The 551,332-nt window shown below is 38.5% G+C and overlaps 8 protein-coding genes and 2 long non-coding RNA genes across 32 annotated transcripts; 6 read left to right on the top strand and 4 right to left on the bottom strand.

Moving 5' to 3' along the window:
- The first annotated feature begins 252 nt into the window (after positions 1-252).
- On the top strand, positions 253-125,010 carry LOC127427794 (plasma membrane calcium-transporting ATPase 3-like). 8 transcript variants are annotated; one of them, XM_051675576.1, is made up of 22 exons: positions 254-946; positions 52,594-52,895; positions 77,462-77,659; positions 79,931-80,188; positions 82,491-82,616; positions 83,003-83,128; positions 84,358-84,393; positions 87,983-88,153; positions 89,128-89,342; positions 90,016-90,258; positions 90,389-90,633; positions 94,869-95,097; positions 99,363-99,542; positions 100,596-100,683; positions 101,270-101,376; positions 102,908-103,099; positions 103,587-103,800; positions 106,491-106,702; positions 107,188-107,295; positions 113,523-113,705; positions 116,943-117,059; positions 124,040-125,010. In XM_051675576.1, the coding sequence occupies exons 2-22, from the start codon at positions 52,700-52,702 to the stop codon at positions 124,193-124,195; spliced, it is 3,600 nt and encodes a 1,199-aa protein (XP_051531536.1). In that variant the 5' UTR covers positions 254-946; positions 52,594-52,699; the 3' UTR covers positions 124,196-125,010. The 8 variants fall into 8 exon arrangements, 7 of the variants coding, with proteins under 7 accessions (XP_051531536.1, XP_051531530.1, XP_051531531.1 ...); XM_051675570.1 differs by having other exon boundaries at positions 116,943-117,141; positions 124,040-124,186; XM_051675571.1 differs by having other exon boundaries at positions 254-563; positions 116,943-117,141; positions 124,040-124,186.
- Positions 66,464-69,143, bottom strand: LOC127427797 (uncharacterized). Its single transcript, XR_007894977.1, has 3 exons — positions 69,044-69,143; positions 67,490-67,585; positions 66,464-66,583 (listed from the first exon to the last, which is right to left on the bottom strand). It is a non-coding gene; the product is annotated as an uncharacterized LOC127427797 (long non-coding RNA).
- A 3,024-nt stretch (positions 125,011-128,034) lies between the features above and the next one.
- Positions 128,035-150,075, top strand: LOC127427796 (protein Mdm4-like). Of its 4 annotated transcripts, none has more exons than XM_051675581.1 (11): positions 128,035-128,175; positions 135,557-135,654; positions 135,743-135,817; positions 137,179-137,312; positions 141,555-141,604; positions 142,631-142,695; positions 143,950-144,055; positions 144,160-144,320; positions 147,004-147,192; positions 147,299-147,367; positions 147,791-150,075. In XM_051675581.1, the coding sequence occupies exons 2-11, from the start codon at positions 135,571-135,573 to the stop codon at positions 148,343-148,345; spliced, it is 1,488 nt and encodes a 495-aa protein (XP_051531541.1). In that variant the 5' UTR covers positions 128,035-128,175; positions 135,557-135,570; the 3' UTR covers positions 148,346-150,075. The 4 variants fall into 4 exon arrangements, with proteins under 4 accessions (XP_051531541.1, XP_051531540.1, XP_051531539.1 ...); XM_051675580.1 differs by lacking the exon at positions 128,035-128,175 and adding an exon at positions 134,898-135,037; XM_051675579.1 differs by lacking the exon at positions 128,035-128,175 and adding an exon at positions 135,078-135,229 and having other exon boundaries at positions 147,019-147,192.
- Positions 150,076-157,782: 7,707 nt separating this feature from the next.
- On the bottom strand, positions 157,783-229,515 carry LOC127428275 (leucine-rich repeat neuronal protein 2-like). 3 transcript variants are annotated; one of them, XM_051676514.1, is made up of 3 exons: positions 229,214-229,515; positions 187,720-187,871; positions 157,783-161,838 (listed from the first exon to the last, which is right to left on the bottom strand). In XM_051676514.1, exon 3 carries the CDS (start codon positions 161,533-161,535, stop codon positions 159,400-159,402), a length of 2,136 nt encoding a protein of 711 aa, XP_051532474.1. In that variant the 5' UTR covers positions 161,536-161,838; positions 187,720-187,871; positions 229,214-229,515; the 3' UTR covers positions 157,783-159,399. The 3 variants fall into 3 exon arrangements, with proteins under 3 accessions (XP_051532474.1, XP_051532475.1, XP_051532473.1); XM_051676515.1 differs by having other exon boundaries at positions 187,697-187,871; XM_051676513.1 differs by lacking the exon at positions 187,720-187,871.
- On the top strand, positions 163,738-167,546 carry LOC127428276 (uncharacterized). Of its 2 annotated transcripts, XR_007895071.1 has the most exons (4): positions 163,738-164,064; positions 164,140-164,263; positions 166,210-166,492; positions 166,599-167,546. It is a non-coding gene; the product is annotated as an uncharacterized LOC127428276 (long non-coding RNA). The 2 variants fall into 2 exon arrangements; XR_007895070.1 differs by having other exon boundaries at positions 166,210-167,546.
- An 85,503-nt stretch (positions 229,516-315,018) lies between the features above and the next one.
- LOC127427968 (uncharacterized) lies at positions 315,019-390,261 on the top strand. The gene is made up of 2 exons (XM_051675973.1): positions 315,019-315,316; positions 389,404-390,261. The coding sequence occupies exons 1-2, from the start codon at positions 315,201-315,203 to the stop codon at positions 389,909-389,911; spliced, it is 624 nt and encodes a 207-aa protein (XP_051531933.1). The 5' UTR covers positions 315,019-315,200; the 3' UTR covers positions 389,912-390,261.
- Positions 343,164-353,027, bottom strand: LOC127427966 (zinc finger and BTB domain-containing protein 49-like). Of its 4 annotated transcripts, none has more exons than XM_051675968.1 (5): positions 352,752-353,027; positions 351,767-352,221; positions 351,546-351,610; positions 345,317-345,441; positions 343,164-345,175 (listed from the first exon to the last, which is right to left on the bottom strand). In XM_051675968.1, exons 1-5 carry the CDS (start codon positions 352,930-352,932, stop codon positions 344,796-344,798), a joined length of 1,206 nt encoding a protein of 401 aa, XP_051531928.1. In that variant the 5' UTR covers positions 352,933-353,027; the 3' UTR covers positions 343,164-344,795. The 4 variants fall into 4 exon arrangements, with proteins under 4 accessions (XP_051531928.1, XP_051531929.1, XP_051531930.1 ...); XM_051675969.1 differs by lacking the exons at positions 343,164-345,175; positions 345,317-345,441 and adding exons at positions 345,869-347,254; positions 347,428-347,544; XM_051675970.1 differs by lacking the exons at positions 343,164-345,175; positions 345,317-345,441 and adding an exon at positions 345,869-347,254.
- LOC127427967 (myogenin-like) lies at positions 367,709-370,069 on the top strand. The gene is made up of 3 exons (XM_051675972.1): positions 367,709-368,404; positions 368,950-369,055; positions 369,473-370,069. Exons 1-3 carry the CDS (start codon positions 367,868-367,870, stop codon positions 369,589-369,591), a joined length of 762 nt encoding a protein of 253 aa, XP_051531932.1. The 5' UTR covers positions 367,709-367,867; the 3' UTR covers positions 369,592-370,069.
- Positions 372,583-528,526, bottom strand: LOC127427965 (liprin-alpha-2-like). Of its 7 annotated transcripts, none has more exons than XM_051675967.1 (30): positions 527,543-528,526; positions 437,112-437,213; positions 433,969-434,133; positions 432,910-432,984; positions 428,629-428,712; positions 415,189-415,410; positions 413,969-414,103; positions 411,693-411,827; positions 408,696-408,779; positions 400,167-400,298; positions 398,269-398,331; positions 397,998-398,089; positions 397,701-397,833; positions 396,863-397,089; positions 392,895-393,123; positions 388,174-388,209; positions 387,829-387,959; positions 387,108-387,226; positions 386,890-386,971; positions 382,893-382,974; positions 382,492-382,692; positions 380,759-380,821; positions 380,446-380,472; positions 379,896-380,071; positions 379,377-379,474; positions 378,627-378,802; positions 378,389-378,457; positions 377,850-378,030; positions 376,847-376,940; positions 372,583-373,695 (listed from the first exon to the last, which is right to left on the bottom strand). In XM_051675967.1, exons 1-29 carry the CDS (start codon positions 527,789-527,791, stop codon positions 376,882-376,884), a joined length of 3,627 nt encoding a protein of 1,208 aa, XP_051531927.1. In that variant the 5' UTR covers positions 527,792-528,526; the 3' UTR covers positions 372,583-373,695; positions 376,847-376,881. The 7 variants fall into 7 exon arrangements, with proteins under 7 accessions (XP_051531927.1, XP_051531922.1, XP_051531925.1 ...); XM_051675962.1 differs by having other exon boundaries at positions 376,847-376,943; XM_051675965.1 differs by having other exon boundaries at positions 376,847-376,943; positions 396,863-397,068; positions 413,969-414,115.
- Positions 528,527-529,153: 627 nt separating this feature from the next.
- LOC127428252 (transmembrane protein 183A-like) lies at positions 529,154-540,759 on the top strand. The gene is made up of 8 exons (XM_051676470.1): positions 529,154-529,361; positions 530,203-530,292; positions 533,185-533,352; positions 533,479-533,638; positions 535,995-536,175; positions 536,283-536,363; positions 536,468-536,623; positions 539,756-540,759. The coding sequence occupies exons 1-8, from the start codon at positions 529,298-529,300 to the stop codon at positions 539,939-539,941; spliced, it is 1,086 nt and encodes a 361-aa protein (XP_051532430.1). The 5' UTR covers positions 529,154-529,297; the 3' UTR covers positions 539,942-540,759.
- The last annotated feature ends 10,573 nt before the right edge of the window (positions 540,760-551,332 follow it).

Here is a 551,332-nt window from a genome sequence, read left to right on the forward strand (position 1 = left end):
GTTCCAGTTCTCAATTGTCCAAGAGGTGTTGAATGTTTACTAACTTTAATTACAAATTTATTTGAGCCCCGGCCCCCCACCAAAAAGACGCCTCAAAAGAACAAGCTCGTATTCAAATAAGCGCCAACATCCAGGAACTGACCATTCATTTGTTTGGATTTTTTCTTATGATCCACCTTAAATGACTGATCCCACACAAGTCCCTCCCTCTCCGCCGCAGTTCTCCCAACCCTCGTACTGAATCTCTATCTGCCCTCTTTCGATTTCCAACCACGGCAACCAGTGATTGAGACGGTGTCTTTTTCGTTGCGCGCTGAAAGGTTGCGTTTATCCGCACTATTCCCGGCGGTTAAACAGGGGTAAGAGTAAGCAGTTCGCCCGCAACAAATAGAGCAGTTAACACATAGACAACAAGAGAGAAAGCAAAACAAAACTGGGATCTGTTGAGTTGCGCTCCGCCAAAGCGGAACATACCCCAGAACATCTTGTGATCATTTCCTCTTCTTTCTTGCCGGGAAAAGGTTGTTGGATTGGTTTCGAGCAGACGTGCTTCTTCTCAACGGGTTAGTTTATACTGGTGTGATCTAAGAAGTTTCCTACTGTTTATTTACATTTAGCCTATGCGCGGAGGTCAGATTTTATATGTAGGAAAAACGACGAATTCCATCCTACTGGTTGACGGGCACCAATTCTAAAGTTAGTTTACAGATGCAGAGTAAACAAACACGGTTTGAGAGCAGCTATCCGAAGAAAGACTTGTCTGTTTGTCCGTTCAAGCTTTCACTTACAGACATTCTTTAATCATTGGGAGTTTTGAGGAGAAAGGGCTTGTTTTGAAGCAAAAAGGAACGGGGGTTGTTTCTTCTGGATGCACTGAATGAACAGGAACGTCCCATGTGCGGCTTTCACTCTTCCTGACAGAAACAGCCCTCCAGCTCTAAGGAAGGTTTGTTATTTTTCCTGTTTTCTGGGTCTACCCATTTTCTTCCCTTTGTTTTTCTACCCACATGTGTGTGTGTGTGCGTGTCCCATTTGGTTTGTTGTAAATGTTCCTCTAAGCTAGTGCATTTGCTCACAAGAGAGAACTATCTTTTGCCAGTGCCCGTTGCAAATATTAATTTCTGCACTGCTTTTCAGTGAGCAATTTGAATGCGGAAGTAGTATTAGTTGTCGAGAATTTACCTTTAGAAATATTACACTTCCCCAACTGTGAAAATGAAAAATGATCTTGTTTTCGTTCGGTATTCCAATAACGCATATAACTGTGTGTTGCATGTCAGTGTTATGCTTATAAATTTTGATCGATCATAAATACGTGCTGCCGCATTTTAGTGCCATTTCACAATCGCTGCTGTCAAGTCAGAGGTGTCAGAGCAGTCACGCAACACCGAGGTGAGAACTGTCGAAAATTGATGTTGCTCACTTGGCTGCGGTGTCTTCCATTTTTACACTATAGACAATTTCACAAGTGTCTCTTTAATGGGTAAAAATAAACGGGTGCATTTCGAGTGAAGGGTGAACTGGCTTTTTTGCTGATTGATAAAAAGGTAATCAGTCGATCCCTCTGACGTCACCCCTTTGGGTAACGTCCACCTCGCCTCTCTCGCGCCTCTCTGGGTGTGTCCTCGCGCTACAAGCTTATACGATTATAAAACAAGTGACAAGAATTTTCATCATCAATGCGCAAGTTGTCTCTTAACCTCATATTCTTAAGCAATAAGGGATAAGAGGCAATGCTATATTGTGCAAATCCGTGTATATCCACTTTGCCTTAGACGTGACTATATTCGCAATATGACACAGCCTCGAGTGCCCTGGTGCTGTCATAAAACGGTTACTACATAAATAAACTATTAATTAAGGACACACATAATTTATTATTATTATTTTAAGTCAGAACATTAGGCTAAATGTCATCCATCTGTTAAATAATACAGGCCTAAGCTGCGTTTCAATTCGCTGGGTCGCTATGCAGTATTCACTGCTCCCTACTCACTGAACACGGGATATCTGTTGAAAGTCACTTCACTTGACAAAATTGAAGTCAAACACAGACAAAGCTTGAGTCCTGCAGATTAGGGGTTTCAAGATGACACGATATGCTCGTGTAAATGCATGCAAGATAACCTTACATCCACTTATATACATTTATAATACATCCACGTGTCTTCTTTTACATATGTGTTGTTACATATTTAAATCAAAATATTTTTCCAGAATAACCCCTATGTTAAATGACTGTTGCTGTTTAATATATATATATATATATATATATATATATATATATATATATATATATAAATAAATTGTGTTTTTTTTATTTATTTATTTATTTATTTTTTTTACATCATATTACGTAATAAAACATAATGGGCAAAAGGAATGACAAATCAAAGGCTAACGGAAGTGCTAAATCTTGGTAAACTGCACCGAAGTAGCCAGCTTGTGGAGGCAGCTTCACGCAAGGGCCCGCTCTGGGTGGGACATTTTAGACAAAGGACATTTATGCAGCCATAGGAGGCTGTACCAAATGGTATGCTGCACTGAGGCGGCTGTTTGCGGAGGCAGTTTCACGCAAGGGCCCGCTCCGGGTGGGAGGTTTTAGACAAAGGACATTTATGCAGCCATAGGAGGCTATAACAAATGGTATGCTGCACTGAGGCAGCTATTTGCGGAGGCAGCCTCACGCAAGGGTCCGCTCCAGGTGGAAAGTTTAGATGAAGGGACCTGTATACAGCCATAGTGAGCTGTACTGTAGGTATAATGGACCGAAGCAACAATCTTGCAGAGGCAGCCTCACGCAAGGTGCTGTCCAGGGACAGGGAAATATGGGTGATTGAAAATGGAAAAGCGGAGATGAGGGCTGTGTCTGTAATACCCATTATAGCTGCTGTAAAGCCAAGACAAAGGGGTGCATCTGTGGAGGGAATTGAAATGATTGTGTGCATACCTTTAAAAGGAAGCAAAAGTTTAGTTAGGAATACCTAACTTTATTACATTTGTACATACCTGTGAGGGAAAGAAAAAGGTTGGTTAGGAATACGTAACTTTAATGCATTAATACACGCACCTGAAAAGGAAACAAGGATTTGTTAAAATAGTAAAATACTGGAAATACTGCTGTGTCAGTTGAGTAGAAGAGGCTCCTGCGGGAGCAGAGTTTAGGCACTACTGTGGCAGTGGAGTAAAGTAAGTTGTTGAGAACGTGCAATACTAGATGTTCCTGTGGAAGCGGAGACAGGGTGCTGCTGTGGCAGTGTAGTAAGGTGGGCCTCCTGCGGGAGGCAGAGTTGTAGTACTACTGCGGCAGTAGAGTAGTTGAGACAGCGTAGTAAAGGTGCTCCACTTTGAGCTACAGAAATTTTTTAATTATGATATTGGGTAGAATCTCTGGAGAGAGTCGGAGTCTGAGTAATAATTACATGCATGTATATAGATATACACCCCTGTGTGCTAATTTTAGGAACAAAAATGTGAAATGCAGAATACAATTATCTGGGATTAAAAGAGCTGCAGCTCTGTACCAATCCCAATAAAGTTATACAAATACCTTACTTACCTGCTACTAAGTGTTACCGCCCCGACCACAAGCCCATACTGTATATGGTGAACTGGGCAAAATTACCAAATTGCATTAATAATTTAGAATAAATGTAATGTTATTAAACTAATGTAGAGAGCTTTATTGGGGTGCTTTTGTTTTGACCAGCATATGCAGAAAATGAACTGTATGCGGAAACTTGTGTGATGAAGCTTGAATTTCAAACGTTTGTGATAAAGCCCCGTTGTTTAGAAAGCTTCGTAATCCAATATTAATAAAATAATTAATAGTTTTAGTAACCCATAAAATACAAATCTCAACACTTTAATGATGCCAGAACGACTCTAATAAAGTGAAACAGCATTGCTGGATATAGGAAATTGTACTTTGATTTTATCTTGAATTAGAGCAGCAATCTACATTGTGCTGTTAAGTAAATATGGAAATTTTATGAGCAATGTCTACCACTAGGTGTCAGAGGGCACACGGCAATGGGTGGTACTTCCCTTTAAGGAGAACAGTGAAGACATATGAAGTCACTAAACACGTGATTTGACATGTGATAGGAGTGACCGGCAGAATGCAAAATGGATGTAATCAGATCCTTTACACTGAGTTACTTATGCATAATAACATGCATTAATATTTTAACCCGATTCTGTGATGGGGAGTACACTCAGGCATGCAAACACTGTGATTAACAAATCAACGTTTGTGAACCTAAACTCAGTCACCCCCTGGCGGAACGCACAATCACCTAACGTGATCACCTAATGGACTTTATGCACGGAACGTAGCCTACGTATTTCCAGTAAAATCTCAGAGAACAAACAGTCTTCCGGTATCGTATCCTGCTAACGCGAAAGTGTCGAATTGTAGCAAACTACTATTCTTTGTAAAATTAAGCGATTTATCACAACAAATATGATTTTTATTTAGTAAAAGTATAAACAAATTTCTCCGTAATGAGCTCCAAAAATGTAAATACATTCGGTCTGAAGCTTGCAGAACTGCCGTGCACTGCTATACAGTTGTGTAAGGCTTCCTCTGTGTGCAAAGTATTTACATCCAGCAATTGTACAGTGATTTACAAGTGAGAAATACAGCAACACAAGCGATTCGAGAGCACAAACTATCACTTGAAGAAGATGTGGGACAGTTGCTCCATTGCTCAGCTGAGGTTTTAAGACACCATCCACAGGGCAACGAAACACAGTACTGATTTTTTTTTAAATTATTATATTTTCCCCTAGTCAAAGCATGAGATTACACATTCACTACTGAGAAGAAGAAAAAAAAAACTTAGTTGAGGATTAATTCATTTTTATTCATATAATCTGTAATATTACACCACAATATTCATAAATAAAAGTAATGATACAGTTACACAATTGGTAACACTTTACAATAAAGTTATTTGTTAACATTAGTTAAAAACATTAGTTAATATGAATTAACAATGATACTTCTACAGCATTTATTAATCTTAGTAAATGTTAATTTCAACATACTAATAGATTTTAAAAATCAAAAGTTGTATATAACATTAGTTAATGCACTATGAACTGACATGAACTAATAATGAACAATTCTATTTTTATTAACTAATATTGACAAAGATTATTAAATACTGTAAAAATATATTCTTACATGTTTGATCATGATACCCAATACATTAATGCATGTTAACGAATGGAACCTTATTGTAAAGTGTTAACACACAATTTAATCTATATTTAGGCTATTGTGTCAAATTACTGCGTCAATTAACGTAAATTATACTGAAAGTGAAAATTATATTAAACTGCAAATAGAACACAATAAACTAATATTGACCACTATTATAAAAATTGTATGGTTAAAGTTCTTAAACTATGTTAAGAAATATATGATTGTTCACTCCAGCATTTTACGTGAACCTGGAGTATCGTCAATTGTCATATTATATTAACTTATATCACAGAGGGCTATACTTTATCTTGCAAAATTAATTAAAATAATTACATGTGTAATACAGTCGGAAACAGGGTCCTTGCTAAGCCAGTGCTTGTCTGTGGCTTGTGAATATTCACCCTCATTGTGGCTAATATAACTTAAAATGCATTTGGATGGAGCAACAGATTCGTGTCTCAATGTGTGATGGATATTGTCCAATGTCATCCGCAGAAACTTCTGTAAATAACGTATGTGAAAAGTCATGTTCCCCCCGAGTCATCTCGACAGCAATAATAAGCGTAGAAAGAAATAGTTTCTGGTGCTGTGCTGGAAGTAAGTGTGCGCCCTGAGGCAAAACATGGAAGTGACCATGCATAGAGTCCATTGATGCAGTATGAGGGATTAGATGAACAGATAATTAAGAACATTGATTGCAGAAGCCTGAAACCCCATCCATTACCAGCTGTATAGTATTGACGTCTTCTTGGGAATACAGCTTTAGGAACAATTTTAATGTGAGCAACAAAATAAAATTATGAGAATAAAAGCTCTGTGCTGCATACAGAAATGCAGGTAAAATGGTCTTGCTGGGAATTATAACTTTTGAAACAATAATGTGAGCAACAGCATAAAATAAAAAGAGCTGCAGGTCTGCACTGCTAACAGAAATGGAGGAGAAATGGACTTGTGATCTTTATTTGATGTACTTACGTGAGGAGTATCTCTGGAGCTGTGAGAGAGTGAGAGGGAGAGACAGCTGAAGCACAGAAATTAAGCTGAAAGGAGCCAACCAAGACGGGTTAGAATACAACAGTTAAAATGGACGCGGCCATTGCAGCAAAATATAAAAATAGAGGGCTGCTGCGGCAGCGACTGTTGAATAACGTGATTATTTGCGATGGAGGAACTTATCTGAAGAGGGCAATGCTTCACAGTAGAGTAGCATCCAAGTCTCTCACTGCATGGATCTGTCGCGGGTAAGTGGGTGGAGCCAGATGCCGGAAAGAATGTCGCTAGAGTGAGTTAAGCGGGGGCTTATATTCTCTGCAGCCAGCAGGTTGATTGGCAGATTAGATAAGCAAGCTCCTCCCTAACCTCAGTTTATGAACTTTATTTAGCCACACTACGTCAGTACTCTGATGGTTCACAATGACTGCTGGGTAAATTTTCCTCTCCACTTCCTGTGAAGTGATATATCATTGTACACTTATTCCTTTTGCTGTTTGGAGTGCCCTTGCAACTGAACATGTACTGTACACTCCCTTTGGATTTGAATCTCACAAAAGATGGCAGAGCATCTTGTGAAGTCCACTTCACAGGCCACTATAGGTTGACTGAAATGAACGTTTAGTCCTTGTCAGTAAACACTAAACAACGCTGCTAATTTGCTATGCAACAAAAAACATCAATCAGTGGTGGGTGCTGCACAGTGATACAAAAAGTAGCTCAGTGAAGATGTTATAGCTGTCTTTTATCGTGAATAAAGGGCGGTTATTGACCAATCAGCATCCAGGATCGGAACTATCTATTTTATCCAAACTTTTCCTGACCAACCACCGAACAACATCATGATGATTCTGATTGCCGCCTGGGTCTTCATTAGAAGCAGTTTAAAAACTACTAAAATAAGTGTTCCAGACATAGAACAACAACCATTTTAAGTGTTAGTTGGAGTAAAAATTTGTTTATGTTCAACTTATGCAGTCATTGGCTAGCATAATAACAACTCAAAGCAGTTTAAAATATCAACGTAACTTACCTTGGGAAATGGCTTTGTCATTTACCCACTCCTTAAACGCTGATGGGTGAGTTACTGTCAAAAGATGAGCTGTGTCCCGAATGACGCACTATGCAATTACATATACACCATGCCACGTTGTGTATGAATTTTCAAAAATGAATATCGTCCCAAATGGAAAAAAAATTTACTACACGGAAGCATTGGCCATTAAACAGCTGATAGAAGTGACGTTTCAAACGCATGCGACGTGTTGCAGTTAGCTTAAGTGCATTAGCCAACCTCTGTTCAACACAAATTTTTCAACTAATGTACATATTCACACTACGTGTGAATCTGCCAAGAACATTTGCTGATGTGATTGAAAACACCTAAGACCAGATAAGAAAAAACAGGTTTCCATTATAAATCGTGGAACACTTCCTCGTTCAGGAAAAAGGTGGATAATATGCATTATGTATGAAAAGTGCTCTGTTCTTGAGAATTTTTGACTCTTGGCCCTCACAAAGGACAAGTTATGCTGATTTTGTAGACTGAAACGCATACCATGTTTTTATTTTTTCTATTTAAAAAATCCAAAATGTAATATTGAAGATTTAGAGGGTTTAAGTGAGTGGCTGTTCTGTGAGAAGTTGCAGGAACTGCTTGCTGCAAAAGCCTGGCAATTGGTTTGTTTACTGTTTCACATTCACAAAGTCTCCTTGTGTGAAAAGCCACCGTATTGTTTTATGGCCCGCAGGGGATGTTCACGAGCTAATCTTCTGCTGGTGAGGATAATTTATTTTGTGGAAAATGTATGAGCAATGTTTAGTATGGCCACAAAATAATCAGTGGAGAAAGGTCAGTCATTATGAAATATGCTGTGATAATTTTTGCTTATCCCAGCAGATCCTCAATAATCCAAGAGAATCCAACCCATGACTGAAGGACTGTTGTTAACCAAATGAGAATGACTGTAACTCAGAGATCACTGTATCATTCGATAGATTTGCAAACAATAAACTCTTAGGCATGGAGTGATGTATATTCAAAGAAAGTCAATGTTTTAGGATAATATTTTAGTAATTGTGAAGAACTAGCTAGACTGGACATCAGTGTGTTTAGGGTAACCAACTATCACAGCTGATACATGTGTGTGTATGCATGCATATACACCGATCAGCCACAACATTAAAACCACCGTGTAGGTCCCCCTCGTGCCGCCAAAACAGCTCTGACCCGTCGAGGCATGGACTCCACAAGACCTCTGAAGGTGTCCTGTGGTATCTGGCACCAAGACGTTGACAGCAGATCCTTTAAGTCCTGTAAGTTGTGAGGTGGGGCCTCCATGGATCGGACTTGTTGGTCCAGCACATCCCATAGATGCTCAATTGGATTGAGATCTGGGGAATTTGGAGGCCAAGTCAACACCATGAACTCTTTATCATGTTCCTCAAACCATTCTTGAACAATTTTTGCAGTGTGGCAGGGCACATTATCCTGATGAAAGAGGCCACTGCTATCAGGGAATTTCATTGCCATGAAGGGGTGTACGTTGTCTACAACAATCTTTAGGTAGGTGGAACGTGTCAAAGTAACATCCACATGAATGACAGGACCCAAGGTTTCCCAGAACATTGCCCAGAGTATCAAACTGCCTCCGCCAGCCTGCCTTCTTCCCATAGTGCATCTTGCTGCCATCTCTTCCCCAGGTAAATGACACACACGCATCCGGCCGTCCACATGATCTAAAAGAAAACATCTTTCATCAGACCAGGCCACCTTCTTCCATTGCTCCATGGTCCAGTTCTGAAACTCACGTGTACTGTAGGCGCTTTCGGCAGTGGACAGGGGTCAGCATGGGCACTCTGACCGGTCTCCGGCTACACAGCCTCATGCGCAGCAAGCTGTTATGCACTGTACTGTGTGTTCTTACACCTTTCTATCTTGGCCAGCATTACGTTTTTCAGCAATTTGTGCTACAGAAGCTCCTCTGTGGGATCAGACCAGACATGCTAGCCTTCGCTTCCCACGCGCATCAGTGAGCCTTGAGCACCCATGACCCTGTTGCCGGTTCACCGGTTGTACTTCCTTGGACCACTTTTGGTAGGTACTAACCACTGCATACTGGGAACACCCCACAAGACCTGCTATTTTGGAGATGCTCTGACCCAGTCATCTAGCCATCACAATTTGGCCCTTGTCAAAGTCGTTCAGATCCTTACGCTTGCCCATCTTTCCAGCTTCCAACACAAGAAATTCAAGGACTGACTGTTCACATGCTGCCTAATATATTCCACCCATTGACAGATGTCATTGTAACGAGATAATAAATGTTATTCACTTCACCTGTCAGTGGTTTTAATGTTGTGGCTGATCAGATCAGTGTATGTATGTGTGTGGGTGTGCTTGTGCGTGTTTTAAACTTTACACAACCTTTTGGGTGGGGAGGAGATGTTTGGAGCTGTTGAGAACTTTTATTCTCCAGTGATTATTTTAGCCAACTGATGCAATTTATTGTTGTACATATCAAGCTGTTTACCCTGCAGAGCATCTGTTCTCTCTAATTAAGGGAGAGTTGTACTGTTGTTCAGTTCCCTCCTTAGACATCATCATGGGTAAGATGAGCCTGTAGCTTCCAGTACCATGATTCAGATCTCCATGGTATGACGACTGGCTATAAATGAGATCTCTTGTAGCTATGTACTAGCTCAGACTGTTTTTTTGAAAACACACCTAGAGGTGCTTAATGAGCTGTACGGGATTGTTTAGCATGAAACAGTGTGGGGGATGTACCTGTTGAATTGGGCTGACATAGAAAATATTGCCTTCGTTAGTGGAAGAGGCTCCAATGTGTTGTATCATTAAGGTAAAATTTGGGCATACTAGGTTCAGTCTCATGAAAACATATACATTTAACATTTCACCCCATATCCCCCTTCCCCTATTTCTTATTATTGTAATGCACACAATCCAGATGTTTTACTTTTTCAGTTTTATTTTGTAGCCTTATTCCCATTATTCTCAATGGTGATTCTTATTAGATTCTCATTACTGTAACATAGCAATTTTTCTACTGAACATTTTTTTTTTGTTTTTAAATGAGCAGAATAGGTAAATTACACACCCAAAAATGAGACACAAACCTAATTTTTTTATTCCTATTTTTGATATCGATATCCTTAAAGTGAGGCACTATCCACAGCTGTGATCTTGAAAAGACAGACTGTGATATTCATTAAAACATCTCTTTTTGTGTTCCGCATTAGAAAGTCATGCGGGTTTGAATTTGATTTATTTTTGGGTGAACTATTCCTTTAAATCATTCTTAAGTGTGATACAACAAGTATGACCATGATATATAAATACTTGAAAGTGTAGATTAGTAAGATTGTTTTGTAATATGGTAATGATAATTGGAGGGGGGATGTGCTTAATTGTCAAGGATAATGTGACAATGCAAAAAATCGTAAATCGACCTAAAGCCAAAAAAAAAAAAAAAAGAAAGAAAAAGAGCAAAGTCTGTGTAATAATATTATTGTATTATTTGTTTGATGTGATTTTGTCATGTGATGTGTTCTTTACAGGTTTTGTGAGATTCACCCTCTAATTTCTACCAAAGTCTTTCTAGCAAGTCAGTCCACTGTCAGCCATCTTTGGAATGCTCCCTGAAAGAGATTTCCAGTCATGACAGTGCAGCTCCTATTTACTTGAATGGGGGAACACTGAAATCTCCAAAATGGATGATCAAGATTACGATCAAAGAACATATTTCAAATCAGCAGTAAAATCTGACAATGCTGTTATCATAAATTGTGCGTAATTACCTCATATTACGGCAAAAATACAATTTTCCCATCTTGTATAACTAATTTGCATGCACGTTCTCAAGTTGATTGACAGGTGATGACTGTATCTAAAAGGTGATTGGCTCTTTTACCTGTAAGGCAGGACCTCCTTTCTACATCCGTTAACCGTTGGGCGCTTAGAGCTCCTTGGTTGGGCGTTCAAATTTCTCCCATTAATTTTAATAGAAGTGACCCATCTCTGCTAAATAGTCTCTGCTTCTACTGAATTAAAAAGCAGGTTGACAAATATCTCTTGACAGAATGGCATGGAAAGAACCATATTGTCACCATTGCTTTATTCTTTGTCATTTCTGAACTGGCCAGGCTGACACAGAATTGTATGTTAGCAATGGTAGTTAAGAATTGTGTCCTTCTATTACACATTAACGGTAACAAAAATTGTTTCCTGCATGCTACTTTTGCGTCCTCTGCCAGCAATGCGTTACACAGATTTGTTTCATTGTTTGCCCTGTAGTTTGCTGTTATTTAGGACATTAGCACCACTAAAGAGAAGAACATTTGTACCAGGGTTAAGTGTGGCAGTGTAATGATTACAGAGGTCAGGTGATTCTTAGCATTGCATGTTGTTTTCCTCTCCCCTGTCAGATGCTGTGGCGTGCGTGCTCGGGTTTGTTGGAAGAGGAGTGCAACATGCCAGACAAGTCATATTGGCTCAGCTTGGGTGAAATGGTGATTGTGCAACAAAATGCATAAGTCATTTTGTATTAGTGGTGGAGTTCTGTGAGTGTAGATTTGTGTGTGTATGTGAAGTTGCCCGGCATGCAGTGCCAGAAGGGAGATCACTTGTGACAGAGATAAAGAGAGGGGCCTCCCAGTAACAGATGCTCATACACGTTTGGCTGGAATATATATATATATATATATATATATATATATATATATATATATATATATATATATATATATATTGTGCGTTACAATCGCAACTTGTGTTGTTATCAGTTTGTGGAGTATGGTGCCCCCCAAATCACCCACTTGAAAATAAGTTGTGTTCTAAAGATGTGCTCTCTTGCATTTCTTGTTTTTTTCTGTCTTCTTTATTTCTCTTGCCTTCATTCACTCGCTCCATTACATTCATTCCTTCCCTTTTCTTCTCTGTCTCTTTTTTATCTTTCACCCTCCCACTTCTGTGTGATGTTTGACGAAATACTGAGGGTGTGTTTGTGTATGGCCATGTTTGAGTTTGTGTGATTGTTGGTTATCAGTTTAGGTTGGTTATCAGTGTAATGCAGCAACATTAGCTAGAAAGCTGCCCAAAGTTGATACCCAAATAAACATACATGAACGAAACCATTACTAAGTACCTGTGGGTTTTCATAGTGGATCAATTTGTTCCTTTTTGGAATGTAATCTCGCTACATCGTATTGGCTGAAGTAGCGATGTAGGGTGTCTGAGTGATGCTATATTACATAGTACTGTGGTTGTTTTACTACTAAAACAAAGTATGTCTCATCAAATCAGCAGTGAGTCCTCACCTTTTCGGAAGCCAATCAATCAACAACATCATGTAAAATCTCTTAAGCTTGAACCTTCTCAAAAAAGTCAAAACATTGCATTTAAATGATAATACAGATTGATTAGGTCCTACTTTTTTATATTGATGCTGCGGGTTGATTAAATATAATTTAAAATTAATATATATATATATATATATATATATTTGACGTATTAACACATTGAGTCATTTTTAAGGAAAGAAAAATATTACTGCATTTGTAAGTGTGAACATGGAAATTGCGAGTTTTAGTAGTTTAGTCAGTAGTTTTACCTGGCGCCAAATTGAAACACTGGGCTTCTCGCTTGCTTTCCGTTCGGATCATTATCTGGCGGTTCACTGACAAAGCTATAACTTTATGTGACAAAAGAGAGACTCCAGTCTGCTCAAAAATTCAAAAAGATAAATGGAAGGTGCTGTTTGGTAGGGAACATTTTTCAAATGATCAAGAATTGGTTCCAAGGCACTCTTCAGTCCTTAATTAAAACCGCCTTTATTAAGTTGGCTATTTCATATTAGAAACCATTTAAAAACTGTCAACAGTAAAAAAAGGAGAACTGTGGATTGGAAACCCACATGTATTGGTGCAACTGCCTTCTTCAGGGTACTATAACTTTATTATAACTTAATTTAAAATTCGTATTATAATTTTTATAATTTTATTTATATTTTTCTTTGAATACTCAGATGAGTCTTCTAATAGTGTCTTCTGGTTTGGGTTTAAAAGATCGTTTTCAGTGTTGAAACCTGTTGTAAGCCATTGTGCTTTATCAGATGTTTAGGGGCTGTTCAGACAGAATGTGTTCTTGAGCTAAAAAAGTTCAATGCAGCACAACAAATAGAGAACAGGACACAGGGGTCTCAAGGCATGTTTCTAAAGTTAAAGTTCTTTTTAACTTGACATGGTGTAAGGATGTTTTCACACTTGAGGCTCCTTTAAGTGGACCAAAAAGTGGATAGAGTAAAAGGATCCAGTTCTCTTTGCATTCACACTGTTTGTGACCTTGAAAGTGGGCTCAGATCTCTTTTTGGTCCACTTTACCTGTTACGGCAGTCCATTTTGCATTCACACTTTGTCGTTTGTGGAACCCAGCCCTCTTGAAAAATATAATAGTGATTGTAATAATAATTATTATAGGCTATATTTAATGTTAAGAGTACAATTAGCTCTGCATATTAAATTATGAGATTAATTAAAGATGTTTAATGCTCTTGAAAAGAGTAAGTTGCATGATTTCAGGTGTCTGTTCAACAAAACTTATTTTATTGATTTTTGCTATCAATGTAATATATTATTACATATAACATTTTGCTTTATACAGTAAGAGAGAAAACTAATGCAGTAGCACTGAATGCAGTGTATTTCTTTTTTTTTTTAAATAAAAAAATCAATATATAATCATGGTACTGTATATTAGTCATAATAACAATAAACAATAATATTGATCACAATTAATATTTGATCAACTGACTTCATCAGGTTATTTCCATTCATAGAATACAATAGTAATATATTCTTGTCTTAATTTCTTAAATTTCATGCAGCTTTTCAAGGCATCCGGTTAAACCCTCAAATATTCATTTGCACAGTACACTGACAAAAAATCTTTTAATTTGGTTTGTGTAGTTTACAATAGTTTTAATATGCTTCCCACTCTGTCATCTCCATAGAAACAGATAATATGCTCATTGCATGAGTGTTGTCTTTTCCTGAGTATGAGAACCTGTCATGTTTAGCATTATGTGAATGGGAAAAATCAAGTGAGCCCGGAGCACTTTTTGTTTATAATGCACTTTATTAGTTAACCGAACTGCAGGCTGCAAGCGAACAGCCTCCTGAGATTAATTTTGTGCTCAGTCCCCTGAAATGAACCAAGTTTGACAACACCTGAAAAGCAGGAGGCTCTTGTGCGAGATGCTGAAAAAACAGCAAGATGGTCTAAATGGTTAAAGACGTTAGTCTAGTGCATTTTTACATAAAACAACATTTGAAAAACAGCACAGATGGATGCGAAAATGTATTCCGTGTGAACGGAATAATTTATTATTTAACCACATACCATTGGAAAACTGCGGTAAGAGCAAAAACAGCCAAACAAGTTTGAAGGACCCAGTTTAAACTCCAAACTAGTAGTGCCCGCCAGGGTAGTATACAGGGCTATAATGTTCTAGGACCTGTGCTGTTTCTCAAAATTCAGTGAGTTAGCTGGTCTGAGCTCAGTGAGACAGAGCGGCTTTCCTGGCTTTATCAGAATGATAGCACGGCTCCTCCAGCCCACACAGCAATGGCAGTTACATAACGATCACTAATGTGTCCCACTGCAACTGTTCGAGTCAATCGACAGGTCCCACATTCAACCTCCACTGCTGGCCTTGTACTATGGGCAATGGTGGGCGGCATAGTCAATAACGCAAGCCTGGGCGGAAGATTGTATGGTGAAAAAAAAGCGAACATGAAAACAATGACAAAGCTTTGTAGAGAAAATTCCCAGTGAGGGTGGCTCATAGAGATTGTTCAACGTGTCATATTGAATTGGATTTTGCCTCATGTTCCAATTAATGGTACATTTTAAAATGAGAGTGTCCTACTTGAACGTGGTAGTTACAGGCAGAGGTTTGCCATCAGACAGCCATCTGTACAAACAGCCACAGATGAGCAAGAACTCGAGAGCCTCGGAGGTGACACTCTTCAAGAGTAAACGAAAAACAAAACTTAGCAGCCCAAAACTGATATGAGAATTATCATAGCTTGTTCTTAGATATTCTTGGCCTATATTTCCTCACTGCAAAAAATTATTTTCAAGGTAAGTATTTTTCTCTTGTTTTCTAAGAAAAATATCTTTTAAAACAAGATGAATTTATTTGAGAAGCGAAACTGCGTAAGATATTAAGACTTGTTCCCAGTTCCACAGCTTCCTATACGCATATTACGCAGACTGCGTAGGGCACCGTCTTACCCTAGGGGTGCACCAGAAACTCCACCGCCTGCCCTTACTCACGTTATACGATCACCTCACTCTCGCACTTTCACCTTGTACTAGCACCACACCTTGCAAATTTCACACAGCGCCTTGGCATTCTAGCTGTCAGTTTGTCCAGATACTCAGGTGACATTTCATCCCACGCTTCCTGTAGCACTTGCCATAGATGTGGCTGTCTTGTCGGGCACTTCTCACGCACCTTACAGTCTAGCTGATCCCACAAAAGCTCAGTGGGGTTAAGATCCATAACAGTCTTTTCCAATTATCTGTTTTCAATAGTTTTCTTTTAGATTTTCTGTTTCAAAAGTGGCTTTTTCTTTGCAATTCTTCCCATAAGGCCTGCACCCCTGAGTCTTCTCTTTACTGTTGTACATGAAACTGGTGTTGAGTGGGTAGAATTCAATGAAGCTGTCAGCTGAGGACATGTGAGATGTCTATTTCTCAAACTAGAGACTCTGATGTACTTATCCTCTTGTTTAGTTGTACATCTGGTCTTCCACATCTCTTTCTGTCCTTGTTAGAGCCAGTTGTCCTTTGTCTTTGAAGACTGTAGTGTACACATTTGTATGAAATCTTCAGTTTTTTGGCAATTTCAAGCATTGTATAGAGTTCATTCCTAAAACAATGATTGACTGACGAGTTTCTAGAGAAAGCTGTTTCTTTTTTGCCATTTTTGATCTAATATTACCTTAAGAAATGCCAGTCTATTGCATACTGTGGCAACTCAAAAACAAACACAAATACAATGTTAAGCTTCATTTAACAAACCAAATAAATTTCAGCAGTGTTTGATATAATGGCAAGTGTTTTTCTATTACCAAATTAGCAATTTAGCATGATTACTCAAGGATAAGATGTTGGAGTGATGGCTGCTGGAAATGGGGCCTGTCAAGATTTGATCAGAAATGACTTCAAATAGTTATGGTGCTGTTTTTTACACCAGTAATGTCATGACTATACTTTGTGATCAGTTGAATGCCACTTTGGTGAATTAAAGTACCAATTTCCTTCCCAAACATCAAAATCTGTACATTATTCCAAACTTTTTGTCGCCAGAGAATATATCTTGAAGTTAGCTTATACATGTTTGAAACAAGAAAAACTGTTTTTCAATGGGGTAAGAAAAATAAGCTTAGTTCAAGATTGATATAACCATTTGTTTTTACCCCTTTTGCAAACAGTTTTATGTGTTTTTGTTTCAAGCACGTATAAGCATGTATAAGCTTAATTCAAGTCTTAATATCTTACACAGTAAATTAATCTTGTTTAAAGGACATTTAGACATTTAAAGTATATTTTTATAGGAAAACAAGACAAAAATACTTGCCTTGAACAAACAGACAACAGTAAAATCATAAACCTGGATTAATTAACTGTGACAAACTCAATTTCTTAAGAATTAACTACCTCATCAGCCCTTTAATCTCACCGAGGAATCTGTCTTTCTGGCCTTTTCTGACCAACACTTTTTTTCCCCTTCAGCTGAAAGATGAAAGCTATCAGATACACTTGCAAGGGATTGAAAGTGAGTTGTGAATAAGGAGAAGAAACGTGAGGTGAAAGGGATCAATGTCTCAGATGGTATGACAGACCCATTTAACTGATACTGTCAGATTCTTAATTAAATGTTTTGGGAGACAAGGCTGAGGGAGCTCTCAATTAATGAATAGACTGAGTGTCTTTGGAATAAACAATCACATAGGTTGGCTACAGCACATAACATCCCATATTAGCCCTTTGACTTGTAAATTTACATCAGGGAAATATGAAAGGTTCTTGGCAATTTACCCTGTGCTGGGATATCCATGCTCATCATTTGGTGATGCATTAAGCATATCATCAATACAGAGTGCAACAGTAGGGTTTCAGATGTAAAAATCCCATTCATTTTTTATTTTATTTTATTTATTGTTTTATAGAGGAAAGGATTTTTTAGTAATGATGTTTAAACATGTTTTAATACAGACCTATGAGCTCTGACATAAGAGATAGTATATGCTTCTTTAGAATCCAAATATCAGTGTGTTTTTAACATTTTAACATAAAACAAAATGTGTTTAATTTCTGAATTACCTGTAAAGAACTGTACTATCCATAATCCTAAAGAAGTATACTCAAAAATATTTTAGCCATTTTTGGATTTACGCATTTCAATTTCATAACAAAATTTCATCAAATTGAAATTGTGTAATGTTTAAAAAAGAATTAATAAAACGTAAAACATTTTTTTATTTCTTTATTTTATTAAAGAATACTCAGTTCAATTTGATAGAATTTTGTTATAAATTGAAATGCATAAATCTTAAAATTATTTTTTTGAGTACACCTGAGCATCAGAGAAGTCACTGTTACCACAGAAACGGGAATCACAGCAAAAAAACAGATGACGTCATCAAGTCAGCCTCCCTACACTCTCAAACCACTTATATATTTGTATATGTTTGAATTTTTATATAATATGTTTTACATTGTAATGTCGTTTCTGATTTTATTACATTACATCAATGCTTCATAGAATGAGTAGTGCATTGCCTCAAAAGATGTTAAGGACAAGGCTTATATATGTCCACATACTCATTGCAGCTAAATATGGTTGTCAGTTCACCTTTATTTTGCTTAATCCTGTTGCTATGGTTATCACTTGTCAGTCATTGTAATTGCGGGAGTGACTAAATTTTAATTTCATGTGTGTATGGAATACAGTAGAGGATTCACTCCTGCACATAAATGCGGTTGTCACTCCCGAAACTTTGTAGTGTATGTGGCCTATATTGGAATTTTTCTTTTTCTTTTGGGGCGGGGGGGGGTTTCAATGGCTTAGGAGAAAATGAATGGGAAAAATACTTCTGGAACCAAGGCTGTATTACAAGTAGGTGTTTACTGTTGTGCTCTATAGATTTAGTTTGTTAGAGCAAGCTAGATCTTAGAGCATAACATATAAAAAGGGGATCTTATGGCAATTGATATATTTCACTTCACATACTTAAATCCTTAGTTAGTGATTATGAGATTGCATTTAAATGTTTGTGTTCAACTGTATATTAACATTAACCCTCAGCGGTCCCACTTTCCTCACAAATGAAGATCAAGTGTAATAGCATTTAAGGCCACATTTAATAGTTTTTTTGCATTGTATGATGCAAGGTTCACTTCATTGATTTGAAGCCAAACAGTGACCATATTACAGTTAATGAAAGGCATGAAGAGAGAGAATTCTGTTGCATACATTGACAAACCTGACGGATAGCAGGTTAGAGCCATGGAGCAGAGGGGAGGCTTATACCAGTTGGTGATCATGAATAAAAGAAAAGCTTCCTCATCTTTAATGCTTTATATACAATTTTCATAAATCTTTGCAGTTCTGTGTCTTCTCTTAAACAAGACAACAAAAACTTTGTTGTTGAAAATTTTTCGTTCCGTTTATTTATGTTTGTGCTGCTATTTTTCTTTGCCCTGCTTTAGTTGGTTGTTGTTGTTTGTGTCTCAGAGGTGCATGGCAGAGGCAAGGTTCTAATTTAGTTGCTGGGCAACATGCCAAATGGGAAACTCTTGGGCATGATGCCTCGTGTTGAGGCCCTCCCTGATATCTTTTGCGGGGCTGCAGTGTTAGAATCTATGCAAGCGAATGCCGCCAGCTGACCACTGCAGTTTTTTGTTGGCTGAAGAAGCCAGTCTGTATTCGTCCTCTCAATAACAAAGCAGTTATGCTACAAAACATGATTTAAAAGGTACAATTGCAATATTTAGTGGCCGACCGAGATTAGATTTTTACTGGCTGATGCCCAGGGTAGGAAGGGTTACTTTTAAAATGTATTCCACTACAGATTACAGAATACATGCTGTAAAATGTAATTTGAAACATATTCTGTTAGATTACACAAGGTCAGTAACATATTCTAAATACTTTGGATTACTTCTTCAGCACTGGTAGATTTTGTTCACTTGTTTTGACAAGAAAAACTCTGCCAGTACAGAAGACAAAATACACGTTAAAAATAAATTCTCTGAAAAACCTAAATATCTTATGCAGTGTTGTTTCTAAAACAAGATCAATCTAATTGATCTTGTTTTAAGGATTTTTAGATATTTTTACAGAAAAACAATACAAAAATTATTATCAAGAATACGATTTTTGCCCTAATATCAAAGGTCTTTTGAAAAGAAATTATCAAAAGAAATTATGATCCAACATGAATTTTCTTGATAAAAAAAAATACGATCATGCATGTAAAATGGCTAGAAATAGCATTTTAGTTTAGCGTAAAGCTGACAGTTTACACAAGGTTTATTTCGATTTCTTCTGCTCCAGACTTACTTCAAACTTACTTCTCTGTCTGCTCGTATGAATGTAACACATAAGAAAGTGTTTCACTGCTGTTCAAATGCACTTTGGATCACACCATTTATATGTATAAATGTTTTCCATCTGAAAGGACTAACTATTAAATGAAACAAATGACAATAAAATGCAAAGTAATCAAAATACTTTTTGAATGTAACTGTATTCTAATTACCAATGATTTAAATTGTAACTGTAGTGGAATACAGTTATTTATATTTTGTATTTTAAATACGTAATCCCAGTACATGTATTCCATTACTCCCCAACACTGCCGATGCAGATACTGAAATCTAGCGACCTGGATATCTGCCTCTAATCTAAAGCAGAATTGTGATGTGTGAGCAAAAATGTTTATCGGAGATCAGATTGCTGACCTCAAGCTATTGTGGATGCTATGATGGATGCAAAAAATACTATGTCATGCCTTCTCAACATCTGGTGATGACGTACACTGTCACTTTACAGTATGGTCGAATAGCTTGTTTGGGTAGTCGAGAAGGGTGTGGCGTTCACACATTGTTCTCTTCAGTGAACACTGTAATCTCCACAGTGACAATATTTCCAAAGTTAGCAGAGTGATGAATGGAATGTTTTTATTTTTCCACATTTCTTCATGTGATCAGTCACCACTTACCTCTTGTGGTCTTTGGGGGAAGTTTTGTATCTATCTTAGCTCTGTCATGGAAACTGTCATGATCTTTTTCCATACATTGTGACACACCCAACATATTCATAGTATTGAGGCTGTGGACAGCACAGGGAGGGTAAAACAGGTCAGAAATGCAATTGTCTCCAAAACCCACACACTTACTCTGCATACAAGAACTCTTAGTTTTCAAGACATGTGAGCCCAAGTCAGAGAGGAGTGGAAGAAGGAGTCTTTGTAGATAGAGCTCTCTTTCCCAACTTTTTCCACTGCTGTGTAAGGCAAACTGTTAATGGGGTTAAGCATGTGACATCCAGCATAGCAGAATGTGGTAAGATACGCCTAGTGCTAGACAAGAAATTTGTGTTTTCAGTCTCCATCACAACTGAAAAAAGAGGTTTTACAAGAAATTCCATTATCCTATTTAAAAAAAGCAACTTTATGGTTCCCGAATATTGTGTGTTTGTGCAGAAAGTTGCTAAGTGGTTATACTTGTTCTACCTGCATATGTTAGCATCTTGTGACATACATTTTTATTAGGGGACACATTTCACAAAAAGGCATCTTGTTCTCTGCCAGATGGCTTATTTCAGACATCTAAGGATTCCTAACCTCTCCTCTGAATTTGTGGAACCATTTTCAATTTGTTGTAGTGCAAATTTTGACATTCGTAGTTTGATCTTATGCAGTGTGCCAGAAGATGGACTGCTTTTAATTGAAATTACGGGGTCATTGGCTGACATTGGTTGGAGCTCTCTGGTCGAGCTCCTATCAGCCAATTTCCTTGCAGATGTCAAAGATAACCCCAAGATGGGTGGCAGCTGGCCTTCAACTGAACAAGCAGAGGGCCTTTACTACATCAAAACAGCCTAGACCTCTTCTGACAGTTAATGTGAAGCTTTCTAGTTGCTAAGCCATCATGTCAAGCCAACCTTTCAATTAAATGCATATTAGACTATTTTAAATGTGTACGTTTCCGAAAAACAAAAGATTAGAAATTAATATTATACAACACAAAGATTCATATAAATAATAACTTTAGATTAAACGTGGTGCATCTAATACCATTTTTGCATGTTTTTCACCTGGTTAACGATATAACAGGTAAGAAAAACCCCAAAACAAATAAACTTGCATTGAAGGAAGGACCCAAGCCACATATAGCCATCAGATGTGGGGGATTTAGGGGGGAGTGTTGACTTGGGCCACGCTAGCAACCACATAGCAATGCGCCATAAACCACAGATAACACCTTAGCAACACCCTAACATTGTGGCGTCGAGTTTTTCATGGGCAGGTATGACTCACATTTTCTTCAGAAAATCGAATACATTTTTTCAAAAAATCGAATAAATTACTAGATGTGTATATATTTATGCTTTTGTGTTGAGTTTACTCATTGGGGTTTTATTATTAGGGCTTGCAGCATAATTTTCATCTTGACAGTTTGTAATAAAATCCACAGTAAAGATGATCCTCAGAAAGAAAAGGATCATGTTTTGATCCAGAGCTTTCATTGTGCGAAAGTCTTACAAACTTTCAGCAGAGTGGCAGGCAAAATATCTTTTGTGGTGTTGTGTGTGATAGTGGGGTGTGCATTTTGTGCGTTGTCCATTGAGAGCAAGTCTGAAGCGTTTTTATGTAGCTAGGCCAGTTGAATGGAACAAAAGAAAACTCACAAGGGTGTGTGTCTGTCTGAGAGACACACAGCCATTCGCTGACTGTTGACATTTGATTTAGAAAGCCTCTGTCGATGTCAAATAATTGGTAGCATAAAGCCTGATAAGGAGCTGCCTAGTGCTGAAGATAACCGTACAAAGATTATTGTATTTTAGTTTAGTCTTCTTTTTTTCCTTCAGAGCAGAAGGCTTAACAAGGAAAGAAAGTGACATCTGTAGATATTGTCAAGACTCCATCCACTTGGGCCCAAACAAAACCAATGGATTCAGAGAAGCTCACCAAAGAAAAACTGAAAGGTGGAGTTCAGGGAGCGGTAGGGTGGCACATGACATTCATTCCTGTTATTGGCAGAACTGTTGATGTTAACTGAGCGACATTGATTGCACAGACAAATCCTAGGCAGTGTTGCAATATTTTAAGACATGTTTATGCTGGTATAATTTTTACAAGCTGCAGTGGTCTTGAACTTGCATTTAATATTAGCCATCCGCTGCCGTACCGCTGCCGTGATGCCACTCTGCCTGTAGAGAATCACTAAAAACTTGACTCTCTTATGAAGCGGTTTTGCCCATTAGTGGTGCTCATTTATGAACACTGCATCAGTGTCCTCATTAAAAAACATGATTGCACTACATTAAGTGATTAAAATGACTCTGGGACTTGTTCAGCAGTGTTTCTTGGATAACCAGCAAGTTACTCTGGGCTGGCTGGGATTATATACTCAACTATTTACATTTATGCATTTGTCAGACGCTTTTATCCAAAGCAACTTACAGTGCCCTGATTATAGAGACAATCCCCCTGGAGCAACTTGGAGTGGCTGTGGGTATTGAACCAACAACCTTCTGCTTATCAGTTCAGTGCTTTAGTCCACTACACCACCACCACTCCTCATTTATTGTCAATGATAAATGGTAGTAATTAGTGTTTGCTTTTTAAAGCGAATCGGTTATTATGCTAATAGTTACTATGATGTTGGATAGATACATTTACAATGACAGCACTTTTCAGTGAAAAAGCGACCAGAGGTCATTGATTTTCAATGAGAGTTGGTGATTGGGGGCAATGTGAACGATAGAGACCATTGGTGATGTGATAATGTTGTACAGAGTTCAACTTTTAGCATCTACACAGTGGCTACTACCAATGCAGACATTGGAGTTCAAGTGATCCAATTCATGATAAAGTTGGAAACTGCAGTCGAGTAGGAGTGCCAACAAGCAACCAACTAGCACTGTTACCATACCAAAATATCAGTAGTCTGTACCAATACCAGAGAAATTTCACAATTCGCAATATCATTTGATAACACGGCTAAATCTAAAATAACAAATTTCTTAGTCAAGTAAATATTATTTCAAGTTCTCAAGCAATTTTTTATGACAAGTAAACAGCCAGTAATAATATAAGAAAAAAGTAACAAATTACAAGCAATAGAACATCCCTATTGACATAAAGCACTTGACATCCCTATTCAACCAGCAGTATATCAACTTGGCAACCTTTAGCAATTTAATCGGTCAGTGTGAACGCCCCTTTAATCTTGAAATAAACGTCACACAACTTTTAAAAAGTTTTGTTTGACAAGGTCATGTTTGTATTCCTTTCTCAGTATTCCAACCACGGAGTTTCATTTTGCGTGAATCAGAATGTTGTAATTTGTAGTTGTAATTTGTCTGTCCATCTGTTCATTAGTACTTTACAATTCACCAAATAATTATTATCATTTCTTTCATGCCTTCTTCACGTGAAACCACATAAATCATGCTGACACAACCATTCACACGCAAAATCACTCTTAGGCATCTGGATGTCATTCCAAAGCTTTGACTGAACTCTGGTTGCCTGGCTTCACTTCTTGAAGACCTCATCCATGATCTTAATCCTACTTTCTGATAAAAGAGCACAGGCCACATAGTGAACACTGCTGCTCATTAACACAGCACACTAATTAAACAACCTGGAATCGTGCATCTGCTGTTGCATTTCAGAGCACTTCACTTCAAAGTGCTCAAGGTGAGATGGCACAATGTCAAGCTGTTAGAAAAGTGCCTGTGACGAGGAGGATGATGGGGCTGGGCCGTGAGGACATGTGCCTGGCCCTGAATCGGGCTGATTAGCCGGGAGGGAGATAAAGACGAGCCGGAGGTGCCAGTTTGGGAGAGAGAGAGCCACATGTGGCCACTGTGTGTGTGTGTCTATGTGTTTGTGTTTAAGTTTATTCGGTTCCCACCTCCTCCTTGCCCACCTTACCCCGTTACAGTGCCACACAGCAAAGTGGGTCATGTTGGTTTATCCTTCTTGGCAAAATGTGTTAGTCAGCTCACATATGTCAGTACAAGCTTATTACCCAATAGTTTTGATGAGATTGGCCCTTTAACTTGGAGTTTGTTCTTGATCTGAATACTTCCTCAAGTGCCGTAATGCACAAAAAAATTGCAGCTGTCAGCTTGTGTTTGAGATCCTGTAGCTGCTGATGGTTTCACTATGCACAACAGACAGTTTCAATTCCCATTGTATCATTTGTTAAACAATGGGGTAGATGCCTTTTATCTGTTCTTTCTTGCTGAGTCTTGTTGCTTGTGTGTGGTTGTTTAAAAGTGGAGTGGGGGTATTTTAAAGCTTGACTTCCTCTCAGCCCTTGTACAATGTGAATGTCAGCATGTGTTTTGATTGTTTTTGTTTAATGAATCTGAATTTCATCTAGTTTACCTGGCAATTTTCAGCAACAAGTACATATCAAGAAGGCTCACTCTCAACGTAAAGGTCACAAGAGTGACAAGATTTTAATTCAGTAAGAGCATCCAGGACCTAATGCTGGGCCTCGGACTCAGATAAACTTGTGGAGCGTGTCAATAGAATGAATATGGTTGATAAATATGGCTGTGGAACAAGAAATATCACCCAAAATTCCACCTACACTAATGCAATGTGGCATTTCTTTCCTAATGCAGCTAATTTTTCTAATATTTTTAGGAATGTTTCCTTTTACTGTTTCGCTGACTATATTTTGAAGGTCTGTAGATAGTATTTACACCCCCCTCACACACACACATACACACACACACACACAGTCTTTTGGGAGTGGCTCAGAATGACAGGCACCAGAACTAACAGTCATTTCTCTCAGACCAGTTCAAAACAAAGGGGGGAGGGTAGAGAGAGAGAGATAGTGGAAAAGGGAACTAGAAACACAAGAGGAAGAGAATCACTGTCACAATGAAACCAATGGAATGTGCTTTGTGTCTCAGGCTGTTGATATTTGATGACTAGTTTGGATCGGCAGATTTCTGCTTGTCTTTGCATTTAGCTGGAGTCTGGTCTGCAAGACAGGATTGGAATGCCAGGAATTAGAGCAATTTTTTGGGTCTGCAGAGCTTAACTCTTAGGACAACAAAACAAACACTCACACACAAGTCAGTGCAGTCCCAACTGTATTATTTCAATTGTAACATCTGCTGTGACCCAGGTCGGGAACATTTCAGATCTTGAGGAATGTGCGATATTTGTACCATGTACTAATCCTCTTTACTAGGGATGTCCTGATACCATTTGTTTTTGAGAACGAGTACCAGTACCGATACTTCATTTTTGGTACTCGCCGATACCAAGTCCAATACCTGTTTTGTTTTTTTTTGTTTTTCTATAATCCTTATCATCAGTTTATTTCGATTTTATCATCAAAATGATGTTTAAATAAAATAATTACAACTTTAATCAAATGAAAATATTGGTAACAATTAATTTTCATCATAATAGTGTAGTATTTATCAAATTAAGTGCTTATATACAGAACCTCACAGCACAATCCAAACTATAACATTGGAGTTATCTTTTGTCAAAGTGCTGCATAACAGAGCATCACAGATGTTAGATACAGCTTAAGTATTATACAATTTCTACTGATTTATTATTTTTAGTAGTAGTAGTAGTAGTAGTAGTAGTAGAAGTATTACAGTGAATATTACATAACTTTACAGTAGTGATATATTTCTGTCATACTTTTTTCTTATAAATTTAGCTTTTATTTTGACAGAGCTTTTATTTTGAAGTGTTTCTGTGTTGTTTGACCAAGGAGCTCTGATGATATGACTGCAGTTTCCCACTCTGGAAAAACCGGTTGCTAAGTGACTCAAACTGATTATTAAACTGCAAAACGCTGCTATTTAATTAAATAAGTATGTGCTCTGTATGTACCTCGCACTACAATGTGAATTTGCAATCTGTTTACTGTCATCGGCTACAAACAGATTGCACAACGCTCATGATGGTGTTTTCCCTGTATGAGCCTTGGAGGAGCCTTAAAAGGTATGAGCAGCCGGCGTTAGCACAACACTGTCTTCACACATTCACAAGCGCTCACATTTGAATTACATACAAACTATATTTTTATCTCATTAAATCGCAGCTTTTGCAGTTAAATAATTTCACTAGGGCATAACGTGGTTCTAATTTGTGGGATGAATGTTTACGTAATGACATTCGTATGTCAGATGGTATCGGTTTTTGGTATCTGACCATTTTTACGAATACGAGTATGTAAGGACTTTTAATCAGCCAATTCAATGCTTTACAACTTCACAAACTCATCAGCTTCACAGGCACGTAGTCACTTAAACTCATTAGCTTCACAGGCATGTAGTAACTTAAACACATCAGCTTCACAAACATAACAAATTAAACGTAACAGCTTCAGGAGCACCGTGGCCTTCCTTGTGCCAGAATCTCTCTCTCTGCTGGTGGCGAGGCTGCTTATATGCCGCTCTCCCCATGCTCACTGGAATTAGAAACAGGTGTTAAACATAATCTAGCTCAGGTGCAAGCACCCTTACCGCTTTCTCTCTCTCCAGACGGACGCTTGACCACGCCCCCGCTGCCACATATCCCCACCTCCCGACTCAGGCCGGGGAGACATCCGGCCTGTCTTCCACTCCCCCCCCATTCCTGGAAAGGATGTCGGCGACAGCCATCTGCGCTCCCGGTCTGTGGACCACCTTAAACTTAAACGGCTGAAGAGCCAGATACCAACGGGTGATCCGCACGTTGACACTGCTTCGTCCACTGGACCGGGTCTGGAGCTCCCTTTTTAATGAGATCAGTTAGCGGGCTGGTGACATCTGAATAATTAGGCACGAATCTCCTATAATAGCCAGCCAGCCCCAGGAACTGTTTCACCCCCTTTTTGGTCTTGGTCCTCGGGCAGGTCGCAATCACTGCAGTCTTGTCAATTTGGGGATGCACCTGCCTGTGGCCCAAGTAGAACCCCAAATACCGTACCTCCACCCTTCCAATCATGCACTTCTTGGGGTTTGCTGTGAGTCCCGCAGCGATCTCAGAACCGCCCTCAAATGCTGCATGTGCCGCAGCCTATCATTACTGTAAATGATGATGTCATCTAAATAGGCAGCGGTGGACGCTGAAACGTAGCCGGAACCCCAAACAAACCGAATGGAAGCGTCACAAATTGGTGTAATCCAAACGGTGTGGAGAAGGCCGTTTTTTCACAGGAAATTGGTGTCAAGGGGATCTGCCAATGACCCTTTGTCAAATCCAGTGTCGAATAAAATCAAGCAGTGCCCAACCGATCGAGCAACTTATCAACGTGAGGCATTGGGTATGCATCATATTTAGACACCACATTGACTTTTCTATAATCCACACAGAACCATACAGACCCGTCGCTCTTAGGAACTAGAACAACAGGGCTGGACCAATCACTGTGGGATTCCTCTATTAACCCCATATCGAGCATTGCATCCAATTCTTCCCAGACAATTTTCTTTTTGTCCTCGGGCAATCAGTAGGGATGGCTACGTATCACCACCCCTGGCTCGGTCTCGATGTGGTGCTGGATGAAGTTTGTATGACCCGGTAGATGGGAAAACACGTCTGCAAACTCCTGTTGCAATTTGGCAACCTCTGCAAGTTGATACGGTGAGAGGTGGTCTCTGCAAGTGACCGGGGAGAAACGGTTGTGTTTTGTATTCACCTACGGCCCGAGCTCCGCCCTCTCCGGAACTACCGTAGCCAACGTCACAGGGACCTCCTCCCTCTACAATTTCAGGAGGTTGAGGTGATATATTTGACGTGTGCCCCCTCTATCCGCCACGCATTCACTGCATCGGCGGACACTTCCACCTGAGGGGGAGAGTGGCGGGGCACTGTTGCTGCTATGGGTGATGCAACACCCTGCACGCGGGGAACTGGCTTCGGTGGCGGGACTCTTTGCCTCCACGTGGCAGGAACGGGCTCTGGGAGAGAGCAGAGTGAAAGAAGAGGGGAGGGGGAAGAGAACGGGGAAAACACGGGGGGAGGGGAGAGAGAGTGGGAGGGCTCTTCCACCCCTGGGTACACTGCCATATGGTCCTCAACCAATCGAACAGCCTCATCCAGCGATGCCGGGTGGTGGCACTGGACCCATTCCGCCATTCCTCGCGGTAGCCTATGGATGAGCTGCTCCAGTACCACCTGATCGATTACTTCCTTGACGTCGCAATCCCCTGCCAGCAGCCATCTCCGACAGGCGTCTCGGAGCTGTTGGTTGAAGGCAAATTTCATCAACTGGAAGAGCTGGCAGGGATTGTTGATAGGACTGGTGTAAGCCAGCGAGGGATTTGAGGATCTCTGCCAACTGGGAGGACTCCATGGGGCGTACTTCAAGATCCCGGGTTTCGGCACCTGTGTAACACAGCTTCACAAACAGAAGGGAAGGAGAACACAGGGAAGTGGGTTTTTCCAGGCTCAGGTAGGACTTTTAATCGGCCACTTCAATGCTTTACAACTTCACAAACTCATCAGCTTCACAGGCATGTAGTAACTTAAACACATCAGCTTCACAAACATAACAGATTAAATGTAACGGCTTCAGGAGCACAATGGCCTTCCTTGTGCCAGACTCCTCCTCTCTCTGCTGGTGGTGAGGCTGCTTATATGCCGCTCTCCCCGTGCTCACTGGAATTAGAAACAGGTGTTAAACATAATCTAGCTTGGGTGCATGCACCCTTACCACTTTCTCTCTCTCCGGACGGACGCTTGACCACGCCCCCGCTGCCACAGAGAGTACATGAGCGTGGAATCGGTATCAGGACTTCTCTACTCTTTTCTAAGTAGTGCAGCATCCTTACTGGCTATCAGTATGTTAGAGTGCAGTACTTGACAGCCATGGTGATTAAAAGCACCACCACACTGTAAAAAAGGAATTGTTGAGCCAAGTTTATAAAATGAATGCAACATGATGCAGTTTTCTTAATAACAGGTCTTAATAACTGTCCTCAGTACCATTACTTTGTTTAATCATTTTGAATTTGTTCACTTAATGCAAAATTTCTTGTTGAGAGAACTACTAATTTCTTGTTCAGCCAACTATCAATTCGTAATACAAGAACTTTCATTTTGTGACCATTTCAATCTCATGAATGGTTTTAAATTACTTTAACATTAAGTTAAACACAGTCTTTGCCTCTGAAAAAAGTAATGTCTTGCAAGTACAATATTTTGACATACTGTAGACATACAATAAACCTCAAACCGTAATGCACAATCCTCAATAAAGTGGCAATCAACAAACCTCATAAAGTTAAAAGATGAGCTCTTAACATCACCACACAACATTTAACTAACAGTGGCAACAAAAAACAACAATAACAGCATTAACAAAGTCATAAAACAGCGAAAGATAAGCCTATAAGACTAATCATATAATTTATTCGTGTTGCAATGCATGCTGGGAACTCTCAATTCAGCAACATTGTTAAATATGAAATTGTTAATGGAGAAAACTGTTAAACTAGTTGGGACAACGTTTAGGGGGAATATTGTTAATCTGTGTTTTTATGTTCAAAGTAATTCACATTTCATGTTATCTGTGACTCCACCATATGCTGGATAAAGTTTAATTTTTTACAGTGAGCGTTCTTCTTACTTGTCCATTGTGTGCAAAATGTGTGTTTACATTTTGACGTCAAAAGCAAAAGTGGCCCCATGATTTCAGGTCTCATGTAAACACTGTTTTCTTGCATTGTCTGATTTTTTTTAATACGCAGATTTTTATAGTTATCACCATACTGGTGTGCATGTAAACACGCTCAGTGATAAAACTTATTATAATGACATTGACTCAGAATTCACTAAAACATGAAAATGTTTGTCCATTATCCATTGACGATGCTTTTGGTAGATTTTGGAACTCCCACACATGCAAAAAAACACTTCAAAAACAAATGGGCCATGTGGACAGATACAGGTAGATGTTGATGATCTCATAATAGGCAAATACAGACTGATTAATCAGCCTGAAGATACACATTGGTCTATCACTATAAAGAAATATGCAGAGACCACAAAGCCATGTTTATGTTGAGTAGCACAAATGTATCTAGAAGACCAAAAACAACTGCATGTTTGCACACAGAAACACATGCACACAACCGATTTAATCCCACATATTTTCTGAGTCACATGCATTCGCATGTTGAACAAACAGAAATGTTGGCCCGCTCATTCAGAGTTAGTCTTTTAGAGGCTGAGGGGACACCAGTAGAGCCATGAGTCATACTATAATTAACCCAGCGCACAGTCAGTAATTCAGGGATACCCCTCCCTGTACACCCATCTTCCTTTTATTAATAGCTCAGTTCCAGCCCCTGGATATACCCTAATTTCCCTGACTCCAGTACAGGTGATAAGCCTGCCTTTGACCTTCTTTCTAGGCCCTTGCTTAGACCAGAGGCAATGCTCGCTTTTTATGGACTGGTTGTTTGTTGTCGTGGTGGAGTGTCCTGTGTTTGTGTTTTGGTTTTCATATGTTTTGGTAAGTCCAGGTTTAATAAAACGAAAGCTTGGTGTTACTGACGGTCTGTGCTCTGGGTAAGCTTTACCAGAATTTACATTTCTAATAAACCATTTGCATGATTGACTGTGGAGTAACTGCACTGTTGTTGATATGTTTCACAATGACTTGTTAAAGAGTCATGAGGTGTTAGAAACTGTCCTCTCTTCTCTTTGCAGAAAGAGCTTTGCTTTCTTATACATCCTCTCTTTGCTCATTTGGTTTTCTCGGCTTTGGTGACTGAAGTATTGAACAAATAGGTACTTGACCAGGGGCAGATGCAACGATTTGGGATGGCTGCCTGATCCTTCCCCCACAGCATTCACACTAAGCAACTATTGTCTGTAAAGATTTAGTATTTCTTACCATTAAAACTTACCTCGGCAGCGGAGTGGAAAACTCAAGTGATCACAGATTTAATTTCAGTGAATAGGATTATAGTCAGAGCGTACTTGCCCTGAGGAGTATCCTGTCCTGTCTTCTTCTGAAACAAACCACACTCCCACGTCCAGGCCTGATGCAGGTCTCAAGCCTCATGAATTTGGCAGGATGCGGCACCACTGGATTCCAGGAGTTGTCGATCAACACTGCTGTTCCCCTCCTCCTCCCCCAAAGCACCAAGTATAGATCTCTGCAGAACAGTAATGGGTGTTTTCAAATCTGTGGGTGTTTTCAAACCGGGATAAGCATTTCTAAACTATCCAATGAAAGTAGGGAATCTCAGTGTAGAAATCAGTGGGCGTTTCCAAACCAGGATGGGCGTTTCTAAATGAACCAATGAAAGTAGGGAATCTCAATGGTTTGAAAACACCCACTGATCGGGAAAAGCCCATTTTTGTTCTGCAGAGATATAAGTTTCCAAAGCACAGCTCCTTTTCTTCTACCACTTGTGTGGTGTATGCACAAAAGAGTATGTCACTTACAGACCCACCACAGTGGTGACCAAAACATGGGTGCTCACAAACTTTATAATTTCTGCTTCCCTTTGCAGAATGGTGCTTATTTTCCTGAGGCCTGTTTTCTGCCATTCAGCCTTGTTTGTTCTACCACCAGATGGGGAATCCAGAGGGACCTTTGGCTCAGGTTCTGTTATGTCTGCGCGTCTGGGAGAAAAACAAGACCATTGTGTTTGCCATCTTCTGAGAGCCTCTTAGTCTAGCGCTTGTGCTGTTGTTGTATTTCAGTAAAAATTAATTCATTTGCTTTTAAAAGACCACTGAATTCTGTGTAGAATTCTCCACAGGGGCTGGCAAATGGACTTTATATCTCCAGCAAAAGACCAACATATTTCAGACTCTAATGACAATTGTAATAGGGTTCATTACCGCTTAATGCTTATAATAATTATGCATGATTTTGTTTTTCTTTTCACAGCGTTTGCCTCTCTTCTCCCTCAAATAAGAGCATAACCCATCATTAGGAAGTTCCATCACTGGTGTGTGTGGGTTAAACATTTACACGACATGAATGATATACTGTGAAACCAGCAAAGTTGTTTGTTGCAACGATTCTCTCCTAAGTGATGCGGGCAGAGCAGAGTTTCATGTTGGAGAAACAGTTGGCACATTTCACTTGTTTGCACCTGTATGCAATCTGTCTCGCCCCTCCACCCCCAGGCCTTTTGGCTGGTTTTATTTTTCTTTTCTCTTCCATGTTTAATTTGTGTCTTCATTCTTTTCTTTTGCTCCTGTGGCATGATAACTCCTGCTACCACACTCTGCTAATGGTGGGTTTAATTGCATTTTACCAACCTTGTTGTTTACACATAGATTTGGTACATTGCTTGCTATCTGTGCGAGCGCACAATGTTTAGCAGCTGAATGAGTTCAGCATGTTGCTCATGATATGAAAAGAGCAAAAGAATAACAGCGTACTCTTTCTGCATTTTGAATATTTTAATAATGCAATTGCACATGCTTTTCCTTCTATCCGCTGCCTCCTTTTTCTGACAGACTGTAGGAGTTTCTGAGATTGTGTTCGGGATTTCCTACTTCCTTTGGATCACATAACTGCAGACAGGGTGTGGCCTTCTTCAGGCAGCCAGGCTGTGTGCCTCAATGTCCTTGTGTCAAAGGCATGAGCCTGCCAGTGAATGAGTCAGTGTTCATGCCAACCCCCCCACCCAACTGCACAATGACACAAACACACACAGTATGCACACATGGGTGAGACATGGGTGTGACTTTTCTTCCCACCTGGTCTAATGCACATAAACAGCAGGTTGTCCATTTCTAGTAAAGGAAAAATATATTCTTAACATTTTCTGAACAAAAAAGTGATGCTTGTCCATGCAAAACACGCTGCACAACGCCAGGGTTTTATAGGTTGTTGCTAGTGTGTTCTGGGTCATTGTTGGGTGCTTGCTTAACGGCCCAAGTCAAAAGTGTCTATAGCTGGGTTTTTTATCCAAATGTTTAGCATTATTTAAGCACATTTCTAAAAATTCAACTAAAGATGATGCGACTCATTACGTTTTTCTATCCACTAAATCATGCGCATTATATTAAGGGAGCAGGCTTTGTCATGATGGATTAATTGAATGACCTCCATGCTTCGGAGAGAGTTGTACTTGCTGCAGCTCTCCCTGAGAGCAATTGTATGTCGGAGCAATTGTACAATGTCTTATTTAAAGCTGCTTCTCCAGGAGATGCAGCAGAATGAGTGTAATATTGCATATGAGGGCTAAAATGGCTGCTATGCCCACATGCCACAAAACTCTGCATACATGGCAGCAAGACCCACTTTAATGATCAGCTGTGGGTTAAACACTTCGGAATGTCAAAGGCTGTGTTAAAGAATTGTGTGCCAAGGTCTGACCTTTCATTGAGTCATGTCACAACAAGCTATCACACACTCGTAACACATGCACAAATAGTTAAAAGCACATCATTGTTTTGCGAATAAACTGTTTCCATTGCCTTAATGTGCATTTTTAGTAATGCAAAACTCTTTTATTTAAAAAAGAATTTATCTTTGCCTAGCACATAAACTTTAAAGCGAATTTTGGGAGTTTGCGCATATCAAGCGTTCCCATCCAGTTTTTCTGAAGTGCAAATGTAAAATTTGCTTAAATATAGTTGGAAGGAAGCACAGTGTGTAATATTCTGGTCCCTAGAATCGGGTCCTTTCTTCAATATACTGTAAGTCAATGGCATTGTTTTCACCCATATTATCGTAAGTTTCCAATATGAATATTTAGCCTACGTGACGTAATTTTCAGTCTTCAATTTTAAAAAGTCGTCAATTTTATTTGTATAGCGCCTTTCACAACACACATCGATTCAAAGCAGCTTTACAGAAAATCATGCATTAACAGAAAATGAAACTGTAATATCTATAATGTCTTGGAGTCATCATTGTGTAGTTTGATAAAATACAATTGTGAATTATGTTTAAACATAAGTAATTAAATAATAATTGTATTTAGAAACCCAGTGAGCAAGCCGAAGGCGACTGTGGCAAGGAACACAAAATTCCATAAGATGTTGGTTAATGGAGAAAAATAGCCTTGGGAGAAACCAGGCTCACTGTGGGGGCCAGTTCCCCTCTGGCTAACATCATGAATATAATGCCAATATTACTTATGTATAATGCAAGTCATGGTTTAAAATTATTAAACTAAGTAAGTGTTAAGGGTTGAGGAGAGGGATAAAGACGAGCCAGATGCGGCAGTTCGGGAGAGAGAGAGAGCCACACGCAGCTGCCGTGTGTGTGTTTATATTTGTGCCTTTTTGTTTAAGTTTTCATTAAATATTACTTTGATGGTTTCCCCGTTACACCTGCATAGTACACTCTTGCACAGTTGTGGTATAGAAAGGTTTGTTTGGTGTACTACCCACTTGCATTTTGGGATTCATAACACATTAAATACAGTACAATGCCCCACTGAGTCTATGGTATAGCGCAACTAGGATTTGGGGGGTGTTTTGGGCTGAAGGGTGTATGGGTGCAGCAAGTGTGCATGCATATGAGTGTGAGTCGACTGGATTGGTGCAGAGCGAGTGCAGCTGGGTCCATTTTCCGCATTCTGCCGCTTTAGTATGCAAGGCAGGTGTGGCTGCAGTCAGAGGGAGGGTGGGCACAGGCCGCCACCTCTATACACACAGACAGAGTGTTCCGCTCTTGGCCTTATCCAATTACACGCCCCCTGTTACACAAACACACATACACATGGCCATCTGCAATCATACTGTGTCCGTCCCTGTTTCTCTATCCCAACACTCTGTTGCTTCCTTTTTTTCTTCTTAATCCTCTGCATCTGTCTCTTTCATTTTTTTCCGCTCAGTCTCGTTATGTCTTTCCATCTTGCTCATCCCTCCTCTATCACTTCAGTCAAAATGTCTCCCCATATCCACCCTTCTCTGTATCAGCTTTCCTCTCTCACAGTCACTTTGTTCATCTCCCCAGCCATCCCCTCCAAAAAAAGACAATCCTTGTCAACTTTGATATACATCCACTATCTGCCTGTTTCCATTCACCATTCTTTTTCTCTGCTGGCTTGTCATCCGTTTCAGCCACAGTATATTTGGTTCTTGTTCTCCCTGTCAGGGACCCAGGGCAGTTGATGAATGAAAAGCTGAAATGTAGGGGCTGGGGAATGGAGGAATGGAAAAGATGAATGACTGTCTGTCCAACGGTCTGTGGCCATACCTGGGGTCAGGGGAAGGGGGAGACAGCAACCATTTAAGTGTTATTGACTGGTCGGCACTCCATATGGCTCACTTTAGAGGTTTCAAAATCACTAACTGCATACTCTGTTCTAGGCTTCTGTTGCTTTCCCAACAATAAAGGGATAGTTCACCCACAAATGAAAATTCTGTCTTTTACTCACCCTCATGTTGTTCCAAACCTGTATGACTTTCTTTCATGGAGCACAAGGCAGAATACCTCAGCCACGATTCAATTTCTTTAAAAAAATGTAATGAAAGTTAATAGTGACTGCTACTATCATTCTGTAGCATAAAGTCATACAGATTTGGAACAACATGAGAGGGAGTAAATTACAAAATTTTCATTTTTGGGTGAACTATCCCTTTAAAAATGAGTTCATAAGTTCTTGTTGTGGCAGTATTCTTTGTTCCCTATCTGTCACTCACTCAACGTTGTGTTGATGTAGTGACACTAAGGGTCACTCTTGGGAGCCCGAGACACCTCTGGTCTTTGATAAAAGGCCAATGAGAATTGGCAAGTGGTATTTGCATGCCACTCCCCCGGACATACGGGTATAAAAGGAGCTGGTATGCGACCACTCATTCAGATTTTCTCTTCGGAGCCGAACGGTCATTCTCACTGAGCTGAATACTACTGTTCATTCACCTCTGCTGGATCTGACAGTGCATTTCAGCGGCTTCTCCCCCCTCTGCACTGGTGCACTGCAGAGAATGCCCCTGGGCGCTTCGGCAGAAATAAAAGAGTATATTTCTCTAAAAGAGCGGCACACACGGAACGTCTTTTTAAAGACACGTCTTTCTAAAGATGCCTTTCCGATTGTGTGTTATTCCTGGTTGCACTCGTTATTTCTCGCCTTCTGATGGTCACGATCACTGTCTTTCGTGTCTGGGCACTGCTCACGTGGAGACAGCGTTCGTGGATGGTCATGTTCTCATTGCAAGGATATGTCCATGGCAACGTTGCGGTCATGGCTCGCCTTCATAAGAAAGCAAGCCACCCCAGAGGCTCCCCGCCTCGGTCCTTTTACCCACAGGTATGAGGCCAACGCGGCTAGCACTGGGGGCGATTTGGAGACTGCAATGGGACCGCCTCCGCCGGGTATCCCCCCGCGGACCTCCCATTCCCCAGCATGCTCGTCTGCCCTGATCGGGCTTCCGGATGAGTCCGCCGGCTCGTCTCACGGCGAGTTCGACCTCTTATTCAGAGCCCACTAAAGTGAGTGCATACTTCCACATCTCGATCCTTCCTCGACACAGACCCTTCCTGCGGTTTGCGTCCGAGAGTCAGGCGTATCAGTACAAAGTCCTCCCTTTCGGCCTGTCCCTGTCTCCTCGCATCTTCACGAAGGTCGCAGAGGCTGCCCTTGCCCCGTAAAGGGAGGTTGGCATTCGCATTCTCAACTATCTTGACGACTGGCTAATCCTAGCTCATTCTCGAGACATGTTGTGCGCACACAGGGACCTGGTGCTGTCACACCTCAGCCGACTAGGGCTTCAGGTCAACTGGGAAAAGTGCAAGCTCCTTCCGGTTTAGAGCATCTCTTTTCTCGGTTTGGAGTTGGACTCAGTCTCCTTGACGGCGCGCCTTACGAACGAGCGTGCCCAGTCAGTGCTGGCCTGTTTGAAGGCGTTCAAACAGAAAATAGCGGCTCCACTGAAACTTTTTCAGAGGCTCCTGGGGCATATGGCATCCTCGGCGGTGGCCACCCCACTCGGGTTGATGCATATGAGGCCGCTTCAGCACTGGCTCCAGACTCGAGTCCCGAGATAGGCATGGCACCATGGGACACGTCGCATGGTCATCACGGCGGTCTGTCAGCGTCTTTTCAGCCCTTGGACCGACCTCTCGTTTCTACGGGCAGGTGTTCCTCTAGAACTGGTCTCCAGGTGCGTCATGGTCACGACAGACACCTCCAAAATGGGCTGGGGTGCTGTTTGCAATGGGCATACAGCCGCTGGCCTCTGGATGGGTCCATGACTGCATTGGCACATCAACTGCCTCGAGTTGTTGGCAATTCTGCTCGCCCTGCGGAGGTTTCGGCCATTGATCCAGGCACGTGTTAGTTCAGTTGGACAACACGACAACGGTAGCAAATGTCAACCGCGAAGGTGGTCTGTGCTCTCGTTGTATGTCACAACTCGCCCGCCGTCTCCTCCTCTAGAGTCAGCAGCACTTCAAGTCGCTGCAAGCCACTCACATCCCGGGCAACCTCAACACTACAACGGATGCGCTGTCATGACAGGTTACCCTCAGGGGAGAATGGAGTCTCCACCCTCAGGTGGTCCAGCTGATTTGGAGTCGATTTGACAGGCACAGGTGCACTTGTTCGCCTCCCAAGAATCCTCCCCACTACCCACTCAGGTACGAACTGACCGAGGTCCCCCTCGGCATAGATGCGCTGGCACACAGCTGGCCCCCTGGCATGCGCAAATATGCGTTTCCCCCAGTGAGACTGCTTGCACAGACCTTGTGCAAGGTCAGGGAGGACGAGGAGCAAGTCATCCTGGTAGCACCCTACTGGCCCACCCAGATGTGGTGCTTGGACCTCATGCTCCTTGCAACAGCTCCCCCCTGGCGAATTCCCCTGAGGAAGGACCTTCTTTCTCAGGGATGGGGCACCATCTGGCACCTGCGCCCAGACCTCTGGAATCTCCATGTCTGGCCCCTGGACGGGATGCGGAAGACCTAAGTGGCGATAGACACAATCACTCAGGCTAGGGCCCCCTCTACGAGGCGCCTGTATGCCTTTAAGTGGCGTCTGTTCATCAGGAAGACCCCCAGAGATGCGCAGTCAGATCAGTGCTTTCCTTCCTGCAGGAGAGGTTGCAAGGTAGGCTGTCCCCTTCCACCTTGAAGGTGTACGTTGCCGCCATAGCAGCACACCATGACGCAGTCGACGGTAAGTCCTTAGGGAAGCACGACCTGATCATCAGGTTCCTAAGAGGTGCCAGGAGGCTGAATCCCTCCAGACCGCGCCTCGTTCCCTCATCAGACCTCTCTGTAGTTCTTCAGGGTCTACATAGAGCCCCCTTTGAGCCTTTGCAGTCAGCCAAACTTAAGGCACTCTCCTTGAAGACTGCCCTCCTGACTGCGCTCACTTCCATCAAGAGGGTAGGTGACCTGCAAGCATTCTCTGTCAGCGAAACGTGCCTGGAGTTCGGTCCAAGTTACTCTCACGTGATCCTGAGACCCCGACCGGGCTATGTGCCCAAGGTTCCCACCACACCTTTAGGGACCAGGTGGTGAACCTGCAAGCGCTGCCCCAGGAGGAGGCAGACCCAGCCCTGTTGTCGCTGTGTCCGGTGCGTGCTTTACGCATCTATTTGGATCGCACGCAGAGCTTTAGAATCTCTGAGCAGCTCTTTGTCTGCTTTGGTGCACAGCAGAAAGGAAGCGCTGTCAGAGGATCGCCCACTGGCTCATTGACGCCATAACTATGGCATATGTCGCCTAGGACATGCCGCCCCCGGTAGGGCTACAAGCCCATTCTACCAGGGGTGTAGCGGCTCCCTGGGCCCTGGCCAGGGGTGCCTCTCTAACAGATATTTGCGGAGCAGCGGGCTGGGCAACACCCAACACCTGTGCAAGGTTCTACAACCTCCGGGTGGAACCGGTTTTGTCCCAGGTAGTGGCACGCAACAAGCGTATAAGCCCGGGATAGCTGGCCGGGTGTATCGCTTGCACATAGCGCCTTCCACCTCCCTTAGAGCTGAAGACGTGTGCCATTAATTCCCAGTAGTGTTCACAAACTTTGTTCCCTGGTTGACTTCCTCCGAGCCCTGTGGCAGTCGAGTATTCGGAGAGACTCGCTGCCGGCCCAGTACACGTGCTAATTAAGAGTCCTGTTCTGGGGTAGGTGCTCCACATGTGATGGTTCCCTGTAAGGCTAACCTCATGTGATATATATCTTCCACTAGTTGTTTCCCTGTTGGCAAACTGCGTCTTCCTTGGGCAGAGCCCCTCTGCCCCAGTCTCCATGTTTGTAGTAACTCCTCCCCCATTGGGCAGGATCTACCTTGAAGACTCTCCACATGGTTGGAAAGACCATGTGATGTATTCTTCCACTTAAATATCCCCCCCCCCCCCCCTTTGGGCGAGGTGTGGTCTCCGTGGTGTCTTCCCCTTGGGAGGGACACCCCCCGATTAGACCTGGCGGCCCAGTCGGATAATCCCCCTTCTTTTTTAGGGAGTGGAAAAAAAGAAGGGGAAAAGAGGCCACGACTGGGTTAAGCCTGTCTCTATCTTTTGGGTAGTCGACTTGTCCCCAAAAAGGGCCGTTCGACACTCATAACTATGTTGGGGGAGGTTACGTGTCGACCTGGTGTGCTGGCTATGAGGCACACAGTAGTCTGCCCACCACACACCGCCAGTTCACGTAACACAGTTCAGCCAGTTGTGGCGTTTCGTATAGGGACCCCTAGTGTCACTACATTGACACAACGTCGAGTGAGTGACAGATAGGGAACATCATGGTTACTTGTGTAACCTCCGTTCCCTGATGGAGGGAACGAGACGTTGTGTCCCTCCTGCCACAACGCTGAACTACCCGCTGAAATGGCCGGACCTTATATCGGCTCCTCAGCATAAAACCTGAATGAGTGGTTGCATACCAGCTCCTTTTATACCCGTATGTCCGGGGGAGTGGCATGCAAATACCACTCGCCAATTTTCATTGGCCTTTTATCAAAGACCAGAGGTGTCTCGGGCTCCCAAGAGTGACCCTTAGTGTCACTACATCGACACAACGTCTCGTTCCCTCCATCAGGGAACGGAGGTTATACAAGTAACCATGACATTTGTTTGCACACCATTTGTCTTGCTCTCCCTAGGGAACTGGTTGGTTTCTGTGAGCCCTTCAAGCCATTTGCCTGGAATGGATGTTTTGCATATTACAAATAAAGCTGATGCTCTAAAATAAATAATTCTCCTTTAACATACTTCCTGTAAACTGCTTCCGTCTCCATGTATTCATCTCAGCCTCACCTGAATTGAACTTTATTGGACAAAGACCTTTCAGGTGTAATTTAATAGCTGCCTCCATTTGGTGCTCCGCCTTTAATTATTGGGAGTACATCAGACTGTTTGATTTTCCCCCACTGGCTTTGGTGGGTTAAACTGGCCTACTTTGGTTCGTTGCATCTACCTGCAGAGGGGAAAGTCATATTTTGTATAAAAAAAAAGAAGAAAAAAAAAACAAACTTCTTGCCACACACTTTGATAAGTAAATTACGTAGCTTACAAATTGTATCAGCTTCCTGTTGAAAGGCAGAAAAACTCTGTCACTCTGTCTAAAATGATAAAACAAGCATTATTTGGTTTTTGGAAATGGCTGCCAGACAGTCACTAACTTATTCGCAGACATTTCAACACAGGAAGGATACATAAAGGCAGTTGGCAGCATGAAAGTGCCTTATCTGCGGGGAATTGAGATGTTTACTCATTTTAGATGCATACTAACTTGCATGTTTTAGACTGGAACTTTTTAGTTACAAATGTAGACTGAGTCACCCTAGTAAAAATGAGTGAGCGGGTGGAGAGAGAGAGGAAAAAAGGAAGAATGAAGGAGGTAGAGGTAGCAGAGGGTTTGTGGTGCTACAGAGCCCCAGTTGAGTGGAGGATATGGGGCTTTCACTGTTTTAGGACAGCGGAGGAAACAGATGTGGCCATGATTTACATCTGCTGCCTACCAGTGACTGCTCATACGCTTCAATCTCAGAGCAATGCCACTCTCTTATTTTCTCCCTCCCTTTCTTTACCCGGATGTTCCCACCCACTTTTTCTCTCCCCTGGTGTGTTGTTGTATTAATTCTTTACAGTTTCATACTTTTATCATATTAAATATTGGAATAATAATTTTAAAGAATAGTGTAGTTCTGAACTTGTCCAGTATGATCAGTTTAAACCCTTTAACAGAAAACTGAGAAAGACGATGTGTTCTTATATTCCATCAACACAATTTTTTTTATGTCTGTCGATGTACAGTCATTTGGAGGTCTTTGGCCATTCTGTCAAGTGACAAGAACCATAAAACATAGAGTACCATCATGACTGTGTCAAGGTTTTTTTTATTTATTTTTTTATCAGATATTTTGGCATATTTATGAAAAGCCAAATTTTGTTCAGGCCAAACAGAGTAACCCTAAGAAAACTTTCTACTGACTCCAAAAGAAAGATGCCCAGGGTCCCTGCTCATCTGCATGAATGTGCCTTAGGCATGCTGCATGGAGGCATGAGGACTGCAGATGTGGCCAGCGAAGAGCCCAGATCTCAATCCCATTGAGCACGTCTGGGACCTGTTGGATCGGAGGGTGAGGGCTAGGGCCATTCCCCCGAGAAATGTCCGGGAACTTGCAAGTGCCTTGGTAGAAGAGTGGGGTAACATCTCACAGCAAGAACTGGCAAATCTGGTTAAGTTTGCTGAAAATAAAAGCAGTTGAATGAGAGAAGACATTTCTTTTCTTTTTTTGCTGAGTTTATATATACACTACCGGTCAAAAGTTTTGAAACACTTACTGATTTTTATTATATTTTTTTTCTTCACATTTTAGAATAATAGTAAAGTCATCAAAACTATGGAATAACATAAATGGAACTATGGGAATTATGTTGTGACTAAACAAAATCCAAAATAAATCAAAACTGTGTTACATTTTAGCATCTTCAAAGTAGTCACCCTTTGCCAAGAATTTGCAGACATGTACTCTTGACATTTTCTCAACAAACTTTTGAGGTATCACCCTGGGATGCTTTTTAAACAGTATTGGAGTTCCCTTCTATGTTGGGCACTTATTGGCTGCTTTTCTTTATTATTTTGTCCAAGTCATCAATTTCAAAACTTTTTTCTTTTTTAATTAAATTTTAGTTTTATAATGAAATAAATGAATATGGTGGCACAATTATATCTTTGTCTACAAAACTAATTTCAAACATTTAAGCATACACCTTCAGATCAAAAGATTTTTAAGATCATGAGAAACATTTCAGTCAAGTGTTTCAAAACTTTTGACCGGTATTGTATATGTATATGTGTGTGTGTGTATATATATATATATATATATAACATTTCCTGTCTTAGGTCAGTTAGGATGACTATTTTAAGAATGTGAAATGTCAAAATAATAGTAGAGAGAATTATTTATTTCAGCTTTTATTTCTTTCAGCACATTCCCAGTGGGTCAGAAGTTTACACACTCTTTGTTAGTATTTGGTAGCATTGCCTTTAAATTGCTTAACTTGGGTCAAACTTTTTGGGTAGCCTTCCACAAGCTTCTCACAATAAGTTGCAGGAATTGTGGCCCATTCCTCCAGACAGAACTGGTGTAACTGAGTCAGGTTTGAAGCTCTCCTTGCTCGCACATGCTGTTTTAGTTCTGCCTACAAATTTTCTATCGAATTGAGGTCAGGGCTTTGTGATGGCCACTCCAATACCTTGACTTTGTTGTCCTTAAGCCATTTTGTCACAACTTTGGAGGTATGCTTGGGGTCATTGTCTATTTGGAAGACCCATTTGCGACGAACTTTAACTTCCTGGCTGATGTCTTGAGATGTTGCTTCAGTATATCTACATAATTTTCCTTTCTCATGATGCCATCTATTTTGTGAAGTGCACCAGTCCCTCCTGCAGCAAAGCACCCTGACAACATGATGCTGCCACCCCCATGCTTCATGGTTGGGATGGTGTTCTTCAGCTTGCAAGCCTCACCCTTTTTCCTCCAAACATAACAATGGTCATTATGGCCAAACAGTAAAAGTTTTGTTTCATTAGACCAGACGAAATTTCCCTAAAAAGTCCCCATGTGCACTTGCAAACTGTAGTCTGGCTTTTTTATGGTGGTTTTGGAGCAGTGGCTTCTTCCTTGCTGAGCATTCTTTCAGGTTATGTCGATATAGGACTCATTTTACTGTGGATATAGATACTTGTCTACTTGTTTCCTCCAGCATCTTCAAAAGTTCCTTTGCTGTTGTTCTGTGATTGATTTGCACTTTTCGCCCCAAACTACGTTCATCTCTAGGAGACAGAATGCATCTCCTTCCTGAGTGGTATGATGGCTGTGTGGTCCCATGGTGTTTATACTTGCGTACTATTGTTTGTACAGATGAACGTGGTACCTTCAGGCATTTGAAACTTGCTCCCAAGGATGCACCAGACTTGCAGATGTCCAAATTTATTTTAATTTTCCTGTGATGTCAAGCAAAGAGGCACTGAGTTTGAAGGTAGTCCTTAAAATACATACAATGGTACACCTCCAATTCAGTACACCTCCTATCAGAAGCTAATTGTCTAAAGGCTTGACATAATTTTCTGGAATTTTCCAAGCTGCTTAAAGGCACAGTTAACTTAATGTATGTAAACTTCTGACATTTGTGCTTTTTTCAGTTGCTTAAAAACATATTAATGGCTAAAGTCTGATAACACTGTATTCAGCACAAACTGGGCTACAATAATATGTGAACAACATGTGTGTACATGTTTGTATTTTTGAGAAAATAATGTTTATGCGTGTTTTTTTTAAAAAAACAAAAATTTTAAGTCACTGAAATAAGACCATATAACACATACTAAACATTTGTTCACAATACCTTTGAGAACTGGATCTTGTAGCCTAGAGTTTTTGCTACAAAAATTATGTGAAAACCATCCTGATCACTCATTCATACAAAACAATATAGTCATTTAACTTTTGTAAGACACTGTTAGTGTTAGAAAGGCCATATGTGAGGAGGCGTGGATGATCATGAATATTGATGTGATCCACACCTGAGGAGACAAAGACCCCTCCCCTGAGAGAGAATGAATGTGAGGAGACTTAATGATTGAATGTATTGTTTGTAGTTTAAGTTAAAAGAAGTAACCTGACTATACATTTTCTTTACATAAAGACTTTAACCTACTTTAGACCTACACTACCATTTAAAAGTTTTAGATCTGTAAGATTTTTTAATGTTTTTAAAAGAAGTCTCTTCTGCTCACCAAGGCTGTATTTATTTGATCCAAAATACAGCAAAAACAGTGATATTGTGAAATATTTTTACAATTTAAAACAACTTTTCTATTTGAATACATTGTAAAATGCAATTTATTCCTGTGATCAAAGCTGAATTTTCAGCATCATTACTGCAGTCTTCAGTGTCACATGATCCTTCAGAAATCATTCTAATATGCAGATTTTCTAATGTGGGCATATTTACAGCACATTTTACACATTTACACCCAAACAGATATTTGCAAGCACAAGCTTCGTTGATGATAATGAGGCAGAGTAAACACTGGTTAAAATATAATCTAAACATTCATATTATTTTTATATCATATTACATATCATATCATACAGCATACAATTTAAATACCTGCTTTAGCCGAACCAACATTTAAATGTAACTAAAACTTGCCTATTAGGATATAATTCAAATTTCAATACATTGAATACTGGCTGGCAAGTCTGGAAATAGTCCAACTAGTAAAATATGTACATGTTTATATGAAATAGCATGTCAACTAATGTTAGTAAAGACTTACTCATCCGAAATTGTATCCTCAGCTGGATCAAGTCGCTCTCAAAATGCAAACATTCCTCATCGGATTTCCGCTCTTCTTCTGAGGAAACTGTGAACTCTTCGTCACTATCCAGGAGCTTCCTCACCTGTGTAGCATGCCATCTTCCAAACGCGCAGGAAAGTGAATGAACTTGATGTTTTTTAAGGCACTGTTGGGGGCGTTTACCATTTGCATAGATCGTCTCAGCACATTACCGTATGAATAGCGCGCTCTGCTGGTGGGTGTGATCACATTAGCGATAATTAGCTGAGCCAGCAGAAACTGTACATTGCTTTGTTTCATACAGATTACATTGCAGGAGAATATTTGTTTTAAATTTGAATTGTTTTATTTAAAAGTAAACATTTTAAGCTTTCTTTAGACATATGTTTCATGTTTGCGTGATAAATATTTGTGGAGATTCAGTTCATTTTTGTGACATGTTTCAGAAAGATGCTCGCAGAGACGGCTGAAAGCGCACCCTGTTTATTTTCTTTATCTTACAAAAGCACACGGTTTTGTTGTTATTGTGAGTGTACACAAATAAAAGTGGACCCTTTATAGTTTCTAATGATGTCTTACACTTATCTGTATGCCCAAAAATGACGGAGTATTTTAAGTTGTTTCCACTGTTATGAGGAAAAAATACAGCAGGACGCGCCGGCACGTCTGTCGACCCCTTGAGGGTTAAACTAGCTTTTTAAAATATTTATATATATACTGTATATATATATTTTTGTTTATCTCTGTTCTACTGAAACTGCAGAAAGATTGAGAGTGTTATATGTTTTTATTTTTTTTTATTTTTTTTTTTGTGTGTGTGTGTGTGTGTTGTACTTTAGTATGGTACTTTTGACATCTCACTTGTTGGATACAGGCCCAAATTGGCCATCGGAAGAACCGGTTAATTTCCCCAACTTTCCAAACATTCTTTATTATTCTTAATGTAAATTATACTTTACTTTATACTTTATAAAAAAATACTTTATTGTTGTTTGTCGTTTAAAATTTGTTGTGGGCTATGGGGTGGCCTGGATGAATGTGAGACTGAACATTTTGCTCCAGTCCGGCCCTTGTTGGGTATCTCTGCTACATTTTGAACCTCTTACATTTTCTCTGAGCTGTATAATTCATTTGGACTTTCTGACTGTGCCTCATTTTACAGATGAACTTCTTATTGGCTTTAACTTTTTCACTACAGCAAGGGTTATTCTATGCCATATAGCATTATCCTACCAGAATACCGTCTTTGCAGCCAGACGTTTACAACTTCGTGTGAGGTCATAGGCTGCTCTAATGGTAAATGCATACAAAAATAAAAAAAATTGTTGGGCATGTGGTCACCAAAACTCCTCCCTTGACCTGCTGTCACTGCATCTGACACTTTTGTCTGCTTTTGAAGTCGTGCATTCTCCATAGGCTTTCCAGCATCTCCTTGTGTGCAATTTGTGCCAAAGGCGCATTGGTAAAAATTAGAAGAGCGTGTTGTGATAATTGAATTGTGAGTGCTTGGGTAATCAACGATGATGAAATATCTTAGGGGTGATTTTGCAGCATACAAACAGTTATAAGTTAGAAAAAAAATATATACGTATAAATAGATGGTGTTATACCATGAAGAGGCCCTTAAAAGGCCTTTTTTCCACATTTTTAAACTATCCACATTTTTAAACATTTAAACTTGTGACAGCTAGCAAACTTTGGACCTTATAAGATTGTATTGTAGTTTGAGTAGCCTTTTGGTTGCACGTTCACTGCATCTGCACCCAAAGTGAAAATGCTGGTTTATATGTTGTGCCTGTTGTACTTGTTACACCAGGCTACAGATGTTTGCGTTTCATTTTGTTAAATGCAAATGGATCTTTTGGCTGAGCTCATCCTCTAAACACATTGTAGGAAAGCTCATTGCATTTAACATGATTTATTAAAGAGCACCTATTATGGTTTTCCAAATATTACCTTTCATGTAGTGTGTTATATAGCTGTTTGTGAATGTAAAAAAAGTCTGCAAAGTTTCAAAAATCAAAGTGCACGAAATATGGAGTTATTGACACCCAAATGAAAGAACCGATTCTGAACACCTGAAACGAGTTGTTAGTAATTCCAGACTTACTTCTTGTACTAACTTGCGTAATTTGGTAACAAAAAACCCGCCTCTGGTCTGTTTACATGTACAGCCAGTGCACGCTGTTAGCCTGTTAGCCTCTGTTAACCGGCTAACTCACGTTTTTGTCAAACTACATATAAACTTACCACAGAGAAATGTCCTGTTCTCGTCGTGCTTGCGATGGTGGTTTGGGTTGATCTTCCGATGTATCACTATCGGACTCGGGCTCAAATTGGTAAGGTAAAATAGAAATTTTTTCAGACGGAGCTGAAACTCGGATATGGTAGTGGCCGTTTCCTTTCCGACACGCGCTGTAAGTGGTAGACCAATCACAACAGACTGGGACATCTGACCAATCAGAGCAGTGTAGGCTCTCTGAAAGGAGGAGTTTAGAATTAATCCTTTAGAACGGATCATTGAAGGAGTCATTTTTGACACTGGGAAAAAATGTAATGCTGCAATTTAAATTATGAGCAAAATAAAAAGTGTTTTTTGATCTTGGATGCATGTAAATCTATTGTATGAGACCTTTAAAACAAAATTAGGCAAGTTTAAAAATCATAATAGGTGCACTTTAAATGAACTGCAGAGACTTGGTGATAAATTGCACCATTCTTAGGTGTCATTCAGTGCAACCATGAGGCCTTCATATTAAAGGTCTTTTTAAATTTGTTTGGAAGTATGCCCTTGGTGAAAGGGTAGTAGTCTTTTCGTTTTGTTTGTTACGAGATGCGAAGAGATTCTTGAAACTCACTAGCATCACTGAAGCAATAAAGGGTGGAATGATTTGCATTAGAGTGCGGGTTTGGCACTGCCTTACAAGGTTACACTTGATTGCTTAAATTACAGCTACTCAAAGAAGTATGATGAGAAGTATGAGTATGAAGTAACAACATATCTCGATTTCAGTTTCGATTTAATCAATCATGCAGCTTTCATGGATGTCACATTGATGTCTCAAAGGTCAAAGTGTGCCGGTTTTTTAAGTGTTTTAGATTGTATTCTCATCATGTAAGTAGGGATGCACCGATGCGATACCTGGATCGGTATCGGCTCCGATACTGACGTTTTTAAATGGATCGGGTATCGGTCCGACGAGCCCGATCCAAATCCGATACTGTGTGTTAGTCATGTTCTTTACTGTCAAGCTCAAAAAAATGACATAAAAGAACCATAAAAACACAATTAAAGTAGTTAATATGACGTGCATTTTATTCAAAGCCACTTGAAGACGTGCAATAGCTCTTTGAATCACAAAAGGCTGTGTTTTTTAAGTAAATATATAAAATGCAAGCGCAGCTCCAGCGCGTTATTTAATGGCGCTGCTCTGTTTAGACACACACTCGCGGTTATTTTTAGCCTTCACGCACTGCGCAACATTTGAGTGCTACTCACGAACAACATCTCAGATGTAGATGCTCAATAGTTCGGTTCACTTATAATATGCATTTAGAACAGCACTGGGGGTGCTTTTTTTTTTTTAATTTTTTTTTTACCTTGCCTACAAACAGACACATACAGGACTTCCTGGAGAGTTCAGAATGTCAAAATAAAAGCCCAAGAGTTTTAAAGATAAAGGTGCACGATTGAGATATATTACCATATATTACTTTTATAATATATTATTGTTATTATTATCATTTGTTTACAAATTATAATAATATTTAAGTTGAATGGGTTCCAAAAAATAACTGTGTGAATGAAAAGTGAGCTGATATCTTACAACTAAATTGAACAAAAAAGAGATCTGAATCCTTTAAAGTCCAGATACACGTTGAGAACATTTTGCAAAAAAAAAACAAAGGCTTCTTTTCTACTGATGACTTGTACTGGAATAACTGTTAATTTTGCTGCTGCATTATCCAGTATACTTGTTAACAATAAAGTTTTTCTTAATAAGCTATACATTTATATTGAAATAATGTGCAATTAGAGGTTTGTGTTTCTTTACATATTAAAGAGCACACCCAATTAGTTCCACACAATAATGTAAAGATATTCTAAACTGATTATGCAAAAAAACAATAACACTGATATCGGATCTGGATCGGTTTTGGCAAATACTGAGATTTCCAATATCTGAATCGGATCGGAAGAGAAAAAGTGGTATTGGTGCATCCCTACATGTAAGCACATGTAATGCAATGACCGGGATCAGACTTTTCATTGTGAGAGTGAATCTCCACTGCATTTACAGATGATTGTACTATATTAAACTGTATATCATGCTGAATATGATGTATAATAATACTAAGGGTCCTGATATTTGATAGTCATCATGATAATGACAAATGTATTGTATGATTTCACCAGTAAATGTATATTGTGGCAAACATTATTTTACTGGATAAGCATACACTATTAAAAATGTATTTTTGAAAAGAATACTTTAGAAACATGCAATCAGTGACGATACTATTTGAAAACATACAATATTAATTTAAAATACTTCAACTGTATGTAATTAGTGACAGTACAAGCATATGTATCTAACGTAATTATGTATATTTTAGCTTGGCAGAATTATTAATACTGCATTTATTTCCTGGTGTCACCATTGCCCCCTGCTGGGCTGATTTTTTTGTCCCACTCCATCCCTGATGAATCATTTTACACTTTAATGAACAGTACTTTTTAAGTTTTACAATTAAAGGAAAGGAACTATTTTGCATATGTCCTGAAAGTAATGATGATTATAATAATAATAATAATAACTAAAAATTCAAATGGAACTTTTCATGATTCAGGCTTTGTTTAAAGTTATGTAAGAGTATAGAATCATGAATACAATAAATAAAACCAAATCCTTATGCCCTTTATCATTTCTGTTTTTTTTTTTTTTGAATTTTTTTTTTTTTTTTTATCACATTTGAATAAAATACAGGAAATAAAATGTTGTTATCCGATAGATCAGTTAATCGAAAATTAATCGATTATCAAAATAATTTTTAGTTGCAGCCATAGTTCCAACGTATGTTCCTACTTTTGTCGCTTTCTGCCAAAAAAAAAAAAAAATGCTTTGATTCATCCTCTTGAATACACAAGTGTCGTTTAACAGCATTTTTCACCCTGGGTCAAACAGCGTTGCAGCTAATTGTAGTGCTGATATGTTAATCACAGTGTTACCAATGTCTTCCTCATTAGTGGTGTTTACCAAGACAAGCATCACTGTTACTATTGCACATACTTAGGGTTTTGTACAAACCCCTAACCCCAAGTATTAAACTTTGGTGTGCAACCCGTCCTGTACTGTTTGTGCTAGGGACATGACATTTGATACCTAAAGTTTTACGGCTTGTTGAGGACAGGTGTGCTGCTACTTTTCTAAGTTATTTGACTTCTGACTTCCAAGGATTTTTGCTTGCCAGGTGATGAATTGGGTGAAAAGATCCCGCATTAAACTGGAAAGGCTCTTTTGACCAACCTCCCAGAACACCTTAGCAACTGCTTAGCAACATGCTAACAAACACTCAGAATAAGTTAGCAACTGCCCTGGCAACCACCAACTACATCCTAGCATTGTTGTGGTGAGTTTTGCCAAGTGTAGACACAAAATCTAGTTCCCTTCCACCATTTGGGCAGGTTCTCTTCAACATGGCATGAGACAAAAGATTTGTTTTTTTTCCCTACACATTAGCACTCAAACATTTTTGTGCTCTGCTAATCTGAAGGCTTCATAATGGCCTCTCTGAATGCCTTGGGCAACGGATGACATTTGTTTGGAAACACTGTAGAACATGTTCTTGTGGCATTTACACATTTCATAATTTACAGACATCTGTTACTTTAATACTAATGTTAGAACTAAACTCAATAAGCTGTACTCTGGCTAATGTGGTAGACTCAAAGACACACACATACACTACTGGTCAAAAAACACTTACTCATTCTTTATTATAATTTTTTTCACATTTTAGAATAATAGTAAAGTCATCAAAACTATGGAATAACATAAATGGAACTATGGGAATTATGTTGTGACTAAACAAAATCCAAAATAAATCAAAACTGTGTTATATTTTAGCATCTTCAGAGTAGCTGTCCACCAGTTTTATAATGAAATAAATTAATATGGTGGCACAATTATATTTTTGTCTACAAAACTAATTTCAAACATTTAAGCATCCACTTTCAGATCATGAGAAAAACAGAACAATGAAAATATGTTTTTTTTTAAAGTCAGGCCTCACTTAAGACTCCTGAAACTAAGATCATTCCCTTTTCTGCAGGGCCAATATAATTAAAGAGAGATGAAAAGTCATTGACCTCTGCAGTTTTGACATTCATGTAGTTTAAATACAAGGCGTGATTCAAGAATCGGGTCACTTTGCTCGGAATGAAACTACCCTGGCCTGATCTCTCCTCCCTGAGACAATGCAATGTACTGTACACTGGCTGAAGCTGAAGCTTGAGCCACACTAGAGCTAAAACATTAGAGGAGTGGACAGTAATCCAATCTGGGTTAAAGTCCACCTCAGGGCTTTCCACCATCCTGTGGTTGGCTTTCATGGCTACTATCACTGACTGTACATGTGTGATAGAGATAAATTGTCCGTAGTGCTCATAGATGATTCCCAGTCCAAAATTTCATCTTGGATTAGTGCAAGCACACATCAAAGTGTGACCTCCATTTTACGTATTCGATGCGCATAAGAAAACCCGATGGAGCTGGAACCTCGCCTATCTCACATTAACACAGGCCCCTTATCTATGATATGGGCTGGATTTTTTTGCCGCCAGATTATTCTGACACCAGTACCCTTGCTCTCTCTTTTTCTCTCTCTCGATTTCCCATCCCACCCTCCTCTGTGTGCTTGGAGACTGGTAACAAAACAACAAACACTTTAATTTGCTCCCAAACTGCAGATTCCTCAGAGGTTATTTGTATGACTTTGATGGATAGAATCTGGGTCTGAGATAGAGATTCCCATTAGATGTGCAAATCCTGCATCTGTATATTCGAGTGCACAAGGAAGTTGTTAGTTCTTTGCAAAACTGCAATGTGAACGTTTGTGAAAGATTCATTAAAGAGATGGCACTGTTTCGTAACGTTTGTTTAATCCCCAACCCACTGTTTTCTCAACATGATGCGTCATTCAGAACTACAAGTTTTCCCAGCAATTTAGATGGTGTCAACATTTCCTGACAGAATATATTCTGTGCTGTCACAAAATGTTAGAAATGAGGTCAGTTTCCGTTGATTTGCAAAATAATTTAAAGCCTGTCTGTTTCTCCCTTTTTTCCAGTTTCTCCGTGGTGCATCTTTTGCAGTGCAAGCATTCCTTCAACTCCCAGTCTTAAGTTTACAAGCCGACGGAGTCCTGAGGCGTGACTAGCATTTAGCAAGTCAAAATGGCTAACAACACTGCAGACCACCCGCCAGGGAACTCGGTCACTGAGATCGACCAAGATGGGGACTTTGGCATCACGATGATGCAGCTCCGTGATCTGATGGAGCTCCGAAGTGGCGAAGCAGTCAGCAAGATTGCAGAATGCTACGGAGACGTGCAAGGGATCTGCCGCAGGCTCAAGACTTCACCAATTGAGGGTAAGAGGCAATGAATATCTGCACTTGACACAGTGCTGTGCTATGCAGGAAGCACTGGTGCACTGTGCAAAGCACTCAGACACTTATACTAAAGAAATGGTTTACACAAAAACGTTTTTTTTAGTTGCTTACATATTTCAGTTTTCCACATTTTTATATTTATGAATCTTTTACAGCTATGAAAGCTTTAGCTTAATATTTAGCTAAAAAAAAGGATTTCCACATTTGATGCTGCACAAGCTCTATCCTATCTCACATAACAATTAGGTCACATATGCTTTTTGAAGAAAACTTTAGACAGGCTTTCACATGGTTGTTTTTGAGCAGTGACTTCTGTAGTACCATCCTCTAGGCTAATACATGCCAATGTTATGTAGAGCTCCTGAGATGGTTGACTGGCACCTTCACTCGCTCTGTGATTGCTGGCGTCTCTGTGGTTTTTCATTCCAGTCTACTCATTTGTGCAGAGAGCCTTGAGGGACGTCTTTTTCTAGGCAATATTTTGGTGGTTGGATGTAGTTTACACCTCTTGATAATTGAACCGACAGTGTCCCCTTTTCCTAATTTAAGCATTTTGTAAACTTTTTTGGAATGCTCTTAATGGCCTTAAGAGCATTCCAAAAAATGTAACTGCCCCAACAAAAGGCAATAGACACCAACATTTCCAACATTCTAAAGTTGTCATGACAACGGTTCGTGATGAAGTCAGATTATGTCAGAGTTTGTTGGAAAATCATACCACACTGCTCAAACATTCCAAGACCCGGCAAACACATGTTGAATCGGTGAAAACAGACGCCAACAAACACCAACGGGGTGATCACACTGATCTGACAGAGTGGTGCATGTTGGTGTTTGTTGCCGTTTGTTGCCATTTGTTGGTGTTTGTTGGGATAGTGTGAACTGGCATTTAGTTTACATACACTTAGGTTGAAGTCATTAAAACAAATTTTTTTAACCACTCCACACATTTAATATTAGCAAACTATAGTTTTGGCAAGTCGTTTAGGACATCTACTTTGTGCATGACGTGAGTAATTTTTCCAACAATTGTTTACAGACAGATTGTTTCACTTTTAAATCACTATATCACAATTCCAGTGGGTCAGAAGTATACATACACTAAGTTAACTGTGCCTTTAAGCAGCTTGGAAAATTTCAAGCTGTCTAGCTTTTAGACAGTTGGCCAATTAGCTTCTGATAGGAGGTGTACTGAATTGGAGGTGTACCTGTGGAAGTATTTTAAGGCCTACCTTCAAACTCAGTGCCTCTTTGCTTGACATCATTGTAAAATCAAAATAAATCAGCCAAGACCTCAGGGAAAAAAAAAAATCTGGACATCTGCAAGTCTGGTTCATCCTTGGGAGCAATTTCCAAATGCCACGTTCATCTGTACAAACAATAGTACGCAAGTATAAACACCATAGGACCATGCAGCCATCATACCGCTCAGAAAGGAGATGCATTCTGTCTCCTAGAGATGAACGTAGTTTGGTGCGAAAAGTGCGAATCACTTCCAGAACAACAGCAAAGGACCATGTGAAAATGCTGGAGGAAACAGGTAGACAAGTATCTATATCCACAGTAAAACGAGTCCTATATCGACATAACCTGAAAGAATGCTCAGCAAGGAAGAAGCCACTGCTCCAAAACCGACATAAAAAAGCCAGACTACAGTTTGCAAGTGCACATGGAGACAAAGATGTCATCTGGTCTGATGAAACAAAAATTGAACTGTTTGGCTATAATGACCATTGTTATGTTTGGAGGAAAAAGGGTGAGGCTTGCAAGCCAAAGAACATCATCCCAACCGTGAAGCATGGGGGTGGCAGCATCATATTGTGGGGGTGCTTTGCTGCAGGAGGGACTGGTGCACTTCACAAAATAGATGGCATCATGAGGAAGGAAAATTATGTGGATATATTGAAGCAACATCTCAAGACATCAGCCAGGAAGTTAAAGCTTGGTCGCAAATGGGTCTTCCAAATGGACAATGACCCCAAGCATACCTCCAAAGTTGTGGCAAAATGGCTTTAGGAAAACAAAGTCAAGGTATTGGAGTGGCCATCACAAAGACCTGACCTCAATTCGATAGAAAATTTGTGGGCAGAATGGAAAAATCGTGTGCGTGCAAGGAGGCCTACAAACCTGACTCAGTTACACCAGTTCTGTCTGGAGGAATGGGCCAAAATTTCAGCAACTTATTGTGAGAAACTTGTGGAAGGCTACCTAAAATGTTTGACCCAAGTTAAGCAATTTAAAGGCAATGCTACCAGATACTAACAAAGTGTATGTAAACTTCTGACCCACTGGGAATGTGATGAAAGAAATTTCACATTCTTAAAATAAAGTTGTGATCTAACTGACCTAAGACTGGTAATGTTTTCTACGATTAAATGTCAGGATTTGTGAAAAACTGAGTTTAAATGTATTTGACTAAGGTGCATGTAAACTTCTGACTACAACTGTATAAGCTTAATGTCTATAAATAACATGTTTGGCCACTTTTAGGAAAAGTCACTAGCCAGATTCAAGCTCGACCACCACGGCTCAAAGTTTTGGAGCACATACGCCAATATTTCCAAAAGAATTCTGATATTTCAGCAGGTGAACCCTGACTTCAACCAGTGTGGATTATAGTGTGATGGTTTGTTACACATTCATGTCAATAAAATAGAATGTTTGAAAGAAATTCTATCCCCTGAAAGGGTTAAGGATTCACTTGTAGAGATAAATTGTAGATCAGCTGTGTCCTCATTAGGGCAATTGTAGTTTATCTTCTGCAACCCATTGACTGTATACTATTATTAAAGCAATAGTTCACCCAAAAATGAAAATTCTTTCAGTATTTTCTCACCCTCATATCATTACAAACCCATATGACTTTCTTCTGTGGAACACAAAAGGATGTATTTTATAAAATGTTGTCACCGCTGATTTTATTACAGTGGAACTTATTCACAACAGTGCCGTCTTTGATTTTCAACGGGAATGACAATGAGGCTGTGATGAATAGATATAGTCTCTTCAGACTATGAATAGATAGTCTCTTCAATAGGTTGTACTGTTGTTTATGGATTGTTCTGCTGACTTAACATTGAAAAGTATCTTTCCAAGAAATTTCAGTAGACCAAAAACTCCAGGCAACATGAGTTGTAGAAAATTAGATGTGATCGAAAAGCATTTTGATATCTTTATAAAGTGCACCTTATGTAATTCAAGATTTTACATTGATTCTTTTGGACCCCCTCTAGATTGTATAAGCTTGGTCTTAAAGACATACCCACCTGATGGTAATGTCAACCTTTGGTTGAAGGTTCAGAGTTTTGTGTGTGATGTATTGGGCATTCAAATTTTGTTTTGCCCCGGACTCTGTGTTTTGGGCGATGGGGTGGTCATCGATATGGAGAATAGGCACATAAAGAGTTGGGTCCTAACCAGCATCATGATCACCAGACAAATAGTTTTAAGGGGATGGAAGTTGGCTGGTGCGCTCCCATTTCAGGAGTGGTGCTCGGAGATGGGGAGGGTGGTGGCTTTTGAGGAAGGGTCATCTAGAAGACTGGGGAATTTTGACTTGTTTGTGGGGAAATGGAGCAAATATCTGGTGTTTTTGGGAGCCAGGGTGGGGTTTGGGTAGGTTGGGGTTGTTTAACATATGTATCAATAAAAAACTGTTAATCACAGCAAAAAAAAAAAAAAAAAAAAAAAAAAAAGATACATTCTCTGAAAGCAAGTCTAAATATCTTATATGTTGCTTCCTAAGTAAATGTATCTTGTTTTAAGCAGTTCTAGATCATTTTATATGGAAAACAATACAAAATACTTGATAATAATATAATTTTTTGCAGTGATTTTTTTACTGAATTAAAGTATTTTCCCCCTTTAATTCAGTGAATGTTATTTAGAGGTATTTTAAAAGATGTTAGTAAGTTAGTAAGCATGTTTAATACAACCTTTTAAGTCAAGGCACAAGCTGAATAGTCAATTAAGAGCTAATGATTAATCATTGCAATTAGGGATGTCCCGATACCATTTTTTTGAGAACAATTACGAGTACCGATACTTTTTTTTTTAGTGCTCTCTAATACCGAGTCCGATACCTGTTCTTTTTTTTTTCTGAACTCAATATCAGCAGTTTATTTCAATTTTATCATGAAAATTGTGTTTAAATAAATAAATTAAAACTTTAATCAAATGAAAGTATAACAATTAATTTTCAACATGAAATTGTATTATTTTTTATCAGATTAAATGATTTTATACAGAACCTCACAGCACAAGTGCTACATAACATAGCATCACAGATGTGGGATATTGCTTAAATATAATAGTTACTATTGATTTATTATTATTATTATTAGTAGTAGTATAACAGTGAATATTACATAACTATACAGTAGTGATCTATTTCTGTTGTATTTTTTTTATTTATTTAAATTGAGCTTTTATTTTGGCAGAGCTTTTATTTTGAAGTGTTTCTGTGTTGTTAGACCAAGGAGCTTTGACGTTATGATGGCAGATTCCCAATCCGGAAAAGCCAGTCACTACATAACTCAAAGTGATTATTAAACCACAAAAGGCTACTATTTAAATAAATAAATATGTAGTCTGTATATTACTCGTGCTAAAAAGTGAATTAGCACTCTGCCTGCTGTCATCTACTACAGAGTATGCGATGCTCATAATAGTGTTTTCCATGTATGAGCTAAGGATCTCTTAAAGGTATGAGCAGTTTGTGTCACACATTCACAAGCACTCACATTTAAAATGCTGCACGTGCAAACTATCTATTTATCTCATTAAATTGCAGCTTTTGCTGTTAAATAATCTCACTACGACATGATGTGATTTTAATCTGTGTTCTGAATGTTTACGTAATGGCATTTGCACGTCAGATGGTATCGGTTTTTGGTATCGGAGCTTTTTTACGAGTACGAGTACCAGTCCATGAGCGCGGTATTGGACCCGATTCCGATACCAGTATCGGTATAGGTGCATCCCTAGTTGCAATAATCGCCCGAATAGTCTAATAATCATTAGATTAGTCGATTAACAAAATAATCGTTTGTTGCAGCACTAGTTCACTCTAAATTTCTATCAAATAAAATCATTTGGTCACGAGATGCGCAAGAACCAGTGATTTGTTGATACGTCATCAATTATTTCATTTGAGAGTAAATAATGACTTAAATTTTGGTCTTTTTTATCATATGAAGTGATCATATTCCTTCAGAAGATTTGGAATATGACACAAGTCACATGGATTACTTTTATAACACTTTTGTGTGCTTTTTAAACTTTAAAGTGAGTCGTTATCAACTGCATTTGAATGGAAATCAGTGATTGTGAAATTACTTAAAATACATCCTTTTGCGTTCCACAAAAGAAAGTCATGAGGTTATGAGGGTGAATAAATAATGAGAGAAGAATTTAAATTTTTGGGTGAACTATTCCTTTTTAGGATATTTTTTCACATTAACCAATGTGTTAAAATATATATATATACATATATATATATATATATATATATATATATATATATATATATATATATATATATATATATATATATTTGCATTTCAGTACTTATAAACACAGATTTCACATAACTATATTTCAATGTAGGGTTGGAATGCACTTAAATGAAAGAATTAGTAGGGCTCTTTATACTTTTGCACTTAAGCCAGTGTCACACTTGCAGACTCAAAACAACTTAAATTTTGGCCGACTGTTTTGCTGAGATCTCACTCTCTTCAGTCGGAGATATGACGCACTTGCCGATTAAGAAGGGTGGAAGGGTGGACTTCCGATTATGTGAGATTGCTGAGCAGTCACGTTTTTCCAGCGGTCTCTGAACTTATCATCCTTTAAAGCTTTAAAACGTCCTGAAAACCATAAATAACTCCTTTCCCTGTATTTGTTATATCCTCCATAAAACATAATGAAGTCCTGTCCACAAAGAAAATGAGATAAGAGAATTTCGACATGTCCGAGGAGGCTAACGATTTAGCATCCAAGCCGAACATGGACGGTATTTAGGCTGCTACCACTGCCGACATCGCAGAAGGTACTCCACCCGACAACAGTGTAATTCTTTCAGCCATAAATGCCCTGAAGATGGAGTTCCTTTCGCAATATAAGGAGGCTCTGACAGCAGTGAGAGAGGTACGAGAAGATTTTTCTACCTTTACTGAGAGACTCGCCGAGGCCGAGGACAGAATTAATCAAGCCGAGGATGACATCAGCAATCCTCAAGGAAGGGTGGCCACACTAGAAAAAACAGCATCGGAGCCTCTGCTTTAGATATGGCCGAATGTAGAAGCCGCCGCTCGAATATAAGAATTCTGGGCCTTCCAAATGGAATTGAAGAAAAAAACCTGTCTCCTTTCTGGAAAGCTGGCTCCCTCAGGTGCTGGGCACGGAAACTTTCTCGGCACCAGTGATCATTGAACGAGCACACAGGTTATCTTGCAGCGGCAAACAGACTGAGAATACTCTGACCAGGCCTAAAGCAATGATAATTACATTTCTCGCAGACAAGATCTTAGAAAAAGGGACTGTGATGTTCCAAGACCACCACATCATGTTTTTCCCTGACCTGTCATCGGAGGTACTGAAACAACACAGACGTTTTGAAGAAGTGAAGTGAGAGCTCCGCAAAAGGAAGATTAAACATGGAATGATTTTTCCTGCCAGGCTTCTGATTCTTCACGACGGCCGTCGACATTTCTGCACTACCCCTGATGAGGTGAGTAAGTTCATTGCAGACTTATGAGATAATGACCGAGCCACGGAGCATACTAACTTAGAGTAACGATCTCTGACTGTATTATACCGGAGACGAAAGACTTTGTGGAGGCCGGTAAGTTATTTCACCTGAGTTTGACATATGTTTGACTTCATTTTCTTATGGATTCCACACCAGTCAATGGAGTACTGTGGTTACTTAGCTTACTCAAGCACCTGCTTGATGGACATCACACTTAAAGGGTATGAGAGTGATTGTGGATTAGCTTGATTTGGACACTAATGTTCTGGACACATGTATGGTTATTCTTCCTGCTGTTCCAGCAGCCTAATAGCATTCCTATTAGAGGACCGTTAGATACCATAACTAGTGTTTTAGTCATAGAAGTGGGGAGGGGGGGTGTTCTGCGTGCAGATAGTTCTCCTGCACGCAGCAGGTTTATGCATAGTTGTAGAGGTTTTGTGTGCGTGTGTTTCCCTTTTTTTTCCTCTCCATATATACACATCATAACATTGGTGCAGAACAGCGTGACAACGGGTTGCCATAATAGTTGGATCACCAAAGGGGTTGCAATTTTTTTTCTTTTGTTCTACTTTCTATGGCATCTGACCTCAGTATCACATTAACTTCATGGAATGTTCAGGGACTTATTAATCCCATTAAATTGAAAAAAGTGTTGAATAGGGTCAATTATCTGCTCTCAAAAATTGATTCCTACAAGAAACACATCTATTGTCTGCTGAAATTATAAGGAGGAGATGGCCAGGCCAGGTTATAGCAGCATCATATGGCTCACACTCCAGAGGGGTAGCTATTCTTATACAAAAATCAGTTCCATTTCTCCTGTTGAAAACTATATGTGACCCTCAGTGTAGATATGTTATTGTTTGTGGTAAGATGCTTGATGAGAACTGTAATTTGGTAAGTGTATATGGACCTAATTCGGATGAGCCAGCATTTTTTTCATAATTTTTTCCGGGCTTTGACCTCTCTTCAGGGAAGCTTAATAATTGCTGTGGATTTCAATTGTACCCTGGTGCTGAATTTAGATCGATCTACAGGTATTGATACTTCTCACTCGCAAAGTAGGCACATAATTAATCAATATATCAAAGATCTGAATTTAAGTTATATCTGGAGATCCCAAAACCCAACAAAGAAAGAATTTTCTTGTTACTCTTCAACATATCAAACTTATTCTAGAATAGATTATGTCCTTGTCTCGGAGGCTCTGTCTGACCATATATCTAACTGTCACTACAGTAGCATTGTTCTATCGGATCATGCATCATTATCTCTCAATTACACCTTTACAACATTACATAAAAGTCTGAATAGATGGTGCCTGGATTCATAATGGCTGCACAACTCCGAGTTTGTTAAATTTGTAGGAAATCAAATTGATATATTTTTTGAGCTGAATACAAGTGAAACTTCCACATCTGTAAGGTGGGAGGCATTTAAAGCCTATATCAGGGGACTAATGATTAGCTTTACTAGGTCCAAGACAAATAAATTCACACAAAAAATAATTTTACTGGAGCAAGAAATTAAAAATGTAGAAGAAGACATTTCTGAGCAAGACACTTCAGAGCTTAGACAAAAACTTTTGCTACTTAAAGCTGAATTTAATGAGCTATCTACTAAGGTAGCAGCTAACTTAACCAGACTCAAACAAACATATTACGACCAAGGAGAGAAGGCTGGTAGTCTACTGGCCTGGCAAATAAAAATACATAAAAATGAAGGAGCGATAAACGAAATAGAAAACTTAGATGGACAAAAGATTACATCCCCTACTGAAATTAATAATGTCTTCAGGAACTATTACAAAAACCTATACAAATCAACTCCTCCAATAAATCCATACAACAGAAATGCATTTATGAATGGGATTAAGCTTCCATCACTAACCGAGGAAGATATTAAAACCTTGGATTGACCAATAGAATAGACAGAGGTGTGTGCAGTCATTAGTAGTATGAATGGTGGGAAAGCATCAGGTGCCTATGGTATACCTATAGATGTGTATAAAATCTTCTGTAACAAATTAATAACCCCCCTACTCAATATGATAAATGAATCATTTGATAAAAATGAGATTCCCCCTATTTACATTCAGCGCTTATAATTTTAAAACCGGGGAAGGATCCATCGAAATGTGGTTCCTACAGACCAATCAGCCTTTTGAACTCAGACACAAAGATAATTGCCAAAGTTTTAGCCAGTAGATTGGACAAATACCTACCACATCTAATCAATCCCAATCAGAATGGCTTTGTAAAAGGCAGACAAGCTTTTCATAATATACGCCGTGTGCTCAATGTTATGCATATTAAAAAATAAGTCCCTGACACAGCTTTACTCTCCTTATATGCGGAAAAAGCGTTTGACAGGGTGGAGTGGAACTACTTTTTTGAAACTCTCTCCCGCTTTGGAATTGGTCCCTACTTCAAAAAATGGATAAAAATTTTGTACTCTAACCCAACAGCAGAGATATTGACAACAATGTAATCTCTAAAACTTTTCAGCTTTCTCGAGGCACACGCCAGGGCTGCCCCCTGTCACCCCTTCTTTTTACATTGGCCATAGAGCCTATGGCCATTGCAATATGAGAACACAAAAATATTTCAGGAAGTTGTATTGGCAGCCTTGAGCATAAACTAGCCCTATATGCGGACGACATTATATTATTTTTGTCCAACTTGAAAATGTCAGTTCCTGCACTGTTGAGCCTTATTAATATGTTTGGAACCTTTTCGGGCTATAAAGTGAATGAGACCAAATCTATGATTTTATTTCTTAAAGAATCAGAGCATCTTACACCCCCTATCCAGACTCCATTCAACAATGCACAACAAGGTTTTAAGTATTTAGGTATTAATATCACGCCAGCCCTGAGCGACTTGATCCTGAGTAATTACAGCTATGTGACTAAATCTATCACTGAGTCAATTAACAAATGGATATCTTTACCGATATCTCAGATTAGATGCATTAACATACTAAAAATTAATGTCCTTCCTAAATTCGTTCACTTATTTCAATCTTTACAACTTCCCCCACTGTACAATTTTTTTTGTAATATGAGGAAACTCTTCACCAACTTTATCTGGGCAAATAGAAGGCCTAGGTTAAGGCTTTCCCTTCTTTACCTTCCATATGAAAGAGGAGGGCTACAATGCCCAAATCTTAAATGGTATTACTGAGCAGCTCAACTTAGAGCAGCTATGTGCTGGTTTGCAGATGAAAACTTGGTTACGGATTGAAGCAAGCACGGTTGGACAGCTACCATTTGAATTTATATTTGTACTCAGCACCACTGCACAAACTGAAAAAGTCCTCTCTGACACCCAAGGGCACTCTCACCTGCACCACACGTTGTGTATAGTCACACGTGTTTTGTAGCATTGCTCATACCATTATCATTTTTGGGAGTAACGAACAGACCTCCCTTTAAATAGTAAATGTTCCTAAAATTTTGCGCTCCACTGCAACACAGTGAACCTTATATTATTGTGTGAAAATGAAATATTATGAATGCACATCTGATGAATTAAGCAGTAAGTGTGTGAAAGAAATAGATCATTCTGCTCAAAATGATTGCAAAACAACATGTAACTGTGTGGTTAATTAGGTTGAACATTTCAGAAAATATCTTGAAACATTTCCAGTGAGGTAAATTACAAATGTTTATAAAGTTATGCACAAATATAATTAAGTTACAATGATAAGCAGCATTATATGGTCAAATTGCAGCACTGTCACACAGACAGCGACTCTCTTAAGTAACACTTAAAGCACGTCCAGTTTTGGGAAATGTATGTTAAAAAAATGACAAACATTCGTGAAATCGCTTGTAGAAAATGCTCTTTACCACTAAGATCAATTGCTATTGGGAAACAAGGTCTTTCTTGTCAGCTTCTTGTCAGTTCTTCAGTAACAAAAGTAGCTCATTGGTCACTTGAAGAGAACACAAGAGCCCACCCCGATGACAGAAGGTTTTTTTTGCTATCATGTTGGATCCTTTTTTCCATTGCTGGAACCATTAACTCAGCACAGAGTCCTTACGGTCAAGGGATTAACGACCTCCCGTTGGCAGACGCTACTGCATGCTTACATTTCCCTCCGCCTGGCCAGCGATAATGTTAATGAAGCTCACACCTGGAAATCACTGGAAAAATCGCCTATTGTGGTGCCGGCTTAAGCCACGATAGTATTTGATGTTTGATTTTCTAAGGACGTGAGATGCCTGTACTCCATTAAGAGCTAATGTAAGGACTAATGGTTAAACCAGAAGAGACTGAGTATTGAGTGCAATGAGCAATTATAGTGTTTGAAGTGACATTTTATGACAAGATAATTACACTCTTGTTTTCCTACATGGGTCGGGCTTTAGCTCAGGAGCTTGTTTACCCTCAAACCTTGAAGAATTGTCTTGAATTAAGATATTAACGTGGCACTGAAGGTGACTTAGCTTATATAAAGGAAAGCTGAATCCTCACTGTGACCTTTAAAAGATATTTGCAAGCCCTTATTGAATAAGCAGCCCAGTTTAGAGAATGGCTCTTGAAATGTCTGCTCCACAGTTCTCCTCTCTAACAACCTTAGTGATATTTCAACATAAACCAGTTTGTCACAGCATCAAGGTCACCTTATTTTTCCTCCATCAGCGCAAGGTGAGATTGGGCTTTTCTGTCGCCCTGTTGAACAGTTTGAGCACACAAAGCAAACACCGGTAGGCCTCTCATCTCCAGTTCAGCATATGGGCTCTGTTGGATCATTTTAGCATTGAGATTTGCTCCACATCGTGCCCTTAATTACATTTTTGATCATCGCTCTGTTCCATTTAGTAATGAAGGGACAGCTGTACAGTCTTCCATCAAGAAGTGACTCATTTTATTGAAGGGCACATAATTGTGTTTTCTCTTTCACTCTTAAATGGAGGAGTGGGTGGAAAAAAATAAAACCATTTTTTTAAAGCTCTGTGTAGGTGCTTAGCAGAGTAGTGTGGAGATTTTAAACCCTCTGACACTATTTTACAGTCTTCAATCAATGCAATCAATCATATGTTATAAACAAGTTTTGTCTGAGACATGCTAAGTAAGCAATCTACTCGATGGCATGTGTTCATTTGTCAAAAGAAAAATGGTAAAAACATTTAAAATTGACAATTGAGTCTGACCTGGCACTGAAACCACTGTTAACTCTTGTGGCATATTTGGTTTGTGTGGGACAATGAGTCATCACTGGTCTGCTGTAGCCTAATATTTTTTAAATCTAAGCCTCTCCTTTTTGCATTACAACATGAGACAGACCACTGAAAGCAATACTATTATAGTACACTCGAGAATTCAGCAGACATGTTTGTATTTTTATTAATGGTCTATGTATGCTGTTGCAAACCCTAAATCATGGCAGTTCATGCAAAGAATTAAGACCTCTTAAGATTAAATGCCATGGGCTTTGTTTGTTCAAAGTTTTTGAGAAATGATATGCACCTGTCTTGTTTTGGAGGGAGGTTGGGTAGTTTATTACCCAGTATGGATAACATTCTCTCTGTCCAACCACAAACTACACAAAACTTACTGTTAATGAAGAAATCACCATTTGGAAGCTGTCCCAATCACACCAAAGCCAAAAAATGAAAGATCAACTGATTTTAGATATTGACAAAAAAAAAAGGGGGGGGGGGGTGGGATAAATCAAGAATCATTAAAAATGTTTTAAATATTAAAATGTCAATTAAATATAGTTTGTTAGCCCCAGTGACTAACAAATATTATTATTGGGACATTTTTGCGACATTTTGTCCAATCAATTTTTTCCCCAATTTTAAAGATGTAAATTGATGTTAATTTTTGTGTTTCAGCTATGATGTAACTCTAAGGTGTTATTTAATGGGAATCATTAAAGATATTTTAAATATTAAAAGCTCATTTAAATGTAGTTTTCTTGCTCTAGTCACAAGCAATTTGTATTATTAGAACATTAAGACATTATAGTCAGTTTACAGTTTGCAGTTTACTTTGACTCGTTCTTCCTTTTGTGAGGCACTTACAATGGAAGTAAATGGGGCCAATTTTTGGAGGGTTTAAAAACACTGTAAACCCTTAAAAGTTCTACTAACTTAAAAAATTTGAGGCAACTGATTGCCTTTACTTTTACAAGTTTCAAAACTTAAGTCTCAAGTATGCATAACTTGTTTGTCTCAGAAACTGTAAATTAAAAGAAATGATTTTGGTCCAATCAAAATATGCAATTACTAATATTTATTTTAATTAAACACAACTCAAAATTTAATGTTCTGCAGACTTAATATATTTATACAACTTAAAAAAAAATATGTTTTTGAAATCATGAATATGCTTTGTATTAACTTATTTTAAGCCATGTTAACTTAATAATTAAACAATATAATTTTAGGTGACTTGAAATGTGCTAGTAGTATTACTTAATGTTTTGCAAATGCCTTGTTTATTTTTATTGTTTTTATTTTTTTTATTTCCTTAAATATGAACATTTTGCAACTTAAACATAAAAAATAAGCAAACTGCATGTAGAAAACATTTAATATAAAAAGACAAGGTACAATTATTGACAAAACATGAGGCACAAAAAAAAAAAAAAAAAACCTTCGACAGCGACAGGATAAATTGTCTACAGCTGCATTAGTGTTGCACATCCTTCAACGTTAAAACCTTATAAAACCACCAGTCTTTAAAACTCTTTTGGGTAACTCAGATCCAATGCATAAATAAGTCTAAACGTACAAAGAAATTTGAAAAGCCTGGGCAGGTGGGTGATGACTTCACTTTCAAGAACAATGAAATTTCTGACCAGACTGTAGTGAATTGCAGCATCTGTGAGTTCTCTGACCGCTGTTATCATGGCAACTGGTGAATATCCAACATTTGGCTATTCTGAATCTTCAGCCCTGAAATGCAGAAATAGAAAAAAGTGGCAAAATTAAAGAACAATTTATCACAATCTGTTTCAAAATACACACCTACATAAAAGAATAGTTCACACAAAAATTATGTCATTATTTACTCACTTATTCCAGACCTGTATGATGTTTTGTCTTCCATGGAAGACAGAAGCTTTGTTTTTGTTGTTGTTGTTTTTTTTTTGTTTTTTTTTTATAAATCATCTTCTTTAAAAGGATAGTTTCCCCAAAAATGAAAATTCTCTCATCATTTACTCACCCTCATGCCATCCCAGATGTTTATTACTTACTTTCTTCTGCAGAACACAAATGAAGATTTTAGAAAAATATCTCGGCTCTGTAGGTCCATACAATGCAAGTGAATGGTGACCAGAACTTTGAAGCTCCAAAAAGCACAAAAAGGCAGAATAATAGTAATCTATAAGACTCTAGTGGTTAAATCCATATCTTCAGATACAATAAACAGATCAATAGGTCAACATTTAAGTCCTTTTTTATTACAAATCTCCACTTTCAAATCTAAAAGTGAAAGTGGAGATTTGTAATAAAAAAGGACTTAAATGTTGATCGGTTTGTCACCCACACCAATTAAATCACTTCAGAAGACATGGATTTAACAACTGGAGTTTTATTTTACTTTTATGCTGTTTTTAACAGTTTTTTTTTGGAGCTTCAAAGTTCTGACACCCATTCACGTGCATTGTATGGCCTTACAGAGCTGAAATACTCTTATAAATATTTGTTTGTGATCTGCAGATGAAAGTCATACACATCTGGAAAGTCGTACACATTATTCTTTCAAATAATGAAAGAATTTTCATTTTTGGGTGAGGTATTCCTTTAAGTTTCAAAAATGCTTAAATTATTTAGAAATGTGTGAATAAAGTAATTTACCCTGCATGTTTTGAAGAATCTTGAGGCGTCTTCTCTCAGCAGCACAGGAAGTGCACGAAGCACAGTGGTTCGACTTGTTTGGACACTATGTTGATTCTGAAAGTACATTTTTAATCTAATGTTAAATGTTGAACATGTTTCAGCCTAAACATTGTGAATTATCTAAAACCCTTCAGCTCCCAACCCAAATTCATAGCTTTTGTAACCTTCACACTAGCCTGAAGATAGGAAAGCTTAGGCCCAGATGGAATCTGTAGACATTTTTGGCTCTTTCCAAGCAGATTTTTGGATGGGATTTAAACATGGTAAAATGTGTTAAATGAACCTGAGAGTACTGTACACTTAATGGTTGCTAAAAGCATCACACAATTAGCCAAACTATTTAATAAACAACATGCAAGTGATGGAGAATTTGTAGAACATTTATAAAATGAGAAATGTTGCAATTCTGCTGAATTCCCTGCTGAGGGATAATGAAAATCCCTTTAAACGAAAATTCTCTCATCATTTACTCACTCTCATGCCATCCCAGATGTGTATGACTTTCTTCTGCTGAACACAAACAAAGATTTTTAGAAAAATATCTCAGCTCTGTAGGTTAATTCAATGCACGTGAATGGGGACCAAAACCTAAGCTCCAGAAAGCACATGAAGGCAACATAAAAGGTAATCCATACGACTCCAGTAATCTTTTGAAGTGATCCAGTTGGTTTTATTGTAGGTGAGAATAGACCAAAATATAATTAATTTTTCACTATAAATCTCCTTGGCGATCACGATTTCAAGCTTGATTACACTTCCTATAGCACCATCTAGCGCTGTACAAATGCATTAAGCACCAGGAAGTGTAATTGAGCTTGAAATTATGATTGTGCTTAGAGATTGAATGGCAAGATGTACAGTGAAAAAGGGGTTTTATTTTGGTCTGTTCTCACCCCAAACCAACTGGATCACCTCAGAAGACATTGATTAAACCACTCGAGTCGAATGGATTACTTTTATCAACTATCATTTACTTGAATTGAATGGACCAACAGAGCTGCAATATTCTTTTAAAAATCTTAATTTGTGTTCAGCAGAAGAAAGAAAGTCATATACATCTGGGATGGCATGAGTGTGAGTAAATGTACATTTTCATTTTTGGGTGAACTAATCTATACAACTCCAGTTGTTAATTATATATCTTCTGAAGTGACAGTTTAAAAAAAGGACTTAAATATTGATCTGTTTCTCACCCACACCCATCATATCGCTTCTGAAGACATGGATTAAACTACTGGAGTCTTATGGATTACTTTTATGCTGCCTTATGTGCTTTTTGGTATCCTTCACTTGCATTGTATGGACCGACAGAGCTGAGATATTCTTCTAAAAATCTTGTGTACAGGAGAAAAAAGTCACACATATCTGGGATGACATGAGGGTCAGTAAATGAGAGTGGTTTTATTTTTGAGTGAACTATCCCTTTAAGTTTGGGACAGGCTCAAATTCTTTTGTGTAAAGTCAAGGTCTGTTGAACCACAGAACAATATTACACAACTAAGACCATAATACCTTTAAGTAACGAATCAAGAGAATCTCAGCAAGTTCACCAGAAGTCTTTTCTGACTCCAATGTCTTCTGACGAGATATAAAGTCATCAGCGAAGACTGTGCCGATCAAGTTCTGCATACTTGTGTTTGGTAGATTCTGGTTTGTAAAGCGCTACTCAGCAAACACCTGAAACAGAGATAAGAAAGGCTAGTAACATTCACAATAGATTGAAAGACATCCCTACAAATGATCAACAACAGTTTTACCTGGATATTTTTATTTTTCTTCAACTTACAATATCTGTCATAAAAAATGGGGGAAACCAATTAATTCCAATGTTGCCCATTTAGATCAAATAAAGAAATACGGCTATTTTACAGTAAACACACATGTGCACGCACACACACACACTTGTTACTTACCTTGGAGACTTGTACCATGTGAACAACAAAATACATCCACCTTGTTCTAACTAGGGTGGGAAACTAGTTCAAACAAGTCCTTTAAGCTCTCAATATTCGTTAGAACGGGGAGAAATACGAATAGCATATAAGTCTATCAGTTAAATTACACAACAGTAACCTTAAAAAAAAAATATATATATATATATATATACTGTATATATATATATATAATAATAATCTAAAGAATCACAGGCTAAAAATTCCTCAGTGTTAAAATGCTTGTAAAATGTAGAAATTGTACCTCTGTCGATACACAGAGGAGCTGCTTAAGTTAAGCACACGCTGCATCATTTAAAATACTATCCTGTAGATGGACAAAACACTCTTTAGATAACTGTTACTGTTCGTTTTGTATTCTACATATCCTAAAATATCATTATTAAACTGAAGTTAAACTAAGAGGTTACTTCAGTTACCTAAACCAGCAACTTGTAATTTTTCTTTCAATAAAGTTTTATCTTTCAACTAATACGGCTTAATTTCGAAAGTCAAGCAGCAATGAAGGGGGAGAGCAAATAATAAAACACTAGTGGGTCTTTGCTCATTTATTCAGACATGTTAGTTATCTGTACAATTATATGTCAATTATATTTATAACATCATCGATTCAGATACAATTAAGCTGGTAATGCACACAGTACATAGTTATTCATAACACCCAGACTGTATAAAGGTATGTCATAATACACATTGTAATAAATAAATAAGCACTATAATGTGAATATAGTCTATATTTAATTTGTATATACTAATGTCAGTCAATAAATAACACATCATAAGATTATGAAGCACAGACTTTATTCACACCACCAGACTGCAATGTAAACATATTAGTCAATTACACTAATATGCCTCCATCGCCTTCTGAGTTAAAAGCAGCTTTTACATTCATACAGACGGGATCATCACAGATGTTTTGTATTATTGTGACCAAATAAGTCAGATTTAATTAACACAAACATTTGTAACTTCTGAATGAGAGATGTTTACGGTGATGTACCGCTGGAAGTGTGTACTTGCCAGTCACATAAGACTCACTGGCGTATGGAGATGAATCGTGGATAAAAATATATCTTAAATGTTCGCAAAAGTCAAATTTGGCAGTAGTTTTGCTGTCTCCAGACCTGTATACACCTGTCCTGGGACTTGGCATAGATTAAAGCCATTTTTGAGGTTTTTCTTGATATCGTTTTATGGGTGTTTTTCCATTCACCGCCATTGTTTTCTCAGCTGATGGTCACAAATATGGCGGCTGCGGGGAAAAAGTGACGTCACTGAAACAGGTCACTATACAATATTACAACTTTGTTTTCATGACAATGAAATCCTGTAATATCCAGTATTGGATATAATTTTACATACTGTAGATAATCTAGTAATCTAGTAAGCGATTGTAGCACACTAAAATCATGTTAACACATTGATAACCATTTCCATTGTAAGTGCCTTACAGTAACTACAATTTTTGCTTTTGTTAAGTAAAGGGAGTTGAAATTATTTTTTGTGGTTATCAACGTTATACCACAAATGCTGTTAACTGAGCTTAACTTGTATTGAACCCTGTATATTCCTTTGAATGTATCATGACTATTACGTTACTCAAAGGTGTCATTTCACAGGTAAGAACTTGCTCATTTAGCATTTAATACTGTGAATAAGAGCATTGCTGGTTTAAATGCAATTTGAATATCCTCTATAGCAAGTTGCCATGGCAGCAAAAGCATATTGTAGCCCACTGTTAAGTCCAATTGCAGGTTTATATCTGCATAGATTTACTTGGATGGTCAATAATGTGGTTTTCCTACTAATCTGAATATCCTGACAGAGAAGCTAAATGGCTCGGGACAGGCCATGTTTCCATGCTCCACACCATCCATCTTTTCAGCAGGCCTAAACAATTACAGATTGAGTGAGGGAGAGCACAAATGCTTTAGACACATAATGTCCTCTGGATTTTTTCTCTCTTAGCTCTAATATGGCATTTTTGATCGAATTTGAGAGAATGTGATTAGTCAGCTCAGACAACACCTCTACCAGTCACTGTTTTGTCATTCAGTTGTATTTTCATGGTGGACTGTACTATGATATGTAATTATTAAATTTTCTGCAGATTTAATGTGGTCTATTGAGTGTGAGTGAAATTCAAGCAGCCCTTATTTTAGTTAGAGCTGTATGCAATGTGTTGTTTGTGAAATTAACCTGTTGATGGGAAGAAGACATACCAAAAGTCCCTCATGCACACCACTGGCCCCAGACCTCCTCCAGTTGTCCAGTTTCATCCAATCAAGACAGTTTTTTGGGGGGGGGGATCCACTCCCTAATGACTTTTAGATCACACTACTAGAAAAGAGAGAATCTTAGATGGTAAATACAATATAATGGCTATGGGGTTTGGGTCTGTGGGAGTGTGTTGAACCTTCCCCACTTGCTGACGTGGAGACAGTTCAATGAGGCATTAATCATTAGATGTATTAATAGGAAAGCTTGGTTTAACAGGCATTTTGTGAAATCTAATCCCGCAGACCTCTACAGAGCCCCTGCCTCCTCCATGCTTGTTTGTATTATTAAATATTCTGACTAAGACTTGATGATGCTTCCAGCTACCAATATGTAGTGTATTTAGATCTGCAATAAACAATGTGTATGGTTGTTTTGAAAGGATGGAAAACATCTTTGTTTAATCTCAAGCTATACACACAGAAAGGGAAAGACACACAGATATCCATACACACAGCGTGGTTAAATATGTGTCTAAAAAATGCAGCAAGAGTGCATCAAGATTTACATAAATACATTGCAATGGTAATTCTTAATGGGGGCATTCTTTATCAGTTGTCAACTAGCTGGAAAACCCCATTAAAGTGACATTTTGTTCTCTTGCACTTTTCTCCCCCTAGAGTTTCATTAAAAGTTAAAGGCTAATTGAACACCAGACTTGCATGACAAACTTAGACTTTATTAAGAGGACACCTCCTTAAATTCTTGTAGTAGTGTTCTCCACAGCAAGAACACTGCATTATGCAAGCATGGGTTATTACTTTCATTCCACTGTACAGGCAAGTTGAGCGTCCTCACATTCCTGACACATCATTAAGAGCTGATAAACTCTTTCTTAACCAGACAGGTAAATTGGAAATTGGGTCATTCCTTGCTATTTTTGTATACTTAAGCTACATGGGAGCAGGCTCTATCATCACAGTAGTATTTGTAGACTGCAGAAATGTAACATATATATAATATTTTTTAATCACAATTAATCTCATAATTGATATTAATCACGATTGATCTCAGATTTTAAAAGTAGTACAATCTGACACTATATATACTTTCTGTCCTAATGCATTTATTTGTTCTTTGGAAAGAACAACACAATAGAACAAAACAATACAGTATGTAACAAAAATGCTTTATTAACATTTTCCAAACTCCTTACTAAAAAATCACTAAAAGATCTCCAATTTGAGTAACATTAAACATTTCCCAAAGTCTAAGTGGGATGTTTATTCATTGCAATGGGCATTAAAACCTCATTTAATATTAATCAGTCAGCCGGCTGTCTTTTCACTTTAGATATGGAATGCACATGACGTGTCAGGGCATCCAGCGCTGCTTTGAACTGCATATGAAAAGCGCACTTCCAATATAAAGATAATTCTAACACTTCAAAAACTCTGCGTTAACGGGTACAAAGTTGAAATTATATGAAATTTGAGCGGAGCGTCAACAGGGAGAAAAACTAGCTGCACAGCGGGCTTGTAAGTATAGACATGCTTATGTGGTAAAATGCTGACTTACAAAAAACGCATGAAGGACTTCAGTGAAAGGTTGTGAACAGAGGTTCTTTCTCCAGCACTTGATCATTGGCACGGACTCCCTGTTGTGTGTTTGAGCGTAATGTCCCCACTAAACACATTGCAAAGGCCCCGCCCTCTAACAGTGTTTACAACTCACACGAAGCTGAATAAAATATCAGAATCTAATGTCAGCCTAAATCATGCTAAGACATGCCTAAATCGCGAATAAGAAAAATTAACGCGTTAAACATTTTTTAATTAATCACATGCATTACACTAATATATACTGTATATACTGTGTGTGTGTGTATATATATATATATATATATATATATATATATATATATATACACACACAGTATAAGCAAAATAGGATATGGTGTGTGCTGTTCTGGTGCATTTAATGCTAGGCTTTGTGCTTCAGGTTGAGTGATGTTGTGAGAAAATGATGGACATGCTGTTCATAGAGAAAGGGAGAGTTTGTGTAGCTGTTGGGGGTGTAGCTGGCTCTTCTCCAGACTGCCACAGCCCTTATGCTGGCCATGTATTCAGGATCTTTCTCTCTCATTCTGGCCAAGAGAGGAAAACAAAATTCATGATTTTAAAGGTGGAATTAATCACTTCCAAGCATCCAAGATTTCTGGTTGAATCCTAGAATACAGGATCTTCTCATACTTATGGCATTCCTCTGACCTTCCTCCCTCTGTTTTTGTGTCCTTGAGCAAGATTTCTACTCCCAGATTGTCCAATGTGTTTAACATCACTGTATTGCTCTTTCTTTGTGAAGATGTCTTGTGACTACAAATATTTTCTGATGACACAATGCTGCTGCAGATATCTCATCAAATCTCTCTTTCAGGCTTATGATTGTTTGTATTTGTCTTGTCTGTTGTGTGTAGACCTTTGAACTTATTACAACACCATACAGCACAGATCAAGGTGATTAGATGGTGTCAATATATAGCAAATGAAAGGCTGCTCTCTCTGTATGTATTTCCTTTTCTTTTTCTCTTTCGTGTAGTGACTTGTGTGTCGAGATGGAATGAAGCCTGTTGTGCTTGGTTGTCAGCTCGTCCCTGCTGAGCACTGTGGCCCTATTAATGATCTCCTCCAATACCATCACAACCGTCTCCCCACAGCATCCTTTTTCAAAGCCTCTGCTTCAGTCACCTTGACACCAACCCCCAGGCAACAGCCTCTCAGCTATAGATGTGACTACCATTGTCTGGAGGCAGTCAGCTCTTGTTAGCCTCTAGCGTATAAACAGATGAATAATGTTTGGGTGCCTCTACTTGATTATCATGAAAAGAGAGCTCCTTCTCTCAGGGCTTACATCTGTGTAGAATGTAGGCTCTTGCTCCAAATACATTTAGTTTAAGCACATTAAGAAGGACATCTGCATTGTTTTCCCAACCCAAGGCTTTTCCAAGGCCTGAGCTCTCCAACATCTCCCAGCTCTTTGTCCCTTGGCCAGACAGGACTGATTTGCATGGCCAGCTGCTGTCTTCCAAATTGAAACGATTCTTTTTGATAGGACTGGATGCCGTCTTTGTTGAATGATCAAGTGGTCCGAATGAATCAGGAGTTTTATGGGAATATACCTGGAAGATCAACCTGTAACACAGTGGTTCTCAAAGTATGGGGCGGAGGTATTGTAAGTGGGGAAGGAAGACAGCCTTGTGGTGACAATACGCGGAAGAACCAATGTGCGTAATTTCTATTTCTCCCTATGTGGTGTCAGGTGCGCTCGCTGTGCTGCACACAATGTTCTCGTGTACATGCCAGACTTTAATGGGTGAAGTGGGAGGTTTCAGTGATTTAACACTTACATTTTAGTCTGTCCTTCACACAACACTATCATATGGCTTCAGTAGACTGGGAATATAGCACACGAGTGATATGGACAAATTTTATGGTGCTTTTATGTGGTTTTGGTGCTTGACAGTCTCAGTCACGATTCTCTCATCCCTCAATTTTGTGTTTACGAATGAAAAAGTCATACTGGCTTGGAAAGAGAAGGATGATTAGATAACAAATGTTATGTTTTGGTGAGCTTTTATATATTTAACATTGCTCCTGCAAGCACTATGACTTTTGTATTTGTTCTATTTTTGGATGTTTTATAAGTATATACACATAGCTAAAAGTTTTAGGGATGGGTCACAATTGTCGATTGGTCAAATAGTTGTCAAACTGTGTCATATTGTGCATTGCATTTTTAAGATGATTTTAAGATCAAGTTAAAAATAGTCCAACATTTAAAATCCCTGCATTCTGTTCCATTCTGCTGCTCTCCATCTAGAAGTTTTTGAATGCATAAACACATCCATTTTGAACTACCCATAAGAAACGTGTTTGATCTGATAAAGCCGAAACCTGCATAATTATACAGGGCTTGAAACAGATTAGTCGTTCAGGCAACACGCCTACTAATCGAAAATATGTGGTTTTGCATATTCCCAAGAACCACTCCTGTGAAAGTGGATATGGAAAACAAAATCTAGCCAACTCAAGAAGATGTGGAGCATGCTTGAAATGCTATAGAAATGTCACTTTGACTCAATATTCCACAGGGAGGGCCAGGATGGTTTTGCCCTAACTCCCAATCCCGTAAATGTCGACACATATACAAATCACTCGCAGGCCAGCCTGGAGTGGACTGTTAGTGCACCGAGAGATAAATATATGGGGAGACATAAAGAGAGGAGCAATCTCTGGAAAATCAATTCTGACCTTCAGCTTGTATAAATTAGAGGGCAAAAAGAGGGATTGCTCGATTACTGAACACTGGCCCGATGATATAGAAATGCTGGGTCAAAACAATATTGACATCAAAACCTGTGTTGTCTTTGAAACTGCAGAGTATGAGCAGGCCCAGGCAGAATTTGCAGACATGTTTTTTTGCTCTGTCTGCTTGTGCGGCAAAAAACTTCTGGCTCAACCCAATAGTGTGAGTTTGGGGTGGGACTACCTGTTTCCTGAACAATGGGATGGGGGAAATGTTTGGAAGATGTGTTTGAACGTGTTTATTTTTTCAATTCCCCTTGTGAATGAGGATTTATTGTGAGGAAGGGACAACTTGGCAAGGCAATTTTTTTTTTTTTTTTAGCAAAGTATGGGCAGATAAAGGAGGAAAATGTACTAACCTTGTTTCAAAATGGTTTCGGTGTAAATTCCATTTAAAGCAATGTATTTTTTGCCTAAACCCTCCCAAGCCCCATGTACTAGTTTCTGGTTGATTAAAGTAAAGGCTAAAACTCATTCAATATTCTGGGCTTATCGGCTACAAATACTCCCAGCTTTCAACACTGATTAATTGTTCCACTGTTCGTATCAACCTTGACACACATATCCATGATAATCCACCTGAAATGCAAAAATATACTGCAAATATACTGCATTTATTGTGTGTGCGCTTAATATGTTAACCTTTTGAAGGTGTATGATTACTGTTCCTACACCTTCTACTGCAAAAGCAAACTCTTGCACCGATGAAAGCTGACATGGCATGGAGAGCATTTTAAAATTCATTGGTTGCATCCAGGCATGCTTAATTGTTTTCATTTTAAATGAAGCAGGGTGTGCTATTAGTCAGGCTCACTGCCCCCTGCCACATCGAAGATTTTTTTTTAATTTTAATTTTTTTTTTTTTATGGTTGTTTTCAATTATGCACACAGAAAAGCAAATGACTATGACTTTTCAACGATACGATCTCATTTGTCTGCGACCACTATGGTCTTAAAAGCAAATGAGCCACAAATAAGGTGCTGCATTGAAAGAACTTATTGTTTCATTCCATTTAGTAATTCAAAATGCTAGCTCACGAATTTCTCCTGTTGTATACAAATATATCAAAAAGCTACTTTTTACAACTTTTCTACTTTTACAACATGTTGATGTCCCTGTGTTTTTATAAAGCAATAAGGCATTACATGATGTGTTAGTCATTTTTAAACACCCTTTACCCATGGTAAATTATTTCACCAAGTAATATAGTTCTTTAGCGTAGTTGTATCTGTAGTTGTTATTATAGATGTATAGATCTGGCCTATACAAAATGTAGAATTCCATTGCTTTGCAGTCACAAGTGTGTGTATAATGGTAATATCAGCTGTCATCTAATCAGATTTCAAAGTTGTTACTATTCCTTTCATAATAATATTTTTTGTATCTTTTGCAGGACTTTCTGCAAACCCTACTGATTTGGAAAAACGCTACACAGCGTTCGGTAAAAACTTCATCCCCCCCAAGAAACCCAAGACCTTTCTGCAACTGGTATGGGAGGCACTACAGGATGTCACCCTCATTATTCTGGAGGTGGCAGCCATTATTTCCTTGGGTCTGTCCTTCTACCACCCACAAGGGGAAGGCAAAGATAGTGAGTTTTCAATCTCTCTGTTTGAACATAGTTGGGTAGTATTGGATTAGAGCTCAGAGAATGCTCAGCAAAACAGAGCTTTAGCTGAGCTTTGTTCAGAGACTAGTCCAATGTTATCTGTTTTAGTGCTGCACAATTAATCATATTTTAATCGCAATCAAGATTTCTGCCTCTCACAGTTAATTAAGCATAATCATCTGCGATATTAGTGAGCTAGCAAACAGAAGTTATCAGCCCGGTAAAGTTGCAAATTATTGTTCGTTTTCATTACAGGCTTTTCATTTTAGGCTGTGTCTATGGATGATAGACCAAATCACAAGCTCTTTCCTAGTCCGTTTTCACCTCACCTGACCAGTCACGCTCTTTTCAGAAGTTCGCTACTGATCAATCACTGTTTCTCTTTTGAGCACATGCTGAAATACAGAAACGCACCGCAGAGGTTACAAGTCTCGTATGTGTGGCACACAAGGATAATGGTACAGCGTCCTGCTCGATCAGAGTCTTTCTAGCAAGTCAGTCCACTGTCGGCCATCTTTGAAATGCTCCCGGGAGACTATTTCCAGTCATGACAGTGCAGCTCATATGTACTTGAATAGGGAACACCAAAATCTAAAAAAATTGTTGGTCAAGATTACGATCAAATAGCATATTTTAAATCAGCAGTAAAATCGGACAAAACTGGTATAATAAACTGTGCTTCTTTACCTCTGATTACGATAAAAAACTACATTTTCCTGGCTTGTATAGCTAGTTCGCATGCGTGTTCTCGGGTTGATTGACAGGCAATGTCTGTATCTAAAAGGTGATCGACTTATTTCCCTGTAAAGCAGGACTTCCTTTCTACATCTGTTGACCGTTGGGCACGAGCTCATTGGTTGGGCGTTCCAATTTCTCCCATTCATTTTAATAGAAGTGGCCCGTCTCAGCTAAATAGTCTCTGGCTCAATGGGCATGAAATTAATTCCATCTCGTGCTTTGATAATGTATGTTATATGCAGAACAGCTGTGCTCTGAGTTTGGTTCATGCGCGTCGCTAACATGCGCTGACCAGGTTATTTTAAAGCGCTACACATTTACCTCAGTTGCACATTTGCCTAATTCCAAATATGTTTGGGCATAAGTACGTATGTAAACAAATCTAAAGTAACCCCATGGCACCAGGGTTGTGTGGAGCGAGGAGGAGACGAGAGCCTTTATGGAAGGAGCACAAAATGTCACACTGTCACCTCTGTTGGTAACACACTGAAACAAAACACTGTCTTCATTCAAAATAAAAGGCTTGATAAAATAATTAGGCTTCCTTCAAAATAGACGCTTGAGGCTGTATAGCAATTCTGCATGCTCAATTATTACAGAAATATGTTACTGTTAGCCTATATAGTACTGTAGGGTAATGATAATTTGATTTAATAATTTGATAATTTAATGTGAATAATAATAATTTAATTTAAAGAATGGATCTTAAAAGAGGATGCAAGTGTAAACACTCTACAGAGTAACTGTTTCTATTAGCAGTAAATAATGGGCAAAACATGCCTTAATTTTGGTCAAAAGGAGTCATTTACTAGTTTGCAATTCTACCAACTTGTTCAACAGGAGAGCTACTGTTTAATATAATTTTATGTTTTTTGTTCTTTTAGAATCAAGATCTAAGCAGTGGCAACTGTATTTTTATTTTATTTTTATTTTTCAAATTGTGCAGCCCAGTAATATTTTTTTCTTCCAAATAACAGAATAATCGTGATTAATAATCAGCATTAAAATTTTGAGCAAAATAATCATGATTATCATTTTCACCATTATCGTGCAGCCCTAATCTGTTTTGATCTAAACCTTTTTTGTGACTCAACTTTTTCCGTCTTATGTTTTAATCGTGGGTTCATTTGGGACTTTTGACCATATGCACCACTCTGAATGCTGGAGATCTTGAATTTGGCTGCTACTTCAGGCTAACACTAATAACCATATGGCTCAAACCGCAAGTCTGACCTTAAAAAATCATCAACTTCTCCAGAAGGAAATTAGGTCAATGAAGTGTAAATCTGTGATGAAATATGTTTCTGACTAGAGGATTCTTTCCGAAGAAGAGACTCCTGATAAAATGTGAGCATGCAGCTGCTGTTTTTAATTTTTTTGTTTCCTAAAGGTCTCAAAAGGTTATATGAACCTCTTTAAAGGTTATACTTGACTTAGGCTGGTGAAGTTCAGATTTTGTATACTCGACATTTCAAGAATATAAAGGGCTTTCTCTCTGTGTTTTTATTATTCCAGACTGTGGCCAAGCATCTGGAGGTGTGGAGGATGAGGGTGAGGCTCAGGCAGGCTGGATTGAAGGTGCTGCCATCTTGTTCTCTGTCATTATCGTGGTGCTGGTGACTGCCTTTAACGACTGGAGTAAAGAAAAGCAGTTCCGTGGGCTGCAGAGCCGCATCGAGAAGGAACAGAAGTTCACAGTCATCCGTAAGGGTCAGGTCATCCAGATCTCTGTGGCTGAAATCGTCGTGGGAGATATCGCACAAATCAAATATGGTGAGAGTTTACGTCTGCAGATTTAAATCTCAAATGACGTTAGGGAAGAGAAAACGTGGGATGAGCACTATTCTAACAGGATTAGTTTTGTAAATTACATTTGAGTTACAATTATTAACATAGAACATCTTTAATTGCATCTACTGATACAGATGGGATTGCGGTCTCTGTAGTTTTTACTAAGACTGGAGCTTCTGTTATCTGAGTGTGGCAGTTACAGAAGGTCTTGTGCTCTGGATATGTAAATCACTAAACCCACTTAAATAATCAAGACTTGTATGGGATGGTGTAACAGGTATAGGACAGGCAAGGAGGAGGCAGGAACTGGCTGAACAGTCAACACAAAATTTAATGTAAAACTCACAACATAAAACAAACACAGACAAACATGCAACGCGGCTATGTACGTCTCTCTCTCTCTTGAACTGGTGCCTCTTGCTACCCTTTATCTCGCTCTCCTGCTGATCAGCTGATTCAGCGCCGGCCATGCAGCCTCACGGCCCGGCCTCACCCTCCTCCTCGTCACAGATGGAGTCCTCTTAAAGCTGATATGTGTCATTTTTTTCAATGTTAAGTTACTATACCCCATCCCTGGTTAATATGCAGAAAAACTATGAATAAACCTTTTATGGGTTAATTTCTCCTGAAAAGTGTAAACGCTGACTCTGTGGCAGTTGCAAACATGTATCTGTTTGAGCAGTCTGTCTAGTCCGACACAGCAACATTGGCTCAACCTGTTGCGTAAGTTTGAGTTGGGACTATCTGTTTGTTTGACCAATGGCAGATGGAGGGTGTATTTGAAAATCTGTTTGAATTTGAAGAAAAATCTATTTTTGCAATTCTGTTTTTACAATTTGGTGATGATAAGTTAGCAGATATTACACACTTTAGCTTGAATGATTCCGGTTCAGTTGCATTAACAATTCTTTCAGTACTTTGAGGAAGAACTGTTTTGGGGGGAAAAAATGCATTTCTAATTGTATTTACTGCCCTCAGCAGTCTGTTGCCAATGATGAGACACCCAATGACTTTTCATTGACATTTTAGTGGCAGAATAAATGCAATCCAATAATTGGTCCCAGTTATATATTAAATAAAAATAAAATGTGGTAACACACAGAATTAATTAATTCACATTGTCATATGGATTTCCAGTCAGTAACTACATTGCTTTAAGTCTCAGAAGCCTTATTTACAACATAACAGACCACAGTTAATTTTGCGTCGGACATGACAAAAGTAATACCTTGTGCTTCAGGAAATTAGTCAGATAAATTCAGTAACCATTGACTGATTCATAAGTGTTTTTGATTCACTAAAAAGAGACGGCTGTTTAGAGTCATTGGTTAGGGCATTGGAACACACTGGTCGCGCTGGAAGTTTTGCGCTGTAGACTCAGTAGCGTTGTTGCAGCGCCGTTGAATTATGGTGCAGGAGACACTGTCAGCATATTTTAGTACGGTGTCCCATCCACATTAGGGTAAGAGTGCACATTTGGGAACTGTGAATGGAACCAAATGTCATGAAAATCATTCGGTTTCTCATCCTTAAAAAAAGAAAAAAGAAAAGGGAACTGGTTCTGAATAAGAAACCTCTTAATATGTAATCTGTTTAAAGCATATATTTAAGGAAAGATCAAAATAAATGAGGAGCAGTTTTGTAAAAAAAGTTATATACCGCAATCACAGACATTCTTTTCCAGATAGGGTTAGATTTTTCAGAGGACCCCGTGTTAGGTAAATCTTCAGGAATAACTAGTCTTATCCATATAGGGCTTAAGACTGTAAACCAATGCTAACATTATTGTAACTGTTAATTTGTCTCCACAGTGTCATTGATCTAGATGTGAGTTGTCACCTTACAGTACTGACTGTACTGCTGTCACTGTATTCTGATCATCTCTGCGATCTTTCTTTTCTATGAGTGTTTTGGCATTTATAAAGCATAGTTTTTCCCCAGAACCTTTGCCTTTTTATTAAACCTGGATTCTCCAGCGGTTGCGACAGATCATATGTGACTCCTGGTCAGAAGATCTTCTCTGGGAGACAAAGCATGGCTCATGACTCATGCTTAGCGGCTTGTGTGAGTCACTGCACTGCTGCTCATGATGCCTGCAACGTGGGCGACGCGTGGGGGGTCCAAGAGCAGCAGGAGAGATCTGTCGTCATGGTCGCCAAACCATACTCTGCTCCATTTCTCTTGTTGAAATGCTGAGTGTGTGTCTCTTTTTCTCTCTCTATCTGTTCCTCTATCTCAAAGCTATCCATGTGCATCACACAAACTCCTTGTTCTGTTCCATCAGGTGACCTTCTCCCTGCTGATGGTATCTTGATCCAGGGTAATGACCTGAAGATTGATGAAAGCTCTCTGACTGGGGAGTCTGATCATGTTCGCAAATCTCTGGAGAAGGACCCCATGCTCCTTTCTGGTGAGACAGAGTGTCTCCTTTCTTTGTTTGAATCATTATGTTGTACTTATATTACTGAAAGTGTCTTGAACAATTGGGCAAGTAAGGCCCTACTCTTTCTAGAAACACAACAGAAGCTTTTGATCTTGTTTGAAGTATTGTCATTTAACAGGTAAGTACTGTAGTCATTTAGCAGATGCTTTTATCCAAAGTGTCTGACAGTACACTACTAAAGGGACAATCTCCCTTGAACAGCTTAGGCTTAAGTACTATGCTTAAGGGCACATTACCTATGACTCGCTCCTTGTGGGACTCAAACCTCTATGCTTCTGGTTACCAATGCTGAGGCTATTGTCAAAGATTTGTATTGCCAAATTGTATGGTGCTTTTCTTTTTGCTTTGTTCAGGAACTCATGTGATGGAAGGATCTGGCAGAATGGTGGTCACTGCCGTGGGCCTGAACTCTCAGACTGGAATCATTGTCACCCTACTGGGCGCCACTGGTGAGGATGAGGAGAAGAAAGTGAAGAAAGGTGAATATCTGATATACTTTCTCATTTGGATAATACCCTCTGTGTTTGAGTGAGTAAACCAGTCTACCTCTTTATTTGGGAGGTCTACTTGCCATCAGTCCTGCCAGAGGTAAGAGCTGTTTCAGTGATTTACCGGACAGTTCCCCTTCCTCCAAAACATCTGCTACTCTTAAACCTAATTTGCGTTATTATCATACATCAATGGAGACGAATCCATAACTGTGACTGAAATTGCTCCCTGAGTTTCCTGCATTATACCCATTGAACTCTTTATCTTGAAGTTTTCTTTGATTTTCTTGTTTTGTACCTTTTTTATTTGTCCTTCAGCTTTAGCTCTTTTAAATTTGAGCTGCTCATTCCCGATTGGTTAAACATATTAGATAATACCAGGCTTATTTTGTATTTACAAATTCAAAGGTTTTGTAAACACTACACACACGACACATGATGGATGATTGGGATAATTAAACAAAGAAACACGGTCACATTCCCGTCACATTGTTTTATTTGCCAGTAAATATACCCCCTCTGGGACACAATATGTCAAATACTGCATTTACCTAACACCTGCTGCCACCTCTTAATGTCTCTCTGATGTTCCTGTTTGTTGGGTCACCACCTATTTCAAAAGTCACATCAGTCTAAATGGTTTGACACTCTGTTCTGTCATAAACTTAAGTCATATCCAGTATCAAAAGAACACCTCGAAAACTTGTACTTTTATGTACTGTGATAGATTGTTTTTTTAATAATTGTAATGTTTTGATTGTAATGAAAGTTCAGCAGTCCACTTTTAGATTGACAATACTGCAAGAATAATCTACTGTTTTCTGTTGAATGTGTTGACTGACAGATTTGCTAATGAAAATTGAGAAACTGCCTTCTTGCTTCAGCCAAACCCTGTTGGCATTATCATAGTTAATGATACAAGCGATCAAAATAGGACGTTCATCAAACAACTGAATTCTAATGAGGTTTCGTCAGTTGTATGCCAGTCAAAAACAATGACCGAGCCATCAGTGTTTTATGCATAAAGACCCTCCAGTCCTTGTCTTTCTCTATAGATGACACATCCAATCTCACGTATACTCGTGTAATGTAGTGTTACTTATCTAGTTTTTATTCTTTTGTTGTTGTTTTTTATTTGTATTTATTTCTTCTGTCTTTGGTTTATTTAATTTGAGCCATGTTATATCAGCCCTCCGCCCTCTCTCTCTCGTTTTAAACAGGTAAAAAACAAGGACCCCCCGAAAATCGCAACAAAGGTAACCTTACCCACTCCCTCTCCCTTCTCCCCTCCCTCCCCATTCAGAAGCAAGTCTCGGAGTCTCGTGTCAGTCCCACTCACTCACTTGCTCACTTTCTCTCTGTCTTTCACGCTGTTGCTTACCCCTTCCTGCTGAGCCCAGGGGAGCTTCTCACCTCGCTTTACTTATGAAAGGGTGCAACTCTCACCTGCTGGAAATGGCACTAAGCAGCCAGATGACTTTGCATGTCCGCAGCTCCTCTCTATACAAAGTCTGTAAATACATTTAAAATGTTGTAATGCATTTAGTTGTTCTTTTAAGGCAAGAAATCAAAATATGTAGCAAAGATGTTTTATTTATGCTTCAGCAATCCTCCAGTGACCTTATTAATATTGTTATTGTCAGTAGTTTGTGCTCTTAGGTGATATTTTGAACATGTTGAGCTCTGATAATATTTCAATTCCACCATGCAAAGACTGCAAATGTCTTTAGTTTTGTTAAAAGTGCAATCTGTATTATAAATACATTTTGATTTACTGATAAACGAGAGCCCTGTTCTCAACTAGTCTTTAGAAATTAGACAGTGTAGAATGAAGTTGTGAAGGAAAATTAGGTCAATGTCTTGATTCCGTTAAATGCTTTTAATGCCATTAAACACATTTAATTAATGTCATAAGTTAACACATTAATATTGACAGCCCTAATAATTAAATGAATTGCAAAGTTTGTGGTTTAAAGATTTATGTCCTGTGGATATACATTTCCACTAATGTGACATATTAGAGGGCTCTTATTTTCAGATGGCAAACTCTTTTTGCTTGACCGGACTGTTTCAGAGTGTGCCCGTCCTGACCTGGTTGACCCCTCCAAACTCAACCCACTATAGTGCTTGGGGACCAAGCATCTGCTCCAGACAGAACTGCTCATTTCCTCTGCACAGATCTCCTTGATCTCAAGCACACATACATATACATGAGCTGTGCATTGTAGCATTAAATACATAATTATAAAATAATGTATTACTGATATGTCGTAATACTGATATAATATTATTATTTTTTTTTTTTTTAAATAAAACATTCATATGCAGCCAAGAACTTTTCGCACAGATTCTCAATTCCCAGAAAAATACATAAATGTGTTTATGGCTTGATAGATGAGGCTGGTCTATTCTTTGGTAAGAGGTTCATGATATGAAAGAAATATTCATGAGGTCTCGAGGCAGTATTTTCCTTCTTGCAACTCTTATCAACATGAATCGGAAAGACCAAAATCTCCAAAACTGTCGGTCAGGATGATGTTTAAAAAAATAAAATCAGCAAAAATATTTGACAACAACGGTATCAGAAATTGTGCTTCTTTAGCTCAAATCACACATCACATGGCAAAAATTCAGGCTGTTCCAGCTAATGGGCATGTGCCTTTGAGTAAACAAACAAGTGATTGGCTGTTTTAACACTAAGACGAACTACAGACGCCATATTTTAGCATTAGGATTACTGCAAACCTTCTGGTCTCATTGAATCACGTCACAATACCTACATTTGTAAAAATGATTTTTACGTGCATCATTTTCCGTATCATGGCAGTTTCCTGGTGAAATGAACACTAGAGGCGCTACAATAAAAATGGCTTGTATTCCCCTTCACACAAATCACGAGTAAAACGGCAGAATATAAGTTAATAAAAACATACTTTTTGCACTGTTCCTCATGCAATGCTGTCTTATGACATCTAAACACCTTTATTATAGCGAATGACTTACATACACTTTAATGTTTGCATTACATAATCAACTACGAGCTAGTTCACACACTATCAACTGGGCACTGTCTAATAGTGATAGTAACTGATAGTGCGTTGCTCTTGCGATGCAAAGGACAGTGGTACGAGTCCTGCAGAGCACACAACCTGAATCGAAATTGTCATAGAAGCACCACAAAATGACACAGTTGCTTTAGCAGTGTTTTTCATCACACATTTGCTTTTTATGACACTATTTGTTAGGTTTAGGACAGGGAGGTATGTTTTGTTCATTCAAAATTGATATACCATTAACCTTAAACAACTCATCTGTTTTTGAGAAAATTCTCTCTTTTCTCGCCACAGAATAGACATTTCACCTCAGAACTGCTGCGGTACATTTAAGAAACCACGTATTATCATTTTGAAAATGATGGCACAGTAACGTTATTTTCATGAGATTAGGCTGGTTTTCATTTATTTGTGTACAAATGGGCTGTTTTCATCCAGTTTTAATGTCTTTGATGGTATTGATGTAATGCTTAGTGGCGTGGCTTATGTGGGAGTTGCACCCTTGCAGAATGGACCGGCTGTGGATTGTTGTTTTTGTCCATTTGTTTACTTTAGCTCTTTGTTGTACTCACTGTTGCTTCTTTCTAGGGTGTGGCTCAGGACTTCATGCTGTCTCCTCTTGTACACTCTTCTCTTGGTCAAAATCTGACCCTTTCACCTTTTCCCCCTACCGCACTCTCCTTTGGGAGCGGAAAAATCAACCAAAATCTCTATGATTTTTTTCGTCTTCCTCTTGGTCCTTGTTTTCCTCGTGGTGGTTGTATCTCTGGCTGTTTGGACTGTTTTTCTGTTTTCAGTTGTCTGTAAATCACTTGCCTCTCCTGTTCGTCGTGCGTGCCTCTGTTCGTGTTGTCAGTCAGACAGTCAGTCCGTCCATCAATCCCCAGTACATGTGTGGTTGTTCTATTAGTTCTGGTCATCTCTGTCAGTTCTGGTCAGTTGTTTGTTGTGACTGGTGGTCAGGTAGGCTCTTGGACTGTTTTTCAGTTAGATTTGTAAGGATTTTCTCCACTCAATTTTATGTAGCACACTGAGGTGCTTAACTATAGAGTTTCAGTCTGTTGCACGTCATGTAGATTGAAAGAACTACTTGCTTCATTTATCTTTTTAAATGGAAGCTTAATGCAAATTGGGGTGAGGGATCAATGTATATCCATGGCAAAGTGACTGAATTGGATCTTCAACTCCATTAAGTTTCTATTTCAGTTGGAAATAGGGTAATGTAATATTTTATCCCTGCCTGTTTTATAATTTAATTAAAACTAGCAAAGTTACCAATACATATACCATTTTTCATTGCCATTTAAGAGATTTTTGTGTGAAGAAAAGTAGATTGTGGGTTGAACTTCACAAAGATTTCACAAAGATTTATACACCTAGAAACTCATGTCACGTTGTTTTTTTTTTAATTCATTATATTACTGGGTTTTGTAACCCATTGGCCAATCACAAAAGGATGATCTATCAGTGTAGGATCAGGTTTTATAGAAATGTTTTGTGCGCTGCTTGGAACCTACTTAGAATTCACCCTGCATACCTTAACCCTGCCGGGGAATGTGGATTTCGAGTTTTCTTCTCACCAGCCCAGATTCACTCTAACATGAAAGAAGTTCTGCTTTTGATATGGTTATTTTGTATAATTCTCTTGGAACCCACTGTATGACTTGCTGTTACTAAATTGCCCATTCTCTTCTCCCCTCTTCCTTTTTATGCATCCTCTCATCTCCTTCCATCCTTATTTGGCATGTTTCTTCCTTGATCCCATAACCACTCCTGAAATCAACCTCCACAGCTAAGACCCAGGATGGCATCGCCCTGGAGATCCAACCGTTGAAAAGTGAGGAAGGAGCAGAGTCAGAAGAGAAAGAAGAAAAGGAGAAAAAGAAAGTGAATGTCACCAAGAAGGAGAAGTCGGTCCTGCAGGGCAAGCTGACCAGGCTAGCAGTACAGATCGGAAAAGCAGGTTAGGAGCCCCACAAACCTGATTGTCAGGTGCACCTGTTAAACTCACATTATTCTAACCTGTTTGAATGCCACTTTTACACTCTTTTTTTCATTGTTGATTTATGCAGAGGTTGAGAAAAGGGATATTTCCCATGGTGCACACATCAGAAAATATCATTATTGTTTAAGGGCTGGGTGATATATTGAATAATCACAATATATTTGCAATGATTTTGCTGCAGATATTAAATGAAGGAACAATGTGAATTTCACAATGAATTCAATATGCTTTTTATTTTGCCATTGAACTTCCATTAAGTGGCCATTAAGTCTGTATTGTTAGACTAGTTGTGATCTTTCCTTGTCTTGCAACTTGCGAGTATATAATCTTCAAGACAGATGTTTTAATAGTGCCTCTGATTTAAACTTCAGTAGAAAAAAACTGATTCATTTCCATTAATTAGTTTCAGTAAAGTTCAGCAATTTGTTTGCATCAGTCACTCTGTGGAAATGTCTTTATAGTGAACTTTTTTTAGTTTAAAATATATGTAGGTAAATATAGTTGTTCAATACTATGTGTAGATATATTGTATATAGTGAAAAGGCTGAAAATATCAAGATACAATCTTTAGCTATATTGCCCACAACACAGAAATTTAAATTGTGTTTGGTTTAAAGCACAATATATGTGTACCATTAGCTATAAATATTGTATGATAACACATGGATTTCTTCAGACATCCCTTCTGCAACTGAGTTCATTTGGTTGCTTTACTTAAAGAAATCGTGTCATCCAGTATGGAAACAGGTTTGTCCCTTTGGGCTGTGTTCCACCTAATTATCCTACTTCCTACAGTTACCCTCACAATCAAATCACATTCAGATGGAGCGCATCAGCCCACAGCTGTTGCTGTTATGACTAACAGGAAGTCAGCAGGCTTTCTTGCATCCCCCTGTGCCATATTGGTCTTAAAACTCCCTCTCCTCTGGCAGGTCTCATCATGTCTGCGGTGACCGTCATCATCCTGATCCTGTACTTTGTTATTGATACGTTTGGCGTGCAGGGGCGCAAATGGACGGCTGAGTGCACGCCTGTCTACATCCAGTACTTTGTAAAGTTTTTCATTATTGGTGTGACGGTGCTGGTGGTAGCAGTTCCGGAAGGACTCCCTCTAGCTGTCACCATCTCCTTGGCCTATTCTGTAAAGGTGAGAGCCTTTGGATTAAATCACGTCTTGAGATGTCTGCAGGGGTTTAGTTAGTAATAGTAACAAAAAGTAAAAGTTGCTTTGCGTCTTTGTGACCTCTGTAACTGTTCAGTGAGTCTGTGTTTTTATGCATGTCGAGGCATTATCTGCATTTATGCTGGAGGGATGCATAAATGCATCTATACCCACCTTTACACCTGGCATTAACGTTAGTTTTCGGTGATTAGATCACAATCAGATAGCACTTGACCACATCAAAAGCCAGGCATATAGGCACCCAAGATGCCCCCTTTACTTTGGGAAAGTAGGTAAACACAGTTGATACCCTGACAATCAAATCACATTGTGAGGGTATTATATCTATAGAAGATAACTTATTTGTATCTGTTAAAATGATCAAAAGCATTTAGAATAATCCATCAATGGTTTTATAATTCGGTAAATTAAAAATGTTTTGGTCAACGCAACCTCTGAATAATATGTCAATGATGTTTTGCGTAAGTGCGATTGGATCTCTATGCATTCACACTGGAGTCGCATTGGAAAAGAATACAAAACGCATGTATATGCCAGGTGTAACAGAGGCCCATGTTAGAGGGCTAAAACACTCTCTTGCAATAGAGTTAGCTTTTCCCTCGTAAAATACAGATCAATTGCTGTTTTTCCACTACAGAAAATGATGAAGGACAACAACTTGGTGAGGCACCTGGATGCCTGTGAAACCATGGGTAATGCCACCGCCATCTGTTCCGACAAAACTGGAACGCTGACGATGAATCGCATGACAGTGGTGCAGGCCTATATTGGTGACACACACTATAAGAATGTTCCAGAACCTGAGGCCATTAATCCAGAGACTCTGGAGTTATTAGTCAACAGCATCTCCATAAACTCAGCGTATACAACCAAGATCATGGTAAGTATTAGCCTTAAGTAAATAAGATTCAGATGAATAATTGGTCTTGGTACGAGTTAATCACATATCTAATGGATTCTACTTGAACCTTTCTTGCCTGCTATTTATGAGGTATCTTATTTGCCAATAGCCGCCAGAGATGGAGGGAGGTCTGCCAAGGCATGTGGGCAATAAGACTGAGTGTTCCCTTTTGGGTCTGGTGCTGGATTTGAAGAGAGACTATCAGCCTATTCGGGATGAAATTCCTGAGGAGAAACTTTATAAGGTTTACACATTCAACTCCTCCCGGAAGAGCATGAGCACTGTGTTGAAGAACGCAACTGGCCCTGGGTTCCGAATGTACAGCAAGGGTGCCTCTGAGATCATCCTGCGCAAGTATGCAAGATAAATTGTTAATCTGCTATCTCTTAATCTACACTTTTCCTCTCACTTTGCACTTTTGCAAAGTTCTAGAGATGGGTCATGATGGTTGACTAGTTGATTAGTGAGGTTGAGTAGTTTATATAGGTTCATTTCTAGTTGTGTGTGTGTGTGTGTGTGTATATATACACTACCGGTCAAAAGTTTTGAAACACTTGACCGAAATGTTTCTCATGATCTTAAAAATCTTTTGATCTGAAGGCGGATGCTTAAATGTTTGAAATTAGTTTTGTAGACAAAAATATAATTGTGCCACCATTTTAATTTATTTCATTATAAATCTAAAATTTAATTAAAAAAAAAAAAAAGTTTTGAAATTGATGACTTGGACCAAATAATAAAGAAAAGCAGCCAATAAGTGCCCAGCATATAGATGGGAACTCCTTCAGTACTGTTTAAAAAGTATCCCAGGGTGATACCTCATGAAGTTGGTTGAGAAAATGTCAAGAGTACATTTCTGAAAATTCTAGGCAAAGGGTGACTACTTTGAAGATGCTAAAATATAACACAGTTTTGATTTATTTTGGATTTTGTTTAGTCACAACATAATTCCCATAGTTCCATTTATGTTTTCCATTGTTTTAATGACTTTACTATTATTCTAAAATGTGAAGAAAAAAAAAATATAATAAAGAATGAGTAAGTGTTTCAAAACTTTTGACCAGTAGTATGTGTATGTGTATATATATATATATATATATATATATATATACACACACACACACATACATATATACAGTTTTGCTCAAACGTTTGCGTACCCTGGCAGAAATTGTGACATTTTGGCATTGATTTTGAAAATATGACTGATCATGCAAAAAGAATGTCTTTTATTAAGGATAGTGATCATATGAAGCCATATATTATCATATAGTTGTCTGGCTCCTTTTTCAATCATAATGATAACAGAAACCACCCAAATGGCCCTGATCAAAAGTTTACATACCCTTGAATGTTTGGCCTGGTTACAGACACACAAGGTGACACACACAGGTTTAAATGGCAATTAAAGGTTAATTTCCCACACCTGTGGCTTTTAAAATTGCAATTAGTGTCTGTGTATAAATAGTCAATGAGTTTGTTAGCTCTCACGTGGATGCACTGAGCAGGCTAGATACTGAGCCATGGGGAGCAGAAAAGAACTGTCACAAGACCTGCGTAACAAGGTAATGGAACTTTATAAAAATGGAAAAGGATATCCAAAGCCTGAAAATGCCAGTCAGTACTTTTCAATCACTTATTAAGATGTGGAAAATTCGGGGATCTCTTTATACCAAGCCAAGGTCAGGTAGACCAAGAAAGATTTCAGCCACAACTGCCAGCAGAATTGTTCAGGATACAAAGAAAAACCCACAGGTAACTTCAGGAGAAATATAGGCTGCTTTGGAAAAAGACGGTGTGGTTGTTTCAAGGAGCACAATACGACGATACTTGTGCTGCATGGTCGAGTTGCCAGAAAGAAGCCTTTACTGCACCAATGCCACAAAAAAGCCTGGTTACAATATGCCCGACAACACCTTGACACGCCTCGCAGCTTCTGGCACACTGTAATTTGAAGTGACGAGACCAAAATAGAGCTTTATGGTCACAACCATAAGCGCTATGTTTGGAGAGGGGTCAACAAGGCCTATAGTGAAAAGAATACCATCCCCACTGTGAAGCATGGTGGTGGCTCACTGATGTTTTGGGGGTGTGTGAGCTCTAAAGGCACGGGGAATCTTGTGAAAATTGATGGCAAGATGAATGCAGCATGTTATCAGAAAATACTGGCAGACAATTTGCATTCTTCTGCACGAAAGCTGCGCATGGGACGCTCTTGGACTTTCCAGCATGACAATGACCTAAGTACAAGGCCAAGTTGACCCTCCAGTGGTTACAGCAGAAAAAGGTGAAGGTTCTGGAGTGGTCATCACAGTCTCCTGACCTTAATATCATCGAGCCACTCTGGGGAGATCTCAAACATGCAGTTCATGCAAGATGACCAAAGACTTTGCATGACCTGGAGGCATTTTGCCCAGACGAATGGGCAGCTATACCACCTGCAAGAATTTGGGACTCATAGACAACTATTACAAAAGACTGCACACTGTCATTGATGCTAAAGGGGGTAATACACAGTATTAAGAACTAAGGGTATGCAGACTTTTGAACAGGGGTCATTTCATTTTTTTCTTTGTTGCCATGTTTTGTTTTATGATTGTGCCATTCTATTATAACCTACAGTTGAATATGAATCCCATAAGAAATAAAAGAAATGTGTTTTGCCTGCTCACTCATGTTTTCTTTAAAAATGGTACATATATTATCAATTCTCCAAGGGTATGCAAACTTTTGAGCACAACTGTATATATATACATTTCAAGGACTATTTGTCGGTTTAAGGAAGTGACCTCTTTGTTCCTTGAACATTTTCTACTAATTGTCGAACTCAATCAAAGCAGGAGGTGCTTCATTCATAGTGACTGTAACACGATTAAGATTTCTGAATGTGCACCCACAACTGGACGCATGAACCACTGTAGTGAAGCGAGATGATACGTGGTGCAGTAACTAACAACTCTAGCACACATCTTGGAAGGTGAACGACATTTTTGCCAACTGGTTGTAAGTTTGATAGGTAGAGCTCTAAAAGTGACTAATGATCGCTCCTATTATAATAAATGAACCATTTAGCAGATGCTTTTATCCAAAACGAATTACAAATTAGGGACACAAAAAAAGAAATCCTTACATTATCTGCAGGTCATGCACACAGCTTCATTGAACAGCTTCATTGATTAAAATAGGAACAGTCCAATATTCCGGATCTTTCCGCTGAGGAAAGTAACTCTGAGCATCTAAACTACGATATAATTTCATCACCTCTTTTGTGTAGACAATCAGTATCAACAACACGTCTAGATAAGTCACTTCAGGTAAAGGTTTGGTGTTCTTTGAGAAAATATGTTTACTCAAAGCCTTATTTAAAGGATCTAGTAATGATACCGGAAGTGCTACAAGGCTAGTAGCATTCTAATTCCTTTGCTATTTTTTACATTCTTGGAATGGTCTATATCATTTATAAAACAGTTAGTTCTGGTCCTCGTTTCTGATTGGAGGAAAGGTGTTCCAGGAGTGCTTATAGCTCAGATCATCACCACTGGGATACTTTACTGTTTGTATCACTCCGCTTATGTTCGTGGTGTTCCAAATTGAAGTGTAAGAGCAGGTGTGAATGTTCATTTATCCCTGTGACATTAAAGATTTCAGCTAGCAGGTGGCGAAACGTCTTGTTTGTGCAATGAGCGAGTTGAACTTACGTTGAGATAGACTGTGCTGTCAACATGGCAGAGCAGAATACGGTTTCTGTGTCGTGTCAAAATAACAGTTACCCAAGAATGAAACTGGCATCCTCTATGTTGATGAAACTGTAGGATTATTGAAAACACTACAGCTGAGGAATAGAGTTAAACTAACAGCTTACTGTTCATCACTGTAACAGATGCAGGTAATCACATGCTCAGTCACTCTCTCTCTCTCTCTCTCTTTCTCTCGTACACACACACGTCCTTGTTACTTCAGTAACTTGTTAGAAACAGCAAAGGCTGTCGTTAATAGTTCTAAAGTGACTTTTTCGAAATAGAAACTAGCAACGGCAGATCCTGATCTGTGGCCTAAGAAAGTAGTTCCACACACAAGGGCTTTTTTTTTTGGGACAGTCCTTAGTTTTTCCTTACTTATTTACTTGTTTGTTGAACTACTGTTGTATAAAAGCGATATCACACTCGCAATCATGTTTGTACAGTAGAGTTAATTTTATAAATAAATACGCTTTAAAGCACCGCTGCTACAGCCATACACATGCAGACGATCATCTTCACCCATTGCAATACATTTTGCACATTGAGCGTAATGTTTTAGACAGCGTTTCAAGTAAAAATTGTACAGACCCCTGTTTTCTGTTGCATTCTCTTGTGCTCCTATTTTTGGGAAGAACGGGTCTTTTGTAAATGAAAGCCCAAGAAAGCATCCAGTTGGGCTCAGGTAATCCCCAAATCCAGCCTAATTATATAGGGATTTCTTGAGATTGATAAACTGATGTTGAAAAATATGTAGTTTTGCACTTCCCTATTCAGTTCTCTTTTTGAAAACTTAATGAAGATGCAATAATTGTTATTTAAAGTAATATAAAACTTTCTTTTGTCTATCAGGTGTTCCCATATTCTCGATGCTTCAGGCCAGCCTCGTGCCTTCAAGGCCAAGGATCGGGATGAGATGGTGCGGAAAGTGATCGAGCCAATGGCCTGTGATGGGTTAAGGACAATTTGCGTAGCCATGAGATACTTTACAACGGAGCCAGACTGGGACAATGAAGCTGAGATTCTGAATGACCTGACCTGCATCTGTGTGGTGGGCATTGAAGACCCTGTCCGCCATGAGGTGAGAAAAACAAACTTGTACACTATATATCTAAAGCTGAATTGAACTGAACTGACCACCAGTTAGTTCCACAGAACATCTGACTTTGTGGTGAATGGACAGAGGATGACAACTTGTATCCACGAAGTGAATGTGAACTTTGTTCTTGATTACCTTACAATAATCCCAAACATGAATGCTCAACAGATACAAAAGTTAGGGACATTTAAAGGAAGCAGAGATTAAATGGATCACATTACTCCAAAAGGGTGGGGGGGAATCAATTTAACCCAAATACACAATTATGTATGCCACTTCATTTGAGTGAAGCTGACATAAATTCTGCACTGATCCATAATAAAAAATAAAAAAAATAGCACAGTCCCCTGTCATATACCCATTTTACCACCTTCAAGGGAATTAGGTCAGATTGTCCCCCTACCAGTGAGGCTATTCCTGTCCACACTTTCATATGGTACTTGATGTTCTGCAATGAATTCTTCATTATCACATGATAATCACGATCTGTACATTTTCATTACATGAAATGTGGTGGGCTGCTCCAATCTCAAGCTGCCAGCTAATGCCTTTCATGTCTTGCTATGGAAGGAAAGCTGAAGTATACAAATCTCCTGTCCATATACTCCATATTTCTCCTTATACTGTGTTTGTGGGGTATGAAACAGTGTCCAGACTAGAGAATTTTACATGAAAATGGGTCAGATGTGGAATTTCAGCACCACTAAAACTGTCAAACTGCATGGACAAGTTCAAATTCAGTACACACGACACTTTCAGCAACTTGGGGTGGGAATCAGGAGGGATCTGGCAATACGATATTATGAAGCTATCAGAGTGATGATACAGTAATATTACGATTCTTCATGTTTAGTGTGTTGCAGTAGCAAAAGTGTATTAATACAGTATATTACCATATTTTCCTTACTTGTTTATCATGTATCTAAAGTGGACTTCTGTGCTTTGCGCATCAAGTGCTAAATTCCTGCTGTACTTTATTATAGAACCACAGAAGTAGCATAGTGCATAATAAAGTCTGTGTCAGTAAAAGAAACATACCTTGGTTCCAAAGTACGTATCACTGCACAAAAACCCATGAAGTATTGCTGTGTGGAGGATCTGTATAAACGTCCTTACAAATTAAACAAGTTGTGGATGCATTTTAGTCAAACAAATATAATTTTGTTTTTTATTGACCTTATGCTGTAGTACATTTCACCTTCTCCCACACTTGCTCTGTGTGGTGGTCAATCTCTTTTTCCCAAAATTGTTAATGTGAAAAATATAACTAAAATGTCGGTTGTTGGCTTTATAATCTCAATACAGTACTGAGATAAAACATCTAAACTTCTTTTGTCAATGCCTCACTGAATAGCATCGAATTCTGCTTTTTTGAAAGAAAAGAAATTATTTTTTGTGGTAAACATTATGCCACATATGCTGTTGATTGATCTTAACTTGTATTAAACCCTGACTATTCCATACATACATAGAACATAGTTATGGTTGATCTAACTGTATGTTGGACTAAACAACTACTGTATGTTTTGAAACCCAGTCTAAAATATTGAAGTTTGTCTGATAACAGTATATTCACACAGAGGCTATTTCATAACAAAATGCCCTTCTATCAGCAAACTTACTTGAAACCAAGAAAAAGCCTGTGACTTGTGATCAGAGCTAAAGACAATATTGTAATCTGCCTGATAGTAGAACAAACTCATTAACAGCATTATTATGGAAATTTAGAGCAACGTAGTGATGACAAGATGGGTTAAATATTTTTGTCCTAGTGAGAAACACTCGCTTGTAGCCATGTTTGGAGGTAAGACGGCATTCAAGTTTATAGGTTATAAATGCATGCTAGTTTCTGTGCATCATGTCAAGATTACATGTTCTTCACTTGACATGGTATTGTGTGACATCACCCTGTGACATCTCTGTGAATGGGAACACTTTGGGAGGTTTTCAATTATCTATAAATGAGTGAGCTTATTGGCTCTAAATACGGGTGTGGGTGTGATTCATCACAAGACTGAGTGCGGATAATTACATAGGACTCCAGAATACACACACAACCTCTGGATCCAGCCTCTTCATGTGTTAAGTAGTCTCGTTACCTTTACCACTAAGCAAACAGCACAGAATTGTCAGAGTGCCACACCAAGGGTGACTACAATATCCTCAGTACTGATCTGAGGCCAGCAATGACATCACCTATAGGTTTGTCTTCCACCCAAATGCAGCTGGGTTTTTTTCACTATGTTAGAGTGCAAATTGATTGCAACTAAGAAAAAATTAAGAAAGGTTTCCTGGCGTTGTTGAGTTCAATTAAATCTATCTAAAGTTGAGCTGTCCAGACTAGGGCTGGGAGATATGCAAGAAATATGTCCACGATATTTATATAAAAAATATAACTATATCCAATTACATCGTCAAACCCCTGGCCTAGGGGGGGCCTGGGTATCTCAGTGAGCATTGACGCTGACTACCGCCCCTGGAGTCGCGAGTTCGAATCCAGGGTGTGCTGAGTGACTCCAGCCAGGTCTCCTAAGCAACCAAATTGGCCCGGTTGCTATAGGGAGGGTAGAATCACATGGGGTAACCTCTTCGTGGTCGCGAGGGGTTCTCGCTCTCAATGGGGCGCGTGGTAAGTTGTGCGTGGATCACGGAGAGTAGCATGAGCCTCCACCTGCTGTGAGTCTCCACAGTGTCATGCACAATGAGCCACGTGATAAGATGCACAAATTGACTGTCTCAGAAGCGGAGGCAACTGAGGCTTGTCCTCCACCACCCGGTTTGAGGTGAGTAACCGCGCCACCATGAGCACCTACTAAGTAGTGGGAATTGGACATTCCAAATTGGGAGAAAAGAAATAAAATAAAAATTTTAATTAAAAACAAGAAGAAATCCCTGGCTGAGGGATTGGTGAATATTCTTGCTTTATTGATTTTGCTTTAAAAAATAAATTCATTTGTTGAAACACGAAAAACCAAAGATATTTCTAAATTCTAATTGCACTTCAAACGAAACAAAAAAGCAAGTGGTCAAAAAATCATATACAACCTTCCTCCAATTGCCGGTACGCAAGTATCCGTCTACAACAACAGGTGGAAAATAACTAACACAAATTAAGATCTAAAGACAATTATAGATGTAAACATAATAATAATAATAATAATTTGAATAGAAATACATTTTAGGTCCAAGGTGAAGATGTTTTATATTATTTTATGATTTAATCACACCTGTATTGGCTATATACAAAGTGAACCTGCAGAGTTGCGTTCGCGAACTGCTCTGTGAAAATAAAGCGAACTAAACTTCGATCACCTCCTGAGATGGTGTGAGGTCATTTGCAGCATTCTTATAGATGACACTATTCTCACAGTTTTGAAACAACTGGAAAAGAAAAGAAAGAGTGAGAACTCTTTAAATGCACGTGTTCCATGAGACACGCTCAAGCTGTTCACCTCTGAACAAACAGCGACTCAGACAGGCACATCAACATCTTTTCATTAGTCTGTTCTTCAAAATATGATATATTGTGTTTCTTCAAGCTTGTGTCTTTGTGTCTAACACCATTTCTTGTCATGTGTCATTCCAAGATGTCTTACAGTTAGCCCGCCACAGTGGCGTGCAGATGAGCAAAATTACCCACCATGCGCATGATATAGGCTACCCGAATTTGGTGGGTGCTAATTTCATACTCTGTGGAGCTCTTTTATATTTTTGGCGACTTCCCAGCTCTATGGTTTTGACATTTTCCAGTGTTGTCGATCATCGTCTGTCATTGAGTGTCGTAATCTGTATATTTGTCAGACATCGCTGATATCGGATTACATCATCCTATCGCCCAGCCCTAGTCTAGACAACACACTGATCTGAAACTAATGTCACTTTTTATTGAAAGGACAGTGGATTGGATTTGGAAAATGACTCAACTGCCTACTACCTGCCAGAAATTTTCTCCTACAAACATATACATTTGAAAATACCCCTTCAGGCTGTTTAATTTAATTAGATATTGTAAACATCTTGTGTAGAATTTTGTGGAGCATTTGAGAAAAACATGATTGCTAAATCCTGTGGTCTGGATTCTTTGACCTTCATCAAAATCCATCCAGACTGTATGTTTTGTTATTTAAACATAGATCAGTATTGGAGTGGATGTCTGGCTGAATGGATAAGGATTTGCCAGTGGCTGCCCAGTATCTCCTTCTTTGAACCAAGCCAATCAATGGTCTTCCTGTGTGCTAACTCTGCAGGTTCCTGAGGCTATTGCTAAATGCCAGCGAGCAGGCATTACCGTCCGTATGGTGACTGGAGACAACATCAACACAGCCCGTGCCATCGCCACCAAATGTGGAATCCTGCAGCCTGGAGAAGACTTCTTGTGCATGGAGGGCAAAGACTTCAATCAGCAGATTCGTAATGACAAAGGAGAGGTAAGGAGCTTGAGATCTTTATGAACAGTTAAAGGATTAGTTCACCCAAAAATGAAAATTCTCATCATTTACTCACCCTCATGCCATTCCAGATGTGTGTGACTTTCTTTCTTCTTTAGAACACAAATCAAGATTTTTAGAAGAACATCTCAGCTCTGTAGGTCCATAAAATGCAAGTGAATGGGTGCCAAATTTTTGAAGCTCCAAAAAGCACATTTAGCAAACATAAATGTAATCCCGTTTGACTCCAGTGGATTAATTAATGTCTGTGGAAGTGTCGAGGCCAAGCGCGTTGGCAAGTTCATGTGAGAACTGACACGTGAAATACGAAAAAAAAGGAAGCGCAGTGTTGTTTACAACAGAGGAGCATAGACAATCATATATAGATGCCTCATTCTGCTGGCTTGAATATGTCAACCGCGCCGCCATCTTGGAACAGTGAATAAGGAGAGCTGTTTGAATCAGTTTGAATGCAAGTGAGTGAGTGGAGGAGATGCCTCAACTTCTTGCTCAGACCATTGCATAAACTCCATTTTGTGTCGATAAAGTACAGCGGTCCATACAAACAGCTACTAATAAGGGATCTACGTATGAATATCTATGCAGAGGAGGCTTACATGCTTACGTCTCTCTAGAGGCCGTTTGAACTCCATCCTCATCAATGTACAAACTTCAAGCTGGGCAGAAGTGCACATTTTTAGTAAAAAAAGTTTTAAATATTGATCTATTTCTTACACACACCTAGCATTTAGCTTCAGAAGACATTAATTAGACCACTAGAGTAGTACGGATTATTTGTATGATGGCTATATGTACTTCTTGGAGCTTCAAAAATTTGGCACCCATTCACTTGCATTTTGTGGACCTACAAAGCTGCCTGAAATATTCTTCTAAAAATCTTAATTTGTGTTCTGCTGAAGAAAGACAGTCATACACACCTTGAATGGCATGAGGCTGAGTCAATTATGAGATAATTTTCATTTTTGGGTGAAATATTCCTTTAAGATACAAGGACATGCAAAGTGCTTATTTTACTCTTGTCTCTATCCCTAGGTGGAGCAAGAGCGTCTTGACAAGGTCTGGCCCAAACTACGTGTTCTGGCCCGTTCCTCCCCTACAGACAAACACACTCTGGTTAAAGGTTAGAATCTTACGAATGGTTTGGTAAATGGATATTTTGCAGTTTACACTTTCAATGTACATTTATACTGTATAAAATCTTATACATGCACTACATGGTCAAAAGTATGTGGACACTCCTTCTTATTAACGCCTTTTGAACACCTTTGGTCCGACCTTACTAATGCTCTTTTGTCTGAATGGGAGCAAATCCCCACAACCATGTGTCCAACATTTAGTGGAAAGCTGAACCAGAAGAGTGGAAGCTACCAACTTCCTATTAATGCTCATGATTTTAAAATTATATGTTCAACAAGCACATGCAGGACATATGGGGGTGATGTTCGGGTGCCCAAATACTTTTGTGATGTTCGGGTGCCCAAATACTTTTGTCCATGTAGGATGCCCATTGCCTATTATGGTGACCTTTAATGAATCCATGCTGAAATAATGGATGCTTTTCATATTTTTGAGGCTTAAACAACAATACAAACACAGACTTTTTGTTTGTGTGTGCAGGTATTGTATAATATTTTATTCATGTAGGTTAAAATCTTGTAACCTATTTTGGTTTCCCCTAAGGCAATGCCTGTGTTTTTGTCTTTCAGGCATCATTGACAGCACAGTTGGAGAGACGAGACAGGTGGTGGCTGTGACTGGAGATGGAACAAACGACGGTCCTGCCCTTAAAAAGGCAGATGTTGGATTCGCTATGGTAAATAATGTGTTTTTTGTGTTCCGCCAGTCAAATCAGTGCTTTGTTTTTCTTTCAGACACAGGTTTTGCTCAATGGAGGACTTAGAGTGCTACTCCACAATAAAATTGAGGAAATTAATTATTAATTTATTCATTGAAAAATGAAAATGTAAATAAATATATCACTTTTCAAATTAACAAACGAATGGCCATATTTAAAACTGTTTAATTCATATCTAAAAGTGTAGTTAAATGTAACAATAAAAGAATACATTAATAAATCACTTCAAATGGATAAATAGACATTTAAAACTGTTTTTCTTTTTTTTTTTTTTGTGTAAAATTTATAGTTTTTAAATGCATCCTTAAAAAAGCATTTGCCTGTTGCTTTTTTTTTTTTAATCATTTTGGCTATTGATTTTCTTTATTTTATTGCCATTTCTTTTCCCAACTGCCAGCCGAGTTAAAAAATGCCATGGGACAGTTTACACGTGACAGAATTCAATGAACTTTCGACTGAATTTTAAGATATGCCCCCTTAGACATAGCATTGCTGCCAGTTAAAAGTACAGAGAGAGCAAAATGTATGGTATATGCTTTTCATATTACACTTTTACATATGTATTGTAGTAGTGATTTATTGGAGATGTACTGTCTGGAATAGCTGACATATCTCTATCTAAGTCTGTTTTTTTTGTTGTTTTTTTTTTTGCTATTAAAACAGCTGTCCTGCTGCTAAATTGTCTTTTTATTGCAAAAGTCATTTGCAGTGTTGGGGTGAGTGTCTGGCTCGTTCAATGAGGGTTTGGCAGCGTGTGTTAGACTTTGTCAAAGATTGCCTTAATAACTGGAGAGGTTTTGTTCTAATCCCTGTCCAATATCACCTGCTCTGCACCAAGCCAGAACGCCTCAGGCCATCATTGCAACATGTGGGCTTATTTGTTCATCAGTGGGTGATCAGTGCTCATGGAGCCCTTGCTTGTTGATCAGATGACCCCACAACTAGAATTAGTGTGCTTCCAAAAATGCCCTTTATGTGGAGAGTGTAAACAGACACACCATCTTACAGTACATTTAGATACTCAAAAATATATAAACTAAGAAGATTTCAAAAGCAGTAGATGGTGCAATTGTGGTAACTGCCGGTTGAAGGACATTAGGTTAGAATGAGGGCAGGGATGGTAAATTGTTTCAGAAATAAAGGCTCTGAAGCTGTCAAGGATACGGTTTGATTTGGATCTTTATTTTGCTGTGCTATTTGCGCCCACACAACTACCCCTTCAGTCTTTTCTCCACAACTTCTTTTATATCTTGATATAGAAAACATCCGAAGCCATGAAAAGACCTAATTAAAACTAGTATTTAGTAGTTCTTTCCCCTTTTATCTCAGTGATGTTTTTTCCTTTCTTTCAACATTTCTGTTAACAAGAACCAGCTCATTCCTGAGAATGATCCTGTATCTCCATGTCATAATGAAGTAGACTTCTCCAGTATTTACGTAGACACTTGTGTAATATTTCTTAAAAGCTGCTGCTTTCTTTGTCTTACAGGGAATTGCTGGCACAGATGTTGCAAAGGAGGCCTCTGACATCATCCTTACGGATGACAACTTCACCAGTATCGTCAAAGCTGTGATGTGGGGACGTAACGTCTACGACAGCATCTCCAAGTTTCTGCAGTTTCAACTGACTGTCAATGTGGTGGCGGTGATCGTTGCATTCACTGGGGCATGCATCACACAGGTACACTGACATCCTTTGACTTAACTCGTTTTTGTATTTCACATTTTATTTTATGTCATCTGTAGATGAAATCTGACACTGTGGCCCAGAAATCCAAACTTATATGTTAAATGAAATTTTTTCTTATATTTTATAAAAGACAGAGAAGGAGTTGTCATATACAAAAGACAAAAATTGCTGAATTGCTGGGTCCTAGGCGGATAAACACAAGAGTACTTGGTGGTTAAGCATACCATTGTGCAGGACAATTCATCATAATGTTTCATAATTAAAGAATGCAACCATAAAGACAAATGAACTCTACAGGAAAAGACTAAGTCTTTTTTATTCAGTGAAACATGTTGTGTCCATTTAGCGCTGATGCCAGACTTCAACTCATATGGGGCTGGCCAGTCTTATTGTGTCTTAGCCTAACTACATTACATATGACAATACTATTATAATGTCCTTTCTGTGGAGTCTCAACTCTGGTTTGTTGTGTCTGCAGGACTCTCCTCTAAAAGCCGTTCAGATGTTGTGGGTAAATCTGATTATGGACACACTGGCTTCCTTGGCTCTGGCAACGGAACCTCCAACAGAATCACTCCTACTGCGAAAACCTTACGGTCGGAACAAACCACTCATTTCCAGGACTATGATGAAGAACATCTTAGGTCATGCCGTTTACCAACTTGTCATCACATTTACTCTTCTTTTTGCTGGTAAGAGGCTTCTCTATTCATGATAAGGTTTTACCAAAATTGAATCTACAATTGAATGAGTTCCAACATCTCAAATATTAATTGTTTTTGTGTTGCCAGAGTATTGAGTTGAAATGAGGGAGATCAGGGCTAGTTGCCATTCTGGGAAGTTGTCACAAGGGCTATATCTCAGTAACCTTTAAGGACACAACCACTCTAGCTGTGGTTTTGTATGTTGATCTCAAAAAAAGTTCAAAACCCTCTTAAATTGGAATATTTTTTTGTACATTTTAACCTCCAAACTAAAATTCCAAAAAATTATTTTTTATTTATTTTTGCTATAGTTGTTTGGTAAACTAGTGAACCACACTAGCATACTGTACATTCAGGTTCATCTACAGTATACAGTATAGTGAAGGTAGGTTTTAACAGAAAGGTTAAACTGTGTTCTCAGGACAAGCGTATTTCTCATAAATGTCAGGCTGGGGCAAGTTGTAGTTTGATGTATGTAATTTTTATTTACTTATATATATTTATTTGCTGTTTCATTATTGTTTTACTCTTTACATTTAGCTGAAAAGACTATAAAAGGCTGTTTAATGGCAGGGTCCATTGAGACAACTTGCCCCACTTTTGGGGGCTAGGGATGTGCCCAAAGCCTAATGGATAACAAATTCATCTGAATAATACAAAAAATATTCGGAAGACTGATCATCCAACGAGCACAGGTATTAAGCGTTATTTTAAATAAAAATTACAAAGCAACGATAAGACTTTGAAGCCAATATTACAACAGTGTAAACCTTGTGAATGAAAATGCACACGGTATGATATCAAGTTCATTCTTGGCTCCGTTTCAGTCTCTGTTAATTGTGCGCATCACAGAATCTTGTCAAGAGTAACATTACATTAGCAAAGATACTATATCATACACATTTTCTACTACTTAAAATGTCTGTTAACACATTAACACCAACTGTTGCACACAATTCACACATAAGAATCCATAAACCAACCTGAGTGTGATGTTGAATTCCTGACGAGAGAAGTGATGATTTTATAGAGGAGCTCGTCTGTCCCTCTCTTAAAGCTGGCCACATTTATATCCACATCACCAATTAAGGTAACTGCATGGTTTAGCCTTTATTCCCAAACAGTTGAAATGCTCCATAGAGGTTTAAATACTTGTAAATCTGTTCAGAATATTCCTGCACATGCACAGAGGATTGCAGAGAAAACAAAACATGCACATTTTTCCCACTTTTCTCTTCTAGAAATGTAGGGGCAGTGGTAGCTCAGCGGTTAAGGCTCTGGGTTACTGATCACAAGGTCAGGGGTTCAAGCCCCAACACCACCAAGATGCCACTGTTGGGCCCTTGAGCAAGGCCCTTGACCCAATCTGCTCCAGTGGCACCATAACATTGCTGTCCCTGCACTCTGACCCCAGCTTAGCTAGGATATGTGAAAAAAAAAAAGAACTTCACTGTGTATGTGCAAATGTATAATGTGTGATAAAATAAATAGAGGCTCATTCTTGCTATTTATTCCACTGTATTTTGCTAATTATGCACATGTAATTTAACTTAATAATTATGTCCTCCACATTATGTTAAAATATTTAATGTTTGTATTTGTATTTAATATTCACTGAAAAATGTGTGCTTGACTTTTCAAAATTGCTTGGCACTTCTGCCTCCAGAATAACATTGTTATACTTGCACACTGCACATAAACTTAAACATATACTTGCACATTGCAGACATAAACCAAAATTCTTTTTCAGCAGATATTAATGTCAAAAATACCAGGAGAAACCAAAGCTCAAAACACAGTTAATGTAGCCTACATATCCAGCTTCATTTGGTGAGAAAAAATAAAGAACATATCAATAATATAAGTAAATAATAATTATTATTATAATAATCAATAATAATAATTATTTTATAGACCTATTCGAGGCATATTTTATATACAGAAACTATCAATGTAAAAGAGTTACATTTTAAAATTAGTTTTGAGACACTTCCGGTTAAGCCACGCCCACACCCGGTTCTATCCAAATACAGATACAGATCATTTTGTCATAGTAACAGATACAGATAATGGCTTTGCTGCACACCCCAATTAGAGGCATACAATTGTATTGGAGCCATGACTTGAAGGTACAGTATGTGCCTATACAGAAACTGACTTTCAAACTAAGCCTATCCTGAGAAATATTCACTGAAGTAAAAAGTGTGAAAAAGAGTTCCATGTTAGGATTTCATCTCAAAGAGTTAATTGCCTCCATCTTTGCAACTGCAAATTTAACAGTGAATACCTGACACAAATAGGCGCTGTATGTGTAAATCATTGTTATATGCCAGCCTGTGATCCCTACTTGTCTAACAGATCACTTCACAGGCTAACTAAAGCCCTAAAGCATGTCACAGTGCTTCAGGAGAGTTGTCTGTAAATGTGCCCATGTTATGCTGCTGCCAACTGATTAGACAAGTTTAAATATATTACAAGTTTACAGCTGGAAAACACTTTTTCATGTCTCTCTCTGTGGGCATTACGCTTGACTGGAATTATCATAATATTTTTTAATTAACAAGAACATGTATTTATTGAAAATCCCCTTAAGTGCTCTCCAAGACTTATAACACTGTATTCATTTTGAATTGTGTTTTTAAAATTCACTTACTGAAACTGTCTTGCTGTCCCCAAAGGTGAGAAGTTGTTTAACATTGATAACGGCCGTAACGCCCCCCTCCACTCCCCACCGTCTGAGCACTACACCATCATCTTCAACGTCTTCGTTATGATGCAGCTCTTCAATGAGATCAATGCCCGCAAGATCCACGGCGAGAGGAACGTGTTCGAGGGAATCTATCGGAACCCCATTTTTTGCAGCGTTGTGCTGGGAACCTTTGTTCTGCAGGTGAAACATGATCACAAAGTTAAAGAAATTATTTTTTAATAAGTCAGTTTGGTAGATTTGTTGCAAGGAGCTGTTTAGTCTTTGTAAAACGGATAGTTCTGTCTCTAAAATCTGATGTAAAATTGCTGACATGGACTCACCTGTAAACGCACATTAATACAATTGTGCATGTGCTAGGTTGCCACGTTGCTTAGCATGCGTAAACAGCCTACATATAGGTTCATAAATGGCATTACTTGGTCAGAATTGTATATTGTGTTACTGTTAATGATAATTTGTATTATTCATTGAATGTTGCCTCCATTTTATAAACGCTAAAAGCCACCTGAGGCTGCGGGTTACAGTGATTTTTACCATGGTACTCCGCTTTGCATTGTGTCAAACAACACCCCTTAATGGTGTTAAAATCTCTGTAACTCTCAGCCTCTTGTGGTATATTGCTTTATTACAGTTTAACTGGACTAATGGAATATACCTTGTTACAGATTATCATTGTGCAGTTTGGAGGGAAGCCATTCTCCTGTACAGCCCTCACCATCGATCAGTGGCTTTGGTGTGTGTTCATAGGGGTTGGTGAGCTGCTTTGGGGTCAGGTAAGGCTAATTCTTATTCTTAAAAAGTTTTCAAATGTCTTAAAATTATTTCCCAAAACTTAAACCCATAAAAAAAGTCTTAAATATCTTTAATATTGTTTGCAGTTGTCTTAAATTTTGAGAGGCTTCCAAAAATGCTACTTCACACAGCCAAGTTTAAGGGAATCTAAGGCAATCATGCAATATTGCATGTATCTTAATGAAATGGCGTATTGCATCAGAGCCACCTTAATTTCATTTCGTAATTATTATTTTTTTGTTACATTTTTTAATTAGCATTTGTCTTGCTAATTGTTTTATTGACATGTTAAAAGCAGTATTTCCAATGATTAACCCCTCTGTTTCATTATTTATTTTTATTTATTTTTTGCTAAATTGGTTTGAACTTTTGTTTTAATTATTTGTATTAAAAAGTCTTCGAATGTCTTACATTTAGTTCTATAAAACATGAAGATAACCTGTTACAGAATGTCTTTGTTGGTCACTAATCAATTTATCAATAGCTCTTTTGAGTCTCCCAAGCCTAAAGAAAGCCTAAATAGTCAGAAGAAAACATTTACAGATGACAAAGTGCATGAGATGGAGATGCACAAGCTTCTCAGTGGTGCAATAATGAAAACATCATAACAGGATGCACACGCGTGGGTGATTTTGAACATCTTTAGTTCCCTCTTCAATCCCACCGGGAGGGCAGGGGAGGGGGAGGGGGAGGTGAAGCTGTGTGTGATTTTAAACCTGTGGGAGGGATAGAGAGAGGCAGAGAACGATTGCAGCCACCTCAAAGTTCAGCTCTCAAAAAATGACACCAGCGTGAACCCAGTAGCACATACAATTCACTGTTTCCATCCAAGGGTTTTTTTGCGACAAAAGGTATAGCTGATGGAAACGCAAATTAAAATTGTCAAAATAATATTTTTCCGTTTAACTCTAGCGCATTGTCAGAAATGTATTTGTATTTCTTTTTTGTAATATTTGCCCCCTTGAAATTGATTATTATGGGTACTATTTACCTTATTAGGAAATTTTTCTAACTATATAAAACATGCAGTGTGTCATCCATTTATGCCAGATATTTTTATTATGTCAGTTAAGAAATAGTTCACCCAAAAAGTAAAATTCTGCCATCAGATACTCATGCTTATGTCATCTCAAGCTCGAATGAGATTTTTCAGACTTGTACAAAGATTTTTTTTAAGGATATATGATGCATTTATGTCTATACAATGCAAGTCCATGGGGTCCAAAACTTTCATGCTCAATAAAGGATATAAATGCATAATAAATGTAATCCAAACGACTCGAGAAGAAGATATGGATTAAACCACTCAACTCTTATTGATAACCTTTATACTGCCCTTGTCTTTTTTGGAGTTTGAACATTTTGGTTCCCATTGACTTGCACTGTATGGACAAAACCACATCATATAACCTTCAAAAAAATCTGTTTGTGTTCCGCAGAAAAAAGAAAGTCAAACAAGTATATTTGAATATTTGATGATACAGCATAAGGGTGATGAGAGAATTCTCAATTTTTTTGTTGAACTGTTCCTTTAAATTAAATTAATTTTACATTTGAACAATTCTGGTCGTTGCCAATACAATAAAATCAACATCAAATACAGAAGTACTGGAAAATAATGCACAAGTATCATAGTTCTGCTAGAATGCATTTTATATAATTGACCGGCCCTTATGTTAGATTATACAGCTTTCTGCTGTCTTCTGTCTTGGTAGATTTTGATTAGTGATCGACCGATATGGGTTTTTAATGGCCGATGCTGATTGATATCCAGAGAGCAGTGGCAGATAGGCCGATACAATGCAGATATATCGCACAATTTAATATAGTAAATAACAAAAACTTAAAATTGCAAAAAAAAGAATAAACTCTTATTTAGCACTATATTTACTCAATTTCCCACAAAACTTTAACTTTGTAAAAAAGAATCTAAAAAAATTATTATATTTTAAATAGTATATAGCAGTTTCTACTCATTTCTGTTTAGTCATCATAAAATTGTAATAATTAATTTGCCCATGAAGAAATTGTTAATATATTAGGAAGAAGGAAACAACAGTACACACAGTAGTCCAGCAACCATGAATGGCATGTGTACATTAACAATCTCATTTTCTCAAAAAACATAGAATTAATTCAATTGTACATACTGTGCATAGTGAATATGACATTTACTTATAGCACACGTGAAGCGCTTTTACTTTGAAGTTGCACTCACATGTTGTGCAGATCCAGCGCTAGCAGCAGTCTCCTGACAGTTTAAATGGCCTGGATTGCCTGCTTGGATTGTCATGGACTACCTGTCATGATTTGTGTATCAGAGGAACTTTTGATCTTGATCTTGAAGTTTTGATTCTGGCTGATAGAATACGTGCTTCAGAGGAAGATATTAGGTGAGTGCTCGACGGGAAGAAAACACTGGATTTTCGTGAGGTTCGTGAATGACATCTGTTTAAACAAGATATCTGCATATTTGCAAACGGTATATAGAGGTTTTATTGATATTTGCCTTTTACCATTATAAAAGAAAGTTAAAAGTGACAGGGAACTGCTGAGGAGAGGCTGATAGAATACGTGCTATAGAGATAAATAAATGAGAGCTCCACAGGACGCTGGATCTGCTGAAGTTGTGTGAGGTTGGTTTATTACATCTGTTTGAACGAGATATGTGCATATTTGCAGATGGTATACGATATTAGTTTTATTGATATTTGCCTTTTTATCATTAGACAAGACAGTTAAAAGTTACAGGGAACTGCTGAGGAGAGAGAGGGAGAATGAAACAGGTGAGCACATTAACATTATGAGCTCAAACGCGTCTGCCGCAGCTCTGATATGCGGACCATTTAAATGAGACTGTGTTGCACACCGGTCTGTTATTGTAGTAACATAATGGCATGTAACAACAAAACGAACCGTGACTGGTCCTTTACATGTCTCAGTCGGATCACATGCAAGCAGCCGTTTCTCAGCGCCCTCAAGAAACAAATCAGCCAAACGGAAAAATGAATCGGCAGATGCGATAATTACAAAATTCTGAATATCGGCCGATTTATCGGCCTCGGCGATATATCGGTTGACCACAAATTTTGATGTAAACTCCATTTTCAATCACTTCATCTACACATTCAACAACACTTGCCTCTGAGATAGTGAATACATAACAAATCTGACAGCTACAGTGTCTGCTTGTGTCTACAGTGATTACATAATAGATAATTTCCCTTTTTTCATTTGAAATACCTGGGGTATTTTTGTCACTTTCAGTGGCACCATTACCCTGTGGTCTGGTTAATTTCTGGCCCTGTTTACCGTAAATATAAAACTCCCCCCTCCACGACCTTACAAACATACATACAGAGACTGATGCATTAAGTTTGGTCATCAAGAGGACGAGGAAGTTACCAAGTATGGGTAAAGCCTTTTGAGCTGCAAGCCGTCTGCTCCTTCTGGCAATTGCATCACACATAAGCCACTTCCTACTGTGTCATCAGCTGGTGTTTGTGCACGTGTGTGTTTGTTTGTGCACACACACACATACGTAGCCTCATGAGCCAGCTGTTGGGAACTTAAACATATAAACATGGGAATGAGCAGCAGTGCACATATAAAATGTTCTCTGCAGTCTTGTTTCGAACAGCATCAACAGAGGCACCCGCAGAGAAGAGGCACAGAAATATCCACCTATTTTAGAGCCATCATAGTTGCAGGCTGCAGGGAATGGCATGTGCTTGTATTTGTGTGTATACTGTTTTGCAGTGGGGAGCCTACATACTAAACAAAACTATGAAATCGTAAGAACATATTTTTTTTTATTTTAAATGCAATTTATTATAACAAAACTCTATTGTGAATGTGTATCCTTAACTACACATTGTCCTATAAACATTCAACCAATAAGTGAGGTGTTGGATGTTATTTAAGTAATCCATTTAGACTGATATTAAACTGTTAACTTGTGAGTTGATCGAATAATTAAGATCCATTTAAGAGTCATTAGTTTGTGAACTGGAGTTGTTGCACTGTGCAATATTTTTACATTCACACTGCAGCTGAATGTGGCCCAATTTAGATTTTCTGTGCAAAAAGAAAAACAGCATTACATTTATCAAAGTTAAGACTTGCTATTTATAATTATTTCAGTTTTTTATTGACTTGCTTGCATTTATGTTTCGATACAGTTTGAGGAATTTGTTTTCTGTGCGAGTGATACAAGAGAACCGTTAAATAAATCTGCCTATTTTTGGTTCACACTTAAAGCACGTTGGGACAAAAATCAGATGCAGGATGTTTCCGCATTTCCACATATGAAAGTGACCCAGATCGGATTTGAAAATGTCAGATTCAGTGCACTTGTGGCTGTTCACGCTGTCATCCAATTAACAGATCTGTATCACATTTGAGTGAAAAAAATAGATTTGGGCCACTTTCAGCTAAGGTGTGAACGTAGCATATGTCTGTTTTTGCATGCAGCCATCGAAGAAGACAACGCAATAGAAAGACTTGTTGTCTCTTTAATGTCTTTGTATTATTTCATGGTACCCATTCTTTTTTATTTCATCACCTTCAATTCGTACTGTAAACTCAAGAAATGTATTTCTTTGCCATCGCAATCTAGATTCTGTAGTGCCGACTCTTAGATGCGGAGCTGAAAACACTGATGTGAATACATATATTAGCGGTCGCGTATTGGCAAAAAGTTTCATTACAAAACATAGGAACATACTGTCAGTTAATTAACTTGCAAAATGTTCAGTCACTGTAATTTCCATCAGGCTCTTTATGTCCTTCAGCATACAAAGAACACTATGATTGAATGCCATAACAATTCATTAAAACATTTGTGCACCACATCTGCTCTGCATTCCATTCTAGGAAACACATCCATAATCCCAACCACTGTGTTAAAGGGTCATGAAACACCAAAACAAATTTTTTGGGACGTGAACAGACATGTACAGGTTGCACATCACTGAAAACAATGATAGCACTCATTATGTTTGTTGTTAAGGGGAAAGTGGTTGTTTTTTCGTTTTATTGAGTCATTTCGTTCTTTCGGTTTCAAAACGGAAATTGAAGCAACATCACAAAAATTAGGTAAATGCATAAACTCCGAGTTATAATTGTTAGGACAGCACGTATTTACGTTGCTGGATTCTGAGAGTTTTTCCACATTATTCATGAGAAGGAACGCATGCATCCAATCACAGCGCTGCCTCATGCATGAGCTGGCATTACAGTGATACGATTTAAATCACACATAAGAATAGACAGTCCACAGTCCATAACTGCACCGAAGCTAGCATGTTTGTTGGCCGGCTGCTCTTGCGCTTCAAACGTGAAGCAGCTGTGTATTCCGGGTGTATTTGTGGAGGCTGTTCTGTGACTCAGTGTCATTTCAGCTCTATTTTTGAGTTACTTTACATCATGTTTCCGGGATTTACGCCCATTGTTTACCGGTGTAACGTCGTCATGACAATGGAGTTGAAATACTGAATGACTTTACATGGACACGGTTAGTTAGCGATTTTATCAACTGTAGAGCGATTTTAGAGTCATGATAAAACGTATTATGAAGTATCGTGGCTATACTTTTTTAAAACAGTGTGTATGTGCCTTACTGCCTTACTTCTTTAGAAAAATGATTTTAAATTATTTTCTGTGGCAATCAACATTATGCCACAAATGTTGTCTATAGAGTTTAACTTGTATTAAACCTGAAACACTCCTTATAAGAATAAATATCTATGAATTATTGTAAAGTCTCAAAGCAGTGCTGGTTTTGGTGGTAATGTGCTGTTCTCACTTCATTCTCAAAAGTTTGAACAAAATATCCAATTCTTTTTGCAGATTTGCAAATGATTCTATCGTCTTTACTATTCACACTTTTGTCCCATGATTAATATACAGCCCCAAACTCTTTTGTTTTCATCTTCATTCATAATATGAGGGTCAGCAGCCATTTCTGTTGTGTGTGTGTGTTTTTGGAAGTAGCTCTGCTTGACCCCCTTCCGTTTTCCCTCTTCCCGTCCACAATACCAGCCCACATATTTACATATTTTTCCGCCAATTTCGAGACTCGTTCACAGTCTGAGGTGCGAAAAATTGGGGATTAAGTAGGTGGGTTTCCTGACCCTTTAAAGAATATTTGATAAGCCACGGTTGCTATCACTTGACCCTGTTTTTTTTTCCCCTTGTCCTCCTCCAGCTCATCTCTGCCATCCCCACTCACCATCTCAAGTTCCTGAAGGAGGCCGGTCACGGCATCCCCAAGGACCAGTTTTCAGAGGAGGTGCTAACCGAGGGTGCGGATGAGATTGACCATGCTGAGATGGAGCTCCGTCGAGGGCAGATTCTGTGGTTCCGAGGACTCAACCGCATCCAGACCCAGGTAAGCTGCTCTTTGATTTTTACTTCAGCCTCTCATGCCTGTCTCTACCATCAAATTCCCATCAGGAGTGGGTATAGACCTTATTCATGCTAGTGCCATCTTTGATTTTTAATGGAAATGACAACGAGGCTGCGCGGGATAGACTTACAGTCTCTTCAGTGGGCTGTACTGCAGTTTAAAGTGTTTTTGGATCGTTCTGCGGACAAAACATTGATAAAATATCTGTCCAAGAACATTCAGTATACAAAGAACTCCGGACAACATGAGTTGTGGAAAATCAGATGTGATCTAGGAGCTTTATACAGCTTTATACTATACGTGCCATTGAAGAGACGGTAAGTCTATCCCACACAGCCTCGTTTTCATTCCCAATAAAAATCAAAGATGGCACTAGCGTGAATAAGTTCATGGATACAAGGGTAATGACCTACACAAAACCCTGCCACTGTAGGACTTGTCTGGATAAATTGTCTATGCTCTTTGGCAGCTCACTGTTAAAAGGTGTGTAGTTTATCTGTGTTTATGATTTGACCATGTCAGTATATACATTTTAACCTATATATGTATTTAATAGGTGAAAGGGAAAAAAACAATTCACCGATGCATCACAATACTTTTAATACAGGCATAAAAACTTTGTGCACACTCACAGTATGTTTACCATTTACCCTAGTCCTTTATTTCAAATGGTACATGTATTTTATAGGGGTGGGGGAAAAATCTATTCACTAGTGTGTCGTAATTCTTTCTCAAACAAATCAGCATTGATCTACACAATAATCGTAAGTTTAAAATAAATCACACATACACAGAACAAAACATTACATTTCGAGATAAGTTCCATATGGTGTGCAACAGCACAATATACGGTGTGCTGCACATGTACCACAAAATGGTACTCTCTGGTATTTGTGCAAACATATGCCTTCTGATTTAAAGTTTAACAGCCAAAGTATTACATGTAAACTTGTGTCATATGCAAAGCTTGCCAAAGATTTTCACCCCTACACTGTTGCTGAAAGTTTGAGATGCATCTACAGTCACTTTACTGCAGTGCCCTCCGAGTGTTCTGATAGATTCATCATGGAAAACCATCTCCCTTAAGACTGAGCACAGACTTGTGAGCTGCTTTGGTGGCCCAGTTTAAAAGCAGCACGTGCCCTGGAGACAACAAACACGAATTACCAGTGAGACAGCCCATGTCTCGCTCACACAGAGCCTGCCCAGAGATATCTGGGGTCTAAGAGGAACTCTGTGTTCAGGGATTCACATACAGATCATATTGGCTCTGTCTTTAGGAATGCAACATTCACTCTTTCATTGGAAGATGTACGAGAATAAGACCTTGCATTTTACTCTGTTTATGAAGTGCGTGTGGGAGGATCTCCTTTCAGTTTCCATTGGCTTCATACATGACACAGTGTTGCTTCTCACTAACAATGAGTGGATTCAGTGAGCGGATTCACAGATGTATTTATCTGAATCCTTCAGGAGTGTTTGTGCGTTTGTGGGCGAGGATTCTGAGAAGGCGTGAATGAGAATATTCTTTATGAAACACTGTGGAAAGGGCGTTAAACCTCCCACCGAAGAGTTTGAATGTGTTCCACAGGCTTAGATTTATCCCTCTGGATTTATTTTGCTTGTCTCCACTTTGAAAAAACAACATATTCACTTTACCACAATCTAGTTGTTAAGAGTCTCAGGGGTTTGTTTTTGTATGTAACTTTCTCTGTGTTAAAATACTTTCTCCTATCCCACCTTAATATGCAGAGACAACTATAAGTAAGCCAATCATTGGTTAATTTTCTTGATAACTAAACACTGTGTCTCTGTGGCATTATGATAATTCCTCTGTTTGTTTTGAGTGAACCGTCATGAGAGAGATCAAGAGAGACAACCACATTGACTCAACCAATGGAGTGAGTTTGGGGCGGGACTGTATGTTTGTTTGATCAATGGCAAGCAGGGGGCATATTCAGAAAGATTTTTTGAAAACTATTTTTATTTTTCGATTTTGTTTGGTGGTGCAGAAATGACATACTTCAGCTTTAAGAGAGGTGTAATTTCGCTTTCAGTGTTGCACCAGGTCATGGAGAATTTACGTTCCTGAACTGTTGCCTTATGGGAGCATTTGAAACCTACCCTCTTTCTCTCTCCATTCTCTGATGCAACTCTCATTATGTCATTTGGGTGTTAGGAATTAACATGATGTATCAGAGAGATAAGATGTATCTCATCTGTGAACTGTGAAACGTGACAATTCAAATCAAGAGCCTACAAAGAATCCTGTAATGAGTTACTTGGTGATGGTTAAGATATATCAAAGAACCTTCTTAAATCAATTTGGCTATTGATTTATCTTATCACAAATCTAATCCAGTTAATCTTACAAAAACAGTTTTGAATATATTAGTAAAAAAAATTCATTTAATTATATAATACTGGACTAAGTATGTTAGTGCATAAAATTCATGAAATCTTAAGGGTCCAGAATCTTGATGAAAAATAAAGAATCTTCCCTTTTCCACTTCATTTCTTTATTTTATTTTGTATCTGTTAGGCAGTAATGTGTGAAACAGGAGGGGGAGTTTTAATGTGTATCTGCCCTGAATATGTTAAGACCCCTGTTGTTCAAGATCCCCATCCCTGCTAATTCTACCAGACTTTCCTACAAGCCCAGTTGAAAAAGAGGCTGAATGCTCTTCTCACTCCTTCGTCTCCCCTCCTCCCTCCTCCTCTTATTCCTGATTAGAAGCCAACCAGCTGACAGCAAAAACACTGCTCAACTAATTAGCTCCTTATCTCTCCCCCTCGCCCAAAGTCCCACCATCCCACTTTTAAAATCCTTCTGGAATTCTATTTTTTATCTGTCATGCATGGTTAGTGGTACACAATAAAAGAAATAATTGGCACAAGTACAGTTCAAACTAATCAGTACTTCATAGAGCTAGTTTCCTTTGCTTTTCATTTTCATGGACACTTTCACAGCCTTTCCTTTCTCATAAAAAAAAATAAAAAAAAATCCCCCCACATTAAACTTTCCTTTTTATCTTCCTGTGCCAGCCCCTCTCCTGCCTGACAGACTCAATACTAACTGAACTTTTTATTTGTTGGGGGAGGGAATGTTCTCTTTTTTTTCCAGTAACACATTTATCTGCTCTAACCACGCCTTTTGGGTCTTGGTCTTTCTCTACCTCCCTTTCTTCCTCTTTTTCCCCTCGTCCCTGTTCTTTGCAGATGGACGTGGTTTATACATTCCAGACGGGCCAAACGCCGGTGCCTGGGGCCCTTCGTCGCCAGCCCTCTGTGGTCAGCCAGCATAACGATGCAAAAACTGTTTCTAGCCCCACCCATGTGGGGATTTCCTCTTCTTCCCTGTCTGCCAACTCTGCCGCGGCTGCTGGGCCACCGGCCCCTGCTTCTTCTACTACAGGCAGTGAGTGCCACATAACACGCCGGCAAACTAGCACTGCTGCTGCATGATGGCCATGCTGAATGCCACTGCACTGAATGCTTTCATAACCTGATGGATATGCTGCAGTAACGACTCTTCTACTCAGGGTTCCCACAGTCCCACAGGGAATTTATAAAGTGATGATTTCCAGGACTGAAAAAATTATGGAAATTAATAAAACTTAAAAAGGAATTGAAAGGCCATAGAAAATTCTTTAGTAAAGAGTTCTAAAATATTTAATTGGCTAAAAATGTAAAGGGAGTTTTTAACATTTGTATCCAGTAATCGTGCATGACTGGAAAAGTCATGGAAACAAATTGGTCTACAGTGTGGGAACCTTGTCCACCCATCCCTTTCTGCCTTTTTGGACTGTTCTTCCTTTCACTGTCTTCCTCTATCCCTATTTTTATTTTATTTTTTCATTTTCTTGCCTCTTTTTATTCTCACAATCTCTGCACTAAAGTCTAACCATTCTCTTCCCTCTCCATAATTTTTCTTTCTCTTTGTCACTCACTTTGCATTTCTTCCAACGTCTGAACCAGTGCATGATGTGTGATTTGAATATGGACAGCCTGGCTGATGACTGCATGCTTTTGAGAGTTACCACAGGAAATATAATCCCAAACATCTCTTTTATTAATTTTGAAATACTGTACGTCCAAACTCCAGCTCTATTTAAAACAACAAATATGCTCTGATTGGCTGTGGCTTTGTTACTTTTACGCATACTTTCACTTTCAGTGAGGACAGAAAAAATACTTGACACCGGGAACTTGATGTCACATCTAGTTAGGATGAGGTGTTGGGGCTAAACACCAGATCAGTAGAAGGTTGAGAACTGGGGTTTAATGCAGGTCTTGAATTACCCTACAATACCACCCCTGTACTTATAATGAAACAGTGTGGTTAGACTCTAAGGGGCACAATGTGCTGAGCTGGCTAGTAGCATCTAGACGGTCCTGCTTCTTATTGTTGACCTTTATCTTTCCCACATGGATGATGTATATTGTTGACCTGCACGGCACGTTTATTGTCTGACCAACTGGCGCTCCGACTTGCACCCTCGCAGTCCTTTCTGCTTTCCGCTCTCACGCTCTTTACTTCAATCTTCTCCCTTCTTTATCTCGCTCTCTGCCTCTCTTTTTCTCTTGCGCCATCTCTCTCTTTCTCTTTTTAACACCAGCCCTTTCCCTTTTTCACAACTACCTTTCACACATCTTCTCTCTCTCTCTCTCTCTCTCTCTCTCTCTCTCTTAAACACAGTCTTTTTCTCTTTGTCTCTCTTTCTCTCTATCTCTCCTTTGCCTTGCCAGCTCCATCTCTCACTCTCATATTTTCAGCCCCCTCATCTCACCTTGTGTCTCCTACTCTGACACCACATGTTATACTTTGTCTCCATCTCCCTTCATTGATATTCTTGGATGAGCTATGAGTCATAGGATGTTTTTACCAGCTTTATTTAGGTTACATCAGTAGTGCTTCTTGCATCACACAGTTGAATGTGCATGTATGTGTTTGTGAAGGCAGCAATTGCGTCAGAGGTTTGATGAACTGTAGATGAGAGAGATCCAGATGCAGGCAGTTGGAAAGAAATAAAAAGGTTTGACTAGAATCAATTGAAAATATTTATTTGAAGATTGAAGGACAGAGATAGTCCAGCTATGGAAATTGTTCTTGATTTTGTAAGTGGTGCTTGCCCATGCAAACGTCAACACCATGATGCTAGGGTGTTATGGGTGGTTGCCAGGGCATTGCTATGCAGTTACTAAGGTGTTCTGAGAGTTTTTGTTGTGTCTCTATGTGGTTGCTAGTGTGTTGTGGTCAGTTACTAGTTCGTTGGCCAAAGGCCCAAAATGGGTGTCATTTAAAACCGGGTTCCTATGAGTCCAGGAAAACCTGGAATTTTCCAATGCAGTTTTCCAATAATGGAAAAAGAGAAAAATACCCAAATGTCCTGGAAAATATTTTAGGATAATAAAGTAAATCAAAATGATATACAGTTATGTAAAATCAACTTCAGCTTCATGACATAATATTGATTACATATAACTTAAACATTTTAGTAAATACGGCAACTTTTACTTACAAATATGATATACATGTTACTTAAATAAACGTAAAAATTTAAATGAACATTATTAGAACATGACATGTTTGAATTTTCCTTACAAACACATGATTAATCATGTTCTACATGACATACAGAAGCCTCCCACAGAAACTTAATGCATGCTACATGTAGGTAGTCTATGAGACAACGTCACCTTGCGTTATTGGCGGTAGAAACAAGGTATAGAGCTGCACACGCAGACTTCAACACTTGGTGCACCATGACATTGAAAATCAACAGATAATTGTTTTGATCATGAATGGTAATTTTGAGTAGGCTGCATAAAACAAGAAGTTACCAAACCGTACAACACCAGTAACAATAAAAACAGTGTAAATATATTTGCAAGCAGTGAAACCATGCTGGGAACACCAGCTTCGTAAAATGTAATTATTTTATTAACCAGTGAAATTTACTCAAATTAGCAAATAAAAATGACAAAGTTTTCTACTTTAGGATTTATACATGAGGAAACATTGTAAAGATAACAAACAATTATAAATAACATTTACTTATAAGCCAGAGCATTCATATTTACATGTTTGAATGTAGAATTTACGTAATATTATCAAGTTCACGGTTTAACTTATAAATGTAGAAAGTACTTAATCTTTTTTGCTATATTTACTTCACCTCAAAATATTATTTTTTTTCAGTATAGGCTGCGTGTGCAGCCATAAACAGAGTAGCTACAGTATGCATAGCCTACGGATGAACTAGGTTTGACACAGAAGTACAAATCTTCTTTTATTTAGCTGTTTACACTCTTATCCACACTAGAACAGCGTTTTTCTCCACCGAAAACTGAGATTTCAAAAACATTGTCCATAACCGCATACTTTTGAAAAACGTTTGCTAGGAAACTGAAATGGAGGGTTCAAACTTCTTTTCAAATAAATGGATTAGTGTGGACATGGCTGAAGTCTGAAGCCTAGATTTCACTTGGGTCCCTTATTCAATCTAAGTCTATGAGATTTTTGTCACCCGTTTTATAGTCTGACAGGTGAAAAATAATCACCTAGAAAACCTCTTCTCAACAAGCCATCTAGTTTAAGTTACTGTATCAGTAGCACAAACGTTACGGGACAAATTACAAAGTTTAATACTTAGGGTTAAGGCTTTGTTCAAATCCAGAACTATGAGAATTAGAGTACTAGTGATGCTTGCCGTAGAAAGCACCGCTAATAATTATGCACCTTTGGAACATATTAGGTCTGCAGTAGTTTTATGGTCAGCCAAATTATGATTTCAGAACTAGCTCATGACTAGTGAGAATTAATTTGTGGGAGAAAATGTGGGAGGGTGGGGGATAAACAAATGACTTCAGCCTGCTATCACTGTGTTTTTCATGGGCTTCCTTTTACACAGTCTCTCCTCTCCTCATTTTAGTTGGTCTGTCTATGTATAGAGGATATGTCTTGAGAGGAGTTTGATTGATTTGAAATAAAGCCACAGTTGCTTTGTTGTCCTCTAGGATGAGGTAGGGAGGTCCGTTTCTTTATCACTCACGTTTCTTTCTGATCAAGCTCTCTGACATGATCTGACATGTAGCTTGGATGTATTCACCTTATGCGCTAGAGTAACTAGTGCGCAGCCATCCTGAAAATTTTGTCTCTGAACTTCCGTTCTAGCGGTCGCTATATAGATATCTATGGTGTTGATGTCAAAGTGTAATTAGCTAGCGAAGTGGATTTACAGGTTATAGAGTTGTCAAAAGTTATTATGAGTATTTTAAAGTGTTCAGGGGAAGCAGAGTGGGAAGATTTTAAAACAAGCGTACTTCATAAATACACAAGATCCTACCAATGTTGAAATCATGAAAATTGCAGGAGGGCAAGATTAGTTTTTGACATTTTAGCAGGGTCTCTTAGAGGCAAGGAGCATATGTTTTAAAGCAGTAGATGCACATGCTATTCATTTTAACACTCCGTCTAGTCTACTAATATTCCTGGGAGATCTGCTTTTATCGTTTGGACTTTTTCCTTGTACACGGAATTCAAGCTGAATTCAAACTAAATGACACCCTCTGGCAGAGATAAGGGTAACTTGACTTGTTTGGCACCGGGCATGGATCTCTACTCTCCAAGCGCAACAGCCTGTCAAAACTCATTCTGGTTTAGTTACCCACAAGACTATCTGACAAACTGTCCTGCTGGCCTTCTTGCCACTAATGCTCACTATGCCTTCACATGCATCTCCAGAGTATACTTGCCTCTTTTTGTCTTCTTAATAAATTGGAGATGTTCTACGGCAGAATAAAGGCCTGCATACTAAGTGCTCAAGCTTTTATACCCTTTATGCTCATTAGTAAACAGTTCTGTTGAGTCATAAATCAAGAACCCAAATTGAATTTGTTTTTGCGCGCGCGCGTGTGTGTGTGTGTCTGTGTTTTTGTGTGTGTGTGTGTGTGCTTGCACGCTTCACTTACTGACAAAAGCATCTTCTCTTTTCTTTCTATGACTGCTGACAGCTCTTGACTTCTCCATGCTTAATTTCACCCCATCACTGGTCTTGCCTATTTCACAATGTCAAAATTCTACCAGTAGAGGCGGCCCGGCAATATAAGCATGATGTATAACACCATTTGTTTATTATTATTATTATTATTGTGTTAGACAACCATTATATATAAATGAATAAAAATGGATATTTCATAATTTTTATTCACCCTCATGTCGTTTCAACCCTGTGTATTATTTTATTTTTTCCATAAAACACAATAGATGTTAGACAGAATGTCCGAGAAGCTTGTTTCATACAACAAAAGTAGACCGTGATTTTGCGCAACACTCCAAAAGGACAAAAAAGCAACATGGAGGTATCATAAAAGTGGTCCATATAACAGGCACTATATTCCAAATTTTCTGAAGACATAGGATATAGCTTTGAGTAAGAAACAGACATAAATTTAAGACATTATTCACTGAAAATCTTCTATAGCTGGGTTTCCATAAAATGTTTCACATTTTTTAAGCACATTTCTAAAAATGTAACTAAAGTGCAATGCAAGTCATTGCAAGTTTCCATCACCTGCGTCAATCGCAATATCTTGAGGGAGCCCGCCTTGTCATTATGGAATAGCTGAATGACCTCCTTGCTTCAGGGAGAGTTGTATTTGCGGTATTGAAGCAGTTGTATATTGTTTTATTTCATGCTGACAGGAGATGCTGCAGATTGAGTGTAATGTCTTATATAATGAGGGCTGAAATGGCTGTTATGCCCATACACTGCCAGCCTCTGTATGCCTGGGAGCACCTGTGTTAAAATTGTTCTCCGGATTGTAAAGATCCACTTTAACGATCAGCTGTGGGTTAAACACTTTCGAATGTCAAGGGCTATGTTTAAATAAATGTGTACCAAGGTCAGACCTTTGGTTCATGTGCACAAATGGTCAAAACATTCCATCGTTTTGCGAATGGATCACCTTAAAAGCAAATTTTGAGAGTTTAGGCTCATATCAAGCTTTTCGATTCATTGTGTTCAACAGTTTGTCATTGATGCCCAGTGCCATTTGTTTTCATTTGACCGATCGCAACGAGATCGAATGAAATAAGTATTTTAAAAAAAATGCACATTATTATCTGCTCAGCCTCACTCTTATTAATCAATAATTTTTTGACAAAATATAAATACTGGATAGAAATGCTCAGTTAATCCAGATTATTTAATACTTCCTGTTGTAATTCACTTAATCCGCTTCCCTTTCCATGTTTGCCAGAGATAGATCAAGGGTTAGTAGGAAAGCCTGACATAGTTAGAAACAGTAACTATGATGGACGAGTTCTCAGCGGAGGGTCAATTTCACAACAAGTTCCTCCTCATTTTCACATTGAGTAATTGGAATGCCTGTTCTCTAACATGTTATTCTCTAACAGTTCATTGTTTCAATTGCTATATCAGCCAGCCCTACCTTCCGGCTTATCATTAAAGTCTACAAACATACACATAACATGCCTATCATGTCTTGTGGTGGTTCTGTGTTTGCTGTGATTTTGTTTTTATTGTTTTGATGCTTGTGGGTTGATATAATTGTGTTTCACTTGTGGAGTGTTTGATTTTATGCTATGCATGATTTCCTCATTCACTTACCCCTAGTCGATCTTAGAAAATGCATTATATTTGTGATTTGTAGTTGTGATTTGTTTTTTTATTTTATTCCTCATTCCCATTTTCTGTACTGTGTGTGTGTGTGTGTGTGTGTGTGTGTGTGTGTGTGGGCAGGTTTAAGTGGTTTACGAACTTTTTTTAGTTTACAAACTGGTAATTACAAGGGTATTATGCTATAAATGTGGTTTATGAGGACATTTCTAGTGTCCCCATAATTCAAATCGCTTAAAAAACGTACTAAACAATGTTTTATTGAAAATGTAAAAATGCAGAACGTTTTTTTGTGAGGGTTAGGTTTAGGGGTAGGGTTATGGTTTGGGGGTAGAATCTATAGTTCGGACAGTATAAAAATCATTATGTCTATGGAGAGTCCTCATAATGATAGCTGCACGAACATGAGTGTGGGTGGGTGTGTGTGTGGGTGTGGGTGTGGGTATGGGTGCGTGTTGTTTTTATTAGTTTGTTTATGATTTATATTTCATAAGGAACTTCATAGCTATTGTGGAGATGTTATCATATATCACCAATTACCATTTTTTTGTCTCCCTGAAAATTGAATGCATCCATTCCTACTGCTCGCATGAAGCGTACACCATGCCAATGTAATCCATCTAATTCCCTTTTTTCTCTTTTTGTCTCTCCTCTCCAAACTTCTCGCTGCAGATTAAGGTGGTGAATGCATTCCGTAGCTCCCTGTACGAGGGCCTAGAGAAGCCAGAATCCAGAAGCTCCATCCATAACTTCATGTCCCACCCTGAGTTTGTACCCCTCTCTGAGGAGGAACCCCATGTTTTCCAGATTGATGTGAACTCTGTATAGATCGAGCCCATCTCCTCCTCTTCCAGTGCTGGGGTTGGCTCTGTCTGACCCTCCCACCACCCTTTATTCTCCAGTCTAAATGTCATTGCCCCAAAACCTTTCTTGACATGTGCACCGGACACTTCTCCAACGACAGTTACTCCAACGACTCTGGTGGAACACAGTGAGCCCTGCTGATGCACATCTGAAAGACAGCACCTCCAGTGGCCGTTGGGGCGACCACAATCCTTTTCCTCTCTTTTCAGACGTCCTCCATCTCCCTCACCTCCCCACCCCTCTTGACTTGCACTGTGCTGGCAGCAGCAGCGCTCTGTAAGTACATGGGGCTGTTCTGCAGCCCATGTGAGGAGTGGCCTAACTCACACACTAGAGGGCGACGCTGCAGCAAACATTTTCTCATTTTTATATTGTCACGTCTCTGGTCTTGGGTAATGCTGTAATTGTTTTTGTTATTTGTTTTCAGGATTCTCATTTACATATTTTGGGTTTTTTTCTGAAAAAGCCAAATGTGTTCATGCACTCAGATGTACAAGATGAAGTGCACATTCTGTTTGGATATTCATTTTTATTATATATATATATATATTATTTTTTTTTTTTTTAAACATGGCAGTTCCGTTAATCCATTTTTAAAAATGGCTTTATGTCCTAATGGACAGTTTTAAGGAGTTCAGACACACTACATTCTTGCCATTGTTTCAGACATTGTCAGAAAAAATGCTGTCAGGTTCATTTTGGGTGTTCTGTCACTTTATATGTACAGATGTAAGGCTGCTATAGTAAAAAGTTAGCAGAATAAAAGATGCTATAACCTATTTAATCACCATGTTAAGAATACCTGATTGGCTCTTGTGGGGGCAGGGAGGGTTATCCTACATCATCTCATCAAATCACACCCAATAGGCATCTCTAGTCTCTTGTTAGTTCATTTAATGCTTATCTGCCTCAAAACAAAGTTCCAATGAATGCCCCAGCTAATTGACCAAGTACTTTATCAAAGGTACAGCACATCACCATAGCGTGCATGTATCTGTCTTTATCTGTGTCTGATTGTATGAGAATGGGAATTGTAATGCTTCTCTTTATGGTCTAACAACTAATGCATTTTCTTTTTCTTTTAACATCTTTCAGAGGAAAAAAAAAAAACACAATAGAAGTAATTCAAATGTATATGTGTACTTTAAAACTAAAACTATTGAGTCTTTTTCACATCTTGATCAGCTCTGCAGTTAGGTATTCTGTTTGTAGTCTAACATCAGGCTGGGCTTCACACAAGCTCCAAGAGGGTGATCAGTTACACAAATGGCACTGGTAAAGCTCCAAAATACCATCCCTAAACTTATCCCAGAAGTGCAAGGACACTGCACGTAGTTAGCATGCTTTTCATATTAAAATGAAAGAGAAAGAAAACACACACAATAACATACACCTTTGATGCAGCATGGAGCCTCTGTTGGACCCTGTGAGCTCTCTGTTCGGTCTAGAATGTGGCCTCTATGACATGTGATTTTGATTAGCCGAACCATACTACTGCCATAGCCCAACCTTCCACGCATACCAGTCTAGGTTAAATAGATTCCTCAAATTACACCTTTTCTACTTGCACAGAGCCATATTTTATAGATTGTTCTTTTATATCCCATTGTTTTTGCAGTTTATTTTATATCTCCAACCAAATTCAAAAACACAGAGAGTCACTGCCTAAAGAAAAAGACAAAAAATAAAAAAAAATGTTAAAAAAAAATAAAAACTCCAAATGCCCTAAATGGACAACTTTAATGTTTACGGAACGGTTCCACAGCAGTCATCTGATGCTGTGCTTCCCCCTACTGGCAGTCTTTATTATTTCGCTTAAGTGGAACATGGTGCATTATTGTGGGGAAGCATGCATTTCATATAAAACTCAATGTTTTGTTCCTTTTTTACAATTGTTCTGTATTTTTATATTAAGTACTTTTTAATATTTTGGAAAAATATAAATATAGGTGTATAGGCCAGAAAGTTTGGTGGCATGACAAATTAGCAAAATAAACAGAGTACATATTGCAGTTATATAAATAAATGAATAAATATTTATGCCACGTTTGTAACCACATGGGATGTGAGATTTGATGTCAGGGCTGAGAAAGTTATGTGTTTACTGCAAGTCAATGTTCTGGTCAAGTTCTCATCAGAAGAGTGAGCATTTATTGGCTTGCATCCATAGATAGATGTCCTTATGTGCTGGCCATGGCAGTCTTTACAATGTATTGCTTGTTATGAGGTTACACAGAATTAATTCATGAGACTACTTTGGGAAATATTAATTCAAGATGAAGATAGTTATTTGAGGTACAAATATACTGTCTTCAAACTCAACTAATGTCTTTAATGCTCTTTAGATTGAAACTATATTGTAATTTATTTTCTGCAAGAGATTTGTGTATAATACACTGGCGAATATTAGGCTATCTAAAATGTACATTTTGTTGACATAAAAGACAGAACATTTTTAACTACAATTTGTCATGTTCCATGAAAGGACAAAGGATGTATCTGACTTCTTGTGGACGCAGTCAGTGGTTTCCAATTAGAGCTTTTTAAAGAATTCTGCCAAAGTGTTGTTTTGTACAGTCAGTTCTGACTTATGTTAAAGATTGTTCAACGTTTGTTTAATCTTTGTTCTCCTTCCACAACGTTTGATTGTCATTGAAATAGCCTAATTGGACTGCATCTATATTCAGGTTCCAGTAATTACAGTAATTACACAGCTGTAAATGATGGGTACATAAAAAACAAAAGGGGGAATTGATCAAAGCCATTGTTGTTGAATTTATTCTATTTTATCTGTTGTTCCCTCCTTAACTTTAACAGCTCTGAAGGACAATTTGTTACTGCATATGTTTCTCTCTTGCATTGTTTAAACAGAGAATTGCTTCAAGGTGTTGTGCAATAACTGAATTTTAACACATTGCTACTCTACTGAAGTTGTCTGACAGCTCTTGTTTGGTTTGGTTGGGATGGGATGGGAGGAATGATACACCACAGCTGTAAATAAAAGTTTGTGTTCTAAAACTGGAAAATAACAGATTAAATTATAATATAAATTATATTCATAATTCATGAACTAAGTATTATATGAATTCAGAATTGTATTTGATTGCAAGTGGGGTTAGTGGGGAAGCAGTCAATAGAAAATCATTTTTCTGTAATTCATAAGAAACAGTAATATACACTGGTGTTATTTTTGTATAAACATAATATCATCAACTGTATGTGGCATGCATTACTTATAAACAAATTGGTGGTTCAAAGCAATATGTACAACCTGGTGCGATTGGTATTTTGGTGTCCTGTGTAGCTTAAACCATGCTGTACTTGGGGAAAAAACTGCATTGGGAAAAAAAAGCATAATTGTTTAATATATGTGTTCAGTGTTCTGCATGATTACATATGGAATGAGGCGTCCCCAAAATGTTTACTTGTTTCCGAATGAATGTGGCACCCGAACACATGCGCATACACACAAACTCACACGCTCTTACTTTAAAGACTCTGCCGAGGAAACACACACTGACTTGGTGCTGTTTCAGAGGTTTGTACTGAAAGAATGTTCTGTAATACTGAACTAAGGAGATAATAAGCATGTCATTTCTTGTCTAGACTTCATGAGAGAGCACTGCTCCATTAAATTGCCTGATTAATAGGAGTGAGAATTGGGGAATGACTGCTTGAAAATATTCTTTGACTTATTTTACCAGTTGCACTTCACTCTGGTATAGTTGCGTTACTTTATAACCATAAGCTGTGGCTGTTGATTGAACTGTCTAATTGCAGACTGATACGAGCTTTGATGTTCCATCCCCTTATTGTGAGGGTACCAACTCCATCCAGACAGCCCCCTCATCCATGCATGATCCATCATCCATCAAAGATGAAAGGCTAGTTCAGCCCTTTTGTCAAGTGGAAAAGAAGCTAGCTGAAGGAATTGCATTTTCAAGGTAGGCAACAGTCGTACTTGAGTTCACTTTTCTTAAATGCACCGATTCCCTTTACTCCTATTTATGCCATTTCTGTCCTCCCTTTCGTCTAAATGAGGGCTTAGAGAGAGAGAGAGAGAGAGAGCATTGTTTCAAAGACTTTGTTTCATTGCTTCAAAAGTTAAGCTTCATTTTGTACATTAGCCAGTGAACATGTGCAGTTCTCTTTTAACATATCCAAAACTTCAACTGTCATTGAAGTCATTAACTTGGCTTCATTTGTTGTTTTAATTTAATGTGTGTAAAATGGATTCTAGCCAAACATGAACATTTCCTGTTTCTTTTTACTCATGTTTTTGTGTTCACTTCATAAAAAATTAGGTGTTCTGTGTTATTTGTAATAATGTAACTGAATAAATTTGATCACTTTGAGGGACAAGGGCTTCGAAATTGTGTTTGAGAAGTACACCATTGGGGACAAAACAGTGGTTATCTGTTTACAGTCACTGCCATGGCAGAACTATTTTAAGATAGAAATTTAGTGTTTTGTGCTTTTTACACATGCTGTCTCTGTGATCACAGAAGTGCCAATGGACTACAAAGATAACCTCCACCACTGTGTCTGTTATGACAGATTGGCTTTCACTTTTGGGCTTTGACTTGGTTTTGAGTAATTGATTAGGCATTCATAAAGAAACTGTCTTTAATGATTGGTTTGTGAAAAAGTGAGAGCCTTAATTGATTTTTCATTTAAAGTTTTTTGACTGGTGAACCATAATGGCTGCATACCGATGCTTTGTGTCCCAGTGCTCTCTGTTTACAGTCCAGCGCTATCTTACCTAGAGCACAGAGAATATACTATATGCTCACCTAGTGTAATGCTGTTTTAAGGGCTATAAGGTGACAGTAGAGAAATATACTGTTACAAAATCTGTTGCATCTAATGAGTAAACGATATGTGATCAATGTTCTATTGGAGAGTAGTGTACACTTGTTTGGTCTACATTTTCCATCATAAAAGTATCAAATGAAGTGTTAACATTACTCATTTTGTGATCCATGGTGAATTAATTGAAGTTGATTCAGCTGTACCAAACTTCACGTTGCAGTGTTTGGAAGAATTCTGGCAACAACTAATATGTGTTTGAAGAGAAAATGAAATCTTGCTCTGACAGTCAGCGACAATCAACGGTGTTTGCAGTCAGTGTGTGTTTTAACTGGCAAAACAGTAAAAACAAACATTTAAAAAATATGAGCCCTACATTTCGCTTTTGTGAGAATTACCATCATGTTGAAACGTCAGTCCTGCTTGCTTCAAACTATGCAACAGATTCATTGGATTAATATATTAATTATTTATTATTCTCTCAGTTGTCATAAAAATGCTCGCTCTCTCTCTCTCTCTCTCTCTCTCTCTCTCTCTTTCTCTCTCTCTGTGTGTGTGTGTGTGTGTGTGTTTCTCACTCCGTGCGCTTGCTTTCTTCTGTCAAAGTTAATTCAGTCATGCCCATATTTCATTACTTTATACTAACGCAGGTGTTTTATCTATGTAATGTATGTGTGTGATGTGCACACATTCAAGTTTTCTTTACTTTTTTGTAATATATGAACATGTGGAATGCCTTGTTCTTTATGTCCTGTCGTTTAAATTTAACAGAACAAAAATGAAAAAAAATAATAATAATAATTCAATTTCAAGCAATTGAAGTCAAAGTTGTTATATAAGCTATATAGCCTATACACACACACACATATATATATATATATATATATATATATATATATATATATACATATATACATATATACATATCTATATATAAATAAAGCCATTAGAATTTGAAATACAATGAGGCTGAAGTTGTTTCTTGTGCCATTAATTTCTGAAACCAGTTTCATTCAGTTGTTACTCATTTAAAACAAGTTAATCGACAGCATTTGTGGCGTAATATTACCACACACACACACACACACACACACACGAAAAAAAAAATTGTGTTACTTGTCTATATATATATATATATATATATATATATATATATATATATATATATATATATATATATATATATATATAATAAAATTCACGGTTATGGTAAGGCATTTACAATGGAAGTGAATGTGGCCAATCCATAAACATTAAAATACACATTGTTTGAAAAGACAAACAATATAAATGTTAACGTGATTTTTCAGTGTAAAGTTAAAGCCAGTGTTAAGGTAAGATGGGGTAAGACGCCCCCCTTAAGATCAATGATAATTTTCTTTTAAATTGTAACATATAGATAAACTTTTAGCATGTTCTGGATGATGATGCATCATCCAGCATATTATCAGGGGAAATAAATAGAAACATTTGCTGATTTTGTTGTCACAGCACAAAATTAAAAATTATGAAAAGGGGCCATCTTACCCCACAACTGGGTCAAGATGAACCCCCACCTAGAGCAAGTAAATTCTAAATACTTTACTGTGTCCACAGATTCCCCCATTAACAAATAGACATAAAAGCTTTTAATATCCAACATAATAGAATGTCACTGATCACTATTTTCTAATGACAAAAAATTCAACCATTTAATCTCAAAACTGTTTGGATGGAATAAATCTCACAAATGTTGATATTCAGATGAAATATCAAGATTAAGAGGAGCACAGACATTCAATAAAGGTGTTGAGATGAGAATTAGTGCCATCTATGGTCAAGAAAAAAAGTTAAGGTGGAGGGGTCATCTTACCCCGGGGGGTGTCTTCCCCCATCTTTCCCTACATATTCGTTGCCATGACGATGCAACTCTATAAGCGATTATTACACTAAAATCATGTAAAACAGAGATTTTATCACACTAGAGTCATATTTACACATGCTATACTTTTGAAACACTGTGTATTTTGATGTTTGTGGACTAGCCCCATTCACTTCCATTGTAAGTGCCTTACTGTAATGGAAATAATTTATTTGGTGATCATGCCACAAATGTTGTCGATTGAGCTTAACTTGTATTGAACTTGGAAATATTCCTTTAAAAGATACAGGCTGGGTGAGGATGCCATTTTAAAGCAATTTTTTTGTTTGTTTATTTATTAAGAGTGTTACTATAGAAATTATTGATCCCTTCTTTTAGATCTGATTCCTCACATGTAGAAAATGCAGTCTTTTATTTTAAGGAATCAGCTATTAGCCTAAGATTATTATATGTATATTACAAACACTACTGTATATCTAGCACTGATTCTTGAGATAAGGGACAAAACATGTCCTACATACAAAAGTAAGTTTTATGTTAAAAATCAAGAAATTCATAATAAAAAAAAAAAAATACTGAAAAAGTTAAATCTAAAGAAAATGTATATACTCAGGGCAGTCATTACTTATATTTTTTAATAATTTCGTTTTTAAAATGCATGCTCTATAATTGGAAGCACATGTAACTTAACCTGTCCTCAGCAAGAGGTCACAATGTTAAACTGGCAAACAAAGTGTTTATAAATGCAACAAATTTCTAAATATAAATTTCGAATGAAAGGTAGTGATCTTTAAGATATCAAACAATACATAAAGTTTTGTAATAAACATAAAATTATTTTAAATAATATTTTTCACACACACAAAAAAGATGCCTATCAAAGTTGTGACCGCACTTTCCTTCAATTCTGTCAGATTATTTATATATACATATATATTAAAACAATGTCATGGTCAGCTATAATTCTTGTTGATACACACTGGTGGCCAAAAGTTTGGAATAATGTACAGATTTTGCTCTTATGGAAAGAAATTGGTACTTTTATTCACCAAAGTTGCATTCAACTGATCACAATGTCAGAACATTAATAACGTGAAAAATTACTATCACAATTTGAAAATAATGTTCAGAACTTCTTAAACTATTTCAAAGAGTTCTTATAAAAAAATCCTCCATGTGCAGCAATGACAGCTTTTGCAGATCCTTGGCATTCCAGCTGTCAGTTTGTCCAGATACTCAGGTGACATTTCACCCCACACTTCCTGTAGCACTTGCCATAGATGTGGCTGTCTTGTCGGGCACTTCTCACGCACCTTACAGTCTAGCTGATCCCAAAAAAGCTCAATGGGGTTAAGATCCATAACACTCTTTTCCAATTATCTGTTGTCCAATATCTGTGTTTCTTTGCCCACTCTAACATTTTCCCTTTGTTTTTCTGTTTCAAAAGTGGCTTTTTCTTTGCAATATTTCCCATAAGGCCTGCACCACTGAGTCTTCTCTTTACTGTTGTACATGAAACTGGTGTTGAGCGGGTAGAATTTAATGAAGCTGTCAGCTGAGGACATGTGAGGCATCTATTTCTCAAACTAGAGACTCTGATATACTTATCCTCTTGTTTAGTTGTACATCTGGCCTTCCACATCTCTTTCTGTCCTTGTTAGAGCCAGTTGTCCTTTGTCTTTGAAGACTGAAGTGTACACCTTTGTATGAAATCTTGGCAATTTCAAGCATTTTCTAGAAGTTTCTAGAAAAATCTGTTTCTTTTTTGCCATTTTTGACCTAATATTGACCTTAAGACATGCCAGTCTATTGCATACTGTGGCAGCTCAAAAACAAACACAAAGACAATGTTAAACTTCATTTAACGAACCAAATAGCTTTCAGCTGTGGTTGATATAATGGCAAGTGATTTTCTTGTACCAAATTAGCAATTCAGCATGATAACTCAAGGATAAGGTGTTGGAGTGATGGCTGCTGGAAATGAGGCCTGTCAAGATTTGATCAAAAATGACTTTTTTCAAATAGTGATGGTGCTGTTTTTTACATCAGTAATGTCCTGACTGAAAATCCCAGGAGATCAGCAGTTACAGAAACACTCAAACCAGCCCATCTGGCACCAACAATTATTCCTACATTTTTTTCCCCATTCTGATGGTTGATGTGAACATTAACTGAAGCTCCTGACCCGTATCTGCGTGATTTTATGCACTGCACTGCTGCCACACGATTGGCTGATTAGATAATCACATGGATGATTGTTGGTGCCAGATGGGCTGGTTTGAGTATTTCTGTAACTGCTGATCTCCTGGGATTTTCACACACAACAGTCTCTAGAATTTACTCAGAATGGGGCCAAAAACAAAAAACATCCAGTGAGTGGCAGTTCTGTGAAAGGAAATGCCTTGTTGATGAGAGAGGTCAACAATGAATGGCCAGACTGGTTCAAACTGACAAAGTCTATGGTAACTCAGATAACCGCTCTGTACAATTGTGGTGAGAAGAATATCATCTCAGAATGCTATTCTGAGATGCGGTTTGGCACTGTTTTTGTGGCACGACGGGGATTTACACAATATTAGGCAGGCGGATTTAATATTGTGGCTGATCGGTGTATGTATATTATACAATAACAGAATATACCACACTTACAACACAGTAGTATAGTGATAAATGAAAAGGTGTGTAAACTTTTAAGATCTTAACAGTCACTACTAACAACAATCAATCTTCTGAGAACAATCAAACAACAATCAGTCTTCTGACAACAACTTCAAAAACCTGCCACATCTGGGACTGTCACAATCAATGCCTTAGCATGCCATTTGAATGTACATGAGATTGAATACAAGCACACACTTATAAAGTATAGCCTTCAAATAAGAAACTGTGCTGCTCCTTTTGGTGTGTTAGTTGTGTATTCATGGATCAGCATAAGCTGCCAGTGGGTGAAGGTAATATGAATTAAATTATTAAATGTGCATCAAAGGGGACATCAAATGTGCCAAATAAATCACAAAATCTTCAGTTACATACAGATAATTATAGGATGTTCTCTTTCCTATTCATTTTCATATTTAACAGAAATTGATACACAGTATAATTGATGATAATAAGAATTAAGTATCAAAACTAATAACATTAAACAATAACATTATCCTCTAGGGTGTTTGGTCAAAACAATTTTTACAACGATTGTACTGCGCTGTTTACATAGCATCCAGCCTTCCCATATATTTGCTTCCAGCAGGTGAAAAGATTTCTTAACATCGGAACTGCCCCGGTTTTACATGTCCGGTCACCCTACTTGCGAGATGGGAGAAAGGTGCCTCGGGTTGTTCCTGGCAGGGTACTCAGCCTTACAGGCTCCATATGGTTATAATAAGCGTGGGAGTAGGATTAGGGTATCTGCTGCCTTCCAGGAACAAACAGAGGCACCTTTGTACAATTGGCCCCTACTAAAACGTTTGCTTTAATAGTTATCAAGACTTTTATGATAAGAGACGGGCAAAATAATGCAATTTAGCATGATCTAAATAGAGATCTATCTTTAAATCCATGTATTTAAACACAATAGTTTTAAGAAATATATTAAATTAAAACCAAGATCTAATGAAGCCTCTGCTGACAGTAGCCCGCCACGCGTCACATATGCTAATAGTGCGCATGCGTGTAATAAATCATCACGATAAGAAAGTTTCACGTTACTATGAGTTTAAATGTACAAAGCCAGAATTATGGGTACATATCTTGTTTTTAGGCGATACCAAGTCGTTGAGTTAAACTTCTTTCGTTTTAAAACAGGAAAAGGTTTAACTTGTGTCTAGAAGGAAACCAGAAGGAACCTTCGGTATTTTCTCGCGAGAGTTACATGCGACAAAACAATTTTGTATCGACAACTGTGACTCTCGCGAAACTATCCCAAAACGAGGGTTCCCTTCTATTCACAGCCAGTGAGATTTGGCAACCCTGATGACGACATGTTTTACGTCAGCTTCAACTGACATGAACTGTTACTAAAAAAAAAAAAAAATCACACCTTTCTCCCCTTCTTTGTCAAAATAACAATTCTTAAAAAAATAAAATAAATAAAAATAAAATAAAAAAACGGGAAGCATGTAATCGTTTACAGATAGACGGTGAGTGTGAGTACACGAGACCATTTCGGTCTAGTGAGGTCTAATTTCAAATTTAGCAGCTCTTGTTCTTGTGGTTGTCGCGCTCAAACTGCTAGCGCGTGTTAGCCTAGCATGCTCGCTTCAGACACGAAGAATTAAACTATTCCAAGCAGCCATCCCAAATGACCATAATATTTACCTGTCAGGATAATGGCAAGTAAAGTTGTTTTAGTGTCCAAGTTGCTCTGTTCGCGTGAAAAGGCATACAAATATTTCATATTGTGGCGTCAGCTAATGGCTACAATTTGATGCTTCAAAAAAAAAAAAAAAACCCCTCATGTAAATGCATTTATTTTTATTTTTATTTTAACTTGGTTTGATGGCGCAGGGTAAGGGTGCACTGTATATTCGTGTCCTTGGCGGTGTCTTTATTCAATTGCATACCTCGATTCAAAAGTTCACAAAGCTACTGTCTTGGTAGGCAGCTCATTCGGGTTTGATTGACCATGTTGTTCTAAATGTAAATGTCTCTCCTTACAGTTCTTGAGTCAATCATGACCTCACTGTCATCATCATCATCATCTCAGTTAACGGGGTCAAGCTCTACGTGCAGGGCTCTGCCAGGGGAGGGGAGTCAGGTGAGCAATATGCATCTTAACTTTTCATTTAGTATGTTTTAACTCATATCCATATGAATATTTATTATAACATATGGCCTATTTGTAGGTCCATCCCAGGGCTCCACTCCTGCAGATCCTAAGAGTAGCAGGTGCTCGGGAGGAGGTGTTTACCCTGAAGGAGGTAAGCAGTGTTGCCAGATCTTTAAAGAGAAGCAAGCAACCTGGGCTGTGTTTCCCAAAAGCATGGTAAGCCTAAGTAGATAATAGAAACCGTTGGTGCCAGTGGTCTCTACGATCAATTTAAGCTTGCAATACTTTTGGGAAACTTAGCCCTGGTCTGGAAAAACAAGCCCAAAATAAGTGGCTTGACTCTCCAAAATAAGTGACCCCATTATTTATTGATTTTAGCTTGAGGGGAGGGAAGGCTTATGTAGGGTTTTAAGGTCTTAAAGGAATTATTCACCCAAAAATAGAAATTCTCTCATAATTTACTCACCCTCATGATATCCCAGGTGTATATGACTTTCATTCTTTAGCAGAACACATTTGAAGAAAAAGGTTCAAAGAAAAATTACAAAGAAAAATTGTAGGTTCTAGAAATGCAAGTGGACCTTTGAAGCTCCAAAAAGAACTGACAGTCAGCATAAACATCATCCACACGACTCCAGTGTCTTTAGCTTCATATTAACAAAATACATTTGATCTGTATTCTACAGATTACATTTATTTGTGTTAATATGAAGTTACAGAATCACAACACGAATTACCCTTAAGCAAAGCATTAAAATATTGCAGATATTGCATTTATCTTACGCTTGCAACTTGATTTAAACCTTTACAAAACGTTCTGTGTGCATTTAATTTATTGTTACGCTTGCAATTTGAATTTGCAAATCTCACTCTGCGCATGCAAATCATTCTATCACGCTTTTAACTTAATTTACGCTTTTACAAATCTTACTCTACATATGCAAATCTTTTAGGCACTAATTTACCTTGTACTTTCATCTATAATATTTTCCATGTATATGTCTCTTAAGTCATTATTGCTGTGATTGAGGAAATTAACTAGGCTTCCCAGTCACTCACAGACCCAGTTTCAGATGAAAAGTGTTTAAACATGCATATTCGCAAGACTGCAACTGCAGAATTTTGCTGTTGTGTAGGTCAGATGACTTTTCCACTGGTTGTGTGTTTGACACCACTGATGTAGAGCATGGCTTGAACAGTAGATGGTGTGATTTAACAGTGGCCATTAGTGGTGGGTAGCATATTTTTGCTCTGGAAGCCAAAGCATCAACAAGCCCAAAAACGTGACTATGCTGGAAACAAGCCCAAAAAAATCATAACCCTCGATATCCTATATTAATAAGCTACTTCATGAAAAAACATGCCCAAAGTCGCTTATAATAAGCGGACTTGGCAACACTGGAGGTGAGGGAGTGTGTGCAAGCGCTTTTGCAAATCTACATGTACAGTAGATTAGAAGCTGAACAGCTTTATAAGGTACATGTAATGCTGGCTATATATTTTTTTTTTTAGGTCATGCACTACCTAGGTCAGTATATCATGATGAAGCAGCTGTATGACAAACAAATGCAGCACATCGTCCACTGTCAAGATGACCCACTCGGAGAGCTGCTTGAAGTGGGAAGTTTTTCTGTGAAGAACCCCAGGTGAGCTCATAGACGTCAAAAAGGATGTTAAATAGGCAGTCAAAATAGAAAGATGACCCCCTCATTCTTTCTAGTGGTCCACTGATATGGCTAATGTCTAATGCTGATATCTAGAGAGCAGAATGGCCGATGACTGTTATAAGTATTATTATTATAATTAGGGCTGTCAATCCATTGGCATTTAATTGTGATGATTGTTCCATTGATAGTGTGGTTCAGTCATGGGAAATATTTTATTACATTTTTAACTGAGGTTCTGTGATTATTTTATCACTTTTTACAATCGCATAGGTCAGAATGAAACTGTTTACACATACAGGTGCATCTCAATAAATTAGAATGTCGCGGAAAAGTTCATTTATTTCAGTAATTCAACTCAAATTGTGAAACTCATGTATTAAATAAATTCAATGCACACAGACTGAAGTAGTTTAAGTCTTTGGTTCTTTTAATTGTGATGATTTTGGCTCACATTTAACAAAAACCCAACAATTCACTATCTCAACAAATTAGAATATGGTGACATGCCAATCAGCTAATCAGCTCAAAACACCTGCAAAGGTTTCCTGAGCCTTCAAAATGGTCTCTCAGTTTGGTTCACTAGGCTACACAATCTGCTGATCTGACAGTTGTCCAGAAGACAATCATTGACACCCTTCACAAGGAGGGTAAGCCACAAACATTCATTGCCAAAGAAGCTGGCTGTTCACAGAGTGCTGTATCCAAGCATGTTAACAGAAAGTTGAGTGGAAGGAAAAAGTGTGGAAGAAAAAGATGCACAACCAACCGAGAGAACCACAGCCTTATGAGGATTGTCAAGCAAAATCAATTCAAGAATTTGGGTGAACTTCACAAGGAATGGACTGAGGCTGGGGTCAAGGCATCAAGAGCCACCACACACAGACGTGTCAAGGAATTTGGCTACAGTTGTCGTATTCCTCTTGTTAAGCCACTCCTGAACCACAGACAATGTCAGAGGCGTCTTACCTGGGCTAAGGAGAAGAAGAACTGGACTGTTGCCCAGTGGTCCAAAGTCCTCTTTTCAGATGAGAGCAAGTTTTGTATTTCATTTGGAAACCAAGGTCCTAGAGTCTGGAGGAAGGGTGGAGAAGCTCATAGCCCAAGTTGCTTGAAGTCCAGTGTTAAGTTTCCACAGTCTGTGATGATTTGGGGTGCAATGTCATCTGCTGGTGTTGGTCCATTGTGTTTTTTGAAAACCAAAGTCACTGCACCCATTTACCAAGAAATTTTGGAGCACTTCATGCTTCCTTCTGCTGACCAGCTTTTTAAAGATGCTGATTTCATTTTCCAGCAGGATTTGGCACCTGCCCACACTGCCAAAAGCACCAAAAGTTGGTTAAAGGACCATGGTGTTGGTGTGCTTGACTGGCCAGCAAACTCACCAGACCTGAACCCCATAGAGAATCTATGGGGTATTGTCAAGAGGAAAATGAGAAACAAGAGACCAAAAAATGCAGATGAGCTGAAGGCCACTGTCAAAGAAACCTGGGCTTCCATACCACCTCAGCAGTGCCACAAACTGATCACCTCCATGCCATGCCGAATTGAGGCAGTAATTAAAGCAAAAGGAGCCCCTACCAAGTATTGAGTACATGTACAGTAAATGAACATACTTTCCAGAAGGCCAACAATTCACTAAAATTTTTTTTTTATTGGTCTTATGATGTATTCTAATTTTTTGAGATAGTGAATTGGTGGGTTTTTGTTAAATGTGAGCCAAAATCATCACAATTAAAAGAACCAAAGACTTAAACTACTTCAGTCTGTGTGCATTGAATTTATTTAATACACGAGTTTCACAATTTGAGTTGAATTACTGAAATAAATGAACTTTTCCACGACATTCTAATTTATTGAGATGCACCTGTACATACACACACACACACACATCTAAATGAATTGGATTGACACACACACTTACAGGGGGCTATCAATTGATTAAAATATGTAACCCTCAGAGACCCAGGCATAGATATTGAAATGTTCCCCCTCCCCCCCATTGAACATCTTTTTAGGAAGAAACTGATAATAAAAAAAATTTAAGCAGAGTTTGTTATGAGATGAATTATGTGGAACTTCAGTTTACAGTAGCAGTCTTTGGAAGAATCTTGATTTTTAAGCACATTTTGCTTTGAGGTGACTATTGTGGGATTTTACAAAGCTGTGACATTATGCATTTTTCCCCCATCAATATTTTAATACAGTTCAGATTGTCAGCTATTATTTTTTTTACCAAAAATAATAATAATAAAGAAAATTGGTATTGCTTAATTGCTGTAAACAAATTGGATCTCTGGGGCTTGCATTTTTTTTTTTTTTTAAATAGTTAATGCATTCAGTTCAAAGAAAGGTTAAAAAAAAAAAAAAAAGGCTTGTGTAATTGTTGATGTTGTACAGTGGTGGCCAAAAATATTGGCACCCTTGGTAAATATTAGCAAAGAAGGCTGTGAAACAATAAAAAAAACCTGCATTGTTTATCCTTTTGATCTTTCATTAAAAAAAAATCACAAAAAATGTAACCTTTAATTGAAGTAAAACAATTAAAAGTGGGGAAATATCTCATTATTAAATAAATATTTTTCTCCAAAACACGTTGGCCTCAATTATTGGCACCCCTAGAAATTCTTATGAGTAAAATATATCTGAAGTATATTCCCATTCATATTTTAAATTTTTTAGTGCACCTGTGTGACTAGGAACATGAAATTGTTCAGCCATGACTTCCTGTTTCACAGGGGTATAAATATGAGGTAACACACAAGCCAAATTCCCTTAATCATCAATCACAGTGGGTTAGACTAAAGAATATAGTTCGGATGTGTGGCAAAAGGTTGTCCTATTACAAAATAGGAATTGGCTATAAGAAAATAGCCAAAGCATTTAAAATGCCCATTTCCACCATCAGGGCAATAATTAACAAGTTCCAGTCAACTGGAGATGTTACGAATCGGCCTGAAAGGGCACGTGTCTATATTGACTCCATGCACAGTGAAGAGGATGGTTCAAGTGGCCAAAGAATCTCCAAGGATCACAGCTGGAAAAAGACATGTGTCTACATTGTCTCCACGCACAGTGAGGAGGATGGTTCTAGTGGCCAAAGAATCTCCAAGGATCACAGCTGGAGAATTGCAGAAATAAGTTGGGTCTTGGGGTCAGAAAGTCTAAAAAACAAAAAAAAAACAAAAAAAAAATATCAGACATCACCTATATCACCACAAGTTGTTTGGGAGGATTTCAAGAAAAAAGCCTCTGCTCCAATCCAACAACAAACTCAAACATCTTCAGTTTGCCAGACACTACTGGAACTTCAAATGCGACCGGGTTCTATGGTGAGATGATACAAAAAAAAAAAAAGAGCTTTTTGGCAGCAAACATCAGATATGGGTTTGGCGCACACAGAGATGAAAACGTACCCAATGCCCACGGTTTAATGTGATGCTGAATCTTTAATGTTGTGGGGCTGTTTTTCTGCCAGAGGTCCTGGACATCTTGTTCGGATACATAACAGACTCTATCAAATACCAATAGATAAAAAATAAAAACCTGACTGCCTCCGCCAGAAAGCTTAAAATGGGCCCTGGTTGGATCTTCCAGCAGGACAATGATCCAAAACAAACATCAAATCAACACAAAAATGGTTCACTGACCACAAAATCAAGGTTCTGCCATGGCCATCCCAGTCCCCTGACCTGAACCCCATAGAAAATTTGTGAGGTGAACTGAAGAGGAGAGTCCATCAACATGGACCTCTGAATTTGAATGATCTGTAGAGGTTCTGTATGGAGGAATGGTCTCAGATCCCTTGCCTGGTGTTCTCCAACCTCATTAGGCATTATAAGAGAAGACTCAGAGCTGTTGTCTTGGCAAAGGGAGGTTGCAAAAAGTATTGAATAAAAATATTTTTTTCACAGCCTTCTTTGCTCATTTACCAAGGGTGCCAATATTTTTGGCCACCACTGTAGATGATGATGTTTATTAAGTAGTATTTTGCAACAGTGCTCTTAGTCTCACTTGCACAAAATAGGCTACAACAGATTCTGTTTTTCTCAAACTTAATCAAAACACACAGGAAATGCAAACACAACTCACATCTGCAATAATTCAATAATAAAACTACTTGTCACTCTCCATCACTCAACAGGAAGCTTTTTTTGTTACCATACTTAGAAACATCATACTGTTTCAGATGTTTACGTTTTTTTCTTTTGCCTTGTTTCATAGCCCTGTGTATGAGATGTTGAAGAGGAATTTGTTTATATTGAATAGTCCTGGTAAGTCTATCCATCTTGTTGTTGGGTGTGATCCTTAAGAGATGCATATTGAATGATCGTTGGTAATAAAAGGTCTCTGACTTGTGTCACTGTCATTTTACACTTTTATTTTTCTCTCTCATTTTGATTAGCTCTCAGTTTTGAAGTGGTTTTGAATGTGATGTGTGTGCTATAGTAGGTATGTACAGTAGATATGGGGTCCGTTCCAAAACCTAGTGAGCGTCCTCCGGAGGCAGCATTTTAAGGCATCATAGGCGCGTTCCCGACACAAAGTCTGTTCCAAAAAGTAGGTATCCTAATTATACTGCCTCCTAATAAGGTAGCATTGTATGTGTCTTTCCTCAGGTGGGCGATCCCAGAATGCATCGTGATGAGCTCTGCGGAAAAATAAATCCAATATGGCGGACAAAGCGACAGAAATGTAGCTTATAAATATACTTAGAATCCATTCAATACTGTAAAGTATCGATAAATAACAGTTTAATATGATACAAAACTGACTGTTTTGCCCAAAATGTGTGTGTACCGTGCGTATTTATGCTCATAAGAGGATCGCGTTGTTTCTCTCGTATCACCTATATTGAAATCGGTTGTGAATCATGTGTCCCGTGCGCTGTGCGTGAGGAGCGCTATTTGAATGATGCACGGAGCTGCCACCTATGTAGAGCATTGCAAATTGCTCTCTTAAGAAGCATCATTTCAGTAAGGATGCTGCCATAGAAGACAGCTGCCTTTGTAGGCAGGAGTCAGCGAGGCAGCTCACTAAGTTTTGGAACAGACCCATGTTTTTTTCCTAATTTTGTTTGTGTTATCAGCTCAGTGTACTGGAAAATCCTCATGCAGGAACCTAAGAAATTTAAAAAAAGGTTAAATGATTCAAAGAAAATAGACAAAGAGCACACTTCTTTTAAAATTTAGAATTTTCAACCATAGATTCAATTTGGCCCAAGTGTGACTAATGTGTGCCAAGGGATTAAAGGGCAGGTTTTTCTTTTCTTTTGTTACTATGTCTCATTTGAAATGCAGATGCAGCAAAGAATCTTTCAGTCGGCAAGGATTCTAATGAGTCTCCAAGTGAAGATCCCGGTCAGGTAAAACTACAGCATGGTGCACAGGAGAAACAGTGTCTGTCACTCCTCTTCATGGCAAACAATTGAACAGACATATCAGAATCATATCAGATGACAGCTAAGATCTGATTTACTAATTTGTTTAATTTTGTTTGCTTTTTTTTTTTTTAAAGGCTGGCAAAAATCCTAAAGTGTTGTACAGGGCATTTTAAGTGCCACTGTGAGAATATTTATTTTCCTGTGGCCTATTTTTTTATTTTATAACATAAAGATGCTGCTGTATTCTGATCAACCGCACTCACAGCAACTTTTACCCAGCTTTTTTCCTTTACAGCCTTTTTCACTTATGCTCCGAACCACCTGTGAACCAGCTACTTGATTTCCTTGATCGTCCTCCGTTGATCGTCTTTCACAATTTCAGATAATTTCTTTCTGCTGTAGTTGCTCAATCTTTTGGTACAATGGATTTTTTTATGTAGCATTTCAGAGTAATCAGTATTTTAGTCGAGAAGTCTGTTTGCCACGAGGGGGAGGGGAGCAGCTGTCTCCATCAGCCGTATCTGTACAGAGTGGCACCGTCTCTGTACTTCCCCACTGCCGGCTTGGCCTGGTGGTCTTTCTGGAGAAGCCACCAGCATGGGCCTGGCTGCTGGGGGACAGAGTACCTGTCTCTGTTTGTCGCTCAGAGTTTCCTTCTCTGCGTCGTTGCCTCTTTCGGAAGGACGGCAGATTCCTTCTCAGTTCACTTGCCCTGTTCACCCCTCTACCCTCTTTTGTACACTTATCCACATTTAACACCTTTGACATGGCAGTTATGGTTGTGAGCTAGCAGAACAAAGTCAGGTGGGGTTGAGAGATGCAGTCTGGGATGAGGTGCTTACTAGCTTCATTTGTGATTGAAAGTTGTTAGACCATTCTCAAGGGGTGTCAGATCTTTGAGTTGAAAGGTTTTGCATGATTTGTATGTTAGTAATCTAAACTTCGTAAGGTTGTATATTTGCATTGGATTGGCTTTCTTTACTCTAATGCACATTAACAGTGCTTTTAAGATGTTGCTAGATAGATACAAGGAGTATTTTTGTATGTGTGCCCTAATATACAAGGGCACACATATATTCTATTTGTATGTGCGCGCCCCCCCCCCCCCCCCCCCAATCTCTGAGTGCGTGGCCTTTTGTTTGCCACACCCCAGGGCACCTGCTCTGAAGGAACTGCTGTCCTGCCGAGTGACCTTTCATTACTGCATTCTGATCCAGCTTTTTCCTTACCGTGTAGGTGTCTAGTGGGATGAATAGCTCTGGACAGGCTCTCAGCGCTAGGAGTGCCAGCACGAGTGCAACACAGAGCTCCTCACATCGCAGGCCACGCCATCCTGATGAGGGTCAGCATGAACCATGAAACAATAATATTCACACCCTCTTTGGGGAATGTAAGGAATATCATGACTTAATATATTTAAAGATGTACACTCATCTATCCTTGTAGATTCTTCAGATGGCTTACCCAGGTCTGCTTGTAAGCGCCCAAAGTTGGATGTGACTCTGGAAGAGTGGGACCTTTCTGGGTTGCCCTGGTGGTTTCTGGGTAACCTGCAAAGTAATTACACTCGCCGTAGCAATGGTTCGACAGATATCCACACCAATCAAGTAAGATGGCAAGCTGCCCAGAACATGAGTCATATAGCAGTCCCAGCAGGATTTTTTCAGCACTTTTTCTTGATTATTGCGGCACAAAATGACTGAACTTGCTGCTTTTTGCAGAAATTACAATGCTATTTGCAGAGTTTCTGTGTTGTTTTGCAATGGAAACTGATAGTATACTTGAGTTCACCCAAAAAATGAAAATTCTCTCACCCTCCTGGCATCCCAGATGTGTATGATTTCTTTCTTCTGCAGAACACAAGCAAAGATATTTTAGAAGAAAATATTTAAGGGGCAAACACTTTTTCACAGCACTGTATACTAGAGCCCGACCGATATGGGATTTTTGAGACCGATACCAATTTTAGAGAGGGAAAATTCACCGATTACCGATATGTTGGCCGATATAGGTAATTTTTGAGCTGGAATGAAAACAGACCTTTTCTGTATGGATTTTCCACCAATTTTGCACCGATATGACTATGCAAAGGTACTCAGGAGGCTACTTTCTTAAACAAATATTTTTATCCAAGAATATTTGACATTATTATTATACATTGTCAACAAATTCTAGAAATGAACACTGAGAAAATAAAGAATAAATAAAAATACAATAAATAGCTTAATAAACATCAGTGCTGTATGTTTAGTATAAGTCAATTGCTGACCATTTAAATAAAGAATAAATAAAAATACAATAAATAAATAAACATCAGTACTTTTTAGTATCAGTCAAATGTTGACCGTTAAAATAAAGAATAAATAAAAATAAAATAAATAGCTAAATAAACATCAGTATTACTGTTTAGTATCAGTCAAATCCTGACTATATTAATACTGCCGAGTCAAGATAAACAGATAAGCAGCGGTGTTACACCGTATTCTGCCATGCAAGTTCAGGGGAAACTTTCAACGGTGGAAAACCAGACTTTTAAATATGACATTTTGTAAATGCAACGACTGGAATTGTTCAGTTGAAGGGGGTACCAAACTGTGAATCCTGAACAAAACAGTTTGGTGAATACATGTTTACATATTAGCTTCCGCTCAGCTGCAAGCAATGAAAGTAGCTATGTGATTAGCTAGTTAGCTATAAGCTCATTGTCATGGAGAGGAAAAGACGGACGTTGTTTATTTTACTTTCCAGCATTGTTTCACCAACTAGGTAATAATATAGCATGAAATCAACACTCAAAAGACAAAATAAGGGCAACATAAAAGTACACAAAAAAGAAAATGGTGGTTAAATCCATGTCTTCTGAAGCGATATGATGGGTGTGGGTGAGAAATGGATTAATATTTAATGGATTAACGGATCCTTTTTCCTTAACTTTCTCCTCCTATTTTTGGTGATTCCTATTATTCATGCATATCTCCCCCTACTGGCCAGAGAGGAGAATTTATGACAAAAAAATGACTTAAATATTGATTTATTTCTCACCCACATCTATAATATCATGTCTGAACACAGATTCAACCACTGGAGTCATATGGATTACTTTTATGCTCCCTTTGTGTGGATTTTGGAGCTTAACATTTTTGGCACACATTCACTTGCATTGTATGGACCTACAGAGCTGAAATATGTTTCTAAAAAATCTTAATTTGTGTTCTGCAGAAGAAAGAAAATCATACATATCTGGGATGGCAGGAGGATGAGTAAATCATGAGAGAATTTTCATTTTTAGGTGAACTACCCCTTGAAGGAATTTGTGTCAATAATGGTAGAAGTGCAATTACATATAAATATTTTAGTGCATAATAACTGAATGCAAAAAATAATAAATACATTTAATTGGTTAATCCAGTGATATGGGTAATACGAGTTCAATGGAAGACCCTTTATTATTTTTAAATAAAACTGTTCTGTCTCAGACAATGCTAGTGAACTTTGGGTAAGGTAAAGGAGTAGACCTGAAACTGTAGCTAAACTAAAAACACAAATGAGGAATCAAGGCCTGTTATGATTATTACATTGCCTGATTGCAGTCATTTTATCTAACTGTGATTGTTTGAAGTAACTGCAATAATTTTGCACTTTTTTTGAGGTAACTGTGATTATTGAGCACTCCAAATGAACTCAGACCAGACTGCACTCAGAACAGCTTCTGAAAAGCATGTTAAAGTTAAACGCTAGTTTTAATGTACGTGCCCCGTCTGCAGTCCCACCAAGTATAGACAAAGATTTTAATAGGGAACGCAAAGCGCTGCGGTTTCACTTTAACATTGTTGTTTTTAAATGGCAAATGTTCTTGGCAATTTGCGGGTTCGCACATGCAGGGTTAATGACGTGCAATGACACAGAGGAGGAGATGAGCTGCTTTCTCTGTTACTAATGATAGAATGGCAGCATTGCAGAGGTATACAGTATGTCTCAAATGCGTCAAGCTTTTCAAGCATTTGTTTTGCCACTGTCAAATTGTCAGATTACCTCAGATTTACAATTATGCAGAAAAGTTGCACAAAATATACAAAATTGCAAGCTACCCCAAATAATGCGTAGAGTGGTTGTTTTCGCATTAATTTTTGTGATCGTTTGATAACAAAATCCTGGAGGGATTGATATAGCCTCGAAAACCTCCCAAAATTTCTCAGAAATGCTCTTATCCATCTTAAAAACTGTTTCAATGGCAAAAAACATAAGTCAAATGTGCAGTGATACAGTCACACAACTAGACTGAGGGAACAGCTCTCTCCTGGACAGGACGAGGACACGGCCATAGTGTCTGACACCACAGATGATCTGTGGTTCCTGAATGAGGCAGAGAGCGAGCAGGTAAGCGTAGAGATGAAGGAGGCCGTATTGGAGCAGGGTAGTGATGCAGAGTCTCCACATGAAGAAGAGGAGACTGGGCAAGACAGTAAAGAGGACAGAAAGGTAATTTTGTTTTTTTGTTTTTGTCTGTATTATTTGAAGATAATAAAATGATGGAAACTAGCTGCTTGTTAAATAACAATTAATTTTTGCTCTTGCCAACAATTAGATGCAAGAAGAACAGGATGAGGACTCTCAGTGTTTGAGTGATGACACTGATACTGAGATCTCCACACAGGTAGAAAAGTAGCGCTCTGTTGCTGCTCTGTACTAGTGATCAACCATTGTGGATTTTTAAATGGCCAGTGTTGATACAGATATCTAGAGAGCATATAAAAAAAAAGACTTATAGCAAACAAGACATACACTATTTTAGAGAGTATAAAGAAATATTTGAAAATTAAAAAAAGTACATTATGTTGAATGGCTAAGAGGGCACAGACATTCGTTAAAATGGCATCGCCTCTTTACACTTCACTAAAGCAAAGAGTTTAAAGAATGAATTTTATTTTGAATTTACTGTAAAAATGCATAGTTGTATAATGGTACTGTAAAAATGCATAGTTGTATAATGGTACTTTCTTATAAAACTTGTGATTTTGCATTCATTTTGTTTGGATGAATGGTGCATCTTCAAATGAACACCCTACTCTTCTGACAGGATGCATGGCAATGTTCTGAGTGCCGTAAATTCAACACCCCGCTCCAACGGTACTGCATGCGCTGCTGGGCTCTGCGAAAAGACTGGTACAAGGACTGTACCAGACTTTCTGTGCCAGACATCCCTGCTTGCAGTTCCCATCCTCAGAGATATGAAGATAAGGATGATGATGATGGAATCGACATGCCTGATTGCCTCAGGACAGTGTCTGACCCGGTCGTCCTCCCGTCACACCATGCCTCTCGAAACATCCCCCCTTCGTCCTCATTCACATCCAAAGGGAAGGGTCCTTCCCAGCTTCATCTCCACTCTCAAGAGAGCTCAGAGGGTGACAGCCAGGACATGCTTGACATGGATACGGAATGTCAACTGGAGGCCATGCTTGAACCCTGCAAGCTGTGCCGAGTGCGTCCGCGAAACGGCAACATCATCCATGGCCGCACGGCTCACTTGATCACCTGCTTCCCCTGTGCCCGCAAGCTGCACAAATTTAATGCGCCTTGCCCGGGCTGTGGCCAGATTATACAGAAGGTCATCAAGACATTCATAGCATGACAAAAATGGGGAATAAATTAAAGGCACTTATGTGTTACACACACACACTCAATCTCCCTGTACATACTGAAGGACCATTGCTGGGCTAAAATGAAAATATAGTAGAGTGTTCTGTAATGATTTATGTTGTACAAAGCAAGCATACATTTTGTACAGAAACAGAATATAATTTAACCTATATCTGTGACATAGAAACTGGCCTCAAATGGATGGTTTGCTGTTGTTTTGTTAATGTAACTTGGCTAAAGAAAAAGTAATCTGTTTCCATCCTCTTTTCAGGTGAAGGAGAGAGTTAGCCACCATGACTCGACACTCGAGTGGTAAGGTATGAAGGTCAGAAAATCATAATGGGCCTAAAAGAAATTTATGATTTTAGTAGATGTGCCTGCATCAACACAATTCAAATCCTAGCCTTTAGTGCTTGTACAGTCCAGACACAGGCTGTTAAAGCTTGTGTCTAAAAGCCCTTTCTATGTTCTTGACCAATTTTTAGTGTAGAATAAAAAGAATATAATTTAGTTTTTCCACCTCCAAATTTCAGGCACTTAAAGACTAAAGCCCTAGGTAGGCACGACTGCAGAGTGATGTCTGGTTGAGCTGGTAGAGGATACTTGAGACAGGTGCTTAAAACAGATATACATGAATATTTATTTATTTATAAACTTTAATTTTTGGATATGACATTCTGATGGTATGACCAGTCAACAGTTGCATGGTGAGAAGAACGAGTTGTTTTACAGATCACAAAGTATTAAAACACCTCTGGTATTGTACAGGAGCTTCATCTATATTTGGAAAAGCTTAGTTTTGGGCTGATGTGTTGAAGAGACCATGGTTCTTGCTTCCTAACTCTTAGTTGCTTAAGAGGCTCAGTTCCTTATTGTTTTATTTGTTTTTAATTATCCCAAGCATTGCTATACCTAAATAAATCTGATATATAATTGGCTTCTCCATCTGTGCTTTTGATTCAGTTCCCTCTTTCCCCTCATTGACATGTGCCTGTTTACAGAAGGTTATGAAACGTTATGCTGCATACAGTATATGAGTGTCTTTAGTGCAAGGGTTTCTTTGGTCTTTATTTTTTTCCAGATGTTCTGCATGGAGTTGCAAGGAGATGACATTTATGCCATATTTTTAGTTAAAATACAGTACTTAAATGTTTTAAAAGGTCACCTGTATTGTTGGCAGTATCGGAACAGTGGAGCACTGCTGTATAAAGTATTTTGCGAGTTTATGTGGGATATTAGGGGTATCGTCCTGTACTGTTCTTAGTCCTGCTTTATGTTTCCAGAACCAAAGTGTATTGTTCAGTCTCAGTTGTAAATTCTGTTTAATAATGTCCTTAGCCACCAGAGGATGATGAAGCTTTATATACCACACACAGTAAATCCATTGTATATTTTTTTTGTTTAGCTAAAATTAAGCTTATATCTTGTCAGTGCTGTGCAATACACCAATTGAGAATGCGATTATGAAATTAGTAGTCCATTTTAATTTAATTGTCTTGCACAGTGTGTGGTACAAAAACTGCTATTTCACTGCCATTATGCCTCGTAGTATCTTATCTGAAATTCATCATAAGTCAATGTAATTATATAATGAAGGTAATTTGTGTTAATATTGTTTTGTTTTTTTTTTGTTCTTATTTCTGGTCTGAAACAATCTGGGCATTTTTTTTTTTTTTTCTCTCTTAATAAATGATCTAACTAATAATAATGAAATGTGCTGTTTATTTCTTTTGACTTGCAACCTCAAGCTGTTTCCGGTAATGAGAAGTATTTTTGCAGTACACATTGAGTGCTAACATATCATATGCCGTGGAAATCTCAGTGTTTTACAGCATTTATGTTAGACTTTCTTTTTTTTTTTTCTCAAGATGTTTTCCTCCTATTTCTACCACAAGGTGTCAGTGATGGTCTTTATTTCAGTTTTTAAAGAGTAATTTACTCGGGGGGGGGGGATCTTGCAGCATTTTAATAACCAGGCTTCATTAAGGTTCCTCTAAATTGTGTATTTCTAAACACAAAACCATGCTAAATATTTTGTGACTTTAAACATGTTGGTTGTGTATTACATGTCTGTGAAGGATGTGTAAATGCATGAATTCTTCATGACATTATGCTTGTTTCTATCAGGCCTGTCCAATGGAAGATGCTGTGATGTAATTGGAGATCAATAATGGAAGTGTCTCAAGGGGTCAGACTGTGCTGAGGGATAATTGGGTTCTTCCTCTAATCGCACCTCTAATCTCTCACTATCTCAGGTCTTTACCTTAATGGGCCTACCATCATGTTGCATCTGTAAAACTGACAGTAGCTAGTTGGTAAGAGGTTCAGTGCACACATAAACACTACACAGCTCAATGTCCTCTGCCATAGCACTAGTAAACGCACATTTAGAGAGAGTCAGTGTCTCGAGCTTTGGTTTGAGATGTTGTTTGCATTTCTGCCATGCTTTTTGAATTATCCCAGGCCAAAGAATACTTGTAAGAGTGTTTTTCTTTCTTTTTTCTTAGTCATTGTTTTGTGATTTATTTTTCCCTTTTCTTTCCATGGGTTATTATCTGTTGTATTTTTGCATGCATAAGGCTGATGTGTTTGAGTGCTCGCTTTTTCTTTTTAGTTTGGTTATTTCCCCAATGTTGTTTACAAAACATAACTCTAAGGAAGGTGTGTGATTGAGAATTTGGTATTGCCATTGCATGTACCCAGGTGGACTAGTAGCATCTCTAAGCTGTTGCTTCATGAAAAACTTGAATGTCCTGAGATATTGACTGGAGAGCGCTCTCATATTGTGCATATTTTTGTCACGGCCAAGCTCAAATATTCATCCATTGCTTTCATGTAAGAAAGGACATGTAAAGAAAAGAAAATGAACTGCTACTGATGGAAAGCTAGATTTCATTTAATGAGACTCATGCCCTAATGATAAATACTTATTAGAAATCCTGAAATAGCTTGATGCATTGTCTGCTAATGTCACAGCTTAGTTCTGCATGTACAATGAATCAAATAGCAAAATGAGCCTCACTCACAGGAGGAATGACATCTTGTTGCTTTCACTTAGTTATGGCCAAAAAAAAAATGAATTGAATTCTTTGCATTTTCTGTTGAGTGAAATTGGTGGTACTTTTGTAAATGTGTTCAGTGCTGTCTAGCCTTTTATTGTTTGGTGTATACTAAGTTGTGCCTTTCTTCCAAACCAAATTTTCTTCCTTTTCAATATAAGTTATTGACAGATTCCAGGGCTGCCCAATGATGCGAAACGTTGAGTTGTAAGAGGACTTGTGGTATAACGATGTTGCTGCTGGTAGGCATAAGCTATCCATTGCTAGTATAGTGCTTTACATCTGGTCTTTGTACAGACAGATTCAGTATTTGCTGTTTTGCCTTTTTCTCTAACTGGAGTCTAGGTTTTGAAGTCTTGCTTTTTGTCTAAGTTAAGTGATCCCATGCAATAATAAAGGAAGCTTTTTAAAGTTATAGTGCATTCAAAAATGAAAATTCTGTCAGTATGTTGATTCAGGCCTGTCTGACCGTCTTCCGTGGATTCACATACATTGAATGGAAAAAGATGCAACAAAAGTGAGTGGTGACAGACTGACATATAGCCTAACATCTCTTCTTTTGTGTGTTTCTCAGAAGAAGGTCATATGGGTTTGGAACAACATGAGTGTAAGTAAATGATGCTTGAATTTTCATTTTTGGGTGAACTATCCCTTTAATATCCATAAGGGCAAACGCTAAGCTGAATATAGGGTGTTGGTGTGGACATGGAAACCTTTCACACAGACATCCATTCACTCTCATACCTCTTCCTCTAAAGCAGCCCAGTTCCACTCCATTAACCAATGTCACTTCCCATTTCTGGGCTCTTGCTCCCCCGTTCCATATTCCATTATCTTACTCACACGCTCTGCCTTCCTTCCCTTTACGGGAAAATTGATAGCCAGACTAAATAGATTTCACAATCAATATTTCTATCATCGTTCCACAAAGCTGCTTCCTGGCTCTGAAAATAGGAACACTTTAAAGAAATGGACAAATAAAGCAACAGGATGTCTGAAGTGCTTGAATTCCTGCTGGTATGGTCTCAAAGGTTGTATAAGGTTTAGGTAAGGGTGTATTTTTCACTGTGGAGATTCAAGAGCCCTGGATTGTATCAAGGAAAAAAGTCCTTAGCCAGTAAATTATTTGTGCAACAGTCCAGTTATCAGTCCTGAGTTTTAGCCACACTACCATAGTCACCCCATTGTTTAAGTTGTGTGAGGTGTCAAATTATCTTGCGGAAATCAACATAAATATATGACTCGCTCCTGTGTTCTATTGCTTGATTGCAAACTTTGGCCAGAAACATACTTTACAAGTATACAGATGTGAATGCTTTGCCAAAACATTGCAAATATGCAGCTTCTTTGTACTTAAAGGAATAGTTCACCCAAAAATGAAAATTTGCTGATAATTTACTCGCACTCAGGCCATCCAAGATGTATCTGAGTTTCTTTCTTCATCAGAACAGAATTTAAGACTTTTAAGATTTCATTTCAGGCCTCCTCCTCTAAACAATGCAAGTGAATGTACTCAATTTTTTTGACAGTCTAAAATGCATATTTAGGGTGCAACAACTAATCCACATGACTCCAGTCGACAAATAAAGTTCTTCTGAATGCAAACGATTGATTATTTTTAAAAACAAAACAATACTTATATACTTTTTAACTACAAATGTTCGCTTCTGTACATCTCTGTAACGTGCGCTCGAGAGGTATGATGTTAGCTCGTTGGTAAGGTCACGCATCACGTGGAAGAGGAGTCAGGAAGCGCGTCAATTGTTTACAAGAGAAACTTGTGCCGTTCACAAACCAAAACAGTCCAAAACTATTTAAAAACAATATTAAATATCCATCATTTCCAAATAATAATAATAAATTTTTTTTAAAAAAAACAATGTAAACAATGACGCGCTTCCTGACTCCTCCTCCACGTGACACGTGACCTTACCAACGAGCTTACGTCATGCCTCTCATGAGCTCAGGTCACAGAGATGTACCGAAGCAAACATTTGTAGTTAAAAAGTATATAAGTATTGTTTTGTTTTTAAAAATAATCAACCGTTTTGGTTCAGAAGCACTTTATTTGTCAACTGGAGTCGTGTGGATTATTTTGATGCATCCTAAATATGCATTTTGGACCGTCAAAAAATGGAGTACATTCACTTGCATTGTTTAGAGGAGGAGGCCTGAAATGAAATCTTAAAAGTCTTAAATTCTGTTTTGATGAAGAAAGAAACTCCGATACATCTTGGATGGCCTGAGGGGGAGTAAATTATCAGCAAATTTTCATTTTTGTGTGAACTATTCCTTTAAAGGAAAAGTTAACTTAAAAATTGAAATTCTTCCGAAATGTACTAACCCTCATTTCGTTCCATACCTCATATTCTTTCCATCTGTATGCAAAACATGCTTGTTCACAGTGGCTTGTGTGTTCATGCATAAACTTGCATTGTTTAGCGCTGCAAATAACGCAGCGTTCTCCTGTGAACGTGTGAGCCACTGTGAACGAGCTTCTCTCATTGCGCTCATGAACATGCAATAGATGATACGATTTTGAATGAAAAGACTTGAATTTCAGGTTTCTCACTGAAACATATTGGATGCCTTCAGGAGACCTGGATGATGATGCATGAGCCGCACAGACTATTTTTATGGTACCTTTAAGTGTTTTTAGCTTTTAAAGAGAGTCGACTGCCGTTTTATACAAAAGAGTGCAATATTCATGAAAATTTTGCCTTTTTTGTTTAGCATAAGAAAGAAATTCATACAGGTTTGGAACAACATGAGAGTGACAATAAATTATTACAGAATTTAAATTTTAACCATGTGTGTTATCATTTAAGTATCTAGCTATAAACATGTTTAGAAGATGTATTGCTGAGAATATTGCTCGGCAAGATTCTCTTCAAACTGTTTGTGAGGAGGAGGAGGGCGTGGCCGGGCATTCATTGTTACGGCGCGGCCATGCCCCCCTCCTCGTCACACTGTTGATCCAGAATAACTGTAAAAGAGAATGAAAACTGACATTAGAAGCAGACAGTTAAAGCTAATTTCTGCTATAGTGGTCCTTGCAGCAACACTGAAATTATGACTCTTGTGTTGAACAATGAAACATTTCAGCTCACAACAATGCTGAAATCAAGCTTATGTAGCTAAAAGAGTGTTCACATTCTTGTACATAATCACAGATATTTCCATCTAGCAGCATTACTATGCATAGAAATGCTGCTAAAGTACTATGTATTTTTTTTACTCAGTGTGGGGGAATGCATTTGTAAAAGAATTGTACAGTGCATCCGGAAAGTATTCACAGCGCTTCACTTTTTCCACATTTTGTTATGTTACAGCCTTATTCCAAAATGGATTAAATTCATTATTTTCCTCAATTCTACAAACAATACCCCATAATGACAACGTGAAAGAAGTTTGTTTGAAATCTTTGCAAATTTATTAAAAATAAAAAACGAAAAAAAAAAAAAATCACATGTACATAAGTATTCACAGCCTTTGCTCAATACTTTGTTGAAGCACCTTTGGCACCAATTACAGCCTCAAGTCTTTTTGAGTATGATGCTACAAGCTTGGCACACCTGTTTTTGGGCAGTTTCTCCCATTCTTCTTTGCAGGATCTCTCAAGCTCCATCAGGTTGGATGGGGAGCATCGGTGCACAGCCATTTTCAGATCTCTCCAGAGATGTTCAATCGGGTTCAAGTCTGGGCTCTGGCTGGGCCACTCAAGGACATTCACAGAGTTGTCCCGGAGCCACTCCTTTGTTATTTTGGCTGTGTGCTTAGGGTCGTTGTCCTGTTGGAAGATGAACCTTCGCCCCAGTCTGAGGTCCAGAGTGCTCTGGAGCAGGTTTTCATCAAGGATGTCTCTGTACATTGCTGCATTCATCTTTCCCTCGATCCTGACTAGTCTCCCAGTTCCTGCCGCTGAATAACATCCCCACAGCATGATGCTGCCACCACCATACTTCACTGTAGGGATGGTATTGGCCAGGTGATGAGCGGTACCTGGTTTCCTCCAGACATGACACTTGCCATTCAGGCCAAAGAGTTCAGTCTTTGTTTCTCATGGTCTGAGAGTTCTTCAAGTGCCTTTTGGCAAACTCCAGGCGGGCTGTCATGTACCTTTTACTGAGGAGAGACTTCTGTCTGGCCACTCTACCATACAGGCCTGATTGGTGGAGTGCTGCAGAGATGGTTGTTCTTCTGGAAGGTTCTCCTCTCTCCACAGAGAAATGCTGGAGCTCTGTTAGAGTGACCATCGGGTTCTTGGTCACCTCCCTGTCTAAGGCCCTTCTCCCCCGATCGCTCAATTTGGCCAGCTGGCGCTCTAGGAAGAATCCTGGTGGTTCCAAACTTCTTCCATTTACGCATGATGGAGGCCACTGTGCTCATTGGGACCTTCAATGCTGCAGAAATTTTTCTGTACCCTTCCTCAGATCTGTGCCTCGATACAATCCTGTCTCGGAGGTCTACAGACAGTTCCTTGGACTTCATGGCTTGGTTTGTGCTCTGACATGCACTGTTAACTGTGGGACCATATATAGACAGGTGTGTGCCTTTCCAGATCATGTCCAATCAACTGAATTTACCACAGGTGGACTCCAATCAAGTTGTAGAAACATCTCAAGGATGATCAGTGGAAACAGAATGCACCTGAGCTCAATTTTGAGTGTCATGGCAAAGGCTGTGAATACTTATGTACATGTGATTTTTTTTTTCGTTTTTTAATTTTCATAAATTTGCAAAGATTTCAAACAAACTTCTTTCACGTCGTCATTATGGGGTATTGTTTTTTAGAATTTTGAGGAAAATAATGAATTTAATCCATTTTGGAATAAGGCTGTAACATAACAAAATGTGGAAAAAGTGAAGCACTGTGAATACTTTCCGGATGCACTGTTTGTTCTCATTTAAAATAATAGAAATTAAAAAATGTGCTGAAGTGTTAAGGATTTCAGTGTGTAATAATTCAAAGGTGTAAGACTGTGAAAATTTAAGGGGACAAATACTTGAAAGACTCTGTTACTTTAATAAAACATTGTGTTTTTTATCCCAGACTACGTTGTTTTTGCAGAGGGTATTGGGAGTACTGTTTCTAGACATTGTCTGGGTGTTTTGATGGTGCTTGCATTTCATGATTATTTAACCAGCAGTGTGTGACATCCCAGTGGCTCAGTGGGAAGCACTATTACCACTATTACAACTATTATTCTGACATTTCACATCCTTAAAATAAAGTAGTGATCCTATCTGACTTAAGACAGGGAATGTTTTCTATGATTAAATATCAGGAATTGTGAAAAACTGAGTTTAAATATATTTGGCTAAGGTGTATGTAAACTTCTGACTCAACTGTATTTGGCACTTGCCTTTTATATAACTATTAATCTAAATGATTGAGTAAGTATAGACTAAATGTCACATTATGTCATTTGGCCTGTGTACCAGTTAAGAGTAAATTATGTTTCTTTGACTTGGGTTAAAACAGGAAAAAAAAATAACTTAACAAAGTTGAGGCAATCAGATCCAGCTTGCACTTCTGTCTTTCATTGATCAGGAAATTAAATCGAGGTCATTGACAAAAACATTATTTGACAAACCTACCATTTATGTACCACAGCTGTATATGCTATTGTAATGTTCCAGTTGAGCTAGCTGTACATAAGTTGTAATATTCCTTTGATCTTGTGCTGTAAAATAAAAAATTCCCCTCCATTAAACGCCAAGGTTACGGTTCAATGGTGCATTGAGCCCTGTACTTTGGCATTTCCACCCTTAATAGGTTGGAGAGGGTCCACTTGAGTGTGAAGGATGGCATTAAGAGTTACGAAACAGAACCCAGCCACACTACTTAACATATTCCTTCAACCAACTGTAATGTGCAATTATAATCCACAATTATGTGTGATTTCTACAGAGAAGCATTGTTCTATTATGTTGCCAATAAACCATTGCCTGCTACCAAAACGTATATGGCACCTTTTGATGGTGGGCCATCTGCCGCTGAAAGGCAGAGCGTCACAAGCCTGAGGCTCTTTTCTCAAAGAATTTAAGAAGCCAGGGGCTGTTCTGCAAATCTCCAGAAACTAGAGTAACTCTGTGCTGTGGTAATTCCATTTTAAGGAAATTAATTAATATTTGTTCTCATTATAATTGGAGAGAATGTAGCTCCAGTTACCCCCAAGGCATTTCTGTGAAATTATGCCCCTTGTGGACCAATGGAAAATGGGCTCCATGAAACATAATTGCAAAAAGAAAAAGCAACCCAAGACTCTGATCAAGAATGAGCTTGAATTATAGTGTAGGTGAATTTAGGGTGATATGATGTCTTCAACAGTGTCCTGCAATTGACCAAACCTTGAAATCAGTCCAAAATGTTTTAATAATAGCTCAAAATAGAATTTAACACACAGTAATCTAAAATGTTTCATAAAGTTGTATGTTGAATAGGAAAGTCTGATTGATTTATGTACAGCTTTTGAGGTGGGAAAAGACCAATGATCAACAAATAAAATAAAACAAAAGGAAATACATTTGAGAGGACAAGACATTAAATTTAGAGAGAGAGTCACTGAAACAATGGGGCATAGAAACTGCCAAAAAAAAAAAAAAAAAAAGCAGTTACCATAAAATTAGTCTTAAAAAAAAAAATATTTTTTCTTTTTTGGGAAATGTAAGAGAACAGTTTACAATCCCCACTGCTGCTGACTTTCCCATCACTGTCAAAAGAGGGGCCCACTGACCCCTTCTTCACTGGTATGTCTCATTAATGTAGCTGTGCAGCAGTCAGAGCAGTGTACATTGAATAGTCACCCAACAAGCTTTTTAAGAAAAGCCCATTATGAAAATTTATTTATTTTTATTTTATTTTTTTTTATAACACAAAGAGAACTTTCTTTCCTTGAACGTGTTCTACTAGCGGTCTGTCAGGACCAGTACTTTTTTATCAGTACTGTAAGAGATGGAAACTCAAAATTGCTTGCTTTCTACAAAACATAGTATGCATGTAGAAGTAAATGTTACACTAAATGTTTGCCTTTTGCTGGTAGGGATGGAGTTTGGTGCCAGCGCCCCACAGACAATCAAGGGGCTGTTCCACATGATTTCTCCATGAAACGTCTCTTCTTGACACGTTGAACAAAGAGGCAGACACATATGTCTTGGCTGTATGTCCATCAACACTGAAACATCTGTTACCTTGGGGTTGTTTTTCAAAGTTTGGGGCTGCGATATTTCAGTATTGAGGGGACCAGAATAGGGAAACATCCACCAATGAGCAGATTGGGTCATAAGTTTATGGCTCCTGTCAGATGTGTAGATCAGTCCATTTCTGGAAGAAAAACAAAAAGCTTTTCTCTTTGTGCACTAAAAAACATTGCCTTTCACTGGGATGGTGATAACTTTGGAGTGATCTCTAGGGTTTCAGAGAACAACAAATTGTTAAAAAGAGTTCATACATTAGGTTTACAACATTTAAACATCCATCCTCTTCAGAAGACTTGAATTGTATCTTTTTCAGTTGAAAATTAAGTGGTGTGAATGGTTTGCTGAGATTCTTTGCTGTTAGAATTCCTTGCATCCCTGTGTCAAATCAGTCTTCTTTAGTATTAAAAATATAAGTGCTTCTTTTCTTTCTAAAACCATTTGACCTGTTGTGAGACTCATTAAATTGGGAGGGTGCAGCACAGCTTTTGTGTCCTTTGTTGATATACTGTATATGAATACATGAACAAATGCTTTTAATATACATATACTGTATGTATTGTATCTTTATTACAAAATAAATACAGATATCTTTTTTCTTTTTCATGTTTTACTTTATACTTGAAACTCTGTTGCTTTTTATATGAAGCAGATCTGCCACAAAATTATTGTAGTGTTTGTTTCAGATGATCAGTAGTTATGACTGTCAGAGCGGTAAAGTGAGTAGCTTAATGAAGCTTGTACTCTAGTGGTTTTTGTCCATTCTTCTTGAACTCTTGTGCTCTGCTCAGCACACCTCTTTTGTTTGCCCCCGAGTGTCTTTCCCTCTGCCATCTACTTTGGCTTTGTCTGGATGCTGCTGATTCAGACCCTTTACCAGTATTGGAGGAGCCATAAAAGCCTTGGCCTCCAGGGCCAGAATGGTGGTGTTGGGCTTTTCAAACTCTGGCATGTGGTCTTTCCAACTGGACATGGCTCCCCCGTGACATGCTCTGGCTGCCAATAAAAGAAGCAGAGCTGACACTGCCAGTAGGACTGCTTGGGTCAGGTCTGGTAACGGATCTGGCTTAGATGCCTCCTTGGTCCTTAGATGGACACAGGAGGTTTCATTTAGCCCCATATGGAGGCAAACTTTGTAGTGAGTCCCTGGTTGGAGACGGGTTAGGTTGAATCTCCTGGTGCCAGCTAGAATTCGAGTGCTGTGATGATTTTCCAGACTGCCATTGGCCACCCAAGAGAGATGGGCAGTAGGGACATTACGGCTGGCTTGCCAGGTCAATAGGGCATACCTTTCTTTGACATCATGCACTTCAAAGCTATTCTCTGTCTTTTGGTTATTCGCATGAAACTTTCCACTTCCCACTACCTGTAAAGTCAAGCTTCTAGTGTCAGCTCCCACTAGGTTCTGTGCAACACAAGTATAGAAGCCAGCTTCTTCGGTGGTGACTCCAAAAATCTCTAATGTACCCTCTGTTAGAACCTGATAATGTCCATAGCTGCTGGATGGAGTCAATCTCACACCCTGGGGAATGACCCAGTAGATACTCGGCTCTGGCTCTGCCAGTGCTCGGCAGTGCAAGGCCACGTTGTCGCCATGTTTGACTTCAATGTAAGAGGGAAATGTGCTTGGAGCAATCAAGGGCAGACAGCTGTCTGCCATCTCTCTGAATGAGACTTCTTTAACTCTTCTGGCTTTCAGCTCAGGAGGCTCAGAGCAGAATGTGGACTGAGGCTCAATGAAACGGACTGGCTTGTCATTGTCAGCTCCCACCCAACGGATTAGGCAGTCACAGCGAATGGGATTGCTGTGCAAGCTAATTTCTTGAAGGCTAGGCAGTGACCTGACTGTCTGGCGATGCAGGGCACTCAAGGCATTACTGTTCAGCATTAGACTTTCCATGCTTGATAACTTTTGGAAGGCTTGAGGGTGGATATATGACAGCCGAGGATTGTTTGTGATCTCTAGTTTGGTCAGTTCAGGCAGGTTTTCCATTGCAGAGTGCTCAATAGAGATAAGCTCCTCCATGTTGTTTAACCCAAGTTCCTTCAGATGTAGCATATTTCTGAAGTCTCCCCTCTGCACTAGCTGAATGGGGTTCTTGTTCAAGTCAAGAAACTTAAGATCTGGCAGTTTTTGCAGTGCCTCTTTTGGGACATTTATTAGGTGGTTATCATAAAAGCTGATGCTCTCCAGGTTTTGAAGCCCCTCCAGTGCTCGCTCTGAGATTTCTCGTAAGCCCATGCCTGCTAGGACCAGACTGCGCAAGGAGCCCAGTGATTTAAAATTCAGGTCCTGGATTGTGTCCACAGGGTTTCCACCAATCATGAGCACTTCCAGTTGTGGCAAAGCATGGAACCAACGCCTGTCAATTACAACCAGGCGGTTAGAGTTGAGATGAAGCCTTAACAGTTTGTCCAGGCCCTTAAAGGCCCCAGGGGAGATGCTTCGTAGCCTGTTGTGATTGAGGTACAACTCCTGCAGGCTAGAAAGACCAAAGAAGGCTGCTTCTGGGAGGTGTCTCAGCTGGTTTTCCTCCATGTGTAGGCTGAGAAGAGCTGGCAGGTCAGTTATCCGCAAGTTTCGGGTACTGGTAAAGCTGTTATGGGAGAGATCCAACTCTGTCAGATTGACAAGGCCCTGGAGTTCACTCTGGTCCACAGAACTGATGAGGTTACTTTGCAGCCTGAGGGTTTGTGTCTCTGGAGGAAGGGAAGTGGGCAGCTGGCTAAGTAGCAGGTCATTGCAGTCTACTGTAGGAGCCTCTCTGTACACAGACTGAGGAGAGTACCAGGGCTTGATTTGGCAGACACACTGAAGGGGGCAGGGTACCCTCCAGGGCATGGATTGAATAACCAGGGAGCTTGCAACTCCAAGCAGCAGATGCGTGTGCAGAAGAAACATTGTAGCGTGTCCCATTTTCATAATCAAACTGATTTAATATGATGTAGATTCACTGTGAGGTGGACCTTTCAGTCCGTTTTGATAGGAGAGCCCAGAGCTTGTTAAATTTAGTAGAATAAATTTTCTCAAAGATGAAGTGCACTCTGTTCCTTCATCTCCAGTCTTGTGAAGTAGTTACATGAGTGTCTCAAAATCCTCCTCCTGTCTCTTTTGTGGTGTGGCTTCAGTCTTTCAGATGGATTAAATGCTCTGCAGTCTCAGTCCATCAACCTTACATCCTAGCATCCTGTTAGAGCAGGTTTTAGGATTGGTTCAGGGGCACACCTGGAAAAGACAGAAACAGGACATTTAGTCACAAGCTGTGATAACGCAGGAATTACATCATGCGATTTTCATAATTCCATATATCAGAGCATCACTGTGTGACTGTTGCTTTTGCATACATCTCAGTGTTAACTGATTTCTCTACAAAAGAATTTGTTTCATAATTGTCCCTTTTTAAGTTATCCAAATTAAATGTAGAATGTATTTGTTGGTATCAAAACACTTTGTATGCCTCTCAGCTCGTCTTTTAAAAGCTTCTCTAAGATTTTAAAAAGAAATTCACAAGATTCAGAGGGGACATAAAAATGCATTAAGGGAGTAAAGTCTGACTGTGGTCTAGCCTACTTTGTTTAAACTTTGTGACACGGTTGGTAGAGGAAATCTTTCAGCTGTCTGCTTACAATTTAGATTTTCTCTACTTTTTCATAGTTTACTTGAATAATTATTATTACTATTATTATGATATTTATTTATTTTTTTTCGTTTTGGGCGTTAATTGCATTTTGAGATGAATTGTAACAAGTTAATTAGCATACCACAAGGTATAGTGCAATGCTCATGGTACGCACTATAGTTGCATTTAGTCACTGTTATAAGAGATTTAAGGAATAGGTTATCACCTACTCATCCTCTAATGTGTCCAGAATGTATCTTTGACAGATCACTCACTCACTTGTGACGAGGAGGAGGGTGGGATTGGGCCGGTCCTCAATCGGGCTAATCAGCTGAGGAGAGGGATAGGGCCGAGCCAGATGCGGCAGTTCGGGAGAGAGAGAGCCACACGCAGCTGCCTTGTGTGTATTTGTTTGTGCCGTTTGTGTTTTCATTAAACATTATTTTGATGGTTCGTCTGGTTCCCGCCTCCTCCTTGCCCAATTTAAACCTTGTTACATTGGTGCCGAAACCCAGGGATGTGCTGTCGTTGAGTCCTCACCACTGCCATCCGCGAGGGGAGGAGGGGCTTGCTGCCTGCTGCCTGGAGCGGTGGATCCGCTGTCAGGGGCGAAGAGACTCTCTACCGGCCACCAGAATGCGGAGGGGCGTTCCATCTGCCAGGGGTCGGAGGACTCGCTCCGGACCACCCAGGGAGGAGTGGCTGTCATCCGCCAGAGTGTGGAGGAGTGGTCGAGGACCAGGCGACGGCATGTCTGGGAACTGGCGAGCAATTTTTCTCTCTCTTTCTCTCTCTCTCTCTCTCTCTCTCTCTCTCTCTCACTGTTGCTCTACCTTGCCCTTTCCCTCTCCTCTTTTTCCTCCCCTTGTCTCCCTCCCAGGTCTTGAAAGGTGGGGAAAGCCTGCCAGCAGGTGCGGCCAGAAGGACAACGTAAAGACAAAGGAGGGAGGAGTGTGACGAGGATCGGCTAATCAGTCGAGGAGAGGGATTGGGCCGAGCCGGATGCGGCAGTTCGGGAAAGAGTTAGCAACACGCAGATGTCGTGTGTGTATTTGTTTGTGTCTTTTTAAGTTTTCATTAAACATTATTTTGATGTTCCCGCTGCCTCCTTGCCCATTTTAAACTTTGTTACAACACTCCATTGAGTTTAAGATGCAAAGTTATATAAAAAAATCATGACAATACCATTGAACATTATTTTATGCTCTAGAGATAACAAATTTGTGTACAAAAGTCAAATTCAGTATTAATTTGGTAACCCTTTACAGCACCCCACAACAGAAGTGATGCAATACAATACAACACCATATTTCATCAAAAAGCTCAGGTTTCATTTAGACATTTTAGCCACACGGCAGAATGGCAGAGGTCCTTTACTTGCTCTGATTATTGCATCCACCCTTCTCCTTCCTTTCTCAAAGCTCTGCCATAGTAATCCATCCTTCTCCTGAATGCCCAATTAGTCGTAATGTTCTCTCTGTCTCTATTCTCTTGTCCCCCAGGGATCTACCTGCCAGTTCAGAGACTGTTTGTGCTTCCCCTTCCCTCTCTCTCGTATGTGCACACTAGCACAGAGGGATAGAGGAACGATCCATAGCTATCAACAGGCCAATGCAAGTGCAACCCCAAGCTCTCTCCCGCCAGCCATCAGCATGCACACTTCACCTTAAAGCTCATTTACAAAGTGGCAGCTTCATAGGCAGAAACTTGGCCTTCAATGATGCACCCTGTTACCCTGGCCCAGCTTGTCCTGGGATGTGTTGATTCCCGACCTGCGTCTTAATGAGTTGTCTTGAGCGCCCCTAATGTGAGGTGAATGGAGATGTCTGCAGGTGTGCTTCTTGCCTGTGCATACTGAATAATGCATTTGCCAAGGTTGCCCACTAATCTTCTTTCTCACTGCTTAGGCTCTCACTTTGGCCCTAATGAAACACAAGACATGACAAAGTAATTGCAGGAGGCCAATGAAGAGTGCCACTATTTGTCGTCCTGACGGAAACAGCTGTTGCCAACAATGGTGCCAAGCAACAGGTGGTACATCTTTATCATTTCAAATGAATGTTTTCACCTTTTACCTACCATAATGCCATCATGAGTCAACAGTCAAACATCCACACAGCAGCATAATGTGGTTGTTTGAAACCTTTCTGGGCATTCACAGTTCAGTTATGAAAAAGATAACCATCCACATTCTAAAACCGAAGTGACCGAATTTAGTCTTGTTTTCAGAAAAGTATTACAAATATTTGTGAGGCTTCCATTTAAAACAAGAAAAATAATATTTACTAATGGGGTAAGATAAATAAACTTGTTTCTGTCAGGTTCCCGACACTCCAGTTAAGTGTTTTCTTCAGTGTCGGAACCTGTGCCATGTATCACAAAAAAAGCTGAACAAATTCTGGATTCCAGTTTGACAAAACTCACCAAATCCAATCAGGCTTCATTAGGGTTAAGTGGAATCAAGATGCTCATTACCAACTTTCTCTCTCAATTCAGAGTTTGATCCCGAGGTTATGATGAGTTCACGAGCACGTTCACATGAATGAAGCGAAGAGCCAATCGCGTGTGAGACAGTGCGTCATATCTCGCGAGAGAGTCAGCAAGATTTACTTCTCCGCTGAAGATGTTTATGAAAATTATGATAAATTATAAGAATTTAACACACTTATAACAGCACAAGAGGACATTAAAAAAATATGATCAATCAAAACACATTTACGCAACACAAATAATCACTATGAAATCATGAAATAATTATAATTAATTCTCACAGCACAGAGGATCACTAGTAAATGATAAAGAATTTAATGGCATTTACACAGCAAGAAGAAACATTGCTGCTGCTGCTAGATCACGAAAAAGTCTGAATGTAATGAAAATATTAAAATAAATAATATGTGAAAGTAACATACAATAGCTCCACAACAAGAACATTCAGGCTTGTAATTTTAAAAGTTTAATTTCTTGATTTTAAATGTAAAAAATTGAAATGAATAGCTTTAGTATTACAGTTTTGTTGAACGCTTTGGTACTATTATCGCAAGTATGTGGTAAAACCTCACAACTGTTCAAACTCAAAGCAGATCATCAAAAAGGCTGTTTTTTCAAACATATAATCACATGTTCAGTTGACTAAGTACAACACACAAAATTACATAGGAACTTTTTCACCACACCTAATCAGGGTATCATCAAAGAAATACCTTTCATATGAAGTAATTGTCATTCACAATGCAATGCTCACAATACTTTTGATATGCTTCTCTTCTGATTTGCGTAAATACATTTGATCAACACTTAATCCAACTGCTCTTAATGGTTAATCACTGAACTGTTTGGTAAACCTATAGATTTTAAATTGGTGTGTCAGCTATATACAGTATATGGATTTCGAAAACCATACAAATAAAATGTGTGTTTGTATGAACATCTAAATTACATGTAACCACACATTATAACCACTTGTTATTGCTAATTGATTTCACATAGTGGTAACCACAATTGGTCACCATATAAAAGGGGGTTGTAAACACTGGCAATTTCTTTCAACATGGAGCAGGATAGACAGCAAGGAATAGAAAGTGCTCGTGGACAAGGGATCCGTCAGTGGGGTGGGCATGAGCACCAACAGAGAGGTCAGAGAGGTGGGCATGGGGCCCGTCGAAGGGTTGGTCGTCAGAGAGAGGGAGGCAGAACTGTTGTCTTTAATGAAGTCTGGGCCATCATCATTGATCATGTGGTGAACCGAGGCTTTACTATGGCAGAGGCTGCCAGATTAGTTGATCCAAATCTAAAAAGATCAACTGTCAATTCTATCATCCAAACGTTTTGCCAAGAAAACCGGTAAGTCTGGAGGATATATATACTATGCTTTACCATTACATTTACAATAAATTGTAATGCATGTAAATTCATAAAACATGTTACAGTATTCTTACAGTATGATCTATTGGCAGTATACTCTGTTCTATGCTTAGAATTGACAGAAAACCTCATAGTGGTGGCCATGGCCGTGTGCTGACCGACCAGCAGGAGTGGGCAGTGGTGTAAATGGTGAGGGGCAGGAATGATATAAGGCTGTTGGAAATAAAGCAGGCATTTGAGAAGAACAATGACACCTTTGCCAATGTGGCATCCATCAGCCTACCAACAGTAGCCCGCCTTTTGAAAAGACAACAGGTATCAATGAAACACATTTACCTGGTACCTTTTGTGAGAAACAATGACCAGGTGAAACAACTGAGGGCTGAGTATGTTCAGGTACAGCACTATATACTGTATTACTGTTACTATTTGATGCATCGCCTACTTCATATGTATATTGGAACTACACTGTAAAAAGAACTAACCAAAATATATTTTTTAGAGGGTGATGGTGCTTGATGCTGATGTGAACCATCACAAGTAAATTTTTGTTGATGAAGTGGGCTTTAACCTGGCCAAAACTCGTCGCCGTGGACGGAAACTCATCGGCCAACGGGCCACTGTCCAAGTGCCTGGACAACATGGAGGAAACATCTCCATGTGCGCAGCTATCTCTGAAGATGGTGTGGTAAGACGTAGGCCATTACTTGGCTCCTACAACGCTGCACATCTCATTGAGTTGCTCAATGAATTTGAGCCAGCCAGTCAAGGTGAAGGGGTCACCTATGTAATTGTGTGGGACAGTGTCAGGTTCCACCATGCAGAGGTGGTTCAAGCATGGTTTCAGGCCCATCCCCGATTCATGACCCTCTACCTGCCCCCATACTCTCCTTTCCTCAACCCTATTGAGGAATTTTTTTCAGCATGGAGGTGGAAGGTCTATTATCACCAACCCCTTGAGCACGCCACCCTCCTTCAGGCCATGGATGTGGCATGTGATGACATCAGTGTAGACCAATGTCAAGCATGGATTCGCCATGTCAAAAAGTTTTTCCCAAGGTGCATGAACAATGATGACATTCATTGTGATGTGGACGAGAATCTATGGCCAAATGCTCAAGACAGGCTTGATCCAAATTAATGTAATGTGTGCTAAATGTTATGTTTTGTTTTCATTTACTTAATTTGTTTTATTTAACTGTGTACATTTGATTATAGAGAGTATACCTATGTTACAATTTGTATCTGAAAAACACAATTTGCCCAAATGATTGAAGAGGATGTCTTCATTGATCACAACTTGATTACTCATAGGATAGATATTATGGAAATGATAGATTCTGTAAATGCTGGGTAATGTAAGTGTATTGCCTAATGTGACAACTGTGTAATCTGTCTTTTACAGTACTGTAGCATATTACTTTCAGCACTTCTAAGAGCGATTTGAAACATGCATCTTGTTGGATTCACTGGTAGTTAAAATGACTAAACTGAAAATATATCATTATGTTGGGTTTTGGTGATTAAACCATATGTTCTCATGAAGTTTCACGAGAAACGTATATTTTGAATCAATGGTTGTGTAGTGAGAGATGTTTACAATCCAAATGAATGCACAATGGCAAGCTTTGAATGAAAGACTGGCTGCGTTACAAGTGTGATGAGTTTGGAGTTATGCACTAAGAGTTGTGAGTTGTGTTTTACCACATACTTGCGACAATAGTACTTAAACGATCAACAAAAACTGTAATTTAAATGACTAAATATCATTTCATACAATTAGACAGTAATGCACTATCAAAAAATAAAAATGTGAGCAATTGGAAAATGAGTAGATAGTATGCACTAATAAAGACTTATTTGTTCTTTCTTTCTAGCAGCATAAGACCCAATAATGACAGATTTAGTGTGCTTTTGAAATTCAAGTGAAATACTGTATGTTCATGGCATCTCTTCCAGCATATCCTAATAAGAAGGGGGTTGGGTGGCTTTCACACTTTTCTGATATATCTACAGTATATTGATATTGTATTAATATCTTACTTGAAATTATATAATTATTTTAGGTTTATTTAATCATACATATTTTATGGCCAGTGTGGGAAAATTATTGGGAAAAGATTAGTCTTTAAACAAATGCAAGACTGCCAAAAATATATTTCTTGCAATAAATAGTGATTATAAATAGCTTATTTTGAACATTTATAAAATTGTCTCATTGAAGTGCACTTTAAATTGGAGTGAGAGATACTGGGGGAGTGACTGTCACTTTGCTCACAGCTGATTGGTCCAGCATCTGGATGAGATCTCTGATCGGGAACATAACCTGCCCCAGAGCAGGTTAGCTGATAAGCATTTGTTACTATGGTGAGGAACCCAGATGAAAGCCTATCCACTTTACTGGTACAGAGAATTCAGAGTTCGCTTAAACTAAGTTTCAACGTATCAAGCTAGCTGCCTAATCCTGCTTTATGACATAGGCCACCCGACTCTAGTGTTGTGTGTGTGTGTGTATGTGAGAGAGAGATAACAACAACTGGTTGGGAGGGTTACTTTTGAAATGTTTTCCACTACAGATTACAGAATACATGCTGTAAAATGTAATTTGTAATGTATTCCGTTAGATTACTCATTCAGTAACGTATTCTAAATACTTTGGATTACTTCTTCAGCACTGGTAGATTTTTCTCACTTGTTTTGACTATAAAAACTCTGCCAGTACAGTAAGACAAAATACACATGTTAAAAATACATTCTCTGAAAAACCTAAATATCTTATGCAGTGTTGTTTCTAAAACAAGGCTCAAATTGATCTTGTTTTAAGGATTTTTAGATATTTTTACAGGAAAACAATACAAAAATTATTATCAAGAATACGATTTTTTGCCCTAATATCAAAGGTCTTACTAGAAAAAAGAAATTATGATCCAACGTGAATTTTCTTGATAAAAAATTTGATCGTGCCTGGTAACGTGCATGTACAATGGCTAGAAATAGCATTTTAGCTTAGCGTAAAGCTGACAATTTACACAAGGTTTATTTTTATTTCTTCTGCTTCAGACTTACTTCAAACTTACTTATCTGTCTGCTCGTATGAATGTAACACATCATAAGAAAGTATTTCACCGCTGTTCAAATGCACTTTGGATTGCATCATTTATATGTATAAATGTTTTCCATCTGAAAGGACTAAATATTAAATGAAACAAATGACAATAAAATGCAAAGTAATCTCTTCAGTAATCAAAATACTTTTTGAATGTAACTGTATTCTAATTACCAATGATTTAAATTGTAACTGTAGTGGAATACAGTTACTTACATTTTGTATTTTAAATATGTATTCCCGTTACATGTATTCTGTTACTCCCCAACCCTGCCTGTTAGGTGTCTGCCAAGTCAGTTCCTATTGTGTCCTGTTTTGCCTGTTCCAGCCCAGCCTGTCTGCTCTGTGCTGCTCTGGACTTTGGAAAACAAGACAAAAATATATATACTTTTTTTTTTTTTTTTTTTTTGCAGTGCATGTGTATGGCTTGAGCAATGAGCTTCACCATTTATTCTTTGTAAGACAAAATTCCTAAGTATTTGGGTGAAGGAAATGAACTGGACGGAACCAGAAATTATTTGGCTGCATATCTGAGAAGACGAAAGCAGTGAGAGCTGCTCGAAATAGTTTAGAAAAACAAATAAATCCTTAAAGATGAATCACAAAGTCTGGATTTTTAATATATTTCTTTAACTATAGTATATGCATCATGTTAACACATAATGTATATCTCTTGTAGCTATACTTGAAACATTGAAACAGTATTTTGAGATTTTAAAAAACAAAACAAAAACAGTGCTTTGTTCAGGTGTAATCACAATTTATGTTCATGATATACTTTGCAGATTGCAGGGATTATCAGAATTGACTGTCGTCAGTTTCCTTAAAGCCTAATATTCATTCATGGCATGATTGTGATGAGAGAGGGTGTACGTGCCACCTCTGGCTGCATACTGATGCTTGGATCTCTATGCCAAAGTTTCTCCTGTCCTCTCCTTCAACGACTCATTTCAGAGCTTAACGGTGAGTGGAGAAGAAAACGGGTCTGTTTGCACTCTGACAGCAATGCAGATTTGCTATGCTCTATGAATAATTCTTTGTGGTTGCACACACCTGGAAATGATTGCCCAGCCCTCACGGGTATGTTTGCACATTGCATTAAAGTCTGTTTTGGGTCTGACTATTTATGTTTGTTTATGCTGAGCCAAAGTGCTAACTTCACACTAGTTTTATGCATTTATTTCCTTCAGTTTTCCATGTTTTTATTTCATTATAATCCAGTGCATAATCAATGCCATAATCACTAAATGAAAACTATCACGTCCAATATTTTCATGGTTTTCTTCAAAAACCTTTTTATTCTTTGTGTGTGTGTGTGTGTGTGGGGGGGGGGGGGGGGGGTTATTAATCCTAGATGATTAATGTTTCATCTAGGAGCTGAATTGACTAGTATCCATCATTCATGAACCGTGCTTCAGGTTATGAAATAAAAGGGAATATCTAAATCAATGTAGAATACATAAATTGTTATGGTTTTTGAATGAAAGCCTCTGAATGGTCCTCTCTTTCTCCTGAATGCACAACACTCTATACATAATTAATTTTAAATGTGTCATTTTTAAAAAATAATTTTTATGTTGTCTTACCACGAATTACACACCTCCATTCATGTTTTGTCGAATGCCCATAATTACAAAATTCTGACTTATTGAAAGTGTTCACATCTTTGTGGAACTCATAATTACAAATAGTAAACTTAGTATTCTATGAAAGCTCAGATTCGACAGTAATGATGTCATGTAAAAAAGAACCAATATGGCAGCGACATCAACAGTCAAAGGTAATAGTGAACACATTTCTGTTTGATATGCCATTTTATATTGTTACAGAGCATTCTTTGTTGTTAAACATTTTGCTAGAACATATAAAGTGTAAATGAATGAATTAATGTAGTTATAAATGTTTTGCTGTTATCAACAACAAAGCTGTAATGAGTATTGCCATAAAAACGAATAACTTCCGAGGTTTGAGGGGGTGTGAACAGCTCTGAGTGGATTCTCTGACTTGGCATCTCATAATTACAGTTTCTCAATGTCTGTTCTTTTTGCGTTCTTACGTTCTTTTGGACTTGTTTGATGTCATCAAGAAGGTGTTGAAACTACATATTGCAGTTTTATTTTACATCCTCATGTCTTCCGAGTTCACTCTTTCATGGAAGTTAGGCAAGACTGACGTTCTTAGCATTGAGAAACACCCACAGTAATTCTGGCACAACGTGTTGTGAACGCAACAATAGTCCCTGATATAATGGAATGTTTTTATTTTTTGCATATGCCCTTGACAGAGACAATAACAACAAGCAATGGTAGAGATGGTTGCCCTACCACTACCATTATCACCACATTTCTTTTGTAGATATCTGAGTCTGTCTTTTTTGTGTTTGACTCTCTTTATTTGTGTGTGTATAACAATGGAATGCAATGAATGAACTTAACTGTCCATCTTTCTTCTGCATTCACCGGCACTGACCTTGCCAACCTATTTACTGCCAACCCCAATATCAAGCTCTGACAGCACAAACTGACACTGCTGCCACTCATACTGTGTCTCTTTCCAAAACTTTTTTGACCCCTCTTAATTCAAGTGGCCCTCCACTTTACCTGGGGTGGCTTACACAGAGCACTAAGATTGCCTTTTTCTATAGTGACCAGACCCCATATTAGCCAAAGCAACTGCTTTCTGTTTGTGTTCATGTGGGTGCAGCCCTGCTGAAAAGAACAAACTATGCAAGCAAACTGGTTTATTATGCTGGTTAGTGCTGATTTTTACTGGTTTAGCTGGTGAACCAGCACAGCCATTGCAAAACTTAGCTCTGAAGCATGGATCAGCATCCAAAACACACAACAACAAAGCTATGCTGGTGTTTTTCAGTTGGGAAGTAATCCTTATTTGTCCCAGTCTTTGCAAACTTTGTTTGTTTTCGAGGTATCCGCATGCACACACACATATAACTTATTCATACGCAAGCTTACTTTATGCCAAAAGTGCAATGCACACCTGGCTTTACTAACCCTTGAGACAAAGAGGAAAGCTTTTGAATAATGAGTACAACACCTGAGGCTGCAACTGCACAAGTTAATTGAATATTCCACTTTCTTCTTAGAAGAAGCAGATTTAAAACATGGAGAAGGGCCCTTGAGTGCACCAGCATTGGAGATTTACCCAAGGATGTGCCATGTTGGACGCTGCCTCGTAAACACCAACATGGCATCATGCTGACTGAAAGTCAGTCTAATCAACTTTTGCCTCAGATGGAACCTGATTGAGGATTTTTGTCTTGTTATCTTTGCCTTCATCTGAGTGAGTCTGCCTTACAGAGGCTTTGGGAAAATCCTCCAGGGGATGAAGGGGTGAATGCTCTAGTATTATCATGACTTCAAAGGATCCCAGGCTGCTGGATGAACTTCACATCCAGCAAGGGTCCTCACTGCCTCCATTTCTAAAACCTTCTGATTAGACACATGGCTTGGGATGAGGCCCCGGTTCTGGAGAGCTCATGTGCATTTGAAAAGGAATGCAAGCTGGAAATAGGCATAATAGTGTTTCATAAGCCTCTTTGTATAATATGATGCACTTGATGGAATGTGATGGAGTCATTTAGAGAGTGAATTAAAACTGCGTGCTTAAAAGCTGGAAATAATTTCACACATTTTGCAGATAATACAGATCAGTAGGATTTGCTCCTCTGTCCATCTTTAAATCATGATGATGTAAATGTCAGAGCCATGACACAAGGCATTACTTCTCTATGTTAAAATATTTAGTTTTTTGTAACACTTTTTAATAATGATTCAGTTTGAATAAAGACCCTCTAATAGACTTTTAAATAGATTTTATATTGAAGTGACATATAGAATAGATACTATTACTATCAGATAGCAGCACTGTACCTTGAAGACCCAATGAATTGGCTTGATGAGCAGTTTTCTTTCCTATGTTGATGTATCGAAGGTCTTGTCCTTTTTTAAAAAAGCCAATAGGCTGTATATACATAAGCCATGATTTACTACTTCTATTACCAGTCAGAGCCAGGTGGTATTGAAGGAGTGGCATTCTCATTTGTATACACCCAAAATCGCAAATGAGTGATCAATATTTTTGGTCTATTTTCCCAGGAGAGAAATACAAAAATGTTAAATGTGTGTGAAAATCCCTAGGGTTTTACATTGTAACTTATTTCAAAGACAGACTTTATGTATATGCAAATTGCTCGGTAATCATTGGCTGACTAGTATTTAGATGGCCTCAGACATATAGGTATTTATTTGTTTAAAGACCCCATGAAATAAAAATGGGAGATTTATGGCTTTTAGTCTGTCACGTTGCTCTTTATTTGTTTTGTAAAATGCTTTTGCAATCATATTTGCTGGAGAGAAACATACTAGGGTATGAAACAGAATTTTTACTTACATTTTTACTGCAGCAGTCCCCCCATGCCCCCACCCCCTTCTTCTGCATCTCAGGCAGTGTTGGGTAAGTTACTCTAAAAAAGTAATGAATTACTAACTACTAATGACATATTCTACAGTGTTATTAGATTACTGTACTAATTACTCTGTCTGAAAAGTAATTGCATTCATTATTTCTAATTACTTTCTAAAACCCTTATCAACCTCGACCAGATGAAAAATACAAGGATAGACATGAAACTGTTATTTTAATTCATTTAAATAAATCATACAAAATCAAATAAATTATTCATGAACTGGCCAAAGAATTTAAGGGGGCAGTGTTAAATTAGAAAATATATTTTAACATTAGACGTTAAATTTCTATTTTAAATTCACTATTGTTTATATAGAATTGTTCTATAGTCCATACAGTATTTAACGCAATTACAAGTAGTAACTGTAATTAAATTACTGAAAAATTAACAGTTATCCCTTACTTTATTTTTCAAAGAAAAAGTAATTTAATTACAGTAATTAATTACTTAGTAATGTATTACACCCAACACTGGTCTCAGGAGAGTGTTGTATATTCTCATTCACCTTCCTGTAGAACATTGACCTTTGTAATAATTAGATGAATGCTGCGGCAGGAGTACACAGCAGGTTGTGAGAGTGGGAAAAGGAGCTGTTGATTACACCCAGCCTTTACAGAGTAAAGTAAAGTAGAATTTATACCATGAACTGTTTATCTTTTGTGTATGTTTGGAATGCATTCTATGTCCTTTTGATAATAAAAAGTTGTGATATTTATTTTTCTCTCTCCCTCTCTCTGTCTGTTGTTACCATCTGCAGAGCCACCGTCATTTATTTCTTGGAAGGAGCTATTGCAGTGCTTGCTGCAGAGTTGCCATGGAGATCTGCCTCCACGTTTCACAAGGTCAGTGTGAAAGTTGAAGGAGCTGTACATAACAGGTCTGCTCCTTCACACATAGCCAAACATTGCAAAACAGTATGTTATATATATATATATATATATATATATATATATATATATATATATATATATATATATATATATATATATATATAATTGCAATAAAATGTATAGTATAGTTTTATAGCAAATCTATTTGAACATATCTGTTTGCTTTCCTTGCAGATAAGCCAAATTATGATGTTCGCATCTCCACAGTAAATAATAAAAAGAAAGCAGTAAATTTCTGTTGACTCAAATTGTTATTTCAAGTTATTACAGTTGTGGGGCCTATGTAGCTCAGCAAGTATTGACGCTGACTACCACCCCTGGAGTCGCGAGTTCGAATCCAGGGTGTGCTGAATGACTCCAGCCAGGTCTCCTAAGCAACCAAATTGGCCCGGTTGCTAGGAAGGGTAGAGTCACATTGGGTAACCTCCTCGTGGTCGCGATTAGTGGTTCTCACTCTCAATGGGGCACGTTGTAAGTTGTGCGTGGATCACGTAGAGTTGCATGTGCCTCCCGTGCTGTGAGTCTCCGTGGTGTCATGCACAGTGAGCCACATGATAAGATGCACGGATTGACTGTCTCAGAAGCGGAGGCAACTGGGACTTGTCCTCTGCCACCCGGATTGAGGTGAGTAACCGCACCACCATGAGGACCTACTAAGTAGTGGAAATTGGGCATTCCAAATTAGGAGAAAAGGGGATATAAAAAAAAAGTTATTACAGTCATTAGAAAACAGCAGAGACTGCCCTCTTGTCAGTAGCTGAAACCCTGCGACTGGCGAGAGCTAACTCCAAATCATCCATCCTCATCCTCATTGACTTGTCTGCTGCCTTCGACACAGTAAACCACAAGATCTTCCTGTTCACCTTCTCTGACCTGGGCATCACTGGAACTGTGCTTGGATGGTTTGAGTCATATCTCACTGGCAGATCATTCAAGGTCTCCTGGAGAGGAGAGGTGTCCAAGACATACCAGCTGACCACTGGGGTTCCTCAAGGATCAGTGCTTGGACCCCTCCTCTTCTTGATGTATACAGCATCACTCGAACTGGTCATTGAGGCACATGGCTTTTCCTACCACTGCTGCACAGATGATATGCAACTCTACCTGTCGCTCCAGCCTGATGACCCTACTGTCTCAGCTCGTATCTCTGCCTGCCTCTCTGATATTTCGGCCTGAATGAAGGTATGACACCTTCAGCTCAACCTTGCCAGACAGAACTCCTTGTGATCCCAGCCAACCCATCTGTTAACCACAACCTCACTATTCATCTTGGTTCAACAACACTAACACCAACCAGAACAGCCCATAACCTGGGAGTAGTGGTAGATGACCAGCTTAATTTCACTGCACGCATCTCATCAACCGCCCGGTCTTGCAGATTCGCACTTTACAGCATCAGGAAAATCTGATATTTCCTGTCTGAATATGCTACACAGCTCCTGGTCCAAGCTCTGATCATTTCAAGACTGGACTACTGTAATGCTCTGTTGGCTGGCCTTCCAGCTAACACCACTGCAGATGGTCCAGAATGCAGCATCACATCTGGTCTTCAATCAGCCAAAAAGGGCTCATGTCACCCCACTCTTGATTTCACTCCACTGGCTACCTGTAGCTGCCCACATCAAATTCAAGGCTTTGACTCTAGCTTTCAGGACAGCCAATGGAACCGCACCCTCTTACTTCAATTCAATGCTCCAATTCGCTCTCTGCGGTCTATGAACGAGCAACGCCAGGTGGTCCAATCACAAAGAGGCTCAAAGTCTATTTCATGATCATTCACTTTCTCTGCTCCTCTGTGGTGGAATGAACTTCCAATCTCCACATGATCTGCTGTTACCTTCTCAACATTCAAGAACCAGCTGAAAACACATCTGTTCCACGAGGACTTAACCAACCCACTCTAACTGGACTTACTACTGCACTAAATGTACAGAAAAAAATCCTTTTCTGTCTCTTTCTTCTGTGCTAGCATCTTTACTACTCCAGCCACTGTGAGAACTTGGCAGTCCTATACTGCAGATGTTGTTAAACTTTGAATGACGAATTACTTGCAATGTGTCACATTTGTAAGTCGCTTTGGATAAAAGCGTCTGCTAAATGAGTAAATGTAAATGTAAGCACATTTGAACTTAACTTAATTCTGTTCACAATCCATTTTACTTCCATAATCTGATGTATTTTCAACTAGAAAACAGTTTGGGACTTGATTTTATCCATTGGGAATTGATTGGTTCATAAAAACAAATACCAGTATGGAGCCAGGTTAAAAAGTAAGAGGGATCTGTGATGAGTCGAAAAGTACAATTGTTTGAGAAGCGGAGCAAGTTATTACATTTAGATTTTAAGGCAAACAGTAACTCTATCCTTATGTAACCTTCAACATCGCTGAAGTCCAATTTGGATTTTATTCCCCATTTCATGGCTAAGAATACTGTATATGATGACAGAGAACTGACAACTGAAACTGACATTTTTTATCAGAGTTACCACTTGTATCTAAGCATGAAAGAGGTAGAAATCCTGGATGGAGCTGCAGAATGACAGCAGAGTCTATCAAACAGGTTCTCTCTTCTATAGCTCTCTCAAACTCCAGCCATTTTAACTTTTGGAGAAATTAAGATGTCTTTTGACTTGGTTTTGCTGTAAGAACAAAAAGATTGCAGGCAAAAATGTGGATATTTTATCCTAAATAAAGAACTGTCAGATATATTTTTAAGCTGATCATTCTTTTTATATTCTTGTTGATGACCCATGGGTTTTATCTCTTCACAGCTCTTTCAAGTTTAAAGTTTCTTCTAAGTATTTGTTTCAGTTACAAAAAACACTCAAGCCTGAGGATTTTTTTATTAATTACCAAGTCTTTCACACTCTGTGTAGACATCATCTCTTTTAACATCTCTCTTATTTCATCTTTTATATTTCAGGAATACCCTGCAGTGATTCCTGAATACTGTAGGTACTGTATATTTGTGTTCTTGATCAGCATTTTCTTTTTTTAAATGTAAATTTTTTTTTATGCTGATTACAATTCCTTCCGCTTTTCTCCAAATCTGCATCCACAGTGGCCGCCTGATGCACTGTATCATTGTTTTGCCCCTGGTTGTTTACATCTGATCACACAAAGACAAGCATCACTCTTCTCATCTTTCCTCAGATGCATGCTATATTAAGATTTTAACCATCCCATTTTTCATCAACTGTGATGTCTGTTTAGAGCTGTACTGTTATTGAGAGACAAATGGACATGCCAAAGAAAAAGAAGGGATTCAATAAGAATGAATTGTGCCCGATCAAAGTGGCATTTATTTGCACACACCGTGTGCTCTTTTAGAGCCCGATTTACTAAAGGATTTATTCAAATCAGGCAGCAGTGTAAACGTGCTCACAAAATCTGTGCTGAATGCAATTTGCATGATGCAATTCCCGATCTTGCGGGTCGGTTCTGAGTGATAAAATTAGTGCAACTGACTTAAATTTTGAGTTGTTTCTCATCAAAAGCTATGTATGCCTTCAGAATACTTGGAATATGACACTGAAGTCACATAGACTACTTTTATGATTCTTTTGGGTGCTGTTTTAAGCTGAAGTGTGTAATGTTTGCACCACTAGTGCCACCGAATGGAACTGCAAAAATCGCACGCCTTCTGCTGTTGATCAAACAAACAGATAGTCCTGCCCCCAACTCACTGGTCAGTGTCAGTGTTGTTGTGTAGGTTTTAAATAGGTCACTCAAAACAAACAGAATAATTTTTATACTGCCACAGTGTTTAGAGTTTCTGAGAAAATTCACCCCACAAATGGCTTACTTTTAGCTGTCTCTGCATATTAAGCTGGGAAAGAAGAAAGTATTTAGCATCCTAAAAAAGTTACACACTTCAGCTTTTTTAAAAATTTTTTTATATATATTCTCCCCAATTTGGAATGCCCAATTCCCAATGCGCTCTAAGTTCTTATTGTGGCATAGTGACTAGCCTCAATCCGGGTGGCGGAGGACGAATCTCAGTTGCCTCCGTGTCTGAGACCATCAATCCATGCATCTTATCACGTGGCCTGTTAAGCACGTTACCGCGGAGACATAGCACATGTGGAGGCTTCACGCTATTCCACGCGGCATCCATGCACCAATGACCACACGCCCCACTGAGAGTGAACCACATTATAGCGACCACGAGGAGGTTACCCCATGTGACTCTACCCTCCCTAGCAACCGGGCCAATTTGGTTGCTTAGGAGACCTGGCTGGAGTCTCTCAGCATGCCTTGGATTGGAACTTGTGACTCCAGGGGTGGTAGTCAGCGTCTTTACTCACTGAGCTATCCAGGCGAACTACCCAGTGTTAATATATCTGTGATTAATATTTTTTGTTTAACGCGTAAAAAATAAACCCACACACAATTAATGCAGTGTGTGTGTGTGTATGTGAGTGTGTGTGAGTGTTTTTTTTTTTTTTTTTACTTCCTGAAAATTCAAGGGCTTGGAGAAATGCATCCCAAGTTGTTCCTGGCAGGCTACTCAGCTTCACAGACTCCGATTAGAGTGGGAGCGGGGTTAGGGCATCTGCTTCCTGCCAGAGACAAACCCAGGCACATTTGCACAATGAGCGAAACTTCACCAGTGTTTCCCCCCACTTTCTATGGCATATATACATTTTCAGGAGGTACTCACTTGACTCAACTGCACATCCTAACACAGAAACTGATTGTGTGAAGCAGTGCATGTTTATTCATTGCCCGCAACACATGTCCCAAGCATAATAAACACAGGAGCGGATTTACCCTGTGAAGAATGAAGGAATCACCCGCAAGTGGGCGAGTGATACGGGCAAGCTGCTATATCTCTTCACATCCGCAAAAATGCTCAATCGCTTTCATCTGAACCCGTTTCAAAAGCGAAACCGCCCGAGAGACCCAGTGTGTGCGGGATAGAGACTGAGAAGGACGTGGCCATTCAGCAAGCTACAGCCAGAGAAAATAATAGTTTTGAGATTTTAAACTTCAGCATTCAATATGTTTTATATCTGTATGTTTAGAGTCTAATAATGCATTGACATTGTACACTTAAGTTTCTCTTGCCAATAAAGTTTGATATATATGTGATTGAATCTGCCCATTTGATTATTGACTATTATTAAAAAAAAGACTGGAAAACGCCACTGTCCACTGATTTTATGCCATCTATACATACAGTATACTTGTATCAAAGATTAATACCTGTAAAAATATGTCTAATTCTATCCGAAAATAAAATAAATAATAACATTTTAGCATGTGCATACTTAAATAATTAACATAAATTATGACTAACCAATTGCTTGCAAGTTCTTTGAGACAAAGTATAAAGTAAATATGTCTATGATGATTTTTTTAATGTTTGTTGTAATGTATCATGTACCATAATTGAATCGCAATTTATCACAACAAATCACAGAAAAATGTGCAATTAATTACTTAAAATGTTTTAATTGATTCACAGCCCAACAGAGAATATATCGTCAATTAGGCATTTTTCTTAATCAGTTGTCAAATTTTGTTTCCCAAGTAAAATTATCTTTACTGTTTAAAAAAAAAAAAATAAATAAAAAAAAAAAAAAAAAAAAATATATATATATATATATATATATATATATATATATATATATATATATATATATATATATATATATATATATATATATATATAATATATATACAAGACAAATATTATTGTTAAGAAAAGGATTTTTTTTTTGCAAGTGACTGATACAATTCAATACGCAGCCTTGATGGCCTTGCTAACAGCCACCATTACCAAACCTCACCAATTGCAGACACTTTCTATGCTTTGGAGGGAAGGGGGAGGGGGGTCTGCTTGGTTTGCTTGTAGACTATTCATTACTGAGGGGAAGAGAGAAGAAAGAATTGCGGCAAAGAGAAAGAAAGAGCGTATCCAGCTGCCCGCTCAGCTCACATTAGCTCAAGCGTCCTCTGAAGCTAGCTATGGTGGCTAAGTCTTCCATGCTGGTCCCCTGCTTGTGGGAGGATGACTCATGCTCAGAGTGACCTTCTGTCATATCGCCCTCAATAATATTGACAGAGGCTTGCCTGTGGTCCTTACATTCGTCTTCATTAGCACTTGGCTTTAAGCATCAATGTCAGTGTCCGCTCCTGGGAAGGCTTACTGCTATCTCTGCTTCTGTCTCCCTCAGTCGCTCCCATCTTTCATCCTCTGCCTGCCATTTCTCTTTGGCTTAGAGGAAGCTCAATCAGACTATCATCTGAATCAAGTGTGCCTGCAATCTAGGTGTCCTTTCTACTTGTGAAAGCTAGGACAAAGAGTATGAAAACACTGTTGAAAATCTATCATGATGATTGCTTTATGTGCAGTAAAGCTAGGCAGTATGGTGTATGTGAAATTAACACTAGAGGCACTACAACAATGACTTTATTCACTTTCACAAAAATCACAAGCAAAATGGCTCATTGTCTGTTCCTGAACACTTACTTTGTGCACTGTTCCTCACACAATGCTATCTAATGACATCTAAACACAATAAGGCAATACATTTTAAAGTTTGCATTACATCAACTACAATTACAAGCTTGTTCAAGTGTGATAGAATTGCACAGTAGCTCAACTGATAAATTGTTGCACTTGCAATGCAAAGGACAAGGGTAGGAGTCTAGCATAGCTTGCCAGTCAACAAAATAACTTTGTTGTTTCAGCAATTGCGATTTTCATGTCACATTTGCTTTGTATGACAATATTGTTTAGGTGTAGGGTAGGGAGGTAGGTAGGTTTTGCTGATTTAAAACTCGATGGAGCATTAACCTTCAAAAGGTCATCAGTTTGGGAGAACATTTAACACAATCATGTATTTTTCATGAGCTCAGGCTGCATTTTTCGTTGAATGTCTGGAAGAAGTCACTATATTGTGATAAATACGGTTATTGTAAACATAAACGATATTTTTTTACGTTTAATATTTCACCCCTTATGTGTAACAACTGTGCATGCTAGGTTAACAAAAACGATTATTCACAATATTCCCTGCAATTTCTTATTAGATTATAGCTCTGTTTGTATGTTCCATGTGTACTTGGTTTATAGCAGTTGCTATATCAGTGTCCTACTCTGTGTACATGCACATGCGATGTGCTATTGTTTGTCACACAGAAATAATCATCCATCTCCTGCATTCAGTGGGACCGCAGGTGACTACACTGGCTAGCAGGGCACTGCACATCTGTTTATCCCTTTATCCCTGTTTATAGCTTCAGCGAGGTCAGAACAGAGAGGAGCGAGGAACGGATTATCTTTACTCCATGCTGGTAGACCTCTCTTCTTCTTTACCCATGATCTCTTTCCCACTGCTGCTGTCAGAACCAGGAGGATGAGAAAGAAGTGCTCTCCTCTGGTGCTTTAAATGAGAGCTGTGTACAGCCAGGAAATGTGCACACTACCGCATGCCATGGTAACATTAGCCTACTGTGAGTTTAAACGCAGCTTTCTGATGGCTATTGGTCTTCATAGAGAGGGCGCCCTACACTATATCTATCTTCCCTTCAGCTTGATGCCTTAAGATGCCTTTTTTTTTATTATTTTTTTTTTTATGGACTAAATAGATCATTTCATGTAAATTTTTTTCTCATTTTGTTAGCACCCCTTACAAAAAATCTAAACTAGCCACAAACTTGCCGGTCGTTATTTTCACATGCAAATGAGCTTGTGATTCACCGCAAATGTTTGCCAGAAGTGTGCAGCTCTTCACCGGTAGTGGTGAACCTCCGGCAAACCTTTGGTAACAAAGTTTGCCACGAAGCTAATTTGCATGTGAACATGATCTGTGGCGAATTTGCGGCAAATTTGCAGTGAACTCAATTTTTGTAAGGGACGTCTCGTTGCAAGGTTTTATAAAATCTTTACCACAAATGTAAACAAAACATTTCACAAACATTGTGGCCTGATACTACTTTTAAAAAGAAGAAGAAGAAGAAAAAAAAAGTGTATCTATTCTATAAACAAAAGTGTTTTAACTACGTTTTTGAAGCGTTTTATTTAAATATACAGATTGATATTTTAAAACTTCTACAAATGTTGCAATTTAGTCTGGTTTTGTTTTTATAGTTAAAATTAATATTATCCTTTATTATTAAAATAATACTGGTGCTTAATCCTAAAGATGTTTGCCACTATGTTGGTCTCAGTCATAATAATTTTATTGCATCTTTTTTCAATGAGGATGTCATTCTGTCTAGCATCTTTTTTGTGTTTCTGGAAAATCAGGAAGTCATATGGGTTTGAAACATGAGGGTGAGTAAATGATGACAACATTTTCATGTTTGGGTGAACTGTCCCTTTAAGTATGGTTTCTAGAACCTTTTTAAATGTTCTGTGACATAACTGCAACCAAAATGCAAAGTTGTAACAATGTTTTTTGCTTGTTACTACAGTGATTCAGTCCTCACATTTTTCTTTCAAGCAAACATCCTTTCATGTTGGTCAAGCTCACAAGAAACTGTTTAAAACCCATAACATAAACAACTGACATTTTACAGACTGATCTCACACACTGACCATCCATATTTCCCTATTATAGTATGCCAAAACCAGTATGCCAATGTAGTATGTCCTAATCATAAGTATTCATAAAACAATAAATAAGAAATACCCGGTTGACCGGCTATTTTGGGCTAGATTCTGAAGAAAGGATCAACTGGACTCTTAACGATCCTATAATCCCTCGGGAGCTGAAGAGACATCACGTTCAAAATGCTGGATGAAAAAAAACACGAATCTGACAGCAACCACATAATCACAGTCGTCTCTGATTATGCAATTGATATTGCTTACTGGTTTCAATGCAGGATCTGAAGCTGGTTCTCCCACGCCGCTGACGCAACAAGCTTCTAGTCACACTACTGGGGAAGGTAAACATGCTGGAGCCAATACAATAGTGATGGGAAGACCGGATCATTTTACTGACTTGAATCTTTGAGTCTCGTTCAGCAAAATGAAAGAATTTTTATTCAAGTCATTTAGTTCATTTCATTCATTTGAGCAGAATTAAATTAAAATGTTACATTTTCAATAGCCAAATCCCCCCCAACACGTCTACTTACGCAAACTTTGATTGTAGTCCCAATATGGAAAAATGTATAATGCAGCCAAGGACAAATTATGAGAAACAGAATGATTAGTTCACCTCTGGAATCTTCTTGTCGGATTTGTTCGTTCTTTTGTCACTGCATTGCATATACGGCTGTCACGTGACAAAAGAACGAACGACTCGGACCAGAAGACTCGAGAGGTGAACTAATCATTTCTGTTTCCTGTGTGAGCAATGCATAGCGTATACGGCTGTCACGTGACAAAAGAACGAATGACAGACCAAAAGACTCAAGAGGTGAACTAATCATTTCTGTTTCCTGTACAGTGCCTATGCAGTTTTCACGTAACAAACAAATGGAGGTTGCGCAATGCACATGTGCGGCCAACACAAAATGAACGAATCACTCTCTGAGACTACTCGTTCTTCTGAGTCACATAAAAGATTAGTTCAAAATGAACGAATCATTCATGAACGCCCCTCACTACAGTACAAAAATGTCTGATACGAGAAGGCGCTTATTGGTGAGTCTGCATAATGTGGCCGATCCTAGGGTACCGGAACTCTCGGAACAGCGTGCCGACTTCCCATGTGATTGTTGCATTTTGTAATATTCAAGTTGCAAGTTCAGCAGATTTTGACCTTTTTTTTTCTCTCTACTACTACTGCATCAGGGTTGATCTCAGAGTGTTTTTCCTCCCTCTTCAATATAGAACATTTTTAAATTGCCTTCCTTTTTGACATTATTCAATCAGTAAAACCTGGCAACTGTGTTATTGCACCAGAGGCAAAACAGATTAAATATGCAGAATAACATTAACCTACTGGAGCTTTTTGTGTAAAGGTTAGCTGTGAACGAGAATGATGGATACTTTGTACAATTTGCTGTGTTAGTTTTTATTTTTCCTTACAAGCAATGCAGCATTTTAGATTTCTAAATTTTAAGTTTGCCTCACCCATCTTTTTTGTTTCACCTTTATTTTTATATTTTTTATATATATATATAACTAAGGGTCTCACCTTCATCACCACATATTTTGTAGGACAAATTTCTGAAAACGAGATTTACTGACAAATATTCTGAGATTAATATCCCCATTCCATACTCATCCTTCCATCCTCCCTCCCTTGGAGGTGTTACCACTATCCCACTTTGTGCTTTTTGTTTCCGTATTTATTTCATTTTCGTAATAAGATCCAATGGTGCTTCCAGAAGCCAGGCCCATCGATTGGGGCTGGCACTGATGGATGACCCGTTTTTTTTATTGTGCTGATAGATACACTAAAGCTCCTTATGGAGTTCAGTCTCAGCCCAGCAAAACCAATGGTGTCGGTTCAGGGGTTTAAGTTTGATTAACTAAAACCTCCTGCAGGCCACGAAGGGCCAACCTTCACCATTGCTGAGCTATGAATCTCAGTCAGTCATTAACTGACCTACAGTCTTTCAAAACCCTCAAGAAGTGTGTATTTACTAGTATATACTGTATGTGTTTGTATGTTACCATGACCAAAAAGCACTGTAATAGACCAGTGGTTTTCAACTGCAAATAAAATTGTTTATTGTACAAAAGTAATCAAAAAGATCCTTCAAATTATACATTGAACTGTATTACTTTTCTTTTTTCACTCTATTTATTAAGCCAGAATTTCACAGCAGAAAGCACGTTGTGGTCAGCGCAATCAAAGTTCATCCTTAGTGTAGTTTGGGTTGTATTTTCTTGTACCTAGTGTAGTTTTGTTCATGGTTTTCGAAGATGAAAGGATGTCGAGCAACATGTCCATGTTGGCAACTACCTAATTTGGTTAGCTTCAGCCAAGTTACAGATAGGCCTACATTTGCACCAAAATATTATCGTTTCATTCGATATCAACAATAAACACAATATGGGAACCGTTTTCTCTAGCATATTAGATAAGAGCATAGAAGTATATTTATCTTACTATCATAACAATGCATAATTATTAGATTAGTTGCATTTTATTATTTGCGCTTAGCATAGTTTCCCCCCTGTTGTACGTGACCTTATCAAAACTGGCATACAACCTATTTTTGGGTCGCAAGCCCACCAATTGAGAACCACTGCAGTACACCTTTTTAGTTTACCCTCACTTTGAAATACTGCAGCCCACATGTCATAGCCTAAGCTTTTATTATGTTTGCCTTGTTTGTGTGTGTGTTCTCCTGCCACACTGTCCAGCTTTAGACAGCCTGTGCATACATGCCAGTGGCTGTGATTACTCTGGCAGGGTGGGTATGTAATGTGGAAACACAGTGTGGGTACAAGGCAAGACTGGCTGTGGGAGGACCACTTTGGATGAGGACATTTGACACGCTTGGCTCATTCTGGATATCATTGTCCATGACTGAAACATTCTGTATGAATCCTGAGTAGCTCTAATGGCTTCTCATGTTTCTTATTTATTTTGGCTTGTGTGTCCAGTCATTCTTCCACCTACTGTACATACCAATGCATTACCCCGGTAATTTTCATGAAAATCAGATGTGATAAATGAGCACTACACTGGACATCAAACACAGCACCAAAAATTGGTACATGGCTACCCAGTGCAGTCCTAAAATGGTTATGATCTTAAATTATAATGCTGAAATTTGTTAAAATGACCATTAACTGTCAAACAATATGCAAAATTATTCACATCACAGGGTGTCACTAGGAAAATCATGTTTACATGCATTACAACTTAAAGGGGTCATGACATGAGGAATCAAATTTTCCTTGATCTTTTGACATAAAGGAGGTCATTGTACTATAAAAACATACTGTAAGTTTCAGAACTGAAAACTTCTTCCTTAATATAAAAGAGCATTTATTTAAACCAGGCTCTAGAAATGGGCCTTTTGTAACGTCATAAGGACCAAATGCCTATTTTTCATCATTGCACCCTTGGCCCTGTCCACTGGTGCTCACACAGGTGAAGAGGAGAGAGGGCCTGTCATGGGAGATTCATCCAAAGGGGACTTACACAGGACACTTCATCTGGATTAAAATGTTTTTCTACATAAACCTGCAATAGATGAATGGCTTTGACCATTATCGTTCTTCTCGCGCCACTTTTAAAAGACGCAATGTCAAGTTAGGACTCTAAAAAGGAGACCCCCATCCTGTTTCATCTTGAGAAACAGATCAAAATGTGTCATTTCCCCCCCTCTAAATCTCCACTTTCACTTTTACATCTGAAAGTCACATGTGGTGCCTGTTTAGTTTCACTTTCACATCTGAAAGTGAAAGTTAAAGTGGAGATTTAGAGTAAAAAAGGATTTAAATATTGTTCTGTTTCTCACCCACACCTATTATATTGTCACTGAAGATATGGATTTAAACACTGGACACTTATGGATTATTTTCATGTCTCCTTTATGTGATTTTTAGAGCTACAAAGGTCTGATCACCATTCACTTGCATTGTATGGACCTACAGATGAGATATTTTTCAAAAAAATATTTGTTTGTGTTCTGCTGAAGAAAGGAAGTCATACACATCTGAGAAGGCACGAGGGTGAGTAAATAATTAGAGAATTTTATTTTTTGGATGAACTATCCCTATAAAGTGAGTCACTATGTAAAACCAATAATACACAAAATGGGATATTCTTTACAATTTCTCCTTTTGTGTTCTGCATAAGGAAGAAGGCCATACAGCCATACATTTTATTTTCAGTGAACTATTCCTCTACAGCAAAATATGCATGCCTAGAATGCCCAATGTCGAGATGAAGTGTTTCTGTTGCTTAGAGGCTGGTGACCCCTTCCTTACCCTCTGTACTTTCCTTCTAGTAAATAGCGCCCTTTACAGTGCCCAACTGGGTAACACTATGCAGTGTTGTGGGAACAATCCCAGTGTAACCGGTCCTGCTTGACCTGCTCCGAACGGGATTCGAACCGGTGTCAGCCGGCATGGGAGGCGGGCACGCTAACGAGGAGCCTAAAGGCTACAGCCCCTAGCGTCAGTCGCTAATGCACCTCTTGAGGCCAGGGAGGTGAGGTTTACACACCCCGCACAGCTATCACGTACCTGTTGGCTCTTGTTACACTCACCCCCATAAACCTCACTCCCATCCGGGTCACGGCACCACTGTGACTGGTCTGTCCTCGCTTCTCCACTCTGCGTTGTGTGTGTGTGTGGACAGGAATGAGACCAGATGCCAGTAAACAACTCATCTTGGCCTTTTTTATTAACTGATGTGGATCTGTGTGGAAATATTAAAGGATGGATTTCAATTAATTGTTTGTCCCTTCATTTCATTCCTCTCAGTCTCAAGTTCAGTGCAGACTGACTTAAGATACGTTATACTGATGCAAAAAGCAAATGGCTATGGAGAGCGCTTTTGGACAATTATTTTCAAAATAAAAGTCCCCCACAGAATACACATGAAATTAACTTAATATTTACATGTATAAAAATAATGTATTTCAAATGCATTTTAGTATCTGCTACACCAGCATGCAATATGGTCTTACCTCCAGGCAATGAAGTACTGCAGACAACCGCTATCAATAATAAACATTTAATTAGTTTCAGAGGAGACAGCTTTAATTTATAACAAGGGATAGAATGAGATCTCTGAGGTTATTGTGATATGAGCATTGTGATTCTTTTCAAATTCCCATTCATTTATCACACTTTATTTTCTCTGCATATTTAGCACTTGTTCCAGTATAGCTGAAAGCAGAGATCCCCTTTTAATTTGCACACTTTCATAACATTAGACTGGCAATCTGCACCGCATCATCCCTCATGTCCAGTTGGCACTTGTCTTCTTCTTTTGGCCTCATTAAAAAAAAAGCTGCAGTTTCCTGCAAGATATTATAGCAGAGCTCTCTGAAAGACAGCACATTTACGGAATATAACCTTTTCCCCCCGCATAAACATATTATTGAGCAACAGTTTAAATTTTAATGCGGTGTTGTATTTGAGCTTCTTCATTATGCACAGATATCAAAGGTGCCGAGAGCCATTATGTTGTCTTCCATTATTGATTAGTTAGCATTCTGTTTCTGTTGGCTATGGCTGAGCTTTCCTCTTGCCTGAATGTAAAATCACTGTGAACTAAAACAAAGTCTTCCTTGTGCCTTCCATGAGAAAATCTCTTTATCAGCTCCAGCCTGTCTGTATTTGCTTGCTGCCCTTCAGACATTCAGTTTCTATGCCTCCTCTGTGAACAGGGGTGTGTGTTATCCAATCACCTAAGATAATTGAAACAAGGCCATCTTTCAGCCTACTACAGTAATGCTAAAAATCTCAATTCTCTCTGGGCTACCCTGATTGGAAGATGCTAGACTGCAGACTACTTACATTCGATACAGGTAACCATATTGTCAATTGTCAAGCAGATGTTATATGATCCATTGGCCATAACTAAAGAATGCTGTTTATTCAAGTAGCTATTTTGAATTTGGGTTGAGTTATCACAGTTGTTGTAGGCTGAGTCACAATTAGCATACTATTCATCCTATATAGTATGTGAGATTAGGATTAGTGCATGCGAAATACTGAATGTTAAAGGTGCGATGAGAAATTTGTAATGGAAAACATTTAGAAAATGTCCCTATCACCTGCCTACTCACTGAAATAGGTGCCATGAGATCAGGGCCGGATCTAGTGGGATGCTAGCACTTGGCATCATGACGCTAACCATAACCCTAACGCGACTGCGCTGGAGAATCACTTGTGCGACAACATCAAAAACACTGGCGCACACAGAAGAGACACTCACGCAACCCCCTCCCCCCAACCCCCAGTTCAACACCCCTCTGTAGTTGGTTATTGCCCTCGTAATTTTATATATTCTAGATCCGGGCCTGCATGAGATATATCTGTGATAGCCATGGGCTCTGTAAATGGCAAAAAAATTAAATAAATAAAAAAATATATATATATTTTGCCAATCAGAAGACGTCAAGGCACTCTCTACATGTCATTCTATTGTTTTGCTGTCCTAAAAGTGTCTGGGCAGCAAAAAACGTAAGTTCTAGAGACACCAAATTTGGCAGGCTGTTCCCAAATCCCCCTCCACTCAGGAGAACACACACCTCCCCATCCAACCCTAGGTGGTGCTATAATACACACTTTTACATTTTCCCTAATACTTTTGCTGCTGTATGGGCTAGAATCAAAATTCTTCTCGAGTCAAGCAAACAAAATGAAACAAAACATTTACTCCTTCTAGACCGTTGGCCCGATTTACACAAAATTTAGCATGTAGAATTTGAGACCCCCATGACAAAAGGTTATCAAAAGAAATTTGATTTGTAAAATCGATAAGTGAATTGGACCATATAGCCAAAAAATTGTGTTATATCTTTTAAAAGATTTGATGAATCAAAGTTATTTTGAAAACTTTTTGTAATGAGGTTCTGTAGATGATACGTGAAAAAAAAATTCGGACAATGGTGGACAGAATGCCTACAACTAGAGTACTTAGTAATTAAATTACTTTGCCATGACCCGACAGATCTGTTCTTTAAAATTGGGCAGTTTTGATCATTTTGTCCACTTTTTCCTAAATGAAATGGTTACCAAGTATGCATACTTATACTAGCATTCTGTGGCAGAGATGGTAGTACTACCAGTTTTATCAACTTACGATTGAGACTTAGACTGTATGATTTTTTTCTTTGAGGCTGTTGTTATATAGAGTTTAAAATGATTCAGCAGAGACCAGGGGGTTCAGAGAGGGAGCAGAAGATCTGACAACCCTTTGCCAAAGCCAGAATGAATTAAGTTAGTGTGCTGAATATTCCCCTTCAGTCCACAGCTCTCAGGATAGTAGCCTATGTGCAATAGTGGTAATTAGAGTTAGCATATAAAAGCAGTGTCAACCCAGTGGGGTCGATCTGTTCACAGACTGTTTGAAAAATCAATGGTGGCCTAATACTGGAGTGTGGGACTAGGTTCCAGTTACTTTTCCCTCAGTCGGTGTGTAGAAGGGTGACAATGCACTTTGTCAATAGAACAGTATGAAGTAAAAACCAGTGTGGCAAATTTTAGGGAGAATAGATACAAGGTAACAGGAATTGCACTTTTTCTTATAAAACACTAAATTAAAACACAACTTGTATGGACCAATTCTATTATATGTTTGGAGCTAAACATACCCAGTCCTCGTTCACTCTCATAATATGGAAAAGAGAGCCCAGCATATAATTCAGAGACCCACATTTTGTGTTTCCATGGAAGAAAGAAATTCATGCATGTTTGGAACAACATGAGGTTGGGTAAATGATGATATAATTTTACATTTTAGGTGAACTATCCTTTTTATGTATTCTGCATCGAGTCCTTCAGTATACTAACAACAGCAGGCACATGGTAACAAGAACTGTCACTCACATATTTTTTCCCACTCATATTTTTTATTATTTTACACCCTTGGTTGATTTCCATTATGTGAAAGGTATTTGAGATTCTGTTGTTTTTGCAGTGTGTGGTATTTTAACGTGTCTGCTTTCAGTAACTTTAGCAACTGGCAGCTAAAAGGTTGACAAAAGCCTAAGCTTGCCTTGGGCTGGCTAACATCTATAACCAAGTGCATTAATTGCGCATGTTGCTAATGAGCTTTCCTCTGATCTTCTTAGTATTCTGAGGTGTACATGATAATGGCTGATAAAAGGCCTCATACAATATTCTGTTCTTTGAAAATGCATTTGTTCTGTCCTCTTTTTTTGAGTGTTGTTTAATTAAATACATAAAAGATTGTCCTTTTGTAATGCTTTTATTGTATTTATCAAGGCATGCTCCAATGTCATGAATAAATAAAAGAAATAGTTCACCCAAAAATTAAAGTTCCATAATAATTGACTCTCATGGGAACATAAAAGGGAAATTTTTAATGGATTTACTTGTCTGTCTTTTTTCAATGCAATGGCAGTTGATAGTGACTGACTGTAAATTCTAAAAAAGGACCCAAGAGTATCATAAAAGTCTGTTGTGCATTCATGAGTGCTACAATGGGAGAGGCTTGTCCATAATGGCTTGTGTGTTTACGTGAAATTTTCTAAATTTTTGTGAACACGCATGCCACTGTGAACGATCTTCTTTCATAGTAGCACTCATGAATGCTCGACAGATATAAAAATTTTCTCTGATAGTGACTTTCCTATGCCTTCAGAAGACTTGGAATATGATATAAATGGGGGGGGGGGGGTAAAGTTGCTAAAAGTAAATGGCTCATTGTTCACTATTTAAAAAAATAAATATATATATATATATATATATATATATATATGAGAGAGAGAGAGAGAGAGAGAGAGAGAGAGAGAGAGAGAGAGAGAGAGAGAGAGAGAGCAATGTCTTTGTCACAAATGTATCTGCTAATGTGGTAGCACCATTTACACTGCTAGCTGCATTGCTAGATCTGTTTATTTTACACCCAGATACTGTAAGTGTGTTTAGGTTAAGACTTGATGTCTATGATTTTGAGCAGACACCTTCCAATTGAAATAGAGGTGCACTTTCCTCCTTCACATACCTTATTCCCTGACATCTGCCTGACAAATGGTTTTCATTTAGACCTTTTTTGTTGTTGTATTCCTCCAAAAATCTGCTGATGCCAGCATAATCAGAACCTCTCTCTCTGTCACTTTTGCTGCGTTTTTGTTGCTGTTGGCTGTTTCAGTAAATTTCAGTATTGCTTATGAATTCATTTTCTTCTCTTCACAGTACATTCTTGTTTGCAATGTGGTGAAGTGATGCAGAGTATATTCTCTGAAATAGTAATGATACATTGTGATGATACATACAGGTACATTGTGGCCCAAAATTACTTTGCAATAAATCGCATCATTAAAACCATTCATCTTTTGCTCCGAACACTCTTGAGATGGGATTCCTGAGACGTGTTTGTCACAATCACAAGAAGGCATGCATTTACTTATATTTGGGGCTTTTAAATAGCTTGGCAGTACTTGGTAATTGCACTTCATCAATGAAATGATTTATAGGCCCCATTAGCTGTTGAATAAACACACCCTCTTTGTGTGTGAAGCTAAAGTGATAGAACAGTAAACTAAGCAGAACTGAGAGGAACATTTATCTCCCAAAATATGAATGTATAGATACAAGGCACACATGAATACTCATTCTCTCTCTCTCTCTCTCTCTCTCTCTCTACACACACACACACACACACACACACACACACACACACACACACACACAATTTTACACAGACAGTAAAAGGAGAAGATGGTATCATACAATTTTGGATTTCATTGGCTGAAAGAAGTAGGCTTGGGCAATCAATTCAGTGCCTGATCGGAGATCGTACAATATTGCTTGAAGATGAATGTAGTCTTAAAGGTACACTCAGTAAGTTTTTCCTCATTAAAAAGTTTTACTCCTAAAGAAATGAATTGAAACATATGTATAAAACCATGACCACTCACATGACATGAGGACTCTAGTCATATCAGTAACCTTATAAAAGCTGTTTCATTCTACATAAGGGCAGAGGCGAACTCATGGCGGCTGCCATTTTAGAATCACATGACCAGCTGAATACGACTCACTTAATCTCAGCAACCTTCTTGATATTGGGCACTTTCACTCTTGGATTAAATTAATCATGGCTGATTGTAAATAGTGAATTTCTACCATGGCATCTGTAACTGAAAACTATTGATTTTGAATGATGCTGCATCCACACCACTAGGTGTCACTGTAAGTCCTGTTTTCTCAAAGTCTATTTCACGATCGTTAAATTTCTCTGCTCCTCTGTGGTGGAATGAACTTCCAACCTCCACACGATCTGCTGTTACCTTTTCAACATTCAAGAACCAGCTGAAAACATCTGTTTCACTACCACATAACCAACCTACACTAACTGCACGTACAACTGCACTTAACCTGCACATAATGTACCAAAAACAAAAAAAACCCTACTCACTGAGCACGGGATATCTGTTGTTCAATTCATTTAACAAAATGTATTCATTCGGAATACCCTGCAGTGTCTTCAAACATAGACAACGTTTGAGTCATGCAGATTATGGGGTTAATATAAAAAAATACATGTTATGTGGTTATTTTATAATATGCGTGTCTTCTTAAAGGTGCACTCAGCGATTCCTTAGAAACACTGTTGATATTCAAACTCAACTGCCAAAACAAACACACCCCTCCTTTCAGTGCTCCTTTGGAAGCTCCGCCTATCAAATTCATGCATGCTGAAAAGCCTTGCCGATGTTGACACGGCTCCTAGCCCTCGATTTATCATAATCCTTCTTTTTTAGTTTATATTCATCTGACCTTTTTCTTTTGGTCTGTTTCTCAGCCATTTGTCCTCATTGGAGTTTAGATAGTTCGCATCAGCCAGATTAGCCGTCGCTCTTCTAATTCATTTCCTTCTCACTCTGCCCCCAACCCCCATCCTGTGCACGTGCAAGAACCACCCCCTGTTGCTGATTGGCTGGAGTAGTGTTGTGTGGATCAGTCAGATCCACTTTGTTTTTGTCACATTTACAGAGCCAGGGCTGTGTACAAATACAAGACAGCTAGCATACTGTGAGGAGATATTTGCAGAATTTGACAAAAAGTGTATTGGATTAGAATTACTGCACCTTTAACTGTTATATGACCAATTGTCATGAGAATGGATGTAATCTTGTGCTCTTTGCACTTGCACACAACCGCATAGTAAGCACACCTGAGGTAAATTAAGCTTAATTAAAACACCAGTGTCTCAAACCCCTTTTGTTTATTTCATTTTAGCATATATTTTAGCCAAACTGTGAGCAGTACTGATGGTTCAATGACTGTAGGGTAAATTTCCCTCTCCACTTCCTGAGTGATGTATTGATGTACACTTATTCCCTTGGAATGCCCTTCCAAGTGAACATAAACGCTCCCTTCAGATTGGAATCTCACTTAAGATGGCTGAATACCGTGTTAATTCCACTTCGCAGGACCCTAACGGTTGATTGGAACGCACCTCATGACTTGTAGAATAATGAATGGAAGAAATCATAAAGCTCAACATGGCGTCTGTAAGAATGGAAGTCCTGCCTTTCGGTTAAAAGAGCCAATCGATTTTTTTATAGTGTTTATTTTCTCTAGAACATCTATGTGCATAACTGTTTTTATTACTATTTTGAAATGTCTAATTAGATAGGAGCTGTTCTTTTATGCTTATGGACTACATACTGTTGAAAATAGCTGCCCGGGAAGCGTTACCAAGATGGACGGTGATTGAACTGACTTTAAAGGGACTTTGCTTTTATGTGCATACATAGCTGCTTTCTCATTTTCCACTATCTTCCCTAGTTTTTTGCACAGGTTTTAAACCTTTGATGAAGTCGACAGAAATGGGTAGACATTTAACCTTTAAATTACATTTAGTCATTTAGCAGTCATTTAGTCATTTAAATATGATCCAATATTTCCCAATCATTTAGAGGCATGTGCTCAGTAAGTAACACAAGACTTCGAATGCCACAGGGGCAGTGGAGAAGGTGAATTAGCAAAGGTGTTGTTTCCTGTCTGTGCTGTTGCCAAGGCCGCAAGATCATTCTCGCTGTTAAGATAAGTACTGCTGGCTGGAAGTGCTGCCCCGTCGGTCTAACTGGGAGAAAATTCAATTTGCATCAACCAGAAAATCCAATGCTGGGCTTAGAGAGATTTCATTCCTCAAGGTGAAGGAGAGGTGAAGTGGGAATGGAAGGAGGGTAGGTGAAGCTGAAAGAGATGGCACCATGCCACTGCTATCACCCTGTGGGACACGCTGAGGTGTGTTTACAGCTTTTTTTTGGACACAGATCCTCAGTGTGTGCATGCATGTCCGCTCACTATGTGATCTGCATGATATGGGCTCTGCATCCAATGACTCCCATGGTCTTTTACTTACATGGATGTGTCCCCTTTTAAAGGGATAGCTCACCTAACATTGAAAGTTTTGTAATTATGTACCCACCCTCATGTCGTTCCAAAAACATATGCTTTAATTTTGTCTGTGGAACAAAAAAGGCCAAATTTAGCAGAATCCTTACAGATGTCTTTTTCAAACAACAACAGTTCATAGTGACCACATCTATCTAGCTCCAAAAAAAAAAAAAAAAAAGCACCATAAAGGAAAGAGTGAAAGAAATGGCCTTAAGATTAGAATAAATGGCAAAGATGAGAGAGGGGGCTGTAAATCAGACACCCCCCACCCACTCAGAAAATGAGAGGAAAAAAGAAAGAAGAGAGGAGAAGAGTAAAGCAGTAAAACCCACTGCTCAGCTGCAGTCATCTATCTACACAAGGACGAGGCTATTAGTGAGATGACAGAGACATGGACTTGGGTGGAACCACTATCTCTCTCTCACTTTGTCTCACGATGTCTCTTCTGTAATGTTTATTCCTAACAGTAAACACTGTATAGGCTTGATATATTGATTTAAGATATCATTGAATAAGAACAGATGGTGACTGCAGTAATGCCAGCAGCCTATTCATTACCACCATCTCATCAAAATGCATCTGCTTCATCAGAAATGAGATGTCTTTGCTTATCATGTAAGATCCATTAATCAGAGCTGAAACAGTAAATGAGATGACTTACGCTCCCTTTGTAAGTATGACCTTAGCATGCACAACCACAAAAGTGTTGCACATCGTCAATTGGATCTCCTCTGACAAGCATGAAAGAATCTGACATTCAATCCAACTATGACCGCACAGCCCAATTAAGCAGTGAGTAACAAGAATTAACAGAGCACAAGGACCCTCTAGTCCCGCCACAGAAATGGTTACTGTCATTTACCAAATGTCCCGAAGAAGTGTTGTTATGATGATGCAGAGCTGATGCATAGAGACATGCAAATAGTACTTATTTAAAAGACCAGCTGTGATTCAGACACTTGTTCACTCTCACGGCTGCATTTCTGTACAACACGTCCAATATATCAATCAGTGTGTGCTGCAATTGTATTTAATGAGGTCTAAATTGGTCTGTTACATCTTTGAATGAGCTTATCCTATTAGCAACCAATTGCTTTTTAGAGGATGGAGTTTGATTTTCTGTTGCGCAAAAGTCTGAAGCAAACCTTAGGAGAGTTTGTCTTTTCATGGAGTTATAATATTGATAAGTCTCCTAGGAATGCAGACTAGGAAGCCTGCAGCCAACAATTTATTAAATATATTTGAATTAATGATGGTGATTGAATTAATCTTTGAATAAAGGGCAGTAATTCACTTTCATAAGAAGTAATGAGGGGTTGAGAGCATTCGGCAGAATTATGATTGGTTCTAGGCAGAAGAGCAAATGTACTGCACTGAATTGATGTCAGACATTGGAGCTTGATTGTGTGCTGTTGTAAGCTATGCCATTGGCTATCTGTGGAGATAAAAGGGTGATCAGAGAGTGGTAAAAGCCTTAATCCAGCCTCAGCAGGCCCAGGCATGAATATAAAAGGCCTTGTACTACTGACGTATTTTCATGATGCAGAAACAAAATATATTAATCTGTTGAATACTGGTCAGCCTATTTGGAGCCTTTCGTCTCATTAACTTTGCTCTGTAATCCCCTGAAATCTAATGGTACAGGTATCTGCCGTATAATCCCATTGAAGCACAGCTTCAATAGCGCTATATTTGGGCCGTTCGTCCTTGGAATGCTATGGACATATTCGTGGGAAAAAAAGTGGATGGCTTGAATGAACAGTGCAAAAGTAATGTGTTATATTCTACACTTTTAATCGCTAAAATATTGAAATACACAGAGTAATATGTAATTTATGCAGATTATTAGTACATACATACATATTAAAATTGTCACAGACACATTGCTTATGGAATTTTAGGGGAAGCCGTGCTTCCCATGTGGACAATCGCAGTCGCTTCACAGACAATGTTGCAAGCATGCTAATTTGGTAAGTTGTTGCTCTTTAATCAAGGATGATGGTAATAATGTGATTTCAAGGTGTTTGGAACTATTGCACAAGTAAATGGAAGTAAAACAGCCTTTTGGCATAGTAGAAGGCCACATAGAATGTCACAACACTAGGTTTTGAAAATGTCATCCTTGTGAAATGTGGTTTATTTCAGGCGAGGTGAGTGAGATAGGTCTGCAGGAGCTTGTGGCTTCTTTGTTGTCAAGATCAAACGGCAAAGGAACAACCCTGAGATACAGGAACTCCAGCAAGAGAATGGCTTCACCTCGGTGTGACACTGTTGAAATGGACTGCCCCTGCAGCATGTCAGGGACACACACATACCCTGCATTTTGCAGAGTCACCAGCCTTCACCTGCCACACATAACATGTTCTGTGGAAGATTCATGAGGAAATCTGTCAGGGCCAGAGCAAGTGAGTTTATCAACTCACCAAGATATGAGGGCTAACCGTTGAAGGCTAATTAAACACAGTTATTAATCATTAGTGCATGTCGTTCATTATGGCAGCAATTTCAACAAAGGTTGATCTCAACAAAATGAGTATAATCATTTGCAAATTGTGTCGGAATTACATCCCTGCTGAAAAGACCAGCTTCGCTGGTCTCCAGCACAGTGTTAATTTGTACACAGTGTTTTGTCTTTTGATGAAAATGTCCTTTAAATTTAAGTCAATATTTTGTCATGTCATATTCATTCATTTTCATTTTTACTCTAAAATGACTGAAATGACATAATTTTAGTCAACAAAAATAACATAATTTAGTTGATGATAATGTGCAAAATGACAAAACGTGTCAAACTGTAACAGACCAAACTTTAAACAAATATTCAAACATTTAATTTAAACATGTATCAAACAGAAAAGATACATACAGAATACAACATTCCTTGTGAAAATGTAAGCTCCTGAAATAATAGAATATAATGAATATACTAAAGTACTAGCTACTTTTTAGATATTACTGTATTTTGAATTCTTCATTTTACAGAGACTGTTAGTCCATCAATGTTCCGTTAGTCCATCAATAGCTAGTTTACGATGGTCCACTGCGTGTAGGGCATTTTTACCAAAACAGCGTATTCACAATGCAAGTTTCCCATTCTGACTAGCACGTAACTTAATTCAAGTTCACCTGTTTATTCGCTTCATTGTCTGTGCAGATGCAAGTTGTAATATTACATTTATGTTGTGGATATAGAGATTAATTTCACTGATGAGTTCTTTCTCTTTCTGTTCACACAACTCAAGAGAGGAAATGCCCAACATACTGGATTACTGGATTAGATTAATCAATTCTTTCTAGATATTTCTTCTTCAAAAAACAGATGGTCGACTAGCTGTTTCTCCTTTTGTTTGTGCACTGTTAATGTCTTGCAGTATTATATTTTCTTGTCTTATTTTCGTCAACAGATTAAGTTAAAATGTATTTATTATCTTCATAATGCGTCTTTTCTGTCTCATATGCATTATACATTTTGAGGCTAAAAGTGCACCAGCATAACACTACACCACATGTTGTGTTTTGGATGCTGGTGTCCCCACCAGGCTTCTTAACTCTGTTAAGCCTGACATATGAAAGAATTGTCAGAAAATGCAATTTTTTTTTTACATTAAACTATTTTTAGTACCACTAGACAAACTATAAAAAGAAATCGTAAAAAAAAACATTTTATTTTTTTATTTTCTATGTATCATATTTGATACATTAGGCTTTAAAGGTCATTGTCCTCCTGTCCTCCTGATCACAGTTCAATTCAGCACATCAAATACGATATTAATAAAATATAATTTTTTTTCAATAAACACATTTTATCATATGTATTTTATGCACCAAACACTATATTGACATTTTAAAAAGAGAAACTTTTTTTCCCTGGGTCTCATGGAACTTATGGTAAGATGACATCATAATAGCTTGTGTAAAATAATGAGACCTTTATAATGGCAGAGCAGGCTGCATATAATATTACTTTACACTTTAAACATATTTTATAAAAAGTATATGTCAGAATTTTCAAAGCTCTGAGATTTTTTTTTAAATTTTCATTTATTTATATTATTTTTTTTTTTTGTGTTGGGCATGAATGGAATGTAAAGATGATTGAGAGATATACCTCAAAAGCCTGTAGTATCATATTTGATACATGTAATTTCAACTGGCTTTTTCAATAATAATAATAATTATATATATATATATATATATATATAAATTAACCAAGCACAAGTTGCTTATATTAATTTAAAAATATCATTAACAATATATTTATTACTGTTACTTTTACTAAAATAAGCCATCATTTATCCCAACATAAGAGTCACATTTTGTCACATTTATCAATATAAACACTGAAACCACTTATTTCACAAATAACCACTAGACGGTACCATAAACATGTGAAACTTACATGCCAAATGTTGTTTCGCTTTTTAGCTTGAAAAGAGAGTGAAACAGGTGCCGTCAAACGTTGTATATCATATTTGATAGCTTAACCAACAAGATGTCCATGGCCCACCAACTAGATCAGCTCCAAACCCTAACCATCATAAACCAGTATGGAGCTGGACTTTTCTTTTCAGGTTCTTGACATTTGAACTAATAGTCCCCCCATCCTCTCTGCCAAAGGTGTAGACTAGATCTATGGTTGCAATGAGCTGCAATGAGCTGCAATGAGCCTTGTGCAAGCTTGAGCCATTGATGTTCTACTGATGTTTCTGTAAAGGGAATTACTGTCCTCCCATAGTGATGTTGCTACTTGTATTCTGATAGCTTTTTTTTTTTTGCTGTTCCTCTTGAAATTAAATCATGTTTTAGGTAGGGGCGCTGGACCTAGATCAGTGCATCATGGTGAGCTATGCACAGCTATTATGCTAAATGGATCTGTAGATAATGATAACGAGGTCAGATCTCATTGCAGTGAGCCTGGTATGCCACCTGCAGATATCGTACCTTTGGCTGACCTACTGTCCAAACCCAAGCTGGGATATCTAGCTCAGTTCTTTTCTGCTCATTTTAAAAGCTGTCAAGTCTCCATTTACACATACCCTTTCAGTTTTACAATGTGACTTGCAATGGCTGTTGATGAGACCTTGTTACACGCCAGCCTCCAGTGAGTCAGCTTGCCTTTCCTCACTCATTGGATTTAATCCCTTTTTTTGAAAGGGAAAAGGAAACCAGTAGAGAAAAATCCATACCCATCCAGAAGTCCATCTTCACGACTTGTGCCTCAAAAGAGCCACAGTGAGCAAAGGCAATTGTGTAATTTGCTGGCCAAGGGGCAGAGAAACTCCTCACACTGTAATTTCTGTTCTCTATATTTATTTTTTATTTTTTTTTATCTTGGTCCAATTGATCACAGTGTCCGAAGATTCACCAGACAGATAGGTACAATAGGAGACACTTTGCTTTTAATGTGCTTCAGTCCTGTAAGGCCTTTACTCTATACAGAATCTGATTTTTGTAAGGTGGAGGTTTTAAAGAATGTGGCAGAGAAAACACTATGATTTTCAATGGGCTTTATGTGGATCGATTAAAGGATGATTGCAGGCTCTCAGTAAAAATGACGTTTTAGTCGGGGACATGTTTAACAACAGCATCAAATTGGTCACGATGGCAAAAAAGTTTATAGATGGCATTTTATAAACCACTCAATGGTTGTGCACACAAAATGGCTTTGGTGCATTTTTACAGGTTTTCATGGCTGGACCAAATGTTTTCATTTCTATACTGTATAAAAAAATTATTTATTAAGTGTAGGCTAGTCAAAACTGTGGCTTGGTTAGTGGATATGCTTGAAAACATTGAACCGGTGAGCTCCCAGGTTTGAATCCACGTTGCAGCATTTCAAGCAAAAATAGGATTTGTTTTTGGTTTAGCAACTAAAATGAACCCAAGCTAACCCAGTGAAACCAGATTTGTTATGTGTCTAACCAAGCAAAATCACCTTCTGGGTCGTTAAACCTTCTATTGCCTTCATTGCAATATTGATTGCTGTCATTTGGCACCAGTGCACATGGCAGTGTTAGCCAAACCCTAAGCTCAACGCCCGCCTTCAGTCAAAATGATCATCTTTTGTGCTAAGCAGCTTTCATGCAAAAGGAAAAAAAGCCAAGCCAGAGTTCTCCCTGACACTAGTACTTCTAGCTCTCTATGCCACCTGCTTGCATTAACCAATGGAGATTTATGCAGTGAGAACTGAGTGGGACTCCTCATAGAAATGGAGATAGCATGGAAAAAAGGGTAGGTGAATGAGGGTGAGGCCGCTATATGTTCGTAGCATTCAATTAAATGCAATTGTTCCTCTCCAGTGCTCAGATACAGAGAGCACCTGAGGGCTCTCTCACCCAGTCAATCGGCAACTCTCTCACTCGTTCGCTCTCAGCGCTCTGTTGAAATGTCAGAGCTGTCACTCAGATGCTTCTCCATCATTTGAATGGCTATTACGCAAAGGGACATTTGACTACTTTCCATTGGCCTTAGTACAAAACATGCCAAAGGGATGGTTAATGGAAATGTTAACTCGAGGGGCTTCATGGAGGCATGCTGAGAAGAGACCGAACATGGAGAAGATCACTGTGTTTAGGCCTGTCGTGATTATTAAATAACAGTCTGATCTGGTTGAGACAACCGCGATTACTGGGTATTCGAATCACTTTTGAATGCCCAAATAAGGGAATTTTAAGCGAATATACTGTATAAATGAATGGCATGAACAGGGTGTTTGTGTGTCATTCAGCTGAACTCTGAGTCTGAGTGTTACTGAGCCACACCGCGGACGTAAACCAGCTCCTGTCCTGAAGAGCATTTGAAGCGTTCTGATGCACATGCTGTCAGCAGAGGTTTGCGCCAAACTCTCACGATAATATAAATGAACAAGTAAGCTATAATCTTTGATGGTGAATGCAAGTGCTCCGGTTTCACTTTAATGGCAAATGTTCCTGCCACGCTGTATTAATGACTCGCAATGGCAAAGAGGAGGAGATGCACACTTACTCTGTTTCTGTGGAGTGATAAAATGATGAAACAAAAACTCAAAGGTTCTGCTTCATGAGAAATAAGGGTTTGTGGATTTAATAAGAGCATTAAAATAATGTGTGAAAGTGAAGAAATTAGGAAAGAAATGTTTTACTATTGCATAATATAATAAAAATATAATAGAAATAAAATATATATAAAAATATATTTTATTTTTTATTAAAAAAATTATAAAATATTTGAGTTCAAAAAACAAGTGCAAATGTAAAATTGACCAAAATTAAAGTTGACCAAAAAGAGAGACATATTTTAAATATTTAGGAATATTTTGATATTTATATAATTATTTTTCATATTATTCATGTTTTTAAAGCATTAAAAGGAAAACACATATCTCTGTTTTATTATTTGATTTATATATTTCAAGTTAAATGTGTAAAAATGACTTTTTATGGTGCATGAAGCACACATGCAGGAAAAAGCACACCTTAAAAGATATGACAGTTTATATGACAATTAATCGCGAAAGCCCTTAACGAGACAACTAATCGTCACAGCCCTAAAACAGACAAGTAATCATCATAATCACAATTATTTGTTTGACAGTTAATTGTCAGCCAAATTTCATGATCATGACAGCCCTAACTGTGTTAAATATATATATATATATATATATATATATATATATATATATATATATATATATATATATATATATATATATATTAATCTGAAAAAGTACTGTGTGCCACAACCACCATTTCTAATATGCACTATAATATACACCTTTACTCTGAAAAAAATGATCACTGAAATGGCAGTTTACTATCTGCTGACCTGTTTCTTTTCATATATAAATCAATTCCATCAACTCCAAGAAAATTAAAATTTTAAAATATGGGAATTCTCCATTACATCAAGCTTTTAACAGCGATGAGACTTTTGATAAAATAAGATATTTGGATATGACCAAAAAAGTAACTCAGAGCATGTATGTTCCACATTAGAAAATGAATGTCTAATATTAAAAACCATTTAGGGTGAGGAAATAGTCCAATGAAATGTCAAAAAAAAAAAAAAAAAGATCTTTCTTATAGGACTACGGTGCTGTGAATATAAATTGAAGCATCCCTGTTGGAGGGACTCTTTCTGTCCTCTATTTTTGTGACCGCTTCTGTAAATAAAAGCCAAACTACAGCAAGCATGACAGAGGAAGGTGTTTGATTAGCACATGCTAAGTGTGCTTGTTTGTGTGTGTGTCCTCCAAGACTCCTGGTAAAGGAAGCAATAGCACGCCTACCCATTAGTGTGCTAAGCACCACCAAGCAGCCTAGTTTTGTGTCCAAATCTTTCCTAAAATGTGGTCCTGCATGGATGACATGTGTGCAAGTTTATATCAGTATGCATAAAAGCTATATTTGATGCCTTATTGTAAGTGTAATGCCTAGGATCGTGTGCAACAAACTTGTGATGAGATAAGATCACAGTCTCATGACAACTCTCAAGGAGTTTTAATATAGAGGGATCTGTCACATGGCATTTATGGCTCAGCTGATTGGCTCAAAAAAGGTTTCCAAACTAGATGGCTGAATTTGGAATCACATACTGCCATACCATTTAGTATTAAACCAACCAAGATCACAATTGCAGTTACCAACCAATCTTGGTTGGCATGTTGTCTGTTTTTCTGCCTTTTTCCATTCACATGTCACATTTGAACAACCTGTGAGTATGTCTTCTTTTATTTTACTTAACAGCCGCTTGCCTTTTACAGGATAGGTCATTAAAGTGCCTGACTTCTCACTCCTTTTACATGTCTGGCCATAAAGAGGGCAGTAAAATGCTGCTCTGACCCTGCTTGTATTTGTCCACACATCAATAAGAGCTGGGTTCATCTCTGCAGACAGCCACATGGTACTAGTATTCAGTTAGATTTGTGGGCCATACTCCCTGTGCATAAATCGTTGACCCATACTGCATGAACTTGCATGTAGAGTTCTTCTACCTTTCCTTCAGTCTGACTGTTTTGCATCTTCACTGTAATTGCAGAAAGGTGTTTGGGAAATTATCTTGGCACAATCCCCAAATGACAAATTAGTTTGCATTTGTGTGTGGATCCATCCAGATCCTACCAATTACTTCCTGTATGTAATCAGACTGTAACGTATTACAGAAACCTGCTGTATTTTGTAGAAAAAAGTTTTTGTGAACTCCGGGAAGACACTAATATCTAAATTTTTTAGATATAATTTTTTACTTTTTATCTGATATGGGTCTCTGTAAATCAGAGGAGGTTTAAGAAGGGAACTGTCTGATTTTAATAAATGGCCTGGCCATAACTTTTTTCTTTTGGGAAACAAGCGTATTGAAGAATATAATTTAATTTCTTGTTTAAATGGCTCAATGAATCAGATAAGGATGGCACGCTTGCAGGCAAAGAATGGCACATTAAATTAAATGGAAGCAAAGGAATGTGGGAGTGTAAAATGGGGGGACATCAGCATCAGGCATGTCCTTTTAAATCAATGTGTTACCTATCAGCACCAATATGCCTAGCAATAACAGATGCATGGCAGTATCTCCTGTGAAAAGGCTGCTCCATTTTCCCTAGTGGAAAACTGCAGAATGAATGCACACTTTCATTTCAGCTAACTGAGCCAACCACCTGAACAGGTGTTACTTTGGCTTTATTGCATCTCATAGGCTTTAGTCAGAGTACACACCATATTTTGACAATTAACTGACACAAAGAAAAAAATGTGAGGGAGAACAGTCTGTTCAACATGTCAAACTGTTGTCTACCTTGGTATTTAGGCAAGTTAGATAACTCAACCATCTTGTGCAGTTATTTTCTATTGGCAATAGGCATGCAAGTACAACTCTTCTACTTGAATGGAGAAATACTGAAATCTGCAAAACTGTTAGTCAAGATTATGTTTCAATAACCCATTTCAAATCAGCAATAAAATCTGACAGCAATGGTATCATAAATTGTTCTTTAGCTTAAATCATGCTAAAGACATTATTTTTTTAGTCTCATCCAACTAATTTGCATGTGCTTGGAGACTTATCTCACTTTGAATTTAACTTTTCTTGAGCTAAACTCGAAAATTGAAGCATTGCCCCTGGTGGCCGAAGCAGAAAGTGTTTTTGAACGTAAGGGCACGTGTGAGCTCCAGTTTCTAGGTGAAATGCCCACAGAGTGGTGCCAAAAGCGAGTTGTTTTTAGCTGTTAATGATGTAATACAGTGAAGAAGAATGTATTTTTTATTAACTCTACCTCCAAACCCCAACCCTAAACCTAACCATCAGTGGAGTATGTAATCTTAAAGAGTAAATGGAACCTACAAATCACACTTGTCACTGATTATTTCTGGTTTCAGCTGAGAACCCGAGTCTCCCAAGCTGATCACATAATAAGCTATTGGTCGCACGAAAGGAGAAGGTAAACACACTTGAACTGATGCAAAAAAGGCTGATTGGAGATGGCACTTGTCAGTAAAGGCCAAAGTATACTTCAGTCAGACTTTTTAGTTTCTACTTTTTTACTGCAGTACATATAGTGGTATTTGTAGTTAAACCATAATCACTAACTTTTTCATGGTTTTACTACAATAACCATATTTTAACCATAATATTTGTAGGAAAACCATAGTAATAATATAGGAAAGCCAAAACAATGTTCATATAATTATTCCGCCAAAAACATGGTTGCTACAGTTTATAACACCGTACTTTACCTAATTTGTGGTACATGTACCATGACCTAAACCATTATAAACCATTGTTTCACTAGTAAAACTGGAATAACCATGACTGTAACCATGTACTGTATTTTTTTATAAACCATGGTGCATGCTACATGCACCACAGATTAAGCACATTGTTACTAATAAAACTGAACTGTGTTTTTTTTTTTTTATTATTATTATTTTAACATAGTTTGGTTTTCTTGTATTATTACTATGGTTTTACTACAAATATTATGATTCAATGTCCACAGTGGTGCAAGATGATAGGTTCTTTGAATTTGTTGTCTGTTAGCCTGTTGGCTCACTCACATGTGACATGTTAAGCCAGTTGGCTTGCATGGTGTAAGCTATTGGTCTTCTGATATGTAATCGGGTAGCCAGTCAAATTGCATGTTGTGATTTCTGTTCCAAGGTAAGATGGCTAGGTAAAGAAGAATTTGTCTAAGAGTCAAACTGTTCCTGTCTTCCTGATGTTAAAGTCGGTTCATTCACCAAAATGTTGGATGAAAAATAAATTGCAGATGTTTGCATGTCCATTCCCTTGAAAAGTACATATCTGCATTTGTTTAATCATGCAAAAACAAGGTTACGTAAATTTGTTTACACATTTGGCACAGAAGCTTAATGGATATGAATTTTATGGTGTGTTGGGACGTTAACATGCATTCGGAACAAGTGTTGCTGCTCTTTCACATAGTCTCACTGAGCGTGCAGCAGCACATCCCTTCAATTTTATCCATGGTCTTTGGCCACAGGGGCCTAAGGGATTGTGTGTGTGCATGAGCGTGTGCATGCAATGATGCTGATGGTGGTGATTAAAGGCATCCATTCCTTTGGGAGATGCAGAGAGGAGGAGGGAGGGGTAGCACTTAGCCCCTCACTGGCACAGATGGCCCATGGCAGGCTGGATCATGTCACATGGCGCCAGACAAAACAGGGGCAAGGTGTCCCCTCCCTGCTCTTCTCCACTTGCTGTGACCTGTCACCAGCCATCGATGTCAGGTGTTGCTGCAGGAAATGGACTGTTCATTAGGTTTGCCTAAATTGCCTCCACCTTCCTGGACCGATTGGAACAACATTCAATTTGCGTCACTTATTAAGCTTTTTATTCCCGCTGACACTCTGCAGAAGGTTACACTGTGCTCTTGCTCAGAATAATGGGAATTACTCATCTTTATAAGAAAGATTTGTAGTGCTCTCAGAAAGAAATGCCACCCTCTAACCAAAGCAAGGGGAAGGCATGAATGGATGCAAAGGTGATGGTGTGCACAGGAGAGCATTTGAATATGTGGTCTCAACTTGTTAACATTTATTTATTCTGAGAGACCTAAGTATAACTGTCTGCTGTCTAGGGAGGCATTTAGCAAAGCTGCCAGTGTCCACTTTGTTATTATACTGGTGTGAAATTGTTTGCAGTAGATACATTTAGCAGGCTGACTGCCTTGGGGCCATCTACTGTATGCAGCTACAATCCTCTCACACTGTATCCATGTGTCTTAAATATGTCCTCTGGCAAACCTCTGTTTTCTAGTTAGTATGCAGTTACAGTTTGATTGGGTAATGTACATAGGGCTGATGTTTTATATAATAACATATTAGGCTCTATGGCAAAAGTTGCTGGTGGTGTGCTTTTATGCAATTTACAGTCATTGTAGGATATAATTTTAAGATCTTCAGGTGTGCATAAAGACATTGTTTATGTACACACAGTGCACACAAAAATTTTCATTTCACTTTATGTTCCCAGCATTATGAAATATTCACTTGTGTAGAATTTTGTAATTTTGAGATTTTCCCCTTGTTGAATGTTGCCCTGAAAACTCTTATTATGGAGGAATTCCTATTAAATGTTACTATTATATTGCTTATCAGGAAATTAAGAGAAGCAATGGGTCGCAAGGAAAAAAAAAAAGAAAATCAGATATCATAATACGGATGGCAACCTTGAAACGTGACTAACAGGGTAATGGAAACTGTGCCGAAGTGAGACTGGCCATCCAATTTATGGATATCAGTGTGACCATTATATCTTAAATGGCCTTGGCTTGTGGGAATAATTGCATTTCTATGGCTGGGTAAGGGCACATCTGCATGAGGTAATAAACATACAGGTGCATCTCAATAAATTAGAATGTTGTGGAAAAGTTCATTTATTTCAGTAATTCAACTCAAATTGTGAAACTTGTGTATTAAATAAATTCAATGCACACAGACTGAAGTAGTTTAAGTCTTTGGTTCTTTTAATTGTGATGATTTTGGCTCACATTTAACAAAAACCCACCAATTCACTATCTCAAAAAATTAGAATATGGTGACATGCCAATCAGCTAATCAACTCAAAACACCTGCAAAGGTTTCCTGAGCCTTCAAAATGGTCTCTCAGTTTGGTTCACTAGGCTACACAATCATGGGGAAGACTGCTGATCTGACAGTTGTCCAGAAGACAATCACTGACACCCTTCACAAGGAGGGTAAGCCACAAACATTCATTGCCAAAGAAGCTGGCTGTTCACAGAGTGCTGTATCCAAGCATGTTAACAGAAAGTTGAGTGGAAGGAAAAAGTGTGGAAGAAAAAGATGCACAACCAACTGAGAGAACCGCAGCCTTATGAGGATTGTCAAGAAAAATCGATTCAAGAATTTGGGTGAACTTCACAAGGAATGGACTGAGGCTGGGGTCAAGGCATCAAGAGCCACCACACACAGACATGTCAAGGAATTTGGCTACAGTTGTCGTATTCCTCTTGTTAAGCCACTCCTGAACCACAGGCAACGTCAGAGGCGTCTTACCTGGGCTAAGGAGAAAAAGAACTGGACTGTTGCCCAGTGTTCCAAAGTCCTCTTTTCAAATGAGAGCAAGTTTTGTATTTCATTTGGAAACCAAGGTCCTAGAGTCTGGAGGAAGGGTGGAGAAGCTCATAGCCCAAGTTGTTTGAAGTCCAGTGTTAAGTTTCCACAGTCTGTGATGAGTTGGGGTGCAATGCCATCTGCTGGTGTTGGTCCATTGTGTTTTTTGAAAACCAAAGTTACTGCACCCGTTTACCAAGAAATTTTGGAGCACTTCATGCTTCCTTCTGCTGACCAGCTTTTTAAAGATGCTGATTTCATTTTCCAGCAGGATTTGGCACCTGCCCACACTGCCAAAAGCACCAAAAGTTGGTTAAATGACCATGGTGTTGGTGTGCTTGACTGGCCAGCAAACTCACCAGACCTGAACCCCATAGAGAATCTATGGGGTATTGTCAAGAGGAAAATGAGAAACAAGAGACCAAAAAATGCAGATGAGCTGAAGGCCACTGTCAAAGAAACCTGGGCTTCCATACCACCTCAGCAGTGCCACAAACTGATCACCTCCATGCCACGCCGAATTGAGGCAGTAATTAAAGCAAAAGGAGCCCCTACCAAGTATTGAGTACATATACAGTAAATGAACATACTTTCCAGAAGGCCAACAATTCACTAAAAATGTTTATGATGTATTCTAATTTTTTGAGATAGTGAATTGGTGGGTTTTTGTTAAATGTGAGCCAAAATCATCACAATTAAAAGAACCAAAGATTTAAACTACTTCAGTCTGTGTGCATTGAATTTATTTAATACACAAGTTTCACAATTTGAGTTGAATTACTGAAATAAATGAACTTTTCCACGACATTCTAATTTATTGAGATGCACCTGTACATGTTTTCCTCTTTGACTTTAAAATGGGAGGAGATGTGAACATTCTGCTTAAGTAAGACTTGGACTAAAAGCACAGCTCAGAAACGTCTTGCACGTGGCAGAATACCATGTAAGAATACTGCAAACATTATACACAGTGCATATTAATAATTTTTCCGTTATGCCATATTTCATACTTTTAATTTTACCTGTAAGATACTAATTGCTGAAATGTTTTGGGTAGGTATTTGCCAAGAGGAGAGGCAAATAAAATAAATGGGTAGTTGACATGTATGATATGGTATTCTCCATCTAAAACTATTTTAAACAGCATTTTGCTAATTCATATATAAATATATTATGTACATAGCTTTTATGACCTCACATTGAAGGACTACATGACATATTTTTAGGTTTACAAATTAATTTGTCACACTGTAGGACAATTTAAAATGCAAACAAGGCGACACTTTCTTCCTGACCCATTTAGAACCATTTTAAAAATGGGTCAAAATAACAACCAACACAACAAAAGTTAAATCATGGGGGGAATAAAACAACAAAAACAACATCTGTATGTTCTGTTCTCTGATAGAAGTTTATGAAACATGCTCTCCATGGAGGCCTTCACTGCCTTGATGAAAAAGCCTTGATCAGCTACTGAATTGTGTTGACCCCTGTTTATGAGTCACTTCCTTTTAATCGAATGTACTGGGGTTCCTTATAAATAATTCAGCAGCATACCTTCTGAGATTACATGAATGCTTTAGAGCAGACAGCAGTCAGTCTGTTTCACTCTTCTATGTTAGGCCAGTCTTCGAGGAAAAATCAGCCTGTTCAATAGGACCTGGTCTGTTTCTGGAAATGGCACTTTAATACATTTTAATGACGAACTGTCCAAATATTTTGAAATCTGAAGCAGCATTTTTGCAACATTCTAAAACAGGTTAACAAAACCTCTCAGAGGCCCGCTTTGCTCTTTCCATTCTTAACGAATATCTAAGATGATCAGTTGCACTGACAGTGCAGTCTTCTGCCCCAGCCAGTCTGATGGTGTGATTAGTATTAATTGGACTGAGTTGAAAATGAGAGATGACCCGGGCTAAGCTGCCCGTGAGAGCAAAATAATGAGAAGAGATAGCTGAGTATTCCTAACCAAGCTTGCTTGATGAGACAGGGATGAAAGTTTACAAGGCGAGGCAGGCTATTTACTTATTTTTTTAGTTTTTATTTTTTTAGTTTCTAGTGGCAGGGCTCTTTTACACTTTATTGAACTGTTCTCAGTTTCGGTAGACCATACTTCTGGAGCAGAACAGAAACGTTTTTAAGAGTTTGTACCGCTATTAATAGGTGGTGCAAATCGCCAGAAATGCATGAAAGCAGTCAAAGACATCTGTCTTGTGCATGTTCCCTTAGACCAACAAATAAAAATAGCACAAAAATGCATCCAGGACCCGTTTATATTTAAAACAGTAAGACATTAGAATGGGGGTCTCCTTTTAAGAGTTGTAACTTGACATTGTGTCTTTTAAAATTGGCATGAGCATGAAAACGGTCAAAGCAGTCTATTGCATCTTTATGCAGAAAAACATTTATAAATAGATGGTCACAAAAGGTGTCCTGTGTAAGTCCCCTTTGGTGTGTAGGAATATTAGGCCCATCAGTCTTGTTCACTCCTCTTCACCTTTCTGATGCAATGATGTTAAAGAAGGTGTTGATGTCTTGCTGTAGAGATAGTCATGTGCTGATGTATTAATCTGTGTGACGTCAGATAAGTAGGGGAAACCGAAACAAGCAGTTTTTGCAGCATGGTTTAAATAAAGCCTCTTTTTGTATTGAGGAGGACATTTTGAGTTCTGAAACTTACAATATGTTTTTATAGTACAGTGAACTCTTACATGTCAAAAGATCAAGGAAAATTGTATTCCTCATGTCATGACCCCTTTAAGATATATTAATCTCTTGCATGCATCCCATATGGAACGTTTTTCCTCATAGTCTTTTCTATTTTTCTGAACCGTGTTGCTGTTCAGTTGACAGCATTTGTGGCATAATGTTGACTACCACAAAAATAAATTTTGACTCATCCCTCCTTTTCTTTAAAAAAAGCAAAAATCTTGATTCCAGTGAGGCACTTACAATGGAAGTGAAGGGGGCCAATTTTTGGACATTAAAATACTCACTGTTTCAAAAGTTTAGCCACAAGACATAAAGGATATGCATGTAAACATGATTTTAGTGTGATAAAATCACTTACTAATCTTTTCCGTGGAAAGTTATAGCCAATTTTACAACTTCGTTACCATGACGATGTAACATCAACAAACCCTAAAACCCTAAAACGACTGTAAAAATGACAATTGAAACAACTTTACAGCTCAAATAATACACTAGTTTTAACAGAAGAATTAATGCAAGTGCTTTTAAAAAATTGTAAGCTTCACATTTCTATGTTTAAACCCTCCAACAATTGGCCCCATTCACTTTCATTGTCCCCATTCACTTCCATTATAAGTGCCACACTGTAACCTCGATTTTTGCTTTTTTTTTTTTTTTTTAAAGAAAAGTAGGGACGAGTCAAAATTCATTTTTGTAGTAATCAACGTTATGCCACAAATGCTGTCGATTGAGCTTAACTTGTATTGAAACTGGAACATTCCTTTAAGTAAAATATGTTCTCACAAGCTACGGCAAATTGGTTTGATTTTGTACATTTTTTCTTGTTTTTACAGGGAAATGTCCAAGTGAGTTTGCATGTGCAAAAGTGTTCAGATGTAATACTCACAAATACAGAGTGAATCAGTGAGTTGTGAGTTGAAAAAAACAGGAGTCATAAAAGATTGTATTCAAAAACTGTGTCATCCAACCCCATGTGCCAACAACAAACAATTCTTTTTTAGCTTGTTTGCAGTAGCAAACTACTAAGGCTTTTTTAGCATTGCTTATCTCTCACATTATCAAAACACACACATAAATCAGGATTAGATTAAAAACTGATTCTCAGTTTTTCAAACCAGAGTGAATTCTCTTAATAACCTCCAACATAATATTTAATTTTATCACTTTTGTAAATACCACAAAATAAAAAAATAAAAAAATAAATCTGTCAGATGAAGAAGTAGCTGAACTGGTCAGAGAAACTGCTCTCTGTAATAAGTTTGCAAGGTATGAAAACATTGTTCTGCTGAGCAACAAATAAAATGTTAATGGCCGTCTGCTTGATAAATCTATTTGAGCTGTTTCACTGTCAGTGTTTGCTTGTTCACAGATATGCCCTTGAGGCTTGTGCTTTGTCTTCAGACCTATCCATACCACTCTCAGCAAAAACGTGCTCATTTTTGACAGCAGAGCATACTGTGCCTAGCAGATACGATGCATAACATACTCAGCCACATTCGTCTGAAAATTAACTATCTGCTTCTTTATAAAAAAGTGCCTCAAAGGCAATCAGAGCTATGGCACCATATGTACCCACAACATGGAGACATCACATCCTAATCCTGTCAGCTTTGATTCACTTTGATTTTAGAGCTCCTTTAGTTGATTCATTTGTATATGTGCTTACAGAAATGCGCCAGAGAGGACAATGTGTCTGGGTGCATATGCATTGATGGGCTGTGTTGTGACAGTGAATTTTTTTTCTTTCTCTATGAGGCAGATGTCTGTGATCTCTCCTGCCCTCAGATCATCTGCCCTCTTCAACGAGGACGAGAGGTAAAGTCCAACAGCCCTTTTGACCCTATTACGCACATGCTCGCACGCATACATGCACATCCACACAGCTCATTTGCTGTGCTGCTATTTACTAGCAGCCAGGAGTCAGCCCTTGCCCTTGGATGCCTGAGCCAAGCCTGACATCAGAGAGAGAGAGAGAGAGAGAGAGAGAGAGAGAGAGAGAGAGAGAGAGAGAGAGAGAGAGATAGAGAGTGAAAGAAAGAAAGAGTGTTTGAGATGTGTGCACAAGTTTGACCATCCAGACTGCTGTCCATAGCTGTGTATAATCTTATATGAATAAATAAACTAGCAAGCTTTACTTTGACTAAAGCCTTCAGTAATTTTTGAATGAACTTGAATATGAACAGAGCTTTTATAATTGTTATTAGAGCTGGGAATCGAGGGATAGTTCACCCAAAATTATAATTTTCTCACCATTTACACACACTCATGCCGTTTCAACTCATATGACTTTCTTTCTTATGAGGAGCACAAACAAATATATTCTGAAGAACGTCCGCATGCACGCTTACATTTTCTCGTGAGAAATGACATTGTGGGTGATATAAGTTAAAGTTCTTGTGAGAAGATGCAAACGTGCGTGCGTCAAGCGCGAGGATGTGTGAAAGAGTTCTCTCATAAACGTGAATAGGAGAGCTGGGCGGAAGTGAACATTTTTGGTAAATAATGACAGAATTTTATCGCTATCATATCGCTTCAGAAGACATGGATTAAACCACTCAAACCTTTATGTCCTGTTTGGAGCTTGAAAGTTTTTATTCCCTTTGACTTACATTGTAAGGACAAAAACACATCAAACATCCTTCAAAATATCTTTGTTTGTGTTCTGCAAAAAAAAGAAAGGGTCAGTAAATGATGAGAGAATTATCATGTTTGGGTGAACTATCCTTTTTTTTTTTTTTTAAACACCCTTTTTCTTATTAATTTCTAACTAAGAAAAACATTAATTTATTTATTTGTTTTTAATATTGTCTTCCCAAAAATATTTCTGTTATCTTTTTTCTTAAACTGTCAACATTTACAGTATAGCTAGATACCTTCATACGAACTTATAATTTATCCAAAGAACTTTTTTAAATTTTTCTATCGTGAATCCAGACCCTGGCTCCGATTCCACTTGACAACTCTAGTTCTGTAACAATTCCATTAATGATTTAATACTTTTGAGGAAACCTCCTCAATATTTTGTCTTAAAACTAAATTTATATACTAAACAAAAAACAATACTATTTTTGGTAACATATTTTAATGTTTTTATTTTTATTTTTTATTATTATTTTTTTATATCAAAGTACCATTTTACTACAGTTTTACAGCATCTCTTCCAAATTTGTATCTATTAAGTCCAGCAGGAATATTACAGGTTCAGTACAAGCTAAACTCAGTCGACAGCATTTGTGGCTTAATGTTGATTACCACAAAAATTTATTTTGACTCGTCCCTACTTTTCTTTAAAAAGAGCAAAAATTTACAGTGAGGCACTTAGCCTACAATGGAAGTGAATGGGGCCAATTTTTGAACATTAAAATACTCACTTTTTCTACAGTATAGCCGCAAGATATAAACAATATGCGTGTAAAAATTATTTTTGTGTGATAAAATAACTTACTAACCTTTTCCGTGTAAAGTTATACCCATTTTTACAACTTCGTTACCATGACGATGTAATCAACAAACCTTAAAACGACTGTAAAAAGGACAATTTAAACAACTTTACAGCTCAAATAATACACAAGTTTTAACAGAAGAATTAATGTAAGTGCTTTTATAAAATTATAAGTTTCACATTTCTGCCTTTAAACCCTCCCAAAATTGGCCCCATTCACTTTCATTGTCCATCGTTAACTTCCATTGTACAGTAAGTGCCTCAGTGTAACCTTGATTTTAGCTTTTTTTTTAAAGAAAAAGGGGGACGAGTTGAAATACATTTTTGTGGTAATCAACATTATGCTACAAATGCTGTCGATTGAGCTTAAGATGTACTGAACCTGGAACAGTACTTTAAATACACGTAACATACTTTCAGTTCTTGATTCAGTTTGAGTTGAGGCAAGTAATGACCTGCACTTCAGTGCCTGAGTCAAGAACTTCTTTGATTTTGTGAATGAATTACTTGTTAGACTGATTCAAACCGAAAGCTGATGACTGATTTGTGGGTCTTTTGATCGATTTATTGTAAAAACTTGCTCACACAAGTCATTAGCTCTTTTTGTGTGCAACCAGCGAGGACAATGCAATACAAACTTTAATTTTCTACTTTTATTAATCAAAACTCTGTAGCTGTAGCGCTGTAGATTCAGCGGCGCAGTAAACACTGTAAGAGTACTTTTGTGGTCTGTCCATATTTGCGAAATGCAGACGTTCAAGAGCTGGTATCAGAACTGAACATCATGATGAGTATCCAGTTTCATTATTTTGTTAAAAGATTTAATGATTTTTTCGATTCCAAACCCTATATGTCATCATATCATTCTTCAACTGGACCACATGCCAACATTATATTTCCTTATTAGAAGTCTCTCCCCCAAATCTCTCTAATGTACATTAAATCTGCTGGATATAGTGCTGTTGTTGCTATACATTTTTATTAAGGCCAGTTTAATGGGGATTATCTAGAATTGTTCAGGGGCCAATCCAAGATAATAAAAAAGGGATTACAGCAGCTAGATAACAAGGACATTGCTGGAATAATTATAAGTTAAACAAGACATCAGAGTCACATACGTTTATGTGGTTTGAGGCTACACATTTAGTTTTCAACCATACAGAACAAGAGAGCTGTTCGCAAGTGATAAATAACACAAGATGACATTTCCTCCGTTGCAGATCAATAAACACAGTCGAGCCCACTGTTATAGTCAAATGAGCATGTCTTTGCAACAACAGATATATCTGCTAAGCAGCACCTAGCCTGTCTCATCTTCTTAATCATGGAAACATCTGGCATCATTGAAGACTCATCTGTGGGAGAATGGAGGGGTGTGTTGCATAAATTGTCTCCCTTCACTCACCCTTTCATTCTCTCCCTTTCTTTCACTGTCTCGCCTCTCCATCTCTTTTTTCGCACTTGGAGGCGACACAACCTCTGTCTCGTAGCGATGCTAACATGACGAGAATTTAACAGATGTTCATGTGACAAACCAGCTTCCACACAAACACACACACACACACACACACACACACACACACACACACACACACACACACACACACACACACCAACACTTACCTGCAGGATGAAGATATTGCTATAAACCCTACAAAAATCTTAATCATCTTACTTTTGCTGAAAGACTATACAAGCCAGCAAAAAATTGTGACATTAGGTATGCCCCATTTCTCATACTTCTGCGCTCTTCTACACCATTCAGAATATGGGCGTTTCCTCAAATTCGGGCCATTTCATGTCTAAGCGGTTGATTTTTATCAAACGGATCAGATTTAAATGTTTTTCTTTCTGTTAACCCTTTCAGGTACTGTGGTTACTGTGCAAAACCACCTCTTCATTTATAGTTTTGCATTAGAGTTTAAAGTAGGAATCTTTCTATTTTGTGAAAATGTTTGATGTTGTTTAGTGTAAGAAAAAGAAAGTAGCACACAAAGTGATATAATAGCTGTTGTTTCTCTGCAAAAGTTGGGTCCTCATGGTTGATGCTGGTGTTCCTCAAATTCTGCCTACCACTTCAGTCTGGGAAAATTAATGAAAAAACAAACAAAAAAAAAAAAAAAAAAAACAAACATATATATATATATATATATATATATATATATATATATATATATATATATTTACAATTATACAATACATCAATATTATTAGGTCAAATGTGGTGATTTTGCACAGTAACCACTATCCATTTATGCCAAATAGATTGTCACATGGACAAAACATGGTGGTTACAACTGCGAATGGAGTAGACGTGTTCGCCTCCAGTTCCTGCCAAAGATCGTTTCTTATATTTACAAAAACACGCTATCTGACGAGTTGGATCGACTTTATACCAGACAGTACAGTGCTTTAGTAACAGAGCAAAGAATGGCATCTAAATCAGCCAAACAAACGAAGAAAGACACCATTACCAAAGACGAGACGCCCGCGGCTCATAGCGAAGTCAACATGCCTGCTCTGGTTAGCCTGCTCGAGGAGCACAAAGTCGCCCTCTCTACCGAACTTAAAGCTGCCATGACATCAATCGAGGCAAAACTGGATCATGTCCAAACTATGGTATCGGATCACGGAATACGTCTGACATCACTGGAATCCAATGCTGATCTATTGAGCGAGCGAATTCACACATTGGAGGCTACATGTGCAGAGTTAGCCGAAAGCAACATAAAGCTTAAGGTGAAGACAGCTGACCTCGAAGGCCGCAGGCGCTGCAACAACATCAGGATTGTCGGCTTACCTGAATCTATCGAGGGTGCTCGTCCCACTGAGTTTTTTTCCAGAATGTTGCTTGAGATCTTAGGCAATAAGGTCCTGGCCTCTCCCCCTTTTTATTTATATAATAATATATATCAGTTCCATGCAACATACTTGTGAGAAGGTCTATTCTAAATTCTAATTTGTGAGTTATAAACGCATGACATGTATGCCATCTGGTTGGTCGTTTTAGGACCTGGCAACTGGCACTCTTTATGGTTGTCTGTGTATTTAAGTTTAAGGGTTTATTATTTTGTTCTAAGGGATTGAGGACTGAATAAGGTAAGGTAAAACTACAAGTGTTTTTTGCTGATTGTAATGCTTAAAAAGGTTTGGAAGAAGTTGGGGGGCGGGTTGGGAATGGTCACTGGGGTATGTTTTGCTGACTTTGTACTTTTTATGTATGATTTTTTTTTTTTTACTTCTTTTTTTGTGATATTATTATTATTCATTTCTGTATCTCTGGTTTGACGTTAAAGATGGACAATAGGTGCTGGTTGGTGCACTTTGGGAGAATGGGCCAAGAACTCTCTTGTTACACACACAGTTTTTTTAACTATTCTAATGGGTAAAGAACTTAGATTTGTGAGTTGGAACGTCAAGGGTTTGAACCATCCAGTGAAGAGAAACAAGGTTCTCTCTCACCTTAAACAGCTCAAGGCAGGGGTGGCTTTCCTGCAAGAAACACATTTAGAGTGTGCGGACCATTCACGCCTCCAACAAGAGTGGGCAGGGCAGTTTTTTCATTCATCCTTTCAGGCGAAGGCAAGAGGTGTGGCCACCTTGATTGATAGAAGTATACCTTTTGTATCTTCGAACATCATTTCAGATAAGAATGGACGGTATAATTGTATTAGGCAAGCTATGTAACACCAGTGTTGCTTTGACCAATTTTTATGCTCCAAATATAGATGATGTTAGCTTTTTTAAACTCATTTAATTTCATTGTCTTATCTTCCAGATCTGAACTCTTACTCTCTTATACATGGGGGGACTTCAACTGCTGCCTGGACCCATTGATGGATCGTTCTTCTTCTAAACCTTGTACTGCTAGCAAATCATCTGCCTATCTAAAAAAAATTTTCTCTGAATATGGTATAATAGATGTGTGGTGTTTTTTTTTAATCCTACAAACAGAGAATATTCATGCTTCTCAGGTGTACATCACACTTACTCACGTATCGATTACTTCTTCCTTGACAACACTTTGATCTCTAGGGTTCAGTCTTGTGCATACCAAAGCATTGTTATATCTGATCATGCTCCTTTAACTCTTGACATGGCATTTCCAGATTTATCTTGCTTTAGGAGAAATCAACTCTTCCCTCTTAGGAGATGAGTACTTTTTTATTTTCTATCTGAACAAATTTCCCTTTTTTTAAGCATAAATAAATCAGAAATTGTTTCAAACTCGACAGTGTGGGAGGCTCTTAAGGCACACTTAAGAGGCCAAGTTATATCTTATACCGCCAATAAAAGACAACAATCTAAAGAAAAACTAATTTTCCTTGCAAATGAAATATCTCAATTGGATAAATGATTTGCTAGGTCCCCTACACCAGACCTGTACAAAGAGCGCCTTAAACTTAAAACAGATGATTTATGATAATATGATTTACTTTCGACCAGTGAAACAGAGTATCTCTTGAGAAGAGCTAGAAGTTATTTCTATGAATTTAGCGAAAAGGCATGGAAGTTATTGGCCAGTCAGCTATGTGGGATCAGAGCAAAACAAACTATCAGTGGGCTTTGTCTAGATAATGGGGAGATCACAACTAACCATGGCATGATTAAAGATATGTTTAGAGAGTTTTATTCTACATTGTATGCATCAGACCTCACTCAGGACTCACTCAGGACGCCATGGGAAAATTCTTTGGGAGCTTAAGTACACCTACATTATCTTTACAATTTAGAGCTCGTTTGGAAGAGCCAATATCTCAGGAGGAGGTTGTAGCTGCCATCTCTTTGTTACAGTCAGAGAAGTCACCAGGACCTGATGGTTTTCCATCAGAGTTCTATAAAAAAAGTTTCTGCACAGCTCGCTCCTCATCTGACCTCTGTCTTTTCTGAATCTCTTGAGAGAGAAGCTCTTCCCCCAATGTTGAACCAGGCTTGTATTTCCTTATTACTTAAAAAAAGATAAAGATCCACTAGACTGTGCCTCGTATAGGCCTATATCTTTGCTCAATTGTGACGTTAAAATTTTGACCAAGGTATTAGCTTTAAGGCTTGAAGATGTCCTCCCCACTGTTGTCTCCCCTGTTCAAACTGGATTTATCAAAAATTGTCATTCTTTTTTCAATATCAGTCATTTGTTTAATATTATTTACTCCCAACATCAGGCTATTCCAGAATGTGTTGTTTCTTTAGATGCCGAAAAGGCATTTGACAGGGTGGAGTGGGAGTATCTATTTTTAGCACTTGAGAAATTCGGATTTGGCCCAACTTTCATATCTTGGATTAAATTATTGTATAATGCTCCCTCTGCTGTAGTCTTGACCAATAATCAGTATTCAAAACCATTTAATTTACATTGAGGGACTAGACAGGGCTGCCCTCTGAGTCCTTTATTATTCGCTCTAGCCATTGAGCCACTGGCAATTGCTTTACGTGACTGCCATCAGATTACTGGGGTTCATCGTGGGGGTATCGAACATAAAGTGGCTCTGTATGCAAATGACCTGTTACTTTTCGTTTCTAATCCTCAGGGTACTCTGCCTACAGCTCTTTCCCTACTCGAATATTTTGGTCAGTTTTATGGATACAGGCTTAATTAGCACAAGAGTGAACTCTTTCCAATTAACAGCACTGCTTTGCAATTACAATGTTTAAATATACCATTAAGATCAGTGAAATATAAATTTATATATCTTGGGATTTGCGTCACACGCCACTACTAACACCTTTTCAAAAACAACCTAATCAAACTCTTTGAACAGACTAAAAAAGATCTTGCTAAGTGGTCCCCCCTAAAAATGTCACTAATTGGACATATTAAAATGACAGTGCTTCCTAAATTTCTTTACTTTTTTCAGTGCCTACCACTGTTTATTCCTCTGTCATTCTTTAAATCTCTGGATGCTACCATTTCTTCATATATTTGGAATGGTAAGCATCCCCGCCTACGCAAAGTATTTCTTCAGAGATCTAAAAGCAATGGTGGCATGGCCCTTCCTAACTTTAAATTTGACTACTGGGCAGCCAATATACGAAGCATGTTATATAGGTGGCATTATCACCGGCTTTCTGATGGTCCATCCTGGGTTGGTGCAGAGGCATGTGTTCATAAGCAAATCTCTCTTTCAGCGCTGCTTGGTGCTGCGTTGCCACGGATATCCTACACAAATATCCATTTCCCAGTTGTGAAACATTCATTGAGGATATGGGTTCAGTTTAGGAAAACTTTCGCCCTCTGAAACTTCTCTCTCCTAAGCCCCATTGGCTGTAATTACCTATTTCCGCCATCAGTGCAGGATGGAACGTTTCAGAGTTGGTATGACAAAGGGCTAAAATGCTTTAAAGACTTATTTATTGATGATACATTTGCTTCTTTTGGTCAATTATCGCAAGATTTGGCCTTCCCAAATCAGATTTCTTTAGAATCCTGCAAGTCAGACATTATGTTAGGCCACTTGTTCCAGAGTTCCCATTGTTACCCCTTAAGAATCCTTTAGACAACTTCCTTTCTCATAATGTATTGGCCAGAGGTTCAATTTCTGCCATTCATAATCTGATAGCAGACCTGGCTTCCTCTTCCTTGTCTAAGCTTAAGAGTGTCTGGGAGGAAGATCTTGGTTGCTCACTTTCAGAAGATACATGGAGTTCGGTTCTCAAGCACGCCCACTCCTCATCAATATGTGCTAGGCACTCACTTATTCAATTTAAAGTAGTACATAGAGCCCATATGTCAAAAGTTAAATTATCCCAAATCTACCCTTGAACTAATCCCCTATGTAACCGATGTGAAAGTGAAGATGGTACATTAATTAATATGTTCTGGACATGCCCTAAACTGGAGTGCTACTGGCGACTGGTATTTAAGACCCTCTTAGGGATCCTTCAGTGCAAGCTAGATCCGGACCCTGTGGTGGCGCTATTTGGGGTTGTCCCAGAGGTATCATGGCTATCGATATCAAAGCGTGGGGTCCTTGCTTTTACCTCCTTGTTATCACGTGGGGCAGTACTGCTAAAGTGGAAGGAGACAGCCCCGCCCACTTACACACAGTGATATAATGTCTTGCCTTCACCTTGAAAAGATTAGATATTCTTTACGTGGCTTGAAAAAAAAAGTTTTGGACTATTTTCATGGATTTAATAATGTCTACTCACTGATCGAGCTTTTCATTATCATTCTAATTAGACGTCAAACTAGTGATTTATATTTAATTTTATTTAAATTATTTTTTCATTTAAATTTATTATTATTATTATTGTTTATTTTACTTAATTGATTTTATATATGTAGATGTGTATGTACAGGTATATGGATGTGTGTGTATATGTTTTTTATGTATGTATATGTGTTTATATATGTATGTAGGCGTATGTATGTATATACATATGTATGTGGGTATTTGAGTATGGATCTGCACATGTCTATGTATATATGCTGAGATATAAGGTCAGCACTAATGGGGTTTCTTTGGAATTGTTGTTGGTGATGGGTGGGAAAATGCTGATTGAAATTTTGTAGCAAAATAAATAAAAAACTTTGAATAAAAAATTCAAATACAGAAAACACAACATCACATGGAAAAATGGTTCTGCTTTCTATTTTTAGAGAGAAAAAGAGAGAGAGTGCAGTGAGGAAGATGATGAGGAAAAGCTGAATAGTGATGGAATGCAGGGAGATGGAGGCTGAGAGTGATACTGAGAGTAGTGATGGAGATCAAGGAAGTGATACTGTGAATAGGGATGGAGACCTGAATAATACTGAAGATCAGGAGAGTGAACATAGAGCTGGATTTGAAGGGTTGACCATGCAGTGACCATTCTTATCCCTGAATGGCAATCATCATACGCATGGGTGTTAAAAAATCACAGTTGTATCGAGACTACTGTTCCTCCCATGCAGAGATGCGAGACACATACATATCTTCTCTTGTGTCATCTCTAGCCCTTTATTGCGCGGTGGTTACTTGCTGAAACCACCTAAAAAATTACTTTTGACCCAAGCCATAAAAAATCTGATCCCACATTGGTTTTGTTTTGATGTTCATTATATATATATATATATATATATATATATATATGTTTAAAAGAATTTCTGTGTCTGAACCTGATAGAGAGTCTCATTAAAACTGAATTGGAAACTGTTTACCAGGTCTTTATCAATTATTTTGGTACTAGTCAAATGCCTTTTATGTACAGATTATTTTGTTCTGGTTTTGTCCCAGATGCAGAGTTTCAATATTAAATTATGAAAATCCATTATAGAAATACTTATCATTGCATGTTTATCTTATTATTGCATGTGATAATCTAAACAAATAGTGAAATAAACATACACTATTTCAATATTTATTTTGAGAATTGATATAAAAAAATAAGACTGTCCAACAGTTCTGGCGTCATTATCACCACTCCATACAATTTTGCCACTAACATCTTTTTCCAAAGTATAGCCTACTTGTTGACCAATTCAACAAAGTGTCAGTTAAGAGCATGCTTGTAATTAAATATGGGTTAAGTGATATTTGAGAAAACAAATAAAAAATAAAGATAAATATCACTTTTAAGAAGAGTATTTATATGGGACATCATCAAATGGTAATTTTGCCAAATTACCCAAAAATTATGAAAATAAAATTTAAATGTTTGGATTTAAGATATGTAAAATGTTAGCAATGAAATTAGCCTTACCAATAAAAAAATAAAAAGCAAATAAAAAACAATATGTAATTTCCATCTCTGTCATTTCCACCACGGAATTCTATTCAACACAAAACAGAATTTGAGATCTTGTGGAAATGACGTTGTGGTGGGAAATTTCACGACTTTCAGAAAAAATGACAAAAATGACATTAACCTCTTGTGATAAATGTGCATTCAGTGTTGGGCATTGTTAAGAGAAATAAATAAATAAATAAATATTGAGTGTAAAATTAATTTTTACGAGACTAAAAGTGCTCAAAGTGACCGAAGTAAAAACAAAAACAAAAAACACCCATATGTAGTGCGAGTAGTGCGTTCGCACTGAAGAAAAATCAACCTAGTGTACTACGAGTACCCGGATAATATACTTCTTTGGCAGGTGTAGCAACTACCGAAACTTCTGTGCAGGAGACAGCACCTTACGAATGTGAGTTGAATGCTTTACCATCACCCCACATGAAAATATTTTTTGTGTCATTTGAGACAACTGGACTCAGGTTGGCTAACATGCTAAAGCTAGCAGAAACACATAAATTTGAAATGCCGTTTGAAACGTTATTTTCTTTCAACTGAAAAATGGCGAATGCTTCCATGGAACATTAAAGTTCCATTTGAAGCCATACTGTACTTCAAAGATTCATACATTAGTTGGCCGAATAAATTGTAGTATAGTTTAAGTATGCCGTGTATAGTACATCATGCGATACACAACTATAGCGTGGAAAGTAGCTGGAGCATCTTTGCATTTGAAAAATAACCCATAGTAATTGTTTGCAGCTGTACAGTCAGCCCCCGGTGTTTGTATTTTTAGAAGGCAGAGCCATGACAGTGTTTTGCCCTTCCCCACTGAAGCTTCTTGTCTCAGAGCTCAATGTGAAGTGGCTGTTGACACTGGACCGTGGGCCTGGGCACGCACTGCTGTCACCTCTGAAATGCATTGGAATAGGCTCTTTTAAAGCAATTATAAATGGACGTCAGTGGTCAAGAATGTTATTCTATTCTAAAGGTAGGGAAACTTGTCAAGTAGCTGTGTCAGTGATTACAGTTTACAAGCTAACTGAACACAAATGTTTAGACCTATAACTGGAGACTTATTTTCTTCAGCTGGGCATCTAAATCTAATGCCAAAAGAGTAGTTGATAGCCATAGTTTGTGTATAAATGTATTTTATTTTATTTTATTTTTTTACTTTTCCAGCTTTTCCATTTCTAGCGAGAAAGTAGTATTGTAGTTATTAAAGAAATGCTTAGTTATCAAAACTATCTTAATTTTGTTCTAGACGAATAGAGCTTTGTGGTTCGGTTGGCTTGAATGAATGCTTGTATCTAGGTACCTTTGTATGCAGACGCTGTCTGTTAAGTCATTGACTGATAGGACAGCTACCTTAGGATTCAGACGCAGCCAGAGACATTGACAATAACTCCACTATGAGCTGAGCTCAAATAAATTGCCTCTCATTTAGACTGCCTTTGGATCTAAATGAGATGAGAGGCATGATAAGGGTTTAGAGCTTAGCACAATAGCTGCGTGCATTATGGCATCAAGACATCTGAGGTTTCGAAGTGGATTTGATTTCAATGAATTTTGGAACTGGCAAAAGATCTTAACAAAATCGGAAAACATATGGTTATGAAAATACAGCACATACAAATATAGCTGAAATCCTAAAATAAAAATAAAATATCTGACCAAACAATGAATTTAAATGTGAAGTTAGGGCTTAATTTTATTTTAATCAAAATAAAATTGAAATCGTGATATAACCCAGTGCAATTATTTTTATGTTTGGCCACTGTAGTTACTATACAAATCTAAAATAAGCCCTTATCAGAAATGAAAGGAAGGTGAGAGCATTTTACTGCATTAAAAGGCTGTTGTCAACTCAACTACAATAAACAGAAACTTCAGTTCCTTCAGTTTTCCACCAAAATTAAGGCTTGATTGTTTAACCAGACAGCATAGCAATGACACAAGCAAGTTAAGAAATTATTAAAGAAATAAATTACAATTGAAAAATAAATAAATAATAATAATAATAATAATAATAATAATAATAATAATTACTATTATTATTATTATTATTATACAATAATAATATACTTATAATTTAATATATATTTATAATAAAATATTCAAGTTTATTGGGTTTCAAAAAATAATGATGAAAATCATCACAAATTGGACAAACAATTTACACAGCAGACAGATGCAATGTGATATTTTAGTTTTATTTATTTATTTATTTATTTATTTATTTAAGAGGACTCAAGCGTGAACCCTTTCTAAAACAGTATTTCCAGTTGGCAGTAGATCATGGGCAAAACATGGTTTAATGTTGGTTAAAAGGAATCACAAGTTTTTTTGTTTGTTTGTTTGTTTGTTTTTTATGTTTATCATATTGGAGTTTACTGTAAATTGCAATCACAATAAAAAAAAGAAAAAAAAAGAAAAAAAAAGAAAAGAAAATGTCCAAATCATTCAGCCCTTGGTGAAGTGAGTCATTTCTGTGTCTCAATAGGATCACCATACGGAATTGCAAAAATAATGACAGGTAAACAGTCCTGAACACACTCCCCCTGTCTTTCATTGGTGGGCCAAAAAAGCAGTCTGCCCCAAACTCAAGTCACTGGTTGAGCCAAAGTTACTATATTGGGCACTTTTGGGGGAATTAATCTACAAATATACTTATAGTTGTCTATTCATGTTAAGCTTGGATAGGAGAGAGTATTTCAGCATTAAAAAATGACACACATCACTTTTAATAACCCAGATTTTGTAAACAGTCCTAGAAACAGGAGGAACCCAATGGGTGATAGTAGTTTTTAGAGGTGAAATAACCACGACATGTCCATAAATGTACTGTTATTAAGATAAATATTTAGTTGGCTAAAGTTTGCCTTGTAAAAAGGACATCTAGAGTACTTAACATCTAATATAAACGATGAGCAACTGTTACGATAATAATGTTTATAGTGATGCACTGTCAGAGACCTTTAGAACTCCCTCATGCAAGAAATAAGAGTATATTTGCATTCAGTAATCATGCCCATACACAAAACTGAGGGCTAATCAACACTGCGATAAACAAACTATGCAATTATCTTTCCAGTCTAGTTGTCAGGACAAGTCATGTGTTTAATTTCTTGGTACGACTTATTAAGAATTTATTCATTGATATCTGTTTGCATTTTTATGAGCTGTCAGGACACTTTCCAGCACAAATTGGAATGTTTGATTCAATGACATCAGCATCCCCCTGTCCAAAATTCAATATCTGGACTGAATGAGGGCTTTCATCAAAGGAAATGTTTACCTTTGGGGAAAGAAAATAAATGGGCCAGATTAATTGCTTTAAAGGGTTGGTTCACTCAAAAATTAAAATAATTTACTCGCCCTCATGTGGTTCCAAACTTGTATGGCTTTCTTCCTTGACACACAAAAAGAGATGTTAGGCAGTCCCTATTTACTTTAATTTATGGAAAGTTAGATAATAATGAAAATGCTGTATAAGAAAATGTGTGCGTTTGCTTAAATAAATTTTCTGAGTTCAATACAAGTTAAGCTCATTCTAGACCATTTAGGGCATGATGTTTAGCACCACAAAAATGTATTTCGACTTGTCCATCCTTTTCATTTAAAAAAATCTTGGTTACATAAGGCACTCACAATGGAAGTGAATGGGGAAAATTATAAGCTTCATATTTCTGCCTTTAAACCCTGCAAAACATTGGCCCCATTCACTTCCATTGTAAGTGCCTCACTGTATTCTTGATTTTTTTTATTTTATTGTTTTTGCTTTTTATAAGAAAGTGAGGGAAAGTCGAAGCCATTTTTTGTGGTAAGTAACATTATGCCACAAATGCTGTCAATTGAGCTTAATTTGTATTGAACCCAGAATATTCCTTTAATTCAGTAAATTTAGTCTCAGTAGTGATTTCAAACAGAACCAAATAGGAATACTTCCAAAATATATATAAGAGCGCTCCCGCATTTCTGTATTTACCACACACAATCTGTCCTAATTGTACACACACGCTCTCTCTCGAAGCTGCATAATGCATCGAACACCTGCCAACACTCTCACGTGTGTTGGTCCAATCTTCCATCACGACACCCACACACGCATGCTCCCTCCCCACACATGAAGAGGCAGAGAGGGATTATCACCGTGAGCTGAGACCCCTCCGAGGAGAGTGTGGAGGAGGACAATAACAATAGGCTCGCTGTGGCAACTGGGAGATAGAAGCAGAGAGCGTAAGCTAGCTTCTGTAAATTCAACTGCGACAGCGGAACAGCCGAGCAACGTGGAGGCAGGCTAGATGTGGGGTGGGGTGGGCAGACTCGGCACATTCAGCACACTCACACACACACATACACATACACACACACACACACACACACACACACACACACACACACACACACACGCACGCACGCACGCACACATGCACACACACACACACACACACACACACACGTTGGTGTGGCTATCCTTATGAGGACTCTCCATAGACATAATGACGAACTACAGATTCTATCCCCTAACCCTACCCTTAAACCTAACCCTCACAAAAAAACTTTCTGCATTTTTACATTTTCAAATAAACATAGTTTAGTATGTTTTTTAAGTGATTTGAATTATGGGGACACTAGAAATGTCCTCATAAACTACATTTATAACATAATACCCTTGTAATTACCAGTTTGTAACCTAAAAAAAAGTCCTCATAAACCACCCAAACCCACACACACACAAACAGATTGTTCACTTGCGCACTGTGTTATCCTTATTTTCACAAAGCTCAGGCTGTGGAATTTCAATGCGACATGAAGCATTATCTGTCTCCCTCTCTCTCTCTCCTCGGCCGAGCTAATGTGTGAGTCAGTGCTACTCTATTCCTATGTGCTCTGCATGCTGACCATAACTGGCACGCTGTGTGGAAAAGTCTCAACCTGTCACGGCACAACTTGAGGTCAAGTCTTAAACTGCAGACACTTCAGTGAAAAAGATTTTGTGATGCAAAACCAAACAGCATTTGGATTGATCCTTTAATGTGATAGAAACTATGTGATTAGATTTCTGACAGGTTGCTAGGTAACATTGTTATGTTGTTTCTTCTCTATTTGAATAATTTTCTGTCCTTTTTCAGCATAAATACTCGCAGGACTGCTTCTGCAATGTGCACGCTAATGCAATGCTCAAGTGTTTAAATCTAGAGAGGAAATGATAAACTTCCTTACCGTGACAAGATAGGTCATTTCAGCATACATCTCAGTCTCTTCTTCATCATGTTCTCTTTTTGTCTTAACACGCTTCTTGGTTTCCTTTCTAATGTTAGTCAATCAACCTGTATCCTCTGTCAGGCTGATATATTAGCACGCCTCCCAAGAATTTATGCAGATCCTTTGTAAGCAACTGCCTTAAAACTCAGCTCTATTTCTGACACTGTGTAGGTGATCTACAGAGGATGGATCTGTATGCATGCTCCTCTCTCTTTCTCTCTCTCTCTCTCTCTCTTTCTATCTCTCTCTCTCTCTGTCCCTCTCTCTCTCTCTCTCTCTCTCTCTCTCTCTCTCTCTCTCTCTCTCTCTCTCTCTCTCTCTCTCTCTCTCTCTCTCTCTCTCTCTCTCTCTCTGTGTGGCTGTTTCTGTCAGTGGCTTGTGTACTTGAGCAAGAGAGACGAAGTGGAGGCAGATTCAGATTTCTCTCTCTCTTTCTCTCAGACTCTCTCTACCCTTACTGTGTAACCCCACCTCCGCTTTTTATAATTCTCCCTTTCTTGCCCCCAACCCCTTTGCAGTCTGCTCTATTTTTCCTCTTCTTCATCTTTCTCACAGTCAGAAAGGCATGTGAAACCTGTTATTTCCTCGTCACTTGCCCCTTTGCCATGTACGTAACGGGGCTGCAATAGTTACTTGCTTCCACAGAATTGCAGCTAAGATGGTCTCCCATCTTCCAGCAGCTAATAGCAGCTTTTGCATACGAAATGCATGACACAGATTTAGATTCTGTTTAGATAATGGTATGCTTTCACAAGCCTTGTAGACATGTCCCATATAGGGTAGGAATCGTGATGAATTGAATGATTCCAGTTCTGATTCCGATTCTTCTTAATGGTTCGATTGCTTAATGGTTCCATTATTCTTACTTTTGAGGAAGAATTATTTGTAAAAAAGAAAAGCAATTTTATTTTTTTATTTTAGTGATATTTCAAAGAGTTTTTAGAGGCATAAATGCAATTCAAGTATTGGTTCTACTGTAACCATATTGTAAATAAAATTTCTAAACTAACAAAAATGTGGTAACATTTCATTCAATTATTTTTTTTCTCATGAGTCTTAAACATTTCATAACTCAGTAAAAGTTCTTTGTTCAAAGAATCATTCATTCGGAAATATACCGGTCGCGCTGTGTTTTGAGCTGTGGATTTAAAATAACCAGCTTATAAGAGTCATTCGTTCGGGAATTGGAACACACTGATCACGCTGTATGTTTTGCACTGTAGATTCAAAAGAACCGACTTATAATATTCATTAGTTCGGGAACCGCACAACACTTATCATGCTCTAGATTCTAAAGAACAGGCTCATGAGAGTCATTCCATCTGGAATCGCACTACACTCATCAGGCTGTGTGTTTTGAGCTGCAGATTTAAAAGAACCGGATCATAAGATTAATTTGTTTAGGAATCGCACTACACTGGTTGCGCTCTCTCTCTCTCTCTCTCTCTCTCTCTCTCTCTCTCTCTCTCTCTCTCTCTCTCTCTCTCTCTCTCTCTCTCTCTCTCTCTCTATATATATATATATATATATATATATATATATATAAAACACCTCAGTAGTCATTTGTTTGTGAATCATACTACGCTGGTCGCACTGTAGAGTTAAAAGCACGACTCTTAAGTGTCATTCATTCAGAAATCAGACTACACAGGTTGCACTGTATGTTTTGCCCTGTAGTAAAAAAATAAATAAAATGACTATGAGATTCATTTATTCAGGAACCGCACTACACTGGTCACCCTGTCATAAGAGTCATTCTTTCACCAATTGAACTACACTGGTTACCTTATGTGTTTTGCACTGTATAGTCAAAAGAACCAGCTCATAAGATTCATTTGTTCGGGATTTGGACTGCATTGGTCACGCTATTGACCTGTTTCACTGATGTCACTTTTCCCCGCAACCTCCATATTTGTGACCATCAGCGGGAGGAAACAATGGCGATGAATGGAAAAACACCCAAAAAATGATATCAAGAAAAACTTCAACAATTGCTTGTGATCCATGCCAAGTACTAGGAAAAGTTCATACAGGTATGAACAACAGCACAAATATTGCCTAATTTAACTTTCTTGGACATTTTGTCCACAATTCATCTATGTACGCCGGTGAGTCTGATGTGTGACCGGTGAGTACACACGCCTACTGGAACATCACTGTAAACATCTCCCATTCAGAAGTTATAAGAATTTCCCATAAGAAGTTTTTTGTGTTGTTTTCTGGTCTGATTTAGTCACAGTATTAAAAAATGTCTGTGATGATCCCATCTGTATGAATGTAGGGGCTTCTTTTAACTCCTGAAGAAGGTTTATGTTGCATCTCACAGCGCAGCACAATGATGGTATATGGAATATTGGTCACAAACATGGCAGCACAGTCGTACAGTGACGTCACATGAAACAAGTCAATAAGCTCATAAAATTAGTTAGTTCCTGAATCAAACTACACTGCTCACCTTGTGTGTTTTGCATTGTAGATTCAAAAGAATTGGCTCATAAGATTCATTCATTCAGGAATCAAACTATACACTGGTCATGCTGTTGATTCTAAAGAACAGGCTCATAAGAGTCATTTGTTCAGGAATCGAACTACACCGGTGTCCTTGTGTGTTTTGCATTGTACTGGTAGATTCAAAAGAACCAGCTCATAAGATTAATTCGTTCGGCATCTAGACTACACTGGTTTCACTGTAGATTCTGTAAAACCAGCTGATCAGAGTCATTAGTTTGGGATTCGGACTATATCAGCCTTTTCATGCTGTAGATTTTGTGAAGTGCCAGCACTGCCATTGAATAGCGCAGCAGGAAGTACTGTCCAAGTATTTTAGTAAGGTGTTCTGTCTGCATCAGCAGAAGAATGCACTTTTAAGAACCATTAACAGACACGAAAGTCATGAAAATCATACAGTTTCTGTATTTAAAAAAAAAAAAAATTAAACCCATTCCGAATACGAACCTGTTCCCCTTTCCGAATACGAACCTGTTCCCCGTTCCCAACCCTCATAACAGTCACAGTCAGAGTTTTCCCAGCTTATACCATATAAAAAATATAAAAATACTCAATATGCCAACTTCAATGTACAAATGGAAATCCTGCCTTTCTATTAAAAGGACCAGTTGCCTTTTGATAGAGGCATCGCCTAATTGTTTACTCTTGAACATGTGCAATGGGAGCCAGCTGGTACGTGATAGTTATGCAGTGTGTGTAAACATCACTCCCTTGGCCTCAAGAGGCGCACTAGCAACTGACGTTAGAGGCTGTAGCATTTAGCCTCCTTGTTAGCGCACCCGCCTCCCATGCCATCTGATGCTGGTTTGAATCCCGCTCAGTGTGGGTCGAGCAGGACACTTGCATTAGCTGGATCAGCCTGAAAAAAACAAACAAACATCTGTACTGTGGTGTATTATTTTTATTGGTGGAGCAAAAATAAACTTTTAAAAAAGAAAAAAAAATGTTTTATCCCCTTTTCTCCCAATTTGGAATACCCAGTTCCCACTACTAAGTAGGTCCTCGTGGTGGCGCGGTTATTCACATCAATCCGGGTGGCAGAGGACAAGTCTCAGTTGCCTCCGCTTCTGAGACAGTCAATCCATGCATCTTATCATGTGGCTTGCTGTGCATGACACCGCGGAGACTCACAGCATGGGAGGCTCATGCTATTCTCTTTGATCCACGCACAACTTACCGCATGCCCCATTGAGAGCGAGGACCCCTAATCGCGACCACGAGGAGGTTACCCCATGTGACTCTACCCTCCCTAGCAACCAGGCCAATTTGTTTGCTTATGAGACCTGGCTGGAGTCACTCAGCACAACCTGGATTTGAACTCGTGACTCCAGGGGTGGTAGTCAGCGTCAATACTCGCTGAGCTACCCAGGCCCCCAGCCATATTGGCTCTTAAATTTTAAATATATGTTATAGAACTTTAGTTTAAAACAGAAATATCATAATTGTACTGTTGTACTGAATATGCAGAAACATTATTTTTAATCAAAGTTTTGCAAATTTCTGTATTTCCTCTTTTAACTAGATATGAGTCATACTAATAAATAATTAAAAATAGAAAATAACTGATCAGATAATAGAAAATAGGGGCATTGCCTAGATGGCCACCATGTGAAATGACTTACCTTAAAGGCACTTTGCTACTGTATATAACTATATATATATATACAGGTGCATCTCAATAAATTAGAATGTCGTGGAAAAGTTCATTTATTTCAGTAATTCAACTCAAATTGTGAAACTCGTGTATTAAATAAATTCAATGCACACAGACTGAAGTAGTTTAAGTCTTTGGTTCTTTTAATTGTGATGATTTTGGCTCACATTTAACAAAAACCCACCAATTCACTATCTCAAAAAATTAGAATATGGTGACATGCCAATCAGCTAATCAACCCAAAACACCTGCAAAGGTTTCCTGAGCCTTCAAAATGGTCTCTCAGTTTGGTTCACTAGGCTACGCAATCATGGGGAAGACTGCTGATCTGACAGTTGTCCAGAAGACAATCATTGACACCCTTCACAAGGAGGGTAAGCCACAAACATTCATTGCCAAAGAAGCTGGCTGTTCACAGAGTGCTGTATCCAAGCATGTTAACAGAAAGTTGAGTGGAAGGAAAAAGTGTGGAAGAAAAAGATGCACAACCAACCGAGAGAACCGCAGCCTTATGATTGTCAAGCAAAATCGATTCAAGAATTTGGATGAACTTCACAAGGAATGGACTGAGGCTGGGGTCAAGGCATCAAGAGCCACCACACACAGACATGTCAAGGAATTTGGCTACAGTTGTCGTATTCCTCTTGTTAAGCCACTCCTGAACCACAGACAACGTCAGAGGCGTCTTACCTGGGCTAAGGAGAAGAAGAACTGGACTGTTGCCCAGTGTTCCAAAGTCCTCTTTTCAGATGAGAGCAAGTTTTGTATTTCATTTGGAAACCAAGGTCCTAGAGTCTGGAGGAAGGGTGGAGAAGCTCATAGCCCAAGTTGTTTGAAGTCCAGTGTTAAGTTTCCACAGTCTGTGATGAGTTGGGGTGCAATGCCATCTGCTGGTGTTGGTCCATTGTGTTTTTTGAAAACCAAAGTCACTGCACCAGTTTACCAAGAAATTTTGGAGCACTTCATGCTTCCTTCTGCTGACCAGCTTTTTAAAGATGCTGATTTCATTTTCCAGCAGGATTTGGCACCTGCCCACACTGCCAAAAGCACCAAAAGTTGGTTAAATGACCATGGTGTTGGTGTGCTTGACTGGCCAGCAAACTCACCAGACCTGAACCCCATAGAGAATCTATGGGGTATTGTCAAGAGGAAAATGAGAAACAAGAGACCAAAAAATGCAGATGAGCTGAAGGCCACTGTCAAAGAAACCTGGGCTTCCATACCACCTCAGCAGTGCCACAAACTGATCACCTCCATGCCACGCTGAATTGAGGCAGTAATTAAAGCAAAAGGAGCCCCTACCAAGTATTGAGTACATATACAGTAAATGAACATACTTTCCAGAAGGCCAACAATTCACTAAAAATGTTTTTTTTATTGGTCTTATGATGTATTCTAATTTTTTGAGATAGTGAATTGGTGGGTTTTTGTTAAATGTGAGCCAAAATCATCACAATTAAAAGAACCAAAGACTTAAACTACTTCAGTCTGTGTGCATTGAATTTATTTAATACACAAGTTTCACAATTTGAGTTGAATTACTGAAATAAATGAACTTTTCCACGACATTCTAATTTACTGAGATGCACCTGTATATATATATATATATATATATATATATATATATATATATATATATATATATATATATATATATATAACTTAGAGACCAGCTGTATTGTAAAGTTAGCAAATTCAAATACTGCATGGAAGTTTATGTAAGCCATGCATAGTCAGTGGTACACAATATTTTCACCAAGCATGGTGTGTTAAATTTCAATAAGACAGCAATAGAGCAGAGCTTTTCTCAATTTAGCTGCATTTCACAACTTCGCCTACATTAATGAATTTTTTATTGCCATCTCTGGCATGATGTATGGATGTGTCTATGGCATATGTCTTCCAGAAAATCCATAATGCACTGCTATGACAAGATGCTCAGATCTGTGGTATAGAAAATGCTCAAACGACCAGCTTTGACATCAATTAAACAGCCTTACAGCTCAGGGGCGCAAGAAGCAGCCAAACACTCTTTCCTGCAAGGACACATCACCGGGGGGGGGGGGGGTTGATCAGAGCGCAGGAGGCATCACAGTTCACTAAGCCCCTTTTTGCGGGCAAACTGGCACAATGATTTGTCCTGCACCAGTTTGAGCATGAGTGTTTGATCGATAACCCGTGCCTTGCCATCATTATTCTGATGTCTATTTGAATGGATGTGAGGAGGCAGGCTCAGAAAAGAGAGAGAGAGAGGGAGTAAAATCAAGCGGGAAAGTGAGTTTAAAGACAGAGGAGCATGGAAATTGAATGGTAGTGGAGCCAGGGCCACTGCCAAGTGAAGTGCCTGAGCTTTAAACTCTCCTACAACCATATGTCTTCTGCTTGCTTGTGCAGGGGCTGTTCAAACCTGTTATTATTTGACAAGTGCTGCCGGTCAAAATTGACCGGCCTGGCCTTTTAGCCATTACATTTGAGATCTGGTCAAGCAGCTGATCATGACTTTGTACTGGAGGAAATAATTTCTGAGAGCCAGTGAGGCTAAGAGCTGAAGCTGCTGTCTGCGATCCTCACAGTTCCCATTTTCCTTTGCCATCATCTCAAGCATGTAATTTCAGAACTTGTAACAACACTGTAGGCTTAGTAATCAAAGCTGTTATGACCATAGCACGAATAGTAGATGAGGTTCCGATCTGTGCCAATTTCAACACTTATAAAACAATCAACACAGTGTATTATATCACCAGCTGAGACATCAATTACAGGGCAAACGCTATGGCAAATATTAAATGTGAGAGGAATGATGTCACAAGGAAACAAATCAGGCTGATTTGCAATTATTAAGGGGACAGAGCATGTCTTTGAAGTGCTGTTTTTCTTAATAGTCAAGTTGACCTTTGGCTCACATGAGCACATTTCGAAATGGCTGACACGACAGAGAAGAAAACATGGGTAATTTAGACCACAATGACTAGCTATTTTAGTTAAAAAAAAAAAAGATTTCCAGAATAGACTTATATGTATGCATGTTTCGTATGTATGGTGTTAAGAACGACAAGGTCGTGGGTCTGATTCCCAGTGAACACAAGTCTCATAAAACTTGAATGCACAGCAAGTCTCTTTGGATGAAAGCATCTGCAGAAAGACTAAAGAAATTATAACTCCTTTTTTTATGTCTAAGGCTGTAGACATAAATTGCACTGTGCCAGAGTTTAGTTTTATATTGGTGTATTTTGTAGCTCTCTCTCTCTGTTTTTCTATCCTGTACGTTTCTACATTCTCTCTCAGATATACGTACAAGCATGAAAAGAGTCAACTAAGCTTTATTGGCATGATTGTTTATATTTATGGAAGCCTATTGCCAAAGTGTATAAAGCACTTATTGTACCGAAAAAGGCAATACGGAAATAAATGTGGTAAAGTAAATAAAGGAATATAGGAATTAAAGGGCAAAAAAGAGAAAGGGACAAGTTAAAAATAGAACAAAAGGAATACAGTGAGGTAGAATTTACATACAAAATATGGTACTAAATATAATCTCTTGTCAGAGTAATAAATAACCCATTACAGTAATAAATGTTCACTAGTGGTCTCTCTCTCTCTCTCTCTCTCACACACACTCTCTCTCTCCTCTCCTCTCCTCTCCTCTCCTCTTCTCTCCTCTCCTGAAAGCAAGAATTGTTATTGATTTTAATTTTTTTAACTGATGAATGCAATTAATGTTTTCATTAATGAGTGGTGTTACAATTATGCTCTGTGTTCGGTTTATAATGATGAACTTGTATTTGCTGTAGAATTACTTTGAAAGCTCTTTGATGAGTATGCGCATGTGTATATTTATATTTATATAGATATGTGAATGAATGTATAAATGTATGTACATATAATTATTTTAAGCATGTAATCAAATGAAAGTTGTGTATATTTGAAATGATACAATGAAATTGTTGTTGTTAAAAATTCAAATTCTCTCTCTCTCTCTCTCTCTCTCTTTCTCACTCTCTCTCTCTCTCTCTTCTACTTTTGCTAAGCATGGCACAACTGAATGTGTCTGGATTTAAATCTGCTCCCTCTGTTGACATTTGATTTCAAATTTTCTTCTGGGTTGGAAGGACAAGCGTGGCAGAGTCAGTATCATGCATCAGAGACAAGAAGCTGGAGAGCCTGAAACTTCTGTATGATGGATAAAGCTGCTTTTTTTCCTATCATCCTCCCTGACTGGGTGCTGGGTTGAGTGATATTGGGTCTGGGTATCAGTTCGGTTCTGTGACTAAGATAAAAGAGCTGTCTCATCTTACTCTTGGCAGAGTTGAGATTGCGTTTCCTTCTCTGGGTGGATGTACATCCTGGGTTATAGCTGCTGACACTGATCATACAAAAAGGAAGGAGCTCTCTGTTCTTCATTTCTTATTGAAATGAATGCTGCAACATCCTTTTTACATTACTTATAGTTTTTTTTTATTGTTTTTTTTTTTTTTTTTTTTAATAAACATTGACTGATATTTAAAACTAAAAATTATTTAAACTATTTCCCGGGGGTGTAAAGTAATTGAGTAAAAATATTGTACTTAAGCATTATTTTTTGGGATTTGTACTTTACTCGAGTACAATTTAAATGGAATACTTGTACTTTTACTTAATTACATTTCCAAAGAAAAATAGTACTTTTTATTCCTTACAATTTTACTTAAACTTGAAAAGTACTCTCTACATTTTTGCAGATCATTTTCTTTTGTCTTACTGGACTGATGCCGCCTTTTTACTGCGTCCGACAAATGAGTGATGACAGACCAGAGGTCAGTCATTTTCAAATGGAGTGTCACACGGTCTGCTGTGTGGAGTTCCAACTATCTGCAGAGGCCAAATTTCGGATCTGATTTGAGCTTCGGATATGTTGAAATATTTGTGCGACTAGACCGTATGTGACCGCCACACTGAATGTGATGTATTCATTCAAAACTATGAGCACGAAGTGAGAAACACTGACAGTTTTGTCCAAAATTACTTCTGATACTTCTACAGATTGGACAGTTATGAAGTCAAAAATGATCATTCGTGTTGCAAATATATATATATATATTAGGCTTTTGTAATTAAATGTGTACATGTCATTAATTTCTACACTTGCCTTCATATTTAAATCATATCTATGAATTTCTATTCCCTATTTGCTGAATTATTATTGCTGTTGTTGTTGTTGTTGGGCAACTTTTAATTATAATAACTATAAAACCAGAAGTGATAGTGATGAAAATAATAATGATAATAAAAATAGCAAATATTAATTATACATTTTATTGAATTTATTCATCTGCTCAACAGCAAGGTTTGGCAGCAAACCTCAGAAAACAATTCACAAAACCAACATCATTACTAACTTTCTTCAAAGCATTTTGAAATTTTTTGATCTTTCTCTATGTCTCAAGGGCCTGGGTGCTCTGACATCGCAATTTGTGAGGGCCTCCTCCCATGCAATGAACATTGCGTGACTGTGGCAACATGTTGCAAATTTAAATTATGTGGTTCATTACATGTCTCAGGGCAGTTACCAAGTGAAATGTCCACTCTGTGGTGCTAAAAGCAAGTGAAATGTTCTCCCGAACAGATGAAGTTTTAAAAGTGAATGTTTTATTGATATTTAAGTCAACAAAACCGACCTCCCTACTCTAAACCTTAAACCTAAACCTAACTGATAGTGTTATAAAAAGCAAATGTGACATGAAAAACAATTTCTGAAGCAACCACGCCATTTTTTGGTGCTTTTATGACACTCTCAGCTCACATGTCATCTTGCGTGCTGTTCAGGACTCGTAACCCGGTCCTTTGTATTGCAATATGCAGCATTCTGTCAAATGAGCTACCGTGCAATTTGATCACACATAAGCAAGCTTGTAAATTTAAGTGGTTATGTGATGCAACGCTAAAATAACTTCATCTCTATGTGTGTTACTGTCGGTCATGAGATATTTTAAATCAGTGGAGAAGTACATCAGTCAGCGCTGGCAAGAGGAGTCTGACTGGGTGGTCTAATTCGCCCCATGCATAAGAGGCTTAGGGTTCTAATTCGCCCAAATTGCAACTTTCTATTTTAATTAACAAAGACTGCATCCGCACCTCAGTGAATGTATATCTTGAGTGGGGACACATTTGTTTGCATTTTTCTATGGGATTCGACTGGAAAAAAGCACGAGCTGTGGAACTCGCAGCAACAAAGAGTGCTTGCTACCCATTCTCAATTCCTCAAGTACATCACTGCGGCACATATGTTGCTATCTTCTTAATACTGTATAATTAATGCTTATGTTGTTTAAAATTAAAAGCAGTTCATGAGCATGTCGTTGTTATTTTGCAAGCCATCTTGAACTGATCTTTAAATTTACATGTTGTTCTTTTGATAAGCACTGATTAACTTAGTTACTCATACTTCAATTATACATAACAGACTGTGCATGTGCGAGAAGCTGATGAAAGAGGAATCCCTTCTAGACACGACCACGTTGAAGAAAAAGCGAGATGTTGTGCAAATGTCAAAGACATTCGTCCAGCATGTGTTTACCAGTGGCGAATTCTCAGGGCCAGCAAAGCCTTCTCTGCTGAACTAACATGCCAAATAAATAAATATTTTCATTCTCAATCACCTTTTTGCCTATGTATTTGCAATCGCTTTCCACTCTTAATTAATCTACAAACAAATAGAGAAAAACGAAAAGTTTATCCAGTCAGAATTTATTCCTTGATGCTTACAAGTAAAGTGTGACAAATGTTTCACAAATCGCATGCCTGAAGCCGAAGCAGCACGTGAGTCTCAGCTCCACCCCCTCAGGCCTTTCAGAATTTCTTCAGAATCCCTCAACAGTGCAAATGAATGGGCAGCTAAAGTCAGATTGTCAGATTCATCAGCCAATCAGATTGATTTATTTGTTCTTGGTGGGTGTGATCTTTAGGATATGTCCCAGTCAAGGCCTTCTAGCTGGCCTAGAGTGACGCAATCACGTTTTAAGTGATGTAATTTGAAAGTGAAGAGCACGAGATCTTGCTAACAGTCGGCTGTCATCACTGCCGCTATCGCCTTTGAGAAAGAGATCCTTATGGATTTAAAAACATGAAATGTTCTGCATGACCATGTGATTGCTTAATTTATTAAACAGGAAAGGAGGACTGATTTTCACTTCAAGCACTTTTTGCATTGTTATAGCAACATCAGGAGTTTTCTAAGTGTAAATTAGGCTGCTTGAGCATTCAGTGTCGGATCAAGTTTTGAAAAGTAGTGCTGCGTTCCATTCAACTCAGAAAGTCGGATTTTACAACTTCCTACTAGGAAAAGTGCAATGGAATGCATCTTGAAGTCAGAATTACAACTTGTAGGCTCGTGCAGAAATTCTCAACTTTGATTTCGCCGAGATGCAGGGGCATGATGTCACACAAACATGTTGACACTCAGGGAGATATACAAAGTAAGTGATAAACATTCACTTTATTATGTAATATCGATAAGTGAGTTTGTTTCCACATTACATGATATTAAAGCTTGTTTAACAAACGCCTGCAGAAACAGGTGTATAAAACATGGTAAATTGTAATCTCTTTTGATAATCATACACCTGAAGCACAAATGCTAGAGCTGCAACATTGTTTATCAGTTGGGTTGCTAGGAGACATCTCTAATGAGAGTCAAACACCTGCTAAGCAAACGGGAGCGTTGCAGTTCCGAATATCGGGGAATGGAATGCATTTATGGTCAGAGATATCAAGTAGGAATATCCTTCATCCAACTTGAATGGAACACAGCATAACTGTGTACCCTGATGAAACAAAATGTATTGCAAGCAACATTTAAATCGCAAATATTATTAGATAGATTTTTCCAGGTATTACAAGCCTCCTTCGTAGATTCATATGAAAAATTATGATTTTTGAATGTCTGTTCGGGAGACGTTAATTTCACAAAACAGTCATGCTACAATTAAAATTAGGCTTGCTTGAGCATTAAGTGTTGTTTCAAGTTCTGGCTTTCGTGCGTGGACGTGTTTTTTTGTCAATTGTTATTACTAATTAGCTGCGATATAATTTATGATGCCCAAAGGCATAGGGTGTCTTATTCATTGTGAAACTGTGTTTTCTTAATGGCATGAATCACACTGTAGGCCTAGACTTTAAATGCATGGCCCGCCGCTGGTGTTTACATAGGAAAACAATGGGAAAACAGAACAGATGTGTGCAAAAACACATTCGGTGTGAACGGCCCCTAATTCGTCCGTTCACACGTGTCTGTGAGTGAGAACATGTGCACGAAACAAGTTTGGTAAGCCTGTTTAATTTTTTATTAATTACAAACCTGATCCCGAAGTCCTACTCAAAAACTGACCTGAACCCGGCCCGAAAACCGTTAGGATCTCGGGTCCCGCCTGGCCCAGGTCGGGTTGCAGACCTCTGTCTCATGCTGTGTTATAGAAGCCCAAGGGTTGGTTTTTGTCAGCCGTGCATATAAATGTGACTAAATTTGCTCTTATGAATACACTGAGGAGTGCTCCATAGGATACTCAGTGGGGCTTGCCTACAAAAATCATTACACAATGAAGGGCTGCGCATGAGCACTAACATTGGCTGTTGTGTCGATCTTTCATCCAAATCTCTAAAACAAACGCTTGGACTTGCTTATTAATGCTGCATATGCATTTGTGTAATTCTTGTGTAATAATCATGCAAAAGAAATGTCAGAATTCATCAAAGGATTCCTCCCTATTTTTCAAGTCACAAAATGTTATATGCATGCTCATTAGTATGAAATACAGTATGTATGTGTGTGTGTGTGTGTGTGTATGTGTGTGTGTGTTTGACAATATAAAATTACTCCTAAAACAGTTTGTGCTAACATAAGATATTTCATTGTCTTTTTGCAATTACTAAAAAAAGACCTTACCTAGGTATTAACCTGCTACTTTTATTGGTATTAACTCAAGGACCTTTCAGTTGATTAATGTTATAGGTTTTGTAGCCTTGTTTAGCCACATTTTGTTAATGCATTTGGAAACAATACAGTTTATCTATTGTTGCTTGCTGAATCTATGCCCTTTTTTTTTTTTTTTTTAGAGAAAATCACTTCTTAAATACCTCAAAGACATAAAAGAATATTTTAGTGTGGACTGCCTCACAGATGACTTCATTGCTAACATTTCTTTTGCGAGCACTAAATACATTGACGTCAAAACCATAGAAAACACAGATCATTTCAAATTTAATGTAAACAAGGCTTTCTTATGTTGTCACAGTTTTCAAATGAGCATATTTTGATAATTATGAGTAGTTTGTTGTGCATGTACACACAAGTGTTTGCGTAGAAGAACAAAGTTGGCTGATACACATTTCATGAATCCCAGTGGTACAAAGTGTGATTGTCTAAACATCCATATGAGTAAATGAGAGTCCTGATCCTTAAATTATGAACATGTTTACAGTTGCTTGAGTGCTGAAACTACATAGAGGCTGATCCATAAAGAGAACTGAGAAAGAGAGAGAACAGCCTCAAGGGTGTAGTTTGCCTCCCCCAAGACATGCTACTTTCTTGATGTCAAACTAATGCCTTGTAAATGCTTGGGTTTAGTTAAGGTCAAGAGTTGTCAAGAGGACCCTTGAGTACATGGGTCTTTGGCACATCAGGAAGTAATCTTCACAGAATGGCAACAGCCACATCCTGGCAGTATAATGACTTTACTGCATTATTAATTTAGGTTTAGCTAAAGGTTTTCGACCATTGTAGGACATAAAGTTATTGTCATGGTTGGGATTAGCAGTGCGGTTAATTTGTTTCTTATGACAATATCCCTATTTTGCTTTGTTCTACAGTCTTCACAGAACTCTGGATAACACTGCATAAAGTCTAAGAAAGGAACAAGCACATTTCACATCTTCAAAGGTGAAGTGTGCACTAGTGTCACCAAATGAAATTGCAAAAAATAATCACTGTTTTCCAACAGTTTCCTGAACACTCCACCGTTTCTATTGATGGTTCAAACGGTTAGTCTTGCCACAAAATCGCACCATTGGTGGATCCAATGTTTATGTGTCAGACTGGTCAGAATTCCCAAATCAATAGAGGAATGTTTTGATTGTGCCACAGAGTTACACTTTTAGGTTAAATGAACCTACAAATGGTTTACTTAGAGTTGACTCTGCATATTAATCTGAGGAGAAAGTGTCTTAACAATGAAAAAATTAAACACTTTATCTTTAAGCATATGTAGAAACAAAAACACAGCATCTTGCAGTCAATGTCTTTTGTATTTATCCTTTATTTATATTATATTTTCCTTGTCTGACCTCTAGATTAAACACTATCTGTGACATTAAAGGCTTTGCAATGTCCTACACAGCAGGTTAAAGGCATGAAATAAACTTTTTAAGGCCTTAATTGAGCAACTTTCTAACACACAGTCCAGCTTTTCAAGACTTTATTGCCAACTAAGCCCCAAATCCTGGTCCCCTGACCTTTTTTCGTTTTTGGGAGGCCCTGTCATGTGAATTAATTGCCCAGTGACACACACTGCAGTTGGATCAGTCTCACGCCAGCCTAGCCCAGCACGCTCCATTAATTACATCAGTCCTCTCCGAACTGTAAGGTCTACCGCTCACCAACTCTTCAGACTCCACCTTCCAGAAAGAGCGAGTGTGTCAGAGGAAGTTCTTCTGCATTAGTGTATGTGTGTGTGTGTGTGTGTGTGGGTGGGTGGGTGGGTGGTTTACAAGGACTTTTTTTTAGGTTACAATCTGGTAATTACAAGGGTATTATGCTTTAAATGTGGTTTATGAGGACATTTCTAGTGTCCCCATAATTCAAATCCCTTAAAAAACATACTAAACGATGTATTTTTTAAAATGTAAAAATGCAGAAAGTTTTTTGTGAGGGTAGGTTTAGGGGTAGGGTTAGGGTTAGGGGATAGAATCTATAGTTTGTACAGTATAAAAATCATTATGTCTATGGAGAGTCCTCTTAATGATAGCTGCACCAACATATGTGTGTGTGTGTGTGTGTGTGTGTGTGTGTGTGTGTGTGTGTGAAAGCAAAACGATGAGAGAGAGAGAGAGAGAGAGAGAGAGAGAGAGATAAAAGAAGGAAAACTCTCATTTAAACCATTTCTGTGTGTATTTCTAGAGCACTAAGGGACCCAAAGAATTCACTCTTTTAACACACCATCAGACAAAGAAGCTCAATATCAAGCCCATAAAGAATAACAGACACCAAATACATTCTTGGGACTCAAATGAAGGTAGCTTTCACTAGAGCAATTTTATCATCGAAATGTTTAAATAAACACATGATTAGTTTGGCTGCAATTAGTCCAAGTGTCGGATATTGAGAACCCTGCATGTTTGAGTTGCCTCTTGTTCTTCAGTTCTTCCTCTGCTGTTTAAAATCCCTTTGAAGAGGACCTTTCCCTGTTGACCTGTTCACTAGACTAATGAGAGTTATTTTGTAGCCTTGACATCCCCCTCCCCTCATCCCCTTCTACCACACAATCCAACCTCCAACTGTTTAATTGGCTAAGATCTGGCTGAAGCGGCTGTCATGTTATCTGCATGTGAATCGTACCCATGGTAGGATAGAGCAAATAATTGCCATGGTTTGGGATTGCTGTTCATTGGTTCCTTCGGACAAAATCCTTAATTTTGCTTTGTTTCAAGGTAATCTCCACAGAAGAGCAACAGCAAATTTATGGCAGTATATCATGACCATAGTGCATTATTAATGGTAGGTGCAGCTAAAGGTTTTTGTCCATGGTAGGACATAATGAATGTTATTGTCATGGTTTGGGATAAGCAATACTGTTAATTGGTTCCTTATGGCAAAATCACAATTTTGCTTTGTTCTACAGTTTTAACAGAATTCTGGCTTTCCCATTATCTGAATGTGACTCGTACCCATTCTGTAATAGTTTACAAACCCTACCAAGACCTGATGTTAAAAAACATGATGTATCAACGCAATCACATGATTGCACAAGGGGCAGTGGTGGCTCAGTGGCTAAGGCTCTGGGTTACTGATCAGAAGGTCAGGGGTTCAAGCCCCAGCACTGCCAAGTTGCCACTGTTGGGCCCTTGAGCAAGGCCCTTGACCCTATCTGCTCCAGGGGCACTGTATCATGGCTGACCCTGCACTCTGACCCCAGCTTGGCTGGGATATGTGAAAAAAAGAATTTCACTGCAAATGTGTGATAAATAATTATATATAAAAAAAAAAATTATGATGGCTAAAAGGTTTTTTACTTTTTCTCTAAAAATGGGCCATAGTGGGGGCCTGGGTAGCTCAGCAAGTAAAGATGCTGACTACCACAACTGGAGTTGCAAGTTCAAATCCAGGGCATGCTGAGTGACTCCAGCCGGGTCTCCTAAGAAACCAAATTGGCCTGGTTGCTAAGGAGGGTAGAGTCACATGGGATAACCTCCTCATGGTCTATAATGTGGTTCTCGCTCTCAGTGGGGCGCATGGTGAGTTGTGCGTGAATGCCGTGGGGAATAGCATAAAGCCTCCACACCTGCTATGTCTCCACAATAACATGCTCAACAAGCCACATGATAAGATGCATGGATTGACAGTCTCAGATGCAGAGGCAACTGAGATTCATCCTCCACCACCTGGATTGAAGCAAGTCACTACACCACCACGAGGACCTAGAGCACATTGGGAATTGGGCATTTCAAATTGGGGAGAAATTAAAAAAATGGGCCATAGCTCTTCATTTTCATGATACTGCAGGGTGTAGTGAATCATCATGATCATACAGGAGGTTGACATGTTGCTTTTGAATGTTACAGTAATGGTAATTGCCTCATCATGCCGAGTTACTGACAAGCGGCATTTCCCATCAGACATTTTTGCATCAGTTCAAATATTATTACATATTCTTATGGCATGACCAGATCCCTCTAAGATTGCATTTTTTAGATTTAGGGTTGGGGTTTGGGGGTAGATTAAATGAAATATGCATTCCTCTTATTAGTATTACATCTTAAAAGTATTACATCCTTTATAGCTAAAAACAACTCGCTTTACAACTCGCTTTTGGCACCTCTCTGAGGACATTTCACACTGAAACCGGAGCCCACACGTGCCCTTAGGTTCAAAAACAGTTCCTGCTTTGGCCACTGGGGAGAGTGCTTTGAATTTCGGTAAGCACAGACAGAGGTTAGCTAAAGAAAAGTCAACCTACTGTTTAGGGTTGCACGGTATACCGGTACTAACAAAATATCACAATACCAAAAAATTTTAAACGGTACGATATCATCTTGTTGTTAATTTCAGTATCATATTAAAGTATGCTGCCATTAGCAAAATGTAATGTAATGTAATCTGAGAGTTTTGAGATTAAATCAAAGGCCATTTGAAAATAATAATAAAAAAGCCTCTATATGGCCAAGTGTGATCATTAAACAGCAGAAGGATGTCATTTAATGAAGTAATATACAGTCACTTGCACTGCACTCCACAGTATGAATAAGAGGCGCCTCTCTGCCCTGTCATCTCCTTCACACACACACACAGCACACACACACACACACACACACACACACACACACACACACACACACACACACACAGGCATGGATACGAACACACACAAACGCAACACACACTAGTAATGCTTGATTTTCATGCAGTGTGTCCAATAGTATCCATCTGCAGAGCCAAAGAGCAGTGTGTTGAGTGTATAAACAGCTGTTAACTCTCAAATGAACTCTTTCTCTGTTGCAGATTCAGCTCTCGAGTCGCAGGAAGCTTGATATAAAGAACCCTTCACAAACAGGAAGAACTTCAAAGATCTTTCCAAATAAAAGTCCTGCTGAAATGAGAGCTTTATTTAACTGGATGCATGAAATTGAAGACATTACGACAGAAAAATATTACTACTGTATAAAAGTGTAATATTCAAAGCAGTCGCAATATTACTCAGTAACAATAATATAATATTAAATGGTTATATTATTAGTATTATTATCTGTAAGCAATATCACATAAGCAAGTGTACTGAATATCAACATGTTGTAATTCAGCCATGGCAGCCTTTTGCTTCAGGTAATCAGATTGTTTTCATTTAATGTTTTCATTAATACTGTAAAGCTCTGTTGTGCATCTTTTTTTTTTTTTAAATATATATATACACACACACACCAATCAGCCACAACATTAAAACCACCTGCCTAATATTGTGTAGGTCCTCCTCGTGCCGCCAAAACAGCGCCAACCCTCATCTCAGAATAGCATTCTGAGATGATATTCTTCTCACCACAATTGTACAGAAAGGTTATCTGAGTTACTGTAGACTTTGTCAGTTTGAACCAGTCTGGCCATTCTCTGTTGACCTCTCTCATCAACAAGGCGTTTCCATCTGTAGATCTGCCCCTCACTGGATGTTTTTTGTTTTTGGCACCATTCGGAGACTTTTGTGCATGAAAAAAGCAGCAGTTACAGAAATACTCAAACCAGCCCGTCTGGCACTAACAATAATCCATGCAATTATCTAATCAGCCAATCGTGTGGCAACAGTGCAGTGCATAAAATCATTCAGATACGGGTCAGGAGCTTCAGTTAATGTTCACATCAACCATCAGAATGGGGAACAAATTTGATTTCAGTGATTTGGAGCATGGCATGATTGTTGGTGCCAGATGCCAGAAATATATATATATATTGTTGAAAAGTATAATATTTTCATTTGATTAAAGCTGTACAATATGCATTTGATTAAACACAATTTAATCATAACATTTAATGAAAACATTTAACATGGAATCCAGAAAAATTTAAACAGAAAAGTATAATTTGTATCTATAAGACTGTATGCAGTCTATTATGCAGTTCTTTTAGACTAGTACATTTTTTTTTATTTTTTTTTTATTTATTTTTTTGCCTAAGTATCGAGTTAGTATCGATACCGAGGTACCAGGTCTTATATACATATATATATATATATATATATATATATATATATATAAAAGAAAGATTGCATAAACTCTTTTTTCGAACAAAAATATGTTTTTCTTTTCAAGCAAAATAAGTTTCTTAGATTTTGAATTATACACAATAAATGTTTTGTTCAAATTTAAGCTTTGGTTGTCAAATGTTACAGTGGAACATGTCCATAGTTAATATGATGAACACTGTGTGCACTTGAGGTGAAATGACTTAATTCAGAGCCACCCTAGGTCTATTCTTGTTCAGTTTGTTGAGGTTACTGTTATTTATTGGGTGTTCAGTGCTAAGGGTCTCTACCCTTTGTTACATGAAACCCCAGCTCAAAAGGCTGCATGGGGAGGTAAGAATTACTTTACATGACATGTTGGCAATGAGTTTGCAAAATGGATTTAAGGCAAAGCCAAGGTACCTCAGCTTTTTGGTACTCAGATGTAAAAGGCACAAAACTCAACAGCTGAATGTGCCATGATATGGCGCTCATCACGGCCTTGTCTAAAAATAGAACCCAAATCAGAATTTCAAATGAACCTCTCAGTGTTTGAAGATCAGTTATGTCCACAGGATACATCCTCCTGTTAATTCTCTCTGTCTCTCACTCTCGTTTCTCATCCACTTCCTCATTTCAATCAGGCAAGTGACAAATGAAAGCAGTATTTTTGTCCCCTGATTTGTACTTGTATTTTTCTTCAATTTAGAAAAATATGCAACATCTCAGAAGAAACAAAAGATTGAATATACTACACAATAAATAACGGGATCCAACTTCGCTTGGAGATAAAAAAAAATATATATTAAAAAAAATAAAAAATATCAAGGAAACACAAGTAGGTCATGGGAAGTTTCTATTCGGCCTCAGTCGTCTTGAGCAAACTCCCCATGAAAGAAATAAATGTAGCACCCTATTCCCTAGAATTAAGCGGAATGGGCCTTGGGTTCTTTTAAAATTGGATCTCTCCACAATAAAATTCTAGTATGAATTTCTGTGTGTTTTTCAATAAACTCTTATTTTTGTGTGCTATTCACTGCTTTCAGATTTCTCTAACCTCAAATAATAAACACAACAATATTTTGCAGAAATATATAATATTATTTAATTTGCAAAAATAAATACATTTAATAAATAAATTCTTTGCAAGAGCTCAAATGTGTGTTCTCTCTCAGAAAATATAACATATAGATATGCAAATTCACTCAAACAAGAACAAATCCCTTGGTAAACTCTTAGTAGTGCACACTGATATGGTTATGAGGCACCTTTTGATTAAACTCACTTATTGCCGTTCACGTAAATATCACAGGTATCCAACGGTGCCAGAGGAACCACAGAGCGTCTCCAGTAGCTCTGGGTGCTATCTGGGTTGTCCTCACAACTCTTACGAGGCAGATGACATTAATATAACATCTAAAGGCTCAATGCACTGACGTTTATCACAACAGTGAACTCAATCTCTCTAATCACTCGGATCTGTCTAGTGTTAAAACAGCCGAGATTGCAAAGTCATAGGGGCTGAGTGGAAATTTCTATCAACTCGCACTTCACTGACACTCTACCAATTCTTAAGCAGTTCTCTGTTTGAAAACTTAAAAAAATGGCTCAACATTTCACTCTAATTAACACAGGAACTCTGCTTCACCGCAGCCATCTCTCTTCTCCCCCTCTGTCTTCTTCCCAGACATGAACACCCTCTGCCCTGCCACCCGGACCATTCAACCAATCAGGTATGCCTTCAACAGCAGGTAAGTATAAGGTTTTTCTTTTTCTTTTTTTACACATAAAATTACCATGTACATACTTAGTGAAATAAAACCATACACATTTTAAATGTCATAAAATGAAATAATACTAATTAAATTATTTACCCAAATAACTTATATTCTTTTTAGCAGAAATAACTCATTCTTTTTAGCAGGGCTACATAAATGTATGATAAAAATGAAGTTTCCTCATGGGTTAACATGCATTTCATCCTTAAGTAATTGCTGTCATCATGGCACTTACCTAGTCAATGAATACTGTCAATTATTCTGTACATAAAGAATTTACAGCATTATTCCACCATAGATTTTTTTTTCTTTTTTTTTCTTCTTCTTCTATGTATTGCACAACACAGTATGGCAGATTACAAGTGACATGTTGGACAGAGACCTGTATATACAACTCTCCTTGTAGCTGTATTGAAGTCAAGCTGATGCTATGATGAGCAGTGGGAGGCCTCAAGCTTTAAAAATACCAGAGTGTCAGGAAATGTCACAGGGAAACAAGAAAGGAAAATACACGAAAGTGCTGACAACAACCGTTTATTTATTTAAAAGCAAAATTAGTTTAATGGACAGGATACTGGGCGGATGATGGACACTGAGTGACACATTATACTTTTGTTTATGTTAAACCTAAAGTACAAGTTATTGTGCACATGGCTCTGCATTACCATCAACTAATAGTTAAGAACAGTGGTTTTCAATTGGTGAACCACATACTAAATGCAAGTAATAAAATGAAACTAACAATATAGTCATGCATAGTTAGGACTGTGAATTAAAAAAGGCTTATCAACTTTTAAAAGCAAGAGAAAAAAAGGCTTCCCATATCTGTAGTTGATGATGACAAAGACCTTGGGTCCAAAAAAAATTGATCTGTCACCTTGTAGAAACTAGCCAAAATAGGCAGATATGCATGAAGGCTGGGTCTGTGATGTGCCCTCATCCTTGAAAACTATATAACTAAAGTAAAAGAAAAAAACGACCCAGACTACATGAATAAACAAGGTGTGTTGCAAGGTGAATAAGGACTAGTATTATTTATTTTGAATACTAATTTAAAGGTGTCATGAATTGGATTTTTATTTTATTTTATAATGTTCCTTGAGGTCCACTTATAATGTTAGTGTGATTTTTTCATTAAAAGTAGACAAAATTTAGGAATTGGTTATTTTCTATCCAATTTTTGTGCCTCTGATTCAAATGCTCCGTTTTTTTGGGGCGTGTGTTCTTGAAGACTTCAGTGTAAAGCCCATTGCTGTGATTGGATAACATCTTTGCATGTGGATAAGTGTAAACGCCCCCTACATTACGTGCATGTGGGATTGTTTTGACAAATTCGGATGGTTAAAAAAATGACAACCGGAGGAATTCATACATGTTTGAGCCAGAGTTTGATCCCGAATTTGAAGAAAATTAACCTCCTCCACAAATACCACAGATACTGCAGTCTGTGACAGCGTGATAAGTAATCACTGTAATTAACTTGTCGATTTGTGTAATAGGTATTACTTTTATTGTTGTTTAAACCAAGAAGTGACACAACGGTGTGTATCTTGTTACATAGTTGGGGCATATTCCAATGGTTAAACATTTCTGTGTTTTACAAATGCTGAGTAACGCATGACAGTACCAAATAAAGTGTTAATACATGGTGCTATCACATTTATAACTGTGAAAGGATACACTTACCGTGCAACATGTAAACGTATACAAGACATTCACCGGTGTTTGTCGCACTGTCGTTCGTCATATAATCATCTATCATCATATATTCAGTGTAGTGACAAACGCATACGTTGTTCATTACAATGAGTCATGTTTTCATTAAAAAGGAAAGAGATTGTCTAAATATATTGATATCAATACTCTTTAGGTGCATCTGTGGCAATTGTGCCATCATGCCAACAGAACAAGAAAATATAAGCTGCTTAGAGATCCCTGTGCATTAAAACTAATACACGAGGGTCTAAAATCACTAGGATCAAATCAAATACTCAGTACACATCTAACAGTCTGTGACATACGAAGCAAAACAATTAACATGGATACTCACACTTGTTTGTTGCGACATCACTGTCGGGTCCAATATAGTTGGCACTGCATCAACTTTTAATTTAAGTCTCACTGCAAAGCCTGCTTCGAACTGTATCTTGTTTGTGAAAGAATCATCGGTAAAATGAAGCGAGCAAACAAACACGTTCTTACCGACGCGATCCGGGACTTCATTAAAAATAAACGTCAGCCACTCTTTCTGAATGTTGGGATCCTTGCAAAGCAAATGCAAGAAATCTAGTTTCCCACAACCTGGCACTGCACAACATCTTGACATCTTTGTGGCCATCGTGACACCTCCTGTTGCTCCAAAAATAATCTCACCGCTCTACTCTAACGGCAAGACCGGTGGGCGGGCCTAAGCAGTGTCGACGATAAAGTAGGCATTGATCTGTTTATGCAGAGGCTGGCCTGTGCTGATGTAATACCTCACTATGACATGTTAGTGAGGAGGAAGTAGATACAAGTCATTTTGGCACCTTGGTTTCAATAAAGCCTTTTTTTGGACTAATGAAGAAGTTTTCGGTTCTGAAATTTACAGTATGTTTTTATAGTGCTATGAACTCTTATATGTCAAGATATCATGGTAAGTTTGATTTTCCAATTCATGACCCCTTTAATATCTTATCAATATTAATACATTTTGTTGTTTGAATTTTAAAGAGATTTCTGTGTACTTTTGTATGATAAGCAATTTTGGCACTGTGTTGAGTCGCTGTCCTGAGGCAAAACCAGTTGAGAACCACTAATTTAGAATATGCAAGCTAGTTGCTGTTACCTTAAAGAAACTGGCTACAACATCATGTTGTAGAATTCTTTTTGATTCATCTCATTTTGTCATTTCTCATGATACCCCCTGATTTGCATCCAACTTCCTGCTCTGATCTATAAAGGAATGTAAAAATGTAAATAAAAATGCTAGAATTATTTTAAAGAAACAAAAAACTTGTACAGTGTAGCACAAATGTATTTGAAGGCATCAGCCGATAGCAGGGGAATTCAGGCTCGCAGACACTGAAATGTTGTCAGCAGACAAGCAGATAATGTAGACTGGTTTTAACATTAGGGGGAAAGCAGCAGAAAATCAGCAGGCTAGCCCAGAAGAAATGAAATAACAGAATGAGGAAGAAGTCACTTGTTCACTGAGGATCCCAGTCCACATGAATTATGCATTCCTCCATGAATAGGTGAAATAATCCTCAGTCTCATTTTTTAGGGTCTTACATTGATAATACCTCTGCATCTCTCTCTCTTTTACTTCTGCTACTGTAGCACTTTTGCCCTCTAATCGTCATTGAAGTCGTGGGGTTAAAAAGGATTGACTGGAATTAGATTAGGCGGAAAATGCTCCTAGATATTTTCTAACAATGAGGGCAGTTAGACGTGTGACTGTTTCACAATCGCTAAAATCTCTTGCTTTGTTCAGAGCAGAATTTAGAATAGGGGGAATAACAGAATTACAAAATATAAGGTGAATTTTTTCATATTAAAATACTTTTTCCTGTCTCAGTTTAATGTGGATACACAGCCATAAGTGATGCATTTGTTGGCGTATTGCCCCGTAAACACTGGTGCTATAAAAAAATTGCTCTTTATTTTTTAGCGTTTCAACCAGGTCAACACAACAACACTGGCTCAACAAATGCAATGAGGTTGAAGTGGAATTAATTGTTTGATTGCCCAAAGGCAGACAGGGGGAGGGTTCGGAAACCTTGTTTTTGTCATTGTATTTGCAATTGACCCTTGGCTAAGCCTCGCCGTTAAAGTGTTTCTGACCAATCCTCTCTTAACTGTTGCCGTCCAACATTTCTCACAAGAGTTTCCTTTTTTCCAACGAGGGTCTGCGGGCAGAGGGAGTAATGTTTGTAGGAGTATTTTTAAGCAGGATTTTATAGTCATATATAGAGCATTAATCTTGTAAAAGTGACACGAGGTACCTAGAGAGGATACACACAGTTTTTTTTTCTTCTTTTTATTTGTATTTTTATTTTTAAATAAATCTCGAGAAAAGCGTGCCTTGGATTAAACTGTGTCAGCTCTCATTCTTAAATCAACATGTCAGTATAACATAAGCGAGGACACCTACATTTGCTCCAAGGTAAATTAAAGCTAATATCTAAATGTTAATTAATTTATGTGTTGGTTCAGATCTTAGTAAAGGCGATAGTATTTAAAGAGTTCACAGCATCATAGCAAGTGTGTTTTGAGATGTTATGAGCAGTTTTGTTCAATTATACTAATGTTATCAGGTGTGTAATCATTATTAAGTGACACTTTTCTCTTTTCAAGTGACTGTGGTAATCGTTTGCCTCAATTCTGATCCACAGTCCCCTCAGTTTTCAATCAAATCACTCTGTAATGTAACAATATATTTTATATAAATGTCAGATAAATATGCTTTAAAATGTCATTCCTCATTCCAGCCTACGTAAGAATATTATCAATTTAATTTGTTTTGCCAAAACCTGCATCATTCACGGCAATCTCCCATTCATTCCTATGGAAAGTTCTGCAAAGCTTGTCAGAGTGAGCAATGTTTATTTACATTACGTTCTCTGGAAAATACACTCCTTTCATTGCGGATCATACTTGGCACATGGAATGATGTATTTTGGGGGGGGGCAGGCACTCCAGGCAACTGGTTGACTTCAAGGTTTATTTGTCACATGCACAGTTGCAGTGACATTCTAGATGTCACCAGCTACCATACTGTGCTACAGAATGTAGAACTAAAACAAGACAAAGGCAGTAAAACACTACAAATACACACTAAATCAATATCACAAATACTTATTCAGTGCAGCTTATTTGACTTGTTGAAAACGTTTAGCATACAGTGTGGTCCAAATGTCTTAGTCATTGAAAATCTAAAATTCGAAATCTAAGTTTTAGGGTTTTGAAAAATGTAAAACAAAGAAAAAATTCTAATGTACAAAGAAAATGTTCAAATTTTTATGCTGATAATATAATTTAAATTAGAAAAATGCAAAATAAAAATATTTTACTAGTGGTTTCAGACTTTTGGGCCCCACTATATGTCCATCAATGTCTAAGAACATTTTAAAGTTTCCTCAAAATATATCTAGAATCTGCATAAAACCGCTGTGTATGTGTTTGGGTTAGAGTGAAAGAGAGCAGTAGAAATCTCCCTAATCCATTGTGCTATACATTTCCCTTAGCAGATATTAGCAGATGATGACATTAAAATACTGCATTTTAAATTAATACAAGCTATTATTTGGTAGAATTTATCAAAATCCAGAAGCATATAATATTGGAGGGATTAGCCGCAAGCAGGGGAATGTCACAAAATGAACAGAGGAAAAGATTAGTGGTTGATACTTTTAACAGATGAATCTGACATGTTTGAAAATCCTCATTTCAAATAGCTTTCAAGCGTATTGTTATGATGAGCAGTGGAGCTGAGCTCAGTGCAGATTGCAGTCGTACAACTCTCTGATGCAGCCCCCTTTTTTTTTTATCCAAAAGGAAGTAATTACAAAGATTTCCTGACTGACACAATGACAGCCTAACCAAAGGAGTTTGGAAACTGAAAGGGCCTCAGATTCACGAAGGTTCCGAAAACTGAAATCTAAATTGAAAGCCTGTTTTTTAGGTAAACATTCCCCTTCTCTGCATTTAGTTGCTCTTACTGTGTAAAGACTTCCCTCATTATTCACACTCTGTTTGGTATGGAAAGAGATGTAAATATGTGTTGACACTGCAAGCCCAGCTTGAATTGTTGAGTGGAGGGTTCACATATGCATCTGCAGAGGAGTCTTCGTCTGTGAGATATGTTATCTGGACTAGAGGATTTGCTTGGAATCTCTTTAATCTTTCTGCAGTCAGAAGCTACAAGGAAAGTACCTGGAAAGTGAGTTAACAGAAAACAGTTTGAAAAAGATGAGAACAATCATCTCTCTCACAAGAAATTGCAGTGAAAGACCTATTTTTTGAAAACCTCTCCTGACCCCCAACTGAGGTGTGCATCAATAAACGTGTTTTCTCCCTAAATCTCACTTTTGTTTCTCCTCAAGTCATTTGTAATGAACCAGCAGTCATTATAAATGCAACAATACAGAGCCAAGAACATCTTGTTTTTCAAAGATTTAACAGTTATGATGGATCATACAGACTTGTTTCCCCAGACAATCTTTGCTAACTCTTTTCGTTGTTTTATTTATTTATTTTTTATTTTTTTTGACTGTTCTGTTTATTTTTATCTTTTAATAAGTTATCTCTCAGATGCAGAAAGAGGTAGAACATTCTTTCTCCTCCTCCTGTTGTTGCAAGATCTGGCACACTTGACAGAGGTCCTTGACGTTTTTTTTTTTTTTTTTTTTTTTTTTTTTGCATCCAAGGGAGTTTTGAGTTGGTAAGAATTATGAAGAGTCCCAGTGTGCATCCCTGCCTAATTAAGACACTTCGAGGACACAGTGAGCACATATGTTGTGCTTTGATCTCTGATATGTACAAATGGCATGCCCACGTCTGGAACCAGACGGCATTCCGAACACCATTAACTACCAGCGCCAACCTCATTATAGAGCCCTACCTCTCATGCAGCAGGCAACACACTATTTCTAAACTTTGAGGAATTAAGAGGATAATTAAGACCACAAATAATCTGTAGTGATTTAATCAGATCCTGTTTTTAGCCATTATTCCACATCATTCAGTCCAGTTTTTGCCTGGAGTCCGACTGTCTTATAATTTCTATTTAAGAAAAGCTGCCAGAACCTCTGCAGGCCTTTAAACATTCATCCCTAAACTCAAGGATGGCTTTTAAATTTTGTTCTCTGTAACATTCCCCATTATTCACATTAATTAGTTGATTTGACCACTAAAAAAAGAACTAATTAGCCTCTTGGAAAAGTTTAATATTTTGCCGCTTAACATTAATTAATTTAATATCAAGCCAGAACTTTAACAGATCTGTTGCATTTGATTGGGGTTACACAGATACTTGAGGTGGAATTAAAATACTCTTTTGAATAAATTATCTCACTATACGTCAAACTAAGCTTTTCTTATGTTTTTCTTGAACAGCAAAATATCTTCATTTCAACTCAAAACAGTGATGTTTAGCCAGTTGCTGAAATTCAGCATGTGGCTGTTTTCACAGCTCATCCAAAAGGCTGTTGGAGATTCCCAGGATTGTTTTTTATTCCTCAGGTGATGTGAATCATCAGCCAGGTCTTGGAAACATAAATACACATGTGTGTGTATAATTCTGTCACTAATTAATTGTGCCTGACTCCAGGCAATAACACGCTTCTAGCACCTGTTATAGCCAGCATGACAAACTTGCTTAACTGCAGCATTGGCTTAACAGGAAAAGGCTCATTTTAAGCAATCGTATTTGTATGCCACAGTTTCAAAGTGAAATGTGTTTCAGAACGCTCTTGCAAATCTGCAGAGGAGAAGATATGATTCAATCACTTCAATTATGTTCTACATTCTGTGTGATTCTAAGATATTAAATGTTTGTTAGCTCAACTCAGAACACCGAACACAAACCTAGTGTCTTTGCATAAATCAAGCCAATTAGCAGATGGCTGCTCTCTCCTGTGCGTATCTATAATTGTGGGTAGTGGTGAGGGAGGAACAGGCTTGTGAGCTGAGAGGTAGCACACTCAATCAATGTTCTCCAGGGGAAAGATCAGCCTTTCATCAGATGGAACATATCCTGCAGAACTCCAGCCTGTGGCATGGGGGAAAAGAGGCTGCCACGCATTTACTCTAACAAGGCTGTTGTCTGTTCAATGTGACTGGCAGGCACTTTCATTTTGATGATTCCATTTTTCAGCTCTTTGACCTAGGTCATTCCCTTGGCTTTCGAACTGTATACCATGGCTTCTCTTCCAAACAGTTTAGCACTTTAAAGGGATAGTTCACCCAAAAACGAAAATTCTCACACTGATGGATGTTGTTCCATGCTTTCATGTTCTTCCAGTGAAACACAAAAGGAGACGATTTGAAGAATGATTATGCAGCGTTTTCACCAACCTGAATAACATTACTATAACTAAATTAGTAGTTTAATTATAGTGTTTTGCATGGCTTGTTCTACGTGTCACTGCAGTTTCCTGGTGAAATTAACACTAGAGGTGCTACAACTACAATGACTTTTATTTACTTTCACACAAATCACAAGTAAAACACAATTAAATAATCAGTTCATAAACACTTTTCACTCTGTTCCTCACTACAATGATATCTTATGACATCAAATCTATTTTACTGTAGCGCATGATTTCAAAGGTGATACATTTTAAAATTTGCATTACATAAGCGACTCCGTTTACTAGCTTATTGCAGTGTGGTCAGGTTACATGGTAGCTCAACTGATAGAGCGCTGTATTTGCAATGCGAAAGACTGGGGTATGAGCCCAGCAAAGCATGGGAGTCAACACATCATAGAATTACCACAAAATGACGTGGTTGCTTCAGCAATTGTGTTTTGCACCTCACAAAATTGCTTTTATGACACTGTCTGTTAGGTTATGGTGTAGGGTAGGGACATAGGTGTTATTTTAATCTTTATAGAGCATTAACCTTAAAGGTTTTATTTATTTACAACTCAGCTTAATGACAAAACGTTCAACGGTAACCCCTGTCAGATGGTTGCTTGGGGCCATGGAAATTGTAACACCGCCCCTGCATGATAGAGCATTAAATTCATCTGTTTTGTTTATCTTTACAGTGGATGTTTCACCCCAAAACTGACGTGATATATGTAATGAACCACATCATTTCATTTTACAAAAACGTTGCCACATTCACGTAATGTTTATGAGATCAGGCTGGCTTTTCCATGCAAAGAGAGTTCACGGTTACCATGGCTGTCAGTTTCCCAAAAAGACAAAAATACCAAATATACCATAAAAGCATCATAGGGATAGTCAGTACGACTTGTGTGCAATATTCCAAGTCTACCGAAGCAATTAATTGCCATTCAGTATTTTGAAACATTACATACATCTTTGTGGTGAGGAACAGAAAGAAAATGTAAATGTTAGGCAGCTTTATAAGCTTTGAAATCTCATCCACATTTGCATTCAGATTCACAAATGGCATGTTGAAGTGTCATACCATGTTTAATGTCATTTATACCAAAACAGCATTGGTTCTTATGTTTGTCGTAACTAAATGAGACACGGCCATAAAAATATGCAGACCAAAAAAAAAAAAAAAAAAAAAAAAAAAAGAAAAACTGTACTATGTACTTGTTATAAGGACAGAATTTGCATTTTGGGGTGAACTTTTTAGATGAATAGCATTTTAAACAGTATGTGGTTAAGTCTGTGAAGCCAGTCTGTCATGGACTGGCCACCTGTCCAGAGTGTTTCCCTGCCTTTGGCCCAAGACAGCTAGGATAGGCTCCAGCACTACCCATGACCCTAAATAGGGTTAGGGTTAGGCGGCTATAGACAATGGATGGATGGATGTGGTTAAGAGATTTGTACTTGTTGTTTAACTGTCATAGAAGTGTTCAAAAAGAATGACATGTAAAAGTACAGTAACATTTATTTTAGGTCATTTGTATCATTAAAATTGTGAGTAGCCATGATTTTACATAGTGCAGTATATTACAATTTGTAAACCCTCAGTGCTGAAGATGTATGCTGTCAATAGATGGCTTTTTGCCCAGTTGTGTTTAACTGTACTAACAGAGTAGGTAAACCAGTACAGTTACTTACCCCCAAGCTGCTCTTCTGGATTGGCATCCCCAGAGGCTCTGAATTATTCACAGAGTCTCCAAGAAAGCAGAACCGAATCTCAACAAGATTTCATGTTTGCCACCACTGCAAATCTTCTCCACATGGAGGCTGCAGTATTCACTTTGTTCCCAGAGATTCTCACTTTCGGTGGCTCGCCTTTTTGAAGTCAAGCTCTAACAACCCCTGGGATCTCCTCTGTGTGCTGTTATGTTTATGCTCTCAGCCATACGCATGCCACTGTTGACAGTCTTTTGAACTACACAATAGCACAGACTTTCTTTATCCTATTTGTCTTACATTCAGAAGTCAAGCAGTGAACTCAACAGCACCTGGAAATTAACAGCGAAATTTGAATAGATCCAAAAATACTACCTAAGTGCTCCACTTGTGTGATTATATAAAAAATAAACCAAAAATAATCAGAAAAAGTAAATAGTCTTACTTATTACAAATGCTATAGTTGACTTATTAGGTATTTGATATTTTGTATGAATATATGCATGAAAAATGAAAAAGCACAGTGTTTTACATCAAGGAAATTCTTGAAATAGAGTTCTGCTTTTATAATTAGACATTTATTTCCTGTGTTGACATATTTCCTATAATGCGGAAAACTATTTGAAAATTGGACAAAAAGACAAAAGGTACTTACCGTCTTTCATGAGGAAATGCATCATGGGTGGTCACTACCAGGCCCGTTTGGCAGGCTTTATTGGCTGCGATTCTCTGATTGGTAGATCTTCCTCAGCTGGGTGGTGTAGTGCTATTAAACACATAAAAAAAATTAAGTTGAAATAATAGAAGAAAAAAAAACGTATGGCTTCAAGAGAACTATATTGTCATGTCACGTCATTCTTATGTTTTCCCCAAGGACTCTTATTTTGAAAAGACTCTTAGTTTGAAGTTTTGTATCTTCCTGTTTTTTGCCCTAATTATATCCCAGGTGTTCTTCATCTCCTTGTTATCCAATGTGTATATATACCCTCTTGTTCTTTGCTTCCGGGTCGGTTCTTATTTGTATGTAGAGCATTGGAAGACAGTATAATGATGTGGAGTTTATGTTTACCTGCTTAGTTGAGTTGTATCTTCTCTTTATTTATCATTAAATGAGCTGCATCTGGATCCTCTCTCTCACCTCATCACTACACAAACCATGACAGAAGAACCGACATGGGGTGTGTTTCCCAAACAATGACGTAACTCACTGCTTAACCACCGTAGTATGATGCATCGTTAGAGAAACTAACTAACTAGCTAGTCACGACTGTTTCCCGAAACCCTAGTTACTATGTCGCATATCCATCGTTTGAACCATGTTGGTTCAACAATGAGAGCTGTTGTTAATGATGTTACTCAGGGGGTAGAGTGATAACTTCTGCAGAGATCAAATGGATATCAAATTATAATGGCTCATTTACATGGACACAAAGCCGTTTAGTGTGAAAACTGCTTAAGACACTAAATAGACATTTACATTTATATGCACTTTGTAAGTGGCGTACTCTTTACTACAGTATACAAGCGGTTTGGTCAGTAAGCAGCTCCACAGCAATATTATTCCCCTGTGCTGTAAATAACAAATGGCATCTGAGGACTACTTCTGTTATTTTCTGTTCTCCGTAGTTTTGCTTTATTTTCACACGCCCCTCTGTTGCTGGTATGTTTGTTTTCATTGTGACCTCTCGCAGCATTGAGCTGCAATAGTGGGGTTTCCCCTCTTACCCCACACATATGCACACTTTTCAAAAACCAATAAGAATGCCCCTTTTATGAAAGTAGAATTCAATATATACGGAGTGAAAGATACAGACTGGGTCTGACAAATGGGGCTCTGGTGAAGCTATGTGGTGCTGCATGGCAACTAACATATGATTTTAAAGTTGCTTTTTGGTGACGGAGAAGTTAAAAACCTTCACAATCTGAATTTAAATACAAAATATAATGTCCCGTTTGATGACCAGAAGTACTCTGTCATTTTTTAACATGGGTTTTGAGTTAGTGCTCTTCTAATACACTGGGAATTCATCCAGTAGTTTAACAAGTAGAAAGGAGCACATAACAGGTGATACTTGTGACTTGGTGCATCACAGTAGCATTGAAAAGCCAGATCAAATGTAAGAAATTGTGTGAATCATGTCATGCAATGTCTTCATTATCAACTACCAGAATAAATGGAATAAAAAAAAATACGCCCCCCCCCCCCACCCCACCCCACCCCACTCCACTGTGTGTGATTAAGAATCCTATTTATTGAATGAAATACAAACATTTGTTGTTTTGCAGGGATGACCCACCAAAACATACACTACAAGAGTCAAGTAACTTAAGCTGGTTATGTTAAGATTCTCAATATACCGTGTATTCGGAAAGTATTCATAGTGCTTCACTTTTTCCACATTGTTATGTTACAGCCTTATTCCAAAATGGATTAAATGCATTATTTTCCTCAATTCTACAAACAATACACCATAATGACAACGTGAAAGAAGTTTGAAATCTTTGCAAATTTATAAAAATAAAAAAACCCACACATGTACACAAGTATTCACAGCCTTTGCTCAATACTTTGTTGAAGCACCTTTGGCACCAATTACAGCCTCAAGTCTTTTTGAGTATGACGCTACAAGCTTGGTACACCTATTTTTTTGGCAGTTCCTCCCATTCTTCTTTGCAGGACCTCTCAAGTTCCATCAGGTTGGATGGGGAGCATTGGTGCACAGCCATTTTCAGATCTCTCCAGAGATGTTCAATCAGGTTCAAGTCTGGGCTCTGGCTGGGCCACTCAAGGACATTCACAGAGTTGTCCTGGAGCCACTCCTTTGTTATCTTGGCTGGGTGCTTAGGGTCGTTGTCCTGTTGGAAGATGAACCGTTGCCCCAATCTGAGGTCCTTTTGGCAAACTCCAGGTGGGCTGTCATGTGCCTTTTACTGAGGAGTGGCTTCTGTCTGGCCACTCTACCATACAGGCCTGATTGGTGGAATGCTGCAGAGATGGTTGTTCTTCTGGAAGTTTCTCCTCTCTCCACAGAGAAATGCTGGAGCTCTGTCAGAGTGACCATCGGGTTCTTGGTCACCTCCCTGACTAAGGCCTTATTGCTCAGTTTGGCCAGGTGGCCAGCTCTAGGAAGAGTCCTGGTGGTTCCAAACTTCTTCCATTTACAGATGATGGAGGCCATTGTGCTAATTGGGACCTTCAATGCTGCAGAAATTTTTCTGTACCCTTCCCCAGATCTGTGCCTCAATACAATCCTGTCTTGGAGGTCTACAGACAATTCATTGGACTTCATGGCTTGGTTTGTGCTCTGACATGCACTGTTAACTGTGGGACCTTATATAGACAGGTGTGTGCCTTTCCAAATCATGTCCAATCAACTGAATTTACCACAGGTGGACTCCAATCAAGTTGTTGAAACGTCTCAAGGATGATCAGTGGAAACAGGATGCACCTGAGCTCAATTTTGAGTGTCATGGCGAAAGCTGTGAATACTTATGTACATGTGATTTTTTTCGTTTTTTTATCTTGAATAAATTTGCAAAGATTTCAAACAAACTTCTTTCACATTGTCATTATGGGGTATTGTTTGTAGAATTTTGAGGAAAATAATGAATTTAATCCATTTTGGAATAAGGCTGTAACATAACAAAATGTGGAAAAAGTGAAGCGCTGTGAATACTTTCCGGATGCACTGTACAAGATAATAGCCATGATAATATAAGCCAAACATGACACAAAACACATCCTTTATTTAAATCCTCAGACAATTCAAAAGAGAAGCCTTCACATTTTCTTAAGCCACAGCATGATAACTATGGAAAAAAAAAAAAAAAAAAGAAAGCATGAAAGCAGCCTATTTTAAAACCAAAAACCCATTAACAGATGAATACAATAATTTGATAATCAAATTAAGCTGTGCCCTATTACTGTCACAAATCATTGATGAAACACTCACATTTAGTTAGTTAATTTACTTTATTAGCCACCAAGGTGTTTCTATCCGTTCCTCAGATGCATCAGCAGCAGGAGTATTAATGGCTCCCCTAAAAAATACAGTATCTATGTGTGTAGCAAATGCTCAACAATGGCGGTTTTACAAAGAATCCAACAGCTTGAGCACAGAAGGCGACACAGAAGTCGACACAGAAGTCAGGTAGTGCATATAAATGCTTACATAAGGACACATTTCTCCCCACTTGACCCTCTATCTGATGATGACATCATAAGAAAATTCTGGATTCCAAGGACCTAGATCCTTGAATTGCTGCAGGTTGTGAAACCACACCTTCAGAGGGCCACAAGAAGAAACTACGCCTTAAGTCCAGCAGTGCAGTTCTTAGCTGCACTGTATTATTGTGCTGTGGGAAGTTTTATGCAGGTGGTTGGTGATGGCCTGTGGCTCATCAAGTCTTAGGTCAGCAAGGCTGTGAAAGCAGTAACACTTTTGCTGTTACAGATTATGACCACACTGACTTTACCCAAAACTCCTCAAAAATGATGATGATGATGAAGATTCTGCTGCTACTGATGATGATCCACTGAACCCACATCAAGGCAAAATGCATCCTGCAGAAGCAGAACTCAGAGAACATTTAATTCAGAAAATGTTTGGTTACTTTTTTCATTTTTAAATACAGTTTGGTTACTGTATTTTCTATTATTTCACACATAACTTGTGTTAATAAATATTTTGGGTACCTTGATCTATGTTTGTTTTCCACTGCAAACATTAATTGAAAGACTACTGCAAACAAGAAGTATACATTGTTTCTATAACATAGCCTATTGAGAATATTCCATATTATATTCTACTTCTGTTAACACCTCACAATAAACATAAAACCACTTACACAGACATGTTATCCCATACAGAAATCAGATATATGGCCATACATGTATATTTCTACAATTATTGTTCATTTATTTGGGCATATTGGCTATATAAAATTACATGGTAATTTGGGAAATTATGATTTACATATATGAAAGTGTAATATATTGAAATATGTAAATTAATGAATTTTACACTTACATAGCGCTTTTCTGACACTATACTCAAAGTACTGCAGATATGTTGCATATTCTGTATGTACAGTACAGATAACTTTTTATATCAGTGAAAACCATTAACATACATATTGTGTTTAACATATATAGCCATATGTGAAATTTCTCTTTGGAAAATGTTTTAACAAAGATATTCGCTTGTAAATAATAAACTCACCTTTTCTATGTGAAAACAAGGACAATCCTGTGTTCCAAATGGCATAAATAATGCCTTGGGAGGGCACTTTGAAGGGAGAACAACTGTGACAGTCATGCTGGAAAATCGTTTTAAACTGAATTTCCAATAAAAATAACTTTGAGCACCACAACTTCAAGCCTTTCAAAGCTCTCAGAGTGGATGGTGAAGTCTTTGAAAGGAATAGGGCATAGGGGTGATAAGTCTGAATAGAACACACCCCAGTTGCGGCAAAATCAATGACATCGACAATGCAAACTAACAAGGAACTATGCTTCTAACCACAGGCGGAGAACTTTGTGACGCAGTTTGCAAATGTTCGTTGGAAATATGTTTTCGGGAAACACCAAATCGTTGAACTATGTTGGTAATGATTGAACTTGCGACCATAGTTCGCTAACGATAGTTTTGGGAAACGCACCCCAGCCAAAATGGATCCAGCAGAACTAATTGGGCGACTTTCCCAAGGGTCCACTCCTGTGGCAGAGTACTGCCTCAAATTTTGGAATCTGGCCGCTCAGTTCAGAATCAGAATCAGAGTTGACATTATTGCCAAGTAAGTTTTCACATACAAGGAATTTGCCTTGGTGTTTGATGCATACAATAACAATAAACAATAAACATAGTAAAATAATAAATAATAAACTATATTTAAGATACAATATATAGAGAAAAAGTAAACTGACTGGTTTTAATAAAGGAGCTGTACAGATGTGCAAAATATGTGCAGTTGTGCAGGGATGTGCAAAAATATGTGCAGAATATGAACCACAGAATGTGCAAATGTTCACTGTACACAGTTGTTCACAGTACACAGAAAAGTTCACAGTTTGAGTATAATAAAAAGTGTAATAGACCAGATAAATGTTCAAGTTGACACAAGACAGATCTGGAAACTGATAACAGACAACTGAACTGGAATTAAAGATCCACAGAGCTATGTTCTGGTTTGGACTTGTGAGGAAGCTGGTCCTTTTGTATTGTGACAAGACAAGATTGTCTTTCTCTTCAAGATTTGATCTCTGAAATCATAAGGGCTAACCTTCTGCTCTCAGAAATATTACTTGTGTTGAAACTACCAAGACTCTCACACTTAATTACCAATACTACTTTAATATATTGTTTTCCTCACTCACCTGCATTAATCAGTTACAGCACCCAATGATGACATTGATCTAGCTGTCATCAGAATTACAGGTTACTTTTGACTTTTTAAACATTGTGTATTTTTTAATAATCCATGCAATTTACAACTAATAACCCCCTCGACGGAGGCCCCTCTGCTCCTAGCTCCGGTGGTTCCTTGACGGAGGCCCCCTCTGCTCCTAGCGCCTGTGGTCCCGGAGACCCCCTCGACAGAGGCCCCTCTGCTCCTAGCTCCGGTGGTCCCGGAGACCCCCTCAACAGAGGCCCCTCTGCTCCAAGCTCCGGTGGTCCTAGAGACCACCTCGACGGAGGCCCTTCCGTTTCCCGCTCCTCCTCCAGCGGCTTCGTCCACTCCTCCCGAGTCTTCCATGGCTCCACCCTCCGAGTCTTCTGCGGCTCCGTCCTCTGAGTCTTCCGCAGCTCCACCCTCCGAGTCTTCCGTGGCTCCACCCGCTCCACCTCCTGAGATTAATGCGGCCCCGCACGCTCCATCCCTTGAGCCTCCTGTGGTTTCATCTCATGAGCCGCATACTGCGGCTCCGCCGCCTGAGGCTCAATTCCCTGAGACTCCTGCGGCTCCGTCTCCTGAGCCGCCTCTGGCTCCGCCTCCTGCGGCACCGGCCCCTGAACTTCTTGCGGCTCAGCCTCTTGAGCTTCACCCTCATGCAGCTCTGTCTCCTGAGCCTCCATCCCTTGCAGCTCTGCCGTCAGAGTCTCTACCTTCAGTGGCTCCACCCCCTGACCCTCTGCCAGTTCCATCCTGGTATCCGGATATTGCACCAACTCTGCACAAACCACCGGACCCTGCTCCCTTCCTGGAGCCACCTCCCTGGCTGCCAGACCTCACTCCCTTCCTGAAGCCACTTCCCTGGTCACCGGCTCTGCCCTGGTCCCCTAGTCTCTGCCAGTCTCTGGGTCCTCCACCGGCTCCGTGATGGAATATTGTCTTTTTCTTTTTTTGGGCTCCGTCCTCTGCGTCTTCCGCAGCTCCACCCTCCGAGTCTTCCGTGGCTTCGCCCGCTCCACCTCCTGAGATTAATGTGGCCCTGCACGCTCCATCCCTTGAGCCTCCTGTGGTTTCATCTCATGAGCTGCATACTGCTCCCCTGAGGCTCAATTTCCTGAGACTCCTGCGGCTCTGTCTCCTGAGCCGCCTCTGGCTCCGCCTCCTGCGGCACCGGCCCCTGAACTTCTTGTGGCTCAGCCTCTTGAGCTTCGCCCTCCTGAAGCTCCATCCCCTGAGCCTCCATCCCTGGCAGCTCTGCCGTCAGAGTCTCTATCTTCAGCGGCTCCACCCCCTGACCCTCTGCCAGTTCCATCCTGGTAACCGGATATTGCACCAACTCTGCACAAACCACCGGACCCTGCTCCCTTCCTGGAGCCGCCTCCCTGGCTGCCAGATCTCGCTCTCTTCCTGAAGCCACTTCCCTGGTTACCGGCTCTGCCCTGGTCCCCTAGTCTCTGTCTGTCTCTGGGCCCTCCACTGGCTCTGTGATGGAATATTGTCATTTTCTTTTTTTGGGCTTCAGGAGCCGGGGAGAGTAAACTTTCTGTGTTCTGTCACATCACGTAATTCTTATGTTTTCCCCAAGGACTCTTATTTTTTAAAGACTCTTAGTTTGAAGTTTTGTATCTTTCTTTTATGTCTGTATTCCTGTTATTTGCCCTAATTTTATCCCAGGTGTTCCTCATTTCCTTGTTATCCCATGTGTATATATATCTTCTTCTTTGCTCCCGGGTCAGTTCTTGTTTGTATGTAGAGTGTTTTAAGACAGGATCCTGCTGTGGAGTTTGTTTACCTTCTTCGTTGAGTTGTATCTTCTTCTGTTTATCATTAAAAGAGCTGCATCTGGATCCTCTCTCTCACCTCATCACTACACAAACCCTGACACATATACCACTGATTAACAACCTCTGAGCTCAAGGTACAGTAAGTCTGTCTTTGTAGAGGTTTAAAAGTTAGCGTTAAAAATTAATTTGCCTATTTATTTATCCGTTAAAAATTAATTTGCATATGATTTATTAATTCAGAATAAATTAATGGAATATTTACTTTTGGAACCCGAATGTTGTGATTTATTAAAAGGATTTTCCTTTTTTATTTAATGTATTTTTTGGAAAAGCCAATAGCATTTAGTTACGTCACAGCCATGAACAACGATTTACTACTTGCTAGTTGGTTGCAAACAGAATTAGAGGGAGGGACATAAAATATGTATATCTGATAAAAGGTTAATTTTGTTAACTTTTAGGTGTAAACTGGCACATATATGGCTCCAAAGCTAATATATATATAGACTAAAAGCCATAAAAAAATCCTTCTGCAGAAGATGTAATCTGATTTGTATAATTGTGTTTGATCATTTTCTTTTATTAGTTGTAAATTGTTTAAAAAGTCAAAAGTAACCGGTAATTCTGACGACAGCTAGATCAATGTCATCTGTAACTTATTAATGGAGGTTAGTGAGGAAAACAACATATTAAAGTAGTATTGGTAATTAATTGTGAGAGTCTTGGTAGTTTCAACACAAGTAATATTTCTATATGCCATATGGGACTAAAGCACCAGAGAGGCATACAGAAGTCTTTTAATCTCAGTTTGAGCCATTTACGAGTTGTAATGATTGCACATGTTTCTAATGTGAGCTCAGGTGAAAGGAAAAGGGAGCACTTTATTCCCAGAGTGGAAATAAAGTGGAATCTAGCACAGGTATGGCTGCTATTTATTTACTGTTAGCAAAACCTAAGCCTTAGATTTCCCTCAAGTTTTTTCTTTCTTTTCTTCCTTTTTTGTGACTACAGGGAAAGCACATCAAGTGTGTCAGGAATGAAAACAGAAGGGAAAAGATACGGCACCAGAAGAGATGGTTTCAGTGGCATGACTAGAAAGCATATTGATTTCTCTTTAGGGTCACTGAACTTGGTGGGACTTTGCAATGCAGGAAAAAAAAGGGGCAGATGGAAAGAATGGGGAATGCAATGCATTAGCAAAGGCAGCAGAGAGTTAGTCCATTCAGAATGTTTTTACCCCCAGTCCCTCTCTATGCTTGAGTTCACAGATGAAAAGTGGTGGGCATCATTTGATGTGTCTTGAAATGACAGTTTGCTTTTATGCGCCCTGTGACCCAATAAGCAACAAGGAGGAAACTAATTTGTACAAGAGGAATGGATTTTCAGCCCTATCTAGGTTACATGTGCAAAGTTAGTCAGTATGCTTGATTATACACTGTGGCAGCTATGACGATTACACTGCCTCAAGCTTTTGAATAAGAATTACTTTCAGTTTTAAGCAGATGAGACTGGCCCACTGAGATTCTTTGTGGTCTTCACAGGTCTCTCTACCTGCCTCTCTGTTTCAGAGTCAATTGCCGTGGTGATGATTCACAGACTCTGCTTGGCCTTGGTTTGTATGGTATGCCCTCATTTCCATGTGAAAGGTTTGTTCGCTCTCAGTACCTCAGTCTTTAGCCAGCTATACAGTACATATCTCACATCTCTCTCTCACCATCCATTTGCATTCAATTCAATTGCATCACTTCTCATTTCTGAGGTGTCTGATCCCTATTGAAAGGTCTGCAGCCCCAGTCATTCAATTTGCCCTAAAGGAAATACACATTTAGTAGCGCTAAAAATATAGAGAACAGCTTGGGTAAAATGAAAAAAGAGAGAAAATGTAGCCCCCAATTTACCTTGTTGAACATTTGAATAGACAAAATACTGTTGTTGTTAGTGTCTGCTCTTTTCATCCACAACATGAAAGAGACATAAACATCTGAAATTGTTATGGCTGCAGATCTTTATAAGGAGGTGTTAATGAGCCATGCTGGTCTTGTTTAATTTATCTTGATCTTAAGCATTTCAATAGACAGATTCCTTCCATCCCTAATCATGTTGCAATCTGTAAAGAAGGGAAAATAACTTTTTTTAATTTTGTATATTGGATCTCATTCTTTGAGCTTGCTTAATTGCAAAGAATGGCTTTCACTAAACTCTTTTGGTTTGCGGTGATGTCAGCAAGTATCTAAAGCAGGTCATGTGTTGTAAGCTGTTGGTCCAACTGTGGATCTGAAGAAGTCTGTACCACCTGGCTCTTACTCAAGATTCTACTTTGAACCCTTTCTTGCTAGAAAGTCTGTTGTTCTGGAGGGAACAGGGGCCAGGATACTGACTTCTGTTGTGCATTCTGTCTGATTCTCGAATGACTTTCTTCCTCATTAGCCTGATTTATTCAGGATGGCAATGCCCCCACCAACACCGATACTGGAGGCTAGAAAGCACTGAGGCTGAGCATGAGTATGCCGATGAGGATGTGAGAGGACATGTCACCATGGCAACAGTAGGGGAGCTTTGCTGTTTCAAATGCGAGAATGAGTTATCGCCGTTTCCCTTTCATTGCCTTTCGGCTGTGCTGGCTCTTACTACCCCCCCCCCCCACCCCTTTCTGGCTATGTTAAGCACTTTGTGTTCCACACACAGCTAATTGCAGTTTGTTCCTTCACAGGAAGTTCTTTAAACAGATTTTTGTATTTCGTAATTACACACTGCAATGAATGATCCGGACATCATCAACCCGAGTCATAAGTCAGCAAGTGTCCAGTTTCTATTCCCAAGTCTTAAACGGGCCTTTTAATAATGCTGTAAGGTTTATTCTGTTTCATATCATTGTCTTGGATCAGATCAGTTTCAAAGTAAGTCTGCCTGCAAATCAGTTGTGTAAAGCAATATTCAGTGTCTTTGGACCATGTACCTGTTTCTTGCAAGTTGTCATGGTTTTGCACTCAATCCCTGATCATATTGTTAAAGAAAACCCCTTAAGGAAGTGGAACAGGATATTGCAGAGAAAAACTGGATGATTACCTTAGTTTTTTCTGTGGTGAGAGGAATTCATTTATAAGGCAAGCAGTGGCCTCAGTGTCTTTGAGTGAATGAGACCCGCAAGAAAAGAAGGTTAAATTGAAGACTCAGGCTTCACAATACTAGTGTCAATGTTCTGAAACTTGTCATCTGGTCTCCCTGCACTTGACTACCTGATGGTTCTTCGATGACCCAGAAGGAGCTTTTTTTGGACTTCTCTCACAAAAAAAGTCACTTTGTCTCAACAATGTTACACAAAATGGAACATTTACTTTAACACTGACAGTCTGTCCAGTGAGAATTTACACAGGAGCATAAGGTAGTGTCACCTCAAGCAGAGTATCTCATAACGTTTGCAGTTGCACAGATTCTCTTATAGAGAAAGGTGAACTCTCTAACTTTGCTATAAGGAATTAGAACTAGTCATCTTTCTTTAGCTGTCAAGGAAAGTAGAGGTGAGGGAAAGAGGTGAGACACCTTTGAAGAAGGCTACCTTTTTTTGAGGACAGAAATATTGAGGAAAGAGAGAAAAAGGAGGGGTGGAGATGCTGGCAGACAGTACCACAGGAAGCCCAGAATGGGGTAAGATCTGAGGCTCTCTGCCATCTTTGCAGGTAATATGGTGCCACTGTTCTTCACTCCCATTATCCCATAGGCTCAGAGCATTTCCACTCCAAAGTAAAGGGGTTGGGGGTGGTGGGGTATGAAGTAATGTGAAGCCAACATCCTCGGTGGACCATTCCTGGAAGCTTTTTTCTCTACAAGAGTGTTTGGCATGCTACGTTTCACAGAGTATGTAAAAACGGTGAAAATTTGTGTCAAAGTCATACTTTTAATCTTTGTGTTGTGTCACGTGGGAATTATAATGCTATAGATTCCCAAATGCATTTACTGTGGATGAGAATTTTGTTCTAGGGAGACATCCTAAATCAGTTATGATGTTTTGATCTAGTTTACAAGCCAGCCTACCTTGTAGTGCGAGCAAGCAGTTCTCTCAAATGTGGCTTTGCTTCCATTTTCCAGTGCTGCTGGGATTTTTGTCCTCAGTCAGGTAAACAGAGTGACAGCTTAATCCGTTTCTGATATGATTTCATGCAGATGAAGGCTAACACACTCAGTCAGGCAGAAATGAGATGCTGGATGTGTCTGCCAACGTTGCTTTAGAAAGAGATTCCTCATGAATTATTTGTTTTCCTGACAGAGATGGCAAACGGACAACACTCAGGGGTGAATTCACTAAACAGTTGCGCCCGGGTACGGCACGGGCGCACCTTCCCTCAGTAGTGCTAGGGTCTTCTCCTTGGGCAAGAGAGAACAACCCTCAAGCCCCCCTTGCTTACCTAGGGTCACAGCTATAAAGGTTTTTCCACCACTCTGTAAGAACCCAGAGTTTAAAAGATCCCTTTTTTATCTCTTTACTATTATAAGAAATAGGAAAAGAGATGACTCGTTTGCCGTGAGTTGCGACCCGTGTCGGTGGAGGAAGAGATCCTAGTCCCTGGGAAATGCGGTTTGCTTCGGACTCCATTATTTCAACACAGTACTTTGGCTCCTACTTCACCTAGGTGGGAGGTTGGAATGGCTCGATCCAATCAATCGGCTGGTCAAGACTTGCCCTGGGACTGCTCTATGTAGGATAACTGAACATAAAATATTTCTCAGACTCCCAGTAGGCATTGGCTAAGGGTCAATCAAGTAAATTGAGCAACTTGTTGCTCAGTTTGCTTGAGTATATCATCCCTGTATCCCTGAAGCATAATCTGCTGGAGATCCACGGCGCTGTGCATCCCTCTCTTTTGGGCTCCAAGGTGGGTGGGGAGCAGAGATGATGAAACTGAAAACCTAAAACATGGTGTAACACTTTTCAATGAAAGGAGGAGGCGAGAACTTAAATAATAATTTAATGAATAACTTAAACAAAAACACACAACCATAAACACACAGTACAGCTGCCTGTAATTCTGTCTCTCTCGAACTGTCGTCCCCGGCTGCCTTTATCCCTCGCGCGCCCCATCAGGCTGATTGGGGACCGGGCGTGCGTCATTCCAGCCCGGCCCCGCCCTCCTCGGCTCTACACATGGCTATAAAACACACCTAAAAAAAAAAACGTTTTTTAGACTTGGACACTGATAATACTTCAGAAAACAAAGGTGCCTCTATACCAAATAATGATGACTGGCCAAAATCTATCATCACTGAAGCTGCTGCTCCAGACTTTCCAATCAGCAAGCTTTCCCCTTTTGCTATACAAAAGGGTATTACAGGAATTGCAGGTACAGTAAAAGAAGTGAAAAAGCTTCGATCTGGTCAAATTTCTGTGGAGTGCAGTAAAAAGGCCAATGCTGAAAACCTATTACATGCCAGCATGTTAGCTGGAGTACAGATAAAGACCTTCCCTCATCCAACTCTGAATTACAGTAAAGGAGTAATCTGCACTAGAGAGCTGGACGACGTGGATGAAGAAGAAATAACGCATGAGCTCAAGACTCAAGGAGTAACAAATATTAAAAGAATAATAATCAAGAGAGAAAAGCGAACAATCAAAACTAGTACGTACATTCTCACTTTTAATAAACTGCTATTTCCAGAATTTTTTTTGAATTGGATACCTAAGTGTTCCGGTGGACCTATTTGTACCCAACCCTCTGCGGTGTTTCAACTGTCAAAGGTATGGACACGGATCCAATGGCTGCAACAACAAACATACCTGTTGCAACTGTGGGGAGGAGGGCCATGACAAAGAGGGTTGTGAAAAACCACCGAAATGTTGTAACTGCTCAGGTGACCACCCAGCTGCATCAAAACAGTGTCCCATGTGGATCAAAGAAAAAGAAATAAAGAAGATCAGATGTACTAAGAGAATCAGTTATCTTGAAGCAAAGAAAATGGTGGCTGCTGTCCCTGTGTTTACTCTGAATAAAACCTTCACCTCTGCTGCAAAAAAGCTGTGAGAACAATAGATTGCCAGACAGATATCACCTGGATGCACAAAGATAAACCCCAAACTATAAATTATAGTAATACTCCCCCAAAGACGAAGAATACAGGAACTCAGAGTGAAACTCTTCTAAATGACATTCATCCCAATCAGAGCTCAATAACAGAGAACCAAAAAGCAAATAAAAACAATAGAAAGGCAAGCACTTCACAATCAAAAGCACCCCAGGACGAAATTTCAAAGACCAGGCAAACTGGAGATGTGGAAATGAAAGAGAGTGAACATCATAGTAGAAGTCCGTCCCCTAAAGGCAGAATCAGGCCAACTGTCCCTATTCTCCCTAACAGGTAATGGAGAATGTTATCATCCAATGAAACTGTCATGGTATCAGGGCTAATTTTACGGAGCTACAACGTTTAATTGCAATCACCAATCCTATTGCCATATGTCTTCAGGAAACACAATTACCATCAGATTGTACTCTTTTAAAAAATGTACAATTTTTAATACCTTTGGTCCCAATGACAAGCGGGCTTCCGGTGGTACAGTCATTTTAATAAGAAATTATGTGATCCATAGTCATATAAATATTTAAAGCAACCTACAGGTGACAGCAGAACGACTGACTCTGCAGAAAACCATCACAGCCATTTCTATCTACATTCCTCCAAACTCAAATTTGACACACACGGACCTAGATCACCTTGTTGCTCAGCTCCCACCCCCCTTTATTCTCATGGGTGATTTTAATAGTCACAACTTTCTGTGGGGTAGCAATCTTTGACAAAAGGTAAAAAGATTGAAGATTTTATAGATGACCATACTTTATGCCTTCTAAATAATGGATCAAATACCTACTTACACCCGGGACATGGAACATACTCTGTGATCGTCTTCGACCTATCATGGAGAGTCTGGCATGACCTCTGTGGTAGTGACCACATCCCAATCATTGTAACATCAAAGGAAGAGAGGAAGAAACAAATGTACAAAGATGGCAAATTAAAAAAGCTAATTGGTTTCAGTTTCAAACCTTCTGTTATGAGGGGCTTGCATGGTTTCCAGAAGACAGCCCTGATGTGATGCAGAATTATACTAAAACTCTTATAACTATAGTTACTGATACAGTAGCTTCCATGACTTCCATGGTTTGATAAATGTAAGGAAACCATAAAAGAGAGGAAGAAAGCTGAAAGGCTTTTCTTTAGACACTTGTCAACTGAAAATCTTATCAAACTCAAGATGAGTAGAGCACGAGCAAGAAGAATCATAAATGAAGTTAAAAAGGAAAGCTGGAGAAGATTCATTTCCAACTTGACAACAAGTACTTCATCAAACCAAATATGGAACTTGCTATGGATAATAAAGGGAAACACTGGCCCTCAAATACAACACATCAAACAGCATTGTACACTCCTGACGTCAAAACAAGAAATTGCAAACATTCTAGCAAAAACTTTTGAAAGCAATTCATCTATTGAGAACATTTGTGGCGGGGAACATTTTCGAATATTTTATGCTCAACAAGAAAAAGAGAAGATTAACTTTGGCTCTAGCAATGAGGTCACTGCCAATCTTCATTGAACATTTTTTATCGAACAGACTTTTTAGAGTAAAGATAGCAAACACCTTGTCTAATCTACATAAACAAGAACTCGGAGTACCTCAAGGTAGTATTCTATCAGTAACTCTCTTTAGTATTAAAATAGACAGCATTGCAAAAGTCGTTGGTTCTGATGTTCATTGTAGTTTATATGTAGACAACATCTGCATTTGCTACAGAAGCAAGTACATGCATACTATCGAGCAAAAAATCCAACTGAAGATAAACAAAATGCACTCCTGGTCAACTCAGAATGGTTTCAAGTTCTCACAAACAAAAACAGTCTGTATGCATTTCTGTCTGCTCCGTTCGTTGCACAATGAACCAGAGATGTTTATGGATGTCCTCATCAAAGTCGTTAAAGAGAACAGGTTCCTTGGTATCAACTTTGATAGTAAGCCGTCTTTTATCCCTCATATTAAATTATTGAAAAAGAAATGTTTTAAAGCTATGAATATTTTAAAGGTTTTATACAAGACCAAATGGGGAGCAGACAGTTCAACTCTTGTGAATCTGTACAGAACCTTGATTCATTCAAAGCTGGACTATGGAAGCATCATTTATGGATCAGCCAGGGGATCATATATACGACTTCTAGATACTGTTCACCACCAAGTTATTCGACTGGCCTTAGGAGCATACAGAACATCACCAATTCAAAGTTTATATGTGGAAGCCAATGAACCTTCCTTGGAAATCAGATGCCTAAAACTGGCCCTACAATATGCAACCAAACTGAAAACAAATAAAGATAATCCAGCCTATCCAGCAGTTTCAACATTCAATATAAATATGAAAGAAAACCAAGTCACATTCGTCCATTTGGCCTATGTATAAAAACCCATCTGGAGAATCTGAAAGTGGATTTAAACATTCTGGAGCAGACACATTTTTGCAAAATCCCCCCATGGGATCTCAAAAAGCCCAAAATCCATCTGGATTTAACGAGAAACCAAAAATCAAAAACTCATCCGAATGAGTATTACCAACAATTCCTGGATATAAGAGCAGTGTTCCCACAACATATCCCAATATACACAGATACCAATATTCAGATCCAAAATCTGAAAATCAAGTGGCAGCAGCCTTTGCAACAAGCCAACTGTGTAGAGGCATACGCATCCCTGACCAAAGTTCAGTTTTTACTGCAGAGGCAAATGCTTTATTATTAGCACTGAAGTTCATTGAGACTGTTCCACAGAAATCCTTTTTAATGATAACTGATTCCAAATCATGTCTGGAAGCATTGGAGTCTATACAAACCGATCACCCAATAATTGTGAAGATTTTAAAATTATTGTCATCTCTGGAATTAAAGAATATTGTATTATTTTCTGCTGGGTACCTGGCCACTCAGGAATCTCTGGTAATGAACAAGCAGATAGAGCTGCCAAAGAAGCATTATCCTCAGAACCAGTAAAATGCTCTATTCCGTTCACAGACCTAAAACCAACATTAAACGTATACACTAAAAACAAATGGCAGTCGGAATGGAACAAATTACGGGAAATAAATCCTGTTGTTGGGACAAAACACGTATTTCCTTTTAATAATCATTGGGATCAAGTCACTTACACTCGATGCCGGCTAGGACACGCAAGGCTCACACACCAGTTTTTACTATCTGGAGAAAATTCACCAAAGTTCCCATCCTGTCAGAACCCACTATCTATTAAACATGTCTTACTGGACTGTAACGCTTCTACACACTTGAGGAACCTGTATTATTCTGTTGACACTTTTGAAAAGGTTTTTAGCCAAGTAAATCCAAATTTAGTTTTAAGGTTTTTAGAAAAAATTAATCTTAAACACCTTTTTTAGTTTTACTCTTGAATAACTAAACTGGCTCTCGCCATGAATATAGCCATAGAAGCTGGCATGGCATTAAAAAGGAAAGAAAGTAAACAGTTGCGCCACTTTTGCACGCTGTATTTCAGCACAAAAACCAACTACTTGCTCACTAACCAACTGCAATCCAGCTTAAAGGGATAGTTCCCCCCAAATTGAAAATTCAGTCATTGTTTACTCACCCCTGCTTTGTTATAACCCCATATGACTTTCTTTTCTTTTTTTCTTAACACAAAGGGAGAAATTGTGAAAAAATGTTGTGCTCAGTGATGTCATACAATGGCAGTTTATGGTGACCACCTCTTCAAGCTTCAAAAGCATACAAAAGTATAATTCAGAAGTATAATAAATTATTCCATGTGACTCATGGTTGTAACCCGTTCTCACTCCCAAGGCATGAAAGACTGATGCTTGTGCAAGAGCCTAGTACGTCAATCTACAGACGGCAAAAGTGCCCTCTGGCGTCAGTTTGCAATGCATCCGATAAATGTGTTCTTTTCAACGAGAAATATTTGACATCAACAGACTGACGCGATGGGCATTAGAATTTTAGCATCGTTTAAGTATACGTTGGGGGAATGATTTTCATTTAATTTGAAATCAGCAAGATTTATTCACAGTGTTTAATATTTAATCTGTTGTTTATCTATTTAATCTCTCTGTACATATCCTGCGCTGCTGAAGTGACCAGTTTCATTCCGGGTGTATTCCGAGTCTTTCAATCATGTGAAGAACAAACCTAAATGTAGGTTTTTATTCACCAATCACAATCACCCGGCGTCCACCATAACACATCTTGCACAAGTTTCATTATAACACTTTCAAAAATTGCAGCTTTAAGTGTAATGGCATAGGTTTGACATCAGAGACTCTGTGTCTTGTGACCGATTACAATGACCACAAGTTCGGATGTACATGTATTTTTTTTAATGAGATGTGCCGATAGAATCAGGATGACACAGGATCAAGATGCCTTAAGGAGGGGGAATACTTTTAACGATTAAAACCTTCGGTTTCACTCCGCTACTCACACAATGCAATCGTATGGTTTGGAATATTATTATAGTGCATTTAAAAAAAATAAATGATCGTGACTGTACTTTCTGTGTAACGTTGGTTAGTCAAATGGGGAATGGAGGACAGGTGAGGAAGATGGGGAACAGATGGAAGTGATGAGGGCAGTGAATTCTGGGAGATGTAGTCCAGGGAAACATTTCAAAATAAGAGTCCTAGGAAAACATGAAGGAGACAGACTGTGACATAAACCCCCCCACCCCTTAAAGGGCGACTCCTGCTGCCCAAAGATGGATGAGGGTAGGGTGACACAGAAGGTGAAGGAGGATCCAAGGATGATGATCAGGAGGCCTGGTGGGAGGCTTCAGGGCCGGAAATGGATCCGGGGGCCTGGGAGGTGGCTTCAGGGCTGGGAATAGATCCAGGGACCTAGAGGGCGGCTTCAGGGACTGGGTCAGGAGGCCTGGGAGGCGGCCGCAGGACTGGGATTGGGTCAGGAGGCCAGGGAGGTGGCCACAGAGCAGGGACTGGATCAGGAGGACTAGGAGGTGGCCACAGAGTAGGGACTAGAGGTTTCGATGGCCTGGGAGGCGGCCACAGGGCAGGGACTGGGTCAGGAGGCCTGGGAGGCAGCCACCGGGCAGGGACTCAGTCAGGAGGCCAGGGAGGTGGCCACAGAGCAGGGACTGGATCAGGAGGACTAGGAGGTGGCCACAGAGTAGGGACTAGAGGTTTCGATGGCCTGGGAGGCAGCCACAGGGCAGGGACTGGGTCAGGAGGCCTGGGAGGCAGCCACAGGGCAGGGACTCGGTCAGGAGGCCAGGGAGGTGGCCACAGAGCAGGGACTGGATCAGGAGGACTAGGAGGTGGCCACAGAGTAGGGACTAGAGGTTCGATGGCCTGGGAGACGGCCACAGGGCAGGGACTGGGTCAGGAGGCCTGGGAGGCAGCCACAGGGCAGGGACTCGGTCAGGAGGCCAGGGAGGTGGCCACAGAGCAGGGACTGGATCAGGAGGACTAGGAGGTGGCCACAGAGTAGGGACTAGAGGTTTCGATGGCCTGGGAGGCGGCCACAGGGCAGGGACTGGGTCAGGAGGCCTGGGAGGCAGCCACAGGGCAGGGACTCGGTCAGGAGGCCTGGGAGACTGCTCTAGGAAGGGAATGGAGTCCGGCGGTTGGGCCGTAGGATGTGGAGACATAGGCAGATCCAGAGGTGGAGCGGCTGGAATATGAGTCGGAAGGCTAGGAGGTGGAGACCGTGGTGAAGTAGGCTGAAACGTAGGAGGTGGAGATCCAAGAATTGAGGGTGGAGTCGTGGGAGACAGAGGGCAGAGCCACGGAAAGGTCGACGGAGGCATGTGGAGCCTGGAGAGGTCCAAAGGCAGGCGGAGCCGTGGAAGGCGGAGCCGTGAGGGGCTCGAGGGGCGAAGCCATGGAAGGCGGAGCCGTGGGAGGCTCGAGGGGCGAAGCCATGGAAGGTGGAGCCATGGGAGGCAGAGCCATGGAGGGCGGAGCTGTGGGAGGCAGAGCCATAGTAGGCTCGAGGGGCAAAGCCATGGAAGGCAGAGCTGTGGAACGCTCAGGGCTAAGAGCCGTGGAAGACTGGGAATTGACTCCTGTGGTTGAAAGCACGGGTAGAGACTGGGGGTCAACCTCTGTGGTTGTGAGCATTGGCAGAGACTGGGGAATGACCTCCATGGTCGTGAGCACGGGCAGAGACTGGGGAAGGACCTCTGTGGTCGTGAGTACGGGCAGAGACTGGGGAAGGACCTCTGTGGTCATGAGCACTGGCAGCAACTGGAGAGAAGGTGTCCTTTTCCTTCTTCTCCTCTTCTGGCCAGCAGGGTGCGTGGTTATGGGGATGGTCGAGGCTACGGGCATTGGCTCTGGGACGGTCGAGGCTACAGGCATTGGCTCTGGCTCATTAACCGTGGCAGGCATGGGCACTGGCTCGTTAACCGTGGCAGGCACGGGTGCAGGTTGTGGTCCGGGGTTCCCGCCATAATTCACAGCATACGGGGGAAATGCAACCTCCGTGGTCGCTACCGCTGACTGTGGCGGGGAATTGACCATCGGAGCTTGGAGAGGATGAGCCCCCCCCCAAAAAAAAATTATTTAGGGTAATTGTATGGAGAGGAGTTACCTTGGAGACAGGGAGCCTTGGAAGGCTTGGAGACAGGGAGCCATGAAAGGCTTGGAGACAGGGAGCTGTGGAAGGCGTGGAGCAAGGAGGTGGCACAGGGTTCCTGCCATAACCCACAATGTGAGGGGAGAAATCTGGGAGAGGAGTTACCTTGTAAATGGAAGAAATGCAAGGGGTGATGGATGAAAAGCGTGGCTCGGACGTATTCCAAGAAGGGAAGATTCTCCACTTCCGGAAGAGCAGTGGGATGGTGGAAGTTCAAGCCCATTCCGTAGATGGAAATGAGGTAGGGGTCCGAGATAGTGGTGGATGAGACGAGTTGACAGAACTTTACGGTGTATTGCAGGAGAGGCACCTTTGGCGTCATCATGCAGTCGCAGACGGCTTCTACACAAGCATCAATATTGAATGCTTCGGGAATGAGTATGGGTTGATGGCTGTTATGAAAGCATTCGTTAAGGTTTGGTAAGAAACAAACCGAAATCTAATGTATTATTTAGTGAAACTGTTGACTGACCGTTGCTCTCATCTGCACGTTCATGAGGCTTCACGAGAGCAGTATCTGTTACGAGATGGGGCGTTCAAGCGAAAACTCGTTTATCTAAAAACAGGCCTGCCACAGCAAACAGAACACAACACAGCTGCACACAAACCAGAGAACAGAACTTACTATATATGTCTGAGTTTGTAGTTGGAGAATAGGTGCATTTCAATGCCCAGCCAACAAATTATACTGTACCCAAATTTTGATTTTGCAGTTTGAAATTAATGAGGCCATGAAATAACACCAAAACAGCACACCTTTCTGTTGCATTGTGTTTGCTGACTGCGCTCAACAACAAACACAGTGTGACTGGATTTTAGATTCTCGAACAAATGGCGCTGGTACTTCCAATACATTTTTCGAAATGACTCCCCATCTCACAAGTTATTGGTTTGAATCATTCTGATGAATCCTTCACTGAATGAACTTACTGAAACACTGCAACTGAAAAATTAGTTTGACACCCCTGCTATGGACACTACCCCTGCCTACACATACCCCATTCACCACGAGGGCACCAAATCCCCCTTTTTTTTGGACACTTTTCCCCTTGGACAGTATTTTTCCCCATGTTTGGACATTTCCTGTTTATTATTATTTCCAATGAATGCCTCTCCGAGGCCTGACGCCACACTCACTGTGTCTGTCTCTCATCCCGCCACAATTATATTTTTTAAGTGTAAATGTAAGTGTGAATTCCCTGACGAAAACAGAAGGAAGAAGAAAGAAGGAAACAAGCAACAAAACTGCTCATCAAGGGACGTTAGCAGACTGATAGATGAACGTACCATTGTTTAATTGTGTTCCTTTTAGGAGAAGCCCAAATGTGCATTTGAGATGTAGTCAAAGGTTTGATGAGAGTGGCTAGGTGCCAGAGGAGTTGATTTCCAACAAGCAGGGGAGAACCAATCCAATTAGGGTGACATTAGAGAGAAGATGTGTCAAGTTCCATTCCTCCCCTGTATCTTTCTCTGCAGTGAAAGTGGAAGAAAGACCAGTTTCCTCAGTTACATAGGGTTTTAACTTCTCTCTCTACAATTTCTTGTCCAACATAAAGTGGAGTCCTAGCACTACTGAAATTTTCCTTCTCTTCCTCCTCATTCTCCTTCCTTCACAAATATATACATATATAATTTTTTTTTTTTTTTTTTTTTTTTTTTTGTGAAAACTAAAAATGACATGAATTTTTCATTTGTTTTAGTATTTGGTATGTCCCCTAGTACAGAATCTTAAATATTTAATATTCAATGTATTTAATAACTATCTTATTTCTTTTCGTTATAAAACTGTCTGTTTATTTCCTGGTTTAAATGGAATTTTGAATACCAGATTTTAAATGATGACTGCATGTCATCTAAATAGAGTAGACTTAATAGATATTGTTGAATATTAGACATAATTTCTATCCCTTTGCCTCTGTTTGGAAGAAGTTTATACAGAGAATGGAAAATGAAACGGGCTTTTACACTGTCAGTGAACACTACCAATCGTTCCTTAGTGCACTGAACCCTCACCTGGGGCTGCATAAATGTGCTGTATTGCTGACCTTGACGCTGTGAGTGGCAGTTAAATCTGTCAGTTGCTGTCACTTTAGGGAACTACATTCCCAAGCTGTGAGGTAATAGAGAGGACAGAGATGATTGGTGGCCAGCACTGGGTTACGGACAGAGGAGTGAGGACTTTTGGTTGTGGAGATAAACCTTCAGGGTCCCATTTGTGATGGTTAGAGCTATATCTGGCTGAATCTGGTCCTACAGTATATCTGTGCAACAAGGTAATGCAAAAGAAGAAAGAGACCTCTAACCATTTTCCCCATCTGTGCATTAGTGATCTCCACATGGTCAAGCTGAACTATGCTGCCAGACAGTGGAGAGGTAAAGTATCCACAGATCTGTTTCAGGGTGCGCCATGTCCTGTCTACCAATTGTGCCAAAAGTGGGCAATTCAGCTGAGCACATACAACAAAAGTAAATTGGAACTGGGGCTGTCAAACTCTTAAAAGGACAAAAATAAGGATGTCCCTATACAGATACTGGTATTGGAATCGGGTCTGACATCGTGCTCATGTACTTGTGCTTGTGCTTGTAAAAATGCTCCGGTACAAAAATGCGATACCATCTGATGGATTAATTTCATTCCGTAAACATTCAGCGCACAAATTAAAATCAGGGTATGTCATAGTATGATTTTTAAACCACAAAGGCTGTGATTTAATGAGATATATATATTTTGTTTGCATGTGCTATGCTTCAAGAGCGCTAGCGCTTGTGAATGTATTGAGCCGTAGTTGTGCTGACACCAGCTGCTCATACAAGCTCCTTGGCTCATACAGAAAACACCATTATGACCTTTGTGCACTCTCATTGTTGCAGATGACAGAGAGCAGAGCGCTAGTTCACTTTGTAGTGTAAGGCACATACAGACTAAGGATGTGCACGGTTATCATTTTGAACATTCTGTTAACCGTGAGGTTTCGCAGACGGTTAATAATTTTTTTCATCTGGAGTAGGGACTCAAGAATAAAGAATGTTAAGTGCAATGGAATTTCTTCAAACACTACTCAAAATAACTGCAAATAAAGTGCACAGTGAGCTATAAGCCTAAATAGCACAATACATAGATCTTCAAATAATAAAATCTCACATTAAACTCAAACAAAAATAATCAAACTGTCACTGCATGTATATGCACTCTGCCCAGGCGGGTTGACATTTCTGTGAGGCAGCGAACACAAATGTTATTGTTATGTGCATGGAGTTACACTGCTGCGGTTAAATAACGTCTTCAGGGTGCTTTGATTTTTTTAAATGGTTTACAATTAAATTGCACTGAATTTGTCTAACTATTGTACATAAATATGCACACCAGAGCAAAAGAGAAAAACACTGTCTTACAATTTATAATGCGCTATAACTTTCCTTGATGAAAAACAACCTGGAATCATGTTTAATGCTCTTTGCGATCTGAACTTCTTCAGAAAGCAGCACAGTACAACGAATAAAACGACGCAGGTGTTTCATGATAAGTTTATAAAAATTAAAGTTCTTTTTAACTTTACTTGGTGTCTAAAAATGTGGTGATCCTGTACGAGACACTGAAAGAGAAAACGATGAGATTCAGCGCAACAGCCAAAGACGCCTGGCCAGCGCGTGTTAGCAGTACATAGAAAAACAGCGCAGACACACACAAAAGCATGTTTTAACGGCCCCTAACTCAACCTGTACTTGGAAAAACTGACCCAAAACCAGATGGTTTGTCAGAATTGCACATGTAGAATAACCGAATAGTGATTTTGGTATTCGAATAGTGGTGTGTCGAGCGGTTAACCGAATGTCAACTATTCATGCTCATCCCTAATACAAACTACTTATTTATTAAATAAAATAGCATAATATTCACAACTCCAGTGCTGTATTTTCGATTGTGCTATAATACTAATATATAATAATAAAATCTTATGCTGAAAATTTATTATTCTATTTTTGTTTGATTAAATTTTTAATTAATTCATTTATTTAGACACCATTTTGATCATAAAATTGAAATAAAATATTGATATGTAATTTAGAAAAAACAAAAAATAAAAATTATGTATAGGAATCGGCAAGTACCGAAAAGGAAATATCAGTACTCATACTCTTTTGTATACTTCATTTGTATAGGGACATCACTAGACAAAAAATATACTACCAAAGTAGTACAAATGACTTGTGCGCTTTATTCCATATTGTTTCAAGCCATTTATGTGAGGAACAGATTGAAATTTAAGTTGCTTTTTGCAAATCTTTGCCTCTGTCATGGTCAAATCTCATTCACACTTGCACAAATTCAAACCTGGCATGACACCATGGTTGACGAGATATGTAATAACCAGTGATGTTTCATGCTTCATGTCATGTCTTGTCATGTCTTGTGACTGATAAAAAAAAAAAATACTGGTTTGGAATGGCATGAGGGTGAGTAAATTATGGCAGAATTTTTATTTTTGGGTGAACTAAGTGTTGTTATGAAGTTTATAAAGTATGGTATCCATAGCAATCCTTTACACAACCTAAAATGTGGAACCCTTAGATTATATGAACACAATTTTGGATTTTCAATTGCAAAATAATTTTATTTTATTATTTATTTTATTTTATTTTATTTACATGCATTTTTATTCATTTAGCAGTTGCTTTTATACAAAGCGACCAATTGGAATACAACAGAAACGAATCATCCTAAGGAGGCAGTAATGCTATATTTTTTATCTTATATATTTTTATTTTATCCTATTTATTTTACATTTTTATTTTTATTTGGGATCTCTAAGGGTTTCTTCAACATATCGTCCTTTATCATTTCATATTGATTCCGTAGATTATAAATCAGGGGTATAAATCTGGTGCGTTATAAATCATGAGTGTAAATATGGTGCATAAAACGTATTCGCTGCTTTGGTAGGCTGACTCATTCGTAATGTGTTCTCTGTGTTGTCTGGAATTTTGCTTGCCAATATTTATCTGATTATTCACTGAACAGATTTAAATCTTGGTTTCGAACATTGTGTATTTATTCCTAAATGCATATTATTTTGCATATTATTCTAATCTCGTATTTATTGTACTTGTAGTTTCTTCTTTCTACATGAATGCACAGTCAGAAGTTGGGGTGTGGGTTATGTATGTGAACTCTGAACATGATGAATATAAATAAATGCACAGAAATTATTTCATATTTATAATAAATAACATTTTAGATCTCATTTATAACTGTATAACAATGTCACAGGACCTGTCTTCCTGGTATCCAACAGGTATAAAAGTGCAGGATTTCCTCTCTGAGCTTTTTGTGTTTCTTTTTTATGATCACATATATTAGAGTGCGAGACTGGAGTATTGGAATTTTAAGTGTCATTTTGGGAAAGGAAGAGGCTAATGGATCAGGATTATATGAGAGCCATTCTCACACACCGTAATATTGCTTTAGCTTGTGTGGCTTTGTAGAACATCACAGTGCTTCATTATACACACGCTGAATGTCAGTATTTTAACAGTGAATGCCCACATGATTTCACTGAATTTCCCCATTTCACACACACACACACACACACACACACACACACACACACACACACACTGTTCATGTCATAGAAGAGCATAGGTTTACAGTGCAAGTGGAAAGAAAAATGAGTGAGAATCCGCTGCCATGGCGACTGGCATAGCAGTATCTAATAGCAACGGGTTGCTAGGTAGCCGTTGCAGTTTCTGAAGGCAGAACAGAATGGAGCATAATGCATGTGCTCATGGAAAATGGCACAGTGGAGGATGAAGAGAGGTTGACATATCACCACAGAGTCACTCACTCACAAGCAAACTACCACATAATTTTCTGTCATTTGACTGATAATCAAGTGCAATGTGCTTGAACGTATATTCTTTAGAGAGGGACTGGATAAACTTCCAAAGAGGAAGGTTTGTTAAAGGGATAGTTCATCCAAAAATGAGAATTCTGTCAATTTACTCACCCTCATGTTGTCCTAAACCTATATGACTGTTTCATCTGTGGAACACAAAAGAAAACAGAATGAAAACCTCAGTCACAATTAATATTTCTCTGATTTTGTTCTTGTTTACCTATTTCTGGCAGACCCATTGGCCATGAGCAAAAATATGAATAAATAAAGAATAAATAAAATAAATTCTGTTTATATATATATATATTATGTCCCACTTTATATTAGATGTCTTTAACTGCTTTATACTTAAGCATGTGATACAATGTACTTATGATGTGCATAAGTATTGTTGTGTAGTTTAAGTACCTGTAGTTACACTGTTAACCTAAACCTAACCCTAACCAAACCCTTTCCCTAAAACCTAAATCTAACCCTAAACCCTATCTCTAACTGGGAACTTTGCAATAAAAACAAAGATATAAATTCAAAGCATTTTTTGTTTTGTTCTTTTAAATATTGTTGTTTAATTAATAGGCAGTCAACAACATAATTGACAGCAGGAGATCTAGGCTTTATACCTGATGTTAACACAGCTCACATGCTTTCTGTGACGCCACAGGTGATTCACTTGACAGCTCAGGAATGTGTGGAATAGGAACGCCTAATTAATGCAGACAAATTGATTAGTAACAGGTGAGAGAGGTGTACAAGGCAATTTAACCACTATTTCTTGAATGAAATGGACATGTCTCCTGTCTGTCTGTGCAGAGGATACAGCAATCTTTGTTTGACTTGTCAAGCTGAAGGGCAGTATACAACATGTAGTCCTAAATGCTGGGAGGAGGAGCTTGTTTGCTGGTTTCAGAATACTGTAGCATACTAAATACTGCTTTTACTATTTCTGGAGCATATAGTATGTATACTGTGTACAGTATAAAAATTTTCTGTACAGAATGGAATACCCGAATAACCTACTACATTTATACAACAAAGCGGACTGTGCAGAATATCCCACAAAGAGATGTGCTTAACTCGCATTAAGTGTGACAAATGAACCTTGATTTTGATTCATCATTTGATCGGACTGTTAAAAGCTAAGATTTTAATTAAAAATGCAAAATAACCTTATTTATTTCCGAGATATCTTGATGCCGCTCACATGCATGATGATGAGGTCATGTGACTGCAATGTAGCATGCTAATGTTTGAGACATTTATTGTTGCATAATACTTACTGTTTCACTTTCTATTAAAAACAAAAACAAATAGTTTGTAGTATAGTGTGTATACTGCACATCATTCAGTAAGAAATTCGTTTGTTTTCCATTTTCGAACATAGTCGCAGTCAGATGAGTTTGTCAGTATTGCATGACAGCCTGATCAGTAGCATAATTTTGCAACATGATCATATAGGAAATCAACATGTTGCAAGTGAATGTTTTGGTGCCCTGACATCTTTGCATCAATTCAAATGTGTTTACCTTTTCCTGTGGTGCTACATCTAGCATGTTATGCAAGCAGCCTCATAGACACGGGTTCTGGTCCCATGTAAACCAGGAAGCAATTGTATCCACAGAATCAATGATGAGCTCAAATCGGACATAGCATTTTCACTCAAAATTTTTACAAGATTACATTTTAACTTCACTGACGGTTAGGTTTAGGGTTGGGGTTTGGGTGATAACATACGGTTAATTAAAAATGCATTCCACTTGACTGCATTACTAACTAACTAAAAACAACTTTTGGCGCTATTCTGTGGACATTTCACCTGGAAACTGGGGCTCACACATGCCCCTTAGTTCTACTTCCAGCTTCGGTCACTGGGGGTAGTACTTACAGACTTCCAATTGAAGAACTGTCACTGAATTCAAAGTTGCTGTGTCTGAAATCGCGTACTCTCAGAGTATGTACTGTTTTTGATGAAGGACGCAATTCTCTGCTGGTAAAAAGTATTGTCTTTAGGCAAGTATGCAAGTAGTATGAATGGGTGCCCGACATACTTCATGTGGGAATGTGGGCATTGTCCCGTGACAATGCCCACGTACATGGCATAATAGCAACAACCTCGAAAAATAATCTAGTTTTGTTAAATAAGCACCATTTACATACAACGAACAACTTTCGTGTTTTGACTGTTTGTGGGGCGATTCAGACATTTTTATATGTTTCTTTCATATTTTTAAAACGGCAATATACAGTATATATAGAGATGTGCCTATTTATGACCTGACAAAGTAAAATATTAACTTTAAACAACCTCTGTGACTAATGCTCCATTTCTTTTCCATTTTTCACAGGCAATTGTAAAGTACATAGTTCTTACGTATAATTTACTGTAGTCTACTCTAGTTGATCAGTAGAAGGTGCCATAGCTGAGGGTAAGTGACATTTGAGATTACCTGTCACTAGACATCAAGGGATGGAATGGAGTATACTGTATATGCATGCATGCATGCATTCCTCTGCACAATTCATTATTCAAGAGCAAGGCATGTTTCTATATTGCATGTATATTGCAGAAGACACACATGCAATTTGTCACACATTCTCTGTGTTTGCATTGACTTTTATGTTGAAATTGTTTAGTTCCCATGTTCCTGTTTCCTGTTAGTTTGTAGTCCTTTGAAGTTTCATTTTATGATTGGTTTTCCCCTGATTGTTTCCACAGGTGTTCCTCGTTCCCTTGTTTGCCCTTGTGTATTTAAGCCCTTGTTTTCCCTGTTTCCTTTGTCAGTCTTCACATGTTTTGTCATGTTCTGTACCTGGTTCCCTGTGTTTTGTTTTAATTTTTATTCTGAGTTCTTTTTTTGTTCATCTTTTGTTTCCATTAAAAATCTGCACTTAGATCCTCCTCGTTACAGAAAGACTGACCAAAAAATGGATCTAGCGGCCATCAGAATTCTGCTCCTTCAACAAGGGGACCATCCGGTTGAGTATCACGTCCGTGAGTTTTTAGAGCTGGCAAATGTAGTGCACTATCCAGACCGCTCTCTGGTTGTTTTCTTCCGGGCCGGTCTGAATAGTGCACTGAGAGAACTGATGCCTCCGGCTGATCCTCACTGGACGTTCTGCGAATATGTGGAGAAGGTTCTGGAACTTTGCGGTTCCCTTTATACAGTAGATTATGGCGGGAACCCGGGGCCAAAACCTGCGTCTTCAGCTCCCTTGTCGAAGCCTTCCACGGCCCCTGTCTCCAAGTTGTATGATCTGCCACTAATGTCGGTGCGTAGGTCCATGAAGACCCTACCTCAAAAATTGTCTTCGCCCACGACTGCCACGGCCAACGAGTTGCCAGCCTCGCCCATTCCAGAGTCAGCTTTGCCAGCCTCGCCCGTCCAGAATTAGCGTTGCCAGCCTCGCCCGTCCCAGAGTCAGCATTGCCAACTTTGGCCATCCAGAGGAGGAGGAAGAGAAGAGAAGTTTCTGTTCCCAAGTCTCTTCCCATGTTCTCGACCACAGAGGTCGTTTCCCATTCATCCAGGACTCTCTGTCTTGAGTCTTCCATGGCTCCACCCCCAGAGTCTTCCACAGCTCCGCCCCCCCTGAGACTATTCCTCTAGCATCTCGGTCCAGCGGCCGCCTCCCAGGCCTCCTGACCCTGTCTCGGTCCAGCGGCCACCTCCCAGGCCTCCTGACCCAGTCTCCTCCTTGAGGTCATCTCCTTGGTCTCCTGGCCGTCCGCCTGATCTGCTCTGGTCTCCTGGCCGTCTGCCTGATCTGCTCTGATCTACTTGGTCCTCCGAGCCTGCAGCGTTGCCCTGGCTCTCCATCCCTCCGGCTCCACCTTGGTTTCAAGCCTCCCTGACTTTGCCTTGATCCTCTGCTCCCCTTGTGCCCCTTTGAACTGCCCGTTTACCCCTTGTGCCCCACACCCCATGGATTTTGTTTTAGTTTTTTTGAGCATCTGGAATCCGCTCCTTAAAAGGGGGGCTCTGTCACATTCTCTTTGTTTGCATTGACTTATGTTGAAATTTGTTTAGTTCCCATGTTCCTGTTTCCTGTTAGTTTGTAGTTTCATTTTATGATTGGGTTTCCCCTGATTGTTTCCACAGGTGTTCCTTGTTTTCCCTGTTTCCTGTGTCAGTCTTCACATGTTTTGTCATATTCTGTACCTGGTTCCCTGTGTTTTGTTTTCATTTTTATTCTGAGTTACTTTGTTCATCTTTTGTTTCCATAAAAAAAAAAAAAAACTGCACTTAGATCCTCCATCCTCGCCAGCCTCGTTACACAATTGACATGTTTGGAAAAAATGGTGCACAGATTTTAAGAATATTCCAGTTTATCAGACTAATGGAAAGGTACTCCCCATGTCTATGTGGCTACGTTCACACAGTCTGTGAACAACTGCATTTACTAACAGGTGTGACTCTCAAATTGTCATGTACATACAATAGCAGACTGGAGCTAATCAAAAAATTTCTATATTGATAGGTAACTAAAGTCAATATCTACACAATACCCGTTTCTCTTTTTTCATAACCTAATGACATGCTTACCGAAATCCAAACCATTTTCCTCCATTGGCCGAAGCTGGAAGAGTTTTGAAAGTTTTGGCATGTTTGAGCTCCAGTGGTGCCAAAAGTGAGTTATTTTTATTTGTAAATGATGTTATATAGTCAATAGGAATGCAGATTTTATTAGCTACTCCCTAACCATCACTGATGTCAAATTGTAATCTTTGAGGGAAAAATTGCAACCTCTGAATCACGCTCATCGCTGATTATGTGAATGCGATTACTTCTTGGTATCTACTTGACCAGAACATGTCTGTATTCCACAAAAAGTCGCTGACATTACCTTTAATAATGAATTGTAGCTCTCTCTGATTCAATTAAATGCTCAAAAGTCAAAATACTGAGGCAGAAATTGATCTCTGGCAGTGCTTCAGAGTTTTTAAAGTATTATAAAAGAATAACAAGAGAGACTTAAGAATCTTCCACACTGACTTTTACTCTGCCATTTACTGAAACAAATTCCCCTCTCTGGATGAACGTGTATCTAACCTTCTTTAGCTTTTTAGAGGGGACAAGGACAGTAGGGTTCTCTGAAAGACGTATATGCCCACGGGCTTCACGATCTGAGTTCAATTACAATTTCTATTTAGGTTATGATAGAGAGCCAGCAGGGATTAAACAGACAGACACAAAGCAGCTTTATTGGTGACGCCTTATGTAACATCAATTAATAAAATATAGCTGCACTAAAAGAGATTTTCTCCTCAGAATACTTCAAAAAACACTTTGCACAAATGTGGCAAAGTACCTGAGAAGAGCCTCATGAATGTTATATTGGGTAGTGTAAGAAGATAGATTGATTGTTGATTCGTAAAATTAGTGGTTCTCTAAGTGTGGAGGTATTGTAAGGGGGTGCAATATCTTGTTCACTTAGTCAAATCTGCCGCTTTTATGATATCCATGAAACGGACTGATCTCACAGTGAAATCAGAAACAGTAGATGGTGTTAGGCTTATGGGCACGTGTGCTCCATTTTCCAGGTAGAATGTCCATGGAGGGGTGCCAAAAGCAAGTTATGAAGTAACTTGATTTAAGATGTACAAGTTGGAATACTGTGAAGAGTAATGCATATTTTATAAACTGTACCATCCAACCCAAACCCCAAAACTAAACCTAACCATCAGTGGATTAAAAATTTAATGTTAGGGGGGAAATGCAACCAAATAGCCCGTCTCTGATTATGCGAACCCGATTACTTCCCGGTTTCATTGTGGGATGCGAACCCGGATTTCACACGCTGCTGACACAATGCACTTCCAGTTGTGCAACAAAGGAAGGTAAACATTCCTGAGCCGATGTAAGAATGTCAGATGGGAGATTGTCAGTGTGATCATGTTGCACAAGAACCAATGAAGTTTGTACTCAGTTTCTTCTTCTCTGACTTTTTCTGCTTATTTGGTGTTTAGTGTCCTCATCGGGCTATACTTATGTAAAAAAAGACATTCTAGCATATACTGTATCATTAATGCAGCAGATCTGAATGACAGCGTTGAAGATTTTCAGTGAATGATGATTTAAATTTCCAACATGATCTCATGCGTATTTGTAGGTATTCTTGCATAAAATGTGGTTCTAGAACACTTGCATTCGCTTACATTTGTATAGACACTGAAACGTACAATATTGACATTTATTGGCACCTAAATGTAAATCATTTTATGTGTGAATAATGATGTACAAATGCTTATAAATCCTTATTGAATCCATGAATATTGAATTCACAGAATTAATCGGTTGATTTTATTGTATTTATAATCAATGAGATGAATTAAATGTTCAATGTCATTACATTTATTTAACACAGTTGACACATTTACCTAATTTGACATAACAGTTTTATTCTGTTCTTTTATTATACTTTAATGCATCTTGTTCCTTTATAATATGTGCGTTTTGGAGTTTGGAAATTACAACAACAAAAAATTAACCAAATGGGTAAAATGCTCAATGCAGATAATTCTTTGAGCAAAAAAGCTGAGGTACTATAATACTGTTTATAGATCCGATTAATCATAGTTAGCAAGATGATCACAGAGGATAAATCAGATCATTATTCTACCACTAGTAGGTTGGCAGCAGTGCCTATATTTATAATAAATAGTCCTAGAATTATATTTGGTTTATTTGGTTGGTTTCTGCACTGGCCTTGACTCAATAAAGATGAATAAAGACATTGGGAAACACTTCTCATCTATACTGGGTCACATTCAGTAGTTTCCAAGTATGCTGAGCAAGTCTTAAATCAACTCTTTTCTGTGACTGTGCCAAGGCAATTTTACACTCTTGAGTGACGAGGCATGCTTGATGTTGTTTCCATTCATGTATAATGTGTGAGTTCAGGCAGGGATCACTGACCTTGCATGCACGATTGATCGATTCTCTCCACATTGAACTGGATAGATAGGTTATGTTTTGTACTGGCAGACCACTGGTCGATAAACGTACCCATGCCTTTTCATTTTTCTCTCCTTAATAAAGTGAACTGACAGAATCAGAAGAGAAATCAAACTCTATAAGGAAACAAGAGCAACATATAGAACCATTTCAGATTGTTTAGTTTACCCATGAGGGACATAAAGTTTGTGTCTGATATATAGGAGTGATTTGGTAGTACAGATGTGCACAAGAGACATGTCAGGGACAATGGCTATGACTGACAGATTGCAGAGAGAATGCCAAGATGCTGAGATTAGGTTGTGGAAGTGGAGGTTGCTCTGACATTTGCTGAACTTGATAAGATGAAATATCTGATAAAAACCTGGTCTCTCCGATAGAGACTATTAGAGAGATGTCACGGGTCTTTCTCTGTTTTTTAGCTTCTTTCAGGCAATATGTATGTGGTGGCTCACCTCCTTATCCAAGACTCATCTAGGACTCACATGATTATGAGTCGTAGAGACTGCAATAGAAACTCAGAGAGACTGAAAGTCATTGATACTTGATCTACATTATAATCTATTACTTGAAGGGGGCCATTATATTTGGGGGGTCCCTGGCATAAAGAATTGCCCTATCCAAATCTGTCACTTTTAGCTCATGCAATCACTCAGTCTTGAGAGGCATGTTATCAACGATAGCCACTGTCCTCTGACTGTCATGCTGCATATTAACTGAGGGATGCAGACTAAAGCCCTTGTGAAACCCCTACAATTACAGCTGTGACTGGGGTTCATATCTTGGTTGAATGGTTTTTGTGAATGCTTAAGAATGAGGACAAAGAGAGACTCCCTTCTGACCCACTGGAATTATAATATAGTCAATTAAAAGTGAAACAATCTGTCTGTAAACAATTGTTGGAAAAATTACTTGTATCATGCACAAAGTAGATGTCCTAAACGACTTGCCAAAACTATAGTTTGCTTCTCTTCAAGATGGCGCCTGGTTCTGGGTCGGCATGCCGTCGCTCGCTAACTGTTGTATGTGTTGTTGTCTTGTGCATGTGTTTTGTGACCTTCTCTGATCGGCAAACATTGCTTAATATTCGCTCATCGATTATGGATCAATGGAGTACAGATTATGGAGGAGAATGGTTTTTCTGACATTGTCCTCTATTGACTGTGTCAGTGGACACACCATGGGAGCGACAGAAGAAGCAACAGAGGAAGAAATGCCATAGTAGCAGAAGGCGTGGAAAACGAGCTGGAATACGCGTTCGAGAAAGGAAAGACCGTGGTATTGTTATTCTGGAATGCTTACCTGCTTCAGAGGATAATGATAGACACTGTTTGATGAGTTTGTGTTTTAATCCACAAGAGGAGCACCCTATCACATGCAGAGTGACGCTACGGATTATTATGCCTAGCTTGTGGGTACTGAAAAAAGGAATTAACCACGACAACTTACTACCTGTGGATTGCTCATGGTCAACAGTAAGGTCTGATGAGAATCAGCACACTACAAACACTATTGTAGCAAAAGCAGTGCTGGTCAATGCGCGTTCTGTTTCAAACAAGACTTTTATCTTGAATGACTTTTTAATTTGCGTGAACTAGATTTTTTATTTATCACAGAGACCTGGCTCAACAGTGATGATTTAAGTCCCATTTCAGAACTTTTACCTGCAGACTGTGCATATTTTAACCGACCAAGGTCTAGTGGACGAGATGGTGGTATAAATGTCATAAATGTCTTGAGGCCCAACTGTTTGTGATAGATATGCCTACTCCCATTTTATGTATTCTGGTATATAGACCACCAAAGTATAATGCATCTTTTATTCAAGATTTATTATTTATGGTTGTTCCTTCATTTGACAATATTTTAGTACTTGGTGATTTTAATATTCATGTTTGTTGTCCTTCAAAGCCTTTGGCTCGGGAGTTTTGAATTTTATTGATTCATTTAATTTTATTCAATGTGTTTCTGGGCCCACTCATCAGCGTGGCCACTCTTTAGACCAGGTCCTGTGTATGGGTGTACCGGTTTCAAATGTGGAAATTGCAGATAATTGTTTTTCTGACCATAGTACTACTATTTTTAATCTGTTGATGGGTGATAACCTTCCAAAACAGAAAACGTATGCACAATGTTCCCGTGTCATTAACTCTGTCACAACTAAGGATTTTTCTATTGCTTTTAATGACCATGTTTCAAGGAGTACTACTGAATGTGTATCTTCTGAAATGGGAGTAGAGGAGCTGGTTAATTTGTTTGATTCTGTCGGCACTGACATACTGGATCGCACTGCACCATTCAAATTAAGAAAGTGCAAAGCTAGATTTCAACCTTGGTTGAATGAACACGCGATCGGTGAGACATGAGTATAGAAGGGCAGATCGAAAATGGAGAAAGGATAAATTGCAGGAATCCTATGAGATTTTTAAAGATTGTTTATCCAAGTACCAAGAATCTGTGAAATTAGCTAGAGCCAACTATTTTTCAAATATCATTACACAAAATTCTCATAACCCTCGGGTGTTATTTAACACCATTAATTATGTTTTAAAACCAATGGTCACAGCTGGGCTCCATCAATCAATAGAGACTTGTGAAAAGTTTCTTCACTTTTTTACGGCAAAGATTATTGGAATAAAATCTGTGATTATATCTTCTAAACCGGTCCCAGTCTGTATGCCAACTATAGCTGGGACTTTTGAGGTGTTCGAACCGTTCTCACTGTCCTGCATTGTAGACGTTGTAGGGTGCGTTGAAAGCCACTTCTTCTTCAAGAGATGTGATCCCTCTCAAACTGTTTATTGAGTTGATGGGTACTATTGGCCCAAGTATACAATCTATCATAAACTGTAGTCTAATGAATGGTGATGTACCGTTAAGCTTTAAGCATGCAGTTGTTCAGCCCCTGCTTAAAAAGCCAAATTTAGACCCCTTGGATTTAAATAACTTTTGGCCTATTTCGCAGTTGCTGTTCTTATCTAAACTTTTTGGAATTTCAAGGAAAAGCGCTAAAATGGTTTATGTCTTATTTGCAGCATAGGACATTTTCAGTTAAGGTGGGAAATCTATTATCGTCCTCTGCCCAGGTTTTATATGGGGTCCTACAAGGTTCGGTCTTAGGACCGCTATTGTTTTCTTTGTACATGATACCACTCGGAGCAATCTTCAGAAAGCACAGCATTTCATATCACTTTTATGCGGATGATATGCAAATGTACTACCACTTAAGGCAGGTGATAATATATCAATTCAGTCTCTGATGGAATGTCTAGATGATGTTAAATGCTGGATGAGCAGCAATTTTCTCCAGCTTAATAATAAGAAAACTGAAATTATAATTTTTGTCGGTAGTGGCTGTGCTGAAACATATAAAGATAGTTTCGGGCCCTTATCTTCTAATGTGAGGAACCAAGTGAGAAATCTGGGTTTTATTGTTGATTCTGATCTTAAATTTGATAATGAAGAATAGCTTTTTTCAGCTTAGGAACAATGCCAAACTGAAATCGGTCCGAAAAAGTTATTCATGCTTTTGTGTCCTCATGACACAAACATTGGATTATTGTAATGCACTGGATCTGGGGGTCTGTCAGTCCACTTTGTCACGACTGCAGTTGGTACAAAACGCTGCAGCAGGGCTGCTAACTAATACCAGAAAGAGAGATCATATTACTTCGATCTTAGCCTCTCTTCACTGGCTGCCCATTAAACAGAGAGTAGAATTTAAGGTTCTGATGTATGTGTTTAAAGCATTACATGGTATGGCCCCAGATTATATATCGGAAATTATTATCACTTACTCTTCTGTGAGACCTCTTAGATCTAATAAGCAATTGATGCTTAATATTCCACGGACACGTTTTAAGGGTAAGGGAGATCGTGCATTTGCTGCGGCGGCACCAAGATTGTGGAATACTCTGCCACTGTCAGTTAGATCATCAGTCATGATAGGAGTATTTAGGACATGTTTGAAAACATTTATTTTCTGTGGCATATGAGAGTTGATAGAATGTTATTAGCTAGACAGCAGAGTATGGCCTTGTCTATGTGTATGGTGTGAATTGATTGTTTGTTGTACTGTGTTTTTATTATGTTTATTATGTGTTTATTGATGCATAGTCTTTTAGTATGTTTGATTATGTTTTTAACTGTACAGCACTTTGGTATGACTGTGTAGTCTTTAAAGTGCTTTATACTGTAAATAAAACTGTATTGTATTGTATTGTAAAGTTTTCTTAATGTGAGCACATACAGTATCTTGTTCTAATAAGGATTACTTAAAAATACATTCTAATTTTGTAATTGATTTACTGTATGAAAATGTGTAAAGCTATGACAAAATCCTTACTGGTCAGTCTATTATGTAGACTATGATGACTCTTCAAATGCTGAAGAGTAGGCCAGGTCCAGGGCAAAATACAGGATGGGCCCCATTACCCATACAATCAGTAGTGTAAAGACATGTTTTCACAGGGCCCAGGACAGAGTTTACAGTTTTGCCATCTTCGGTGGTGAACTTTGTATGTATGTGTATATCAGTGGTGGGCCGTGCATTTAAAGTCTAGGCCTCCAGTGTGATTCATTCCATTAAGAAAACACAGTTTCACACTTAATAAGACACCCAATGCTTCATACATTATGGCACATTATTAGGGCATCATACATTATGTCACAGCTAACTAGTAATACCAATTGACATTTTAAAAACACGTCCACGCACGAAAGCCAGAACTTGAGATGACACTTAATGCTCAAGCAAGCCTAATTTTAACTGCAGCATGACTGTTTTTGTACATTCAAAAATCATAATTTTTTATATGAATCTACCAAGAAGGTCTATAATACCTGTAAAAATCTATCTAATAATATTTGCGATTTAAATATTGCTTGCAATAAATTTTGTTTTGTCAGGGTAAACAGTTATGCTGCTTTCCATTCAAGTTGGATGTGGGATATTCCTACTTGATATCTCTGACCATAAATGCATTCTATTCCCCGATATTCAGAAGATGATGTTTAAGGAAACAAAACTGCAACACTCCCGTTAGCTTAGCAGGGGTTTGACTCTCATTAGAGATGCCTCCTAGCAACCCAACTGATAAACAATGCTGCAGCGCTAGCATTTGTGCTTCAGGTGTACGATTATCAAAAGAGATTATAATGTTTTATACACCTGTTTCTGCAGGTGTTTGTTAAACAAGCTTTAATATCATGTAATGTGGAAATGAACTCATTTATCGATATTACTTAAAGTGAATGTTTATCACTTACTTTGTATATCTCCCTGAGTGTCGACATGTTTGTGTGACATCATACACCTGCATCTCGGCGAAATCGGAGTTGAGAATTTCTGCATGAGCCTACAAGTTGTAATTCTGTCTTCAAGATGCATTCCATTGCACTTTTCCTAGTAGGAAGTTGTAACATCTGACTTTCCGAGTTGAATGGAATGCAGCGCTACTTTTCAAAACTTGACCCGACACTGAATGCTCAAGCAGCCTAATTTACACTTAGAAAACTCCTGATGTTGTAATAACAATGCAAAAAGCACTTACCAATTTACTTCAAGTGAAAATCAGCCCTCCTTTCCTTTTTAATAAATTAAGCAATCACATGGTCATGCAGAACATCTCGTGTTTTTAAATCCATAAGGATCTCTTTCTCAACTGCAATACCAGCAGTGATGACAGCCGACTCGTCAGACAGATCTCGCGCTTTTTGCTCTTGAATTATGTACATCACTTAAAATGTGATTGCGTCACTCAAAGCCGGCTAGAAGGCATCGACCGTGACATATCCTAAAGATCACACCCACCAAGAACAAATAAATCAATCTGACTGGCTGATGAATCTGACAATCTGACTTTAGTTGCCCATTCATTTGCACTGTTGAGGGATTCTGAAGAAATTCTGAAGGCCTGACGGGGTGGAGCTCAAACTCACGCGCTGCTTCAGGCATGCAATTTGTGAAACAGTTGTCACACTTTGCTTGTAAGCATCAAGGAATACATTCTGACTGGATAAACTTTTTGTTTTTCTCTGTTTGTAGATTAATTAAGAGTGGAAAGCGATTAAAAATACATAGGCAAAAATGTGACTGAGAATGAAAGGATGAAAAATATTTATTTATTTGGCATGTTAGGCCAGCAGAGAAGGCTTTGCTGGCCCTGAGAACTCACCACTGGTGTATATGTATGTAGTATATATATATATATATATATATACACAGTGTAATGGAACCAGGCTAGTAATCAAACATGCTCACCTAATCCGTTCCCTCTCTTGTATGTAGTGCTGGGAAAACCAAATAATTTAAGTGAATCAGTTCTTCGGTTGAATCAGTTCTTAAATTTAATGTTTTCACCCTATTTACCTAACTCTTACGACCATTAACCATACTTTTAATATAGTAATATATAGTTATAGTTTTTATATATTTATATATATTTTTTTGGGGGGGGTAGAAACGTCTCTAAGTACGTAACCTTGGTTCCCTGAGACAAAGTGAAAGAGACATTACGTTTGCTAACGCATATGGGGAGTGTCCTTCCACACGACCTAGTTGAAACCTCTCTACAATAACGCCAATATTCTAATATTGGCAATGGTTTTTGAGTCCCGCCCTTTTAGGCGCAAAGTTGTTCGCTATAAAAGCAGGTAGGCAAACACCATTCCTCAGAATTTTCTGACTGAGGGACAAGGAGCGCATCGCTCGTACCTCAGAAGAACTCTGAGTCTTGTAGTGCAGCCAGCGTTCACAATGTCTCCTTCCCTTTGTCTCAGGGAACCGAGGTTACGTACGCAACGGAGACATTCCCTTATGACTCAGTATACTTGACATTGCATTTGTTAATGCATATGGGGAACAGGATCCCATCACAGCACACTACACGACATAACCTTGCAGAGAGGAAACATGATGCGCAGTCCAGCAGGATGGCGACTGATTTGAGGATGCCGCAAGTGAGTGACCCTCAAGCTGGACCAGGAGGTGAGCACTCAGAATGAATATATGAACTTGAGTCATTTAGTATGAATTACCCCTTTCACAAACTCAAAAGTTCTTGTGACTTTATGGTAAATTACAATTTTTTTGTAATTGCTAGAGCAGCCAGACAGTGGCGAGTTACCGCGATGCATATGAAAATGAAATTACTTCAGTGGTAATGTTTTTTTCAGTTTGAACTGAAATAAACACCGAAGAATGGTCTGTATGTGCTAGTTCATGAGGTTCGCACGCATGAACTCCTAAAAAAGAGATTTTCTGGCTGGGGAAAAGTGTGCTTTTCACCCAGTTGACATTAGACCAGATTTTCCATATGGCAAAGCAGCAAGTGTCTATGTTTGCTCAGTAGTGCCTCTGATTGGCTAGTAATAACCAATTGGTTAGGTAATTCAAAACACACACACACCGTTCATTTTCAATGGGGCGAGCGCTGCATCGCTACATTTCGTGAACATGCGGGGAGCCAGAGACAGACTGAAATGAAGAATTTTAAATTGATAAGCAGTTCCCTCGAATGCGAATCTAAAAAGCCAACTGTAACGTGGTGCAATTGGTACATGAAGTACGCTTCCTTCAGATCTATTGACGCAAATCAGTCCCGAGGATGGATGTGCAATAAGATCTGTTTCTTAGTTAACATTTGAATGGGTGCGTCGTGAGTACACGATTCAAGCATCTCAGAACTAGAATGGGCCGATGCATTTGTGGTCAGTACTTTCTTTCTGAAACTTGACCCACCATAACACCCTGTTGGTAGAAGGCTGGTACTGTCCATGGTGCTCGAGCAGCCAGACAGTGGCGAGTTACCGCGATGCATATGAAAATGAAATGACTTCAGTGGAAATGTTTTTTCAGTTTGAACTGAAATAAACATCGAAGAATGGTCTGTATGCACTAGTTCATGAGGTTTGCACGCATGAACTCCTAAAAAAGAGATTTACTGGCTGGGGAAAAGTGTGCTTTTCGCCCAGTTGACATTAGACTAGATTTTCCTTATGGCAAAGCAGCAAGTCTCTATGTTTACTCAGTAGTGCCTCTGATTGGCTAGTAATAACCAATTGGTGAGGTAATTCAAAACACACACACACCGTTCATTTTCAATGGGGCGAGCGCTGCATCGCTACATATCGTGAACGTGCGGGGAGCCAGAGACAGACTGAAATGATGAACTTTAAATTGATAAGCAGTTCCCTCGAATGCGAATCTAAAAAGCCAACTGTAACATGGTGCAATTGGTACATGAAGTACGCTTCCTTCAGATCTATTGACGCAAATCAGTTCCGAGGATGGATGTGCTATAAGATCTGTTTCTGAGTTAACATTCTGAATGGGTGCATCGTGAGTGCACGATTCAAGCATCTCAGAACTAGAATGGGCCGAAGCCTGCCGTCCTTTTCCAGAACAAGGAAATAACAGCTGTAAATCCTGCTGTGTGCACGCAACACCGGCATATCACAGTTTGCTCGACTGTTGTAAACAACAGCTCTAACATGCCTGTGAGGACTTGCCAAGCATTCGCACAGCGGGACAGCAGGCTTATTAATTCATATGAAACAACCTCACGCTCTTTGCGAGAAGATTGTGTATTTCGGCTCGTAACACCGGCGCGTCTTTGTACAGAACCATGGAAGACAGAACACCATTGAAACGGGGCAGCGGATGTGCAAATTGGATCGTATTGTCACGTTTGATTGTTTTTTAGCACCCAGTCAGAATGCCTGTAAGAGCTCGCCATGCGTCCGTGTAACAGGACAGAGGGCAATCTGGTATGTTCGTAACATGATATACAGTAATACGCTGCTCACCATGTGTGGCTTTGAAGAGAGAAAGCTATTTATTGAAAAAGTGTGAGTGTCTCATGCATGTGCAATGAACGCTGTAATCTTTTTGCAATCTTTGTAATTCATTACAAGATATAATGCGCCGCTCACCATTGGGAAGTGGTTGTGCAAAATATGTGGGCTTGAAGTGGGAAAGCCCTTTATTGAAAAAGTGTGAGCGTCTCATGCGAGCGCTGTACTCTTTTTACAATCTTTGTATGTTCATACATGATATAATGCGCCGATCACCATTAGGTAGCGGTTGTGCATAATGTGTGGGCTTTGTAGTGGGAAAGCCCTTATTGAAGAAGTGTGAGCGTTTCATGCGAGCGCTGTACTCTTTTTGCAACCTTTGTATGTTCACACATGATTTAATGCGCCGCTCTCATTGGGAAGTGGCTGTGCATAATGTGCAAACTTTATTGCATGTGATTAATGTGAGACACAGAAAACAACATATTGAACAACATTTTGAACAACAATATTCCTTTCCTGACAAACAGCAGTGGGGAAGAGGGGAACAGTATTGTGTGTCAGGAGCACTTTGCTGGGGGGTGGGGGGGTCCTTCGTTTGGGCCATGGCTTGTGTGGCTTTACCAGCGGCTAGGTTGCGACATTTGGCCGCACTGAGGCAGCTGGTGTTGGGTTTCTAGCCAGCCGCTGGAGCGAGACAGAGTGGGAGCAAGCTGGTTGTGATGAAGTAATGCTCGGTTTTGGCATAAAATCTCTAATAGCCTGTGAGTGTTGCTGAGTCGTGACATAGCGCTCAGCAATTCTATTCACCGAGCCTCTGAAACGGCCGGCTGGAGATACCAGAGCATCAAATAGAGCGGTGTAACAGGGTAAAAGGGAAAGGAAGAGGCGAGAACCAGCTTAACAATATAAATAAACATTTAATGATTAACTTAAAACATAAAGACAAAACAAATACAGGGAAGCTGCCTGTAGCTCTCTCTCTGCCGAACTGCTGCCTCCAGCCACCTTTATCCCTCTTGTCGGCTTGATTAGCCTGATTCACCCTCCTCCTTGCCATTCTCTTCCCTCCTTTGCTTCAGGCCGGGGAGCCCCCGGCATGATGTACCCTTCCGGCCCCGCCTGTCGGCAGGTCTTCCCCACCTTCTCGGACCTGGGAGGGAGACAAGGGGAGGGAAAAACAACAAAGAAAAAAAGAGAGGGAAAGGCCAAAACAGAGCAATAGTGGGAGAGAGAGAGAGAGGGATAAAACCTACTCACCGGTTCTCTGATACGCCGTAGCCTGGTCCTCGGTTACTCCTCCACTCTCTAGTGGATGACAGCCTCTCCTCTCCGGGAGGATCGGAGGTAGTCCTCCGGCCCCTGATGGACGGAACGCCCCGCCGAGTTTTGGTGGATGGTAGGGGTCTCCTCCACCCCTGGCAGCGGTTCTCCTGCTCCAGGTGGTCGGCAGTGAGCCCATCCCCGCTCGCAGACGGCGGTTTTATCTTTGACCCCGCCGTGTTTTAGCTGCCGGTAGGGGTCTCCTCCGCAGTGTGTGTGCCGGCATGAGGACTACCTCAAATATATCCTGCTTGAACTTGCGGCCCTGCCATGCTTCCTCGTGTGATCCCTTGGGTGTAACAGAAGAGGCAGGTGGGAGGGCGTGGGAGGCTGAATCATCCCTCAGAATGAGGGTGATTTGTGAGCGAAGCATCTTGAGACTCATGCCCTCAAAATTAAGGTAGTCTGTATCCATGAGAACTGACTCTGCATGGGCACGGCCCAGACAGTGAATGCAGCTCTCATGCTGATCTGACGGCATGATGTGCTTCTCGCACAAGGGACACTTACGGAACGACATCTTTAAAAAGACACGAACACATAAGCGGCTCTTTTAGTTATAAATATATATATATATATATATATATATATATACACAACCTTTTCTAGTATTTTCGACATAAACATGAGATTTGAAATCAGTCTATAATTAGCCAATTCTCCAGGATCAAGTTGTTGCTTCTTAATAAGCGTTTTGACAACTGTCATTTTAAAGTTTCTTGGGACATGTCCTAAGGATAGTGAGGAGTTAATTATATTAAGAAGAGGTTCTGAGATTACAGGGAATACCTCTTTTAAGAGCATAGTTGGTATTGGATCTAACATTTATGTTGTGGCTTTTGATGTTTCAATAAGTTTTGTTAGCTCTTCATGACCTAAGACAGAGAAAGTTTCACGTGTGGAAAATTATGAGACACTGTTTTCTGAGGTACTGTGACAGATGATTGCATTATTCCAATTTTATTTATGATTATTCCATTTTATCAGTAAAGAAATTCATGAAGTCATTTCTATTGTGCTGCAATGGAATATCTGATTCAGTTAAGGCTTTATCTAACCAATTTAGCCACAGTACTGAATAAACACCTAGGACAGTTCTGGTTATTTTCTATGAGTTTGCTAAAATATGCTGACCTGGCAGTTTTTAGTGCCTGTCTGTAGCTACAGACACTATCCTTCCATGCACTGAGAAATACCTCTAATTTTGTATTCTTTCACTTGTGCTTCATTTTCCAAGCTGCTCTCTTGAGAGCGTGAGTGTGAACATTGTACCATGGTGCTGGGCTTTTTTCTTTCATTTTCTTTCATTTTCTTTAAATCCCACTACTTAGTAGGTCCTCATGGTGGCGCGGTTACTCATCTCAATCCGGGAGGTGGGGGACAAGTCTCAGTTGCCTCTGCTTCTGAGACCGTCAATCCATGCATCTTATCACATGGCTCGTTGTGCATGTCACCGTGGAGACTCCGCATGTGGAGACTCATGCTACTCTCCGCGATCCATGCACAACTTACCACGTGCCCCATTGAGAGCGAGAACCATTAATTGTGACCATGAGGAGGTTACCCCATGTGACTCTACTCTCCCTAGCAACCGGGCCAATTTGGTTGCTTAGGAGATCTGGCTGGAGTCACTCAGCACACCATGGATTCGAACTCACAACTCCAAGGGTGGTAGTCAGCGTCAGTACTCGCTGAGCTACCCAGGTCCCTAGAGAAGATTTTATTTATATTTTCTGTTATTTCATCAAGTTCTTCAAGACTTTGGGGCTTACTGAGTGTATGAGATAGATCTGTAAGATTATTAGTGAAGCTATCTTTAGTGGTCGAAAGAATTGTTCTACCTGAACGATAACGTGGTGTAGATTGAGTAACATTAGATGATCGCAGCATACAAGAGGTAAGGTAATGATCTGAGATGTCATCGTTCTGCAGTAGAATTTCTATAGTATCAACATCAACTCCATATGACAGAATTAAATCTAGCGTATGATTATGGCGATGAGTTGGTCCAGTCACATTTTGTCTGACTCCAAGAGAGATGAGAATATCGATAAATGCTAACCCCAATGTGTCATTTTCAATATCTATGTGAATGTTGAAGTCACCAACAATTAAAGCTCTATCTACAGTAACTACTAGATCTGATAGAAAATTTGCGAATTCACCAAGGAAATAAGAATAAGGCCTGGGTGATTTATATACTGTAGCAAGGGCAAAAGACGACAGATATTTTTTATATACATCTGATGGTGTTACATTAAGCATTATTAGGTCAAAAGACTTAAACTTATATCCTGTCCTTTGAGTAATACCAAAAACATCACTGTAAATTGTAGCAACACCTCCTCCTCGACCCTTCAGACAAGGCTCATTTTTATAACAATAACCTGGGGGAATAGATTCATTTAAACTAATATATTCATCTGGTTTAAGCCAGGTTTCAGTCAAACAGAGCACATCCAAACTATGATTTCTAATAATTTCATTTACAATTAGTGCTTTGGTTGAAAGAGATCTAATATTTAGTAGCCCTATCTTTATATGATGTTTATTTTCAAATTTTGTTTTTTTTTATTTTGTGTTTGGTAGTTCGGGGGAACAGACACAGTCTCTATATGATATCTAGGTGATACACTCTCTATGTTGTAGTTTATGTGACCTGTGTGACGTCTCAAGGCAGCTAGCAGACATTCGGATTAGCCAGTTTGTCTACTTCCTGACCTGGGCCCCAGTAAGTCAGATACTATCATTATTAAGACTATGAGCCAAATTACTAGAGAGGAGAGCAGGGGGGCCTGGGTAGCTCAGTGGTAAAATACCCCTGGAGTTTGCTAGTTCACTAGTTCGAATCCCAGGGCGTGCTGAGTGACTCCAGCCAGGTCTCCTAAGCAACCAAATTGGCCCGGTTACTAGGGAGGGTAGAGTCACATGGGGTAACCTCTTCGTGGTCGCTATAATGTGGTTTGTTCTCGGTGGGGCGCATGGTGAATTGAGCGTGGTTGCCGCGGTGGATGGCGTGAAGCCTCCACACACGCTATGTCTCCGTGGCAATGCGCTCAACAAGCCACGTGATAAGATGCGCGGGTTGACTGTCTCAGATACGGAGGCAACTGGGATTCGTCCTCCGCCACCCGGACTGAGGCGAATCACTATGCGACCACGAGGACTTACAGCGCATTGGGAATTGGGCATTCCAAATTGGGAGAAAAAGGGGAAAAATCCCCAAAAAATAAAAAATAAAAGAGAGGAGAGCGGCACCTTCCCTTGAGGGATGGAGTCTGTCTCTCTTTAGCAGGTCAGGTCTACCCCAAAAACTCTTTCAAATTTCTGTAAATCCTATGCTATTCTCTGGACACCACTCAAACATCCAACCGTTCAGTGACACTAATCTACTATAAACCTCATCACCACAATGAGCAGGGAGGGGGCCAGAGCATATTACAGTGTCTGACATCATTTTTGCAAGTTCGTACACCTCTTTAATATTATCTCTAGTGATCTCCAACTGGCAAAGTCGGACATCATCAGTGCCGACATGAATAACAATTTTAGAAAATCTACGTTTAGCATTAGCCAGCACTTGTAAATTTGATCTGATGTCAGACGCTCTGGTACCCGAAATGCGTTTAACGATGGTGGCTGGAGTCTCTATTACCACGTTCCTTACAATAGAATAGAACAGGTACAGGAGAGTGGTGTCGCTTTGCTGAGCGAGTATGCCACCGAGACGTTACCCAAACGCCCTGCTGCGGGGGCTCTACAGCCAGAACCAAAGTGTGTGTGTTGCTCGCTGTACTATTCGCATCCAAAACAGTATCTACCAGCTTCTCTTTCTCACTGACCTCCACTAGCATTCGGATACGGGTCTTTAACTCATTAATCTTCTCCGTCAGCCTTAATAATTCCTTACATTATCACATGTGAATCCCTCACTGCTGACAGAAGAAGCTATATTGAACATGTGGAAGCACTAATATGAGTGGATGCCATGACTTACCACAACTGTTTGTTGTTGTTGGTTGTTCCTGAGCGGCGAGGGTTTGAGATGGATGAGAATCCCTCACGCAATTGTTTGTTGCTATGGTTGTTCTTGATAAGCGGTGCTTTGTGGTCGATGCAATAATATGTGTAACACAGATGAAAAAAGGGTGCACACTGTAAAATGCACGCAGTTTATTCGCGATAAAAATAGAAAGCGGATGCACGTGGAAAAATGCATGCAGTTAAATCGTGATAAGAGAATAATGCGGGGGAAAACCTGATGCATGCTGAAAAATGGCAGATATTAAAGATTAAAAGCTGAAAACAGATAGATAAGTGATGCTAAAAAAGCTAGCAGGCTACAAACACAGACTCGAGCTAGGTGCCAGAAAACAAATGTCAATGTTGCTTTTTTTTTAAAAAAAAATTGTATCTTGACTGTAGTTTATTTTAAGTTATGAGTAGCTTGTATCTTGGGATACAGTTTCAAAGCTTCCCCAATACTACAAATGTAAAAGGCTTCAAAGTTGTGGTTTAAAGCAAACTTCAACTTATGATAAATCTAGATGCAAATCTTTCCTTATTTGCACATCCACTGTCACTCAATGATAGCATGCTGTAATTTTCCACCCTGCATTCTCCATTCATGCTGTACACCATAATGCCAGAGTCAGTGTGTCACCTTTCTTACGACTATTGTATGTGCTGAACATACCCATGTGCAAACACAACCCTCTATTAGGTGGCCTTCCCCCTTCACGATTTACCATCTTTAACACGCCACTTGCTGTGTAGGTAGGTGCTTTCCTCATGGCCTCTGCTGCAGTATAGCCACCTCTGCCAGCACACTGCTCTCCTGGTGCCAGTTGGCCCATGGTTGCCAGGATACACCATCATAAACAGACAGTCTCAGAATACAAATGTCGATGCTAGAGGAATAACTATACATTGCGGGGGATGTGAAAGCAGAAATGCACAAACATAGCTGAGTGCAACCTGGTGCGGAAATTGTCAAACCATCCCATATGGTTCAATACTAATTCAACTAAGCCTTTATTGTGACCTTCCTTTAGGGGAAATCCCTTTTTTTATGGGGCTGAAAATGAATGAATTTAAACTGTAGAACATATCTGTTTTTACCTGGTGATTTAAGGTGGGTATTGCCTCTATAAAAAATTAAAATAAAACATTGATTAGAGCAGAATTAAAAGAAAACTAGCTCCGGGCAAAGTGTCTTTGTATAATATAGAAGAGGTAAAGAGCTTGACCCTTGACCCTGGTTCCCATCCACTTTTATTGTGTGGAAGAGAGCAGCATGAACATACTTTAAAACCTCTCCTGTTGTGTTCCAAGAAAGAAAGAAAGTTCTACAACACTTATTACTCTGTCGGTCTGCATTTGGACTTGAAGCAGAATGGCTTTAATGGCAGCCAGGACATCTAATCTTGTTACTAGTGTGTGTGTGTACTGTAGCTGTATCTCTGGAATTGTGTCTGAAGTGTATCAAGAACTTTATATTCTTCCAATAGTGGCTGTCCTACACCTCCGTTTTCCTGTTTAATATTTTCATAATTACAGGATTTTTTTTGTTTGTTTTTTTTGGTCTTTTTAATTCTAGGCACTTTCGGAACATTAATGAATTATAGGAGAATGTGAAACTCGAAAGCCTCCAATATGTTGTGTTGTCTTCTCCCTTCATCTGTCAGTCTTAATCTGTTGTCATGACACATCTTATTTGCTTTGATACTTTGTTTACTCAACAATACGCTGTGAAGAAAAAGCCCTCCATAAGCCCTCCAATAATGAATGCCAACAAATGTGCGTAAAATGTAGGGCATACTAGATTGTAATATATGCTAAAAGAAAGTGCATACTATATCTAGCATTCTAGAAATGTACTGCATGCTCTGATATTGGTAAAAAAAAAAAAAAAAAAAAAAAAATATATATATATATATATATATATATATATATATATATATATATATATGTAGATGACTGCAAGCTTTTTGGCATTTCTGAGTAGGCAGTGACAAGGTAGAGGGGGGTAAATTGTTAGAAGGCAAGTTTGATGAGGACACTGTCAAAATTATTAAATTGGTAAGTTTCCTCCCAATAATGTTGAAAATAGTCCCCTAATGAAAACAGTTAATCTTCTACTGAGTGTCAGAAAGGTCCTTTGAGGTGAACATACAGTATTTAAATTGCAGCCTCCATAACTTGATGCTGTAGGCCTTCTTGAATGTAAATTTTCAGTTAGTATGCATAATATATTTGACTTATAAGGAAAGGATGATGTATGAATCTCTTGGTCTGAAACAATTCAGAGTCTTTTTTATTTCTTGTCTTTGGATCCTAAACCATGACATCTAGCAAAGTCACCATGATTTTATTTCAGCATTTTGCATTTGTTGGTTTTCTTTGTCATGATAAAAGCATATACCTGAGAAAAGAAAGAGCAAATTTTCATAGTTTTCTAGCATGCAGGGGTTTTTTTTATTTGCTTTTCCCACTAAAAGGGGTGGCTGTCAATCTAGATAAATTACACACAGCATCTAATAGTACTTGCTTGCTGTTTGTGTCCTAGTAAGTGCTCTGACTCTGTCTGATTTGTTTAATATGTTTTTAATCAGACCATTTTTCATTTCTGTAGAAAATATGAGTGGTGCTTGCTTTTCCATCATGATGGGTGTTGTGGATGCTTAGCAAGGGGTTGCTATGCAGTTGCTAAGGTGTTCTGTGAGGTTTTGATGCATTGCTAGGTGGCTGCTATGGTGTGCTAGGTAGTTAGTAGGTGATTTCTTGCTGGATCAAGTCAAAAGAGTGCATCCCAGAGTCCCTGGGATATTCCGTTAATCAAAATATGAGTCACTACTTCAATGCAAGTCTGTGAGATTTGACTATTAGCCAGGTGCGTACATAATGTAAGCATCTACATTATATGTTCTACATTGTGCCAATATTCCCTTATCTAGAAACCACACTCATTCACCAGGCACAGATTAACCAACAGACCATTTTTGTGTCACCACTAATGGCTTTAAATACTCAGTCTGTCACATCTGATCATTGGATTATGTTTATTGTTAGGTAAATGTTCCATGTGAATGACATCTGTCTTGTTTATATGTGTGCCAACAGCCACACATGCTGCATATGTGCATTGCTGTTAGAGTCTAATAATTTCTAAATACAGCACTGACTGTATGATGTAAATTGTAAAATTGAAATGAAAAGCAGATGTACAGTGGCAAACCAACACAGATTCCTTCACATGCATTTGCCTTTTCCTCTGTTTTCTGATTGCAAATCTTTAAAAAAGCACATGAAAGAACACAATAAACAACATTGTAATTCACATATATGCCTATAATTACTGTATTATAACTGTGTAACTACATGATAATTAACCTAATTTTTAAACCCACACAAGAAATACCCCAAAAAGTAAATTATTTTGTTAAACAGTATTTAAAATGATCATGGACATAAATTACTGAAATATTGTAAGGTATGTTATCCAGTTTGTGATAACGTACAATACCTGAATAGTTGTGCATCGCACATTGTTTTGATGTTAAGCACAAAGCAATTGTATTTTTTATGGTTTATTGCTTCATTGTCTTGTGCTTGTGTAGTCAGACAATGCTGTAGTGGTATTTTAATCATTTTTACACGTCCTTTTCTCATGTCGCGAGTTGTATATATTGTATAAGCAAACACATTGTGGTTCAAGACAAGCATGCCCTTCATCCCCCTGGCAATGCACAGAGATTTAGCATATCTCTTTCTGATTTACCACAGAGCCTACGCAAGTGTTTAAAGTGTCCTTTTTTTTTTTTTTTTGTCATATAGAATTGTGGGTCATTTTCTTTGCCATTACATTACCCGTGGTGTGAACTAACACTTGCATTATGATTAAATGCATGATTTGTAGTGTGACCAACATTCGAACGACTTCATTAGTAATCTGCAAATTCTCCTCTCAGAATTCAGGGTTGTGAATTTATACACTTTGAGGGTAATGATTTGATTAAGGCTATTTTCCAGTTGTACTGAGAGAACTGGGTATCATTCTTAATGGATTATCGCCTGACTCCTAAAACCATGTCATATATCCATATAATAACCATGCCAGATAATTCAGAGCAAATCAAAACTGTGGCATACTGATAATGCAAACATTCCTTACAAGCCTGGCTTCATGATTTTTACATACTGTTTATGTATGCAAGTCAGTAATTAAAATAACGGGATTCTTCTGGTTTAATTGCCACTGTTCAGGGCTGATTAGGAGTAAACAAGATTAAAAAAGACTTGTGTATGAGTACCAACATGGGTCCAAGTCACTGTTTTCCAAGTGAAGGTCAAGTCTCAAGTATTAGATTTTGAGTCATATCTTAAGTAAAAAATTAGTTGACTTTAATGTAAATGCTGTAAAAATATCTGTTTTTGAATATGATCATAATCAATGTACCTGGATTAATTACAGAAAATTTAATTCACTTACTTTTTATTGTTCCAGTTGTTTGCTGCAAAAAAGTTTTAGATAAGTATATAGATTGAGGGGTTTTATTTGTTTCTTTTTGAAATGTAATGCTGTTTGTTGCTTCAACATACTTTGGAAATCTGTGATGCTCTAACCCATCCTGTTAAATTACGATTCAATTTCCAATCGTGTCTGCTAGGATTACTGTATTAGATGTCTCATTCACAAATAACACATTCCCCAGTCTCCAGAAAATGTACGTTTTTTTATGGAATTCGCTCTGGCCTCAGTTGGGTGATTTCAGACCTTGTTAAAAGTTCAGTCACATGCTCCTCAGTGCATAATGAATTAACACTGAACAACATGGTCTTAAATGCTATCAGGATGGGAAATGGCTCCTTAGATCCATATGTTGGTTTTTATATTACAATAATGTTAGTTAAGTGGAACAGCTTTCTTCAGCAAAAATGGAAATACTAAATTATAGTTTATTTAATATTATACAACAGTTAATTCTGATCCTCTAATCTGATTGGACAAGCAGTGTTCTAAGAGAGCTGATATTCAGAATTACAACACTGGGACTCTTCACTGTTTATTTAATTTGGCTTGTCTGTTTTTGTGGTATTTCAGACAGGCTGTCAGTCAGTGCGTAGCTTGGCGACATGCAAAGATTGATCCAGTTTTGGCAAGTAACTGGCCTTCTTGTGTGTAAAATGTAAGTTACTCAGTATTACTTGTTTATAATACATCTTGTATTATTGAATATTTTTGTATTATAATAGTATTCTAATATTGCGGCTAAATCATAGTCATGCTGATGTTCAGACACAAGCAATAACTCTTGCTTATATGATTCAGCTTAATTATGCTGTGATGTTGTTGAGGATTTGATTGTGATTGGATGATGATCATAACACTTGCATATTTTGACTAGTATTCAGTAAAAAAAAAATAATAATAATTGTTTAAGCATCAGAAACCATAATAGAAAAACATAAATCTTTTCTGCTAAATATCTGATGGCAAGCTTCCCACACCGTTTCACATGACAAATATTTGTTGACTGGTGCTAGGATTGCCTGTTACTGTAAGCAGATATTTTTTAAACCCAAGTATTACTCCAAAGTAAAAACTCAGACTCAGAACTGTATAATTCGGACCTTGGGAGGATTCCTGAAAAGTTTCTGACATTTGTGTGAACTTTGTGCATGTCTCTTTGTGTCTGTATATCTTCTGTCTGAATCTCACTCCACACTATCCAGACAACGCTAAGCAGTACCTACTGACAGTTAAATCAAGCTTTGCATCTCAGATCAAAGACTCCCCTGGAGAGATGACTCTATATCGACAGATTAAATGGAAATGTATTCTGCTTTTTGTAATGCTATTCCTCTCTCTTTCTTTTTTCTCCAATAAATTGCAAAGGGGCGGCATTCCCAAAAGAACAACATGTATCAACTTTAAATGGTCCCGTTCTACCTCATCTCTTTAATGCACACACCGTAGACAAATGTGAAGCTGCCTGGCTTGTAAGAGGTGATATGAGGGAGAAAGAAAGATAGAAAGAAAGAAAGAGACATTTGGGGTACTAGAGACATTGTGTTGGCCCAACCCCCACCCTTCATCTGTCCTTATAGTCTAATGTAGACACATACACTGGCGGTCAAAAGTTTGGAATTATGTATAGATTTTGCTCTTATGGAAAGAAATTGGTACTTTTATTCACCAAAGTAGCATTCATCTGATCACAATGTATAGTCAGGACATTAGTAACGTGAAAAATTACTATTACAATTTGAAAAAAAAAAAATGTTCAGAACTTTTTAAACTACTTCAAAGAGTTTTCATCAAAAAATCCTCCACGTGCATCAATGGCAGCCTTGCAGATCCTTGGCATTCTAGCTGTCAGTTTGTACAGATACTCAGGTGACATTTCACCCCCACGCTTCCTGTCGCACTTGCCATAGATGTGGTCTTGTCTGGTATTTCTCACGCACCTTACAGTCTAGCTGATCCCACAAAAGCTCAATGGGGTTAAGATCCATAACACTCTTTTCCAATTATCTGTTGTCCAATATCTGTGTTTCTTTGCCCACTCTAACTTTTTCTTTTTCTGTTTCAAAAGTGGCATTTTCTTTGCAATTCTTCCCATAAGGCCTGCACCACTGAGTCTTCTCTTTACTGTTGTACATGAAACTGGTGTTGAGCGGGTAGAATTCAATGAAGCTGTCAGCTGAGGACATGTGAGGTATCTATTTCTCAAACTAAGGACTCTGATGTACTTGTCCTCTTGTTTAGTTGTACATCTTGCCTTCCACATCTCTTTCTGTCCTTGTTAGAACCAGTTGTCTTTGAAGACTGTAGTGTACGCAAAACAATGATTGACTGACGAGTTTCTAGAGAAAGCTGTTTCTTTTTTGCCATTTTTGACCTAATATTGACCTTAAGACATGCCAGTCTATTGCATATTGTGGCAACTCAAAAACAAACACAAAGACAATGTTAAGCTTCATTTAACGAACCAAATAGCTTTCAGCTGTGTTTGATATAATGGCAAATGATTTTCTAGTACCAAATTAGCAATTTAGCATGATTACTCAAGGATAAGGTTTTGGAGTGATGGCTGCTGGAAATGGGGCCTGTCTAGATTTGATCAAAAATTACTTTTTCAAATAGTGAAGGTGCTATTTTTTACATCAGTAATGTGCTGACTATACATTGTGATCAGTTGAATTCCACTTTGGTGAATAAAAGTATCAATTTCTTTCCATAAGAGCAAAATCTGTACATTATTCCAAACTTTTGACTTCCAGTGTGTGTGTGTATATATATATATATATATATATACACTATATTGCCAAAAGTATTCGCTCATCTGCCTTTAGACGCATATGAACTTAAGTGACATCCCATTCTTAATCCATAGGGTTTAATATGACGTCGGCCCACCCTTTGCATCTATAACAGCTTCAACTCTTCTGGGAAGGCTTTCCACAAGGTTTAGGAGTGTGTTTATGGGAATTTTTGACCATTCTTCCAGAAGCGCATTTGTGAGGTCAGACACTGATGTTGGACGAGAAGGCCTGGCTCGCAGTCTTCGCTCTAATTCATCCCAAAGGTGCTCTATCGGGTTGAGGTCAGGACTCTGTGCAGGCCAGTCAAGTTCTTCCGCACCAGACTCGCTCATCCATGTCTTTAAGGACCTTGCTTTGTGCACTGGTGCGCAGTCATGTTGGAACAGGAAGGGGCCATCTCCAAACTGTTCCCACAAAGTTGGGAGCATGGAATTGTCCAAAATCTCTTGGTATGCTGAAGCATTCAGAGTTCCTTTCACTGGAACTAAGGGGCCAAGCCCAGCTCCTGAAAAACAACCCTACACCATAATCCCCCCTCCACCAAACTTCACAGTTGGCACAATGCAGTCAGACAAGTACCGTTCTCCTGGCAACCGCCAAACCTAGACTCGTCCATCAGATTGCCAGATGGAGAAGCGTGATTCGTCACTCCAGAGAACGCGTCTCCACTGCTCTAGAGTCCAGTGGCAGCGTGCTTTACACCACTGGTGATGTATGGCTTGGATGCAGTTGCTCGGCCATGGAAACCCATTCCATGAAGCTCTCTACGCACTGTTCTTGAGCTAATCTGAAGGCCACATGAACTTTGGAGGTCTGTAGCGATTGACTCTGCAGAAAGTTGCCGACCTCTGCGCACTATGCGCCTCAGCATCCGCTGACCCCGCTCTGTCATTTTACGTGGCCTACCACTTCGTGGCTGAGTTGCTGTCATTCCCAATCGCTTCCACTTTGTTATAATACCACTGACAGTTGACTGTGGAATATTTAGTAGCGAGGAAATTTCACGACTGGACTTGTTGCACAGGTGGCATCCTATCACAGTACCACGCTGGAATTCACTGAGCTCCTGAGAGCGGCCCATTCTTTCACAAATGTTTGTAGAAGCAGTCTGCATGCCTAGGTGCTTCATTTTATACACCTGTGGCCATGGAAGTGATTGGAACACCTGAATTCAATTATTTGGATGGGTGAGCGAATACTTTTGGCAATATAGTGTATATATATATATATATATATATATATATATATATATATATATATATATATATATATATATATATATACACACACAGAGAGAGAGAGAGAGAGAGAGAGAGAGAGACTGTATATGTACTCCATGATATATAAGGAATGTTGCAACATACACAGTACTTGACATTCAATCAAAACTGCAATCATATATTCAATGCAAAAATAACCACAACAAAGCTTTAAAATACTCTTTTAAAATGTTTTATCAGGTAACCTAAAATGTACGCTATGTGGTAACATTTAAATTAACTGTTTATATTAAAGTGAAAAAATATTATTTAATATAAATTCACCAGTCTGACTTCATTTGAATAAAAGTATTTTTTAGAGTCAGATCAGGTAGAAATAGCTCTTTGGCATCAAAACTGTAAGTTTTCGGCTTTACATTGTAAACGTACACTATACAAGTAAGCATTCAATATGGTATGTTGTTTTATGCATCCATTATTTTTTCAGACACCCAGTAATTCTGCTCTGTGTAATTTAGTTGATATGATAAAGTGTCTCAAGCTACAGCTGCAAACAGTATTATAGAGTTTGCTACACTACAAAGCTCTTGATCTAGAAGGTCACTGAAACAAGGGCATGAAAGTGATTTGAATCGATCCATATGCCTGATCAAGCCTCCATTTGATAGATGGCGTTCCACAAAAACTGGCACAGTAATCTGTTTTTTGGGATAAATTGGAAATAGAAAAAAGTGAGTACGAAAAATAACTGTACTACAAAACCATTGTGTACTATCATGGATGGCCCCTCTGAATTTAGTTTTGTGTGTTATTTTATACTGATGATGTCAATACTTTTAAATTACATTACTTTGGGAATGTAATATAACTAAATATCAAGTAAGTATTGACCCTTATGAGGACTGAGCTAAATGTCAGCAGTACCTTCTCTCAAGTTACCAGTCATTCCAAAATTATGTCACATAGTTTTGTGCACATTTCAACAGATGGACCATAAGGGAGTAGAACTTTTATAAGAGGATAGAGGAGCATTGACAGGAAATGATTCAGTCAGATTTAAACCACATAAGTGCCACCATGCAATGTGTCAGAGCATGAGCATAATCCACTAGGTCATGTCTTCAACACAAGGTTATTACAGTTTTGGATTTTTAATTTAGTTTTCATTTCTTTTTTATATTCAATTTGTCATTTCAATTTTGTTTAGTTTTCATTTTCTCAGTCTTTTCTAGTTTCGGTTTAGTTATTTTTATTTTAGTTTTAGTATTTTATGTCTGCCAAAGCTAAAGCATTTACTGGTATCATTTAAAACAGTGGTTCTCAACCTTTTTTGATGAATGCCCCCCTACTTCGTTCCCTTCAAAACATAAAACACAAAACTCAACATTTGTATTATTTGCTTAATTTGCTTGATGCAACATCGATGCATTGCATAATTTTAAAGATTTGTTAATAAATTCAGCAGGCTTATGCATAAGAAACCTTGCATTTCTTACATTTAGGCAGATGGAGGGCTGTATCTGGGGCCTATAAAATGAAAATGCAAAGACGGAAACTAATAATAAAAGTGGTATTGTTATTATATTTCCAAAAATAAGTGAAAATATCAATAATATTGCCTATTTTGTCCCACTGAAATGCTCATTCTACATTACAGCATTGATTTTGATTTGGATGTAGATGTAAATTTACTCATATCAACAACAGTAAGGTTATCTATAACATCTGTAAAAAGTAAAACTTAGCACCTAATTTATGTTACTAAATTATTCTAAAAGTGTGACTGAGTTGGAACTTCTTTCATCAGGTTCTTATTGTTCAAAATGAGTAATCTCTTGGAATTTCTGAAGGCAAACAAAATCAGTTATATTTTCTTACACTCAAACACAAATATTTTAGCCTATTATTTTTTTTAGGATTTACATTTACATTTCTGTTTCATCTAAACAAAAATAGTGTATTTTGCATTTTCCCTTATGAACATTTTAATGTATTTATCTATTTATTTTTATAGTTTTAACAGTGGTATTTGTAACAGTACATAGTAAACACATGGAAGCATGGATCTTCTTCACCATTGTGGTTAGATGTAACATGATTTCTATAAAACAAATGATGGCATTTTTGTAATTACCAACAGTAGGCCTACACTAAACAGGTAAAAACAATAAATAAAAAATATAAACATTTAAAAGTTGTAACAAAAATGTATTCTATTCCCTCACTCCCCTAATGTAGCCTATGTCAAATTGAATAGAGCTGAATTAGTGATATGATAATATGTATTATGAATCTATGACAATTTGGCCATATCTGATTATTGGAGGGGATTTGACCCCCTCAAAGTATATTGTGGTTACGGCCTTGCTCACAGTGCTGCAATGATCAGAGGTGTGCGTTTAAGAGCTTAAGATGCACCTGCTTTGTGCTCACACTGCTCTGTCCATTGAGCTGTATTCACCTACAGAGCCATACAGGTGCATTAGTGGAGGTTGTGACTTCGCCTGTCTATTTGATGCTGCTAAACCAGATACATCTGATGCGTTGCTAGACTTCAGAATCAGATGAACCTTGGTACAAATGCATACCAACCCGTATAATGGAGTCTAGATAAACATTTGAATGCAAACAAGAACTTGATGATAGATTTGATTAACATGACTGATAAACACCCCCCATTTGTAACCTAAATCCCCTCTCTACTAATTTGCTCTCAGTGCCCCCTGGAATTCTTTGAACACCAACTGGGGGGCAGTACCCATTGAGAACCCCTGATTTGAAACATCTAATGTCTTTGAATTTCTCAGAGCAACCTTGTGTTACCTCTACATAGTGGCACTTTCTTGTTTAATTAATGTGGTTTGTAAATGTTTCAAATTGTATAGCATAGGGTGAAGATGGGTAAAGTGGGACAGTTAAGTTTGACCCCTATTGTATCCAAATGTATTTCCATAAATGGTTAAGAATCATTACTAAACTAATCTTTGAGAAGTAAACAATTAACTTTTTGAGGTTTTAAATAGATGATTTACACCAGGATGTGAGGCTCATTTCATGACCACCGGTGGGAAAAGCGATGGTAAAGAAAATGAGAGAAATTTGAGGCAAATCTTTTGAAGGTGATAAAGTAAAAGTTGACTTAATTTTTGTAAATTTTCCACATGATGATATGTGATGTGAAAGTGTGTAAGAAAATATACTAATTAATTTAATAAATAAATTTTCCTCTGTCCCACTGGATTTAGTCAAAAGAGGGTCTCCAGAGGTTTTTCTTCCCAGTATTGAGTATTTCTTAATTTTTGCTTTTGACTAAGATAGGAGAGCTTTCTATAAATGTATAATGTCAGGTTATGTGACATTTGGATCATAATTAAAAGTGACAACAACAACAACAACAAAAGTACAATTTTCAAAAGTGTCCCACTTTGCGCATTTTCACCCTACTGTGTATAAAAAACTAAAAATAAATTAATTCAAGGTCATTTTTATTTTATTTTAGTTTGGTTTTGAGTTATGAAAAAGTATTTTAGTTTAGTTTCAGTTTGTCCAATCTTTTCAGTTTTAATTTTTATTTCATTTAACAAAAATGTTTCAGATTTAGTTTTTGTTTACGATAACACTACTTCAAAAACTCAAAATTATAGTCAAAAGTGTTCTCTTACTGTTTGTTTCTTCATATAAATGTATATATTTTTCTAAATATAAATAATTAAAAAATAATTATTTTATTTATATGTTAAGACACATGTCTTGACATAACCAAATAGTCAAAAGAAATAATCTGCTAAAACAAAATCACAGATCCCATTTTTCTTAAAAAAAGAAAAAAATTTTTTTTTTTTTGTTTTTTTAAAGTGCATCTGCACATACCAAAATGATGTTGGCAATGTTCTGCAGGGAATGTGAATGACCTAAAATGTTCCAGTAATAGAGTGAATCAAGCATATATTTTTTTATAAACATGACACAGAGAGGTCAATTTGCATTCTAATGAAACTGTCCATAGTCTGTTTAATTCAGTTCAATCAGCTACCTTATGTTTGCTGGAACAATGTGAGATTGTTCTTGTGAACAATAAAAATATATGTATTTAACTAATGCATGTTAATATGCAAAAAGAAGGCTCATCTTCCTTCTGCATATGATCTGCTGCATGCATTTACACTATAAAAGGGCTATTCACACCAAAATCAAAACACAAATGTGAATTGAAATGCAGACGAAAGGTCATGGGCGGCGCTATGGGTGGGCTAACGGGGCTTAAGCCCCGAATGTTTTCAGTAAAGCCCCGAATGTTTTTATTCTCTCTTAGTGATGTCAAAAGGATCAGTGCTTTAGTATTAAGTTGATACTAAAATATAAATATACTTTCTATGGTATCGATAATTTCAAATACAGTCTCAATTCAGTACCAACTCAAGTCAGTGTCTTGTTGGCGGCTGCTTTCCAGCACTCATACGTATGAGCGTGCATGCAAGAGTGCTCGCGACTTGCATTTTGATGTGTCTTGATATTGGAAACTGTGTTGACTTGGTCCATCCACATTTAAGTACCAAAAAATAAAATATTCAACTAAATTTGAAAAGAGTTAGTGCATGATTGTAAGGGGGTTCGAGGGAAAGAATATAAATAATAGTTTAATAATAAACTTAAACAAAAACACACACAACCATAAAACACACACAGTACAGCTGCCTGTAATTCTCTCTCTCTCGAACTGTCATCCCTGGCCTCCTTTATCCCTCGCGTGCCCCATCAGGCTGATTGGGGACCGGGCGTGCGTCATTCCAGCCCGGCCCCACCCTCCTCGGCTCTACACTCCTCCCAGCGTTGCCTCAGGCCGGGGAGCCTCCGGCATGACGTACATCCCCCCTTCCTCTCCGGGGGGCGTGCCTTGCGCCCCGACTGCCGACGGGTTATTCCCGCCTTTCTCGACCTGGGAGGAGACAGGAGGGGAAAAACAACAACAAAAAAAACAACAAAATAGGCAAGGGAAAGGCCAACATGGAGCAACAGAGAGAGAGAGAGGAGAGAGAGAAAAAGAAACTCACTCACCGGTTCTCTGATGCGCTGTCGCGTAGTCCTCGATCACTCCTCCACCCTCTCAGGCGGACGGCAGCCGCTCCTCCCCGGGCAGACCAGAGTCAGACCTCCGACCCCTAGCGGACAGAACTCCCCTCCGCATTCCCGGCGTCCCATGGGGACACTCCTCCGCCCCTGGCAGCGGCCCTACCGTGGACGGCAGTCTTCTCTCGACCCCTCTGCATTTCTAGGGGACGGCAGGGCACTCCTCTGCCCGTGGCAGTGGCTCCATCGCTCCAGGCGGTCGGAGAGCCCAGTCCCCACTCGCCTCGTGGACGGCGGCCGTTCCCTGCGTCCGGGTGGTCGGGCTACTCCGTCCCCCGGCGGATGGCAGCGGCGCTCCGCTGGGTGGCCGGCAGTGACGAGGACTCTGCGACAGGCATCCCTCCTCCCTCCCAGGTTTCGGCACCAGTGTATGGGGGTTGGAGGGAAAGGAGGAGGCGAGAACCGGCTTGAGAATATAAATAATAGTTTAATAATAAACTTAAACAAAAACACACACAACCATAAACACACACAGTACAGCTGCCTGTAATTCTCTCTCTCTCGAACTGTCGTCCCCGGCAACCTTTATCCCTCGCGCGCCCCATCAGGCTGATTGGGGACCGGGCGTGTGTCATTCCAGCCCGGCCCCTCCCTCCTCGGCTCTACAATGATAGAAGACATCTTAAGGAATACCTGAAGCGGCAGATCAAAGACAATTTCATGTAAAAATTATGTCTTAAAAACTAGATGCCGAGTCATTTTTGACCTAATATACATTTTAGAGAAAAAATTCTATATTTCCATTTGAAACACAGTCTCAACTCACTAAAATGACATGTATTTATTGTATAGTTATTTCTATTAAATGCATTATTTAAATTTTTCAAACTCCAATAATTTTTTTTGTGTCTCGTACGGAATGTGCAATCATGATTATGTACATGTTTATTACTGATGATAACTTTTAATGAAAAAAAAAAGGTGGTACGGGTTGCGATTAGATAGGGGACCCAGAGTGCAAAGTTGTCAGGGGGCTCAAAAATCCTAACGGCGTCCCTGCTGTCAGTTGTACACAATGTGCATTGAACTATGGAAAGCCGAAACAGACAGAGGCTGGGTTTCCAGATTAGGCTGCAACTTAAGCTTTTCCGTTCATCCTTACTAACGTCGCTCGTTATTTTACACTGGAGTAATGCCTGTTTCTCAAACCAGCACGTACATGATTTTCCAGGTGTGTATGACTTTCTTTCTTCATCAGAACACATTTGAAGAAAAATTGAAAATATCTTAGCTTATTAGATCCTTAAAATGCAAGTGAATGGCGATTTTGAACAGACAGTCAGCATACGACTCCAGTGGTTAATGTCTTCTAAAGCGATATAGTCACTTTTGATGCGAAACAAAATGAATATTTAAATGCTTCTTGTCAGCAGCGGTAAGCACGTGTGACGTAATTGCATTGGCATTTGAAACACGTGAGCTGTTTACAAGTGAGGAGGAGGAACGCTGTACAGTAGCTTGGTTGGTTTTAGTTTAGACCTGTATTTGTATCTGTTTCTTTATTCACAATAGTCTAAACCGAGAGGAGAACGTGCTATTACGTCTGTATCATGGCAATGCTAATACATCACACGAGAGACCGTTTGGATTCTACTCTCTCCTGAAGCTTACCCGAATCATTGGAGTATGGTTAAATGTACTTAAATATTGGTCTTTTTTCGCACCAAAAGTGATCATATCGCTTTAGAAGACATTAACCACTTGAGTCGTATGGATGATGTTTATGCTGACTGTCTGTGATTTTTGGAGCTTCTAAAGAGAAATCGCCATTCACTTGCATTTTAAGGATCTAATAAGCTAAGATATTTTTCAATTTTTCTTCAAATGTGTCCTGGTGAAGAAAGAAAGTCATACACACCTGAGACATCATGAGAGTGAGTAAATAATAAGAGAATTTTCATTTTTGGGTGAACTTTCCCTTTAAATGCTTAAGGGGTTTAGTACTTAAAGGGCTCTCATGTAGCCTAAAGTTTTGTTACTTTGGCTGGAAACTGTACAAATGCACACAGGACAGAATTAAATGGCGGGCATCAGTATTGAACTACTCATAGACCTATCTAAATATTAATACTGTAGATCTTCCTGTTACAGTTCTAGGAACTATGCACTTGTAAACTTACTGCCATCACATAATTTGTTACTGCCATGTAAAAAGACTATAGGCGAGCCGATTTGAATCAGCCATTGGACGAAGGAAGAAGAGGAGGAGGCTGAATAGAGAAAAGGGAATCGCTCATTGCACACTCTTACTATCTCCTTTGTTAACCATATTTTAATTATTTATTTAGGCTTATTTATTCAAGTTTTAAACTGCAGGGTCACATTACTCGTGTATGTCTTCTTAAATAATCTGTTTAATAAGAACATTTCTATTGCCATTATAATTATGTTCATCAAAGAAGGCTAATGTTACATTATACTTTATTATGTGTCTTGTAAATGTAGACCTATCACATCACATACAGACTGCGGAGACTACCTATTGATTTCATAAAGATTTTTTATCCTATGAAATAGTTCAAAATAACAGCCAAAATATATTAATACAATTTATTAAATGTCCCAGTGTCTTTGATAAATGTGAAAGATACGAGAAAGATATGTTTAATTTGCACTTAATGGATTTATGAGTGGGTCAAAGTTCTCGTTAATTTACAAACGTTTTTTCACATACTTAGATAACATTGCTTTTTTGGGAACTGCGCCGCAGAGATTAAGTAGCTACTACTTAAGTGCTACTAATGTACTACTTAATGCTTCAGGAAACACAACCAGAAATAGTGTTAAATTGTGATTTAAAGAACATAGTAATAAATGCACACAACTTCTTATCTGAGATTAGATGCTTTTTCTAAAATTGCAGCTTGAATCTGACCACCTCACAAATGACTGGTTCAGCAACAAACTAATTGTTGCCATGATGCTTTTAACATGATTTGCAATGACAAATTTGCAAAAATAAAAGAGACAAGAAACACATAGAAAGAGTTTATTTTCAGGGTGTAAGGCCAGACATAAATGATAATAATTTCCCAAGTGACGGCAAACTGCATGTCTCAACACTCATGTTACTTGAGTTCAAAATCCATTGTGATGAAAATAAATGTAAACAGTCTTCTTGACTCAGCATTATAGGGACATGCTAAAAAAAAATAAAAAGCAACTAACATTGAGCTACAAGGTTTATTATGAAAAAAACAGGTAACTTGCGAAGTAATATAACCGATTCCTTTGGGGAGATTCTCCAACATTCTTCCTACAGTTAAAAATATAGAGATAAAATGTGGTGTTGGGGGGATAGGGCTAGTTCTCTCTTTAGCATGAAATGAATGTTTCACATTATTAGGGAGATGAGGCGGCGAAGCCCTGCACTATATTTTCTGGGGATATGGCTCTGTGCCAAAGCTCTTTCTCAGATATATTATGTGTTTGGCTAATGATCAAAACATGTGGGAATATCTTTGCATGCCTGTGATTTTAGGCAAGATATTAGAAGCATTTATTGGATTTATCAGCAGGACTCTTGGTAGCACCACCATCAGTGCTGATCTTTTTGCTTATCATCTTAAAGCAGAGCCCACCCCCTCACATGTGCATATGCAAATATGTGTAACCTCAGTTTGGCATGTAGCAGCTTCCTAAAGGTTTTGCCTGCCAATGTGAGTTTGTTGTTGTTGCCGTTTCTACTGTTATGTGAATGTAGACATGTAGGAGGGAGAGAAAATTTCAACAGGTATTAATGCTGCTGGTTTCTTTTCAGACAGTTTCCATGGCAATTGCAGCAAATCTTTCTCAGGTGGAGGGCTAGCGTGCATGCTGCAATCCAGTTGTAGAATGAGATTTTCTAAATGGCCATGGGGATGAATATAGGGAAGGACAATCACAGTAAACAATGTTTTTTTTGTCAATCGAAGACATTCATGCTTGGGCTAATGGGTCTTGTCTTTGCAGACCTATTGCATAATGCCATTTTCTCTGGGAATTGATGATATTAAAATGGTTGCCATATGTACAAGTCACTTTTACAAACAGGGGACTGTGAGAGAGAACATGGGGAGGTAAATGCTCTTCTACAAGTGGTTTCTGTGGAAACTGCACCTATCTTTTGAGCATCATAGCTCTGGTCTTTATCCGTTGTGCTTGTTCCTGATCTAGCTGTGCAAGAAAGGCATATCACAAATACATGTTGCAGCATAATACTGCTTAGACTGATTCAGTCACTGCATACTTTAAATGACAGTTCCCCTTGGGCATTATATCTGGTATTGCATGTTTATTATACTAATCAAGTCAGTGCACCACTGCAGAAGGCAAGTAAAGGTCTATTGAAGCACTTTTTCCTCTGTTCTTGCTATGTCTACCGCTATTGTTTTAGTTAAGCAGTTAAAGGGTTACAAGTAAATAAAGTAGATAAAGGGTTATACTTACACAAATTAACTACATAATATGTCAAATATTTTGCCTTGTAAATGCATGTTTTTAGTATTATTACTATTGTAATGAACTATAAATTGTAATTTTTTTTAAATTGTTTTAAGATTTCTAAATATTCATCCAGAATATTCATTATGATATAATTCAGAATATTCCCTATGATTATCTTTCATGTCAATTAAGTATCCAGAACATGTGGCTTTGTTCTGTGTAAATGTTTAATAGATAACAGAATATGTCAAATGTCATCTCCTTCAATCTGACTTGGGATGGCACTCATAAAAGACATGTTTCCAGAGATAAAATGCAATGTCACAATGTACCTTTGACTCATTTGTTGTATAAATCGAATCTGTGCTCAAGAATGAGGCTGGCTATGACTGCTGCCAATAGTTTCATGTGCAGCATAGTAATCCCAGTGTTTTCTGTTGATTTTTGTCTTTCGTTTGGTATCTGCTTGTGGCATTTGTGTGAATTTTTTCCATGACTCTGAGGTTTTTCCCTGAGCATGTAAACATGCAGATATGCACAGGCACATGAATTATTAAGTATGTCAAATGAATTTGATTTTCTCTATCTTTGAATTTATGGGTATGAGTTTTTATTCAGTAAATAAAGCATTATTCCTGTTCTCCCTTGTTAGTTTTACATCAAAACATGTCAGACTGTTTCCTGTTTATTTCAAAGTGGAATGCGTAAATAGTTGGTAGGTGGATTTAACATGATAAGCTGTTAAAAAACATTGATAGTGAAACAGACTCCAAAAAAATGCATGCAGCACATCACACAGAAAACAATTCAAAAGAACAGTTCATGCAAAAACCTGTTTGACTCTCTTTTTCAGGGGAACACAAAAATAGTAAAAATTAAAATAGTGACGTAAATTTAATATCATATGGTTTTAGAGGAATTGGTATATGGACAATATTTATGATGCTTTTATTGTGCTTTTTGTACTTTTTGGAGTCCGACAGCCTCTGGTCCCGATCCACTTTCATTGTATTGGAGAAAGCAGCTTGGATATTCTGCTAAACTTCCCCTTTTGTGTTCCACAGAAGAAAGAATGTCATACAGGTTTGGAACAACATTAAGGTCAGTAAATGACAGAATCTGTATTTTGGGGTGATCTATACTTGTAGTCAAAATCTAGAAAAACAAACCAACCTTTTTAGCTACCTGGTGATCATTATTCTTATGTGTGAAAGACAAAGTGTAAAAACGAAGGACTGTATGCGCAAAGCTTCGTGTTACTCATGATCCATTTAAAGTGCAAAATGAGTCAGACAGACTGTGAGCACAGATGGCACTGACCAGCCCTGTTGGTTTTATTCAAACACTGGGACTTATAATCCATCTCTGCTACTTTCATTGTTGGTCTGTTGACCAAGAACCACAAGTAATGATGCTACTGATGAGGAAGTTACAATAGGTAGTTACAATATTGTATGTTGTTATATTTTATTATTATGTAAATTACCACATAGCTAGCTTTTTTTTTTTTTAATGGGAAGACCAGATGCCAAAATACTGCTGGTTGATGGCCAGTACCCTCAGCTTCTGAAAACATGTTGAAATCTCTGCACATCTGCATATGAGTTCAGCTGGAAAAAGTGTCCTTTTTTCAGAGGCATTATTAGACTCTGATAAACCAACACAGTAAGTCCTGAAACAATTCAGAAAGCTACATTTAATTTTCTGAAGAAAATGTGAGTGCTGCTTGCTTGTGCTAAATTTACTGCCACAATAGGGTGTTGTTACTATGTGGTTGCTAAGGTGTACTGAATGGTTGTTAGCAGTTTTGGGTGTAATCTGATAACAAAATAATTATTTATGGTAATCTAATTACTTTTTAAATAGTGTTGCACATTACATGTTACGTTCTTGTAATCAGATTACAGTTACTGACTTTCAATTCATTTAATTACTTTTAAGTACATTACTAGGATTACAAATATTTATAAAATAATATTATTTTGTAGAATACATTTAAAACATGAATTATGTTCATATGTGTATCTGTCTGCATTTCAGTGACAGCTGAAGAGTCTCAAACATGTCATTTTAAAGCTGATGTAACTTTTTCTGTGTTAAAATACTTTCTCCTATACCAGTTTTATTTTCAGAGACAAATACAGTAAAAGTAAGCCATTTATAGGTTAATTTTCTCAAAAACCATAAATTTTTTCTCAAAAACCACTTTGTCTCTTTGGCACTATAAAAATTCCTGTGTCTGTTTACAGCAACCTGCTTAGACTCTCGCCAACAACATTACTCAACCAATGGCGTTGGGGGTGGGGATTTTTGTTCATTAGATTCAGAAAGCTGTTTTGAAAACATTGTTTTCAATTTTGCAATTTCATTATGAGGCCCTAGTGGTGCAAAATTTACATACTTCAGCTTTAATGTGTGGTGCTGAGTGTAACTTGTATGCAATGAACAAGGAAGAAATATAAATATAATTTATTCTTTGATAAGTGGAAATGTGTTTATAGAAAGTAACATAAAAGTAAAGTAATTAGTAAATTAATTACTTTTTCAATGAAGTAATCAGTAAAGTTATCTGACAATTTTAGAGAATTAAAAAGTAATTTGTAGTGCATTACTTTTTTGAATAACTTACCCAACACTGGTTTCAAATTGGTTGCTTACCGGCCCTAGTCAAAAGAGCCCATCATAAAGTTTCTATGACTCTCTGGTCTCTAGATATGGCTTGGGCCCCCTTTTTTCACTGTTTTATCATCCACAAGGTGAAATTCCTAACTCTGTCTAATGTCTCTGAAAAGTAATAGCACACCTCTCAACAAGTTGCTTTATGGTTAGAAGCTGGCTCAGAATGAATCAGAATGAGCTTTATTGCAAAGTATGCTTACACTGTATGTGTATGCTTACACTGTATGTGCAACACTACTTTAAAAAGTAATTAGATTACCATAAATAATTACTTTGTAATCAGATTACACCCAAAACTGCTAACAACCATTCAGAACACCTTAGCAACCACATAGTAACAACACCCTATTGTGGCAGTAAATTTAGCACAAGCAAGCAGCACTCACATTTTCTTCAGGAATTTGTCTTGGTAACAGAAGCTTCCAGTGCACAAACAATACAACAACAAGACAGAGATAATAATAATAAAAAAATAGTATAGAAATAAAAAGTGAATAGAAAATATAAGTATATATAGAAATACACAATAATATATATATATATATACACGACTGTATATACATATGTACAAATACAAATCTGTTATACACAGATGCAAGGGAATGTATGGCAAAAGAGGTAGGGTATGTTGGATAAATATAAATAGACTAAGCTGTGTATTGCACATAATTATTGCTTAATGGGGCAGTTTTAACTGTTCATGAGATGGATAGCCTGAGGGAAAAAACTGCTCCTGTGCCTGACGGTTCTGGTTCAAAAAGGTAGTGGGCTGGGTGAGTGGGGTCCAGAGTGATTTTTCCAGCCTTTTTCCTCACTCTGAAAGTGTACAGTTCTTGAAGGGAGGGCAGGGGGCAACCAATCCTCTCAGCAGTCCAAACTGTCCTTTGTAGTCTTCTGATGTCCGATTTCATAGCTGAACCAAACCAGACCGTTATTGAAGTGCAGAGGACAGACTCAATGACTGCTGAGAAGAACTGTATCAGCAGAGCCTGTGGCAGGTTGAACTTCCTCAGCTGGCGAAGGAAGTACAACCTCTGCTGGGCTTTTTTCACAATGGAGTCAATGTGGGTCTCCCACTTCAGTTCCTGTGAGATGGTAGTGCCCTGAAACCTGAATGACTCCACTGCTGCCACTGTGCTGTTTAGAATGTTGTGCGGAGTCAGTGTTGGGGTGTTCCTCCTAATGTCCACTATCATCGCCACTGTTTTGAGCATGTTCAGCTCCAGGTTGTTTTTACTGCACCAGTGAGCCAGCCGTTCAACCTCCCTTCTGTATACAGTCTTATCATCATCTTGGATGAGGACGATAACAGTAGTGTTGTCTGCAAACTTCAGGAGCTTGACAGAGGGGTCCTTGGTGGTGCAGTCATTGGTATACAGGGAGAAGAGTAGTGGGGAGAGCACACATCCCTGGGTGGCACCAGTGCTGATCGTACATGTGCTGGAAGTGAATTTCCCTTTTCTCACTAGCTGCTGCCTGTCTGTCAGAAAGCTGGTGATCCACTGACAGATAGACATGGGAACAGAGAGTTGGTGTAATTTAGTCTGGAGAATAGCTGGGATGATGGTGTTGAAAGCCAAACTGAAGTTCACAAAAAGGATCCTTGCATATGTCTCTGGTCTGTCCAGATGTTGAAGGATATGATGCAATCCCATGTTGACTGCATCATCTACAGACCTGTTTGCTCGATAAGCAAATTGAAGGGGATCTAGAAAGGGTCCAGTGATGTTCTTCAGATGGGCCAACACCAGTCTCTCAAATGACTTCATGACCACAGACTTCAGAGTGAAGGGTCTGCAGTCATTAAATCCTGTGATTTTGGGTTTCTTTTGGACAGGAATGATGGTGGAGTGTTTGAAGCAGCAGGAAACTTCACACTGCTCCAGTGAGCTATTGAAGATCTTTGTGAAGATGGGGGCTAGCTGGTCAGCACAGAATTTTAGACAATGAAACACCGTCTGGGCCCTGTGCTTTCCTTGTCTTTTGTTTCCGGAAGACATGGCACACCTCCTCTTCACAGATTTTAAGTACAGGATGAGTAGCAGCAGGGGGGAGGAGGGGGGTTGCAGGTGGTGTTGATGTTTGTGTGAAGTGAAGGTCAGAGCGGGTGTGGGGTGTGAGACTGGGCCTTTCAAATCTACAGTAAAACACATACAAGTCGTCAGCCAGTTGTTGGTTCTCCACAGTGTTGGGGAATGATGTCTAGAAGTTAGTAAAATCTTTTAGGCCTCTCCACACTGATGCAGGGTCGTTAGCTGAAACCTTGTTTTTCAGCTTATCAGAGTAGCTTCTTTTAGCCACTCTGATTTCCTTATTCAGTGTGTTCCTGGCCTGATTGTACAATATTTTATACCCACTTCTATAAGCAGCATCTTTGGCCTGACAAAGCTGCCTGAGTTTTGCTGTAAACCATAGTTTTCTCATTGTTGTATTTTAAATAAATCCTAGTAGGAATGCACATATCCTCACAGAAACTGATATATGATGTCACAGTATCTGTGAGCTCGTCCAGATTGATGTTTGCAACCTCAAATACACTTCAATCAGTGCAGTCAAAGCAGGCTTTAGTTCCAGCTCTGCTTCAATGGTCCACTCTTTACAGTGTTTACTACAGATTTAGCTGATTTTAGTTTCTGCCTGTAGGTTGGAAGAAGATGAACCAAACCCAGATCAGAGAGTCCCAAAGCTGCTCTAGGGACAGAGCATTATGCATCCTTTATTGTTGTGTAGCAATGATCCAATGTATTTCTGTCTCTGGCGGGGCATGTAATGTGCTGTCTGTATTTTGGCAGTTCACGGGTGAGGTTAGCTTTATTAAAATCTCCCAGAATAATAATAAGTGAGTCCGGGTATTGTTGTTCCTTGTCTGTGATCTGATCAGCCAGCTGTTGCAGCACTGCATTCACGTACATGTGTGGAGGAATATAAACAATCACCAGAATAAACAATGAAAACTCCTGCGCCAAGTAGAAAGGCTTACAGTTGATAAAGAGTGCTTCCAAATTAGGACAGCACATCTTCTTTAACATGGTAACATCTGTCCACCAACTTTCATTGATGTAAAAGCATGTTCCACCGCTTCTCGTTTTCACCAATAATTCCGTGATGCGTTCCGCTCCGAACAGCTGAAAGCTGGAGATGTAGTTCATCCGTTCTGTTAGGAAGAGTGCAGAGATTCACTAGATGAATAATACTCGGCAGTGCCATTCGAAATCAACGCTGTCGGAGCTTGACCAACAAGACGGATCGCTTCCCTCGCCTGCGTCTCATAGTGCGCTTAAATAACACAGCACCTCCGACTAAAATGTCCAGCAAAGCATCTGAATAGTCCAAAACTGGGAAAAGATTGTCTGGTATGTGCTGCTGAATGTTCAGCAGTTCATCCCTGGTAAAACTTATTGGAAAAAAATGACTAAACACAGGACAAAGAAACAAAAACAACAAAAGAATTGGAGAGCTCCACACTGAGGTTGCCATCTGTGGTGCCATCTTGACTTAACCATCTTGATTCTGCCAAATCCATAAGACCAATAGAAATAGTGCTGCTTGCCTTAGAAGAATATGCTATGAAAAGTTAAGTTGGGTGATATGCATGAAGAATATGAATTACCAAAAACATAAAAAGAAGACTGTAAAAGTGAAAGTTAGTGTGGAGATTGACTGAGCAGGGAGGAGAATTTATAGTAAAAATAGACCTAAATATTGATCTGTTTCTCACTCACACCCATCAAATTCACTTCTGAAGACATTATTATTTTATGCTGACTTCAGTGATTTTTGGAGCTTCAAAATTTTGGCACCCACTCACTTGCATTGTATGGACCAAAAGAGCTGTGATATTATTCTAAAAATCTTCATTTGTGTTCTGCTGAAGAAAGAAAGTCATTCACATCTGGGATGGCATGAGGGTGAATAAATGATGAGAGACTTTTTTGGGTGAACTATCACTTTAAGCTGCAAAGTGAGTCAATATCCACTACTATTGTATGGAAATCAATGATTGCAACATTCTTTAAAATATGTACTTTTGTTTTCTACAGAAGAAAGAATGGCATATGGGTTTGGAATGACATGAGGGTGAGTAAAAAATGACAGAATTGTAATTTTTGAAAAGTAGTTTTGGAAAATCTATTCCTTTAATCTATCAATACTGAGTCCTCCCATGTCCTCCCCTACCCATCTATAATCTGTTTGCAGTGTATTGCAATTTATATTGCGTTGTTTTACATATAATATTGGACATTTTCACGTGCACTTTCACACCGTTTTCACATGCCTCCTCGTGTATGAGTAAAAGCTTCTATTTTCTTCAATTTTCTTTTTTTAATAAAATAACAACTGTATTTTCAAACTGAATATGAAAATTAATCCACAAATTAAGTCCATTATGAGGTTACAGTGTTAAGTTGTATACTGTGCCATAGACAACATGAGTTGCAAGTCTAAAGTGCTGGACAAGGCTCATAAATAAGGTTGAATTATCCAGACTGATGCTGTCCACCACTTATAACTGGGCTCAAGGCTGCCTGGAATGCCCTCTCTTTCTAGTGGGGGAGCCACAGCAGGTATCAATAGAAACTCTGGCCATTATGTGGCATCTGGTACTTTAGCTAGTTATCTTATCACTAAGCGTTCCTCATTTCATGCATAGATTCACACACACTGTCACATAAAATCCATTTCAGTGGTATTTTCTTTGTGACTAACTGCATTGAAGAGCAAATTTGAGTGAATTATTCTTTTTGTGTTTATCCAGTGTCAGTCTTGAAGACTGGCAACAACAGTGAACCTAAGTGCAAACCCTTTGAGGTATCAGCTCAAAACTAAGCCTGCAGGGCCTTTGTGTACAGCAATTCAACTCTTAATTGCAGAAAAAAAAAGTCCTCCACTTACCAAGGAGGAGATGTTGCCATAGAAACGAGTGAGAGAGGCCTTGGGTTTGATTGGCCTGGAGGCATGACCATAAAAAAAAAAAAAAAAGAGACCAAAGATATCACAGGTATTAGAAGTAAAACACAGACTAAGTGTGAATCACAACACCATGCTAGAATACTGCTTGACATTGCCTGAATGTAGTTGTAAAGCCTTTAAAACAGCATATTGTTACTTTGCCAAATATGATTAAAGGAATGGTTCACCACAAAATAATAATTCTCTCATCATTTACTTATCCTCATTCCGTCTCAAACTTGCATGACTTTCTTCTGCGAATTCTTTCTTTCTTCTTCCTTCTTAAAGGATGTTGCAGCTGTTTTTGTCCATACAGTGTAAGTCAATGGGGTTTAAACTTTCAAGCTCTGAAAAGGACACAAAGGCAGCATAAAAGTAATCCATACAATTTGAGTGATTTAATCCATGTTTTTTGAAGCGATACGATCACTTAGGTTGAAAAACAAATAAAAAATTCTGTCCTTATTAACTTAAAAGCTTTGCTTCCATCCAGCTCTCCTATGCACGTTCATGAGAAAAGCTCATTCACGCATACTTGCGCTTGACGCATACATGTTTGCATATTCACATGAGATCGTCTGGTTGTATCGTGCACTCATTAGTTCTGAACGATCTTCAGAAGACATGGATAAATCACTTGAGTCATGTGGATTACTTTTATGCTGCCTTTTTGTCCTTCTCCGAGCTTGAAATTTTGGACCCCATTGACTTACTGTATATTGTATGGACATAAACAGCTGAGACATCGTTCATTAAATCTTTGTTTGTGTTCCGCAGAAGAAAGAAAGTGAAGAAATTTGTGATGGCATGAGTGTGAGTAAAAGAAGAGAATTCTCATTTTTGGGTGTACTATTCTTTTAAGTGAATTCCAAATAGCCCGTGTAATATTTAGCAATATCACAGTCTACGTATATTTATCTGTACTTGATCACTGCATCTTAGTCAAACAGGAGTTTTCTTTAGGAGAACAAATAGATACATATACAATAGAATTCAGAAAGGTACTTTACACGGTCTTTAATGCATTTTTCCCTTCAACTGTGCCTTAGGCTATTCACAGCCAAGAGCAGCTGAAAATACCTATGAGCTGTACAGTCAGAAAGTACCATATTGTCATCATATTTCCTAAATTTCAATTTAACTTTGCATTTAACAAAAACAAAAAAATTTGAAGAAAAGCAAACCAACACATACCACTGGTTTATCATCCTACAATGATAAAATATGTGTAAATATGAATGCATACATTATTGACATATTCTAATTTCCTGGCAGGTTCTGACAGAGCAGATTACACCCTGCAAATGATGGCTGCATTCTTTAACAGACACATAAGAAAGTGAATAAATAAATGTATTCAGCCTCTGCAGTTACAAATAAAATGACTAGGTGATGCAAGATTAAAGCTGAAAGATTCATTCATTCCATCTGTTCAGGTATTATTGCATTCTAGTGAGAAGCTGGTTTGCATTGGCAGGATGCAGATTTAGCCAATTCAATCTCAACATCCACAGAGAGCTGTCACATTAATGCTGTGATGTGATCATCAATATACCACACACAAAAGCTTTCTGTCTTTCCAAACAGTATTAATGGGGAATGGAACTTAGATAAAAAAATAAAAATAAAAAAAAACTCAAAACTTTTTCTTTGTTAATGTATTTACAAAGATAGTTGCTTTTTCTGTTAGGTTGAAATGGGAAGATCCCAATTATACATGCATTTGATTTGTGTATATATAAGGATGAAAACTTAGCTGTAATTATTCGACTTGGTGAGGCAAATTGTTTCCATGTTGATTTCCAGTGCCGAATGAAAAACTAATCAAAGTGCACATTTAAGTGGCAGCTGCCTTTGAACCAAATGCTCCTCAAATCTAGGACACACACAAGATGTGACATCACTTTTTGAAGTGCTATATGCACTCTGCAAATTTATTTTATTTATTCAATCTCTCAACTTGTACAGAATAAACCCAGAGGATAAGAACATTTCATGAAGACAGGAAACAGCTGGGGCAGCTAGGGGTCCTTTACTAAAGACTGAAAACTAAATGAACATCCAACAAGTAGGGCAACTAAATATGTACTGTAGCTCTTGAGTGCATCATATAAAAAATGTTCTGCCTTTCTCAATGTGAAAAAAAAAATTTGGTTAGTCCAATGTAAACTTATTTCTGTCCCTATCCACCTTTTTCCTGAAAGCGGAAGAGTTTCACGATTCGACTGTATTCAATTTCTCCAGTGTTTTCCACTCGCATCACTGTATATTCTTAGTGGGTAATGTAATGTTTAAGGAAATTTAAATTTTAAATGTGTAAAAATTGCCAAAAAACAGGACGATACTGTCGAGATGACTGTTATTTTTTTATTTTTTTTATAGACAGTGCAGAGTGTGTTTGACAAAACGAGTGATTATATTTTGAAGAACAGATGAAAAAAAAGCAGCCGATGCGCATCTGATTTACATTTACATTTATGCATTTGGCAGACGCTTTTATCCAAAGCAACTTACAGTGCACTTATTACAGAGACAATACCCCTGGAGCAACCTGGAGTTAAGTGCCTTGTTCAAGGACACAATGGTGGTGACTGTGGGGATTGAACCAGCAACCTTCTGATTACCAGTTATGTGCTTTAGCCCACTACGCCACCACCACTCGATTTGATACGTGTGCGCAGTGAGCTCTGCTGTTAATGAAAGCGCTTCTACAAGACACGCACATGGACAGAGTTCTGGGCCTCGTTTCCCAATAACAAGGGAATAGAATACGTGGTGGATGCGGGAGATATGTCCCCCTCACTTTCAATAAAACCAAAGTTCATCCCCCGCACTTTTTCATGGGGCAAATGTGTTTACGCTGTGTCTTTCATACAGCAAATGTCCAAATGTGTAAATGCAAAAGTTAAAATTCACATTATTAATCATGCTAATAAATTGATTAAGATTTGTAATCGATTGACAGCCCTAAAAATATATGTATATCTTATATAAAGTATTTATGTTCATCTTGTGCTAAACATGATGTCCTCCTCACTTTTGAAATGATTGCTACACCCTGCCAATAAATGTATGCGCAGCGTAGTTCTAGCAGGAAGACTCACAGCTGCACATCATCGCACCATTAGCTAGGTTACTCCAAGTCAATCATGCGTCAACCATCGCTTTATAAGCCTGCTCACAATCTATCACATTGCTGTTTCAGTGTGCCAACACGGCAACCTCCACCACCCCACTGCCACCAGTTGAGTCCCATCCCGCAAGGGGGTAGGCTCCTCGCCCCTTGCCTCCTATCTCCGGCAGGATATGACGGTTTCCGAGTACAACTTCTTTGGACCGCCAGAGGGAGTTATGCCAAAGAGAGACATTACATTTCTGTTTTTTATATTAATCAAATAAATGTCATCTTAAATTTTACTCAAGTCTGCGAGTCTTCCTGATAGAACTATTGATCTTAGCGGTTAAGAGCATTTTCTAGGAGCGATTCCTAGTTCGTTATTTTTTTATGTGTGCCCAGGGTGTGAAATAGCACCCGCCAACGCAACTGTGTATATATAATATATATATGTATTAAAGAAACAAAGACAATAGTGATTAAATCATAAAATAACATAAGACACCTTGAACTTAAAATTGAGTTCTATTTTCTTTTCTTTAGGCAGCATAAACTGTACCAAAACGCAATACAAACACATTCGATAAGAACGCAAATTTTTTTGGGGGCGGGAACACATGGGAATTTATTAGGCTTATTTATCATGATTATTATTATTATCTTTACATTTATAATTGTCTTTAGTTCTTAATTTGTAGACTATTAGTAATTTTTCACCTGTTGTCATTGATAGACGCGTGATGGCGAACGGGGCCATTGGAGACAGTAAATGTTTGGATTTGGGGAGGTGGTTATATATAAGATTTTTTGATCACTTATTTATTTTAATTGCTTTTTCATTTCGTTTAAAATGCATTTTGATTTTAGAAATGTATTTTATGTTTTCAATAAATTTATTTTTAAAGCAAAATCAATAAAGCAAAAATATTCACTGATAATCGGATACCACAATATTTTAAGGCGATTTATATAGGCGAAAATATTTTTCACATATCGCCCAGCCCAAAAGGGAAGTCAACTTTTTCATGAACAATTGTAAAATTAAATAATTTTATCGAGACCCGCATAAACACCTGTACTCAATTCCATATTACAACATGTTACCTATTAATTGTTGCAAATTTGTTTTCTTTTTGTGTTTTTGAATGGTCTATGGGCATAATAAACATTTTATTTTATTGGAAAACTTGTTGAAAATAGTAAATTATTAGTTTGTGCTATGGCTCATTAAAAAAATAATGCATAAACCAAAAATTAAAAAATTTGCTCCTCAGTGAAAAAAGGTTCCCGATCCCTGCTATACAGCAATATTTGTTCTTTGCTTAGTAGAATAAATTATCTTTATCAGGCATTAAACAAGGCCATCCTTTCTTAGATCGGTATGTTATCTTTGGGTCTCAATGATAATGAAAATTTAATGAGTAATTACACAATCCTCTGATCAATATGCAAAACAAACCAAAATTATGTCCTTGTATGTGTCTTTTTGTTCTATTTTACCCATGAAGGTCAAAAATGGACTATGAGAAACAAATATCACAATACAAGCAGTACAATGAATTAAAAAAAATTATCCCTTCAAAATAAAACCAGAGCCATTAAAAATAATTATTAATGATACAGTCATTTACGTGTACATGACATTTTCATTTTACCTATAACATTTCAATGTCAGAATAACATTTGATTTTGACCCATTAATCTTAGAATTATCGCATTATCGCGGTCACATTATCCAAGTTTATCGCATATCACGTTTTTCCTCCTAACTGTATAGCCTTAGTGAATTATTTAAAAAAAATAGACTAATATTTAATATGGTTGGGCAGAGATACAGTGCATCTGGAAAGTATTCACAGCGCTTCACTTTTTCCACATTTTGTTATGTTACAGCCTTATTTCAAAATGGATTAAATTCATTATTTTCCTCAAAATTCTACAAACAATACCCCATAATTACAACGTGAAAGAAGTTTGTTTGAAATCTTTGCAAATTTATTACAAATAAAAAAAAAAAAATTTAAAAATTTTTTTAAAAAAAAAATCACATGTACATACAGGTGCATCTCAATAAATTAGAATGTCGTGGAAAAGTTCATTTATTTCAGTAATTCAACTCAAATTGTGAAACTTGTGTATTAAATAAATTCAGTGCACACAGACTGAAGTAGTTTAAGTCTTTGGTTCTTTTAAGTGTGATGATTTTGGCTCACATTTAACAAAAACCCACCAATTCACTATCTCAACAAATTAGAATACATCATAAGACCAATAAAAAAAACATTTTTAGTGAATTGTTGGCCTTCTGGAAAGTATGTTCATTTACTGTATATGTACTCAATACTTGGTAGGGGCTCCTTTTGCTTTAATTACTGCCTCAATTCGGCGTGGCATGGAGGTGATCAGTTTGTGGCACTGCTGAGGTGGTATGGAAGCCCAGGTTTCTTTGACAGTGGCCTTCAGCTCATCTGCATTTTTTGGTCTCTTGTTTCTCATTTTCCTCTTGACGATACCCCATAGATTCTCTATGGGGTTCAGGTCTGGTGAGTTTGCTGGTCAGTCAAGCACACCAACACCATGGTCATTTAACCAACTTTTGGTGCTTTTGGCAGTGTGGGCAGGTGCCAAATCCTGCTGGAAAATGAAATCAGCATCTTTAAAAAGCTGGTCAGCAGAAGGAAGCATGAAGTGCTCCAAAATTTCTTTGTAAACGGGTGCAGTGACTTTGGTTTTCAAAAAACACAATGGACCAACACCAGCAGATGACATTGCACCCCAAATTATCACAGACTGTGGAAACTTAACACTGGACTTCAAGCAACTTGGGCTATGAGCTTCTCCACCCTTCCTCCAGACTCTAGGACCTTGGTTTCCAAATGAAATACAAAACTTGCTCTCATCTGAAAAGAGGACTTTGGATCACTGGGCAACAGTCCAGTTCTTCTTCTCCTTAGCCCAGGTAAGACGCCTCTGACGTTGTCTGTGGTTCAGGAGTGGCTTAACCAGAGGAATACGACAACTGTAGCCAAATTCCTTGACATGTCTGTGTGTGGTGGCTCTTGATGCCTTGACCCCAGCCTCAGTCCATTCCTTGTGAAGTTCACCCAAATTCTTGAATCGATTTTGCTTGACAATCCTCATAAGGCTCTGGTTCTCTCGGTTGGTTGTGCATCTTTTTTCTTCCACACTTTTTCCTTCCACTCAAGGACTTTGCTTGGATACAGCACTCTGTGAACAGCCAGCTTCTTTGGCAATGAATGTTTGTGGCTTACCCTCCTTGTGAAGGGTGTCAATGATTGTCTTCTGGACAACTGTAAGATCAGCAGTCTTCCCCATGATTGTGTAGCCTAATGAACCAAACTGAGAGACCATTTTGAAGGCTCAGGAAACCTTTGCAGGCGTTTTGTGTTGATTAGCTGATTGGCATGTCACCATATTCTAATTTGTTGAGATAGTGAATTGGTGGGTTTTTGTTAAATGTGAGCCAAAATCATCACAATTAAAAGAACCAAAGACTTAAACTACTTCAGTCTGTGTGCACTGAATTTATTTAATACACGAGTTTCACAATTTGAGTTGAATTACTGAAATAAATGAACTTTTCCACGACATTCTAATTTATTGAGATGCACCTGTAAGTATTCACAGCCTTTGCTCAATACTTTGTTGAAGCACCTTTAGCACCAATTACAGCCTTAAGTCTTTTTGAGTATGATGCTACAAGCTTGGCACACCTATTTTTGGGCAGTTTCTCCCATTCTTCTTTGCAGGACCTCTCAAGCTCCATCAGGTTGGATGGGGAGCATCGGTGCACAGCCATTTTCAGATCTCTCCAGAGATGTTCAATCGGGTTCAAGTCTGGGCTCTGGCTGGGCCACTCAAGGACATTCACAGAGTTGTCCCGTAGCCACTCCTTTGTTATTTTGGCTGTGTGCTTAGGGTCGTTGTCCTGTTGGAAGATGAAACTTCGCCCCAGTCTGAGGTCCAGAGCGCTCTGAAGCAGGTTTTTAATCAAGGATGTCTCTGTACATTGCTGCATTCATCTTTCCCTCGATCCTGACTAGTCTCCCAGTTCCTGCCGCTGAAAAGCATCCCCACAGCATGATGCTGCCACCACCATGGTTCACTGTAGGGATGGTATTGGCCAGGTGATGAGCGGTGTCTGGTTTCCTCCAGACATGACGCTCCAGACAAGAGTTCAATCTTTGTTTCTCATGGTCTGAGAGTCCTTCAGGTGCCATTTGGCAAACTCCAGGCGGGCTGTCATGTGCCTTTTACTGATGAGTGGCTTCCGTCTGGCCACTCTACCATACAGGCCTGATTGGTGGAGTGCTACAGAGATGGTTGTTCTTCTGGAAGGTTCTCCTCTCTCCACAGAGAAATGCTGGAGCTCTGTCAGAGTGACCATCGGATTCTTGGTCACCTCCCTGACCAAGGCCCTTCTCCCGATCACTCAGTTTGGCCAGGCGGCCAGCTCTAGGAAGAGTCCTGGTGGTTCCAAACTTCTTCCATTTACGGATGATGGAGGCCACTGTGCTCATTGGGACCTTCAATGCTGCAGAAATTTTTCTGTACCCTTCCCCAGATCTGTGCCTCGATACAATCCTGTCTCGAAAGTCTACAGACAATTCCTTGGACTTCATGGCTTGGTTTGTGCTCTGATATGCACTGTTAACTGTGGGACCTTATATAGACAGGTGTGTGCCTTTCCAAATCATGTCCAATCAACTGAATTTACCACAGGTGGACTCCAATCAAGTTGTAGAAACGTCTCAAGGATGATCAGTGGAAACAGGATGCACCTGAGCTCAATTTTGAGTGTCATGGCAAAGGCTGTGAATACTTATGTACATGCGATTTTTTTTTGTTTTTTATTTTTAATAAATTTGCAACGATTTCAAACAAACTTCTTTTACATTGTCATTATGGGGTATTGTTTGTAGAATTTTGAGGAAAAGAATGAATTTAATCAATTTTGGAATAAGGCTGTAACATAACAAAATGTGGAAAAAGTGAAGCACTGTGAATACTTACCGGATGTACTGTATAAGAAATGAGACTTGCTTATATTACCAGACTGATTTTCTCACATTTTCTTAGTACCAACATTTTAAATATAATCCTACTAACTTTCATACCAAACCTACACCCTTGATCAGAAGGACAATTAAACTTTCTCCTTAACTTTTGGCCTTTTCATTTTGGCTTTGGTTGAGGTAAACTTACTATTGTTGTTTTGTGAAAAATAATATTTTCTTAAAAAAAAAATTAAAAATAAATATATAAATAAATTTTTAGATCAAACAATAACTGGCGGGTCCCCTATAGGCTTAAAGATAATAAACAGATAAATAACAACTGTAACTAACACCTCTACACTAACTGAATAAGATTTTCATTCTGGGAGTTTCAAAAAATTAAAGAATTTTTCAGGCTGTGTAACCAAATGGTAGCCTTTAACACACAGAGAAGCCTCCTGATGTTTCAGTGATTTGAGCTGCAGGTCAGCTGTGGTTCAGTCACAGTGGTTTACTAATACCTTGTATTCACTACTCAGTAAACACACTTTGCATGGCTCTTCAAGACTATTCCAGGCTCCAGCATCATTCACAGACCAGGAGGCGTGGATTAGCAAGGCTAATCGTAATGTAGATTTCTATTGGCTTTCCTATTGATGTTACAGCTGTGTGAATGCAAATGTGTGCTGCGTGAATTGTATAAAGGTTGGCTCTTGCAGTCAACCCTTTTAATTTTAAAAAGGTATCAGCGTAATAGTGACCACAGGGAGAGCTAATAAGTTCCACACATTATGTTTGTAATGTTAGGTCATTTATTTTAAGCCATTGTATTAGACAGTGTACAATATTTCTTATATTTAGAAAGGGCATTTACACAGCATCAAAGATATGCTGTTTGTATCACATAAATGCAATAAAGTTAAATATATGTTTGTTTGTTTTTTTGTTTTTTACAAAAAATTGGAATTAAAAATGCAAGCGAAGACCATCAAAAAGGTAAACAATCATCATTTAGTTCTAGGATCTAATGACACATGCAAGCAAAAATGACAGTGTGTCACTTCTGTCCCCTAGTGTTTAAGATAGTTACAGCATCTAACCAGTTAAAATACCCTTAGAACAACAAACCCAATACCGGCTCAAAAAAAATTATAAAAATAAATTGTCAACTATTGTACTGAAAATATCTTAAGAAAAAGTATTAATATCATTACACAAAAAGCTATAATTAATTCATATTACATCTTGTGACAATGTTTTTTTTAATTTTTTTTTTTAGAAATGATTATTGTGCTTCTCTTGGGTGACTGAAAGGCTTGCCATTATACAAGAAATTACTGCAGTTTAGGGTTGTTTACTTGAAATAATTCTGAACTCTTTATAATTAAAACTCTGCCTACATGCTACAAATGTTTATATAGCATCTTACAGTATATGCTCATTTTTATTGTAAATATCATCTTTATGCACTGGCAGACTACAGTGTTTCCCACATTTGTCTCTATCTTTGTAAAGATCTTGGGGTTGAAAATTTCTCACAAAGTTTCTTTCATGGTGCAGAACAACTGAGACATATGACTTTTCAACATCACATGTATCTTCACCTTTATTGTGCAATTTCTAATTTGCATTTCACTTTATTTTTTTATTTACAGTTTTATGGGGACAGAACTAAAACTACAAACTAAAGCAAATTCAAATTGTAAAAAGCTGAGAACACACCATTTTTTAAATACTTTATTGATGGACAAACTTTGCCCATTTAGAAATCAGTAAAAATTACTACAAATTGCAAGGCTCTTTGTACATTTTACTCTTCCAGTTTATAACAGACACTAAATTTTGTAATAATAATAAAAACCAAAGAAATTTTGCAAAAGTAATAAAGTTATACCTTACCAAATGCAATTAATAATTTTTTAAACGCCACATAAATACTTAAAGGTGCACCCAGTAACTTTTTGATTGTCATCTTGGACTTACAGTGACACCTAGTGGTGTGGATGCAGCATCATTCAAAATCAGTAGTTTTCAGTTACAGATGCCATTGTAGAAATCAACCCGATCTCATGAAATTTCATACATAATTTACGAGTTGGCTATTTCGTATGGTCTCGCATGGTGTTGTTCGCATAAACTCAAACGACTTCATCACATGCAAATTCCCGGATGTCTAATGCGGAAGCGCGAGTTCCGCGCACGAGGCGTTAAGGACATACTTATTAATATGATGCCTTTACCCAAACCCCTTATCTAAACTTAACCAATCAGTAGAGTGTGTAAACATGATAGGAAGCTGTTGTGTGTGACAGAAGCAAGTAATTGTCGTGTATTAGATGGAAACAATGTCCAATGACATCATTGGCTGTAGTGAAAGTCCTAGGAATTTAAACGAGTGCAGTCGCACGATATCATACGAATTAGCCAAATTTAGAAAAGTCGTACGAATCCTGACGATTTCGCCATGAGAGTGTGTTGGTAGATATTCACTTTTCACAATCAGCCATGATTAATTTAATCCAAGAGTGAAAGTGTCCAATAACAAGACGGTTACTGAAATTAAAATAGTGGTATTCAGCTGGTCATGTGATTCTAAAACGGCAGCCGAAATGAGGGCAACCCTGCTCCATGTAGTATAAAACAGCTTTTATAAGGTTACTGATATGACTAGTCTTCATCTCATGAGAGTGGTCATGATTTTTATGTTTATGTCAGGAGTAAAACTTTTTTATTGGGAACAAATTACTGAGTGCACCTTTAAATTCACCATGCTAGCTATTGTATTTCTAATATGGCAGCAGAAAGAACAAAAGAGTTTTATAAATAAAGATAAAGTTTTAAAATCTGGAGGCATTTTAATTGCTGCTCAGGAAATGAACACTGCATTGTATCATTAAAATTGCGCCTGGCTCAGTTCAGATGTGTGAAGAAACTTAATTAGTCCTGCTGTAGAAAATGAATCATTACAAAGACCTGAAAGAGTTCAGGTTATTGGCAGGTGCATATTCTGAGAAAAACAAAGTGAAAACTTTTAAGGACATGGTTGGAGCTGTAGTTTGTGTTTTTAACTACACTGTATATTAGACTTACTGATTGGTAGTACAACATTATTTAAAAACCTTTAAAATGCATCTGCTGTCATGCCAGATTTAAAAATTGTACCTTGACATTTCCATTTAACAGGTTATGGAAAGACCTTCAACAGATGCTCCTTATCATATCATTGTCCTTTCAGAGCGATAAGAACGCATTTTTTAAAGTGCCTGTTTCGTGCACTTGAGTCAATAAAAGTCTTCCCACAATTCTTACAGATGTGTGGTCTCTCTCCAGTGTGAATTCTGACGTGTGTCTTCAGGTGAGTTGATTGTCTAAAGTTTTTCCCACAAAAGCTGCAATGGTATGGTTTCTCTCCAGAGTGAACTCTAAGGTGAATTTTTAGCACTCCTGATGAGCCGAATCTTTTACTGCACACAACACAAAAATATTCTCCTGTACCTTGTGGGTTTCCGTGAATATCCTGAGGAGCATGGTAACTTTCAGACAGTTCCTCTTCGTGTTGAATGTCTTCCAGGCAAATGCTAGCTAGATTTGTCTTGGGCTCTAAAGAAGAGGGAAATTTACACTTTCATTTACACTGTGCTTCTAAGAGAGAAGTCAAACACCATATCTGACCATTGCTTTTTTTTAACTCAATTATAGCTCTGGAAAGCTATTATCAGCAGTTCATTAAAATATCCTTACGTGTTTGCTGGTGTTGTTCTTTATCAAGGGCCTCCTCTTCAGTGTCTCTGATCTTCCTTTCTCTGTGCAATTCCTCATTTTCCCACTCATTCCTCCCGATTCTTTCCCGCTGTGTTTGCAATTTACTTGTGGGAATATTAAATACAATTACTTCAGCCGTTTAAGTGAAAACAGTAAGAGCATTTACACAAATCAGAAGCATTTAATTCTAACCATTTAACTACCACAACTTTGATGATAAAATAAATATTTGCCATATTTATAATTATTATTTTTTTAATTATTATCTGCTATAGGATATAAGGCAGCTGATGTTAACAATCAGCATCCCTTAGAAAAACACTATAGGCCTATTTTCAAAGGGTGATTCTCACAAATGAACACATTTGTCTTTATAATACCTAGTAAAACATAGACATAAGCATATGCATATTGTGAAAAATTTAGTTCTGCTCATAATCGTAATGAGGACCTCATGGTAGATGCGATTTTGCACAACAGTAATGTGAAAGCATTTGATTTCCCTTGGGCAAAAAGACCAGACATATTGCATTGAATTCTTTATTCATTTTATTTCAAAAAGTATAAATAGCATAAAAAATAAATAAATCATAAATGGCAGGTTCATTGATGAAATTAAGTGAACAGTGTGTTTGAGTGTTTGACAATGTATAAAGTTGAACAGAAACTGCATGCAGTTACCTTCTACATTATATTTACATTGATGCATTTGGCTGCCACTTTTGTCCAAGCGACTGACAATGTTTAAAGCTGAAGTGTGTAATTTCTTTGCCACCAAACGGAATTACAAAAATAAACATTGTTTTCAAACAGCCACCCGAATATGCCTGTCTGCTGCTGATCAATCAAACGAATAGTCCAGCACTTATTTGTTGTTGTATCAGGCTGGACGGGTTGCTCAAAATAGGAATTTTTATAGTGCCACTAAGACACAGTGGGGAATTCAGTAAAACTGAATTGAGCCCGATTCACTAAATTATGCAGATCAGGCAAAAGCACAATCGCTGCCACAAAATTGCTGCTAAATGCAATTTGCACACAAAATTCTGATCTTGACCTGAATAATTTCTTTAACATGCCGAAATTGCATGCACCACGCATCTGGATATATGGCAGGTTATAACGCATTTCTTTTGAAGAATTGCTGCTGATATAATTGATAGAAAATGTACACAAACCTCTCTTTTAAATAAAAATAATTTTACCATCTGCTTTCATCTAGCGGTAATAGCACGATGTAAATTGCGCCAGGCAATTTTTATAAATTAAAGCACAATCTATATTAAGCCATATTTACATAGGAAGTGTTTGCATGGAAAGAATGACAATGACTTAATTTAAATACTCATGATGCAGCACAATTTCAGTGCTGATTGCACCTGCTTAAACTAGATTGCATGTGGTTAGTGAATAAGGTGCAGGTTTTTGCGCTGAAATTCCACGCGCAAAAGTGGCGCAACTGTTTCATAAATTAGCCCCACAGTGTTTACAGTTGTTGAGAAAAACTACAAATGTAAGTAAGCCAAAGTTGGGATAGGAGAAAGCATTTTAACACTGAAAAAGTCACACGCTTCAGCTTTAAAGATATACTTTTTTCCGGAAATTGTGTTCCCTGGGAATTATACTCTTGGCATTGGCTTGTGCCATGTACAGTACCAGCTGAGCTACAGGAATGTAGGAATATTTTAGCCCATTGAACACTAAAAAAAACTAAAATGTTGAGTAGAGGTGGCAGGCATTTGCTCTGGGATGACTTCAATAATGTCTTCTTTAATGTTGTCTAAAACGTCCTGAAATGCTTTCTTTCTCCTGTATGCGGCAGAATTGTCCCTCCATCTTTTCTGTTGCCTTCTCAATTGTATTGGGTTCAGATCTTTAGCAGATTTCACTTTCCCCTGAGATTTTCGTCTTTGATATCTACAAAAATGAAAAATAATAGTGAGTCAGTGTGATTTCCAATTTAAAAATTGCTCTATAGCTACATGTATTACTCTTTCATAGTCCGTTGTTAATACGCATATGTACTTAAAATAGAATCTGACCTACAGCTACTCTTGAAAAGCATTTTCTTCAGGAAACCTACAGTATACCTCTCTCTCTCCTTTTTTCTGTACGCCTCAAGAAGCTCAGGGTTCCCGTATACTTTCTGCTTGTGCTTTTGGGATCTAGCTTTCGCTGCAGCCTTCTTTCGCTCTTCTTCTGCCCATCTAAACAACAAGAACATTTTTACCTTAGAAACGAAAAACTAACAGAGTAAGTATACTGATTTTTTTTTTTTTTTTTTTTAACAGCTGGGCTTCCCACTACCCAACTTGAAGCTACTCGATTTTGGTAGGGGATGTCACACCTACCTACAGATGTGACCTTTAAAAATGTGTGAAAAAAGGAAATATGAGTTGTATGATTTCATGTGGTATCACGCGTTGTCAGGCGGCACAGGAGAGACACTGTCAATATGGGGCAGTCAGGTTTCATTCTCAACAGTTGAGAATCAGAACGACAGAATGCTCATGTACGCTGCAGTCCAGTATGTCTCTAAAAATAGTTTCAAATAATACTGAGCACTTATTCTATAGCCTATAACATTTCAGTATGAAATGTGAGAATAGCACAATTTTATTCTACATACGTCCGTGTCCCCTGACATGTGAGAAATAAAATAAGATCATTTTTATTTTGAGAATGTAAAACTACTAAAATGAGTGGAAGTAATCAAAATGCATAAATAAATAATACTTTTACAAAAAAACAAAAAAAAAAAAAGATAAAATAATGAAAATACAGATAAAAGATTATCAAGGACAGCTACCTCTAATGACTTCCAAAGGTCTCTGGTTCAAAACCTGATGAAATGGGTTTTTCTTTTTTCTTCCTTTTCTTTTTTTTTTTTTAGGGAACCAAGAAAATTTTGTTAAAGATTTATTTTGTGATATGATTACATTGACCTGTACTGTAAAGTGTTTTTATGCTCCCTCATATTTTTGGCTTTCAGCAGATAAAGACATTTTCAATATGAGGCCCAAGCGGAAAAGTGATTGGCTGCAACACTGTGAAACTGCCCGAAAGCATATCTGATGTGTGCAGAGGCAGGGTCCACCTCGTTCCGGCAGGTGACCGCACAGGTGGAAACAGTGCATATATCATTTTTTTTTTTTTTTTTTTTTTTTTTTAAACTTGATTTGATAATAATTAAAGTACAAATGTAAATAGAAATAATATAAAACTATCATAATAAATGTTCTACTGTTCATATTCTCATAATTTTGAGCATATTACAATACTTATTTTATTTATTTATTTTTAAAGCTGCACTACATAACTTTTGGGCATCTGTGGTAAAACTTAAAATTGCAAGAAACTGGCAGAGGTTTTTATGTCAGTTGTGTTTTGGCATTGCTATTCCACATGGATATACCTCATGGTTTGAGGTTGCCTGTGATCATGAAGTGCAACTTTCCATCGATTTTTTGGGTATTCGATTAAAAATTTTTATATTTATATTACTTGCTTTAATAAAAACAAACAACATTATTATTTACATGTGTTAATGTAATTCTTCAAGTGTTTTATCAACCTGACATTAATGTTTACATTGTACTACACATACTGTAAAATATCCCACATTTAAGAGAGGAAATCCGTAATATGGATGATATTATTCAGAGACCTTCAATCTACAGCATCAGTGGATAGTGCAAGTAAACCATAATATTAAATTAGTATGCAAATAATAAAACTGTAACCTAAAAACACAAAAAGATGATTCAATAATGATGTGGATGAAATGTACTTTATTATACATGGAAATAATATGCCGAAATATGCAGTATAACAATTACAATAATAAGCAGTTTCTTTAATCGTTTCTTTGGCAGTAAAGTTATAATGGAGAAATGGTTACATGCTTAAATTAATATGTATAGTAGTAAAAAACTGTGCTATGAATCCAAATCATATATATTTATAAACAATTTGAGACAAATATGCATTCATGGAGAACTAACTTGTAATTTGTACCTATAATGGCTTTTAGAAGTCCAATATGTTTTAAAAAGACTATCTGCGAAAATGGCAATGGAAAGTGATGTGTCTTATGAATTTATGTGACTAGGGCAAAAGAAAGGAGAACAATGTGGCGCAAACACACATACACACACTTAGGAAACTTATAAACTACAGCAATATTACACAATACACAGAACTCATGAATATTGGTAAATATGTCACAGTAACTGTATCTGAAAGCCTATAAACACTTAGCGAACGATTAACACACGGCCACAGCTTCTCAAGCCGCCACACACATGCCATAGTTGCTAACTCTTTTTTCTGTGATTACAGACATGGCGTGAACAAGCAAAGATAAATGACGTAAGCTGAATTTTGCAGCAATTACAGCACCAGGTTTGCAGCAGAGTAATGGCTTTAAAAAGGGGAGAAATTCGTTAAGCTGATCTCATCATCTTCCAGTCATGTGGTGTAAGGTTGTGAAATTTTCCGGGCGATCAATTCTGATATTGTTTGCCGCAGGTTGTCAGGTAGTGCGATTTTCCCCCCTAGAGCCATCAAAGTTGACAGAACCTGCCCAGTCCTGATAAATGTCATGTCTTGTGGTAAAGACTTAATTTACATATTCAAGACGCAGCACTATTTCAGCACTCATTGCGCTTTCTTGAACTAGATTGTGGGTGGTTAATGAATAAGATGCAGCTTTTTGTGCTGTAATACCATGTGCAGAAGTGGCACAATGGTTAAGTGTTTTCTCTCTCTCTCATTTGATTTTGTGGGTAAAATGTGACTCGGACAAGTTTTGATATGCTCTGTGAGAATCACCCAGGATGAACAAAATAAGCGTTAATTACTTATTAACTTATTACTACTTATTAAGGTATTTATAAACCTTTACCTGCCACTCAAGTCTGATTCTTTTTATTTTTTTTCTTCCATATTTTATGATACTGATTTCATTGTAAAGTTGTTGTTTTTTAGCACTGTACTTACACAGCTCTGTGTGAGGCTATGCTGTTAAAGGAATAGTTCACCCAAAAATGTAACTTCTCTCAAAATTTTCTCACACTCACGCCATCCCAGATGTGTTTGACTTTATTTCTTCTGCAATGCAAGTAAATGGTGACCAAAATTCTGAAGCTCCAAAAAGCACATAAAGGCAGCATAAAAGTAAGCCATACAACTACAGTGGATAAATCCATATCTTCAGAAGTGATATGATAGGTGTGGATAAGAAACAAATCAATATTCAAGTACTTTTTTACTATAATATCTCCTCCCTGCCCAGTAGGTGGTGATATGCACTAAGAATGCGAATTGCCAAAAACACAAGAATGTGAAACTGAAGGTGAATGTGGAGATTTCTAGCAAAAAAAAAAAAAGACTTAAATATTGATTTGTTTTTCACCCACACATATATCGCTTCTGAAGACAGATTACTTTTATGCTGACTTTATGTGCTTTTTGGACCTTCAAAGTTTTGGTACCCATTCACTTGCATTGTATGGACCTACAGAGCCGAGATATTCTTCTAAAAATCTTCTTTGTGTTCAGCAAAAAAAAGGAAAAAAAAAAAGAGGGTGAGTAAATGTTGAGCAAATGTAAAATTTTGGGGTGAAATACTCCTTTAAATGTAAGACACTGTAACCTTAACACAAAACTACCAGCTTTTCTCATCTTTAGGAGACTATGCCCCAATGCTTTGTGGTTCAGACAAGTTGGAAATTTTGCAAATTTCAAAATAAATAAGGGAGTTTCAAATAAGGGAAAGATAAAACTTGAAACTTGAAAACTTAAAACAAAACAGCCTGAAACACAAACATGAAACAAGACCAACTATGCCATATTTTTGTATGGAAATTTGTAGGGGACTAAGGGAGAGCTTACAAGAGAATACAACACATTTGAGCATTATTTCAGTATTTAAATGGCTCTTGTAGGTCCACGTTTCAGCACAACAGTAATCACTGATCTATTTGGTCATGTTTTGAGTTCAGACAAATACATGTATGGCAAGCAAAGGATTTGTGCTGTCTACAAGCTCTCTTGTAGCAGCACACTTTTGTAACATTTTGTACCACATGCTTATCACCAGAAAAGTCGTTCTGATAAAAAAAGAAAAAAAGAATCAGGGCTCAAGACTTAAAACTCAAATCATCACAGATGATGGGTTTCACAAACACTTAATCAAATAACCTACCTCTCACTTATTTGGGCCAGCTCCATCCTATGTTGTGCCAACATCTCTTGATTTCTGAAGGGCAGCTGTAAAACAATGAGATGCATCAGTTCACATCTATGGCTCAAAGGGTCTTAAAAATAAAACATAGTTTACAGTGCGGTGTCAATCTTTGGGAAACAAATTAACTACAATATTAATACTTTCAAATATAAAATAGACTTGAAAATACACAGACTTACATCATATGGTTGTGTGTTATGTGCAGGGGAGCCAATGTGGTTAACTTTTATTTTGATGTCGTTGCTGGATGCATCACTGTCCTCTGTATCATCCGAGCTGTATCTTATGATGCGCTGTGCCTTACAGGTGGTATCACTTTCAGGATCAGTGTCAGGTTCATTCTTAATCTGAGCACCATGGTTAATGAAGGTAAAATTATTCTCACAGTTTTCCATCATTTGGGTTGCAACACCTTTGCTGACCGTCTGATTATGGTCAACATCCATACATGGCAGTAAAGATGTGGTTTCATTAAACACACGCATCTGCTCTCCATTCTCCTCCTGCTGTGTATAGACCTCTAGTTTCATATGCATTTCTGTATCCTTCTCGTAATGTTCAGATCTCCACTGCTCTTCTGAGAACGTCTGGGTGTATTTCTTTCCTTGAATCTCAGAGGAGCAAGGCTGTGTTTCTATAGTGGGTCAACGCAGAGAAACATTAGAAAGAAATTGAGGCAAGAAAAGATGTGCTTTGTGGTGATACAGTGATTCTGGTGATACACGTATTAGTATTAGTATTATTATAGCTCTAAGTGCTTCAAAACAAGTGTCTGGCACCATACTGAGTTCCAATGTCTGCATTTGTAAAGTAGTAAAATTGCCAGTGATAAACAACACAGCCAGATTACTAATATTATGACCAATTCATTTAAAGGGCCAAAATACAGAAGGAAAAAAAAGTCCGCATTATAAAACCAAGCATGAAATATTAGAGATCGTATTAGTTGACTGGTAGTATTACGTTACATTGATATGATCTCAATAAGATAATAATACGAAGAACTATTCCTTTAAAGGGCCTTTTGGTTTAATAGGATAGGGTAAACGTATCAACGACTCTGACTATCGAGATTTCGCTATGAAGTGCTAATAAAATGCCTAACATTAAAAAAAAAAAAAAAAACTTAAGTATGAGACTCGGTTTTAAGTTGAATTCACTTACCAGAATGAAACTGAACTCCAGCCTCGTGCAATTTTCTCTTCAGGAGCTGTATCTCCTGCCTGGAGCGACAAATCTCGTCATTATAGTCTCTAAAGATGTCTTCAACCGCCTTCAATATTTCCTGTGCAGCCAAAGTTAACCTCTCTGTCAGAAAAACGTTTAAACCCTGTAATTTAGACATGGTATGTTCATAAAATAAGACTAAAGCGTCTGTTTCCCTTTTTTCTCTACGTCCATAACAGATAGGCCTACTTCTCGTCTATTGTTTTGTCTGTGTTAGACTTGCTGAGCCCTCAAACTGATGAGCGCCACCTTCTGCATTGGGTGTGCGCTGCATTTACAACGAAAACGAGCTGCGCTCAATGTATTTATTTATTTATTTATTTATTTATTTATTTATTTATTATTATTATTATTATTATTATTATTATTATTATTATTATTTGAGAATTACGCATTTCAATTTCATAATAGAATTCTATAAAAGCTATATTTAATGTTATATATATATATATATATATATATATATATATATATATATATATATATATATATATATATTGTTAAGCATTACTCATTTGATGGAATTTTGTTTTGAAATTGAATTGTGTAAATCTTAAAAATGTGCTAAAATATTTTTTTATGAAAATAACCTTTGAAACCCTTACAAAAACGAGAAAAAGGTCTGGGTCATGTTTCATAATGTTTCATTATTTAAATGCACAAATAAGCCAACAAATAAGAATGTGATTAACTGTTATAAAAAATAATACATGTGTAAAACGTTATTCCCCATAAAATATGCTTCATTTTCTTTATGCAATATATATATATATATATATATATATATATATATATATATATATATATATATATATATATATATATATATATATATATTATTATTATTATTATTATTATTATTATTATTATTATTATTTTTTCATGGCATGTTCTTAAGATTCAGCCAATCACAGTTTCTGCCCAAAACCATAGATACTATAGTTATTTTTTTTATTAGGTGTACTGTAAAGCCAAAATGAATGCATATCTTCTTGATTTTTATTTTTTATTTTTTGTCATTAAATGTTTTTAATTTTATTTTACTTGTGGCTTTTGAACTATTGCTAATTACAAATCAAAATCTTAGGATAATGCAGTAGACCCCTCCCTCCCAGACCATCTTAACATGTTTTACTCTAATTTGAGTAAACGAACTTCACACCTAACTATAGGATCTCTAAAACAAATGGAATTTGTAATGTAGTAAAGTAAAGTTAAGAAACTATAACTATTTCAGCCATAATGGAAAATGAATTAGATTATTTTACTCCTCTTAATAAATTATTTAGTTTGAATCTTCAAAATTTCTAACCACATACTATATTCACTAAAGTTAGTCACCATAGTGTTACTATTGTAAAAGTATGGTTAACTGTCATAACGGCCTTTCGATTTAGATTGTTAAACTTAAATACTCCTTCAACCGTCTACCACTGGAAGGTTTATCCATCCAAGTGGCTTGAGATTGGGGGTCACCTGTGAAGCATTAGATATCAGAATTTGCCCTGAAAGCTGTGAGATGAGGATGGATTCTTTAACAGCTCCAGCTTTATAAAACGATGTTTTCTTAAATAACAAGAATTAATGCTAAATCAGAGGTGTGAGATTCTGAAAAAAATAAATAAAAATAAAATAAGATTCTGATTTCATGACACACTATTATACAAACTTACATGCAGTACATAAAGACTTGCACACACATTCATACTGTACAACAGTATTCATACAACTAGCACACACACGTCTTACAATGCTGGGCAGTGGATGGTGAAGAATAAGTCATTGTTTGACAGGGCCAGCTGTCAGCTTCACTCTTCCTCATGACAGGCCTTGCCTGGCCACCTGCCTGCCATTCTCCAACTATGGTCACAAACTCTCTCTTCAGACCACCTCAGTTTATTGCCAAAACACATTACTTTATTGCTAATTACCATTTTGTACTGCTCAATAAAAAATGCTCTGATATAATTCTTCAAGAACTCAATAAAGGACCAAATATAATGTTGATATGGAGCATTACAGATATATAACTCTATATCAAACAAACACCATGTAATTTCAGTTCACTCATTTTAAATCACTGACAGAACATATACATGAAGCCTGAAGTGTAGGTGTAGCTTTGCCAGGATCAATTAAAATAATCTGACATTTACTTTAAATTTCTTGGAATATAAATAAATCAATATTGTACCAATTATAAAATATGTGCACCATGGAAGTGCAACAGTGCAAAAATGTACGTAGATCCATCAAACCCTGATGAAATAAAACAGGCAAACCAGATGGCTTGCTGGTCTTAGCTGGTTTAAGCTGGCCAAGATGGCACTGAGCCAACAGACCAGTCTGACCAGTCTGGGAAACCAGCTAAATCCAGCAAACTAGCTTCGGCAGGTGTACGCTGTTTTTTAGGAGGCCATGCAAACAAGCTACACAATTATTAATATATTATATATATATACGTATAAATATATATATATATATATATATATATATATATATATATATATATATATATATATATATATATATAAAATTGTAAAAATCAGAGGGTCATTGTAAGGTTGGTTTTGCTATTGTGTTGCATCAGCACCACAAATCTCTCAGGGCTTTGTGGGTTATTTAAAACAAACTGATCCAAAAAAGACTGGAAAAAACAGTTTAGTGTCAGAGCAGTGACACATCCGATGCCGCTCTGAAGGCTTGAACATGCCACAGACATGTCAGCACAACTACAACATAACTGTCATTCTGTGTCATCCCAACGCCCCACAAAAACACTCGGCAACATGCCATTCTAGCCAGCGGCTCCTACAACCCAGCGGTTGTATTAAGTTTATTTAGGAAGCCGTCTTGACTGGAACCTGTCTTTGTTCATCAAGCCATTGAAGTCAGGAATATGCATGGTATCTGTGTCATTTTCCTTCATTGGCATTCAAGTCAGGCTTATGTTTACACTAGATTCTGTTTACGTCTCTTTGAGTTAGAGTAACTGTATCTGCATTCTCACCCTGTCTTCGATGTTGTCTAACTATTTGGTCGCTCCAGAAACTGAAGCACTATATTTGTGCTCCTGATGACACAGGAGAAGGTCATTGGAGCTTGGGGTCGGATATAAACATTGGGAATTGAGCAGAGAAGCTAGTAGGCTATATTTTTACTCTGCCAATAAAGCCTGGGCTGGGGCTCAGCTTTCCTTAACGTCCAAAGTGGAATCCAGATATGGATGACAAACAAAATTAGGATAGTTGCCGGCATAGTTTCCACAAAAACATTTGAATGCAGTCCCATCCAAGCCCTACCCTGCCTTTTCAAATGGTTGCCATAGGCAAGTAGAAATGATCACAAATGTTTGAATGCAAAAGTTTTTGATTTCAATACATCCATCCGTGGAATGATCATCATTAACTGCTGAGAATGAAAAATATCTTTTGTAACCTGAAATGAGGGGGCTAAATGTCTTTGAAATCTTGATTCCAAATACCAAGGACTAATTTTAGGTCCACAAACTGGAGTGGGAAAAACAGTATTTAAAGGATGCTATTCCTAGATCTGTTCCTGAATATTCATCATGGCATTGACGCAACAATGCAGGTCTGTGAGTGACAATCAAGTGGAATTCAAAAAGACATTAATGGAAGACGCACCTTTTTATGTGGAATAAAAGTATTTTATTGAAATTTTGATCTTGCCCAGAACTGAAAACAATTCACAGGAAGCAGAGGTGATGCACTTCTAGCAGTAATAGGCCTAAAAAACATGGAAATGCCGAAGTGCTTTTTTCAGCATTATGTCTCTTGAAGGATAATGCGGCATATTATGGTGTTTAATGGGTTTGTCAGCTGTTGTTAGGAGGTGTTTCCACCAGCATCCCACATGGACACTCAGCATGATGTGCTCTTAGAAAGTGATGTATCGTTAACGGCTTGTCTGCTCTATTTAAATGACCCATGAGAAGCCAAAGTCACACTGCCACAGTTTAAGGAGGTGATTAATAGTTTTCCGCATGTAGTTGATACTATTGTAGAATGCATGCTAATTTAAGACACATGGCTTTTGGAAATAATGCATCCCTGAAAAATTGAGGTTGAAAGTATGGATAACACTTCTGATCAAAAAGGTGAAAGGAATAATCTGTATATACTTTATTCCTTTAGGAAGTAGCTGAATTGAAGTTAATTTCCTAAGACATACTGAAGCTGGTTTCTTGACATTATAGTTCTGTTTTTAACATTCTATGTTAATGTGCAAACACTGTGATACTTTTTCTATCTTCACTTGGACAATTGCACAGGTCATCCATGCTTTATACTTTTATGTTACCTCTAACTCTTGTGCTTACCTTACAAAAATCGAGAGTTCATGGCAAACTTGCCACAAATTTGCCACTTGTTATTTTAACATGCAGTTGAGCTTATGATTCACCGCAGTTTGCTGCCCTTCACTGTTAGTGGTGAACCTGCAGCAAACCTTTGGCAACAAAGAACAATTTTCCACAAGTTTGCCGCAAAGCTCATGGGTAAATTTGCCATAAACTCGTGATTTTTGTTAAGGTATTGATTTGTGTACAAGTCGATTGTAAATGCCCACAACCCATTTTAATTTTGCAATCGAGACCTATTTCTGAGTGAAACAGGATATTCAATGAGGGGAAAAAATAGAGCAGGACTTGATTATTTCCACTGTTGGATTGTGAAAGGTGGAGGTTACATAATAGAATGGAGTCAGGTCAACATGGTCACAGGGAAATCGGCATGTTGTTTCCGAGAGTTCCAGTACCTTAGGATCGGACACATTATGCCGACTCACCGACAAGTGCCATCTCCTATCAGACATGTTTGCATAGGCTCCAGTGTGTTTACCATCCCTTGTGCTGTGTCCGGAAGCATGTTGCATCAACAGCATGAGAGATTCGGGTTCGGATCCCATGCTGAAACCAGGATATAATTGAGTTTCTATTATCAGTGATGAATGTGATGCAGAGGTTGCATGTTTCCATCTAACATTACATTTTTACTCCATTAATGGTGATGGTTACAGTAGGTTTAGGTTTGGGGTTTGGGTTGGGGAGTACAGTTTATAAAATATGCATTCCTCTTTGCTTTATTACAGCCTGTACAGCTGAAAACAACTTGCTTTTGGTACACCTCAGTGGACATTTTACCCGGAATATGGAGCTCACATGTGCACATACACCCATAACACTTACTGCTTTGGCCACTGGGGGCATTCCAGTAAGCACAGACCGATTTTAGCCAAAGAGAAGTCAACCTACTGTTCTGATTTCACTGTAAGACCAGTCGGGTCAGGTAGTTACAGGGAATGTATTGAAAACGTAAAAGCGATTTGTAATATGAAAAGAAACCTTTACATACTTTCACAGATAAAGCAAGTTATTTAATTTTGAAAAAATTTTGAAAAAAGTATAGGAAGAAATAATTCCTCAAGTCTTATCAAATCTGTACGACATTTTTCATCTTTGGAACACGAGGATGAGGTATGTCACAGCGGTGTAGCTAGACCCTGGCTGAGAGGGCTGAAGCCCCAAATCTTTTGTTAATAGCGAATGTTTTTTTTATTATTTTTTATTTTTTTTATGAGAAAAAAAAAAGGAATGTTAATTATATCAGGGTACAAAAGCAATAAGGCAGGCTTCAATTCTGGCTTCAAATGTAAATTAATTCCAATCAGTGAGCCCAACTTGCATTAACTGACAGTTTGCACTTTGACTTTTACCTGCTGTTCGTGCTCAGGTTCATCAGACAAATCGTTACGAACGCCTCCTGTGGGAGCTTTCTATTTTCTCTCACGGGGTGCAGCTTTTCTGTATCAGAGGCACTGAGGTTTTATTATGCAAGCCTCATTTCTAAATATATAATCTATAAGCCTCATTTCTAATCATCATTTGTTTTTAACAATCCACACACCAAGTAGATTTTAATGCATGCGCCAGTCAACTTGTTCGGTTATTCGGGTTTAGTCGGAAATCGATAGGCGGGAATAAAGTATGTTTATAGCAAAGGAATTTCCTCAAACACAACTCAAAATACAGCACAGTGAGCATAGCTATAAGCTTAAATAGCATAATACATACTGTAGGTCTTAAAATGATAAAATCTCACATTAAAGTAAAACAAAAATGACTGCCTGTATATGTGCTCTGCCCATGCTGGTTCACATTTCCATGTCATGTGTGTGGAATTAAATAGCCTCTTTGGGGTGCCTTGATTTTTAAATGGTTTAAAATCGAATGACAGTGAACTTGTCAAATTATTGTACTTAAGTCTGCACACCAGAGCAAAGGGGGAAAAAACACTCTTTTACCATTAATCAAGCGTTGAAACTTTGCTTTGTAAAAACAACCTGGAATCATGTTTGATAGCCTAACAGTCATGAAAACCAAACGCATGTGTTTTGAGATGCGTTTATACAAATTAAAGTTATTTTTAACATTACTCGGTGATCCCATGGCATTTTATTGCCACGTTAAATAAAATATTATAATAATTACGATTTTGATAATAAAGTCGTAATATTTTGCGAATAAAGTAAAAATTATGAGAATAAATTTGTAGTTTTATGAGATTAAAGTCGTAATAATTTGAGAATAGAGTTGTGGATAAAGTCTTAGCATTGTGAGAATAAAGTAGTATATTTTGTGAATAAAGTAGAAATATAAGAGAAAAAAAGTCTCAATATTAGGCTAAACAGAGCGTCATTATCACAACGATGGAACGGATGCCGAGCCAGCAGCTTCGTTAATGCAAGAGATGGATGTGGAGGACGTAGTTAAATCATAATTTAGGATAGGATTTAGCAATAAAGAAATCCTTGGTCTTTTGGCTTCTCAGCACAGAGTTATTAGTATTTGGACTGCAGTGATTATGTAGGAAATTTAATGTATTCAGGAGAAGGAACCTGACAGATTCAAGCAGTGCCACTCGGCATTGTTATTGGGTTTTCCTCTCTAAACAATACTGTAACTGAGGGGATGTTACCACATACAATATCTTGATATGGACAGCAGTTCCAATAATTTTTCGATTCACCTGAGTGTGAGCCTATATCTCGTGCCTCCCTTGACAGGCGCCCACATGTTGAAAACTCCTGTACTACTGCACACCTCGTTCATGAACAGAAAGCTTGCAAAAACATCCCACAAATTCAGCTCGGTTGCATAGACAAGTTATCGCCCTGGTTAGTGCTGTTGTATGTAAGGACCCAGATGCTCCACTTTGCTGTTGTCAACCATATCACTTTGATGTTACTTTCCTTTCGATTTATTCTCAAAATATTACAACTTTAATCTCATAATGCTTTGACTTTCTTCTTGTTATTTTTTACTTTATTCTCAAAATATTATGATAAATGACAATTGCAAATTTAAATTGTTAAATTACTTTGATTTTATTGTAACGTTAATTTCTGCAGAATGAACAATGAGCCTATAAATTGTAATTCTCTCTTTGATCCTCCGCAATTTAAATTCAAACGTGTTTGATCCGTTTATTGTGCGCCATATGTTTGCTTATATAAAGTTCTGAACTGGTGTCAGTATTGCACTTAATATAATTATTATTTGACAGGTAGGGTGGTCATTTTTTAAGTCATGGAAGGAAGGATTCTTCTTATTTTTATATTATAATATGGCCTGTGGGCTAAGCCCCGGATGACACTGAAGTCTAGCGACACCCCTGGTATGACAGAATAGTGAATGTGACTTTCAGGCTCCAAAAGCACATAAAACCACCAATGAATCTGCGGAATGTTATTCTAGAACATTCTAGAACATTCTAGAACATGCGCTACATGGACAATTTTCACTGTTACACATCGTCTCTGTGTTTATAATAATAATAATAATATGTGTGTATTATTAATACACAAATTAAATAATATGTTTAGTTTGTATAGCGCCTTTTCAAAAGCTCAAGGTCGCTTTACAAGAAAATCACATCATAGATTATTACATAATGTATATGTAAAAAAAAAAAAAATAAACAGCTTGAGGTGGACTTGAAATGCTGTGAAAAAAGTAGGTCTTTAATTTAAGATTTGAAGGTGGCGTTTTGAGAAAGTAAATTGAGAAGTGATGTTGCTGAGGTTGAGTGGAAGTGATTTACAATGTTTTGGTAGAACTGACCATTTTCATAATACAGTTTCACCTACGTAAAGTCACAATTATCCCAAGTTCAAGTGTCCCTGACTACCAGCTTGCACGCCAGAAACACAGGTTTATCATGGGGGATTAGGTAGATCCTCAAACAGACAGATGATATCAGTCTATTTGAGTGGGTCTTAGGTGCAAGGCGAAATGGTGTGCTGCCCTGTCACTGAAAACAGTGCGCCACTTCTCCTCACTGACAAGCAGCAGCACATTGCAAGACAGCTGGCAGAAAGGGAGGAGGAGATGGGGGGCAATTGGCTTCTTGTTGAGAAATGCCCAGAACGTGGCTGCATTAACCATGGAATGTTCACTCTTCGCTCATATTTGGCTCTCAAGCCCTAGAAAGATATTAAGGCCTTCGTTATTGCTTTCAGGAAAGTATGTGACTGGAACAGATGCTTGGATCCTCTGGGTTGGGGTGCTGAATTGGCCCTGCGACAGGTTCAAGTCTCAACAGGGGTGTTTTTCTAGGAGACTTTCATTTTTAAAGCACCTCTGTTATGGCCTCTAAGTATACCTCATCAAATAAGTGCCAATAGAAGCCCTAGAAACTGGGCAAGTGTCTGTTTGTCTGTATGTCCCTTGGCCAGCCTGTCTTAAATCTCCACCTTTGACCAGCCCCAACCAGTAGCTGGCGATATGCACAAAGAAAGTGAACGGGCAAAAAACAAATGAAGAAGAATGTGGAAGTGAAAGTGGAGATTTATAGTAAAAAAGGACTTAAATAATGATCTGTTTCTAACCCACACCTATCATATCGCATCTAGGATGTCATGAGGGTGAGAAAATAATGAGAGAATTTTCATTTTTGGTTAGAACTAAGGTCCCTTTAACTATGGACATGTTCCACCAACATTTGACAACCAGAAAGTGTCCTTATACTTTTTGTCTTCATTTTGAAAAGTAGGCTTTATATCTATTGTTGCATCAATTCGAACCTAGTGATTTTTATTTATTTATTTTATGTGCTCTGGACTTTGGAATACTTGATTTCGATTAGTCAATTGCGACATTCAGTAGTAAAATATTTCTGAAAATCCTTTCCGTATTATTTTTTTTTTTGTGTGTGTATTATATCAGGTCATAAATTAATTTTTGATGTAAAAGAATGAATTACTATAGTTCTGCTTGATGTCACTGAGTGTACATAGTTTTAATAAAGTTTTCCTATGTTGTACTGTGTCTGTATGGCCCTCAGTGGAGGCTTTAAAGTCAGAGAGAAACAGTAGTGGACAGGGCCTTACAATACTATAGTCACTGGGCTCTTTTATCAGGTTATAATCCTTTACAACAAACAGAATGGAAAGCATGTGCGTGTGCAGCTGTCTGTGTCTTAGTGCAAGTGGTGTCATGTTAAGTCACAGGAATGATCCTGGCTCTCTGTGCACCATGACTGCCTCACCCCTCAGAGGCACTCTACTCACTGTTAGTAAATTTCTCTCTCCAAGAGACCGCAAACAAATCGGCCTCACTGTAGGACAGTAAGACAATTAGCCTACCATGTAAAACTGACTCACTCATCTGAAAATGTGACATGGTGACTAGTGTTTTCATAAAGAGAGAGAGACTGTCCAAGTTAAAAATGAGAAGCCAGCATATGTAAAGTAACATGTTTACTCAGTAAAGGCTCACTGGGTTTAAAGGAATTGTTCACACAAAAATGAAAATTCTCACCCTAATGATGTTCCAAGCCCGTATTACTTTCTTTCTTCTGAGGAACACAAAAGGAAATGTTTTAAGGAATACTGAACATAAAAACAATGCAAGTTCTTGCGTGACACTCGTTCCAACATGAACAAGCTTCTCTCATAGTGCTCATGAACGTGCAATGGACGTCAAGATTTTCATTTGAAAAATAACTCAAATTTCAGGTTGTTTCTCAACAAAATCTACTGTATACCTTGGGAAGACTTGGAATATGACGCAGGGTAAGATGGGCTACTTTTGCATCCTTTTTTAAGCTTTAAAGTAAGTCACCATCAACTGCCATTGTATTGAAAAGACGGATTGAGATATTCATTAAAACATCACCTTTTGTGTTCCACATAATAAAGAAAGTCATACGGGTTTTGAATGACACAAAGGTGACAAAATTTTCCTTTTTGGGTGACCCATTCTTTCAGAGGGTAAAGTGTCAAGTTGGAAATTTTCCCCACCCTTTGGACTCTTCATTGATAGAGTTATCACCTTTATGAAATTAATAATGATCACATAAATATGAAAGATTTAAATCACACATTGATATGGCAGTAAAATTATTTATATACCAAACCCCATTTTTATCACTGTGGTTCTCAAAGTGTGGGGGTGTGGAAGACTGCCCCGTTCTCAAATCTTGTTCACTTTCACACACTCAAATTTGCCACGGTGACAATATATGCAAGAACCAATGAAGTTTGTTCTATCTTCTTCTCTTTTGCTGTCTACGTATATGCAGTCAATTACGCTCACTCTGCTGTGCTTATATTAACAAAAACATTCTCAGGTGTGTGCCAGATTCAAATATTCAGATTTTCAGTGAATTAAGACTTAAATTGTGGTACTGTATGTTCCTCACACAACACTATCACATGGCTTCAGAAGACTTGAAATATAGAGCACGAGTGAAATTGACGGCTTTAATTGTGGTTTTATGTGCTTTTGGAGTCTGACAGTCACAATCATGATCAATTCATCCCTCATCCTTGTGTTCCGTGGATAAAAATGTCATACTATTTTGGAACGGCTTCTCTTGAGGGTAAACGATGACAGAATTATCGTTTTATATTAAAGGAATATTCTGGGTTCAATACAAATTAAGCTCCATTGACAACATTTGTGACATAATGTTAATAAAAAAAAACTGACTTGGTTTTTCTTTAAAAAAAAAGCAAAAATCGAGGTTACAGCGAGGCACCTACAAATGAAGTGAATGTGGCCAATGTTTGGAGGGTTTAGAGGCAGAAATGTGAAGCTTATAATCTTATTAAAGCACTAACATTAATTCTTCTGTTAAAACTTGTGTATTATTTGAGCTGTAAAGTTGTTTAAATAGTTGTTTTAGCCATTGTTTTAGGGTCCACAGCGTTATGTCGTCATGGCAAAGAAGTAAAATTAGTTACAACTTTACACAGAAATGGATAGTAAGAGGTTTTATCACACTAAAATCATGTTAAAATGTAAATTGTTCACAACTTGTGAGTATACTTTTGAAACTTTTGATTTTTTTTTTAAGTACGAGACATCGCGTTTTTTTTTTTTTTGTTGTTTGTTTTTTTTTTTTTTGGTAATCAACATTATGCCACAAATGCTGTTGATTGCTTTTAACTTATACTGAACCTGGAATATTCCTAAACACTGCTCCTGCAAGCAGTGTCACTTTTCTATTTATTCTACTTTTTTTTTTTCAATAAGTATATAATTGAAATGGTTTATGTATTTTTATACAGAATGTTTATAGTAGGTCTAGTGACAAAAATGTAATTCTGATTATTTTTCATTGAAGATTGTAACTTTTAATTAGTCTGCACAAATTCCGTTTTCAATGTATTTTTTTAAACTTTTTTCATTACAGAAAGAGTGACATAAAGCTGAAAGACAATGCGGTTATTGTTTTTAAAGCCGTGTTTTAATAAAATATTGTAATTTTTTTTTTTTTTTCATTACAGGTAAGATGTCCATTGCACAAACAGTCCAGGATGAGTCACACACCAATGTTTATTATGTTTACAACAAATCCCTAGCATTCAGTATAAGCAATAGTTACAGTCATTTTAACAAGCACCACTAATAAATTGGTTATATGTTAGATACATTTATATGCTGTGGATAACACACAAAATATTTAAACCTTTCTTAAGCAGACAATATCCCCTTCGAGCAAGCCAACCGTGTTATTTCATAGCAACCTGACCTCTTAACTAAAATGCTGAGAAAGTACTTTCCTCTTCAGGAAGAGATTCTGGGAGGTGTTTTGTGTGTGTTTGTGTGTTTGAATGTGTGTGTTTATGTGCATGTGTGGTTGCTTGGACCTGTCACCCTGCCATCCTCCGTTTCTTCTTACAGTAGGCTCAGGGCAGGTCTGGGGTGAATGACTCTGACACGCTGCTCCCCTGCAGCCTAGAGAGCCACAGAGGCCCTATTGTGCTCCCTGAACCATCAGTGATCATCCATCAAATTTTAACCTGACAGCCAACTGCACAGCCTCCTAATCCTGCCAGGGATGGAGGCTTGGGTTACCATGACGAGAGCACTATGGAGCTTCCCATTTCGGACCTATACTGGACAAGAGGGCACCTTTAAGTTCTGAAACAGGTCTACTGCATTACATTTGTAAACGACAGATCAAAAACTCTGAACTGATCTGAAAGGATCACAGAATTTGGGATACAGCCACCAATAACATTGTAGAAGTGGTGAGCATCCTTGGCACTCTGGGGAAAATATCGGTGAAAAACCCCTTTACTGTGTACTACATGATCTACATGAATAGCTGTGGTGGTGTCAGTAACGATAAATAAGCCAGTGGATTCAATAAGGGACATAGCGGAAGCTCTTCCGAATTAGCATGTGAGCTATGAGCCCAGACAAGTCCGTTAGGGATTTCCAGCCTCCGGAGGGCCTGACTCACAGTTTGGGGTCAGGGACGATGAAGGTCTACCTTTTTGAAGAATGACAGACATTACAGGCTCTATTTTCGTGATTGCGCTTGGCGCAGCGCTAAGCATGATGACATACGCTAAGTCTTATTGAAATTTCTTGTCAGCGCAAAGTGCAAGTGGTTGTAGGTTGTAGTGTTTGTGCTATCTGCGGGTGTATGTGCGCAAACTGTGGGTGTATTGCATGTTAATGGAGATGCACAAAGCGCAATTTGCTATTTTCGTAAGACATTTGAGAAAAACATCTAATCTCAGCACCAAGTCTAAAATCAGTTTGTGCATTTGTAGCTTGGGGATTCCAACAGAAGATGAAATCAAAGAGCTATCGATCACTTTTAATGCTAGCCATGATTTGTGTGTCAGTAGATAAATACGATTAATAATAATAAGTTAAGTTTGTATAGTGCCTTTCCAAAGCACAACAATGCTGTACAGAAATTAAACACAAAACATTCAAGAGAGAAATAACAAATCTACATTACAAAACAATGAACAATGGGAGAGGAGCAAAGCATATTTCAAGCAGGTGAGACACGGATGTGCCAACGTCCCATAGAGGCCAAAAGAGAACATACAACACATACATCGTGGTCTGGAGCAGCGCAGGCGGCAAATGTTAAAATGGGAAAGGAGGAGCCAGGAACCGAACAAACCATCAAAGTAATATTTAATGAAAACTTAAACAAAAAGACACAAACATAAACACACACACGGCAGCTGTGTATGGCTCTCTCTCTCCCGAACTGCCGCATCCAGCTCGTCTTCATTCCTCTCCTTGGCTGATTAGCCCGATTGTGGCCTGGGCATGTGCACTCATGGCCCGGCCCCACCCTCCTCCTCATCACAAGCCCATTTACAGCACACTACCAAATTCTCATGAATGGGCTGTCTTCATTTATATTGACATTGCTTGACAGGAAATGAAATACTGTATATAATAGGACGCAAAGTGCAATAATCGGAGAAGAACCTGAACTCTAGAATTAAATTAAATAAATGCACTTGACCCAGCCCATTTGCACTTTGTGCGCACAATTTCACCAACCCGTTTGTGCCTAGACTTGCATAAAAATATCAAAACTTCATTGTCATGCCTACTGACTTTGCGCATATGACGTATCGAAAAGCACTGCGCTTAAGGCATAGTGCTCTTGAAATAGGACCCTATGTCTCAATTTTGAACAATATATCAATTTCTTCCATTTCAAACCAAACAAACTTACTTTTTGTGAAAAGTTTTGCTTGAGAAAGTAAGTTAAGTTTATGCTATATTTTTTTAAAAAGCCACTTTGTTTGACAATTTGTTATCTAATGTAATGCAAAGACATTCATACATTTTTAAGTGTGGCTTAAGTGCACAAATACTTTTTGGGGCCACTGTATAGAATAGGTATCACCACAAGACAACATTTATGGGACATCCAGTTAATTGGACAAAGATTGAGTAGATGATCCAGAAAAAGATTGGCATAGTGTTCAAGCAGAACTTTTAGAGTATGTGGCACTGAAAAGCAAAACAAATGGCATGAGCACCATGAAAATGAACTATTTTATTTATTGCATTGTCTCTGAAACTACCATCCAGTGTGAGTCAAAGCAGTTTAGGAGATCCTAGCTATTTACAGTTTTCATTTTTATCTTGACGACAAAGAGCTCTTTTACAATTACACACCCTCAGTAATGAAACATTCTGGCTCAGCTAGAAATAATGAATTGGTATTAATACATAAAAGTGATAACACATTTACTAAACAGAGCTGGTTTGCCTTAGGATAATACTGTCTGATAACAAGAATTTAGATCAGTTAATTAAGGAGCTGCAGTGGATCTTTCATATCTGCTGTAGTCTGTTTGATTTCCATAGCAAACAGATCATGTTCCTGGACTTTCAACAGCGGCCTGACGCAGGTCTTGAAGCAAACTGGTCCCAAATCCCCAGAAGATTGGGGAATGAAAAGAGATGTAAAGTTTAGATGTGTGGCAACAGCTAAATGCTGGGTCAGGTTTCTCAGAGCCCTGGCTATATTTAACCTACTGATCTAACACCAGGCAGAGCATTTAAATGCCACCACTGCAGTTGGTGCGGAGCAGTTGTCGTCCACAGATCTTCTTCGGCACGAGCTCAGTTCAGGGGAAGGGATTCGCGTACAGTGCACACATACACCCACACAAGCTCACAAGGACTGGATACGTATTCAGAGAAGACAGCACAGAGCCAGTGGACTCTACATCAATTCCAGCTGAAAGACATGGAGCTTTTTGAGACCAACCCATACTTCTTTGCAGACCAGCGGATTTATGAAAGCGGCGATAACTTCTTCCCCTCCAGGCTGACCGGAGGCTTTGACCAAGCAGGATATCAGGACAGAAGCTCAATGATGGGGTTGTGTGGGGATGGAAGGCTGCTGTCAGCAGGCGTGGGACTGGAGGACAAACCGCCCCCATCTTCCAGCTTGGGTCTGTCCCTGTCTCCTCACCAGGAGCAGCAGCACTGTCCGGGACAGTGCCTTCCCTGGGCCTGCAAGGTGTGTAAGCGCAAATCGGTGACCATGGATCGTCGGAAAGCCGCCACTTTGAGGGAGAAGCGGAGGCTGAAAAAGGTGAACGAGGCCTTTGAGGCTCTCAAGAGAAGCACACTGATGAATCCCAACCAGAGGCTGCCTAAAGTGGAAATCCTGCGCAGTGCCATCCAGTACATTGAGAGACTGCAGGCTCTATTGAGCTCTCTAAACCAGCAGGAACATGAGCAGAGCAGCCTGCATTACAGAGCTGCAGCTCCACAGAGGGTAGGTGAAGCTTGGGAGATGTTCAGAGCAACATGTGGTGGTTGAATGACAGATACACAGTAAATCAGGACTATTTAATGTACTCTTATGCACCTTTTAAAAAGCAAATATGCCAAGGATATTGAGAAAGTTCTTCACATTAATTAAGTGGTGATATATTGACATCACATAGTTTTATGGGGAAGTATAAAGGTAACTGTTTAAGTGTGCATTAATTTCTAAAAGCATGAGATCATTTATTAATAAGATCATTTCACACACTTGTAGTTAGATTGTGCTTGTTAAAAACAGCAAAATGTATTTGTTTCCAAATGTTGGTTTATTTCCCGTTATATACATTTTAATTGCATATACAACTTTTAATATGGGCATTTTAACCAAATGCCAATGAGCAATGAACATTGGCAAATAATAGCTTGCAGAGTGCACTGCTTGATCCACGGATTGCTTATAATTTTGTGGTTTGGAGGGTGTTGGAGGTCCAGTGTTTGGGTGGGGCAGCTGGTAATGTGACTGACAGAAGTGTGTGTGTTTGTGTGTAACAGGTGTCGTCCTCCAGCGAGCAGGGCTCTGGCAGCACCTGCTGTAGTAGTCCAGAGTGGAGCAGCACGTCGGAGCACTGCGCCCCAGCCTACAGCTCCACCCACGAGGGTATGATCACCACACCTATACTAACTAGCCTGACAAATAAAGGCTTATGCAAATAGAAATGTAGATTATACGCTACATAAAAATAATAAATAAAAAAATAAATAAAAATACAGCTAAAAATTTCGAAGTTCACTCTGCAACTCGACTTTATGTTGAGGGGAATTTTTCCTTTAAACCATATAGTGAAGTGCTGTCATTGTACTAAGCTAATTAGTATTAAGCTAATCATTAAGAGAGCTACTGAATCCTTGTAGGGGCATTTAGATTTTTAGAGTGGGCAATATGTTCTCTCTTGAAAACCTAGAGTGCAAAAAGGGTCCCCCTTGGTCGTTTCGCTGTCCGACTAGGGGGGGCACAAGGAAAATGCCCCTTATAGACTTGCCTGACAAACATGTGACAATGTTGTAATTTCTTCAGATCTCCTGAACGACGACTCCTCGGAGCAGACCAACCTGAGGTCTCTGACGTCTATTGTGGACAGCATTACAGGAACAGACACCACAGCAATCCCTTATTCAGTGGACATTTGCAAATAAATGAGGAGGGTGACCCCATCATGATGCTCAGACCACCTTTCATTGATCATAACAGCACTATCTATAGCACCCGAGGTGAATGAAGAACCTTACAAAAGTCATAAAACCCTTGGGGGCGTTATTTCCAGACAAATCTAGAGGTCCATATGAGTATATTTCCAAGTGTTTCTTATCTCTGTGGGAATAAGAAATAATATAAGCCTAATTCCTGCTGAAATTTAAGACAGGCAGGTGGATATTTTGATAGTTTGTCCTTTCTTTTTTATTCCTGTGCTTTCATTCTATCTGTGTGTGCTTTATGCTTACCAACAAAAAATGTATTTGTGGGTCCAATGTTTTAATCCATGGTTTTGACCAAGTTCTGCTTAATTTAAACTAGTTTCGAATGCCAGTCATGTAAATATGTTCCTATTTTCTACAGAGTGGTTTTGTTATTTTGTTATATTATTTACTATTTTTGTGTTTGGAATTATTTATTTGGACTTTTATAATAAAGATTGTTGTGTATTTGTAGATATTCATTTCAAATCCCATTTTTAACCTCTCAAAAACTTGAATAAAAATAAAGAAATAAATAATCTATCATGAAAAGTTAAAAAAGCAACAACAATCATCATCCAAATATAAAACACTAAAACTGTCCAACAAATCCATGAAATGATTTAGAATACGTATTATATACTCATATATAATATTTTCTGTGACAGCTTTTTACATTTAAAGTGCAAAAATTTCACATTAAAAGAAAGAAAAAGAGAACCCTCACTTTAATGGACTTAAACCACATGCTGTATGTGGAATCTGGAGGAACTACTCTATACAGAATTATATACTCATTATATCAATTACTTACAAAATTCAACCTTGCATTCAGACCTCAAACAGAGAGAGTGTGCGATGCACCTGTTTTACAGTACACATTACTGTCAAGAGCTACGGAAACAAATTGCCGTAAAAATGACCATCACAAGAGAACATTACAAAGCAAGAGGCTTCAGTTAATCCACTCAAACTTATATGGGATATGATAAGGGATAGTTCACCTAAAAATGAAAATTCTCTCATAATTTACTCACCCTCATGCCACCCCAGATGTGCATGACTTTCTTTCATCAGTAGAACACAAATGAAGGTTTTTAGAAGAATATCTCAGCTCTGTAGGTCCATACAATGCAAGTGAATAGGTGCCAACATTTTGAAGCTCCAAAATACACATTAAATCAGCATAAAAGTAATCTATAAGACTCCAGTGATTAAATCGATATCTTCTTAAGTGATATGATAGGTGTGGTTGAGAAACAGTTCAATAATTAAGTAATTTTTTTAACATAAATTCTCCTCCCTGCCCAGTAGGGGGCGATATGCACAAAATATTCAAATCACCAAAAACAGCAGAAGAAGGACTTAAATATTGAACTGCATTTTGGAGCTTCAAAATTTTGGCACCCATTCACTTGCATTGTGAGGATCTACAAAGCTGAAATATTCTTCTAATTTTTGTTTGTTTGTGTTCAGCAGAAGAAAGTCACACACCTAGGATGGTATGAGGGTGAGTAAATGATGAGAGAATTAAAATTTTGGGGTAAACTATCCTTTTAACTGATGGCTGTTGCATCAGAGAAACTCTTGTCATTGTACGAACACTGGTCCTCGTCAAGGGATCAAATACTGCAGATAAGCATCAGCGCGTGTGCTGAACATTTTCATAAAAGAGGCATTAAAAGTTAGTGACATACAAAAAAGTAAAGCAAAAACAACAAAACTGGCTGCGCGAGGCTAGGCACTATTGGCAGATAGAGTCTTAAAAAGAGCAGCACACAACAGGGTTTCAAGTGTTTAAGTGATATTATTTATATCTTTAGGTCTGTGGTAATGATGAGAGAGAGAGGCAATAGATGCTACAGTGATTGTCGGTTTAGTGGCAGGCAAGCTCCACCAGATGCTCTATGCCAACGGTGTCCCACACAGCACAAACAAGCGGACTTACTGCGGTAGCAAACCATGCAGCTTTTAAGATTGCATTCTTTAGAATTCAGCCAAAAGGTCAAACTATGATGTTTAGATCCTCTGTTGGTCAAACATCTTTTTTGGCTTTGTGAAATCGCAGGGTCAACATTCACCAAACTTGAACTTTGGAGCACAAAGAAAAATGGAATTTGTGTGATCTCGCATTTCAGATTCATATGAACGGAACGCAAGGGAGTTTTACAAACGGCATGTTTGAACCCTTTAAGGGCACTGAAGGAAGGGGGCATCACTCAAAGGATCGTTCCTAATGGAAGGGCCTTCCACAAGATGGAAGTGATAGTTTAGTGATAGGTACATTCATACAGTAATGCTATGCCAAAGTCTTTCTAGCAAGTCAATCCACTGGCGGCCTTCTTTGGGGCGCTTCCAGGATTTCCAGTCATGGCAGTGTAGCTTCTATCTACTTGAATGGGGAAAGACCAAAATCTCAAAAATGGATGGTCAACATTACAATCAAAGAACATATTTCAAATCAGCAATAAAATCTGACAACGCTGGTATCATAAATTGTGCTTCTTTACCTCAGATTACACAAAAAAACTAAATTTTCTAAAGGGCATGCATGTTCTCGAGATGACTGAAAGGTGATGTCTGTATCTAAAAGGTGTTTGGCTCTTTTACCTGTAAGGCAGGACTTCCTTTCTAATCCTTTGACCGTTGGACGCTAGAGCTTCTTAGTTGGGCATTCCAATTTCTCCCATTCATTTTAACAGAAGTGGCACATCTCTGCTAAATAGTCTCTGGCTATGCTCCCTTCAGAGTGCCAACATTAAGAGCTCTGTCCACTGGAGTAAGTAGGGCATTGGGATGATCATTTTCGATGGGAATTCGCCCTAGTGTGAGCGCAACTACAAATTTGACATAATCATTATTTTATTAGAATATGATTAATTTGAAAAGGATGATAACCTGGGCATATTTAATTTGTTTAATGTATAAAAGGAAAAAAACAGTCACTTATAATAATAATTTTTTAATAGAGAGCACTTTTGAAAGTAAGAACATGATTTGTCAGCATTGTGTAACACTTAAAATACACATACATACATTTACACATACAGTACAGTAGCTGCCACAATAGCACGATACATCCTATGAATTATACAGAAAATATTGTATTAAAAAAATTAAAAAATGCCCAACAGACTGACGCACCCTCATAATGTGTTTGTTCTTTTGATCTAAGGTAGGTTAATGAAGAATCATTTGCTCCCAAAGAGATCTTGAAGTGCATGTGACAGCACCAAGACGGTCAAATCAAAACAGGCCCCAAGATATTTTGCAGGTCGCACATGCTGGAAATCTTCTTTTCTCTCTTGATGCTAAGTGAACTGAAGTCTATTGCTTTCCCAGATGTCTTAGCATCTTGGCTTTATACAAGACTGTCTAACTTTGAGAGCACAAAATGTTGGAATAGTGGTCATTTCAACTCACAGCTAAAGTCCTTGAAGTGTGTGGACTTGAGCTCTACATGTGGATAAGCACTGCTGATGTGAACACATACACACCATTCTCCAGTCACCACTGGTGCTTAAGACACCGACTACAAGTGTAACACCTTTATACCAGACAGAGCTGTCTAACTGACAGAAAACAGTCACAACTGAGATTTAAAAATTCATATAATAATGATATATTCATCTCCATATACAAGTCTGATATATATTTCCATAAAAAACATAATGGCATAATTTTCTCTTTTTAATATATACAGATAAAGACGCTGTTGATTAATATTTTGCATAACTAAAGGGGAAAAGCCTTATACAGTATAATGCCAACAACACACCCAAAGGAACAGACTAGCACTGACAGACTACAGGGCCAAGAACACCAGTTAAGTATGACCACCACAAAGACTATATAACTGGGATTACTGGGAAATGGTAAATCAGAGTTCATAATTCATCTTTCTGTCCCCCTCTATTGCACGGTGTCCAAGAAAGCTCAGGTGTCTATTAGGAAAGGGGAGGGGCGGAGGTGACCCCTCACTTGTCCTTTCAAGGTGTCCCCAGAATTTGGCATATCATTCTCGAAAGGCCACAAGCGTGTGTCCGTACAGGTAGTGGGAATGCACTGGCAGGGAAATGGAGGAATACAATTAGTAAAATAATGTTTTTTGTTATTATTTGTTTTAACATTTTAGATGACATAATTATCCCATAATTTTAACAACAATAATCTCACAGCCTTAATATCTACTTAATAAAACACATAAAGAGAGAACAGTCGACAATTTCAATTTAATTATTTGCTTCTTCAGTATTCCAGTTATAGCATTAATGTAAATGTAGCTCAATAAAAGTTAAGCTTAATCGACAACATTTGTGGCATAATGCTGTTTACCACAAAATTAATTTCTGACTCATCCCTCCTTTACTTTAAAAAAAGCAAAAATCTATAAAAAAGAGAGAGTCTTTTTCTACCATTCCCTCAGTGAAATCTGTTGGTGGTGAAATATTTACCTCAGCCAATGATATTAAAAATGCTTTTAAAGAACTCTATCTTGATCTCTATAATTCCACATCTTCGTCTACTGATGAAGATATTAGAAACTTTGTGGAACCATTAGAACTTCCTAAACTGACGGCTGAGCAAAAAAATTCCCTTGATTCTGAGATAAACTTCGAGGAGCTTGGTGAGGTAATTAAAGCCTTGCCTACAGGCAAGGCTCCGGGGCCAGATGGCTTTGTCGCTGAGGTTTTTAGATCTTATGCTACAGAATTGGCTCCACTTTTGCTAGAAGTTTATACGGAATCATTAAAGAATGGGAAAGCTCCCACCAACCATGATGCAAGCCCAGATCAGTCTGATTCTTAAAAAGGACAAAAATCCAAGGGAGTGTAAGAGTTACCGTCCAATTTCCCTGATCCAGCTAGACGTTAAAATATTGTCCAAAATTTTGACTAACCAATTAAGTAAAGTTATAACATCTCTTATACATATAGATCAGGTGGAGTTTACTCGGGGCCACAGCTCTTCTGATCACATTAGGCGTTTCATCAATATCATTTGGTCAGTGCTGAATGATCAGACTCTGGTCGCTGCCATCTCACTTCAGAATTTTATGTGTGATGTATTGGACACTCAAATTTCATTTTGCCCCAGACTCTGTATTTTAGGTGATGGGGTGGTCATCAATATAGGGGATTAACACATCAAAAATTGGTTCCTAACCAGTGTTATGATTGGCAGACAACTTGTTTTAAGGGGATGAAAGTCAGCTGGAGCAGCCTCATTTCAAGAATGGTGCATGGAGATGGGGAGGGTGGTGGCTTTCGAGGAAGCGTCATGTAGAAGGCAGGGGAATTGGGATTTCTTTTGATGGGAAAGGGGGCAGCTATTTGGCGTTTTTGGAGGGCTCTTGGGGAGGGGCAGTGGAGGGCGAAGTTTAGTATTAAATGTGTGATTATTATATACATATATTTTGTGTGTATGTGTGTGTGTGTGTGTGTGTGTGTGTGTGTCTATAATCATGTGTGACCACAGGGATGATGTTGAGGGTCAGGGTGGGGTTGGGGGGATTGGGAGGGGGACGGCTAATAGTGGGGGTTAAAGGCTGATTCTGTGAATATTTGTTTTGCTTTTCTTTGTTATCTATATGCATCAATAAAAATAAAAAAAAATATTGAATTAAAAAAAAAACTAAAATCTGAGTTACATTGAAGCACTTACAATGGAAGTGACAGGGCCACTCCGTAAACGTTAAAATACTCAACTGTTTTAAAAGTATAGTCATAAGACGTAATCAATAAGTAATCAATAAAAGTAGTAACATGATTTTAGTGTCAAAAAAATCGCTTACTAACCTTTTCTGTGTAAAGTTATATCCAATTTTACAACTTTGTTGCCATGACGACATAACGGCATAACGGCCATTAAACCCAAAATTTAAACAACTTTACAGCTCAAAAAATACATAAGCTTTAACAAAAGAATTCATGTAAGTGCTTTTATAAAAAACATATAAAAAGGTTCACATTTCTGCCTTTTAACTTCTAAAGAAAAGGAGGTACGAGTCGAATTGTATTTTTGTGTTAGTAAAAAATTATGCCACAAATGCTGTCGATTGAACTTAACTTGTACTGAACCTGGAATATTAATTTAAGCAGAAAGCTTTTATGATCAAAAAACCTGAAACACTAAAAGCGACAGTCTTTTTTAGACTATTTACACTGAAAGCACTGAAGTGGTCCAGCACGAGTACAAGGCCACTCATGGGCTGACAAATAGTTAATGTTGTTTGACTTCATGTTTACTGATGTGTGTAAAGGAGTGTAAATATACTTAAAATTAGACTTTCGTCAAAATAAATGCAATAAGCAATCCAAAAGTAATCAGATTAGATTACCTAAAAGTGCAATTTAAAAGATTACATTATTGATTACAATTTTATTTCAGTAGCAGATTACATTTCAGAATTAATCTACCCAACATTGCCCAATGGACTTTGAATGGGCCAATATAGAATAGCAAAAACATTACGCATAATTTTAGTTCAGTCATGGCAACTCTCAGAAAGATTTAGCATGTTAATGTGGGTATGACATATTGACAGGATATTGGTCTTGGCAGACTAGATCTGCTACGCTGCTGCTGCTGCTGCTGCAGAGCAAGTACGGAGACTTGCTGCTGCTAGAACATACATACACATATGTAGTTAAGCATGTGGACATGCTGCTGCTGCACAGTTAGAAAAACACAAAACATGCTGCATCAAGCATGTATGACATGCTGCTGCACAATTAGACATAAATACAATCCCCAAGTAGCGGATCTAGACAGGCGTAGCTGGGGAGGAGAAGGGTTTCAGAGAAAATGTTTGCAGCGCACTGCAGTAAAATCGGCTTACATACAAACTGAGCAGATTTACATGTTAGGCAAAGAGAGAGTACACAAGTTGATTGGCTACCTAATTACACATCAAATGACCTATCAGCTTACATTATGTGACCAATTGGTGAGTGTGCTGACTGGCTAACAGAAAACTTGTTCCAAGAACCTATCAGCTTGCGCCATTCAGAGTTTCATGCCTGAACTTGGTCATTTAATAAAATTAAATCAATTTATTTCAGAGGGAAAACCCAAATAAAGTGGGGGGGAGTAGCTGTGTAGACAGATTTGTTGATTATGATGTCAATAGTTTTGTTGCATCCAGTATAGACACAGTGTAACTAAACCTCTAGCTCACTCTTCTTTAGTTGAGAGGCTACAGTGAAGATCTTACCTGTTTGTGTGAGCGCAGTGATTAGTAAAAGCAATTTAGCAGGAGTAAGTCCTTACAGCTGAGGGGTCTAGTCTCTGCGAGGCCGGAGGACCGGCTGCTGAACCACAGAGACAAAGAGGGGAAAAACATGCAGTGAGTTCGGGGACGCGAACTGTCAATGCATGGTTAGGCTTGGTGTTTGTCTCTTTGTTTCATCAATTCTAACAGTGCTGTTAACATTAGCTATGTAAGACACAGTCATGCTTTCACAGTTAATAAGCATACATATTATGCAAATGCAGCAAGTAGTGTTGACAAGGGTTTTCAAACTTTCTGATGCCAAAGACCCCGAAATATGATGATCACATTGCAAAGGAACACCCTTTTAAAAATATAAAGGCACCAATATATTTTTGTGTATAAAGAGCCCTTTATAATGTGTGAGAAAAATAGGCGGTCTAAGCATGATTTTATAAAGACAACATGTTGTTTTCAGACTCACATAATTGCCTTGCATACTGTCCCTGTACTAAAACAAAATAAATAATTGAAATACTCTCTTAAAAATATTTACTTTGCACTACATTTACAGTTTAGTCTTTTTTCTGCCCACTATTAATGGTAGATGAGTAAATCTGTAAATCTGTAAAACATAAATGTAGATTTGTTTTTATGTCTTACTGTTAAAAAATAACTAAAGCTGTCAATAGAATAAAACATTGCAATTAATCTCATGATTTCCATCTTAGACTGAAAGCAATGTAAAACAGAAATAATGTCAAATTTGATAAATGTTAATGTTTTCCCAACTTTTTTCCACAATAAAAGTTTTTCCAAAATAATAATAATAATAATAATAATAATTTTCAGCCGAGCCCAGTTTGAAAACCCCTGTTGCAAGATACCTTGTTAAAGAGTTAACTAAAGGCACTCGTTGTTAGTACTGTACTGCAACCATTGCAACATGCTAATGGCAATGCTGAACTCATTTCACCCCTATAAAACAGCCAACCCCCCTTTCTACCTTCTGGTTGCAGCTGTTTCTTAGGCACAGCAACCATGGATGAGGGAATGGACATGGTGTTGAGGCGGAAGCCAGCGGGAAGAGTCTCTATGGACCCTGGCATCATACCCAGACCCTGGCCGTCTCTTGGCCTGAAGCGCTTACGCCACGATGGAGACCTTCGGAATGACTTATCATCACACTGTTGAAAAGGATAAAAAGGTTCAGATATTTTTCAAAACAATCATGTTTGATAATGCTTTGTATTTTTACATTGTTTTATTATATATTATATTTGTATCTCCTTGCTTTACAGAAAAATCTGTTACACAGATGTAAAATAAATAAAGAAATACAGTAATTGCCATTATATCTATGTTTCATTAAAAAGCTGTATATATTTAAATCTCAAGCCATTTTCTGTCTTACTATAGATGTTTGTACAGTAAAAATATAATTGTTTAAAATTATTAAATTAAATAATTGGTACCTGACATAAAAATGAAAAAATTACATGAAATTTAGCTGAAATTCAAACTAGAATTTAAAACTTCACCAACCTCTTCCAGGCGCCGGTCCGTTCCCAATGCCAAGAGATTACTGAACTCCCTCTCCAGAATCTGCCTAGCCTAAGATAGAGATACATCAGAGATTCAAGTCTTTGGAACAGCCCTCAGTATGCTGGACAACAATATCAACTGAGAGAGGCAGAGTGAGTTTGATACTAGAACATCAAATGTTCTGTCCTAGAAAGGCAGCCTGGTACGGTATCAGTTAAAACATCTGTGTGAACCTCACCTGGGTGTTCTGCATTGGGATCTGTAGAATGAGGGCCAAGCTGCTGAAGTCGAAGGTCTCGTCTAGGGCAATAAGAGCTCCATGCACCCCACTCTCCAGCAGATTATTACTGTACTCCTTCAAACCGATGTTCTGTATCCATTGCATAACATGATCATTGGTCCACACCAGGGTATCTGGGAGTGCGAAATGGCACAATGATTTGATATTTTCTTCTAAAGACACTTTCTTCAAAATGGCTCATTGTTTTTACATGAAGATGCCTCAAAATACTTACATTATACTCTGTGCAGGTAAACATCAATTAAGCAAATCTTTCAAGGGCCTGTGTATAAACTGTACTATTTAGAAATATCTGTGTTTAGGTAACAGTATATGTGCAGTATGATCATTTTGCACAGCTGGCTGGCCTCCTTTTTCTTTGTACAATTCTGTGTGTAATGTGCTTAAGCGTGTGTATGTCTTAAGCAGTTGGTGCGTGTGTCTTTAGCAAAGAAGATGAACGATTTTAAAAAGCTGTGACAGCTGTGTCAAGTTCATGTGTTATGACAAAGTTCAGCCGGGCGCCGTCCCTTTAAATGGATTTGACACTAAAAAGCTCAGCTGTTGACCTCACACATTCCTGTCCTCAAAATGTTGTTAACAGGTATGGCCACTAGATGGCGATATTTCCTTGTAGTAATGTATCCAGAGTGCAACAATAATTTGCTTCAAGTCAGATCTGTAATGATAGTGTTTCTGCTGAGTTACCTTTGATGTCATGTTGGAAATCTTCTCTTCGTCGCTCTAACTCTTTCCTATCGTAGTTCAGCCTCTTCAAGCACATGATGCCATAGTGCAAACTAGCCCTGTAAAACAAAATAAAAAAAACAAATAAAATAATGAAAAAAAAAAAAAAAAAAAACAAACAAACACCAAACGAAACAAAAACAAAAAGCAAAATAAAACAAATCAAAACATAAAAACAAAACAAAGCAAAGCAAAACCAAACAATAGGAAACAAAATGAAACAAAACATAAAACATAGCAAAAACCAAGCAAAACATAAAAACAAAGAAAAAAAAAAAGAAAAAAAATTAACAAAATAAAACAAGTGAAGATAAACAAAAAACAAAGCAAAGCAAAACAACAGCAACAACAAAAAAATAAATAAAAAAAATAAAACAACATAAAACAAAACGGTGTGAAGAGTATTACTCTTTAGTACGTGAACGTAAAGCTAACTATTATTTGGTAAGTTCAAAATTAGCAACAATGGATATTGTGTACCTATGGAAGCTGTCCACCATCTTAAGGTGTGTCCGCAGGTCTTTCTTAGTCAGGTGGTCCAGCATACGAGCGTCCACCAGGCACTCCATGAAGTAGCTGCGGTACTGAGGCAGGCCGAGACTGGGAAGCCACTCGTTCCCAATCCACTCATGGTTCATGTCACCATATGCTAGAGTCTGAGAAAGAGAATACACATTATATGCTATTAACTGGGTCATAAGTGGGTTTAATTAATTGTAAGTCATTGATGTAGAGACAATATTCAATCTTACAGTACATACAGACTTATCCACAAACATTATTATTGTCATCTATCCTTAATTATTCCAACAAATGTGGGTATTTCAGGCATAAATAATTGCATATTTTCATATGACATTCACTTGAGCTCTCAACCTATTCCATATGAAGTTTGTAAATTTCTTCTCAGGCCATGCATAATATAACAGATTAATCTGTATTGAAAGTCTCCATTCTAGAAAAAAAAAAAAGGTTAATGGTGAGGTCAGTGGAAGGCTCTCTGTCATTGAAAGGCAGAGAGCTCTCTCACCTGAGCCCAGCTTCCTTCCTCATTCTCCTGTCAGTCAAATCCCAGAGTGACAGCGTGTTAGAGCACAGAGGAGACACTGTTAGCAGTATACACTTCCAGTTAAATAACTCCCTGAGCTCAGCCCAGTTAGAGTAAAGAGAGTGGACACCAAGCAACAGCAATAGAGGTTGTTACTAAGTAACACATTTATTGCAAAGTAAATACTGAATACTGTTGAGTACAGCACAAAACACAGTTAAACACATAAACATGCAAACATCACACAAATGTTTAAAAAGTACACTGTTCGGGAAGTGGTCCCAGATGGACTAACCATTTTGGTGGAGGTTGCCATATTTTCCATCTCCTCATGAGTCACCCACACATTTCCGGAAGACTGCACAGAGAAAAAGAAATACACACACACATACGATCACCCAAGGTGTATTCCTTTAAAGTAATGTTATGAGTGTGTTTACAGTGACTCAATGTCTGAAATGGTTTTCTGGAGTCCTGAATGTGACAGCCACTGGTTGAGCTATCTTCCTGTTTGCTTATCTCTAATTCAAGCCCAAAAAAACCAGAGGAAATTACAGAACTGCAGACTTAAGAGAAGGCCTCATTTTCTCAGAGCAATGAAAAAGAAATCAAACAAAGTAGGATTAAACTGAGCAGGGCAAGAGGAGAGAGATGGAGATATGCTCAGAGAAAGTGGGAAAAAAGACAATGGATCAGTTATAATTTTTTTTCTTAATTTTTTTGCGTTATATGAATAGTTCAATGAATAGCAAAAATTTAAATTCTGTCATCATTTATTCAGCCTCATGTTGTTCCAAACCTGTATGACTTTATTCTGTGGAAAACAAAAAAGTACAAAATGTTAAATAATATTTTCACTGCCATACAATAAAAGATAAATTTTTGTTGTTATTCAAAGATAATCTTCCCCTCCACCGAAGCTCTGAAATGGACTGCAAAAATCAATGAGATTTGATGCCAAATGCCATTGGTCTTGTGACCAAACATCATTGACATCAAACTTGATGCAACACATCTAAAGGCACCATATTTGATCTGAGAGCTTCAGCCAAGGGGAACATATTCAATGAGTAAATTAGTACATTTCAGTCTTTTTCGGTTTTTTTTTGTATTTATTTATTTGATAATGTCAGTCCCTATACACTTTGACTGTATAAAAACAGAAACCAGGATATTTTTTTTTTCCTTTAGTGATTTTCTCCCCTTTTCTCCCCAATTTGGAATGCCCAATTCCCAATGTGCTCTAAGTCCTCATGGTGGCGTAGTGACTCGCCTCAATCCGGGTGGCGGAGAATGAATCTCAGTTGCCTCCATGTCTGAGACCCTCAATCCGCACATCTTATCACATGGCTTGTTGAGCGTGTTACCGCGGAGACATAGCGCGTGTGGAGGCTCACGCTATTCTCCGCGGAATCCACGCACAACTCACCACGTGCCCCACCGAGAGCGAGAACCACATTATAGCGACCACAAGGAGGTTACCCCATGTGACTTTACCCTCCCTAGCAACCGGGCCAATTTGGTTGCTTAGAAGACCTGGCTGGATTCACTCAGCAAGCCCTAGATTCGAGCTCGCGACTCCAGGGGTGGTAGTCGCCGTCAATTTTCGCTGAGCTACCCAGGCCTCCAAACCAGGAATATTCTTAATTAAAATCACCTTTTATGTTCCACAGAAGGGAGAAAGTCATACAGGTTTGGAACAACATGATGGTGAGTAAATAATGACTTAAGTTTCTGGATGAACTATTCCTTATTCCTATTCTTTTTTTGGCATTTTATAGAGAAAGTAAAGAAATGACAGGGTATGACGTGGGAACAAGATCGGGCATGATGCTGGCTGGAACCCACATTTCACACATGAGCACCACAGCTCAATGTGTCTGAATGTTACATGCTAACTGGTAGACCACAGCATTGAGTAAGACTGTGAGAAGGTAAATTGACATATGACCAGCCCTGACTAACTTTTGCCTTATATTTGTTTGACTGTACATACAAAAGTGAGTAGTTTAAGGGCAGCGCACTTACTGTGCGTGAGGTGAGAGGAGCCGATGGACTAGTCAGTGACACCATCTCTTGAATGGCCAGTCTCAGCTTCAACCGATGGAGTGGGTTACTGATACCGATCTCTCGCTGAATCTCTGTATCCGACAGTGCTGACATGATGGCGCCGCTCTTTACGTTGGCACGACACGCCGCCACGTACCAAGCTGGCATGCCCACCCACAGCTGGAAGATGCAAGAGAAAAGATCGTCAAAATGCATCTTCGTTATCTCCCTCATCATCAGAGCGAGTAAGTAATTATCGTAATTATTGTCATCCGCATCCACCTCCCCCAGTGATTTGTGTGATTACAATCATGGAGATCATGAGTGCTGTGCTCATTACTGCACTGTGTGAGTGATTATGGGAGCTGATCTCTTTGTACCTCGAGCCAGGAGACCACAGTGGGGCCATCCCACTGAGCGAAAGGAAGTCCTTTCCTCCTGGCATCCTCCAGCAACTCATGCCTGTTAGAAGACAAAAAAGGTCAGTGATTGGAGGAAATCCTGTATAACCCCTGAATTAATCAAACTCAAATCAGTCTGAACATTGGAAGCATAGACCGTTGTGGTTGACAGATATGGGGTATCTAATTTTCAATGCTGTGTGCATCTCTAGAGTGCAGGATGGCTGAAAAATATAGTTGTTGTTTAACTTCAAGCACTTTTAGCACTGTGGACTTCTAGAAAGTAGTGTTTTTTTTTTTTTTTTTGTCCATTCTTGTCATTTTTTTCCTGAAAGTCCTGGAAATTTCAACCACGGTGTCATTTCCACCAGAATTCAAATTCTGTATTTTGTTTAATAACATTCTGTGATGGAAGTGACAGTGATGGAAATTATATTTTTAATGTTTTTGAAACTTGTTAAGGCTGTTAAAGCTTATTTTTTCCCCCAAAACATCACTTCAATCATGCTCTTCACTGACACTTTTTTGACATGGTAAACAAACACACTAGCTGATTAGGGGCAACATTTTTGAGAAATGAACAGAAATCATTTTCACACAATAAATATTGAGATAGTTTGTTTATTTCACAATTTATTTTTTATTCATTTTAGATTATCATAGTTTTATGTAATCATTTCTGTTTTCATAATGGATTTTCATAAATGCATTTAAAAAGTACCAAAAATACATGATGAAAGGCCTGGTAAAAGGTTTCTTGTTCAGTTTTAATGAGACCATCATAACACAATAAATAAACAAACAAACAAATACATAAATAAATAAATACATAAATAATAATAATAAAAAATAAAAATAAAAAATAGGTGAAATCTGTTCAGTAAAAATAATTTTTAATACAAAATCAACCCATGGGATGTGAAAGAGCCTGAAGTTGAATATCAATATATCAATTCTTTTTGTAACTATTTATTTATACAATATTTTTTTGATCAAAAAATAACTTTAATAATAAAATTGGTTTATATATTTAATTTATGTTTCACATTTATATTATAATATTATTTTTAATAAAATATTTTCTATCTATCTATCTATCTATCTATCTATAACAGTTAGTTCTGGTCATCGAATCTGATTGGACGAGAGACGTTCCATGAGTACTGATGTTCTCACACCATCAACACTCAGATGCTTCACTGTGTGTATCACTCCGCTTGTGTACGTGGCATTCTACACTGAAGTGTAAGAGCAGTGCAGATGTGTTAAGAGCTATATGTGTCTCTTTACAATTAATATTGTGACATTACATATTTTAGCCAGCAGGCGGCAGCAAAAGACAATTTTTGTGTTTAATTTTAGCCAGTTAGCCAGTGAGTCAGCGTCACTCAGTGTTTACATTCAACAGCACTACGTGATCACTCGTATTACTACTACACTACTAAAGCCAGGAAATAGCTTTAAACGGCTTTAAACTAACAACTTCAGCATTAAGGCTCATCACAGCTGAGAGACACAACAGACTGATTAATTACACAAACTCAAGGCGCTTACCTCTTACCGGAGTTTCCACATTGGAGAGGAAATACTGTTCAAAATGGCGGAGGAGATTGCGGTTTCTATAGTGAAAGACTCTTGCGCACCGGCTACCTTGAAATAGGGAGAAACACCCCCGCTCGGACGGCTATTTTTCCACTGAGAAAATAGGATGAATTTCACCAAAATTGCATTATCTTCAGAAAGCTGACTAACAGACTACAGTATCATCAGCAGGTGATCGCACACGCTCTCTCTCTCTCTCTCTCTCTCTCTCTCTCTCTCTCTCTCTCTCTCTCTCTCTCTCTCTCTCTCTCTCATATATATATATATATATATATATATATATATATCTCACACACACACACACACACACACACACACACATCCTTGTTTCTCCAATAACATGTTAGAAACAGCCCAAACTGTGATACTAGTTCTAAAGTGATGTTTTTTGAGAGGCTTGGACACATTATTTGTTTTGAACCGGTAACGGCAGATTCTGATTCGTCGCATAAGAAAGTAGTTCCATGCACGAATGCCTTTTTTATGACCGTACTCAGTTTTTTATATTTTTTTTAAATTTACTTGTTCATTGAACTATTGTATATAAGCAATATCACACTCGCAATCGTGCTATACGGCCCTAAATCAGCACTGCTGATGTAGGGCAACATTGCACTCTTGCTCGTGTGATATGCTTATATACAATTTATATATATATATATATATATATATATATATATATATATATATACCCATACACACACTGGAAGCCAGATGTTTGGAATAATGTACAGATTTTGCTCTTATGGAAAGAAATTGGTACTTTAATTCACCAAAGTGGCATTTAACTGATCACAATATATAGTCTGGACATTAATAACGTGAAAAATTATTACAATTTGAAAACAATGTTCAGAACTTCTTAAACTACTTCAAAGTTCTCATCACAAAATTCTCCATGTGCAGCAATGACAGCTTTGCAGATTCTTGGCATTCCAGCTGTTAGTTTGTCCAGATACTCGGATGACATTTCACTCCACGCTTCCTGTAGCACTTGCCATAGATGTGGCTGTCTTGTCGGGCACTTCTCATACACCTTACAGTCTAGCCGATCCCACAAATGCTCAATGGGGTTAAGATCCATAACACTCTTTTCCAATTATCTGTTGTCCAATATCTGTGTTTCTTTGCCAACTCTAACATTTTCTTTTTGATTTTCTGTTTCAAAAGTGGCTTTTTCTTTGCAATTCTTCCCATAAGGCCTGCACCCCTGGGACTTCTCTTTACTGTTGTATATGAAACTGGTGTTGAGAGGGTAGAATTCAATGAAGCTGTCAGCTGAGGACATGTGAGGCATCTGTTTCTCAAACTAGAGACTCTGATGTACTTATCATCTTGTTTAGTTGTACATCTGGCCTTCCACATCTCTTTCTGTCCTTGTTAGAGCCAGTTGTCTTTGTCTTTGAAGACTGTAGTGTACACCTTTGTATGAAATCTTCAGGTTTTTTTGGGGCAATTTCAAGCATTGTCTAGCCTTTATTCCTCAAAACAATGATTGACTGACAAGTTTCTAGCGAAAGCTGTTTCTTTTTTGCCATTTTTGACCTAATATTGACCTTAAGACATGCCAGTCTGTTGCATACTGTGGCAACTCAAAAACAAACACAAAGACAATGTTAAGCTTAATTTAATGAACCAAATAGCTTTCAGCAGTGTTTGATATAATGGCAAGTGATTTTCTAATACCAAATTAGCAATTTAGCATGATTACTCAAGGATAAGGTGTTGGAGTGATGGCTGCTGGAAATGTGGCCTGTCTAGATTTGATAAAAAATGACTTTTTTCAAATAGCGATGGTGCTGTTTTTTACATCAGTAATGTCCTGACTATACATTGTGATCAGTTGAATGCCACTTTGGTGAATTAAAGTACCAATTTCCTTCCGAAACAGCAAAATCTGTACATTATTCCAAACTTTTGGCTGCCAGTATATACTGTATATATATATATACAGTATACTATATATATATATATATATATATATATATATATATATATATATATATATATATATATACACATATATATTAACCCTTAAGTGGTGGTTCCCTCTTGTATTAATTCCAAAACCAAGCAACAGCGATATGATATGACTCTACAAAGAGGACAGTAAATTATCCTCAAATGAGACTTTCTTGTCCTGTTATTAGCCTATTATTAAACGTTATTTATTCACTTGTTTATCTACAGAAAATGGCACTTTGCCATCCAACTGATTGTTAATTTGCTTTAACTGAGCTGTGTAATTAGGTTATAAGGATAAGGTCAGGTTAGTGAATGCCTCAGGATGATGTGAAAAGTGTCAGGATGAAAGGACCACTCTTCCTGAGTGAGAATTAGAAAGGGACACCAGAGGAGATTAGGGGAGACCTACTTTTTCTTCATCCTGCGGTCTCTCTCTGCCTGTGTGCCCAGTTTGCTCAAGGTCATGGTATCTCCAATACCCATCTCGAAATCTGTTCATCACAACATACAGTACATGTTAAAACACAAAAGGAGTATACAGTCTTAATTTACTGCTTCTATGCAATAATAATAATAAAGAAAGTTTTTTGCATTTAATGTGTGTGTTTGACTTGAGTTCCTCTGTACCTGGAATCACAGGTGGTGTCATCTGGCCATCCTTGCTCATTGGCTGGTCAAAACGCGCTTTTTCCTTCTTGCCAAAGAGGCGGCCGATGGAGGACTTTATGCCCTTCTTTTTGTTTCCCCTAGGCATAGAGAGAGATAGAAAGAGAGACATTGCGTGCCTTATTTTCACACTTAGGGGCTGTTCACACAGGATGTGTTAGATTCAAAAACAGCGAGAAGCAAGTCTGACGAAATGTGTACACTGAAAAAACTGAAAAATAGTGCAGTAGAATTCAAGAACCCATCCTGTATGAATGGCCCTATACTGTATAACATTCTCTTTTCATGCATTATAATTTAAAATTGCCCATTTAAAAGATCACAGCTAACAGTGGAGATCTCAAAAAGTGTAGATTCTCTAGAGAGAACATCAGGAGGTACATAATTACTAACAAGGCCTCACTGATGGCCAAATTATTATTATTATTTTTAAACAAAAGATACAGAGAACATCGTTACTATTAGACAAATGTGGACAAGAAGATGAACAAAGGCATGCTGACAGTAATTAACTGGTTTATGGAGCCATAGTCTCAAGAGCAGTTGAGTGTATGTGTGTGTGTCTGTGCCTGTGCCTGTAACAAACTCTCATCTGTCCTCAAGCGAGCCTGCTAGGTAAATGATGTCTAATCTAGTTCAATCAGGGACGTGATAGGCTGTGGCTGTGTGTGAGTGTATTTACCCTCGGCCATCATCAAGGCTTCCTGTTAGCTGAGCAAAGTTCATTTGATCTAGTCTGAGGCTGCGAGGGGAGGATGGGGGCGATGTCTCACAATTTATGGTGGCCTTGTCCTCTCGAGCCTCCACGGGGGACTAGGACAAAAACAAAATTTTGCAACAACACCTCTTGCAAAAAGCTAATGACAACAAATCTTCACCCACACACCACCAAACACTCATTAATACCATTAATACACACATACACTTCATGTTCTTCACATTTGTCACCTGCACACATACTGACTTGGGGAAAAAAAGCAAGCAGGTCTTCTGTTTAGTCATTTAGAATTGAAGACAGCACACTTACAGCCACCTTCCTGCGGTGTTTCCTTAAATCACTCGGCTGATAGCGTTAGCAGGGAGAAATAGACAGAAAAGATGCAGGTAGACAGATGATTAAATGTTAGCACTGTTAGAAAAAACAAATCTAAATAGTGTAGGATTCAACACATGGAATAAGAAAAGGAAGCAGGGTCAGAGATAGAGGAGAAACCCGTGTGTGTTCGTTCACAGACAGGGTCTAAAATTAACACTTGCCAAGCAAAAAATGCAAGTAAAAATTGGCTTTGACGAGTAAATAAATTGAGTGGCTGGAAACTTTATTATCTGTTGTGATTTGCACATCCTCTAACAACTTTTATCTCAGTGGAACATTTACTGTAAGATGTTTATCTAGGATGCCTGAAGTTTTTTTTTTTCTTCTCCAGATTTCTATGTGGCGACACCTATGTGAAATATTCCTTGTATTAAGCCACCAAAACAACTACATTTGGAAAAAAATCACAATGTCTTCATGTTTTTGTGACAGATGATGTTTCACAGGAACACTGAAGATAGCTTGTATATGATGCTGAAAGTGACACAATAAACCATGCAGGTTGTCAAAAAGAAAGATAAAAACAGCTAAATAAACAGTCATAACAACAAAAACATATATTTCTAATAAAAATAATGCAAAATACAGTTTCATGGACAGTAACAAATATTTGGAAGAAATCCTTAGAAATCTTTTAAAATTTTCGTTTTAATAATAGATGTATCAAGTTCATAGAAATTACATTTTTGTATCCATGTTGATTTCATAATTTGTTTCATCCATTATTTTTAAGATTTAATGAATTTATAAATGTCAATTGGTGTAACCAAGTAAAATATATGAAAATACTTTCTTTGCTCCTTCAATACACATGAGTGTACACAACCTAATAATTAATGAATCAAAAAATAAAAAACATATTTTGAACATATTATATACACTATATTGCCAAAAGTATTCGCTCATCTGCCTTTAGACGCATATGAACTTAAGTGACATCCCATTCTTAATCCATAGGGTTTAATATGACGTCGGCCCACCCTTTGCAGCTATAACAGCTTCAACTCTTCTGGGAAGGCTTTCCACAAGGTTTAGGAGTGTGTTTATGGGAATTTTTGACCATTCTTCCAGAAGTGCATTTGTGAGGTCAGACACTGATGTTGGACGAGAAGGCCTGGCTCGCAGTCTTCACTCTAATTCATCCCAAAGGAGCTCTATCAGGTTGAGGTCAGGACTCTGTGCAGGCCAGTCAAGTTCTTCCACACCAAACTCGCTCATCCATGTCTTTATGGACCTTGCTTTGTGCACTGGTGTACAGTCATGTTGGAACAGGAAGGGGCCATCCCCAAACTGTTCCCACAAAGTTGGGAGCATGGAATTGTCCAAAATCTCTTGGTATGCTGAAGCATTCAGAGTTCCTTTCACTGGAACTAAGGGGCCAAGCCCAGCTCCTGAAAAACAACCCCACACCATAATCCCCCCTCCACCAAACTTCACAGTTGGCACAATGCAGTCAGACAAGTACCGTTCTCCTGGCAACCGCCAAACCCAGACTCGTCCATCAGATTGCCAGATGGAGAAGCGTGATTCGTCACTCCAGAGAACGCGTCTCCACTGCTCTAGAGTCCAGTGGCGGCGTGCTTTACACCACTGCATCCGACGCTTTGCATTGCACTTGGTGATGTATGGCTTGGATGCAGCTGCTCGGCCATGGAAACCCATTCCATGAAGCTCTCTACACACTGTTCTTGAGCTAATCTGAAGGCCACATGAACTTTGGAGGTCTGTAGCAATTGACTCTGCAGAAAGTTGGCGACCTCTGCGCACTATGTGCCTCAGCATCCGCTGACCCCGCTCTGTCATTTTACGTGGCCTACCACTTCGTGGCTGAGTTGCTGTCATTCCCAATCGCTTCCACTTTGTTATAATACCACTGACAGTTAACTGTGGAATATTTAGTAGCGAGGAAATTTCACGACTGGACTTGTTGCACAGGTGGCATCCTATCACAGTACCATGCTGGAATTCACTGAGCTCCTGAGAGCGGCCCATTCTTTCACAAATGTTTGTAGAAGCAGTCTGCATGCCTAGGTGCTTCATTTTATACACCTGTGGCCATGGAAGTGATTGGAACACCTTAATTCAATTATTTGGATGGGTGAGCAAATACTTTTGGCAATATAGTGTATATATATATATAGCTCAGTGAATTCCAGCATGGTACTGTGATAGGATGCCACCTGTGCAACAAGTCCAGTCGTGAAATTTCCTCGCTACTAAATATTCCACAGTCAACTGTCAGTGGTATTATAACAAAGTGGAAGCGATTGGGAATGACAGCAACTCAGCCACGAAGTGGTAGGCCACGTAAAATGACAGAGCGGGGTCAGCGGATGCTGAGGTGCATAGTGCGCAGAGTCGATCGCTACAGACCTCCAAAGTTCACGTGGCCTTCAGATTAGCTCAAGAACAGTGCGTAGAGAGCTTCATGGAATGGGTTTCCATGGCCGAGCAGCTGCATCCAAGCCATACATCACCAAGTGCAATGCAAAGCGTCGGATGCAGTGGTGTAAAGCACACTGCCACTGGACTCTAGAGCAGTGGAGACGCGTTCTCTGGAGCAACAAATCACGCTTCTCCATCTGGCAATCTGATGGACGAGTCTGGGTTTGGCGGTTGCCAGGAGAACGGTACTTGTCTGACTGCATTGTGCCAACTGTGAAGTTTGGTGGAGAGGGGATTATGGTGTGGGGTTGTTTTTCAGGAGCTGAGCTTGGCCCCTTAGTTCCAGTGAAAGGAACTCTGAATGCTTCAGCATACCAAGAGATTTTGGACAATTCCATGCTCCCAACTTTGTGGGAACAGTTTGAGGATGGCCCCTTCCTGTTCCAACATGACTGTGCACCAGTGCACAAAGCAAGGTCCATAAAGACATGGATGAGCAAGTTTGGTGTGGAAGAACTTGACTGGCCTGCACAGAGTCCTGACCTCAACCCGATAGAGCACCTTTGGGATGAATTAGAGCGAAGACTGCGAGCCAGGCCTTCTCGTCCAACATCAGTGTCTGACCTCACAAATGTGCTTCTGGAAGAATGGTCAAAAATTCCCATAAACACACTCCTAAACCTTGTGGAAAGCCTTCCCAGAAGAGTTGAAGCTGTTATAGCTGCAAAGGGTGGGCTGACGTCATATTAAACCCTATGGATTAAGAATGGGATGTCACTTAAGTTCATATGCGTCTAAAGGCAGATGAGCGAATACTTTTGGCAATATAGTGTATATATATATATATATATATATATATATATATATATATATATATATATATATATATTATTATTTTTTTTTTTTTTTTTTTACAAATATCATAAATATTTGATCCATGAATATCAATAAATTTTCTTAGGGCTACTTCATTTGACCTGAAAAAAAAAAAAAGAAAGTAGCCTTTTCATAAAAATATCAAAATGTTGGATCTTTTTTTTAAACTAAAGGGGACTTGAGAGGCCTTCTCTGTTTCAGAAATTCTGTAACAGAATAGCTGCCGGCATGTTGGTTTCAACACTAGAGATAGACCGATTAATCGGTACCGATAAATGCTTTTTGGTACTATCAGTTACTGGAAAAAAATATATGCCGATAGTTGCCGATATTTTCTTTTTCTTTTTTTTTTTTTATTGCTTATCAATAAATCTCATCTGGTGAAATAAATACATACAAAACTCTTCATCTGGTGAATCTATAGGCTATAAAAAGCTTTATTTGGTAAATGCTCACATATAGAGCATCATAACGGAGCTAAATCTTTGTCATTTCAAAAGAAGAGTCCCCGGTTTATTTCGTGCTTGTTTGAAGTAAAAAAGTCCCGCGTTATGCACCAAATCTTTTTATTACTGGGATTTTGGTCACACAGTAAACTGCTTTTGGGATTTTATTCATTTTGCAGCCTCACTGTCTGTGCCCTTTATAGTAGGAAAGAATAAGATATTTGTTATTATTATTTAGATCGATTTAAAAAAAAAAACTATGGGCTGATTAATCGGTTATCGGCCTTTTCCACCAACTTCGTTATCGGTATCAGCAAAGTCCACTATCGGTCGACCTCTATTCAACAACTGACATGACAACTGATTTGGTGGACAAATGTTTTACAAATAGTACTAATATTTTAAAAGAATTGTTTCACTGCTTTTTTTTATTTTATTTATTTTTTATATATAATAAAATATTTTTCCACACTACTTATGCCAGCATTTATTTTTTCAAGAATTTCAGCTTTTAATTTGCTTATTTATTTATTTATTTTTACTCTCTCTCTGGGCAGTTACAACACTAAAACATGTTTTACTTTAAGCCCCAGTAAAATATCACAATGATTTTGAAATTCATCATAGAAGAGGAGTGAATTGCATTTTTAACATATTTTTGAATAATTTAAAAGATCCAGATAAAAAAAAAAAAAAAAAAGGAGTGTCATGTCAATGTCTCCTTTATAACTGGTAAACAATTTGAACTTTGAATTAAGATGTCAGTGGTTGTAATTAAAATTGCAATATTATTACAACTGTTATTAAGAGTTAAGATTGGGTTATTTGTAAAAGAAGGCCACACAAATTGGAAAATAATCTGGTGAGACATGATCACACAAGAACTGTTCATGCATTGTCTGCATGTATGAATTGCACATGTGGTGAAGGGCTGGTCAGCCTCACCAGGGTCATGATGCCCAACTCATGGGCTGTTGAACCGGACATCATCTTGGGTGTTGATCGGCCGCTGACAGGAGGTGAGGAGCTGGCCAGGGAGAGGGCGGTGACGGATGTGGGGATGGAGGAGCGCGGCCGCAGAGTCACATTGAGCCCGTCCATACTGCCGCTGTTCACCCGACTCTCAATCTCATCTGCCCGCAGCTCTGCTGATTCCCTCTCCACCTGGATCATTCTGAGAAGAACAGAAAAAGATAGATAGAGAGAATTAAATCAAATGACTTCTGGCCTTTACAAGTCTTTTTATCCAACGAGAATATAAACAGTATACAAAAAACAAGTTTACATGTAAATTATGGTTATAAACTAATGTTAAACAATTCGATAACCCTTTCTATGAAGCCTGTATGTGCAATGCATTATGAAGGTATTCATAATTCCTTATATAATGCACCTTTAATCAGTTGTGTTATGTTCTCGTAAATACTTCTAAACACAGGTATAATTAATTATACTATTTACATATTTGTTTAAAGGTGAAGTGTGTATTTTTATTTTAAGTTAAAATACTGTCTCTTATTCTAGCTGCAAGGTATAGTTCACCTATAAATGAAAATTCTCTCATCATTTTCACACTCTTATGCCATCAAAGATGTTTATGACTAAATACAAACAAAGATTTTTAGAAGAATATCTCAGCTCTGTCAGTCCTTACAATGGTACAATGGGTACCACATTTTTCAAGCTCCAAAAGCACATAAAGGGCAACATAAAAGTAATCCACATGATTTAGTAGTTAAATCTATATCTTCAGAAGCAAGATGATAAGTGTGGGTGAGAAACAGATCAATATTTAAGACATTTATTACTAGCAATCTCCACTTTTACTTTCACATTCTTCTTCTTTTGTTTTAGGCAATTCGCTTACTTCATGCATATCGCCACCTACTGGGCAGGGAGGAGAACCTATAGTAAAAAGGACTTTAACGTTGATCAGTTTCTTACCCAGACCTATCATATCGCTTCTGAAGATATAGATTTAACTACTGGAGTCTTATAGACTTTTATGCCACCTTTATGTGCTTTTTGGAGCTTCAAAATTTTGGTACCCATTCAGTTGCATTGTGAGGACCAACAGAGCTGAAATATTCTTCTGAAAATCTTCGTTTTTGTAAAGCAGAAGAAAGAAGGTCATATACTGTACATCTGGGATGACATGAGGGTGAGTAAATGATGAGAGAATTTTCATTTTTGGGTGAACTATCCCTTTAAAATATCTCAAACAGTGGTTAGAATGATCTATGAAAAGATACAATGCATTATGAAAACCTTTAAAATACATTGAGAACTCTTATATAAGGCATTTTTTACACAGGCTTCATAAAATATGTTACCAGATCTTCTCTTCATGCAGTTTTCATACAGTGGAAATGCAGTCGGTTGAAACCTTATGAGTTCATCCTACAGCTCAGTCTGTGAGCCATCACATCACTGCACATTTCAGGTGATAGGTCTGCTATTATCTGGCATTTATATTCATCAACAACTCAGAATCAATCTTTGTGATGGGCAGATTCAGCATAGTGGCTCTGGTTCACAAGTATTGTCATATAAGACAGATGTTCTACTGCCAGCACTTTCCTTTGTGCTGCTGAATGGAATCCAGACAGCTTGGTATCAGGACAGGCTTCAGAGGACTGCTTGTATTTATACTGAGGTTCTGACAGTTTCTGTTACCGTTCTAGTTCTATCTCTAATCTGCCAGAGCGGAGAGCTGCCAATGTGCTCTTTTGGTCTGCCTGCAGGGTCTAAGTCATTTTGAAATCTGAAAGGTCAGTGAATTTGAGAAGAAAGTTGACTCTGCTGTAACTGCCCATGTGTTTTATGAGTGTGTTTAACACTCAGTAAGACACCTGAGCCTGAAAATTGAAGGATCAAAGCTGTTATAATTGCATTTGAATATTAGGTCTCTTTGTAAGTTGCAAAATCTGTCAGGGTAAATGTATTCATATTGTAGGGAATTTTTGTGAAGCATAACCCTGAAATCTGTTTAAATTTATCAGTAACACATAAGTGTGATACAGGCTTTAGATTTCTCTACCATTTTAAAGGGCTTTTTAATCTGCCAGAAGATAAAGGAGCCATACAGTATACTTCTGTAGCATTCCCCAGAAGCCCATTTATAGTTAAAAGAATAGTTCACCCAAAAATTAAAATTCTCTCATCATTTACTGACCCTCTGACATGTGATTGACTTTCTTTCTTCTGCTGAACACAAACGAAGATGTTCAGAAAAATATCTCAGCTCTGTTGGTCCATTCAATGCAAGTGAATGGTGGCCAGAACTTTGAAGCTCCAAAAAGCACACAAAGGCAGCATAAAATTAATTCATAAGACTCCACTCATTAAATCCATGTCTTCTAAAGCGATGTGAAGGTGTGGGTGAGAAACAGATCAATATTTAAGTCCTTTTTTTACTATAAATGTCCACTTTCACTTTCACTTCCACATTCTTCTTCTTTTGTTTTTGGCAATATGCACTTTTCATGCATATCACCACCTACTGGGCAGGGAGAAGAATTTATAGTAAAAAAAAAAAAAAAAGGGCTTTTATTGATCTGTTTCTCACCCAAATATATAACATCACTTCTGAAGACATGGCTTTACAGGGTTGCTGCAGAGTTTTTAAAATGAAATATAAGAATTTTTAAGACCTTTTTCAAGACCTGAACAAATAAAATTTATACCGTATCCCCATACCAAAACAAACCAACACAATCTCAAAATAAGTCATGTATCACAGACTCTTCCTTAAACAGGCAGGGGCACACATTCAACATAGCCTTAATTCTTATCAGTAAAACAGGGTAGGATATATGCAAGTTTAAGACACGTTTTCCACATATATCTCACATTAAAATGAAAGAGAACAGAAAATTCATAGCATGGATATTTTAACTTTAAAGGCTGAAATATTCCTGGGACTCTTATTTTGAAATGTATGCGCTTTACTTCTTCCAGCTGCTCATTCAAACAGATAAGGGAAATAAAATGTGCACTCCTACAATAATCTAAAACGCATGACAATATAAACAATTAAAAGTAAACGTCATATGTCATCAACACTATATCGCCATCAGCAACAGTTGATCATTAGTAATCGCTTGTCATAAATTTCCGATATGGCCTAATGATAACGAACTGCTCTGCAACAGCAGGAAACACTCACAAGCCCCTGCGTGCTTGGAGAAAATACAACAGTGCCGCGTTTTCACTCTGAAGGACGTAGTGCATCCATTTATTTAATCAGATCATAATCTTTTGAAGTCTGATAATCACATTAGGTCATATCAATATTCCTGTTTTTCTGCCCCAAAATTTAAGACCACTTTAAATGAAAATTAAGACTTTTGTTGTATAATTTAAGATATTTAATACTTTCTATGACCTTAAATTTTGGAAAACTGAATTTAAGACATTTTAAGACTTTTAAGGATCCGTGGGAACCCTGATTTAACCACTGGAATTGTGTGGATTACTTGTATGCTCCCTTTATGTGCTTTTTGGAGCTTCAACGTTTTGGTCACCATTCACTTGCATTGAATGGGTCAACAGAGCTGAGATATTCTTCTAAAAATCTTAATTTGTGTTCAGCAGAAGAACGAAAGTCATAAACATCTGAGACAGCATTAGGGTGAGTAAATGATGAGAGAATTTTCATTTTTGGGTGAACTATTTCTTTAAATAATTTTTCGTTTCAGAGGACACGGATTAAACCACTTGAGTTGTGTAGATTACGTTTATGCTGCTTTTACGTCCTTTTTAGGAGCTTGAAAGTTTTGGACCCCATTGACTTGCATTGTACAGACAAAACACATCATACATCCTTAAATAAAATATTTTTGTTTGTGTTCCTCAGAAGACACAAAGTCCTTTTTGGGCAAACTATCCCTTTAAGAGTCTCTATTCTTTACCTTATCTCCTCATTAATGGCATCGAGCTGTTCCTGCAGCATGAGAGCGAGTGTCTGTGCATCTGAATGTCCACTGGGAGACAGCATATCGGCTGAACTGAAGATGGTCTCACGGTCTTCGTCGTCCAGATCTGACAGCTCAGTATCGCTGCCCATTAGGTGAGTACGGCTCGCACGCAAGCTAGAAGGTTGAGAGCGATCCCAGTCCTGCTCCACCATCGGCAGAATCTGAAAACACATGCCGCCAAAAGACACATGGATGAGGTTACAGAAACACAGCTTATTAAACAGGTATTATTCAATCATGGAATTCCAAGATATTAGTGGAGGAGAATGTGCTATCAGCTATGCTTTATTTTGGATTAGAGAAAGGCTCCTGTAGCTCATCTGGTAGAGCACGGTGCTGGCCATGCAAGGGAATTGCTGCTCTCGGTGGCTTTGGATAAAAGCGTCTGCTAAATGCATAAAATGTAACGTAATATTAATAAGTAACCCAGAACTTACAATGAACGCATCCAATGAGGCAATAAAGGAAAGAGAAAAAGAGAGAAATAAGACTGAAATGTAACATTGTCCATATTTATTATTAGAGCACAGGCCTGCACCTGGAGTGTTTAAAACTAGGTCAAGGTTGGCTGTCACTGCCTTATGACATCATCATGACATGCACTTGTTGTACCAGTGCTCATAACAATTACATGCTTGTGTTTAGATCCCTGACTGTAGATGTAAACACATTTCAACAGAAGTGTTGGAGACCTTAAAAAATTTAAAAAGAATAAGAAGTGAAGGTTTTGGTTTGAGACAGTAACAGATGATGATGTAGGTGACATTGACACCTTTGTGGGTTCATCCCTGAGTGCCACCAGTCGACCTTTCTGAGCCCTTCGTATGACCCCTGTGGAGGAGTAATGATCACCCTGACCTTCCACCACTGAGAACCGCAGGTCTGTGGCACTGCCAACATGAGACCTAAGACAGGGTCAACAGAGAGAGAGACTGTCAGACATAAAGAGAAGCTCATATGCCTTAATTAGCATGTGTATACAGCAATATCACTTTTAATGCACAAATAAAAATATAGTGCATGCTTGCTTATGTCTATGAAACTAAATCGTTTGAAATCTGGATGTCACCTAGGGTATGTTCCATCTCCAAATGCTCCACTCCTGCGCTTCAGATGATCAAGTTCTGCTCGTAACTTCTCAATCTCACCGATCAGCCTCTCCTACAGAGTTTATATAAGTATTTGCAAGTTACTTAAATTGACGTCTGCATGCAAGAGGGAGCAGAATTACCCATACATGCTATTGCTGTTGGGTGTTTGACATATAAAAATCCATGGAAATGGAACAAGACCATTTTTGTATTCTTTTATTTTCATGAGGATCTAATGAGCAATGATACCTTCGTGTGATGGAACTCCTCGAGCTGTTTCTGAGAGTTCTCCAGGTCATGGATGAGCACATTCTTGAAGGTGGAGAAACAAGGAAATAGAGAGAAAGATTGTTGAGAATAAGCTCAAAGCAGCAGGTCGTATGAAAGATGACATACATGTTAACTCTCTCTCTACATGTGGTGCTTCGGCCTGTCCACTCACATCTGGCCACTTATTCTCTCATAGTCCTTTCCTGTCCTATCAGCCTTTCCTGTCCTAAAGCTGAAAAAAAAAGGACTAGATCTGCTATGCTGCTACCGCTGCTGCTGTTGCTACATAGCGAGTACGGAGACTTGCTGAAGCTAGAAACATACACAGACAAACTGAATTAAGCATGTGGATATGCAACTGCTGCTGCACAGTTAGACAAACAGAAGACATGCTGCATCGAGCATGTAAGACATGCAGCTGCACAATTAGACATACATAAAATCCCCATGTAGCAGATCTAGATAGGTGGAGATGGGGATGAGAAGGGTTTCACTGCAGAGCTTCACTGTGCTCTTCAGTGCAAACTGAGCTAATTTAAATGTTTGACAAATAGAGATTACGCAAGTTGATTGGCTACCCCGTTACATGTCAGAGGACCTATCAGTATACACCGCGCGAACCGATTGGCTTAACATATCTCATGTAAGTGAGCCAATTGGCTAACAGATAACAAAATAAATAAATAATAACCTATCTGCTTGCGCCATGCAGTTTCATCCCTGAACTTCAGTCATATGCATTAACATGAACAAACCATGAACACTTGTATTTTTATAAATTAACATTAACCAGGATATGTCTTGTATAGCTTTATTACATATATTTATATTAATATAAAATGTTTTTAATTCAAAATGCTGTAAAATGTTTATTGTTTATTAATAGTTCATGATTCCAAATGCATTTACTAATGTTAACAAACAGGACCTTACTGTAAAGTGCATTACAATATTCGTTAAGTTAATAAAGTGTATCACAAAATTACTGTTCGTCATGAGCTGTTCCTTGTGCCACTTTTTGAACAATGAATTTCCATGACTTTTCCATGAACTTTCCAGTGATCTTTTGATTATTACATAAGGAAATGTATTCATTTTTATACAGATCAATTCACTAATGAATCATGGCCAATTTCTGGAGGGTTTATAGCAGAAAGGTGAAGCATATAATTTTATAAAAGCACTTACATTAATTATTCTGTGTATTTTTTGTGCTGTAAAGTTGTTTAAATTGTAATTTTTAGTCATTTTAGGGTTAAAAAATGTATTAGGGTCATTTAGGTTTGTTGACATTACATCACCATGGCAACGAAGAAGTAAAATTGGCAATAACTTTACACAGAATTTATCACACTAAAATCATGTTTACACACATATTGTTTATGTCTTGTGGCTAGTGAGTGAGTATTTTAACATTCAAAAATTGGCCCCATTCACTTCCATTGTAAGTGCCTCACTGTAACCCAGATTTTGGCTTTTTTTTAGGGAAAGGAGGGAGGAATCAAAATGATTTTTTGTGGTAATCAACATTATGCCACAAATGCTGTCAACTGAGCTTAACTTGTATTGAACCCAGAATATTCCTTTAAAAAAATTATAAATTTCTTGATATTTTCAGCTTTTCAATGACCACTTATTATACATCTATAATAAGGCCTTTTACTCTCTAAAGTAAAGACAATGGTGTAAATATGGACATCCAGCCATGGAATTCTGAGATCTGCTGACATCTGGCCTTGGAAATGAGTCAGTAATGAGACCTGTGTGTAGGAGGAGGCTGAATGTTGACACTTTGCATGAAAGCTTGAACAATCAGATGATAGCATGTTAAGTATTTACTCTACAGTATGTATTGGTGGGTGAGGTTAAATCCGTACCTTGTCCTCCAGTGCAGCCATGCGCTCCTTCAGGTGCAGCTGTAGTCGTTCATTAGATTCAGTGAGGAGACGGTCCACAGTGTCAGACAGACGTTTGTTATGCTCCTCATTCATCTTCTCCCTCTGACGAGCCTGAGAGTGATTAAGAGAGTGAACAGAAATGATTAAAAGAAGAAAAAGTGCTATTACTTTCTTGGCCTAAATTGCTAAATTGCCATAATTGCTATTGTTTTCTGAGGGGTTTTTACTGCATTGCTACAGGTTGTTTTTGGCCAACAGATCCCACCCGCCTCCAAGTCTCTATGATATTTTGGTCATTTAATATGGCTCAAGTCCCTCCTTCAATGTAAGTCTATGAGATTTTAATGGACATCCGATATGAAGTCAATAGTTTGATAAATCTCTTCTAGCGCACCTTTCCTCAACAAGCGGCACTCTTTGATGTATCTCGATGATGTATATGAGTTACGTACTGCATTTTAGTACTTCGTTTCAGAGATTTGGTGAAGCAATAGTAATACTGATGCTTACCTTAACAAACAAAACTAACTATGTAATTTTTTGAGTTGCCACTAATGATATTGTGAAGTTTACCACAGAACCAATAGAGGGCAGCATTAAACCCTGACGCACAGTGGTCTTCTTCAATGTTTTATATCTATGATGATTTAAGTCTGCTTCATGATATTAAAGCATGTAACTGTCTCTGACAGTACAGTACATATTTTCTTTCTGCATTTAATGTACTATATACATTTTTTATTTAACAAAATTTCTGAGGGCATGTGGTGTTTATTTTGTGGTAATTCCTCTAATAAATTAATAATGACAAGTAATCCTTATACTGTAGATAATGCATGGGAGATGATGACTTTTAATCACAGTTGCAATGGGATATGGGCACTCAGTTGCCTGGCAACAAACTCTTAGTTTCCTTTTTGTGGAAAATGGCCTTTAAGATGAAGTTAACCACATACTGTAGACTATCGTGACTGTCAGGAGAGAATTTAAGCAAAACTCAGCTGTGCTATATAAAGCCTCAGTAAAGCCCAGTCTGAACTGTAATGCAAGCACCATGGTTTAATTAAGGCTGAAGGAGTATAAGGGGTCTCTTTAACTGCTTTAAGTCTTTGCAACCATCAGCTCTTATGCAGGAGGAAATTAACCATGCATGAATTATTCAAAATCCAAATACAGCAGCCAATTACAGCTCTGCTCTCACTGGGGGTGGGGAAATTCAGCTGCAAAACGGGCTAAAATTGCCCCGTATTCACCGAGCAGCAGCAGCAGTATGTGTGTATGGGAATGTGTGTGCATATACAGTACTTGATTATGCATCTTTGTGGGTATTTGTATAAGTCTGAGTGTGTGTTTGTGAAACCCAGAGAGACAGGAAGAGGAGGCTAATCAGAGTGGTCAGCCCTCAGAGTCCCAACTGTGAAGTCAAACACATCGCCAACAGGCCTGGTCAAGACCTATTATGCAACACCTACTGTCTCACTGAATACACACACACACACACACACACACACACACACACACACAAACACACGTGTTGGTGTTTGTGATTTACGAGGACTCTCCATAGACATAATGATATTTATACCATTCAAACTATCTATTCTATCCCCTAACCCTACCCCTAATCCTAACCCTTACAGAAACCATTGTTTAGTATGTTTTTTAAGCTGTTTGAATTACGGGTACACTAGGGATGTCCTCATAAACCACCTTTATAACCTAATACCCTCATAACTACTAGTGTATAACCTAAACAAATGTCCTATTAAATCACCAAAACCAAAACACACACAAAAACACACACACAAACATATACACATTCACTGTACTTCGATATCTAAATGGGGACATACCATAGACTTCTGTCGTTTTTATATAAAGCAGTAGTTCTCAACCTCTTTGACTCCAAGGCCCACCATTGGCCAAAAAGACAATATTCAAAGTCCCCCCATTTAGGCTCATGAAGATATTTCCTTTTTACTTTTGCCGTAATGATGACAAAGCTGCTTGTTTTCCAGCTTCATCATCAGGAGCTAGGAATGCCAAATGATTATATGATAATATAATTGATTGTGGTTAACTTTGTGATTCCGTTTAAAAAGTTTCAAGAACTGATGTTGAAACTAATGTTCTTCAATAAAAACTGTTGTTGAAGGGATTTGTTGAATTAAAATATTAAATATGATGTGTGGGGGCCTGGGTAGCTCAGTGAGTATTGATGCTGACTACCACCCCCGGAGTCACGAGTTCGAATCCAGGGCATGCTGAGTGACTCCAGCCAGGTCTCCTAAGCAAACAAATTGGCCCGGTTGCTAGGGAGGGTAGAGTCACATGGGGTAACCTCCTCGTGGTTGCGATTAGTGGTTCTTGCTCTCAATGGGACATGTGGTTAGTTGTGCGTGGATCGCGGAGAGTAGCATGAGCCTCCACATGCTGTGAGTCTCTGTGGTGTCTGTCTCATAAGCGGAGGCAACTGAGACTTGTCCTCCACCACCCGGATTGAGGTGAGTAACTGCGCCACCATGAAGACCTACTAAGTAGTGGGAATTGGGCATTCCAAAGTAAGGAGAAAAGGGGATAAAAATATATATATATATATATATTAAATATGATGTCAGTTTACTTGTTGTACATCTTGATTTTTTAGTGTTTTTTATTTTATTTAATGACCCCCTTGGAAGTTTGCTTAGGCCCCTTGTGGGTAGAGGCTCCCTGGTTGAGAACCAGTGATATGAACTGAATTCCAATGACTAAAGACCAGTGGTTCTTAACCAAGCCAGCCCGGGCCCACTAGGGGGCCTCAGCAAACTTCCAAGGGGGCCTTAAAGGGATAGTTCACCCAAAAATGAAAATTCTCTCATTTATTCATGTATGTCTTTCTTCTGTTGAACACAAATGAAGATTTTTAGAAGAATATCTCTATAGGTCCACATAATGTAAGTGAATGGTGACCAGAACTTTGAATCTCCAAAAATCACATAAAGTCAGCATTAAAATAACTGATATAACTCCAGTGAAAAATGAATGATTCAGAAGTTATATGATGTGATATGATCCACTGGAGTCTTAAGGATTTCTTTTATGCTGTCCATTATGTAATTTTTGCAGATTCAAAGTTCACTGAGCTGAAATATCACCATTCACTGAGCTGAAATATCACCATTCACTGAGCTGAAATATTCCTCTATACATCTTCATTTGTGTTCTGCAAAATAAAGAAAGTCATACACATCGGTGATGGCATGAGGGTGAGTAAATGATAAGATAATTTTTCTTTTTGGGTCAACTATCCCTTTAAGATGACTTAGAATTGTAAGTTACATTATAATAATCTTATAATAATGTTACTTAATTAAACCTAAAAAAAGAAACATCTAAAAATCAAGATACAGTGTGTAAACTGTCATATTTTTTTCTTATTTTAATGCATCCACTTATATATATATATATATATATATATATATATATATATATATATACAGTTGAGTCATTAAAACTCATTTTTTTAACCACTCCACAGATTTAATATTAGCAAACTATAGATTTGGCAAGTTGTTTAGGACATCTACTTTGTGCATGACATGAGTAATTTTTCCAACAATTGTTTACAGACAGATTGTTTCACTTTTAATTGACTATATCACAATTCTAGTGGGTCAGAAGTTTACATACACTAAGTTAACTGTGACTTTAAGCAGCTTGGAAAATTCCAGAAAATGATGTCAAGCCTTTTGACAATTAGCCAGTTAGCTTCTGATAGGAGGTGTACTGAATTGGAGGTGTACCTGTGGATGTATTTTAAGGCCTACCTTCAAACTCAGTGCCTCTTTGCTTGAAATCATGGGAAAATCAAAACAAATCAGCCAAGACCTCAGAAAAAACAATTGTGGACCTTTTTTTTGTCCAATTTCCAAATGCCTGAAGGTACCACGTTCATCTGTACAAACAATAGTATGCAAGTATAAACACTATGGGACCATGCAGCCATCATACCGTTCAGGAAGGAGAGACATTCTGTCTCCTAGAGATGAACATAGTTTGGCGCGAAAAGTGCAAATCAATCCCATAACAACAGCAAAGGACCTTGTGAAGATGCTGGAGGAAACAGGTAGACAAGAATCTATATCCACAGTAAAACGAGTCCTATATTGACATAACCTGAAAGGCTGCTCAGCAAGGAAGAAGCCACTGCTCCAAAACCACCATGAAAAAGCCAGACTACAGTTTGCAAGCACACATGGGCACAAAGATCTTAATTTTTGGAGAAATGTACTCTGGTCTAATGAAACAAAAATTGAACTGTTTGGCCATAATGACCTTCGTTATGTTTGGAGGAAAAAGGGTGAGGTTTGCAAGCCAAAGAACACCATCCCAACCGTGAAGCGTGGGGGTGGCAGCATCATGCTGTGGGGGTGCTTTGCTGCAGGAGGGACTGGTGCACTTCACAAAATAGATGGCATCATGAGGAGGGAAAATTATGTGGATATATTGAAGCAACATCTCAAGACTTCAGCCAGGAAGTTAAAGCTTGGTCGCAAATGGGTCTTCCAAATGGACAATGACCCCAAGCATTCCTCCAAAGTTGTGGCAAAATGGCTTTAGGACAACAAAGTCAAGGTACTGGAGTGGCCATCACAAAGCCCTGATCTCAGTCTGATAGAAAATTTGTGGGCAGAACTGAAAAAGCATGTGCGAGCAAGGTGGCCTACAAACCTGACTCAGTTACACTAGTTCTGTCTGGAGGAATGGGCCAACATTCCAGCAACTTATCGTGAGAAGCTTGTGGAAGGCTACCCAAAATGTTTGACCCAAGTTAAACAATTTAAAGGCAGTGCTACCAAATATTAACAAATTGTATGTAAACTTCTGACCCACTGGGAATGTGATAAAATAAATAAAAGCTGAAATAAGTCATTCTCTCTACTATTATTCTGACATTAAACATTCATAAAATAAAGTAGTTGTAACGTATGCTGGCTGCTGACAATGATGGCAATGACGAAGACGTGAAGATGAAGAACCCAAGTGCAGTTTATTTACAAACGTGACCCAAAAAACCCTAACTAGAAACGTTAAATACAAAACATGAACATGGACTAAACTAGACTAGACTTGACTTGACTACAGCGTACCAAACACATTCATCACATTCAATACTTGACAACTAGACAATGAAAACATGAGGGCTTAAATACAAGACATGGGAGAACATAAACCAATGAACAAACAGAACTCATAACAAGCTAATTAAACAATAAACCAATGAAAACATGACACATGAACATGGAGGGAAAACAGAAATCACATGACAAGGGAAACAGGAACACATGACATGAAACAGGAACTAGAATTTCAAAATAAAAGACATGAATCAACAGAATACACCTGACATATCCCCCCCCACTAAGGGGTGGCTCCTGACACCCCAACGCATAAACAAAACACGTAAAACATGACATAAATTCAAAGTTCTGTAGGGAGCTGGGGGAGGTGTCTTGAGGTGTGGGGCGTGGCATGGCGAGAAAGGGCGAGGGGCATGAGACCAAGGCAAAGTCCGTGGGGGGTGGAGCCATGAGAGGCTCGAGGGGCGGAGCCATGGAAGGCGGAGCCGTGAGAGGCTCGAAGGGCGGAGCCATGGAACGTGGTGCTCGGAGAGTAGCCGAAGACTCGAAGGGCCAGGGTGGAGCCGATGGCAGGGAGGACCAAGGCGGTGCTGGAGGCTCGGAGGAGCAAGGTGGAGCTGAGGGATCGGAAGACTGAGGTGGAGCCGGTGGGACTGAGGACCAAGGTGGAGCTGTAGGGAAGGAGGTCCCCGGTGAAGCTGACAGATCGGAGGGACGAGGCGCAGCCAGAGGATCGGAGAGCCAAAGCGGAGACAGGTGACCGACAGACCAAGGAGGAGCCGGAGGGACGAGGGTCCCCGGCACAGCCGACAGGTTGAAGGACCGTAGTGGAGCCGAGGGAACGCCGAGCTGAGGCAATGTCGAGGGACCGACAGGCCAAGGCGAAGTCCAGGGCTCAGAGGGTCCAGGTGGGATCGGAGGGCCGAAAGTTCCCCTTGCCTGCTCAGGAGAACTAAGGGTGGGTATAAGGGTGGGAACCATCTCCAGGTCCCACTGCTCAGGTGTGGCTGTGACGTGGCATGGAGCAGGCTGATGCGTTGCTGTGATGTGGCATGGAGCAGGCTGAGGCGTTGCTGTGACGTGGCATGAAGCAGGCTGAGGCGTTGCTGTGATGTGGAACTCTGGCTCGGCGGCAGCCATGACATGGAACTCTGGCTCGGCGGCGGCCCTGTCGTGGAACTCTGGCTCGGCGGCGGCCCTGTCGTGGAACTCTGGCTCGGCGGCGGCCCTGTCGTGGAACTCTGGCTCGGCGGCGGCCCTGTCGTGGAACTCTGGCTCGACGCCGGCCCTGTCGTGGAACTCTGGCTCGGCGGCGGCCCTGTCGTGGAACTCTGGCTCGGCGGCGGCCCTGTCGTGGAACTCTGGCTCGGCGGCGGCCATGTCGTGGAACTCTGGCTCGGCGGCGGCCATGACGTGGAACTCTGGCTCGGCGGCGGCCATGACGTGGAACTCTGGCTCGGCGGCGGCCATGACGTGGAACTCTGGCTCGGCATCCGCCTCCCCCACAGTGAACGGGGAACCGATGAACCGTAGGGCGAGGTCGATATATTGACCCAGGCTGAGGGAACTGCGACCGCCAGGCATCAAAAAAGAAATGGACTCATTCAGACCAAATCTAAAACAGTCTTTGAGGGCAACCTCATTAAAGTCCACCTGGCTGGCTAGACCGCAGAAGTCCTCAACATAGTCCTCCAGGGGACGATTCCCCTGACGTAGGCGCAGAAGTAAAACTGCTGGGTTCATGGTTGGTCAAGTATTCTGTAACGTATGCTGGCTGCTGACAATGATGGCAATGACGAAGACGTGAAGATGAAGAACCCAAGTGCAGTTTATTTACAAACGTGACCCAAAAAACCCTAACTAGAAACGTTAAATACAAAACAAACCATGAACATGGACTAAACTAGACTAGACTTGACTTGACTATGGCTTGGCTTGCCTTGACTATGGCTTGGCTTGCCTTGACTATGGCTTGGCTTGGCTTGCCTTGCCTTGCCTTGGCTTGCCTTGCCTTGCCTTGACTACGGCTTGCCTTGACTACGGCTTGCCAAATACATTCATCACATTCAATACTTGACAGCTAGACAATGAAAACATGAGGGCTTAAATACAAGACATGGGAGAACATAAACCAATGAACAAACAGAACTCATAACAAGCTAATTAAACAATAAACCAATGAAAACATGACACATGAACATGGAGGGAAAACAGATATCACATGACAAGGGAAACTGAACACATGACATGAAACAGGAACTAGAATTTCAAAATAAAAGACATGAATCAACAGAATACACCTGACAGTAGTGATCCTAACTGAACTAAGACAGGGAAAGTTTTGTATGATTAAATGTCAGGAATTGTGAAAAACTGAGTTTAAATGTATTTGGCTAAGGTGTATGTAAACTTCTGACTTCAACTGTATATTAATTATGTTAATCTATTGACACTCCTAATTTCTGTTAATAAAAAAGTTTGAAAACAAGCATCTTTGTCACCATTGGTGCAGAAGTACCAAAAGAAATATCTTTGAGAATTTGGACTCAGAAAAGTTGAGAACCACTGCTATAGACTAACTCTAACCCAACTTTTTGCATTTTAAGTCTTAAAAAAATAAAAAAATACAAAATAAAAATGCAATTGCTTTATTTATAAATCATTTTTCTATTTGAGGACGTCCCTAACTGGCTTTTGTCAGATTTAGCTTGCTTTTAGGGACAAATCTTTTCCCACACTATAGCTAAGTATGTACACATACATCCCAATGGCTCAACCATTATTTCTAACATGGTATGGAGATTCCATTGATTTCTATTGTTTTTAAACTGAGCTAATGATATTTTCTATCCCCTATCCCTACCCCTAAACCTAAATCTCCAAAAAACTTTTTTGCATTTTTAGATCTATTATTTAGTACGCTTATTTAAATTTGTTTCCTCACAGGGACCGTTATCTGTTAATACACACACACACACACACACACATGCAGGCTCACATGTGCTTCTACCACTATCTTCATGTCATATTAAAAAACAGCCTCATATACACACACACGTGCATCTGTCTCTGTAAGACTCCTTACACGTGCAAAGATATGTGAGGCACTTGCAAACATATGCATTCACATAAAAGAAAATCACTGGTGACTATTTTTAGTGTTCATTCTTATGTGCACTTGAAAATGAAAATAAGAATGAAAGCAATCAACATACACACACACATGCAGCGTAAAGAACCAAAGCCACTTACACTCCCTCATTTCCTCCCTCCCTCCATCCTTCATGCAATCCATCTTCCCTCCCAACATTAATTCACTCCTTCTTTCCCTTTGGTGTCTCGTCATTGCAGTTACCACTTCAGTACCCCCCATCCCAGTCCTTACCCTGGCCAGCTCTTGGTTTTTCTCCTCCAGCTGAGCCTCAAGTTGGCGCAAACGCTCCTCGATGTTGCCATGACGCTCTTCTGCCTGCAGAACACAGAATTTTTTTTTTTACTTTAAGGTGCTATAAGCAACTTCTTAGGAACACCACACATAAAATATCCATACTACTTGAAGAATAACACTAATAACAGTGTCTTTGTGACAAGCCTAGACTCCATACCCTGCTGAAAAGTCCAGCATGTTGTGTTTCGGGTACTGGTCCCCCAGCAAGGAATGCTTGTGTGAACAGTATTTGAATGGTGGCCAGAACTTTGAAGCTCCAAAAAGCACATAAAGGCAGCATTAAAGAAATCCAAACAGAGACTCCAGTGTAGGGCTGGGTGATAGGATGATGTAATCGGATATCGATGATTTCAGACAAATACCCCGATAATGATTGAGACACTCATCGACAGACGAGGATCGACAATATCGGAAAATTACAAAACCAAGGAGCTGGGAAGTCATAAAATATATAAAATAGCAGCCCAGGGTGGGAATTAGCACCCGCCCCAGCAAAATGCAGGGTATTTCATACAGTACCGGGATATTTTGCTCATCTGCCCGCCACTGTGGTGGGCGACCTATAAGAAGTCTCAGAGTGACACATGACAAGAAATGCTGTTAGACATAAAAGACGCACGCTTGTAGCTGGATATTTTTAAGAACAGATGACAGAAAAGCCATCAGTGCGCATGTCTGATTTGCTGTTTGTTCAGAGGCGTGCAGTGAAAGCGTGCTTCATGGAACACGTGCATGTAAATAGTTATTACTCTTTTTTTTCTCTGTTTCCGACTGTTTCTTTCGTCTGAAAACAGTTTTAAGAATAGCCTCATCTACAAGAATTCTGCAAAAGTTTGCTTTATTTTCACAGAGAAGTTTGCACTTAACATGCATTGTGAACGCAACTCTGCAGGTTTTCTTTGCTGTATATAGGTATAATGTGTGTGTGTTAAATGATAAAATAATACAAAAACACATTCACCTTGAACCTAAAATAGGTTTATATTTCAATTACTCTTAACATTATTATTATGTTTATATTTATAATTGTCTTAGATCTTAATTTGTATGAGTAATTTTCCACCTGTTGTCATAGACAGATACTTGCATTGCAGAAAATGATACGTGGTTAAACATGATTTTGCATTTTCCTTTAGTTTGAAATGAGATTTGAATTTAGAAATATCTTTGGTTTAAGTTTTCTGTGTTTCAATAAATGAATTTCATTCTAAAACAAAATCAATAAAGCAAAACTATTACACACACCCTCGACAGTGGGGGCAGAGGGACTGATGATGTAATCGGATATCACGATATATTTTTATAAAATATTGTTAACGTATTTCTTGCATATCACCCAGCCCTACTCCAGTGGTTTAATCCATGTCTTCAGAAGCTATATGATACTGTAGGTGTGAGTGAGAAACAGATCAATATTTAAGTCTTTTTTAAATACTATAAATGTCCACTTTTAACCAGCCCCATGCTGTAGGTGGCGATATGCTCGAAGAATATGAATTACCAAAAACCAAAAGAAGAATGTGGAAGTGAAAGTGAAAGTGGAGATTTATAGTAAAAAAGGACTTAAATATTGATCTGTTTCTCACCCACACCTGTCATATCGCTTTTGAAGACGTGTATTTAACAACTGGAGATGCATTGATTAGTTTTATGCTGCCTTTATGTTCTTTTTCAATGTTTTTAGCACTGGACCTCCAGAGCTAAAATATTCTTATAAAATCTTCATTTGTGTTCAGCAGAGGAATGAAAGTCATACACATCTGAGATGGCATGAGGGTCAGTAAATGATGAGAGAATTTTCATTTTCGGGTGAACTATTTCTTTGTTCTTTTTGTTTTGTTTTTTTGTTTTTTACCAAAACTAGTAATAATTTAGTTTTTTTATGACCCTTGCTGTTTTTGCTGCTGTACCTTTAAGACTAGTGAGTAAGATTTATATTTTAGTGTATTTCTCACCCAAAAATTATCGTTTCTCTTCAGAAGACTTGGATTAAACCACTAGAGTTAGAAATAGACATCTGGGATGGCATGAGGGTGAGAAAATGGTCCATCAGCTAGGCCAGCACCAAACTAGCACTAACCAGCATAAACCATACCTTAAAGCACCCCTGCTAGTCGGTCTCAAAAAAGAGCAATGTAATGAGGTTAATTTAGCATTTATTACACAAGCCATGCTTTGCGATACGACGTGTCTCTAAATTCATCGCCTTTAAAGCAAAATAGTCACGCAAAATACTAAAAGAATAGTTCACCCGAAAATGTACATTCTGAGGAGAAATCATTTACTCACCCTCATGCTGTTCCAAACATTTATGACTTTCTTTCTTATGCGGAACACAAAAGTGGATGTTTTAATGAATATTGCACTCCATCTTTTCAATACAATGGTAGTTGATAGAGATTAATTTTATAGCTTAAAAATGGACCTAAAGTATCATAATAAAAGTCCATGCGACTTTTCTCATATTCCAAGTCTTCTAAAGGCATACGATTTGATGAGAATCATTTCTTAAGTCAGTGAAAATCTAGATGTTGCATTTTCATCATCTATTATGAGAGAAGATTCTTTGCAGGGGCTTGTGTGTAAATTTTAGGTTGTTTCTCATCAAAACCTATTAAATGTCTTTGGAAGACTTGAAATATGACACAAGAGCTGAATGGACTACTTTTATTACATTTTGGATCATTTTTAAAGCTTTAAATTGAGGCACTATCCACTGTCATTGTATCGAAAAGACAAAAAGACTGAAATATTCATTAAAGCTTTTTGTTTGTGTTCTGCATAAGAAAGAAAGTCATATGGCTTTGGAATGGCATGAAGGTGAGTAAATTATTACAGAATTTTTATTTTCGGTTGAACTATTCTGGTAAGGCTCAAAAAATATCTAGATAAACTACATACAACCATCCTGACCCATCCCTATCGAGTACTCACCTTGGTGAGAGCGGCCACTCTCTGGGCAAGTTCAGCCTCCACCTCGGGCAGAGTCTCCGCCTTCCTCATGGTCTGTTGTAGCCGCTGCTCCGCCAACTCCAGCAGTTCTTGGAGGTGTCGTACCTTCTCCTCGCTCTGAAAAAATAAACCACAAAAACAAAACCAAACATGCAAACTAATGCAAATAAACACAAAAGCACATTCAAGTAGGCATCATAAAAATAAAGATACGTACCTATGTGTGGAAGAATACGTATACAGTACAGAAGAATATACATTGAGACATATATACAGTATATTACATACCCAATATATGCATTCACACAAAAAGATATTAAGACTCACACGAGGCTACAAAGTAATCTAAACATACACACACAAATGAAAACATACCATACACATGAAAAGCAAGCACACGTAAAATAAATCATAAATAAGTGCACATAACAACAAACCACCAGTGTACAAACACATACACACACAAACACACATAATATACAGTACAAACACATGAGGTAATATGATATACGTAACAAAGTCAAAAATGTTATTATTTGTCTATCACTGTAATATCCTGGAACTAAAATTGATTGCGCCCGGAAAGCAACATTTTTATATTATATTATATTATATTATATTATATTATATTATATTATATTATATTATTCAGCCACTTTTAGCACTGCTGACTTCTAGAAAGTAAAGCCTTGTTAAAACATTTCTTAAACTCTCACTAGTTTATTTAATTTGTCTACAAATAATTTCCAACAGTGTATGTACATGCACAACAGGAGAATTATGCAATTTTTGTCATTTTTCTAAAAGTCATTAAAAAATTCCCACCACAGTGTCATTTCCACCAGATCTCAAATTCTGCCTTGTGTTTAATAGAATTCAGTGGTAGAAATGACAGAGATTGAAATGACATTTTTTATGTTTTTGAAATTAAATTGCCAACTCCTTTGTCTTGCTAAGACTAATTTCATAGTTAACATTTTATGCATCCAAAATACACAATTAAATAACATTTTCACACTTTTGCATATTTTGGCAAAATTACTGCTTGTTTGAAAATGACGGCTAATAAAATCACTCTGCTAACAGGTGACATTTAATTAGTTTTTTTCTTCAAACATCACTTGTCTTATATTTCATCTCAAGCATGTTCTTACAAGTACAACTTTATTAGGAGCAAAATTGTTTAGTGTGGCAGTTTGAAAAGGTTTATGTTTATTTCACTCTTTGTTCAGATTATCATGGTTTTCAACATGCAATAATTTGTATTTTTAGAATGTTTTTTTTTTAAAGTTTAACATTAAAAGTCTGTGTCTGCCTGGGACAAGGCTAAACAAACATAATATATACACAAATGGAATTTGAAGTAATTTTTGATGTGACTTTTATTTAACAAAAAGAGTTTATTTTATCATTTCATATCTTTTAGTTTAAATAAAATTCAACCCCTGGGACATGAAATTGCCCGAAGTTGAAAAAACACTCATTTACAAAATGTACACACATTATTTTGCTTTCTTTTCTTAAAAAGGAACTGAAAAGAATCATTGAGATTTGCCACGATTAATTTGTTATTTTCAGTATGGTGTCAGTCCTAATATTTTTAAGTAATAATTTAACAAGTTCAACAATGCAAAATCGAAGGAACCCTTGGAACCTGTTAGGTTGCATGTACTTCTGGTTGGGAATCAACACCATAGAGGACTTAGGACAATCTGATTCCCTCCTGACAGCCCTACCTGGAGCACACAAACCACAAACTCTCGCAATCTAAACACGAGCAGATCTCTTGATTCAAATGTCTCTTTTGAGACATTTATAACCACTGCATTTATTACAAACACATACACACACTGTCCAAATTAGCACCAACATCAGTGCATTTAGGAATCCTCGTTCCTTATCCAGCTGATATATTTGAACATCAAACAGCAAGGCGTTGCCTGCTTCCTCGCAGCATGCCTCTCCCTCCCAGCATGCTGAAGGGTTCTGAAGGATTCCAGCATGAGTCTGCTGCTGTGGGGCTAATTAAAGCCCTTCTGTAAAAACCCCCACTGACTAACACACTTGCCTTTCATTCGCAGACATCCTATTGACATAGATGGAACATGACTCGAACTCACATAACATGGAGACAATTTTGATCTTAAATGTCACATGGGACATCAAGCACCACTGACCTACAGCATGGATCAACTTCAGTTCAACCATATTCGAATTGAACTTTAAATCAACCTAGGCCTGGTTCAGGGTTGGCATACCTGTCGGTAGAGTGATTCCTTGGTGGCCAGCTCGTTCTCCAGTTTGTCGTTCAGGTCGTGGATTGAGGTGGTTTCCCTCTGGGCGGCCAGATAACGTTTTTCTAACGTTGTAATTCGCTCTTCCATGTCTTCCTTCTGTGCCATCGCCTGTCAAACAGGCACATAGTAAGAGAAAACAAAACCGAAGGGAAATCTGGGAACATTTAAAGGAATATTCTGGGATCAATACAAGTTAGGCTCACTCAACAGCATTTACAAATAATGTTGATTACCACAAAAAGGAATTTCGACTCGTCCCTTCTGTTCTTTAAAGAAAGCAAAAGCTCTAGTGAATTGGCCCCATTCACTACCACTGAAAGTGCTTCACTGTAACACCAATTTGTACTTTTTTTTAAGAAAAGGAGGGACAAGTCGAAATAATTTTTTGGGATAGTCAGCATTATGCCACAAATGTTGTTCGAGCTTACATTTGTATTGAACCTGGAATATTCCTTTAATAGACTTAAACATACATGCAAAATATCGGCATTGTAGGAAAGGTAAAAATGACACTGCTTAAAATGGTGCTTAAGTTTAACATAACCACAAAACTAGTTCATCAAAGATGACATGCAAAAGGAGTGGTTTAGCTGAATCTCCAAGCTGCTCTTTTACAATATTGTACAATGAAAGTGTACAGTGATTTAAACTGTCAAGCTCCAAAAATGACAAAAAAACATAAAAGTATCATAAAAGTAGTCCGTGCAACTTGTGCGCTACATTAAAAATCTCAAATCACATTCAGAGTTCTTCATATTCAAACTTGATGTTGTGCGACTGGTTACGAGTCACATGAGAACTCGTGCCATTTGGGGTCATTGACTTCAAACCTGGTGCATTGTCTTGATCTGCTAGGGTTTAATATGCTTTCATTATTTGGAAAAGAGCAGCAGCAACACTCTGTAAAACATCTCATTTCATAAAGGTTTGAAAAGTAAATGGTGACAGAATTTTGGAAACTATTCCTTTAAAAATGCTGAAGGGCACACGCCTAATCTCTAGTCCAGGAATAAGGAATAAGTCACCTTCACATTCTTTGTAACATTCTCTCTCTCAGGCAGAACAAATCAGAGTTGGGAATCTCAAAGTCCTCATTGCCTGACAGTTCATCTTTCTTGAGAACAAGCCCTCATCAGTGCGTCCCTATTCTGTCCCCAGCATCTCTCCCCAATCATTCTAACCTCGCGGATGTCCCTCTGGTGTTTAGTGCTCAGCTCCTCGCTCTTCAGCAGGTCTTTGCGAGCAGTGGCCAGTTCCGTCTCGAGCTCGCCCATCCGACTGGTCAGGCCGCTGATCCGGTCTCTGTTTTGGGCCAGCTCCTTATTGGCCTTATCCAGCAATTCTTGCAGCTCCATACATCTGCTGTTGTCATCATGGGCATCAATGGAGCCATTGGGAAGCCTCTGTCAAAAATGCAAATATACATATGTTAGTGTTGTAACGGAATAGGGATGGGCATTTTGGTAATTTTGTCTGCCTCAAGCACATGACATACATTATGTGTCAGATGGATGTCTTTGGCCATTGTTTCAGCATGAAAAAATTGTCTTTAACCTCACGCGACACCATGTCCTCCTGCATGGACATTGTGTTTTGTCTTCGCTATATGCTATGCATAACTTAATTTCATTTAAATCGACTGTTCTCAGTTCAGAACACTCTGGGCTGTCTGTAAAAGGTTAAACTTTTGATGAACCGAGTCATGTGAGAAAACAACATGCCGCAGATCACAGCAGAGTTTGTCTTTGGGTGAAACGGCCACATAACTACATCTGGTAAGAAACCTTATTAAGTTTTTACATTGAAACCCATTTGAGTCAAAAGAGCAGAGTGTCTAGTTTCATCTGATATGCCATTTTGAAAATTCAAGCGATTTATCGTGAAACGGCACACTGTTAAACACAATTGCTCTTTACGAGGACTATAGGCCTTTTTTGTCCTTAAAAATCCTATATTAACTGTGCATTATCATATTGAGAATCAATGGGTTTATCCAAAAGCTGAAAAATGTTGCTTTCAGAGGCTTTATATGGAGTTAGGATGAAAATAAGGTGCATTTCGAACTGTTCTGAGACCAGTGCAGACAGACAGCACACTGGAGGTCAAGTCATTCACTAAATAGGGAGCAAGGGAGCATCCTATAGTTTTCCTATGCAGCGAAGAGCATTCACTCCTAAAATCTGACCAAAAGTTCAGTTTCAGCCTACATATGTTGACTGGACCACTCAGCATGGTTGGCAGACATGGGACAATGGTAATCAGTACATAGATTCAGAATTTATGATGCTACATTTTTATTTTAACATGGTTGGCAGTGATTGGACGATGCTGGCCATTACTTTGAATCTAAATTAATTATGCTAATTTCTGATGGGTAAAATGCTTCAGCACTGGCTATCACTTGTTTGTTTGACAGTGTAAAGAGAGAATATTGAGATTTTGTTGCCAAAGTAGAAAAAAGACATTGTAACATAAAAGTCAAATCAAGTCAAATAATTTTTATTCATAGTTTTTTAATTGTGCTTTTCCCAAAACACATTTTTCCAAAGCATCTTAACAGAAAATCAGCTGTGATGTCTGAAACGTCTCAAAAACATGAATAACCAACACTCCTGAAAACATAATAAACAATTTGATGAAAAATATGTGCATTTATTTCTATAGCTTGGTATAATTTACAATTTCACAACTTAGTCTCGCTGTCCCCATATGAGGACATACATTTTTAGTAAAACTATTTGCTCAAAAAAAAAAATAAAATACAAATCAAAAAGGGAAATTAAAAATGCACACATCAGTCATGCTCAGGTCTCAGGAGGCCTGCTATTCATGGGCAGTAATAGAGCACTGTTAATTGCGGCAGGCAAATAGCACAAAGTTTTGTAAATAAAGCACAGTCTATAATAATCCAAATTTACATAGAGAGGAGGAATGTTTGCACAGAAAAAAAGACTATAGCTGGGTTTTCATCTACATATTTTTATACAAATTTAGGGATAAAAATTGTTCACATTTTCACAAATTGTTTAGCCCTAAAAACAACACTTGCAAAGTTTTTGCATGAACACACATGCCACTGTGAACAAGCTTGTCTCATTGCGCTCACGAATGCACAAAGGATGCCAATATTTTTACTCAAAAGTGACTTAGGCCCAATTTACACCTTGCATTAACATGTTGTCATGTTCATGTCTTTTATTTTAAAGTTTAGTTCCTGTTCCTGTTCCTGTTCAGGTCATGTGGTTTCATGTCATGTTATTTCCTGTTTCCATGCCATGTTTGTTCCTGTTTCCCTGGTCATGCGATTTCATGTTTCCCTCCATGTTCATGTGTCTTGTTTTCATTGGTTTATTGTCTTGTTACCTTGTTCTGTCTTGTCATTGGTTATCATTGTCATGTTTCTCCCTTGTCCTTTTATTTAAGCCTCATGTTTGCCATTGTCCATTGTCAGGTATTGTGAATGTAACTTTGTTGGATTGTTTATGTCAAGTCAAGTCAAGTCAAGTTCATGTTTTTGTATTTTTTTCACGTTGGAGTTACGGTTTTTGGATTTCACGATTGATAATAAACTGCACTTGGGTTCATCACACATCATCATCTTCATCGTCTGCCTATCATTGCCAGTATCATTACACATGTGTTTCATATCCGGATAGTATCTGGATATACTGTACTTTAGCCAGATTGCATATACAACTTGCAGTCAAATGTGTCTCCACTGTGATAAGATAGAGATCCTATCAAAGTTACCCATGCAGTTGGAAAGCGCTTCTTACATTTACATCAGAGGCTATGGTAACTGAAAATTCTCTGTCTCTTAGCAAATAAATAATAATAAAAATAAAATAAAAAACGTTGATGGATAAATTAAATGTTTTCCATCACTTTGACAGTCAGGGTTTTTTCCTTCATTGAACAATTTTTGGCAGCTGCCAAAGCTAAATTTTGGTTCGACAAAGCAAATTTAATGATATTCATCTTACATTTGGGGCATTGTAAGGGCTAAATATGCTTCTCATCTGAAACACGTGAGTAAAGCCTGGTTTCACGTGAGTGTCGCTCGAGCCACATAGTGATTAGAAAACAGGAGAGAGACATGAACGAGTGGTGATTTGAGGAGAGAGGCGAGATATAGTGTATTCCAATGGAATAATTCATGGGATTTTGTTTATTGTTCGGGTGACAAGACTGCAAGACGGCAATGTCTGTTGTGTTCTTCACATCACAATGGCAGAATAAACAGAACAAGGCAAGAAACCACAACACAGCACTTTAACAACAGATGACTGTTGCGTAACCTCATCACGTAATTACTTACGTACAGTAGTTGTATCCGGATAACAAAAATGCATTTTCATTTATCATCTTTGAATGTGGTCAGAATCTGTCTCTGACTATCTCCTGATGTGTCTTGGGTGCATTTACACCTGTCATTTGATGTAATCAAGTGCTATCCAGTTGTGATCCAATCACCAAAAATGCATGTTATTGCAAGGTGTAAATGGGGCCTTCAATTTCAGGGTGTTTCTCATCAAAACCTATTGTATGCCTCCAGAAGACTTGGAATATGACAAAGTCGAATTGACTACTTTTATGATTCTTTTGGGAACTTTCTAAAGCTCTAAAATGAGTCACTAACAACTACCATTTTACTGAAAAGACGGACTCGAATATTCATAAAAATGTTCCATTTTGTGTTACGCATGAGAGAAAATGGCTTTCGAACAACATGAGGCTGAGTAAACTATGAGAGAATTTGTATTTTTGCATGAACTATTTCTTTAATTGAAATCCTCAAGATTGTGGGCAGTTAGTGAATAAGACACAGGTTTTTGTGTCTATAACGTGCAAAAGTGACGCAACTGTCTTAAAAGGGTGAATAAATAATGAATAAATGTTAATCAGTCCCCTTTCCACTATGTGTCCAGCTTTTAAATAAGTTTCAGTGTAGATAAATATGCCGAGTCAGAGGCTGCAGAACACAGTCAGCAAACTAAGAAACTTCACCTAAATTATGGCCTCAAGAGTTCAGAGGTTCTCTGGCATGCATCACACCATGACCGTGTAATTTCATCCATCTGCTTTACACAACCAAGCATATTAAATCCTTGACACAAGCTATTTTGCCAGCACAGAAACAAAGGGTTCCTCTGTATTATTGGGAACAGCACAATCTGGGTGACATCTTTTCCCCACAAACCTAGTTGCTTTCTCAACTTAAAGAAAAAAACTGTTTGGTCCAGAATAACAGGAGAAATCCACAGAGGTACATTTAATGAGGACACCTTTAGATGGCTTTCTAAAGTGTGTGTGTGTGTGTGTGTGTGGGGGGGGGGGGGTTCACCAAAGAGGTGCCCAGCTCTATATCACTTCAGCCGTGAAGAGATAGGGACCTTTAAGCCCTGTCCATAGTGGACACATGACAAGCGATATTGCAATAATGGCCATTATGTACAAAAATGCACACTGTGTATTTTCTTTTTCAGAGTTCCAGTGCTATTTTGCCAGTGCATTTCCATGACCTTTTCAGTCATTTGTGATTACTGGATAAGAATAAGATTTACATTTGTATGTCAGGTAATCCTTGGAATTAACTGATTGTACTTTTTTTGTGAACAAATGTCTCAAATAGAGCGCAGCAGTGCCCACCCACTTTTTCAGCCCATCTTTGTTCCAGATTTTTCCCACTCATTTTTTCCCAAAGGGGGTTACAAGATTCGTCATTTAAGAGTTCTAAGACATGAACCAAGCCAACCAACTTTTTGATTCAAAAAGGTGAATCAAAACATTACAACTGTTGATTTGAAGCAAAATATTATTTGAAAATCGGTCCAAAAAAATAAAATAAAAAAAAGGTACAGGACTGTATACTTAATGTCATTAGGGCCTTTCCCACTGGTGGTACTAAAGCCTGTTTTAGGTACTTTTCCCTGGGACTAGTGCTTTTCGTGCTTTTGCACCTAAGGAACTATAGTTCCTCAAAGCCGTTTTAGGGGACATTTTTAGCTCCTACTCCGGGGTAGATACTTTTGGGGTGTATAGGGACTGTGGGAGGTGTTGCAGCATGTGATTGGTCAAAAACCTGCATTGAGAAAGGAGAGGAGCTCCATAGCCACCAATAGTAAACAACTAGCTGCTAGCAGCTTATTACATGTTTATTATATTTTTATAGTTTACTGCAAAACATCCAGATTTATGCAAATATGTAGGAAGTTTGAGAGTCGATTACATCAATCACTGTGCGTCAAGGGAGAGGGCAGTCGCAGTCTGGGCTCTTTTGACACACTTTGGTGCAATTCTCTGTTTAGGGGATTTTCCAGCTCAGGATTACAGGTACTGTAGTTTTTCACCATGAATTCTGTTATTGTACATTGTAAGTTGATATAACATGGACTGATGGCTTCAGCAGAACCATATACCATTAATCAACAACCTCGGTGCTCACGACAGGTCTGTCGTTGAAGGTATAATTTATTGCTAATAATCAATTCTCCGTTGGAAAAAATGAATGGGATTTTAACATTTTGGAACCTGATAGTAGCACTCTAGAAGAAAAAAGTCTTTCTTCTCCCTTGAGGATGACCACTTTTTGTCCCGTAGGACATTATTAGCTAGTTACATTTGCAACCTAATGAATCACACAGGCATAAACCTGTGATTGAGTAACAAATGTTATCACGCTGGCTTGCTTGTTTTACTATTCGCAAGCACACACAAAAAGCAATATTTAAATATTATAGTCTATTATATATTTATTTCGATATTTTCTGCTTTAACTAGAAAAAAATATAAATTTACTGTAATATAGAAATTTTCATGACGTTTCTATGACGTAAGACTTTTCTAGGCCTTAAAGGTGCTCTCAGTTATTTTTTCCCATTAAAAATGTTTTACACCTAATGAAATTAATTGTCATTTTGAAACCTATGTTTAAAATCATGACCACTCACATGAGATGAGGACTCTAGTCATATCAGTAACCTTATAAAAGCTGTTTTATTCTACATGGGGCAGGGATGGCGGCTGCCATTTTAGAATCACATGACCAGCTGAATATCACTCACTTAATTTCAGTAACCATCTTGTTATTGGACACTTTCACTCATTCATTAAATGAATCGGGGCTGATTGTGAATAGTGAATTTCTACAAAGGCATCTGTAACTGAAAACTATTGATTTTGAATGATGCTGCATCCACACCAATAGGTGTCACTGTAAGTCCAAGATGATACGAAAAAAATGATACGTTCTTCAGAGGGAGTTCCAGATTCAGAAACTCAGCAGGCAGACCGTCAAAAACAACCAATTTATAGTTTCTTTTTTCTTACATCATAATGACATTGTATTTACAATATCGCAACATGCAATTAAATGCTTCCAGAGACATTTCTTTGCTGCCCTCTTGTGCAATTCATAATGTGCCACACATTCTCAGCTAGAGACAGGTCAGGACTGCATGATGGCCAATCTACATGCTCCTTTTTCTCTTTTGCCTGGAGAACACAACAGCTGTTTTTTCCAAAAACTTCATGAAATGTGGACTCGTCAGATCCACAAAACATGTTTCCACTGTTCTGCTTTCCATCTCAGATGAGACCCAGAGAAGTTGCCGGTGCTTCTGAACAGTGTTGATGTATGGCTTCTGCTTTGCATCTGTGGATGCAGTGGCGAATTGTGTTGACTGACAAAAGATTTACCGAAGTATTCCAGAGCCCATGTCATGATATCTGTTACAGACAAATGACAGTTTTTAAGGCAGTGACTTCTGAGGGATCGGAGATCACGTGCATTCAGACGTGGTTTTCCAGAAGGACAATGCCAAACCATATACTGCACGGATTACAAGTGCATGGCTGCAGAGTGTGTGGGTGCTAGATTAGCCTGCCTGCAATCCTGACCTGTGTCCATTTGAGAATGTGTGGCGCATTATGAAGTGCAAAATAGGGCAACGAATGCAATTGAGCAGCTGAAGACCTTCATAATGGATGAATGGGGAAAAATTCTTCAGTGCTTAAATGCTTAATAAGTGTTATTAGAAGAAATGGTGATTTTACACAGTGGTAAACACTCGACTGTCCCAACTTTTGTAGAGTATGTTGCAATCATCTGATTTGAAATGAGTATATACTTTCCAACAAAAAAAACAAACAAAAGAAATATTCACAAGGTAAAACATCAAACAATGTGTAGTTGTGCTTTCAATATATCACAGGGTGGATATATTTTACAAATCACTCCTTTTTGTTTTTATTAGCATTTTCCAAACTGTCCCAACTTAGCTCAGAGTGAAGAAAGAAGAACTTTGCCGTGAGTTTATCAGAGCCCTTACTGTCCAATGCCTTTTTCCACCCCCTTTTGATTGACATGATTTAACTGTCTCTGAGCATTGGCTGTTTTAGAACATTCGACCAATGTCCAATAGGTAAAAAAAAAAATAATAATAATAATAATAATAATAATCTGCAGATACAGATGCATGGCTCTACGAGCCTACCCTTAAATAACAATGTTTAAATAGATTAGACAGATTTAGATAGATAGATTTAGAATGATTTACATAGGGATAGTATTAAAATAAGAAATATGCACAATGCTAACAATGCTAAAAAATGTAAATGCGTATGTGTTAAAGTGTGTGCAAATCTTTCAAAAAAATTAAATAAATACTGTATATAAATTCAAGCAAATCTTGCACAACCCTCTCCATTATGCATCTGGGAGTCTGCCAAGAGGCCCTTGACAGTCTCTAACAGACTGAAATTTGCTTTTGTCAAGAATCAGCAGTGATGCAGAGAATAAGAGAGGCTCCGGACCCAAGCACAGAGTTGCAAAAGACAGGAATTTATTGATACAAAAATAAATAATAATAAAAAATAAAAAAAACCCACAATGGGGAAAACAGACATAAACAACCCTGAAGGGGAAAAAGACAATCCAGGCTGGGGCAGGGGAAACTGGTTGCAGGACCGACCGGACCGGGTAAGGATAGGGAATAAACATAAACATGAACCAACCAACAGGGACCGACCAACAGACAAGACCGACTGGATAACACAGGACAGACTGAATACACAACTACAGGGAAGGAAATGAAACAGATTAATGCTGAGCAGGTGTAACAAATGAACTAATAATGGGAAAACAAGTAGGCGGGGTATGACGTAAGACAGTGAGACACGTGGCGATACAGACACAAATAAATAAATAAACTGCGTGCTCTCACAAGACAACAAAACACCCGAATGGCATGAGCGCACATCGGCAAGACAATAAGGCAATATACGCTCATGCCAACCGGCAGACAAGACGAGAGAAAGCGTAGCATCGCCAAATAAAGCATACATCGTGAGGCAAACGTCTTGCGATGCACGCAACAGTCAACAAAAACGAGACAGGACACCTGTGCGAGAGTTCGGCCACACATAAACCCGAAATTTCAGACCGAAGTGACCGAACCTCAACACAACATGAAGACAGCTCGCGACCTGGGCGCGCAGCGCAAAGCGAGCACAACACGTGTCCACGGTCGCGAGAGACAGACATAGATTATTGAGTGCATGCCACCAAGATGACAAGCGCAATGGACTCACCCCACTACAAGACAAGACATGGAACATGAGTGTCCGGATCCCGACACCAAAACCGAAACCGAACCAGACCAACTAGAAGGGTCAGGATCCAGACACCATGCTCCAGACAAGAAACAAGACCGACCGAAGAGCGCATGGCAGGGAATTCAACCGAAACCATGCACTCACACCAAGACAGACAACGAAACACAAGACAGACATGGGATGATGATGCCATGGTCCTGTCAGACAAAAACAGCTGACAGCTTTAAGTATTTGATGAGCTGTGATCCTCCGAGAATATTCGCCATATTTCTGCCCTCCAGGGAGGCTTAAGCCAGCTCTCCTGAGAGACACACTGTCTGAAACACATCTGCCTTGTCTTTGAATCTACATGGACTTCTATTCGGTCTGTCTGTCTGCTCTCGTTCTCTCCAGCTCTCTTTCATCATTCATAATTTATTGTTTCTAATTAAACATGCACTTTAAAGTCAAATATACAATTCACACAAATTTATGGTGGTCATCAGATTTTAGATGTCTTCCTGGCAACTGCAGAAATTTACAATACTTCAGGCCTTTCATTCATCATTGTTCATCAAAAGATGCAACCTTTTAGGGGCCAATGACTCCCATGAGAAATCCCGAACAGCCAACCTTTAGCTATATACTTTTATTTATTCAAGTCTATATTTACATTTCCTTGTACAGTAGATAGCACAAACACACATAAGCAACATCCAATTCCAGCAGAACTCTGCAGGGCGAATTCACTAAACAGTTGGGCCACTTTTGTGCATGTTATTTCAGCGTGAAAACCTGTGTCTTATTCACTAACAAACCAGAATCTAGTTTAAACAGGCAAAATCAGTGCTGAAATCACGCTGTTCAGTCCTGCCAAAGTGTGTCAGATCATAGTGGTCTGCTGCATCCTCCGCTAAATAGCACACAGAATTGGCCCTTGAAATTGAAATAGTGCATGCAAATTGTGCGCAGCAGCGACTTTTAGGTGCGTTTGTGCCGTTGCCTGATCAGCATAATTCATTTTGTGAAACGGGCACAGAACCAGGGCAGACAGCGCCTACAAATAACCAGGGTTTTTACCAGGCACAATTCATACTTAATAAATTCACCCCTGTATCTATACCACACCTTTGATACATGTATACATAGTGTACGTAACACATTACATTGATCAAATGAAAAGAAAAAAAAAAAACTTAAAAAGCTATTGAGGGAAGTATAAAAGAAAGAAAAAACAGTGGAGGAAGACTATAAAATTCAAAAATTCAAAATATGAGTCCATCATTTCCATGAATGCTAGAACAAGCTGTTGGGCTAAAAGGATTACTAAAGTTATTATTTCTTTACCTGTGCTATTTATGCGGTTTCTTTATACATATATTCATACAGTATAAACAATATATACAGTATACTGTGTATATATACGCCATCAGAATGATTAGAGCCTTGGGTATTTAGGGACTGACAAAATAAATATGCCAATTAAGGTTTTCCATAGACCACATTTCTTCACCCATTACTACTAGAAATACCTGACAATGGTGGTCTAAAATAAACAAGAGAGCCAGACAGTGAGTGACACCTTGAGCAGCACTATTTTATAAATGGCTGGGGTCCACAATAACATGACACTTAAAGAGTTTCACACACACACACAGACTGGTGAAGAGACAGTGACTCACACTATGAGGAATCAAACAGTCAGCAGAGCAATGTTCTTGCCCATTAGGACTGGTAACATTTCAGCTACCTTTACAAAGTCAGCAACCTTTCAGAAAAAAAATAAAAACCTGGCATGCAACACTATTCTCTGAATGTCTGATGGCTATGCACATCACAACAAGAGACATCTTACTCACAATTATAATACAATTATAATACATACTTAAAATCAGCTCCCATGCATTACAAATTTGAGTTTTGTGGCTTTCTGTACATGTTTGAGAGCTTTGAAGTCATCTATACGCTAGTATACTTTTAAAAGTTAACAAATTACCTTTCAGCAGATAAAATATGCATTTAAAAGTGTTTCTCTACTAAAGATACAGTATTAATGATGCACTTTGTACTCACGGGCACATACAAATTAGCAAATCATGATTCACGGCTGTGATAGCAAGTGATCTCATGAAACTGACACTGTGGTGTCATTTTTGCAATAAGACATTACGCGGTTCATTACATATCGTTCCGAGGTGAAATGTCCACTGTGTGGCGCTAAGAGCGAGTTAAATGTTCTCTCAAACGGCTGTGTTTTTTAAGGTTAATGCTCTATGGAGTTGTAAATCAACAAAACTCACCACCCTATCCAAAACCTTAAAACTAAACCTAACCAATAGTGTTACAAATGCAAATGTGAGATGATAAATGCAATTGCTCAAGCAACCATGCCATTTTGTGGTGTTTTTATGACACTTTTGGCTCACGTGTCGACCAGGGGTGTAAATCGGACGTTTTATCACAATACGATCTTGAATCGATTCTCTTGGCCTGCGATCCGATATTTGCAGATACTTCAAACTTCTCCATGATACTTTAAAATAGCAAATTCTCATGTAAAATTCACATGAGCAACGATATCGATGGAAGCCTGAGTTAATCATGCATGTGAGCTGCTCTGCGTTTGTCATGAGAGCTCCCATTTTAAGGAGTGCCCGGTTGATGCGCTAGCACGGATCCTGTCAATGGAGCTCGTATTTTGCGGGAAGCCTGGTTGACGTGTCCGCACGCCGCACGGATAGCAGAGCACAATTTGGCTTCACAGACCCTGCACACATCCTTGTCCCACATGAAAAGCGTATTTAGCGCTCATAAAGTCAAATGAATGTAACATGGTTGCTTCATTGCCTGACGGAAATGTGTACGGACGCATATATCGATATTTACGCATTGTATTGATAACATTGGATCGATGCATCAATCCAGATCAATGGATTGTTAAACCCCTTGTGCTGACCCGTGTTCTTCTGGACTAGTATCTCCGTCTTTTGCATTTTCAGTGCAACATTCAATTAGTTGAGCTACCGCAAAACTTGATCATGGTCAAATAAGCGATTATGTAAAACATTTTTAATTGTTTTGCCTTTTAGCTGGTACGTGATAGCTGTGACGTATGTGTAAACCTCACTTCCCTGGTCTCAAGAAGCGCAATAGCGACTGACACTAGGGGCTGTGGCCTTTAGCTTCCTCGTTAGCGTGCCTGCCTCCCATGCCAGCTGATGCCGGTTCGAATCCCGTTCGAAGCGTGTTGAGCAGAACCGGTGACAGTGGTGCCGTGACTCGGATGGGAGAGAGGTTTTTGGGAGGTGAGTGAAACGGGAGCCAGCTGGTACGTGATAGCTGTGCAGAGTGAGAAAAACCTCAGTCCCCTGGCCTCAAAAGGCGCACTAGCAACTTTCGCCTGGGGCTGTAACCTTTAGCCTCCTTGTTAGTGCGCCCACCTCCCATGCCAGCTGACACCGGTTAGAATCCCACTCGGAGCGTGTCGACACAAGTCATGCATAATAGTAAAAATTGGGTTGTCATAATATAACATTGTTTGAGGAAAAGCACGAAAAGTTCCCACTTATGAATTGTTAATCTGCCGTTTGACTCGTGATTTGTGTGAAGGTGTAAAGAAGTCATTGTTGTTGTAGCACGTAACAGTTCAAGGATGGGTAAGGAGGAGGCGGGAACCAGCTGAACAGTAAACACAAAGTTTTAATGTCAAACTTAACTTAAAACAAACACAGACACACATGCAATGTGGCCATTTGCGTCTCTCTCTCCCGAACTGGCGTCTCCAGCTCCCGTTTATCTCGCTCTCCTGCTGATCAGCTGATTCAGCGCCGACCATGCACCATCACGGCCCGGCCACGCCCTCCTCCTCGTCACACAGCGCCACTAGTGTTTATCTCATTAGGAAACTGGCGTGATACGTACAACGAGTCATGTAAAAAAAAATAGCAAAACTGTACGTATAGTAACGTCGCTTGTCGACTCAGACTTTAAAACAAATTTTGGGTACTAATGAGTGAATCACCCAATCAGTACTGTAGCACTGAACAAATTCCCTCATTACAGACAACTAATCAGCATTTAAATACATAAATATAATATAAGTTGATATTTAGGCAATACGAAACAGGATACAAGATTAAAGAGTGACTCTCAATTTTAATATTGATTAGACTTCTATAGAAGATACAAGAGTGATTCTCAATTTTTATATTGACTAGACTTCTGTTGGTTGGCTGGTTGCTAGAAGTGAGTCATATTGTACACGCAAAGGCAGAAGACAATTTAGCAACCTACACTGAAGGTTGAAGGGCAAAAGTACTTGGTGCATAATCAATGCTGTTTATTTGTCAGTAGCTGGAAAAATACCATCTGTGCGAGAGGTATTAGAGCAAAAGGGATCCCTTTTGGATCAGTGCCTCAGAGATAAACAATTTCAAGTTGTAAGTAATGACAAAACCTATGGGGTTGTTTGTTGGCATGACTTGACAATGTCTTGGCATTGTGTTCTCCGCAGTTCCAGGTGGTCAGGACTCAATGTATTTCTTTACAGAATGGTGTACAGCATGTTCCAAGATTAATTAGCTTTAAAGGGATCATATCACACATTTTAATTAATACATTTTCTCCATAAGGAACACCAAATAAACACTGTTGATGTGTAAATGTGGACAGTCATATGTCAGTGTTTCAGGTTTCTGACAATGAGCCATTTTTGTAGCTCAGTTTCAATAGATGTTCCTTTTGAACTGGGGAAGAAGTTTTTGGTTCTGACAGTACTGTATGTTATCCCATTAAATTCACTTTTTTATCTCAAAACATCAAATTAAATTTGAACCCTCAAGATATGACCTCTTAATAATTCTAAATGATTATCAAAAGTTAGTAGAAGTTTATCGAAACACAGCATATACTCTACAGCAGAACACTCTAACACCCATGGAAAGATTTTAAGAACATACAAACATAAATTCCCAAACTGGAAGAATCAATATAATGAAAATTTAAGCAAATAAAGTACATGCATCTACCTTCCATGAAGATTTTGAGCTATCCATCCTGTCCACAACGTCACCGTCTGTTCGTCCATCCTTTCTCTGTCTCAACATGACCACCTAACAATAAACAAACACATCCATGTTTATCAATCCATGTTTTACATGTGTTAAACTAACCCACCGCACAAAATAAACCGTGGCAGTACACATAATTGCTGTTTACAAATCTCAACAGAGGCAGTGATTTGCTTCTCCTCCTTGATTTTTATTTTTTTTGTGTGTGTGTGTGTGTGTTTTTTTTTCAATTGCACATTATGGAAATTTATTTTTTGTGATAGTGGCCTTTTTGTGTTTCTTTTAATAGCATTTAAGCGCATTTCCCCTATTCCTTAGACTGGGTAGGGAGTCTTGTGGGAGATACGATTATACGAACTAACCATTTTGAGGAATAAACTTATCACTGCTAAAAAGCCACATGTTATTAAGGTATTAATGAAACAATGGAAGGCTATTTGCATTTGAATCCTCACATATCAGGGCCAATGAATGTGAGAATTGGAAGAAGACAATTAAGATATGTACATGCTCATTTGCATGTCACTATTTGGATGAAGGAATCTGATTTACATATCTGCAAGGCTCTCATTATTACAGTTCGTGCAAGTATTAGAGGAGGCTGGCAAAACAGAGGAGAGTTTCAGACACCAGGAAATATGAAGTATTCCAGTCTATTTACCCAACTTGAGCATGGGTGTCACTTTGTATTAGCAAAAGTTTTGAGGTATATTTTTATATGATCTTGGGTTGTTTTTATTTTTATTAAGTAGTCTATGTGATGTATAGTTCTGGAGTCAGGGCCTGTTTTCACAAAAAAAATCTTAAGGCTAAAAGTAGCTCCTAGATTTAGAAGTCCTTAGGTGGACTTCTAAGCTGTCGTGGGTTTAGGAGATACTTTAAGTGTTAAAATGCTTCATGAATTATGCCTACTCTTAGATGAAAATTTTCTTTAAGTTCTAAAATTAGAAGCCCTAATTTTTAAGAGTTGATCCTAAATTTAAGCAAGTAAACGCTCCTACGAACCGAAACAACCCCATTACATCGGAGATAAATTTGGACAACTCTGCGCTCTCTGGCCACAGGCAAAATGAAACTGTGTAGCACGGATTAACGGAGTATTTCTGTATGGCAACAGTATCATCTATCAAACTATATAAGTCCTCTCCTCCCTATCTATCTATCTATCTATCTACCTATCTATCTGTCTATCTGTCTGTCTGTCTGTCTCTCTGTCTGTTTGTCGGTCGGTCTGTCTGATTTTCTGGTCAAAACTTGAAATGTAGGCTAAATTACGTAAATAATGTAGATGTTGAGATCAATGTAATTTATTAATACCATTACAATTACAATAACACATAGCACATTAGAAAATGTATAGTATCAACCCTGGATTCTGATTAGCTAGGCCACGTTCGAAGCTGTTGTAAAATGGTGGGTGGCACTTCATTCATAGTGACTTTAACATAATTAACGTTACTAACACTAATACGATTGTAATAGAATGTCATTATTAAAGTTTGGACCGTTGTTTCAGTGGCTGGATGCTCCCTGGATGCCTGGAACTAACGGAAATGAAAATGTTTAGACTGCTGAAAGAGAAATCAAAAATGGATGCATGAACTGCTGCAGTAAAGCGAGATGGCTGGATATGTGCAGTACTAACAACTGTAACACATAGCTTATCTCTGCTAGGTGAACAACATTTTTGCCAACAGATAGTAACTGGTTTCTCCCAAGGTTATTTTTATCCATTAACCAACATCTTATGGAGTTTTATGTTCCTTGCCACAGTCGCATTTGGCTTGCTCACTGGGGTTCTAAATACAATTATTATTTAATTACTTATTTTTAAACACAATTCACAATTGTATTTTATCAAATTACACAATGATGACTCTAAGACTTTATAGATATTACAGTTTCATTTTCTGTTAATGCATGATTTTCTGTAAAGCTGCTTTGAAACGATGTGTGTTGTGAAAGGCGCTATACAAATAAAAATGACTCGACTAGTAAGTTACTGTAGATGGGTAGAGTTTAGATCAAGTTTGAAAGGTAGAGTTTAGCTGGCTAGTTAAGTCAGAGTTTTTCTTTTAAAGCAACATACAAATGAGGAACATAACACGCAATCTGTCACACAAAAGTCGACAATAACTGCAGCATTGCACTACTAAGATCTCAGAGTAGCTGGAGTAGTATAAAAGCTACCGCTGAAGAAAGTTACACAAAAGGAAAAAAATTTATATAAATAATTTGTCTGCAAGTCACACACTTATAGCATTAACAGCTTCATTGATAATAATAGGAGCAATCCAATATTACCTGCCTTTTCGCTGAGGAAATAATTATGAGCATCTAAACTACGACACACTTTCATTGTCTCTCTCGCTTAGACGCACGGTTTCAATAACATGTCTGGATTAATCACTTTAGGTAAAATTTGATGTTCATTGAGAAAATTTGTAGATTCTGGGTCTTATTTAAAGGATCCAGTAATGACACCTCACTGTTTATTTTCAGTTTTTGCACATATCTTGTTTGTTCTGTTTTAGCTAGGCTCAAAAAGAACGCGCTAGTCATTTTATTTTGACAGTTCTGGTCTATAAAAATGCTGCTGCCAGAAATGCTTCAGGGCAAGACATGCAAAGTAGCGTTCTAATTCCTTTGTTATGCTTACATCCTAGAAATGGTCTTTAAACACACACCTGACATATCACATTCTGTATTAATGTGTCAAGTTCCTATGTTGCCTAGCAACTGCAAACAGCCTACAGTTAGAAAATGAACAATATAACTTGGCACACAAGCTTATTTATTGAACATAATTATTGATAATAAATGGAACCGCTGTTTTTTATAACCAAAAAGCCACTGCATTACAGTAACTTCACCACAAGTAAGTGGGTTTTAAGTACAATGCAAAGCCTAAAACTTTTCTTGTGAGAAAAGAAAGAAAGCAAGAGAGAACTTTTTTAAGTGTTATGACACACAATGCTGAGACGACCACTTCATTTGCTGCTGGCTCTAAGCAGCAGCATTGGGTCATATTTGTACTGAGATAGCAGAAATTCCTCTCCTCCCTTTGGGCTTAATGCAGCATCATGACACCCAGAGGCCACCTCCCATTCCTGCCCCTGCAGTGCAGAGTCTTCCAGTGGATAACCAAATTCCTTTTTTTTTGTCAGTATATTCACACATGGTGACTGACCCATAACAGACAATTATGAATGATGCAAGCATTCATTCAATGCTAGAGTGTAAAACTGGGGCACAAAGACCTGTGAAAGACAGCATTATTGTTTTAGTTTTTTCTAAGAATGCCTTTTTTCCCCTCTCTCTCTCTCTGTCTTTTTTACAATAGAGTAGGTATTTGCCCCCCACATGATGTTCTTTATGGAACTCTATGATGGTGACACTAGACAGTGTTGATGGTGTAATTGTATGCTTTATGTCTCTAAAGCCGTTGCAATGAGTTACTGCAGGCAATTACTGCAAATAGCATCCCTAATGTATTCTCAGTGTAAATGAAAACTAAAACCCATGAATTAAAGGTGAAATGTGTCATATCTGTGCAGCTAGAGTTACCAAACGGAATTGCAAAAATAATCACTGTTTTCAAACAGGTTTGCCAAACTCTCCCCTTGTCTGTCATTGGTCAATAAACAGAGCACTGTTTGACAGAGCCACAGAGACACAGTGTTACACTTTCAGGTAAAATCAATCTTTGAATTGCTTACTTACATATAATTGTCTCTGCACATTATGCTGGGATACGAGAAAGAGATTTTTAACATAGAAAAAAGCTATAAGCTTCACCTTTAGGTATGAGCAGCAGTAATAGTGATGCTGGCCTTAGCAAGCACCATGAATTACTAACTAGCTGAAGTAATTTATATTGGAGAAAATTATACGCATCACTTTTAAGATTATATAATCACATTATTATTATTACATTATTATATAAATATAATACAATCTAAAACATATTCACTAACTTGTATTGGTTACTAAAACAGAATTCCATGAATATAAAGCTATGAGTAATTGCTTTGTCAGTGGTTTTTCTTTTTTTTTAAACTATGCTATGTCAAGTGCGTTTGTTTTGCTTGAAATCCTAGTGGTACCAGAGTGATGGAAATAGTCAACATGCATTTCCTTCACAGGCTGACAGTAGGGGGCAGGTGATCAGTGGACAGATGTTAATAAGATCAGCGAATTCATGCACACACACACATGCATGCACAAAAAAGGCCGTACCTCCTGAGTGGCAGCTGCCAGCTGTCCTTCTAATGTAGTCACTCTTTCGAGAGCCACCCGTAACCTTTCACGCACCTGTGCAAATTAAAAACAAAAGAGACTTAAATAGCAAAAGGTACATGTGCCAAAATAGCACCCCCCCCCGCCAACTCCACTTCCTATCATGTGATTTGCGACATCCAGTTCCCATTACTAACTTTATATCACTGACAGACTATAACAAGCAAATGTTTTTATTTCTTTTTAAGACTTTTTAAGGGGTAAATTCAGTAAAAAATTGCAGCACTTTTGTCCACAGAATTTCAGCGCAAAAACTTCATCATATTCACTAACCACATGTAATCCAGTTTAACCAGGCTCTAAATGCACTGAAATAGTATTGTGAAAGGGGAATTCAAGAAGAATAAATTGCACCTGGTAAAAGCGTTGTTAATTTGCACGCTGGTTTAGCACCTGATTCACTAAAGAAATAATGGAGATTGGGCAATCTTGCAGTCCGGCAATATAGAGCAGAAATAGAAACCGAGAATTCAACGACAAAGCAACAGCCCCCCATTGTAAATTAGACTTTTTAGTAGATTGCACCTTATTCACAAACTTAGTGCTATTTGCCTGGAACAATGAATGTTTTGCTATTACCATTCACAGAAAGCAACTACACAGCATTTTTTTAAGAGATATGTTTGTTGACATTTTTCATATATCACAGCTACAGTAATACATCAAATGATGAACAAATGATGGAGAAAAGCATTATAACTAGGCATATATCCAGACAAGGTTTTTGGATCACAGTGCTGGAGTGATGCTGTACAGTCCCAGTAAAGTCTGCCAGATCTTAGTATTCTACTGCATCCTTCACAACCTAGTACTCAGAAATAGCCTGCAAGAATTGCAACAAGCAAACTGCATTCAGTACATCGGGGGATAAAACAACGCAGACAGTGCATGCAAATAAACGACACTATTAGCGAGCGACAATTCATTCCAAGTGAATTACCCCCTCAATTATAGTGTAAAGTTATATGGAAAACAATTTAGTCCATCTTGCTGTCTCACTTTCTCATCCAGGGCCTTATGATGCTCAAAAAGGGATTTCAGAGCCTTGAGCACCTCCACCTCACTGGACACCCCGGAGGGCGGAGGAGCCTGCCTCTTCACCACAGTCATCCTCAGCGAACGCTCGTGACGCGACACCAGACACTCCAAGTGCTCCAAAAGAAGCTATAGAACAAAACAAATAAACATACACAAGCCTTAACCTTCCAATAAAAACTAATTTATGATACTGATAATAATGAACAGCCATGAAAAAACTCCACGTATACAGTTATGAAAACCTTATGTAAAGAAAAACAACTTTATTAAATGAAGTTCGCCCAAAATTTTTCCTCACAGAAAACTATTGTTTGGCTTATGAAATACAGCACACAAGTCATATGGACTTCTTATATAATGCTACGGACCACTTTGATGTAATTTATTTAACTCCCAGTCCCAGTCCCCATCCACTTACATCAGGGATCCGCAAACTAAGGCCTGCTGGCCGAATATGGCCCTTTGAATTGTTTTGACCGGTATTCTGACAATCCGTGCTACCTGCTCAGGATGTGCTACCAGCAGTAAAAACAGTGATGTGTAAAACATGGGTAGCGCAAGTCGGGAGGCATGGGAGAACCTGTCGGTATGTACTACAACAGCATGAAAAGTGTTGAAAACCTAGGTAGCACATCTTGTCAAGCAAATAATACCTATCAGCATGTGCTACCAGCATAACTTTCATGTAGTGTGATATGGTGTGAGGTTATACTAAGCCCTAACTCTACCCCAAACCCTAACTCTAAAACTATGTGATTATAGCATTGGTAGCTCATCCTGATAGGTAGCATATATTTCTAGGACACCGGCCTACGGAACCATGCCTGTCACACATTTTGACCAGCCCTCACTGGAAGCACTCAAAGACTGCTTTGGTGTCTTTTCATGCCTGTAAAACTGACTATATGGTGAGCCAATAGCATTTGAGTGCAGGCTATTAAGGAGCATATCATTGATTTTACCCGCTATAAGAATACTTCACTGAAGTTCGAGTCGGTTGTTTGAGTCTGAACGAGATAAGACGTTTCATTCATGAACAAACTGAATGTACTGGTACACTTGTTCATGAATGAAATGCATGAATCAGTCATCATTAACGAGGATCTGCTGAACAACTAAACAAAAGGAGGCGGCAAGTCATTTGTTCAATTCGGCAATCTCGTTCAACAAGAAAAGGGGCTAGATGATTTATGAATAAAAGTGAATGATGAGTACACATGGCATACAGACGTTATTGGAACTCATATTAATTTTTTAGGCTAGCAATGTTGTCTTTTTTTGTCTAGCTTGATAAAAAGTCATGCTCAGCAGTTCACAGTATGATACATATGCTTTGTTGACATTTGTGGGGAAATGCTTATGATACTTGGAACATTGTAGTGCTGAAGTCTCAGTAGAATTGTTGAGACGCAAAGTTTAATAAATGATAATTACACTTTTGGCAATAGTGCATAACTGCTTTTCCTTGTTTAAAGTGTAAAAGACGGTCATTTCTTGCAGAAACGGTCAATGAATGAATAAATGAACAAATCTTTTTGGTGAACAGATTAAAAAGACTAGTCACTGAGATTAATCAAAATCATCACCAGTACTGTATAAAGTACTTCTTACAAGTTCTTTGAGCCAATGGATGGATCCACTGATGCAAGATGAAGTAGTCTAAATTGTAACATTTCACACAGATTTTTTTTTGCTAGCTTACAATAGAAAAACATGATGAAAGTTCTGTTGACTAACCCTAACCCTAACCCTACCTTAAAGCAAGTTGCTAAGATATGTATACATACAGTAAAGTTTCCAATATTAAAATCATGTTCTGTGAATGGATTTTAATTGTAAAATCAATCCATGTAATAAAGGCAGAAGAATAAACTCTGTGACAAAAAATACTGTAGGCTCACTCTGGCCCTCCTTAAACACATAGCAGGGCGACCTGGCCCTGGCAGCAAAAAGTTTGGGGACCCCTGACTTACATTGTATGGAAAGGAGCAGTTCTGAGATTCTGCTAAATATCTACTTTTGTGTTCCACAGAAGACAGACCATCATACGGGTTGATGGCATGAGTGCGAGTAAATAATGAAAGAATTTTTTATTTTTGTGTCAACTACCCTGCTGAAACAAACAAACAAACAAACAAACACAAAAAACATCTTAATCCTGGGCACCAATTGGGGGCCTGTGTAGCTCAGCGAGTATTGACGCAGACTACCACCCCTGGAGTCACAAGTTTGAAGCCAGGGTGTGCTGAGTGACTCCAGCCAGGTCTCCTAAGCAACCAAATTGGCCCGGTTGCTAGGGAGGGTAGAGTCACATGGGGTAACCTCCTCGTGGTCACTATAATGTGTGGTTCTCACTCTTGGTGGGGCGCGTGGTGAGTTGTGTATGGATGCCGTGGAGAATAGCCTCCACACGCGCTACGTCGCTGCGGTAACACGCTTAACAAGCCACGTGATAAGATGCACGGATTGATAGTCTCAGACGCGGAGGCAAAAGATTTTCGTCCTCCACCACCCGGGTTGAGGCGAGTCACTACGCCACCACGAGGACTTAGAGCCATTGGGAATTGGGCATTCCAAATTGGGGAGAAAAAAAAACATCTTAATCCAGCCTAAGAGGTTTTGCTGGTCTACCAGTCTGGTTGTTTTTAGAGGGGTTTTGTGCATTTTACAGCTGGTCAGGCCAGGAAACCAGCTGGCCAACCAGCTAAACCAGCTTGGCCAGGCTGGGAGACCACCATCTTAAACTTGCAAACCATCTTTGGTTAGTTGTTGTTTTTTTTCAGCAGGGTATTTCTTTAAGTAAAGTTGAATGCTGAAATGCTACCATAAGGAGGTACTGTATATAAAGCTAATTACTTCATGATCAATAAGGAATTACATAAGCACACATTAATAAACACCTTCAAACGTTTAGCTTGTTCAAATTAATAACAAGTAAAGGTCAGGATTGAAGGTTAGGTCACACTAGACCGAGGAATCAATCAGAACCCAAATATCTGATCTCATTCTTGTATCTGGGCCTGATAGCACACTACATCATCCAGTAAACCGCTAAAGCCTTTACTGTTTCTCTTCTTTTAGAACACACACGCAGAATCACTCACCCTGGTATTGTTCCTCTCTGCTTTAAGCTCAGAAATCTCCTCCTCCTTTTCTAGAAGCTGCTCTCTACACAAATTCAGCTCCTTAGTCAGGGTTGCAAACTCCTGTCAAGAGAAAGAGAAAGGAAGGGAGATTAATTCATTCATTTGTTGTAAATATTGCCAACTAATACGCTATTGCAAACTAATACACAAGGCTTTACATTTGGTTTGATAGGTTTGCTAAAGGAATGTTCAGAGTTCAGTACAAGTTAAGCTCAATCGACTGCATTTGTGGCATAGTGTTTAATACCACAAAAATTAATTTCGACTCGCCCCTCCTTTTCTTTAAAAAAATAAATTTTTGTGCTAATCAATATTATGCCACAAATGCTGTCGATTGAGCTTAACTTGTATTGAACCCAAAACATTCCTTTAATTTTATTCAGCACTATTATTCTAGAGCTATACAGATCTATTCATGGTATGACAGGAACTCGGTCATCCATAGACTTCTTTTATGCATTTTCTTCCAATGTGATCTACTCATGTTTACTGTTGGACACAGTACTTTTACAGTCTCCTCTGAATGGTCCATAAAACACTGAGAATTAACAGTCATGGCCCATGGAGCAACTGAGCTAGTGAAGTCCTGTTACCACAGTCACTGGCCTTTTGTTGCACAGGGCCACACTTTTAAGACCACACAGTTGGATATCAATCATTTTGTGCTACATGTGGGCCTGGCCCATTCCACAGTCAACCAGCATAAACACTGAAGCACCATCAACTTATTGTTTATATATATATATATATATATATATATATATATATATATCCTTTCCATGTCCTGCTGGAAGATTCAACCACAGCCCAATTTAAGCTTTCAGGCAGACGCAGTCAGGTTTTGATTTTTTATCTGTTGGTATTTGATAGAGTCCATGATGAAATGTATCCAAACAAGATGTCCAGGACCTCTGGCATAAAAACAACCCCACAATACTAAAGATCCATCACCATATTTAGCCATGGACATTAGGTACTTTTCCATATTGCTATTTTTCTGTGTGCTCCAAACCCATCTCTGGTGTTTGCTGCCAAAAAGCTCTAGTTTTGTTTCATCTGACCATAGAACCAGGTCCCATTTGAAGTTCCAGTAGTGTCTGGCAAACTGAAGATGCTTGAGTTTGTTGTTAAATGAGAGCAGAGGCTTTTTTCTTGAAACCCTCCCAAACAACTTGTAGTGATGTAGGTGATGTCTGATTGTAGTTTTGGAGACTTTCTGACCCCAAGACCCAAGCAATTTTCCAGCTGTGATCTTTGGAGAATTTTTGGCCATTCAAACCATCCTCCTCACCTTGCATGGAGACAATATAGACACATGTCCTCCTCCAGGCCGATTCTTAACATCTCCAGTTGATTGGAACTTCTTAATTATTGCCCTGAGTGTGTAAATGGATATTTTCAATTCTTTAGCTATTTTCTTTTAGTCACTTCCCATTTTGTGAAGCTCAACAACCTTTTGCTGCACATCATAACTTTATTCATTGGTCTTACCCATTGTGATGGAATTTGGCTTGTGTGTTCCCTAATATTTAAACCCCTGTCTTATACTCTAAATACTTTAAATATTTAAAGTCATGGCTGAACAATTTCATGTTCCTAGTCACCCAGGTGTACTAAAAAATTCAAAATATGAATGGGAATATGCTTCAGATATATTTTAATCATAAGAATTTATAGGGGTGGCAATAATTGTGGCAAACGTGTTTTGGAGAAACATATTTATTTAATTATATATATATATATATATATATATATATATACAGTATATATTTATGTACATATATTTATCAATTGTATACAGTATGGCAGCTGTGGTTGCCACACTAAAAACTTTTGAGTTCACACATTATGTTAGTGTGCTGTTTTTCCACTTTTTTGAATAATGCTGGCTGACTGAAGTGTAGGGGCAAAAAGGATCGGGAGGGAGGAAAAGGAAAAGAGAAATGGGTCAGTGCATTCATTAGATTTTGTTTCACAGGAGTGGAAGAATAGGCAGGAGGCAAGTTCAAATCCACAAACAGATGTTGGATCTTACTGCCTCTTTCAATCACTGCAAACGGCTTGGAAAAACCCAACCAGCCCTATCTAATAGATGTCTGTAGGGCAGGGGTGAAAAAACGTATACTTAAATGAAAAAAAAATAAATAAATAAATTGTACGTATCAGAAAAAGCAATTCTACTTCAATCCATTTTGGCACCTCAACAAATGCCTGCGAATAAAACTTATAATTTAAAAATTAATTAAAAACATGCATCTGAGGTTTTTCATCAGGGATTGATATTTCAGTGTTCAAACCAAATGTAACTTAATGTGTCTCCCAACTATAGAAAGTAATGCAAGAGGATTTTCTGTACTGAGGTTTTGCATTTGAAGCCCTGGATTATATTGCATTGTGACTTGCGAGCGTGAAAGGCTGAAATCCCTCCAGTGTACTTAAGAATGCTTTTACTTTTAGAGCTACTGCTTAAATGGAGATTGTAATTAGGCTACTGATTAAAATCCCAACACCAATCCATTACCTATTTAAGGGTTGGTTCACCCAAAAATTTAATTTTGGTAATCATTTTCTCACATTAATATCTTTACAAACCACTATGACTTTCTGGCTTCCATGGAACACAAAAGGAGGTGTTTGGCAGAATGTTAGGGACTGACAGCTTCAGTGATCATTCACATGGAGTGAGGTCACTATTCATTGTACACAGTATGAATTGAAAATGAATGGTGACTGAGGCTATTCTGCTTAAAATGTCCTTTTTGGGTTCCACGGAGGAAAAAGTATTATGGTTTTGGAACAACATGTAGGTGAGTAAATGATGACAGAATTTTCCTTTTTGGGGTGAATCATCCCCATACAAGTGAAAATGTTACAAACTGATGATATTTCAAATTCATCTTTGACAATTTTTATTTCTTTTTTAGATTTATTTTACTCGAAACGTGGCTCATGCAAATCAGAACTATTTGTTTTACAGTGCAACATCTCTTTATCCTATTTACAAGCATAGAAAAGAAAAAAAATGCCAGTTGACCACTATACACTGTAAAAAGCAAATCAGTCTGCTTGAAATATAATTCATAGACTTTTTCTCTGGTAACAACTTTTTCATTTATGCTGCAATACAAATACCACACTTACATCGAGAGGAGACATGTTTGCATTGAAAAGAATGAACAATTGCATGATTTAAATACTCAAAGTGCCGTATCAGCACATTAAGCCCCTGGTTAAACTGGATTGCTGGTGGTAATGAATAAGATGTATGTTTGTGTGTTGAAAATCAGTATGCAAAAGTGGTGCAATTGTTTAGTGAATTTGCCTAGACTCTTTCACATCAAAAACACACATATACACAAATCAAAACAATGCCTTGCATGCAAACTAAACTCACTGATGGCTTTCTAAAATGGCAAAAACTTCCTGCAAAATGTTCTATACTGCTAAAAGAGAGAGAAAAATCCACAATGTGTCAAGCAGCTTTGAGCCAGTTTGACCTTGTAAAACGGCTGTCGGCAGGTGAGCAGTGTGGAGCTCAGACAGCTCCAGGGATTTCTCTGTGTTTGGTTGCGAAAAAGCCTTGGGATTAAGGAACTGAAGCAATATTGCCAAATACAGCAGCATTTCTGAGCGCAGGATTAAGACCGCACTGCAGTCTGAGTACCAACACCAAGCAGCTACTGTCAACACACACACACACACACACACACTAGAGAGCATTCAATACGGCACAAATGGGTAGGTTTCTATCAGTGTAACACTTAAATCTGTTGAATACTATGTGTTCAGAGACTGTTATGTGACACCTGATATGGTTTAAGGTGAACTGTTTCATTTCTATGTTAAAATACTTTCTCCTATCCCAGTTTAGTATGCAGAAACTTTAAATAATCCATTGGTAGGCGGTGTTAAGACTGTGGTGCTATCAAAACATTGCTCTGTCTCTTTGAGCATCCAGACCAGCACAACATGAAGAGGCATCCGGCTTTATGTAATTCGTTTTTTTGTTTTTGTAGGCCCGATACTGAGTCTTCATCCCATGTGAGTGTACATAATTATAAATATGTTTGTTAAAACCATGACTCATTTCTTTAGGCACAAATCTTTTCTGAGTGGACAAAATTAATTGGTGCACATTTTTTTCTCCCCTTTTCTCCCCAATTTTGAATGCCCAATTCCCAATGCACTCTAAGTCCTCATGGTGGCGTAGTGACTCGGCTCAATCCGGGTGGTGGAGGATGAATCTCAGTTGCCTCCATGTCTGAGACCGCCAATCCGCGCATCTTATCACGTGGCTTGTTGAGCGCGTTACTGCGGAGACGTAGCGCGTGTGGAGACCCACGCTATTCTCCGCGGCATCCACGCACAACTACCCCATGTGACTCTACCCATGTAACCAGGCCAATTTGGTTGCTTTGGAGACCTGACTGGAGTCACTCAGCACGCCCTGGATTCAAACTTGTGACTCCTGGGGTGGTAGTCAGTGTCAATACTCGCTGAGCCACCCAGGCCCTCAATTGGAGCACATTTAATAAAAATGTAATTCCAGATGTATGTGGATGAGAACTCTATACTCTGTCATCAGCTGTGTTGGCTTTTACCAACACTATTTGCATATTTATGATTGTAAATGACAAAGGAATCTACACCGAGTTATATGACAAACTTCAAAATCTACACATTTTGTAATGAGGACAAAAAAAGCCAAAGGCTTGAAATGCAAAATATAGTAATCCCAATATTACAAATTCAGTAGGCCTACTTAGTGTTTGGACTGAATGTTGTATCACTAACATCATTTTTTCCACCAGACATGCTTGAAGTAAGCTGATTTTGGTCTACCCAAATCCTTAACATCATTGTTGTCCTAGGCATGAAATGGATTTTGAATAAAGAAACATGTGGACAATCAAGGATTGATAAAAAGGGGCCTGACAACCAGCAGCAAACATCTGTTCATCTTTAGCTTTCTGCCCAAAAAGTGCATATACACATACAACAAAAAGCTGATGATAACTATCAAAAATCAGCTGATTAAAAAAATAAATCAAAATTCCAACAACACAACAAAGTTTATGTGAGATTTTAGAATTATCTTGACCTTTCCCAATAAAAGAATACAATGTTGGCTTATTAAAATCAACGGGTATAAATTGTGCATTTAAATGAAGAAAGAAAGAAATGGAAACCACATTTAGATTTTTAAAGCTGAAGTGTATCATTTCTGTGCCAATGGCATTATCAAACAAAATTGCAAAAATAATGATTGTTTTCAAAAAACCCTGTTTACCATTGGTCAACCAACCTGATAGTCCAGCCACAAACTCACATAATTAGTTTAGCCAATGTTGCTGTGTCTGGCTTTTACTTGCTCAAAGAATTTTTGATAGTGCATATGCTTAATGGCTTGCTTATACAGTAAGTGTGCTGCCTATTAAGCTGGGATAAGAGAAAGTATTTCAACATAATAATAATAAAAAAAAATGTAAAAAACAAACAACAAAAAAAAAAAACAACTAAGCACATCAGCTTTTTCAGAAATTTCAAAAACATGAACAGCATAATTAGAGACTTTGTTTAAATTTTAAACCAGCACAGTATGTCCCATACTGAATTGTCAACTTCTACAATAAGACAAAAATGGCTCATCAACTTTATACATTTTAGTGATGGCCTTTTTATTCTCACTGACAAGCCTCATGTACAAGATAGATTGTGGAAACTTTTTATAGCTTGCAAGATGTGACAGCTTTGGAAATCATAATGATTTTTTTTTTTTTTTATTATTGAGAAAATAATCTAACATTAATCAAATCAGCTGGATGAAGATCTGAAATGAGTGGCTGTGGAATTAATGAGAATGGAGGTGGGTGGGAAGAAATGCTATTAGCATTAATTAATCACCTCAAGCTATCAGTGAGATGGCTATCTAACACAATGTACAGACTGCCATTTCATACAAGCAAACAATTTATTTCCATCTTCATTCTGGTCAGTGGGCGTCGACTTTCATTAGCTTGTTTACGTGCTGAAAATCTGGTGAAATAATGATAAATTGTAATACCACAGGTGTCTAAACCACATGGGGAAGAATTCACTAAATAGCACAAAAATCTGCGTCATATTGACTAAATGCTCGCAGTTCAGTTAATTGGTTGGTAAATGTTATTGTCATTCTTTTCAGTACAGACATGCCTCATTTCTACGTAAATTAAGCTTGAGTGCGCCTGTAGATTGCTCCAAATCTATATGACATTTTATTTTCCGTGGAACACAAAAGGAAAATAAATATATAAAAAGTCTTTACACATGGTCTCATAGAATATCATTCCTATACCTACATTTTTGCTGAATTAGTTTTATGTGGCTTGTTGTGCGTATCATGGCAGTTTCCTGGAGAGGTGCTAAAACAGCGAAGTAAAACAGCAGATAATTAGTTCATAAACACTTACTTTTGATACACTTGTAAGGTGATACATTTTCACATTTGCATTACATAACCGGAGTAGGGTAGGGAGGAAGGTTTTGTTGATTTAAAACTCAATTGAGCATTAACCTTAAAAACCTCATCTGTTTGGGAGAACATTTAACCCACTTTTATTGCCACACAGTGGACATTTCACCTCGGACCTGCCGTGATGCATGTAATGAACCACGTAATATCATTCTGAAAAACGCCACAGTCATATATTTTTCATGAGATCAGGTTAGGATTATAAGTCGATATGACTGTGGCACTACATTCCAAGTCTTCTGAGTCCATATTATAACTTTGTGTGATGAACAGACAGAAATTTACTGTAAGTTGTTGTTCACTCTTACTGTAAATGATTTATGAGCCAAGTATGCGGTGAATATGCAAATATGGCTACTATGGTGCAGGTTGGGCATCAATAAAATCAAACATCATTGATTCTTGCTTGTTTTGTGACCAAACATCATGACTTCAAATCTGTGCCATAGGCGCCATATTTCCATATTAATTTTAGGCTGTTTGTTTGTCCTTTTTGGAGCTTGACAGCCCAGAGTCATTATTCACTTGCATTATATGTTGAAAAAAGCTGTGTTAACACTTTTTACAATTTTTCCTTTGGTGTTCTACACACACACAAAAAGAAAGCATAAAAACATCATATTGGTTTGGAGCGACATCAGGGAGAGTAAATAATGACAGAATTTTTATTTATGGGTGAACTGTTTCTTTAAAGTGTATGTCAAGTGGGCATTCCAGTATTATTAACAGATTCAGATTTCTTGGCTTGGCACCAGGCATGTTTAGGGGTTAGTAAGGCCTGATCTTGGTTATTTCCGAACCACAGCTGCACTCTTTGGCTCATCTTACCTTGGAAAATACGCAGAACCTGGTGCTCAATTAGCTGCTAATGGATTGATTCCTCTAAAACATAGCATCTCCTGTGGGATTAGGGCAGATTAAGACCATGTGCTCCAGGGTTTGGGATCAGTCAGGCAGAATGCAAAGTTAGGCACGCAGCAGTGCCCTAAATGTTGCCAGGATGCCTGTGGGCATTGGAGCAGGGAAAGCGGGGACGAGGGTATACACTTTTATGTTGGCATTTCATAGACAAATTTTAGCCACAATGTATTCTGACTGCCTCTGCAATGGGTCTGCATTTATAGGCCTTGTTTATGACATCAAAAGTACCAGTACAAACTAAAAAGATTTAACAATCCCAGTCTTTCTGCTGTACCAAGTACTGACTCATTTCAGTACCTACAGTACAGTACATGCTGACTGACTAACCGAAGATTTCTCGCTACAGTATGTGCATGCTTATGTGTTTGGAGAGCACTCACGATAATGCACATGAATGCGCCTGAACAGTCATAAACACCTTCTAAAATTCTGTCAAAATACCTGTATTGGCAAGAGGCATTAATGTTAACACATGTCTTAAGTCTCAATTATGTCTCAGCATAACAAAAAAATGGCCTTGAATCAAAATATCAGATCTCAGCTACGGCACTCGAGGTGCCATGTTTCCAATAACTTCCTTTCCTGTCATGTGTCCAATAACTTGATTAATTTTTAGTCTGAAACCAACATCTTGAAAAAGTTAAATCACTGCTCATAATATAAGACTTTATCAATCATTTACAGAGGAAAATATTTTATTTTCAGATTCAGGCTTACAAATAAAATCCCTTTATACAAACAGCATTGATTAAAATCATACTAAAATGATAAAATGACCCATTTCTATGACCATTTCTGTCACTTTTCTCAGCCTTTGACAAGACACATGGAAAGTTCAGTCATGCCAGCTCAGTTATGACACAGCGCAAATCTAAAATGTGAAATGAAAAAGTGAGAATAAGGTCACCACAATTAACGTTTAATCAAACGGTGGTGGCACAGATGGTTTCACATGTGACAGAAATTACACCAATTAGTCACAATTACAATATTTAAAGTAAAATATGCAAAATATGTATGGATGATGCCAGTTTCCTTCAAGATTGATCAACAAAGGTACCCTGATGTGTAAGAGTGACCTCGGCAAAGACATCAGTCTAGGTCAGGGTCATGGTAAAAGTAATAAATCACTGGCACAAAAAAAAAAAAAAAAATATATATATATATATATATATATATATATATATATATATATATATATATATATATATTATTGTCAGCAGCACTGAGTCCCCAGGGTGAAAATATAGAGTAACATCAAACCTGATGCTGCAGAAAAACTACAGAATATCACTGAAGGTTAAAATAACATGAAACATATACTGTATGTGTGCAAGTCAAAACATTAAAGGGATAGTTCACCCAAAAATGAAAATTCTCTCATTATTTACTCACCCTCATGATATCCCAGGTGTGTATAACTTTCTTTCTTCATCAGAACACTTTTGAAGAAAATTAGAAAAATGTCTTATCTCAGTAGGTCCTTAAAATGCAAGTGGATGGTGATTTCTCTTTTGAAGCTCCAAAAATCACAGATAGTCAACATAAACGTCACCCATACTAGTCCAGCAGTTAAATTAATGTCTTCTAAAGCAATACGATCATTTTTGGTGCGAAAAAATATAAATATTTAAGCATTTTTTAACTCAAAATCATCGCTTCCAGTCAGCTTCACGAGAGGGTGGAGTCCAAGCGGTCTCTCGTGTGACATATTTGCGTTGCCATGATACAGTGGTAATCTCACATTCTCCACTCCGTTGAGACATCCAGGATCAGCACACAAATGCACCATTGTGAGTAAAATAACAGATAAATACAGATCTAAACCAAAATCAACCAAGATACTGTACAGCATTCCTCCTTCTCACTTGTAAACAGCGCTGCTCTTCCGGCTGTAACGCACTTCACTTGCATTTTAAGGACATACTGAGCTAAGATATTTTTATAATTTTCTTCAAATGTGATCTGGTGAAGAAAGAAAGTTATATACATCTGGGATATCATGAGGGTGAGTAAATAAAGAGAGAATTTTCATTTTTGGGGAACTATCCCTTTAAGGAAATGCTGAGAGGCCCTTATATTATATCAATTTATATAAATTGCGTACAGGTGGAAATACATTTTTCTATCAAAACAGTATGGTCTTTTATGGTTTAAAAAGTACTAAACTGTAACTTGTGATGTCTACTGTACATTTAGATGTCAAATGATGTGAGAATGCCTGATTTCGCCTGAAGCATGATAGTTTTTGTTACTGCAGGTGAGTTACTTGTAGTGGGAATGATGATATATCAAATGTAGGCCTCCAAGCTCATATCTGAAGATAGGCCAAGACAATTGCTCAATCTTGTCACTGTTAGATGAGTACCTACTTACTGACATAAGAAGTTTTTAAGGAGTACCTCTGTCTTTTGGAAAACAGGCCTCTCGCTCATCGTTTCACTGGAAGCAATTCAAACTAATGCCTAAATACACACTGAGCTCTGCAGAATCACAGCAGTATCCTAACACTGATCTAGGATCAGATTTGTCTGTAACTGTACATATCTACGGTAGTTCACAGCATCCTAAAGAGATGATGCTGATCTGAAAACAAGATGCATATGTAAATACAGATCAGTGCTTGCAGCACCTTCACTTTCCTGGTGATGGAGGTGTGATATCAGTACCATGGTAACGACGGCTCGAACACATCCGCTGTCCTCACCCCTGTCAATGCAGCACAAAGCGAGGCATTCATTAACTTTTGGTGAGTCATTAATAACCACTCCCTAACACACACAAACATGTTTACTTAGCTTTATCTAAGTGGGGACATATGATACTGCCCTACAAAGGCAAAATGCATTAACTAAGCCAACAGTGAAACTAAGGAAAATGGCTTCAAAGACTTTTGTTTTTCCATCAAATGTGGATCATAATATACTCTTACTTCATTTTCTTTAAAACGGAGCATGGTCACAGGACAGATCATAATCTAAGAGACCCGATTTCAATTTTGACAAATATGTGTAGTTCTGCATTCTTGCCTTGGCATGGTAGCAAAGACTTATTTGTATATAAAGCTAATTATAATTACTATAGATAAATCCTACCCCTGAAAGAAAACTTTTTAGATTTGTCCCAGAATGTCCCACTATTAGGGACAATTATCTCCACAAACTAGAGCTAAGTAAGAACACACACGCACACAAACGAGCAGGCTTATAGACTCAGCAGATGCTGAAGCAGCACTTTGTCCCTTAGATTACTGTCAAAATAGATGTGGTTTATAATAAATAAATAAATTTGTTTGCTCTGTCACTTTCACACTGAAGTCAACAGCAACCTTATATTGAACAATTCAATGCCTCTCAGGTGTATAGAAATATTTGGCTCAGGTGTTCCTCCAGAGAACTGCAGAAAATGTCGCTTTTTAAAGAGAACCGTACAAAATTATGGACTACTCAATGTAAAATGCAATAACATGCAAGCAGCCAATAACTGGAAAAGGTTTTGGCATGAGGCCACAAGTATGAATCAGTCTTACACAAATTTAATTAGGAGCAAAGGCAACAAAAGCTGAGTTGACAAAGTGCCAGGATGCAGATTTACTGAAGTGTATCGCAGGGCACGGCTCAATGGGACCATTCTGATCCTGCAGTCCAAAAGCAGAGATTACAAAAAGAGAAAGAGTTAAAGAGATAGAGAGGATAAGACAGAGAAAGAGGCAGCATTTACAGCAAAAACACATATGAGATCAGATTATTTAAAAAAAAAAAAAAAATTGTTTCATCCGATTTGGGCTACTTACAAATTTCTAAATCTGACATATTTTAAAATGTCTAAATCCGAAAAAGTTCTAAATCCGATACGTATCTGACATCAGACCGTCATCTAAACACTTGCATCCAACTCTCTTAATTCTTTTATTCTGGATCCTGCTACAGTAAGTTATATAGTGTTAAAAAATGAAAAGGAAAGCTCTTACATTTCTCATAGACTTTTTTCTGGCAACCCACAAAATATCTTTTATTAGAGCATAACCTGAAAACCCCTAGTCCCTTTGAAAATTCATTTGGGTTGTAATATCCCTCATATGTATAAGCAAAATTACCTATAACAACATAGTAGCTAATCTTTCCACATAGTTACGCAGCCTGTTTTAATTGTTGAATGAGGGGCATGGCAAACCAAAACACTGCACAACTCATCTAAATCACGCAGCAGAGACCAATTATCCAAGCAACCTGCTGGAAAGTGCAGAGCAGATCAGTTTATTCTTGCATAACTCTCTGAAAGTGTGCCACAGACCAGTTTTAACCATGCAAATCAATTTGTACGTGGCAGCTTTGACTGTGAACACCTTCAGTTAGGTCTTGAGTAGGGTTGTCTCAATTCCAAAATTTCTGAGGTTGGTACCAATACCAGTAACATTTCATGATTCTCTTTACCAATTTTGATACTACAGCAAAAATAGCTAATATGCTATTGAACATACTCATTTATTTAACTCATAAGTGCATAACTTGGGTCTTTAGTGACCAGGGACCTCATTTCACCCCATCTCATCCATTTTGTTTTTAGTTATGCCCACACCTCTTTTAGTATTTCCCAACTATTCTCATGTGAATAGTGTAATATATATATATATATATATATATATATATATATATATATATATATATATATATATATATATATATATTACAGAAAGATCCTAACTTTATGATCCTATCTTATCTGCTTGGTTACCATGGCAATTTCAGTTAGGATCTCATTTAGGACAAAAGCTATTACAGAACAACATTTCCTAAGTTAATTATTTTATCTTAACTTTATTTAGGATTCATATCTTATCTTACAAAATCTTATCTTATCTCTTGTTAGGAAATCCTAAACCGCTCCATCCATTTCGATAATCAACTCTCATGTCTGTTACCGAGCAACCAACGTTGCGCAAATGGCCTCTGTGAATTAAACATTAGATGACAATGGAGAATTAAAATTGATGTGCTTTTAATGTCAATGCTACAGAAATAAAAGTTTTGATGACTGCATTCTCATATTTTGTTGGAGTCCATAATTATTTATCAGTGTTTGGTCATCAAAGCACAGCACATCATCTGGGTCTTCCAAAAGCGTTTACACCATCAAACATCGCTTTTCTGGGGTTTGTATCGCTTTGTAGTTGTGACACACAGTATTGTAATGTGACTGTAATTGTTGGTTTTCAAATACGTTTTCAGTTAGGACGCCAGTGGGGTTGTCCTAAAGTTAGAACACTTTTTTAAGATTTTGGCAAGTTGGGATGCTTATGTAATGATCTTTTCCTACCTGTAGTTAAGTTTTGCTTCTGTAATATGAATTTGTGAAAAATCCTATCTTAACCGATCAGATCTAAGTTAAGACGTAAAACAGGAAGTTTTCTGCAATACGCTCCCGGGTCACTAAAGGGTTAAAACATTTAAAAAGAGTGGTCTCTCTCTCACTCTCTTTAAAGATGGTTGTTTAATTGTTGTACTGTTATTCTACAGACATGGTTTAAGTTTTTCAAAATCCTTAATTCAAGGCCACATTTTCTGTAACTCCTCCTAGAGCTTTCAAGCTACATCCACCAAACTTAACACAGGCCTTCAGGCTGTTCTGACTCTAACTTTTCTAACTGATCAGAATTATGTTTTTTGCACCGCGGGTGATCAAAAATCCTCAAAATCCCAGAGGCTTACATTAACGGAAAGTTCAAAAGAGCCAAGAGTATTCAAATTCCAAGAGTCAAAAAATTCAAATTTAAAAGGCCTTTAATCTGTTTTAGCTCTCTCTCTCTCTCTCTCTCTCTCTCTCTCTCTCTTTGTTTTCAATGTTTTTCTTTATTTTTTCTCTTTCTTAATATCTATCTATCTGTGACCTTCATACTTAATTTTTTAATTAACCCTTTCGCACGTACGTTCAAACCAGTGTGATTACACTAGGCTGGGCTCAGACGCGTTTGATCAAACTGGTGTGATCTGCATTCGTGCTGCTTCTTACAAGCAAAAGAGGGACTGAAGCGGCTGTCATAATGAACCAGCTGCTCAAATAGTCTTCTCAACATCACAATATCTTTATTTTTATGTTATAAACTTTCAAACAATCACTAAATAAAAATATAAAGCCATTACTGTCGGAGCACACTGTTTTGATGGCCATGTTTTCTGACATCAAACAAAGAATATACAAACTAGTCAATCCACTCGAGCCTTCTCCCATTCCATCCATCAAAAACACTTCCGGTGCTGGGAAAGTGGAAGGGCTAGACTTTTAGAACTTCTATGCTTCTAACTAGACTTCTATGCTACTCCCTTTGTATGCTTATTTGACGAGACGAACTCTGAATCGCATCTCTCGCAATCGCATCTTTAGCTATCATAATCAATCATTATAAACATCTAAAACCACATTATATGTTTGATAATATATAATCTGACCTTCAGTGCACCTGCTGTGATATAATCTGTCCTCCAGTGCATCTGCTGTGACGTGTAAATTAAAATTTGTATTAATTACAGCGTGCATTACAGCGTGCATGACACTATGCAAAGGTTGGTCGCTTAAAGGCGAGCTCCGCTTAAACTTTGCTACAATTATCCTTTTAAGCAATTTTAACTGGTGAGAACTGTAATAGTTTTGTTTGTTGAACTGTGCTGGGAAGGCAGGATGTTGAAAAATTTGAAATCGTCTGCCTGTGGGGACATTAAAAAGCACTTACGTTCTCACGTGTCGGACACATTATCAAGATGGCAGAGGTCCAGTTGGTAGTGACAGCAGTGAGCTTTGTGATGTAAATCAGGATATCTCAAACATTTATGCAGCGCTGACGAAAATCTCGACTGACTTGGAGGGCCTCGCAGAAATAAGTTGAGCGGTCACATCTTTGGAGCCGAAATTTTTCACCCTGATCACAAGAATGGACGATGTTGAAAAACAGGTTGAGTTTCTGGAGTCGGCCGAAAGAGAGCTACAGGCTAACCCGCCTGCTTCCAAGGCTGATGTGGAGTGGGTGTGGGAAAAACTACAGGATATGGAAAATTGGAGCAGACGCAATAATGTTAGTTTCGTTGGAATCCCCGAGGGAAAGGAAGGTCAGGATATGGTGAAGTTTTTGGACGGGCTTATTCCGAATTTTATCGACACAGCGGGCCGCTGGCTTGAGCTCTCTGTGAGCTTCCCGGGACAGACCTCGATCTATCCTGGCAAGATTCTTGCGGTCGGCTGAAAGAGACTTTGTTCTACGAGCTGCAAGAAATAAAGGCAAATTGTGCTGGGAGGACCACAACATCATGTTTTTTCCGGACTTTGCTAGATCGACTCAAGCGAACCGGGACGGATTCAAAGAGTATAAAAAAATTGCTGCACCAACAGAAGGTAAGCTTTGCACTGCTCTATCTGGCTAAGCTGAGAATTGACGGCAAGAATGGGTCTAAGAATTTTACATGCCCACAACAAGCTATGGCCTTCATTAAATCAAAAAGGGAGTGAGTGGGTAACTTTGCCTTCCCTTGATTAACAACACAGACTACACATAGTGCATTTTACTGATGCAGCCTGAGAGTGTTTGTTGTTCTGTTGTCTGCCCACTGGCTCCTGCCTGACCTTTTTTTTCCCTTCCTTTTTTTTCTCCTTTTGTTAACTTGCTGTAGAGCTCATTTGCTCACATTGTGGGCTCGATGTTATTGTTTACTGCGGCCTATTTAATTTTTTTTTATTTTTCATTTAATTGAACATATTTATGTACAATTTAATGGCATGGTTTATGTTAAGAAACTAAACAAAACAAACAAACAAAAAATAATATATATATTTTATAATATGTAAAAATCACCAGACATGAGCAGTCTGGTAGCAATAGTGTCACAGAAAGGCTCGTGAGTATGCATGGACCGTCGAATTTCCGAGCGATGGACACCAGTTGGGATTGTTATGCGCGAGGTTGAAGCACATTTGTTTCCTGTTCTGTGGGTTATTAAGGATGTTATGCTTAAATCAATGTTGGATAGTGGTCTATATAATTTAGTCTTGGGTACACAATTTATCTTAAGTCACTTATTCCATCAGCCACTGACTGCTCAATTGGGAACATTTTAGTTTCAGATCATGCTTTGGTGTGAAAAGTTGCCACATATAGAGAAAAGGAAATCATATAGATGGCACTTTAAAACATCCCTTCTACAGGACCTAGCATTTCAACAAATGTTAAAGATATAAGTTAATGCTTATGTAGAAACCAGTTGGTCCTCAGTGTCCTCTGTGGGAGTGGCATGGGAGGCACTTAAGGCAGTTCTTAGGGGGCGGATCATACAATATGCCTTATTTATTAAAAAGATCAAAGCATAGGAATTCATAGAATTGGAAAAGAGTATTACAAGTACTGAAGTGCTTGAAGAGCTGAAGAGTTGACTCAGCTAAAATATAGGTACAAAACTATTTTGTCACAGAAGGTAGAGTTTTGGTTATTCAGGGCAAGACAGACATATTCTGAGTTGGGGGACAAGATAGGGAGACTTCTTGCCAGATACATAAAACAGATAAACATTTTTTTTCACCATTTCTTCAGTGAAGTCTTCTGGAGGCAATATATTTACTTCTCCCACATATATTAATAAAGCCTTTAAAGAATTCTATTTACAGTAGATCTTTATAGTTCCAAGTCCACGCCTTCCGATAAGGATATTAACAACGTAGAGCTATTAGGACTTCCTAAATTGATGAATGATCAAAAAGACTTTCATGACTCAGATATTACTTTGGAGGAGTTTGTTGAGGTAATTAAAGCCTCACCAACAGTTAAGGCACCGGGGCCAGATGGTTTTGCCTCAGAATTTTTTAGATCTTATGTCACAGAATTGGCTCCAATAATGAAGTTTACACAGAGTCATTAAAGAAAATTGAAGTACTGCCAACCATGGTGTAAGCCCTGATCAGTCTCATTCTTAAAAAAGATAAAGACCCAAATGAATGTAAAAGTTATCATCCAATTTCCTTGATCCAGTTAGATTAAAAAAAATATTGTTTAAATTTCTGACTAATTGATTAAGCAGAGTAATTACATCGATTATACAAATAGATCAAGTGGGGTTTATACATGGTCGTAGTTCTTCTGATAATATTAGATGTTTTATAAATATTATGTGGTCAGTAGCAAATGATCGCTGCAATCTCACTTGACGCCGAGAAGACGTTTGATAGGGTGGAATGGGACTATCTTTAAGATTCTGGAAATTTACGGGTTTGGGAACACTTTTATTGGGTGGATTAAATTACTTTATAAACAACGGGTAGCAGCAGTGCAAAACCTATAGCAGCAGTGCAAACTAATGGATTCATTTCTCTTTTTTCTCTCTCTTGGTAGGGAAACCTGGCAAGGCTGTCCTCTCGCCCCTTCATTGTTCTGTCTTGCCCTGGAACCATTAGCAGCTGCAATAAGAGGATGATTTCCCTGGGATTGTAGCAGGAGGTGTGGTGCATAAACTTTTACTCTACGCAGATGATATATTATTATTTGTCTCCGACCCTAAAAGATCTATGCCTAGCCTCCATAGAATTATTAATTCTTTCTCCAAATTTTCAGGATATAGGGTGAATTGGTCTAAATCGGAAGCTCTTGCTCTGACAGCATATTGCCCTGCCATGGCTTTCCAACCTGGCACCTTTCAATGGCCCAAGCAAAGCATTAGGTGTTTAGGCATTTTATTTCCAGCAAATTTGAGAGATTTATTTAGATTTATTTACCCATTAATGAAAAGGTTCTCGTGTGATGTGGATAGGTTGGCTTCACTACATCTGTCTATGGCAGGGAAGGTCAATGTTATAAAAATGAATTGTATCCCCAAGTTCAATTATCTACTACAGTCTCTTCCTCTAGAAGTTCCTCTTTCTTATTTTAAACAATTTGATAGAATATCTAAGTCTTTTATTTGGAATGGTAAATGACCTCGGTTGCATAGACCAATTGACAAAGGAGGCATAGGCCTCCCCAAAGATTTGTTTTATTACTATGCTTTTAATCTCAGACACCTGGCCCATTGGTCTCTTCCACCTGAGAGAGCCCCTCCTTGGTACAGCATTGAACAAGCAGTCCTTGCCCCAATCTCACCATTGCAAAGTCTTTCTATTAAATTGCCTAGAGAAGCAAAAATGCATCCTATTATTTCACATTTACATTCAGTATGTACAAAGATTTCTTACATGTTCAGTTCTGATACTTACCTAAATGTTTCCTCAAGTATATGGCTGAACCCCAAATTATGTATTAACAAGTCCCCCTTTTGCTGGAAAGAATTAATTGTGAGAGGTGTTGCTATAATTGATGACCTTTATGAAAATGGAGCTTTGACATCATTTGAAAATATAACCCAACAATTTTGGATTTCTAGGTCTCAATTTTTCAGGCATTTACAGTTGCACCATCTACTTTGTATTATTTTTGGTGGTAGTACACAGATCCCTACAGCTGCAGACACCCTCTGTATGGTGCACACTGCCTTTGGAAAGGGTGATGAATCGTCAGTGTATTATTCCTCGTTGATTCAGAGTCTTGGTGGGGCCTTAACTGCTCTTAAGAGGTTATGGGAAAGAGATTTGAACTTGGTATTGGAGGATGGGGAGTGGGGAAGGATTTAAAAAAATATTAAAACTATGTCTAGGGATTAGTGTTGTCAAAAGTACCAGTACTTCGGTACCAAGTCGGAACTAAAATTAAAAACGATACCAGTGTTTCTGCAGTGCCGGTAGTAATGACTCTTTCCGGTACCAGCATGCAATATGACTGAAACACAACAGCTTTAAAATGCTCACAGGCTTATTTTGAATGCGTGCTCTGTTACTCCTTTTACACTGAAATGGACAATTAATCCAAGTGACATGTCCTAGTGTGATTTATTAAACCGCTGAAGGCTGCAGTCTTAGTGTGGATGAGCTGTGTACTTTAAATGAATGTATAAATCTGACTGCTCATTCTCTGGAAACTCCACAGACATTCAGAATCATTTACGTTGTTTGTGATGACAAAGCAGAGCACTAATCCACTGTGAACCACGCAGCACTTGTAAATTATATATTTATAGAATTAAATCACAGCATTTTAGCTTTAATCTCAACTCAACTTTATTTATATAGCATTTAAAACAACAGAGTTGACCAAAGTGCTTCACAATAATAACATTTAAAACATAACATTTCAAAATGACCACATACACAAACACCAGTAGTCTAAAATACAAACACTCCAAAACTGTGTCCTACATTTCATTTGTCAGACTCAAAGGACAGTGTAAAAAGGTGAGATTTCAGACGTGACTTTAAAGTCTTCAGTGATTACACTGGGGCTGTTTATCCGGAAATGTGACGCTTCCAGCAAAAAAACACACATTATAATAAAAGCACGATTCAAAATAAAAGCTAGATGCTTGAAATTGAAGATACTGACTAAAAATACATTACAACTGTACAGTAAAATGTAATATTCTCTGTAATAATAATAATAATAATAATAATAAGCAAGACAGCTGTTGAATAAAAGTTTGGCAAAAAAATGTAATGACATGTTAAAAAGTTATATTTTCACTTATTAAAAGTTTTAAGAATGAACTGATTAAACACCATTTTGATGAGTAAATTAAACTTTAAAACATGTTATTAAAATAATTATTAAAGGTGCAGTATGTAAGATTCAGAAACCCTTATTATTAATGACACCTGTGGCCGTTAAGTGAACTGCAGCCAGCTACCTGTTGCTCGTGCTCACACTCGTGCACATACTCCATAGGGACGCAAGCGAGCATCGGCCAAAATAATGATGTAATGTACAAAGAGACTGAACGTGATCCACTGGCATCATGCTGACAGATGAGGTAGCATATTTCAAATTACACAGTTATGACTGTTTTACTACAAACTTTGAGACTAAACTAAAACTACTTATCAGCTAACATAGCATACTGATACACACATACAGCTATATACTACCAAACTATACCAGACAGTTTACTGTTGCACTGCACTGTTATGTTGCACTATTGTATATTTCGTATGTCATATGTTGTACTACGATCAAGAAACCAGCATATTTGCTTAAATTTATCCTGTATACCTGACTTTTAGTATAAAAAGAAGATCATTGAAATTATTTGAAAGTTACGAAGCAAGGTAGCTTGCAATTCGTCAGGGATAGCAGGCAAGATCAAGTTAGCTAAAATTACTATATTTCACATTGCAGTTATGTAAGCTTACCTGTCACATCCGGCAAAACTGACCCGCTCCCTTCGCATGAAAATCAGTCTACAGGTTTTAATAGGCAACCTAGGAAGTCCGGGAAGGGCTAATTTTTTAAGTTGCATTATAAGCCGTTCACACATTGGCAAAAAAAGGTGAATATTACATGAAAATTGTTACATACTGTACCTATAAATTATTAAAAATAACTAAACTTATGTGTTCAATAGCACATTATCATATTAGCATATTTTTGCTGTGGTATTGAAATTGATATCAAGAACCGTGAAATTTCACTGGTATCGGTATCGACTACTGAAATTTTGGTACCATGACGACACTACCAGAGATGCAAGGGTACGCCTTATTCAGTTTAAGATTTTGCATCGTTTCTACTGGATTCCCTCTAGATTGTTTAGTCTTGGTCTAAAAGACACACCTACCTGCTGGCGATGTCAGTTGGAGGACGGAGACATGGCCCACACTCTGTGGTTCTGCGCTAAGATTCAAGAATTCTGGATAAGAGTCTGGAATACTAGATAAGAGGTTTTAGATACTCAAATTTCATTCTGCCCCAGACTATGTATACTGGGTGATGGGGCTGTCATTAAAAGTAGGTGACAAATATACAAAAATCTAGGTCCAAACTAGTGTAATGATTGGCAGACAGATCATTCTTAGAGGATGGAAGTCAATTGGTGCTCCCTCATTTCAAGAATGGTTCACCGAATTGGGTAGGGTGGCGGCAAAACAGCTTGGCAAAACAGACACGTATGGTAAGAAATGGGACAGGTATTTGGCCTTTCTGGAGGGCTTTCAGTGAGAACCATGTGGAAAGAAACAGAATTGTGGTGGTAAATGTAAATTCTATTCTTTGTGGAATTCTTTCTTTTCTCTTTGTTTGTTGATTTTTATATTTTTTATGTTCTCAAAAATTTTCTTTTGTTTGTTTGCTTATATGTGTGCATTTGTAAGGATTACCCGGGCGAACACCAGGGGTCGCTATGCATGTTTATTGTTCATTTCGTGTCTTTCGTTTGTTTATGGGTTTTGTAGTTCTTTTTCATGGTCTGTTCATTGCTCTCTGAGTCCCGTAGTGCCTTGCTCTCTGAGTCCCGTAGTGCCTTGACCTCTGAGTCCCCTAGTGCCTTGACCTCTGAGCCTTCTGAGCCCACAGCTGCCCTGACCTCTGAGCCTTCTGAGTCCACAGATGCCCTGACCTCTGAGAATCCTGTGGCTCCACCCCCTGAGCCCCCGCCACCTGCAGCTCCACCCCTGAGCCTCAGCCTCTTGGGCCTCCACCTCCTACGGCTCTGCTCCCTGAGCCTCTCCTGTGGTTCCGCCCCCTGGGCCTCCGTCTCTTGTGGCTCCGGCCCCTGGGCTTCCACCTCCTGCTCCTCCCATGAACGTATTTTTGTGTTTATGTATTAAGGAGCTTCTGGAGCCACTCCTTAGATGGGGGGCTCTGTAACGTTACCCGGGTTCCACCAGGGGTCACTATGTATGTTAATTGTTCATTTCATGTCTTTTGTTTGTTTATGGGTTTTGTAGTTCTTTTTCATTGTCTATGTTCATTGGTCCTTGTGTTCATTAGTGTCAGGTGTCCCACATTTCATCATTAGTTCTCAGTGTATTTAGTCCCCATGTTCCCCTGTATTCATTGTCAGTTGTTTTCCATTCACGGTTTGTTCTGTTTTTGTGTTTTAGTTTCCTGTGTTTATTTTCCTGAGTTTTTATTAAATAAGCCTGCATTTAGATCCTCTTTTTCTCGACTCCTTCCTGCAAGCGTTACAGCATGGTGTAATTTAGGCTATGACCACATGGATATTTGTTGAGGTGCAGGGTGGAGTTGGGGAGGAGGATATAATAGGAGTTAAGTTGATTCTGTGTATATTTGTTCTGTTTATTCCATATTTCACATAAGAATCAATAAAAATGTTAATAGCAATAAAGAACTCACACTGGGGGGGACTCAGTACAGGAGAAACTCACATGCGAAAAGGATAATGTTAAATTAGAAAAAATATCACTTTTTTTATATAACAAATTTCATTTAACAATTTTTTTTTTACCGTACATCTTGCCATAGCAGTCTTTAGGCACAATCGTGATTTCAAGCTCAATTACACTTACTAGTGCTTCATGCATCCTCAGAGAACTAGATGGTGCTAGGAAGTCTAATCGAGCTTGAAATCATGATCACCAAGTATACTGCTGATGTCAAGGCTTATAGTGAAAAATGAGTTATGTTTTAGTCTGTTCTCACCCAAAACTGTTAAGCTTGCTTCAGAAGACATGGATTAAACGACTGGAGTTTTATGGATTAGCTTTATGTGGCCTTTTTGTGCTCTTTGGATGTTCAAAAATGTGGTCACCATTTACTTGCATTGTTCGGACCTACAGAGCTGAGATATTCCTCTGAAAATCTTTGTTTGTGTTCTGCAGAAGAAAGAAAGCCATACACATCTGGGATGGTATGAGGGTGAGTTAATGATGAGAGAAATTTCATTTTTGGGTGAACTATTCTTTTAAGGTAATGTAATCAAACAGGAAGAAAAAAAAACATTGGTCATGTCTAACTCATAACATCAGATATATGCATTTGGATTTGCAGAGTAAATGTAGAGTACAGAGAGAACAAGAAACAAATACATAGAGAGGGAGAGAAACAGAAGGTGAGAGAAACAGTGATAGTTTGTGAACCAAAGTGAGACAGAGAGAGACATCTCTCATCAGAAAGAATCTGTCAGTCACACTCCAGTGGAGGCAGATACTGTGAAGGTGCTGACAGATGTAGGTCTCACCATTGCTCTCGGCAGAGTAAACCTTTACTTCCAGTAAAGTCCAACACACTCATTAGAGTCACAGAGAATATAATAAAACTCAAGAACTCACACAGGAATATGGATAAAGGCAATATTATTACATTTCCACCCATATATTGATATACTGTAATATCATATTGTCAGTCTATGCTGATTTACCCAGGGCTCAACAATAAGAATGGCCAGTGTGAGAGAGTTTTAGGCCAGCTAATGTAACTGTCACTTGCCCTATCGGGCCAGTGCTGTGTTGTCACAGCATCTTAAATTCATTGATATTGTACATATGTTTTTATGTCTTGCAAACATAAATATTTGGATTTCTGTGTTGTTTTGAACATTGTTGCAAATTCTGCTGATTTAAATATGCCACCAAGGTAAAGTTATCTAGTCAGCTAACAAACGTTTTGTCAAAACTGTAAAAATGACTGGTTTGTACTGGAAGCATCAGTTAGAATGGGTTGGAAATTATAAGCAAATCAGCAGTTACACCGTGTGACATTTTTTTCCATAAATACAAATACAAACAGAGTTGTCTGGAGTTTTGTTGTTTTATGCATAACAGACATTCTTTTTTGACAGAGATATCGAGAGAACATCTGTCATCAGATATACTAGAGAACACCAAGGACAGAGTCTGTAACTTCAGACAGAGCCATTAGTTCCCCTAATCTATCACTTCTTCTCTTGTTCTCTGCACTGCCTCAACCCAAAATAGCCCCATTCATGTATTCCACATTATAAATATACTGTATATAAAAAACAAATGTTTCTGTCTCCAAAAACTTTGCTTAAAGTCTCTCCCAATCTCCCTCTCTCTCAGGATCCATGCAACAGAAAAAGCTCAAGAAGTAAGTGGTGTATTCATGGTGCATTCTAGAATGGGGCACTGTGCATCTCTGTACAGAAACAGATGCAGCATGAAGATATATTGTCAAATTATTGTGAATATATATTCACCTATCACTTTATTAGGAACACATGCACACCTACTTATTAATGGGATTATCAAATCAGCCAATCGTGTGGCAGCAGTGCAATGAATAAAATCATGCAGATACGGATCAGGAGCATCAGTTAATGTTCACATCAACCATAAGAATGGGGAAAAAAATATTTTCTCATTGATTTTCACGCACAACAGTCTCTAGAGTTTACTCAGAATGTTGCCAAAAACAAAAAAATATCCAGTGAGCGGCAGTTCTGCGGAAGGAAATGCCTTGTTGATGAGAGAGGTCAACAGAAAATGGCCAGACTGGTTCGAGCTGACAGAAGGGCTATGGTAACTCAGATAACCCCTCTGTACAATTGTAGTGAGCAGAATAGCACCTCAGACTGCACAACATGTCAAACCTTGAGGCGGACTGGCTACAACAGAGGACAGTTTTGGGCAAACTACTCAAAAAATGTAGCTAGCTAAGCTACCAACTACTCAACAGAAAAAATAGTTAAGCTAAGCTAAAAGCTACACTTCAGAAAAAGTAGCAAGTTACACTACAAGCTACACGCCAATAGTAGCTTGCTACATTTAAGCTACTTATTTTTTTTTTCAGCCGCAGATGTGCAGAGAATACTGTCATAGACAAAGCACCTAAAAGACATATTCACATAATGTTTATCAAAGCCATGGTAGAGTATATTAGAGTTTAGTGCAATACAGTATACAAATGGGTACAATGCGTATGTGCACGTAAAAAACAAAAAAAACAAAAAAAAATTCATATTTAGACATTCTACCTATACAAACCCATGTGTTCAACATGTAATGTAAAATCACTATTTTTACATTTTATTTTTCATATTTATACTACTACCTCTACAATTCCATACCCATTTAAACATAATTTCATTTTCACATTTCTGTATAAAAACTCTTGTGTACATACAGTATACTATTCATCTTATTCTGTAATTATGTGTCTAGCTGTTGTATTTCTGTATGTACTGGAAGCTTTTGATAAGAGGCCAAATTCCTTGTGTGTGTGTGTGTGTGAGAGAGAGAGATAGAGAGAGAGAGAGAACATCTGGGCAATAACAATGTGATTTCTGATGGTATCAGATGGTAATACCATGGTACTTTGTTTGATATATAACTATTTATGCACCATTCTGTAGTTGCATGGTGCTTCAAAGTACTTCAAAGTATACCATGTTACTACCATGGTAATTTGATATATGATTACCATATTCATATACTATTGTATTTACAAGGTGCTTCAATGTAATTAAAAAAAATACCATGGTACTTCACTATATTACCACATTCATATACCATTGTATTAACATGGTGCTCCCAGGAAATGGTACCAATGTTCCAAAAAACATGGTAATGTCATTGTACTTTTTTAAGTGTTTTCGTGTAGTCTAATAAGTGTTTTGATACTCTTCTGGTTGGAAAATGTATGTACCTGCAGAAATCGTGCACAAGCTGCACACAAATTGAACTTAATAAAGACTTTATCACTGGCAAACGATAGAATGTATTTGCAGGTTTGGTTTCCATTGATTGATTGTAGATCCACTGCAACCAGCGTTATCTTTATTTGCTATGATATAAAATATTCCATGAGCTTGTGACAAATGAGACTGTGCGCCAAATTATTCAGCAGCACGAGGGCAAGCTTTCTGAGTCATTCAGATTGAATCACGAAACAATTCAGACCGCTTTGCTATAACATGTGACCTATTCATTGTAAAGAACTGACTCAAATGAGCGATTCAGATGAGTTCTGATTCAAAACTGGCATTAGTAAACACCGGGTACAAGGCATGATGTAGCGGTGTAGCTTTTATCAACGCTACACTGCTACCATGTCAAAAATATAGCTTTGCTTCTGAAAAGATACTTGATATAGAAACTAGCGAAGCTACCATCTCGCTACTCAGAAATGTATTTAAGCTAATAGCTTTGTAGTGAAGCTACTGCCCATCACTGACAGCAAAAGACTACCTTGTGCACTTTATTAGGACCATAGTGTTCCAAATAAAGTGTTCGGTGAGTGTAGTTGCACATACACACTAAATGGACTACCATACCTACATACACACATTCAAGACAACAACACACATAAGTGCGTCCCCTGCTAATTCATATAAAGACTACATTTGCATTTTCCAAAGGAAATAATAAATGACCAAAAATAAATAAATAAACAACCTGATATTTGTAAAAAATAAATAACAAAAAAATTGAAAATAAATAAAAATAAATAAAAAAACAGAGAAAAATGTGTTCGAAAACTTTTTTTGAAGTCGTGTATTCAAAGTGCAAAGAAAATATTTTAATACTTTTTACTTGATGGTTATACTGAATAATTTTTTAAGAAAATGCAGTAAATGTTTTTCAAAAATCTATGAAACCAACATGTACACAAAGATTAGATTTCTACAAACTTGGCAAATCTGTTTTAAACTAGATTTTTAGAAGTCTTCTCATTTCATCACCTTGGAAAACCTTATTTGTCAATGACCCACATGCACACATAATTTTGCAGCGTAGAGCCAAAGATGTCAGCATGACTTTAAATAGCAGCAACTAACACACATGCTGGACACTGAATGTTGCCACTGAACTGCAAGGTCTAAATGTGGTGGTAACAGTTGGAACTTTAGAGGAGTAGTAGATACACTCAAAAGGCCACTTTAAAGGTGCACTCAGTAAAATTCTTGTTAATATTAAACTAACAACTTGCAGCGTAGAAGCAGAATAGCTCAAAAACAGAAGCTGATGTTGTAAAGATTTGGTATTTGCAGTCAGCCATGATTAATTTAATTTGCAAGTCTTAATCTGGTTTGAGTATACATGTTTTTCAACATATTTTTTCTAAAATACCCTTCTACTCTCACTATTTCTTCCTGTTTAAAAGTTTTAAAAGTTTTGCAATTAGCAAAAAAAAAAAAAAAAAAAAAAAAAAAAAAAAAAAAAAAAAAAAACTGCTACAAGTTAATCAATGTACTCTAAATTCATTTAATTTTAGTCTACGTTCTCTCACATAAATGCTCCTTTGCACACAGATTCCCACGTATACTTTGGCAAAAATCTGTTGGTTGTAAAACGGACAACTTGGACAGTTGATGGCGCTGATCAGAAACAACTTTCACACCTTAAAATTAACTTAAGCAGTCAGCCAATGGTAGGATGAGTTGCCACCCCTTACCTACCTGATACATGTATGTGTTAAAATAGATCCCATTTTGCAGTTGGATCTTCGGAAAGGTAAAGTTCATCTCGCAAGAATCATATCAGACCCTGGCTTGGATCTGCCAGCCCCCTGCAGTGAGGAGAAATGGGCAGGGTGGAGAGAGGAAGAGGACTAGAAAACCAAACTCTCCCTCTGTATCTAAATCCCTGACAGATGACAGTAAACTAGAGAATAAATTAAAGTCTTCGATGTCGGCTCTGCCTCGCAGACAGCAGCGCACAACTCTGCAGACTGAAGTCCACATGGAAATGTGAGAGATCGAGAGAGAGAGAGATTTGGAGGGTGAGTAAATGTGGTAGGAGAGAGAGTACAGCAGAAAAAGGATGCTACGAAGTGCAAACAGAGAAGGAAATAGAGCGAGGGAGAGGATAAAGATAGAGACATCGTGAAAGAGAGAGAGAAAGAATGAGGGTGGGAGGGGCTCAAATAGAGAGAGTTTTGACTGAGCATTTGCTGGCAGGGCATGTGTGAGTCTGGCTGTTGGTAAATGGAGATATAAAGAGTTAAAAACCTGGAGGATGTCAGTCCACCTGTCCTGTCCTCTCTTGTCATGAACATCCAAACCCTTCGAAGAATGATTCCAACCAGTAATCAAAACATCCCCATGGAATTCAAACAGCAGACCTATTCTGGTCCAGCATTGGAGATTGAATAATATTTGTCATGTGGGTTCCGTTTAGAGTTCACATTTGTCCACTACAAGGGGACAAGCAACTGAAAAAAGATGTGTGTGATCAGTTTTTGAGGCACTGGAGTTAAATGAGGCCAATACACTGTAAGGTTTACAAGAACCACAGTATTCCATGGTCTAATCAAGCCTTAGTTTTGCATATCCAGATTGACTATTTAAGCACAAAGCTCAAGAAATGCAGATGGGGAACGAGCATTCGAAGATGGAGGAAAAGTTAATTCAGTAGTGGCAGGAGAATGAGGGGTGAATTCACTAAACGGATGTGCTTGCGTGTGGAATTTCAGCACAAAAACTTGCGTCTTATTCACTAACCTCACGCAATCTTGTTTAAGCAGGTGAAATCAAAGCAGAAATAGCACTGGCTTGAGTATTTAAATTAATTTATTGTCAATCTTTTCCACAGAAACGCCTCCTTCCCAAAAAAAACTCATTATAGATTGCCCTTTATTCACAAAATTCTGTGCTATTTACCCAGCCCAATTAATGGAATATTCAGGGATCAATTAATATTGTGGCATCATGTTGATTACCACAAAAACTCATTTCGGCTCGTCCCAAAAAAATCTTGTTCACAGTGAGGCACTTACAATAGAAGTGAATGGGGCCAATCCATAAATGTTAAAATACTCACTGTTAAAAAGTAAAGCCACAGGCTGTAAACAACATGAGTTTTAAAATGATTTTAGTGTGAAAAAAAAAATAGATCATTAATCTTTTCTGTGTAATGTTATTTCCAATTATACAACTTCATTGTAAAATGTGAAGTAATGCCATAAACCCTAAAATGATGGTAAAAACAACAAAAACAACTTCACAGCTCAAATAATACAAGGCACTGCTCATGCGGAGACAGCGTTTGTGGATGGGTCATGTACTCATTGCCTGCACGCCATGGCTCTCCTGCAAGTCTGCCAAGGTGCTAAAGGAACTGCATGAGGGCAGTTCTGTCCTGGGATTGATGCGGGAACTGTGCTCGGCAACCGACCTCGCTCTCCGAGCGACAGAGGTCACGGCATGGTCTCTCGGGCGGACGATGTCCACATTAGTTGTCCAGGAGCGCCACCTTTGGCTCAACCTGGTCGAGATGGGTGAGGCCGACAGGACATGGTTCCTTGCTGCCCCCATCTCCCAGGCTGGCCTATTCGGCGACACCGTCAAGGACTTTGCCTAGCAGTTCTCGATGGTGGAGCAGCAGACAGAGGCTATCCGGCATATCCAGCCCCGGCGTGGCTCAAGATCCCACACCCCGTCTGCTCGTCGCCAAGGGCGTCCCCCTGTGGTGACTGCACCGGCTCCACCGAAGCCCGCCCCTTTGGCCCGGCCCCGGTGTGGAGCCAACCGCAGGAAGCAGACGCCATCCATCTCGCAGCCGCCAAGAACCCGTGAAAGGCTTCAAAGCGTCCCTGAGACGGGCGACCCAGGGATGACGAAACCTGCTGCTCTGGAGCTGGTAAGCAGCCTCTCCATCCCCCGGCCAGGGCCGGAAGAAGAATCTTTTTGTTACCTTTACATTTAATTGCGCTGCATGCCCAAGTAGCTGCAGTACCCAAGAGTTCAGCAAGAGTGGTTTCCTTGTTCCCTGGGTCATTTATCCGGTGTGCATGGCCGTCATCACGACCACCGTCCACCACTCTATTTGGCAGGTTTGGCGCTCCAGCGGTGGTCTTCCGCCCCTGAGCACCCAGCTGTGGCACAAATCCGCCCCCGCTGTGATAGTCTCCATGGGTCACGAGGACAGGCCTCTTCCTCCCCCATCCCAGGCTGTTCCAGGGGTGGTCACAAGGAGCCAGGTAAGTGCTTCGATGTCCCTAGACTCAACATGGCCACGACATGGCGTGGCACCTCGAGCTCCGCCCCACCACAAGGCCCCACCTGCCGGTACGTCCGACGACGTTTTCCATTTGTTCCCCCTTGCACGGAACTTGGATGCATGGCTTGCACTTTCCAATCCGTCACGATCGCTGGTCCAGACCGTCCAACTCGGCTACACGAAAATGCTGCTACCTTGCGCGCGGAGATCGCTACCCTCCTACGGAAGGGTGCGATAGAACCTGTCCCTCCAGCCGAGATGAAGAAGGGGTATTACAGCCCCTACTTCATCGTACCGAAAAAAGGTGGTGGGTTGCGGCCAATCTTGGACCTGCGAGTACTGAACCGGGCTTTACACAGACTCCCGTTCAAGATGCTGATGCAAAAACGCATTCTGGCGTGCGTCCGGCATCAAGATTGGTTCGCGGTGGTAGACCTGAAGGACGCGTACTTCCACGTCTCAATTCTACCTCGACACAGACCCTTCCTGTGGTTTGCATTCGAGGGTCAGGTGTATCAGTACAAGGTCCTCCCCTTCGGCCTGTCCTTGTCTCTTCGTGTCTTCAAGAAAATCGCAGAGGCAGCCCTTGCCCCGTTAAGGGAAGTGGGCATTCGCATTCTCAACTATCTCGACGATTGGCAAATCCTAGCTCACTCTCGGGACATGTTGTGTGCACACAGGGACTTGGTGCTCTCGCACCTCAGCCGACTAGGGCTTCGGGTCAACTGGGAAAAGATCAAGCTCCTCCCGGTTCAGAGCATCTCTTTCCTCGGTTTGGAGTTGGACTCAGTCTCTTTGCAGTGCGCCTCATGAATGAGCGCACCCAGTCGGTGCTGGCCTGTTTGAAGGCATTCAAACAGAAAACAGCAGTTCCACTGAAACTCTTTCAGAGGCTCCTGGGGCATATGGCATCCTCAGCGGTGGCCACCCCGCTCGGGTTGATGCATATGAGACTGCTTCAGCACTGGCTTCAGACTCGAGTCCCGAGATGGGCATGGCGCTGCGGGACACATCGCATGGCCATTACGCCAGTCTGTCACCGTCTTTTCAGCCCTCTCGTTTCTACAGGCAGGTGTTCCTTTAGAACTGGTCTCCAGGAGCATAGTGGTCACGACAGACGCCTCCAAAATGGGCTGGGGCGCTGTTTGCAATGGGCACGCAGCCACCGGCTTGTGGATGGGCCCACGACTGCATTGGCACATCGGCACTAAGTGGTGTTCTTCCCGACGGGAAGACCCCCAGAGATGCGCAGTCGGATCAGTCCTTTCCTTCCTGCAGGAGAGGTTGGAAGGGCGGCTGTCCCCTTCCACCTTGAAGGTGTACGTTGCTGCTATAGCAGCACACCACAACACAGTGGACGGTAAGTCCTTAGGGAAGTACGACCTGATCATCAGGTTCCTGAGAGGTGAATCCCTCCAGACCGTGCCTCGTTCCCCCATGGGACCTCTCTGTAGTTCTTCAGGGTCTACAGAGAGCCCCCTTTGAGCCTTTGCAGTCAGCTGAGTTTAAGACTGCCCTCCTGACTGCACTCACTTCCATCAAGAGGGTAGAAGACCTGCAAGCGTTCTCTGTCAGCGAAACGTGCCTGGAGTTCGGTCTGGGCTACTCTCATGTGATCCTGAGACCCCGACCGGGCTATGTGCCCAAGGTTTCCACCACCCCTTTTAGGGACCAGGTGGTGAACCTGCGAGCGCTGCCCCAGGAGGAGGCAGACCCAGCCCTGTCGTTGCTGTGTCCGGTGCGTGCTTTACACATCTATTTGGATCACACGCAGAGCTTTAGGATCTCTGAGCAGCTCTTTGTCTGCTTTGGTGCACAGTGGAAAGGAAGCGCTGTCTCCAAGCAGAGGATCGCCCACTGGCTCATTGACGCCATAGCTATGGCATATCACGCCCAGGATGTGCCACCCCTGGTAGGGCTACGAGCCCATTCTACCAGGGGTATAGTGTCCTCTTGGGCCCTGGCCAGGGGTGCCTCTCTAACAGACATTTGCAGAGCAGCGGGCTGGGCAACACTCAACACCTTTGCAAGGTTCTACAACCTCCGGGTGGAACCGGTTTCGTCCCAGGTAGTGGCACGCAATACAAGCGGATAAGCCTGTGATAGCCGGCCGGGTGTATCGTTTGCACATAGCGCCTTTCACCTCCTCTGAGCTGAAGACGTGCGCCATTAATTCCCAGTAGTGTTCACAAACTATGTTCCCTGGTTGACTTCCTTCGAGCCCTGTGGCAGTCAAGTTTTCGGAGAGACCCACTGCCGGCCCAGTACACGTGCTAACTAAGAGCCCTGTTCTGGGGTAGGTGCTCCAAATGTGGCAGTTCCCTGTAAGGTAACCCCATGCGATATATATCTTCCGCTAATTAGTTTCCCTATTGGCAAACTGCATCTTCCTTGGGCAGAGCCCCCTCTGCCACAGTCTCCATGTTTGTAGTAACTCCTCCCCCGTTGGGTAGGATCCACGGTGAGACTCTCCACATGGTCGGCAAGACCATGTGATGTATTTTCCACTTAAATATCCCCCCCCTCTTTGGGCGAGGTGTGGTCTCCGCGGTGTCCTCCCCTTGGGAGGGACACCCCCCGACTAGACCTGGCGGCCCAGTAGGATAATCCCCCTTCTTTTTTAGGGAGTGGAAAAAAGAAGGGGAAAAGAGGCCACGACTGGGTTAGCCTGTCTCTATCTTTTGGGTAGTCGACTTGTCCCCAAAGGGCCGTTCGACACTCATAACTATGTTAGGGGAGGTTATGTGTTGACCTGGTGTGCTGGCTATGAGGCACACAGTAGTCTGCCCACCACACACTGCCAGTTCACGTAACACAGTTCAGCCAATTGTGGCTTTTCGTATAGGGACACCTAGTGTCACTACATCGACACAACATCGAGTGAGTGACAGATAGGGAACGTCCTGGTTACTTGCGTAATCTCCGTTCCCTGATGGAGGGAACGAGACATTGTGTCCCTCCTGCCACAAGGCTGAACTACCCGCTGAAATGGCCGGACCTTGTCTCGGCTCCTCAGCATAAAACCTGAATGAGTGGTTGCATACCAGCTCCTTTTATACCCGTATGTCCGGGGGAGTGGCATGCAAATACCACTCGCCAATTTTTATTGGCCTTTTATCAAAGACCAGAGGTGTCTCGGGCTCCCAAGAGTGACCCCTAGTGTCACTACATCGACACAACGTCTCATTCCCTCCATCAGGGAACGGAGGTTATGCAAGTAACCAGGACATTCAGTATATAGGAATATATTCGGTAAATGCGTTTCATCGTAGTTTATGCGCATGCCTTCTCACTGAATAAAAAATGTATCCACCTCAAGCAAACATATAATTTTTTGGTGAACATTTTGGAAAATTCATTCGCATCTTGGTGTTTCCATACAGAATTTTTATGCGATATCTCAAAATTTGCTTAAAAGTACTTTTTATGAGATGGAAACCCAGCTTATAAGATGCATTAATGCCAAATATCAGAAGCCCTGTTTACACCTGCTATTAAGATGTGTTTTGGGGATTCTTTGAAATGGGACAACACTGAAGACTAAAAGGGATTTAAAATGTTTTGAGATTTGTCTACCGCAACAGTGGTCGAGAATGCATTGTGCTTGTACTGTAAATGCTAATGCATTCGAATACATGTGAACAGCTGCCTTCTAAGCAGTTAAAGGGATAGTTCACCCAAAAATGAAAATTCTCTCATCATTTACTCACCCTATAATGTCATCCCTGATGTGTATGACTTTCTTTCTTCTGCAGAACACAAACAAGATTTTAGATTTTTTTTTTCAGCTCTGTTGTTCCTTACGATGCAGTGAATGGTGACCAGAACTCTGAAGGTCCAAAAAGCACATAAAGACAGAATAAAAGTAATCCATACGACTCCAATGGTTAAATCCATGTCCTCAGAAGTGACATGAAAGGTTTGGGTGAGAAACAGATCAATATTATGTCCTTTTTTTTTCTTTTTTTTTTTTATTATAAATCTACACCTTTAACAAGCCCCAACCAGTAGGTGGCTGAATGTGAAAGTAAAAGTCACTTCCACACCAGAATGTGGAAGTGAAAGTGAAAGTGTAGATTTTCTGTAAAAAAATAAAATAAAATATTGATAATTCTCACTCACAGCTATCATGTCACTTCTGAAGACATGGTTTTAACCACTGGAGTTGTATGGATTAATTTTATACTGCCTTTATGTCCCTTTTGGACCTTCAAAGTTCTGGTCACCATTCACTTTCATTGTGAGAACCAACAGAGCTGAAATATACATCTGGGATGGCATGAGAGTGAGCAAATGATGAGAGAATTTTCATTTTTGGGTGAACTATCCCTTTAATCAACCTCAGAGGTAAAACTAAAGTTTTAACTTTTATTTAGGCCTTTGAAAGGAAATAACTGTCCGACTGAAAAATGTGAAAAAGCTCATACATATACATGCAAAAGAAACTGAAGGATGGCACTAAATTAATTTGCTTAAAGGGATAGATAACCCAAAAATGAATTATATTTTAGCACGGCTTTAGCATTGTATTAACCAATCAGCATCCATGACCCGAACTATCCATTTTATAAAATGTACTTTCAAAGTTTAAACAAGCGCAACATACAGTGTTACAGTCGCTGAGTGTCCTCGCTGGTTTCTGGTGTTGAGTCAGTGAGGCTACGCTGTGCTTAAATGCAGTTGTCAAGGAAACAGTAACACATCTACATTACAGAGAGTAAGCACCTGGTGAGACACACACTGTCACAGTGGACAGACCGAGCTAAATGTGAAGCTTTCTATTGCACTTCTTGTGGGAGTTCTCGAATGTCACTGCAGGAATAATTGAGATTGAATAAGGACTCTGTAGAGTCTCCGCAAGCTTTTAGAGCAGCGAGTTTTCTGATAAGAAAAACAATACGTGTGTTAGGCTGCAGGCCAGACTGGATTGGAGTTAGAGGAGACTGGCACTCAGAATACAGTAATGCATCAGTAAAATAGATTTATCATTGGACACTCAAGCACACCACAGACCTCACTTTAAGAAACAGTAATGTCATATTAAAAGTTCCAATATGAAAAATGAATTCTCTGCACCCCTTTGGTCTGGTTTCTCCTCTAGTGCCACTACTGGAGATCTGCTCCATCATTTGTAATGAGACTGGGCCCCCTAGTGACTAGGAGGTGTAATTGCTGACCAAGAGGGGGACAGTTTTCTCTTTGACTGCTCTTACATGATGATAATAAACGTATGTTCTTTAGTATCAATCTAAAATGCTTGATTGAGAGCAGCTAAAAAGTCAAATACACACGCCTGAAGACATGGAATTAAAAGCTTTGTGGCTTTTAGTCCATGGCTCTCCTAAAAGTTGACAAAATGCATTTTTTAGCAGATATATGAATTTAAAGTTCTGAATTTTGTTAAAATTTAGATCAAATGCTCTCTAGAATGAGAATGTCTCTCCCTTATACCACTTGCCTTTGACTAGGAAGTAGCAAATTAATGTTCACGGCTGTAATGTAGACTAAATACCGAACTATTTTTTTTTGATGTGCACAATTGCTTCTAAAATTCCTGCCCAAACTGTTTCAATAGGAAATATGTACAGAAAAGAAACCAGTGCCTGTCAAACAATTGTATGGGGTCTTTCACTCACAATGTCTAACACCAATAATGAGGAGACAAAGGATTATAACAACAGATTATATTTTTTTTAAAATATTGACAGAATTTGCTTTAGTCACACTAGTGGTTAGAAATCCTCAGCTGAGCATCATTCCTCCTGTCTCCTCGCAATATGGTGAAGAAAGAGACACATTTCTGGAAGACAGGATTCCCCATAAGGAAGCATGAAGTCAACAGCTATACCAAAGAGCTTTCACTTCGCTGTTTCCTCCCTTTCTCGTGTCTTTTTTCCCTCAACAAGCTGCTTTCTTTCCTTTGGCTTTTCTTAAAGCACCTCTCCAGATAATCCCCTTATGCTGGAGTCGGTGACTGCATGATCGGGGAGCCATTTTACAGCTCAGCACGGAGTCTCGAGGAACATACTGTACATGTACTCGCACATAAATGCCCACTCCCCGTTGTCAGCACAAAAACAGAGAGGCTCACAGTAGGTATCAAAGTGCCTTTAAAGCAGTTTACTTGACGGCCATCTTGGTAATGACCCCGGACAGCTATTTTCTTTGAGGGTAATAGGCATGCAAGTACATATCCAAATACTGTTTGTGAAGATTACGCTTTAATAGCACACAGTATGTTGGCCATTGGCTACCCTGCTCTGTAGAAACTATCACCATTGCCATTGAAAACCCCACATTGGCCGACCACACTTATACAAAATCTGCACAAATCCATCCGATGCCATACATACAAACACCTACTCATACAATCAGCACCAAACAAGCCAAAACGACTCAGACACATCCAAGCAAATTGCATATTCCCTCCTTTCCAGTTGTCACATGCAATTATCACAAGGGTCGCTTCCCTCTGTCTCTTTGCTGTCACGTCATCATTGTCTCCCTTTCCGCACAGCTCTCTTCCATCTCTATCTCCCTTACCTACCCAGCAGTTTCTAAACAGGGTGCATTCTTTTCCACTAGCATATTATCATCTGTTCAAAAACCTTTCATGTACATGGTCATGTCTTTAAAGCTCTCAAGGCAGTTTAACTATATGGTTTCACTATTGAAGCACTGTCTCTTTATATCTTTGTGTTTCCACTCCCTGCATGTCAGTGTCAAGTGACTGCTAGCTCATTTCTAATTATTCAATAATGCATAAAGGCAAAGAGTTAGTCTTCTGCCCTTTTTAAAGTGTTTGAAAATGTTGTGATATTTTACTAATCCTGTATCAATATTTTTTTTTACATTTTCCACAGTAATATTTTGGGGGTAAACGAGTAGGGATAGGAATCATAAGGAATTTAACGATTCCAGTTCTGATTCCACTAAACGATTCCGATTCCTTAACGGTTCCATTAACTATTTTTTTAAGTACTTTTGAGGAAGAAATATGGAAATACTGGAAATTAATTCTTATTGCATTTACTCCCCTCAGCATTCTGTTACCTAATGATGAGATCATTTCATATTTTAACATAATAGATTTTTGCAAATAGTAGTCACACAGACTTTTTCATAAGACTTTTAATAAGATATTTTATTCATTCATTCATTCATTTTTTTTTTTTTTTATAAAATACCACTAATTACAACAAAACTAAATGCCATAAATACCATTAAGTAATTGCTCTGAATTCTTGTTTCATTTCAAGTCGGACATAACTAAATGAATGACTTGCGGTTCAGTAAGGTTTTGATTCACTAAAAAGAATGAACTGATAAAAGTCATTCGTTCGGTAGGAAGCCCAGTGTGTTTTGTGGTGTAGATTAATGAGAACAAACTCACAAGAGTCATTTATTCAGGAACAGGCTACACTGGTTATGCTGTAGATTCAATAGAACCAGCACATAGGAGTCATTTGTTCGGGAATCAGACTACGTGCTGCTGATTCAATAACGGTGTTGCAGTGTCGCTGGTAACAGGAAACACTGTCAATGGTATTTTAGCACGGTGTTGTGTCTACATCGGTGGAAGAATGCATGTTCGTGAACCATTCACGGAACCGAAAGTCATGAAAATCATTTGGCTTCGATATTTTTTTTTATTTTTTTTTTTTAAGAGATTGACCTCCACTAAGAGCATATGTGTGTGAGAAGACAAAGCAAACTGAAGTTTTAGATCAACAAACCCTCAATTATTTCTGTTTGACCAAAATAACTCTTATGTTCTTAGGAGCTAATAATATAACTCTCTAAGTTGCTTCATTTGTAAGGATGTCCATATATATTTTGAACGAAGGTGCGCTCTTCCCTCACATTGTCTTTTTTTTTTTAACTGACGCTGCCGTGATTAAACTACATGCTACTTCTATGGCTAAAGTAGGAATATGACGAAGTAGGAATTCCAGCGTGTATTGCACAAAGCACGAAAATACAAAGATCATGAATGAAAAAAGTGAGTAAAAGATCGCAATATGTCACACTAAACAAAGAATCACAATAGCAACCGAGATATCTATATAATTTCATATTGACAGATTCCTACTGATTTCCACCCTCATTCAAATCCCCCATCAAGCCTGGGAGCACTATGAATACACAAGATAATGCTATAATGGAAGCCCTCTGATACCGCCAGGACATGTGTCTTCATATAATTAGCTTTTTGACGTCAATGACAATCTCTCGAGCACAGGAATGCAAGTACTCATTTATGCTCTTTGAGGTCTGTTACTTCAAATTCATTTCCCATTGATAATTGTTCCCATTGATACAGCTTTTCATATGTCACACCGAATGGCATTGTATTACACAGATGTTCAATTTCATTAGTAAAGTCTGTCCAGCGTAATCTGTGAGTGCTATTAGTGAGCAGCCTCTGCTGTGTAATCTGATACAGAAAAAACGGGACATGATCTGATACCTGCATTAAATTTATCAAGGGGAATGAGGAAGAGGGGGAAGAGATGAAACAGATTGGAGGGAGGGAAGAGTGAGAGAGAGAGAGGATGGGTGTGTCTCAATATGCTCCCTAGGGCAGTAGCGAGCAAACTGCACAGGGAGAAAGACACTTCCAGTGCCGTCACATTGTAAATTCCAGTGCACTGAAACGTTTGCTCTCAAGAAATTCACAAATCACCTTGTAAAAAACAGTGAGCATCCACTGCTCACTTACTGGAATGTTGCCATGTCTTCTTCAGCCTCTGAAGTAGTAAGAAATGGAAGATTATAAAAAACATTTCATTGTATACCCTTTATAATGTCTTTCTACTTTTATAATAGCTGTATGATTTATTTTATATACCCCAGACATTTTTGCTTTTAATGAAAACATCTGTGGTCAGAAATGATGTTTCCCTATCTGTCACTCACTCGACGTTGTGTCGATGTAGTGACACTTGGGGTCACTCTTGGGAGCCCGAGACACCTCTGGTCTTTGATAAAAGGCCAATGAAAATGTGCATGCCACTCCCCCAGACATACAGGTATAAAAGGAGCTGGTATGCAACCACTCATTCAGATTTTCTCTTCGAAGCCGAACGGTCATGCTCATTGAGCTGAATACTACTGTTCATTCACCTCTGCTGGATCTGACGGCGCATTTCAGTGGCTTCTCCCTCCTCTGCACTGGTGCTCTGAAGAGAACGCCCCTGGGCGCTTCGGCAGAAAAACAAGAGAGTATATTTTCTGAAAGAGCTTTTCCTCCTCTAAAAGAGTATATATTTCTCTAAAAGAGAGGCACACACGGAACATCTTTTTAAAGACGCGTCTTTTCAAAGATGCCTTTCCGATTGTGTGTTATTCCTGGTTGCGGTCGTTATCTCTCAACTTCAGATGGTCATGATCGCTGTCTTTCGTGTCTGGGCGCGACCCACACGGAGGCAGCGTTTGTGGATGGTTCTTGTTCTCACTACGAATACATTACCATGGCAACGTTGCGGTCGTGGCTTGCTTTCGTAAGAGAGCTGACGAAGTCGTGGGAGGCACCTTTTACTGCCCGGCCCCGATTCCGTAGTTCCCCCGCTCTCACTACCCTTGATGGCGGGGCGGCCAGGGGCTATACAGCGATACCCCCGGTGGATAAGGCGCTCGTGGTGCACCTATGCCCGCAGAGCACCGCCACCTGGTGCGGATGCCCTAAGCTCCCGTCCAAGCCCTGTAGGCTCACATCGTCCCTGACGGCTAAAGCCTACAGCGCTGCTGGACAAGCCGCCTCTGCCCTGCATGCCATGGCTCTCCTGCAGGTCCACCAAGCCAAGGCGTTGAAAGAACTGCACGAGGGTAGTTCCGCCCCAGATCTGATGCAGGAACTGCGCTCTGCGACCGAGCGACGAATGTCACGGTGCGGTCTCTCGGGCGGACGATGGCCACACTAGTGGTCCAGGAGCGCCACCTTTGGCTCAACCTGGTCGAGATGGGCGAGGCCAACAAGACACGGTTCCTTGCTGCCCCCATTTCCCAGGCGGGCCTATTCGGCGACACCGTCGAGGACTTTGCCCAGCAGTTCTTGGCGGTGATGCAGCAGACAGAGGCAATCTGGCACATCCTGCCCCAGCATGGCTCAAGATCCCACACCCCGTATGCTCGTCACCAAGGGCATCCCCCTGCAGTAACTGCACCAGCTCTGCCACAGCCCGCCCCTTTGGCCCGGACCCGGCGTGGAGCCCACCGCAGGAAGCAGATGCCACCCGTCTCACAGCCAGCACCTAAGAACCCACGGAGGTCCTCAAAGCGCCCGAGACGGACGACTCAGGGACGAAGGAACCCACTCACTTGGAGCTGGTAAAAAGACCACTCCATCCCCCGGTGGAGGGCCGGATGGAAAATCTTTTGTTGCTTTTTTGTTTGATTTCGCCATATGCCCAAGTGGCTGCGGTACCCAACAGTTCAGCAAAAGAGCGGCTTCCTTCCTCCCTGGGTCACATACCCGGTGTGTACGGTTGTCACCACGACTACCATCCACAGGTTTTTTCTTGCAGGATTGGCGCTCCAGCTGTGGCACACAGCAGCCCCCAATGTGGCAGTCTCCACGGGTTACGAGGACAGGCCTCTTCCTCCCCTGTCCCAGGCTGTTCCGGGGGTGGTCACAAGGAGCCAGGTAAGTGCTTCGATGTCCCTAGACTCAGCACGGCCACGACGTGGTGTGGCACCTCGAGCTCCGCCCCGCCGTGATGCCCCGCCTGCTGGTACGTCCGACGACATTGTCTCCTTGGTCCCCCTTGCCAAGTGAATGTGAATGCTGGGACTTCACAGGTCAAGGCCACAGCTACTCTCATCCTCCCAAGAGTGACACAAGCATGCGTGTATGTGAATGTACAGTTGAAGTCAGAAGTTTACATACACTTAGGTTGAAGTCATTAAAACTCATTTTTTAACCACTCCACAGATTTCATATTAGCAAACTATAGTTTTGGCAAGTCGTTTAGGACATCTACTTTGTGCATGACATGACTCATTTTTCCAACATTTTTTTACAGACAGATTTTTTCACTTTTAATTGACTATATCACAATTCCAGTGAGTCAGAAGTTTACATACACTAAGTGTCAAGATGTCAAGCCTTTAGGCAATAAGACAATTAGCTTCTGATAGGCTAATTGGAGTCAATTAGAGGTGTACCTGTTGATGTATTTTAAGGCCTACCTTTGCTTGACATCATGGGAAAATCAAAAGAAATCCGCCAAGACCTCAGAAAAATTGTGGGCCTACACAAGTCTGGTTCATACTTGGGAGCAATTTCTAAATGCCTGAAGGTACCACGTTCATCTGTACAAACAATAGTATGCAAGTATAAACACCATGGGATTACACAGCCATCATACCACTCAGGAAGGAGATGCATTCTGTCTCCTAGAGATGAACGTAGTTTGGTGTGAATCAATCCCAGAACAACAGCAAAGGACCTTGTGAAGATGCTGGAGGAAACAGGTAGACAAGTATCTATATCCACAGTAAAACGAGTCCTATATCGACATAACCTGAAAGGCTGCTCAGCAAGGAAGAAGCCACTGCTCCAAAACCACAATAAAAAAGCCAGACTACAGTTTGCAAGTCCACATGGGGACAAAGATCTTACTATTTGGAGAAATGCCCTCTGGTCTGATGAAACAAATATTGAACTTTTTGGCCATAATGACCATCATAATATTTGGAGGGAAAAGGGTGAGGCTTGCAAGCTGAGGAACACCATCCCAACTGCGAAGCATGGGGGTGGCAGTATCATGTTGTGGGGATGCTTTGTTGCAGGAGGGACTGGAGCACTTCACAAAATAGATGGCAACATGAGGAAGGAAAATTATGTGGATATATTGAAGCAACATCTCAAGACATTAGACAGGCAGTTAAAGCCCGGTCGCAAATGGGTCGTCCAAATGGACAATGACCCCAAGCATACCTCCAAAGTTGTGGCAAAATGGCTTAAGGACAACAAAGTTAAGGTATTGGAGTGGCCATCACAAAGCCCTGACCTCAATCCGATAGGACATTTTTCAGAACTAAAAAAGTGTGTGCGAGCAAGGAGGCCTAAATTCAAATGGGCCAAAATTCCAGCAACTTACTGTGAGAAGCTTGTGGAAGGCTACCCAAAATGTTTGACCCAAGTTAAACAATTTAAAGGCAATGCTACCAAATACTAACAAAGTGTATGTAAACTTCTGACCCACTAGGAATGTTATGAAAGAAATAAAAGCTGAAATAAATCATTCTCTCTACTATTATTCTGACATTTCACATTCTTAAAATAAAGTAGTGATCCTAACTAACCTAAGATAGGGAATGTTTTCTACGATTCAATGTCAGGAATTGTGAAAAACGTAATTTAAATGTATTTGGCTAAGGTGTATGTAAACTTCTGACTTCAACTGTATGTACTATGTTGTGATGAAACCCCAGACTGCATGGTGGAATAAAGGGATTTCAATGGGAGAGGAAAGAGAAGGTCATGTGGCAGGAAATTAGGGTGGCACCACGGCAAGAGGCATCAGACTGCAGCTTTGCTGTGTACCTTCCTCCTGTCTGTCTGTCGATCCTCTTTATTAATATACAGATGTTAAAGCTGAAGTGTGTAATTTCCATGCCACTTGCATCACAAAACAGAATTGCAAAAATAATCACTCTTTTCAAACAAATTCCATAAAACTTCCCCATCTTTCATTGTTTGTACCAACAGATTGTCCCGCCCCAAACTCGCACCATTGGTCGAGCCATGTGCCTGTGAAATGAACATGGGTCAAACCATGTTTTGATAGTGCCATAGAGCCACAGTGTTATACTTTTATGTGAAATCAACCTACAAATGGCTTACTTATTGTTGACTCTACAGCTGGAATACGAGAATTTTAACATTGTAAAAAATTACACACATCAGCTTTAGCGCTGTCATCACCAAATTCCTCTGCTGTAATTAGTCTGCAGAAATTCCTGTTTCTGGTGGTTATCATTTTCATTTATATATTGACCTTTACCACCTCTTTCTTTTACACATGCAAATAAATGCAGACACCCACACAAATCCAGGGTAAACAAATGCACACACAGCAGAGTGGATTGAGCACCTGACCAGCATGATTTACACAGAGGTATAGCTGTGCACTGAACTGCTTTACACTGTGGAAAATTATACCAAGTGCGAAAAGCCAGTTGGTGCGGTTGGGGGTTGGGTGGTAGTGATAGAGAAACAAACACATACAAAGACAAACAGAGGAGATGCCGCAACGCATGTTTCTGGCTTTTCTCATTTGCACATTTAATCCTTATAATGGCCATCTAGGATTACACATACACTAGCCACCTTTGACTAAAACCGTAAAGGTCTGGACTGTATTGCAGCTTCAACTGGTCACAAACTGCCCAATTAGACAGGAAGAGCCATCTAACTGACATGTAAAGCAATCAATCATTCAGTTTTGTCATTATGGGCCGCTTAGGGGCAGGTTATCTGAGATATACTATGCCATAATAAAAGACAGGCATGGGGGAAAAAAACAATTTAAATAATGACTCGGCAGTCTCCGCAAGCATTTGCAAAGATGGCAGAAAATGTGTAAAGAAGTACAACAAAACATATAAAACCTAGTAGACATAACTAAGAAAACAAAGCAGAATATGGAGTTATGCTCGTGGATATCCACTTTACTTGCGACTACGTGCCTCAAATGAAACTCTGAGCATCTTTAAAATGTTTAGTGTCACTAACCTGGGAAACTTTGGCAAATCCAGTCATTATTTTATCCTCAAAAGTGCTCGTTGAATCACCCCCGAAATTTAATGTGAACATGACTCCATTTGTGTGCTCACGGAAGTTCCATCAAACCAGCCAATCAAATTACAACTTGCTAAACTGAGAAAGCAGTTTCCAGTTTTGTGTTCCGTATGCATCAGACGGTTAGTGCACGGACTGTGGGCAGTCTGTGGGCGTGCTGTTTGAAGCTAAGACTACCTTAAACATCATATATGACATCAGATTAGCCATGGCACTGTATTTCCAACACTTTTATCTCCAACCTGTGCAAACTCTTTTCCAAGAGTTTTAGCAAGAGAAAGCTCCTTTGACTATAGAAATGTATAAAGATCATCAGATACCTTTGTCAGAGTGCACTGCTGCTGAAGTTAACAAAGTAAAGAACCAAGAGATCTCCTCTGATACACCCCTCTTTTGCTAATTCTGCTACTAATTCTATAGCATTAAAGCCCCATACACACATGCAGCGACTTTATCGCTTGATGTCGCTAGTCTCTGTACTATGAAGTCGTTTGCGGGCGTACCTACTGCTGTCACTAACTTTATTGGTGGACTGCACATCAGGCCATATCTTTAAAAAAATTGATCACAAATTAGATATATTTCCGGTAAAACCAAAATATAATTCTAATTTGACAAGGAATTAGTTTCCTTGTCGCTAAAAAAATAATATTCATTGTTATATAAACTGCAGTAGTGATCAATGAATTTAATCATTAACCAGATTAACGATCTATCAATATACAAAATCTACATATGAAACTCACTCAGACTCAGATTAGTTGGAGTGACTCAAGAATCAGTTCTCTCATCCCAAAAATCAACATTCTGCAGGGGAGAGTGTTTTAATTTTAATTAATCTTTATTGAGAGTATTTTGTGTTTCTCTTTCATATGTTGGTTTTCCTCACTGTCTATCAAAAACATCATAGTTACTTGTGTAACCTCCATTCCCTGATGGAGGGAACGAGACATTGCGTCAATGTAGTGACACTAGGGTTCACTCTTGGGAGCCCGAGACACCTCTGGTCTTTGATAAAAGGCCAATGAAAATTGGCGAGTGGTATTTGCATGCTACTCCCCCGGACATATGGGTATAAAAGGAGCTGGTATGCAACAACTCATTCAGGTTTTATGCTGAGGAGCCGATATAAGGTCCGGCCATTTCAGTGGGTAGTTCAGCATTGTGGCAGGAGGGACACAACGTCTTGTTCCTCCATCAGGGAACGGAGGTTACAGAAGTAAACATGACGTTCCCTATTTGTCACTCAATCGACATTGTGTCGATGTAGTGACACTAGGGGTCCCTATACGAAACGCCACAATTGGCTGAACTGTGTTACGTGAACTGGCAGCGTGTGGTGGGCAGACTACTGTGTGCCTCATAGCCGGCACACCAGGTCGACACATAACCTCCCCAAACATAGTTGAGTGTCGAATGGCTCTTTGGGGACAAGTCCACATATTAAGTTAACTGCATTTTATGAGTAACAGGTGTTAAGAAGGGCATATAGCACCTTGGGAGATGAAACACATCCCTTGCACTCTCAGTTCAAGTTTTTGGGAGGCGGCTACGTGGTGTAAGATGCCTTACAAATCAATATAAGTTTACCTTTGGGCCTGTGGCTATATAATGGGTGATATCACATCTTCTAGCATTATTATTTTTTTATTTTTATTTTTTATTTATTCTCAATGTGTGATCTGGTATGCTGTATTCTTGTCTAGTTATTGTGTTGTTGTGTGAAGCACTGCTGTAGCCCTATATTAATTGCCTTATGGGGATTAATAAAGTTCTAAACTTAAACTTAACTTAGTATGAACTGCAGCAGCACTCATTGCATCATATCATTTAGAAGATGAACGAACTATCAATGTACAAATCAAACTCACTCAGACTGCCAACATATTCCTTTCCACGCATCATTTTTATTATATTCATGTATGTGGTTACAGACAAATAAAAAAGAACAGTGAAATTGCTCACAGAAACTTCTCCTATGTTTTGTCTGCACTTCATTATCTCAAAAGAGATGGATGACATGAGCTCCACTGAACACCGTCTTCACTCCAATTGGTTGTCTATAAAGTTAAACTTTTCTCAACTTTGTCGTGTCACTTGCCACACCCTCTTCTAGTCGCCAGTGTTTGCTCGAGTCGCCGGAAGTCGCCAGCTCTCATTGAAAATGAATGGGATCGTGTCGCTTTGTCGCTGGAAATCGCTGCATGTGTGTATGGGGCTTGAGGCAGAGAGTCAGATAGATACATTCAAACCCCACTGCCCAAAAACAAACATTTTATCCAATTTAGATTCAAAGTTGTACTTCAGTCAGACATAATCCTTTATTTTAAAATGTCATATAAACGCTTTAGTCTGACTAAAATCATACTAAAGAATGTAAGACATGTACAGAGCTGTAAAGTTTTCCATGTTGCGCTGGTTTTGTGAGTCTCGCTGTGAGAAGCTAGACAGATGACTTCTTTTATTTGGTTTTGTGGGCAATGACACAAAAGGTCAACCAAAATCCATCTACATCACTTCCTTAGTTGACGTCCTTCCTTTGAATGTTCGATTACGCATTGTGTTATGTATATTTGGGACAAACAGATGAAGAATGTAGCTTGACTATGCACAAACCCGCTGTAGCTCGATTTGAACTATGCATGTAAAGATACTGACTTTCATTGCATGTCTTCTCTTATCACTGCTAAGCCGATGATACTGTTCATCTCATTCCCTCCCTCTGCAATCACAGAGACACTCTTTGCATACCTCCCCTGGCATACTGACCTGGATGACTACTCATCACCTTACGATTATCCTTGACAATACTAAGCTCCTCTACCTCCCAGCTAAGACCTCCCCCACTCATGCTCTCTCCTTCTTGGTTAAAAGTCATACAGTCATCGACCCGATAAAACCCCAAGAGACATCCAAGGTGACCAAGTGTCCTTTGTTAGACATTATAGCAACAGCTTGATCCTGTCCATTCTCGACTCAGCTCTTTATCCAGGCTCTAGTCCTGTCATGACTAGACTAGGGCTGGGCAGTTTATCTGATTTTTCCAATTCATTCAAATTTGCATTTTGACATGATTTAAAAATTATTATTTTTTTAATATTGCAAATGTTATAGTTAGATATATTGTAAATCCACCAAAGGCTGAATAAGGAAGAGAAAAAGAATTAATAGCGCTTGTCTTAAATGCCGCTCCCGATCTGATCAGCTGCACATGTGTGGCGTGCTCCAAATGAACGTGACAGGTTAACAACACGGAGGCTGCGTCCGAAACCTTAGGTAGTCTTGTTGCCTCACTGCCCTATCAGTCAATGACTCAACAGACAGCATTTGCGTACGAAGGAACCTCCAGAAACTGGTTTTGGACAGGCTACTGAGGCAGCATTACGTCACATCGTTGCTATGATACCAGCAACTGATTATCGCCATCTGGTGTCCACTAAAAGTATCGCGTCTGTTCAGTCCAACCGAACCACAATGGTCTAATAATCTATAACAAAAACAAAAATCAAGAAAGTTTTGATGATAACCAAGTGTATATTTCTAAACTAAAATACTAATATCTCGCTAGAAATAGAATCAAAACTTGGAAAAAGTGGGGGAAAAAGTACATTTATACATAAATTCTTCTTCGGCCGGCATTTTTTTTCTTCAGCTCAACAGCTGTGGATCTGCCCGCACAGGATTGTGGGATATTATATGTAGCGAAGGATGCATTTACGCTGCCTTCAAAAATCAATCAGATGAAGGTATCTCAGTAGACAGGATGTGACACCAACGTTAGATTCGGACGTGCCTTGGTCCCTTTCTACCTCCGTATACAGCCTCCAGAGGCAGCATTTTCCTGGTTCCGGACGCAGCAGGAGACTGATATAAAAGACAGCGGTAATATTCCAAGTATGATTGCACACAATGTGATTGTAGCTCAGCTTCGTCCATCATGCAGGTATACACCGGCTTAAGACCATAACTGGCCTCGGCCTGTGCATGTTGATGAACGATCTCCTTTCTTTTCTTTTTAGCATTAGCTATTTGACAGTTATGAGCGCTTCATTTCAAATCATGGGAGAATCAAATATCCGCTGCTCCTTTTGCCATGATGATTCAGATAGATCGCAAACTATTGCTTTGTTCTGTGACGTGTTTCAAGTGTACTGCATCTATAACCAACATTTGGTAAGCGATCATTTTGACAAACTTTGCTAGTTGAATTGTAATGATAAATTATTTCATATTGCTGCGCTGCTCAGTGTGAACCACTAGAGGGTGCGTCTCTATCTGCAGGGGTTTATGAATATACATACAAATTGTTTGATATACAATGAGTACTTTCTAGATAAACTTGATAATTTATAGATATCGATTTCTAGATAACTTGCTAGATAGACTTGGTTTAGATAAAATGAATACCTACACTAGTTAAGAATTATTTTGCAGTTTTCTTATTCTAATATTTCTGAACATCTGGGTTCATTAGATTTTAACTTATTTTACAATGGTGCATTTGTAAATTTTTCTTGCACACCTTTATTTCCTATAATGAAAAGAACTTGGATTTCTCTAACCAGGTTGCCTTGCATTCTAATAAAGAATATACAATTGGAATCATGTTGGAGTACATTTAAAAGTTGAAAAAAAAATCAAATCGTGAATCGCCCATAAGTTTGATAAAAATCAAGATTTTCTTTTTTTGCCATATCGCCCAGCCCTAGACTAGACTACCATAGATCACCAGCCTATATCTGCCTGTATCTGCCACGTCACTTTGAGTGCCTTTAAAGGAGACCTATTATGCCCCTTTTTACAATATGTAATATAAGTCTCAGGTGTCCCCGGAATGTGTCTGTGAAGTTTCAGCTCAAAATACCCCACGGATCATTTATTATACCATGTTGTAAATGCCTCTTTTTGGGTGGAATCAAAAACACGCTGTTTTCGTGTGTGTCTTTTTAAATGCAAATTAGCTGCTGCTTCCCGCCCCCTTTCCGGAACAGGGCTGTGCCTTTACAGCTCGTGCTTCGGATACTATAGCAACAACAAATCAGAACCAATATGACTGACACCGTAAATACCGGAATGTTTTTCAGCCATTAAGCAACGATGGATGAGCAACACAAAAATATACTGTAATGACGTTAGCTATGCGCTATAACGAGACATGACATTTTAGGGGGTTGTCTTGCATCATGCGATTTGCAAACATTCACAAAATATAAAGTGCGATACTTACATCTTCAGGATATAAAGCTGGAACACGAACAGTTGGTACTGATCCATGCTTGAGAATCAAATATTTAGAAAAGCCTGCTTTATATTGACCCTCATTCACAAAGCAGTCCGGTGTAAAATGATTTGCTCAAACATACATGAATTTTGGTATGTTTTGGGGAACATTTTCTTCAAAAACAAAACTTGTCCACTGCATCTTCAGTGGATCTGATGCCGGGAGTACATGAAGAATCTTATGTTCACTTTTACAGCCTACAACAGAACACGTATGACGCTTATGAAGCTGAGACATTATTCTTCTCAATGTAGCTGCTCCAGCGTGGAAAAAAATGTCGGACTTTGTGTCGATCACTCAGGGGAGGATCTATGATAATAGGGTGGAGTCCGTCACCAGTCGTGGGCGAGGCCTGCTCTAAAGTGACGTCACTTTAGAGCGGATACCAAAACCAGTCATTTTGAGACACTGTTTTTGATTAATAGAAATATAAGAAAGAGGAGTGGGTGGACTTTTAACATTGTAGGGTGGTTGTGTACACACATTGCTGACTAACATTTATGTTCAAACACCATGTAAAAGTGAATTTTGCACAATAGGTCCCGTTTAAAACTCGACTATAAATTCTCTGACAAAAAAGCATGATAAAATTACTAAACTAAAATATTAAGTTAAATGGTTATATTCCAAGAATTTTTAAGGCATAAAATAGCTTTGTGTGTGGAAATTTAAATCGTTATTTTCTAAAAATATTCCTCTCTGCAGTAGTAATCAAAATCTCATATAATCTTGCATTTGCATTCAAGTATGGTGCACAATGCGATGTCAGTGATGTCAGACGCCACACATAACATTCTCGGGTGTCTCGTCATTGATGTTAAAGGGTTAGTTTACACAAAAATGAAAGTTCTCTCATCATTTACTTACCCTCATGCCATCCCAGATGTTTATGACTTTCTTTCTTCTGATGAACACAATAGATGATTTTTTTGAAGAATTTCTCAGCTCTTTAGGTCCATACAATTTAAGTGAATCGGTGCCAAAATTTTGAAGCTCCAAAATCTACATAAGGGCAAAATAAAAGTACTCCAGATGACTCCAGATGGTTAAATCCATATATTCTGAAGCAATTTGATAGGTGTGGGCGAGAAACAGATCAATATTTAAGTCATTTTTTACTATAAATTATCCTCCCTACTCAGTCAATATCCACTTTACTTTCATTTTCTCATTCTCCTTCTTCTGTTTTTGGTGATTCATATCCTTCTTGCATATCGCCACCTAATGGGCAGGGAGGAGAATTTATTAAAAAAAAATTTTTAAAAAAAAGACTTGATTGAGTCTGCTTCTCACCCACACCTAACATATCGTGTCTGAACACATGGATTTAACCACTGCAGTCATATGTATTATTTTAATGCTCCCTTTATGTGGACTTCACAATTTTGGCACCCACTGACTTGCATTGTGAAGACCTACAGAGCTGAAATATTCTTCTTAATATCTTAATTTGTGTTCTGCAGAAGAAAGAAAGTCATACACATTTGGGATGGCATGAGGGTAAGTAAATCATGAGAGAATTTTCATTTTTGAGTTAACTATCCCTTTAAATCTTGCCCAACACACCTTGGTGCACTTGAAAACCATATTTGAATTCCATTAGATCTGGGAGATTTTTCAGTGAAAAACAACTTAAATTCTGTGGCCCCAGACCTCACATTGAAACTCAGATCATTCTGAATTTTATATATTTTTGTATTCCAAAGAAAAAAGAAAATCATACTGGTTTGGAACAACATTAAGGTGAGTAAATAATGGCAGAATTTTTCATTTTAAGTGAACTACAGTAGCCTTCTAAGTACTTGACTTGTATTTTTAGCTACCTGTCCCAGTACTTTACCCTTCTGTGATATGCATACTTTGTTGTTAGTCATTTTGGTACCAAACCTCTGCTAACATAATTGTAAATGAATATTATCAGAATGCATTTGCCTGAATACTCAGAGGTTTATTTATTTCACTGGCTGTGGCGTCCTTCTCATTGTAAGCCATTATGACACAAAAAGCTGTATCATTTTTCAAAGAAATAGCTTTATTAAAACCAATATAATTTTTCTTCTGTCAATAAGAAGTGGTTATGTTGAAGGCACAGAATATAAATGTCTCTCTCTCTCCAAATGTAACCTGTGAGGCAAAAGAGCCGGAAATGAAACCATTGGCCTTAATGTCCTGTTACCTGTTTCACAGCGTCATACTTCGGTCAATTTGATTTAACGGCATTCACGCTGGACAGCCTTTAGACAACTGTGCTAACCTGCGAGGAGATTTAGTTCCCTAGCCAAAAGAGAAAAATCACATTTCATAAATAAATCAGAAGAGAGGGAGAGAGCTACAGCAGTGCTGCTGAGATCCGCCACAACCACCCAGAGACATCTGAGACATATGACTTCAGAGCTGTATTTAAAGCACTCTGCAGCTCTGTGTGTGTGGGTAGTTGCCAGCCAATGATAGGGAAGAAGGCTGTGGAGGTGGATGGAGTAATATGGGTGTGGGTAAAGTGGGGAGGGAGAATATGGGAGAATATGAGCTTGAGTTTGTGTGTATTTCTGTGTTTATGAGAGCATACATAAACATGTGAAGTTGACATTGGTGCAAAGTGAATCCTATAAGCCCCTGTACTACAGGATGATTCTGGAGGGTGGCCAAGTTGTGCATCTGGGACACAGAGAAGTGCTCCTCTTGAGACAGGTGATGAGTTGGAGTGACCTTCAGTGCTGCCTATTCCAAACATTTCTCATCACAGATACACAGTAACAACAAAGCTAAAAAATCTATTGATTTCATTTGTGTAGCATGTCACAAAATAAATAAATAAATAAAGCTCATCATATTTTGCATTACAGAACAAATGCCCTTAACACCCAAGAATAAAACAATGAAAGCATTAAAGGGATACTTCACCCAAAAATGAAGACTCTCTCATCATTTACTCACCCTCATCCCATCCCAGATGTGTATGTCTTTCTTTCTTCTGCTGAACACAAACGAAAAAAAGATTTTTTTGAAGAATATTTCAACTCTGTAGGTCCATACAATGCAAGTGAATGGGTACCAAAGCGTTGAAGCTCCAAAAGCATAAAAGCACCTTTTAAGGAATAATTCACCCAAAAATTTAAATTCTGTCATTATTTACTCTCCCTCATGTAATCTGTCATATTTCTGAGAGAAACATGATATTCAAGAAAAAGGTGAGGGTGGGACTTTATTTTATCCATTTGGGAATTAGTTGTGAAAAACTGGGCATGACAAACCATAATAGAGCTACCTGGTTGGGATAGGGTTGAAAAAGAAAGAGGAATTTGTGATGTCAGCCGATAGGGAAAGTCGTTTTTGCATTTTGATAAAAGATTATGGAGTTGGAATTTCATTCTTAAGATAGGCCAACATCATTCATGGCAATCATACATTTGTGCTTGTTTTCAATTTTAAGGTCTTAATCAAGGTATTTGGATTTGTTATTTGGCCAAAGATTGCTGGTGAGAGTGACAGCAAAGTGCAGGAATGCTGTACTCACTCTATGAATAATAAAGAAACATGGTACTCAGCCAGACTGTGGATTACCACTAGCATGATGTAATGCTTATGGTGTTACAATGCTCCCATTTAAAAAAAATTTTTTTTTATATGTCCCACATAGTCTTTATCTCACAGATCTATCTATCTATCTATCTATCTATCTATCTATCTATCTATCTATCTGTCTATCTATCTCTGTCTGTCTGTCTGTACAAACATACAGTAAATAGGTGCAAATAGGCCTAATATAAACAGCCAGCCACGTGCAACAACTCTTCTTTGTGTGTAAACTAGGCTAGAGTGTGGTGCATGCCAACCCTGAGTCACGGAGCGTGGAGTGCATGCCAACCCCAAGTCACCCCCTACTGGGCTGGCATGGCATGGCATGACGGTTGGCAGACAGCATTGTTTCTTTGTGTCTGATACTAGAGACACCACACCCCACTCATGCAAGACATTCTATATCAGTCAGGACAGCTATAAAAACAGAACTGATTCTGTACACAAGACGGTGAAAAACTAATCCCACTTAAAGTCACAAGAACAGGTGTAAAAAAGCATGCTCACAAATTGCATACCATGTGACAAGTACAATGTGCCTAATTTACTGACAGATATGAAAACAAAGAAAGAAAGAAAAAAACGTATCCTTAGCAGCTCAATATAATTTAATTCCAGTTTGTATGCAAATGTATGACCGCGCCCTTGGGCTAACAGGGTTTAAAATACAACATACGCGTGCGTACACAACACATTATGTGCACTGTTGGCATTAGCTGTTAAAATGCTTTAAGGAGAATGTTTTACACTATAAATAATTACTGTGTGAATAATTCATGAGTTCTCAGACCCTCAGTGTTTCAAGCATTCAATTTACAAAGTGTGAATCAAACATTTCACGGATCTTTAACTATACTCTTCCATTGCATCTATATTTTACGACTAATTCATTGCTGCCACATCCCAAAAATCCACTCATAATTTGGCCGAGGACCAAGAGGAGACAGACAATGACACAAAGAGAATGATGTTATTCACTTTGCCCATATAATGCAATATTAAGTTGTGACAATTTATGACATATTAAATGAAAGAAAGACACTTAGTTGCTGTCTCTTGCAAACATAAAACCTTAAAGGGAAAGTTCAATCAAAAATCTACATTTTGTCTTCATTTACTTACCCTCGTGTTATTCCAAACCCTTGTGACTTTCTTCTGTAGCACACAAAAAGAGTGCTTCTCAGTTCCATACAATTAATATGGAGGGGGACCAGATAAATATTTTTGGTGTCTATGAAATAGAGAGTGAGGTTGAAGAAAACAAGGATAGAATTTTAATTTTTGTGTGAATTATTCCTTTAAATGATAGTAGTTTTCTGAGCAATAAGCTGGTGGTCAATATTTTACCAATAATAATATTTAAGCTTGTTGGCAGTATAAGAACAAGAATCTAACATGTAACAGACCAACCGGTTCTAAAATCTGGTGTTTCCTCGCATGTGTCTATGAAAGAAAGTCACTGACTGTTCGCACCTTTTGGGGTAGATTGGAGATGTAAAGTTGACTTCAGCTGCCACAACGTCTTGCTGTTTCCAAGGAGACAAGATTTTCAGGGCCCCTGGACATGAGCCATTTGGGAAAAAAAAGAAAAGAAAATAGAGAGCCAAATGTGCAGAGCAAAAAGGCAGGGCAAGAATTCTAGAATCAACTTCTGAATTCTGAATGATAAGGCAGCCATCACATCTAGCCAGACATGATGCTCTACGCAAGAACGCAAACACAGACCTGAATGCCTGGCCAATGCATTGCAAATGTGTGGTCCTGCTGTGCATACTTAAAGGGATAGTTCACCCAAAAAAGATGTGTCATTATTTACACGTGCTAATGTCGTTACAAACCCGTGTGACTTTCTTACTTCAGTTGAACAGAAAAAGAAATAGGTAACACTTTACAATAAAGTTTCACTTGTTAACATTATTAAATGCATTAGGTATCATGAACTAACAATGAACAATATTTTTTGACAATATTTATTAATCTTAGTTCATGTTAATTGATAGAAACATGATCGTTCATTGTTAGCTCATAGTTCATAATCTTTTATATGTTGAAATTAGCATTAACCAAGATTACCAAATACTGTAAAAGTATTGTTTATTGTTATTCATGTTAACAAATGTAGTTAATTAATGTTAACAAATAACCCTAATGTATGGAACCTTAATATGATTTATTTTTTTTATTTTTTTTATTTCTTTAAATTGAATTGTGACTCCGGGCTGTAAAGCTCAAAAAAGGACAAAAAACACCATAAAACCACAGTAAAAGTAGTTGATACAATATTTAAAGTGTTCTGAAGCTTAATCAATTAACTCCTGTACACATCACACAAATCAGATATGGCAACTACATCAATGACATCAAATCTCATTGGTTCCTGCATGTCTTGTGACCAAACATCATGATGTGTGCGGTATACAGGAGTTGATCAATAATTTTATTTGACATTAGTAATTAATGACAAAATGTTTATTTATGGGTGAACTATTCCTTTAACATGAATTCTTGCTGTAACAATCCTTGGGGTGAAAGGAAAGTTAGTACAATGCAAATTTACACAAAAAAAACAAATACAATATCAACAAATAGGCTAGCTCCCTTTGCAGCAGAGAATGCAGCACTCATTTGCATTGCATTATGCACATTTTCGACACATTTTCAAACACAACGATACATTAAAAATCAAGCTTGTATAGCTACAGTAGCAGTGTTTGCATTCATGTGCTTGCATGTTTCGGGCCTTAAACTAAACCAACAACGATGCATCAAAATGACAGAGATATACTGGTTGTGTTTACATACTGTGTACACATAAATAGACGAGCTCCTCTTTGCTGTGAGCTTTTAATAGCACATAAGGGCAGTGCTAAACTTTTCCACCAAAACAATAGAACCTCTATCTTAGCAAGAGGATACATTAGACTATACTGTATATTTGGAGACTTGTGTGTCTGCAGAACAAAAATGGGCGTTTTCCAATCAGTAGTTTTTTCAACCACTTTACACTATTTGCCTTCTACATTGAGATCCCCTACTTTTATTGGATAGTTCAGAAATACCCATCCTGGTATGGAAACACCTACTGATTACAACACTGAGATTCCCTACTTTCATTGGATAGTTGAAAAATGTCCATCCTGGTTTGAAAATGCCCACAGATCGGGAAATGTCCATTATTGTTCCACAGAGACCTATACTATACTATATTTGCCTCACTATTTCAAAAACAACAACTGCTTTAAATTAAGGACATTTCATTCTACCAACGTTTGGATTCTCAGCCAAAACCTCCTCCAAAATGCCTCTGAAGCGACCCTGCCAGTGTAGTGCTGTCATCGTAACCTCCTGCACTTTTCCCAGAAGTGGCACGAATGACATGACCCTGTCATCAAGTCCTGGCGTAATCCCCAATGAGCACCGCCTCAGACAGCCACAGTCATTCCAGAACGGTCTGGGTGCCACACATTCACTTTTTTTTAATTACACATCCCTGTCTGGCACACCGATGCTCTATCAGTTATACACAACAAGAGCCCATTACATTGACAATGGAGATTACTGTTGTGTGGTTAAGAACATTAGTCACAGATCCTGGGAAGGAAGGAATGAAAGAGACACAGACATAGAGGGAGTAGACTGTACTTAAAGGAATATTTCACCCAAAAAGGAAGACTCTGTCATCATTAGCTCACCCTCATGTCATTTTTTAAATAAGTATGATTTATTTATTTTTTTGCAGCATGAACATTCAGCTTAACTCCTCCTTTGGTGTTTCACTGCAGAAAGAAAGTCATACTTGTTTCAAAAGTCATGAGGACATGAGGGACAGTAAATGATGACAGAATTAGCATTTTTGGTGAACTATGTCTTCTACCGTTTTATTGGTCGATGTGGAGAATCTATGGGATAAGGGAAGTGACAGTAATACTAGTTGAGCTTGTCTATGTTTTGAGTTCATATGCAAAAAGGCATGGTTACATACCCCCCACCCAGGGAGAGGAACCAGAAATAGTGCTGCCCTGTTGTCAAATGAAGGTGATAAGTAAGTCTGCAGCATTTAGATGGAGGTTCTGAGATCCAGAGGCTCCAGAAATAGTATGCAATGCTTGTGGTTATTAGACTGGTGTGTGATGCAAAATTCAGTACATGGACAATTTTAACGTGGAGTATCTGATTTCATTTTGGCTGAGAGTTTATCTTTGAGAATGGTACAGGATAACACAGTTTTTATTTACATGATGTGCAGATTTGAATTAATCGCATATCAATATTTTCTGAGAAACCCCCCAAATAAAGATAATTCAATATATACTGTATCATTAAAAAATACATAGGATAAATATATTTAATAAATATAATAATTCAGAAAATTCAAAAACATAACATTATTGTGGCAGTCGAGTAAAGCATTAATTAAATAATTTAATTAGACACAATTACAATTGAGCCTGTCCAAGAAAGAAACTTTTAGAGCATCTCACTTTGGCTACATCACGTCTTATTGATTTTTAATGTCTCGTGCCATAAATGCTGCGTTTTTTTAGACATTATGTCCAGTTAAACGTAGTCTGAAACTTTGAAAAACACGTCATTTCAGGCCATTTTTTCCTGCGTGCCTGTACAGATGAAGCGGCACTTACTGCCCCCTGCAGAATAAGAAACACATAAGCATGAAGGTGTTACTTTAAGCTTCAATTGTTACAATGGATGGAAAAATCCTTATTAGGGAATAATTTATGCACGATCAGGGGGCATAATTAATTGCATTATTTTTTTAGCTAGTAATTTTTTATATAATTAATCACATAAAATTAACGTGTTGAATCGAAAGTTCTATATAGTGACCATATTACTATCTTTTGATTATTTATAAACCTAAGTACATTGGCACGACAACTGAATTCCGTAATGGCAGGGGTAATTCAGCAGGATATCAGTTGTGTGTTTTAGTAGCATCAAGAGTACATTAAAAATTAAGTGTGTAATTTTTGTGCTACTAGCGTCACCAAATGGAATTGCATTAAAATAATGATTGTTTCCAAACAGGTTTCCCAAACCACTTACCAGACATAGTTGAGTTAGACTGGGATAGAAGAAATATTTTAACACTGAAAAAATTGCTCGCATCAGCTTTAGGAATCTAATTAACATAAGATTCTTTAAAACAAGAATCAATTATAAGCAATTCCCACAACTCTAGGTCAAGATTGTGCTCCCGTCCAAAGAACTGCATTTCAAGGGTGAGTATGCCTAATGAATAATCATCAGCATTGACTTCAAAATGAGAATCAATTTAAGTGATCTCAAATATGCAAAGGGCTGCAAAAATCCACCCAGCCACACTTATGCCTTTTCTCACAGTGTCTCTTAGCATAGTCACCAGATGTTTAAAAAAAAAAAAAAAAAGAAAAAACACACCTGGAGTTGTATTAATCTAAAAACAGCTACCATGGAAACAGTTTGGCATTGCGAGGATCAGACGTTAATCTATTTTTTAAAAAAGTGCAAAGGTTCTCATGTAAGGCAATGTGCCATACTTCTACATGCAGGTCACACTATATAATTATCAATATGGATTCTTGTTTTATTAAATTTGTACAATTAGGGTCCTATTTTAAGAGCGTTAGTGCTAAGCGCAGCACTATGCTTTAAGTCATAAGCTCAGTCAATGGGCATGGCTATGAACTTTTGGTATTTTTGTGCATGTATGCACTAAGTCTGGGTGCAAGTGGGTTTTGCAGATTTCATGAGCAAAGCGTTAATGGGCCAGGTCAAGTGCAATTTAATTCTGAGGTTCTTCAGTTATTGCACTGTCTGTGTCAAACACAAGCAATGTAAACAAAGACAGCACATTCATAAGAAGTTAGTATCGTAAATGGACTGTATGCAATAACTTGGAAGAACATAAATATTTCTATGACAGTGATGCACTCCTTTTATATGCATAGAAAATGTGATTTCCGTCAGGATTTGGATGTACACTCCCTAAAATTCTTATACTGACACACAAATCATGGCTAATATTAACAGTGATTGTATCATTGTATTCACTAACATACAATCCACCTACAGTTTGAATGCACACACCCACAGATAGCGTAATCACTCTCACCCATGGCCACTTGTGCTTTGCGCTGGCACGGAAATTGCACTTAGATTTTCGCACTCACGGAAACTGGATAATACGTAGCGTATGGTCGTTGCACGTAGTGCTGCGCTTTGCCCACTCATGAAAATAGAGCCCTTAAAGGGATAGTTCACCCAAAAATCTAAATTCTCTCATTATATACTCACCCTCATGGTATCCCAAAGTGTGCATGACTTTCTTTCTTCGCCAGAACACATTTGAAGTATAGAAAAATAGCTCAGTTCCAAAAATCACAGACAGTCAACATAAACGTCATCCATACGACTCCAGCGGTTAAATTAATGTCTTCTAAAGCGATACAATCACTTTTGGTGCAAAAAAAGATCAATATTTTTAACTATAATCCAATGCTTCCAGTAAGCTTCACAAGAAGGTGGAGATCACACGGTCTCTCGTGTGAAGTACTCGCATTGCCATGTTACAGACAAGGAATGTTAATGATTGATAGAAAATTGATTAATTGTCATTAATATTTAATCGGTTAAGCTTATCAATCGTCGATTAATTAAGTTCAGGATAAATATGTTCTGAAATCAAGCCAGCAGGCGTTGATAAGGCTGTCTATACAGTCACCCGCCGCTAGAGGGCGCTTGCCGGCTGCATGTCATTATCCGGTTTACAGAAGAAGACGCACAGATGCGAGATGAAGCGGGCTCAATGTAAACAGTGTTAGAGTGTTTCTCTTTAAATGAACATGAATGTTTTCTGCACACACCGTGATAGTGTGTTAAAGTACATGACAACAAGCACTATTGATCTTTTTGTTTCATCCCAACCTACAATTACGTCAACGATCACCGGGAAAGCACGAATGTACATTCAGGTTAAATCTCACCATCATCACCTTAGAAATGGTATGTTAAGTACTACATTGTACTTTGTTTACACAGCGTATTATGATTTGACTTAATTTCAATAAAAAAAATAAGTCCAAAGGTCCGAAATATCACACAATCAACAACGTGAAGTTTTAATGAACTCAAATATGCATAAGTGATATATCTTGTATACAAGTTATTTTTAACAGTAGCCTAATTCATTAACAGTAATTAAACAATTCACAAATTCATACTAAACACAGCCTAAATGTATTAAAGTGTTTTAAGAGGAAAATGCCAATACTTGCATTCCTTAAGTGTAGTAATGTAAATTATAACAATAGGCTATGCACATATTATTTGGATTCCTCCATGTGCATTTTGCGATATTAATGTTAAAGATTAATTGATCGTTAATTTCCACGATGATCGATTATGAAAATGTCTGAAAATTGACATCCTTATTACGGACATAATCTCACGTTCTCCTCTCGGTTGAGACATCCAGGATAAGCACACAAATGCACCATTGTGAGTAAAGAAACAGATAAATACAGATCTAAACAAAAACCAATGAAGCTTCTAACAGCATTCCTCCTACTCGCTTGTAAACAGCGCTGCTCTTCCATGTGTGTCACACGTGCTTCTGTTTCTGCGTGTTTCACATGCCTACACGATTACATCACACGTGCATATCGCTGCTGACCGGAAGCAATGATTTAGAGTTAAAAATATATTTCAGCATTGATCTTTTTCACACCAGAAGCGATCGTGTCGATTTAAAAGACATTAATTTAACAGCTGGACCAGGTATGGATGATGTTTGTGCTGACTATCTGTGATTTTTGGAGATTCAAAAGTCGAATCACCATCCACTTGCATTTTAAGAAACTACTGAGCCAAGATATTTTTCAAATTTTCTTCAAATGTGTTCCTAGTTAAGAAAGAAATTCATACACACCTGGGATATCATGAGGGTGAGTAAATGATGAGAGAATTTTCATTTTTGGGTGAACTATTCCTTTAATCTTCGATCTATAAACTTTAAAGGGGCAAAAACATATTCACATGCAAATAGGCATTCCTGATTAGATTAGAAGAGACCTATTTCTGTCTCAACAGTAGTGGTAATAGGACCATACACACACATACAAGCTGGCATGGGTCCTCTGAATGCCAATTAAGAAGGGCAATCTGAGCGGAATGGCACTGATCAGAAGCACGCTTTAATGCCTCGCAGCGCCTTGCCAGTGTCTTTAGTTTACATGCCAGTGACCGCATCCAATCTGTAACAATTAAAGTGTATGGCCCTGTGTTTGTGTGTGTGAGAGAGAGAAAGAGATAGAGAGGCATACACAGAAGGGGAGAGACATTGCAAAAAAGTGAGTGTGATCTGATGTCATAAAGGACACCCTGATGCCTGTACACACAAAAAGAAAAACAATGAATAACACTTAGACACTGAGTGAGAGACAGATAGTCAAAGAACAGAAAAAAAGATGCGGTTGCAGACAGAGGCACCCTGCCCAAGTGCTCCTTCTGATTTTTGAGCTAAGGGGATTTTAAATGCAACTTTAAAAAAATAAAAATAATTAAAGGAGTTTCTTTAAAAATTAAAGGTGATGTACTATTTTTATTTTTTATTTTATACTTTCTCATATCACAGTTTAATATGCAGAGGCAAATACAAGTAAGCCGTTTGTAGGTTGATTTTCCCGAAAAGTGTAACATTGTGGCTCTGTGGCACTATCAAAACATTGCTCTGATTGTTTGAATATTCTGACCAGCCCGACACAGCAACAATGGCTCAACCAATGGCGTGAGGTTGGGGCAGGACTATCTGTTTGACATAGAAGTGTTGGGGAAGCCTGTTTGAACAGTAATTATTTTGGCAAAGTATAGCCGAGCCTTCAGATTAATGATGCCCCTGTGTGCAGAAGAGCTAAAGAAATACAAGACAGAAAAGAAAGCATAGAGAGAATGCTGTCGTGTGCGAATGTATTAATGACAGAAGGAAGCTTTCACTGTGACCTCTGCGAAACAAAGCAAGAGGCGGCTTCTCTCATGTTAGTCAGTTTTCAGACTCGTCGGAGTCAGATTCATAACCGCTTAGCCCCGAGAGCCTGCTTTTGCAAGATCTTACCCCGAACCATATCACTCTAAAGTACTGAAGACAGACAGGCCCAGAAGAGAAGATCTACTTATCTCCCATGTGTGCTATGTAGGCTAACGTCATGGTTACTTTCGTAACCTCTGTTCCCTGATGGAGGGAATGAGACGTTGTGTCGATGTAGTGACACTAGGGGTCACTCTTGGGAGCCCCAAGCACCTCTGCTTTTTTGAAAAAAGGCCAATGAGAATTGGCGAGTGGAATTTGCATGCCATTCCCTCAGACATACGGGTATAAAAGGAGCTGGTGTGCAACCACTCATTCAGGTTTTGCGCTGAGGAGCCGAGACCAGGTCCCGGCCATCTCAGCGGGTAGTTCAGCATTGTGGCAAGACGGACACAAAGTCTCGTTCCCTCCATCAGGGAATGGAGGTTACGCAAGTAACCAGGACGTTCCCTATCTGTCACTCACTCGACGTTGTGTCGAATAATATTCAAGTTGACTTGGTTTAAAAAAAAATAATGATGAAACGTTAGCTGACCTTTTCACAAAAATGTACACAGCGGACAGATCAGCTGTGATTGCTTTTTCATTTTCTCTATCTGTCTTGTGTTCTGTGCTCTAAGACTACAATTGTTTGCTAGTTCTGAATTCCTATCTTCAGTGTGTTATTGGGCCTTGTTCTTTATTTATTAACTCGATATACAGTATTAGAATTTATTTTAAGTGTCCATTTAATCTATTATGCAATGAAGGGTTGTGCCACGTTGCACAGTCATATTTTTTTTTTTTTTTTTTAAATGGAACACTGTTGTTATAATTCTGCTTGATCTGTTCTGTTACCCCTGAGGGGTTTTATTCGCTGCACTCCCTGCTCTGACCACGCATGGCTGCAAGGATGGGTGGAGAGTTTGCCCTGAACAGAACCATACCACCAACACCAACAGATTGCTTTAATTGTCTATTAGTGAAAAAAGTATTCATTCAAGTATTCAAATCAAGTATTGATTTGAAGGAAGTGGTCCTGACTGAAATGAGGTCTAATATTAGTGATTTACTAAAATAAAATAAAATAAAAAACATGTCTTTTTGCCACTTCTCACCTTCTGAATCTCTGTCCCGGCTGTATTCTTCTCACTCCAAGGACTTGAAACATGTGCTGAGTTCTATACTGACCGATTAAAGCTGGACAGTGAATGAATTTGTATTGATCTTCTGGGCATGCCTGGAGATCCAAAATAGCATACTGAAGGAGAAGGCCCAAAATACATTTCTCACAACAGTTGCACTTAAATATGGCTGAAAGCCATACTCATCCTAAACATATGGTTCAAATGCTTCCACATCACGCCAGTCTTCTCTCAGCACAATGAATGACTAATCTAAAAACTATGTGTGTATATATATATATATATATATATATATATATATATATATATATATATATATATATATATATATATATATATTTAATTTTTTAATTTTTTTATTATTATTATTTATTAGGGATGGGCTCAAGTACTCGGATGTGGCAGCAATGATTGATCATGAAAACGATTATCGATGGTGATCACACATGATGTGACTTTTCACTTAATTTGAAATTCAGTGACAATTACCTGATAACTAAACACACACGTGTCAAAGAGGGAGCTTATTTTTAATTTTGAGATTGATTACGTTGTGGTTGTGAGGGGTACATTGATTGTCAGAGATGTCTCATAGCAACAAAACTGATAAGACGCTGCAATGCTCTCGTTACGATAATCAAAAGAGTGTAATTATCTGTGTTTTGAACACTTGTCTCTGCAAACATGTTTTATTGTAATTTAATGTAAGAACTTTGACTCGTTAATGGATATTATTCAATAAAAGTGAATGTTGTCACTGACTGTAAACCTCCCTGAACTGGATGACGTAACACACACCTGCATATCGACGAAATGGGAGTTGAAGATTTCCGCACGAGTTTCCAAGTTAGAAGTCCGACATAAAGCGTCATTCCATTGCACTTTCCCCAGTTGAAAGGTGAAAATTCCGACTCTCCGAGTTGAATGGAATGCTTCATGAATCATCACAGCAACAACAAGGAGCATTGTGGCTTTCACCACAGGAGCGAACACTTGGGGACACACACACGGCATGTGGCAGTGGACTCAATGCATATACAGCAGGAGAGTGTTTCAAACAGCTAGACAGAGCACAGCTAAATCGAACAGAATGCAGCATCTTCAAAACTGAACTTCAACTTACCATGCATATTAAAAATGCGATGGTTATGGCGCCTCCTGTTAATTCAACTGCATTTTGAAAATAGACGGTTCAGACAGTCACTATAAAAACTGGTGTATGCTTACTAAGATTACTACGGAAGAGAAGAACAGATAGACGCACGTTATGCACATTCTTTCATTGAATTGGGCAGCGAATCTTCAAATAATGACAAAATATGATGCATTATATTTTGATTATGCAATCTTTTGTACATTTTGTAACTGATTATTTTATAACAGCCTATAATAATGAATAGACGATACACTGGAACAACAAGACGTAATGCAGCAGCCAAAGACGTTTGTCAGACATGTTATTATATACAGTTATGTACATGTCATTGCCCCTCAAGTACTCGACGAGTACTCCAGTAGACAAAATGACCAAAATGCCCATCCATAATGTATAAATATATATATATATATATATATATATATATATATATATATATATATATATATATATATATATACATATATATACACACACACACACACACACACACACACACTGGTGGCCAAAAGATTGGAATAATGTACAGATTTTGCTCTTATGGAAAGAAATTGGTACTTTTATTCACCAAAGTGGCATTCAACTGATCACAATGTATAGTCAGGACATTAATAACATGAAGAATTACTATTACTGCCCTCCTAGCCTGAGTGAGTAGACCGCTTAGGTCTTCTGCGTCCCGTCCAGGGGCCAGACATGGAGGTTCCAGAGGTCTGGTCGCAGGTGCCAGAAGGTTCTTCCTCAGGGGAATTCGCCAGGGGAGGGCTGTCGCGAGGAGCGTGAGGTCAGAGAACCACGTCTGGGTGGGCCAGTAGGGTGCTACCAGGACAACCTGCTCCTCGTCCTCCCTGAGTCTGTGCAAGTAGGCTCACTGGGGGAAAAGCATATTTGCGTAGGCAAGGAGGCCAGATGTGTGCCAGCGCGTCTATGCCGAGGGGTGCCTCGGTCAGGGCGTACCAGGGCGGGCAGTGGGAGGATTCTTGGGAGGCAAACAGGCCTACCTGTGCCTGTCCGAATCGACTCCAAATCAGCTGGACCACCTGAGGGTGGAGTCTCCACTCTCCCCTGAGGGTAACCTGCCATGACAGCGCATCCGCTGTAGTGTTGAGGTTGCCCGGGATGTGAGTGGCTCGCAGCGAATTGAAGTGCTGCTGACTCCAGAGGAGGAGACAGCAAGCGAGTTGTGACATACAACGAGAGCGCAGACCACCTTGTCGGTTGACATATGCTACCGTTGCCGTGTTGTCTGTCCGGACTAACACGTGTTTGCCGTGGGCGAGCAGAATTGTCAATAACTTGAGGCAGTTGATGTGCCAATGCAGTCGCGGGCCCGTCCATAAGCCGGCGGCTGCGTGCCCATTGCAAACAGCGCCCCAGCCCATTTTGGAGGCGTCTGTCATGACCACGACGTGCCTGGAGACCTGCTCTAGGGGAACACCTGTCCGTAGAAACGAGAGGTCGGTCCAAGGGCTGAAAAGACGGTGACAGACTGGCGTGATGACCATGCGATGTGTCCCACGGCGCCATGCCCATCTCGGGACTTGAGTCTGAAGCCAGTGCTGAAGCGATCTCGTATGCATCAACCCGAGCAGGGTGGCCACCGCTGAGGATGCCATATGCCCCAGGAGCTTCTGAAAGAGTTTCAGTGGAACCGCTTTCTTCTGTTTGAACACCTTCAAACAGGCCAGCACCGACTTTGCGCGCTCGTTTGGGAGGCGCGCTGTCAAAGAGACTGAGTCCAACTCCAAACCGAGAAAAGAGATGCTCTGAACCGGGAGGAGCTTGCTCTTTTCCCAGTTGACCCGAAGCCCTAATCGGCTGAGGTGCGAGAGCACTAAGTCCCTGTGTGCACACAACATGTCACGAGAGTGAGCTAGGATTAGCCAATCGTCGAGATAGTTGAGAATGCGAATGCCCACTTCCCTTAACGGGGCAAAGGCTGCCTCTGCGACCTTCGTGAAGACGCGAGGGGACAAGGACAGGCCGAAAGGGATGACACCCCAATTACAGCCTTAATCAAATTAATCATGTGGCTTATTTCTTGGGCTGCAGTGAAGTAGGTTTACAGTCTCATTAGCTAAGTTGATTTTTTTTTTCTAGCTGGTATGCTTGATTCCTTGTGGATCTTAAAAACCGTGCGAGTTTACAGGCCACTCTTTAAGAGTTCAAAAGCTAGTTGTTATGACCCAGGCCTCTCTGGTTTCTGTCAAAGACTGAGTGAAATTAAAGGATGGTTAAAATAAAACTAACAAAAATACTGATTGATATAGCACAGGCCTTATCCTTAAAAGGAATATTCTGGGTTCAATACATATTAAGCTCAATCGAAAGCAATTGTGGCATAATATTTATTACCACAAAAATGTATTTCCCGACCGAGCTGACCGATATGAGATTTTTGAGACCGATACGATACAGATTTTAGAAGGGGTAAATCCACCAATTACCGATATGATGGCCGATAAAGTAAATTTTTGAGCTGGAATGAAAACAGACCTTTTCTATGTGGATTGTGCACCGATATGACTATGTAAAGGTACTCGGAAGGCTGCTTTCTTAAATATTTTTTTATCAAAGAATATTTTATATTATTAGTATACATTGTCAACAAATTCTAGAAATGAACTGAGAAAATAAAGAATAAATAAAAATACAATAAACAGCTAAATAAACATCAGTACTGTATGTTTAATATCAGTCAATGGCTGGCCATTTAAACAAAGAATATATTAAAATTATAGCTAAATAAAAATCAGTACTGTATGTTTAGTATCAGTCAATAGCTGACCATTTAAATAAAGAATACATTAAAATGATATCTAAATAAAAATCAGAACTGTATGTTTAGTATCAGTCAATGGCTGACCATTAAAATAAAGAATACATTAAAATAAAATAAATAGCTAAATAAACATTAGTACTGTTTAGTATCAGTCAATTGCTGACCATTTAAATAAAGAATAAATAAAAATAAAATAAATAGCTAAATAAATATCAGTAGTACTGTTTAGTACTCAAATGCTGACTATTTTAATACTGCAGGTTGTAAAACAAGAAGCATTTACACCAGCGGTGTTACACCATATTCTGCTATATAAGTTCAGGGCAAACTTTCAACGGTGGAAAACCAGACTTTTAAATATTACAATTTGTAAATGCAACGACTGGAATTGTTCGGTTGAAGGGGGTACCAAACTGCGAATCCTGAACCAAACAGTTTGGTGAATACATGTTTACACATTAGCTTCAACTCAGCTAACAAGGTATGAAAGTAGCTACGTGGTTAGCTAGTTAGCCATAAGCTCGTTGTCACGGAGAGTAAAAGATGGACGTTGTTTATTTACTTTCCAGCATTGTGTCTCACCAACTAGGTAACAACGTAGTGTGAAATCAACACTCAACAGACACAATCCACCACCACGCCGTTGTCTGCTGAGCTGCAAAAAGATGCTCTGATGCTTACTTTTCAATCTGCTACGTTACTGACTGCACTGACAAACTATAGCTGGCTAACATAGCAAACAGATGTGATAAACATGAGTGACATGGTTGTCAGGGACAGGGTTAAGGTTATATTAGTTATATTGAAAAGGGAAAATGATGGGGTCATTGTTTATTAACTTTCCAGTATGTATTTCACAAACTAGTTAGCAACTTACTGTGAAGATGCCGCTTAACTCCGCACCGTCTACAAAACCACCGTCAGCTCAGCTCTGTAAACAATGGAGACGGAGCACGCTCTGCTGCACAAACTACATTATGACACCATTCCAAATCACCCCAAGCATTGTTCAGCAGACAACGGTGTGGTGGTGGACTGTGTCTGTTGAGTGTTTCTGCATTATATGTTCTGAAAAAAAAAAAAAGTTTTCAGATCTGCACACATCGGAAAACATATATGCCGATACCGATATATCTGTGAAAGGCTAATATTGGCCAACCGATAAATCGGTCGGGCACTAATTTTGACTCATTACTCCTAATCCATAAACATTAAAATAGTCACTCTTTTAAAAGTTTAGTCACAAGACATAAAAAATGTGCATGTTAACATGATTTTAGTGTGATAAAATCGCTTACTAACCTTTTCTGCGTGCAGTTATATCTAATTTCACAACTTTGTTGCCATGACGTGACGCAGCAAACCCAAAAATGACCGCAAAAATGGTGAGTTAAACAACTTAATCAAATAATACACGTTTTAAGAATTAATAATGAATGAAGGACAATTTATAAAATGATAAGCTTAACTTCTGCCTTTAAACCCTCTAAAAAGTACCCCATTCACCTTCATTGTAAATGCCTCACTGTAACCTAGATTTTTGCCTTTATTTAAAGAAAAAGAAAAATTAATTTTTGTGGTAATCAACATTATGCCACAAATTCTGTTGATTGGGCTTAACTTGTAGTGAACCTGGAATATTACTTTTATATTCAAAAAAACAATGTGGGTAACAGCCTTTTCTAAACAGCAGAAAAAAGAACTCTATAGGATACGGCAATGAGTAAATGTAATGTACATTAGAACACATATGCACATATCTTTATTTAATTAAATTCTTTATTACTTAATATTTGTCACATTTCAATTGGCAATTTGACATGTATTGAAACATAAGCTTGGAAAATTTGGTTTTGGAAATGTAAGCCTTTTCTCATTTAAGTATACATAGCCTACATAGTAGCTGTATATTGCATGACTAGAAATAGTTGCCCCAGGGGCATTACCAAGGCCACTGAGTGGACAGACATGCTTTAAAAAGGGCTTTGTCCTTCACATGACTCACGATAGCGATGTTCAAAGTTGCGCACAAGTCAAGTGTGGTAACCCGGTGCTCAAAGTTCAAACAATTTCAACTTTGACCCAATCGCCACTGACCTTTGAAACCACCAGCCAATGATTACCAGATAGTTTGCACAAACTGATGTATGTCTGTCTTTGCAAAGACAGGTCAACTTTGCACCAAAATAAGCAACAAGCAACAAAGCAACAAAACTTGAAAGAGATATTGAATGTCTCATAATTTCTATTTATTCAAATATATTGACTTTATTGTTTTCGAGCATCCCAAACCTTAAGCTATTTTACTAATTTATATTCGCCACAAGCATCCAAAGACTTTTTATGGGACCTATTTATTACTTTCTGCAATTAATGTATCCAAGCAATTACCAGGACTTTCTCTTCTAAGATCAAATATATGTTTTCAATGTTTACAGTGCACATCTCCCTCTTTCTTGCCAAATGAATTTGGAAAATTGCCATTGTGTGATGCCATCTTTAACTCTTTTCATGTGGAGGTCAAAACTGCACATGATGCTTAAGGAGAATGGTGCGTAGGAGCCCTGGCACAACTCTTTTTTTTTTTTTTCTCCCCAATTTGGAATGCCCAATTCCCAATGCTCTCTAAGTCCTCGTGGTGGCATAGTGACTTGCCTCAATCCGGGTGGCGGAGGATGAATCTCAGTTGCCTCCGCATCTGAGACTGTCAGTCTTATCACGTGGCTTGTTGAACACGTTACCGCGGAGACGCAACATGTGTGGAGGCTTCACACTATTCTCCGCCACATCCACGCACAACTCACCACGCGCCCCACCAAGAGCAAGAACCACACATTATAGCGACAATGAGGAGGTTACCCCATGTGACTCTACCCTCCCTAGCAACCGGGCAATTTGGTTGCTTAGGAGACCTGGCTGGAGTCACAGCATGCCCTGGATTCGAACTCGCGACTCCAGGGGTGGTAGTCAGCGTCAATACTCACTGAGCTACCCAGGCTCCCCTGGCACATCTCTTGAAAAGGACATAAAGCGGAGATAGACCACCAAAAAAATAAAATAAATAATGTGAGAAATAACGCCAAATATGGCAGCTATTGACCTTGTTCACAGCAGTGTCATCTTTGATTTTTAACGGGAATGACAACGAGGCTGTGAGGGATAGACTTAAGTCTCTTCAATGGGCTGTACTGCAGTTCAAAGTGTTTTTGTATCGTTCCGTCGACAAAACATTAAAAAAATATATCTTTCCAAGAACATTCAGCAGACAAAAAAACTCCAGACTACATGAGTTGTGGAAAATCAGATGGGATCTGGAAGCTTTATACTTTATACCATGCATGTCATTGGAGAGATGGTAGGTCTATCCCTCAGAGCCTCATTTTCATTCCCATAAAAAAATCAAAGACGGTGCTACTGTGAATAAGGTATGAAGACATCATCTGATTGTTTACTTGCTTGAAACATATTTGTTTGTGTGTGTGTGTGTGTGTGTGTGTGTGTGTGATCTGAGCCAAAGAAGCAACGGTTATCAAAAGCAAATGTGATATTAAAGGAATAGTTCACCCAAAAATGAAAATTCCCTCATCATTAACTCACCCTCAGGCCATCCCAGATGTGTATGACTTTCTTCTGTTGAATACAAACAAAGATTTTTTGAAGAATATCTCAGCAATGTAGGTCCATACAATGCAAGTGAAAGGGTGCCAACATAAGCTCCAAAAAGCACATAAAGTCAGCATAAAAGTAATTAATAAGACTCCAGTGGTTAAATCCATGTCTTCTGAAGCGATATGTTCAATAATGAAACAGATAAATATTTATGTCCATTTTTACCAAACATTTTCCTCCCTGCCCAGTAGGTGGTGATATGCAGGAAGACTGCAAATCACCAAAAACAAAAGAAGAAGAATGTAAAAGTAAAAGTAAATGTAGAGAGTTATGGTAAAAAAGTACTTAAATTTTGAACTGTTTCTCACCCACACCTATCATACCGCTTCAGAAGATATGGATTTCAAGGAATACACCAACCTATCGATTTGCTTCAGAAGACATTAATTGATTGACTTTAATCCTTTAACCACTGGAGTCTTATGGATTACTTTTATGCTGTGTTTATATGCATTTAGGAGCTTCAAAATTCTGATGTAAATAATGAGAGAAATTTCATTTTTGGGTGAACTATCCCTTTATCAAACAATTTTGGAGATTTTAGCCTTTCTCAATATTCATTGCTTACATAGGAAATTACTGCCCAGGGGCTTTGTTGAGCGAAATGTCTCACCTTAAAGGGACTTTGGTGATGCCACCCCCTTAACCAGTGGAATGCTTAAACATGAAAAAAGCATCCATCATTGTGTTTGTGAGACACGTGTGATAACCACTGTTACTTTGAAAAACTAAGTATTACTGTACATTTTGCCAAGTGTTTGTTTCCTGAGGACAGTTGGAGGTTAAAGCTTTGGTGGGTCAGCAGCGTGTCACTGGCTTTGGCTTCAAGTGCAGCACTATCTTGCCAGTAAGAGCAAAAAATGGCACTGGGTGATCCAAGAAGACACTGCATGGTGTGGTAGCACAAACTTGAGGCCAAAAATTTAAAAAAGTTGCATCTTTCTCTTTGATTTTTTTGAATAAAAAGTGCACATAAGAGAAAGTTATGTAAATCTGCTCCCCCAATGGGAATCATTAACCCAGTTAGGACCTCATTAAAAGTCTGCCTAAGTTAATTTCTTTAGCCTGACTTTATAAAATTAAATTATTCAACAATTATCTTCAACTATCTTAGGCCACACTCCATGCCTCCAAATGTTTCCCATGTTCCCATGTAATGGTCCGCACAAGTGCCATGCTAAATAAACTAAGCATTTCCTCTAATGGTGCTTGCCCCATGACTTCTCATATTCTCTTAATTTCCTACTGTACCTTTCGGGCATTCTAAAATTGAATCACTTGGCTCAGTGGATGACCCATTTAGCAAGGAAAAGGCTAAATTTACTAGTATCTCCTTGAGATATTTTCCTCTCCATTGATTTTTGTGTCCAACTGGCATCTTCTTGGCAACCTGAAAGTCTTAAAGGGATAGTTTACCCCAAAATGAAAATTAACCCTCATGTTGTTTCAACGCAGTGTTAGCCTCGTTCTCTTTGTATGGGAAAAAAATATGTGAAAAAGTTACATTATTTTGGAATAACATAAGGGTGAGTAAATAATTTCAGAATTTTCTTTTTGGGATGAACTATCACTTTAAAGTCTCAAAGGGTGTTTTTATGGACATACAAGAGCTATGTATTATTGTTAAGGGTTTAGAAATGCTTTTAAACACAAAATATAATTGCTAAGTGAACGTTTACCATTGCATGCACAAGCAAAACAATGTGTATGACACCTATAAAAGAAGTCCTCTTAATGTAATTGGGTTATATTTCCTGTGAAAGTCAAGCAGGAAATAAGACATATTCAATAATTGAATATTTAGCTGTGGCTGCCTCTAATAGCTGTGTCTTAAACACCATGCCACAGTAAACACACTATGTAAATGGACAGGCTGGTGGGAGATAATACCTCGCAAACTCGCAAAGGCACACAAACAAAGGCCTGTCCAAGAGGGGGACTGTTAACGTGCAACCAAACAACACAGCCACAACCTAAAGAGGAAACAGAAGAGTGATGTGTCTGCCCAAGTATTACCGTCCTTGACCCACTCACTTCTGAACTGTTTGAGTTCTAAAATAGACACCACGATGAGTCGCGCTCAAACCCCTAAAAGGATCTGAAGCGGTTTCAATTGGTTCATCTTGTGCATGAAATCTTCCTTGTCACCTTCTCTCACTTCAGTGACAAATGGTGATGATTTCATTGGCCCTTCAAGGAAATGAGGCTACCACATCCATGTTTGACTTTGCCATATGGGTGGGTATGAGAGAGAAATAACAGAGCTGATGATATTACTGTAACTGGACTCCAAATTGACTGCCACAATGACTACATTGAGCAATTAATCATAGGCCTGTCAAACACTAAAATAGTTTCACTATATCTCCATACGACAGCAAACAATGACAGATTATTCTTTTGAATCTGGTGTTTTGATTACAGTACACATCACAAGCAGACTAATGCATAAGTAAGCTAATCTATGCTTTAATTTGTCATGAAGCAGACAGAAATGTGATAAGTACTTGGGTTAACAGATGTCTGAATGATGTTGCAGACCAGAGGCAATAGGCATTGTACTATTGCAAACCCACATATCTTCAAAATCTATAAGTCATTCGGTTGCTGTTCTTATATTCTTAAAGGTGCACTCAGTATTTTTGTATATTTTTGCTAATTGCTAAACTTACTGAAATACAGTAGAAATAGCAGAATTGTATTTTTTGAAAAATATGTTTAAGATGATGTACACTCACATGAGTTGAAGACTTTAGTCATATCAGTCATACGAATACATATGAATTTAAAGACGCAACATCTCTGAGGGGGTTTTACAGTGCAAACTGTCTAACAACCAAAGTAAAGCATGCTGTCAGCATGCCAATTAAAGGAATGTTTCGGGTTCAATACAAGTTAAGCTCAATTGACAGCATTTGTGACATAATGATGATTACCACAAAAAATTATTTAGAATTGTTCCTTGTTTATTTTATTTACAACAAAAAAAAGCAATAATTGTGCTTGAAGTAAGGTACTTACAATACACTCACAGAGCACTTTATTTGGTACACCTGTCCACCTACTTATTCATGTGATTATCTAATCAGCCAATCGTGTGGCAGCAGTGCAATGGATAAACCATTCAGATACAAGTCAGGAGCTTCAGTTAATGTTCACATCAACCATCAGAATGGGGAAAAAATGTGATCTCAGTGATTTTGACCGTGGCATGATTGTTGGTGCCAGACGGGCTGGTTTGAGTATTTCTGTAATAGCTGATCTCCTGGAATTTTCACGCACAACAGTCTCTAGAGTTTACTCAGAATGGGGCCAAAAAAAAAAAAAAAAAAACATCAGTTAGTGGCAGTTCTGTGGACGGAAATGCCTTGTTGATGAGAGAGTTTAACATGAAAATGGCCAGAGTGGTTCGAGCTGACAGAAAGACTACTGTAACTCAGATAACCACTCTGTACAATTATGGTGAGCAGAATAGCATCTCAGAATGCACAACACGCTGAATCTTGAGGTGGATGGGCAACAACAGTAGAGGACCATGTCAGGCACTTTATTAGGACCATAGTGTTCCTTATAAAGTGCTCAGTGACTGTATAAGTGAATGGGGCTAGTCCATAGTCATTAAAATACACACTGTTTTAAACATAGCTACATGATGTAAATGGTATAAATGTTAACATGATTTTGTATGTGATTAAATCAGGGATTTATGGGCGTTTTACAGCCCTTACCAGATTACAGTGTTTACCACCGTTATGTTGTCATGACAACGAAGTTGTAATATGGATATAACTTTACACAGATATGGTTAATAAGCAATTTGATCACACTAAAATCATGTTAACATGCATAATGTGTACGTCTCGTGGCTATGAGAAACAGTGTGTATTTTGACATTAATGGGCTGGTCTCACTGTATGTCCCTTACCGTAACTATGACTTTTATTTCATTTTTTTATAAATAAGGGATAAGTCGAATGCTGTCAAATGCTGTCGATTGAGCCTAACTTGTACTGAACCCTGAAACATCCCTTTAAAGCACCGTTGTTGTTATATTAAATAAATATACACTGGCGGACGAAATTTTGGAAAGAATTGGTTCTTTTATTCATCAAAGTGGCATTCAACTGATCACAATGTATAGTCAGGACATTAATAACATGACATCACTATTAAAAAAAAATAAATAAAAAAAAAAAAAAAAATATATATATATATATATATATATATATATATATATATACTTAAGACTTCTCATCAAAAAATCCTCTACGTGCAGCAATGACAGCTTTGCAGATCCTTGGCTTTCTAGCTGTCAGTTTGTCCAGATACTCAGGTGACATTTCACCCCACGCTTCCTGTAGCACTTGCCATAGATGTGGCTGTCTTGTCGGACACTTCTCACGCACCTTACAGTCTAGCTGATCCCACAAATGCTCAATGGGGTTAAGATCCATAACACTCTTTTCCAATTATCTGTTGTCCAATGTCTGTGTTACTTTGCCCACTCTAACCTTTTCTTTTTGTTTTCTGTTTCAAAAGTGGCTTTTTCTTAGCAATTATTCCCATAAGGCCTGCACCCCTGAGTCTTGTCTTTACTGTTGTACATGAAACTGGTGTTGAGAGGCTAGAATTCAATGAAGCTGTCAGCTGAGGACATGTGAGATGTCTATTTCTCAAACTAGAGACTCTGATGTACTTATCCTCTTGTTTAGTTGTACATCTGGCCTTCCACATCTCTTTCTGTCCTTGTTAAAGCCAGTTGTCCTTTGCCTTTGAAGAGTGTAGTGTACACCTTTGTATGAAATCTTCAGTTTTTTGGCAATTTCAAGCATTGTATAACCTGCATTCCTCAAAACATTGATTGACTGACGATTTTCTAGAGAAAGCTGTTTCTTTTTTGCCATGTTTGACCTAATATTGACCTTAAGACATGCCAGTCTATTGCATACTGTGGCAACACAAAAACAAACACAAAGACAATGTTAAGCATCATTTAACGAATCAAATAGCTTTCAGCTGTTTTTGATATAATGGCAAGCGTTTTTCTATTACCGAATTAGCAATTTAGCATGATTACTCAAGGATAAGGTGTTGGAGTGATGGCTGCTGGAAATGGGGCCTGTCTTGATTTGATCAAAAATGACTTTTTTCAAATAGTGATGGTGCTGTTTTTTACATCAGTAATGTCCTGACTATTCTTTGTGATCAGTTGAATGCCACTTTGGTGAATTAAGTACCAATTTCTTTCCGAAACAGCAAAATCTGTATATTATTCCAAACTTTTGGCCGCCAGTGTATATGGGGTTTGATGGAAATTCGACTATTCAACCACCTTGACTCATCCCTAGAAAATATTTCAAATTAGAGTGCAACATGGCAGCTGTTACCATACAAAAGATACAGTCTTGACTGTTCTCAGGAGGCCTGGCTCAAAGAAATGTGACATAAGAGGTAAAGATCCCGAATATCCTGAGCATCACCAGCATCATCTGGCATTATTAATAATGCAAAAGACAACGTGGAGCTTAAGGCCCTTTCGGCAGTGGTATCGCAGAGCCAAGGATTTTGAGAACCGTATTTAGGGAGCATTAGCGTCCATGATAAGATGATACATGAAAGAGTAAAAGAAAAAGAGAGCAAGATAAATCACCTCACTTCAATTTCCATAGCATTCACTATAGTCCTTTTGTCTGAACAAAATCACTAAAGGAATAATTCACCCAAAAAGAATATAAGGCACAATGTGGTTGGTGTCCAATTCACGAACAAAGTACTGCTCTGCATAACCAAAATCCTGCAGAAAACACAGGGACATAGAAGAACAAAATTGAGACCTCTTATACATCTCCTTCTCTTAAACACTCATAAGCCTCTTTCAGGGTTTTTTTTTTTTTTTTTTATATTCTTCTCTGACACAATTTTTCCCTCCCTCTCTCAAAATCAAAGATACACTAATTATATAACTTATCCTTAAATACTCCACACATAGGTTCCTCACTAGGCACTAATGCTATTGCTATGACTTTTTAAAGAGCGTTGGGCCTCAAAAGGGTTCAGCACTCTTCAGACTGATGTTGCTTGAGTGTTTCAGAAGGTTTGGAGAGATCTTTCCACCATGACAGGGGTGTTTTTTGAAAGGCTGTAGTCACACTGACAGTCAAGGCCTGGAGGAGAAAATATATTTATGTGTCTGGGTGACAGACAGCTCTGAAGTTAAGGTACTGCTATGGGAGAGCCATTTCTGTCCTTCTGTACTATAGAGCAGGACATTAATACTAACATTTACTGCAAAGGCAGAGTGACCAACAATGACGCAGCATATTTGCCTTTTCATAAGAAAATGCGGTTTACTCTAAGATTGGTCCCATTTGTATTAGCGATGACTGCTGAATGATGAATGCTTCATGAATTACTTTTAGGATCCTTATTGTGTCAGAGCAGAGTGTTGAGTGCTGGGGTTTTATTGAAGTATTAGTCTCTAGAGTTCTGTATTAAAACATGCTTTGACGAATCTGTGTCCAAAAATACACAGAAAAAGTATAGGTTTTGATAAAACGAAATAAGTCAATTGGGTTGATGATGCCTCAACTCTTCTTTGTCTAATGGGGATAGCTCCTTTACCTTTATGAAATCAAACAAAGACTTTATGTACAAGGTTGATTCTTCAAAGTAGGGGCAGTTTTGATACTCGAAATCTTCAAAAAATGAACCTCCTACTAACCATGTTTAATCATGTAACATTTATGTCTTGGAATAAATATACTATTGTATACTGTATGATTGTTTGGATTTTTGTGTGACGGTAATGACATTTCTCACTTTATTGAGAAAAAGTTGGATAAACCATGGACTAAAACAATAAGTTAGCTATGTAGCAGTCAATTAAGTTTAAATGTACAAACATAAAAAGAAAAGTATTGTTTCTGAATTAGAATTCTAAAATACTATCCAGGGCTGCATTTCCTAAAAGCATCATAAGCCTGTAGGTCTGTAAGCATCTGTAGGTCCTTATAATGCAAGTAAACAGGTGCCATCAGGCTGCTGGCTATTTGATGGTCCAAAAGGCAAATAAAGTGGTATTCAAATCAAGAGATCACCTGAAACAGATTCACAGTGATTCACAGTCTTGCCCTTCATTCTGGTCCGACAGTTTCCATGTTGCTGCTAATATTCACCCTATCTGATGGCAAGAAGGGACAAATTGGCATCTCTGTGCGTTAATCGTGCTGAGAGCCTTTGGTGGCAGATGGTTTGGCAAACCAACAGAGGGCAAGACACGGCGACACAATGCGTGAATGCACTCACAGCAGTATTTCATTAGTGTTCAAGAGTCTTATTTTTAGGTGAAAGCACAAAGTGGGCAACTCCGGCCAGGGCTGAGGATGGAACAGAGGGAATGATACATCAACTATGGATGTGGCAGTGAGATACAGGCTAGAGGCCTGCACTGCCGTGGGACCAGTGCAACAGATTGAGGCGCAGGACAAGTCTTGATTGCTGAGTGTCGGTGTGGGAGGGAAGACACTGATGTATGAGCGGGGAGCAGAAGAAAAATGCCTTGCGGAACTCCCGCAAAATATCAATATCTTAAAATAAAATAATAGTTTAATTTTTTTATGTTTTTAAGGTACAAAATGTTATTTGTGTTATTCGTCTATGGCACAAGAGCAACAAAAAATAAACGATTTACAGGCGCAAGGTTGGTGGCTAATTCATACAAATTCTTTCTTGTGCTCCAAGTGGCGGAAATTACTACTCTGAGGAAAAATGTCTGAGCATGAAGGCCGATCCCTTAGTGCTACAGGTTTTAACGCTTTATTAAAGAAAGGTACAAACAAAATTTTGAAACTAACCATTAACCGGAGGTAAATCAGACGTTTGGAAATTTTTCCAGTTGTACGTGACAGTGAGGGAAAGCACCTTCTTTTCTCATTTTTTTATGAGTAGGAATTGGAAAAAATAGCCTATAACACGAGAGCGAGCCAGAATCTTACGGGAGCGGGACTGAAAAATCTGCATGGACCTCTACCTGCGGGATTTTGTGAGCAGGAGCTGAAAAACGTGAAAGGAGCGGGAACCAATTTTGACAATTTTTGCGGGAGCGGGACTGAAAAATCCATCCCCCGCAGACCTCTACAGGCACCTCAAGAAGTGTTTTTAAAAGTTTAACTATTTTGAACTTGACACAGTGTCTTAAAAAAAAAAAAAAAAAACAACAACAGAACCACTCACATTTTTACCAGAAAATTTGAAAATCTAGGCTATATGATATTTTCTTCTAAAAACAACAGATCATAAAAACCGATGCTGCCTTCTACCCAGGAGGATAAACGTAAAAGAAAATGTGACATCTAAAATGCCCACATCGTGCTCCGTTTCTGGTTTGAATAATTATAAATGGCTCATTTTTCATTTTTAACACTCCCTTTTCTTTTTTTGCCAAGGGAAGCACGCATGCTACTATGTTTAAAATCCACCATCACAGTGAACAAAACACCTCCTGTCTCCTCACTACACCAGTTCAGACTGTACTATTCCAAGCAGAGCTGAGCCAATTCTTCTAAATAAACTGACTTATTTGCCTAAATATTAATTCCAAGAACTGTCATTCAAATTCAGCGTTTTCTAAAATATATACTCTTCCAGAAACACATCTTGTCATTCATTTCATGGGTTACCCTTCCACTTGCTTTAAACCACATAATCTTTGATTTTCCCCCAAGCATCCCAGATTTTTGATCACTGTACTCTAACAAGATATCAAAATATGCAATACTAATTTTATTTCAAACTATACACAAGCCGGCACAAGAAGAATCACAAAAACATGTTATAGCATCTAAAAAAAATAAAAATAGAACAAGTCATGTGAGGTTACGCACTACGTGTTCTTTGGTTGGTTGTACAGTGCAAGTGTCCTTCAAATATACATAAACACGTTCATTTTTAGAACATGACACAAGTCGACATTTGAGTGTGACCTAGAAAAAGCTGTCAAACACCACTTTTCCCTAACTCTGTAATTCTCACCTTGTCTCCAACATTTCACACACACACACACACACACACACACACACACACACACACACACACACACACACACACATATATATATATATATATATATATATATATGCACTACCAGTCAAAATTTTGAAACACTTACTCATTCTTTATTATATTTTTTTTTCTTCACATTTTAGAATAATAGTAAAGTCATTAAAACTATGGAATAACATAAATGGAACTATGGGAATTATGTTGTGACTAAACAAATTCCAAAATAAATCAAAACTGTGTTATATTTTAGCATCTTCAAAGTAGTCACCCTTTGCCTAGAATTTGCAGACATGTACTCTTGACATTTTCTCAACCAACTTCTTGAGGTATCACCCTGGGATGCTTTTTAAACAGTATTGAAGGAGTTCCCATCTATATGCTGGGCACTTATTGGCTGCTTTTCTTTATTATTTGGTCCAAGTCATCAATTTCAAAAACTTTTATTTTATTTTTTTTATTAAATTTTAGTTTTATAATTAAATAAATTAATATGGTGGCACAATTATATTTTTGTCTACAAAACTAATTTCAAACATTTATGCATACGCCTTCAGATCAAAAGTTTTAAGATCATGAGAAACATTTCGGTCAAGTGTTTCAAAACTTTTGACCGGTAGTGTGTGTGTATATATATATATATATATATATATATTTACACAAACAGTAACTGCCCTCAGACTAATCCTTTGAGATCCTCAAAACTCTTTCTCGCTCTCTCTAACACTTTTCCTCTCAATTTGCTACACTATTTCAGTTTTTTTTCAAGTCACCAGAGCTGTTCCTAATCCTCTGACACAGAATCTGAACAGCATTACACTTAGCTATATCTCGCCTGGAGGAAAGCACACCAAAGCTTACAGGCCAATTCGAAATACAACTCCTTGAGGGTCATTTCCTCTTGTAGAAGACAAACATTGGAATGACAATCAAAAACCCAGACCACCCATGTCATTCTCTTCCTGATTTTTATATTACTGGTTCTTCATTGTACAGTCCTGGATCTTGCAACACCAAATCAAAAATCAAATCACTTTTATTGTCACACAACCATATACACAAGTGCAATAGTGTGTGAAATTCTTGGGTGCAGTTCCGAGCAACATAGCAGTCATGACAGTGATGAGACATATACCAATTTACAATAAACATCAGATTTACACAACACAATTTAAAATCTAATATACACATAATTACACACAACACAATATACAAATAATAACATACAATGTACAGTATACAATACACAAAATATAGAATACACATTATACAATAAAAAATAGTATATAATATATATTAAATGTACAGTAGGTTGTATTGTACTGTATTGAAATTCAGGCTGTCGGTTGATAGTCAGTTGCCAGTGTGTTGTTAAGAGAGAATATAATTTATGACAGTCCACTGTGAGATATAAGATTAATACAGTGCAGTGCTGATGTATATTGATCGTGAGAGATCAAGAGTTCAAAAGTCTGATTGCTTGGGGGAAGAAGCTGTCATGAAGTGGGCTTGTGCGGGTCCTGATGCTGCAATACCGCCTGCCTGATGGTAGCAGTGAGAGCAGCCAGTGGCTCGGGTAGCTGGAGTCTCTGATGATCCTCCGAGCTTTTTTCACACACCGCCTGGTATATATGTCCTGGAGGGAGGGAAGCTCACCTTCGATGATGTGTCTGGCAGTTCGCACCACCTTTTTCAGGGCTTTGCGGTTGTGGGCGGTGCTATTGCCTTACCAGGAGGAGATGCAGCCAGTCAGGATGCTCTCAACAGTGCTGGTATAGAACCGTGTGAGGATGTGGCGGTTCATTCCAAACTTCCTCAGCCGTCTCAGGAAGAAGAGGCACTGATGAGCCTTCTTCACAATGGCCTCAGTGTGGACAGACCATGTGAGTTCCTCAGTGATGTGGACACCGAGGAACTTGAAGCTACAGACTCTCTCCACTGGTGCTCCATTGATGGTGATGGGGCTGTGTTCTCTTTCTCTTCTCCTGAAGTCCACCACAAGCTCCTCTGTCTTGCTGACATTGAGGGAGCGGTTGTGCTCCTGACACCAGCATGTCAGAGTGTGCACCTCCTCTCTGTAGGCTGTTTCATCATTGTCAGTGATCAGACCTTCCACCGTCATATCATCAACAAACTTGATGGCACTGGAGCTATGTGTTGCCACACAGTCATGTGTGTACAGGGAATACAGGAGTGGGCTGCGAACACAGCCCTGTGGGGCTCCAGTGTTGAGGGTCAGTGATGAGGAGATGTTACTGCCCATTCTAACCACCTGTCATCTGCTTGACAGGAAGTCCAGGATCCAGCTGCACAGCGAGCTGTTTAAGCCCAGAGCCCGAAGTTTCACATAAAGCTTGGAGGGCACTATGGTGTAGAATGCTGAGCTGTAGTCTACAAACAGCATTCTCACATAAGTGTTCCTTTTTTCCAGGTGGGAGAGAGCAGAGTGTAGTGTAGATGCAATGGCATCATCAGTGGAGTGGTTGTTGCGGTAAGCAAACTGCAATGGGTCCAGTGAGGGAGGCAGCACAGAGCAGATGTAATCTCTGATTAGTCTCTCAAAGCATTTGCTGATGATGGGGGTCAGAGCAACAGGACACCAGTCATTTAAGCAAGTGATTTTGGTTTGCTTTGGTACAGGCACAATGGTGGACGTTTTGAAGCATGTGGGGACCACAGACAAGGAGAGGGAAAGGTTGAAAATGTCAGTACAAACACCAGCCAGTTGGTTCGCGCACGCTCTGATGACGTGGCCCGGAATGCCGTCTGGACCCGCGGCTTTATGGATATTTACTCGTCGGAAGGATCAGGTTACATCCGCTACAGAGACAGAGAGTGAACTAACCTCTGTAGCTTCGGCCGCGAGAGCTCTCTCCGCGAGGGCAGTGTTATTTCCCTCAAAACGAGCATAAAAAGCATTTAGCTCATCCGGGAGAGAGGCAGCGGTGTTCACGGCGGAGTTTTTATTCCCTTTAAAGTCCATGATGATATTAATTCCCTGCCACATGCTTTTAGAGTTGGTGGTGTTAAACTGTCCTTCAATCTTGTTCCTGTACTTGTGTTTTGCTGCTCTGATAGTTTTGCGGAGGGCATAACTGGCTTGTTAATGCTCCTCCGCGTTCCCAGAATTAAAAGCGGAGGTCCACGCATCAAGTGCCATGCGAACATCGCTATTAATCCAAGGTTTCTGGCTGGGGTAGATCCATATTGTTTTGGTCAGAACAACATCCTCTACGCACTTTCTGATGAAACACATTACGCTATAAGCATAAAACTCAATGTCATCATCAGAGGCGGACCGGAACTTCTCCCAGTTCACGTGATCAAAACAGTCTTGTAGCGTAGATTCTGATTGGTCCGACCAGCACTGGATTGTTCTGAGGGAGGGTGCTTCCTATTTCAGTTTCTGCCTGTAAGCGGACAGAAGCAGAACGGAAGAGTGGTCCGATTTCCCAAATGATGGGCGGGGGAGGGATTTGTAGCCATCCCGGAAATGGAGAGAAGCAATGGTCCAAAACCCGGTCCCCTCGTGTGCTGAAACTGATGTGTTGGTAGTATTTCGGTGCTATTGACTTGAAGTTGGCTTTATTAAAGTCCCCGGTCACAATGAACGTGGCCTCAGGGTGCGCGGTTTCCTGCTCACTTATACTCCCATACAGTTCCTTGAGTGCCCAGTCTGTGTCGGCTTGTGGCGGGATGAACACAGCTGTGATAATGACCGCTGTGAATTCCCTCGGTAGCCAGAACGGTTGACACAGAAGCATGAGAAATTCCAGATCAGGAGAGCAGAAAGACTTGATAGAATGTACGTTCCTCTGATCACACCAGGATTTGTTGATCATCAAACATACACCACCACCACATAACACAACACATAAGAGATCCTTGGACTGCTTTTAACTAAAAAGTCTAAAGGAAAACATCTTCAGAGTAACTGCAAATCAGTCTTCCCTCTGTTATGGGTTATTTTCTGCTATCACAGCTTATGTTAACATGAAGCCATAGTAAGGAATTTCTCTTTCACTGTTTCATGACAAATAGGCATCTTGGATTAATAACAGCCTTGTCAATCTTTCCAACTAGACCATGTAGTTGTAGGGCTGGTCTTCAATGCATAGCAATGTATCATAATTAAAGAATTTAATCACAATTGAAACTGTGCAAAAAACGGTGCAGATTCAGTCTCTCTCACGTATGCTTCACTTTTGCGAAATGCCACATAGAGAAATGCCGGTTTCAGAGTTTAGCTTATTTAGATAAGCTGCTTCTTAATTTATTGAACTTCGGGAAATTACATGAATGCACATATAGTTAAATAACACATACTTAAATCAAAATATCGATACAAGGATGTAAAGTGTCAATGTTTTTCCCAATCACGATCAATATACAGTGTGGCTAGCGGCACAGCCATACTTAACTGACCAAAAATTTTAATTACTGATGAAAACAAACAATTCACATGAGAAGTTTGTAAAAATGTTTATGTTAAAATAATTTCTATCTCAGTTTAATATGCAGAGACAACAAAAAGTAAGTGTGGTCCTTAAAAAAGTTTCATGGGGTAATTGGAAGATTTGATTAGCTTTGTTGAACCAATAAAACAGAAATGACAACTTAAAAAGGTTAAGGCTATCAGTAGATAAGTAAAACAGTAGTTACAAAATGACAACTTAAAATATTAGGGTTGTCAAAAGATTAGTAAATCAGAAATAACAGAATTACTACTTAAAATATTAGGGCTATATCAATAGATTAGTAAAACAGAAATCACAACACTACAGTTTCTTTTATTTTCTTCTTTTTTTTATCCACTTTTTTCCCAATTTGGAATGCCCAATTCCCACTACTTAGTAGGTCCTTGTGTTAGCGCGGTTACTCACTTCAATCTGGGTAGCGGAGGACAAGTCTCAGTTGCCTCCACTTCTGAGACCGTCAATCCGCGCATCTTATCACGTGGCTTGTCGTGCGTGACACCGCGGAGACTCCCAGCATGTGGAGGCTCATGCTACTCTCCGCGATCCACGCACAACTTACCACATGCCTCACTGAGAGCGAGAACCACTAATTGCAACCACGAGGAGGTTACCCCATGTGACTCTACCCTCCCTAGCAACCGGGCATATTTGGTTGCTTGGGAAACCTGGCTGGAGTCTCTCATCACACTCTGGATTCGAACTCACGACTTCAGGGGTGGTAGTCAGTGTCAATACTCGCTGAGATACCCAGGCCCCCACAACACTACAGTTTCAAATATTTAGGCTATCCATAGATTAGTAAATCAGGAATTACAAAATTACAATTTAAAATATTAGGGCTATCAACAGATTAAAATAACTAATTGTAAGACATGATAAATTAATTAATTTCATGATTTTTGCAGTTCCTTTGTAAGGAAACAAAGCTTAATTATCTATGACGTGTGAAAGATTTACAGATTTGTGGATGACACTCATAAAAGAATAAATGTAATACTTGGTGAGCCTGTTTTTCACCCTAAGTATTAATTAGAGGTAGACTGATATAACGGTTTTACAGATTAATTGGTGATGATAGTTGCTTTTTGGAACTATTGTTATCGGCAAAAATCTATGGCAATAGTTACCAATAGTTTTTTCATCATTTCGTCATTTCAAAATAAGAGTCACGATTTGTTTTGTGCTTGTTTATTCTTAAAAGTCCCGCATTATGCAACAAATCATCATTTTTTTCTGGTTATTTTTGGGATTTTGGTTGAACAATCAACTGCATCTGGGATTTTATTTATTAAGGACTCTTTGTCTGTGCCCGTCATAGTAAGGAAAGAATAATATATATTTTTTAATATTATATAAATCGATTTTAAAAACTATTGGCCGATTAATCGGTTATCGGCCTTTCCCATCACCTTAGTTATTGGTATTGGCAAAATCCACTATCCGTCAACTTCTAGTAAAAAATGTTTTGTTTCTTTAAGTAACTTTAATGATATTAATGATAATGCTAAATGGTATATTTGAATTAAAGGGGACACTTTTCTATTTTGGTGTTGATGAAGGGGAACTAGTGACTGTTCTAAAGTATGCAATATGAAATAAAATTCAAGATCACATGTATGAATATATAAGTGTAGATAAGCTTTATTGAATACATCATGGCTATCAATAAAAATAAAGTCTTGAATGCACTGACTATTGCTTTGTACAAAGCTAAGAAACAGTCAAATCTGTGCATGTGTGGAGTTAAGTCAACAAATCGTCTGCAGCTGCTGGGGGAGGGTATGGCAGCTCAAAGGTGTCATGGTGGAGATTACGGCAGCTGCCAAAAGCAATGTGGTTTTTTAACACCTGTGATGTCACAATACTAGTCCACTATGGATACGGTTGTCATATACCTTATTTAAATGAAACAAAGCTAAATGTAAACTGGATTTGTCAATTTGATTAAATAAAATCATGTGTACATATTCTGTGCTATCGTCAGAATTGCTAAATTAATCACCATGGTTTTCAAACCATGGCAGTCTTATGACAAAGATGTCACTGTAGTGACTTTTTGGCTGCATCAAGAAAACGTCCTGTAAGACTATGCCATTTTGTGAGCACTCCCTGTTGGGGCTTTTTTAGACATCAAAGGCGGTATTTATCAGATACATAAGCAGAAAGAAGAAATGCTGAATTGCTAGGCTCAGCTCTCCCGAGTAGTGCAGGACTTGACAAAACGTATTCTCATGTTTCAGACACATACTGCTGCAGAGTCTATCCCACCATAGATTATATACACATTGTCTCTCTATTTTACTCTATGTTTGACATATGCACACAAGTCAAAAATACAATATAGCAGTGCTAGGGTGATCAGACGGGTCAATTTAAAATGACTGTAGTATTGGTATTAATTACATCTAATTGCTCAATGATGACTTGACTGGACCAACTGCTTGGTGGACACATAAACAAAACAAAAATCACACATTTGACCTCCATTCTACATGAGAAAGCAGATGACTCAGGATTTTTCTGCTCAACTCAAGTACCCTCTCCACATGCCAGTTCTTTTGAACATCATTTAGATGAACAGGATACAGAAGACCTCCCCACAGCAGACAGAGACAGCCTGGCATTCTTCCCTGCTCAGTGGCATTCGGCCAGTTCGCTAGCCCTCACCCACCAATCCAGTTCTCCCTGAATGTACAAACGCATTTGACTGACAGCTCTGCTAAGAAGCCAACTTCCCTGATAGACCATAATTCAAGACCGAGGAGGAGGATGCTAACTCTGCACTATGGTAAAACCCATGAGTGCTTGGGACACATATTTATGTCAGCTGTCCTCCGCAGTTGTCTTTAAGTTGACTCTGCAAAATAAAGTTTGTGTAGTGTTTGTGTTTCATCATCAGCATGATCAATATTTTCATAATATTCTTTCATAATGGCTTAATTTCACTATGAAGGGAGGGGAATATTTAAATATTGAGAATATATTTGAGCAGATTTTGCTGTTGAAATAAAATTAAAAGGGGTTATGACATGAGGAATTAAATTTTCCTTGATCTTTTAACATATAAGAGGTCATGTACTATGAATACTGTAAGTTTCAGAACTCAAAACTTCCTCCTCACTGCAAAAAGAGTATTTGTTGAAACCAAGCTGCCAAAATGACTCATTCTCTCCTTCCTCTACACTGTGATGTCACTTGCACCTCCACAACAAAACATCAACACCTACATTACCTTATCACTTCAGTAGCCCGGATTTGATTCAACAATTTTTTGTATCATCACTCTAAAATCTTCACTAAAGTTTCTGTGTATTTAAAATGTTTTTGTTAAAATATATGTAGGTAAATATTGCTGTTTAATAACTATTATTATATTGGTGTATCTAATTGGTGTCTTCCTAAACTACCTACTTAATTTGACTTCTAAAAATGGATAAACAGTGAATAATACAACCACAACTGTGCGCATTTACATGATCAATGGTTAACAAGCAGACAACAAGTAAAGACGTGGTCATATTTACCTTTGCATGGCAAAATTCCATGGGTGAAGAAGACGTGAGCAGATGTTGAGCGCGTGTGAAACCAAAAATGGATTACCAAGCAGCCTCTATTTAATGTTGCACTTTATACTCTGTGAGAGTGAAGTTAAAAAGAAACTCACCGCAAAAATTGTGCATTCAGTGTAGCTGCGTTCGAAGTATCGCCCACAGAGGTCACTGCCGAACCAAGCAACTTCCAATTGGTCAACACTGCAAATTTGCCTGTCAAAGTTCACAAAACTGAAGGCACAGCCATATTTACCTTTGCACTGTGAAATTCTGCGGGCAAAATACAATCATCTCAAAGGGAATCCGCACGATCGTGAATTTACCCTCGCAAATTTTGCGTGGAGTTCAAGTTTGGTGACAGAATTTGCAATGCTGACCAACAGGAAATTTGTGAGGAGCAATTCTTTGCCAATGGAATTTCATTGCACGAAATTCACAATAGTGTGGATTCCCATTTCAGCCAAGGAATTTCACTGTTCAAAGGTAAATGTGATCATGGAAATGCATTAAATGGAAAAAAAAAAAAAAAAAATATCAGCACAAGTAGATTTTTTTTTTTTCAATTTGGAATGCCCAATTCCCACTACTTAGTAGGTCCTCGTGGTGGTGCAGTTACTCACCTCAATCCGGGTGGCAGAGGACAAGTCTCAGTTGCCTCCGCTTCTGAGACAGTCAATCCACGCATCTTATCACGTGGCTCGTTGTGCATGACACAGCGGAGACTCACAGCATGTGGAGGCTCATGCTACCCTCTGCGATCCACACACAACTTACCACGCGCCCCACTGAGAGCAAGAACCACTGATCGCAACCACGAGGAGGTTACCTCATGTGACTCTAACCTCCCTAGCAACCGGGCCTATTTGGTTGCTTAGGAGACCTGGCTGGCATCACTCAGCACACCCTGGATTCGAACTCGTGACTCCAGGGGTATAAAGTCAGCATCAATACTCGCTGAGCTACCCAAGCCCCAGCACAATTAGATTTGTGACCATTACACAGATTTTGCTTTTCATGTAAATACCGTCGTTCTTACCGGCTTATTCTGTGTGTGCAAGTTTTTCACGCATTTACGTTTTGACGTCAAAAGCAGTGAATAACCCAATTATTTCAAGTTTCAAGTAAACAGGTTTTTCTTTCATAGTCAGATGTTTTGAAAAAGCTCATTTTTGGAAGTTATCAGCGTATTGGTGTGCATGTAAACACACACAGGTAACTAAAAGAATTAAAATAAAGCTTTATGCTGGAAAACCTAGCTGTCACTACATAAAAAAGAGCATTGTGAAGGTTTTAGAGACACAGCTAGCTACCCACCAATAGTTGCAGTTACAGAATGGTGATGTTCTCTCAATTCAGAAAGGTAATCCTGCTCTCTGCTTCTGTTTCCCCCATACCATTTGGGGTTCAGTCACCTCCATTTAGGAATTAAAACAAAGCTTTATGCTGGAAAACCTAGCTGTTACTACATAATAAAAGAGCATTGTGAAGGTTTTAGAAACACAGCTAGCTACCCACCAGTAGTTGCAGTTACAGAATGGTGATGTTCTCTCAATTCAGAAAAGGTAATCCTGCTCTCTGCTTCTGTTTCCCCCATACCATTTGGGGTTCAGTCACCTCCATTTAAAACTATGACTGGATGAGTTAGGTGACGTAAAGTGGGATGAAAGCTGCTTTTGCATCACTTGCATGGAAGAGAAAATTAGAGGGAGGGGGACAGGGGGAGTAATGGTGGGTGGGATATTCAGATGAATCAATAAATAATACTTGTGACCTTGGCAAGCGACCAAAAACCGCATCGTGATCCAATAGAACAAGGGTTACCAGACAAGATTACCAGACAAAAGACAATAATGCTGCTGGTTGACCTACTCAGATTGTCTTTAAAATCCAGGGTTTGATCTTTCTGGCAGACACTCATTTATTACCACAATGAGTGTTTAGAGCATTCAGAGACCAAACACAGAATTTGCTAAATCACAAGAGCATTACATAAGTGTCATGTGTGTGACAAAAATCTGTTTCTTTCCTATGTAACACAATGTAGTTCCATTTGGACATTTGAACCTGTCAGTCAGGCTTCATCTACAGTCCTTCTCGGAGACCTTCCTTTAACATTATCAATTTTAGCTGAGCTCTGGTTGATGGACTGGTACTGTAAGATGCCTCAGCCTCTGGTCATTGCCTTACCTATCATCCAGATACACCAAAAGTACGCCATTTGGAGACATACTGGCATGGACACTCATGTCAGACTGTTCAAAATTGATTAAGTTACACCTTGGGGTTTTATGTGTTTGTGTATGCATGCATCTCATTAAACACACACACACCAGTAATTGGCTTTTTACAAGGCTTTTCATGAAACTGTAGCCTAACTTTGCCTTTGTTGACAGGGATGCTATCACATTCACTGCAGCTGAATAATTTTGAGTTAATGATCCATCCTCATGAAAATAAGGGTTTACCTGGCACCAGCAGTAACCCATTGCACCCCCCCCCCCCCATAATTGTGTGGGTCTGAGGAACTTAAAGGGATAGTTCACCCAAAAATGAAAATTCTCTCATCATTTACTCACCCTCATGCCATCCTAGATGTATATGACATTCTTTCATCAGCAGAATACAAAGATTTTAGAGGAATATTTCAGCTCTTTAGGCTCATATAATGCAAGTGAATGGTTACCAGAACTTAGAAGGTCCAAAAAGCACATAACGTCAGCATAAAAGTAATCTATAAAACACCAGTGGTTTACTCCATGTCTTCTGAAGCGACCTAATCAGTTATGGGTGAGAACAGACCAAATTGTAACTTCCTTTTCACTATAAATCTTGACATCAGCAGTCTCGTTGGTGATTATGATTTTAAGCTTCATTACACGCAGAGCACCATCTAGTGCTTTGCGCATGCGTCAAGTGCTAGAAAGTGTAATAGAGCTTGAAATCTTGATTGTGCCTAGAGACTGCACTGGTTAGATGTACATTGAAAAGGGAGTTACATTTTGGTCTGTTCTCACCTAAAACCGATTGGATCCACAAGACGTGGATTAAACCACTAGGGTCTTGTGGATTACTTTCATGCTGCCTTTATATGCTTTTTGGAGCTTCAAAGATTTGCTCACCATTCACTAGCATTGTATGGACCTACAGAGCTGAGATATTGTTCTAAACATCTTCATTTGTGGTCTGCAAAAGAAAGAAACTCATACACATCTGGGATGGCATAAGAGTGTGAGTACTGTAAATGATGATTGGGTTAACTATTCCTTTAAAAAGTTTTAAAATGTTAATCTCATTTTTAGTCCTTCTGCAGAAAAAGCTCAGTTATGAAAGGCTGTTGTTTATGTATCAATACATTTTCAAGACACGTCCCTCCCCTCACATATTAGGTAAGTTTGTAAAGCTAAGTTGTTTTTATTGTCATGTCCATTTGGCTACAGTACATAAACATCGGTGGGCTGAAAAATAGTCAGCCGCCATCAGCACAGATATTTTTACTTCAAAACAACTTTGAGAACTTACTTGTATTAGATGATGTCTAAAGCTAGAAGAACTTACTGTTGGTCTAGACTCTAGATTGATGGGCGTCTAGACTGTTATCTCAGAAAACGCAACTTCCTGTGTACCTCTCTTAGCTTTACCTGCGGCAGCGCGGAGTTGAGCTGTCTCTGTAGCACATCCCTCTCGTGGAGCACATCCTGGAGTTTGGTCTGCGACTGGATGAGGGTCTCCTGGGTCTCCCGTAAGGACTCCAGCAGCTTATCTCTCTCATCCAACATATTCACCATCAGCTGTTCAAAATTAGATTCGGCATCCGTGCCATTCTGAGAGCCTCTCTGGGAACTCACAGAGTCCCCCTCATTTATGGTTGGCATCACTTCACACATCATATTGCTCGGAGTTATATTATGAAGTCTAAGTGGAATTTAAAAATCGACAAATTAGAAGATTTATTATTATTATTGATTTAGGTTTGAGGCGCACGATTAATATTTAGTGGCTTTTAAAATGCACATTAAATTGGCTTTGCATGTCCATATTTTAAGATGCATCCCCTAATTTCACTAATTGCAGCCCTCTTCTAGATTTCACACACCTTGACCTCTCTAGTCCATTGCTGTCGGCCTTCCCCGTTCTGACATTATCCACTTAGTTTCACTTGAAACTCAATGCATTTCGCTGCAAATCCATCACACTGGCCACATTCATATTCCGGTGGATTCGATCACAGCTTATTGAACCTTCGCGGTTCCCTCGCATTAACATCCACCAGTTGCCATTAACCTTTCAGAAAACGGTTAAACGCGCGTCTGCCGCATCCTCCAGATCCCTCTGCCATCATCATCATCATCATCATCATCATCTCCCTACACGGCGAGCCGAGTAAAGCGCTCCTCCCTCTACGATATCATGCCAGCCGCCGCTTACAACACAGCGATTCCGCTATCTCCACAAACACTCGCGCATATTTTATGACACGAATGCACAAACACTTCGGTAGACTTAATGATTAAAAGTCGCCCACGCCCTCCGCGAAGATCATATCCAACCGGCGTGTCTCGGGAAAGCTCGTGCAAAAAGCGTAAAATCGGCAGAGTTCCTCACATCAGCACCACGCGACTACATGACTGCAAGACTGTTATGCACGAGACGGGCAGCTTGAGAAATGGTGTCACGCGCAGCGCCCTCTCGCGGCATCCCGAAAAAAATGAAGGAACCATCAGGATCTCTCGTGTATCAAAATACGCCCTAAAAGCCAATCGTTTTATTTACAGAAAGAGAACAGCATAATAATAATAATAATAAATGTACTGTATGTTATATTTGTACCCACGCAAACACGAGGAAAATAACACCTAAAAGAAATGTAAATACTTTTAATAATTTGAAAATACAGCATTATATTTTTTAACGCGAAAGACACGTTAACAAGGACTGAACTCGCTTACAGAATACAATTAGTCTTTATACAGTTTCGCTTATTAAACCTTTATTTAAATATACTGACAGTTTTTAGTTCCACAAAACTATTTCTTTCCACTACTAAAAATAGCCTGAAATTAAAGACCACACCTTCAAGACAGTAAATAAATAAAAATTAAAAAAAAGATAGAAACAGCTGAGATGACGTCATATTTTTTCCTCACAAGCCATCGGTTATGGATATACTGTGCCTGATTGGACGAATCGTCTCGCATATGAGGTCTGGTGACGCTTTGCTCACTAAAATCTCGCGAGAAAGGACGCAACCTTGAGCGTCAGTGCCATGATGGCTGAAGATCCTGGAGGAGCTTTCTTTAATTTCACCCTTATTTTCATCGGTTTTTCGTTACCTCTGCTGGGAAGATGGCAGGGCACACAGCGTCGATAAACGGCCACAGACCCCCGCTGACGTCATGCCCAAGAAAGGGAACCGAAAACGGCTGAAATTTAGAGCCGAGGATGTTTGCTCTGAGTCAGGTAATTGAGCTAGGCGGGCTGATGTTATCATGATGTGTACTGTGATGCCTTCACAGCCAAAGTCCATTTATGTAAATATACTGTTACATGGTCGAAATGAAGTATTTTACGTTTTAAAAAATGCATCACTGTTCGTTTCCTTAAAGGAATATTCCAGGTTCAATACAAATTAAGCTCAGTCGACTGCATTTTTGGCATAATGTTGATTTCCACAAATCGACATTATGCCTCCTTTTCTTTAAAAACAAAAAGCAAAAATCGAGGAGTTTACAGGGAGGCACTTGCAATGGAAGTGAACGGGGCCAAATTGTGAAAGGTTTAAAGGAAGAAATGTGAAGCTTATCATTTTATTAAAGCACTTAAATGAATTCTTCTGTTAAAACTCGTTTATTTTTTGAGCTGTGAAGTTGTTTAAATTGTTGTTTTTGCGGCGGACTACTAAATTACAGGGATTGCGGCGTTACGTCGTCATGGCAACGAAATTGTAAAACTGGATATGTTTAGTAATCGATTTTATCACGTTAACACGCATGCTGTTTACGTCCTGTGGCTGTACTTTTGAAACCGTGAGTATTTTAACGTTTACCGATTGGAACCATTCACTTATATTGTAAGTGCCTCACTGTAACCCCCACCCCCCCACTGTAAAATATTTGTAATTTTTAAAAAAGGAGAGACGAGTCAAAAATTTGTGGTAATCAACATTATGGCGCAAATGCTGTCATTTGAGTTTAACTTGTATTGAACCCAGAGCATTACTTTAATGATTCAACCTCATTGAAAGTTCCACATTGTATGTGTCCTTGGTAAAAATCTTATTATTGATCATCTTTTCTCACAGTTACTGTGGCTGACTATGCCAACGCAGATCCTGCCATCGTGAAGTCGGGAAGAGTTAAAAAGGCTGTCGTTAATGCAATTGAAAAAGAAGGTAAAATATGAGATATAAAGTAATATGACTTTTTCACATGTCCTTGTGTCATCATTTCTGACTCTGATAGCTGGAACTTCCACCTACATTCTTGTCATTGTTGATAAATTCAACTGCCTTTGTTGAACTTGACAATAAACCTCAACTACCTTTGTTGAGCTTGCCAGTAAACTTCAACATTGTTAGCTGTTTCTTAAATTACAAAATGCACTTTAATATGTTTAAAGTACAACATTTTCTCATGTGTTAAATAACCAGGTGTTTCAGACAAAATGTTACAGTCCACAGGGAAAAGTGAAGTGTACACGCTTAGAATGATTCTCTGAGCAATAACAAGCTAATTTTACTAGCATAGTATTTTCATTATTGATGCATTTGCACAGTGTTTTTTTTTTTTTTTTCCTCTTCTCCCCAATTTGGAATGCCTAATTCCCTATGTGCTTTAAGTCCTTGTGGTGGTGTAGTGACTCGCCTCAAGCTGGGTGGCGGAGGACGAATCTCAGTTGCCTCTGTGTCTGAGACCGTCAATCTTATCACGTGGCTTTGTTGAGCATGTTACTGCGGAGACGTAGCGCGTGTGGAGGCCCACGCTATTCTCCGCAGCATCCACGCACAACTCACCACACGCCCCACTGAGAGCGAGAACCAGGCCCGGTTCTACGGGGGTGCTTGAGGGTGCTAAGCACCCTCAAACGAACCTCAGAGCACCCTCAATTGCAGACTAGTGCAAACTACTGCCCGCGGGTCGATTTATCATGAATGTTCTTTATTAGATCTTTCATTTATCTGACTTTGGGACCTATCATGCATCCACAAGCTTTTAATATGCTCAGGGTTGCCAGATAATAGATGCAACACCCCAATCAGAGATTTATACTTGCACAAATAGGAAATATTTCGCCTTATGTTGTACTTAATTTATGCAATCTGGCAACCATGCATGCGAGTGCCTGTGCTCTCTCTCTCTCTCTCCTCTTTGGAAAAAAACCTTAAAGTGCTCTGAAGTGCAATATTATGCTCAAAGAAAAGTGTGATGCAGACACTCCGTGTCCATTCGTAAGGCTGCACGTGCTGTTTAGTGTCAAGTCTCCGAGCAAATATTTTCAGATATGAACTTTAGTAAAATACCAATAGATCCTCATTCGTACACGGAGGGGACATGCGAGCAAATCCAAGCGAGAGAGGAAAATGTTCTTTGTGTTATTTGTAATATCCTGAAGTCCCTCACAACTGTATGTGAATGTTACTCTGGCAGTAATCATTTATCAGTGTCATGCAGCCTGTTTTATTCAGTTGTGTGCTGAATAGGATGCCAAACATTGACGAGACCCATATCATGACCCATGAGCGTGTAAACGGGTTGATAATGTTTTGAGAATAAAACAACTTTGTCCACTATGCGGCAAACATTAAAATAAGCTTTTAGAATCTATAATTTCAGAATATTTTATTTTACTATTAAACCAGACTCCTGATGTAGAGTGTTAAATTGAATATTAAATTAGCACAGCATTGAAGTATGGTAAAATAAACAATTAATAATTATACTCAGCCTTTATTCAGTTTTACTAACACATGATAGAAAAGTAGCAGCAAAACTTAAAGCAATCGCAGAATGTTCTCATCAGTAAGCACTTCAGAAAATTGTGCATCATTCATTGAGTGCATGAGTGTACTACTACTTCTGGGCATAAAAAATACAACTGTGCAGAAATTTTTATCTTCTCTCTTCCATGTTCTACTTAACGGCTCATGTGGCCCCTGTACCAAATTATTGTACATCCCTGCTAAATTGAATATGTAAGACTAATACTGTAAATTGGCAAGCAGATTTCCTTGAATCCCAGCAAACACACAAAAATCTCTGCAGTTTGTGAACACACAATTGCTGCATCAAAACTTATAAACATGTATGATTGTGTAAATCATTATGTCCTAATCTGCACGCGCAGCACACGTCATTTTCAGCGATAGATCATGTGAAAAAAAACGAAGCAAATGTTTTGTACATAAAAAAAACTCTTTATTTACATTGTCTTAGTAGCATTTAAACATGATTTAATATATTTAAAAAATTTGTAATTACGATACATCTCCACTTTATACAGAGCACCCCCCACTATTTTCAGAAGCACCCTCAGTGATTTTGATCTGGAACCAGGCCTGGCGAGAATCACATTATAGCGACCACGTTGGGAGGTTAACCCAATGTGACTTTACCCACCCTAGCAACTGGGCCAATTAGTTGTTTAGAATGACTCCAGTCAGGCTATCAGCATGCCTTGTATTCGAACTTGCGACTCCAGGTGTGGTAGTCAGCGTCTTTACTTGCTGAGCTACCCATTTGCACAGTGTTAATGCTAACTGTCACGTTTCCATTACTCATTTATATTTAATTAAAATTAGATGAAGACCACCAATTTGTTTTCATCATCCCTGGAAAATCATTCAAAACTGAGTTACGGTTGTCTAGATGGAGCACTAAAAACAGCAATCATTCCACTCCATGGATGCTGCAAGTGATAAAGAATAAAGCAGAAGTTTCTTTACTCTACAACTGCAACCGTAAACCCACCGCTGTGCAAATGTGGAAGCGTAAAAGGGGCCGATTGCAAGTGCTCACCCTTGATTTTAGAGATCTACCTTCCTGCTACCCTGCTCTTACACACCTGCCTGTAATTTGCAAGTGAACCCAAAGACTGATTAGCTGCAGGATTGTACATCTTTTAGGACAGGGCTGAGAACCCTTGTTTTAGACTTTTTAGGCTGGGTGATTCTGGTGGGAGATCGCAAACCTGCTTAGAAGATCCAGTATGTGGAGTTTGTCAGAATTAATCACTTCAGCAACATTTAGCACTTTTTAAAAACATCCCCATCTTTGTTTGGTTTCAGTGAAATTACTCTGTGGACTTGAGGCATCCCACGGTCCTGTGCAGGAGGTGCTCTCCTCTGCAGTTGGTGTGGATAATGCAGCCCATAGTGAGAGCAGTGATGAACTAGACACAGAAGAAGGTGATGAAATCAAAGTGTCCCACAAAAAGAAAAACAAGAGGCGTAAAGGTAATGTGCATTAGATCATCTACATCAAGTGAAATTTGTAATTTACCTGATATTATTACATTTCTTGAGGATGAGGACATATTAGTCAGATTTTTTTGAGTAAATTCTGTCTCTTTTGAATCCCAGAAAATAGTGAAAGCACTGATGGGGAGGAGTATCCTGTTGATATTTGGCTTGTGCTTGCTGCATATATTCGCCCAGAAGACGTTTGCAGATTTGCTTTGATCTGCAAGAATGCTTGGACCGCCACGTGCACCGCTGCATTTTGGACACGACTCTACAAAAGGTAGACTGTCCAAAAATAGTGTCAGTAGTGCATTTAGCAATTGGACGTTCCTGTCAGTGTTGGGGGAACTGCTTTGAAACTGTAGCTTCTCAAGCTATAAGCCACTAATAACAGGGATGTGATTCCGGAATTCCATTTTTTCCGACCTAAAAATGAGACCCGCATGAATTGTGTAAATCCGTGTAAAAAAACAAAACAAAAAAAGGGGGGGGGGATATTTAATCGGGGGTTTATGTTATCATCAATGTCCTGTCCGGTGCATTCTCGATAAGTTTTTTCACCCAAAAAAAGTGTAATCAACCTTCCCTTAGAACAACTTCACTCACAAACTTCACCGCTGCTTCTGCGTCACACACACACTTTGTTGAGAACGCATAAGACGGAGGCTCCTGATTCTTGCCGTCAGAACTTCATTCAAGTAAGACAGGTTTATTTGAATTCCTCAAGAGAAATAAAATGGTTGGATATAAAACTGGTTTGAACCATTGCTGACAGGTTAAAAATCGCTAGCTGCAATTCCAGCGTTGCTGACGTCATATTTACAGTGTAGTATTATCTTCACATATATCGAGCCGTTTGTCTGTATAATCATGAAACCCTGCAGAAACAGTGCAGACATTTGAAAATGTTCAGTCTAGACAGATTTTCCCCCGTTTAGATCGGAAAATGAACTTGGTTTACGGATGTAATAAAAATTGAGTTTTTGGGAGACCATTCTCTGTACAAATTCTGAATTTAAATGCACAATCCAGAAATAATACTAGCCACACAATGAAGAGGGGTCAGCACTCCTAAGAACATGTAAAATACATTTATTCATTGGCATTTTCACATTAATGTGGAAAAATCAGCGTGACAGTTGTAAAAGCAGCACAGGGAACAGTACATGTTGAGGGAAATCTCTTTAAATTCTGCAAACATTGACCTCTGAGACATTGGTATATGATATGATATCCGCAGCATTATGGAGTGAATTAAAATTTAAATCGCGACGTAGCCTTGCGTTCCATTTCCGCATTTAACAGCCTGCATTAACTGCTTCCGTCAGTACTGCACGAGCTAATGGCGCCATCTAGCGGCTGTGTGCGGGAAAACACTGAGATGACAGCATCAATATGAGATGACTCCATGTTTATATTTCAATCCAAATCGCAAAGCTTGTCAGAATTATCCCTTCCCAAATGTTGGCTATATATTTATAACTTTTGCGCACTGTTTGGGTGGTTTTGTGCTGATCAACAATAGCTATGTGTTTGTGTAGAATTATTGTTAACACTTTTCAATAAGGTTTTATTTGTTAATACATGAAAGTATCATCAATTAACAATATTTTACAGCATTTATTAATCTTTGTTTACATTGGTTATATAAAATGTTTCATTGTTAGTTGATGTTATAGGCATTAATGTTAACATATACAACATTTGATTACAAATTTTTTACATTGACAAAGATTAATAAATGCTGTAGAAGTGGTTTTAATTGTTAGTTCATGTTAACTAATGTTGATAACTGATGATCGCTGCCCCCCACTTTGCCCGGTACATTTTCCTGCTTTTTTGCTTAGCCGATCACATGCTTGTAATAAGCAGTTAAATTACAGTCAAGCTACCCATTCAAAAAAATAAATAATATATATATTTGGCTACACTAAAAGCTGCTAACTACAATAAAGCTGTGCAAGGATTGACATATTTTTAGTAATTTAACTCGAATGATATTATTTCATTCTGCTGTCAGAGCATTTACCTGGCACAAATACAATTGGAAAATCTCAATTAGAATAATGTTGATCATTAAGGATGACAAAATTTAATTGAGCATTGAACAAATGTATACTACATGGAACATAAATGTACACTAAATACAATATATATATATATATATATATATATATATAATATATAATGTAATGATTTTAGTAAATCATTTATTTGAACAGGTTGCTTAACATAAATACAAGAATATACCATTTCAGTAAGATGAGGTGGACTTCCCTGAGGTACATATAAGTGAATCATTTATTTTAACTGATTCATTTAAATGAACCACCTAAATGAACCGATTCACTCAAATGTTTTTGACTGCTCAATTCTGTACTGTAAATATGAGAGACGGAGATTGTTGAAGTGGAAAAAGTAGATTGTTACAGGAAAAGTGCCACTTTTGAAAATAGCTGAACTACTGTCATGCTACAAAACATGTAGTTAAGTTAGAAGTGTTGCTACTTTTAGTTAGTTACTCCCCAACACTATTTTCTGTGTTCCCCAATGTATTAAATTCTGTACGGCCCCATAATTTCCCTCTTTATTCTCTTTTTTTTTTATTTTTATATTTTTTTTTTACCCTACCACAGGCACTATAATCTTGATGCAGACCTCCCCGAGCGCCTTCAACCTGATTCAATTGCAAAGATGCGTTGTCTTCGTGCCCGTGTGATTCGCTCACTTTTTCATCTATATGAGCCTTTTAACTTGCGTGTGACCAAAAGTCCTCCTCTGCCTGAATCTACACCAACTACGCTATTGAATTCCAAGGTGTGTAGCCATACTTTCAACAGTTGGAATATTCTCTCTTTTGAGCCCATTTAACATGAGGATAATGAAAAATTGTATTTAATTAATTTCCTCTCTCTTCCAAATAGTGTTTGCTGTTTTGGGTCAACAAAGTCTGTGGAAGTAGATCAGAGCCAATGTGGGAATTCAACTTCAAGTTTGTTAAGCTGGTATGCTCACTGATTTGCATTCATAAAGTCAGTATATGAAATGGTCCAATGTGGTTTTGTTTTTGTTTTTTTTAATTCCGTTATGATTTGTTTTTCATTTGAAGTCAACCAAGGGCAAAAATGGATGTGACCTGGGTCTTCAGCTGCCAAAGAAGTATAAAGACGTTCACACTAATCCAGACTCAGACTGTTATCTGCTCCGGGTCACAACCCTCAATTTCATATTCACTTCTGTTGTTATGGGCATGACATTAACATTGGTGAGTGATGATTTATCCAGTTTCACATTAATCAGATAATTTCACATAATTAGTACATTGTAGCATTACAGGATAACATAAAAATTCTCAGCAAAATCCAGTTTTTTTTATTTTTGTTTTCTTAGACCAGTGTTTCTCAATTCTGCTCCTGGATCTCAATTCGGGCAATAGGCCTTGAAGTGCAAATGCAGCCTAGTGTTATGTTCTTAAAGGTGCTGTAAGGGCCTGGGTAGCTCAGCGAGTATTGATGCTGACTACCACCCCTGGAGTCGCGAGTTCGAATCCAGGGCGTGCTGAGTGACTCCAGCCAGGTCTCGTAAGCAACCAAATTGGCCCGGTTGCTAAGGAGGGTAGAGTCACACGGGGTAACCTCCTCGTGGTCGCAATTAGTGGTTCTCGCTCTCAATGGGGCGCGTGGTAAGTTGTGCGTGGATCGTGGAGAGTAGCATGAGCCTCCACATGCGGAGTCTCCACGGTGTCATGCACAACGAGCCACGTGATGAGATGCGCAGATTGATGGTCTCAGAAGCGGAGGCAACTGAGACTTGTCCTCTGCCACCCGGAGTGAGGTGAATAACCGCGCCACCACGAGGACCTACTAAGTAGTGGGAATTGGCCTTTCCAAATTGGAGAAAAGGGGATAAAATAAAAAAAATAAAAAGGTGCTGTAAACGATTTTAGCATTCTGAAGCGTTCACATGACTGAGCTGTTTAATTAACCACGCCCCCACATTCCAAAACCCCGACCCCAAAGATAATTTTGAGACCAAAACCAAGCAAAAGAGCAGCATTGTTTGTTCCTGTGGCTGTCAAATTCAACAGTGACACAATAGCACCCTCAACTGACAAACATTATGAATGATCTGCTTCAAATACAATACTATGAGAACGAGCAAAAAGATTGATAGGTGAAAGGTGTCAGTGTCAGCGGACACATTTTTGTTTGCTGTTTACAAAGTCTACATCTGTCACAGAGACCAGTGAGATATCTCAGGACACTTATTTCATTAATATCTTTAAGGGAGTAGGAACATTTTATGCATATTTTTCCATGAAAAATCGCTTACAGCACCTTCAATGTTAATATTAATTAGGGCTGCAACTAACGATTATTTTGATAATCGATTAATCTAACGATTATTAGAATGATTATTCGGCGATTTACTGCAACAATCATTAGCTCTTAACCAACTATTCAGCTTGTGCCCTGACTTAAAAGGTTGTATTAAACGTGCTTACTAACAGTAAAGAGGACAAAATCATATTTTAAAAATACCTCTAAATGACATTCACTGAATTAAAGGGAAAAAAAATACTTTTAAGTTTAATTCAGTAAAAAATTCACTGCAAAAATATGCTATTGTTATCAAGTGTTTTTGCCTTGTTTTCTATTTAAAATTGTCTAAAAACAATATACATTTACTTGAAGCAATATATAAGATATTTACACTTGCTTTAAGAGAATGTATCTTACATATATACAAAATACACTTATATTTGTGTGTTTTCACTTGGTTATACTTCTGCGAGTGCAGTAAAGACAAAATACACTTATATTCAAGATCTATTCTCTAAAAGCAAATCTAAATATCTTATATGATGCTTCTCGGGTAAATGCCTCTTTTTTTTTTTTTTTTTTTTTTTTTTTAATAAAGGATTTTTAGATATTTTAAAATATTTGTATTTTTAATATTCAACATACTCAAATAACAATTTTCTCTTCTGCAGTATAGCTGCTAAAGAAAATGTATGTTGTTTTAAAGGAGTTTTAGATATTTATATTGGAAAACAAACCAAAACAAAAACAAATCAAAAACGTATTTTGTTGCAGTGTATAACGGGGCGAAGACTACCCTCTCTCACTTTTCTGTTCACTTCAATCCATCTTTAACTCACAAAAAAACAAATGCTCTCTTATTAATAAAGCTGTGTATTGCCAATTTTCTTCACGTTAAGAAATGCACAGTGACACATATATTATGATTCAATAAGTCGCGAGCCAGCACGTTATAATCTAGCTGCATTAATTGTTTCAGCCCTAATATTAATGAACCAAAAATACTGACTAGACCGATCACGATTATTAAATAATTGTTTGATCGCAGTTATTAGATCTCGCCAATTATTGCCCACTTTAAATTCCACTGACATTTTAATGCCCAAAAAAGGGAATGTTAAGTAAATATATAAATATCACCAACAGCACGTTTGTGTGTCATTCAGTTGAACTCCGAGCATCACTGAGCCGCACCGCAGATGTCAACCTTGTCCGGAAGTGCGCATTAAGTGCTTCTCAAGTGCTCTGAGGCGCGCGCCGTCAGCAGAGGCTCGCGCCAATCTCCCATGGAAATAAAAGAGGACAAATATAAACTTTAATAGTGAATGCCAAACGCTCCAGCTTTACTTTAAACAATTGTCTAATGGCAAATATTCCTGTTCATACAGTAGCTTGTTCATAACACGCAGTGTTAATGACACGCAGTCGCAGTGACACAGAGGAGGAGATGCACGCTTGCTCTATTCCTGTGGAATGATCAAATGATTGAGAAAAAAGGGCTCATGGGTTTAATCAAAGAGCATTAGAAATAACATGTGAAAAAGAAAATAACTATTTTACTATTGCATAAAATATAATATGTACAAATCTTTTTTTTATAAAAAAATAGTACAATTATTTCATAATTATGACTGCCCTAATACTGACAAAAAAAATAACCACTCACTGCTTATTTTAGTTTTATATTTATATTTGACTTTGCTTAAGTAATTACTGCAACAACAAAAAAAGTGTTTACTTAATTAAAAATGCTTTAAATAAATACTGAAAAACTTTCAATACTTGAGAAACACTTAAAGAATCCATGTCATTGTTTTAATTTAATTTGGTAATTTCTATATTAAAGTTTAACTCTTAAAGGATATAAAGTTAGGATATTTTTTTTTTCTAGAACCTAAAAGGAACCTTAGTATTGTGTTCTTTTTAGAAAGTGGAAGTCATGCCTGTTGATGCCTTTCTGTATAGTCCAGCTGAATTTTCCACTTTCCTTTTCATTGTATGTTTCACTTATATTGGAAATGCAAGTCAAGGTGATGTCTTAAGGGGAAATGAATCATTCACTCTGTTTCTTTCAGTTCACCATTAATGTGAGTACAGACATGAGGCACCACCGAGTGCGACTGGAGTTCCAGGATTCTCCGGTCATTCGAGGGAAGAAGCTGAGGGGAGAACAGGGGGTGCAGGTAGTGCTGGACCCTGTCCACAGCGTGCGCCTCATGGACTGGTGGCACCCTCAGTACCCCACATCTTCATATAATTAAACTGATTAGCTCTGTCACTAATCTTGTCAGTCACACAAACTTTGTAGATGACAAATCAGGCCTGTTTCAACCAATCATAAAGTCCTGCGTTGGCTTTGTTCCTTTGGCTATTTTTGTTCCTTTGGCTGTTTTTTTTTTTTTTTTTTTCCCTCTTCCTTTTAATTTTGCACTTTGCACTGGTTTTATTAATCCTTTAGTTTTGATGTAGAGACCTAGCAAGACATGTAGGTAGAAATTGACCTCAGTAGACTTGGAGTAGATATCATATTTAATTTTAGGCAAACAAAACATGGGATAGAAGGACAGTCCAATTTGCCAGTGACCACTGTAATACTAAAGGCTTGACCAGGGGTTTTTAAACTTCCTTGAACCATGACCCAAATAAGACATTTTGTGTTTACCTTGGTCCCACACTTACAAAACCATGCAATACTCACTGTTTGGTATATCCATTCATGTATATGCTTTTTCTATGACTAAAACTAGGCCGTGTCTAGAAGGGAACCGCCCAGCTGGGGAAAGTTGCATGCAACATTCATACATTGTGTTTATTGTTTTGAAGTCCTGCAGAAACAGTACACCAAAACCTAACCTAGTAACGTAAAATGAGACTCTCATGATACTTTTCCAGCCAGATGGTTACCTTCTAGACACGACCCTAAAACTATCGTGATATGCTACTGTTCAAAAATTTGGAATCGTTAAGACATTTTTGTTTTTGAAAGAAACTGATGCCTCTGTTTACCAAGGATGCTTTAGTATTTTTGTAGTATTTTAGATTGAAATTACTGTTATGAAATTACACTTATTTTAAAGAGGCCCTATTATGCTTTTTGGGATTTTACCTTTCCTTTAGTGTGTAATATAGCTGTTTGTGCATGTAAAAGGTCTGCAAATTTACAAAGCACAAAGTCCACGCCAAAGGGAGTTACTCTCTCCCACAGAAAACACTGCTCCTGAATTGCCTGAAACGCCTGGTTTGCAGTCCAGCCATTACTTCCGTGACTTAGCTATGTCACTAAGTAACACATTTGCATAATGCCCACCTAAGGGCTACTTTAAGCTGAAACTCAGTTATGGTAAGGGACGTTACATTTCTGACACTCTCTAAGCGGTTGAACAATCACAACAGACTGGGCCAGCTGACCAGTCAGAGCAGACTGGGCTTTTCGGATAGGGGGGCTTTAAAGAGACAGGAGCTAAAACAGAGCGTTTGAGACAGAGGCTGAAAAGAGGTGCTGCAGCAATGTACAGTTTGAGAAAAATTTGTTTTTTGAACATTAAAGCATGTAAACCAATTCTAGTAGACCCCCAAAATAAAATTATGAACCTGTAAATGAGCATAATATGGGCTCTTAAAAATTGAATTTTTACCCGTGATGGCAGAGCCCTATTTTTAGCAGCCATTACTGTAGCTTACTACATTTAAATAAAGCTTACAAAATATTCTAATGTGCTAACTTTTTACTTAAAGAAATAGTTCACCCCAAAATGAAAATTCTCTCATCATTTACTCACCCTCATGCCATCCCAGATGTATATGATTCTTTCTGCTGCTGAACACAAACAATGGTCCTCACAATGCAAGTGACTGGTGAACAGAACTCCAAAAAGTGGGTCCAAAAAGCACATAAAGGCAGCATAAAAGTAATCAATATGACTTCAGTGGCAAAGTCCATGTCTTCTGAAGCAATATTATAGGTGTGGGTGAGAAACAGATCAATATTTAAGTCCTTTTTATACTATAAATCTCCACCTTTGACCAGCCACCAGTATGTGGCTGTATGTGAAAGTGTAGATTTACAATAAAAAAGGACTTACATATTGATCTGTTTTTCACCCACACCTATAATATTGCTTCAGAAGACATGGAGTTAACCACTGGAGTTGTATGGTTTACTTTTATGCTGCCTTTATGTCCTTTTTGACCTTCTGAGTTCTGGTAACCATTCATTTGCTTTCTATGGACCTACAGAGCTGAGATATTCTTCTAAAAATCTTTGTTTGTGTTCAGCAGAAAAAATAAATTCATACACATCTGGGATGGCTGGAGGGTGAGTAAAAGATGAGAATTTTCATCTTTGGGTGAATTTAATTTGATCACCAGTTACTTGCATTGTGTGGACCAACAGAGCAGAGAAAAAATATTTTTGTTCTGCAAAAGAAAAAGTCATTCACATCTGGGATGGCAATAGAGTGAGTAAATGATGATAAAATTTTCATTTTGAGGTGAATTATTCCTTTAAGAAACTTCTCATTATTAGAACAGTTGAAAACGGTTGTGCTAATTAATGAAGTTTGGTCATTACAGTGTCTTTTTTCAGTTGAAGTATTGCCTACACTTTTCTTGCAAGTCACAACACAATCTATGTCAAATCTTGAATTTTGGAATGGCCAAAAAGAAACAATCAGTATATTTATTTATTGAGAGATGAAGGCTATTCAATACACTACTGACTTGAATTAAACAAACTATATCAAACCAGGATAAAAGTGAAGCAGATGACCCAAATGCACAACAACAAAAGGACAAGTCCATCAAAGTCTCATAACAGACTCCTCACAGTAAACTGGCAAACACCAGTTTCGACTGCAACAGTGAGGTAAAAACTCTGGGATGCTGGTCGTATGGGCAGTCTTTATTAAAAAAAAAAGAAAAAAAGTCTGTATTTGACACTGGTAAATAAGAAGAAAATGGTTGAATGGGCAAAATAACTGGAATATTGGCTGATAAATGGTTAAACATGAGTATTAATGATAAATCCAAGTTTGATAATAAGGTGCGTGAAAATTGCCCTGCAAAGCAACTACATCTTTGGAAAGTGCTACATAGCATGAATGTCTTGATAAACTGCTTCAAAACTGTAAGAATGCCTAAGGTGTCATTGTTCTAAGTGGAGCGGGATGAACAAAGTTTGAAGAACACAGCATTTATTCAAACAGAAATAGTCATTTATAATATTATAAATTATTACTGTATTTTCTGATCAGTTTAAAGTATCCTTGGTAAATAAAATTACCATTTTCTCTCCAAAAAAAATAAAATAATTCATAGTGATTCCAAACTTTGTGTAGTCACTTTTTTTTAAAATCATTATTCTTTCAAAGACTTAAAGGCATTTTAACTGAAAATTAAACATTTGAACATGCACACAGACAAGTCTAGGTTGAAACTGATAAAATCAATTACATCCAGTTTGAGCTGGAATAAATGATCATTTAATATGATGCTTTGAACTTCTGAAAGCATCACTTTTTTGTGACTCCTAGAAACATGTATCATGCAACCATTGTTTCTGCCAAAAATACCATAATTTTACCACTGGTATTGTTACTACGGCACTGTGGTAACTTGGTATAAGCAAAGTCTTTCTAGCAAGTCTCGGCCATCTTTGGAACGCTTTTGGGACGCTATTTCCAGTCAAGCCATTGCAGCTCCTATCTACTTGACTAGAGAAAGATCAAAATCTCAAAAACAGTTGGTCAAGATTATGATCAAAGAACATATTTCAAATCAGAATTAAAATCTGACAATACTGGAATCATAAATTGTGATACTTAACCTCACATTACGCTAAAAAAAACTAAATTTTCCCGACCTGTATAGCTAATGCGCATGCGTGTTCTTTGATGCGTGTGAGTTGATTGACAGGCGATGTCTTTATCTAAAAGGTGATTGGCTCCTTTAACTGTAAGGCAGGACTTCCTTTCTACATCCGTTGACTGTTGGGCGCTCAGAGCTCCTTGGCTGAGCATTCCAATTACTCATTCGTTTTAATAGAAGTGGCCCGTCTCTGCTAAATCTCTGGTATAGGTCAGGAAAAGATTCTGTAAATTTCTTAGACAGTTTTTAGTACCCCTAGTTACAATATTTGCAGTAACTATGGTATTTTGGCAGAAACTATGGTTACGTAAATAGTCCCAGTACATACTTTTGTGAATAACAGTTTCAACAGAATGGATCAGATCAGTGTCAAGCTGACCATTCATCTTTATACTGTTGTACAATATATATCTAGACAATATTTAACTGACAAACTGCTAAATATTTGTAACTCACTTTGAGAGACATTACTCACTTTATGTCTGTTTATACGGTTCCATCAAATATCTTAGTGTTACTTCTCTGCACAGTAATCAAATTAATGACAGCAAAATTTACATTAAAAACACAAAACATGTTAGGCTAACACTTTCCAACACTCTGAAATCTATTGTGTCTGCGCTTAGATTTCATGTCTCTGTGCATACACTATGTTGCCAAAAGTTTGTGGACACCAAATGTTCTTGATGAACATTTAATTTTAAAACCAGGCATCACTTCCCCCTTTGCTGCTGTAACAGCTTCCAGTCTTCTGGGAAGGCTTTCCACTATACTGTATTAACAGTAGTAACATGGCAGTAGGCATTTGCTCCCATTCAGACATGAGAGCATCAGTGTAGTCAGGCACTGTAGAGTCTGTTCCAAAATGAGCATCCTCCTGAGAGAGCATTTTAAGACATCATAGGTGTGCACCCAACACGAAGGCTGTTCCAAAAGCTAGGTATCTTAATTATGCTGCCGCCTCTTAACCTGTTGATGTGCATGCAACGCCCCCCGCACCCCCCCCCCCCCCCATAGTATAACTATGTATAATTTGTCAACATTATGAACAATTTTGAACAGCACACTATATGGTAAATGTGAACTAATTTAAGCAAAGTAAAGTCAAACCCATGGGTGGGGTCAGTGAGCATCAACAGGTTTTAAGATATCATGTTATGGCCAAATTCTAAAGTAGCATCGGATGTATCCTCCTCCGGGTAGGCAATCCCAGAATGCACCGTGATGAGCTCGGCAGAAAAATAAATCCAAGATGGCGGACGAAGCGAGAGAAATTTAGATAAAAAATATACAGTTTAATACAGTAACAATGCAGTTTAACATGATACAAAACCAACTATTTTACCCAAAATATGTGTGTGCTGTGCCTATTTATGCTCATTAGTAATGATAGGATGTTCGACACCGAAGCTTCGAAGATTATGGGAAAAATAATGGCACATTTCACATTGAAGCGCTGTATCAGAGCTTGATTCGTTTTTGCCAAAACCATGTGATCTGTGATATCCGAAGCTTCATTCAGTTGAAAACCACATGACTGCTTCGGTATCTGGTTCAAAATAAGTGCAAACCCCAGCACTGGCTTAAAGTCCCCATGAATTGCTTTAATCCCAGTTCAGTCACATAAGCACACTCCCCTCATTCCCAGTTTAAAAATGTTACTGCCCAGCCCACAAAAATATTTTTCTCCTAAACATTTACTTGTTCATTTTCATTCATATGTTAATTATTAATTTACTCTCATGTGGTTTTTACATTTTAACATAACTGTAATTTATTTGTAATTTATAAACGAAGCCCTTGCTTGAGCCTTGGATTCCGGGGTATTTGTAAACATTTAAGTGAACAAAACATGAAAATGGCATACTCAGTGCTGGGTAGTAACAGATTACATGTAATTTGGATTACATAATCAGATTACAAAAATAAAGTACTTGTAATTGGATTAATTACATTTTAAAATACTCGTAATTGGACTACAGTTACTTTTTTATAGATTACATGATTACATATTAACAAAGCAACGGCAGTAAATTGTTAATAATTTATTGATCATCCTAATAATTCTCTTTTTTCAATCTTTACATTTTTTTATTCTAAATCAGCACACTGCTGATAAACATTCGGTAAATCTTTGAGTGTTTTAGGAAGAGAGAGGGATGGTCGGGTGTATTGCACTCAGAACTGACACTCGCTACTAGCCGGTGAAGATGGAGAGGTCTACCTTAGCATTTAACCAATGGATCTATAGAGATAATTTCATTTTTAAGAATGAAATTACACCAATGGTGTGCAGCTCACACATTGAACTTAATTGCTTCGAAGGATCTATTGTATCTCTAAGGGTACAAAATAGTTAAACTGCAAAATATGCAGAAAAATTAAACAAAGCCCATCGCTCTACTGTTGCTTCTGATGAAGTGGAGTCCACTGCATGAAACTTGCCACAATTTTTCCTTGTGTGACTTGGTGGAACTGTTTTAAAATATTCTGCTCTTTTAGAATATTCTTGCTGTTCAAAAGATAATATGTTGCACCTCAACTCTGGAATATGATGGACTATCAGTAAGCACTAAGGGTTAACAGTGTTTCAGTGTTTTTAGATGAAAGCCTTAACCTAGTAAAGTCATTGCAGTTGTTTTTATGGTCATTAATGTTCGTAATGTTACTATTGTTTTATGACACTTAAAATGAACTTGATGTCTGTTTTGAATTATAAACTTCGGCCATGCACTGTCATTGCTGTTAGATTTAATGTTTATTTCATTCATGTAATGTTTAATGCACATTTAAAAAATGTCATAAGGAACTCTTTTTGTGAGACTCTTTTTGTTAGTAATAAATAATGGAATACATTTTCTTCCTCTTTGTAATTTTATGTTAAAATGATTATCCTACTCAAATGCATGTGACATAAAATAAGATAAAATTGGGTTGAAAGTAATCCAAAAGTAATCGGATTATATTACCCCAAAATGTAATCTGCAAGATTACATTACTGATTATATATTTTTGCCATGTAGTTTGTAATCAGTACCGGATTACAATTCACAAGTAATCTGCCCAGCGCTTACTGTATAGCGTTGATATTAAATGTTATTTCTTCTAAACCAAATAACATTGTCAGCCATAGAGGCTTACTGGGTGCATTCATCACCAGATGGCAGTTTATTGAACCGTCTACAGAAGCTTTGAGTAATTAACCCAATAATTAACCCCCCCCCCCCCATTATATATTCGATGGAAATATGTAAACGCTTCATGCTGCAACCCCCCAGTGTTCAAGCCAAATCTACGCCCTTGGGCGTAACCATAGTTTTTGCCATAATTGCCCTACAATAAACTTTTACATTCGTGTGGTATGACCTCCAAACTGTGTAGTAAAGCTTACAGAATCTTTGTCTTTTCCTGACTGATAACAAGTTACGTAGATTTTGGTAATGTGTCTGGTGCAACTTCACCAACAAACAAGGTGCATGGACATAGCAAAGTACAAATGAAGTGGATACATCCAGCAACTCTTGTTAAAGGGAGAAAATGTATTTAAATAAAACCAATACATTTTGACACAAAGGACTTTTTTTCATCAGGGTTAACAAGGGAACCTTGGGAACCAAGAGAAACTTGTTAACCCTGATGAAGGCCTGTGAGCCGAAATGCATTGGTTTTATTTAAATAAACGTTCTCCCTTTAACATGAATAGATGATTTATCCAATTAATTGATACCAAGTTACCACATTTTTGGCATAAACTATAAAAGCCTCTGTACATTTTTGTAGAGGTTACAAAATATGATGTATCGAGGAAGCTCAAAGCATCATGTTAAGTGATATTTGATTCCAGACTTTTTAAGTCTTTGAAAGTATGATTTTTAAAAGAATCTGTCTACTGTACTGTGTATCACAATTGTTTTTTTTTTTTGGGGGGGGGGGGGGTCAAAAAAGCATATAATTTAACAGATATAATAAATACAGCTTATTGCACGGTCCTGCATGAAAATGCTAAATTTCTTATTTGGGCCCTGGGCTGAGAAAGTTTAAGAACCCCTGCACTAGACGGCCACATTACTAACTTTTCAGCTGTTGAAGAACTGCTTTTCGTTTTGTACTGACAGAATGTCTGCGCTCAGATTAACCCTGTTACGATCTTTATGCAGATCTTATTCCATCCAGCTGCAAATTTGTGAGTATTCATAAAAACACTGAAGTAAATGCAGTGGTCAACTCTGGGGTGGTGTAATTTAAACTGCTTAGTAGATGGAATAGCTTTTAGCATGGTGAACATTTTTTATGTATTTAGTGCTTTGTTTTTGGGCCATTGCGAGTTCAGCTTTGCAACCGTGCATGCTTGCCTAGTTCAGTTGCTTCGAATGGACTGCAATGACGTGGAGGTTCTATGTATTGGAGATTTTAAAGTGTTAAAAGAATGTTATTGTTTGTGAACAACATAACTAGTTTGAATTTCTGAAATGATTAAACCTATAAATAGAACCAGTTTAAATGTATTTCCTTTTTACAATCAAATTCAAAAGTTGTTCTCTTTCTGAAGTAAAATCTATGTTTCTCTTAGGGATGTTAAAAGTACCGATACTTCACACAGAGGGTCACTTGCAGGGGAACCCATATATGGGTCCTTGGCATCGAAAATGTGAGTGTGTGAGTTAGTTTTTGTGGTTTACAAAGACTTTTTTTTAGGTTACACACTAGTAATTATGAGGGTTTTATGCTATAAATGTGGTTTATGAGGACACCCCTAGTGTCCCTGTAATTCAAACGGCTTTAAAAACATACTAAACAATGTTTTTTTTGAAAATGTAAAAATGGCAAAAGGTTTCTGTGAGGGTTAGGGGACAGAATATATAGTTTGTACAGTATAAAAATCATGTCTATGGAGAGTCCTCGTAATAGGAGTACCATGTGTGTGTGTGTGTGTGTGTGTGTGTGTGTGTGTGTGTGTGTGTGTGTGAGTGTGTGTGTGTGTGTGTGTGTGTGTGTGTGAGAGAGAGAGAGAGAGAGAGAGAGAGAGAGAGAGAGAGAGAGAAAGAGTGCAAAAACTAAATAAGAAATGTGTGGCTTGCTTGAGGAAAACTAGAGATCAAGACTGACACCCTGTGGTCCAACATTAAGCAACCTCAGAATATACCATCCACTGTCTGAACTTCCATTGATGCAGTTGAGTCAGATTATGTAGTTTTATTTTGATTGTAATTCAGAATCTTTTATTACTGTATTACACACACTCAACAAATATCAAAGTCTGTTCTTTTGCTATGTTCACACATGCAGATTTTATATATATATATATATATATATATATATATATATATATATATATATATATATATATATAATTTTATTTTTATTTATTTATTTTTTTCGACTCAAATCCATGTAGGTTTTTGTAATCAGAACACATGAAATCCAATTTCTATAAGCCCGATCCAAACCACATTCATAGGTGGTTTGAAATCCGATTAAAATCAGATTTTTGTAAATGTGTCTCAGTTTGAACGGTCACGTCAGATTTGATGTGTTTGTTTCGTCATTCGTTGTGTGCAACAGGTTGTTACAGCAGGTGTTGTAACTAGAAAACATGGATAACAATTTCCAGAAACAAAAATGCAATGGGAGAAAGGCCCCAAATTATTCCTCTCAGGCTACTTAGTCTTGGTTAGGATTAGGGATGGGGGCGAGGTTAGGGCATCTGCTGCCTTCCAGGACAGTATGCCTTCTCAAGTTCAACCAGTATGCCGTTGCCAGTTTAAGTCTTCAGATATGGTGGGCCCACACCTATAATATCACTTCTAAAGATATGGATTAAAACACTGGAGTCTTATGGATTACTTTTATGCTGACTTGTGTGATTTTTGGAGCTTCAGAATTTTGGCACCCGTTCACTTGCATTGTATGGACCAAAAGAGCTGAGAAATTCTTCTAAAAATCTTCATTTGAGTTCAGCAGATGAAAGAAAGTCATACACATCTGGGATGGCATAAGTGAAAATTCTCTCATCATTTACTCACCCTCTTTCCATCCCAGATGTTTATGACTTTAATTTGCTGCAGAACACAAATGAAGATTTTTAGAAGAAAATCTCAGCTTTGTAGGTCCACACAATGCAAGTGAATGGTGACCAGAACTCAGAAGGTACAAAGAGGACATAAAGGCAGAATAAAAGTAATCCATATGACTTAAGTGGTTAAATCCAAATTCTCAGAAGCGATATGATTGGTGTGGGTGAGAAACAGATCAATATTTAAGTCCTATTTATTATCAATCTCCAGCCCCAACCAGTGGGTGGCTGAATTTGAAAGTGAGAGTCACTTCCAAAACAGAATGTGGAAGTTAAAGTGAAAGTGTAGATTCTCAATAAAATAAAAAAAAATTAAAAGAAAGGTCACTACAATAATACTACAGGAAAACCATGGTTAATTTTCATAAGGCTTAGTCTCCTGAGACTTTAGCAAAAGGAGTGGTACAGTCTAGACACAAAACCGAGCTACAGGAGAAAAGCCATCATCCCTCGTGCCTTGGCCCAGGAAGCAAACGCACGCTACCGACAGACACCGTCCCTTACCAGATCAAACACTTTTCTGAACCTGAACTCCACGACCTTTACCGTGAACAAATCACTGTGAGGAAATCAACCTTTTTGTTCATTTTTATTGATTATTATAAGAGTCCCCATTATAAGAAAATATTAAGAGTGGAGACAGGAAACAGGATGGGCAGAAGAGTGCAACACAAGGCGAATTCAAACTTGGGTTGTTCGCACAAAAAAAGCATGTTTGCGTTGTCTTTACTCCTCTCCCCCAATGAAACGAGTGTCACACAATGACATTTACACCTGGGTGAAAATTGTCTCTTTCAAGGTAAGTAACTCCACTTGGTGGCCATCTAGTGAACGCTCCTGGGGAGCTATTCTCTATGGATAGAATTGGCACACGAGTACAGCTCCAATCTACTTGAATGGGAAAAGACCGAAATCTCCAAAACAGGTGGTCAAGATTATGATCAAATAACATATTTTAAAATCACATTAAAATATTACAACAATGGGATCATAAATTATGCTTCTTTAGCTCAAATTAAGGAAAAAAAAAAAAAAAATTACCTTTATCCATCTGGTCCAGCAAATGAGTATCCGCATTCTCGAGTTAACTTACAGGCGATGTCTGTAAAATACGATTGGCTCTTTTACCTGTAAGGCGGGACTTCCTTTTCTACATCTGCCATATTGGGTGTTCCAATTTCTTACATTCAGCTTAATGCAAGTACTCCATCTCAGGCTAAATAGTCTCTGGTTACGTTTAAAGTCTGCATGTAATCAAAACTGATCATATTTACTTTGTTAGCGCACATTACTAGTCTTGTGGTGAGCAATTCATCCATGCAAGTTAATCCACAGAAAAAAATTGTCTTCGTAATCTTCAATCAAAATCTGAAAATGAGCTTCGCCTCTGGAATGACATTCCTTCTCTGATGATGTTAGTTTGATGGCTTGGGAAGAACATCCTTTAACCACTCCCCTCCAACTGGGGGGCACATGGGGGGGGGGGGGCAGGCTTCTGTCAGTGGGGGCTGCTGCTCCGGGGCCCCCCCTCTAGAACCGCCCCTGTTGAGTATATGATGATCTTGGAATGAAGAACAGCTAAAACACAAAGAGAAGAGTGATAAGTGTTTAACAAAAATAAGTGCTTACAAAAGGCTCTTATTCTGCATATTACAAGGATTGTGTCCACTATGAAATGCATTTTTTGAGGTAAGACTCTTGAAACTAGACAATG

The sequence above is a fragment of the Myxocyprinus asiaticus genome, chromosome 37, assembly GCF_019703515.2.
Source record: "Myxocyprinus asiaticus isolate MX2 ecotype Aquarium Trade chromosome 37, UBuf_Myxa_2, whole genome shotgun sequence".
In the NCBI taxonomy this organism is placed as follows: domain Eukaryota; kingdom Metazoa; phylum Chordata; class Actinopteri; order Cypriniformes; family Catostomidae; genus Myxocyprinus; species Myxocyprinus asiaticus.

Excerpts from the sequence above, each read along its gene's own strand:
- LOC127427794 (XM_051675576.1), top strand. The coding sequence starts at position 52,700 with ATGGCTAACAACACTGCAGACCACCCGCCAGGGAACTCGGTCACTGAG. Across the intron at positions 80,189-82,490 it reads TATCGCACAAATCAAATATG|GTGACCTTCTCCCTGCTGAT; the intron begins GTGAGAGTTTAC and ends CTGTTCCATCAG. Across the intron at positions 99,543-100,595 it reads TTCGTAATGACAAAGGAGAG|GTGGAGCAAGAGCGTCTTGA; the intron begins GTAAGGAGCTTG and ends CTCTATCCCTAG.
- LOC127427796 (XM_051675578.1), top strand. The coding sequence starts at position 135,199 with ATGACCATAATATTTACCTGTCAGGATAATG. Across the intron at positions 135,230-135,556 it reads ATTTACCTGTCAGGATAATG|TTCTTGAGTCAATCATGACC; the intron begins GCAAGTAAAGTT and ends CTCTCCTTACAG. Across the intron at positions 141,605-142,630 it reads GTTTATATTGAATAGTCCTG|ATGCAGCAAAGAATCTTTCA; the intron begins GTAAGTCTATCC and ends TTTGAAATGCAG.
- LOC127428275 (XM_051676513.1), bottom strand. The coding sequence starts at position 161,535 with ATGAAAATGGGACACGCTACAATGTTTCTTCTGCACACGCATCTGCTG.
- LOC127427968 (XM_051675973.1), top strand. The coding sequence starts at position 315,201 with ATGGGAATTTTTGACCATTCTTCCAGAAGCGCATTTGTGAGGTCAGAC. Across the intron at positions 315,317-389,403 it reads TCCCAAAGGTGCTCTATCGG|GTTGAGGTCAGGACTCTGTG; the intron begins GTTGAGGTCAGG and ends GAGCTCTATCAG.
- LOC127427966 (XM_051675968.1), bottom strand. The coding sequence starts at position 352,932 with ATGTCTAAATTACAGGGTTTAAACGTTTTTCTGACAGAGAGGTTAACT. Across the intron at positions 352,222-352,751 it reads TGGAGTTCAGTTTCATTCTG|AAACACAGCCTTGCTCCTCT; the intron begins GTAAGTGAATTC and ends GACCCACTATAG. Across the intron at positions 345,442-351,545 it reads CTGGCCCAAATAAGTGAGAG|TAAATTGCAAACACAGCGGG; the intron begins GTAGGTTATTTG and ends TATTCCCACAAG.
- LOC127427967 (XM_051675972.1), top strand. The coding sequence starts at position 367,868 with ATGGAGCTTTTTGAGACCAACCCATACTTCTTTGCAGACCAGCGGATT. Across the intron at positions 368,405-368,949 it reads GAGCTGCAGCTCCACAGAGG|GTGTCGTCCTCCAGCGAGCA; the intron begins GTAGGTGAAGCT and ends TGTGTGTAACAG. Across the intron at positions 369,056-369,472 it reads CTACAGCTCCACCCACGAGG|ATCTCCTGAACGACGACTCC; the intron begins GTATGATCACCA and ends TAATTTCTTCAG.
- LOC127427965 (XM_051675960.1), bottom strand. The coding sequence starts at position 527,791 with ATGATGTGTGAAGTGATGCCAACCATAAATGAGGGGGACTCTGTGAGT. Across the intron at positions 432,985-433,968 it reads ATAAGGCCCTGGATGAGAAA|GTGCGTGAAAGGTTACGGGT; the intron begins GTGAGACAGCAA and ends TAATTTGCACAG. Across the intron at positions 380,473-380,758 it reads TGGCAACCTCCACCAAAATG|GAGAATGAGGAAGGAAGCTG; the intron begins GTTAGTCCATCT and ends TTTGACTGACAG.
- LOC127428252 (XM_051676470.1), top strand. The coding sequence starts at position 529,298 with ATGCCCAAGAAAGGGAACCGAAAACGGCTGAAATTTAGAGCCGAGGAT. Across the intron at positions 529,362-530,202 it reads GGATGTTTGCTCTGAGTCAG|TTACTGTGGCTGACTATGCC; the intron begins GTAATTGAGCTA and ends CTTTTCTCACAG. Across the intron at positions 536,364-536,467 it reads ACTTCAAGTTTGTTAAGCTG|TCAACCAAGGGCAAAAATGG; the intron begins GTATGCTCACTG and ends TTTCATTTGAAG.